The sequence below is a fragment of the Sebastes fasciatus genome, chromosome 18 (assembly GCF_043250625.1).
Source record: "Sebastes fasciatus isolate fSebFas1 chromosome 18, fSebFas1.pri, whole genome shotgun sequence".
Lineage (NCBI taxonomy): Eukaryota > Metazoa > Chordata > Actinopteri > Perciformes > Sebastidae > Sebastes > Sebastes fasciatus.
Genome location: NC_133812.1, coordinates 17,696,199 through 18,132,986, shown reverse-complemented (window position 1 = coordinate 18,132,986; position 436,788 = coordinate 17,696,199). Strand labels below are relative to the sequence as shown.

At 40.8% G+C, this 436,788-nt stretch overlaps 11 protein-coding genes, 1 long non-coding RNA gene, 2 other non-coding genes and 1 pseudogene across 23 annotated transcripts; 7 read left to right on the top strand and 8 right to left on the bottom strand.

Annotated features, from left to right (window-relative positions):
- Positions 1–2,420: 2,420 nt before the first annotated feature.
- On the bottom strand, positions 2,421–2,494 carry trnai-aau (transfer RNA isoleucine (anticodon AAU)). The gene has a single exon. It is a non-coding gene; the product is annotated as a tRNA-Ile (tRNA).
- Positions 2,495–7,132: 4,638 nt separating this feature from the next.
- mthfd1l (methylenetetrahydrofolate dehydrogenase (NADP+ dependent) 1 like) lies at positions 7,133–42,689 on the bottom strand. The gene is made up of 28 exons (XM_074615504.1): positions 42,309–42,689; positions 40,605–40,689; positions 40,247–40,297; positions 40,096–40,149; positions 39,697–39,821; positions 38,771–38,871; positions 37,985–38,121; positions 37,496–37,607; positions 37,232–37,287; positions 37,037–37,134; positions 36,686–36,859; positions 36,271–36,407; positions 35,706–35,752; positions 35,066–35,173; positions 34,430–34,504; positions 33,510–33,612; positions 31,214–31,290; positions 29,794–29,934; positions 28,973–29,041; positions 24,832–24,943; positions 18,365–18,504; positions 17,577–17,618; positions 15,842–15,945; positions 15,152–15,329; positions 14,477–14,584; positions 14,201–14,353; positions 7,713–7,831; positions 7,133–7,478 (listed from the first exon to the last, which is right to left on the bottom strand). The coding sequence occupies exons 1-27, from the start codon at positions 42,560–42,562 to the stop codon at positions 7,742–7,744; spliced, it is 2,931 nt and encodes a 976-aa protein (XP_074471605.1). The 5' UTR covers positions 42,563–42,689; the 3' UTR covers positions 7,133–7,478; positions 7,713–7,741.
- Positions 42,690–45,426: 2,737 nt separating this feature from the next.
- Positions 45,427–49,091, top strand: LOC141756270 (syntaxin-11-like). Of its 2 annotated transcripts, none has more exons than XM_074615868.1 (2): positions 45,427–45,978; positions 47,247–49,091. In XM_074615868.1, the coding sequence occupies exon 2, from the start codon at positions 47,254–47,256 to the stop codon at positions 48,151–48,153; it is 900 nt and encodes a 299-aa protein (XP_074471969.1). In that variant the 5' UTR covers positions 45,427–45,978; positions 47,247–47,253; the 3' UTR covers positions 48,154–49,091. The 2 variants fall into 2 exon arrangements, with proteins under 2 accessions (XP_074471969.1, XP_074471968.1); XM_074615867.1 differs by having other exon boundaries at positions 45,431–45,978; positions 47,155–49,091.
- A 1,079-nt stretch (positions 49,092–50,170) lies between these two features.
- On the top strand, positions 50,171–53,079 carry LOC141756377 (syntaxin-11-like). Its single transcript, XM_074616045.1, has 2 exons — positions 50,171–50,383; positions 51,784–53,079. Exon 2 carries the CDS (start codon positions 51,789–51,791, stop codon positions 52,677–52,679), a length of 891 nt encoding a protein of 296 aa, XP_074472146.1. The 5' UTR covers positions 50,171–50,383; positions 51,784–51,788; the 3' UTR covers positions 52,680–53,079.
- A 3,825-nt stretch (positions 53,080–56,904) lies between these two features.
- Positions 56,905–56,987, top strand: trnal-uaa (transfer RNA leucine (anticodon UAA)). Its single transcript has one exon. It is a non-coding gene; the product is annotated as a tRNA-Leu (tRNA).
- Positions 56,988–71,794: 14,807 nt separating this feature from the next.
- On the top strand, positions 71,795–263,832 carry utrn (utrophin). 5 transcript variants are annotated; one of them, XM_074615999.1, is made up of 78 exons: positions 71,796–71,968; positions 80,701–80,762; positions 82,536–82,628; positions 83,840–83,917; positions 85,444–85,536; positions 86,158–86,330; positions 87,303–87,418; positions 88,040–88,206; positions 91,418–91,648; positions 92,922–93,103; positions 94,333–94,483; positions 94,764–94,883; positions 95,294–95,395; positions 95,735–95,842; positions 95,984–96,163; positions 96,861–97,018; positions 97,132–97,255; positions 97,355–97,442; positions 98,166–98,410; positions 100,093–100,261; positions 102,643–102,770; positions 104,866–105,003; positions 105,092–105,205; positions 105,385–105,540; positions 105,737–105,907; positions 106,056–106,247; positions 106,945–107,079; positions 108,329–108,478; positions 109,101–109,262; positions 109,537–109,668; positions 110,010–110,183; positions 110,390–110,545; positions 110,652–110,822; positions 111,465–111,644; positions 112,358–112,486; positions 113,341–113,511; positions 113,703–113,759; positions 113,924–114,070; positions 114,809–114,946; positions 115,096–115,191; positions 115,399–115,569; positions 115,871–116,043; positions 117,397–117,547; positions 118,539–118,714; positions 119,512–119,647; positions 120,146–120,295; positions 120,510–120,662; positions 120,751–120,852; positions 121,024–121,141; positions 121,652–121,869; positions 122,047–122,164; positions 122,406–122,611; positions 123,498–123,652; positions 124,488–124,677; positions 174,635–174,807; positions 176,805–176,961; positions 188,489–188,618; positions 191,229–191,497; positions 192,671–192,817; positions 195,652–195,730; positions 197,273–197,333; positions 204,365–204,426; positions 206,250–206,324; positions 211,226–211,427; positions 212,767–212,852; positions 214,260–214,417; positions 219,667–219,833; positions 222,112–222,223; positions 227,303–227,439; positions 239,089–239,127; positions 239,616–239,681; positions 242,473–242,538; positions 251,726–251,887; positions 253,518–253,755; positions 257,927–258,002; positions 258,309–258,392; positions 260,691–260,716; positions 262,496–263,832. In XM_074615999.1, the coding sequence occupies exons 1-78, from the start codon at positions 71,884–71,886 to the stop codon at positions 262,502–262,504; spliced, it is 10,620 nt and encodes a 3,539-aa protein (XP_074472100.1). In that variant the 5' UTR covers positions 71,796–71,883; the 3' UTR covers positions 262,505–263,832. The 5 variants fall into 5 exon arrangements, with proteins under 5 accessions (XP_074472099.1, XP_074472103.1, XP_074472100.1 ...); XM_074615998.1 differs by lacking the exons at positions 260,691–260,716; positions 262,496–263,832 and adding an exon at positions 259,260–259,486 and having other exon boundaries at positions 71,795–71,968; XM_074616000.1 differs by lacking the exon at positions 239,089–239,127.
- Positions 263,833–267,002: 3,170 nt separating this feature from the next.
- Positions 267,003–371,721, top strand: LOC141755648 (uncharacterized). The gene is made up of 5 exons (XR_012591314.1): positions 267,003–267,575; positions 271,451–271,562; positions 320,573–320,685; positions 322,243–322,410; positions 371,169–371,721. It is a non-coding gene; the product is annotated as an uncharacterized LOC141755648 (long non-coding RNA).
- On the bottom strand, positions 311,807–322,879 carry epm2a (EPM2A glucan phosphatase, laforin). Its single transcript, XM_074614691.1, has 4 exons — positions 322,149–322,879; positions 320,480–320,654; positions 316,100–316,344; positions 311,807–314,566 (listed from the first exon to the last, which is right to left on the bottom strand). The coding sequence occupies exons 1-4, from the start codon at positions 322,393–322,395 to the stop codon at positions 314,283–314,285; spliced, it is 951 nt and encodes a 316-aa protein (XP_074470792.1). The 5' UTR covers positions 322,396–322,879; the 3' UTR covers positions 311,807–314,282.
- Positions 324,711–329,824, bottom strand: LOC141755645 (hydroperoxide isomerase ALOXE3-like; annotated as a pseudogene).
- LOC141755643 (hydroperoxide isomerase ALOXE3-like) lies at positions 332,313–340,318 on the bottom strand. Its single transcript, XM_074614688.1, has 14 exons — positions 340,103–340,318; positions 339,084–339,288; positions 338,866–338,947; positions 338,646–338,768; positions 338,392–338,495; positions 336,735–336,907; positions 336,431–336,574; positions 336,055–336,258; positions 334,689–334,775; positions 334,386–334,552; positions 334,152–334,273; positions 333,930–334,030; positions 333,505–333,675; positions 332,313–333,374 (listed from the first exon to the last, which is right to left on the bottom strand). The coding sequence occupies exons 1-14, from the start codon at positions 340,247–340,249 to the stop codon at positions 333,195–333,197; spliced, it is 2,010 nt and encodes a 669-aa protein (XP_074470789.1). The 5' UTR covers positions 340,250–340,318; the 3' UTR covers positions 332,313–333,194.
- LOC141755644 (hydroperoxide isomerase ALOXE3-like) lies at positions 341,043–350,211 on the bottom strand. Of its 2 annotated transcripts, XM_074614689.1 has the most exons (14): positions 349,670–349,910; positions 348,423–348,627; positions 348,205–348,286; positions 347,961–348,083; positions 347,740–347,843; positions 346,605–346,777; positions 346,301–346,444; positions 345,925–346,128; positions 344,008–344,094; positions 343,696–343,862; positions 343,462–343,583; positions 343,240–343,340; positions 342,816–342,986; positions 341,046–342,722 (listed from the first exon to the last, which is right to left on the bottom strand). In XM_074614689.1, the coding sequence occupies exons 1-14, from the start codon at positions 349,814–349,816 to the stop codon at positions 342,543–342,545; spliced, it is 2,010 nt and encodes a 669-aa protein (XP_074470790.1). In that variant the 5' UTR covers positions 349,817–349,910; the 3' UTR covers positions 341,046–342,542. The 2 variants fall into 2 exon arrangements, with proteins under 2 accessions (XP_074470791.1, XP_074470790.1); XM_074614690.1 differs by lacking the exon at positions 344,008–344,094 and having other exon boundaries at positions 341,043–342,722; positions 349,670–350,211.
- Positions 352,219–360,059, bottom strand: LOC141756432 (hydroperoxide isomerase ALOXE3-like). 2 transcript variants are annotated; one of them, XM_074616125.1, is made up of 11 exons: positions 359,689–360,059; positions 359,448–359,551; positions 358,403–358,575; positions 358,074–358,217; positions 356,804–357,007; positions 355,425–355,511; positions 355,143–355,309; positions 354,930–355,051; positions 354,669–354,769; positions 353,376–353,546; positions 352,219–353,249 (listed from the first exon to the last, which is right to left on the bottom strand). In XM_074616125.1, exons 1-11 carry the CDS (start codon positions 359,715–359,717, stop codon positions 353,070–353,072), a joined length of 1,482 nt encoding a protein of 493 aa, XP_074472226.1. In that variant the 5' UTR covers positions 359,718–360,059; the 3' UTR covers positions 352,219–353,069. The 2 variants fall into 2 exon arrangements, with proteins under 2 accessions (XP_074472226.1, XP_074472225.1); XM_074616124.1 differs by having other exon boundaries at positions 352,219–353,546.
- On the bottom strand, positions 362,044–369,185 carry LOC141755642 (F-box only protein 30-like). 2 transcript variants are annotated; one of them, XM_074614686.1, is made up of 4 exons: positions 369,024–369,183; positions 367,275–367,368; positions 364,281–366,425; positions 362,044–362,858 (listed from the first exon to the last, which is right to left on the bottom strand). In XM_074614686.1, exons 3-4 carry the CDS (start codon positions 366,366–366,368, stop codon positions 362,664–362,666), a joined length of 2,283 nt encoding a protein of 760 aa, XP_074470787.1. In that variant the 5' UTR covers positions 366,369–366,425; positions 367,275–367,368; positions 369,024–369,183; the 3' UTR covers positions 362,044–362,663. The 2 variants fall into 2 exon arrangements, with proteins under 2 accessions (XP_074470787.1, XP_074470788.1); XM_074614687.1 differs by lacking the exon at positions 367,275–367,368 and having other exon boundaries at positions 369,024–369,185.
- A 4,018-nt stretch (positions 371,722–375,739) lies between the features above and the next one.
- On the top strand, positions 375,740–413,911 carry grm1a (glutamate receptor, metabotropic 1a). 2 transcript variants are annotated; one of them, XM_074615721.1, is made up of 9 exons: positions 375,740–375,960; positions 377,479–378,298; positions 381,321–381,570; positions 400,714–400,949; positions 402,781–403,027; positions 403,636–403,801; positions 406,111–406,237; positions 408,343–409,276; positions 411,562–411,820. In XM_074615721.1, the coding sequence occupies exons 2-9, from the start codon at positions 377,572–377,574 to the stop codon at positions 411,668–411,670; spliced, it is 2,796 nt and encodes a 931-aa protein (XP_074471822.1). In that variant the 5' UTR covers positions 375,740–375,960; positions 377,479–377,571; the 3' UTR covers positions 411,671–411,820. The 2 variants fall into 2 exon arrangements, with proteins under 2 accessions (XP_074471822.1, XP_074471821.1); XM_074615720.1 differs by having other exon boundaries at positions 375,742–375,960; positions 411,527–413,911.
- Positions 413,912–416,062: 2,151 nt separating this feature from the next.
- Positions 416,063–436,525, top strand: rab32a (RAB32a, member RAS oncogene family). The gene is made up of 3 exons (XM_074615352.1): positions 416,063–416,475; positions 430,812–431,089; positions 435,238–436,525. Exons 1-3 carry the CDS (start codon positions 416,262–416,264, stop codon positions 435,385–435,387), a joined length of 642 nt encoding a protein of 213 aa, XP_074471453.1. The 5' UTR covers positions 416,063–416,261; the 3' UTR covers positions 435,388–436,525.
- Positions 436,526–436,788: the final 263 nt, after the last annotated feature.

Genomic DNA, 436,788 nt, shown 5'->3' with positions numbered 1-436,788 from the left:
CGGTCTTAAACATAAATTAGATCTGTCCTGAGGGATTGGTAAATTAGATTAGAGTCGTTATAAATTACTAAAACATAGGAAGAAATCCTGCAAGTTTTGGAGTGATCCACTGCAAACATCTAAACAAAGCCTACACAAGCAGATATAAGGGACTTTAAAACCAGACCACTGGAGTAAAAAAGTTTTGCACATAAGAAATAAGGATTGTATTGTAGTAATATGTGAGAAATACAAGCATTTTGTATAGGGATTTGGTAGCAGGAGTATGCCTATGCAAGTGACAGGTAAAAGTCCACAGTGGTGCAAATTCAAGCACACTTTCCATTGTATGACACATTATACTTTTACTTTACTTCATTTAAAATGGGATTATAGAGAACTTTATACATCACCACATGTATATGTATTCTTAGCAGAATAAATGTTTTTTGAGAAAAACACACAATAAGCTATAACATGTTACAACAACCTTGAAATACATTGTTAGAGTCACATAGTGAATGCGTGGAGTCATCATTTGCATACAGGTAAAATGAGTAATATAAAACAAAAACAAAAAAGAAATAAAAACACTTTTTTTTATTATTTCATAACAAAGTAAAGACTAACTTATACAGATAAAAAAAAACAAGAGTAAAGTACAAGACTAAACAAGATTTATAAATCATAAATGGTGTCTTATTGTTGATTTCATTGATCTTTTATTGCTGGTGCTTTGTTGCTTATTGAATGTTTTGTTGCTGATCTTGTGTGATGTAAGGTGACCCTGAGTGACAAGAAATGTGCTGTTAAATAAAATGTATTATTATTATTATCATAATTCAGTGCTTTTCAAATACGGTAAAGCTACTTTTATATTTATTTCAGAATCAGAATCAGGTCAGTGTGTACACATACAAAGAATTGACTCCGGTATGTTTTGCTCTATATGTACCTGCACAGAAATAGACATACACGACATTAACACAATGAAAATTTGAATGAATGAAAATTTTCCATCACTTCTACCATTCTCTCTTTGTCCCCCCATCTTTCTCCTGTGGTTAACAAGGTCAACTAACATCTGCTTTGTCATGCAAATACACTCAGGTTTGCATGTTTAGCATTTTGGTGGTAGTGAAGACAGGTTTGTATCACGGAGAGATATGGACCACATCCTTCTTATGGTTCAAATAAAAAACAATAAAACAAACATAATCCTGGGACTTCTTAATTTATCTATTTTTAGATTTTTTTGAATTTATTACAAGTTGCTCTAATCAGCCTGGTAAATGAATTATACGCTCAAAAATTAAATTAAAATATAGTTTTGAATCTCTAATCTAATCTCTCTCTGACACACACACACACACACATAAAGACATACAGTATTTACATTATTCTTGTGTGTGTGTGTGTGTGTGTGTTGCTCATGATGTTCAGGTTTAAATGTTAATTGCACGTTGAGCCATGTACCACTTTGTTTGGAATTTTAAAAAACGCCCAAATTACAACCCGAGTGCTCAAAGCCAAGTCCACACAGGCCTAGACTGACTGAGGGTCCCTGCAGCTACACAAATACCAAAACACAAACACAAACAAACACTTTGAATTAACGGACTGATGAAATATGAAATCTTGGAGGTGGAAATGTTGGAAATGTATGTGCATAGAATACACAGTAGCAGCTTGACCTGGAAGTAAAAGACATTTTATTTATCCTGTTGGGAGTAAAACATGCATCTTGAGTCAGACTTGAAGAAGAAGAAGAAGGCATATTTATGGTTTTTACTGTATTATACCAATAATACAGCTTTATTCTGCACTTCAGTCCATTTTTAAAAAACTCTCTACCTCAGTTCTCATCCCACATTATATTCCATATTTGACATTTCTTAATCCCCTGGTCTCTACTGTATATCTCCTATATTTTATTATTCAGCACTATATCACTTTTTGCACTTTACTCACTTTTTTTATAGTCATGTATCACAGCTGTTACCCTGCACTATATTCAGTTTTAACAGTTTTCTTCATCTCCTTGTATTTTTATATCTGGTATATTTTTTTGTACTTTGTACTTTGCACTACTAACTTTTTTACTGCCTTTTTACTAACATGTTTTGCACTATGGAAGTGTGATGCTGGAAACTTGAATTTCCCTCGGGATCAATAAAGTTGCTATCTATCTATCTATCTATCTATCTATCTATCTATCTATTTAATTGATCCTCTGAGGGGACATTTTAACCCATTACACGCAAAACACCTGAAGTACATGCATGCACAAACAGGACCTACAGTATATACATGCATTAACGAAGTGATGTCGAGGAGGACCGTGACAGGCGCCCGAGCAGTTAGGGGTTTGGTGCCTGACTCAAGGGCACATCGGCATTGCCGAAGAGCCACATTTGCACCCCTCCACCCCAAAACTATCATGGCCAGTACGGGTATCGAACCCGCGACCTTGGCGTTATTAGCACCACGCTCTAACCAACTGAGCTAACCGGCCTTAAATCCAGTTTTAACTCACTCAATTTGCACTCATGTTTTGACCTGGTAAAATGACTTGGAGACAGTTTACTAGGCTACTTGAGATTTAATTCCCTAAAGACTTCACTTCACTTGTCTTGAATAAAAAAATATTCTCAAATGTCAGTTTTTTTACCAGGTAAAACCCAGAGGCAGTGTCACCTTTTACACATCAAAGTGTGTTTAGCCAGCTAGGTGTTAGGGAGTGCTTCTATATACAGTATATGTGGAAAGCGTTAAAGCTTTTAGTGGCTCCAGAAGCAGCTAATGTTAAACGAAATCTAATAAATTGTAATGTTATCTAGGTCTGAAGACTATAAGTTTGAAAATGAAAACAAACTAGAAAACTGAACTTACCACCAGACCTCTTTATTCCAGTTCTTCATCTCTGCTAGAAACTAACCGCTAACGGCTCGAGGCTACTAGCTGCTAGGTAACACAAGAATCCTAACGGTTGCCGGTTGGGGTGCATTGTGGGTAATGTAGGCGGCAGCTAATATGAAGAACTATCTGCTAAGCATTTTATTTCTGAGTTACCTTGTTGACTGATCTTTACATGTGCAGAGCCAGAAAATAAACAACCAACTCCCCGGCTATATTGCATGTGATTTCACTCTGTCAGCATTATATAAGAGGTAAATTCTACTCTGTTATGGTCCATATTAAGACTCTTGCATAAAAAATCTGAATCAGAATCAGTTTTATTTGCCAAGTACAAGGAATTTGACTCCGGCTTTTATGCATCTCTCTAAACGTACTTACACAGAAATAGAAAAAGAAAATAAAGGTGAGGAATAGACAGGACTGTTATGCACACAAGTAGTGAAAGAAATAGGTGTGTATGTAAATATGATATGAATATATATATATAAAGCACCAGTGACCAACAATAAAATAAGAAGTAAAGTAAAAACGTCTCTACAAGTCAAGTGTAAACAATACAAATAGTGCAAAGAATGGATATACATGGACAGGATGATAATGTACACTTTGTACTTGTATACATGTCTATATACTGTTTGTACAGTGTGTATGATTTATATTGGCAGTGACAGATATGTACATATTAAAAAAAAAAAAAAAAGGGATTGTGCATTAAAGACTAATAATTATAACAGCAGCAGTGGATATTTTGGTGTTAAAATAAATTAAGAATGATCAAATAATCTCAATTAACGTGATAAAATAACAATAGAAATCTTAAAGATGTAATACAATATTACTTGGGAAATATAGTAGACAGAAGTGATACTGTATTCTGTATAACCCCTTTGACTGAGGCTGCAGAGTAAGAGCACTGTGGTTATGCTCTGCTCCCAGAGCTGCATGTGTTTAAACTGAACGTGAAGCAGAATGTGTGCTTACTACTGAATCTACAAATCCTCATCAATACACATCTCTCATCACCTTTGTGGCACGAAATGATCTCATGTAAGAATACAGGCGGCGGCTCTTGTTGTAAAATTACAGAATCATTCCAAACATGTGTCTTTGCAAGACAGGAAACCAAGATAGATAACCTCATGAGAGATGTACAGTGTATGCAGATTGATGTGTAAGTCAATGACCTTCAGCATGGCAGGCTCATCAGCAGCAGTGCTGATGTCATATGAAAGAGGAGGGGGGATGGAGGAGTGGAGTAAGATGGGGGGAGGAGGTTCTCATTAAAGTGAAAGCCTTACCGGATACGTCTCCACTCAATAAAACAGTAATGCAAAGGGCACATTAAAAGGCACAAAGCATGCTCACACACACACACACACACACACACACACACACACATTTACAGGAGGAGTAACATTCACAAACCAATACTCTCTTTTCCACACTTGCTGTCCTCTGAGGGAAATCCACTCTAGGACTTTGTCCAAAATACAACCAGCCTATTGTTTTCTGCTGACCACATTAAAATGAAAACCAGAGTACATTTAGTAGTAAAATGATCGTTCTGTCTAAATGTGAGGAGATGATGGAGAGAGATTTGAGAAGGAACAACCACTGAAACCACAGATATACAGTATATGACACTTAAGTTGATGGTAAAACTGTAGGAATTTCTAACTTTACGCCACAAGAGATATCACTACATCTGCAAGTACCCAGATACAGATGCATATTTTGTTTTTAAATTCAACAGTGAAATGGTGGGAAGTGTCATGTTTTTCAGACGGAGACGGGGCGAGTTAAAAAATGCGACCCTGAGGGTTGATGTCTGGCGTGGGGACAGAGCGAGGGCTCGCCCAGACACAGCAGGGGGGGTGACACATTCATACTTTGTTACACACAGCAAATTAATGGGTTTGCTCCAAAACAAGATGGGTAAAAAAGGACAGCTATTTTTGCATAATAATAATTTTACTCAAAAACTGCAACGTAAAGACTAAACCAGGGCTTAACGATTTTGAAAAAATATCAAATTGCAATTATTTTAACAGATATTTGTGATAATAGAGGGAGTGATCATTTTTACATCATTATTCTCATTTTCATTGAAAAACATAATTAAAATCAATACTAAAATGAATATGGCATGATATTTGCAGGGATCTTAAGCCTGTAGAATATGATGTGTAGGCCAGGACATCTCTGCAGCACCACAATATTCAATGTAAAATGGTATTTTGACACACATTTCGCCTTTAACATATATTGCATCTCCTGCAATTAGAAAAATGTACTTGTGAAAAAGTAGGCCATATTGATGGTTCGATTAAAATTCAATTAATTGTGCAGCCCTAGACTAAACCTGTTGTTCTGAAATGCTGAGCAATAAACTTATTTTTCTCCAAAATTGATATTAAATACCTTAGAACTGGACGATAACATGTAGCTTAACAATTGTCTGAACAAATAGTTAACTTAACCAGACAGGAATGTGTGAAGTATTAGAAAAAAACTCAGAGAAACCTAGATTTAACAAAAATGTCATGTTCGTCAATAAATGCAAATTATTCTCACCATTTATGAGAATGATTTATGAGAGTGTCACCTGGTCACCCATGGCCAGTTTGGAGGCCCCTGTTGCCTCCAAGTTCCCATCGAGTACAGTACACACAGCACACAGATGTTAGTTCATTATGTTTTGTCCAAAGACCCAGAGACCAACCAGTTATCCTATACTGGAATACTAGACCCACTTGATATTGTACTCTAATGATGCACATTTACAAGTAATCAAATTAATGAAAGTCAACTGTCGCACAGTTAATCTGAGACTTTGTACATTTTCCAGCAGCTCTTTGAGAAGTTCCACTCACACAGACGTTCAAAGGGACCTGTCCTTGGTACTGAAATTAGCCAGTCTATTAAATATGAGTGCTAAAAGATGAGAGCTCAAACATCTGGAGGCTCCAGCAGATGAAGACAGAAGCTCAACGTAAACAACTCCAACTTGACAAAACGGGGATTTTCCAGTACATTACAAAGCAATGACTAAGGCCCCTCCTCATCAACACCACGTCTTCAAATCTGTCATCAGCTACAAAACAAGAGGGTTCAGTCTCCCACACACACACTGAATATGGCGTTGGAGCACTACTGTATAAATGAGAGCATTCCTGCAGCCTGGACTGTAGTTAAAGTGCCAGATCCTGCCTGGTGAACACACAGAATAACAGACTTAGCAGGTGTGGAATGCCAGCTATGACAGGCACACACATGTATGTTGGCTCTATGTTGTAAACCCAAACACCTCATAATGACAGATGCTGCACCCTGGGGTGCCCGACCGTTGGCTTTTGGGCACTCTTCCAACACCCCTGTCGGAGTAAAGCTGCACTCGGGTAGAAAAACAGAAGTTTTAATATGTGAGTGGAGCGATAGAGAAAGAGGGAGCTTTCTTTTTTTTGTAATAAAAATAGGTTTGTGTTTGAATCGTCTCTGTGGAGAACCACGGGACGACAGGAAGAGAGCGCATGTGTCCAAACAGATGGGCCGAGTCACAAGTCAACTGCTGGGCGTGAAAACACAACACACAGTTTTAGAGTAAATATAAGGTTTATTTGAAGGCACACACATTTGATGCTGGAGAACAAAAATGATTAACATCCCGTTATTAATGAGAATACTAAATTTGTTTTCAGAGAAAATTGGTATTAGTTACACATTATTTAGTTTAGACTTAATAAAATAAAAATGTAACAGCTGTCTGGATGCAAACCACAACCCGAGCGTGAAATGTAAACAGGTTCACCAGTGGAGGACTGAAATTAAGACCACCTCCACTAACATAATACAAAAAGTGAACTTTTATGAAATAAAGCATAGAGAAAAAAAGCTATTTTCACACAGCATAAAGGCTATTGTTTATAACCGATAAGATGCATCACCTCCGCTAAAACAATTTCCAGATTTCTCAACACATAAAATGTAATACTTGAAAAATATCTGAAAAGTGTCTTTAAACTGATGATTCTAACTTGTGTAACTTGTAGTGATTTTTACTCAGCAGCATCCAGCAGGTTAGGACGATAATGGTTAAGTAAACACCATATGGCTTTTTGTGCGTATCACAGCAATTCAGTTAATAAATACACAAGCTTTGCCTATTTCAATTCAAAAGCTTAAGACATGTACAGAACATGCAGCATCGTTTAAGACATTTGAGTGATTTGTTTCACAAAAAAAAGGAAATTAGAAGGTGATGAAAAAACATGATTTTAAGACGTAAACTGACTCTTCCATACTCATAGAAAACATCGTACCGAGAGGCCAAAAGCAAAAACATACAGCATTTACGATATATATATATATATGGCTGTAGAAGGTCATCTTTGGCACAGATATGCAAATACAGAATTAAGCTAATGCTCCGGTGATCTTTTTCTTTTCTTATCCAGAGGATGTTACTATGATTTGTGGCGAGAGTGTGGGCTGCTGGGAAGTAAGAAAAGCATTTCCTGTCAAAGATGCAGCTTTGATGGTGCACGCGTGGAGCTGAGGATCCTGAGAACAGAGCAGGGAGCCTGGGAAAAAAAAAACAGGATGATGATTTTAAGTGTGTGTAAGTGAGAGTAGCCTCACAGACTGGAGCTGAGTGAACGAGGTAGTAAACTAAAAACTCCAGGGAGGATATAAAGTCCAGTTATAGAGACAATGGCTGCTTGTAAAATATTTATAATGACACAATGGATGCTCCTCAGTTGGCTGGAGTGGTACATTTTATGAGATATTTTATGTTGATGTGTACGAGAGGATACCTGAGAGAATATCTTTCATTGCAGCGTGCTCAGAAGAGCCCGGTGATCTCCTCTGTGACCGGGTCAAGGTCAATGTCGTAGAAGCAGGGTCGGGTTGGCAGGCCGGGCATGGTGCTCATCTGAGGGAGCAGAGGGGAAGAACTTAGCTGGCAGGCAGAGTTAGAAAAATGACTCACGATAATCAAAATCAAGTTGTAATCCTTTTCCTCGTCAAACTGTTTCATGTAGCTTTTGTTTCAGGATGTTAAAAATGACCCACTGGAGGTCATTTTGAGGACTAAGAAGATCCCCTAACCAAATGTTTTATGATTTAAAATGTTTTCTTTTTCAGTTCAAATATATCATAAGACACCAGGACAGAAATCCTACTCATCCTTTTAAAATGATTACGCCGTTTTTCAGATCCTTCTTGTGTCGTTTTTCTCCCATTTCATTGGGCTATAGTCTACTGGGAGTACACCATGACGGATATGTGTTCACCACATTATTTTATATGTTGAATTCAACACACTTAATACATCTTATACATCCAATTTCTCATTTGTATTATTTATTCATATTTATCTACATATATTGTGTTATATATTCTAGCTTTATGTACATAATTTACATACTCCTTTATTTCTATTTTTCTTATATTTCCTTAAGCTTTTATATAAGAACAACTGCAGCGTCCCAATTTCCCCCCTGGGGATCAATATTCAGTATTTCTGATTCTGAATAAACAACATTTATAGCATTTCAGTCTAAACGCTGAAACGTTTAACAGCAAAACAATAAAGATGTGCAGATCGAAATGCTGTAAATAAATATCCAAGCAGTGTGTGAGACAATGTGGCTACACTGAAACATGCTGCACAATAAATGTATACATAATAAATACATCTGAAATAAATCAATACACAAATGCATTATTAAACTCATAAGTGAAATGAAACGAAGCATTGTTAAATGAATGTTATAGTAACAGCTGGTTCATATTTTCGGTCCGTCTTAAAACAGGAGTCTCATAAAAATGTCAGTGACATCAGAACCAAATAAGAAAGAAAGATTACAATCTAGATAATAACTAAAACCTCACATTAAAGCCGTTGCAACAACACAGCTGTTATACACTAAAAGACGATCCACTAAGGCTTGGTATCAAACTAAATGAGACAGAATAAGATGAACCCCTACAGGTTCAATAACTATAATCTAGACTCATTTAGCTCTGGGCAGACGGATGATCAGTGTGTTGACAACCTACACTTTAGCAGTGATGAATTTGGCTACAGACAATGGAGGCTTTGTGCTCACTGTCGTCAAAATATAGATAACAAAAGGCTACCATACAGACACGAGACAAAGTTAAAACGCTATATACAAAACCATAATGGTGTTACGGACTACCATTCTGACAGATTTCTAAGAATCACATTGAGTTTTGATTTGCCCGATAAGCAGCTAAAAGAAGCTGCATTTTATATCTGAAATACTGAAAAAACAAAAAAGGTAAATTATAGGAAATTTGGCTTCTGAGGAGTGTAAAAAAAAATGAATAGAGTGATCAACTGTGTGCTGGAAAGCAAAAGCAAAAGCGCACCACTGTAAAGGAAAGGTGTGCGCTGGATTTATAACAAAAGACAAAACAAGAGCATCATTGCGAAACGAAATGCGGCAATTGTTTTATGTCAATTATCTTGTTTTCATCGTTGGAAATTTGAAATTCGATTAATTGCACAGCCCCAGTGGAAACTCAATGAGAATTATATCCAAAAGTATTTCCCAAATTGGTGGATACACAAACAAACATTTTTCATGTGATCATGCATGTAAGAACGCTGCCACTATGATCAGCTGACAGCCAACTTCTATCAGGGATGTGGATTTGTACGGAGTAAGATTCAATAAGAGGAGAAAAGAAAAACAAGTAACCGACAGAGGAAATTCTTCCTAATGAAATTTGTGACGTAAACAGGAGAGAGCATGTGAATGGATGCTCACACGTACAGTCAACAAGACCAGATATCAACAGCATGTGCTATGGTTAATTGAAGCCTGTTTCATCTGGTTTAGGTGCCAAAACTAAATCTGAATCTAACATTTCAAGTCAATAAATGTACAACTGTACACTCGTCAGTGTTTGTTGTATGGCAGATAAAAAAAAAGGATTTGTTAGCACAGTACAACTGATCCAGGGGAAACACTCCTCTCCCAAAACTCCGCCACATCGTCCCATCCGAGCTGAAAAGTAAATTATCTCGCTCATTAGACAGGGAGCGACATTCTTTGCGTGCCTCCTTCCTTCTGACCCAAGGCCACTTTTATGGGCCCATTAGTGGAAATGAGACTGGAGGAAGTGACCTGCCAATTTCCTGTCTGAGGAAACGCAGCTCTGCATGTAAACGAAGGGACAAAATGAGGAGTGCATGCTTACATAATCCGACGGAGCGGATGCTCACTCTCATTGGTCTGATGTCAACAGTGACTGCTGTTACACGACACTGTTCTGACCGCGTCCATCAATAGGGCTTTAACCACAGATGACTCACACTATGAGCAGATCTAAAGGAATTCAATACCAATGCATCACCTTTTATTCTAATGGATGCATTAAGAACAATTACGGCAAAGACATTACTTAATTCCTCCTTTTAGTTGTGACATCACAAACACTACTGCATGATGTCACTAACTGATAACTGAATTGCTGAGTGGGAGAAGCTATTTCGGGCGCCCCTGGTTCAGAATTAAAAATTAATTTTCCCCATAGACGATGTTAGGTGACTCACAGTGTTGGTAGCTGTAGATTGTGCTTCAACTGTTTCACTTCCACTCAGTGAAATTGATGTATAACTCTCAGATAACAGGAAGATATGAAGTGAAATAAAACGGCTTTAAAGTAATTTGATTCTCACAATTCTCTCAGCTTTTTGGTATAACGTATCAGGCTGTACATTTAAATATCCAAACACGCTAAAATGTGAAGACTTAACTGTCACGGTTTTGAAAGAAACAAAGGATGCGCTGTTCTGCTGGTCCTCCAGCTCGCCAGCCTGAGAACAAGTTGGCACTCGCAAAAACACACAACACTCCGTGGCTAAAGTTGGAAACTCCACTCAGCCAAATAAGTCCCTCTATTATACCCAAACACAATGTGTCTTTGTCAGGGGAAACCCTGGAGGAGACAATGTAGCTGGATGTCTACCCCCCACTGATCCTGGAGGAGAGTCTCGGTCAACGACAGCACGGTCGCTACAGAAGGGGATTGAGGAGATTATGGATGTGTGCCATTTAAGATTAATGGACCATTAGAGGGAGGTACGCGTGAGTGTAAATGCTTCATAAAAAGCTAAGGATGCTCTTTATGTTGGGATGTTCGTTCATCTAATGAAGCTGCATTCTTGGCCGTGAGACAATTGTGAAAAATGAATAGATAAAATGAACCAGTGTAGAAAGGTGGTGTTACATTAATGAGTCAAAGAGTTCATGGGTCTAGTTTGAACTCTCACCTGTGAGAGTGAATTGCCTCCCCAAGGGAGCACTTGAACTTCTCAGGGACAAGTCGTAAACATCAGACAATTACTCTGCGAGCCCTTTTAGTACTCAGGTTAAAAATGCTCAGCACTAACACATTGGACAAACATATTCATACAATTGCGGTGTTGATGCACAGGGACAGAGCTTCAAATGTCGGCACTGTAACTTGTTTATCTCTGCATGAAGTAAAACTACAGTTGAAGGTCAGTTTCAAAGATAAAAACATGCCTGGGTTCACTGAGTTTGTGGTTGGTCTTTGGGGCATTAACATGACCAAAGTCAGCCAACATAAATTAACTTTCATCATGTGTGTGCTTTCCATTATAGATGTAATCACAGTCCTTTAACCGATCTGCAACTTGTTGGAACATTAACCAGTTGTGACCATGTGGAATATCCAGCCATGGATGGAGAGGGGTTTCTATAAATCTGAACGGTTTAATGGTGCAGCGGAGGCAGCTCTAACGGGATATGAACTCTAAAGAGATCTATTGTTCTGCTGGCGACCCCTCCCACACATATCTGGAGAATGACATCAGCCCCTTCCTGATTCTTCACCCTGTAGAGACCCTTAACCCCCCCCCAAACCTCCTCCTCCTCTCACACTCACGCCCCTCACCGCCTCAGGAGTTTTGCTAGTGAGATCTTTCTGAGAAATTGTCAATGTTTTGCCAGATTTCATTTCAACATACATATGTTACGAAACAGCAATGTTTCCCATGATAAAAAGGAACAAATGCACTTGAAACTTTTAATCAAATGGAGTTACTTTGGTTTCCTTATTATGCAAACAAACAGAATAGGTTTGAGAGCAAAACTTTCCACACTGCAATTAAAAATGTTTTATTGCAATGTATTAATGTGACTCAAACACTTTTGTTTGCTGCTGCGCTGAATCTTGTGGGTGGGACCTACGCTGAAAGATGTAAGACACGTCTCTATTGGCCAGCCTCGGTCAGAGTTACAGCTTTGCAACATCCACTGAAGGCGTTCAGAAGTCCACAGCGAAGACACAGGTTTCTGTCCTCCCTAGAAACCTCTCGTGGAGCAGAAGGGAAAAAGCTCGCTTGATCTTGATTTTCAGTATGAATACAGACCGTGAAAGCGGGGCTTCACAATCCTTCTGACTTTGGGTTTTTAAGCAGGAGGTGTCAGAAAAGTTACCACAAGGATAACTGGCTTGTAGCGGCCAAGCGTTCATAGCAAAGCCGGAACGCGAGCTGGGTTTGGACTGTCGTGAGACAGGTTAGTTTTACTCTACTGATGATGTGTTGTTGCAAAAGACGCCTGTCTTCATACTGGAGAAGACGCCGGTATGTTTAAACATGACTTCCATCTCGGATATTGCCGAGCTGTCAATCCGAGACTGACCAATAGAGACGTGTCTTACATCTTTCAGCGTAGGTCCCGCCCACAAGATTCAGCTTAACAGCAAGCAAAAATTTTCAATTCGCAAACAAAAGTGTTTGATTCACATTAATACATTTTTATTCACAAATGTATTTTACTTTGCAGTGTAGAAAGTTTTGCTCTCAAATCTATTCTGTTTGATTGCATAATAAAGAAAAAAAAGTAACTCCACAATGTAGATGCCCCCTTTACATGCTGACCTCTGTTCCACTTGCCTCGCCCAATGCATTTTCTCCTTCAACATTCATTATTTAACCTTATATCTATTTATAAATCATTGTCTGGCTGAGAGTTAAAAATGTTTTTGAGTCTGGCAGGCAGAGGCTAAAAGCCAAAGAGTTCAAAGAACAATTTGGAGACTTGCTTTGGGTTAGGAGTCACAGTTCAAGGGTTGTCAACGTGCAAGTGGCTCCGCGGGCCACAGCACATCAAAGGCAAGGTTGGGAGACTGGACAGACGCCACACCAAGACACTGCCATGCCTTTCCCAGCATGCCCGGTGTTTGACACCTCTGCCTCAGCGTATCAAAGCCCGTCACCTGGGGGCACGCTGGTGAAACAGCGGGAGGCAAAACGCTCAGGAAGCCGCTTCCTTCCTGCCCGGCCCATCATCAACTAGCCCAGCTCACCTCGAACCAGCTCAGTAATATGGAGACTAACTCAGGGGAAGGAAAGATGCAAGCATGAACATTAAGTTTCTACTACAGCAGAGCGCTCTAGAGATGCTTGAATTAAGAAGTAAGCCAGACAGAAAAAAGTGACTCAACCTCACAGCAACAAACTACATGAACATAAAATATCAGAGGTTGTGGTTTCCCAGAAGTACAGAGTGGGCTTTTAATTAGTTTATTTAATTAGTACAGCCCAACTTAATTTCTGTCCACGACCCTGAGAGATCAAAGTGAGCAGCTGGAGTCATCAGTGTTGGAGCTGGATATTACAGTAACGAGGTGAAGGAAGGGAGCCACGTTGTAAAATTAGATTCAGTGTCTTGTGCAGTAAATGGCAATTCATAACTGCTCTGACACTTTGAGACAATACAGAGACAAAAGTCTTTCAACGCATACCCCCTGAAATGCACAAGAAAAGATACAACGGGCTCTGTGCACAGGGTCAAAACATAAGTCATTATAAACACTTTGCTATAATTCCCTGTGGTGCAACAATGTTTGGTTCTGAGCCAAAACACTTATTAAGCCCTCAGGGTGACGCCTAACATGTTCCAGATTTGACTTCAAACCTACAATAACAGATTTCTTTGCCCACATGGGAGCAGTGAAAAGACATATCATCACCTTTTAAGTTGATATGGTGAACATGTTAGCAAACAGCTGCTTATTTACACATCGTTCATTCGACAGTTGTGTTTGTGTCCATCTGATAAATGTAAGTCCAATATTCATTTTCCTGTTAGCTATGTTTTTACCAACTCCTGAGGGAAATATCTGGAAATATCTTTCGGTGCTAAATGCGTACTAATAAGTACTTCTTCCACCAATAAGGCCCAAAGACTGAAGTTAGTATTAGCCTGCTGCTCTGAATACTACATTTACGTACCGTTCCCACCAGTGGGTAGATGAAACCAGCCCCGATGCTAGCACGAACATCTCTGATTGGCAGAACGAACCCAGTGGGAACACCCTTCTTGTCAGGCATATGGGACAGGGACAGGTGAGTCTTGGCCATGCAGATGGGCAATGAACCATAGTCCTGGTTATAGGAAAAACAAAACAAGTGGTAATATGAGTGTGCGTGTGTTTGTGTAAGTTAAAGAGAGACAGAGAAAGGAGATGAGCTGGGAGTCAGCTGTTATTGCAGCAGCAGTGATCTCACCTGTTGATTGTAGTAATCTATCTTGGCCGTGGCCTCTGGAGACAGCTCAATGTCATCAGCTCCATACACTTTTTGGGCGATTGTTCTGATCTTCTCCACTATTGGCATCTAATATGGGAAAAACAGTGGGCAAAACAGAGACGGGTGGAAAAACATGAGCACTCCGGTCAAAGGGAATAATCAAGGAAATTAGATTTAGTGAACACACATCCCGTGTGACGTCAGAGTTAATAAGAGCTACACCGTAAGAATTAAGTCATTTAACGTCTTTGACTTTTACCGTTAGACTCATACTAGACACTGCATTCCTTTATTCTCTCGCAAGCTGTTCTAACATTTATTAGCTGGACTGGATATTCATCACCGATATCTGCAACGTCATTTTGCCTAGTAAAAACTCTAATTGTAGATATCTGTAATTACATTTCGCCTAGTAAAACTATGGCTAATGGCTAAACTAATATCCAACAGGAAGCCTTGCAGCAAGGTCATGCACATCAATTCGGACTAGTCGTAATGACGTTTGAGATATCTGTAACTGTTATTTGTTATTTTATATCTTGAATAAATATTCTGCCTAGTCACAGTGCCATTGTTGATATCTCTAATGCCTCTCTCTTGCCATAGAAACACATAAGATGCAGGTGTTCCATGGAGAGTATCTGCTGCTCTCACCTCCGTGTCGTACAGGAACTGGAAGTCGCTGGGTCTGCTGGCAGCCTCATTCACAGCTTGGGCCATCTCTACGGAGCCTCGGCCGCCCTGCGCCCAGTGGTGACACGGCACAGCGTCAGACGCTCCGCACTCTTTTGCTATCTGACACACAAGGTCAATCTCTGCCTGGGTGTCTGTCCTAAAGGATCACCAAGGGAAACATTGTTAGCAGCGCTTGTTGGCCTTGGTGACAAATTACGTATTTAGAGACAAAATGGTGCTCTTGTGGGCCAAAGGAATGTGTTGATTATCCCATTACTAGTCTAGTGCTGTGTTCACACTATGAGCGACACAGCAACAGGCTACAAGTCATTTTCAATGGAAGCCGGTGACATGAAGCTTCAACTTCACGCTGCGTGACGGGCATGACACGCTACAGATAAAGTTGAGCTGATCTCAACTTTTTTCAGCTCTCCAATGACGCGGTGAAGTGTCAACCAATCATATGTTTTGTTTCACCCTGTTCCGTTTCGTTAGCCAGGTCCCAGTGCTTTTTAACAACATTACATTAATGAGCACTTAAGCAACACCTCTGCGACAATGTAACTGGACATGCCTGGCAGTGTCTTCTGTCGCTCGTAGGGTGAACGTAGCACACAGAAAAGTTGGCGATTCAAGTTTTGTGGATATGTGTGTCTGCATGCTTCTTACTTGAAGACATTGAGCGCCACCACGACTGGTACCCCAAACAGGTGTGCTATCTGGATCTGCTTCCTGAGATTGCTATGGCAACCACCTGCAACTAGACTCAGATTCTGGAGGAGAAAGAGACAGAGGAAACAAAGAAAAAGGTCACGAATGTAATTAGAGCTGCAAAGATTCATCAATTAGTTGTCAACCATTAAATTAATGGCCAACTATTTTGATAATCGACTAATCGGGTTGAGTATTTTTTTTTTTAAGAAAAAAAAAAGTCTGATTCCAGCTTCTTAGATGTGAATATTTTCTGGTTTCTTTACTCCTCTATGACAGTAAACTGAATATCTTTGAGTTGTGGACAAAACAAGACATTTGAGGACGTCATCTTAGGCTTTTGGGAAACACTGATCGACATTTTTCACCATTATTCTGACAATTTATAGATCAAACAACTAATCAATAATCCAAAAAAATTATCAAGAGATTAATTGACAATGAAAACAATCATTATTTGCAGCCCTAAAATGTATTACTGTAATTCAACTGAAACGGCTTGACCGCTCGCCGGCTGCTCACGGCATGGCTCGGAGCGACTACCTCTCCTATTATGGAAAAGCCCTGATAGAATATAAGACTGGTAGCATCCCACTGTGCAGTTATTCAGTTATCACTCAGACATTGAATACTACTATATGCAGAAGTCCAGTTACTCCAGAGCACATTAGTAGCATAATGTGCAGCTACTCCAAGTTTGACCGCAGTAATCCAATCTTACTCTGTGTGTGTGTGTGTGTGTGTGTGTGTGTGTGTGTGTGTGCAGCCCCGGGCTAAAAGGAGTGAGGCCATACAGGTCCCATAAATTCATTTCCATGGCTCTGTTTTCCCCAGTACTTCTGGTTCTCGTTACAGGCTTCACAATTAACTTATACTGCTTCATTATTTACTCAGCTGAACCTGCCCGAAAGACCAGTGATTTTAGCCAGATATGAACACACACACCCACACACCCCAAAAGAATCCCACCTCAACATTAGCAGGACCCACAAACCCGGAAACCACATGCAAAGGCTGTATTTGTGCTGTTAATCAAATAAGTGCTCTGAACGATGTTAGTGGGCGAAGTATTTATGTATAGAAGTATTTATGTATATAGGCGAGGAATTAAATGTCTGGGAGAATACAGCTGATGCAGATAGGCTGATCTGAAACTTCCTTTATTACATTTATTTCTATAAATGTGTCACACGATGGCTCATTTCCCAAAGCTTATCCTGGCTTATGCCACACATGCTAAAGGACAAAACCAGCATAAAGGATTTGATAATAGTGTGTAGTAAGTCATCTCCATGCAACTCAGAGTTCTCCTGATCTTTTCCCATCTTTACAGAAGGTCAGGGCTGTAAGGGGCCCTGAAGACATGTTGGGAATGTCAAAGGCATGGCCGTCATGGCAGTTCACTCAAAAACACAACACATAACAACCAAACAGCATTATGTTAATGAGCGCATGATTGTTGTATAATTGGAGTCTTGCATTCGCCAGTGAGTTGCAAACATCCTGACCTTTATGACTAAATGTAATAAAGCAGGCTTAGTTAATTATTTTAACTTGATTGGAAGAAATTCAAACTCCTCAGCTCAAACATGTTCGTCCCGTCTCCCACATCTTTATCTTTTTGTCTCAGTGGCTATGCTTGTCATTTTCGTGTATATTTGTGTGCATTCATGCATATCTACATGGCTCATACCTCATCAATGTACTCTCTGGGAAGAGGTGCGCCTGCCGACACCTGAAAACACACAAAGAGAACAGTTAATCACACATTTCAGTATTATGTCACATTTAGCAATATATTGTTTTATTTTCCATCTAGTTTTGCTTTTTTGGACATATTTATTTGACTACACAGAGAATTTAGTTTATAAAAAGGGCACAGAGCCTCACGAGACCTTGTGATGTTTCTTAGTAAGGTCAATCTGTATATATCTGCTCTTTGAACTGCAGATGGATATGCACAAAAATAACTTTCAGCGATTGTTTAAACTGGTTAACTAATCAAATTTCTACTGAGTTAAAGATCTTACAGATCTGAGTTACAGATCTACGGACAGCACAGCGGCTGATTATGTGGACAGAATACCTTCGTTTGTTAACAAATTCTGAAATATTTGCTTGATGTAGAAAATGCAGTGACTTGCACAGCTCCAAAAAAATTTGGATTCTTCTCATTTAGAAATGAGCAAACACTTCTTTACCTGTTTCTGTCTAAAATTAATATAAATGACTTTTATAATGATATGAAATGGCCATTATGAAAGAAAAGGCTGGCAGCAGCAACACTGTTGGTGTGGACACCACACGTGTGAGAGACGCAGCATTTCAGCGAGGTAGTTGTCACGCGCTGCTCACGCAGGCAGTGTGGTCCGGGCAAGGCAGCATTATGCAGAGAATAAAAAATAGACAGACATCCAGTGCAATTCAAACACATCAGAGTGTTGTCTGTGGTGTTTTGTTAACTGTGTTATGTCAACTTACATTTGGGCCACCGCCGTGCATCTTTAACGCTCGGACAGTTGCAACCAGCACCACCACATCTGGCCTCAGCCCTGAAGCCCGACATTTGATGTTGAAGAACTTCTCCATCCCGATGTCCGCTCCAAAACCAGCTTCCGTCACTGTGAGGAAACAGATTTCCATCTTTAAAAAAAAATAATCATATTTCTAAATAATCTATGCGAGTGTGAACCATGTTAAGAGTCTCTTTTGTTTGTGCTCTTTAAGTAAAGAAAGAAAGAAGTAAATCTTGAGCCAGTGGTACATATATATACTGTATAACTTTATATGCTGAGTTCAGTCAGACATCTTTAAAGAATCATGGGGATAAGAGATGAGTCTGACTGTATTTCTGTCTAAACAGTAACACTGTACTGAGTAATGGGTTCACTGTAAGGGCTCTCAAAGAGACAGAGCGCCTCTGATATAGACAGCCCTCCACACAGGCCTCTTGAACCGGCTCCAAACAAAGCAAATAGTCCACCTGGAATGACGGCCTTGTTAAGATAAGGTTTCCTGTTACTTTTTGTGTGTGGCACCATTGTATTAAAACACTAGCTGGTGGGGCTAAGCTAGAATTTTAGAGGAAGATTTCACGCCCAACTTGTTTAGTGAGGTTTTAACAACTTCTGGTGTATATCACATTTAGTGCAGCCTGGTGGGAACACGGTCATTTGAACCCCGGATATGAAAAAAATAACTGCACGTACACCGCCAAAAAGATAGACCTCCAGATCTGCTTCTTAGTGTACTCTGGTGAGGGTTGTTGGTAGTGAAGATGCAACATGACGGCGCCGTGTGATGTCTAGATGTCTGTCCATGTAACCATATGTTGACAACTCATAGTACATTAGTAACAGCTGAACTCTAAATAGCCTAGAACTTAAACATTATTCTCGTGATACTGTTTAAAGCGGTGTTTCCCAACCTTTTTTTCTAGGGACCATCTTTTTAAAAATGACAAACCATCGCAATAAAATTCACAATACCCTATTAACCGAATTTGTGCGTAAATGAACACTACTGACCATTTTTACCGCCGTTTCCTCATCACCTTATATTATCTTGAACAGGTAAACCAGGCATGTCAAAGAGATATACATTGGATAAATCAAATAAATGCATTTAGGCAGAGTAGACAGGTGCTCTATCAGATCAATGTGAACATTCAGGCTCTCTCATGTGGCTCAAAGTTGTACTGCAGATATACATCTAATATAAAAGACTACAGAAGAAATTCAGAAAATGTATTTGGCAACCCTAATAAAATCTCCTGCGACCCAGTCTTAACCAGTAATGACTGGTTTAAATGATAAACTAATGAAAGCCATGACTGAAGTGTTAGTTTTAGTCATTGTGTACTCAAACTATAAAACACAAGTGAAGCCTAAAAAGTTAATTTCATAACCTAAGACCAATAAAACATGTCCAAAATGAACTGTGTAAACACAAAAATGCAAGGCCCATTTTAGAAGAAAACAAAGTAATTAAATTACACTGAAAACAAGTAAATCCACAGAGAGAGAAGGAGAACAGTTACACAAGAACTAAGCTATGTTAAGGGAGAAAAGCTGGTTTGGTTTAACAGCCAGGGTTTAGTGAAGATATGATCATTTCATTATTGTAATAAAGATCTATTCGTTTTTAAGTTATGTCCCACTAGAGCATCACTGCCAGACTCGCTGCAACTGGGGAGCTGGCCAAAACTTTACAAACTCTTTTCCCTGAATTCACTGGGCGGTCCAGCACAACGGTTTCCAGTCCAAACCAGTTGCATTCACCCGTCAGTCTCTATAATCTTTGTGTGGGCAGCCTAAATATAGCACACAATGAACATCAGCTAACCCTCTTAACATTTAATTCAATTAAAAGGTTAATAATGAAATGTGACTAGAAAGCAGGTCAGAAAAAGAAATTCAATTAATGTGATAAATTATGTCTTTTACATGCTTGTGTGTGTGTGCAAAGATTTTATTTATACAGTACATGCTGCTTTATAGAGTGCAGTTAAGCTGTCATAAGGGAATGATTTGCATACATCAATTCCCTTAGGCTGGAAAATATATTATGTCATTGATTTTAGACGAAAAAAAGATTAAAAACATTCATTTATTGGTTAGAAATTGATTATTTTATATATGAGGTTTTTAGTAAGAAAAGGAGTAATTCGCTGAAGTTTACAGTGCTTGTGGCGGACACTCGATAAAACTCTGAGGCTTTAGTGAGAAAACAAGTGGTTTCCATGAAGAAATGCATCACTCTGTTCTGTGTGGTTCTCTGCATTGCTAGGGTGAAAGTACGATTTACTTCACCAGAGATGCAAGAGTAAAAAGACTGCAAGGAAGTGAGAAGAGAGGCAGGAAGAGATTAAGGTGCAGAAGGAAATTGGAGAGACGAGAAATTGTTCTGGGGAAAAGAACAAGAGGAAGAAAAGAATAATTTTATTGCCAGTTTCTGGGAATATAAATGACAATGTTGACGTTAAGCAGAAATTGTGGTTCGGAGGGGCCTTGGCTGCATCATCTCCATGTTAAAAAGTCTGAGTAAAGAGAAACACATAAAGCCTGAGGGATGAGCACAAGAATGTAACTGGACTTTGTTTGGCCACAGACCGCTGACGGAGAGTTAGTGTTTCTTGTTAGCGCCACACTAGAGCTTTGGCTCTGAATACTGAACTGGCCTGCCAATGAAATCACATTCAGGATTTGTGAATATTTCCATAAATTGTGTGGCCTCCCACGAACTGACTCGTACCACACAGGCACAACAAGGCAGAGTTAAAGGGATAGGTCGGGTATTAGGGTTGTATGAGGTGCTTATCCATAGTCAGAGTATTACCTACAGTAGATGACAGTCTGCACACCCCCAGTTTGGAAAAGCAGACAGCAGTTACCACATGGAACCAAAGCAACGTACTGCTGTGGACGGGGCCGGCAGCAAAACATTTTTTAGCCACCTAAAAGAAAGGCTCACCTAAAATAATCAGTATCAGTTTAAGTGTATGCGATATTCAGAATATTTTCATCGGTTTACCTTGCTGTGAGACAGCTATACAGTCTATGTTTCCGACGGGGAACTGAAGCAGTTAGCTATGCTCTCACCAAAGCTACCAGACTCCATTGAAAAAAAAACTTAATTTTACCTCGCAGAACACGGGAGTTGCTGGTCTACCGCTGCCTTAAACGGTTAGATGGTTTGTGTTATTGTGTGACTTTGGTTAGTTCGGATTCACCAAAGTCACCTCACCGTGTTCTGTGAGGTAAAATTACAGTTGTTTTTTTTCAATGGAGTATAGATGGATAAAACGATTTCAGTTCCTCGTCGGAAAGGGCAGTCTCATGGCAAGGTAAACCGGTGTAAATATTCTAAATATAACGGACACGTAAACTGACATCGTTTTTTTTTAGATAGGGCCTTTCTTTTAGGTGGCTAAAATAAGTTTTGCTGTCGGCCCCGTCCACAGCAGTACATTGCTTTGCTCCTGTCTGTTTCTCCAAACTGGAGGCGTGCCGACCGTCATCTACTGTACGTAATACACTGACTGGATAAGTACCTCATACAACCCCAGTTCAAAATACCCGAACTATCCCTTTAAGAATAATCGGAGGGAAAAGAATGGAAACAAGTATATGTGACAGCAAGTACAACACACCTTCCACTACGACATTACACCAAGCAGGAGGTTGACCCCAAAGGATGTCATGAGGAAACACTTGCAAGCTTCCTGCTCTGTGTGACGACCTTGAACTGACCAGAGAGCGAGAGGGGAAGAAGAGGTCGACGTTGTTGTGAGTGAAAAGAGAGCTGGATGGTGTTACTACCAGTCAAAGCACTGGTATGAGCACCCATGCCAACAAAAACACTAACAGAAAAGGCTGGGAAGTAGGTTAGATCATCACGACCGTCTATTTTCCAGTTAGAGTTGTTGCTCTTAGTTGGGCTGCAACGAATGATTCTTTTCATTATTGATTAATCTGTTGATTAAAATGTCATAAAACTAAAGATATTCAATCCACAATGATATAACACTAAGTCAAGCAGCAAATCTCTATATTTGAAAAGGCCCATTTTCTGTACGTTTTACCTGGGCCTTTACCTTAAACGAATAATTGACCTTAAAAATTAGTGTTAATTAATCATCTGTCGACCAACTAATTGATTAATCTACAAACAATCAGTACTACTTCTAAATTCTTACCATCATACTATATGAGGACTGTATTTACCATAACTTTGCAGCAACATTAATGCACTTGTTTGCATATTAAGTGCTGATTCTGATTTACTAACCAGTGCATAAATACAGTATGCACATTGTACACAGAAATCTAGGATGGAGAATTTAAAGGGAATTTGACTAAATTATATAAAACTACCAAATGAATCAGAATAAAATCTCTTGTACGTTTAAGACAAGATAAAGCAGGAACTATAAGTTTTGAGATGTTTATTTTTTTTTTAAAGTGGTGTCGAAAAGGGTGTATATCTTAAAATGTTTTACATGCTGAATATATCATCATTTCTCAGTGGCCACTTCTCTAAAAGCCCAAATGATTTGTTGCTTTAGTTTAGGGAGGCTCTGCTGCGGTGTGGGAAATCTTTATGGTAAGTCGGTGTCAGGGGGTTATCTGCGTTCAATACCCCAGACTGTTAATGATACAGGAATCCCTCACATCTGGCATGAGGAATTCATCCCCCAGCAGCCCCCTCTTATAGCAGCATTTCTACATTTTTAAGTCCAGATTCCAAAGTGACTTGAAAAACCCACAATATTACAGAGCGTGATGAAGCACGGCCAAGAGTATGTTCATACACTGAGTTCACACACAGTTCATGCACTTCCTTTGCCACATGAGAGCTAATCAGAGATGATTAAACTGAACTGTATATTACTTAAAGACACTGTGGTGTGGTTACATCAGTGTCAGTAAAATTGTCAAATCATATTTTAGTTGCTTTTTGTGAGTTGATATAAATGTAACTGTGTTAAATGAGCATATGATATTGTCTCATATCGATCGCAGGTGTCTGAATCAAATGAAATTCGTATCGTGGCAGATTGTGATATCAGCAAATATCGTATAGTCATCCAAAGAATCCATATAATATCGTACCGGGATGAAACTGGTGATTTACACCCCTAGTTGTTATGATATGCGAGTTTTCCTGTGCAATGTAGGATTACTGCCGGCATTTTGAGTGCACTTTCTGTTTCACCTCCAAATAAAGTGGTTTGGATAATCTAGCTAAATCCAGTCAGACTTCATTGGGATGTCATCAAGTTTCAAGATCTTAGCACTTAATTACTTTGGTGTGTACAATGTTTTCATAGCCAATACAAATTATGACCAAATCTAAGAAAATAAGTTGTAATAAACCGGAAGTATCCTTTAACTTGATGATAAAACTAATTCAAACAAAGAGCTGACTTGTCGTTCCAGACTATTTGCAGAAATATTCATTTTTTTAAACTTTGCTGTTGCTTTATTATTCTTTTCAGTGGTGCCAGTTAAAATAAGGCAAAGTTTGTAGCATTGCAGCAAAGAGGCTGAGAGGGAAGGAGTGGGAGAGAGGGGGGGTACATGCATCCCAGCTGCAGAGGGAGGTCGAGTTCCTGGCATACCTGAGAGTCAGGTAACAAACACAGACGGGGAAAGGAGGGAACGAGACGGACAGATGGAAAATGAGTGGGGTAGAAAACGCATACAGGCCTCCCTGCTTCTCTGCTCCAGTGTTGTGAAACCCAACTCCCTGATCACGCTGCCTACAGGTTCTCACAGATGACAGCTTGTTGTGTAAATGTTGTGCATGCCCAAAGAGTCACTCTTCTCCTTATTGCGCCCATACAGAAAACTCTCACATACACAAAAATATACAACTTGACGAGATTTGCATGTACATCAAATTCACCTGACAACACACAAACACGTGTGCATTCCAGACATATTTCTGCAGCCAAAGTAAATGAGGACAGAAAGCAAGCGGCGGGAAAGATAGACAGATAAAAATGGAAATATTCAAGTATGCTTTGACGTTGAAGGGATTAGTGTGGTTTACTCTGAAGCATTCCAGGGGCTCTTAAGATTATCAATCAGCTTCCTTCCTCTCCTGCGTGTGTTTTTTTTACGCAATCTCTCCACCCGTTTCCTAGAAAGTTACGCAGTAGCAAGACACCAGAACAGCACACTCGTCAACAGAGCCAGAACCAGAACTAAGATCAATGTAGGCCAAAGGTTGCAACTGCAGGGGAGCACGCTGAAGTTCACGACTGGAGTAAATTGTAAATTATAGTTTAATCTGCCCTGCTAAGGAAGCTTAAATTCCTCCACATCTGGGGCTCCTAGACGCTACAGTTGTTGTCTGTCATCCCAAGAGGTTTTGTGGTTGTGCATCTGCTTTAGCTTGTGCGTATGTGTGAGCTGTATGCGTGAACTGTGTGTTCTTCTTACCCACAAAGCCGTCCCGTCCAACCAACTTCAAAGCCAGCTTGTCTGCCAGCACCGAGGAGTTGCCATGGGCGATGTTGGCGAAGGGCCCGGCGTGGACAAACACTGGCGTACCCTGCAACAATTAGAGGGGCACACAAACAAGCAGGAGGAGTTGAGAAAACAGTGTCACCCACAGCAACTCGCCCGACCAAGTTTAAATAAGGACCAACTCTCTCTTTCACACTAAATTCAACATCCTTCAGAAACATAAATAAATATTGAAGTGTGGATGCACTTTGGCTGGCACTGTGGTTGTCTAAACAGCAGGCACAAGTTAAGAGGTGCTAAACTGGCATGGCAGCCTGACTGTGGGCCAGGCTTCCTTCCCCTGTTGATTTGGATTACTCCCTAAACACTGGACACACAGATGTCCGTTAAAGAACCGGAGAGACTTCACAGAAATGTTCTCAAAATGGATGGATATTCATGCTAGGATATTTTCACAACATAGTTATGAGAGTGTGCAGGTATCTCTTCGGGTATGTTTTATGTACTATGCACACTACACTAATGTTGTACCTTGGATTTAAGTCAGTGTTAAGTTCTTGTGGCCACTGTGCTGCTAATCGTATTGTTGGAGTTGTTTGCATTCAAGTGTTAAAAAGCATAATACAAATACTGTCCAAAGACAGTAGAACTATGGGAGAGTGTGTATCACAAATAGTATAAATCACATTGATTTTCTACAATTGCAACTGGTGGTATTTTCTTCTCAACTGGGGTGAAACTCTGCAACTACTGGCTAGAACTCACAGCTGCTGTTAGCTTACAAGCAGCAGACCTATTCTGAAAGGTTTGCTGGCAACAGCTTTGCAACTTTCATTCAAACATATTATGCTGTGTTCATCCAGCTTAGATGAGGAAAGGCATCGAAGAATACGACCGCAGAGGAAAAGGTCTACTGCTCAAGATCACAACCCTTCCGTTGCACTCATGACAGACTTTAAAAAAGGGAAATTACTGAGAAAACTGGCCAAGAAGAAAACTGGGGGAAGCCGACTGACCCATTGTTAAACTGCATGTGAATTCCTTGAGAGGGAGGAAAGAGGAAGGATGGGAAGGACTTACATGGTTTTCTAAGCTTTTGTTTGCATACCTCTCCCTCCGCCTGCATAAACAGCCTCCCCTCGGAGGAGTAAATCAGCCATTCAACAAGGCTCTGACAAACGCTGTCTATTTGTCTATGAAATCTAGTGGAAACAGATTACAGCAGCATCTAACTGCGTGAAGAGAAAGACGGTTACACACGGAAAAGAGGCAAAAAGAGGGAACCATATAAAGACAAAAACATCCTTTTAGTATCTTTATCCATTCAATAACATGTTGCTTTCTTTATTCCGATGGAACGTCAACACACGTCATACATTACGTGGATTTCCATGAACTTTAACCTGACCCAGTTCACACTTTCCACGTCCGTACACGAGGGAAAGAGATTCATTCAACAAATAAGCCACGACAGGGTGATGAAAGAGGAAATAAATGAAAAGTTGTGTCACCTCTTCAACTGATGGTCAAGAGGATTATGAAGACTAAGGAAATGCACTAGAAGAGGATACGGTGACATGATCTCCATCTTCCTGTTTTCATTCATCTCTTGTACTGTCCACTACACCAGCTGCAGACCAGTGCTACACTAATGAAATGTTCAGTCTTCAAAGCTGAGAGGCTGTAGTCACAGGTCTGATTGTATATGGTCTACTGCCTCCCATCAGGAACGATGCATGCAGTTGGTTGGGTGAAACGCCACGTAGACAGGATGTTTGAAAAACATAGAGAATGACTGAGGTCTGCTTAATAGACACGTACAGTACACAGGGAGTTGGTTAGAAAACTATTCCCTCTTGCGCTATGTGTCCTCCAAACCCCATCTGAAACAACAGAAACGTACGCTCTAACACACACAGCCTACATATGCCAACTCTATTCTCATGTGTGCGTCTGTATTCAACACAAACAATCACAAGCGAAGAGGGCATGAAAGGGCACAGGCGGTCAAGCTGGATGGAAAATTCTCATGGAGCTCCGAGGTTCCCGATACCAGAATCACAGGAAACCCACACAGGAAACGCTTTCACACAACAGGACCGCAATGCTTCCTCCGAAAAAGCAGAAAGTAACCAAATCTCTGCTGCACGTAACACTCCACCCCCTCTACACCCTTGAAAACAACCAGTCTGTGTTTATTTTCCCCACCCAATTGCCACGTGTAACAAGCTTTCCGGTCAAAAACAAACTAACGAAAAATACCCCTACGAGAAAAACCTGTTAGCAGAAGCATGACTGCTAACTCTGTTAACTTTAATGACTTAAATTAATCCGTCAGAATAATACACTTAGCTTGTGCAGAAAACATTTGGCCCACAGCCCAGTGTCTCCAAGTTAGAAGAGCGTACGCAGAGAGCATCAACATCAAAGATAAACCAGACGCCTTCGCCTGGATGTTCAGACTCCAACATGCTGCCCAGACACCAGAATGACCAGATAGAGGGTTCATTTCAAGGATAAAGAGGGAGGAAGAATGTTTTAGTTTTACGACTGTCCCTTTGACTGTCTTACCCATTAGATGATGAGAATTTAAATATGTCCTCTTTACGCCTGAAAATGAAGCACTGCATACATGTGATCTCATATCACAGAGGAGTGAACATCAGTAGTTAAAATAAATATTTACAGGATATTAGGAGGCCTGAAAAGGTGTATGTTTTTATAAGAAAACAAGCAAAAATAAGGGAAAAGCACAATTTTGTATAATGGGTTGAGAACCACTGCCGTACACTATGCTGAGTGAACAGGGTAACTAGCAGTATCTCAAAAGTAAAAAGAACATTTCTACAATTTACACTACATCAACATATAAATAAAATATAAACATTTTGAATACACTAATATAGGGATGTAAATTAATTTGTATCCTGATAATTTCAGTTTCAAATATCTTTTTTTAAGATGGAGAGAAAATGATCCAAGTCCAGTATTACAGATAAATGCTGATGATTTGTGGTAAGTATTGACAAATACAAAATTTGATCACAAAATGCAAATGTCTTGTTTTGCCTAACCAACAGTCTAAAACCCAAATATGTTCATTTTAATAACATAGAAAGTTTAAAATGATTGCAAACGTTAATATTCACATTTGAGAAGTGACTTTTTGCTTGAAAATGATTTGAAAGATTAGTCAATTAACAAAATAGTGGCTTATTCAGCTCATCATAAAAAACAATGTGTCATATGAACTACCATGGGCTATATTCCTGTATACAGCTGGATATATGACCAGTCAATATTGTTTCATTTCAAATTAGTTGCTTAAGATGGCTATATTATAAAGACCAATAATTCATTTGAATGAATTCAAGTTTCATCTTCTAAAAATAATTTGTTTTCATCGCTGCACATTTTACGCCTACTGACACACTGAGCACAGGAAGTGAATGATACCAGTGGCCTGTTTCATCCTTTAGTGGATAAGTCGGTTAATGGGCCGCTCTTCTATAAACTTGGTGCTTCTTTCAAGTGGGCTTTTTCTGTACCAGAGGCCAAAGATCAATACTAGATGTCTGCTTTGTTATCGGTTCATTCAATCCTTTAAAACCTCCAAACTCCACTCCTCTCCATTTCTCCATCCATCACCTTGAATGTTGGGCTTTTTCCTCCAGCACAGGGACAGCTTAGGGTCACTGATGGTATATATGTGTATGTGTGTGTGTGTGTTAGTGAGTGTGATCAAATGTCATCTAACAGTAATGTCTCAAACGCTAAATGAAAGCCAGATGTGGCTGAGTGAGAGAGTTATGGTATGTGTCGTCAGAGGGACTTAGAGGCCGTCCCTTCCAGATTCACACTGTCCTGAGAGCTCCACCTGTCCTCTACACACCGCTAAACCGCTGTTAAGATAAAGAGCCATGGGAGGAAAAAGTCTATCATCCTTTCTTAAAAGCTCTCAGTGGAGCTCTTTCTTTTCTCTGACAGCAGAGGTAGAGGCAGGTCTAGTGCTCGCTCAACAACCCTGTGGACGGACAATCTATTTATTCTACCAGATATTCACCAGAAGAGTTGAGCAGGATAATGACAATTTAAGTGAGGTTATGTGTCTCACCTCGAGGGTCTGCATCAGCGTGGGCTTGATGGCATCTTTCATTAACACCGCCAGTGCTCCACTCACGCCCTGATGGGGAGGAAAAGAGAAATATGAAGGTGGGGGGTTGGAAAAAAGGACAAGTTATTTATTAAGATGATAAATGGCACTACAGCCCACTTGTAACTACTTGCTTAACCAAAATATGCCTTGTCAGCACACTAACACACATTAGTATACACAGTCGCACACCATATTCCCACTGGGGCTGGCTCTGAGGTGTGGTGATGTTTTTGCATCGAGCCTAATCAAAAAGACTAATGTAACGTGATAGGGGATCCTCCTCTACGGCACTGAAACAACAGAGGCCGCAGTCTTCTGTGGGAAACCAGAACCAGCTGACCCCACAGATGGATCCGGGGAGAGGTGCGAAAACTCTGCTTAACATCTTAATCGCAGGTTACGTTAGACGTGTTGTTTTGAGGAGGGGAAGTGGTACATTAAGTGCGCCTGGGACGACTGGGAATTTCTAAGCTGCAAGTTTGACAGAAAATTATGACGATGATGAATTATGTTTCACATGTTTTGCACACGTGTCTCCGAAAACACCCACAAGGGCACAAACGCCACAGGTTTCCCCACCAAAAAATGTTGGACACACCTAACCGTCACCCTTCTTTCTACTTGGCGATGACAGAGAAAGTCTCCTCATCTATGTGAACTAAGAAGAAGGAAACTGAAGCTGACTACTTTCTTTATAGAAATTGATGAAACACCAACTTTGAGATGTCAGCTTTAAAATTCCCACACTCTGAATGAAAAGACCACACAGTAACACACACCAGGTCCTCTGCGGTGACGGGCTGTCCGGTGCGGCTGGTCCCCACCACCATGCGGGCTAGTCTGTTTTTCATGTCCTCCAGGCTGTCGGCCAGAGCCAGGATGGCCATGATCTCGCTGGCCACTGCAATGTCGAACCCAGTCTGGAGAGAGAAAGAAGGAAAATCATACACAATGTAAACCACAAGGGCAACAAGTATTTGAAGTATTTGTTCACCGGCCTGCAGAACATTCTGATGTATTTACCAACCATGAAGAAGAAATTCATATTTCATGGTTGTTATTGGGTGAAATCATGTGGAAGTTTTCAGCTACGATGCAAAGCAATATGCTTACACTTTCACACCAAAATAATGACTATCTTAATAGGTTAACATGGACAACAGAATACCAGTCATATAATCATGACCTATTTTTGGAGTGAGCATCATTTTTTGATTTAACTTTTTTGTATTGATTTATGTCAAACTAAAAGAAAGAAACAGAGAAAATAAGGAAACAATTAGTGATTGAGTGAATTTCCACAGGGAAGAGTTTAGAAAACCAAAGCAGTGTCCATTCAACATCGCAAGAAAAAAAGAAACTTAAACCACATCAATCCACCAAGGAACACAACATTTCTCCTCCCACTCCCAGTGATAATACCCTGAGGGGCTATAGTGTATCCAGCACTGGAGGAAGGTGGAGGACAGAGGAATGAAAAGGGAAACAGAATGGATGACCTGATGGCGGTAAATGTAAACATATGCTCAGAGGCTGTCCCAGGTGTGTGTGTGTGTGTGTGTGTATGGGTGGGTCACTTTTCTCCTTCTTTAAACATTTGCTTTCACTTAGGCCGGCTTGCTTCCCATTGAGGTGAAGTGTTTATTTACAGGATTTCATTTAGCTGTCATTACTACAGACATATGGGTGAATACATCTGGGCTTTATCATGGACATGGGAGAGGGAACTGAAGGGGGAGTGGGTCTGTCTGAGCATGGGAAAGTTTTATACCCATAGTTTTACTGTACAAGTACTTAAAAACATAGCTTAATAATAATATTAGACCCAAGTTAATGTGTGATTAATCACAATTAACTATGGACAATCATGCAATTAATCGTGATTAAATATTCTAATCGATTGACAGCCCTAGTTTTCTTATTTTGCCCATGTGAATGTGTACATCTTGAAAAGCATTGCATTTTATGTCTGCATCTGCCAGTGGGCCATCATGATAACAGTAGGCATCATAATATGTTGATTTCACTGCAATTAGACGGAAAATATCTTTGCGTATATCGATATTGGCAATCGGACAAAATGAGTTGGAAAATATCGGCATATCGGACATCGGCAAAAATTCACATTATCGTGCATCCCTAAAAAGGACGTCATAAATTCAGAGGAATGAAGATTGCGAAGGCATGAATGCTGCATACCTCTCTGCTCTGTCCTTTTTCGGTGCTCGCCTGTCCCACTGTGATCTTCCTCAAGAAACGGTCATTTGTGTCAAGAACTGGAGAACACAGACAAAAAGAAAAAGTTCAATTTCCTGCAACATTTCTAATAAAATCCACTATTTTGAGCAGGGAAACTGGCACAACATCAATGACAGACAAGACACTCAAACTTGATTTAGAGTAGTAAATACTGACAGACTGTAAAAATACATTTCCACACATGTTGTTAAATAGACACAAAAGCACATCCACAGGCTTGCACACACAGACACACACCAATAACTGACAAGAAGAGAGATTCTTGTCTGTTATTTTGAGGAGGTGATGACAGCCTGAAAGTGCTTATGCTACAAAGGATTTGCTACTTAAAGTTTCTTCACTCTGCCTATTCTCCGATAATGTGGCTAGAAATCTGTGGCTCTACTGTTGTTGCAATGAGCCGGGAAACCACATTAGTCAAATATGATCCTCATGTTAGTTTGATGTCATGAAAGGGAAAAAAACAAAACATGGTTTGTTTCATGAACACATAGACACACAGCCACACCCGCATAGCATTAGGTTGTAAATCTGTTTTTAATCTCCAGGGTTCGTCTTTTAAGGGTGCCCTCTGGAGCCACTGGAGTAAATACCACATCAGTCATAGCAGCACCCGGCTGGCTGTTCTCACTGACAACTTTAAACCAAACACGGCTACCACTGAGGTAGCTATTCCCACTCCGCCCATACCCGCGTTTATTACCCTGTGACTGATGCTTTAACATTAGATGTGTTAAATTCATATGAACACAAGGGCCATAAAGAGTTGTCAAAGCCAATTTTCATTGATGAGCAAAACCAACATACTGCAGTGAATAGTAATATCAGACTTTGCTAAATCTACTCTAATTCAAGATCGCATGTGACATTCTTTAGAGTTTATGAATCATGGGAAATTAAATTTGCATGATTCATACTGGGTGCTGAGTAGCAAATATGAGCATTTCATTCTCAACTGAAATGAAATATGACATCAAACATGAAATATAATCTTTCACATAATTGTCCCAATCAAAACATCTCTGCTATTGAGAAATGTTTGTGCCTGCCTGTGTTGCACGGTTATTATAGCAAACTTAAAACAAAAATAAGCAGTGACAAAATGTTTTAGTAAACTGAAACTACATAAAAAAAACAAAACACATATTGCCTGGTTAAGAAAATAATACAAAATAAAATAAAAATGAGCTTAAATTAATTGGGTTTTTTTAATATATCACTACTGACAAAAAGGAAACGGCATGAATTTTCGTCAACTCTCGTGACATTTAACCACAGAAATCGGAATGGACTTGACATTCCAGCAGATGGCGTTTTGCCGCGATTTCTCCACATCGGACACTAAAGTAGTGCAAATATTAAACATTATGGCCATTCCTACACAGTTCTCTACCATGTATTTTGTCGTATATTTAGCTACATATTTCTGAGACGTTGTAGCTGGCCCTAACAAAAACAAACTACTGTAAAAACTAAATACACAAAAACTTTTCCGACACACTGAGCAGTAATTTGCGCCGTCACTTCCTGAAAGCCTCCTTGCCAATTGGAGACGCGTAACCATGGTAACCCAACCTCATGTGACTAAACAATGCTTGCACTTAAACTGAAGCGTTATTGATGTTACAGACCTGTCTGTCAACATCTGTTATGAACGTTGTCCTTACTACCGCATTGCGGGATATTTATACCGCCATAGTGTCCAGTTTTGCATACTGTAATATTTAAACAGAAATAGTAGAAACAATACTATTGGTGTCATACTAAAGTTTCAGACATACTAAAAAAATCTCACATGCCGTTTTAGCGTACTAAATAGCCTGTTAGTATGGAATTTCGGAGGCAACCTAGACCTTTCTGAAAAACTGAAACTAAAACTAGCAAACACTCTGAAAACTAACTAAAACGAAATTGAAAAGTCAAAACCAAAATAAAATCTAATTGAAAATTCAAAACTATTATAACCTTGCTGTGTAGTTGACATGGCCAATGCCATACAACATCACCATTTTATTTTAGTAAATAATAAGTCACGTTTCTTGGTATGTTGATAATATTCTCAGAAAAAAATAATGACAACCCACTGCATCAAGAAGCAAACACAAATCCTACTGAATATTTCACAGATTTGTCCATCTCTAGTTTGGGCAATGAGAAAAAAAAGCGTGCCCTTTAGTATTAGAAGGTTGCAACCAGAAATAATGTACAGAGTGAATTCCTATACTTGTATAGATACCTCTCTGCCAGGTGATCTTGGACGGGTCAAGGTCAAGACGAACAAAGGTGCTGACTTCCTGGGCTGTGAGAGATGCAGGATCTATTTTATTGATCCCTAGGCGCTGGAATCGAAGAGAGAAAGAAGATTAGAGGATCATCTGTGGGTGTTTTTGGAGATGGGTGCAATCTTTGGCTTTGGTTCCAGACATGTTGGTCCCAGCTGTGGTGCTACTATAGACACAGCAATGTATTTGATATCTCAGGATAATGTGACCAGTTCTTGCTATGCTCCACACCAGCAAGACACAGTTTCAGCCAAGCAACATGTAAAAACAAATCCAGACTAAATGACAAAGAGTCACTGTGCTCTGTTTAGAAACACACGTGACTCTTTCTCTCACTCTGTCCATTAAGACCAATGAATATTTTACAGTCCTTTTAACTTCTCATCCCAGAGACTTTCACACAACAGGACACACAAACATTCAGTTGGCTTATGTTAAAAACTTCACCATCCATTACATTTGCCATATGCATTTTATCTACTAAGATATGATATTCGGTCGTGTCTAGACGGTAACCCCCAAATCGCGAAAACGTGTGAAAACTCTTGCAAGATTCGCTGCCCGACGACCTATCCTAACCATTCAAGGTCAATGCCTAACCTCAACCATCTTGTGAGAGTTTCGCAGGTTACCTTCTAGACACGACCTTGATTTAAAGCATTCTTCAACACAACAAAAACGGCATTACTTGTAGACACATCAACAGACAGGAACTTCATGAGACACAAACAAATATTTGGAGATGAGGACATGGTGGAGGGAAAGAGGGGATTTTTTAAAGATAGGCTCACTGAGGTCCCCTAGTGGACAAAAACATCTTGTCAAAACGATGCTTGTTGACACCAGATTCTGGCACTGCAGTGTTTAGACTTACACGCAGCCTGGAGATTTGGATGGGTGAAAATCTTCTGACTCCATTCACTGAAGGAACCAGTCTATTGAACAGGGCCTTGAAGGTACAAGAAAAGAACAATTTCATTATATTATGTGTGTGTGTATACACATAAAGTACATTAAATTGCACCTTGGAGGATAATAATGTTTCTTGAATAGGATGCATCACATCAAATACACAATCACACCATCGTTGTGACTGCTAAATGAAATTGGGATGTAAAAAGCATGCTCTTACATAGATTGTGACACATGTTTAAGGCACATGTCCACAACTCAAAGATATTCAGTTTATGATTTTTTAAATTAAATGATTATCAAAATAGTTGGTGATTAACTAAATAATTGACAACTAATCGATTAATCGATTAATTGTTGCAGCTCTAAGTGACATCACAAGATGACATTGCAGTATGTACACATACTATATTACCATAATGCATATTTAAAATCACAGAGCATAACACATCTAAATAGCAAATCACTGACATTTGGAAATTTGTGCAAAATCAGGAAAATTGGTATTGTCATAATATTAGCATCCAGTTCAAAACAACAGTTTCAGATTATTTGCTGTTGTAAAAATAAGTTATTAGAGACATCATCCCACGGTCACCTTGTCTGATTGCGTCGCCTCGTGGAGCATCCTGGCATCGATGGCTGCTGCCACCAGGTTGTTGGCTGCTGTGATGGCGTGAATGTCACCAGTCAGATGGAGGTTGAACTGAAGGGGAAGAGGAAGAAGAAACAGAGAAAATGTGAAAGAGAGGTGAAATCAAAGTACTATTCCTGTAATCTAGTGGTAGACATTGTGGGTTTGGATGGTCCCAGTGGAAATAAAACGTCTAACAATGGGGGTTAAAAAGTAATCGCAAAATTTGGTACCACATGTGGCTTCAAACAAAGTAGTCTTCTCATGGTTTTGACTCTGCCCCCTAGGTCTTTCAAAAATATGACAAATATTCTCTCTGTTTGGCATGAACCCTTCTATTTAAAGGAAGCAAAACATTTTGAAGAAGTGAGAAGAAGGAGTGGTAGAAGGAAAGAGACTGTTTTGGGCTATGTGTCTGCAGCTTAAAAATCACTCTCCTTCCCTCTCACCCCTTCCTTCCTCTACAGACAGTGATTTAGTCACAGGCAATATTATGCCACAGCTCCAGGGGTTGTGTGTGTGTGTGTGTGTCTCTGCATGTCTGAGGTCTTTGAAGCCTGCGTTAATCCTGCTAGGGAGCAATGAGAGTGTCTGTGTGTCTTACCTCCTCCATAGGGATGACCTGGGCATATCCCCCTCCTGCAGCTCCCCCTAGGCACAAAGAAGAGGTAGCACAGTCAGAGGCAGACCAACAGGACGGGGACAACACACAAAGGAGGAATGCTGAGTGGTGGACTCTCAGTGAACTACTCCACCCCTGCACAAAATGTAGCAGGGTATGAAACGCTAGCCTCACGCTGACAAAGACAGCTTATCACACAGTTACTCGAGACGTTTCTAACTGCTGGTTTGGGCGCCTGTCTCTGGTCTTTTGTCCAAATCCCACTCGATGTATTCAAATCGGAAGAAAAACTAAATTAAGAGTTGCGCTCCAAAATAACATCCATCTTTTCTAACATGAAAATACATCTAACTGAAGTTTTAATGGCTCTTACAAAACAAAGTTTTAGAGAAAACAGTGAGTTTTGTAATGATTAATATCTTCAAAATAACAAACTACTGTCTCGTATTACCATGAGGTCAAGGGAAGTGTAGAGAGCACAGAGAGGTGAAAGCATATTTATTAGACAGAATGTGTTAGCATAAGGACCTAAGTATTCATTGCTGACCTTTAACCCCAAAGGTGGGTCCCTGGGAAGGCTGTCGGAGACAGGCGAAGGAGTTGAGCTTCAGGTGGGCAGACATGGCTTGGACCAGGCCGATGGTCACCGTGCTTTTACCTTCGCCCAGTGGGGTGGGAGTTATACTACACATACAGAAAATACAATTTTTAATTTCAGATTTTTTGGAGTGCATAATGTGACTGACTATGAATTAATATCATAATCCCATTCAGTCTGCAGCCAAATAATTGATACATGGCTTAAGTTAACACCGTAAAGGAAGCAGGTAATGAGTGATCCCTTGACATTGTTCACTGCTGAGGACCACTACGGCTTACTTCTTTTATATCACACATTTAAGCACTAGGGGGCACTGAAGGAATATGATATTTAAGAATAAGGATCAGTAAGTCACACTCACCCAGCAACAAGTACATATTTCCCATTGGGCTGTTTGTGGAGGCGGTCTAACAGGGAGAGTTGGACCTTAGCTTTGTTCCTGCCGTAGGCTTCAAGCTCTTCCGGCAGCAAACCAATCTCCTCAGCCAGCTGGTTCACTGGTTTGGGTGTCTGAGCTCTAGAAATCGCTATGTCACTGACAAACACAGAAAGCATGACAAGTCATTCAGATACATTTCATTTTAAAGCATAAAATATATGGACAACGTTTCTAAGGTGCAACTTAGACAACAGTAGCACATGAGAAAAGGATCCTACGTCCAGGTAGATGTAGTTAAATTCCTAATAGTCCCTCACAGATAGTAGTCTATACCTTGGTACAGGGGTCAGGGGCTGCAGTTTGAGGCTGCGCAGATGCCACGGTTGGTACTGCTGCTCCTGGAGCCACCGACTGCAACTACGCACCACATTCTGTAACACAAAGAGGAGATGGAGAGATAGGAACAAAAAAAGACAGTATATGGTAAGCAAATGGGGCGAGAATGGAGACCGGAACAAAGAGGCGCACCTGTGTTCTGTAAGCTGCTGTGAGATTTCCTAACCCGGACTCAATGGCATCTTCATCTAAAACAGAAAAAAAACAGTGTGATAACTGCACATGTTGAGTAAAATCATGCATATCCAAATGTTAAGCAAGAGTGGGGCAGAGTACAAAGACATAGAAAAAAACATAGGAGGACACTTGCTGTGTCTCACCACATGGTATACAACTGTAACCTCAGAACTGCAGCAGAAGGGTAAAACTGGCTAATCACAACATATTCAACAATACCTGTCTCCACGGTGGGCTCACAGTGGATGACAGCAGCCCCTGGTTTAAACCAGGTGGGTGGGACATCCATATTCCCCGTCCCTAACAGGACCACAGCATCAGCCTGCATCACCTAGGAAACAAGGAAAGGAGAAGAAATTAGGTATGAAGAATTTCAAAGGAAAGTTAAAAAGAAAAGTGATAAAGCAAAAAATAAAGTGAAGATTGGAGAGTTAGGAAGATGTGTGTGTCATGTCTTGTATGTCAGGCATAAACACTTTTATGACCAATGAACCTGAAAAACATCTTCAGAAAAATGGGACTGATCATTAAAGAAATGTGAGGCTTTCAACTAGCAAAACTGTTTGCGTTACCTCTGTTGCAACTGATCACATTTTATGACATGCATTTAAAAAAAAGCAGAGACTGACTCCTTGTGGTCGGCCATTAAAACTGCACGTATTGTAGCTGGTGCAACTGAATAATGACAAAAGAATCATGCAAACACACCCGTCTCTGCAGGCTCTTGGAGCACCAATGACTCTTGAGAGCAACCATTCCACTCCTTTCAATCAGGCACTGCAGGGCCACCCCAAGGGGTCCTTCTCCTCCGACCAGCAGCACAGTTTTCCCTTCCAAAGGAGCATCTGCAGAAATGTTTAATGCAACATGAGGACATAACCTTCTTCATTCAATCTGTCACCGTGGTCCACATTTCAATTTTAGTAAAGTGTTCATAATATAAATTAAAAAGCTGACCATCTGGACATCTGTCCCTGTTGTAGTGTTTTTAGTCTTTATTTATTTTGAGTCTTGTTTATTTCATTTTTTTTCATTTATTTATATTTTTTGAGAATATTTATCTATAAACAAAAAGACTCAAACCACAAACTGTGTCCCAATTCTTTACCATATGCTCATTTTGATCAGGTTTTAAGCACATGGTCTGTTCATACTGAAAAAAAAGTATACAATCTTAGGAAAAATATTTTTGCTAGTTTTGAGATATTCCCAAATTTGAAATTGGCAAGGGTTTTCCAAAGCTGCAGTTTGCTTGACATTCATTAACACACAGTATATTATCATTTTCTGTTCATGCAACTAATGAAATTAATAACAAGTAGGATTTGGTGTGCTACAATAATACGGATTGTCAATGCTTGCTACTACTGTAGCTTACTGTAATCAAACTCATTTCTTAATTGAATCAGCTACACCTGTGTTTTGCATGCTGTAACGTCTCTGAAAAGAAGGAAATGTAAGCGCCGTTACAGCTACATATATCAAGGTGTATACCGTGTTTCTCCAGCAGATCCAGGACAGCGCTGGCTATGGGTGGCACAAAGCCTTTGCTCAGGTCTCCTCGAACCAGACGGCCCATATTCAAATCGGATATCCTATAACAAGACAAAAATGGACATAAATATAATATATCAAAATAAATAAATCATTATTCTCCCTGGAAGCTAGTCCCTTTTTTACTGGCCAAAGCATTACTGTTATTTTGTAAAGTGCTGTGGATGACAGTATCAACTACATTCAGAAGATTTCAAAATTGGATACACCTGAGGCACACATCATTTATGAGTTACTGGTATTACTGGTAAAGCTTGACACTTGTGAGTAACATTTTTAAGTATATGGTATTGATTTTTTTTACTATTGAAGAGATATCTAGAATTACAGGTTAAAAACAATATTTTTATCAAACACTAAAAATAAACAAAGTAGCCTGGTGCAGAAAAGCAAAAGCATCGTATATCAGTTTTTCATGTGGCAACCTCAACTATTTTTTTTATGAATTTGCTGCCTACATAATTTGTCCTCGGTTGAACCGGTTCTCTTCAAACTGGGATGATTATGAAGGGTGCCTTGCCAATTTTCTCATTCACGTATCTGCTGAAGTCACACACTCTGCATTTAGACTTAATGCTGTGCAGCCTTTTCTGATTTGGTGTACCATGTGAGTAAATTAATGTATCGCTGTTGGGACAAAGAAACAGGCACAGCTGATACCTGGCGGACTGCTGCATAAAAATATCTACTGTCTACACATTAAACAACATGTCAAGTCATTTTTAAGGGAACACAGTTAAAGGCTGTTTAATAGTATGTGCTATTTGGAAGAGATATGCCCTTCACTAATATGTCTCTATTTGAGGGTAAAAAAACTCAGCAGTTTAAAATGCAATTGTCCTATTTATCTCTAGTGCAGGTTTTACCCGTCTACATCCTTCTCAGGTTTGAGTGTGTTCAACACGCGACTGGTGAAGGAAGCAGGGGGGAGGTGGAGGAAGACTCCGTGCACCCGAGGGTCTTCATTCAGCTTCAATATCTCTTCTACAATCTACACACACAAATGGAAGGACATGCAACATGTTACAGTTAATATCACATATGCTGGTACGAATACTGTCCGTATATAACCCCGGCCTTCACACCTAAAAGGAAAAGTTTTATTGACATAAAAGCTTATGTGTGAGGCACTGTTTACTTCACACAACCACCATGCTGCTAAGATAAAACAGCAAACAGGGAATGGTAAATCATGCACAGACTTGCTCAATAATGAGGGTGTGGGAAGAGTTTTCCTTGTATTAGGCATTGAGTGATTCACTTACTTCATCTTCACTGCACTCCTTTGTCAGACAAATCTGGGTGATGTTCAAGCCAATCTGTGGACACACATGGACAGACGAGGAGAGGGAGAGCTGTTTAAAATATTGTGTAGATTTGTGAAGAAGCCTAATTTAAAGTAATAGAGAAATTTACCAATCCTGCCATTTTCTTATTGATCTCCAACAGGCTGTCATCTTCACCTGCCTTTGAGATAAAATGAACACAACGAAAGAAAACTTTCAGACCCGATTAACACAGGCACATTCAATAGCTTCAGTTAAAACTGATAGGTCAAATGTAAATTAAGGCACAGCTGATTTAATGTCAGTACAAGCACAACACCTCTCTGCCAAGGTAAATTGGCTTTAGACTACTTTTTACTTTAAGGTTTGACAATATGTCAAAGCAACCTTCCACAAAATGTAAACTTGTATATCTCCTCCTTACACAGTTCTACAAGGGGAAATACAAATCCTACATACAGTAGTTCTTCTGTGTTTGCTTACAATACCTGTATAATGGCTAACAAAGGTTGGACTGTTGGATTTCTTCTCTCCAGAGCCACCATTGCATCCTTGGTGCTCTGAATCACTTCCCTGTGAGAGAAAATTAACTGGTTAGAAAAGTCCATTCATCCTTTTAGGGTTCCAATTCAAGTGAAACACATACCTTGGGTCAAAGACACCCATTGTGTAAGATTTTGGAAAAGGTTACCCCCAACAGAAAAGTAGATAACATTTAGAACCATGTTTGTGGGCTAACTGGGGGGGAAGGATGAAACACTTAACACGGCAGTAGGCAGAATATTTTTGGCATCATTGGGCAAAAAAAGATGAATTACAATATGCTGAAAGGTTATCAAGTGTTCTGCGAGATCTGTGAAATCTTGCAGATGCCATTAGGAGCACCGGAGGACATAGAGGCACATCATTTTTTTCAGATTACCCGTCTCGTGCACTACTGTCAGGATATGGTGACCATTTTATAAAAATAACTTATTTTTTTTAAATCATATTTGCTCCAACTTTACCCACTGCTTTAATTGTAAAATATGCCTCAAACTCTCTCTCTTGCCCTATTTAAATAAAACATGAATCCACCCCGTATAACCCCTATTGACAGAAACTCCACTAAATAAACTCTGGAAAAAAAGGTTTGGAAAATTGTGTTTGGTGGATTATTTCTCTGTTGTTACAATTCTAATGGTCATTGTATTTTACATGGTTGGAAAGCCTGTTTATTTACCTTCACAATGATGTCCAACTTGTAAGGATCATGCGTTTGTGGGATGAGCAGCACAGCTGATTATGTGGGTAGCGCCCAAGAAAAAATTGCCAAAATGCTCTGCCAATGGTAAACAGTGTATTCTACTGTTGGTATTGACTCTTGTTTTGAGTTGTTTGGTGGATTGGATGATTGAACTCTATCAGTAACAAGGAACAAACAAGACATATTGGCTATTTTACACTTTATTCATTTAATACACCGTCAGGAGCCTCAGTACCGGGTGGAAGATCCATACGCAGCCACAACAGCCTGGCACCTCCTCCTCCAAATAAACAGCCAACGATGTAAAATCCAATGCCAATTCGCATTGTAACAACAGAGAAATAATTAACCAAACACAAGTTTCCAAACTTTTTTTTCCCAGTTTACAATTAACACATGTTGTCCAAAATGTAAACATTATAGATAAAATCCACTTTTAGCCATCTAATGATGTAAAATACATAATTTGACCATTGAAACTCCCATCACGTTCAATACAAAGAGTATACAAATAGTATAAAAACATATATACCGATGCAAACACACATACACACACGTGATGGTGCTGATGTCAAATAACGTTACAGTAAAACGCCTCAGCACAACCCATTCACCCACACGTGGTTATTAGCTTTATCTACTATGAATTCAGGCACATGTTTATCATATTGTGTTTGGCAACAATGGAGTAAAGTTACATCAGCTGTCTGGAGATGAGAGGAGAGGAGAGGAGAGGAGGGGAGAGGAGAGGAGAGAGGAGAGGAGACCCTGAAGCTGATCCGGGACACACACACGTGCGGAACTGGCTGTGTGTCAACGACTTAACCGGAAGTACCCGTTAACGTTACCGTTTATTTACTTTAGCAAACTCAAGTGTTCTTATTTACGGTTAAAAACAACAATACAGTGATTCAGCAACATTTGTTTAGGCTACATACACACTTACCTCAAAGAAGTGTCGCATTGTAACCCATTTACATCATCCTTTAGGGAGTGTGTCCCAGAGTTAACGGCTATCTTTGGACGGTTACCGCTGCTGCTAGTCGCGCTACTAACCGTCCGGAGGATCAACCGGCCGTTGGTGGTAGTAGGACCAACCGCCGGCTGGCATCTCCGCGACCAGCCGCTGACTCTGCTTCCTTGACGGGCTGGGTGTGTCCGGAGGCTGCCACAAGCACTACGAATTATAGACAACTTCATAACTGATTCTTTTAATCGAGTTTTTCTTCTCTGTGTTGGTCTTTGGCGGCGGTTAGCGACGATTTAAACCTCCGGGAGGAACAAGAAGTAAGTTGAGGAGGCGACACGGTGCTGATGGAGGTGCGGTGCCTTCAGGGACAGTCGGGAATTTAAACACTCTTGAGGTCGGCACACATGATAACACTTTTCTTAATTGAACACATGCTCAGTTACAGAGGGTACAAACAGATACACAGACAATTAAACAAAACAAAAATAATTAAATATACATTTCATAATTTCATTTCATTAAAAAAAATATTTAGAACATGTAGAAAACAAAAAAAAAATAAAGAAAAAGAATGATCATACAAGTGGACAGCCAGAAAGAAGTAGTATTTACATACAAAGAAAAGCTTAAGAAAAATAAATTGTTAAACACTTGATACCTTTTGATTCGAAAAGGAGTGAGAAGAAGTACAAATCTATTTAATCCCACCCCTTCTCCATAAAATATTTATTAATAATTAACTAGCTTCCTTATTGAGCCATACATAATGCCAGAGTTTATGTTATATGCATCATATTATACTTATTTAATTACTTAAAGCTTCAGTAGGCAGACTTTTTTTGGCATCATTGGGCAAAAATTCCATAATAACCTATCAGCATATTGTAGTTTAAAGGTCCCATATTATGCTCATTTTCAGGTTCATACTTGTATTTTGTGTTTCTACTAGAACATGTTTACGTGCTGTAATGTTAAAAAAACAACTTTATTTTCCTTATACTGTCTGCCTAAATATACCTGTATTTACCCTCTGTCTTAAATGCTCCGTTTTAGCGCATTTTGACAGAATTGCTAGAGTTGCTAGGCTACAGTTTAGGTCCATGTGTACTTCCTGTCAGCTGATGACATTCACATACACTGCAACCAGGAATAAACTGGGACACATTTAGCATTGTTACGTTTAAAACTGTGTAAAGGGTCTAAATATTGTATATTTGTGACATCACAAATGGGCAGAAATCCTGACAGCTTGTTTCAAATGCAGAGTTTCTGAATACGGGCTGTGTGTATTTCCCTGTTGATTGAGCGTTTCGATACTTTCACAGTATTTATATAGGACTTAAGCCTGCTTTATAATAAAAAAAACATTAAAAAAATAACTTTTTTATAATATGGGACCTTTAAGTGTTCTGAGAGATAACTAGACTTCTGCACCTCCTCATGGTTCTGTTTTCAGGCTTTAAAAAATCTAGCCCGTGACGGGAGACTTTGGCCAATCACAGGTCATTTCAGAGAGAGAGAGCATTCCTATTGACTGTGGTCTGGCTGGTGGGCAGTGCTTAGTATTTCCTCAACTTAAATTAAATTTCCGAGGTATATTTGAAAGCAGCAGCCTCAAGAAGGGGCATGCTAAGAGGGGAGGAGGTCAGTTTAGGCCACATAGGTCATATAAACTATGACTTGTACATCCAATTAGGACTGTGTGCTCAGTGAAAAAGTAGTGAAAATGTATTATATTGTATTAACTTATCTGCTGTCCTTTACCAACCTCTGTTTGTCAGTTTTACTGATCTGTAATTGACACAACATTTTGGATGTTTGTCTGGATGTTGTCTGTGTGTGTTTGTGATGGGGTAAACTGTGAATTGAATTGCGCTTGTTGGAATCAATAAAGTTGTCTGAATCTGAATCTGAATCTGAAAAAAGATGATGGCCTACTGAACATAACCTATTATAGAGACATTTCCGCGTGACAATCTGGTCATGTGAAATAACACAAAATGTAATTATATCTCAGCTCATCTGGGGCCACCAGGGAACCATAGAGGAAATCTTTGGAAACTGCTGTTAAAGAAAGAAGTCTTGTCGCTGTCTTAATACACTTTGGATGAGGAAAATCACCCACCACTGAAGTTACTGGTCAAATAACAAATAGTCCAGAAATTCCAGTTAGGAAAACTTTATTTAAGTGTGGCTTGACAGGGTGTAGGCCTACAGGGATACCTTTGTCAGTAGTAATAGGCCCGGCCTACTGTCATTATGTTACTTATGGATGCAATTAGCTGGGGACCCCCTGGGATCCCCTCAAGGACCCCTAGGGATCCCTGGACCCCACTTTTTTTTTTATATAATTATTTTATTGATTTTTTTATATGAACATTGTCACATTTTGGTCCACAAATTAAACTCCTATATGCAAAACAATATTAACAAAAACAAAAAAATAGATAAAAAACATAAATGAATACATTTAAAAAATATTATTTACAAAATCCTAGTATTCAAATAAAATGCAAAAATAAATAAATAAATAAAATAAAAGAGACAAATCAAATACATATTCCTACATTCAGTTGCACCATGGTCTAATCTAATTTACAAGCATCCAATCAATTTTCAGACACATAAAGAGTGTATCTGAGTGTTTGTGTGTGTGTGCTGTGTATACAAGTATTGTGTGATGGTGTGTACTGTACTTCAAGGTCTGTCCACATGAGCAATGTATTCCAAGTAATCTCCCCACTTTGCCACATATTTCTCAGTCCTGTCCTTCGAGTTGAAAGAAATGTGTTCGTATGATGCCACTTTTGCCAACACTGTGAACCATTCCTGAAAAGAGGGCTCACCCGGAGTCCTCCAGTTTCTCATAATAATTTGCTTTCCCACCATTATACTGGTCTGAATAAAGTCCAAGGCTCCACAGTGAGATGTCATTTGTGTATCACTGAGAACATATCGCCTCGGGCAGAACTCAAAGTTGGCAAATCATGGGACTCCCTGACCCCACTTTGAAAACCACTGGCCCACAGTACTGTGCAGTAGGTCACACACACAAACACACATGTACTTGTGGAAATCAATGGGCGTGGTCGGGAAAATCTTAACGTCAATCTTGCTTGGCTCTACCAGCCCCACCAGCACCGTCAGACAGGTTACTGCCATCAAAACTCACACACAAACACTTCCACTGCTGCTCAAGGGACAAAGTTGGTGATTGACAATCTTTAGAGACTTCTGTCAAAAACACCAGTATGGGCTTCCCTTTACATTTTCTAATAATTCTGCTTTATTATAATAAAGAGGCCTGTAAATTGGCACTCATCCACTCCAGCTGCTCTCTCCTCGTCCTGTCCAATCCACGCTCACCGGAGATGCGTGGATGCGTCACCGCAGAGGCCAAACCGACCAGGCTTCATTCCTCAAGTCACATCATCATAGTCGCACCACCACCCTGACAAAAACCACAGCTGAATACCAGTTTGGCCTCCAAAGATAGCTGCAATTACGCATGTAGGGCGCTTTGTTCCCGCACACAGCCCGGAGCAGTCGACTACATGACTGTATAGGAGGATGGTGCTTGTGGCACCACGGTGCATCTGATATTAAAGGACAAAGTTTGATATCTGTGGACATCAGAGAACAACAGGTAAGGAGCTTTCCATCTCCATTGTTGAATGAATTGAGAACCTTATTCCAGCTAATATTGTAGGGAAATGAGGAATCTATATATACACCTGGTGTGTGTTGTGTGTCTCATTAAATGTGCCTGAGATTTATGCCTTTGTGGTGGTGATAGATACTACTGTTGTTATTATATATATCTTGTCCTAATTGTTTATCACTATTATGTAGTCATATTATTTTTCAGATAAGCCCAGTGTTTGTTTTTTTGCCTCTTTCTGCACTATATATTATTCATTTATTTTTTTGTTATGTTGTATAGTCTTAAATTGTGCAAAACAAATAAACAGTAAACTCAGTTTAGGGTAGACAAAAGGCTCTGTACAAAATCAATTAGCTATATTTAAGAAAAAAAAACCAAAAAACGTACATAATAAAATAATTAAAATAATGTACATATATTTTATATTGTTTACAATTTAACTGTAGGTACCCAAAACATACCTGTATATAGCCTTTTACCATTAACTTGATAATATAATAATAATATTTTAACCATGAAACTGAGCAGTTGCAGATCATCTGACTATTTTTTAGGAGTATTGTAATAGTCTACAATAATGATTTCTAACCTGATGACCAGGAGCATTTCAGTCAATATTCATACATTTTAATATTTGATCCACTATGTTTCAACTTGTTTAAGGCCTGTTCTGATCAAACATATTATTCCTAGCTGAAAGTAGGGCAAGACAACAAGATCAGGTAGGAGTTCCTGTAAGTTTGGGAACTTTTTACCTTTTGAAATGCCTTCTAATGATGTCACCAGCCTCCTTAACTCACATATAGGACATGTTTCTTTTAAGATATCAAGATAACATTGTATCTGCTGAGTCTCATGCTCCAGTTAGATTAAAAGTCAAAATGCACGTCAGACAGATCACAAGTTAAAAGAACTAGTTTGGTGAGGAGCAACACCTTTGACTATTCTTTGGAGAACCTGTTAGGCCGGTGCTGGGTGGGTGAAGGAAGAAGGAACGAGCTTTTAAACAGGCATGCCAGCTTAAACGAGACACTGGGTGTGTTTAGACTCGTAAACGTTTTGAATGTGTCCCTTTTTACATTGTGTCTTGTCAAGTCATCTGTGGTGAAAATAATTAAATTCATCAAGATTCGTTGTTGTTGTTGTTTGCCCTCTCAGGTCAGCCATCTTCACCAATGTGTGTTAGAAGAGGAAAGATAACCAGACAGAGAAAATCATCTTGACATCTGTAGCCGTCACTCGTTTTCCAGCCCAACCATGAGGGACCGACTGAGCAACCTGCAGGAAATGTCCAACGTCCACGTGGAGCAGATGGAGTATGAAGACTCCACTATCTCCGAAACCTCGAGCAATATGGACCCGGACCTGGAGGAGTTCCCCCACGAGGCCGTGGTGTTTGACAGCAGCCCTGCTCTGGAGGGGGTCTTCTCCCAGTCGCAGGACATCCACAGAGAGATCCAGCTCATCCGCGTGGAGATTAAAAGGCTCCGTGAGCAGAACGCTCGCATGGGCTCGGGCATCACCACCATGAGCACCATCAAAAAGGACTCCAACACCATTGGCGCTGATATAAAGTCTCGGGCTGAGGATGTGCTGAAACGCCTGCGGGAAATGGACGGCACGGCCCACAAGCTAGAGGAAGCACACGGCTCAAATTCTGCCGTCACACGCATCGCCAGAACCCAGTACGCTTGCCTCAGCAATGGTTTCCGCGACGCCATGTTTGACTATAATGAAGCCGAGATGAGCCATCGGGAGAACTGTAAAGCCCAGATCCAGAGGCAAATGGAGATAGTGGGGCGCGAGGTGACGGGAGAAGAGCTGGAGGAGATGATCGAGAAAGGCCAGTTGAACATCTTTAGTGACAACGTCATGGCTGAAGGTAAAACGGCTCGATCAGCTCTGTCCCAGATTGAGAAACGTCACCAAGAGCTGCTGGACCTGGAGACCCGTATCAATGGCATCCATGAGATCTTCCTGGACATCGCCATGCTGGTGGAGGAGCAGGGGCCCATGCTGACCAGCATCCAGACCAACGTTCAGAAGGCAGACGAAGGCATACAGGAGGCCCTCGTCAAACTGGGAAGGGCCAAACGTCACGACAAGAACAACCCCTTTAAAAAGATGTTTTGCAGCTGTTTCCCGTGTGTTGACTAAGGACTGCACAGTACATGATGATGTAGATGGTAGAGGGATTGCAAACAACATGCAATGTGCTGTCCAGACAAAGAGAAGTGGGAAATCTAAAGGACATTTTCTGTATGTTTCATTAGTACAACGTTCTTATTGTCACAAAGGCTTTATCAACATGGCCCGTAGAGCTGCATGTCAAAAGAAATGTCCAGGAAGCAAAATAACGGTTTCATAGAAAGGTTAAAACTATTGTGTCTAGATTGAGAGACAAGGGTAAAATATTTTAAAATTGTATGAAAGCAATCCATTGATGTCTGTAATGTTTGTATGAAAAGTTTAAGGCAGGTATCTCAAGTCAAACCTTGACTGAGGTGTGATGCAGACCTGAAGCAAATAGTATCTGAATATTTTCAACATGGGAGGGATTTACTAAATAACACATTATCTGTATTATATTGTGCTGGTCATGCTGCCTGACACGATAGTTCCTGATGCAGTAAACTGACCTTATAGTAAAAGCCTAAAGAAATGCTTATTATATAGTTCGATCAAACAATTGTTACTTAAAATTATTTTCTAGTGTCTGATGAAGTCATTCAGGTCAAATAATTTGTCATGTCATGTCAATGCACTGGTAAACATGGATGTCCTAAAATAAAAAAAATAACTACAGTTTAGTGGTTGTTAATATTTTCTGCATTTCTCTTGCTCTCTCTCTATATATATATATATATATAGAAATTATAAAATGATTAAGTTGGTTGAATAGTAACCAGCCATTCTGTGTTGACCACATTGCACCCATTATTTTCTTATATTTACCATCTCTTTTGAAGACACCAGAAACTGATGTACTGCGATGTACCCTAATCTGTTACTGTTCACTGCTATTCTATTCAATGACTATAATACCTTTCTTCTGTGGTGTCATGTACATCATTACATAAATAGTTAAATTAAAATCAACATGAGTCTGGCTTTATTCTTGTTTGAACATGAAATTTACATCAACACATGAAAGATAAAGACCTGTTGAGATGTAATGATTAATATGGTATTTGGTATACATTAACACATTTTTTTAATTCAAGTTTTCAATCACTCAGACACTCCAGTGGCACCAAATGTTGGGTCACGACAGCTCAATCACAGGTATGACACATTAAGGGGACTACCAGGTGAATAGGGTAAAAAATGTAACTCAGATATCGCCATTAAACTTCCCCAGTTGATTATTTACATTAAGACAATTATTCTTTGTATTACACGTTTTTTGAAAATGTGTGTTTAAATATGCAAATGATGCATTATCTTATCAAATATGTGCTAATTTGCATTCATTTCCAGAACAGAAATCTGACCATTGGATAAAGCCAGGTTAAAAATCTTGTTTAATTTTTTTTGGGGGGGGGATTTTAGAGTCAAAGGTTTTTTTTAATAAAAAAGAAAATCGTATTTTTGCCATTTTTTTAGGAATAAAACGTTATATAAATCAGGTTAGGAAAGATATATGAACAAACCCCTCAGTAAAACCCCTTCAGAATATAGATAGGAATGACACTGGGAAGTTTGGTGTATGTTAGTGATACTGAAATGGATATTTCTGGCTAAGAGTGAGAAAAGCCTCATTTTGAGAAAACAGCCTTTAAAGATATGGATTACAAAATTCCATACATCTTGAAGACACTACAGGTGAAAAGGGTAAACAAATCAATCAATAGATATCCCCATGAAACTTCCCCAGTTGATTACTTTTTGTAATAAAAGTTTTCTGAAATTTGAGTGAGGCATTATCTAATGGTAACTTCTGGTGAATTTGGGAGAAATCTAAGGACGCAAATAAACAAAGTGTAGTAAAATAAACACCTAAAATCTCATCACTTTACAAACATATGGCAGCTTGTGCTGCATTAATCCAGTGATGTACTGTTAAATATTTAAATCTAATTCCTCAGATTTCCTCAGTAACTTTCTCACGTGTTCTGGATGCATTATTTAACAGGAATGTTGTCTTACTTAATCGACCAAAAATGTACCTTCCTTCAAGGAAGTATTGTGTGTTGCAGTGGGAATGCCCATGTCTGTCACCTGGGGAGGGGCAGCAGTCACACACATGCTGAACACAAGGCAGACAACTTCCTTCATCAGAATAAAAAGATGCGTTTCCTTGGGCGCCCTGGACCAACTAAATTAGTGTGAGACACTTTGAAGGGATTTACTTGCTTTCTGATTTTGTCAGAGCCAGTCACAAGAGGTAAGACTCTTTGAATTGATAGTTGAATGATATTTCATCCAATTTCTTGGGTAATGTGTGTAGCAGAGGCACCTGGAGACAAGTGGATAATTAGACTTAATTAGTGCAGAAAGATGGGGCTGATTCAATGGGCATCAAGAAGACAAATATAATTTGTTTTATCATACATTGAGACAGCTTTTAAAAAAGTTTCATGATTTTTTTTACTAATATGGTATGAGGAAATTGATTTTCTGTGTACATACTGAGATTGTATGAAAGAATCAATGGCAGAAAAGTAGGCAAGCACTACAATTTTGACAGTTTTGTGCAGTATGTTTGACAAAATAAATGTACTGAAGAACTACTTAAATATATATCGTGTAACACTATCTTCTGCCTTGACTCCATTTTTAAAGGTATTGTCTGTTTTTCCGATAAGATAGTGTCTTCCTTGTTCCTGGTTTAAAAGAAATGCTTTGAGCTGTGACTGCTGTCATTGTTGTTCACCGCAGAGAGAAAACCTACTGCAGATAAACTGACCAGTCATTGTTGCAGTAGTTATACAATAGTGACATGTTAGCTTTGAATTGGTGGGTAAATTAATTATGAACCTGTACAAGCTGTCATAACAGTACTCAATGTTTAATGTCATGTTTTTTTTTTTTTTTATGGGGAACACTATATTTCATCTCTATCGGCCCGTTTCCACAGCAGGAACTTTCTCCAGGAACTAAGAACTTTTTGAGGAACTCATTGCGTTTCGACTGCAGCGACCAGGGTCTAAATTAACTTCCGGGGACATTTTACGGGGCATTTTTACCGGAAAGTGACGGAACTTTCAGGGTGGAGTTTGCAGGGATGACGTCTCTGATTGGTGAAACGCACACACAGCGCCGCTGCTTCAACTGTACCGCTTCATTCTTTAAACAAGGAAATACTCTAGTATCGATTTCGGACAAGGGGAGATAATTTCTCTTTGTTTGATAACATTCAAATTAAAGTTAGGCTCTTCTGTCGGCTTCCCGACTCATTTTTAAAAAAAAGAGACAGATCGTGCGAGCAAGCTGAGAGGGCAAGCGGTACAAGAGAGAGAGACGGAGCGCAGCGGTGCTGTGAATGACAGAAGGAAAAGTTATTTTCTGATTGTTTCACAGTGGTTACGTGGTTATCTTCGCAGGTCTTTAGGCCGCGGTGGAAACGTAGACAACCATGGGTTGAAGGAACCATTTAGTTCCTTAAAAGTAGTTCCTAGGACTAAAAGTCTTTTAAAAGTCTAAACTTTTGGTGGAAACCTTTCTTTAAATGAGGATTATATTATAATGAGGGTGCCTGTAACCCAACATGTAGAACGCATGTGATACTAATTTTGCATTATCTGATCTATTGCACTAACTAACCATCTTGTTTTGGTCTCTCAGGCAGGATGCGGGACATGCTGGAGAGGCTGGAGAGGCTGCAGACCATCAGTGAAGAGCAGGAGGACTACGAGCCAGAGTTTTATGGACCTGAGTATGATGTAGACAAGGTGACTCTGTCTCAAGAGGCAGTGGTGTTTGAGAACTCCTCAACTATTGACAACATCCTGAGTGAGGCCCACTCCATACGCAAGGAGATCTCCCTGCTCCACTTAAAGGTGGAGCGTCTGAGCATAAACAATGAACGCTTTGGCACCTCTATGCGCCGTCTCACCCTGCTCAAAAAGGACTCCGACGCCATCGCCAGGGGGATCCAGCAACATGGGGGGGCTGTGCATGCCCGCCTCAAGGCCCTGGGTAAGGAGAGCAGCCAGCTAGAGGAGAAAGATGGTCCCCATTCTGCCGTCAGTCGCATCGCCCGAACTCAGTACGACACACTGACCCGTGGCTTCCACGAGGTCATGAGTGACTACAACAAGGCCGAGGAGATGCAGAGGACTGCGTGTCGGGGGAGGATCCAGAGGCAGGCCTCCATACTGGGCACTGAAATCAACGACAACCAGCTGGATGTGATGGTGGATAAAGGTGGCGAGGGATGGGCCGAGCTGTCCCAGAGCCTGCAGATCCCGGGTGCACGCTCGTGCCGCATGGCGCTGTGCGAGCTCAAAGGCAGACACAAGGAGCTGGTGGAGCTGGAGGTCAGGATGAAGGAGGTGCATGAACTGTTCCTGGACATGGCCGTGCTGGTGGAGGACCAGGGATACATGCTTAATAACATTGAGGCTAACGTGTGCGGCACTCAGGAATACATTGACAAAATCAACGTTCACATCAAGAGGGCCCTGCAGTACAAGAAGAAGAATCCTTTTCAGCAATGTTGTTCCTGTTGGAGACGATGACCAAACCTTTTAGGGCTCATTTTGACTTTATGAAATTTTATGGGTGATTGAAAAATTAAATAAATATTTGCCTGTGTAAAAGGTTATGGACATGCTGAAAAGAAATGTTATGCAATGTGTTTAATTCATAGTTAATGGAAGCTTTTACAAGCACCCTCATGTAAAAGAAACAGTTTTGCAGAACTGAAGAGTAGCACACTGTCTAGAATTGTTCAAGTTTGGAGTTACAAGCTGTCTAAAATAAGATCTACAGTAAAAATAACTTCTTGTTATTTGTATAAGATAATTAATCTAATTGTTGGTGGGTGTGCATGAGAGAGGTTTACATTTTAAAAGGATCAATTTAAGTTGAAACAGTTCACTGTTCACACAAAATAAATGCTGTTGTAATAAATTAAAATCAAGTTTGTGGTCCTTGGCAGAACATCAACGTAGTGAGTTGGGTTATGGGGATAAGAAGTACACATGGTCTTTAGATATGTGGAAGAAATGGAGTCATGAGAGTGATGGGTAGCATTGAGGACGGAAAGGAAATGTAGTTGCAAACAGACATTAAAGGGACTGTTTGTAGGAATCGGAAATTGGTTGTAACAGCGACACCTGTGGCCGTTAAGTCAACGGAAGTCAGCGTAACAAATAATGTGATGACTTTAGGGCTGAATCAGTCCAGTAGTGTATGTAGCCTATTTCTTAGTAAAAAATAACCAACCGATAAACATGAGCAACTGTAGCCAAATTTAATCTGCTGGGGGTAAAAATGAGCTACTTGCCTCCTCTTAACACTCTTTTCTCCTCCTCTTGGTGCACTGTCTGTACATTATTCCTTCATGACTCCACGTTTGTTGTCATAATTTGATTCAAAATAAATATGCAACATAGTACACATGGTAGGCCTATCAGCTGAAATAACAGGCCTTAAGCCTAGAGTTTGACACCTCAAGAAGTATAAGTCATTTGCACAAATAACATAGAGATTTTGTGTTTAGACGACATTAATATAGCTATATTTTTATGTGTTAACACAATACAAATTGACACGTTAATGTGCCTTTTCTGGTTGTGGCCAATGAGGGACCTTGAATCAAGGCACTCATACATATTCATGAGGAGGTTTGCATGGGAGCATGTTGTGCATGTATGCATTCCTGATGTTACAGGATAATCAATATAAAGCAGAACTCCATGTCATACAGCATTATACATGGTTGCTCATATTTGCTGGTCACTCATCTTTATTCATTGAAGACACAGATGTGAATGTGCATAGTGAGTGTCTAGTGGTAGCACTGGTAACATTACAAGCAGACAGACTTGGAAATGCATCAAGAATGTTGTAGTTCAGGTGGAGCTTATTGTTACAAACTAATTCACTGTTGGGTCGTAGGCTATACTTTATAACTATGACCTATTTTTGAGCTTATCTGTTTCATCGACAGTCTTAACATGCAAAGTAACTACAGCTGTCAGACAAATATAGTGGAGGAAAAAGTATGATATTTCCCTCTGAATTGCAGAGGCAGAGTCTGAGTATACTATACTTGAGTAAATGTACTTAGTTACTTTTTACCTCTGATTTTAAAGGTATTTATGCTACAACAATCTAGGAATTATGAGCTGAATCTGCTGCCTCCAACTGGCCAAAAAACATCAGTTATTGTTACATTGTGATAAACAAAAAGGAGAGATATCCATAGTGTAGATTAGTGGAGCAGAGTCTGCTTTGAAGCCTACAAAGACCGCTTTAGTGGGATCTGAAAGCTCACCAATGTAGACTTTGTATAGCGCAGATCTGGAATAATATATTATTAGAAAATCAATAACCATTTTTGCAACACAGTGTAGTGTAGTGTGCCTTTTACACTGACGATGCATACCTTATTCTCTCCATGCTGGAGTAGCACTTGGTTTGGGCCTCACTACCACCATGGCATCCACAGGTCCCGGCTTCACTCTGTTTATTAGATGCCATTAATAAACACACTTTATAGCGATCAAACATTGTGCCATACAAACCATTGTTGGATGTTTATGCTACTTTTGTTCTGTCTCAATGCATGAAAGGACAGGATGGACAACGGAAATGTCACACTGTGAGTAATAGGCTGTCTGATACAGCAAAGCTACCAAATGGTTGCATAAACCACTCCCATGATACACAAGAGAAGAAGCCCCTAACCAGTCCAACTGGATCTGGATCACATGAGGTCATTTGAAATACACACAAATTAAAAACTTGGAATGAACTTTTAAAAGAACTGTAGCGTTTCAAGTACATCTGCTACTGAGCAATAAAGTTGGAAAAGGTGAAGAAAAACACATTTTTGATGGCCACATAAACAGTTTTAAAGATAGCTCAATATGTGAAATGACACTGTTTTTTTTCTGCATTTGTACCCATCACATTTTGGGAGAAACAGAATTACATTAAAATGTGATTCAGATTTTTCAACCATGAAACTACCTAATTTGTTTCCCTTTGTTTACAGTTGTACAGACTGACTAGAAACCATCCTTCCAAACTTCCACACTTCTTTTGCCATCATGAATATCACTGCATTACATTTTTATTCTTCACGTATAATCATCGCCGATACTAGTTTACATAAAGTCTTTGCCTCAATGGTTGGCCAAATTGAAACATAGAAGGACTGAATTTTGAACGCCTAGCCCAGGGGTCATTAACCTGCAGCTCCGGAGCCACATGCGGCTCTTTAGCTCCTCTCCAGTGGCTCCCTGTGGATTTTTAAAAATGGAAATGATTAACTGTTTATTGTTTACATTTTCATTTTTATTTATCATTGTTGTAGGTCTATGGTACAACAGTACGACGGGGTATTAGGGCCACATTGAGGAAAAACTATAAATCTGAGATTTCGAGAATAAAGTCATAATATAACGAGAAAAAATCAAAAGTTCATAAGAAAAAATAATTGTAATATTATGAGAATAAGGTCATAAGTTTAAGAGGAAAAAGTTGTAGTATTATGAGGATAAAGTCAATATTATAAAGTAGTAATTTCACGAGTTATTTTCTTTTTTTCTCGTAAAGTTATGACTTTATTCTCGTAATATTAAAAAATAATTCTTGTGAAGTTATGACTTTATTCTCGTAATATTACGACTTTAATTCTCGTAAAGTTATGACTTTATTCTTATAATATTATGACTTTTTTTCTCGTAAAGTTATGACTTTATTCTCGTAATATTACGACTTTTTTCCCCTGAAAATTATGACTTTATTCTGTAAATCTCAGATGTTTTTTTCTTCAATGTGGCCCTAATACTCCGTAGTACATTTGCACTTAGTCCCTCACTGCATTAGACTTATATACTATATAATACTTAGACTATAAACTGTGTTACCTTCATCACAATGCTCAAATGTTTTGCAGACAGATTTGTTTTTTTTATTATTTTGACTGGAATGGCTCTTTAGATAGTAAAGTTTGCTGACCCCTGGCCTCTCAGCTGGTGCGGCTTCTCAACTTTATACACAGAGCGGTAGTAGGTGTTTCGGTTTATCAAGCGACCATGTAAACTGGCAACTTTCAGCAGAATGCGTCTGTGGTTGTCGTGGTTACGACAGCTGTTGGTTGAATCCAAGAAGAGAATACATAGCTGTCCTCATGAATGCCCCTTTTGTTTTTTGTTTTTTATTACATCAAAACCATAAGAACTGGTAAAAAAATGTGTCACATAGAAGAGTTCTTCTACTGTACGTGACAGGTGTTTACTCAAGCAGTTGTGGACAGCCCATGGAACGATAAAGTGAGCCCAACTAGCTATGGTTAGCTTATAGCCTTGTTGACATACCTTCATAATTGCAGAGAAGAAGACACATAACTACAACTTGAAACCTTTCTAACATTTGCTCTGTGGCGTTTTAGTGCACATTTTGGTTATAGCTACTGCTGTTCCCAGTTGAAAATGATGCTAAGCTCCCTATAGCTCCCATGCTGTAACGTTAGCTAGGCTATATGTTGACATCAGCAAGTTCACTCCAGTCTGCTACTCCACAAGTTAGCTGCTAGCACTGCGCTAGCAATACGTCCACCATGATGTTCTACTCATGAAGCGCCATTGTTGACATGGAACTATTGTAACAATGGTGTGCATTGCAAGGCTCGTAGTCATTTGAAGACGAAACACAAAACTCATACAACAAAAATCAGCCTTGAATGTGGTAACTTTTTATAGTGGGATTGTGGCGGAGAGCGGTGTATACACCAGGATGGCCGAGTGGTTAAGGCGTTGGACTTAAGATCCAATGGACATATGTCCGCGTGGGTTCGAACCCCACTCCTGGTATATCTTTTGGCGATGTCACTGTCAGCATTATGATGTACCGAGAATAAATACAAAAAGAGACGAGCCCTGAGTGTCGATTTAAAACAGTATATGCCAATTCATGATATCGAGTACAGCGAAGTAAGCAGTCGTTATGCTTAAAAACTGCAAAATCAGACTTGCATCCAAGGCACCACTGCTTTCATTTACTTTAAATATTTGTACATTTAAGTTGTGGATGCAATGTATGGTGCAATAATGCTGAACAATCTGAGCGACAGGCAGATATTATTTAGTGTAATACAAAGTTGACTGTTCAGATTTGTTTTTTTTTGCAGTGCAAGCACACCTCCTGCTGGCTCATACAAGATTCAAAATTCCTTTATTTGTCATTTTTATGCTCCACATCAAAACGAAATTGTGTTTCTTACATCCACCACTCAGAAATTCAGTGCAAAACAATTGGTGAAAACTATAAAGTAATTAGCCATCAATACAGAAGTATCCATACATTTGGCATATTTATGTGAATATGTCAATGTGATGATACCAAATTAATTTCAACTAGATTAATTGTGGAGAACATACATGTGGAAAACATTATAGATTCATGAATATCTGTTTGTTTATTAAAATCTTCCGAAATGTTGTCTATATCTTTTAGGAGTAGTTGCACCTTCTGGACAGAAGAGGGCACTCTAAGCCCTTTTTTTATAGCCTCTGGGCTGGAGTCCAAAATTAGACTTGCATCCAAGGCACCACTGCTTTCATTTGCTGTAAATACAATGTATTTGTACATTTAAGTTGTGGATGCAATGTATGGTGCAATAATGCTGAACAATCTGAATGGTAGGCAGATATTATTTAGTGTAATACAGAGTTGACTGTTCAGTTTTGCAGTACAAGCACACCTCCTGCTGGCTCACACAGAAGTATTCAAGATTCAAGATTCAAGCCCTTTATTGTCATTGTAAGTACAACGAAATTAGATTGTGACATTCCCATAGGTGCTAAAAAAGATAATACAATAAAAAAAGAGATAGTGCAATATAAATATAAAAAAATATATAAAAAATAATACAATATAAAATATAAAAATACAATATGTATATTGATGAGATGACAGTTTTGCCAGATTATTGCACAAAGTGTCCGTTACTTAATTATATAATTATTGCAAAACATCATATAATTATTGCACAGAGTGATCAGCATGTTATTGCACATATCCATAACAGTAGATTTACAGTATTTGCAAAAGTGACACAAAAGTTGCATTCATACATTTGGCATATTTGGTGAATATGTCAATGTGATGATACCAAATTAATTTCAACTAGGTTAATTGTGGAGAACATACATGTGGAAAACATAATAAATTCATGAATATCTGTTGTTTGTTTAGTAAAATCCTCCAGGTCTATCTTTTATGAGTAGTTGCACCTTTGGGACAGAAGAGGTCACTCTAAGCCCTTCTTTTATAGCCTCTGGGCTGGAGTCCAACTCTGGCTCATTGAAGGCCTACGCACACTATAACCCCTATAATTTCACAGCAAGGGCGATGCCTTGGACTCATGGATACCCCGTCATCTGCATTTGCCACAGGAAAAACTTCATAGAAAAATAGCTGTAACTCTTCTAAATTAGTATTCAGATGCTTGTTGCACTGTAGTCACATGCAACAAGTATAAATGGAAAATAAGCCTTTTGAAACTTCAAATTCAGTATTTGCACTGCAGTGTTCCCAAACACAATGAATGTAAATATGTATTACATGTATAGCCGTGCTGTGACAAATTGTAGTAGATATGTGCACAAGGCAGTCGCCTATTTACTTAATAATCTATGTCAACATGTCAGTGAGTGAATCATAGGTGAGCATTCCCAACCTGTCCCCTTTCTCCCTCTTATACTCACAACCAAAAAAAATATGCTGTCACTTGATAGGTGTTCGAGGCCTAAGAGAGCACTAATGTGTGAACTTGAGCTTCTTCTTTGAGCTGTGTGAGGAAGCATCCACAAAAGAGTCCTGACAACTGAGAAGAGGGAGGGGGTTTACAATGGACGATCAACATCTCTGCATCCCCAAAGCCTCACAGAGTCTTTCCAATGGGCCTTAATCTATTATTCAGTCTCCTCAGGTACTGGAAAAGTTGTTGCTTTTCAGGCCAACACATCACTCAGTATAATAAAATGAAACCTGAGACAAGAGGTGGTGAAAGGGTTTATGGTAATGATGATTGCTGTTGTTATTATTATTATCATTATTACTATTATTATTATCATTATGAGCATTTATATTGTTACCGTTATTTTTTATTATTTTAAAATGTTACTCTTTTTTTAAAAATTATGTTTAAGTTTTGTTTGCGTGTCATGTATGAAAGGTGCTATATAAATACATTTTATTATTGTTGAGTGAAATTTTTATGTTTTGAATATTTAAATCATTAAAATAATTTATAGGAAGACCTTTCTTTTCTCTTGAGAAAAGTGAATTAACTAGATTTGAGATGAAACTAGATTACATGCAGTTAAGTAGATGTACTCAAGAACTGTACTATACATTTTTGAGGTACTTATACTTGAGTATATCCATTTCCTGCCACCTTGCACCTCTAGTTCACCACATTTTATAGGGAAATATTGTTTATCTTTATCTGATTATACTAGTTACTTTGCAGAGTAGCCAATCATTTACATAAAAAAAACATATGATCAGTTATAGATTAATCTAGCCTACCCAACAGTGTATAAATAGTTCTAATTAACTCAAGCATGACCTGTTAATACTTCAGTTATAAAATATGATATAATGATGCAATGAGAATATTATTAAAATAACCAAGATGTTCCAGTGCAAGTGAAATGTTTGTGTCTGCAGGCATAAATACTTTTCAAACTGTATTAAGAAATCTCATGTACAAATTTATATGCCGGTTTAATCACTCTGAGAATGACATAATCTTGCGGTTGTCTAACATCAGATTTAGAACTACACACGGTACCAATCACAGCTGTGGACGCACTGGTATAGTTCTTTATATGTAAGGCATTGATGTATGTATATATTTATATCAATATTTATAATATATTTTAATCATGACTTTTTATAGTGCTTCCTGTATTGTAATATATTATATGTAATGTATTATTGTTGTTGTTTTTTTCTTTTTTCTTATCTGGACCTTGAGTCTGCAATAAAGTTTGAATTGAATTGAATGAAATACTGATACAGCACATTTTAATGCTTTAATTACATTTTACTGATACTTCTGCATAGTTTTCATCATTTATTTTTTTTCAATATTATATTTATTGTTTTTTTGTTCATTTTGATACAACAGAACAAACATTCACAAACGTCCCCAATAATAACATTCTCGGTACAAAGAAACTTAATAAACCTAATATTAATATAAAAATAAGCCAGTATAGATACAGGAAAACATATTATATACAAAAAAAAAGATATATAAGTAAAAAGAATATACACAAGTAAAAGAAATCAAATTTAAAACAATAAAATCTATTTATATATACATATATATATACTGTATACATATATACATACATACACATACACGCACATTCAGTATATACACATACAAAAACACATATACATATAATCAATTTAAAAAAAATCAGTGTACAATGCAGTCATCATCCTATTCTAAGTTTTCATCATTCTAGTGAATAAAATAACATTATACATATAGCCTATATTGCAATAAAACAAATATCTTGGATCAAATGGCTTTGTATAAATAATTGTGGTGCCTTTACATGGAAACATTTAGAAAGACCTTTGGCCCTAATCAACACATTCCAGTCATTATTATTATTCCACAGTTAAAGTTTCTTGTAAAGTTTTGTGCATCCCAGTGGGAATCACTGGTTTGGTTGATGTGACGTCACGTGACACGCACCGCGCCATGTTTCCATCTGCGCGTCAGGAAAACTTTTACAGCCAAGAGGGAAAAAACTCAAGACCACGTCACAAGTTACACAGAGTGAACACTGCGCGTCCGGTTGAAACCTTCAAAATAAATTTCATAGACGCAACAATTATGGAGTAGATCAGGGGTCTAGTAGCAACCTGCATCACTGGAGCCTCATGCGGCTCTTTAGCTCCTCTCCAGTGTCTCCCTGTGGATTTTTATAAAATGGAAATGAATAACTGTTTTTTTGTTCACATTTTACTCATAATTCACAATACTCATAATATTATGAGAATAAAGTCATAACTTTACGAGAAAAAAGTAGTAATATTATAAAGTAGTAATTTTACGTGTTATTTTCTTTTTTTCTCGTAAAGTTATGACTTTACGAGACTTCTCGTAATATTATGGCTTTATTCTCATAATATTACGATTTTATTTCACGTAAAGTTCTGACTTTATTCTCATAATATTACGACTTTATTTCTTGTAATGTTATGACTTTTTGCTTGTAATATTATGACTTTTTTCTCGTAAAGTTATGACTTTATTCTCGTAATATTATGACTTTTTATCTCCTAATGTTATGACTTTATTCTCATAATATTACGACTTTATTTCACGTAAAGTTCTAACTTTATTCTCATAATATTACGACTTTATTTCTTGTAATATTATGACTTTTTCTCGTAATATTACGACTTTGTTTCTCATAATATTATGACTTTATTCTGCAAATCTCAGATGTTTTTTCCCTCAATGTGGCCCTAATACTCCGTAATACATTTGCACTTTGGCCCTCACTGCATTAGACTTATATACTTAGACTATAAACTGTGTTACCTTCATCACAATGATCAAATGTTTTGCAGCTCCAGACAGATTATTATTTATTTGTTTTGCCTAAAATGTCTCTTTTGATAATAAAGGTTGCTGACCCCTGGAGTAGATTCATAAAATGATGATTAACGTGAGTGATTCTGATTAATAGGATAATACATTATTTAAAAAAAATGACAGTAAAAGGCAACAGGAGCGACTATAATTGCCTACAATATGACTTCCCAGCATAGACTGCAAATAACCCATTTTACTCTGAAGGATTAGTTCAAGCGTTTCCTCTATTTTAGAGCTCTCTTTGTCGAGCTTAGCATCTCTGTGAAGCAGCAGCAGAAGAGAGAAAGAGTGAAGTAAAGCAACAGGAACAAAGTTGTGTGGACCTGAGTACCACAGTACCGTGAAATGTAAAGAACCATCTCTCATCTCTCCGTTTTACCAAGAGACAGCCCGGCCTGCAGTGGTGCGTTTAAAGACTGTCCGGTAGTTAGTTGTAGCTTTGCTTTGAAGAAAAGGCGTCTCTTTTTTTGGGCACATTGTGGAGACTGGATGTTAAGAAGAGTGAAGCCTCATACCGAGGAGAAAATGCCTTAAATTAAATGCACTTTTTTAACTTTTCAACTTTCATTTTACTTCATCCAATACTACACGCTTTGGACTTGTTTTGAGGGTCTCCTGTCTCCTTGGTGACAGCAGAGGTGAGTGTGTGATAATGTCTCAGGACCTGTAACCTTAACCCTCATTGTAGCAACAAAACAACAGACTTTGGGTTGTGTAAGTTGAAATATGGTTAAACTATCTAAACTGTTTTTACTTAACCTGAAGTCTTGCACGTAAAAAGCTGTGTTAGTGTACAGTGTGCAGTTTCTAAATTGCTTGATGAAAAGTCAGTAAGCTCTAAATACCTAAGAGATAAAACATTAACTACGACAAGGTCACCATAGATTTACAGTTTAAAAGTGTGTTTTCAAGCAGTATCTATTGTATTTTTTTTGTCAGGAAGGTGGTAATCTTCCAAAGACAACACATGAGTACTTTAAATGTATTGATCTCAAACCAAAAGCATTGATTCACATAAACCAATCTAGAAAGTACTGAACTACACTACCTAAGAGATAAAACATTAGCTAACTACTACAAGGCCACCATAGATTTACAGTTTAAAAGTCCCTTTATGTGTTTTATAGCATTGTGTTTTTTGTTTGTTAGGAAGTTGGTAATCTTCCAAAGATTAACACAAAACACATGAGTACTTTAAATGTATTGATCTCAAACCAAAAGCATTGCTCTTGTTCACATAAACCAATCTACTGAACTACAACTTTTGCCTGTTGTAAATTTACAATTTTAAAAGATTTCAGATTAAACTTTTTGGATTTATTAGCTTCAGTTGTTTTGCCTCGGTTTGTTTGTTTATTTGTTTATTTGTTTTGCACAATTTAAGACTATAAAACATAACAAACAAATAAATAATAATATACAGTGCAGGAAGAGGCAAAAAACCCACTGGGCTTATCTGAAGCCTCCACCTATAGAGACAAGATTAATATAAAGAAATAATATGACTACTAAATTGTGATAACATTAGGACAATATATATATATAATAACAAATATAAAAATACAGTAAATATATAAAAAAAGACAAGTGTGTGTGTGTGTTGCGTGGAAGTGTATGGTTAGTGTTTGTGAGGAGGATATTGGTTTAAATATCAAAACAGATACATGGACATAAACATAAAAACAGATACATGGACAACAGGGGGAAAAGCAATTACAAAACAGCAATTAAATGACCCTTTAAGCGACTTTTGAAACATTTGACAGATGAACAGTTTATTGATAGATGTGAAAAGCTACTCCGTTATTTGGTTCCCCTAAATCTTGGTTGTCAAGACTACTCCTATCACAGTGAGAGAGGAACCGAAATTGTAAAGACACCACCACCAAAGATAGATTGGGACTGTCTTTTCCTTGAGTTTACAGTTGTTATTTTTGGGTCTTGCATCATCCCTCAAGAACACCAAGCACTACTCGATAAAACTGCTCATACACTCCTTTCATGGTAAAAAAGCAGGCTATTTTGGGAGTGGACATGGTGGAGATTTTAATGAAAGGATACCCTGAATTAAAACAAGCACAAGCATTAACCCTTCACTCAAAAAAGCTGTTCTTAAATGCTGCAACAAGATGCAGACAAATAACATGTGAACCTGCAGCAGCAGCTGACCTAATCACCAGGTCAAATGGGCATATGGAGATAATGACAGATGGTGTTTCATTTTTGGAGCTACTGAAAGTTGAGCACACATCACAGTGGCTGTTGTGAAACTGATAGAAAACACAGTGCCATTAGCAAATATTAGCACATGATAGCTCATTAATCTCCTAGAGGAAAAACTCACCACTTGCAAGAAATCATAGTCCAGCGTTAACTGCTCTGGACAACCTGGAATTGATCTAATGAAAAGCATCACTTGCATGCATGATGATAAATGTTACTAAACGCATGCAGCCATGCTCTCTGCCATCCTACATAATGCTGTCAGATCCCTCTGAAATCATCTGAAAGTAGTAGCTAGTAGCTAGTGACTAAATTCAGATTAACTCAGTATAGTTAGACTATGTATTTATTGAAATCTTACCGCTTATACAGTGGGAAAACTTCAGCATGAAGGTCAACAGAACTGAACATCAGAAGACAGCATTCGATTTGACTTTAGTAGTCTGTGGGGACCTACCAAAGCAAAATAAGCACACTAAAACAAATGTCTATGGTGGCAAAGACCAATTTCACCTCTACTTGATGCTTTGTGTGTTCAGACATTATTACAGCATCAATTACTAATAGGATTTGCTTTACACATAAATCAATGCCCAGATTGTTCATGGTGTGAAACCATTTATTTTCTTCCCTAGCATTGTTGAGGAGACATGGAGGTGAAGTCTCAAACAGCTGTTAGTGTTTTTTCAGTGACCTAAGGTGTTCCTCATGAAGAGCCACATCTTCCTGTGTGCTATGTGACCATGTTTGAATGTTTTGCATGTGCAGCTCCAACGCATGTGACATCTCCACTCTTCCAGGTCTCCTTTTGAGCTTATTTCCACTGCTTAAAGTCACATTAAAGCATAAAAGGAGCTTACGTTTGATTCTCTCTTACAGGTGCAGAAACAGGGCTGTTGCACTGTGTGTCAAGAGGCCTGGAACTGTATCAAACAATATCAGCTGATAAAGCATTGAATTTATTGGCTACCATGGCATCACACGGTGACACCGCAGAGGGCGGAGCCAACGAAGAGTTCAACGACATCATCAAGTGGAGATCTGGTATGTTTTTGAGATTATTTTGACGCTATGGTTTAATGTCTGGTGCTTCATATAGGACATATCACTTGCAGAGTGTGTAAGCATGCATGCATACTGAACCAATTATGTCTGATCATTGGTGGGTCTTTTAGCAAAATGACTCTTATAACTACATTGAGAGCACATGTTTTTTTGTACGTGCATAACAGCAGTCACTGAAAGGAAACACTGACAGAGCCAGAAATCCTGTTGTGCATGGTTAACCTCAGTTCCCATGGAGGCATGGAGGGAAAAGGGACAGAGGCAAAGCAACAAAGGCACAAAGAGAACAGGAGATGGTTGATTGTAACACGTCTGCTAGGAGAAAGAGAAAGTCACAGCCAGGCAGGTGACCAATGTCAGCGGAGAAAAAGGGAAGACAAGAATGCAGGGATGGGTTTAAAGAGCCGCACCCTGTGATCCCTTTCTCTGTGGATTATTACATGCCATAGGTTAATCTTTTGTAGACGCCACCCTCAGAGAGAGACACACAAACAAGTTGTTGCTCTGGCAGGAGGAGTGCTTTAATTGAGCAAACTGTACAGCACACTATGTAGCATATTGTACCTGATATTGTTTGTCCATCTTTGCTCAAAGATGGAATACTTCATGTGCTGAAGTGAAGTGATTGAGGGGGACATAGAAAGAAAGATATAAAACAGGACCTCCTGTTTGTCATCATTTTGCATTCATCTTCTTAACGTACAGGACTTTAATCTGATAATCACAAAGACTGAGCCTTGTATGTAAACTGAATTTAGAGCAGCAATCAACTTAAGGTAGACATAGTTATGTAACTCATGAGACTTCCATTGGTTTGATAATGTGCACTGGGAATCCTTCATGTAAATGCTTATATTGGCATTAAAAAGTGGTGGCATGCCATGTGCTTTAGTTGAAATCTGCCGGACATCCTTGTCCAGTCCCCCTGCCAACTCACCATACTTGCTGTCTTTTTCTGTCTCTCTCTCTCTCAACTGTAAACTGGGAAATAGAAGAAGTAATAATAAGAAAAGTGGGTAGATTTATCCATCCTGTCCAGTCCATGTGCCAGCTTTCCACACCCGTCCAGCCTCAGAAGGCTGGCAGATTCCGTGCCAGGAGTTTGTAATTTACAACGCTTGTGTCCCGACCACAATGCTTTTTCTTACAAAGATTCAGGTTTCCCTAGCAACCCCAAAAGAAATGTTTTCTTTTATGGCAAGGAGGGGAAAATTCAGCAAGTAGCTTAGCTGCATACTAAAACGACCCACATAAAATTGCAGGGCACACTTGTGTCGAGGCCTCTTTTACAATCGTTTCCTACCCGCAACTTTTGGACGGATTTTTGTGGTGAGCGTGTAGTCGGTGGCCTTACAGAAATATGTCTGAAATTAGGTGTTCTATTTTATACAGTGAGTGTGTGAACTCTGCAAAAACCAGGTCAAAACAGGAGAAACAGCTGCACACTTGAAGATTCTGAAAATGTTATTTTTCAGTGGAATATGCTTTGCTCAACCCACCCTTAACTATAAAGGCTGATTGTTAAAATTGGGTCCGGTGATAGCCTAACAAACCTTGGATTGTCTGCTGTGATGTCAGCAACTGAGACAGGGAGATAGATGGTGAGAAAGAGAGACATTTGTAGCCTACATGGCGGCTTTAAGAGGTGATTGACAAGCAGGTGAATATGTGTGTGTGTGTGTCTGGTGGGCAGGTGGAAGGATGTTTTCACAGCTGAGATGAGCCTTGGGAGAGAAGCATTAGTGCACTTGTTCATCTGATCTCCGTACCGGCTGCCATGGGGACATGTTTGAATGGTTGAAGAATTCACAACAGTGGAGCGTATACTCAAACAGCACGCACGCACACACCTGTTTCTTTTTGTCATCATTACTGATCGTCAGAAAGTTAACACTGGTCATCCTGATCTTGTTGAGAGAGTAAACACATTCTGTTATTTTGAACCTTCATTTCAGTTATTTCAGCTGCTGTGTGTTCCATATGTAAACTAGTACTACAGTGAGATCAGCGCTACATTTTGTGCTGAGGCAGGGGCGTGTGGGTTGTCGCTCTGCCTCCTATGATGGAGGTCAACAAGCTAGACAGTCTGTCCCTTTCACAGACATATGCACACTCATGCCTCTTGAGGGGCGTGGGGGTGTGGCTCATGTTTTCCAGCCTGTCAAATTGTTATGCAAGCTCGCCCATGGACGAGGGAGAGACAGAACAATGTGCAGGGTAGAACCGTGTGGCGCTGGAGAAAGAAGTGCATCCGGGAAAAATGACACTACTTTGATAGGAACTTTATATCAATACTGTTTTTCCTTGCTACAATATCAGATTGGTGGGATGTAGCATTTCAGCATTTTTCAGCAAATGCCACTGAAAAGACCTTAAAGTCACTGAAAAGCTTTACAAGATTGACTAGTGTTGAAACAATTATTTGATGGACAGAAAATTATTCAACAACAAATTTGATAATAAGTAATATTGAGTCATTTTATTAATTAAAAAAATAAGTGGTTCCTGATAAGTGGTTCCTGTCTCTCAATAAATAGATTAAATCTTAAACAATTAATCGAAAGAGATCAGACAGTCTGTAATGAAAAGAATCATTACATCACACGTGCAAATCTACTGTTACGGATATGTGCAATAACATATGCTGATCACTGTGCAATAATTATCTGATGCTGTGCAATAATTATATAATTATCTGACGGACACTTTGTGCAATAATCTGGCAAAACTGTAATCTGGCAAAACTGTCATCTCATCAATATACATTGTATTTTTATATTTTATATTGTATTATCTTTTATATTTTTCATATTTATATTGCACTATCTCTTTTTTTATTGTATTATCTTTTCATTAGCACCTATGGGATTGTCAAAATCGAATTTCGTTGTACTACACAATGACAATAAAGGCCTTGAATCTGGAATCTTGAATTACCTGTATCCTAAATTGACCTAATAGGCTGAACTCTGTTGAGAACCAGATGTGTGTAGTTTGCCTCATAGCACACTAGTTCAAAAAGGGCTGAACCAGATGTTAAGGAGTGGTTACAAACATTTTCTTTTTGACAAGGTCCTGGTTGGATTACCCTATAACACCCTGAAGCTCTATCTACCTATCCTGTCTGTGCACTTTCCCCTCCCCCTACCCATTCCAGAGTGCAGACAAATGTGAAAGGTCATATATCATCCACAGGGTTCAGGGCTGTTGTTTAACCACCATTACACAGTAATGGACACTCAGCTGACCTTATTTCCTCTCTGTTTGTTTGTCACTTGAGAGTTCTGCCGTGGAAGAGCCTTCTCAAAACCACATTTATACAGCTCTGGTTACCTGACCTGATCTTCTCCTCTCTGATATTACTTTTATCTAATAAGAGAACAGGAATGTGTCACCAAACGGAGGGTGTGGTACAGTTAGACGATTTATCTTGTCACCATATTAGCTCAGATACACGTCATGGATCCTAGCCTTGGCTGCATGCAGCAGGGTGGGCCGAGTACTTTTAAAAGTTTCAGCTGTTGTGTGAGTGCATGTTTGGAAAGAGATTGGATTGCTCATTCAGAAATAATTGGATCAAACATTGAATTTATATGGAGTGATATTCGCCACCTAGCCATGGCAGTAAAAACGTTTTTGTGAGTGCAGTGGTATGCACGCAGTGGTATGCAAATACATAATGATGGGTGTGCATCTGCATGTGTGGGTAGCATGGAACACAAATCAAAACAAAGAAGCTTTCACTGTGGCCGCCCCCCTCCTTCTGGGATGTCATGACCCGAAATTGGGTCACTTTCTTGTACGGGTCTATGGTCAGTGAGAGTTCTCATGAGCGTTTTTCGACTTTGAGGAAGCAAAGTGTCCACAGGGAATGCAGCTGGATGTGTCTTCACAGCAATATATATAGACACAAGTGTGTGTTTGTGTTTGACTCTTTTGCTTGTAGCTGGATCTGGCTGCCTGGGAAGTGGGAGGAAACAAGCTCCGCAAAATCCTAGCTTGAAATTTGGGAATTGAAGCACTGGCCAAAACATCTCCCCTGGGTGTGGTTGTCTGTGGGACTCTGCCTCTTTGCTCCATGTGCATGTGTGTGTGTGTGTGTGTGTGTGTGCGCCCAGCAGCATTCAGACACCCCGCCCAGCCCAGATGACATTTAGACTCTTCTAGAGAAGGCTGGAAATGGCAAGAAAATTATCAGTGTTGAATGTTCCTGTGGTTGTTAAACACAGACAAACCGGTCTCCGGTTGCTGTGAATCTCCCTTTTCCAAAGCAAGACCTTCCAGCTTAAATCCCCCTTTCAGCCCTTTTTTTCCTAGCTCATTAGGGCTACAAAGCCATGTTGCCCAATCTACCTTCTGACCCCTCGCATGACAGGATTTACTAAAACAAAAAAACAGACTGAGGCCCAGAGAGAGTTTAGATTAACTCTTTAAAGCTACAGTGGTATTTCACCTTCTACTTAAATGCCTTTTTTCTTATAGTGCTGAATGTTTTTTTCATCATGTGGTTAACAGGTTTGTGTTACATGTTCTAGTGTTTTTGGGGCTAAACTAGGTGCATAGTGCAAACATTTTAAAGCTTTTTTACACCGTGTAAGGTGCTGATACCAGAAACGTTTTTTCATGTTGCGTAAAGTGATCGGCAGAGATAGACAGGACAGACTGGGAGAGACACAGGAGAAGGTCAGACAAGGACATTGTGGCTACATGTAATGCAATTGCACCTCTACAAAGAGAGTTTTGAGGATTTAGACATGGGAATCTACTTTTTCCAAGGGTGGAGGCCTGTGGCATTGTGGGAGATTTACATTTTCCGTCTCTTTCTCTTGGATGTTGGTCGGACCACTGACTCATCTGCTCTGTATGTAAGAAGCAGATCCTCCACTTCTTCTAGAACAGTATTTTAGATGAAAAACCCACCCTAAAAACACATTTAAAAGCAGCCATTTTCAACATATCCTGCATTTTGTGGTCCTGTTAACTGCTGAGTGTTGACATAATAATCATAAGACATTTATCATTAAAGGGGAAATCCCTTGTATAACAAGTGGAAATACCAAATGCTCCTCCAGCAGTAGCCCCAAAAGGCTATAATGGTTTGTTACGACAACATATGTAGAAGTTTTAGTAAGGGGTGTGACTGGTGGGGATCAGAAACAGAAATCAAAGTTGACAATTAGGACGGGAGGCTGAGAACTAAAAAGTGAATTACATTGTTTTATAACATATTTCTGCAGGACATTGAACATCAGAGAGTGACAGTACAGTGGGAGTTTCTGTGAGTGGAGAATGGGTGTTAGTGAAGGCTGTTGGTACAACTAGAAGGCATGGGCATGTGACTATCCATTGTAGCATGACCTAATTATTTTTTATAAGGCTGTATGACACAAAGATTAGTTATTCGATTCATCTATCAACATAAATAGTGTGTCTTACTAATTGCTCAAGTTCAAATATCAAGTAAACAACCAAATAAATGTCATTTAAAGTCAAGCAATGTTTGTGGTGAGACATGAAAATCATTTTTTCCAACCGTTAGTCAGACGTGGGATTTTGATATGAAGTACTACCATGAGCAAATTTAGTGTGTGTGTGTGTGAGAGAGACACACAGGGAGATGGCTATGCCAGTGCAATGTGCATATGCACTCGCACGGATTCATTCAAGCAGCTTGATGACGGACGCTCTCGGGGCGGTGTGCGTGGACGGAATGACAGAGGGGGGACGCCTGTCTCTGGGTTCATGGCTGATGCAGCCCAGTGGAAAGTCCCTTTTTTGGTCTCTGATTCCTTCAGTCACTGCCAAGGCCAGCCTCACCCAACCCTAGTCATTCCTCGGAGTTGTGACCAGACCAGCTGATGCAACTCTCTGCGGAGGGAAGTGGATTTAATTCAACTCTGGAAGTCGGTCACGGGTGGACCGGGGCTGGTATTCCTCCTCTACTTCCTTTTTGTGAAGGAAAGGAAAAGAGAAAACAAAACACAGGAAAATCAACTTTCTCTCTCTGTCCCCCCCATCCTCTTCTCCTTCCCCTCCACTCTCATTCCCATCTCTCTCTATTTCAACCTCTCTGTGGGAATAGAGTTGTTTGTTCAGTTGCCCCTCATTGACTAAATATGTCAATGAGCAAATGGACTCAGGCCTTTGCCCTGTTCCCTGTTCCACTACACTGGCTCACAGACCTGCATTAAAATGTCAGGAGCCATGTCACAGTTTTTACTGTGCGTCCTGCATTTATTCTGAGTCATTTCTCTGATTGTCAGAGGTTTCACTTTCATATAAACAAATAGCAAAAGAACTGCCTGCCGCAGCCCATGAGCGACAGCCGTGTGTTGTAGGGTTTCGGTCACTCTGGATCATGTTTATCTGCTGTCGCTCTCTGCGACGTGGGAGAATGAGAGCTGTTGTCCCCGTCAGTGCTTTGTTTTTTCAAGGGGAGAATCAGCTGTCAGTTACAGCAATACATATTGCACGCAAACCTCTACGTCACCTGTCACTTACCTTTTAATCGACACGCTGAAGCAGTGCCTGGCTGCTCTTGTCACTCACGTTTCTCACCCCTCCTGTTGGGTGTGATGTCACATCTGACAGCCCGGCCCAGCACCCCAAATAAACAAAACCAGCATACTCGATAAATGCTCTCACACCACTACTTCCTCTTTCTCTTTTGTCTCTGTCTCTCTCACTCTCCCGCCCACCACCACCTTCTTGCCTTCCTGTTCCGGATTTGTTTTTCTTTCTTTTTCACTCTTTTTCTCCTTTTTTTTTGTAAAAAAGACTTGCTTTCCGTCATGAATTTGAGTAAGTGGATGTCGTGGAGGAAGCGTAACTTTTTCAGGAGGAAAGAAAAGCCTGAAAGCAGTAGTCTTGATCTAGGTAAGTGGATGATGAGAACATCTGTTGTACTGTCATCTGTGGAGGAGTTTAACAATGAATTCAAAGATTCATTACAGGAAGCTAAGCTGTTTATCCACTTAACTTACAAAGTGATCAGCCACTTTATCTTTTTTAGTGGTTGAAATGTCTGTTAAACCACACTGAATGTCCCAGTGATGCTCTGGTTGACTACGGTAACTCGAAAAACCTGCGTGAACATACCAGCAGTTGATTGTCACAGCACTTAAAACCACATTTTACTTTTGTTTTGTCCTTGTTGCTTTATGCAAAAACGAGTTATGTTGTGTGTGTGTGTGTGGTCACCTCTCAATCCTCATATATTTGTAGTTTCTAATGATGTGCTGGCCTGTATCTTTAGCATCTCTGTGTGGATCACAGCCTTTGCTGCATCCAGCTTGTCAACCACTGGCATCGCGTTGTGTCTTTGAACTGAAATGTAAAGACAGAAAGAAGGCCTACAGGACTAAAAGACCTTTTTAAGATGCAAAAAGGTGTTTGAAAGTGAAATAAATGTTTCAATCTGGTTCTATTTCACATTTTCTCACATTGCATCACGTTTGCATTTGATATAGATTGACCCTTTTTTTGCATCTGAAGACGCTTTTCTATTTTTATTTTGTCAAAGTGAAAGCGAAAGCCTTTCACTATATCATTGAACTGCTCACTTGGGCTACACACACCCAACACCACTTCTTGGTGAACCTCTCCACATTGTTGAGTTCTTCTCTCTTACTTTGACTGACTTATAAAGTCACTGCAGTTATTTTATGACCTCATATTTTAGATTGCTCACATTCAGGCTCCTGTGTGTTATGTTGCTTTACGACAGCTACATTGTGTGCAAGGGAAAAATCTCCATGTAAGGAATCAGCGTGATATAATATACTGTATAGGGAGGATTGGATCTGATGACGAGGGGCGTGTGTTGTTGAGTTGTGTAAATATCCAGCAAATGCAGATCAGAAAGTTAAGCTGCCCCACCACATCGCCTCCACAAACCATCCCGTGTTGTGTCTGTGTTTGTGCGGTGATCTCTGTGTGATATCTTTTTTGTCTCTTTTTCCCATCTTGTCACGGCGCATGCACTCTGCCCTTTTGCATGCTGGGATTGTGCCGAACAGTGTTTCTGTGTTTACCTGTGTTCATCCCCTATCCCACAATGCATTATGACTCCCCACGCTAGACTTGCCCTGTCCTGTTCTGCTCTGCCCCCAATCTGTTTTCCTTTCATTGGAAGTGTCCCTCTTTCCCTCCCCTCTCTCTCCTGCTGCAGCATTCTTCTGATCTCTTCCTCCCTCTCTGGTCAAGGAGTGACAGAAGCAGAGGAGAGAGTAGGAGGAGAAGGAGGCAGGAATGCCAAACTCTTGTTTTGTGCTGCTGATACACTTGGACTATCTCTTCCTACCTTTTTTTTTTTTCGCTCTTGCTGCTTCTTCGGTTCAGTATTGTGGCGGCTTACGGTAAAAGATGGCAGAGCACGGGCTCAAACTCAGAGGTAGGAACTTTTGACAGGTGACACATGGCTTGGTAGCGGCTAGGTGTGCTACAGGTGGTAGACTCCGACTGTAGACGTGGTGACAAATGCTGTATAGATTTAGTTTCATGCAAGTTAGTTAGTTTCACTTTCATGCAATCTGATCAAGGTGTATGCAAGATTTGAACCAGTAGGATAGTTGGATATTCATGCTACGAAAGAAAGATATTAGTTTTTGAAGTGGATTGCCTATTTCATATGTACTATTACATGTACTTTCTCCTGCTCTTCAGTAAACACACTAAATATGCGACAGGATTTACCACAGTTTAGGACATCTTCCTCTCTCTCTGCTTAATTCTCATTTATTACACAAGCTGCTTGTTATATCTCCGACTTGGCTTACCGCTCACAGTTCGTCAACCTGCTCTGATTTCACTAAATTACGGTACCCCTCACCTCACCCGTCTTGTTCACCCCTAATTACACCAGTTCATGCACCCACACACACCACAGAGGTGTTTTTCAGGCTGCTAAGTGGGGATATGGGCTAATCTTTCTGGACGTACGAAGTGCTTTCCTTACAAATTCCCAGATCTTTGCGAGGGAAGAGTGTCAACAAGGCTGCGCCGGCTGGGACAAGCTTAGACAAGTGACCACTGGAGGGAGGAGAGAGGAATGCATAGGGAAATGATAGGAATTCTAAGCATTCCTCTCAACCTACATAGTCAAAATAAAACACATCTCTGCCATCGAACTGATTGTGTTTTATGTAAATTTTTTTGTGTGAACATATATGAGGAGAGGAGGAAATTTGTCAGAGGGCTTTTTAGTTCAGTGATGGACAATGGTTGACTTGAAGGCCTAAAAGTGTGATTGTTGTAGGACTGTGTTTGCGTCCTGTGTAAGGATTAGTGCCCTCCAATAAGCTGATGGTGGTGCTGTATTGAAAGACAAGACGACCAACAGCTGAGCCTCCTTCAAGACTCCCATCAAGGTGAAGTTCACCCTGGGAAACTTTTTTTTACGAGTGCAGCCTCTGCTTGAGAGTCATTTTATAGCCAAGACGTAAGCCTTCCTTAATTTTTCATCTCCAATGACCCCAAGTAAAGCATGCACAAAAAAGTTATTTTTGGTACAGTGACTTTAAACACTGTGACGGCTTCAAACACAGCTTGTTTTCTGCCAATTAAACATACTTTATCTGATATTGGGGCTAAATGTATGGCTTCTCATTCATTCAGTGGCCACACATGCTTTTTAAAGCTTTACCGAAACAATGAAAATTTAGTAGTTTTAGCTGTTAAGTATAACTTAGCTGAAGATAATTGCTGCTCACCAGTGCGGCTAAACTTTGTAAATATCTCTATTTGTCTAAGCCGAGTTCTCGTGTTTACTGTGTGATGCTGCCGTGGAAACCCGCCGATGGTTTGTTTGATTTTCACCTCAGTGCCTCCCACCGTTTCCCCCCTTCTCCCTGCTGTGTGGTCACAGGCTCTCTCCACCTGTGAGAGGGGGGATACACTAATAGACTGTGTGTCTTTATGTGTCTGCTCTGTGTTCCCAGCTGGCTGCTTTGAGGAACATGTGTCAAGTTTTTCTTGCCCCGTTTATGTCATATTTTGAGGTTTTGCTTGCCGTTCATTTTTCCTCAAACTTCTCAGTCAAGTCTTATGTAATGTTGGTCAACACTGGGTCAAGGAAATGGGAGCAGCCAGGCAATTTGATAGATTACGGTCATATCTCAGGAAAAATAGACTTGTATCCGAATGCTTTTTTGCAGAATTTATTGCCTTGGCTGTTTTTGCATTCATTCATCTTTTTGACCGAAGCACTTGTGTTAACAGGAAGCTCCTCAAACAGGCTGTCAACATGAGTAAGAGCGTTTTGCTGGAAAGGGAACCTCTGCACACAACTTGAAACTGTAGTCTGTTGTGATGTGAGCGAGTGTCTGGGTACATATATGTGCTCATTGAACTGTGAGAGGACACCAGTGGGATTACGCTTCCTGATGTAATCACTACTTCCTGTTTGGCTGTTGAGGAAGAGAAACATTTGTTTCTTGGTCGCAGCACACTCACTGTACACGACTCTCTGCTTACACTAATGTGTCTGAGTGAGGGTGTGCGGCTCAGTCATGTGAAATACGATGACTGATTACTTGACAGGAGTTGACCGTTTGTTCTGCAAACAAATGTGCCTGTACCTCTCTTGTTTCTCTGTGCTTGTGCAGTTTGTTCACTTCCACTCGCTGGGCTGATAGGATATCTTAATCACATGACCAAGTGACCCATAAAGACTGGTTTACTAGGCTGTTGCCAGTTGTCTTGAATGGGACCAGGCCAAAACTTTTCTTTTTAATAGTCGCAGCAGGACATCAAATTCAGTGATGGTTCTATTTCAGTGATAATGAACATAACTAGAAGGCAGATTATTTATCTTGAAAGGAATCTATTAGAGTTGCAATGATTTGTCAACTATTAAAGCCAACTATTTTGATAATCGTTTTGTCGTTTGGAGTAATTTTTTAAAGAAAAAAAGTTAAAATTCTCTGATTCCAGCTTCTTAAATGTGAATATTTTCTGGTTTCTTTACTCCTCTATGACATTAAACTGAATATCTTTGAGTTGTGGACAAAACAAGACATTTGATGACGTCATCTTGGGCTTTGGTAAACACTCATCGTCATTTTTCACCATTTTTTGACATTTTATAGGCCACACATCTAATCGATTTAATCAAGAGATTAATCGACAGTGAAAATAATTGTTAGTTGCAGCCCCAGAATCCACCATTTGATATGTCCAATGCCTCCACTGATGCATTTGTTTTGTTTAAACATACACCAGGCCAAGATGATGTACTCATTCTGTAGTACAGTCTTCAATTAGCAGTGGATTTAAATTATAAGTTAAAAGCCCATGATTGTATCTTGTGAAATCAGTGAATTGTACACAGCAGAATACTCTAAAAAGCAACGGGACTAGAGTGACAAAACGTACCGTACAGAGAGTTGAGTTGTAGGAAATTGTTTTATTTGTGCATACCTGAAGTTTTTCAGCTGAATGGTCAGCCTCCCTTTGGCATTCCAGCTCATTGGACGGGTGAGTTTTTGCATTAAAAACCTCATCTAGTGAAGTTTTAAATGAATGTTGACTCTAAAAATGGATATTTCGCGACCCCAGCATAACTAATTACACTAATTAAACTTTACTAAGAGGTGCTGGACACTAAATTAATTTTGTTGTGTGATGCTGGACCCTTTAACCCCGTCAGCTTGAAGCTTTAACACTCAGCTGAAGATGAACACAAAGCTTAAAGTGCTTCAGGTCAGGTCTCGGTGAACAACACCAGCCCACATACCACTCGCCAGTCACACAGACATGAATTTAGGACCACAGCTGATTTGACAGTTTGTTCGCAACTAACTGTAAGTGTGTATGTTTTTCCCCTACCATAAATGTCAACATGAAAGTGTTATGTATAACATACTTGGCAGAAGTACTTGTGTGCAAAGATGTAAATAGTCATGAGCAAAGCGACATAAGTGGACATATGTAATGGTGCATTAATGGTGTATATACAGACTCCCCTTGGGTATTTCTTCTCTCTTGCACACACACACACACACACACACACACACACACACACACACAGCCCTGTTGCTGCTTTGATCCGTCCTGCAGTAAGACATTCCTGTGCTGTGGTGAGTAGCAGCAGCAGACAGATTGAGGTGGAGCAGCGTGTATGAATCGAGTGTATTGTCCTTGTCAAGGTGGTACGTTGGAGAGCCCAGGAGGAGACCTGAGCCCACAGGGACCCTCTCCTCAGGGGCCTCAGAGGCCCTCCACAGGGTGCTGATAAGGCTGTAAGGACAGGAGGCCCCAACATAGGGCTTTTTATAAAAGGAAAATTGATATTGCGTTGAAAGCATGCCTGTACTATACTTGTCTTGCTCCTCGTGAGTTGTTTTCTAAATGTTCTTGCCAGCATTTTTCTCTCCCTCTGGCTGTTTCTCTTTATCTTTTTGTCTCTCTCTCCTTGTTTTTCTCTTTTTTTGTTGTCTTGTCTGCATGTCTTTCATTCTTCCTCTCTCCATATCTGTCAGGGCTTGTTTAACCATTCCACCTGTGAGTTATCCACCGTGATTGATTGCCATCAGTTATTGGGCCCCCCTGTTACGTCACCTACCCTTTTGTCAATCATGCTGTGTCGTTTTATTTTTTTCAAAGACCCCGTCTTTGTCTCCTGTGTCCTTTTTCTCCATCATCTTCATTCATCACCTCCTCTTTGTCTTCTTCGCCTCTTGAGAAAGAATCCTTTAGGTTTTATTGTTGCTGCCTGAGATTTATGTGGAAAAAATAGGTCAACATACTCTCAGGAGGGCCTTTTACAGTGTTACGGTTCAAAGCACTTTAAAGACAATGGCGCAGAGAAGAGGACACAGTGCAAGCATATACCAGTCAAGGAAAATTAGCCTCTCCTGCTTTTGTCCCCACCCCAAAATCTCACCTTTCTAGTGGTTGCTTTCCACAGAAATACCACTCCATACTTGTTGTCTCATATTTGTTGTCATCTTCTCCTCTGGTCTTCATGACATTTCTGGAACATTTAGATGGCGTATAAATTATGTGTGTCCATTTCCCACTGTGAATGAGAAAAATGTAAGATTATTCAGTCCTCATTGTCATGCATTTATATATATTTATGCATACTGTGACCCTGGATAATAAGAATTCTTGACAGCAACTTTGTTTGACAACTAAAACGTTTTCACATTCAGGCAATAAATTAATGTCTACCCGAAGAATGTAATTTTAAGGTAAAAAGGCAAATGTAGAAACTCTGTCTTGTCGTCTTCCCGTTTCCTTCAAGTCAAGTCAAGTCTTTTTTTTTTGTATGTCCCAAAATCACAAATTCCTTCTATACGTAGACCCTTCATAATTCCAAAAAAACCTCTCTAGTCTCTTCCACCACCATTTATCTCATCCGCTCACCTCTTCACCTCCCTCACCCCCTACCTCTGGCCTCCGTTTGTGGTACATTCTTGTTTTTATGCCCCTTCTCACCTAGCCAGCGGCTGTGCATGCACACACACACACATACACTCCGCACACCCCAAACAAAGAAGCCGATGACTGCTGGGGCTGGTGATCTTAACCTTTGACCTTTTGTTCAGTTCATGGTGCTTTACACAGTGGCTAGTTGAATGACAGTGGCAGTTTAACGCTCCTACACACAAACACACTTTTACCTCTTCAATCTCCAGCCCTAGATTACAATCTTGGACCTCCGTCACGGTGCTTGGAAGCAGATGTGAATGCATTTCTTTTTTGACCCACTCCCTCAGGTGTACAATTGTGAGACAAGACTTACAACTTAATGAATGGGTTATTTAGGAGGTTAAAGTACAGGAAGGGCACGCGGGATTAAAAGACACTAAACATAACATAAACTTGCAGAACCTGGCAGGCTGAAGTGCTGATATATGTGAGGGGAAGGTTCTCTGACACAATGACAGATAGCACCTGTTCCCCTCAGGTGTACAATTCTATTGTTGATGCTGTTGTGTATTTGGCTGTGGAAGTTCATACGGCCGCTGGACTTTGTTTTGGAATGTCATTATGTTCCTGCAATGATTTGATGTCTCGGTCTGGAGTTTAATGACCCGCCACTCTACGCCACTCTATGTGATTGTTCATTGCATGACTGTGCAAGATAAATTCTTTCTATGGCCTCTAAATCCTTTATGGCCATCCTGTTTTATTTAATGTGAGTGATTATTTTCAAAATGAATCTTTTGATATTGTTTTCAGTCAATTTTTAGGATAAATACCAGTCAAAGTCCAAAGTATGGATACACTGGTTTGACTTTTTCTTTCCCAGTACTGATTCCAATACCTAAACTCAGGGAACAAATACAACCGATACAAAGGTGCAGCAGCAGCAAATGCCAATCCGATACCAGTGCTCTCTTTTTCCAAATGCTAAATCTGCTTAATGCTTTCTTGCTGCAAGGAACTCACTGGAATCATTCCTATGTAACATAAGGCTGCAACTGTATTTGTAACACTTCACATTAAAATGCATTTATTGTGAACCGCCTGCACTAAGTGGTGAGTAAAAGCAGTAGCTTATCATCATCAAAATTAGGTCATCAGAGCAAATTAATGGAGCGCAAAGGAAAATATTAAAGTTTTAAATGTGTATCGGTTACCTAATCAACTCAATAAGATCTGACAGATAGGATTGGTGCATTCTTAGTCCAAAGTGATAACTTGAAATAGCTTATTTTTTTCTGTAGAGTAAAAACATTTTTTTTAAAAATCAAAGAGATTTAATTTACTAAATTATGGGATGTTGAAAATAATGAAATCCTCACATCTGAGAAGCCGAATCACATTATTTATCACTGACGTATGTACAGAACATCTTCAGATACCTCCGTTATTATGAACTATATGAAGGTTTTCTACTCACACAGGTTGCGCCACCAAATCTAATCTTCAGTTGTGATTGTAAAACATTCATCTTAATATGTCATTTTGTTATGTCACAAAAAATAACTCGTGAAGATAAAAATATAGTCATGATAATTGAGATGGATTGTTTTCCTCCATATTCTTTTAACTGTGGGACAAAGTGGCAAAAATAATTTTCTAAGTCAAGTCCAAGGCTTTGTGTGAGCTACTCTGATCCATTACAGTCGCCCAGGCACATCAAAGCAGCTGACCTTCTGCCTGACACACAATGAGGCCTTATTAGAGAGCCATGTTGGAGAGAATGAAGAAGGAGCAGGGAGGGAGTCAAGCGGGAAGAGAATGTGAAATATTTGTACAATTGGATTCAGAGACCAGGAGAACATTATAAATGGGCAAGGGCTTGTGCACAGGTGCAGATGGGCTTTTTTTATTTTAGCTTTACTGACACGGTGGGTTTTTGACATTTTGTACATTTTTATCCAAATACCCCTCCTGCCTACATTTTGTTGCTGTAATTTTCTGATGTTCCAGCCACATTGATCATGATGCTTTTAAGCCGTGATGCCTCTAGCTACAATTACCATTTACCAGCATTGAGCAGGGAGAATGAATTTGGCCAGTGGGTTCCTAAAATAAACGAGTGGAAATGGTCTTTGAGTTTTAATAATGTTCTTTTCTGTCATCATAAGACCGACTGTTTTTTTATCCACCTGTTCAGCTTTCTAACAACAACCCCTCTTCTTTTTGTTCCACAGATGAGCATGATTCAGTACAGAAGAAAACATTCACCAAATGGATAAATGCACAGTTCTCCAAGGTAACGTGAAATATAACTGTTAGTCAGACTTGCTATAGACACTTAAATTTACATGTTGCATAAAGCTTCCCTATGAGGGACTAGTGTAAGACTGACAGAGCCTGTCGCACAATGCATTATGGGTGAAATTAGACACTTAACAGAAGAGAAAAAATGGGGGAAGCAACATGAACAGCGACACCACACCAAGTATGGTAGAAAATAACAGAAAAGGTCAGAAACGATTCAAGAATATGGTACAAGAATCCCCGAATTTTTACGGACAAACAGTTGAAAAAGTTGGCTAAGAGTTAGTCCTGCAGCAGAATAGCTTTGCCGCCAGCAGTGGACTTAACTGTTGAAATGTTAACGTACCATTGTGTAAATGTTTTTGTTGCACTTATACTATATCTCATCTTAATTTGATAAAATGAAGCACAAACCCTAATTGCAAATGTTCAGAACAATGACCTAAACATTATTTAGTTTCAGTGCATGTCTTAGTCCATTACTCTACCCAGCAACAGTTTCCCCTCAGAGTGCTACAATAATGGCTTTACGTGTGTGGTCCTGTTTTTCTATCCCATTATTCTCAGTCGTTCACAGAATTGTGTTAAATATGCTTAGCTGATTTTGCAAACTGGTCTAGTTTAAATATTTGCACTCTTCAGACCAGCCAGCTCTTAAATGCTCTCAGTTTAGCTCAGTCTTCTCTTTTCTGCTTTTGATGCTTTCAAAGTGTTGAATGTCTAATGGTTATGACAGCGGTTGTTATGTCCTGCCAAACTTGTCTTTGTCTTATCTATATGTGGCGCTTTTGGATTCCCTCCAAACTTACCTGTAACAGCTGCATCATGTTTCCTGTTTATGACCTGGATTGGGTGGTTGAACTACTTATTTTAATATTTTTTAAATGTTATGCCTCAATGGATTTGAGTCCACTTTGACATGTAAATTTCCTCTCAGTGACAATCTGGCAGTCACTGTAAATATCCACATTTCCTGAGTTGAAAACCTAGTCGATTCATAGTTAATATCTTAACGGGAAAATTCACCACCTTTTATGTGGATGTCCAATCAGTGTTGATGGTAAACGTTGTCAATTGAAGCAATAAATTGCTCAGTGCGTGCTATGTTGACCGAGAAAACTGAGTTCTCCTACTGGCGGAGCCTGCCGGCAGTGCCTACATGTACCAGGATGCATTGCGCGCAAGCTTCTGACGCTCGGAGGGTCCCCGCCGGCCATATCCTCTTGCATGGGGGATGCAGCCTCGGCCTCTCTACGCTGCATTTCTTCGGCCGTATACTGTGACTCAAATAAATATGACTCAGCCAAAACACTGTAAAATGTTTCATCCATAACAATCTCTGCACTCATATTTTGGGATGCAATTTCCGCTGTTGGTAACGTAGCTAGTTTGCAATATAAGCAAAAAGTTTTTGAGCAGCTTCCAGAGCACGACCCCTGGCTACCCAGAGGCAGAGACGTAGTAGTAGTAGTAGTAGACATGTAGTTCTTCCTTGCATTCAACTACGTCACTGTCAAATGGATGCAGGAACAACAACTGATTTTGTATCAACACTGATTGGACATGCACATAAAAGGTGGCAAATTCTCCCTTTAACTCTGAAATACAAATGTCTGAGTGTGTTAGTTGATGGGCTCGTTTATTGATTGCTGCAACATCTGGCTAATTGTTTCTGAGCTGCAGCCACACTCTGCAGCGCTCATCCTTGGTGTAGACTACAAAATTGTAGATATAACCGACCAGTTATGCTGCTTTCTCCAATCAGACGGGGAAGACGCCCATCAAGGATATGTTCTCCGACCTGAGGGATGGGAGGAAGCTGCTGGACCTGCTGGAGAGCCTCACTGGCACTGTACTGGTGAGTTTGTGTATGTGTGTATCTAGGTTTGCAGACTAACTTGTCAGACAATAACAAACAAATTATTAAGAAATGAGTCATTTGACCTGTTTAGCTTCACTACTACTACTACAGATGACAGTTTAGAAATGAGAGAGAGAGGGGTGTGACTTACAACAAAGGTCCCAAGGCTGCAGGATGAAAAAAAACATTCTTGCTGCGTGAGTGCATTTTATCAAGCTGGGCAACATTTTTAAAACACGAATTTCCAGCAAGGGTTGTAACACCACTTAAATGCCTATGAGTTTTTGGGCAATGCATGCAATGGAAGTACAGGAGTGCAGTGTTTTTGTAGCTGCAACGTGACTGCTGCATCTACTCAAGGCGGTACGAGCACATGCATTACCTCACGTTAACTCAAACGTTAAATCAAACGTTAAATCTAATGTAAACATTAGAGCCACGCGGGACCTCAGCAGATGTAGTTTGGATGCTTGAACAGCTACATTAAGAACAGATGTTTTGCAAACACATTACATCCTCCATTTCATCAACTGTGCATGTGTAGCGATTGTAGTATTTTCTGCATGTATGTTGTTTTCAGCAGGACATCAAATTTTTCCTCCGCAAAGATCTTGCTCAACAGAAGATTAATGAATACTTTGTTTGCCGTTTCTCCAACCAGTGACCGCTTATGAGTGCAACATTTTTGTGTTCCTTTTTTTTATCGGTGTTGTCACCTTGCTGTCACCCCCTCAGCAGCATATCTGCTTTCCAGCACCTGCAAACATACTAAGTGCCAACTGTCTCTATGACATGCATACGAGCACACACATGTACACACACACACACTCTCTCTGATACCAGAATACTAATTCTATAATGGGGTGCTAATGAGTGGTTAAGGTATGTGGAGACTTAAAAAGGATTTGCAGCTGGCAGCTATTCATCCTGCCATTCTTTCCATAAGTTGGCCCGTTGACACTGCTGATAGCGTAATGGCTGTGATGAATGTATGGAGAGAAACACTCTGCTGAGTGATGACATACCTTTTCTTGGTGTAGCGATGCCTCACATTTTTTCTCATGAGTGTAAATAAATGTGTCATAGACTCAATTTCCAAGGAACTACTCCATGTATCTGCATGTAGGATTCCTCCTGCAGCCTTATGATTGGCTAGTAAACACTGAACATGCCGTCACCTGATTCGTGTTGTGTTTCCTCTTCCTCAGACCAAAGAGAGAGGCTCCACCAGAGTGCACGCTCTCAACAACGTCAACAAAGTACTTCAAGTCCTGCATCAAAATAATGTGAGTATCTGGTGTTTTCTCCGGTTCTGTGGTGCTATTGTCACATCAGCTGCTGTTTGGCGGATGCTTTTAACCAAATCACTTACATCAGTGGTTCTTACCCAGGTGCCATTAAGGTTAAAGAGTCTAGGGCTTCATTTTTAGCCGCATATGACAGCATAATACAGACAGAAAGAGGGAACTAGTGAACTGTAAAGTTAGCTGCTGTTGTGTTTTGTTGAAGTAAAAACCCACAACCTCTTTGACTATGGTTCATTTCCAGCCTATCTATTTGAATGTGTCATTTTGTCTACATTGAGTCTGCATCCCTCGCTCCTTCGCTCCCTCATCGCTCCTCTTCTCTGTGTACAATAGTTGGTCTTAATGCTTTGACCTTAGCAGTGGGAGATAATGCGAAGGGCATGCTCATGGGAAGTAGCAGAGGCTGGAGTTTGCATGCAACCCCCACTGGTTTCTCTCCTGCAAGAGTCAGCTGGCAGTGAAGGCCAGAGTTCCCATGAGCCTTTAAAGTCTGCTTCCTGGAAAAAAAGAAATAAGGCCTTTTTAGGAGCTTTTGAAAATAAATAGATATCATAAAAATACTTGATGTTTAAAGTATAGAAACCACGTTTATCATTGAAATGTGCTCCACTTTGATGTCATGTTGTAGCCATGGAAAAACTTGACTTCACTGTGCACATTTAACATGAGTCTAAAGCTTCATCGAAAGAGCTACAAGAGTAAGTATGTTATTGCAGTCATTTATTCGCTCTCCCTCTGATGGAGTGCTGCTGGATGATTCTGGTTGCTTCAAAAGCTTTTTAAAAACTTGAGTTCACAGGTTCAATATGTCCTAGTTTAGAAGTTGGGGATGGAAACATGTGCACGGATGCAGAAATATGATGAGCTGCATATGTGAGATTCTGTGTGAGAGAGACAGAAAGAGAGAGAGAGAGAGAGAAAGACAGAGAAGGGATAGTGTGGCAGGACGGAGCTAATTGGGACTAGAGAAGGGTCAGAGGTCAGCTGTGCCGTATACAGAGAGGTCACTTTTTTTAGTTTGACCAGACACTTGACCTCATGTTCCACTCTGTGCCTTGATCCTCTCCAAAATATTTACATGTAATCAGTCCTCATTTGGCCTCACCTCGTATAAGAAGTGTCTGACTCACTTTATTTATAGATAGCTTTGGAATGATGTAATTAGGGTGGTATAATCCACTGTGTGGTAATGGTTCAGAAGTTTTCAGCTGTGACAGTGTGGACACTCATTAAGATTTGAAGCAGTATTATGTACTCCACTGCATAAAGAAACTCCGATGTGTTTTACTTTAAGGTTTTTGTGCTGTAACGAGCTTAATTTTGAAAAGATTTTATGATTACAGCAAACAAAAAAGATTTTCACTGAGGAGATTTTACTGGTGTGGCTTTCCAACTAATCTACTCAAAACAATCAATCTACTTTACAGCTAATGCACACCTTTGTACCATTGCTTGTACTATTAATTATTTATTTTCGCTCTCTTATTGTCTGACACTTCTTTCAGGTCGATCTTGTAAACATCGGAGGGACAGACATTGTGGATGGGAACCGCAAGCTGACTTTGGGCCTCATCTGGAGTATTATCCTTCACTGGCAGGTGAGCACACATATAGACACACATGTGCTGTTCTTTTCTTTCCACACGTACACACACACACACACACAAAGACTCATTAATGTTTGCTCTGACCGTGGACGCACAATTCACTGATGATCCAGAGGGATTAAAAATACACTTGATGGAAAATCAGTATTGATGTGCACACGTGCGTGTAAGCATGTAAACATGGTTATCATCCACCTGCTGAAATTTAGATCAACCATTTGAAGGAAAATAGTTCATCAAGAGGTTTTATTAAAAGGGTTTAGGCACTGCCAGTTCTTTCAATATTAGTTTTTCATTAATATTAGTTTACGTTAATGTCACTCCTGTCACTGTATGCACTGTGAATTCGATATGCTGTCATTATCATAGCAAACCTGTCATTATTTCATATAACCATAGATCACATAGAAGTGGTGGTGGTTAATCGTGATCTTCTCATATAATTTCTTACACATTTTGAAAGTATGTGCCAATCACAATGAGCATGATGCTCTAATCTGCCATGGTCCCCATGATCACTTTCCATATCAACAAAACACATATGCAAAAATTGCATGTTTTAACTTTTGTTTATTCACCCATATTAATGTGTGCTGTTTCATGTTTGTGTAGGTGAAAGACATCATGAAGGATATCATGTCCAACCTGCAGCAGACCAACAGTGAGAAGATCTTACTGAGTTGGGTACGCCAGTGCACACGCTCATACCAAGAAGTCAATGTGCTGAACTTCACCACCAGCTGGGCTGACGGCATGGCTCTCAACGGCATCCTCCACCACTTCAGGTGAGGAGAGATCACAGATTCTGGTGGGGGGGAGGGTCATGTTGTGGGATACATTTTCTTTAAGTTGACATTGCATATTTGACATATGCCCTTTTGACTCTGACTGTAAATCATCCTGAACCATGCCTTCAAGAAACCAAGCCTTGAAATTTAGGAATGGCCGATATGTAGGAAGCTTTCTCTGTGTGTGTGCGTGTGTGTATGTGTGTGTGTGTGTGTGTGTGTGAGAGGATACCCAGGCTGTGCAAGTGGCGGGAGGTCAGGTTGACAGGTCAGCGCCTGCCGGGTGTGTGTACACTGCTTGACTTGCTCTGTTTACGCCTGCCGTGCCACTGTTTGCACACGCTTGGTGTGTGTATGTACGCTGTTGTGTGTGAAAGAAAGAGGGCGAGAGAAGCGTCAGAGGTGTTTTCCCCCCTTCTGTAACCCCTTGTCCTTACTAGTGACATGCATGCACGCACGCACACACACACGGGCCTGTGAGCTGTGAGAAAGGCCAGTGTTGGTTTAGACCTAGGCCAGGGTTTAGGTGGATCACTGAACACACACATTCCACACCCAACTGGCCTCAACACAAGTCCCCCCCCCCCCCCTGCACCACTAAGGGAAGAGTCTTTTCTGTACGGAGGACACATATAAGTTTCAAATGTTTGTTCCATTTTTTTCTGCACAAGGGATATGCTCAGGAAAAGGTCATTTATTGTCCAAAAAATTAATATAGAAACCTCCACCCCCTGAGTTATTACATTGGTATGTACAAAACACCATTCTTACACAAGTGCATGTAAAACAGAAGCTGTGTTCTTAAAAACCAATGATTTATCTTCACCCCAACAGCACCAGCGCTTTGAGAAATGTGCATATTTATATGAATATATGTGTTTTATGAATTATCTGAGATTGAAACTGTAATACTGCAAATCCTGAAAGTTAAGTTGCCGCTCTCATCTCCACTTTTCTTTGTGTCTTCAGGCCGAATGCATTCAATTGGGACCAGGTAGTCAGAATGAGCCCTGTGGAGAGACTGAACCATGCCTTCACCGTAGCCAAAGACCAGCTGGCTATTGAGAGGCTACTGGATGCCGAAGGTACGGCAAATTCTGAACTGTTTTTAAACACTTGTACACCAACTGTATTTATTTGGACAAGAATAACTGTAGAAAGTTTTTATGAAACTATAAAAAAAATGGTTACAAAAGAAAAGGCTCCTATCAACTACCTTTTATAGTATTCCCAAAGAATAGTTGGTTATGGAATGAGGTACATTTTACTGTCCAAAATTCCCACATATTAAAATATGGTCCGCGTCCACATAGCCTACCTTCATGTCCTGCCAGCAGTTGGATGGAGGATAGAGGATGGAGCAAATACTTTGGTGTTGTCTTTGGCTGAAGATTTGTAAGAAGCTGTTTGCTCAGAATGTTTATTCTAGTTCATGGAGTACCTGTAGATCCGCAGTGTGCACGTACTTAAGCCATCTATATTCAGACACCTGTTGTTATGTCGTGACCAAGACATAGTCATATCTGACCTGTGTCAAAGCCTTGTTTAATTAGTACAACTTGCCTCAACCTGCCCTTTTCTCTCCCCTCTCACCCTCCTTCCCATCTAATCTCCTCCCGTCACCCTTAACTGCTATCTCGCTCTATCTACCATGCTGCTTTTCTTCCTCATGCCATTTTCACCTCTCTATCCCCCCGTTCTCTTAGACGTGGCGGTGCAGTTACCAGATAAGAAGTCCATCATCATGTACGTAACATCGCTGTTCGCCGTGCTGCCCAAAGACGTGACCATGGAGGCTATCAGAGAAGTGGAGACCCTGCCACGCAAATACAAAGTGGGGTCTGAGGACTCGGGTTCAGGCCTCAGTGCTCAGGTAAAACACACAACACAGTAGATTTGCATTCCAGGAGGGTACAATATAAGCTTGTAGAAAACACCAACACCTTTCTGAGTTATGATTTTTGGGCAAAGTGGGAAGGACACGTACGTGGTTGTAGACCAAGGGGAGAGTCACTGTACTATTCTCACAACTTTTTAAACTGCTCACACAAAAGGTGTTTGCTGGAGTTCACGGGTACATCTGTTTTTCCAGGAATCCAAGGTGCTCTTTTATGTGCAAACTTTAAAAACCCACAGCTGGTAACCAGCAATGTAGACAGTAAGTCCAAACTTTAGGAATTTATAACTGGAATGAAAAAGATGCAGTTCAGAACTGGTTCTCGATACCCAAACCAAGGTCACGATTCAGTATGTTTTTTGGCACAGTGAGAAAAACCCAAGATGACATTCCCTGTATTTAACTTGCTCATTGGCTATGAAACTTGCTGTATAAATGAAGGCACAAAAACAATTAATCTAAAATTCCTTTGGCCGGTTCTGACAGCTGACACCCTGCCAAAACTGTCTTTATTGGACTTGAAGTTTCGGATTTATGTTCTGCACATGCCAATATGTAGTATAATATGTACAATATGCGCTGAAGATAGATTGTACTATACTAGACTGCAACTATTTGGTTCATAGGATGTACCGAATTGCAAAAAGCATTGTAAATGTTCCACACCAAAATGTTCATGATGAATTTGTGATTGATACACCCCTAATGAACTAAACAAAACAGTGTACTACCTCCTTAATCCCCATGGTTCAGTTATTTCCGTAGTGACCCAGTGCTTCAGAGCAGCAGATATCTCCCCCGTCTGTGCCGGTGTAAACAAACCGTTATCTCTTTCTATGAACGGTGAGATGATCGTTCCGCTCCTCCTGAACGTCGGGCTTCCACAACTGAAAAGCTGAAGCCGCAAAAAAAATTTGAAGCCATAACTGCTTCAACCTTTTTCCGCCGTGTTGTATTTCTGATAACATTCAGTTTGAAGGCCACGGACGCCGTTATGTGCAAGCATAAGGAATATTGTGAAGTGTCTCACTGTGTGTTGCCAGATAGAATGAGCCACTCTCCCACCCTGAAAAAGCCATCTCCTTCATTCTCTCCAGCACTGCTCATGAAAAGCACAGCAGGCGCAGGCAAATAGGGAGCAGAGCCATGACTCACCCCTCTGACATTAGCCAACAGAGCGAACTGCATTCTGCTGGAAACACAGAGCTGTAAAGGGGTGGAAGGAAATGAGGGAATAAATTGGTGAGAATGGGGAGTGTGTGCAGAGAGTTGACAGGGAAGGTTATTTGAGCATTAAAGATGCCTGTGTGTGCTGGTGGGCTGCCGGCTTTAGCATGTGACTAACATGCGCATACTGACACTGTTCAGTGTTTAACATCTGTGAGCATTTCAGAGTGTCTTATTTCTACAACTTGATTCACTAAAATTGTGATTAGTAACTAAAGCAGACCAAGTTGCACCCCTCCAAAAAATGTAATTTCTTTCAATCACATACATTCCCGGGGCTGCGCAATGCAGTGGTTTTAAGTCAGAAGTCAGAAAATCCCAGAAACCACCTCTTAAGTTTTTATTGCCCTTGGGCACATACTCCACACGTCCTGGAACGAGTGCTGGAAAAGTCTTTTTAAATAGTGCCCTGATTGGTCCAACAAGGGGTTTACTTTCCTGGCACAGGTCCTCTCTCCATAGGAAGTGATGCGTAATGCTGCTGGTAGTGAGACTGAGTGGAGGAAAAAGAAAGGCTCTTTGTTTTTGATGACTCGCTTAGGTTCCCCCCCCTTAGTTTTAGGTTCATGGTATTGGTTCCTGATATTGTTGTGGAGATCTTAATGTTGATTATAGATAATGATTGTTTTCAACATCAGCTTGAGATCTAATAACACTTTATTGCATTACCGTCAAAGTTGGAATATCACTGATGATAAGTGCATGAGGATGCATTGCATGCTCCAGAATCACAACTGCAAAAGTGATGAATGCAGGAATTGATGTGAACAAATCATCTGGTGATAATAAAGTGTTCTGTTGAGCCAGACCACAGCTATTTTACAGCCATTTAAGTCAATAAATAGACCAAGGCTGCAGTTTTCTCTCTCTCACTCTCTCTCTCTCTCTCTCTCTCCCTTGTCTTTCTTTCTCTCATTGTTACTTTGTCTTTGCCAGCCTCCACTGGTCTAACATAAGAGCGTACTGTATTTTTTATGACTTACTCCAAAATATCCAAAAGGTCATCGAATATTTTCAACAGGTGACCTTTTCCTGAGTTCGCTACACAGACATTACCGTTGTGTAATTTCAGCCTGGAAAACAAAGGTCCATTTGACTTGTTACTGTACCAGCCTCTACACACCCATTAGCATTTCTGTCATCTTTGACTTGGCATGGCTGCCGCTGCAAAGATTTTTATCTCCTGTTCATTTTTAGTTCCAGACAGATTTGTTGTGCTCTGTCAAACTTTTTCCTACTTCCCTTCAGAAAAAATGGAAACCTGGAGTAGTTTGTCAATTCAGTTGTGTACAATGGATGTGGTGTTAGAGTTAGGAACTTATTCAGGGAAGCACTGACAAGACTACTGTCATTACACAACAAAGTGATCTTTCCACTTCCATCTAAGTTGTTTCATTTCAAACATGTTTTCCCTCTAAGGAAAGCGACTTCCCCATCCATCTCTGACTGTACACCCAAATTTACCCAGGATACCACTATGTTTCAATTTTACTGCTATTCCTAGAATGAGGATTGACCTGCCCAGCGTGCCAGGAGCACCTCCCAGCATCCTATAATAGGCCTGCAGTTGTTTTGTTTTTTCCTTAACTGAGCAGGGCAGGTCGCTCTGCATGCTCCAGGGCAGCACGGGGCCCTCCTAGATGTCTGGCTCTATTTTAAAACTCACCAACTGATGTGCACAGATGAAAATCAGAGTCAAGGACAAATTGAGGTTTTGGGCACGGCTGTGTTTCATAGACATCATTGTCCTGAGAGCTTTGATGTGGCCATGTGAATGTGACTTATCGAGGAAGCAGAAACTCTTTATTGCTTCCTACTACATTCCTCTTGTTCAATGCTATCTGTCAATGTTATATTTTACTATTACATACAGTAATACAGTAATGACAACCCCAGATGTAAACATATTGTCTATAATATGGTCAACAGTTGCCTTCATCCATTGCCTCATGTTTTCCAGAATATGCAGATGGAGGAAGCAGGCAGCAGCCCCCGGCCGGAGACCCCCAGCACCCTGACAGAGACAGAGGGGGAAATGGAGGGCAGCCTACTGGACGTGGACCTGGACAGCTACCAGACCACGCTGGAGGAGGTGCTGACCTGGCTGCTGTCGGCCGAGGACGCCCTTCAGATTCAAGAGGAGGTGTCGGACGATGTGGAAGAAGTCAAAGAGCAGTTTCACACACACGAGGTAGGAGGAGACCTGCAGGCTGACGTAAGGCTTGCAGAGAGGTGAACATGCATGCACATGTAGACAAATTAACTTAAATGACTAAATAACACTGTTGTTTGCACCTCTAACACTGTAAAAAAAAAGTGACAATGTGATGACATTTGTGTGACTTGCACACCATTTTTTTGTCTAAGAACTGTCACTCTTCATTGTCGAGACTGCAGATAGCGTCCCAGAGACAGACACCTCCCACAACCAACAGTACATGCTCCGTACATGTTGGGAATGCCAGGAATTCTGTAGAGAACAGAGGCGCACAGCACCCCATGGTGCCCTGGCACAGAGCTTACTTGCTTGCTTGAGAAGGCGTAGCTGCAGGGTTTGTGTCTGTGCATGTATGTAAAGGGGCTTTGGCTGGATTCCCCTTGGCTGAGATGTGAATATTTCTGAAGTCTAATGTCTGGAATCCAGGTCAAAGCTGAAAGCTGGTAGTGAGACCATGAGAGCAACAAGACCCAAAGCCTCTTTAACAGCCAGGCTTTTCAGGAGGTCTAAAACAAATCAATCCTGTTTGTTTCGGCCCTGTTGTTCACATACTTACTCCAACTTCTCCAGCAAAGCCTGATCAAAAACAATGTGCTCAGAGGTGCAGTCAAATATGCTTACTCATCCAGAGAGCTCACGGAAAACAGACAATAAGTCAACTCATTGGGCTTCATATTTCTCACAACAAGAACCAGCAAAAAGCAGCTCCTCTACGGAGCTGAGAAGCAATCAAACTCCTTTAAAGTTGCTCTTGTATTCCTTCTTGAAGAATTTTCTCCTTCCTCTTTTGTTTTGCAATTGGTCTCAGTTGGCTGCTTGACAGACTGTGCTCTTCAGTTTGTGCTCGCAGGCTTGTCTGACTGTTGCTACAGCAACACTCGCTAATGCAAGGGTGCAGAGGTGATGCCCAGTGCTTCTGCAGGGCATCATTAAGTGTTATACCAAGTGAAGCTTGAGGGTGGGGAGAGAAACGTATCCAGATTTTAGTATGTGGTCGCCAGGTGCCAGCATGCTGCCTCAGATTATATAAGCAATGTTAGACTGAATCTGGATCATCTTAAGGGTATGTGTTTATCTCCCTTAACTTAACATAGTGTACATACAGATAGTGGGTCCCAAGGCTGGTTTTGTTTCTAGCACAGCTTGTCTGGAAGACCAACATTTCAAATTGAAACAGTTTCAAAGTCAAAGATTTGCAGTAAAACATTTTCGTATCATAACTGTTTACCTCTCCTTCTCCCGAAAGGCCTTTATGATGGAGCTGACAGCGCACCAGAGCAGTGTGGGTAATGTGCTCCAAGCGGGTAACCAACTGATCGCCCAGGGCAATCTGACAGAGGAGGAAGAAGAGGAAATCCGGGAGCAGATGAGCCTCCTCAATTCCCGCTGGGAGAACCTCCGAGTGGCCAGCATGGACCGCCAGGCCAGGTAGATACACACACATGTACACCTGCTTTAGTCCTGTAGAGGCATTGCAACACTTTTTACTATTGTTCATTGCAAATATCACATGATTTTAGTTCATTTGTGTCGGAAACTATTAAGGCTGACCTGAATGCTTCGGAAGCTTTGACCGTTGCCATCGTAATCAACGTCCCAGTCAGTATTTGAGTACAGCGTTTTAAATTTTTTTTTTTTATTATTATGTATGTATTACCCAAAAATCCCAAATAGCCCATGGAATAAGGAAAAGTAATGTTATTCATGATGCATCAACATTCATTTGTATTAATAATTCTCAGATGGATAGCACTGTTTGTTGTGTGTAGACTGCGTGTGCTGAAACAGAGCGGAGGAGATTGATAGACAGTCTCAACAAAGCCAGAGCTTTTATTTTATATGTTGCCATAGGCTACAGTATATTTATTTATTCATTTGTTTATAGGCCTACATATGAGCAAATTAGTTTTTATGGGCTATTGCTTATTTGATGTGATTATTGGACATTTTGTAGCCTTTTTCATTTTAATAAAAAGGTAAAGTTAGATTTTTGTCCTCATCTCTCATTAGACAATTTGAGCAAAGTAAAGTATAGTAGGTAATGACTGCAAGTTTGAAGAAAGTATGACCGTTTGTGTTGTCGTCGGCGTCGCCACATATTCGTTGAATATCCTCGAATATTTGTCACTGAAGCTTCGAAGCCCTAAACATAGTATTCGAGCCATAATGATCCAATTGTGCTGTCATTAAAAAAAAGAAACATAAGTCTTAAAATGCAAAAATCTGTTAAGTTTTACACTGTATTGTGCAGTGCCATCACATCATGAGCCACAAATTGCCTAGCGGAGGTCATTTTCCTCTCAGTGTCACTGTTGACCTCAGATGTTTATGAGTTTTTCTTGTGGAGAATGTACTGTGTGAAGGTGACACCTGATAAGCCTTGAGCCCTCCAAGACCTAACAAGTCTAACGCTCAATCTGTATTGTCAAGGTTTATGATGCTTTAGACACTCACACACAGTTGTACATAAATCGTATTCATGATGTCCACTAGAGCATCTGTTGACCCTGATATGTGCAATGACTCATTGTTCGTGGAGTCTGTCTACAGCATTATCACGTATTGTAGTGTTTGTGCTACTATGAGGCAGTTAAATAACCACCGTAAAGATTATTAAACTGATAGCTTTCATGTCCTTTCTCCCTCTCCCTCTCCAGGCTCCATGAAGTCCTGATGGATCTTCAGCAGCAGCAGTTACAGCAGCTTTCTGATTGGCTGACGCAGACAGAGGAGCGAATCAGAAAGATAGAGACAGAACCGGCAGCTCAAGACCTGGAGCTCTACAAAGAACAGATAGAGCAGCACAAAGTAAATACGGCTTCCCATTCAAACGTTTATCTTGCGTGAATCTAAAACGGGTATTTGATTTAACGTGGACAGGAATCAAGTACAACATAAAAATAATTGTGACGGTCTCAATGCACCGCTCTTGTCCTAAAACAGACATGTCTTGTGACCTCTTTGTCACATGTTGGATCATTCACTGTCTCCATGGTGTCACCATAAAGCTGAGTGGCTTCTCTGCCAGCTCTGTTAATGGGTAATATGCGGCCGGTGTGCTGACTTCACTGTTTGCGTTTCCGTTCAGGAGCTTCAGAACGACCTGGAGGCGGAGCAGGTGAAGGTCAACTCTCTAACACACATGGTGGTCGTGGTAGACGAGAACAGCGGTGAGAGTGCCACCGCTGCTCTGGAGGAGCAACTACAAGTGAGTTTTCTGTTGTCTTTGTGTATTTGTCAGTTCAAGGAGGAGAGTCTTCCTCCAGCACATGCAATACATAACATCTGCCTTGTAATGCCAATTCAGGAATAATAACAGGGTACATTTTTCTAAAACATTGCTGCCCTACTGCTAGCTTATGTAGATGTATGTGTTTAAACTGAATATCTTTGGGTTTCGGACTGACAAAACAAGACATTTAAAGACATCAACTTGGACTTTGAGAAACTGGGATGGACATTTTTCACTATTTTCTGACTGTTTATATTTAATCGATAATGAAAATAATCGTTAGTTGCAGCCCTAATTATTTGTATTCAACGTTTTCCTCTCCTTTACATTGTGTTTCTGAGAACATCCATGTTTGTATTAATGGCTGTCTTTATCCTGCATTCAAGTCTTTGGGTGAGCGCTGGGCGGCTGTGTGTCGCTGGACAGAGGAGAGGTGGCACAAGCTGCAGGAAATCTTCATGGTGTGGCAACAGCTTCTTTCAGACCAGGTAGGACATGAAGCATGCTCTCCCTCTTTCACATACTGTCTTCCTTTCCTCCTTCTAATTAAATAATCCAGCATAAAGGACCACTTCAACACTTTCTCTCCTCCCCCATTGAGCTGTATTGAGATGCACATTGAGATGTTCTTCATCCTGCAATTCTTAAACACACTGTTGTTAAGAGTTGGAAATGCGTCTGGTTTTGAATTTAGGTATTGACCTGATTGCCGAATTCAGAATTCAAAATGTTTTACCCATGTTATCAAGGCTCCAGGACAGCAAGACTCTGTTTGTAATGTTTGCTTAGTATTTAAAGTTAATACTATTTTCCCACCTCTTCTGTAGAGTTTGTTTCGAGCGTGGTTGGCTGAAAAAGAGGAGGCCCTGAGTGAAGTACAGACCAGCAACTTTAAGGACCCAAGTGAAATTAATACCAATGTGCGCCGATTAGCAGTAAGTGGTCTGCCAAGTCTTTGTAGTTGCCATGCTGTTGCAGCAGACAACTAACTACCTTTAGTTTGTGAGCTTTAATAATAAGATTTCCATGTTTAGCATAGCCTTTTGATTTTTTTTTTTTATTATTCAATCCTGTAGATTTTAAAGGAAGACATGGAAAAGAAGAGGAGGACTCTGGACCAGCTGTCTGATGCAGGACAGGATGTGATATCGCTACTGCGGAGCCCTGAGGCCGGAGCCAAGATTGAGGCAAACACAGAGGAGCTAACACATAGATGGGACAACCTGGTGCAGAAGCTGGAGGACTGCTCCTTCCAGGTGTGTGTGTGTTTTTGGTTTCGTCTTCCTGCTTACTGTAGTAGGCACACATGAACTAATAGAGATACATGGATACTACAGTAACTGTGGCAATTTGATGCACAAAGCAGTCGGCTACTTAACCAGACATATCCAGCATGTGATACAGTTTACATCAGAATATAGATTAATTTAAACATGCAGCGGTCAGTGTTGGGGAAGCTAGATCACCTTGGAAGAAGATGTAGTACAACAAAGCTCCCATTGAAAAATGTATATTTATAGTTTCTTTGTAAAGAAAGACTGATGCACTGGCTGGACAGTGTGAATGTGTTGTTTTGGGCTTTGCAGTAGTCTTTGTTCATTGGACGTTCATTGAAGACTTTGGGAAAAATTGGAGAAATTATAACATACAAATTATCCTGCTTTTCTATTATATTCAAAATAGTCAGTTTAAGTGAAGTGATGTGAATAATAAATGACCAAAACCGCGGTTTTGGATGTAAAATTGTAACTTCCTTCATGCTGTTCAAGAGTGCAACATGCACATTTTTTATTAAATCCACTGCTGTACATTGTTATGGAGTGTTTAGAATGAGTTTAAGGTCAATTATTTGTATCTGTAGTTTTTAAATGCCCTGGTTACGACTTGTTGGGTTGTGACTTGATGTCGTTGATTTCCGTCCCATTCTCATTCATGCTCTATCTCACTGCTAAGGTAATGGAAGCTGTGACGGATGCTGGGATGACTCAGGTGGAAGAGCAGGTCGTCGTGGATGCAGTCGCTGCGGCTGCTTCGATCGCTGACCAGGAGTTGGCCCCACCTGCTCCCCCGAAGAAACGACTGGTGGAGACAGATGCAGAAGTCAGACGATTGTAAGAACTGGGGCACACACGTGCAGACTATACCTCCTTTGCCTGAAAAGTGTAAGAATAAAAAACACACACAAACGTACACCAATGCACACATTATGTTCTGTGTTGTGCAGGTTTGAGAATAAGCTTTCTGACCTCCTGATCTGGATTAAAACATGGAAGACGTCCACTCAGGCGCTGGCCTCCACACACCCCGACACTACACCTGACACACCAGACCTGCAGGAGAAACTTAAGGTAAATCTGCAGATGATACGGTTTAAAATCAAACAACTTAAAGTTAGAGCACTTGTTTTGAAAATCACATCTTAAATATGTGTTGACCAATCGCTGCAGGATTTAGAGACGGACCTCACAGCAAAGGAAGCCACAGTCAGTCAAGTGATCCAGGAGGGACGGGTCTTGATGGACCAGCTGGAGAGAGGTATGAAAGAGATTGTCCTTGCTCACTGACACTGAAATAGTACATTATTATTTTACATAATCCATCCAAGTTTTGTCAAACACGTTCTAAGATAGCGGCTCATATTTATCGTTTTTCAGAGGCTCACGACTTCTGGCTCAGAAATCTTCCATTTCCCTGTTAAATGTGTTGGTCTCATAATATTTTATGAGACTACTTTTTCTACAGCTGCTTGGTATTTTCTGGGTATTTACAAGCCTAATTTTTTTTTTTTTTTAATTGTTTTTCAGTTTTAGATTCCAGTAATCTGAACGTGTGTTTATGTGTGTTTGTTTGTTTGTGGACAGAGTAGTAAAAATCTGTCAGCCTGCAGGGTTGCTGACTTCATATAACTGCTCAGTGAAATGAAGAGGCACTCAGGGTTTTTATGTGTTTACACTGTTCTGGAGGCAGTGAGGGGTAGTGGAGCAGTACTGCTAGTAGATTTGTTAAACACCAAACTTTCCACTAAACTCAACTTCTTTTATTCCGTCATATCTGCTGTTCTCTCATCCATACTGTCTGTTTTCCAATTTTTCGTCCATTTGTGTTTTCACTCTCGCTAGGGTCTCTGACTCACACCACAGGCTGTGACAAATTCAGACTTAATGATGTGAAAATCCATTCAAAGTCTACTTAATTATCTGTTAAGTATGTCTGAAGTGAGCCTTTTATATATCTGTTTGCTTCTGTCTCTCTCTGTAGAGGGAGTGTGTGTGGACTCAGTGAGGGCAGACGTAGACCAGACCCAAACTGAGTGGGATGTGTGTGTGAGGGAGCTGCAGGCGGTGCGTGAGCGAGTTCACACTCAAAGCCGGGTCAGAGCGGTGTCTGCAGAGCTGGCAGACCTGGACCAAGCCTTTGAGGAACAAGACCGGTGGCTGGACTCGACCTCGGCTGTAGAAAAGCGCGACGAGGCCGAGCTCAGAAGCCTGAGTGGCGAATGTCAGGTAGGAGTCATTGTCTCTGTCCACATTCACCCTGATCTCCTTTGTGTGACTTTAATCCTCAATTTCACCTCTAAACCTTTCATCAATCCTTTTACATTCAGCTCATGCAGTTGCAGTTATTTCATAAACATTTCAGTTTTCAGAGCAGAGATGAAACACTTTAAAAGACAGTCATACAACCATGAAGGTAAAAAAGGGATGCAAATATGGTGACCAGATGTCCCTGTTTCAAGCTAGGTGTCCTGAGTCCCAACAAATATCTGTAAAACACACAAATGTCGCGGTTTTCAACAGTCACTACAAAATTGTCCCAGTTTTCACCACAATTAAAATAATGTTAACAATATTATACTTAAATAGACGTTTATCATGTTCTGTCCCACTCAGTAATTAATTTGTGCACACGAGATAAGTACAGAGAGCCAGCATAGCGCACCCATCTGGAGTCTCTAACTAGAGTGATGTTGTGCGCTGTCAATTCACAATTATGCACGGACACGGCAGATCCGCTGGTTACATTTTGAGCAACCAGCATCAGACTGTTGAAACACAGAACCCCCCCGTGCTTATGTCCACATCAAACGTGTCGTTTTAATTAATTATTCTACACAGCTGCTTCTGCACAAAAATTGTGAATCACTTAAAACTTTTCGCTCCGCTTATAACTCCCTCAGTGACCGTTCGTTCCTGTCAGTCTTTCACCCGGTGTCTCCATCCTGGCCAAAATGTTGTCTGAGCTCAACAATTTTAATTGTAACAGCCTGCGGCTGTGGCGAGCAACATGATTTGATAGAGATTGTTTGGGTTCAAAACTAAAGTTGAAAAATAATTTCCGTAGTCCCAGACAACAATATGTTTCCTCTAAAATAAACTCTCCACAGGATTCCCTTACTGTCAGTCCGTCATGACGGGAGAGCCCTGTGATTAAAGGGGGTGAAAGTAGTGAATGTGATAAGTTATGATTGTCACAGCCTCTAATGCACCACAGGTGTGCCAAGTTAGCCATCCTGATGAAAACGCCTATGGTGCATGCTTATTGGCACGTGCACATGCGAGTGCATGAGCGTGCGGTACATTTAAGGGTCCCGGTTTTGGGGTTTGAAAATACGGTCACCCTAGATGCAAAGTCAGTGAAAGGTGTTCAGAATAAGATGGATAAAACCCTTCCCGTTGGGTCCTGAAGTGTGGAGTTAAGATTTTTCAATTTGAGACTAATTCACTTTGAGCAGGGAGGGAAAACCTGTCAGTGTAACTCCAACCAGTAACCTGTGATGCAATTTCTCCCCAGACTAACTTATTGTTGCAGTGTGTGTGTTGCAGAGTTCCCTCATTTTTATACAGAAAGAAAAGATGACTTAATTAAGATGGCACTGATTATGCTTAATGGCACAAATAGATTACAATAAAAGCAAAATGAATTGCTGAAACATACACTTTCCATTTCCATGTCTCATCATTCTGCATCATTGTTAAACAGATGTCAATGTAATGTTCAAGAAAACTGTGAATCATAGGCTTGTTTTTTTAAGTCAAGGAAATATACTTATCTTGAGCCAAGTACATCAAATCTCTCTTTCTGTGTGGATGCACAGAGACAGCAACAATTTTCCCTGCTGAATTATCCTCAAACAATTCTCCACTTATAAATTAACGAACTTTCGTCTTCCCCTTGTGTTCTTCAGTCACGACTTGTCCAGGTCACCGCCTCGAGTCCGCGATTGGAGCAGCTTTCTGCAGAGGCGAGGTCGCTAGGAGCCGTGCCCTCTCTGAAAGACAACACAGTGGTGGTATCGGCACATCACGCCTCCACACTGCAGCGGCTACAGAACAGAGACCAAGAGGTCAACAAAGGTACTTTTGCTGAACTATATCAAAATGATTGGTTAAATCAGTGCGGAGGAAACCTGTTCCAAAACTCTGAGGAGGTATTAACAGTACCGTATGCTTTTCAAGGGACCTGACAGCCTTGAGGCATCCTCCTATTTCACAGAGCTGCGGCACAGGAGATTTAAACCTTCCTTAAAACAAAGACCCACTTCTCTCTCCTTGCTCTTGGCTCAAAGCTTTCAGGTTTATAGGGAGAGTGAAAGAGTGATGGCTAAGATCAGCAGAGCTCAATCCTACAGGGGTTGTGTAAATTTGACATCAGCTTTTATATGAATCCTTGGCCAGCCACAAGTAATGGATGATGCCCTTATATGGCCTCCAAAAGCTCACAGATGCGTGAGTGTATACGTGAGAGATTGAGTGTAAGATCGTCCCTCTGTGCCAGCTCCATCTCCACCTGAGGACGTGACTTGGACTCGGAGCAGTCCTGAAAATCAGTCACCGTTTTACCTCTGGAATTTACACGCATTCCTATTGGCCAAAAACAAGTCTGTAAAGGGAATGCACTTCTCCGCTCCTGACCATAGGTGTGTGTTTATGTGTGTAAGTGTCTGTCTGTCTTTCTGTGCCTCTTGGGCTTTTATGACTATGAGGATTTGGATGAAAGCCAAGGAAAACCATTTTGTTTCTGCTTGAGGGCAGTTTGCCTCTCGCCAGGGCCTCTCTCTGGTTCTCTCCCAGTCACGCTCCATCTCTGCTCTTTCTGTATATAAACACAGTCAGATTGTGTAAGCATTAAATCACCTGGTAATTAAAACGCTGACAGAAAAGGAGATGAGGAGAGAGACAGTCGAGGAGAAGAGCAGCAGGAACAGAAAGAAATAATAACCATTCAATATAAATGAGGTTGAAGTAGTCACAAATGGGCACTACTTAACTTCATGTAATCACCTTCGCAATAGGGGCAGACGGCCGATTAGCCGTGATTTTATAGTGTATTTTTAAAAATCCATCTGGCATTGACATTCATTTCATTTTATTATTATTATTATACAGGAAAAGATTAAAAGTAACATTAAATTTGCTACGGTTAAACTGGCCTTACCCTGAGAACACATAAAAGACAGAACCACAATTACAATACAAAAAAATAAAAACAGAAACAAGACAACAACAAAACATTAACAGCTACACAGACATTACAGATGATCTACAGTATATGAGATTTGAATCAGTGGTTGTCATGTCCTTCTATATGCCTTTTTGAGATGTATAATAGAGGTAATTGCACTAATGTGATACGGGATCTCGTTTCTGATTTTAATGCATGTTTGAAAAAATTATCTCTGACCATATGTTTTTGGAATAAGTGCTTTCAAAATTGATCTAGTGATGTGTTCCTGTCTTGTGTTGTGTCCAGGAAGTAGAGCAGTAACCGATGGTCTCTATTGTATAGTCTTACTATTGGTTCAATGGTTTCCTTTGTTTTGAGGGACCAAATTGGGAGACAGTAGGATTTTGTTGAAAGAATGATTGCATGTAGATATGTGTTTGAGATAGTATGGGACAGCTGAGATATATAATTTAATTTTAATTTTTTTCTCAGAGACAATGCACATTGATCAACATCACTGTAAATGTGCCAGTGTTGGCCAAAAGGCTAATTTTCAACTGTTATCCCTCAACCTGATGTTAAAATTGGCCATTAAAACAACAGATAAAACACACAACATATCAAATTAGAACAGGAGAAAGCAAAAAGCGACCAGTTCTCAGAGGAAAAAAGGTTGGAGACCCCTGTCTTAGAGGAATAAGGGAGCATCATGCAAAGTAAGGTATTACAAGACAATGTTAAGCATACAATCAGCACAAGCAGTTCAAAATGACAACATAAAATCACATTACAGAAGACATGTAAAACCAGAAGGGACACTAGATATTGTCTGATCTTGTTATATACATACAGTTTCTGGTTGAGCTTCTTCGTTAAGTTATGAATGTGGTGTCGATAAGTGAGATGTGAATTGAGAGATACTCCGAGATATTTGTAGGTTTCTGTGATTGTTAGTGTTTGATTTGCAAAATGAATGGGGTCAGACATAGATAAAGATATCTTAGGGGAATGAAAATACATACATTCTGTTTAGTGTCATTGGTAGATAGATGATTAGACATGTATGAGAAAAGCGCAGCAAAACTTACTTTGAGAAACAGACTGTCAAACGTCTGGGATCCCCTCACAGCCTGGAGAACACACACATACACAGAAGGGAAATCCCAAACTTGCGCACTGCCCCCTTGTGGTTTACAGCCTGATGCTAAAGTCCTGATGCAAAAGTGTTGATACCTTAACTTAATATACTTTATTTCCCACACATCTCCCCTTCCTCTTTGTCTTATTCCAGCTTTGACCAGTCTTGAGGCCAGCCAGATGTTGTCCAGTCAGGTGGAGGGTCTGGAGTCCAGACTGGCCACTCTGAGAGAAGGAATAGTGGACATCCCTACAGCTGAGGGAGCAGTGGAGCGGGCACAGGTGAGTCATTTTGATAAATGAAGTCATGGCTGTCTGTGAAAACCATGAGGGGAACATGGTCAACTTTCCACCAAATTACATTTAAATCTATAACGTACACATATTCTGATAATTACCTGACAGACCAGGAACAAAAAACAAGAACTCCTAAGTGGAGGCTACCACTCAAAGCATGATCACAAAGTCTCATTAATTATTGTTTGACAGTATTAGAATAATCATATTTTATTTTATGGTATTAGGTTGTCTTTGAGACGTCAATTTAGGTTGTCTCTCGGATACAATATTATTCTTATTACTCAAATATTTGTATTCAACTGTCACAATTTCACAGATTACATTTTTCTATTTGTCTCATCGGCGATTATATTTCTGATTTTATTATCAGATATATGTATAATATATATAGATATATAGATAGATAGATATAATAGAATGGTTATTTAATGCTGATCTTGTTACATATTTTCTGTTGTTAGTCTACAACTCATCGTTACTGCCAGTATATCAGTTGGCTTGTTTTATCCAAATAAGGCATTTCTGGTTAAATAGAGATTAAAGTAAATAACAACATTAAGTGAAAACTACAGACACAACTGCATACTCAGGTGTAGGAATAATAAAAAAAAATGCTTATTAGTTATTTTGAATTGTTGTTATTGTGGTTTATCTGTAGCTGATAACACATGTGCTCTCTGACATCTAAGCCAAAAGGATTTCATTTCATTTCTTTCCCAGCACACAATAGGCCCCTTTATCAGCCAGTCACTTCCCTCTGCACTGTATCAAACCTCTGTGTGGGAGGGAAAGGGTGTGTGTGTGTAAGTTTGGTATGTAGCTCTGTGGTATATGTGTTGTTGTGTTTCGTGTGTAGCAGTGCGTGTTTCTCTCCTCCTCCATCCTCCGGTGGAATGCGGCTCAGTCCGAGCTCTTGTTATCGTGGCAGATAGGGCATGGTGCCGGGGAAGGGGCGGGGACTTGGCACATTCTGGGCAGCGTGCCCATGCATGCTGCACGGAGCTCCTCACAGCTCAGTGTGGGGCCGCTCAACCAGTCAGTCAGCCTGAAAACCAAAACACAGCATCACCCATGACAGCATCTCTGAGTCCCATTAGCAATTAGCCGGATCATAGAAGGTGAAAGTCACCTGATTGGCTCAGTGTTGTTTCCTCATGTTCATTTTTAACTATATACACATGGGAATTACTTATGAAATTATTAATTAATCAGAAAAATGTGGTAGCAATTTAATCACCAGTGGGTTTCAACCTGCAATAGCAAGTTCATGTGATTGCAAGGCCTCTGTGTAAACACTTTTATTTTAATACTTTACATTGCTGCACGTTTCTTTTTATTAAATTTTTAAAGTTATCTTGTTGGTATTTTGACCACCAGTAGCAATGTTTTTATGAGGTTCCAGAGCACACCAGTGATATAATGCTCATTCCTGCTGACAGTTTCACACTATTTCACAGATTGACAGCGGCAAAACAAACAAATTGTAATGCAGCATTCATTCGTCATATGGGAGTTATTGTAATTACCAGTTTAAGTAGCATTCACATCAACATCCAAGTTTTAATTACAAGCGGGAAACTCATATTATTTTGAACGCTTCAATATATTCGACTTGCTGCGTAATTACTCGGTAGTGCCTGAAAACCAAACAAACATGGATGCCTCATGCCTGCCAAAGTCCGTCGTTCAAGATAATTAATCCCAAATGTGGTGGTTATAGCGTTATATTGTCAATGCACAGTCGTTTTAACTCTCACACCACAACTCTGCAGTCAAACAACCGTCTTGAGTGGTCTCATAAAGTCATAAACATAGGAATCTTGGTGAGGAACACATAATTGTGTTTGTTTACAAAAAAGTACAAAGTACAAAAGTACAATTTTCTTCAATAGTGAAGCTTCAGTCAATCAAAGAGATTTATTATCTTCTCACCAAGGGGATGACATACTGTTAAACATTGTTATTGTTAATGTTACTTCATGGCGAATGCCTTCACAGACAATAAGAGTCTCCATGGTTACCCGTTACACACAGCTTGGACGTGTCACATTTAAGCCTGAACTCTTGTTCACCTCAGGGTCTGTGTCTGGAGATTGAGCAAACACAGCAAGCCTCCGATCCCGCAGAACTACAAAGATGGAGTCAGCTCTCCTCCAGGGCCCGCGAGGAGCTGGGCACACTGCAGTGCATCCTGGGTAGCATGAAGGACAATCAGGTAGAGTATTGCTTTAATAATTAGTGATATAGAAAGCCTACAAGTGTTTTGGACTGTTTTTGATACATTGGTTTAATGCTGTTGTTAGGTGCGTTTGATGGAAGTGGAACGTTGGTTGGATGCGGTTCAGGAACTGTTGTCTCGTGATGCCACGGGGTCGGGCGACAAAGAGCGACTACAGGAAGAGCTTAACCAGTGCAAGGTTAGAGGAAATGCAAAACATGAAAACACTGGTTGTTTTCCAACACATTTTAACATTCTGATAGTAAAAAAATGACTTTTCCTGTTGTTTATGAGAATACTGCAGTCATTTGACAATATAGATCTTGACTTGAATTTATTGATTCGTTATCTTTCTGTCTATCTCTTTCTGCTAACAAGGAGTATGTGAGTGAGATGGAGTCAGTGGAAGGTTCATTGAAGCAGATGGGAGAGAATGTGAGCGCCGTACAGTCGACTGCAGTCCCAGGACTCGCCAAGTGGGGGCAGGATAAGTTGGACGAGTGCCGGAGTAAATGGGACACACTCAGCAAACAGGTGAGGAAAAACTTCTCTCTGTTTGCATTGTTGTCCTGCAATTCATGAAAGAAATATAGCTTCATATTTTGTGTGCATGCATGTCTATATTCATATAATTACAGTGACATTTTAGTGTCACTAGAAAGCAGATAAGACATGTTGTAAAAAGTCTCATAGGAACTTACAAACCTTAACGTCATATGCTTCCCTCCAGCTGCTGAAACATCAGACACGTGTGGCGGAGACTCGGGAGAGGCAGGTGAATCTGAGGAAGGACTTAGCGGAGATGCAGGAGTGGATGACCCAGGTCGATGAGGAGTTTCTCATGAGGGACTTTGAATACAAGAGTCCTGAGGAGCTGGAATCGTCGCTGGAGGAGATGAAGGTGGGAGTGGAGGCGTGGTTATAAACTAATAGGAACATTTGGGAATCTTGGTGAAATACGGTGATTCTCTGATAAACACAGTGATTTTGACTTTGCTGTATTTGAGTGTGTGTGTGTGGGTCTAACTGTCCTCTTACCTCTCTCACAGAGGGCTAAAGAGGATGTGCTACAGAAGGAGGTGAAGGTGAAGATCCTGAAAGACAGCATCAACATGCTGGTGTCCAGAACGTCACCCCCTGGTGGAGGCGGTTCACCGGAGCTGACCTCGGAGCTAGAGGGGGTTCTAGCCAACTACCACAAGCTCTGTGACCGCTTCAAGAGCAAGTGTCACACTCTGGAGGTAATGTGTGTGTGTGGGTGTGAGGTCCTTCTATGTTGGTTTGTTTTTGCTTTTATTGTTGTAGAAATATACTTGCACCACAGCGTACACAATTTATCATTTTAGACTAAAGATGGAAAAACAAGAAGTGCCTGGTCGTAGTGGATTTAAGTTGGCTTTGGGTTTAAAGTTAAAAAAAAATTCCGGTATAAAAAACTCCTGTTTAAAAATAATAATTCTATGCTAAATGGCTCAATTTTATGCGATGTGTCATTTCTCGGGCTCCCTTTTGTTCATTTTCATGCGAAGAACAAGAGAAGCTGGAAGGGCACTGGTGATTCTGGTTTTCAGAGCTAATCTGTGAGTGTAAAATCATAGTTTGGGGGCAGTGTTTTTTGATTATCATCCTCCTGACTCTGCAGGGTAAAGGTCAGAAACATCACGGAGATGTGCTTATGTTCATGTATACTCTTTGCCTGAAGTCCATTAGTCACCATCCCGTCTTTGTCTGCAGAATTTTGCTGTTTAATTTGAGTATACTGAGTGTTTCTTTTGTAAAATAGCCTCACAGTGTCAAGTGTTTTTTCATATTGTCCTTTAAGATTGTAAGCGAGGGCATACTTAATACAGCTGTCTCTTTGTATTAATGTGTTTCTCTGGTTGTATTTAATGTATTTAAATGTTTCTGACTGAGTGTTGATGTGTGTTTACTGTGTAGGAGGTTTGGTCCTGTTGGATGGAGCTGCTTCAGTACCTGGAAATGGAGCAGAGTTGGCTCAACACTCTGGGGGAGAAGGTCCAAGCTACTGACAACTTACCAGAGAGCACTGAGGCTGTCAATGAAGCTCTGGAGGTAAAATGCAAACTGCAAGCTGTAAAATGAGAAAGTGTGTGACCCGGCCAGTTGGCGCTGCTTCGTTTTGCCTCGACTGTTTTCGACATGGCGGCCGGGGTCACAAACTTTCTCATTTTAGAGCTAAACACTGCACGAAAATATGTTTCTGAAAACATTTGAGGCGATAAATGGGCATTACAGTAACAGAATATTGATTCACATTTGATCAGCGCTGCCTTGTTTTGCAAGCAGTGATTGACAGCTGCCTAGAGACTGCTTGGCTCCGATTGGTTGATTTCATTCGGGCGCTGTGAAATTTTAGGAGCACAGGAGGACACATAGGATTTTTCACAGATTATCTGTCTCATGCACTACTGTCAGGATATAGTGACATTTTTATAAAAATAACGTTTTATCAAATTTGCTACTAGTTACTGACTTCAGCTTTAATATTCTAACTATGTTAATAACCTCGTTGACTTTGTCTTCCAAATTTCTTCTGCGTTGTCTTGCTCGGTTGCTATATCTGTAGACCTGCCTGCAGCATCACTGTCAAACTCACTTTAATCACAGTGCTGCTTCTGTAACATCGCATAGTGATGAAGGAAATTGAAGACCCTTGAAGACAATGTTTCTCCTTCTCCTCCTTGTCCTTATGGGTTATTAGCTGTTTCTTTCTTTCTTTCTCTCCCCCACCCAGTCGTTCTCTCTCTCTCTCTCTTTCTCTCTATCCGTTCCTCTAAACATCCCTCTCTCACCCCTCACCCTTCCCATTCTCCCAGTTTCCTAATCAGACTCACCCCTCTGGAGGGGGGTGCTCTCCCTCTCTCTCTCTCTGTACATTACCTCCGGGAAGGAAAAGCACATTTAATGACCCCACGTAAACAATGACTGTTGGATCCAAACAAGTGCCGTCACTCGACAAGCCTCTCTCTCACTTGTCTCTCATTTCTCGTTCAGTTATCATCTTTTTTCGGTTTGCCTCCATCTGACACACCCAACGTCGCAATTTCTGCATCTGCACTCCATCTGTTTGCTCAGCTATTTCGGTTCTTTCTCAATGTTAACTGGTTTCTAGCTTTGGTACATTTTTTATTGTTTCTTTGGCAAATTTTTGGAAATGTGAAGCAGTTTAACTCTCTTGATCTTTGCTGCGGTTTTCCTCAAAGGACTATTATCACTTCCTTTCCTTCCCTCTTTGCTTGATTTTTCTGATTCTTCACTCATAACTTTACCCCTTTTTCTCCATCTCTCCATTCACCACCAGTCTTTGGAGAGTGCGCTACGCCACCCCGGGGACAACCGGACGCAAATCAGAGAGCTGGGTCAGACGCTGATAGACGGGGGCATACTGGACGAACTCATTAGCGAAAAACTAGAGGCCTTCAATTCCCGTTACGAGCAACTCAACCACCAGGTCAGGACCTTGGCTTTGTGTGTAAGCAATTGTGGGATGCGCGTGTGATTGTTAGTGTAGAAAAAAGGCATCCATTATGTGTTTGGATTTATTTTTCAGTAAATTCTATGCATTTTCTTTTACTGTAGGAATTTCTATTTGATTATATCCTTTGCAAATATTCAACTGTGTCATTTCCCCCAAACATATCCAGTGGCTGTACGCAGATAATTGCCACCAGTTAATGTGTATTGAGATTTATGTTATAATGATACCAAACATATTTATATTTTATCATATTGATATTAAATTGGAGAAAATAATTATATTTTTGCTATATGTTGAGCTTTATCAGCACAATTTTATTATTTGTAAGCATCTTTAAGCATATGGTGTACTCTTTGTATTATCACATCAAGTTAAATACAACATTAAAACTGTATTTTAGATGGTTGTTCACATTCCTGAGTATCGTTGTTAATAAGTGAATATACTAACAAGTATATTCAGTATTTTCCATCTACAGTTTAAGGACATGAACTTCCTTAGTTGCTTGAGTCTGGAATATTGCAATTTTGACAATCTTGACCGTGAAATATTCAAACCCATGACTTGTTTTCTGTGAACCCTTCCCGTCTTCCAGGCGGTGAACAGGCAGATCAGCCTTGAGCAGCAGCTGCAGACGCTAAAGGAGAACGAACAGTCGCTCCAAACACTGCAAGAGTCTCTGAGCCAGCTGGACCATACTCTCACCTCCTACCTCACTGACCGTGTCGACGCCTTCCAGCTCCCACAGGAGGCGCAGGTACAGTACACATGTTCATAATAACACACACTCTCACACACTGAGGAGTTGCCAGACAAGGTCTCACGTGTCTGAAGGTTCTCCCTTCACCGAGAGGCCCGTGGAAAAGTCGTAAAATATGAATATAGTATTAATATAATAAACATACAATGACACATCAGGTTGCCAATAGATGCTTTGGAAAACTAAGCAGTAGCCAGCAGTCGGAAAAAGCCTGTCTGTGTGAGTGCACATATACTCATGGTGTGTGTGTTCATTTCCACTTGTCCTGCAGACCATCGGGGCAGAGATCGCAGCCCACGAGGTGACAGTGGAGGAGATGAGGAAGAGGAATGTGGCCAACCTGCCTCCCCCCACCACTGATGGCAAAGCTGCTCGAAGTGGGACCATGCTGGACCAGCTACAGGTAACACTGACACCTGCTGGAGAACATCAGGAAATGCAGGAAGTCATGTCAGACTTGATCCTCCTGCCACCACCACTACATAAATCATGACATTAGAAGTAATAAAAGAAATACTTTCACGTTTTAAAACAGTGGAAAAAACATACTAAATCTTGGCAGCAATTAATGATCAATCAAACTTTCCAGAAAGGAGAGCGTTACAATAGTCTAGCCTGCTAGTTATAAAAGCGTGCATCGGTCTCTCTGTGTTGCTCAAGCATGGCAAGAGAAGTATGTGTGTGTTATCTGTGTTGTGACACAGATGTATGACTTTACAAAACCTCTCCCTTCACCCACTGCAGAGGAAACTGAGGGAGATCTCCACAAAGTATCAGCTCTTCCAGAAGCCAGCTAACTTTGAGCAGCGCATGTTGGACTGTAAGAGAGTGCTGGACGGTGCCAAGGATGAGCTGCACATTCTGGATGTCAATGACGTGGATCCGGAAAAACTCCAGTCCCACCTCGGTGGTTGCATGGTGAGAGCTACAACTCTCTCGATGTCTCTTTTACTCAAACACAAATGGTTTAGTTGTAATTTTGTGAATTATTTTGTGTGCATATTAAAGGTTTAAAGGTGATAAACAAAAATAACTGGCAGCCTAGCTACCCATTTATGCAGGCACAAACACAAAAAGTCTATCTCACCCTTACTCAGGTTAATTTTCTCTATATTTAATTATAGAAACTGTACAAGCTGCTGAGTGAGGTGAAGCTGGAGGTGGAGACGGTGATAAAGACTGGTCGACAGATTGTGCAGAAACAGCAGACGGAGAACCCCAAGTCCATGGACGAACAGCTCACTGCTCTCAAACTTCTCTACAATGACCTGGGAGCACAGGTAAATTAATTCTCATGTTCTAAATGCAGCTCATGTTGTATTATAATATAATATTCAATATTTGTTAGACCAGTTTAAGACAGCTTTGTTTTCTTTCTCTTTACAGGTAACGGAGGGCAAGCAGGACCTGGAAAAAGCTTTGTCTCTGTCTCAAAAGTTCCAGAAGGAGAGCACCACCCTGGAGGAGTGGCTGACCACCAACGAGGCTCAGCTCCAGCAGAAAAACAGCTGTGGAGACATGCCAGCTGAAATTGATGCTGAGATCGCGTGGGCTAATGTGAGTAACTGTCCAAACCTTTCATCAAATCTCTTCAGCAGGAGCAAAGGAGTGCTTCTCCTTCTGGCCAGTAGGTGGAGCAGAGAGACAGTAGGATGTTCCCTGAAAACACCAATCTTGTCTCTTTCTAACACTGGCGATAAACCGCATCAGCATTATGAAAAGAAATGTGGGATGGTTGAGAGTGCTTCAATGTTAAAAAGCGTTGATTGAATCCACATCCACCGTTAAATAGTGAAAGGTTTTTGTCTCTCTCTGAGATCCCCATTCAGTGAAAAGGACTGAAACTTTAATATGATCTGAACCGACCTCGTTTTTGACCTCTTCACACAAAAGACTCAGCAACGGCATTAAAACTGAAACAGTATGAATTTAAAATGAGTTACAGGTTCACACTACAGTACACAAAAGTGTGTAGACGTTTCTTCAAATGTACTTTTTTGTTCTGCAAATGTACTTGTTTTTGTATATGCAGTTGAATATGTAAATATTGACTTGATTCTTGCTTTAGTTTTGTGTGCATTACAGTGTGTGTCTGTGTTGTACAATACATCCTAACGACAGCTAGCTGATTTGGCAATAAATTATTGAAACATGGAGGTCTTCACATTTTATGTGTGTGTGTGTGTGTGCCTCCTCCAGGGCCTGCTGAAGGAGTCGGAGCGTCGTAAGGTGGAGCTGTCCAGTTTGACGGAGACCAGCGCCGGTCTACAGACTCTGGTGGAGGGCAGCGAGGTTCAGTTGGAGGACAAACTCTGTGGCATCAACGAAGCCTGGGGCCGCGTCCGCACCTGGACCGAGGACTGGCTCAGCGCTGTGCTGGTGAGTGCAAATATTTGATATAGTAAGGCTGAATAAATAAAGAGTTGCTGTGTTCTTTATTTTATGTTCTCTGAGTAAGTAGAATCTCTCACCTGCTTTTTATAGTTTTATGCTTAAACAATACTTTTATTTGCCATCATTTGCAAATGAGCACAGGCTACTCTCGGGAGGATAAATGTATTTTTTGTCTTAGCTGATCCTTTTAGCATCGGTAATGAGAATGCTTTTATCAACTTTGACTGCATTTATAAAACAGATCCAATGTGCTGGAATAATTAAAGTTTTGAAAATCAAAAAAGTTGAATTTTAAAGTAGTTTTTCCCAACTTTGGAAAGATTTGAAAAAATGGCATTACATACAAGGTTATTTCTTTACAACTCAAATAAAAGAGATCTTCTCATTATTCTGTGTAAGCCAAGTGATCGCAGTAGCTTCACAAAGAAATAAACTTAAATCAAGAACAAGACAAGGACATGCAAATCACCTCTTCAATAAAAAATATATTTACCATTTGAAGAGAAGTGTTTCTTCTTGTAATTGTGAACTGCAGCGAGTCATATAAAGTTAATGGAACCCTCAGAGAATCATTAAAATGCCTTTATTTTAGATTAAGTAGTAAATTGGGGAAGCGCAGGAGCACCTTTTGACAGTAATTAATGTTTTTATTTCCTAATGGAAACACTGAGCTCTCGTTTGTCGTTGTATGAACGCAGAGTCACCAGAATGAAGTGGACATTTTTGATGAGAACTTGGCTCACATCAGCACCTGGCTCTACCAGACCGAGATCCACCTGGACGAGACGGAGCGGCTCGCACCGGCAGAGAGGGAGAAGGTGGTACAGGTAAGGCAGGAAGTTTTTACATTGTGTGAGAGAGAAAAAGCATCAGTATGAATAATAAGAAAGAATGGCCCTAAAGTATGGATACAACACACACGGTACGAACAGTTAAAAAACAGTCTTTTCCTATATTTTTATTACAAAGTTATTAGTTTATACGTCTGAATATATATATATATAAGAATTGGCAGAGCTTATGGCATGACAAGCAGTATCTAATAGTAGTTTAGAATTGCTTTATGGAAATTACTTCCTCTGGCAAGGAAATGCATTCTGCAAGAATCCATCAAGAAAATCCCCTCCTGTTACCTTGTGGTGTACAGAGATTTTAATGTGTTTTCTACATGAAAGGAATAGCAGGGCAATGATCAATCATTTCTAAATGTCCCATTTTGGATCGCCCACTGTTGCAGCAGAAATGTTTTGTGCTTTGTTAAGATAGGAATTTTCAAGAAGCACACATATTTGGACATTTTCTGTAGTTCTTAATAATAATTGCCCAACTTCACCATGCGTCACCAAATGGAATAACAAAAGAGAGTGAGTCGGGGTAAGAGAGAGGTTGTATGGGAAAGAACATGATGAGAAAATGAGGAAAGAGGAGAGTCTTTTATGGTCGTTTCAAATAATTTCTCTTATAGTTATATTAAATTCTTAACCCTTCCCTTCCTCTCACCATGATAACTGAAGGTCTCCACTAAATATCAGCTGGTGCCTGGCCCCGCTAACCTTGATCAGTACATGCTGTGCTAAGCTCTTTGGTCTGAACCAAGGCTACACAGTCTGAGAGAGAATGACTGATAGCATAGACTGATCTACATAGATGACCAGGCAGCTACTCTGTGCTCTTTCCTCAGAGCATGCTGGAGGAGCTGGAGGACATCAGTCTACGTGTGGACAACGTGAAGGACCAAGCCATCATCCTGATGACCAGCAGGGGGCCCGCCTGCCGAGATGTGGTGGAGCCCAAACTGGATGAGCTCAACTGCAACTTCGACAAAGTCTCCCAACACATCAGAACAGCCAAGGTACAAAAGCACATTCTGTATGTAAACCTTAAATCACTGCATCAAACAAGACAACATGCATTATCACGTTCACTAATGCACAATGCAGCGTGGAATTTAATCCTGCTATACGCAGAAAAAAAGTTCAAATAGAAAGCATGTGGTATAGTGTGTACAGTCACTTCATCTGTTCCTTGTCTTTTTGCATTCAGATGATGACCTGTCTGGAGTCGGGTAACGTTGAGTTGAACCAGCAGATACCTCAGCAGGTACAGCGATTTCATCCACATTGAAAATAGCTACTGAGACTTTTTGGAGTCAGAGTATTATCACAAATTATACCACAGCTGAACACTCTTTGAGCATGCAGTTAGATACTTACATATATTTTACTTGTTTTGACCTGAGGTGTGTTTCTGCTGTGTCTCATCAGGTCATTCACAGCCAGGAGATCCGAGCAGAAAGTCAGAGTCAGGCTGTGGTCTCCAGTGAGGTGAGGGACCTTCAAGCAGAGCTCCAGGACACGCTGAAGGCTCTGCAGCAGCAGCAGGACCCAGCAAACATCCCGGACGATGACGAGGTAAACAAGGTCACTTGTAGCATTTCGTTTAAAAAAAAACAAAAAAAAAACAGTTCTCAGAATAATGATGATTCATAATTCTGGTTATATTATGAGATACGTACACATAGACGAGGAATGAGCAGCCAAGTAGTAATAGCTTTGTTAAAATTGAGCCCCAAATGTTGCACAGTAATATTGTGAATAGGGGAATAGGCACTCTATCTATTGTCTGGCCATCTCTAGCAATTTTTCCAGAGAAATTTGAAAACATGCACAGACAATTGCCCCGGGTTGCCTATTATTCTCTTTCTGAAGTTTTATGAGTATTTCTGTGAGGAATAAGCCGTGCTACAGGCTATATAAAGCCGCCTCCTGATAAGACGAGCTTTGATTGGGCATTTCAAGGCCTAACAAGTCTGGAATTCAATCTGTGTTATCAAGGTTTATGACGTTAAACACACTGGCACACTGACCTTGCTTTGGACTGGTCAGGTCTGTTCAGGCAGTCGGGAAGCTCTTATGTGTTTTAAACAGTATTTCCCTGAGAAGCGTCCACATCGTCTCCACTCTGTGTTGCTTGTTTAGCAAAGGAGCAACTCACAGCTAATGTCAGTTTTCTGGTGTGTAAGTTGTTCTTTCTTATGCTAAGTGAATTGATTTAAAATGTATTGAAGACTGCTGTAGTTTCTCCAAATAAGTTGGATCTGAATCGCAGCCTTTTGAACTCTTCGTTTGACCCGTCTGTCTCTACACCAGATGGATGAGGAGAAAGCCAGTGTGGAAGACTTGCTGAGAAGAGGAGAAGAACTGCTGCAGCAAACTTCAGACGACGGCCAGAGGGACGAGTTGAGACTCTTGCTGCTCCGGCTGCAGAGCCAATATTCTGCTCACAGGGTGAGATGCATTAAAACATATGTTGTGTCTTCCTTAAACCCGGGTTATATGGGAATGTTTGTTCTTTTTAATCCAAGAAAACGTAACTCTCTGTGATGTTGTGTTTGCACTGTTGTGGTTTTGTAAATGTGTGTGTTTGCCTGCTTTAGGAGTTGAGGGTGCTACGAATCAGGCAGGTCGAAGTCTCTGTGGAGTCGTCGTCTACTTACACTTTCACAGAGCAAATTGGAGAGTTTTCAGCCGAGGTGAGGGCTTCACACATGCATAAGCACATGGTCTGTACACATAGACACTAACTAGGATGTTACTTTAATCACTGAGTTGTGTCTTTCACTGTAAGTGCTTGATTGGATTGAGTGTATTGTTATCATGAGGCACAATAGGTGTTAATGCAGTTTTCCTCACTCACTTTCTTCTGCCCTGCATTTTTCTCCTGCTCATCTGTGGTGTAGGAGATGTCTTCAGTGGAGCGTAGCAGCGCTGCTTCACTGAGACCCTGCGACTACCTGTTGGACATCAACAAAGTGCTCCTCGCCATGGCCGACAACGAGTTGCTTCTGAACTCCTCTGAGCTCAGCGGGGGGCTCTACGAAGACTTTTCCAGCCAGGAGGACACACTGAGGGTGGGTCGTCAAAAACTGTCATCGTAAACGTCACAAAAATAATCTGATATTGTAGTGTATTCATAAAGTTAAACAAGAAAAAAGCAGAAAAGGAAAAGTTAATGAACTTTTGTTTGTAGTAGAAATAGAAGAAATGATTTAATAGACATAGTTCTGCACTTTGGGGAGAGCTTTCCCAAACAAAGTGCTCTGTTATCAATCATTCTGCCATCATTCTGACATGCGTGAACTATTCTCCTCCCCTCCCTCTGTCATCAAGCTGTCCTTTTTTCCTTCATTGTGCATTTGTCTTTTTTTATAGAATATCAAAGAGAATCTAGAGCGTGTTGGTGAGCAGGTCACAGGGATCCACGAGCGGCAGCCCGACGCCATTCGGGACGCTTCGCCTGCTGAGGTCGCCCAGATCGGAGACGCCCTCACACAGCTCAACGCCGAGTGGGATCGCGTCAACCGCATGTACAACCAACGCAAGGGGTGCGTGCGCCAACTTCACACACAACCATTACAACAGATCGCACAGCACATGCACTCATTTACTAGAAATCAAGGTGTAGAGTCAAACTTTAATACGTCTTCCACAGAAAAGGTTGCGACAGGGGAGAGAAGCGAACAAGCTGCTATTTTCAGATGTGTGTGAATGTGTGTGTCGGGGAATGTGGCCGAAGCTGCAGGGACAGTAAATGCCAGCTGTCCGCTAGTCAGGAGACAGCAGGAACAGATAAACAGATAGTCCAAGGCACACAATCAAGCCAGACACACACACATTGACCTTGATTACTATCAAAACAATTCCTCTGGCATAAACAATCTCATGCCTATTCACATTTTCACTCACTCATTCACTTACTGACACACACACACACACACACACGCACTGGGTGACCTTGACTACCATCAACACAATTCCTCGGGCATAAACAGTCTTTTGCTGAGTACAGTATGTGCAGCACATGCTCACATCGCACAGAAATGCTGAAGCACTCCATCTGTAATCACAATAACCTCTGGGCATCATTAAAAATCAAAAGAATGGAGTATATTTTGTAAAATTGCTCATCCAAAAACTAATTTCCTCACCTTGTCTCTCTCATCAGATTTGTTGTGCTCCGAGCGGTGCTGTAAGAGGAAATAGCCCTCCTGCAGACCATCAATGAGATAAAGATCTGTTTTTTATATTAGCCATTTTAAGTAATCAGCCTCTCTGTCTATGCTGATTTATTCAATAGCATCTCTGTGAACTTCTCCTGTGTTGTCAGGGGTTCCTGATTGTTACGACATTTTTCTGGCGCTTAATAGAGGTCAACTATGCCATTTTTCCTTATCGTAAAAGGTGGAATTTCCCACTGGGTAAACGCGATTGCACTGTAACAGACCAGAATTCATTAATCTCTCATCCCGTTCTATATGAAGCCCACTCGCATCTAAACAAGAGCAGAGAAGTAAAGAGAATATTCCTAATGAGTTATTAAGGAGCAATCAAAGCCAGGATCCACTCACATCATTCAAATCAAGAACTGAGCTTTAAGTTTAACTTTAAAAAAGATTATGCGTGTTTGATGTTTAGTCAGATAAAAGAAAGTGTCCTATGCACATGTTTCATACGTCAACCAATGCTTGCTATATGTTTAGCATTTATTTGTTTAGATTTCCTTAAGCATATTGCATGTTTGTCAGATACCCCGTTTCATTTTTCCCTAAAAGATATATGTAACAGGTGAAGTTGTCAGTCCTTCCACTTTTTCAAGCTTACCTTACAAAACATTCTTTACAACCTTGGATGTAAATCATCAAGAACGACCTGGTGTGTGTTTCTTTGTTGTGCTGCAGGAGTTTTGACCGGGCAGTAGAGGAGTGGAGGCAGTTCCACTGTGACATGAATGACCTGAACCAGTGGCTGACGGATACAGAGACACTGCTGTCGGAGAGCGTTGGCCCTGATGGACAGCTGGACTTGAACTCTGCACGACAACACCAAGAGGTCAGTGGAGGAGGGTTGATGGAGCTCGTGACTGCCTGTATTTGCATGTATACTGGTGTCTTTAACGTTATTGTTACATGTGCGTCTGGTCACACCACCCCAGAGGCATCTGCAAGCCTCACCAACTGCAGAATATATTTTTATATTTACATATTTTGATGACATTATAGAAAACTTTCATGGTATTCAACCTGTGGCATTATAAACATTAAATAGTAAAATATAGACTCACAATATCCCATATGTTTACAAACTCAAAGCCAGCTTAATACCTTCCCAGGGTGCACTAGTAATATGTTTGAAATATAAGCAGCTACATGGTTTGAAATGTTAGACCAGAGATAATTGCATTTTGTTCCCCAAGGGGAAATACTGTACTGCTGCTATACTCTACCTGATAAACAAACACACTGCACATCTACTAGTTCGTTATGCAGAGCGAGAAATGGAGAGAAGTGAACAGAAGAGTAAGATGAGAAGAGGCCTCTAATTAAGCTTTGTTTGATTTCCAAAGCGCTAATTTCATTTCCGGGGGGAATTAGATTCTCTGAAGCAGCTGCATTATCGCTGACAGCAATGCCGCCATTAACACCTTTTATCAGTGTGATTTGCAAAGCTCGAGTTACGCTCCAAACTGTCTAGCTCTTTTACATGTTTTCACAGTCGCTGAGATTGATGCGAGGGATCAAGTGGATGGGAATTGAGAGATCAATTAGCTGACTCGCCCTGTAGCGGACTTAACAATCCCTCACCCTGCTTTACGGGTCTGTCTTGGCAAGTTAAATCTCTCTTGGTGGAAGTAGAGATTTGGCAGCTTAAACCTTGATTTGCCGCAAATCATGCCTTTGTGTCAATCAGAGATTTGCCTGGAGAGATGGATTTGAGTAAAGGATTTGGCCCTGAGTGAATCGGCTTATGCGGCTTGATTGATCCCTGATTCCTCCTTTTTTTTGTGCTCATGCTCTCTTTCATTCCTTTATACGTATTTTAGGAGCTGGAGGAAGGTCTTGTCAGCCACCGGCCCGTCCTGGCTGAACTGAACCGCACTGGGGAGCAGATAATTGGGCAGCTGTCATCCCCTGACGGATCCCTGCTTGAAGAGAAGCTAGACACCCTCAGTCAGCGTTGGAGAACTGTCAAACACCACGTCATTGAGAGACAGCGCTGGTAATGTATTCTTGGATACACACAGGATGTTACGTCACGTACGGGTCGAAACGATTAAGGGGATGTAGTCAAATGTGGATTTTCATACTAGGCATGGGACGATATGAAATATTCATATTGCGATTATCCTGGCCAGCATGATTGCAATTCATGATATTATCTTGATAATCATCAAAATATGCTTACAACGCTTAAAATGGCACCAAAACATACTGGTCAGATTTCACTCACACGGGACAAGAGAGAGTTGACAGACAAGACGATGGCGGAGGATTTGGTGTCAAAGCGAAAAGCAAAAGTGCCTATTTGGCAATATTTTGCATTTAAACCCAATGCTTTAAGGGAACCATAACGTTAATGAGGCAATCGCCGTTCGAAGGACGGAGCGGTCACAGCCGCGAAAGCTCGACCTGAGAGGCCAGACACACAGCCATTTAACGTTAAAGATCAAAGTATCATCTTTTCTTGTGAAACGTCCGGTGTAATCGATGGGAAAATGTCCTCACTATGACATCCCTAATATCGTCCCATCCCTATTTGACACCTATGATAAATATCATGGCTGTCTCTTGGCTATATAACATTTGGTTTTACAGTATAATGTAGCACAGAGGTTAACGCTCCCTCTCCATCACCGACGGTCTTCGTTTCTTTATCGTGTTTGGCAGGTTAACATTATCGGTGTGGCCAATCAGTCTGTAACAGTAATTTAAATGTAAATTTTAGGATTAGGCCTGCAACCTGCGGGAAATCGAGATCCTAATCTGAGTACATGATGTGTATGTATGTGTGTGTAGGCTGGCTGGAGGAGACCCGGCCCTGTCGGAGCTGGTGAGGAGAAGCGAGGATCTGGCTGTATGGTTGGAGCGGGCAGAAAACGCCGTCGGCTCCTTACCCGTCACTGCCACTGACAACCATCTCAGAGAACTCAAGGTACAGCAAGGCACCAGAACATGCTCATGTTAGTGTGATTCATGGGAGCACAGAGATTTCTATTTCTGCTCCAGAGCTGGTAGATTCAGCTATTTTTATGGCCAGCTCTGACTGTATTTTCCTTTGTTCATTTTTTCCCGTGCCCTCATTGCTCTCTGTATCTCAATCACAAGCAAAACCTGTCAAACCCAGTAAACATACACAGACAGAACCCAACTCTCAACTCTCTTGTTTTTTAACAACGCAGTTTTGTTGAAGAAAATACATTCAGTCAGACAACAACCTCAGCCAGGCTTGTCCTCTGTGGAGAGTGGAGACACATTGTGAAAAGTACAACGACAGATGTTATATGGCTATATGGAAGAACTCTATTTTCTTCTGCTGACCTTCACCGTGTTACTTCTTGATTTCCCTTTATTTATTTTACCATCATTTATTAATACGTCAACAAATCCGTCCATCTTTGTGGAATTAAGGGTAGTGCTTTTTCCCGTGCAGGGCATAGCCGAGGAAATGGATGCACAGAACGAACGTCTCGGATGGGTCAACAAGCACGCCCCTCAGATCCTGGCCAGTCCGAGTGTGAGCCCTCAGAGCAGAGACCAGCATGTTGGCAAGCTGAGAGCCATCAACCACAACTGGAGCAAGGTGCAAGCTTTTCATTAGTTTATTATTCTGCCTCAAAGTTTTTGTCTTGGGTGAAAGCAACTTTATTCTGTAAACATTGTAATACTGTAATACTTACAACGTCGTGACAGCTGCAACACGTCCTGTCCTCCCTGTTTTCTGCTTTCTTTGCCCTTTGATTTCTTCTCATCTCCTTCTTTCACTAATTGTTTTACTCCCCCTCTTTCCTCTGCAGGTGACCCATGAGTTGATGGACAAAGTTGGGGAGGTGGAGACCAACCTGCAAAGTCACGCCCAGTTCCAGGACAGGATGAACCGACTCACCGACTGGGTCGTCGTCACACACCAGACGATCATAACCAGAGGCCTGAGCCCTGGCCAAGCACTGGTAGATCGTCTATCTACATCTTAAGAACCAATCCATTTTTATCATAAGCATAAACATTGTACCTAAAATGAGTTCTTACCTGTTGTAGGCTCTGGAGGCTTCCATGAAGGACAGGAAGAAGGACCTGGAGGACCTGTTGGCTCATTCTATAGAGCTACAGAGACGACAGCAGCTGTTGCCTCATGAAAAGGTCCCAGTTTCCATAGCAATATGATTTAATAAAGGCATACTGCTAATTGTAACATATAATTATACCATATTGCTTGTTAAAGCATCACAAGTTTAGTTGGCTGCTTCATTAAAAGCTGGATGTGCTGCTGATATTTTGTCATTAATTACATGTTCCCATCTATGCGTATAGAGTGAGGTAGAGCAGCTGGCAGGTGATTGGAAAGCTCTGGATGGTCGACTGAGGGAGTCTCTCCAGCCTCCCGTCTCTCCTTGGACACAGCACCATGTCGTCCAGCACCAGCAGCTTGGTAAAGATATATAGGAATGCACTTATTTAAATTCATGATTTCTCTCATATCTGTATCCCTAGGTCTGTTTTTATAATACATCAATGGTTTAGGGATGAAGATTCAACACAGTCCCAATGAAGCATTAAGCCTTTAATGAGACAGAGAAAATGAGATATCGGATCATTAACCGGAGACGGCAAACATATAAACATGTATTAGAGGTAATAAGTACTCAGGTGGCAGATTTGAAATTCATTATTGGTTCGGCTTAATCTGGTGCATGAAAATGCATGATGAAATAACAAATAAGAGGTGAGCAACAAAGTTCTGCTCGTAAAACACTAAAACAAACCCGGATGCCTCATTTATCATGATTTAGTGTGATGTCGCTGTCCTCAGAGAGCCATCTGACAGCAGCGCCTCCTCTCTCGCTCTAACATCTTTAATGTTCATTGCATCATTTCCTTTTAAAGAAGCTCTATATGTCAACATGACCTGCCTTTTTTACGCCCCCTCCCCCTGCTTCAGTGTCTGCGGTCCCATCAGCTGTGCAGATGGCCAGCCTGGTGAGCGAGGACCCCTACCACCAAACCCCGCACACGCCGGACACCGTGGCGCCCACCGACCTCAACGAGACGGCCACCGAACTGGCAGACTGGCTTCTCCTCATCACGCAGATGCTGAAGTCTAATATCGTCACTGTGGGGGACAAGGATGAGATCAGGGCCACTATGGGACGTCTTCAGGTGAGAGATGGGGAGCAGAGAGGACAGACGGAGAAAAGTTGTGGATACGTTTGTGTGATGAATATTTATTAATGGAATAGTACATGTTTTTTTTTGTTGTAAAATTGAACTTCCAAATACAATCCTTTGAGTTTTGTCTGACAGTGTCTGTGTGATTTTGTGCCTCTTCCTTGGCAGGTGACGAAGAGTGACCTGGAACAGCGTCACCCTCAGCTAGAGGACATTTTCACCCTGGCACAGAACATCAAAAACAAGACCTCTAATCTGGACGTTCGCACATCCATTACTGAGAAATGTATGTAGAAAAGCAGGATGATCACACTAGAAAGTTTAACAGTTTAAAAAACAGAAACAATGTCAGTTTTTTATAGATTTCTTCTCAAGATTTTTGAAAATGTGCAGCTTGTTTTTTTTCCTAATTGGTTTAGTTTTATTTAACAGTATTTGTATATATGCTCTTCACTTAACAATGTCTTGTTTTAAAGGTGCCATCATTACTTTCTGTTTGTGTCTTCCTGTCCTGTCTCTGTCTCCAGTGGAGAGGGTACGCAGCCAGTGGGACAGCACTCAGCATGGTGTGGAGGCACGGCTCCAGCAGCTGGACAACATGATTGGCCACAGCAACCAGTGGGAGGAGCAGAGGAAGGAGGTGAACGCTGTTATTGGGCACAACGAAGGACGTTTCCACAACCTTCTCCAGCAGTCCGGCGATCCCCTGACTAAACAGCTTGCTGACAACAAGGTTAGGGGGAAAGTTTCACCGCTAGACCTTCTCTCCGTGTCCTCTGGGTGTCTGTCCTTCCTCTGGTCATTTATTGTTATTCAGCATCCTTGTCACTACAATAGATTAGACATATACTCAAGGGAACTTGTCTGCTCACTTTCCTAATTGAGAGAAAAATCCTAGACTAAACCAAACTTTACTCTAATATAAGTACTCTTTATACAGCTGTAGAAGTCTGTGCAAGGTGGGAATGAATAAATCACCTCACTGCAGTATCATTTTGAACCTTAATAACATCCGTACACCCACATCATCCATCATTTTAATTTGAGATTATGACTTGTCTGAGAGTTTCTGGAAGCAAATTCTGCCCCATGAGTGTGTCCAACGCATTACAGGAAGCTAACACTAGAGGGCAACTGAGTTTAACAGAATCCAGCAGCTCAGACACACCACTATCTGCTCCTGGTTTGTGCGCTCTTGTAATGATGAGTAATTGTCCATTTAAAATAGTGAAGTGTACCTTTTTGTTGAGCCTGGGGGTCATATATGGATGACTTATTTGCTAATGCTGAATATAAAATAATAATAATGGTCTCATGAATAACAGTTGGGTCTTATGTAAGCTGCTTGATTAAGTAGAGGTTAAAATAACAATGTCAGATTGCTGAGCAGTAGAATAACAAATGTCTTTGTGTTTTTTAGTGCATGAAGTTTAATTTGATTTAAAAAAGTTTATAGAATAGGTCATTAATATATTTGCACAGCAATATGTCAAACTAAAGCTGATACGAGGCCAAAAATGTCAACACGGCCCTTCGCAGTGACACATAATTGTTGAGTCACAATTTGTCACATTTTCAGTCATGATAATCCTAATGCCACTCCGTTGATTGTTTTATAGGCGTTCCTCCAAGACCTGGGCCGAGGCCAACCTGCAGTCGTGGCCTTCAACGAGCTGTCCAATCATCTTTTGCGGGAGTATTCCATTGACGATACCAGGAGGATCAAAGAGGTCACGGATAAGCACAACGCCGTCTGGAACAGCATCAATAATAGGTGCACACAAACTCACCTGTTTACCCGTACATACAGTTTGATTGTGTCACATGGAGGGCTGATATTGCTGCTGGTATTTAATCATGTACAAGCCGCTACAGTAGTTAAACTCATACATCTTTTACATGTATAGTCAATAGGGCTGTCAATCGATTCAAATATTTAATCATGATTAATCGCACGTTTGTCCATAGTTAATCGCACATTTTCTATCTGTTCAAAATGTACCTTAAAGGCAGATTTGTCAAGTATTTAATACTCTTATCAATATGGGAGTTGGCAAATATGCTTGCTTTATGCAAATGTATGTATATATTTAGTATTGGAAATCAATTAACAACACAAAACAATGACAAATATTGTCCAGAAACCCTCACAGGTACTGCATTTAGCATAAAAAAATATGCTCAAATCATAACATGGCAAACTCAAGCCCCAACAGGCTACAACAGCTGTCAGTGTGTCAGTGTGCTGACTTGACTTTGACTTACCCAAAACTGCATGTGATTATCATAAAGTGGGCATGTCTGTAAAGAGGAGACTCGTGGGTACCCATAGAACCCATTTACATTCACATATCTTGAGGTCAGAGGTCAAGGGACCCCTTTGAAAATGGCCATGCCCGTTTTTCCTCGCCAAAATGTAGTGTAAGTTTGGAGCATTATTTAGCCTTTTGTTATAAGCTAGTATGACATGGTTGGAACCAAAGAATTCCTTCAGTTTTCTAGTTTCATATGATGCCAGTATCTTCACTTTAGCTTTAAAAATGAGTCTGTTATTATCCCGTTAACTTTGACAGCCCTAATAGTCACATATTTGACTTATCTATTGGCAGGGCGAGTGACCGCCACGCTCATCTGGACAATGAGCTAAAAGGCCTGCAGATGTCTCTGAGGGAGCTGGAGTCCTTCCTCAAATGGCTCCAGGAGGCAGAGACTACAGTCAACGTTCTAGCCGACGCCTCCCAGAGGGAAGACCTGTCGCAGGACTCGGTCCATGTGAAAGAGCTGAGGCAACAACTGGAGGTAGGACTGATAAAGAAACCATGTGTGGGGGGGATGTGCCAGCCTATTATCTAGCGTGTCATCCTCCATTAACGCACCCTTCACCAATAGGACCGAGGCAGAGGTGTGTGTGTGTGTGTGTAGGTGCATCCATGTGTAAGCGGTTGGTGTAAGGTGTGTGAATGAGAGGGCGCACAGAGGGCGTGTGAGTGCTTGTATGCATTGAGTGCTGCTCATTGATCCTCTTGTCCTATGCTGCTTAGGAATTCAGTGTGTGTGTGCGCATTTGTGTGTGTGTGTGTGTGTGTGCTTGCGCTACTAGGTTGTCATTTACCCAGACCTTCCCTCAGGGATATGTTGACACACATCATCTTATGCTTTATGTAACGTTTTAATCCCCAAATCGCTTCACCCCGCCCTTTCAACAGATAAAACGGGCACTAATATTCTTCTTTTTTTTTTTTTTCTTCCTAGTGAAGTTGAAAGGTCTTGTTTAAAAATGCTGACCATGTTGGTCTCTTTTGGGTTGTACACTGAGGGGCTGTCATTTGCACAACCTCCTTTTTTCAGACATTGTCAAAGATTTGGTGTGTGTGTGTGTGTGTATCCAAGCTTCCTGTTGCTTTCTGGGTAAACTCCTTGTCCCTGAGAAACTGCTGCAATGTCGTACATCTTTTAGAACGGAAAGCTCAAGTCCAATAATAACATTCTTGGTTTCGGCGTCTTGAATGCCACAGTGCTATCGCTCCCGTTTCCAGTGTCCAATTATTTAAAAGCAGGCCAAGGTTATGGAGAAAAATGACACTGAATCACCGCATGAATGGCCACAAAGATATCTGAGGATTCATTAACTTGGTGTGGACGTGAGGCCAAGAGACTTTTGCAGCTCATTGTTGAGCTCTGGCTGGATTTGGTCTAATATAATTCTCACCATTGGAAAGAGATGGATATTATTATCACGTCCATCTGCCCGTTAGTGATCTATATTTGTTGTATCGAACATAATCCATCATTTTAAGCCCTTTCAAAATTTTAAAGGACACATGCTGCATACTATTCAATTTAATTCCTAAAACGTCTGTCAAAGTCATCTCAAAGGTCAAGTGTGTGGTAAAAAGTAACCAAGTCGAAATTTAATTAAAGTATCGGTCAGAGGCTAATATCTCAAGAAATACTGGCGCATCAACATATTGGATCTCTCCGAGTTGATCACCATCGCCCACTTTCTATCCTTTCTTTATCTCTCATTTCCATCTCTCTGTCTCAGTTGGAGGCGAGATTGATGGATGGCACTCGTGTCTAGAAAGTGGGATAATAAAACGGCCTTTGGGCCTCAGAGGATGCGTGTTGACATGGAGAGTTGTCTGCCCAACCCTTTTATTAACTCACAATGACTGCTTTGCCACTGTTGAGTGTCGGGCTACTTTAATCACAATTTTTGGCCACAGGCCATTGTCATTCTGACTGCTGTTTTCGTATTAAGCCCACAGTTGGTGAGTGGTTGGAGCCGTGACAAGTACAAATGTGGCACATTAATTGAAATTTCCTGAGAACATTGAGGTTGAATGGATATTGGACAGAACTCAACTGAGACACATGATGCACTCATGATAGACAGGACCACAGGAATCGCCAATTTTCGTTAGAAATAAACTGTAGTTCTTGCTAATGATCACCTGTATCTCCATCATAGACTGTATATAAGAAGTGGACGTAGTCACCGTGTCATTATCCATTTGTTCGTGGACTGACTGCCGTTTTGAAGCATTGAGTTTGGCATTTTGCCCATCACCATCTTGTTTTTTGCAACTGGATCTGACACGAGAGGGTGAAAACACACTTTGACAACAGACAACTCCCAGACCAGACAATACCGTGGTAGCAACCTGTCAATCACAAGGTAGCCACGCCCTAAAGCATCCCCTGCTTTATGGTCTATTTGACTCTAAATGGGACCGTAATTTACTAAATGAACATCATGCTAAATTGAAGAAGACTTGAAACTAGCGATTGAGACCATAAACTCATGTTTACAATGTTTACTGAGGTAATAAATCAAGTGAGAAGTAGGGTCATAGACTTCTATACAATTGCACCTCTTTTTGCAACCAGAGGAGTCGCCCACTGATGTATATTAGAAAGAATGCAAGTTTCCGGCACTTCCGCATTGGCTTCACTTTTCAGAATCGAAGGTTGATGTCTGATCTCTATAGATAGATGAGAAGTTGTCTGTCCATTAAGAACCAAGCTATCTGTTTCCCTCTGCTATCCACTCTTTATACTAAGGTAAGCTAATCAAATCACCTCCAGACTCTAGCTAAATACTTACCGTACATGAGACTACATGAGAGTGCTATCAAGCTTCTCCTCAGCTCTCAGCAGGAAAAGGGAATAATCATATTTTCCAAAATGTAACAATTCTATTAATAGGTGTTTGCTTATAACACATTTTTATTTACATAGTCGCTTTAAATTTGATATTGCATTATCCATATACTGTATAGTACAATGTGGTGTAGCTTATTTTCTGGAAACATGATAGAACAAATCATGTGTAAATTCAATCTTCTCATTAAGCAGTCCTGCTCATTAATTAGCAACATTGTCTGCAATGAACCAACACAACCAGAGACATTAAAGGGATAATTACCTCTGGCTAATTTTCTGTCCTCTCATTGTACATAATATCAAATTGCTTAACTCTTACTGGAGCTGGTATGTGTGGTTATATAAGTCCCTCCATCACACCGCACTGCATAAGTGCACACCTGGTCAAAGGTATAGCAATAATGGCATCAGCAGGGATGTGCAAAAGTGCACACAGCTGGAGGAGCTGCTTTTGTCAAGCTCAGCTTCTACATGTTTGGCGGTATGTGTGTGTGTTGACCATTGCAAGGTGAGCAGCAGAGGCATAAATACCTCCTACGACCTCTTAGCTGAGACCCGGTACTGTCAGTGCCATTTAAGACTGAGCCAACAAAACATTCAGCATCCCTTGTAATTCCTTGCGAAGCCGAGTCGATACTGTGGAATGACTGGAATGGACACTGTAGCCAGTTAAACCTTGTCTAAACAGAGCTCCTCAGTAAGCTCATCATGATCCCTTCTCCTAGTGACTGTGTGTGCATATCTGTGCACGAGCCTGTCGGTAAATGATGATTACTCTAGCTGGCTGCGTAGGTAAGCTGCATGTTGGTTTAAAGGAATTTGTTTGTGTTCATTTCTCTTCTCCGCCTCGGAGTCTCCCTTCATCTGCACAAAGAGACAAGGCTAGCAGGGACCAAGTGCTGTAATGCATCCCGTGGCGCTTACACTGAAAACACCATTTGTGTTTGTTTGTGCTCATTTTAAATGCATGAGACATAGTTACGGGGAGCCGGTGGTGTGAAGCGTGCTGCTGTTGGGCGATACAGATGTTTTCATCCTCACTTCAAATAGATGCCCCTTGTCTTGTGGTTGGGAGAGTTTTTTTTTCAGCAGCACTTCAAATAAAAGTCAAGAGAATGATTCATATTCAACATGAATCGGTTTAAAACACCCAGTGTGTGTAATACCGTGTGGTCAGTGGCTCTGCAGGAGCTGAGCGGCCGCTTTATGATAATCTGCTGATTGTTCACCCATCTCTGCTTTTACGTGACTCTCTGTTTCTTCTCCTGCCTTTTTTGTCTCTCGATGTCATCTCTCCAGCTACTTGTGTGATTCTGCAACAGATTTATTCTCTACAGATTAAACCGTTTTCGGCGTCGATAAAAGATGCTTAAAAGCCCGTTATCTTCTCTTGACCTTACCCTCCTACCTTCTCTCCTCCTGCTCTACTTTCCTCCCACTTTTCCTCTTCGTCGTCTTTTATCTGCAGTTCTCCAGTAAGGCCTCCCTCTTTTCGTCTCAGTTAATCTTTTGAAAGCTGCATTTGGGCCACACAAACACAACACATAACAAGCACACATGCTCTCTTTCTCTCCCTCTCACCCCCACACACACACACACACACATTCACACAAACACGCACACACACACAGTAGGAGGAGCTGCTGGTGTCTGAAATATTGTTTTCCGCTGTAATTTACTGATATCCTCAGTGTTTCTTTTGGATTATTAAATGTCCGATACTGTAGATCTATGTTATGGCCATCTGTTTTAAATATCTCAATTTTAGTTTGACAAAAATATTTGTTTTGTGTTGTTTTTTTTGGGGTCATTTTATGAATTTATTAGAAAGTTGACTGTGGAGAGGGAGCTCCGTGTTGGCGCAGTGGTTAGCACTGTCGCCTCACAGCAAGAGGGTCGCAGCGTCAAACCTTCTGTGTGGAGTTTGCATGTTCTCCCCGTGTTAGCGTGGGTTTCACCGGGTTCTCCGGTTTCCTCCCACAGTCCAAAAGACATGCAGGTTAATTGTTGACTCTAAATTGTCGGTAGGTGTGAATGTGAGTGTGAATCTCTGTATCAGTCCTGTGATTGTCTGGCGACCGGTCCAAGTTGTACCCCGCCTTCTCCCAAAGTCACCTGGGATCGGCTCCAGCGCCCCTGCGATCTGAATAAGATAAGCAGTTACAGATAACGGATGGATGGATGGGCTGTAGAGAGGACAGGAAATGAGACATGGGTAATAGCATGCAACAAATGCATCTCACAGTATCCCTCGCCAAATGAAGTTTGTTCAGTTGAGATAGCTCAGGTGTCTGCGATTGAGACAAGCATGACAACTCTATTTGCTGTGGAGGACAGTGAGATGGGAACGAAAGCTCCAGAAAAAGCTAGTAAGTGGACCTGGATTTGCTTTGTCAAGGCACTGTTTTTAAAGGTCAACTTTGTGAGAAATCATGTTTGGTAAATGGCTTTAAACACTACGATATCCATGAGCCTCAGCTGCCACTGCTATGGAGAAGAGGCACAAATCAGAGCTTTAACGAATTAAAAAACGCAACTGTTGCAACAGGGAATTTGCTGAATTCAGGCAGAATTGCCAACCGATTTACGCTGTAACAACGGATTTCTACGAAACATAATTTTTGGTTTCAGCTCGGCATTAGTGGCACATACATCAGAAATGTAAGCTCTGTGATTGGATGTTTCTTACCAAAAATGCACCCTGTTAACTTGTCTATTTACTTTTATCAAAGATCTTTTCTAATACTCAGCTTTGGTCCTCATGATTGAGAGTTACGTGTCCATCCAGGCAGTGGAAGTGCTCCAACTGTCAGTCACTAACATTGCCAAGGCAGAAAATGAATGGGACATTTACTTCCAGGAACCCTGGACGGGTGAAAGAACTCCTCCCTCTCCGTAACTCTATTGTGTTTGTGCATCTCATTTGAGCAGTTCTCGCTCAGTCCCCATCTCTCTCTCACTGTTGCTCTCTCTCTCTCTCTCCCTTTCTCTCTTTGTCTGTCTCTCGCTCATTGATCTGTTGGTCGTCTTGCGTAATGTCATTTTGCCTTCACGGCAGAGGTGGTGTTTGTCGTCCCTTACACCGCTGCTTTTGATCCGGCTCTCTCCTCCTTTTCTTCTGCGCTTTTTTCTCTCACTCTCTTCCTGTGGTCCAAAGGGAGTACTATATCTCTCTCTCTCTCTACCTCTCTGTCTCTCTCCGGATCAGTGGCAGTAAAAAGTGAACCGCGTACGATCAGCTTCTCTTCTCGTCCAGTACAACTCGTGCCTTCCTCTCTCCTTTCCCCCCGTTGCTTGCCGGCACTTTCCACTCTTCTCTCCCTGTTGATTTGTTTTTCTCCTCCTCCTCGTCCTTCTTCTTCTTCTTCTTCTTCACCATTTCCTTTTTCTTCCTCGTCACCCTCCTCTGACTCTGCAGGGTGCCGTCACAAGTGATTTGTTTGATTATCTTCTGGCTCTGCAGTCGGGGTTGCGCGTGTGAATGTCCGCGTGGAGGAGAAAGTGAGTGTCTCGTCTTGTCCTGCTCGCCTGCATCATCGTATGTGTGTGTGAGAGTGTGTGCATGCTGAGTGACTGTGTGTGAAGAGTGACTGTTTATAAAGAGAGAGAGAGGCTGCACTCACTGTGTAGTGTGTGTGTATATGTGACGAAACATGGGGGCATGCTGAGCTGAGTACGCTTGTGAGTGTGTGTTGTTTTTTTCTCTCTCTGTGTGTGCATGTGTGTGCATGTGTGTGTGTGAGCATCACGTCAGCTTGGCTGGGGTCTGGTCGGCTGGCTAGAGAGAGGGAGAGGGAGAACAATATGAGTGGGGTAGGGCAGTGCTAGCATGCGGACCGGGAGCAGGCTGCTGCAGAGTTGTAGCAGTCTTAAGATGATGGCCATGGTCCGGACCTCCCTCCAGAAAGTGGTGGTCTTCCTACACAGGCTCCAGAGGATGGCCATCTCCTCGCCGCGCTACCAGAAACTCTGCAAGGTACGTTGACTCCAGGAGAGAGAGCGGGCTGGCGGACTGAGAGTTTCTGTTTTGGGTTTTTCTTTTTTTTTTCTTTTACTAAATTGGACGGTTTTAAACTTTGTACATGTGTGCAGTTGATTTTTTTTTTTTACTTTGCTCTCAAAACTTTCATGGCATGTTTGAGACTTTTGAATTTGTTTTTGACATTATTGTCTACTACTGTAAAGGCTGTTTGTGTTTGTGTATGCCTATCAGCAGATACACACAATGCTTTTGCCGGCTATTTATATATATTTCTTTATGTAAATGGCACAAATCAGGAGTGGCTCACCAAGTAGTCTATCTTTGCCACATGCACGGTTTCTCCTTTATTTCTGGTCTTTTTATTCATGAGTCATTTGGTTGTCAAGACATTCTGTTCCAGGAGGTGTTGTTTCAGGGAGTCTGTCACCTCCACAGTATGTCGTTTTAAATATATATATATATATATACCTCACTGACTTGAGGACTTTTGGCACTTTTTCTGCATATCAAATGACTCCAACTGTGTATCCCTGTTGTGGAGAGTGTGCACCCGTGTGTGCGCGGCATGCTTTATATTTGTGTCTGTATAGTGTCAGTTTTGAAGTGAGTTTTTTGACTCTATAGTGGTGCAGGCATAAACAAACTAACCAGGCAGAGCAGAGTATGTGTTGTGTTGGATTTGAGTGAGTACATCGTCTGTATTTTTGTGAGAGACATCCTGACAGGATATACTGTGTTAGTGAAAGGAGACTTGAGTTCCTCAGTGGCCAGAGGATTGATGAGAGAGTTTACTCTGTAATGGCGGTAATGAACAATTAACTCTCTTAATTAAAGTCATTAGCTGACTTATGGTGAAGTCATTTAAATGCTGAGATCACACACTGCTGAACGTGTTGTTTTCATTTGAAAAGAGTTTAACAGATTTGTGTTCTTGATGTTTAATGAAAAAACAAAGTCAGTTGTGCCACTCACTCTGTAACCTGTTACAGCTGTTTGTCAACTCTATCGATTTCACCTTAGAGAAAACGATTACTGCTGTGTGGCTGTCATTTCCTTCCACTGCTGATCATTATTGATCGCTGATCTTCATTGCTTTTGCTCTTGTGTTACAACATTGACCCGCTCTCAGCGAGAGGGCAGAGGGGACCAGCTGTTGAGGTTTTGACAGAGACTAATGCATCAGAGCAGTTTCTGATTACATGCCAGCTTCAATCATGCCTTGACAAACATGTGGTGGTTCAACTTAATCCATCCTTAATCCATGAATCCATCGCTCTTAAGTGCTCCAACCTTTTTTCTACTGTGTTTGATTTTGTTGCCAGTTCTCTTTGTATTTTTGTCACAGCGTGATCATGGGGAAAATTCTGTTTACTGTATTTTACAGATTTTGCTTACCTCTCTTGTCTCTGAAGCAAAGGGAAACACAGAAAGGAATAGAGAGATGGCACAAGGACGAGACTTGGTGTAAAGAGAGAGAGAGCGCAATAAACAGAGCATTAGGCATCAGTAATTTTCCTCCTCTTTCTCAGTTATTTATCTCGTGGACGCTGTGCTTGCTTCTGCTCGTTTAACCAATTCTAGTGAAAACAAGTGAAATCAGATCACTCCTGCAGCCCTGCATGTGTACAGTATCTGCACAATCAACACTTGCTCTTTCTTCCATTGTAAACTTATTCAACTCAGGAGTGTGAATCGCTCATTTGGCTCCTTTTCAGCATCCTTAGGGGCCAGACCTTCCTGGATTTTGTCCCTACCGGTGGGAGACATCAGTCATTCCACACTCGATTACCCTCCCCTGGGTTGCATCAGTCATTCCAGCTTCGTTTGGCCTTCCCTTAGGGGAATCAGTAATGCTGGGCTTGTCCCGCATCCCCGGGGTGCGCTCACTGGCTGCCAGACTGGAACAGTGACTTCGGCGTGATGGATTTGCTCGGGGCTCACCCTCTAGGGTTCGGCCATTCTTTCTGCTTCAGGACGGCGCTGGTCCTAAGACGGCCCACCTGGCTGTTGTCTGATTCAGGATAATAAGTACTTCACTAAACTAGTGGCCCTTCTTAAAGGTTCTCCATTCGATATTCAGAGCAAACAGCTATTTGATATGTAAAGATATAGAGGAGTGATATCTACCTGAGCAGAGAATGAAGTCACTCTCCTTCTGTGTGTGTTGTGATCTGAGCTTCTCTGTGCTTTGTTTACATAGGCGGGCTGTCCGCGCATGCTTTTTAGCACCGTTAGCTGCGAGCTACCGGCTCAGCCATCGCCATGTTGACAGCTGTTGAGAGGCAATAGATATGCTCTCAATTTCATGTTTAGCACCTTTAAAGCCGATTTATTTATATTGATTAATACAAAATGTAACCATCGTTATTACTGTAAGAGAGGTAAATAACTTGAGAGAAGTTATGCAAAGCGTCAGATTTAATATTCTTTACTTTCCAAGGGAACATAATGTATTCATACCATCCTGTAGCTGAAAGAAATCAGCATATAAATAATATTCAGCTGACCAAGTCAACATTCTGTGACATGAAGGCTGTATATTGCATGCAGGCTATATTTTACTCTTGGCAGTCCAATTAAGCTGCAAGCCAAGCTTATCTTTTGGAGCCATATAGACCGCCATCATATCAGTCTTCACTTTGTCTTAACTGGCAGAATAAAAGCAGGGGGACTGTCGTGCCAGCTCACCAAGCCATGAATGATGGGAACTTTTTAAAGTCTCCTGAGTCATATCCGTTTTTTTTTTCTGTTAATAGCGCTACGCTGGTAGCTTTTGGGTGTTTGTGTGCCCCTTTAACAGCACTCATTATGTTGATATATAATACTGAGCTTTGCAGTCTTTGCAAGCAGAAGCCATTTAACTTCAACAGTTTTTAGAATTGCATCTATTATTTGGTGCGTGAATTGTTTTCTTCTCCCACTTTCCCGGTTCAGAGCAATAATGTTTAATGAGCTTGTAGGCAATTAGGGATATTTAACATCTATACAGTGCTGCTCCCTAAGGCGTTGTTTATGTGTACGGTCCTATAGTGTATAGTATGTATCCCACACACGCAGAACCGCAATCACTCCCATTAAAGACGCCAGCTAAACGCCTTAAATGTAAATGTGAATCAGTTTAATGTCCTGATCGTTTCTTTTCACTTCCCTTTTAGCTTTCACGTCGTTCTTCTCAAGTGTTCTCGCTTCTTCTTTGCTTGCATGCTCGCGACATGAGTAGTTTCTGAGTAGCATGCTTGGTTAGTTAATACTGAGGCATACAGAGTGACCCGGCAGCTCATTTCATCTCCTCACTTTTGCTCTGCTCTGTCTCTCTGTGTGTAATCACTAGCTGAGAATTGGCTGAAGGGTCCACCTCCCTCCTGAGGAGTGTCCTCCTACTCTCATTACTGTGGTATTGGCTCCTACTGGGTGTGTGTGTGTGTTTCTAGCCAAAACCCACTTTAGAAACAGCCCTAGAGCTTTGACAGTGTGTAGTCATGCCTTCTCTTTCCTATTGTTTTCCTGGCAAATACTTTGGCCTTTGGCCTCCACTCTCCGTCCACCTTTGCTCGTGGCTCACTGGCTCACCCCGAGACAGGTGACTCAGGCATGGGCATGGAGCCCAGCTGTCTGACCTCACCGTCCTTGAGCTCCAATGGGGTCCTCTTGGTTATTAGCAAGTGTTAGCATTAGCAGTTAGAGCCTCAGGTGCAGGCGGACAACCCCCCCCCCACTCCTCCCTCTGTAACCTCGCTCGCAGATTTTTTTTGTTTCACGCATGCTTAGACGCATTTAGTTTACGGACACACATGCCCACAATGCACTCTGTTCTCTCTCGCGCTTAAACACACACATTTACTCACTCAACCACAAGTATACACACACACACACTCACTTACTCAGCTAGCCTGAGTGATGAATCAGAGGCGGGGGAATTATGTGGTAACAGATTCATAAATGCAGATCATTTAAATTCATCAAGACGATATTGGGAGAGAGCGGGGACAATAAAAGAAAATGAAGACGGGATTCTGCTCCCAATCAACAATATATGTAAATCACCGCCGATGGACCTATTGGCAGTAGTGGTGATTTGAAATAGCACTTAAATCACTGATACAGCCCAGAGTTAGGCTGCTCTGCTGTTCTCAATTGCAGTTACTGCAGCGAGTAACTGTTCGATTAGGAGGAGATGAGGAGAAACTCGCCATGAGATTGACAAACGCCATCCTGGGATTAGATGAAATATGTAATAAACTACATTTTATATTATATTAGATGCAGACATAAATGGAGAGAAAGTACTTCAACCTCCTTGCCTCTCCTCTCTCTTTTTACTCTGTCTCTCCCACATCCACATCCAGTAAACCCATTTATTGAGCCAGTATTGTATGTGTGCGTTGCGTTTGTGTCTTTGTGCATTACCGCGATGGATTTTGTGCACCCGCTTCCATTAGTGGCTTTCAGGCAACAGCAAGATAAACCTGTTAATGCATGTGAGGTTTATCGTCAGATGGACTTTATGGTGCTGGAAAGCTCTGTAAGCACCAAGCCCCTCACATGTGATGGGTAAACAACAGATTGTAGCCAGGAAGGAGAGAAAAGGAGAGAGAGAGACAGACGCAAAGCCATCCATGGAGAATTACATGTGTATTTATATTATGGTTGCATTAATATTGCTTCACAGTTCTCTGCAATGGTTGGATATCGTGATCAAAACGTCTAGTTTTCTAAGAATGAAGTCACTCTTTCTGTGTGTGTGTTGTAACCTGTAACACAATGGTGATTGAGCCTGTGGCCCACTGATGAAAGCTCTTGCATTTGCTGTATCACAAACTGGGTGACATTCCCGAGAAAAATCACAAGTGGCGAACTCTTGGGAGTGAGATCCAAAAACACACCTGCAATTACCTGTTATTGCCATAGGTACTGACAAAGAGAATGAAACGGAGATCTTTGAGATTGTAATTCTAAATCAGGAAATTTCAGATCAAAGAATATGTGTGCAAACTTTCAGTACAGTACTTGACTTTATAGTTGATACACACATTCAGGTGTGTACTGAAGTCCAATACCCAGCTGTACTGGAAGACTTGTTTGTTTTCAGCCAACAGACGCGGCCAGAACTCTGACTCACCTGACATCATGATCTATGGCCGGCCCAGACTTCCCGCGCCGGATCACACCACGTTGAGACAGGATAGAGATTACGATGTCCTGCAGGCTCAGTGGACAAAAGGCACATAGCAATCAACTCCATATCAAGATTTTTGCCCTTGTGCATGTCATGACCACTTCTCCCTCTAGGGCAGAATTGCTTTAAAAAATACAAGTTAAAAGTGCTGAGAAACTAACATAGAAAGAGACAGAAAAGGGGACACATTGACCCAGTGCCAGCGAGAGGCAGGATGCGGTGATGTTGCCAGCTTGAAGTCTCTCTGACCTTCCAGCTCCCCCTTACACTCCCTTCCGTCCCCCACACTATTCGCTACACCGAGTCAGGGGGCGGCCTAAGTGGGGGAAATAAAATGAGGGTAGCAATAATTTTTCCCTTGCTGCTCCTTCTATTCCTGGCCTGACGATCAATCTACGGGGACAAGGCCTGAGCTCTGCACCCCGCCAGTGTCCCCCTCTGCCAATATCTATGGTAAGCACACAAACTCAGTGCTGACTCACAGTCCATATTGTGTTTTTCTCTCTGTGTGTGTGTGTGTGCGCGTCTGTACCTCTGTGGTGCTGCGAAATATCACAGTTTCAGATTGAAGGAGGGATTACGGTGTGTAATCCTCGCTCTAACATACACACACACACACAGGCTCGCTCAATCAGCCTAAATCAACTTCAAACACACAATCGATAACATGAGGCCAGAATAATGATCAGAAGAGGATTGACCAAATTATTATTATGCAGATTTGACCTAGAAATCATATCTTTTTATTTTACTTCCTGTTCCTTCTCTCCTCTTTTCTCCTTCATTCGTCCTGCCCCTTCTGTTTACCCACCTTGACTTAAACACTCATTCATGTTCTTCTCTACCTTCCGGATATTTTTTCCTCTCCTGTCAAGGGTAATTAATTCTTTAAAAAGAAGTGGCACATTTGCTGGAAGATAACGTCTGCTCCATCTACGTCTCAGTGGTTTGGCATTTTATTTCTGTGGTGCACTGAGCCCAAACCGTTTTGTATTTCTTCATGCAGTGTACATTTTCAGTGATTTATCACTCCTCAAATCTCGTATTCACATCTGAGCGAATGTCTTTGTTTTACTGTTTCTGAACGTTGTCCTTTTTGTAGAGACAACATTTTTTTTGATCAATTAAACAACATGTAGGCTCTTTACAATAAAAAAAAAAACATGACTTAACTAAGCAAATATGAAGCCACACGCTCCTCTCTCGCTGTACCTGTCTTCTTCCACTTCTGTTATCACTCCTCTCAGTGCCAATTTCCCTAATACCACCCCTCAGTAAGCCAGTAAGTTAGCATATGCTCTGGCTCATATCATCCTCTTTCCATTTTTGCCGTCATCTGCTCTTTGCACGCCACTCTTAAATCATTCATGCTCTCCTGCTTTTTTCCTCCTGTCCTCCTAAAACCCCCTGCCCATCTCTTCCTCAAGAATTAGACAGATGGCTTACATGCTACTTGAGCATGCCTTGATGCCCCGCTTTTGAAGCACATCATTACATGCTGCTAAAACATTGATCAAATGCTTTCTCTGACACGGCAACATCTAATTATGCAGGGTCAGATCCTTCGGGGGCCGGTTCCCATCGCTGAAACTGCGCCCACTCACACATTGTATGTGATTTGCCTCAACAAATCAAGGTTGGGTGCAAGTTTGTGTGTGTTTTGCTTCTATAGAGCTGTTTTTGTGTGTCTGCATCTTTTACAGTGTACTGTGCATGTTGCCATAAATAACCTGCCCAGCAGCGTCTTTAGGGGAATGCAAAACGCTGTAGGTGAATGATAAAATCAAGGATTATGTCAACACTTTGTCAGACAAGACTTTGAGTAGGGACTCATCTGAATTCCTTGTTGATCAAAACATTGAAAATTCAATTACACTTTCAGTTTACATGTTTCCTGTGATGGGCAGACCCCTGACTCGCGGCTGTTGGTGGCCTAAATGAAGAGAAAATGAGTTGAAAGAAAAGCAGCACCTAAAGGTAGTTGGGGATCAAACAAGCAAAAACAGAAGCAGAAGTAAATAGCAGTGTGCATTGGTTAAAGGAGGAGGATAGCATGCCCTCGGAGGTAAATACTGTGGTGCTGTAAAAACAAAGAGTAACTGAAAATGGTTTCCGCTGTTATATCACAGGGAGATTAAAGATAAATCGTGCTATATATAGTCTGTAATCTGCGGGAGGGTACAGCCTGCGAGAGGAGCCAGAGTCAAATCAATATGATGGGTAGTCAGAAGCACTTCACAGAAATATTACAGTTTGTTTAATATCTTAACTTCGCCCAAAGGAGTTCTTGCTGTTGACATGCAGTTTGTGCGCTAAGCAGCTTTTGGGAAAACTAAAAAAGACACATTAAATCAGAAATGTCCTTTTCTCACATCGCGGTTAAAAGATTAGACACGAGACAGCCCTGTCACATGTGCGATATTCAAGAAAGTTGAGAGAGGGATCAGAGATGACAGGAGAAGGATCAGTGTGAGCAATGAAAATGTTTGTGAAAGACAGTCCAACATAAGCTTTAACACCGTCTGAGTGGTACCTTCACACATCGGACCGTAGACATCAAAGAAAACTCAGAGCTGTTAGACGTGACGGGGAATCAAATTTAGATTTACTACAGGGCTGCATTCATTGGTTCAGCATATTTCATAGTTATCAGCCAAATGTCTGAAAAGAGGGACATTTTCACTTATCACCCCCCGGAGGAGATGAGTCTGGCTTCCCCCCGAACAGGAAGCGAGGAGGGTGAGTCAAAAAGCCAGCAGAGGAAGAAAGGCATGTCATGACAGAAAAGAAAAATGGCTGCCAAGTGTTTTTTTTTACAGAAAAAAACGTAAGTGATGAAAGACGGACAGAAACATGACATTGTGGAAGGGTAGGAAATGAAAAAAAGAGGGATATTGTGACAGGAAGAAGTGGGAATTGGAGATGGAGAAAGTGTGGGAAAGATAGGAAGAGAGAGGGTGAAGAGCCTGACAGAGGAAGAAATGGGTGAGGAAGAAATGGTCGATAGAAGTGTGCGATGGCTTTTTCCATCTTTGACGTCTTGCAGGGCTTATTTCAGGGTCACTGGAGAGACAATCACACACACATTAATAGACACACACATTGGATCGATCCCAGTCCTCATTTTCAGTCCAAAGCATATTCTCAGATTGGGCATGGGGTGAAAATTAATTTATTGGTTCACTACATGAACGGCTTCATTTTCACCGGCTGCCTTGCTTCCCGCTGTGGACAAAAGAGAAATACCAACAAAAGCCCATTACACATTTGTGCAGTTTACAGCCGGGTAGGTCTTGTTGAACGTCTCCCTCTTTTGGTCTCTGTCCCCTCTTCAGCGTCTGTGTGTACGAATGTGTGTGCGTGCCAGTTCGTGCCTGCTAAATATCATTGGGATTAGCACCGGGGGCTTAATTAAAAAGCAATTACCTTTGGTCGCTGTGGGCGACGCTTGGCGGAGAGTAGCTCGACTAATCTGGTGAATGGTGTGAGGGACCCTCAGCGTGCTACCAACACACACAAACAGGCACACAAATTGTGCAATTGTCTGCAGAAGTGAAGGAGGATTAAAACAATTGTTAATTAGTGAAGAGGGGCGGAGGCTGAAAGTGTAGAGAAGGGGCTGTAAAGCCAGACACACTGCATTCCCCTCTGCCTCTCATAGCCTCTCTGTTTATTTATGAGGTTAAAGGGGCAAATGATACACCCAGAAAAAAGTATTTTTCTGTGATGGGCTGGCTCTCTCTTTCTCTCTCTCCGTCTCCCTCTCTCTCCGTCTCGCTTCCATTTTTGCTTTTTTGCCCTAAAATAGGTTAGCACAGTTAGCACCAGAGCTAATCTTTTAATTTTCTCTTTGCTCCAATTAGATGTTGCTAATGACAGTAATTAGATCATCTCTTTGAGACTCACCAAGTGCCCTTGAAAAACCCTGTATGCTTGAGACAGTACAGGGAAATCTGCCAAAAACGTGTCTGTGTGTGTGTGTGTGTCTTTTTCTTTTACTGTAACACTGACAGAGCTTTCTGAAGACAAAGGATGCTTTGTGTTCACTCGTAAAACTGAAGACTTATGTGAGGGCTTTGGGTATTAGGGATTACATTATGTTGGTTGACATTTCCTATTCTTCAACTTCAGTCACTCTGATGCCGAGTTCTGAACGTGCCTAAAACCGAGATCCGAACCCGGCCTGTAACCATACCTTTCAGACCCGACTTTGACACCTGAACCGAGACTGAGGCTCTATTTTTGTTATTTCTTCTCTAAAGTCAAAGGTATATGCTTGCTTTGGAAAGGCTTTCTCACCAATAAGAATAACTAAACTGACAATAGACCAACGCATTTTATTACACGGCTTTGTTGAATACCCTATTCTGATTGTTCTATGGACGTAGTTCGGATGTCGGACTCTGGAGGATCGTTTTTGTGTCAAATTATTGATTTCTTAAGTGAGTAGCCGTGTAATAAGCTGGATAATGTACAGCTAGCGGGTCATTGTTGTGGAATAAAGCGATGCAGGACCTCGACGCAAAGCGGCTCGCTGTACATTATCCTTTACATATCGCATAGAGCATGACGGCCCACCAGCACAAACATACAGTATATAACGTCTACTAGCTGATAAGCCATAGGTTCAGTGGAAATACACATATAGTCAACTACCAGCATGTAACACTAAAGCATCTCTGAATAATCTGCCTTACCGGTTGATGGATCAACTATGCCTTTTCCCAATATCCGCCAGATGAACGTGGCTGGTAAACTCAAAATGTTTTTCCCAGCTGAACTTGACAGAAGTCCAAACAGTTAAAATGCTTTTTATGAGTAAGAGTTGTGTAGATGGTTTCACTGCCGGCCTCCTCTGGTCAACCACATTGGCTATGCTCCGTCTCTCTCCTTGCTTCCCAGTGGGCATTGCGTATCTACTTGCAACACATTACACACATTGACGCAGACTTTTTGCTGTCAGGGAGCGAAGAAGAGAGACTTTTCATACATTTATTTACATTACATTTGGAAATAATCCAACCCAAGCCTGAAGCTTTACGCAATAAAACAGGCCCAACACACGACCCGTTGTCTGGACCTGTTGGGTTCGGGTCAGGTTGCTGAACTCTACTCTTAGCTGAGGCGGTCTGTGGTCTGTTTATGTACATGTGTGTTTGTTCTGTGTTTTGCAGGACTCAATGTTCTCACAGCAATAGTCAAATCAAGGGAAGCCTCCAAATTTAGATAATTTGAAATGAAGTGTGAACTATTCTTGCGTTTGGGATCATATTTAACAAGTGGGTCAAGGTGAGGGTTAATTGTAGAGTTTGCAAAAAATAGGTTTTTAGTCGGCCCTCACAGCTACAAATAGTGTGTGTGTATTCTGTTTGCCCTCAGGTTGGTCGATTTGTGGTAGTTCATCAGGATTTAATTTTGGATTGATGTTTTTCATCCCGGAGAGAGACCATTAATTACCACTGACCACTCTGGGAAAATACACAAACACACACACACACACACACACACACACACACACACACACACACACACACACACACACACACACACACCAGGAACACACAAGGAACACACCTCTACCCCCGGCTGATGTATCATAATTGTCCTCTGTCCTCTTTCCTTCCTGCCTCGCTCTATTTATAGCCCATTTTAGGCCCCGCCCCGCCAGACAGTGCCATGGCAACTAAATGATTGACAGGACAATCGACAAGGATGCTCGATCCATCTGGCGCTCTCCTTCCTCCTGCTGACCTTCCCTGTGACATCACCAGTGTCTCTACTGTCTACTTTCACACCGTACTGTCTGCGTGTGTGATCATAACTCAGTTTGGATGGCCTTACGCCCCGCCGCTAAATGCCCCCTCTCACGCAGAGACCGAGTATCCAGCTCACAGATGGGGTGTGTGGGTCATAAAACGCACACTACCTGTACTGTATTTGACTACATTAATTACTTACCCTTTAACCCCAACCTTTGTGCCTGGTAATTAGCTGGGCTGTCAGTTTTTATTCAAAATTTGAAGAACCGCTTGAACCAGAATTGCCAAGTCCGCTTATTATAAGCGACTTTGGGCTTGTTTTCCTGAAAGGTCGCTTACAAACATTGGTAGTTGTGGTTTGCATTTTTTTTGGGCTTGAATCTAAAGTGTAGTTGCGTATTTGGGCTTGCTCTTGTCTCTCTCCTCTATACCGGTCTAGTTTGTCCCGTTGCAGCATCCATACAAAGATATATATTTCTAACAAGCTATATGTTTTGACATTTTCCTAGGTATGAAAATTGTCAGAAGAACATAAGCAGTCAAGCCATGTAAACTCATAACAGCTGAGCGGTTCTTAGCCTCCAGGCTCTGCACACAGGGGGTCAAGTGTTGCATTTGCAGAAGCAGCAACAGTGTTTTGTTTAGAATAAAAAAGAATGTCAGGGTAATGATGAAATGAGCAGCGATTGCCGCACTTTAAAAGAAAAGAGCACCACTTATAAAAAACGAACTTAATCTGAAAATGCTTGTCATTCTAATCCCCGAGAAAAACACATTTTACATGATTTGCAAGCCATATTCGAGTAGTGCAGTGCAAACAAACAACAAAAAGGCATGATAGTATCAGTATTAAATGTTATTTGGGGCAAGTTTGAAATGTCACCTCACCTGTCACCTTTTTTTTATCACAAGCCCAAAACAACTTAAAACTCCAGAGTTTGATTGAACCACTCCACATAGTCTGCCGTCAGTGGTACTCAATTCAAATTGATTCAAAAACAGACCGAATACTAAAACCAGCTCAAAGTCTACAGTTTGGCCCCTTTTGTTGTCACGGTAGCTTCACTTTCACAGTATATCTGTGTTCCTCTTCCTTTTGGCAGGAAGATGAATTAGTGCCCTGGAGTGTAGCTGTTACTCTACACCAACTCTCCAGCACTCACTTTCTTGTTAGCAATACAAAGATAGTTATTCTTAACTTTATAACGTTTGTTGACAGCGTGGGGAGCTTACTGTCTCAAGACCAGCAGATGAAGCGTTCTGACAGGGTTGACAAATTTTGAATTTGGCATCATGACTATCTGAAAGTACATACAGTACTTTGGGAATCTAGCTGATAATATTTTTTCTTGTCTGCTTAGCTGTATCTCAGTGCGTCTATCTGTTGGAAGTTTTATCATTCTGTACAGCTTTACTGACTTCCCCAGTGTTCTCTTAAATATTTGCTTGATCTTCTTCGTGCTCGAGTGGTTTGATAAAGACTTGTGAAAAACCTTCTTTTTTTCCATGCCAGTGTTAAGAGCTCTGTTTACCATCAGAAGGCATCCTTCTATCCGCAGCAAATAAAGAGGAGTGACTCCAGTGTCTTTCTCCTCAACCATGTCCTTCACCTCCTGCTGGGGGATTCATTCCTTTCCATAGCATTACTTAACATCTAATCTTTGTATGAAAAGACTGACAGCATTAACAAGGCATGGGCTTCATTGTGTATCGGTTACAATACTATACAGCTAGCAAGTAATGGTTGCCATGACAGTGTCACTGGCAGCACTTTGGAAGAGGAAAAGGATCAGCGAGCAGGTAGGCGAGAGGAAATGAAAAGGAAAAATAATGAAGGAACAAGACATTTCATCTTACCCTACACACAAAGCAGAGATATGGGGAGTTTGGTCACAGCCATAGAAGTGCCAGAGCTAGGTTGCGTAAAGGTTGCAGTTTTATAACAGCAAAGTTGTACCTATAAAGGCAATCCAAACTTGCCTTGAGGCTCCAGGTGTGATGTATGCGGTTAGATGCGCTTCGGGCTGCAGTCCAAGCAAAGATTACAGAGATCCGCGTGTTTAAACGATGAACAACATTCAAGTTGTACAACAGCCCAAATAGCTTGCTTATAATTCTAAACAAACAAAAAAAGGTACTATAAATAAGATGATAGACTTAAAAATTACTGCTCTCTCTGGGGCCCATCGGAGCTCTGGCTCCCTGCCCTAATGTAGAAGTGGTACAGGGGAAAAGGGGAGTAACCCCAGGCAAAGCTCCATATTTGATTTCCATAGTTAAATATGATGATAAACCCATTTACTAAAGCACAAAGAATTTAATAAACTGAATATCTAACGGGGCAACAAAGATACAATTCACTATATTCTGAAATGAGGAATTTGGCTCCTACAGTACCCTTCAGGCCTTGTGTCCTCATGTTTCTCAGCATATTATTATTTAAAGGTCCAATATTGTAAAAAGTATATTATAAAGCAGGTCTAGGTGCTATATAAATACTGTGAAAGTATCGAAACGCTCAATCCACCGAGAAATACGCACAGCACATATTCAGAAACTGTGTCTTTGAAACAAGCCGTCAGTATTTCTGTAATTTTGTGATGTCACAAATGTACAATATATAGACCATTACACAGCAACGTAAACAGTATAAAAGGGTCTCAGTTTATTTACGGTTGCAGCGTATGTGATTGACATCAGCTGACAGGAAGTAAACATCGACCCAAGCTGTTGCCTAGCAACGATATTCCGTTGCAATTCCATTGAAATGTGCTAAAACGGAGCGTTTCAAGACAGAGGGTAAATACAGGTATATTCAGACAGGCCGTATGAGGAAAATAAAAGGTTTTTGAACATTAAAGCATGTAAACAAGTTCTGGTAGAAACATTGAATACAAGTATGAACCTGAAAATGAGCATGATATGGGACCTTTAACTGTTTGTATAACACCTACGCATGGACAACAACATTAACCGCAACCAGCATGATGTCACTGCACTTGAGTGATTTAGTTTGAGGTTACGTGGAAGCGAAACTAAACTGTAACAACCTTTTATTAATGTCTGACTCATATTTTGGTCAGCGTAGCATTACTTACATAATTACAATGCCGACTGGTCCTGAGTAGCACAGACAGAGGCTAATCAGAAGTACCTGGCAGTCAGGAGACAGGGTCCAGAAAGCTCAGGAAACAAGACCTGAGTGCATGAAATCAATCAAAGTTAAGTGATTTATGAGTCCCAACATTACAGGAAAGTTTCCATTTTTATGACAATGCCAGTCAAGCTGAAAATGGGCCAGAATGCCAGTAAAGCGTTTCAGAGAGAAGAGACAGCGCTCACGCTCATTTATAGTCTGGCTTCAAGAGGCTGTTCATTGTTCATTCCCAGCCATTCAAATCTCTGGTACAGATATTTGAATGGCTTCAATTATGATAAAGCTGGCTTGCACTAAATAGCATGCATTAGAGTAATTGTATCTGGCTTAAAAACTCGCCTGCAAACCCTTTTCTGTGCGTACGATATTTGGTTTTCTCATTAGAAACAAGACAGCGCGCTGCTGTCAGGAGTTTCAAACGCTTTACCGCTGGCCTCTCCGTTGTTGTGTGTATGTCTGCACACTAAGCAGATGATTGTTTGACCAGGCAGACTTGTGATTTTGCAAGATGATGATGAAAATTAATGAGGCAGCTCTGCACTAAAGATACAATAATACAAAAGAGCTATAAAAAAAAAAAAAAAAAACTCCAGCGCTGAGCGAGGCGTAATGCACTTAGTTCTCGGATGTGAGTTCACACTGAATCGTAATGTCCAGCCAAAGCTCTCTAGGGGATTGCAGGTTATATTGCCGCCACAATGCCATTTCATCGTATGAAACAGTTGTAAGTCTGATTGGATGGCTCCCAACCCTGGAATTGTATTTTCCCAGTAGTATGAAGGATATTGGGCAGATGTGCTGTGTTGCTGAATTGCTTGTGGAAGCTGCATGTATAAAGGGGGCTGAATTGGATTGGACAAATAGTCACCGTAATGGAAGATGGCCTTATGCTACATCTGTGGTATAGCTCAGTTTTTCTCAGGCTATTGTGGATTTTATTCACTTCTATTCTCCAATTTCAGTACAGAGCAATCACAGGCGGCAGAGCAGTTTTTCTCTATTTCGTCTCTGTCTACTTTTTTCATTTTTCTTAGAAGTTTTTTTTTTGTGAATGGCCTGCTGGGGCCCCGGTGACTTAAACATTGGTGTTGTGAGATTACAGTTTTTCTTCTGTCTAAGCCCACTTGTTTCTGTTTATATACTTGCACTGACAGGCCTGGGCCGTAAGCTAGGTGCTAAATCAATGTAGGGCTCCAACCTTTCCATAGACGTGTCACTCATCCCCTAATTGCTCAGTTCACTAGTAAACTTTAATTAACCAACACACACACATTCAGGTGTACACACACACACACATAAAGCTTTGCCACTTTTTCTAGTTTGTCACAGAGCAGGCTAGATTGATGAATGGCTTTAACGCTGGAGGTGCTGACTGGAGTTTGTGAATCTAGCGCTGATTGGCTGCACAGTTAAGGCGTCACATGTCTCTAACTCTCTATTTCCATCCTTTCCTCTTTCCTGCCTCTACTTCACTTTCTGTACTGAGTGTACTGAGTGCCTTGTTAATGCTGGACTGACATTTATAAGTGGCTGCTTCCTTTATAATGATTAAGTTGTTTCAGGCCATGATGTACTGGAATCACTAAAGCAGAGATTATATTCTGGACATTGGTTGCTTAAATTGCTTCTACAATCTTGTTTTTTTTCATTATTTTAGTGAGATATGTACTAAGAAGATAAGGAAAGGAAATCTTGTCATACTTAATTATTAATTCGAGCTAAATTTATATTCAAAAAAAATATATACACACGCTTCTAGTTTGTCAACTAAGCCAGTACACGCATATTACTGTGATTTTACGCTTATTTTCTATCCATCAGGGCTGTGTCACAGTGATAGGCTGAGATGTGTTCTTTGGAAACTCTTTTTGATTAAATCTGACTTACAAATGTGATTTAATGGTGCGTGTATCAAAAAATTGCACATTGCCTTATGTTTCATAGAAAATCGATTTGGAAAGAAAGAAACACCCACAGCAGCTCTGCACTGCCGGCACAAACAAGAGCCCGAGGAAAGCTGGTTTTGTGTATTTTTAGCCACATTTTCACGGCCCAGTATTGCTTTGATCTCTCAAAATAGACCCATTTGTAGCAATATGTTTGTGAGAGAAAATTCACTATAAGCTGAAGGAAAACTTTCTTTTAGTTTGGAGCTAATTTTGGTGTACTACTAGAGATGGTATGTCATTAGTTCATTTTGCCAATCGAAAGAATGTGACTCATTGTTGCTCCACTCCTACGACTGAATGTCCAAGGCTGTATGTATGCAGACCTACTGTACATGAAAAGACCTTTTTTACGATTCAGATTCTATTCCTTTTCTAAACTCGACTGTCCTGCTCTCCTTACTCAGTGACTCACCTTGCAGCTCCTCATCATTTCCCTCTCTCAGTAGAGGATTATTAATTATTTCATCAATGAGAAAATTATGATTTGATGTTATGTTTCATTTCGGCCTGGGGTATCTATCAACGTTTTTTTTTAATGATGTTGAAGGTTGAGTCTAGTGAGATTATTTGTCATGCTGCCTCTCTGTGGCATTTTGTTTTATTGACGCCGTCTAGTTTTATGAGATGACCTTTACAATAATATAATGTGCTGCGTATTTCTGTCGGCAGGTGACTTGCTAACTTGGTGATTTTCATATTTTCAGATCAGTTGAGGGATAACCTGCTTGCCCTTTCTCTGCACATCTTTGATTCAAAACCTTTCCATAATGATCGATTAATATTAGAAATACACTGCCATCAAGCTGTAAACAAGGCAGTTGATTCTTGAGCTGACATTTTCATTATTAACATTTTTGAAGCATGTTATATGAGGTAAAGAAAACGTGATCCATGTATCTTTGAGTTTTTACTCAGACCCACTGGACTCTACATTCTCCAACATGCCTATGAACTCACTGCCTGTTTTCTTGATATATCCCAAAGCTGCAGAACATAGGTTTAGAGAAACTAGAGGCATTTTGAAAGACAAGGTTCACATGTGTATATATACTGTATGTGTCAGATTTAAAGGTAGGGTTGGTAGTGTTATTCAAATAAATTCTTTTGTTATATTTGTTGAAATTGTGATTACATCCCGACAGTAAATAATAAATCAAATACTTTGACAAAAGAAAGAAGTAAAAAAATCCTGAAGGGACGGACTGTCAGTGTTGCCGACTTTTTGCTTGCATCATTTTTAAAATCTTGTGTACTCTTGCTAGTTTCTCAGCATTAACAACCCTACCTTTAATAAATCCCAGCCATTCTATGCAAAACAATCCTGTCAGCTCAGTTTAATTGGAAGTAAAACATTAACAAATCAGCAACCGTTGCAGCAAGTTTATGGTTTTAGAAGGCAAAATTCTAAATTGTTAAAACAATCCATGGCTTTGAATTTCTCTCACTGTATTATATAGGATCAGAAAAGATCAACCAGGACAATTACTCAACATCTTTTCTAAAAACATCCATACGATCTCTAGCTTTAATTGCTCTCTGTGGTTGTTATGTAGCAGTGCCCCGAGGCATTCATATTCAGCTGGCACAGATGTTATTATGCCTTCGGACATGAGGCTGACATATGCCACGTGTCTGCACCACAGTGCTTTGATACTGTGTGAAGGCTAACCTTCCATTGACCCCAAGGATGTACCCATGTTTCATTTTCACAGCTGGGCCCATCACAGACACATTTCTACACGATGAACAGGTCATCTAAGTATGTAATACATATCGGAGTACGTACATGGAGGAGAAATGTCCAATTAAAATGAACCGTACTGACATTGTGCTCCCACAGGAAGGCAACAAACATCCTAAGCTGTATCTTTTTATTCTTTCTAACAAAGGAACAGTAGAACTCTCTGTACTTTTCCACTGTACATCCTTATCGTCCTCACTGAATCCATCAAGAGTCACCTTAATTTGTTTTTCAGCCAGCGTTGTAATTAGGCCACAATCTCCTTGTCTCCCTTCTCCTCACTCTGTTCAAATATTTGCTGCACATACATTAAGTTTACATCTGAGGCAATGAGAAAAAAGTAGTTTTTGTGCTTTAGGAATCGATATCTAGAAGAAAACCACTCATGGAAAGTAGTGGGTCACATCAGATCATTTGCTTTTCGTATTTTTACTTTGCTCTTGTGCCACGTCCTTCTCTCTTGTGCCACGTCCTTCTCTCTTGTGCCAGGCACTGGAGGTCATAGCTAACTAGCATGCATCGTTAATAGTCTCTTTTTCCTGAATGCCTGTCAACATCACAGAGTCATCAGCTCGTATGCTTAATTTTCATAGATTGATGCCAGAGGCTCTTGAATATCTAAAAGTCAAACATTGCCTAATGTTTTAGCACGGAGCAGTACGTACACTGTCTGTAAGTTTTCTTCCAAATGTGTCGCTACAGTTAAAGATTGGAGCTTGTAATTTGGCCTAGGGTTGGGCAATATGGACAAAATCTTCAACCACGGTATATGGAATTTGATATTGCGGTTATGGTATACATCGGGATACGGTAATTCTGTATATTCATTTAAGAAATGGTTTAAACAAACTGCCTCACATGAGACAACATTTGAGTTAAAAACAAAAGACTCTAAACAGTAAAACTAAAAATTATTTCAAAATGGAAGCTTTAAGGTTCCTGAGAACAATAATTCCAAGTGTTACAGGTTTTAAATACCAGTCTGACTTCAGTCAGTGCAATATAAAAATCATCAAATCAGATTTTAGAGTATACCAAAAAAAAAAAAAAGACTTGACGTTTCCTACAGGATTTGCTCATCTTTTATTTCAAAAAGCTGACAAAACAAAATAAACTACAGTCTGCAAATGTCTGGTAATCATGTAACCAGAATTACTGGTTACAACTTCACTCTCCTGAGCCACTCTGCCCAAATGTTACCCTTGAGAGGGAGCTGAAACCACGATATCGATCACGTGAGAATAGCTATCGCGGTGGAAGCGGTATTGCCAAATCTCTACCTGTGGTCAGTTCTACTGTTGCAAGATATTTACCGTTATATCGCCCGACCCTTATTTGGCCTCAGTGTGCTGAACCTTTGTTTCTGCAGGACCACAATATGTAAAAACTGTAAAAACAAGTGGAGAGAGAGGAGCCTCACTGCACTTGCCCTAAAGCTTTTAGAGCACCTCTTTTAAGTTTGAATCAATACTGGCTTCCCTGGAGGAGAAGCTCTGTAATGCTGACTGTAACTCTGGACCATTGCATTTAGTACATTTACTCTGTATGAAATTTGCTCATATGTTTGTGTGTGATAGAGAAAGAGCTCTCAGGGCGGGCTGCTATTAGTGTCATGTCAATTTTGAAACCTTGGATCATCCTAATGTGTCTAAAGAGTGCTGTATCATGGAGCAGTGGTCAAGTCGAGTAAAATGAATGTTAGATGATATGTGAAGACCGTGTGGTGTGTGTGGGTCTGTGAGTTTGCTTGCAACGTGATTTAAAGATTGGGCTTTAAGTCAAGCCAATTACTGCATCACAACTCTCCCAGTCAGGGTTAAGTGGACTAACAGAGAGGCATGAGGCGTAAATCACATCCCGCCGTCAGACTCTGGGCGGGTCTGATGACAGTCATGGTGGTGGAGGGAGAATAATGGGAAAAATAAGTGCAGTGTTGGAACCTTAAATTTGGTTATGAAAAATAAAATCCGGTAATGTGCTTTTTTGAAGTTTCACTCAATCAGATTGTGGAGTGCAGATAGCCTCAACGCCAATTGTAACTCAATTGTTTATTTGTTTTTCAGACCTTTTTTGTGCCCGCCGTAATTTCTGCTTTTAGCCAACTCGGTTTAAGGCCTTCACACTGTGAATAACATTTTTAAAAAGTGTGTGCTTGGAAAATTCGTGATGGTAAACATCTATCGCCAGGATGTCCTGGATTCTTCAAAGCATGTTATTATTTCACTATTTTTTGCCTAGAAAAATAGGATATCAGCCACACACTGGGTTCAATTACAGAGGCTGCTATCATCAGGGAGGACGGCTCAGCAGTTCAGGCTTCATTAAAAAAAAAAGGGGAACTGTATTATTCTTCTTTTAAGCACTGCCAGTCAGAAGCATGCATATGCTAATAGACCGTACACAGATGCACAAGGGGCTGTGCTGCTGTTTCAATTGCAAAACAACTGTGTGCTAATCATATAAAGCAGAATGACCCTTAATGGTTTGCAGTATGCTGAGGACAGCATCCACTGCTGGACAATATGGACAAGCCTCTGTAATTGTAGAACTGCAGAACCAGCATGACTTGAGTGTTACTTTACAAGTCATGTTATGAATGTGAAGTAGATTTTAACACCTCTATTTGCTCAGCAATAGTTGTGGGACGATATTCTAACAGACCTCCCACAGATGACTAATCACCTCACATTACTCAGTATTTCTGGACTTGTCATTCGCTTAATGTTCTACCTCACTGGTTATGTGTGAATTTCAAAGGTCTCATGTTGCAGCTTTCTTATTTTGTTTGTTGTTTTCATTTTGTTTTACAGTATCTGTGTTGGCACTAAAAAGTTATCAGTTCCCATCTGCCTTCGGCTGGCTCGCTGTTGTCTCCGCCGTCTGTTGCAGATTACTGAATCTGTCAAGTCAACAAACAAATATGAAACAGTTTTCTCATTTTGAAACAGTCGTGCTCTTCTCTTTCTTTCTTCTTAATACAGCTGCTAAACGTATAGCGGGTTAGAGGAGGGGTTAATTGAGTACCAAGAGGTGAGCAGCTGCAGACACCACTCGTACCCGCAAGCACTAAATAGATGCAAATCACAGGCATGAAAATGGATCTTAGCGATCATCTTCGCACTTACCCTAAACGGATATTACCACCACTTTAAAGTAACTGCATTAAACATTCTTATGCATTTCTTAGTATGTTCTACATTAAAGAGCTTATCGTCACTGTTATAAATTTATGTATGACATGAAAGGTTATTTCATTCTCTCCCGCTGGAAGCAGCACTCAGGAAATGAGCTTGAGTGTAAGCCGAACATTATGTTTTTTGCCACACTAGTCGCATGGCTCTAGGGATGGCAATATCTGTATTATGTCCACTGTTAAAGTCCAGACTGACTTTGGTGATCCCCTGACTTTTCCTCTAGCACCACCATGAAGTTGACATTTGTATTTTTTAGTGAAATGTCTGTAACAACTATAAAATGGATTGCCATTCAATTTGGCACAGATATCCATGATCCCCAGTAGGGCGGACACATTCTGGTCAGTTGGTCAATTGGTTGATCGATATGCTCTATAGATCTTCCCACTACTCTTGGCGAGGTGGGGGAGCTTGTCTGTCAGTCCTCACTCCTGACAATTGTGCTACTATAATGCATAAAGTTGGCAGTTTGCGGGTCAGGATTGGTTTATTAATGCATATTTTTGCGGTTTGGCTGTCACAACAGACATCACTTCTTGATGGCGTGAATATATCACATTTGGCATATTTCAGTATGTTTGGTCTAATAAATAGCCTTATCGTTTTCCTTTATAATATAACTGCAGGTGCTACGACAGCTTCGGCAGCTCATTCTATTTTCAGAAATCATATGAATATGGGCAGATGGTCAGCTTTGAGTCTGTTGTTATCATTTAAGTATAAAATAATTTGGTTAAAGATAATTTCCCTCAGGATGAACTGTAATAACTGGTGATCCCTGACTTTTCATCCACCACCATCATTGAGTCTTTTTAACCAAATACCTGCAAAACTAATGACAGTCCCATCAGCCTCAGCTGTAAGTTGGGTATGGTGCAAACTACCAAATGTTGGCATGCTAAACTAAGTTGATGAACATGGTAATAGTTATGCCTACCAAACATAAGCATGTTAACATTGTTATTTTTTAGCATGCTGACATTAGGATTTAGTTCAGTACAGGCTCACAGTAGCATGGCTGTAGACTCTTGTTGCATGACAGATGCTATTTATATGCCATTTATAGCAGAAATAAGAAGTAAACTTACTTCCTTTGAAGTAATTTGTTATGTTACATGTGCTGCTTTGGTAATATTTTCACTTCACTTTGAGATTACCAAATACAAAATGTCTTTTGAAAACAGGGCAGTTTCAGTTGTCATTGGCAAGTCAGCTTTTTGCTCTATTTAAAGCATCACCATATTACAGCTGTAATAGCAGAAGCCTCAATGATTAGACAAGCCTTTGAAACAAACCATGAAATTGATGACAAGCTAACATGTAATCCACAGAATCCATTTGAATGAAGAACAATCCATTCAAATTAAGCATAAAATTGATGCCGGGCCAACAATAGAAAGTTAACTATATACAACAACAACACTCTAAAAAGTCATTTGGTGTACACAAATAGCTTATTGTATTTCTTTTTTTCAGTATCTGTAAGAAAGCTCCGAGGATGTGTGTTCATATCACGTACATCAAGTGTGTGCTGGTAATTTATTGTATGGCGGGATCATATGGTTGTGCGTAACCAAGGAGATTAGAGAGTAAGTAGAGGATTAGTGACTGCGACGATGAGCAGGATAATATATGTACATATCTATATCTATATCTCGCTCTATATATATCTCTATATTGCATCAGTTCTTTCCATCTGTGTTGTTTTCTTTTCAGTAACAATGTTCTGTATTAATGATATGTCAAACTCTGTCTTCTCCATGTCTGCGTTGCTGTAAATTTGTTGGCGTATGGATTTTTCGCAGCGTATCAAACTAATGTGTACAAGTGTTTATGAACAACTGCATATTTCAGGGATCGCTTTAGTTCACCATAATTGGACAGGCCTTTCATCTCTCGCTCACGCTGCTTTTGAGTATGCGTTTCCTCATCGAGGCAGATCAAAGGCAGCACTTACAGATTAAAAAGAAGACAGTATAAATGTGTGTGTGTGTGTGTGTGGATGCATCCATGCATGTGTGTCTGTGAATACTCACAAAAAAGAACATCTGAAGAAACACTGATATCAGCCCCCTCTTTTCCGTGTTTATCACTTTTTATCTGTTTGTCTTAATCCTTATCTAATTTAACGGCACGGCATCCAGCTCGAATTATGACATATCCGAAACACTCTTTTATTAGTGGGGTGGAAAAATCCAATTTTGTTGGGTCTTTAAAGCTGCATGAAGTAATTTTGACCGCTAGGGTGCACAACGTAGACTCCAAAACAAACCAGACAAACACATTTCCCATTGGAGTCTTTATTTTTATTTGATTATTTTGCTACATGTGGAGTGCAAGTCCAACATTTATCCACATTTTAGCCCTGTTTTGGTCCTCCTACTCCAAGAAAAATAACAATCTCCCCTGCGCTTCTCAGCTGTTTGTGTCTCCTCACTAGCTACTTTGACTTTATACCATTTTTTTGCTGGACTGGTAGCAAATTAAATCATTTTGTTTGAGCTTGTATGCATGGAGGCGCTTGCCCACAGTTTTGAAAGCTGAAATGTTTCAGACTAGGTGTTGATTCTGAGTTGGATCGGCACTACAAGCAACCCTTTCACATTGCAGGGAGTCACCTGATTAATATAATAAACATTGCTTAAGGAGCTTTATTTATAATTGTGCAGCTTGGTGCCTTAAGCTAATCAGCTTTTTCTTTCATTCAGCACAGTTAGCAATGTGCCACACTGCGATCTAGTTTTTGTTGTGGCGTAAAAAGTATGGACCTCTCAGAGTAATGGATTAGATGAATGGCAGGGCGAGTGTCAAGAGGGAAAGTGAGTGGAAACTCGTTGACAGTGAGTTGAGTTGCCCGGTAACAGAAGTGCACAGTTTGTTCCCGCTTGTTAATGATGAGACGTGACTGCATTCATGTGAAGCCATTTTGCAAATACAGGTAATGCCAATTGACAAAAAAGGTTAGAAAAAAAAATCCATGGAAACATTTATGCCCATTTTATATATTGTGACATTTTATAATAACACTACTGCTTTGTCTTAGTGATTGCTCTTAATCTCTGTCTAATCCTTTGTATTTGATTTCTGTGGTGACAGGTAACTATGCTTTTTGTCCACACTCACAAGATGTTTGACAAGCCAGCAATAACACAAAATCAATATTCAGTTCAGAGGCAATAACGATCATAAAGTTCCTGCTGGTGTGTCTGTTAATGGATTGTTCCCTGCTTCTGGGAAACTGACCAACAGCATTGGCCCAAAGTGATGAGTAATGGTCAGAAGTGAGGAAATGAAACATGTAAATGTAACATTTGATGAGCAGTGAGTCAGCTGTTATTCAAGCTAGACTCATTAGATGCAATAACATTTCATCTCCACTTGGTCACCTATTACATTTACAAAGTCTCTGGTTTATGACTAACTCATTATTCTCCTATCAATTCAAACGTTACATGGCCGGTCTCTCTTCGTCATGTCATCTTATGACCCAGCACGACTCCCACGGATCTCCCAGGCATGCAGAAAGATGTTTAACATGTACATTTGCATCCATCTGTGGCTTCGAAGTCACAAGGCAGGCATACTTACATAACATTTGTGTCTCTTTCGGCGCTGTTTGAGGAGCGTGCGGCGTAGCCTCCACGGGGCTGACCCAGTCTGTGTGCGTTTGCCACTGTTCTCAACCTACCTACCTCCCTCCCTCTCATTTTCATTTGAGGTACTGATCCATGGCAGACACCACAGTGGCCCAGATGAGCACAAGCAGTGCTCCTTTCCTTTTTCTCCTCATCTCTCACAATATCCTCCCACTCCTCATGCTCCTGCTCCTCAGTGATGGAAGCAGCTGTTGTTTGTTCATTAACTCCTCTTAGGTAGCAGACATATCCCACAGTGTTTAAATGGTGTGCTCAAGCAATCACACACTCTCACACATACTATGCCACGCGCACACACACACACACACACACACACACTAACACCTTGTTTTGCTTTTAGCACACCTCTCTCTCTCTCTCTCTCTCTCAATCTTGCTTTTGCACACTCATTATTTGTTTATCCGTCTAATTAGACCAATTGAGTTTTCTTTGCTCTGAAGAGTCTCACTCGTCTTACGTCTTAAGAGCACGGCTTTTGTTTGATCAGTCAGAAAAGTCTGAGGAAGAGAATAGGCGCAGACAGATCAAACAAGATGTGTATATCTTTTGTACAGGCTCAAAACGATCTCCCTCTGCGTGAATCAAGGCGAGAAGGAAATGTCAGTCTTTTCAGGCCACACACGCTGTTTCTCTGATCTTTACGTCTCTCTCTCCCACCTTCCTTGTCCTTCTTGCAGATTCATAATGATATAATATCCCTCTGGTGTACTTGTAAGTACAAGTTCAAAGCTGTGTCACCATATCCGCTCCTCATACATTTGATTGAAAGTGCATTGCATTTGCCCTGATTTCCACATTGCGGTCTTGTTAGTGTAATGCGTACAGAAACAACAAAGTTGGAGAGGTTGTGTTTTCATTTGTTTGTCGGGTTATCTTATAATGTTATGTAGTGGACCTGCACAAACTTTTTTTAAGGAAAGGGGAGGCGTGAACTTTTCTCATTGATTGATCAAAGGGGTGTGTGACTTCTGATTAAAAGGCATGTAACTTCAGAACAGATTTATGTAACACCATCAATCTCTGTGTGCTTATACACAGAAGAGGCAAATCCTCTATAATTGGCCCTGTCAAACAATGCCTGGCCCCTAGAGATCTCATTTTACAGCCTGCCAGTGTTTCTAAAATGTTATACTGTACTCTGGTTCTAAACAGCCTTTCAGTAATGGCTCAAAAATGAGCAAATATGTGCTGATGGGGCATGTGATGTGCTGTTGCAAAAATCACCTAAAATTAGTGTGTAGAATGAAATTAATTATACATCTCATGGCCCATTTCATGTACAGTCATGAAAATGTGTGCATAACTTAATGTGAAAATGGATGACTATCCACTATAGTTAAAGGTGCTCTATATAATATGATATCCAGCGCGTTAATATAGCAGAAAACAACTATTTGCTATGTAAAGATATAGAGGAGTAACGTCTACCTGAGCAGAGAATGAAGTCACTCTCCCTCTGTGTGTGTTGTAATTCAAGCTTCTCTGTGCTTTGTCGACATCTTTGGGCCGGCCACACGTGCCTTTTAGTGCATGTTCATACATGTGAGCTTGCCCCACTGGCTAGCTCACGGCCGCCGCTCTGTACTGCTCTCATACGGCGGTTACAGCTGATAACACCGCCCCGACCGCGGCGTCGTTGCGGAAGCGTAGCACCCATTCTCCTGTTAGCGCTGTTAGCACAGTTAGCCGCAAGCTGCCGGCTCAGCTGTCGTCATGTTGAGAGCCTTGTAGAAATGCTCCAAATCTCACATTTAGCCCGTTTAAGACAGCAGACATTATAATAAATCAACTTCACGTCTTTCAAAGTGCCATTAGGAGCAATATAGCAAGACAGTTTTTGGTGTCAAATCCCATCCCGTGGTTATATCCAGGTGTCTATGGTTCATTTATTTTTAAAGAATCCTTTTTCAAAACTTTATTTTTTAACCTTGAACGGTCACTGCACTGGATTTTGTAAACCCTAAACATTTCATTCCCTCAGGATTTTCATGAAAAATGGCTGTGAAGACACCCATATAACAGATGACGGATGATGTTGGTCCAGATGCATTTTGCATCACAGCTACTCATTTGGATGAATTGGGTGTTGGATGTATTTATGCTTCCATACTGACCTGGCATCTGTTATGTGTGTATCTTACCCTTGCTTGTCCTAGATTGACCCTCTCACCACGTGACAGACTTTTTGTTTTTTTTGTTTTATCATGAAAACACTGTCCCCTCACTAAAGGACATGAAAAGCTGTGTGTTGTGTGTGCGCGTGTTTATGTTGGAGGTGTTATGACGGCTATAGTGTATATTCTGTAACTCGAGTTCAAAGAGCAGCAGAGATAAATAACTTTCAATTTATATTTCCCCAAAAACATCATCACATAAACAGACCAGGAGACAACCATTCAACCCATTAAAAGATAACGTTTATAGTGAGGCAGACTGTCTGGCTTCACAGGCACGATGCCTGTCTACAGTGTGTCGCCATTGATATTTAGTGGTAATAGCACCTTGTTGTTTCAACTGTTATGTCCCACAGAGTTAATGGGCTCTAAAAACAGATTGGTTGTCACTTTAATGATACCCTGTCTCACCCTTTCTTTTAGCCCTTAGTGCCTCTTAAAGATCTGCGACGGGACACATCACTGATTTTTCATTTCCATTTTCTTCATCAGAGTACGTGGGCGGTTACTTTTTTGGGGACCATCAGGCAGAACACCAGACTAATATTCAGAGTTATTCCAGCCCAGTGAATCTGCAGAACTCAAGTCGTGCCTCAGTTCACGTGTGACAGAATCCGTCTCATTAGTAGCAGGAACAAGTTGAGTATGAAGTGTGTAGCTAATTAGTGTGATGAATAACTGCTGGAATTCAATGTTAAGGGGTTTTGTGTAGTGATAAAGCATAGCAAAGCATCAACTGCAGACAGATATATCTGCATGAAATTGTTTCATAACATCTGCATCACGCTGTATCTCAGTCAGGCAAAAGCAGTTTATGTGCTCCGTTAAGGAGTGCTGAGGCTTTAATGTATTTACTAAATAGAACGTACCTCAGTAATTGGCCGACCAGTATAGAGAACAGCTTTGGAGATTACTCAGGCTTAACTTTTGAACATATTGTCTGAAAAATGTTGTTGCTCGTTGGTAGTTATTAGTGTTGAGAGCTCAGGAAAACTGCTGAAGGCTGCTAGTGACAGCAGAGCCCTGAGGCAGCCGGTGTTGTTGCTCGACTCCTCTAGTGGAGGTGTGCATGCTGAATAGTGAAAAAAACCTTCTTTCAAGTGGTCCTGATTCCTCCTCTGGAGGGAGTAATAGTACAGGCAAGTTTGGAGCGGAGTGTGCTGTCCTGCCTTCAGGGTTTACAATTATAGAGCTGGATCTGATCCCCGGAGAGAACCCTGATAAGGCCGTGAAGACACAGAATATTACGTAAGCTGGCGTTATTCCCCCATGATCTGTCTGTGTGAAAGTCGACGGGGGAACAACCGAGATCTGTGTTGGTGAGAAAAATGGGCAAAGATGATTCATTTAAAAGATTAGATTGTTATGGCGACGACTAGAGAACATTGCTTTTGTCGGCTGATGAAAAGGTGACATGTATCTCTGGAGATGAAAAGCTTTGAGAAAGAAACCATAGGGACCACAGGACACGCTCTCTCCTTTCAATTTTCTTATTTTCACCATATGCCCAGTGGAGGGAAAGAAGCGGCTCGGTGCTCGTCCATAGGAAGAAAATTGAGCTCCGGATTCGGCGTCATGCGCTAAATCGTTGCTCTGTGCGAACCGTCTTCAGGGAGTAGAGTACTGTATGCTGATGACGCTCATCAAAACTTGTAATGGATTCACAGTGGGAGACTGAATATGAAACTCCAGGCATGTACATGACAATTTAAAGCAGTTTAGACCAGGGTGAAAATGCACTCCTGCTGAGACGCCACTGAGTCAAATCTATTCCAAATCTGATGGGTACACTGGATGTCAGGGCGCTGTACATTATGCACCATAAAATGAGAAATTTCACTCAACAATAGCGAATGCTTTCGAACTTGCATGCAGTGAAGGAAGACAGTGACATAAGTAGAGAGAGATATATGAAGAGGGGAAGTTGAGGGAGGCGGTGGATAGGGAAGGGATGAGGACAAATGAAGACAGGAAACTCCAACCTGAGTCGTGCGTGAGTGATGGGTGAAGTAATTTAGCTCGGCACGACAGAAAACACAGTGATGCTAAAGGCCTCGACAGCTCTCCTACAGTAAACATTCCAGGAAGTAATGAGCCCACCGTCAAGCCAGTTGTTGTGGAGATAGGACGGGGGGGTTGAGCTCAGAGGGAGGGTGACGACCTGTGGAGGTTAGATACCTCACTCACCTTCCCTGAGCAATAAACTACTGGGAAGAGTAAAGATGAGTAGGATGAAATAGAGGTGCTGAAAGCGAGAGATAGAGCAGGGGGAGGAGGAGGAGGAGGAGGAGGAGGAGGAGGGAGAGGGGAAGAAAGAGGAGTTGTGGAGGAAGACGAATATGACTAAGAGAAGGGAAAAGTCTATATGAGGGGTAACGTAGAGGGAGCACATAGGCTGCATAACTCATCATACACTTATGCGCCCACTATGTCCGTGTCATCGCCTCCTCCTCACTGTCTCGTATCCTCCACACAGGTAACTCTCTTACTGTGTATTGACTTGTTTTTTTGTTTGGCACCTTGGCACGGGTCTAATAGTGTTTGTTTGAATCTCCCCAGGGTTTGACTGATAAACCGAGGAAGTAATCACAAAGCATTAGCATGTTTTGCTGAGCGACAAACCTTTACAGCCTGGGTTGCCAGCATGATATACAGCTGATATTATCACATGTATCTTATCCCTCATCTCAGCGCACACTTTATTGGACGTTGACTCAGTGCCCAACAGGGATGCGTTCGCTGTTTTTCTCATAGACATCTTTCCAGTTTCTGCAGTCTCCTCCTCACCTCTGTCAGGCCGGAGGAGTTCGGTTTGAATTGTTTGCGCAATCAAGTCTCCTCGCTGATTCCTCCTCCTCTTGACCCGTCTTTCACCCTTAATCAAAACTTGTCTTGTTGAATCCCTCCTCAGTGTCCTCTGTGTGTCTTTATAAACTTTTGACTTTTTTTGGTGCCTTTTATTAGACTCGACTTGAAGGGGGGGGGGACGTCAGGCAACAAAAGTTTCCTAGCCGGACTCAAACTTGGGATGTTGCAGTTCATGGTCAGTGCCTTAAACCCTTAGACCACCAGGGCTCCCCAAAAGTTCTTTGTCTAAGCAATTTTTTTTTATATTTCCTAATAGTAAAGCAGTTCCATAGCCTTATTTTTATGCCTCTCCGCCGGCGATAGCCGTGGCTGGAGGCATTATATTTTTGGGCTGTCCATCCGTCCGTACCATTCTCGTGAACGCAATATCTCCTGGAGGAAATTTCTTCAAATGTGGCACAAACGTCCACCTGGACTCAAGGATTTTGGAGGTCAAGCGCAAGGTTACTATGACCTCATGTTCGTCCCATTCTTGTGATAGCTCGGGAACGCTTTGATCGAATTTCTCATGGATGAACTGATAAGATTTTAGTGGTCAAAATTCAAGGTAACTGTGACCTCGCAAAACAAGTTTTTGTCCATAACTCAATTTCACAAAACTGTCTAACAGGATAAAATGATGAAGTAATGACATTTTGGACCGACATGAATGTAAACTGCAACTTCACTGGTTGGCAGAGGCATACAACCGTGAGGTGGTAATTTTAGTTTTAATTGTATAAGTCTTCGAATAAACTTTTGGTCTGTAACGTCACGGCTGTGTTTTACTGTAACAGCGTAGCGGTTGGTGTTTGTTATCTTTCCCCTGAACTGCAGCGCTGTTTTTGAGTCCCACCCAGCGGTTCGTCCCAGAGGGGCCGGACAGGAACTCTGTCTTTAGCACATGGGCGGTCGCACACACCCCTACGCTGTGTGAGTTTTGTTTCATGGAAATGTGACTCATCTGTCATCAAATCAGTGCTGCTTGTTCTCTGTATGCCGTCTGAGTGGTTGATTACAGCGACATGATATTTTTCATTAAATAGAGACTGACACAGAATGGGGTGGAATGTGGGTTGTGGTCATCGATCCAAACAATGTTCAATCAACGGGAACCGTATTATATATAGATTTTTAACTGTAATGAAGCTCTAATTCTCATCCAGATGTCATCTCAAAATCCCAGCTGGGCTATCTGTAAGATCAATAGAGCAGTTATTTGAGGGTGCACAGAAACTGTCAGATTATTTTATCTCTGCCCGCTCAAAGCTGACCCTCAACCAGCAGGGCCACCCCGACTGGGAAGCTCTTCCCCTCTATTGAACAAAGTGAACTCAATAAATTGTCTGAGAGACACCAGAGCTGAACAGCAGGTCTCCAACTTCAATAAAAGGCAGTTGTAAACAATATGTGAAGAGCAGGTCAGTTCTTTTACGAGCTCACAGTGTCCAGAGATTTTAAGGTCATTCTTTTTGTATCTCTGAATGGTGTTTCTGTTTTCTCTTCAGTTTGCCGCCCCAAGGCAAAGATAATGTTTGAAGTTGAGGAGGAAATGCAGGGCAGAATAAATATTTATGAAGCAAATCTATCAGTCTTTTTTTTAGTTTAAAGCCATATAGAGTGTATTAAAGAGGACATGTGGGTGGTAGCGGTGATGTTGATGAATATGTGAGTTCAAGTGTGTGATTATCAGGTGGATTTTGGGGTTGTTATCAGAAACTTGAGTGGAATGTTTTTTTTGGTGGCGGTGGGGGCAGCGGAGGATTTAAATACACCCTTTCCCACGCTACCTGTTATTCATCTATCTGTTTTCTCTGGTCCCGAAAGAAACAATTCAAATGATTGAAAAATAACCTAAGGTAATCCCGTCATGCCCACGTAACTAAACGCTTCGCCTTCTGCACATTTGTCTTTACCGCTGCTCTCTTCAGGGCATGATACCATCTGTTCTTTCACTGATATTATTGCCATCACTTTTTCTTCATTACTTTTTTATTCTAGGGATGCCCCCTCTTAGTCGATTTGACTAAGGTTTTTCATGCTGAATGACTTATTTCTAAGAAACTTATGAGCACATCTCTGGTAAACACAAGATTTTAAGTGCTGCCTATGTGGGATTCTTTATAGAGAAAAGTTTTACAGATCGTTGATGTCGATTAAATCAACTAATCGATTAGTCGACAAAATGGTTTGAGTGTAGGGCTGTGCAATTAATCCTATTTTAATTTCAATTACAATTTTTGCTTTCAAATATTATGAAAACAAGATAATCAACATAAAACAATTATTCTGGTGCATTCTGTTTCGCATACGCTCTCGTTTTGTCTTGTGTTATAAATCCAGCACACCCCTTTCCTTTACTGAAGTGCGCTTTCGCCCCTTTGGGTGGGTCATGGATGATTGCATGGTGTGGGAGGATCCCCTTGTGGGAATTCTCCCCGGTGCTGGCTGGCCCTCCCCGGGCGTATTTCCTGCGTCGTGGTGCACCTCAACCGGCTAGGTTGGCTTGGAAAGGCCCCGGGACGAGGCTGGCCCTTCACAGCCCTCCTCGCCTTGACCTCACCGCTTAACGCTCGCTGTGCCTTCTCTCCCTGCGGGGAGCATACAACCAGTGTGTTTATGATTAAATTGTTTACTAGAGCACAACGTTCTTCATAGATCTTTCCTCTTAATTTTGCTCTCAAAGTGCACCAGATTGATGCATTTAACTTTAAAATGTAGCCTACAAAATGTTCTTTCTAAATGCATGATGTTTCCAAAGTCAATTAGTAATCACGTTAAATAATCGTGATCTCATGTACTAATTCATCATGATCTCTCTTCTTGTCTCTTGCTCCAGGCCAGGCCACAGACCGTGGCTGTTTTTTATAGTATGATGACAACACCAGTAATTTTCTTGATTTTCTTTAGGGCTGGTTAGATTTTCTTAGTATGTGTGTTGCACAACATATTTTTAGTGGTTCAGCTTTCCTATCATCATTCATCATCTTCTCCCTCCAACTAGGAGGTCTTAGTTAGGAAGTGTGATGGTCCCTTATGTTGACATCAGCTCCATAACGCCTCTGTGTTTTTGTTCAGTCCGTGGTCTTCTACAGCGGGAAATGGCACTTTGTTAGCTCAACAGTCTAATTGGTGCAGTCACCTAACCTTTCGAGGCCCCGTTCCTCCACACCAAACGCTGCAGGTGGCGGGCTCATGCGCTAATTGAACTCAAATATCGTGCCGTTGTGGAGATGACAGCTGCTTCAGAAGCGATCACGTCACAGACTTTTTTTTCCCTCAACTGTGGCGTACTGCGGCTACACGCTGAGAGACCACTCACCACGGTCAAGATCTTCAGTTCCCATGAGGCATAGCACTTCAAATAGACTTGAGGAGTGGAGAGAAAGTGGAGGAGATGCCCTGCTGGAGGAAATCGGCGATAAAAGGAAAGAGGGATGGGCAGAAATCTTTGAACACTAGTGAAGAGAAGGGTGATAAGAACTCAGAGGGCCCTTAGCAGGCCTCTGGTTCTAAAATCAAGTCAATTCAGCAAGTTGATTTTCCACTGGAAATCCTTTTGCTTAAAAGGATCTGCTATTCAGGAATTCATTATTCCCTGTCGTATAGACCTCAATTTCAGTGTTGAACTGTTAAAGTTTTAATCCTTTTGAAATCAAACATTGTTTCATTTATGGCCGGCATTACTCCAGCAATAGGCATTCAGTGTATTTATAAACTGCAATTCTCTCTCTATATAACATTGTTTCCTGGGTGGGTTTTAAATTGCACAAGACATTCACAGGAACCGATTCATGTACCGTATGTAAATTAGCGTTACTGGTTGTGATTTTATCTCATTGATATCACTTTTTGACAGTCTTATCAGCGCTGTATTAAAGGCAGAATGAGTAGGATTTGTCGGTTGCGGTTTGTAATCATTCAAAAGTTGGCCCTTCCACCACGGCTCAATGACACCACAAGTGCACACTCCTGGACCGCCGTTAGGTTTAGGGTCCTCGCCAGCAGGTAAAAGCCGATCCCCGATGTTTGCTTGGCGTTTTATTTGCGTTTTTTCGGCACTGTGTCCGCCATTTTTATAGGTTATTTTTGGATCTGTGCTTACCTTAGTTGACACCCAGAAACGTCCCGAACAAAGCAAAGTAAGAAGATCCAGGCAGAGGGCATGGTTCCTGCAGGTACAGAAACTACCGCTCACTTCTAGTGGCTTATAAGTGATGATTGAGAGGGATTATTTTTGTATCAGTCTATACATTGTTTATAGGAAAATGCTACTCATTGTGCTTTTAAGTTACTGAGTTTCTGCTGCTGCTAATTCACATTAACATCATTCAACTGGTGAAACACTGGGTGGCTTTTATTGTTCAGCAGTCACAGGAAACGTGGTGTATTTGTTAGCGCTGACCGCTGATACGGTCACAACCCCAATGCCAGTGTGTTCATCTCTTGCACAAGGATTAACATCTAAAAGTATCTGCATTTTACCTCAGTCTTAAGGTCATCTCCCAAATGTCTTGTACACACACGCACAAAAACACAAAAGGCTCAACAGAATCAATAGCTGATTATCGGGTAACAGTACACTGCGCTCCTAATCAATTTAAATTTCCCTGTCCAGGAGCTCACATATGAATTTCAGGATCTCCTTGTTCTTGCTTATGATTACAAGGATGTGACTCGTGGTCCGTTATTGGATCCCTGGAATAAGTTATTAGTGATTTACGTGACCTTTGACGCCAGTTGTCTTCTCTAATGGCAGCTCTGTCACATCAGCGGAGGTCAGCTGTCAATTGAGTGGCTTTCTAATGCTCGCATTAACAATTTGCAGACTCAGGGGAATGCTTTATTGCTTTGACTTTGCTGTTCGCATTGTGCTCATTACACTCTACTCACTCTTGCTTTGTTTTTTTAAGGAGTTATCTTGATTTTGATCTGTAGTGTGGACATACAGAACTCATGTGTACGTGGTCCAGAATGGGTGCGCCAGATGATGTTTTCCTGGGAGACACAGGATCAGAATGTGATGACGCAAACACGCTATTGAACAGCACCGTTTTGTCAATGCCGTTTCATCTACCGCACTATTTCCCTCCATTCTGCCTCCTACCCATCATTCAAAGACGTATCTGCACTAACCTTGTGTTGACAAAGGCAAAGCGTGTGCAGGATGTTGACGGCTGAAGCCACTCTTCGCTCTGTGATCGTATTCTCAGAGAAAGTAAAGGCTTACATTATTGAGTGTTTAAGTGAAGCGCCACTTATTGACCTTCAAGTGTTACTACCACAGCATAACTGCACAAGTGATTAAATAGAAGCGTATATACATTTGAATGCAGCGCAGCAGTGCCCTGTAACATACAGGAAGAGCTCTTTCTTCTCTGCACACCCGCTACGATTTGTTCCACAGTTTGACAGGAGTGTTGTGCTGCCAAATGAAAAGCAAAGAAGAACTTCTCTGCGAGTTACACACATATATACAAGCAAAATCAGGGCCATAATCTCCCCAGAAGGGTGCTGCCCTCCTAACAGGAAGAGGAGTGTCAGTGATAACCTGGGGCACAGGAAGTGACTTCATTGGATGTGGCCTATTTGTGAGAATTAGAGTGGAATGCTGCAGCTGAAATGATTTTTGTCTGACACTGATTGTACATTTTGGAGGTAGAATATCTGATTTAAATGAGATGAATGTGAAGTGATCCGACTGGGGAATATCCTCTGAGCTACACCATGGTAGATAGGTCTGATTGTGAAATTTGTCTCTGGGCGTATTTGTGTATCTGTGTTTATGTGGCCATGTTTGTGTTTGTTCACTCCGCCGGTGTTCATTTGCTCTGTTTGTGATCCTGCGATATGGTTGCCCGACTTTATTTAGACGATACGGCCTCTGTTCCCTCTTGACATCGTCTGAGACAGCAAAACTGTGCTGCTTCTTCCTCCTCTCTTTCAGCTCTTGCTCTTTGACTCTTCCACATTTTCCCTTTTGACAGTCTTCTCTCTATTTATTCTTTTTTTTTTAAAGCCAAAGTGGTTTATAGTGAGACAAGGTTAGCTGCATTTGAGGGTTGATCAGATATACTTTAGATTTAGTATTCCTGCTCGTCTCTTCGATGTTTCTTTTGTCCAGATCGTTTTCTTTGAGTAGTGTCACTTCTGTTTTGACTTCGGTCAGTGGATGAATAAAGGGCCTCGCTTTTTCATAATTTTCTTTTTCAAAGGCGCCACACACAACCTGATTTATATGTGAAAGATGTCAATACTTAAAAGAGCAGTTAATCATTTTCTGCCACTTAAAGCAGCAGTGGGTAGAATTGGAGCAAATATGATTAAAAAGGTTATTTTTATAAAACAGTCACTATATCCCGACAGTAGTGCATGAGACAGGCAGCCGAGTTGAGATCTGTTGAGGAATTACCAAGCACCGCCCACCAGCCGGAGCAAACTTTCTCATTTTACAGCTAAACAGTACACTACAAGATGTTTCTGAAAACATTTGAGGTGAGAAATAGGCATTACAGTAACAGAATAACGATTCATATTTGATCAGCGCTGCCTAGTTTGACAGTTTGATCGGAGTTTGCGAGTGATTGACAGCTGCCTCCGTTGAATGAACAGCCAATAAGAACGCTCTCTCTCTGAAATGACCTGTGATTGGCCAAAGATTTTTTAAAGCCTGATAACAGAGCCATGAGGAGGTGCAGAAGTCTAGTTTTCTCTCAGAACACTTGAATCACAATATGCTGAAAGGTTATTATGGAATTATTGCCCAATGATGCCCAAAACATTCTGCCTACTGCAGGTTTAAGGGCAGCAAATCAAGCTGTTACAAAGTTGTTATGTGCAAACAGTTGCCTATTTACACATGTGGAGTCCTGTTTCTGTCCAGTATCCACTTTCCTTTTTACTCTGTTTTTGTCTCCACCAACTCCTGAAGGAAACATCTGGCCTCGTTAACCGCTAAATGCTCCAATGTGTTCACCAGCTAGTTGCTAACTTGATGTCTGCTGTTTGGTGCTGGGCAGGTAGCGTACAGTGCGTTCATCAAGATATTTTTTTAACTGAAAATGGCTACGTGCTGCGACTGTAAAGTGAAAAGATGGTAAAACACGTCATTATACTCTGTGGCTTTGTCACTATGATTGACCCATTTCATATTACACATTTACGTCATTTGATCCATTGTTAATGTAAGAGTATTGATCTGTGCAGCTTTTAAAGGTTTGCGTGAAAAGCACGTCTTTGTCAGATTTGAAGGCCAGGAAGTCTGAGGTAGTCACAGCAACACTGATGCAACATGTAGAATCCGGAGACAGGAAAGTAGAGCAATCAAAGCTGTGATGGAGAGGACAGGACGTTTTTTGACTCAGTTGACCTGCACATAGTGTTACGCTTTGATGTTTGAAAAAAATGTCCCTTCACTCCGTGTTATCCTGATTTTATACTGTATAAATCTTTCAGTTTGTGATTAAATATCTCGACCTTTTCTTTCCTCTCCTTGCTTTTCTCAGTTTTGATCCTCATTTGGAGTTACACCTTAAAAAAAATCTCATACTGGAGTCTCTTTTTCTTGTATTTTTATTTTCTTCTCTGTCGTCTTTCTGTGTCTTTTAACTCTCCCCCACACTCTTTTTTTTTCTCACGTTTTCCTCTCTGCTCTGATGATTTTATTATTTATTTATCATGTTATTTTCCCTCCTGTCCTCCTCTTCTTGGTATAAGTGTTGCTCCTCAGTTCTCGTCCTTGCTGCCTCTCTCTTCTCAATCAGTCAACTTTTCTCTCCTCTCCTCTTTTTGCCTGAGGGACTGGAAGCGTTACATTCTTACCCCTGTAATGGTCCTAATCCGCTTAGTTTAGTAATGTAGCCCAACATTAACCCCCGCGTCTCCTGCCTTAAGCTCCATATAGATGTGTGTGTTTGCATTCTTAATAAGTGGCTGTTTTTGTGAATTACAGCCTAGGAGTTGCCACACAAAGTTAAAAACCCTTGATAAACCAAAATCGTCAAACATAAAGGTTGTTTCATGTCTTTTTTTCCAGTTTAATCTCAGCTTCCACTCATTGTTGAATTAGTTATGCTTGTCAAATGTGCCAATTCCCACCAGTTATTTTCACGTCCTTCTCTGGAGAGCCATCAAATAGTATATATATTTGTCGGCATACATCAAAAATGCTGTTTAAGGGCCTCAAGTATGTAAATATTTTTAATTAGCTAAGCGCACTTCAAAGTCTTTCTCTTATGAATATGCAATGTTGCATTGTATCTTTTCTTTTTTTCTCTCTCGCTCGACAGCCATCTGTCTGTGTGTCTTTGATGCACACCACATGTCTACCCTGCTGTTCGAAATGCCAACACACACTCTCACACACACACTTTTTCCACATACAGGTTTAATATATGGAATGCATTTTAATGTAATACTTGCATCTCTTTAACAAAGCCCTATAGAAAACAGCAGCTACCCGAGCCTCTCCAAAACATGCTATTTATAGACTAATTTAAAGCATTTAGCCTTTGTTCTATAGTAGGAATGGCAGGGCTCGCATAGTGCAGTCCTCTGCAGGCTCATGGTATTCAAATTATGGGATCTGACCTGTGACGGCTTCAATAGTTCAGTAGTTCTCGTAGTTGAAATTTAAATAAGAGCTGTCAAGGGAACATGTTGTACAGTGATTAAAATGCATGAATAATGTTCTCTGTACAAAAGATTATATCTGCCCTGTCCTTCCACCCAGCCACCCCACCATGCTTTATTCTTTTAACATAACAGCCTTGTTTTCATCACCACGTAGAAAGCTACTAGTAGAGCTCTGTTCACTTAGCCCTCTGCCCTCACTTTCTTTCTTTTAACCCTCCCAGACACCCTTTTACTTTTTAGTCCTCTGCTTCTGTCATCTTGTACTTACACTGTGCTCATTTTTATCCCTTCCATCTTTTGGCCATTCTTACTTTTGAATCCTTATTTTGCTACTAAATTCCATACGAAAGTTTACTTTTCTCCGAAACTCTCCTCTCTTTCTACCGTGCTCTCTGCCCGCACAGGCCTCAGGAAGTGGGTGTGTGGTGTGTCGAGTTAGTTTAGGGGGGGAGAGAGAGAGAGAGGTAGAGAGAGGAGGGGAAAGGGAGGATACTGATCAAAATAATAAACAGCTGTGTGAAAGAGTGGGGCCAGTGGCCAGAGAGAACGCGAGCAACAGAGGAAGAGGAGAGAGGGATGTGGACACCAGCCTGGGTGTTTCTGTGACCCCGCGAGAGAACAAAAAGCCAAAGAAGAACTTTTTAAGAAGTTTCCGCGTCCCGGTAGGGGGAGAACGAACAGGATGACAAACGGATCTCCTCCTCCTTCTCAAGAGGCAAAGACAAGATAATCGGCGGCGCTGCGACTCAAAGAGGCCGGCGAGACGCACTACCTACCTAGGATCGGCAAGTCCTGAGGCAGCTCCCTGCGAACACGTGGCTCCAGAAAAAGAAGAAGGCATTCTTTGACTAAGTGGCCCAGTCATGGCAGTGATTAGGAGGGTGTGATAGAGCGAGACCAGACTGGGACTGGAGACCCGAGGGGCGGGTAGCGAGGCAGACACTGAGGTGACTCTTTGAGCCCGTTACCTTTTACTCAGGGGAACGAGAGGGCAAACCATGTGCCTCTTTGTGCTGCCGTCTCTCCTCTTGAAGTGCGTAGAGTTGTGTGACTGGCAGGAATAGAGAGCTTTTTATCAGAGTAATTGAGAGCAAATGCCCTGGCCCTGCCCTGGGTTGGACCGCCGGACGTCGTGTAAACAGCTTCCTTCATGCCCAGAGGGGAAGTGGAGGAAGGGAAGCGTAGCAAAGTTGAAGGAGAGAGGCAGACCTGTCCTCGGCCATTTGGAGGTTTACATCAGACGGCCCGTCCCTCAAGACACAAACCGTTATCTCCACTTTGCAGACCTCCATCCAAGATTTGTTGGATTTCCCTCCCAGTTTTAGTGCCCCATTCCTGGCCAGAGGAACTCAGCTGTCAGCCTCCAGCCTCCACTTTGTCGAACCTCCAGTGGCACCAATCGTCCCGTTAATCCTAGTCCCAGCTCTGAAGCATGACTGCAGGGTAGCTGTCAGCCCCCTCCCTCTCGGCATTGCTGCCTTTCCCCAAGAGGATGCTACGAACATGTGGCGGGATTGGGCGAGCACACACACCGCCACGCATGCACAAGTGCTGCCAAGGGATGTGTGAAGTGTGTAAATTGCCTTTTTTGGGACTGCGACCGGAATTTGACCCTCTTGCGTTTGAACTTTTTACAAGAGTCGGGTTTCTCTGTGGTTGGATTCAAGTTTGTTCCTACTTCGGATATAGTATCGATCAGAGCCCTGAAGACCTTGAAGGTGTCTGTTTTGAACGTAACCACTGGAGGACTTACCTACCTGTGCCGACTCCTCGCCGACCTGCCACCTGTATGACAGTAGACAACATGTAGGCACAGTAGGGAGCGGGAGGAGTTCGTGCACACGCTCTAATATGATTGGCTTGAACTTCAGCTTGCAGGAGCTGCTCAGAAAGCTTGAACAGGTATATATCTTGGATGCATTTTTTGATGACCGCTTTGTCCCCCAATGGTGTTTGAATGAAGTCTTTTAAACACCATGAACACAAACACAGTCACCATTCATTCTGCGTCTCCCCTTGTGTTTGTGGTTGTGGACCTAATGTAGTCAGCTTTATGAGGTCTGAGCAGTCATTATTGCACTCATTAAAATGGAATAATCGGTTCTGGCCTGCTTTGCTAGTTATTAAAGAGCGCTACCATGCAGAGAGAATTAGTATAGAGTGAGACCCCGAGCCTTGAATTAGGTCCAATTTGTCAAAGCAAACCTTTACAGTAATTGTGTTATTAAAAGCTGAAGACAAACATGGCTTCGCTCAGTAAGGGTCATTGTTGTTTGTCAATGTGAAATACTTATTTGGGGCAAATTATCGTCAAAAGAACAGTGTGTTTGTGTGCAATTTTACTTCAGCCACAGCTTAACGGTGTGTTTAATGCTTTTATCCTTCATAAAACTCTAAGTTTAACTTCCATGCTTACCATGGGAGAGACTGTCACATCTTATCTGCGCTCTGACCAGCTCACAGACAACAAATCTTTATCACTCATTACAGTGTGCATGAGATTCAGAGCCCATTAACCTTTCTGCTGCCTTTTTACACACACAGACACACACCGGTCAGAGAAGTAGTGGTTCAATAGTCTGCTGTCGGTTTGTGTTATGTATGTATGTGTACTTTTGTGTGTGTTTGTATATCATGTTTTCACTGTCTTCAGTATCTTTACAATTAGCCCAAAGCTACAGGCGTACATGTGTGTGTGTGTTGGTGTATGGAAGTTAAAGAGCTAAATTTGAGATCCTCTGCCAGGACTGAAAACCCCATATTGAGTTAATTTCTATCAATAGCCCATAAATAAATCATGGAATAGTGGCAAACAGAGGCCTTTTTTTTGTAGCTGACACGGTGACCTGTGTTATCTGTGGATGTGTGTGTTAAAGAGCAGGAGACAGAAAGTGATCCATCACCACACTTAAGCACCCCAGGATACGCACTGACGTACATAAACCACTGGCTCAAAGTAGTCTTTCAGTGGGTGAAATGAAATTTAAAGGGAGCTTTGTAAATGGATATATATGCCTCTGAATGCCCACACAGTCTGCGCCTTCTGTGTTACAGTATGTGTGAGTGTGTGTGTGCAGTCAGTATTAGCTCCAGTGGAAGTAGAAGTGCTAAAGAAAAAGAAAAGGGAAGCACTTGGGTAATGACTTGAAACACAGCCAGCTGGCGTAGTGACAGAATGACTCTGTCTTTCACTCTTTGTCTGTCCCTTTGTCTTTCTTTTCCTGTCTGTCTGTCTGTCTGTCTGTCTGTCTGTCTGTCTGTCTGTCTGTCTGTCTGTCTGTCTGTCTTTCTCTCTCTCTCTACTTCTGCCTGTCTGTCTGTCTGTCTCTCTCTCTCTCTCACTCTCACTTTCTCTCTTCTATGACCTTTAAGTGGCATTTGATTTGTGTCAAAAAGCCAGCGGGTGATTATCCTTGCAGATCACAGTGGAGGGATTTGCTTCAGCCTTTGTGAAATGGCTATTGGCATTCAGTAAATTGCAGCGCCGTGCCAGCGATGACTGTGGTAATTGATAGTTATTTTGTGTGTAGTCTGGTTTTACTGTACAGTAGCTGGACTTTATTTTGTCTGTATTTTTTTTTCAAGAGCACAGTTCACAGAGTGGCTGAGCTGTGGTCACACGTTTCACTTACTGCACCACATGTTGTCCAGTGCACCTAACAGTAACATGCATCCACGTTGTGTCTCCCATGTGTTGGTACCATATCCTCAAGGCCTTCAAGGAGGCTGGGATGGGGTGGCGGCTGTAGCTCAGTAGGTAGAGTGGGTCATTCTTTAACCACAAGGCTGACGGTTCGATCCCCAGCTCCTATGAAACGCCTTTCGAGTGTGTACAAAAGCCGAGAAACGCATAGAATAAACTATGTTTACAAAAATACCTGCGTATGTGTGGACAAGGCTCCAGTTACATTGTGCATGTGTCATACCTCAGAGCTCAGCCTTCATTTAATAGCCTTGAATCCTTTGCTGGTGTGTATGTTTGTCTGTGTATATGTATGATAATGGGAGTATCCATCATTGTATTTTCCCTCTATTGTATGTTATCTTATTTGGCTGGTCACTTTTTCCAGGCTGGATATGCTGTATCCAATATACAAACTTTTTTAACTTAGAAAACTTTTGTTTAATTTGCAGTTTTGTGAAAGCTGAGAACACTCTAATAACCTCTTAATAACATCTTTTGGTAATTGTTAATTTATTTTAATATTGCAGAGACTTCGAGAAAACAGTGCAGCAACATTAATTTCGTTTTCCTAGATAAAGCAGTTTTACAGTAATTGTGAAATGAAAAGGTTGATTGCAGACAGTAATTTCCAATCTGGAAGGATGCACAAGCAACAACTGCAGGCACTGAAGACGGGTCATTTCACACACAATGACCAACATATTTTTTATTACTATGCTCTAGTAGGCTATAGGTCTTGTTACACTTCTCTTATCTGCACTCATTTTGTCCCATTTGCAAAGCTGTCTCTGTGCTGCAGGCGGTGTTACACTCATCCTTATGGTACTGGAGTTTTTTCTTTATCTGCAGTTCAAATGGGTTGAACTGAGGGGAGTCCCACTAGAGAGAGAGAGAGAGAGGGAGAGAGAGGGGGAGAGAAAATGGAGCAGTTTTACACATCTAAAAATAAAACATTTGACAGGATCCTCTGCTTGCGTCATCCCCCCTTGTGGTTCCACCCTCACACACAAACACTCACACATACCCTTTGAGATGTGGTTGTGTAATAGAGCTGCCTTGTTAAGGACTCCGTTATACATTTAAAAAATCGTACTTCGTCACAGTATTGAGTGTAATGGTCTTTTGCATGTCGTAGCCGCACATTATCGCAGTGTTTTGGAATAGCACTGCAATACATTAGTATTGCACACTGCATCCCAGGATAAAATTATCAAAGCTTGCTGTGGTGGAGCCCTGGTGCAACCTAATGCAGCATTAGTATGGAGGCAGACATTGCCTAGGGACCTGCTTCCGGTTGGGGTGGGCTTTTCCAAGTCAGTGAAAGGGTAGAAGTTAAAATCTTTTTCGTCAAAGAGTCAAAAAGTACCTCGAGGATATTTCATAAAAATATAAACTTCTCTGCCCTCTGGAAATGTCGTGTGCTGTAAGCTGTGAACTCCCTCAAGACCAAAATCCAACGTTACTTTCGGTTCATGAATAATAGAGTATGACAGCCTAGAAGACTCTGACGTCCAATTTTGGTGGATTTTGTTATGAGCTTGCTTTACTGACTGCCCCTGACTGTGTGCTCAGACAGTTAAGTTTCCCTGAAGAAATGGTCACCTGTAACAATTCTTCTTCTTTTGTGTACTTGCAGGACATCCAGGCTGAGATCGATGCCCACAATGACATCTACAAGAGTGTGGAAGGGAACAAGTCGAAGATGGTCAAGGCTCTGGGCAGCTCAGAGGAAGCGGTGTTCCTCCAACACAGACTGGATGACATGAACCAACGCTGGAGCGACCTGAAGGTCAAATCGGCCAACATCCGGTCAGTAAAACTTGATCCGATACTTCCAAGTAGAAATGTCAGATTGCAGTTTTCTGCTCTTTTGCTGCTCTCAACTCTGGAAAGAAAAAAAAACATCTTGGCAGCAGGTCTCTGCCTCCGTTGACCATTTGAATCAACCAGTGAATAAAACCTTGCAGAAGTGAATTTCTAAGTGTGATTCTAACATATTAAATAATAAAAAAGAAAGTTCAAGGTTGCAAACAATGAATCCTATCTGAAACACCAAGCACTCAATAGCTGAGAAGTTAGAAATGTTTCTAAAAAGGACAGATTTTCACCCTGCAAAAGTACATAATGGTAACTCACTCTCAAGTTAATTCTGTTAACTTACCAATACACGTGTAACTCATAATATATCTCCCATACGGTTGACTGGGGCATTCACTACTCTCAGCTCACATGTCTTGGATTCATGGAAAACCGCATGTGACATACAGCATGTTGTGGAATATTCAAATAGGTTGTTGTGTTTCCTGTCAGCTGTACGGATACAGTAGCTCCACATGTCCGCCATGAAGCACAGGGATGAAATACAGCTCCAAGAGGACATGAAAGCCGCCACAGTGGCACATCAACTTCTGAGGACAGAGACAATGCTGCAACCTTGGCATAAATAAATAAGAGTGGCGATGCAGAAGGTGAAGAAAGTGAAGGTGGAAGTGAAGTTGACAGGGCCAGATGGAGATGTTCAAAGACAAGGAGGAGGAGGGAATATGGAGAGGAGCAGCAGAGGAGCACAACAAAGCTTCAGGGGCAGGGGGGAAAAGGTTAGAGAGGCTGAAGAGAGAAGGGAAGGGAAATAACAAAAGGTGATGAAGGGAAAAAAAACCCGCCCTGGAAAGAGTTCGTGGGTCGAGGTCAAGCAGGGCAGACATAATAGGCTGGACTTGTTCCACAGGAAGACAAGGGAGAGAAAAATAGACAGCGAGAGATCAGTCTGTGTGGGAGGCGGGGTACCGTGTGCGTTGATTGTGTACAGCCCATTATGCCTTAATTGCAGTACATGTGTAATTATGGCTAACTCAGTGAGCGGCAATAGGAGGTCTCTGTACGCAGTGTTCAGATACATTATGCCTAGAGGAGAGGAGAAAAACAAAAGTGCTTATGAACACATATTGCGTGCATGCTACCACCCACACAATTAGCGGCCAACTGTGTTCTCTTTTATGAATAACATCTACTCCAGAAGGGCAGCAACCACTCGAGCAGTCAGCAAAGGGTTGTGTAGTAAGAAAGGCTTGTTGATTTAATCTTTTATGTTTTTATAAGCCAAGAACGTGTTTATATAACCAGTTTCCTCAAAAATAAATATAAAAATATATGTAGTTTTACTTCTTTATAAATAAATCAGCCTTTAATTGGTGCTAAGTCTATATTTATGATACAGATCGTGTCTCTTAAAGGAGCGATGTGTAGGATCTGGTTGTGAGGTTGCAGATTGCAGCCAACTGAAGCCTATTCCGTGTGCCAAGCGTGTAGGAGTACTACGGTGTCCAACGCGTAAACACGAATGGCCCTCTCTAGAGCTAGTTGTTATAAGAGTGGGTAGGTCATTTGGAGCAGAGGTGGGAGATGAGTGGTGAAGCAAGAGAGAGAGAGCGGCGGTAGCGATAGCAGCGAGTAACGCTATCGACTCCGGCCCAAGCAGGAAAGGTTAACAGAGTTTGGTTTGTCCGTTTTGGGCTACTATAGAAAAATATCGTTGCAACATGGTTGACCCGCTTCTTATGTAGATATAAACGGCTCATTCTAAGCTAACGAAAACACAACAATTCTTATTTTTAGGTGATTATACACTAAAGAAAACATATTAATATTATATTCCATTTCTGCCAATAGAACCCCCTAATTGTTACACACTGGTCCTTTTAATAGACTGTTTGATTTGTCAGTACGAGACTGTATATGCTTCAATAGCGAGAGTTGAAAATGCACACAGTATAATAATAGTTTAAGGGAATGGTGTGTGTTGGCAGAGCCCATCTGGAGGCGAGTGCTGAGCGCTGGTCTCGTCTGCTGGGCCTCCTGGAGGAGCTGTGGAGGTGGATCTGCATGAAGGATGAGGAGCTGGCCAAGCAGATGCCCATCGGAGGAGATGTTCCCACCCTGCTGCAACAGCAGAACCACTGCACGGTACGTTCTGTCGCCACAGGCAATGTTCCTGCCACACTGCACAGGATTCATCATACCTTGTCACTTATTGTTTTATTCAAGTTTTTTACAGACTGACTGCTTTAATTAGGTGTTGAAACTTATTTTGCCTCATTACACCTTTCTTAAAGGCTCTTTGGGTGTGTACAAACTGAGCTCTCCCTGCTCCTCCTATTAATTTTCTGCTTGTTCTCACATAACCCATCTTCAACCTGAGCAGAGCCCAATTATCCAGAATAAATGAAATCACCTGAGTGGGTGTTCAGGGCCTTTAAGTCAACTGGATGACTGAGAATTTAAATAAGCATCATGTTGATAAAATGACCACCACCACAGGAAAAGCAGGTGTTACTGATAACTTTAACAATGGCTCCGTTCCATTCAAGTGTCCCAGTAAGCCGTGACAGTGAGCCAGCATGCACAACAGCAGGACACTGAAACTGAAGCAGTTAAATAGAATTACGCCATCATTCATTTTATGATTTACACCTGTGCTCTCCTACTGTCACATGTCAAAATGTCCTCTGTGAAAACAGCCTTTCTATACAGTATATAGTAGTTACTATCTGCATCATTGGGAATCAATCTGCTCCCAGACTAGACCAAGCAAAACAACGGTGAATTAGCCTGTCTGAGACAAAGTGCCTTTAAAATAGATTAGAAATATTGCACGTTCTGCCTATACCCTTAGTTTAGTTTAATTTATTAAATTGATTTATATCAGGGACCATGTACAAAAATACATTAATCTCAAAAGAGAGAACAGATTTAGCCACTAACTAATTTCCATCTGCAGTCCTTGGGCAGCTGAAAGGAAACAATCCTACCTATCATCTCCACTACAAAAGGACCAACAAACTATTGAAGCCCACACAGGGGTATAACCGAAGTTATAAAAACAGGTCGTCAAAATTAGAATAAAAGACTGGTTGCTTAAAATCCCTGTAATATTCCCGACCGAAGTTGATAACCCAGGCAGCTGTACAGTCGTTTATAGAGCTGGTGCAAGTGTTCATACACATTCAGTTACTGTATTCGGTGTCTACACATCTGCTGAGCAGTCGGGACTGAAACCACAGGAAGACACTGTTGTCGTAAAGCAATAGCAGTAATCAGCCTGACATTATTTAGATCACGCTGGTCAGAACGTTGGCTACAGTACGTTTAGCTAAACTACAGATTGCAGCAGTCGAGCATAACCGCAGCATGATGTTTCATGCCTCCATGGTTATTAATCAGCAGTGTTATTATGGTCACTCAGCAGTCAACATGCACAAAGCTTGTATCCGAGTTAAAGACCTATATCAAAATCACTGCTACGCAATCAGTGTTGTTGTCGCTTCTATTTCATTCCTAGAAATATTATTATTTATCACCCTTATACCACACTATCATTTATTCTAACAAGCGATCGATACCTTCATTGTGCCGACCCATTCACACCTTTGTCATCGCTGCTATTTGTCATCCGAGTTCCCCACTGTATTATTTATTGTAACCACTGGTTATTGTGATAGTGCATTGGCGTGTAATTGCTTTCAGATAGATGACTCACCCCGTGGCTACTGTTTACTCCCAGTCCGCCGGCCGCCACTACTGTTGATGTCGCTCTTGACATCGTAATGCGTTTCTCCGCACTCCGTTCACCACGCTATTATTTTGTTCCCCCAAAACGCCTGGAGAGTAAACACAGACGCACCGAGACCGATCAACAGACTCTGAGGACACACAAACATCCATGACAAACGTACATCACATTTGTGTACAGTATAGGACGTTTACTTCACCTAAAAGAAGCACATTTGTATGTGTGCATACTATATCTATCCCTGTGCATCTGCTTTAAGGATGTGTAAGGTTTTATTACAGTCTAAATTCTAAGCAAAATCATTTTTATGTAATTATATATTACATTACATTTTCTCATTACATATTGGTAGATACAATCAAGACTAATCAAGCAATCATGCACACAGAGACGCAATCTGTTTCCAAAAAAGCTGATATGAGCTATGTACTCAATTATAAGAAGGTGAATCAAACACACCTTATTACTAATACATGGAAGGAGAAGGAATAAAGAAAAAAATGAAAAGGATAAGTAAAGTTTTGAGATGAAAATGATAAACGAAAAACAGACAAAAAAAGCCCCCAACAAAGAAACGGAGAACTAAGGCTTCAATATTAGAAAAATGAGCCATGTGCAATCTTGCCTCTAATTTCAAAGACAAAGTATTGAGAATGGCAGATAATTGATCTATTGTAGAGACAGAGTGGGGTTCTTTGCATCGGCAGACAATCATTTTCTTGGCCGCTGTAATGCCTGCTAAGTAAAGTCTTTCAATGATTTAATGAAGAAATCATCATTCAAAAGCAGAACTGATAACGTAAAGGAATAATTTTCCCCGGGATCATGGCTAAAAACTTCAATATTAATAAAATATTGCTGCCAGGCCATGTCAATATACTGTATCCAGGGAGCAAATAGCGATGATCTGGCCCTCATTAGTGTAACTAATCAGTCTGTGAAGGAAAGAGATTGATGATGAGATGATTAGGATTATGGGAAGAAAGAGAGATATTCTGCCAGTTAAGGCCATAGACTGCATATAAAGATAGACGACGTGACAGCTCCCCAAAAGTGAAGCCAAAACATCTTGATCGCCCCCTGGTGGCTGGCTGCAGTATAGGTCATAAAGCCCGCCCCCTTCCATGTTAACGGATGGGACATGGGCCAAACTAAAAAATCAAAGTATGCGTCAGATCGATTTTTCCCAATGATGGTTTCTGTCATTTTAAGCAGTTCTTATAATGCTGATGTACGTTCAGATGTTAATTTTTCTGATAAATTTGGTTTTAATTTGCTGCTATAAGAGCAGCTGAAGTAGTCGTGCAGCCGGAGGCTCAGGAGTTGTACGAGAGAGGAGATGTAACGTTAACTTTCCATCATCGTCACAAGTCTGTGTAATAGAACATGTGTCAACTATGGTTAGTTGTTGTATTTTTCTAGCCAAACAGCTACCGTGGAGCTAACGTAGCAGCTAGTGGCTCACGCTAACAACCTGTAGGCGTGCTTGTGATTGGCTCGGGCGGGTGTGTGTGGGCAGGACCTCGATACCGCGATAGTGCAGACTCAGTGGGAGAAAGTGGAGACGAGTCGTCCATCTATAAATACAGTCCATTGTTAAGACCTGGAATCAAGGACTCAATATCTGAGTTTCAGCTCTGTCCATGTTTTGAGCCACGAGACAATGAATAACTGCCAAGGTTAATCAAAAAGTGTCCTCTGAGGTCTGAGATGATGTCGAGGCGCGCTCCGTGTCTTGTTCTCAGAAACCTGACAGAAAGCAGAGACGGGCCTCAACCCAGCAGATCAGACAAGCTCCATTAGATAAGGAATGGGACCGAGGGAGCACACAATAACCGCAGGAGAATACAATCTTCCTGCATCTCTACCTTCACCTTCCTTTTCTCATTACCCTCTCTCAGCTCTTCTCGTCTCGTTCTCTCCTCCGTGGCGTCCGTCCTGCTGTTGGTCTCCCTCGTCTTTCCATCTCCTTTATTTCCCTAACTCCTCTCTCCGTTCCCTTGTTCATCTCCGGGTCTTCAGCTTTGAGGATGCTGGAATAGGAAATTATAGGTGCAGGGGAGATGAAGGCTCACTTTTCATTTTGACTATGTTATATTTTTCCCTTTGCTTCCGTCTTGTATTCTTAATAGTTTGGCCTGGAGGTCTTGGCGACCGTGAGAGGGATGAGGGGGCTGAGCAGCACAAAGAGCTGGGGCTTTGAACACGTCACGCTCTATTACTTGCTTACACCGACACACACACACACACATGCAATTCCCCTGTGCTCACGCATACATATGCACACTTCAGTCAGTGATGCACAGCTACTGAGTCAGTGTGATGGGGGGAAATAGGTATAGCTATATGGAAATTGGTATCTATGAGGTAGGTAGGGCTTAGAAGGGCTAAGTGGAAAAAGCTGTCTTTTTTTCCCTCTTTTTTTTTTTTCCGGAAGACTTGGAGAGATAAAAGAGGAAAGCTAAGCCACTTAGCCCAACAGAGAGCAACGGATATTGCTGTTATTAAAGAATCAGAGGGAAGAAAAATATGAGAGAGCAGTGGTCCGAACAGAAGAAGAAAGTGATGGACAGGAAGAGGAAGAAAGAGGATGGAAAGAGGTTTATATGTGGAAGAAAGGACGTTATTAGAGGTAGAAATAGGGTGCACTTTGTTTTCAGGATATTCAGATTCTGTCTGAAAGCAGTTCTGTTCATTTGGCAACACGCAGGAGGAATTTAAAAAGTGTGTGTGAGAGAGAGAGCGAGGGACATTGTCCTGTTATACTTGATTGACTTCTTGCTCCCTCCTCTCTGTATTGATCTGTGTCTGTGTTTTTCCCCGCTAAAATGGCCATAATAGCATTTATTAATCGTACATTCAATTATCCAATAAAAGGCCTCTGTCAGCATCCAGCTGATTAAACTCATCAATCTCCTCTATTAAATTAACAGCTTCAAGGCTGGGGAACAAGTGCTTGTGGGCATTTTTTAACAACTCTTATCTTTCAGCAACAGTTGGCTTTCTTTTTTCTACATTGTTATTATAGTTGAATCTTTTCAAACGCTCCTCCAAATGTTTCAGAGTGAGTAAATATGAAGACAAACAAGCAAGAAGTGTGATTCTATTTAAATTTAAATTGACTCTGTTTCCTTAGCAATCCCAATATGCTTAAGCAGGGCACAATTTTCAAAGTGAGGAGGGTCTAACAATCCGCTACAGACCCCATCTTAATCATTGTGCCCGCATGATTGATTAGCACCATTTGCACCTGAACGGACAGGACGTAAAGGAGAATGAAATGAATTAAAGTGCTGTGCTGGACTTAACCTTATCTCTTAGGAAAGGAAGGACTTTTTTTTAGTACTCAATTGCTTCGTTCTGAGTAACTTTTAATTGTTTTTGTCGGCTTCCTTTGCATTTGTTGGCAGACTTGTGTCGTGACAGTCTGCAGCCCTGCTGGCTGAATACAGTTTTGTTTTAGTCAAGTGCATAATAAATGTTACAGCTTTATTATCCACTATAGTGGAATATGTCCACACTACGCCTCAGCAGTATAAAACGTTAAAGCTGCTATAATCAATATTTTTGTATTAATAATGCATCACCTGGCACTGAATTTCCCTGCATGTCATCTGTTTTGGTTTTACTGCCTACAACTTTACTGGTTTGGTTCGCTCTCACTCCTGTCATCAGCGTCGTTTCCAGCCACAGTGTGCAGCTGTTTTAGCAAAATAATTCTCAAAACCAACCGTACGCTACCTGTTTAGTACCAAACGGCAGACAGACCACATAGTGGAGCATTTAAACAGATATTTCCCTCAGGAGTTTGTTATGAAGATCAAAAAACAGACCTAATAAGAGAGTGAATATTGGACATATATTCATCAGGTGGACAGAGACTCTAAATGAATGCTAATATTGCTCCATGTTTGCTGGATGTGTAAATAAACAGCTGTTTGCTAACAAGTTAAAACTTAAAACAACTTAACAACTTAAAAGCTTATAATATGTCAGTGTTGTGTTTGTAGCTTGTTTCCACTACCCCTAAGTGACCAAAACATCAGTAGATACAGGTCATAGACAACATGTAAAACATTATAATCAATTAAGACATGAATGAATAACTGTGACCACACACTAGTAGTTAGAATCAGTAATAATAGAAATGACAAAAAAAAAAATATTATTTCATGTTGAAAATTTGCATTGGGAATGACAGACTATTTGAAAATAGCAACAAAAAATGTCTTTTCAGTGGACTGAAGTCCTTGTAAATGAATGCAGTAGCAGCAACATTGTAAAATAAAAATATCAAATACATATTTTACAGAAAATAATAAAGTAACTATGTTGTGTTAGAAACTGTCACTGAAGAAACCTTTTTGAAACAGTTTGCATTATTATTATTTAAGGGGAGACACCCCAGATGAATAGAGTAGATACCAACATGAATTTTGGCCATGTTTTTAGGGATTGTTTTTTAATATAAATCAGGCTTTGAATGATATATGAACAAACCGCTCTGTAAAATCCTTCAGAATATATATAGGAATGAAACTGGGAAGTTTGGTGTATGTAAGTGCTACTGAAGTGGAGATTTCTGGCTCAGAGTGAGAAAAGACTCATTTTGAGAATACGGCCTTTAAAGATGTGTATTGTAAAATTCCATACATTTTGAAGACACTACAGGGTGAATAGGGTACAAATCTTCAATTAATAGATATTAATGATTGATGAAGATTTATGATTAATTACATTAAGACGATTATTTTTTGTATTACAACTTTTCTGAAATGTTATATTTAAATCTGCAAATTAAAGGGACTATTTGTAACTTTCAGAAATGCTTCTTAACAGCGACACCTGTGGCCGTGAAATCAACGAAAGTCAGCGTCGGGCTTGCGCTTGCTCGCTCTCAATATACCTGAACGAGCATCGCTCAAAACAGTGAGGCGACACACGTCAGCTAAAACCACAATATCACTCTATATTTCAGCTGCTTGGCAGTAATGTTAGCTGACCAGACGAAGGTCTCTCCATGAACAGGATTTACATCTGATCATAGTGTTGGCTTTTCCTGCCTAAGTGCAGGCTGAGGCAGCGGGGCTCTGCAGCGCGTCTCCCTGCTCTCTCCGCCCGCAGCCGGAGAGAGCAGAGGAGACACAGGCACCCGGTCGGTAACGAGAAGACAACGTAACTCTCTGAAGAGCTCCGTCACTTCACAAGACACGGAAAACCTCTGTTGGTCTGGAGGAGCTGCAGCAGTTATTTCTGCACAAACGTCCCCTGTACATTCACTAGATATTCTCAGAGATAAACTAACTCTTCTGCAGTGTGGAGTGAGCGCGCGTTCACGTCTAGAGGTGGAGCGAGCTGAGCTGTTTGAGTGAAGGCGAGCAGGCAGAGGAGGAGGGTACAGCGGCTACACGCGAACGCGCATATGCGAGCGCGCATGTGTGCCGACCCGCTACATTTATACTCTTACAAAGTTACAAATAGTCCCTTTAAGCATTATCTAATGCTATCTTTTGGTAAATTTAGAAAAAATCTACAGTTGCAAATAGACAAATGGTAGTAAAATAAACACCTAAATGTGTATCTTGGATGTTTTCTTTCCACTAGTCTGAAAGAAGACATGTTATGGAAGCAAAATAGCCCAAAATCTAAAAATTGACCAGTTCATGAAAGAAGATGTTTTTGCCTGCGGTGTCTCTCCATGACTGTGCTTTACTATTTTATTCGCTGCAAAGCAGTCTGTCACATGTGGGTGTGGGTATTATTTAAATATGGTTCATGCCGGAAGCGGTAGTTTAGTAGAGCATGTCAGACGGTATGATTTCAAACAAGAACCACCTATCAGTAGCTTTTAGCTATTCCTAGATAACGGCGGATGTTAAGGGCAAAGGAGCAAATAAAATGTTCAGGCTCCGTCACTCTGAGGCTCCTTTAGGAGCTGTGTAACTCTATGCAGCTGCAAACGGTAATTTGGCTCAGACAACAAGTTCAAACATTTGCCTCTACTAAAAATACCTAAAAATACTTTTTTTATTGCCAAGAGAAAAATATCATCAGTTTCTTGACAATGTGTAATTTCTTTGAATGTGTTTTGAAGGCTCTTTGAGTCCCAGTCAGGTGCTTGTCTGATGTTGACAGCTGGTATATTGTAGTGGTCCGTTTTTCCTCCTGGAAGAAGATGAGGGGTGCGGTAATATTGCAGAGAGGCTGGCAGGGTTTTGTGAGCGGGAAAGAGGGATGTTTGGCAGGGCTCTGAAAGTAGCTGTGTTGTGATTTTATCTTATCTCTACCACAGCACAGGGCACACGGTGATAAGAGTTTGCTGCGGCCACACACAAACACAGAGCTGGACACAAACACCCCCCACACAGAAAAACCAAGGTCACAGTCGTTCGTACTGTAGCTACAAGATAGACGCCATACGTATTGTGTGTCTGACAGGAGTCCTGTCTCCCTCTGGTCTCACAAATCATATTCAGACCATAGTCTGATGTGCCAGTGCTAAAAACTAGTGAAGCATAGTAAAGACTTAGCCCTTTTTATCTTTGACACAGACAGCCGTGTCTTATCACTCATAGGCCACCTGGGATTTTGCTCAGAAAAAAAAGCTTTTTTCTTAACCTGAAAGCTGTACATGTGTTTGATATTTACCTTTCATGCTGTCATCCTCTGAAAATACTGTGTCCTTGTGTGACACTCTGATAATGGGAGTGCAAGTGTGAAGTTTCACTAAAAAAGACTCATTTGAGTGTTGGGTAAAGGTCTTTGGTGTTGTCGTCTGTGTGAACTGCAAGGATACCCGGTGGCTGGATGACAGACAGAGAGGCTGTTTCTAACAGAGGGAATTACTTGGCAACACTTGTTACAACCTTCTGTTTCTTTTGTCTGCGTCTCTTTTGGAGCGAGTCAACAGAAAAGGATGATGTTTGGGGCGAGCAGCGCTGTTCAACATATGTTGGTTATTAATATGATTATTGTGATATTAACAAAGATTGAGCTTCAAAGTTCATTCTTAATCTCACCAGTAGCTGCTGTGGAGGTTTCGATCAAATCACATGATTTTCATCAGCAGATTTCTTCTGAGCACTTCTCATCCATGTAAAATGCAAAATGTATGCAAAATCACATATAGAATTAGCAAGCTGATCTTCAGAAATGTAAATGAGACCACACTCCTCTTCATATGTGTAAAACAAAAGCTTCAATTAGGGCTGCACAATTAATCGAAATTGTATCAAAATTACAAAATGGCCTACTGCAATTTTCAAATCGCAGGATGAGGAGGAGAGTTGTGTTTTTGTTACCTTAGAAAGAGCCGTTTATATCTACATAGGGAGCGGCTTCCCTTTCCACGGAGTCCGCCGTGTTGCAACGCCATGTTTCAACAGGAGCCCAGAACGGACAAACTTAACTCTGTTAACTTTTCCTGCTTGCACCGGGGTCGATAACATTCGCTCTCATTGCCGCCGCTCTCTCTCTCGCTTCACCACTCACTTCCCATGTACACATGGCATATTTTCAGAAATATTATCAATATGCGCTGTCCCTTTCAGATAAAGTAATAAACAAAAACTAATTGAATTTGAAAATAACTGTTAGTTGTAGCCTTAGATAATATTAAATTATCACCCAGGCCTAAGGCAAACATTTCGAAAATCTTCTATGCACTCTTTATAATCTGTAAATCAGCGATACTACACACAAAACAGAGCCAAAGTGGGTAAATATTTTGGCAGCAGCAGCAGTTTGAGTTCCTTTTACATCTGGTTGTAATCAGGCGTCTGTGATTTATCCAACCGGGGATGTTTCCCACCAGGATGTTGTTTGTGCTCTCACTGAGCCGCTATCTGTGATTTGCAGGAGAAAAAAATATTGTGACGTTACAAAACTGATATCAGAATATTTTACTTGCTAAACTCAATATGCAATGTGAATAAACAACCCCTTCACACTCAATTCAATCCCTCTCAAAGCCCAATTTAAACCGCCTACAAAAAGCGGATGAAAAAGCGAGAAGTTGGTTTCTACCGGTAGTTGTCCTCGCAGCTTAGCTCCCCACACCTCCTCTTCTTATCTCGGCTCCACATACACACCTCTCTTCCTCTTCCTCAATCACCTCTCATTTACTTTCTATCTCTCAAGGTCCCCTGTCTGAGCTACCTGTCTATTATGTCTCCTCCATATGAGCTGGTAGGAAATCATTGGAACGGGGCACACCATTTATTAGCGGGTGTGATTTAATTTGTTTTCAGCGGGATGCTCCATTTCCGCGCGAGGGTACATTTGTCCGTGGGAGGCTGTGTGAAATTGTCATTGCAGTGGTCTAAACTTAATTTTTTACAGAAACTTACTCCCTGAAATGTTATTTTGAAACTAGAACAAAAAGCAGTGATCTCAAAGCCTGTGAGCAGACTGTTACTTCCCACCCTCCTACCCTGCTATTTTTTCCCCCAATCTCCTCTTATCTCTCCAGATGGTACTGTATATACGATCCCACTGAACCCAGCATGTTGTCATCTGCCGCTCAGTCACTGTTGCGTGCACGACTACAAAACAGAATTTTTTGGCGTCTCATTTTAGCTGCAGCCGTCCGTTTGATAAGTCTGATAAGTGTGAAACTTTATCAAAGCGAGTTGTCCCATCTAATCAACTTGCCTCACAGCATCTTAAACTACATCGCCTCCTCACAAAGCAATCACACACTCCGATAGGCAATGAAGTCCCCCAGGGGTCACACTTATATTAAAACAAGAATAATTATACTGTTACATGCTTTCTCCCTCTATTTCATTTTTTTTTTATCCTGCTGTGAGCTGTTGCGAGGATTAAGGAAAGTGTCTTTTTGACTTTTCGTATCTGTCTTTCTGACCTGGAGTGTGTGTGTGGATGGCTATATATGTGTGTGTATGTGTGGTAATTTGTCTATCGCAGTGTGAGCTGCTGTTTAAGAAGATGAGCAGGATGTGGTATTTCTAGCCGGCTCTGTAATGATAATTCCTGCAGGGTTATAGCTCCCATCAACTCACTTTATTCTGCAGATCACTCAGCTAATTTCACACCGACCCCAAGGAGATGGCCGGTTTGACCCCGTACTCTCGCCTTCAATCGCCGCTCTGTTTACAGAACTCTCACTCCCGCTGACACTCCTAACATCGCTGCTCTCTGGCCCTTACCTCTTGCTTTCCCTCTTAATAAGGGAAGACTGGGCCCGACAGTGATTTGTTATGCAGAGGTCACCTAATTAGCCGTTGAGACTTGTTGTTTATCTCGTCCAGAAGTTGAACGTAAACATCTGCTCTTGTTCTGTGGTGGTATGTGAGAGTACGAGTTAATCATCTCTTCCGTAATATAATGAAAGTCGGAGCTGATTTAAGCAGTTCTGGTTGATTAGTAGGTATTTCTGTGGGGGGAGCAGCAATCTGGATACAACGCCGCGTTCAGAATACAGCAGGTTCATGTGGAGTTCATTGGCGCTGACAAGATAAGGAGACAAGAGTCAAACAAGCACATACCTGCAGAGGAAACGCATTAATTACCCTCTTCAGACATTGCAAAAAACTATTTTACAAAGTTAGGGCCGGCTGTGGCTCAGAGGAAGAGCGGGTGTCCTCCAGTCACATGTCGTAGTGTCCTTTAGGCAAGATACTGAACGCCAAATTGCTCCCGAAGGCTGTGCCATCGGTGTGTGAATGAGCATTTAGATTAGATGATGGGCAGGTGGCAACTTGTATGACAGCCTCTGTCATCAGTGTGTGAATGTGTGTGTGAATGGGTGAATGCTGACATGTAGAGTAAAGCCCTTTGAGTGTGCAGAAGACTATGTGTGCAGAGCTATATGAATGCAAGACCATTTACCAAAGTAACAAAGTCATTTGTTTTTGGTAACACTAACCTTTAACCCGTTACTCTGTGTTTCTCCTGCAGGTACTACGGTCAGAACTGAAGGAACGTGAGCATTTGGTGATCAGTACTTTGGATCAAGCCCGGACGTTTCTTGCTGACCAGCCCATCGAGGGTCCCGGAGAGCCACGCAAGAACCTGCAGCCAAAGACGGGTATGTTTACACTCTCTGTAGAAAACACATCCACATACTCCCCTATATCTGTGGTTCTCAAAGTAGGGTCCGGGGACCCCCAGGGGTCCTTGAGAGGGTTCCAGGGGGTCCCCAGCTAAAAGGGGAATACTTTATTTTCACTATAATTCCATCCATAAGTAACACGATGACAGAATGTATGATGTATGACACCTTTAAAAGCAAAAAAAACTATCAGATGGGTAGACAAAATGGGGACAAAACCTTATCAAATGGGTGTCCACCGTCTAATTTGTGTCAGTTTAGGGGTCCTTGATGTGTAAAAGTTTGGGAACCACTGCCCTATATAATAGACCCTCAGTGGTTTACTCTGTACGGAACGTTCTGTGTCATCACTGACATCTGTAGTGTTGCACAACTGTAATTTACGCATCTATAAAATGCAGCTAATTGTATTGTGGGACTGATACCAGAAAGCAGTGTTGTAGTCAAGACCACCGAAACCGAGACCAGGTCATGACCAGGACCAGAGTGTATCAGACCGAGACAAGACCAAGACTTCAAGGGGTTGAGACCAAGTCAAGACCAAGACCAGACCAGTGCGAGTCCCACACTGCATGACACACTTGTGATAAAATGTGGCATAAGTAAACCAGAGGCACTCCTCAAATTGATTTGAAAGAAAACACCCCCAGAAGACAAATGAAGATTCCTCTCCAGTCTACACTTTTAGTGCCAAGTAACAATTTAGTGATGTCCCCGCAGTTGTGGTCTTGACTGGTCTTGAAATATAATCCTGTGTCCTCTTTGTTTGAGATAGAGACAAGGCCGAGTTAAAATGTGGTCGATCCCGAGACGAGACCGGTTTTTGAAACCAAGACTAATTTTGAGTACTACAACACTGCCAGAAAGTAGTGAACAAGCCATGGAAACTAGTTTTTTCGTTCCACTGTGGGGGAATTTCTAAGGCACTATATAGTGGATACATTTCACACTCGGACACTAAATGAAAATGGTGGAGGGTAAAAATAGTGCTCTATACGTTACGATGTCATGTTCAGTGTCTGACGCCCGTGTAGACTCCACATGGTGTCTGATTATGTACCAAAAAGCACTTAAACATTCACAGCTAGCCCGTCTGCTTGTCTCTAAATCAAATGTGAGGACTTATTTGGCCCAGTTTTGAGGTTAAGTGCTCTAGAAACACCATTCACTAAAGTCTGGTGGTAATACCAATGTCTCGCAGAGCACACCCGAGAATGAAATATGCACCGACTCATTCAGCATTCCCTCTCTGTCTCCGTCGGATGCGGCCCGGGAAGTCTTAGTTAAGTCAGCACATTTCCCTTCAAACTAAAACTCCACTGTGTAAATAATTAAACCATCCCAGGGGGCTGTGTAGGGGTGTGGCGAGACTTCAGAGAGCATTCCGATAGGCTTGTTGTCTGTGATCTTCGATACGGATATCAAAGCGTCGCCTCATTGTATAAATAGATAAAAAGCTGATCTAAGATGATAGGCTTTGCTCGTTCTTTAATCAGTAGAGATGGGATTTCTTATAGTGACACTGTAGCAAAGTCTTAACGACTTCAATTGTCTTACATTCTCTCTCTTGGTAATTTTGTTTTGTGTAGGCCACTAAATTTTTGGTTTTGTTTGTACCCCACATTCTTCATTACAAAAGACAGACAGCATCACGTTGTGTGTCTCTGCATGAGGCGCCACCTGCAGTACGTCTCACAGATGTCTGCTTTGTGTGTGTGTGTGTGTGTGTGCATGTGAGGGAGGGAGAGAGGTGCAACAGGTGAAGATGGTAATCCTGTCACTACCCTGGAGAGGAAACCTTAGAACTCATAAAAGCTGCTCATCTTTCTTTGTAGTTAAAGTCAGTATTTGGGGAGCAGTTTCCTCTTCTGCCCACTCCTTTTTTTCTTCTCTGTCTGCATCCTCTGATATGTCACAATTATTTCATCCTGTGTGTCTCTCGCCCCTTTTTTCTCTCTCTCTTTTGGTCACTTTCATCATGCCTTGGCTGCCTTTACTCCCACCCTCACTGTAATAGAGATCCTTTTTTCTGTTTTTATTACCTTCTGCTCTTTCTCTTCTCCTTCCTCATCTTGAGCTTTACTTATTTTTTCCCAAGCTGAAATCAAACAAAAAGGCATAGGAGTAATGGAAAATAATGTGCAGGAAGAGGGAAAATGCCCGAGAAAGGCTTATTCAGTACCTTAAGATATATATATTTTTAAATGACAGAGCTTTATATGTTAGGACCCCCATATGTTATGAAAATCGACTGGTGAAGTAGGAGAATCTGACATGAAATTATATGGAGAAGGTTTCTTTCTCTTCTTTGAATTGTAACTAGCATATAAAAGTACATAAATGTTGAAATTTATATCAGTGTATTGAAGAAGTTCAGGTTTCTGAAATAATAAGAGCCATTTGCAAGCATTTGAATATATCACATTTTTGGTGGAGGACAATTTTATTAAGGGTTGTGGAAAATATCCCTGCGGATACCATGTAATGGTACGGAAACTAAGTATATATTAAAGAGTAATAAAAGGCATGAAAACGGTCTTTGCCTTACTTGGCTCTTATCCTGTCTTTTTTCTCCTCTTCCTCCAGACCTCACCCCAGAGGAGAAAGCCCGAGGGTTGGCACGGGCTATCCGCAAGCAGACAGGCGAGGTGAGGGAGCGATGGGAGCGTCTGAAGGGACACATGGGCGGCTGGCAGAGTCAGGTGGAGCGAGCATTGGAGCGACTCCAGGAGCTGCAGAGCTCCATGGACCAGCTCGACTTGCGGCTGACTCGGGCGGAGGAGTCCAAAGTTACCTGGCAGCCTGTGGGGGATCTGCTGATCGACTCTCTGCAGGACCACATCGACAAGACCATGGTGAGTCAGATAGAGAGACAGCACTGCTGTTGTGTGCACTATCGCCAAAGCACCATCATTATCAAGACATCAAGTCAGGAGCTAGACACCCCACCCGTCTGTACATCATTACAGCATGCAGCACTGAAACAACTTGTATACAACTTTCCTTTAACTTCTACAAGACCAACTGATTTAACTGTAAAGTTGGTGCTTACAATTGTGATTCTTTTCAGTAGAAGTATTAGCTGAAACTGCACATCCATGAAATAAGTGTCTGCAATAATTCCAGTGAGACATGGCTGTGAATTCTCACACAACTTCCGCCTCTCTCTTTTTCTCTTCGGAACAAAATGACACTTGATTTGATGACGTACCTCGGTTTGATGAGTCTGTCCTGTTTGTTTGCAAATGCCACTCATCAAATGTGAGGGAGTCTTTTTCCCAAGGAGACCCTGCCAAGAAATCATCAACACATTCAGTTTACAGGCAGAAAAATGACTTACTAATAAACAGTAAATGAATGTTTAGAGGACGGAGGAGAAAAAGAGGTCGGAGGAGGCACCGAAAATCATCAAATTTAATAGTTCACAGGTTGCATGAGCAAAGGCAAGTCCTTCACTGTTGCATTCATTTGGCCGTCTGTTACACCACCTCACATCTTAATGATTGCCTCCCAGTGGTACGGACAGTCTGGCCAGTTATATCTCTTAATATCCATGTCATGTAGGCATCCTTCCACTTTGAATAAAACTATTACATGGCGGAGCAACATGGCGGACTCTGTGAAGAGGAGCCGCTCCCTATGTAGATATGAAGGGCTCATTCTAAGCTAACGAGACACAACAATTCTTAGTTTCAGGTGATTATACACTTATGAAAACATAGTTATGAATATTATATTACATTTCTGCTAATAGATCCCCTGAAATCCTACACACTGGGCCTTTAAATGGATGTTATAGCACAGCAAAACTCAATTTAAAACTTGATTTATCTCCAATTAGACATCATGAGGTCAACACAGTAAACAAGAAAAAGTTAAACAACAATTAGGGTGAAACAGAAGACAACCGATATTGTGTGCATGAGAAAAGTTATTGTTTATGAAAGCAGGAACATCATGATTAAATTAATTAGTTTATAATTACAGTATAATACAGTTACAATATCAATTTTTCACTTTGTGTTCAGACCTTCAGAGAGGAGATCGCCCCGTTACGTCAGGATGTAAGAAACGTCAATGAGCTTTCTGCAGAGCTGACACCGTTGGACATCCAGCTGTCGTCCACCGCCTCCAGACAACTGGACCAGCTCAACATGAGATGGAAACTACTTCAGGTAGTTTAAATCTTCCTGAGTCATCTGCACTTGTTAGAACAGACCACATACCTCTTTCTTGCTTTCTCCTGGGTTCCCTGCCACTTTTCTTCCGACAGCATTTTGTCCACGCTTGCCTGAATGAATGCTGGTTTCAATATATCTCTATACTCTTTCTTGCTGTTTCTTTATTCTCCTTCTGCCTACTTGTGTGTTTTTATCTCTTTGTCTCGCTCTCGCTCAGTTTCTCTCGCCGTGCTCATGCTGATTTCACTTTGTGTCAGCCAAACACACAGGGGACTGAGAGTTGTCCCTCTACCTGTGTACCTGTTTTATTCGAACGCAGCTCCTGCGCTCACTGCGACACTTTGTCACGGCACATCAATGGACACTATTCTCACAGAACACCAGTCACATTCTTGGCTCTCTACGCACCCGAGTGTCTCGGCTTGATCCGCTGGGGGACTTGCCGAGTGTTTCTTAGAGTGGAGCATGTCTCAGCCCTAGAGGGAAAGTCGTGGAGGAGTCTCTTTACAAGTCATCAGAAGGAAGAGAGAAGAGAAGCGATGCTGGTTGTGAATTAGGGATTGAAATCCTCCGTTAAGTTTGTACGAGTTTACAATTCAAATCAGCGAGCGTGCGAGTTGTCGGTTCTTTCAGACACGTTCTCCTTATCAAGCAAGGTCGATTGTCCTGTTTGTTTACGCTGTGTCCTCATCAGGCCTAATTCAAACATTAGCTCTGTTTTTCTTTCAGTGATTGACAAGTTATCTCATCTTCTCTATATCTACAGTACATATTTGGATCGTGACAGAGATAGTTGCAGAGAAAGGTGATGGCAAAGTGTTTTTCTCCTTAACGACTTAATGCCTTTGAGATCTTTGACCAAGCTGTCTGTGGTGCTCAGTGGTAGGAGGACTGAATGCAGGTCACAACGCCCAGCTGTGATGGCATCAATTTGAAGGACAACAGGCAGCCACAGAAAGACCCCGATTTCAAAGACACTGCCATGGAAACTTTTGCAGACTTGTCTTTAACGGCAATGCGGCCTTGTTGCTGAAGATAAATGAGTTGGGTCAGAAAAAAAGCAGGAAAGGCAGTCATATGTTGAGGAAAAAATGAAAATCTTGGAAGGAAAGCTAAAGTCATCCCTTTTATAAGCTGCCGCAGAGAGAAACTGGGCAGCTGGGCTAATTTGTAGCCTTGTGATATTTCCCATGTACTGTACTAATAGTCTCTCTGCCTCGGAGAATGACCATAACTCAAATACTGAGACAGGGGAGGGCAGAGTTTCAGTGGACTGCACACTTCTCTCTGTTGTCCGCTCTTTTCATTTCTTTCAGTCCGCAGGAAGGCGACAGCTTCACTAATAAGCCGGGGCTGACTGTGTAGTTTGATGATGGGGTGTTCATATGCAGACAGCTCCCGTCTTCCTCTCGGTGGGACAGTTGCCATAATAGCCATTAGTGGCCAGAAAGAAACTGAGCTATTGGCCTTTCAGTGCCTATTTCCAGGATCCCTGTGTGGACAGCTGTGATCTGGCTGCCACAGCGCCTGAGGTGTGTGCGTGTCTCAATATTACAGACTGCCAATACTGCCCTGCTAGTCAGCCTCATGGAGCAAAGCAACCCCACAGCCACGTAGGGCACAGGTGCACCACCTGAGAGGTCAATACGCAGCTTTCACAGGGGTACAGGAGTGAATGTGTGGATGTGCACTGAGTTGATATAGCATTATTGGTAAGCAGGCTATTTGTTTTAGAAATATAGTTATGTAATAATAAAGGAAATATGGGGTGTATAAGGAAAAAGGAAATCTACGGAACCTTTGCACAGGATGCTTTAGACTCTTGAGACATCACATGATTCTGATATCATTCAGGTTTCTGATCTGTGTACCATGCCAGCATGTTTTTGACTGAAGTTTACTGCATGACCAGAAAGAATGTGTTAAATTAGCGATCATAGACTTACATCGATTACAAACAGGTGAAACATCAGTAAAAAAGCTGTGTGACTTTGCCTTGGAATAATACAGTCTGGGTAACGTTTGAAACTGTACAAGACTGTGTGTGCCATTGATCAACATTACATTATTAACATTGCAGGGTATCTACACTGCACCCAAAGCCTTTTTCCGGTCTATTGGACATATAGAGAAAGTGTAATAACCAGAATAAGTTTGCATGTAATCACACTCTGTGTTACGTGCAGTGGGTATCCAAGAGATTGGAGCAAATTCTCCTCAGTTCAGTTAGTTCAAAGTGATTTTCAACTGTGCTACTGTATATAATTTCTATACAATGCTATTCATATCAGTGAACCGCTATACACAGAAACATAGAATATAAATTAATTCTATTCTCCAGTGGTGAGGCCGAGGGGGTCCGCAGCAAGAAGTAGAACAATTTATATTCACTATAACTCCGTCCATATGAAACATGATGGCAGAATGTATGACTGTTTCGGTCATGGGTGTCATACACTTTCTGTAATTACACATACTGTATAAAAGTAAAAATCCTATCAGATGGTGGGACCCTGGTACAAAATCGTATCACATGGGGGTCCAATTTGTGTCAATTTAGGGGTCCTTGACATGAAAAAGTTTGGGAACCACTAGTGTACTCATTCAAAATATGATACAGTAAATATTCATACTTCTAAAAGAAAAAAGTTTTGTGAGCTTGGGGTTTTGCAGCAACTCCACGGCCAACTTAATTGTGCTGAAATTGAATTCATCCCAACCATGACTCCAACTGCAGCTGCTGTAAAGCTCTATTTCTTTCTCTGAGTACAACGTCAAGGGTTCACAGCTGACTATCTTCTCTCCCTGTCTGTGTGGTCATCGTGCAGGTGGCGGTGGAGGACAGACTGAAGCTGCTTCAGGAAGCCCACCGAGACTTCGGCCCCTCCTCCCAACATTTCCTCTCCAGTAAGTACGGAGCCAATTACCTCTCCTATGTAATTAGAAACATTCGGGAGGATTTGGTTTGTTTCCACTCAGTTGCACTGTTTCACATCCCCCCTAATTTTTTTTCATGTCCCATCTTCTAATCTTCGGCCATACGCTTCACAGTCATGCATGCTCGGGGGACATGTGGGTGCATGCGCATACTCACACACAAACACAGTTTGCAGACGAGGCACTTCACTCTTGAATAATGCAGGGCTTAATTACAGCTCTCCACTGACTCCCTTCCTCTTTCTCCCTCTTTAGAGTGGTCATTAGCAGAGAGAGAGGAACAGAGAGAGGTAGAGGCAGAGCTATAGAGAGAAAAGATAAATGCACGAGTGTGAACATTAAACAAAGCAGCCAGACTCTCCCTCCCTGTGTCTCTCTCTCTCTCTCTCTCTCTCTCTCTCTCTCTCTCTCTCTCTCTCTCTCTCTCTCTCTCTCTCTCTCTCTCTAATGTCATTTTCTATAATCATACGGCCATTAGTGTTCTTCTGCTCCACCTGATTTGCTTTACTGGCGGTCAGACACAGCGACAAAATGGACGGCGTGTGATTCAGAGCAGGTGGTAAGCTCGGCCCGCCGTGCCGTGTCACCGATAGACATGAATTTACCAAGTAAGCCCTGCTGAAAGCTCAGCAACCGCACCAGACAAAACAGCACTCCGTCTCTCCTTTCATCTTCCTGGCACTATGACACTATCTACTCTATCACACATTCGCTCTCATTACACTAGTAGCTTAATATTCCCCCAGGGATCAATAAAGTACCGCGTCCTTATCTCGCTCTATCCATCTCGTATATCTCCCAATCTCACTTAATCTCTTTCTCTTACTGTCTTTTCATCTCTCTATCTCAGCGTAGAGCTGTGTCAAGGAGGAGGGAAAGTGGGAGGGCGATAAATCAAGCAACATTTCTGCTCCGTATTGCTCTTGAGAGCTTCTCGAGTCTTATATCGGGCGCGTTTTAACAATGTATCAGCTTGTCATGTTTAAGACGTCCTTTGTCAGTCAGGATTTATTGTCTTCTATCGTATCCGCAAAGTTTAACATAAACCTGGACTCCTTTTCCTAAACAGTTTTTTAAATGTATTTTTCCCTTCATGCCCTATTGTCTCCCTCCTCCCTCTTTCTGCCCAGAAAGCAATACCCATTTACTTTTTTTTTCTCTCAATTTCATGCACAGTAAGAGTCTTTTTTTACATAGATGTTATTATGGAAGTGTTAGATGTGAGAATTACATTCAAGTCAAGCCCCAGACACTAAATGGATTACTGTACTGCATGGTGAAATTCTGCAATGTTTATTAAGATGGTGTTTCGATTTTGACTGCTTGACTTTTTGTCTTCCACTCCATCTCTCCTATTTCTTTATCTTTGTCTCTCTCTCTCTCTCTCTCTCTCTCTCTCTCTCTCTCTCTCTCTCTCTCTCTCTCTCTCTCTCTCTCTCTCTCTCTCTCTCTCTCTCTCTCTCTCTCTCTCTCTCTTTCTCTCTCTCTCTCTCTCTCTCTTTCTCTCTGCAGCGTCTGTACAGCTCCCCTGGCAACGTGCCGTTTCTCAGAATAAGGTTCCATATTACATCAAGTAAGTGGCGAGAAAAACGTTTCGATAGCCATCTTTGTTCCTGTCAAAATTATATGCATTTGTGCGTGTGTGACAATGATTATCCTACACTGGTTGGCATTTAAGGCAAAGCAGTCAGGATATTTTGTGTAAAAATATTGTTGCTTTAAAAAAAAAAAAACACGTTTTTTTTTTTATTATTATTTATCCCCATCTCCTGTATGAATAATGTCCAGTCTGTTTTATGTTTGAACCTTTAACACAATGACAAGTTTGGAAATGAGTGGAAAAATCGAGGCTAAAGTCATGTAGTTTGAATTTGGAATAACACAATGCATTGTTTATTTGTCGTCACAGGGTGCATGTCTGTGAGTTGTGAGCACTTGAATTGAATTTTCTTGTCTCAGATTGTTTTATTTGACTCATTTTTAGAGGTCAAACTAAAAGGTTTTTTATATTTATGAAAGCAAAGGTTAGAGAAAAGTCTGACAAATGAACAAAGGAGTTTTTGGTGGCAGAGTTTAGTCTTTTTGTAGGCCCCTAAGGTTTAATTTTGTAACCACTGTTGGGGTCTTGATCCCCTGGTTGGGAGCCGCTGTGCTAGAATTGAGATTCAAGCTATTATAGAACTGTAGATTGTGTTTTAAAATGTTTGTATAAATGCAGGTTAATTCAATCCGACCAAGACAACATATACTGAATAGTATGGTCATATGATGTTTAACTTAAACTGGCATCTTTGGAAGGTAAATGGATGCGTATGTAGATTTCCAACTGGGTCTACCTTGAGGAGCTTTATCCTCCTCGCGTTACCCAAATGTGGGCAGTATGGTGCAGATGGAGTTGATTTTTTTTATCAGATGTAGAGCATGTCGTCTGCTAATCGGAAGATCGACGATTCGATCCCCGACTCCTCCCGTACGCATTGTGTTCATGGGCAAGATACCGAACCCCAAATTGCTCCCGAAGGCCGTGCCATCGGTGTGTGAATGAACATTTAGATTAGATCCTGATGGGGCATGTTTACACCTTGCATGGCAGCCTCTGCCGTCAGTGTGTGTGTGTGTGTGTGTGAGTGTGTGAATGCTGACATGTTGTGTAAAGCGCTTCGAGTGGTCGGAAAACTAGAAAGGCGTTTTATAATTGCAGTCCATTAACAATTTTATTTATCCATTGGCTCAAACATTTTTCTGCAGGATTTCTAATTCTTTTCAAACCTTTCACAATAAAGCTCTGACCTCTAGCTGGTCAGTTAGCTATTGTTCCATCACTCATCTATTCTTTGCACGTACATCATTCATTTTACTCCCAATTAAGAGCTTCTTTCTACCCATTTGCTCCTGTGTGTGTATATTAAAATTCAAGCCGTTTCACCTGCACATTTCTCATTCAGTCCAACATTAGCACTTCCTTTTGAATAGATAATACCTGGCTGAATCCCAGGGCAGCTTCCCACACTGTTCTTTCAGTGACACTAACAACCTTAGCTTGACGTCTTGCTTCCCATTCTATTTTTTTTCCAAATTAGGCCAAACAGCAGGTTTCTATTAAAACAGGCAGAGAGAGTGTTGGTGGCAAACTAGACAACTTCTCTACTGTTCAGGAAATGTCAGGACTCAAAGTTTGAAGGACCTCATTATCCAGAAATCATGTAACTGTATGGCAATGAACTGCTGACTAACCAAACCTGAATTCACCCTTATTTTAGAAATATCTTTGTGTAGCAGTTTCAGTTATCACTTCTCAGTTTTGATTTGTTTCTCTCTCTCTCTCTCTCTCTCTCGTTTCTGTTGGGACACTGTTAGTCTTACTTTGGGATTCAGGATGATAAAACTGGTGTAACTTTTATGGCTGCCCCCTTAAATCGCCCTGAGTCGAAATGTCACAGTCTCAGTTGGACATTTTTTAAAAATGCCCCTTGTGCCATTGTCCACAGAACAACCCACAATAAAAGCTTCAGCCACAAAGATTTATAGGTCTAGACTTGTCCCAGTGATAGGTTAAATGTCTTACAAAAAGTTTTGATTCAACATTTTCCAAAGCAGTCATATTTACGTTTAGTGCGGTCAAAACTTAAACTTGTAAAGACTTTAAACCTGCTTGAGATTGGTAACGTTATATTAGCAGTTTCTGTACATTTGGGGCTTTTTTCGAAGACTCTTACTTGATGGTGAATTTAAAGACCCAGACAAACCAAACCAACATCAAAGAACTAGAGGCGACGAAGGCCGACTGTTGCGTCGCCTCAAGTCGCCTTTGTCTCAGCCGACAAGTTGCAATTGAACACACTGGAAAGACGACAGCCGACAGCCAGTTTGCACGTACATTCTGCGCCTGTGTGAGAGGAAATAACTCTCCACACCAGCAGGTCGCGATAGTCTGTATTCAACATTCAAAACGAGAAACCGGAAGACCGAGGATGGCGGATATACAAGCCGTTGTTATGATACATACATGAAACAAAGTGCCATTTTCACACCACTCATCACTTAGCTTCATTCCAGATGGCCATGTCGTTGTGAAAATATCCGTGTATTGGAATGATCAGATGAGGTGAAGATGAAAAATGAGAAGAGCGTTCAGTGTGTGTCCTCTTGACTTTACTCGTTGGCTTGCTTTCCTCACTTCCGTTTCTCTTCTCGTGCACTGATTTGCTTAAGCTGCAAATCAGAGTGATTTCTCCCACCGATGAGCGCCGCCGCTGATTCAACATGCTGAATTGTCCGAAAAGGCTCCGACACGGGCAGACTAGAGTCGATGGTGTGGGACACACCGCAAAAACTAGGGCGACAGACACTCACCGATGGCCCCAAACTGTCCTGTGCTCGGTGTGTCTGGGCCTTAAGTGTTTCTGGAAAGCTGGTGTCCCATTCAAACATCCATCATAAAACAAGCAATTTAAAACCCTTGATTCAGTTTATTGAATCATATTGAAGAGTCACTTCGGGAGGAGGTCAAAATAAACTTTTTTTCAGACAGATGATAAAGACAAAGACAGAAGTGGAGAATAAAAGGATTTAGACAATGAGAGAGGGGGAGGGACACCTGCAGCTTGGCACTAGAGGGAGATCAGATGAAAGCCAGAGACAGGCAGTGACTCGGAGGACAGACTTATAACTTTAGAGTCAACAACAGCCTGTGATCACAGATGTGCCCAGCCAATGAACCTGCATCCGCCCACTCGCACAAACAAAACACATGTGCACAAGGGCATTCGCACAAAACAATACACACAAATAGAGATTAGCATCCTCTCGCTGGCGAGGAATCGCTTACACACACACACCCAAAGATGCATATGAACTCCAACTGGAACCAAGCTAATCAAACACACACACACCATTGTGAGCACACACCATATGCTCCCAAGTTTTTCTTCCCCATGGCAGCTTTCAGAAACGGGAAGAAATGGATCAATCCTCCCTCAACTTTTACCTCAGTGTGTGGCTTTTCTTTCATGTTAAAAAGAATCTGCGCTGTACGCTGCCCTCACTGATCCTCCCTCACACATAAATATACATGCAGGCTGCTGCACACTCGTGCTAAATCCACTTAATTTGCGGTTTGAAAACTGAACTCTAAATCCATCTCCAGGACTAATCACAGGTCGCTTTCAGTGCCGTGACATCCTTGGGACACCCGCATCCGTCTTTGACACATTCATTTCCCCAAACCCCTCCTCGTCTGCTCTTCCATCTCCTCTCACACTCCGCCTCTTTTCTTCGGGCTGACAAAGGGCCCCTGATTAAAACCGCGCCTTGTCCACCCCCTGTAGTGATGAGTTCGGGCGACATATTGGGGGAAAATCAAATGGCTTCAAAAGTTCTGTGTCTGCCATCTCATGCTGGCAACCTCACACGCCGTCCCATATCACCCATTCTGGCACTTCTCGGGAGGGCTCACACGCCTTGTAGCCTTTTCGAGGGGAAATACAGCGAGACTGCATCTCTGCAAAGATTAGAGAAAGTCTCCTCTTCTCTCAGGCTTTTCTGGATGGGCTGTCTGTCCGTGTTTTTGTCGGGAAACATTTGGTGTTGTTGGTTGGACCGAACAGAACAGAACAGACGGCCTTTATTCACTTGAGTGGACTTTATGCATCTCTTTGTTATGTGGGAGAAATTGAGTTTTAAGGGAAGAATCCAAAGCAGTGTGAACTCTATTTCAAAAGCAGAATACTGATAAGTTTGGGAGGGAAGGGGTTCATTTTTTAAGAGCAAAAAAAGAGGCAGAGGAGGAGACGTGAGAGACAGACAGAAGATGTCAGGTGGTGAATGCAGACTCTTCTCACCTGTCACAGACACTTCGTGATGAAGTCTGGCAGGTTGCTGTCACCGAGAAAAAAAAATCTTCCTCTGGCTCACTCAGATATTTGACTAATTCTGTCTCTTTGGATATCCAGATAGTAAACAATCATTCATCTGCACACTCATGACTATTCATGGCGCTCTCTCAGTGCGTGATGTTTGACGGGCACCGTCCACCCCTCTTGTACCATGGGGCATTGACATTTTCTGATATTTTACTGTCCTTTTACTGGAAAATGTACTTATGGTTAATTATGGAGCAGCAGAGAAGAAGTGAGTAATTAGCAAAACTTCTTTAACCTTCCACTGAACTCTAGCAGCCGTAAATGGCAACGCTACACACCGAAAACGTCAAAGGAAATAGCAATTATTTTTGATAAGTTTAATTGTCATTGTGGTGATCTGTTGGTCTGAGAGGGTCAGACCTACAGCTTCCTACTTTGCTTGCTTGTGAGAGAGAAATCTCATAAAAACATCTTGTAAAAAGGTTATTTTATTTCCTCCCTCACAGTACCCTAGTGGAGACATAAATTCTATCCTTCCTCCGCCTGCTGCAGTGTCCCCTTCTGTGACCTCATTTGATTTGTTGATGCTTACACTGAGATGTCATTAAATTGCGTTTATGAAGTAAAATGTCACATGCAGTACACAAGTCCCAAGTTTCTTCCCCTCGCTCTCACTGTCAGCCACCTCCTGAAAAATCAGGATTTCTGATTACAGGACACTGTACTGCCATGTTTCCATTCTCATTCCCAGTGTAAAAGTCAAAATTTCCACCGATCAGCAGTCCAAAAATGATTCAAGTTCCAATCATATGATACAGAGAAAAGCAATTGTCGATTATTTTCTGTTGCTCGACCGATCAAGTAATTGTTCGGTTCATTTAGGCTGGTATGAAAGCCATCAATCGAACTCTGTTGCGGATTAAACTAGACCGAGACCGCTTGAAGATGTGGGACTCAGTCCATTTCCAAGCGATCTCTGGTGCGTTTCATTTGTGGTGTGAAAGCAAAACGGTCTGTCTGTGATCTGTTCATTTGTAAAGAGCCAGTGTTAACACAAACCAAATTACTGTTGTGAGAGAAAGCAAGCTTAGACTGGGAAGACATCACACTGGGTTGCGGTTCGCCGAGGATGTACTGCTGTTATCTCCGAGAAGCTTTCAAATATCTGCCAGAAAATCTCTTGTTTTCGTCCCCCGCTCTTTAATATTCTCCGACGCCTCTCCTCTCGCCTGTGAATGTCTCCTGCTGTGTTATCTAACCTGTAGCAGCTTTGTAGTGAATGTGTCAACAGTTTGCTATTTTCTTTTCCTCCTGCAGGACAACAAAAAGATTGCTTAGGCATTACAAAGGGAATGCATTGAAGGGAAAGCGTTGAGTACAGTTGAACCTGACAACTCAGTTGTCCTCATTATGGCATTCATGAGTTGTGGATATAAGCACAAGCTTTCTCATATTTTTGTTGATGGAAATGTGTGCATGTGCGTGTACATAAATGGAATACAGATTTTTTGTGTGTACTGTAGTGAGTTGATTGCTCTATACGTCTCTGATGTACCCTTCTACACTTCAGTGTTTTCTGGCGGTATCTGTCGGCCAGTTGTGGCCCGGATATCCAGCATTCTTCCTCCTTGTTGTGTGCAGCAAATATCAGCAAATCCCCTGACTTGGATTCGTTGAAACCCTTTTTCATTCAGGCAAGCTCTTTGTAAAGTAAAACATGAGCCTGTCCTCAGTACCGGCAGACCCAGGCATTAGAGATGCCTGCGCAGGTGTGAGTGGGGTCACCAGTCTGTACGGCCACTGAATAGTGATGAACATCTGCGAACGAGAGAGGGCTCCTGTCGTCCACTTCACTTCCTGCTGCCTGTCAGCAGCGAGCGAGCCATCGCAGACACCACGGGGGAGCCTCCCGCATTCAGAAACAGACTTTTATTTCCGTCTTCCAGAAATCTTTTCAAACATTCCACCCGGATCTGAGTGCGGCCTCTGACAGCCAGATGCCTTCTTGAAATTTACACACACGCACAGTCACATCACGGCCAGCGGAGCTCAAATAGATGCACTGATTGGCAGTCGCAGCTTGAGGAAAGTCAGAGTCTTTGCTGTCCTGTGTGTGTGTGTGTGTGAAGGCAACCGTGTTTGATCAGATGTAGCGCGGTCTTCTTTCATTTATTTTTATAGCGTTGGTTTTTCAGTAGATTTTGGTTTGTTCGTGTTGTTTTGTATTTGTGAGGCTTCTGTTTGAAGCAGAAATGTAAACAGGGAGTTGAGACTAGGTCCCCTTATATTTATGTCCCTTGGTGTTTGAAAAGACAGATGCAGTGGTGATGAGAGGGATTCACAGTACGTGTCTGTGTGTGTGTGTGTGTATGTTTTCTTACTCTTTTATTCAGACGGCTTTTGTGTTTTTTGTGTGTGATTTATGTTTTGTGGATTTGTAGAGGAATCTATAGCCTCTGTCCCCAATTTGCTCGCAATAACAAAAAGAGTTGGCAATAAAGCCATCCACAATGTCGGCATACATCAAGTGATGATAATAATGATGGTAGTTTGAGTGCAATTCCATGTGTGTGTTTTTGTATACCTTAGCTTTCGAATTAGTTTTGTCTGTCATTTATTTCTTTTGTGATGAGCCTACAAAGTGTTATGACGTCAGTGGCTCCTGTTCTGTTTGTGTGTCAGCTTATGCAATTTTTTTGTGTTTCTTAGTCTAATGGTTCTCGTCTGTTGTTGTGGTTTTCAGTCACCAGACACAGACAACCTGCTGGGACCATCCAAAGATGACAGAACTATACCAGTCACTAGGTAAGGAACACACAATCACTCAGTGTCTTCAGGTCCTGATATAATCTTGACCCCAAAATCTTATTAAAGAATCAGTTTATCTAATTAAAAAAACATATTTACCTCTATTGATATCAGGATATTTGGTTTTATTTGGCAATGTTTTAAGATATTGCACATAATGACTACGTTTACATGCACCAAATATTCAGTTTTTTGCCCTCATTTTGAAAAAGACAATATTCCTGCTAAGCTGTTTACATGGCTAATGAAAATGAATAATCCACTAATATCCCCGTTTACATGCAGCCGTGCATACTCTGATTAAAGTAAAACATCCCCATGGCGTACGTCATGCTGACCTACAAACAACCCATTTAGCTAAACCAGTCAGCTGGCTACCTAGTTGTCTTTTTCCCTACCATCATCATCATCTGGTCCATTTGAGGAGCTCAAGGCATCCTGATCACCGGGGTCGTTGAATCCCACGTCGACGCCATTCTCGCTTGTGTTTGACAGGGGTTAAAGCCCTAACATGGCGTTTATCACGTCAAAATATAGAAAAGTGGAACAGCAGGAGCTGCTTGTGCCATTTTGCTTCTTTGCTTCAAAATGTTTTTGTTTTTTTTCAAAGTTTTCCACCGGTGGCGGATTTGTTAGACCGTGCAAACACAGCCTCCCTCTTTCATTACTTCAACCACCTTCTTGAAAAGGTCGGCGGATATTTGCACGTATCCAAAAACCTGTGGATATAAGTCTTTCATAATGTTTAAAAGTAGGTGTGTTTCTCCATGTCTTCTTTTGGGCATGCATCTCTGCAAACTGTCGGCTACTTGGTTTGTGTACAACACACAGAGCTGGCCGTAAACAGGCAAGTGTGTCGCAAACTGCCGTAAAAATCCCAATTGAGACGCATATTCCGAATGCTGTATACATGTCCAAAGAATGCAACTAAAACCTGAATAATATCGGCATATCCCACAAGTCTTAATCGGAAAATGCTCCATTTGGAATAAGGCCTAATTCAGAATATCCAAACAGAATATGCTGTTTACATGTCCCGTATCAAATTCAGGATAGTGTCATATTCGGAATAATAGTGGAATATTAGTGTGCACGTAAACAGAATCGCCTCCTCTGAGATTCCCTCCACTCCAAAATAAAGGAGGTGAATTTCATTTGTGGTGCTCCAAGTATTAAAAAATGTCATTTAAAAAATTCAACAGCAAGGTTCTGTCTATGTTCCTGCCGCTCTGGATGATCCACCGAATTCACTGTGAACTGTTTAATAGCATTTCTTCTGTAAAAAGTTCCAATTAAAAGTTGTGTTCTCGGTTTTCTTGTTAGGGATCAACACAGTCTTGTAGTCCCATGTCTCTCTTGTCTAGTTAGTTTACTCTTTAGATTTAACTTGATGAAAATTGCACCTTGATCTTTCCGCTCTCTCTCTCTCTCTCTCTCCTGCTCCCTGTTAATATCCATATGCATGTGTCCGTCCCAGCGGGGAGGCTAGTATGACCGCTCTTTAATGAGCAGCCAGATAAGTAATAAGCTGTGAAACTTTGGGAGCGTTCGCTGTAGGTCAGCAGCTCAACAAATAGCACCGGCCCCCACTGAGACAGAACTCACTAACCTAATTACACCGGCCACATTAGCCACCCCTCCTTCTCGGTCATCTCCGTGGACAATAACTAACAAAAAGTCGTCTTTCATTGAAGACGGAGGCCCTGCTTATGTTGCCCAGAAGGCAGATTTCTGTTGCCCTTTTGTTTTCTGATTTTCTGCCTCCGTTTTCTTTTTGTCCGTCTCGCCTTTCATCTCTCTGTCTCTATCCCTGTCTGCAGCGGACTTGAACAACGTCAGATTCTCAGCATACCGAACAGCCATGAAGATCCGCAGACTACAGAAAGCACTGTGCTGTAAGTAAGACGCACGCACACGCTCGCACACACCTTACCGCTTACAGTCGTGGTCTGCTTCTTTTGAAGTCTGGGTGCAACGAGGGGATGCAGTGATGATTCGAAGCTTTGCCAGACGCTGTGCGCAGGAGCCAAGGATATTTTGGCTTTAAAATTACACACCGCGTGTCTGTGTGTGTGTGTGTGTGTGTGTGTGTGTGTGTGTGTGTGTATGTTTGACCATGCACAGTCATAGCTGGTGTCTATGTTAAGCCTGTTGAGCATAACCTCATTTGGTGTGCACAGGTGGGATTTTTTTAGGCTGTGTTTTTTTTTCCTCAACGTGAGAGCTGCTGTTTTGTCGCCTATAATGGGAGCTTTGATAAAGGCTGCTATTACCTACAGTCTCAGGTGGCTATCAACCCCATCATGCTCACACACACTGCAGGTGCATGCAGACTCTCTCTTTTGTGAGGTTTCAACCAGCATTTCAGCAGCTACTTGTGCTCGGCACTGTGTAATAATGGTGACAAACGTTAACGATTATCCAGCTGTTGACATTATTACAGCGACGCACACTGTGATTCCACACTGCTCATTTACATCCAGCTGTTTTGCAGGAAGTTTGAACATACCATGCCTCATGTACGTAGTGTTGTGTGTGTGCAGCGTAGGCCTGTGTGCCTGCATAACCGTGTGTATCAAAGTGTGTTATTGTGTTTGCTGGTTGTTAATGAGTTTGAATGATTCAGGCGTTTTAGTTTGCTATCTCATATTGGCTCTCTGATCGCACGCGTGTGTTTGTGATGGGAATGCATTAGTCTGAGTGATTTCGACTTGGGGCTCTGCAATTCAATTTTATCCATTAAATTAGAACAGTCACAGTGCACATACAAACACACACACACACACACACACACACACACACACACACACACACACACACACACACACACACACACACACACACACACACACAGCAGAAGGTAGTTATTATCAGTAATAAGCCTGGATTCATGTGGAATTGTTGCTTGGAGAACTGTGTGTGTGTCTGTGCCGGTATGAATGTTTGTAAATGTGTGTGAGAGAATAGCGCACACACACCGACACACATGACAGGGATACTATAAAACGCCTAATTGGGTTAAGTCTGTGCCGGGGGGGGGGGCTGGTGAAGCACAAATGAGCTCGCGTGGCATCCCGCTAATGTGCCACAGCCTCTCATATCTCATGGCTTTGTATCTGCGTGTGAAGTGAGAAAGCTGAGAGAGGAAGTAAAGTTTTGCTTTCCTTCAGCACGGCTGCATCGCTGCGCCTGCTCCACGTGGATACACCCCAGTAATTAGTACTGTCTGGGGAATAGGGGGGGAGGACATGAGGCAAGGAGCCGTGGAGGGGTTGACAAGGAGCACGCAGCAGGGCAAATGAGGAGACTTAAGTGAGGAGTAGAGGTGAGCAGGATGCAGGCTGTAGGAGAGGGAGTTTAAATGGTTTGTGGAAAAGGGTCAGAGGGAGAGATGCATACAGAGCAGCAGAGGGTTCATGCCTCAGGAAAACTTTTGTCCATTGTTTCACTCTCTGGTATATCTGTAAAAAGTTTTTTGAACATCCTGTATTTCAGTATTTGTTGAATGGAAGTAGTGGTACTGTAATCAGTACCCTGGAAATAGATTTATACATAAGGGAATGCTCCACATCCACAATGTAGTAGCTAGGGCTGCCCCCTCTTATTCCATTAGTCAATTAATCGGTCGTTTTGGTTATAAGCTGGGCACACACCGTACGACTTTAGCCTGTTTCTGGCCCGAATTTTGAGCCGCACGACTCGTTATAGAGTCGGACCGATTTTCAGCTTCGCCGTCCACAGGCTCTCGCATATTTGAAGCAGAGCCACGAGCCGATTCCTTTAACTTTTCCTGCCTCGGAGCTTTCAAACGAATCTTTATTGACAACTGTCAACAGCCAGAACAGCCTTCAGGGGTCGATGGACCGTGTTTTTTTTTCGATTTTACATCGGACCGTACAGTGTTGAACACACTTTGACTTTACATCGCAAGCGATCTACTCGTACAGTAGGAGTAGGAATTACACAACATTTCTAAAATCGTACAGTGTATACCCAGCTTCAGTCGACTAGATTTCTTTAGTCGATTACTCGTCTTTTATGTTTTTATTTTATGCTGAATGATCCATTTCTATGAAACTTATGAGCACATCTCTGGTAAACACAAGATTTAAAGTGGTGCTTTTGTGTGATTCTTTGTGGAGAAACTCAGCTTTACAGGTCTGTCAATTAAATCAACCAATGGACTAGTTGACAAAATCATATGAGTGTTAGTCAGCTAAGAATTCCTTTGGTCGAGGACAGCCCTAATAATAGCCTTTATTATGGTCATACTAATCAAACACTTATAGCAGACAACACACTGTGAGGCGAATGCACAAACAGTGGATTACGGCTGCTGACAGCACCATGAGCAGCGCATCATTTGCAGCCGCCATCTTCCCTTCTCAAGTTCCGATTCACAAAAGATATTGCACTAATGATATTACAGTGCAAACACGCCCATAAAGTTTTCCAGCTGAGTGCAATTTGCCCTTCTCTTGCATCTGATTGCAATTATCTATGTGGCAAAGTATAAATGAGGCCAATGAGTCGGTTGTGAGGGGTGAGATTTATGCTGAGCCAGAGGTCTTGTCAGAATGCCACTTCCGTCCAAACCCCTCAAAGGCAATTAAGAGAAAGGAAAGGAAAACAATTTAAGCCCAGGATTTGGGAAAAGAAGGAGAGGGAAGAAATAATGTATTTGTTTATATAATAACCTTATTTTTCTCTTCTTGTTTTTTCTTTTTTCTCATGTATTTTCAAAAATGACATGTAGCGGAGCTTTATTCATTTATCTTTCATGACACAACTGTCAAATTGGCCTGTTTTTGCAATGAGGCTCATTTGCATAGAAGGGGGCCAATTTTGTGCCAAATGTATGCACATTACCTAATTTTAATATGTGCAAATAGCACAGGAGCTCAGAGACAATATTTGCTTGGCAGCACAATTTGAGCTCTGAGAATTACACGGTTTCTTTTTGTCTTATTTCTGCAGGTTTAGCGACTGCAGAAGCAACGCAATCCTTTCGTGAATTCGCTCCCTGTGTATTTATTTCACCACCTAGCGCTGTCTGCCTACATACTTTTAACAGAGATGGGGTTAACTTCTCAGTGAACCTTTAGTTTTAACCTTTCCAGTGGACCTCGAATAAAGCACTAATTAAGAGTCCCATCAGGATCTGAGCTTGGCCTTAATAAGTCTGTAAATTCATGTACAAACACAGAGTCCCAAATGCATACGAGCCTAATTCCACCCATGTTTAGAGTCAGCAGTACATTCACTGCATAAAACAATCATCCTAAAGTCATAGTTTTTCGGAAGTATGCTTATTTGTTTTCTTGCAGACTCAAGCAAATGAGACATAACATGTTAATTAGAGACCTATAGGCTCATTTGTGTGTGTCTTTGTGCTAAGCTAGGTCCAATCTCATATTAAACAGATAGATATGAGAGTGGTATTGATCTTCTAATCCATCTTTCAGCAAGAAACCAAAGTGCCAATCTATTCCTTCAACTAATTCCGTCTCCAAGGAGTATCAGTATCTCGATACAAGACAGGGAAAAGGCAGAACAATGCACTAGAATAGAACGCTGGAGCTGTGTCCCAAATCCATACATACTCCATGCATTATGTATTACATACTGTGAGATACTGCAGCAGCAGCTGTGCATTGCATTGGGGACGGTATTTAGTATGTACGCTTAGAGTATACTTTATTTTGACACTTTTCTCAAAACTGGCTTGGAATCAGTATGTAGTATGAAATTGGGACGGACATTTTTATTGGAAACAGGTGAATTAATCTCAATTTACTTGCAAATTGTTTGGCTTATTTTAAGAAAATTATAGTAATAAACAAAATGACTTGTCAAGATGGAGAGTTCTTGGTGTTCAAACACTGTAAATACCAGCGTTTTTCAGTTGGACACAATATCCGTTTGTGTGTGTGTGAATGAACAGCTGTGCTGTATTTTATCCATTTTTCAATGACTTAGTTGTGTTTCTGTGTGTTGTTTGTGTTTATGCAGCCGGCTACTTTATAGTGTTGTCCCAAAGGACTCGATTAGCCTGTTTTGTTAAATTTTCTCTCTCTTTTTCTTCCCCACTCTCCTTCTTTTAAGAGACATAAGTGATAGCTACAGTATAGAAGACGATGGAATTATAATTGAGATATTGATATAAATACATTCCTTTTTTTCTTTGTCATGAAACATGTAGCCAACAAATTCAATTAGAAGAAACTAGAGTGCTCTCAGTCTGACATTTTTTCCTCGTTTGTCTTTGTCTGTTCTGATTTCTTTCTCATATTAATATTTCAGCACAATGATCCGTCTGTTCTCTGTCTGTACTCCCCGCAGACTCTCGCAGTTAGTTGTTTTGAACTATTTTGGACAAAATATCAGTCAAGTCTGCAGTTTTTAAGTGCCTCTATGAATAGTCTGTGCCATTTTCAGCTCCTCGTTCGTGCTCAGACTTGACATTTTTAGAAAAATCGGAGCCGCTGCTGAAAGCTCATTGAACAAGTCGGAAAGGTTACTAATGGTTCTAACTCCCTCTCTTTTTCTTTTCGTCCCCTGTCATCCCTTTTACAAAAAACTTTTTTCTTTGTTCCTTCTCTGTTCTTGTTAACCTTCCTCCACTCTCCGCTCTTCTTCGCTTCAACTTTTCCCCCCGATGCTCCTTGTTTCTGTCTCCTCTTTGTTTCTCTCCTACTCTGTCCTCTATTTTCTTTCCCATCTCATCTCATATTTTCTTTCCCTTTCATCCTGCCCTCTCTTCCCCTCCATCCCTCCTCCCCCTCTTCGTCTACAGTGGACCTGCTGGAACTCAGCGTGGCCCAGAACACCTTCGAGCAGCACAAGCTCACCAACAACAATCAGCTGCTGTCCGTCCCCGAAGTCATCAACTGCCTGACGTCCATCTACGACGGCCTGGAGCAGGAGCACAAAGACCTGGTCAATGTGCCGCTCTGCGTTGACATGTGTCTCAACTGGCTGCTCAATGTTTACGACACGTACGTATGCCGTCTGTTTCTATGCCGTCTGTTTCGTATTTAGGACGGAGGATTGTGAATGAGCTCTCCTCTCTGTTCTGTTTGTCACAGATTATGATAAAACCTGGGAATTGTGCATGTTGCCACCTGCGTCCTCGCCTTTTGAAAATCGAATTAATGACTGCAATCACAGTTTGCTATAATATCAAGTTTGTTTACACATTTAAACATGTGCGACGAAAAGCAGGGTGTAAAATTCCTTAAATCAGATTGGATGAAAGTGGCAGAGCTGATGGATCTCATCATCACTATGCTCTTCAAATACATCTGCGTTGGTGTCGTCTGTGCATAATAATTGTGTTATACATATATTTACACACTCTATATGCTTTCACTCTACATATTCTGGCATTGTCAACATGCTATATGCACCAGCAAGTGCCTCAGTTGGCATATACTGCAGGCTGGGAGTGAGGTTGTAAAGGCAAATATTAAGGTACTACTATTGCATAAATAGTCATACAAGTATGAAATCTGGCAGGGAGTATCCTGAAACAAAGGGGACAACAAACAAAGGTGGTCTGCTTGACAAATTCTCCTCAAAAATGATTATTTTACAGCACTTTATGGTGAATATCACTGCCTCACTTGTGTATAGAAATTTCCCCGAGTTCATAAGCTTCAATTTGAGCCCAAGATGACCTTTCTATGTTGAAATTTACACTTGATGTGGCCTAAATTCTTCATTATACCTCAAATCAGAGAAAGCAGAACTTTCAGTCACTAGCCTTTCAGATGGGGGTGAACATATTTCTTGAATCTAACAATATGTTCATATGTACTGCTCATACTGCTATATGTGAAGAGTGAAGAACATGAAAAGTAAATACTACAATCGGAGAACAAATACTTTTAAATGGTATTACAATTATTATATATTTGACTTTTTTTGAGACCAGACATGCATACATACGTACATGTTTAAATACACTCTGCACTGGCCTACACATCATGAACCTACTGTGTAATTACATGTGTGTTCACATGCTGCAAACCACCAGACTTGGTGGTCTAAACATTGTTTGTGGTTGCGCAAAAAATGCAAATAATAATCTCACCAGCTCTCACCCACAATGATAGAAGTACAAGAGCACACATACACACTTGAAGATTCTTCTCTTTCCGAGCACATAATGATTTTCTGTCCCTGCTGCTGCATATAATTCAGATCAGAACTGAACACGCATAAACATATTGTTTATACACAAACACACACCCACAATAAATAAAACCGACTCGTTGCCACTGTCTGATGTGTGTTTGTTTGTGTGTGTGTGTTTGTGTGTGTGTGTCCCTGCAGTGGTCGCAGTGGGAAGATCCGCGTCCTGTCCATGAAGATCGGTTTGCTCTCTCTCTCCAAGGGACACCTAGAGGAGAAATACAAATGTAAGTACCAACGAGTAGGTAAGATATCTGCTGATGTACACATACACTTAAACGCAACGCTGTCCCCCCCCCCTCCTGTACAGGCCAGTCTGCGGCGAGTCATCCCACACTGCTCCAGCCCGCATGCAGTCCCAGTCGTATTAATCAAACTCACAGAAAGAGAGATAGAGAGGAGCTGGAGAACGGGTCGTCTAATTGCATGAGAGACCTCCTACGCGTTCCCCCTGTTCTTTATTTAATTTTCTATTCTGATTTATTTTTGAGGATTAGCGAGCGTGAATATAGGCTTGCCGCACTGGGAGGAGGCTGTCAGTTTGGCTTCCTGCTCTTTGTTTCTGCGGCTTTATCTCTCTCCGTCTATCTTCCTCTGCTGTCAATGCTCACACCATTGTTCATCCATCCAACAGTGCCACTTTGTCTTCTGTCCTATCTTACTTACTCTTACTTCCCTTCCTTTTCTTCATCCTCCTTCCCCTCTTCTCCTCCCTTTCTCTTGCCATGGCATCCCTGAGCCTATTCGTTCCACTGGCAGTTTCTATTAGCCTGAGAAGGGTATCAAGCACGCTTGATTGCGTCGTTCCTCCTTTACTCTTTTGGAGTCTCATTGGCTGTCAGTCCCATGCATATAGATACACTGCAACACACAAGTACACCTAACCAGGCGTGCTACCATTCGACACTCATTTTTGTGACAGCTGCGCATGTCAAAATGTAATCTTGTGGCAGAAAATAGTGAGTTGTAGATGCGGGTGTTGATCAGTCGGATGACTCAGGAGTGTGTGTGTGTGTAGGAAGCAGGGCACCGACACACATCATTGCTGGTGTTAACGTGTACCGCGTGCACACACACGTACTTAACAGGAGCTGGCATCAGCGCCCGGCCTCACACAGAGATCAAAGTCAACTGCCAGCGGAGCAGAAAGACCTGTCATGCCCTTCGTTTCTCCTTCTCCCTCCCCTCTTTCTCCGGATTACCCTCTCTGCTCTCTTTGCTCAGTCTGTGCACGAGCTCTGGGGATGTGCCATAACTTCATCTAAAGTATAACGTGTTAACTGGCCGAGCCTGCGTGTCACTGGGCAGGCATCCATATCCAGTAACAGCTCTGTCAATCTCTGGGAGAAAGTGGCGGAGAGTTGGAGGCAGGGAGAGAGAGATTAGAGGACAGAAAGATTCAAAATGCATCTTCTCCCTGATTTCTCTCTGTGTCCTCCCTACCACCTCCCACCCACATATACACACACTAACACTTTCCCTCCCACTCCGTGCTATACTGTCACACTTTCTCCCTCCACATCTATATATACATATATCTTTTATTTTGAATATCACCCACATGCGTTCTCTCACTCCTTCTCTCTCTTTATATTTATCTTTCTCCCTCATCCTCCCTCACCCTACCCCCTCAGACCTCTTCAGTCAGGTAGCGTCAGCAGGTGACACCTGTGACCAGAGGCAGCTCGGTCTGCTGCTACACGAAGCCATCCAGGTCCCGAAGCAGCTAGGGGAGGTGGCCGCCTTCGGAGGCTCCAACATCGAACCCAGCGTCCGCAGCTGCTTCCAGCACGTATGTTCACACACAGACACACACAAGCATGTAGATGTGCACCGAAACGCATGCACGTCAGTGAACATGTACACACATCTGAGGGAAGAAATCTAAACAATGGATGCATGCATGTTTTCCTTTCATTATAAAGTCCCAATTCTTAACCTATTATCAGTAAAACAGTTCATATCAGATATGATGACAAAATTGTACTAAAAGATTAAGACAAACCTCTCACCGCATGGACAAAGTGCATCAAATTGCAATATAAAACTAAAAAAGATTCAAATAGCTACTTGACAATAAGCTTAATTGGCAACTATTTTGATAATTGATTAATCATTAAAATATTTTTTTTAATTACTGCTTCCAGCCTCATAAATGTGATCATTTGCTGGTTTTCTTTGCCCTCTGTGAGAGTAAGCTGAGTAGTTGGGGATTTTTAGGACTGTTGGTCAGACAAAACAAGCAATTTGAAGGCGTCACCTTGGGCTGTTTTCTTTTATGACATTTTGTAGACCAGACGAGTAAATCAATCTCAATCAAGAAAAATGATTAGCAGGTTAATTGCAAATGAAAATAGTAGTTGCAGCCCAAGGCCAGTCAAGGCCCGAGCCAGAATAATCTCTATAAACAGATATTGCATCGGGACAAGATTTTTATTGGTTTAAAATTAGCTTGTAAACTGGCTACTTGTGAAACAATCGGGTCGCACATGTCGTCTCTCAGCTGCAACTCCAGTCTCGCATCTCAAGATGCTAATCGGACTGTTAATAATGAGCAGCACGCAGAAAAGGAAGTCTTGGCCTGGATATCCGCTGGCGACACCGTAACCCCAGAAATATAACCCTTTACCCGCAGAGGTTTATCCGTCGTCAGACTGATAGACGATGGGTTCCTAGATTGGACACAGAACAACTTAGAACACTAGGACCAAACTAAACTAAAACAACTCTTCTTAAAATGCCTAAATAGTCATTCTTGTTTTGATAAACTAGCATATCCACATGTTCAGGGGACATTCAGGTGTTTAGTGTGTTGGTAGTCCTGCAGATGGCTGGATCACCCTCTCCAGGCACAGAGTTCACAGTTTTGTATCCGCTACAAACAAAACTGGTGACTGCCATCTGTTGCTTTGCATATTGGAAAAAAGGCTGATATTCTACTTTTATCCATGACATAAACCAACACCTATCTGATGCAGTGTTAAAAAAGCTGAACATTATGAGCTTCAAAAAGATGGGATTTATGGTTTGGCTGTTCCACTACATTGAAAAAGAGCAGGGACTGTCTCTGCCAACATTTCTGCATTGGCTTCTAAATGTACCCATGGCTTTGTCTGGCTTTATGTAAGTGTGAAGGTTTTGGATCCAAAGGAAGGTCAAAATGGTCAGTATATTTAGAGTTACATTACTGATAATAGTTTCTGGCAGGTAATCAGTAGTGTAAGAGATTAAGTTTCGGTGCATCTTCCCAAAGCTAATTGTCATTAAGCACCTCAGTCTCATCCTCGTCTCCCAGCCATCTACCACCTGCCTCTCTCAATCCTGTAAAAGTGCTTCAGTATTTGAGCTCTGCTGACCAACCATGAAGCCTCAAATGGTCTCCAGTCTTCTGCTGGCTGTCCCCGAGTGTTTTACCGTCGCCAGCTAACCACTTTCCTCGGGTTTATCTCTGGACGTTACTGGCATTTAATGACGTCTTCATCCCCCCCAGGATCGTCGTTTCATTTTCCTCACCGTTCCTCCCCTGGCTCACGCTTCGGCGGCCGTAAACGGGAGCCAAACATTAAAATTAGGAAGCTATAAATTTCACTGGTCTCCTGCGCCGCGCCTCTCAAAATAGCAGCGTGAGGCAGTTTTAAACCGTATCTCTCTCTTTTCTTCTGAAAATAATGTTAAAAGGCAAACACCTTGCCTACAGTTCACTCTCTTGATGACTTATTAACACACACATGCACACGGAGAGTTGAGCATGCACAGGTACACGCACTAATTGCTCACAGACTTGATCATGAATTGCTGTGCCAGCCGTAGTCCAGTTGCTCATTAATCATTCAATCATCAAACAAAGTCGGCAGGTAGAAACCAGACTCACTCACACACACACACACACACACACACACACACACACACACACACACACACACACACACACACACACACAAACACATGCAAAGCCCTGTGTGTCAGTGTGCCCTGCCAGTGACACTGCAGTCACCCAGTCCATTTGGTTTAATGGGCCTGTGATGAACGAGTTGTGCCGCCATAAATATGGCCTCTTTCACTGTTCCTTTGTGACGCTCCTCCATTTATCCATCCATCCGTCTATCTCGTCATCCTTTCAGCCATCTCTCCTCTGCAGTAATTAATCTGTGAGTGCTATAATTCTGCCGTTAGATGGCACGGAGGTGAAGATGAGGCTAGCCCACTATGGGAAAGGAAAGACAGAGACGTGCTCTGATTGTGTAGGAGACGGTCGAACGGGAGGGTGAAGGATGTAAAGATGATTTGAGACGTCATCAGGGTGGAAGTTTCATTGGCAGCGCTCTTATTTGTCGACCAGTAACTTACAGAAGCCTTCTTACTGGATGCCCTTCAACCCATCTGGAAGAACCACACTTAATTAACATTTTAATGGTTTTCAAAATGGACATATAATTCATTGAACATTAAAAATAGTCAATGATTGATCACCTCAAATGCATTTACCCAGCTGATCTTTAGGGCTGGGTATCACTTGAAATGTCTTTGACACTAGTGCCAATACCAAACCAGATACCCAAACAATACTCTCTTTGATACTTTACTTTTAGGAATATTAACATGTTTTTCTATAACTGAACTAAAACTTCAAAAATATTTGATGCTGTCTAAACTAGATGGCAACATCCAGTTCTGAGAAGTGAAGCTGATGCGGAAGTGCCTTCAACTTGCATTCTTTCTAATAGCCAGCAGTGGGGCGGAAAGGGTTGTCAGATGGCAAGATAAAGCGGTGAAAATATTCTAGATATAGCGTACACTGGTACAGATTTTTTATTGTTGTTGCGGTGCCTTTCTACAAACCCACTTCAAAACATCTGATCCATCCCTCTAACCTATTATCAGTAAAAACAGTCCATGTCACATATGATGACAGAAATTTACTTAGAAATGAGAACGACAAATCTCTCACCGTATGGACAAAGTGCATCAAATTGCAATATAAAACACAAAAACGTGAATCAAATTGTTAATTGACAATAATAATCGGCAGCTATTTTTATATTTGATTAATCATTTAAATATTATTTTAAGGGAAATGCTAAAAACAATACACCGCTTCCAGCCTCACAAATATGAATATTGTTTTCTTTTTTCTTTTTGGGATTTTTGGACTGTCCGCGGACAAAACAAGCCATTTGAAGGTGTCACCTTGGGCTTTTTTTAATGACATTTTATAGGCCAAACTTAATAATCTAGAAAATAATAAGCAAGTTAATTGCAAATGAAAATAGTAGTTGCCAATCTAATGCAGCCCAAGGACAGTTAAGGCTGAGGTTGGTAACCTTGAACAAATATCATTAAAAAAAAAGTTATTTTTTAAAAAACGGTCACTGTATCCAGACAGTAGTGCGTGAGACAGGTAATCTGAAAAAAAAAAGCCAGCAGGGGGCGAAAAAGAAGTCAGATTGTATAGAAGTCTATGAGAAAATGACCCTACTTCTCACTTGATTTATTACCTCAGTAAACATTGTAAACATGAGTTTATGGTCTCAATCGCTAGTTTCAAGTCTTCTTCAATACAGCATGATGTTCATTTAGTAAATTATGGTCCCATTTAGAGTCAGATAGACCATAAAGTTAAGTATAACCTTGTTGGTCACCTGAAAATGTCTTATTCAGCGTTCGGATGTACTTAGCTCCATCCTCTCGTGTCACTTCTGGTTTAAAAAAAACAAGATGATCCACAAACCAATGGGTGACGTCAATGGTCTAAACATAGGCGGCTGTACAAGATCTTCCCTTATGAAATACAGTCTATATTTGATGAACTTTAAATGAGAAACTTTTCATAAAGTAAAGTAAAGAAGAGCACAAATCTGAGTGAATATTTGATGCCAGTTTTTGGTACTTGACCTTTTTCGATATTTGGTGCTGTGAACGCATTAACCTTATCACACACCAATGCTCGCTGGTGGATGTTGTTTTTGAGAACTGACTGCAAATATTGATTATAAAAAAAGCCAATCCCTGATTTTGATTTCCAGGTTGGAGTTTGCCTCTATTTGCTGTAGCTTGTTTTGTAGCTTGAATTCATTTGCAGGAGGATATGCTAATAAAATTGAGACTCTTGCAGTCTTACACACCGCAAACCCTGGGAAAGGATCAGAGAAAACACACCCACACATACACACGCACATACCTTTGATTATTCTCCCGTCCTATTTCAAATGTATTCAGCCTTTTGCTGCATTTGCTGCCCTTTTTACATGTCAGGGATGATGGAAAGGTCGTCTTTGATTGGTTTAGCGGTAACAACAGCCGTGTCAAAGCTTCTCACCCTGTGTTGGCTTTTCGAATGGGCTCATTATAATCTGCTCTCGAACAAATATTCTCCTGAAATATCGTCTTTTGTGTTTCTTCTTGTTGACAGGTTAGTTTTAAAGGGACAAAAGTCAGAAAGTGGACACTGTTGTTTTTTTTTTAGCTTGATGGAGAAGCCTAGATATTGTTACACATTAAAATATTTAAAACAATAGACGTAGCGCTGTGCAAGTACAGGTTACATAAACGATTACACCTCCAAAAGTTTAGAGCAGCAGTTAAGAGTAGGAGTTTGGGGGTGTTTTTCATAGCTACTTGCATGGAGCAATATGGCTGTTAGCTAACAGCAAAACTATGGATGTGCAGGACAAGGGCAGTGAGGGTGTTAAAATCAATCAATGTTTATTGTTAGATATTTCAACCAATAAACATGAATAAGGAGCTCGTAAAAGTTATTTAGTCTTGGTCCACAATTCAAGGCCGTAGTGCGCCTCAGGGAATCGTCGCTTTAATATGTATGGCCATCTTAAACTTGTCTGCATCTTTATTAGGCTTTCCGTAACAAGCGAAGAGTTATAGCCTGTTATGCATTTATGCGAACGACGTGGTGCATGTTTCTCTATCATGCTACAAAGTGCTCTCACCAGCTGTGTTGGAACTTTTATAGAAACTGTGAACTTCACACGGTGGCTGAACTTTTTGATTCGAATGCTCCTAACTCTTGCCTCTTTTATGCCCCAGGTGACCAATAAGGTGGAGCTGGAGCCCAGGCAGTTTGTTGACTGGATGCGTCTGGAGCCCCAGTCTATGGTTTGGCTTCCTGTCCTGCACAGAGTGGCCGCCGCGGAGACGGCGAAACATCAGGCCAAGTGTAACATCTGCAAGGAGTGTCCTATTGTTGGCTTCAGGTAAACACACACACACACACACACACACACACACACACACACACACACACACACACACACACACACACACAAAATACAGTCTGCAACATGTAACAGGCCTCACACACAAACACCAAAATGTGGCAGTGTTGTGTGTTCTCCCGGTTGAGCATAAAGGGCAGATCTGCTCTGGAGGGCAGGCATTTATCTAAATGTCAACAGCTGATACACCACTGACTAAATACCATCCGGTGGTTTGCAAGGAAACATGCACACATGCTCACAAAGACGGCAACACGCTCACACACACAAACACAAAGTTCACAGAGAGCTGATTGGCTGGCAATAATCTATAACAGACCACCCTCTGATACTGTGCAGGACTCACAATCACACATACACACACTCCCTTTGCTTTTTTTCAGTTTGTTCCCCAATCTTATCGCATCTTACACAGTAACAACAGGTAAAGAAAAGATGTGCGTTGCTGTTCAACAGTCAATTTATCATGAAATTTAGTTTTTCACTGACCAGTTGTGCAGGGAAAAGCTTTTATTCCCGTGGCCGGAGATACGTGTAACACTATCCTAAGTGAAGTATGGTTGCTGGATTGTCCCCTTCAGATCCCTTGCTTTGCCAGCAGAAAGAGAAATACAGTCAGACATTTGATGAAGCACACGTCTGCCAAGTTGTGGCATTGATCGATGAGAGGGAGCGATGGAGGGAGGGAAAGGCAACGAGCAAGAGAGAAAGAGGAAGGTAAATGCATAGCAGGCATTTTGTAGATTTCATTTCCCCCCCCCTCATAGCAGTAGTTTTCAAACTAGCATGGTACATGGGATCATCCAAGAAGTCTTAAGCATTACATGTCAGCAGATGAGTGTACATTTGAAGAATGTCAACTCAACCGCCACAAATTGGTGGTGATAGTTAACAAGCCACATTCAATATGCACCATTTCCTGTGCAACCAAGCAAACTTGTCCTAAGCATGCGCTACATTTGCTTACTTAATTCCAATGTCGGACCTGCCAACAATAATTAAAACGTAATGGCCTCTGCTGCAAAATGCCAGTGAGACAAAAGACCTTCATGGTGTTTTAAATATAATTTATAGGACTAATAATGTAGAATTAGATGTTGACCTTTATTTCTTAAAGCCGTTTTATTCCTCTACTTTTGTTTTAATATCTTCTTTGTCAGAGCATCTTATTGCCATTTAAAATCAGAGTGTAACCTTGTGGGTACTTCTGCAGTTGCCACGGGGTACGTGGAGAGATTGTGGAGTAGCTCAGCTTATTTGAAAAAGAGATTATGATTTGATAAATGAATATTAGCAACCTATTTGTGTTTAGATTGAAAATAACCATCAAAATTGAACCATCCAAATTGCTGTGATGCTGATCTTAAGTACATTTATTGTCACAATAACCAGTAAATTAGCAGCTACAACTCGGTGACTACAAAGTACATACTGTACCTCCCACCAACCTGAGTCAGCTGTAACATCATTACATAATTTTCCTATATTGACAATTATTTCGTAAAGCATATGTACTGGAATCTTGCACAAAAGTAGCTTGATAAAAAGCACTTTTTATACAAGTTCCATCTTTAACCAAAGTTGTTAGTGGATAACCTCGTGCATTAAGGGCCATCTCAGCACCTCCAGCTGTGAAGGTGAGTTAACGCCCCCTGCTCGTAGTAATATGCTACATGTCACTGTGTAATGGCGCTTTTGACTTGGTGGTGTCGAATGCGCTGTTGCATCCTTTGATATATGGCGGTCTCTTCGTAGCTCATCAGTCAGCTAACCTTGGAGAGGAGAGAAAGATAAAAGACTTAAGCTATTATGTCTGAATGGCTCCCGTCTCAATCGAGCTGTTAAATGGCCTTCTGGCTACAGCTGCTGCTGAGGACAACATCCTGACAGTTGTTGTCACGTTGTTGTGTTTTGGTGGAAATCCAACTGTCTGTCACACTGCTGTCAGCATATTGAGAAGGGTTTGGACATGTATGTGTGTGTGTGTGTGTGTGTGTGTGTGTGTGAACGTATGCATGTGGAGGATGGTGTGACAGGGAAATCGACAGCTCTCCAGAAGGCTTCAGTGCAGCCTGGAGATGAATCATGTTGTAGGGCTACATGTATGCTCACTCACACACACACACACACACACACACACACACACACACACACACACACACACCTTGAGGACATGAAAGGGACATCTACTTCCCAACTCAACTTATCCCACTTTTCACCTCCCTTTCTCTCCTCTCCTCTCGCTCTCTCCTTCTAGGTATCGCAGTCTGAAGCATTTCAACTACGACGTGTGTCAGAGCTGCTTCTTTTCTGGGCGCACCGCCAAGGGCCACAAGCTCAACTACCCCATGGTGGAGTACTGCACACCGGTGAGGGAGTAACACACACACACATACATAGACGCACACGTTGTTCAGCAGCTCATACTCATATCTCTTTTCCACATGCTGCTCACACACTTCGCTCATCCGTTTGATGAAGGCACACATCAGATATATTAGCGGTTGTTTTGATTTCCAGATGTTTTCTATGAATTGTTATTTGTACTGAAAGTCGGTGGACAACTGAACGTTTCACCCGTATGTGATCATCTCATTCCAAAACCGTGACCATCAATATGCTGCTATAATATTGATTGCATTTGAATGGGATCACCGCGTCCTAGATGGAGTGGGGGGTGCCAAACGCAGAGAGCTCTGGCAAAAAAAAACACAGGGTCTTCCTGCAGAAGAGTCGCTCAAATATTGTCGCAATACACTGTCATTTGGTAAAGAACTGCGTCAGCCAGTAAAATATGTGCAAGCGCACATTCCTAGTAGATGATTTTGTAACGTGAGACGGCGTATTTGTGTTGTCAAATAGGCGATCATCGCAGCAAAGATCTGTTCTTTAGGACTGTAATGTGCACTCTCTTAGGTTTTTATCTAGATCTATATCCCATCGAGTACAGGCAGGCTGTGTACAGTAATCAAATGGCTTTCCACAAGTATCTGAAGTAGAGCTAGGTGGGTCCGGGGGTTATGGTTATACTGAAGCAGCCTTGTGACGTTTTCAGGCGATTTAAGGCCGTTACACACGGTAACTGTTTAAACACAGTGAATGGCCAAACCAACCAATCAGATATTAGTAAAACATGTTATTTCGATGTGGCATTTTAATGATTGGTTGATTCGACAAAGACAAAATAAAACACGTTCTTTGTTTAATTTGGGGTGAAGGGAGGATACTTGGTGGTGGTGGTGGGACAGGCGGAGCATTTCGGTCTGAAGCCAATTAAGGCCTGGCTCGAAGGCTGCATTCCATTTTAAACTTAAGGTTGGGTTCAGTAACTTGACCCGCCAGATGGTTTGTTACGCAGAACCATCTGAGAAGCCGTCAATGGAAACAGTTTGAAAAAGGGCCAGCACTTTCAAAAAATACTTGGCAGGTGATTTGGGTGAACCATCTGTCAATCAAACTCAGTAAGGAGAAGAGCAAAAACATCTCCTTCAGTGCCGTTCTGTGCTCTTCTTTCAATGAAGAAATGCTCTCCAGTTCTTATATAACGGATGCTATTGCAGCATCTGCGCTAACCTCTTCTTATCATCACACACACCTTAACCGCGCCCGTAGCAGCCTTTAGCTCCTGATTGGTCTGTGCTCTGGCTTGCCGGACACAAACGCATTACTTGAAGCCTGACACGATGGATTTTTCGTGTGATATGTGATCCCACGATTCTCACGTGATCTTGTGACATTGTGAGAATCAACTTAAATCATTCCTTCCCAATCTCAGAAAACCATTTGGTCTCATAGTTTTGCTGTTAAAGCGTTTCATAGACAGTATGCGTAGAGCAGATTTGTATCCCGTCACTGTGATTAATGTTAATTGACATTACTCCTGGCACTTGCTTCTGCGTCTTACTTCCCATGCAGCTGATTTTTTCCAACTTGTTCCACAATCAACCCTCCCGACAGACCTCTGGCTTAATTTGGATTTTCATGAACAAATGGTAAAATGCTCGTGGCTCTCTGAGGTCTTTTTATGCTTTCTGCCAGAAAGCAATATTTCACTTTACTACTACGCAGAGAGAAGAATATTAGAAAAGGGGGAGCTCCGCGAAAGTGAACATTGCCCTCTTTCTCAATTAGGATCGCACACTTGTGGGCCAACTCTTTTCAATATTGCTTAACGTCAAACTTTGAGTGACTCGAGTGGAGATGTTTCTCATTTCTGTCTTTTAATTTGCTTTTTCAATTTTGCAAATGGGATAGATATTGACTCTGGGAGAGGAGCTGCAGGGAGTAGTGATCATTCTTCCCTGAGTTAAGATGCCCAGCAGCTGCCTGCCGCGACTTTGAAAAACGTTATCTTATATTCAGCTGTGCTGCAGCAACAAACACTTAAAATGGTGGTTAAAGAAGATTATGAGGAAGCTATAGGGTACGTTAATCAGTCAGGAGTTTACTGATCGGCAGCTTTACTGGAAAGGAAGAAATAAACTGTGACTTCAGAGAGGATTCAACATTTCCCACAACCCTAAACCACAGTTAAGGTTAATCTATCTATTCAATCTTCATCTTTACCCACTCTAAGGCCACTTCAATTGATTAAACATGTATTATTTAAACTGCAATTACAGTATCAGTGTATCTATTAGGGGCACAGTAAGGACATTATTAGACTCTCTATTATTAGAGCTGGTCGCCCAACAACCTGAGCAGCTCAGCAAGACAGACTTTGATTAGATGAGATCATGAACGTGAGGCCCACGCTGATAAGACAGATATGATGGCAGATCTCACGAGAAGGACAATAATCAGCGTGGCAGAAATCTGGTGTGTTTGGCGGAAAAAGAGAGGCTCATGACAGCCGCCTGGAAGCTGTGACAGACTGAGAGCAAATCACAAAAGATTTTAAGCACTGATGTGAAATGAATATTTGAGCACATCAGCCATCCTGTTGAGCTCTGCGTCTGCCAGAGAGCGGTCACTCACAACTTATCACCGTCACTCCTTTGAAGAATGGCTGTGACAGCAGCATATTGTCCGCAGGCTTTTCAGCACAAACAAGGATAAAAGGGAGCAACGATTGGAGCCAAATACAAGCAAATTATTGGGGACAGCTTGCTTCGCAGTGCCAAACACTTTAGACTGTGGCAACAACTTATGCTCTGCTTCAACACTGACCTAAAGCATACAGTACAGTGGGATCAATACAGGAATGGCTGTAGAACAAAAGCAATGAAAAGTCACTTGAATCCCGCTGGAAAGCTGTGATATCACGTGACACTTGCTGATAATTAACACTGCATATCCAACTTAAAGCTGCAGTGGGTAGAAATGGAGCAAATATGATTTTTAAAAAAGTTATTTTTATAATACGTCACTATATCCTGACGGTAGTGTATGAGACAGGTAATCTGCAAAAAATCATGTGCCCCTGTGTCTTCTGGTGTCCTCCGGTGCTCATAACGGCATCTGCAAGATTTCACAGACCGGAAAACAACCAATCAGAGTCGAGCTGGAGTCTGCCGTGCAGCTGCCATCTATGAGCTGGCTGTCAATCACTTGCGAACTCCGACCAAACGGTCAAACTAGGCAGCGCTGATCAAATATGAATCAATATTTTGTTACTGTAATGCATATTTCTCGCCACCTTCATCCCAGCGTTTCATCGAAAAACACTGAGCGCTTTTTTTATGTTTCTTTGACAACAATATCTTGACAACATATCACCACTCTAAACACCGTTGTATGATCGACTAGCATCGCCCCTTTGTTTTTTCTTATCTATTTTGGCTGCTATCTGTTTGTTTGACATTGTTTTTTCACCATGAGCACCAACAAGAGGATGCTTGCCCTCATACTTTGTATGGATGAAATTGTCACCGCTCATCTGACAGCTGTAGAGCATGGAGGACGATCTGTCAGACACAATACGTAAGGCGATAAAAGCACAAAGCTCACCAGCAACATTCGGTGTCCACCCAGCCAATCTGCTCCCACAAATGGGCTTTTCAGTCTTTGCTATGATAGTGTCTGTCTGACATATAAAGCTCAGGATAGACAGACACGGCCAAAACAAGCTTCTCCTCCATCTCTACAGTGACGTCACCAGTGCTGTTCTGAAAAGTTCAGATATTTTCAACTGACATATGCTCTCGCCTCATTGAGAATAATATAAAAACCCGCTATGTGGACACAGACTCTAACAGAGCTTTATTGAACTGCAAGATACTGTAGACTGGTAGGAAATCCCCCACATCTAGCAGTTCCAAGCTATTGGATGTCTCCAAGACCCACATCTGTAATACCTTCTGAAATCAAATGAAAACTCATCTGAATCAACTTATTCTGTCATTTTGTCATCCTTCAGTTCAACTTTATTCAACACCTTTTGAAGTGCAAGTTTTGACTTCAATATCGGCATCATGCATAATTAGATTTACCCTTCTCCCCATACTCCAACCAAATTGTGTTTCAGTTTTATGCCTTTGAAAATATGGAGTCCATATTGAATAATGATTCCACAAAAAGCAGATTTTGCAGAGAGTTAAAGACTTATAGAGGCTCAATAAGATTCGCTCCCTCATCTCTGTCGTACTGTGTACTTTATGGCCACAATATTGCTTTTTTTTTATTAGGTTTTCATTTTTATGGGAGTGACATTTTCATAGTTCCAATGGGATTTTTTGGTGCTTTCGAAGAAGCCAAATTTGGCGCCGTGCTGTATTTGATTACTGTAATTTCCATGTTTTTACCTTTCCTAAGTGGAGATGTTGTTGGGGTTTGACTGTGGCTGGTGTCTCTAATGTCATTTTGTTGTTACAATCCGTCAGGCAGTGCCCTGGTGGCCTAGTGGTTATGACGTTATGACCAGCTGTGGGCCTTTGCTGCATAACACCCCTTTTCTCTCTCTCCCCCCATCGTTTAATAAAGTAAAAAACTAAATCTTAACCTGTCTATTAAACCACACAGAAAGGAGCTTACACACACACACATATTAACTTGCCCAAATTCTCCTCCAGCTTTAGTATAATTGTTCTGTAATTGCTGTTGGTTTGCTCAAGCTACCATCTTAAATTGCGTGGATTAGTCAATAAGCCAAGTGAACTCAATAGAGTCTGTTCATTTACGCATATCTATCAACTGTGGGAGTCGTATATTTGTGTGTGTGTGTTCAGCGGTGGTTGTCTGAATCCCCCTGCAAAGGGATTTTCTCCCCCTCCGGTCAAACTGTTGTGGTAATTTGCTGTTTGCTTGCGAGGCAGAAACCGCTTCAGCAGGAGGAACACCTTTGCTAATTGTCTAATTAACAAAACACATTCTCTTCCACACAAATGCATATGCTGCTGATGTGTGCACAAGAGACTGTGGAAATGAACACAATGCTCTTTCTCATACACGCACAATGCAATAAATAACACACAAACGTTATCTGTTTCTCTCTCTCTCTCTCTCTGCAGACGACATCAGGTGAGGACATGCGTGATTTCACCAAAGTGCTGAAGAACAAGTTCCGATCGAAAAAGTACTTTGCCAAACATCCTCGGCTCGGTTACCTACCGGTCCAGACGGTTCTCGAGGGCGACAACATGGAAACGTAAGCAACACTTGAGTGTCTCAATGAAACAGAGCTGTGATCAAATCTGATTAGTTAAAGTACATTAATCACTCCTTTCATTTACAGATTGACTGAAACAGAATCCACTTTGTTTATTTACATGTTGATCATGCCTCACAACACCTCTCAGCTGTTCTAAAGTCACAGTAAAAAGTGATGTCTTTAGCTTCAGTAATGTGACGTGTATGTGAGTGATGTTCCAAGAGGGATTTAAATCAAGTCCTCAAAAAATGGCTGAGTGAAAACAGTGTGATACGGAGCTCTGTTGGCTTTCACCCACACATCCCTGACTTGGTCAAAAAATTGATGCTGTCAGAGGTCGAGATATCCTGATCCAAGCTCCAAAACCCTTGGTAGCGTTTTTCTTTAGATCCTCCCTTCTCGGTAAAGCTCTTAAGCCTAAAACAACCATGCTCCCAGTTTGTGACTCAGGCTTTCGTTTACTACTTTTCAGTCTCCCAGCCAAGATTGCTTGAGTGATAACGCTTGAAATATTAATTTTCTTAGACTTGACAAAAGCTTTCAAGACACACAAGACTGACTTTGACGTAGGGCTGGGCGATATGGACAAAATCTTCTATCCAGATACAGGTCATTTCATATCTCGATAAAGATCTGTATATATCACGATATGATTCCATTGAAAGACGATGAATTATCAAATTGAATTATCGCCCAGCCCTACTTTGACATGTAAAATTTGTTAACTGCCCCTTTAAATTTATCTTACAGTCAAATATCCTTAGGTTATGAGAAGTCTCATGCCTGACACACACACACACACACACACACACACACACACACACACACACACACACACACACACACACACACACACACACACACACACACACACACACCTGTGCTACAGCATGTGGGGAGTGTTAATTTCCCACTCAGCTGATGTGTTTACTTACCTGTCGGTCCAGTCATTACCAGGTGCCGTCTCTGCGCTGTAGATCTTCTGTCTGCAGCACCTGCCCCAGTGACTACGTCTGATTTATGTCCCTGTGCCTGCCAGCCCTAAATCCCCCCGGAGAGACATTTAACTCGGCCCACATTATGCAGACGCCTCTGGCGGCGTCCTCATCCTCCCCGCCGGAGTGTGTGTCTGAGTTACGGCCCTTTGGAATACCCGCCCGCCTGCACAGTGTTCTCCGAAATTCACTATGTTTTACTCGTTTTTGTTTTTCCTCTACATTTTTATCCGTCCATCTATCTATTGTCTCCTTTTCTCTGCCTGCCACACATTTCCCGCTCAGGCTCTCTTACTTTTGAACAACGTAGTTTTGCATCTTATAAGCTCCATAAAACTCTCAAAGACGTTTGTGCGTGCATTCACACTGACTCACCTGTTCACTTGCGATGGATTTTCCCCGACATCCACCTCTCAGATGGATTGCACTCCGTCTTTCATCCCTCCCATCGTTGCCCGTCCTCCCCCTCATCTCCCACCTTCCTCCATTCTCACTTCCCTTCCTCCCTGAAAAATAACTCCTGCAGAGATGCCTGCTTGATAAATGCCTCTGAAGGGTTGAGGAATCGTGGTGAAACGCAAGGATCTTTTCAAAATGTGGCAGAAGGGAATGGAGACTTCGAGAAATTTAGGACCATTTCATCATGGTCATCATTTTCCCGTCTCTCTTACTGTATTAGTAATGTGAGCTGTGGGCTATCCACATGTGGCCACAGGCTTGAGTACACTATAAACAGCTTTATGTGTAGAAATAAGCCTGAATGAGTCATTTTGGCTCAAAGATACGATCAGTGTTGAGAAATTCTCAGTATGCCATATTCATTTTAGACCCATATTATCACACTATAGTGGCTTTTGCCATATCTAAATTGACCTAAATTGAAATGGATTTTTCTATAATTGGAACAAGGTCCCTGAAAAAGAGGAATTATACAGATTAGGTAAACATCATAACATTTGTTGCCATATTGTTTGTAATAAAAATATGATTTATCCCAATTTTTCAACCTCAAACGATAGTATATGCAACATATATTTCATTTATGTTTTAAAAGAAATCCACTTTTAAAGGACCTTACAAGGTAAGGCAATTATACTTTGGAAAAGGGGAATGTGATGTGCAGTAAATTCAATCAAATCAAATGAAAACCAAAAACTTCATAAGATGCACATGAAGTGCAATATTTTAAGGAAACTTCTAACAAATTGTTGAACTGTTGTATACCTCACTCCGACTGTACGGTAGAGCTTTTCTGTAATTGGAACAAGGTATAAAGAGGAATTATACAGATTAGGTAAACATCAAAACAGTTGCTGCCATATTGTTATTGGACAAATATGATTTACCCCAATTTTTCAACTTCAAAATATAGTGTATGTGACATTTGTTTTATTTGTGTCTTATACAAATCTGATAAATTAAATTGAAAGAAAAAACGATAGTTACGTATGTAACTACGGTTCTATGAGTTCTGGATGACTGCCAGAGGCAGTGTTTAACACTGGATGTTATCCATCTCGCGCACGCGCAGGTCGAGTATTTAATATCAACAAAGTCACATGTGACCTGGGATGACGTAGTTTATATAAGCCCACGTCATCATCAGATATGTCCCTCCAGAATCTTCTCGCCAAGATTCCGAGTGACAGCCAACTCTGGCAGTCATCCAGAACTCATAGAACCGTAGTTACATACGTAACTATCGTTCTATTTCGTTCTTCCTGACTGCCAGAGGCAGTGTTTAACACTGGATGACTACTACCAACGTAGTCACGAGGAAAACCCACCTCACCGGGAACGGCCTGTGGATTCCTGAAAGACCACCGATGCTATTGCATGGGGAGCAGCAACATTGACCCTGTAAAAACGGGCAAAGGTGCATGGAGTAGCCCAGCTGGCCGCAGCGCAGATATCACTTAGGGGGATCCCCCGTAGCGCTGCCCAGGAAGTGGAGACACTCCTGGTGGAGTGGCCTCTGATATTAAGAGGTAAAGGCAGTCCTTTTGACCTGTATGCTTCCTCAATGGCCTGAACAATCCACCTGGAAAGCCTCTGCTTGGACAGGGTGTGCCCTTTCCTATGGCCCCCATAGCAGACAAACAGACTATCAGAGCGGCGAAAGCTCGCAGTCACCTGTATATAATGCCTTAAGGCCCTCACTGGGCAGAGCAGTTCCGCTGACTTAGCATCTTCCCCCTGTAGGCATGAAGGGTCATAAGCTGCCAGCTCAATGACCTGATTAGAGTGGGTCGGAGCCAACCTCTTCGGGAAAAATGATGGGTTAGGCCAAAGTGCTACCCCTGTGCCATCTGAGTTCCAGCGAATACACGTTTCACTCACTGACAAGGCGTGAAGTTCACTCACACGTTTTGCTGATGCCATCGCCAAAAGGAAAGCAACCTTTACTGAAGACCACTCCAGCCCCGACTGCTCCAGAGGCTCGAAGGGGGGGGAGACAAAGGGCTTCTAGCACCAGATGCAGTTCCCACGAGGGAACCTTGACAGCCTGCGGGGGGGTTCCGCCGCTGGGCTCCTTTAAGAAATCGGGTCACCAGAGTGTGAGACCCCACGGTCTGGTTATCCACTCTGACATGCCCGGCTGAAATAGCAGCTACATAAACCTTCAAGGTAGAAGGAGAGAGTTTCTTCTCCAGCAAAGACTGCAAAAAACTCAGTATTATTGGCACAGAGGCACTCTGAGGTACCTCCTCATGCACTTTACACCACTCTGAGAATATTTTCCACCTGTTGGCATACAGTGCCCTGGTGGAGGGTGCTCTTGAGTCAGAAATGGTTTGAATTACCGCCCGGTCACATACCCTTAGGAGTGGGTCCGGCTCCTCAGGGGCCATACCCAAAGCTGTAGGCGATCCGGGTTCGGATGCCAGATGCGGCCCCCCAGTTGTGAGAGCAAGTCTTGCCTCTTGGGCAGGCACCATGGAACTCCGTCCAGAAGCCTGTGCATCCCCGGAAACCAGGGTCTCCCCGGCCAGTTTGGGGCGACCAACAGGAGTCTGTTGTTGCCGTGCTGTATTCTGTGTAGCGTTACTGCTATCAGTGGGAATGGTGGGAAGGCATAGAGGAGGCAATCTGGCCATGGGTGTGCCAGGGCATCCAGTCCCAACGGGCTTGTTGTCTCCGTCAGGGAGAACCAAAGAGGGCAGTGCGTTGAGGCTTCTGAGGCAAACAGGTCCACCTCTGCTGCGCCATATTTGCGCCATATCTCCTCTACCACCTCTGGGTGGAGCCTCCACTCGCCCGCAGGGGGTTTCTGGCGGGAGAGAAAGTCTGCCACCACATTCTGTGGCCCTGGCAGATACATGGCCCTGAGGCTGGAAAAACCAGGGAAAGCCCATACCAGAAGTCTCCGTGCCACCTGTAGCAACCGGGGTGATCTGGTGCCCCCTTGCCGGTTCACATGGTAGACAGCTGACTTGTTGTCGGACCGTACAATAACTTCTCAAATGTGGTAGGAATTTGCGAAGTGCCAAATATATAGCACGGAGCTCGAGCACATTTATGTGCTCCGCCGCTTCCTGTGCTGTCCAGAGCCCCCTTATCGCTCTGTGCTGCCATACTGCCCCCCAGCCGGAGGGCGAAGCATCGGTCACCACCACCTCGCGACGTGAGGGAATCGAACCCAATGAGATGCCCCTGGCCAGATATGCCCCGGCTCTCCATGGCCGCAACGCAAGGAGGCATCGGCAGGACACCCTGACTCTCTTGGATCTGTGGGACTTTGGATCTAATTGGAGACCATTGATCCAAATTTGGAATGGCCGTAAGTACAGGAGGCCCAGTGGCACTACTGATGTTACTGACGTCAACATACCTAACAGCCTGAGAAACAGGCTGTACCTCAACCTCCTGTTCTTCCGGAACCGGAGGAGGAGCTGGAGTATGGCGTTTACTCGTCTTGGTGTTGGGAAGGCCAGCATATGGCGGGAGTCCAGAGTTAAACCAATGAACACTACCCTTTGGCTGGGTATGAGACAACTCTTGGCATGGTTGACGGTAAGGCCCAACCTCGTCATGTGATGCAGAAGGGACGCAGTGTCCCGTTCTGCCTGTTCCCTGGTCAGAGCACAAATTAGCCAATCGTCCAGGTATGGGAGGATAAGCATCCCCCTGGCTTGCATCGGGGCGAGTGCCGCCCTCATGCACCTTGTGAAGACCCGTGGGGCAAGGGAAAGACCAAATGGGAGCACCTTGAATTGGAAGGCCTTGCCTTCGAATGCGAAGCGCAGGTACTGCCTGTGAGGTAGTGCTATTGGGACGTGAAAGTATGCGTCCTTTAAATCGATGGATGTGAACCAACTGTGCCGTGTCACGTTTTGGAGCACATCTGCTGTACTCAGCATGTGGAAGGGCAACACCTTCAGAAATGTGTTCAGCCCCCGTAAGTCCAGTATAGGGCGAAACCCACCCTCTCTCTTTGGAATCAGAAAATAAACTGAGTAAAAACCACCTTGCTGTGTCTCTAGCCCCAGCTCTTCGATGGCACCCTTCCCCAGGAGGGTGGCTACTTCTTGTCTGAGTGCCTGGGACTTTGTGGGATCTCTGACCGTGGACAGTCTGATCCCACTGAAAACTGGGGGCCGGCGTCGGAATTGGAGATTGTACCCTTGGGAAAGCGTAGCCACCACCCAAGGGTCTGAAGTGCTGCTTTCCCAGCAGCTGAGTTGCTGCTGGGAGAAGCGTCCGACTGCCGGCCCCGGGGCATCAGGATCTTCCCCTCTGGCCCTTTGGGTACCTGGGGGGGCGATACCCTGACCCCCGACCCCTTCTCGCTTGAGGCACCGGCCGTGCCGGAGCCTGCGAGGTCCTCGGGTACGTATCAGGACGAGCTGGAAGCCGAGGGCGACTGGTACCACCACCCTGTGGGGGCCGCTGTCGCCATAAAGGCGTAGGTTCCCGGAAGCTAGCAAACTGCTGCCGAGTCTGGTTCGCCTGGATTCCACGCTCCAAGGCCTGCTGTGCTGCTGGGCCAAACAGCTCCCCCGGAACCGCGGGGAGAGTGCGGAGGGCCCTCCGGCCCGGCTCCGAAAGCGGAGATTGGGCCAGCCATACCTGCCGGCGAGTCAGCGTAAGGGTCGACAGTAGTCTGCCAAGCTCCCTTGTGATAAGACCGAACGCCTGCAGGGATGCATCACTGAGGCTCTGGACGGAAGCATCCACGCCAGCAGTTTGCAGGGACTGGGACAAGGATAGTATCAGGTGGGAAAGAGAGTTTCCAAGACGGCCCATGCGTGCCGCTGTTTCATAAGCCTTGACTAGAAAGTCGTCTGTGATGCGACACTGGGGCCTGGGACAGCGAGCATCAGGCCTCAAGACCTCATTGGGAGACACAATAAGGGCGGCAATAGATGGCTCCACTGCTGGTATCTTACCCAGTCCGTAAGTGTCAGCGTTCTGCATTGAAGCTAAGGCCCTGCCGTCAGTGGTGTGGTGGGAAAGCGATTTCGGGTCTGGCCAGCATTTGTGGAGCTCCTCAATGTATGGCTGGGAGGGTGGAACAGAGAAACCCGCCAGGGGCGGGGCCCACCTAAAAAATGCACTGGATGAGGTGCCCGCAGTCGGGGCCTCATCCACGCCTAAGCGTGCCAGAGCCATACGGACCACTGGCTTAACTGTCGCTGGAGCAGACTCTGAGCCTGCCCTGGACCCACTTCCTGACTGCTGGGAACAGGTGTCAGAAGCGTGGGAGGAGGCTACTAGCTCTCCCTGTCCAGGCCGGTCCTCACAGAACTGGCTACAGGAAGCCCTCGTAGACAGGGCATCCTCATCCCATCCCGGTGGGGTAGGCTGGGTTGCGTTCACCCTGCCTGGCTGAAGGTTAAGGAGCAGCGCTTTAATCTCAGCAAACTCTGATGTTAGCGTGTCGACCTTAGTTGCCAAACAGTCCACTTTCCGTGCCTTTTTTGTAGGTGGGGACCCCTCAGGTGGGGCGCGTCTCCGCCCACTCCGTGAAGGTACACCCGATAGGGTCAACTGGCACTCGAGCTGCTCTTCTAGCTCAGCTAATCGAGCTATCTTCAGCTCCCGTGGCATAAAACTACAATTCATGCACTGACTGTCGGACAGCCCCTCCCTCAGGTGTACAACACCGAGGCATGTGGGGCATTCCTCATGGCCATCAGTAGCTAGCAGTGGAGCCATGCAGGCACGGCAAACATGCTCACCTAACATGGTGCTGCTGATATTTATAATAATTCGTAGTATGAATTTTATACTCTTATATTTAATTAAATAATGTATTTATCTTACTTATATAATGTGTTTACTTTGTTATGCAACTCATTGGTTACACTGGAGTGAAAGCACTCTCTAGTAACAGAGAGAAAAAATTACATCAAGTTGCTTAACAGGAAACTGTCTCAGTAACTAGACACTAGCTTTGAACTAGGACTGTTATTATACAAAAGACAGGGAAGATAATAACTTCCCCTTTAACAGCAGCCACAAAATAAGTTAACCCACAAGCGAAATCACTTACTGGGGAGCGGTCGCTCTATCTATCAACAAAGGAGATGTCTGCTTTAACGAGCGAAATCACTCGCTGCTGAGCAACACACACTGTAAAAGGAAATGAATTAGCCGACAACAGCCCAACGGCTCGTTGTCCGACGGAGGCTCGCCGATACTGTAGCGCAAACACTTAGCTCGGCGGCCATAAACAATAAAGGAGACCGAAAACAGACTCCTATCAACAAACGTAACTTAAACTCTAACGACGGGAGGATATACTCACCTTGTGATCCTAGCTCACCTGTCGTTAGCCTCGCTGAATTGAACCGGCGAAAACACCGGTGTTACAGCGTCTAAAGTGTTAGAGTGTAGCCGTGATTAACTAATCGCAGCCCTTGGAGGACGAAACCGTAGCTCCAACCATGCGGTTGCAGGGCTTCCAGCGAAAAGTCAACGGCTTATCTCTTTTACTCAACCTGCATTCGCGGATTACCTGCCGCGAGAAGATTTAAGGGACATATCTGATGATGACGTGGGCTTATATAAACTACGTCATCCCAGGTCACATGTGACTTTGTTGATATTAAATACTCGACCTGCGCGTGCGCGAGATGGATAACATCCAGTGTTAAACACTGCCTCTGGCAGTCAGGAAGAACGAAATAGAACTAATACTAACATCATCCTGAATATCACGCTTAAAGATTTAAAGTATTCCAGTTTCTCTTGCTGTGTACAAACAATATTAATCAGGCTCCATTGTTCATCTTAACAAAGTGAACTTCTAAGAAATTGTAATTTTTTTAAAGTACTGTAACAGCAGAAGAGAAATTAGATAGTCCGCTGGCTTTCCTAATGCACTCACCCACTGTCTCTCTACTTTTCACTCTTCTCTCATTTCTCTTTTTTAGTTCCACCCACTCTGTTTCTTTCCACCTTGAGAGAGCAAAACACCACCTACTCTCTCACCTCCCACTTACACCTTTACTTCTTTTCACGGCAGAGAGGATTTTTAATTTGTCACAGCTACATATGATAACGCGAAAGAGTAACCATTCTAATGATTTCCCACTCAGTGTTGGTTCTTGCTTGTTACCCTACATAACCAGGTAGAGTAGACGAGTCTCTGCTGCATTAAGCCACGCAGAGGCTAATGGCTTTGAGCGTGGATTTGAAAATAAGTGGCTAAATCTTTTGGGGTTTTTTTCAGAATCAAGTCTCAACAAAATAGTTTTGGCCACCTGTGCATTAGCAGACACGACTCAATGGGAGATACATTTATACAGGACTGAAAAGATGAAGTGAATAGTTTTGTGTTGTCAGCAAAGTAGGTTTTGATTTTTAGAATTAATTACATTAGAGAAAAGCGCAGTTTTTATATATGTATGTTTGTTTACTAGGGCTGTCAATCGATACAAATATTTAATTGTGATTAATCATTAATCGCACATTTTTTATCTGTTCGTAATGTACCTTAAAGGGAGATTTTTATTATCATAAAGTGGGCATGTCTGTAAAAGGGAGACTCGTGGGTACCCATAGAACCCATTTTCATTCACATATCTTGAGGTCAGAGGTCAAGGGACACTTTGAAAATGGCCATGCCAGTTTTTCCTCGCCAAAATTTAGCGCAAGTTTTTGAGCGTTATTAAACCTTCTTAACGACAAGCTAGTATGACATTGTTGGTACCAATGGATTCCTTTTGCGTTAACACCCTTATGTTTACTATATGTAGATAAGTATGTAGCCCAAGTAAATTAGTTTAAGGTGAATAAAACTCTTCTGCAAATATCATGTTGCACAATTATTTTTGATTCCAAATTATCTACTGATGATGGAGAGCACCGTCTAAAGCTGGATTTCTATTTGTGCGTTAAGAACGGTGGGTACGCCATCTACGTGTGTATGCTCCACATATATATACACACACACACGTTTATCTTTCTGACAGGTAGAGGTGTCAACATGCGCAGATAGTCTTTTATCTCTGACAGAGAAAACGGAGGACAGGGAGAACAGAGGGAAGCAGTGCTAACTGGTGACAGAGCGACTACCACAGCATGATGGACTAAATTAGAAAGCTTTGAGGGCATTCACAAAAAAAACAACAACTCTGAAAACACAGTGAAACATAGACTGCACGGTTTTTACAAATACATAAAGCGATGACAAAGACATCAGGTTTTTGGCAGTTTTCTTTCAGTGAGCGGTTCCAAGTTTTCTTAGGTAGCCAATAAGAAGCACGGCGCTCCAAGTCTTAAGTTTGGTAGCTTTATTTTAGCCAGCTTCAGAAACAGCTTGTGAGTGGGTGTTTCTTGCTTAACCATTACCATTACCATTTCTTTACCCCAGGCTTGGCGTTCACTCTACTGGCCAAGAGATTGACTTTAATCTTTCAAAGACTTTGTTAAAATGTCACCATCTTTATCCTGCTGGAATTTTCTGTCTAATTGAGTTTGACTTGTGAGCTCATTCAGGTCAAATCAAAAAGCGGGGATACAAAAATATCTTCATTTTGAATGTGCTCGCCGATTTAATAGAAAAGTCATTTTCACTGAAAAGCTTTTTTAGATTGAGGCAATAAGATATTCATAATAGATTGACTGATGGTGATCTTTTATGAAGTAGTCATGAATTTTGCCTCTTCAGACTTTTCGCACAATACCAGTAGAAGTGAAATGTTAACAGGGCTCTGCTCTGCTCCCTGTTATTGTACTTCAACAAGCCCTCCATAAAAACACACCCTTTACAGCAGCCTCATTTGTCAGGCCCCTAGAAACACCCAAGGTCTCTGCTGTTGTGATTTCTCCCCTCCTTCTCTTTCCTTTAGTCACCTTTCCATCACTCATTTTTTTCTCATGCTTCATTTCCAATTTCTTCCCCCTCTCTATTACAGTAATTTGTGTTTCTGTCTTCACTACGTCGTCAAGTGTATCCATCTGAAGGTTAATGTTATGTCACTCAATGCGGGTCAAATTTGGGTGAAAGGAAAATCATATACACCCTACAAAGCTATCATTTTTTTTGGCAAAGATGAAAACTGACATCGCTCTCTTGAAAAACAAAATGAGCAGCCCGACTGTACCCTCTGGCAAAGAAGTCGGCGGGGGCGCGTGAAAACGCCGCACCACCGGCTCTGAGTAGTTAGCTCAGTCTGCCCTGTCGACCCCGATCTCTTTTTCTCTCGCTGTTTCTCTCTTTTCCGTCTGAATCCCCTGCTACATTTCAAATTCTCCTCGCAGCTACAGAAGTGTGACTACACTGGCTGCCCCGCTGTGAGAAACACAACCACCGAGCCGCACGGCTCCCTCTAAATTTCTCTGCTTTAATGTGGGAACAAAAGCGCGAGGCGAAAGAATGTCAAACCTCAACTGTTATCTCACCAATTTCTAGCCAGCCCCCTTCGCGAAAACGACACGTTTCTTTGTATTTTTCGAGATAAGAGGGTGTCCCACTTGCTTACAAATAACAATTTATGCTCTTCTGCGTCTCTAAGAATAGCTGCAATTATCACGGACTAGAAACCAGTAACTTGAAAAGACTTAATGAAATCAAGACTCGTGCCTCTAGCATCCAGGCTTGTCACATTTTGTATCCAAATTCTCTAATTAACAGCGGCTTCATTTGCTGGGTTCTTATGCACCAAATGCATCTTTTTATAACATAATGTATTCAATAGCAGATTAACTAGAAAATAGGTTGTGTATATGTTTTCGCTGGCATGCTATTTCAGTAAATAAATCCTGCTGGAAGTAAATGAGAAAAAGGAATGAATTTGGGCCATATCATTCTGTATGCAGGAGGAATTGTAAAAAAAAAAAAACAGTTAAATGAAATATGTGTGACAGCGGTGAAGTCAGCTGTCATAATCAACCCTTTTCTGGGCAATCTTTCATACACACAACCTGGCTATATTACAGTGTGCTGACAGATCCATCTTGCCCATCTTGACCCTTTCAAAACTCACTGAACTGACAATCAATCTACACATTTCCTGTGTCACAAGACTATTTTGATGCAGGTTTTAGAGAAAGTCACGGGGGATAATCATAACCACATGTATTGGTGACTGTAAATGCCTTCGTTCCTTCCACGTCTTCCTCCACTGTGCTGTGTTTTTGACCCTGAAATGTTTTGTGGTACCTTTCCTCCCTCCCTTCCCTCCCTCCGATTCTCTTACAGTCCCGTCACCCTCATCAGCATGTGTCCGGAGCAGTATGAGTGAGTATCTACGCCACCAGCAACACCTCGTCTCCAGACTGGAATGCCTTTTAACGACACCTCCTTTACTCCCCTCTCTCCTCACTCACCACCCCCCTAAGTCCTCACTCCAACTAAGCCATGGCTGCACTGCATGTTGCCTGCCCGCCTGCTCGATCCACTGGCTGAAATATGCGACCGAAAAACTCACCCACTGCCTCCTTCCTCACCACCACCTCCTTCTCTTTCCTAAAGCATCCAACCAGCATTCAGTTGCTCATCCCAGCAGCGGCTGTCAAAAACCATCCAACCGCTCCGTAGATCATCCTGCTCTCCTATTTCTCTCTCTAGGATCATCAGATTTGTTTTCTAGGTGATGTTGTGAAGGGCCATTAGGTTGCGTGCGTGTGAACGAGCGTGTGCATGTGCCTGTGAACCTCTGTGTGTGTTAATGAGGTTGTGTGAGCATGCAGAATCTCATTCATCTCCATTACCCCATTCATTTCCAGGCTGTCCCAGTCACCCCAGCTCTCTCATGACGACACCCACTCCAGGATAGAGCAGTATGCCAGCAGGTACGCAGCGCATTCCCCGATCATCATCTCATCATCTCAGACGCCACAACGCACACACATAAAGACGAGCTAACTATGCATTTAAATGTTGCACATTTAGAAAGCTTCATTATGGAATGAGAAAGCCACGTCTAAAGGGACCTTACTCGTTTACACTTATTAACTAAAAAACACATACTTTTTCTAACTTTTTCCCCCCAAAGAGTACTTGCCTTCAGTCTATACAGTACTTTCAATGCATTACTGTGCAACAATATTTTTTCTTTGGATGGATACAGTAAATGCAGCCGTGATGTTGATGCTCAATCAAATCTTTGTACATTGATTTTAAGACAGTAGTGAGATAAATGGAAACCAGTTGCTGCCTGGAAGTGATGAAAAATGACAGTTAAAATGGAATATACTATATTATGCTTTAGAAAAGAGTAAAAAAAACAAAAAAACTTGTGTTTTCGTTAGTTTAGAATGAGCCCTTCATATCTACATAATGAGCGGGTCTGCTTCATGGAGTCCGCCATGTTTCTACAGTAGCCCAGAACGGACAAACCAAACACTGGCTCTAGAGAGAACCTTTCACGTTTTTACATACTGAGTGGTGCCTTCAAATAAAACTTATGAGCTTGTGTTTACAACATGGAAAGTCATGTACGCGATATGCTAGACGTTCAAGTGGTTAAGTCGTGAGAACACTGCTGCTAAGCAACGGCAATATTAACATTACGGCCTGCGGGTAACATAATGCAGTAAATGCAAAGACATAATGACAGAGGAAAAAGATGAGGCCATTTGGAATATCAACATTTTCCTCAGACCTATTATAAAATTACAAAGAAAAACAATATATGATTGTCGTGAATATACAAGAAGGGGGCGTTTATATGGACTCTTGTCTTGAACACGGTAAACACGACCCCATTTCAAGGCACCAGTTACCTACGTTGAAAAGGGAGCAGAGGGGTATTCAGTTCAATTTGTAACCTCATCACTAGATGCCACTAAATCCTTCACACTGCTCTTTTAAGGAAACATTTAAAGAATTTTTGAACTGTCGTATATCTTCGACTGTACAGTAAAGCTTCCAGACAATCATGCAAATCCAAATTATGTTGGCTGTCTTTTATTAGTTGCTCCTGTGCTTCTTGAAGAGGAGATAATTGCCAGGTAATCTCAAGTTGACACTTTGAGGTCAGAATCACAAACAAAGCACGTTCTGCCAGTATCTATCAAAGAACGCTTTTACATATTTTGCGAATATGAACCAGCTTTATTGAGCTGGGACATTACCGAGGCATAAAGAAGGAGAGTTTACCTCGAAATGAGAGAAAAATAAGCCTTCATTTAAGTGTCATTTTGAAACCTGTTTCACCATGCAATTATAGACAAATGAGAGAAGCAAAACATGATATTCTCCAGTTTGCCCTCAGACAGCACCAGAACAACTGACAGACACAATGAGCAATATCTGGATTTCTGTCACGGCCAGCAATCTGTACAAATGAATGCTCCACAAAAGTTGAGTGTAACTGAACTGTCGGCCTGAACTTTTTAATGTATACACAGCGGAGAACACGGCATCTCTAGATATTTCATAAACTTTGAATGCAGTTGAAATATGCTGTTGTGGCGTGAGAAGTGTCATTAGAAGCTACACTCTTACACTTTTGAACAGTGTGTATCTGCTTTTTATTTTGTGGTGATGGCATACATTAAACGACAGATGACTGTCTGTGAACTCATGCAGCCGCCCACGCCCGCTGGCTGTTTCCAGCCGCCCACTTCAAATGATCCCGTTGCGCACATCAACACACTGACCCGTGTACACAGTGTGTGATCCGCAGTTAATCATCACCAACATCGCCACACTAATGTTCTGCTGCACTGAGATTGAAAACCTGTCATGTTTGATTTTGAAGATAAGTCTGATTATTAAGATCCCAAAGTATCACAAATCCCATCTTGCCCCTTGAGTGAATCTCTAATCAGTCCAAAGCTTATCTTCTCTAAAGCGGACAACGGTTGACTGCGTCAAAACAGCACCCAGCGTCCCTCCGCAAAAAAAAGCTTTAATCACGAAGGCTCTTCTGATGCAGCGCTGCTCTGTCTGGCCTGTAACCTTTCATTGGTCACACACCATTAACCTTCGCTCAGCGTTTCTGCTTGCATTGTTTTATCAGCAGTGACACAGACATGAGCCTTGCGAAATTACAATTTTAACTGAAATATAGACCCTGACATTGTAGATTATGGCGTAGCTTATAGATTTGCATGGAAAAATGCACACAGTGATGAGGTTTCACCAGTGGAATAATAACTTTAAATATCCCCCTCCATGCATATTCTGTCCCGGTTCAGTTTTGTGACTGGATCGTGTTCTTAATGTGCTGGACAACTCTGCTGCTGCTCTGTTACAGAGTTCAGTAAATAGAAAGACAGGCTTTGATATGAGGAACCGGCCTCATTAGCATGGCTGCTTCGTCTGAATATATGACCAGAAAAAAAGTGTTTCCCCCAAAGACGCATGCGCCTACACACACTCACACATCTCTGCTGTACATCTCTCAAAAAATATGGTTGTGCACACACATACTAGACCACAACGTTGCATTTGGTCATTTGTCATGTAACCTGCTTGGAGACCACATCCTTTGAATTTTTATTGGTGTGCTACTGTGGCGTTGAGATCCGCATTTGTTTGACATCGCTGTTCTGCGCTCAGATGAGATGATGAATGCTTCAGTATTAACTAGTAATTTAAGTTTTCAGCCACTGATGATGAGGGTTTCTTTCTCAGGTTGGCCCAGATGGAGCGCTCCAACGGCTCTCTGCCCACAGACAGCAGCTCGGCTACAGGAAGCATGTAAGTCACCACTGGTCATTTCTACATTTCCTTCAACATGACTACACGTTTCCATCAAACATTGTTTCACAGATTTCCTTTTACAGTTGCTGCACATATTCTCGTATAATTCCCGAGCCTCCGGCTACACGACTACTTCACTCAGAGCAGGTGTCAATCACAGCTGTCAATCATGACGTCTCACCTCCTTTTTATAGCATCAAATAACTCATTAAAACCAAACTTATCAGAAAAATTAACACTTGAACATACATCAGCGTGATAAGAGCTACTTAAAATGACAGAAACCATCTTCGGGAACATTTTATTTGACCTGTACTTTGAATCTTTAGTTTGGCCCATGTCCCTGCCGCTAACATTGAGGGGGCGGGATTTATGACCTATACTGCAGCCAGCCACCAGGGGGCGATCCAGATGTTTTGGCTTCACTTTTGGGGAGCAGTCATGTCGTCCATCTTTATAGACAGTCTATGGTTCCAACCAACAACAACTAAATTTGATCCAAAAGTCGAGTAAAATATTGTTCATGTTTGTTTTTATTTGTTTATAACTCTGAAGAACTTCCTGTGCTCTGTGTACCTGTCAGGTTAGCCCAGAAACTTGCCTTCCTTGCTTTCAGTGTGCCAAAGATATAAGAAGGTGGCTGAAAAGAGATCAAGAGTGTGTAAGAATTGAGAAGAGGTTTTGAGAGAGCAAAAGAAGTGTGGAATGAGGGGGAAAAGACAATGGGATGTGGTTAGGAGAAGACTTCAGTAGAAATGTAATGGATTAGAGTGCCAACAATGAGAACTGAGAGTGGTTGGTTTCAGGATCTCTGATAACGACCCGTTATCTTTGATCAGAGGAGATGAGAACATGGCAAACTTGAAAAAGAAGAAATCACAAAAACAGGGTAAAAGCTGATGAGGGGCACAAGCTTTCAAGTGTCTGATGTGTGCGTACGTGCTTGTGTCTGTGAGTGAAGACGTGTCGGCATCTGCAGGCCGTTCGAGTTGAAGGGCGTGTTTGTCCCTTTTCCCAAGTGAGATCCTAATCGGGGGAATGAGCACTTGAGGTTCAAACGCCCCCTGAGTTCATGGACACACCAACATGTGTGTTCAAACAGAAACACACACATTATTTTGGTTGCACACTCTTCACTGTGCTCTGGAGGGAATTACTTTCCGTTCTAAGATAAGACAGTTGCAGATCACAAGATTTCCCAGATCATAGATCGTCAACGTAGATTTGGAAATTAGCCATGTGTGAAATGAATTTGTGCATGAGTATGTAACAGATACAGATTATCTCAGCAACGATTTCAAGTAGCGCAAAGCCAAAAATCAACTTTTTTTTTTACACAAATGTGTTTTCAGAAGTGTTGTAAAGTGTCTATCTGGAGAGCGCAGACGTTCCCTGTATGGCACGTAGAGGAAAACAAGTTTTGGGATTTTTAAAAAGAAAATTCTTAAAAAAGGAGCATTACAGGCACATGGGAGGACAGTTAAAACCTTTGAGAATCTTGAGTGAAGATGAAGTGAAGCATCAAGCTTCATTCTGTTGCAGGTTGAATCCCCTGCTGATATGCCTGCATCGTGCGGACCACTGCTCCCACACTTCACCTTCATCCGACCTTGCTGTGCAGAATAGCGGTTTTAGAAACAGAAGGTGTTCGATTGAAGACTCCTAAAAGCTCTCTCTGCGTTTTCAGCTGATCAATAGAAACACAGAAGAATAGAAAGACAAAATGTGTTGGTGAGCAGGAGAGGGTGGATTTATTATCCTCTCCGAGCTTTCGTAATGCGGGACAAACACATTATTCCCACTCCTCCTTGGTCTTTTGTGCTTTGTACTGGGGCTTATTTAAGAGAAGAAGCCATTATCTTCGCCGGCTCTGAAACAACACCGACGTTTGTACACACTAGTGTGTAGAGCGCTAATGAGGTGAGGGAGATGATGGTTTGATGAAGGCTAATGGGTTTAACAGCAGAGGGAAAAAACACCCACCAGGGCACATTTAGAACATAATCATAGTTCTTCCACTTTCGCTTACTTTCACATCAGTGTCATTTCCGTAAGATTTGCATTCGGCTTTGCTACAAAACAACAACAGCCACAATGTAACTGTGAAGATAAAAAAGTGCACAATCTTCCAAACAATAGCGGAACTAGTGCATTTTTCCAGCACACATCTTTGACAAGAATGGCTTTGTACTTATCAGCACAGTGCACACTGTTATAGCACCTGTGTGCGTACTGCATATGTCACGTTTCAAGAAAAAAACATCCTCTTTTGCATTTTTTGTAATGCAAAGCCGTATTTGGTTATTGTTATAAATAAAATGAATAACCAAGCTTTCATCGCAAACATTTGGGTCTTGAGAGACGATATACACTTTTATGTATTGCAACATATTCAGCATATTGAACAGTGGCACTAATTAGGAAGAAAAATGAACTACATCCAATTTGCCAGCTGTAGTAGGTTATTATTGGTGGTTGTGTGCAGGAACTTATTTGAAATGGATTCCCTTCATATCGGCTCTTAATTTTGACTGAGAGCTAAATAATGTTGAGATCGTTGGGATACTTGTGAAAACAGTCATCATTACAGCCCGCTTAATTTCACAAAAATAATTTTAGAATACAGTTAAAGGTACAGCGTGCAGGATCTGGCAGCATCTAGCGGTGTGGTTGCAGATTGATACCAACTGAGTACCCCTCCGCTCACTCCTCCCTTTCCAAGACTGCGGTAACGTGAGCCGCTGAGTGCAACACCGTGGTAACGCCGTTCGCCTCGCGCAGAGGCCTTCCATACTGTAATGACACTAGTTTAGGAGCAACGGAAGTCAGACGGCAGCTGGCGGCACCACTGTTTAGCACTCTATGGCTCATGTTACTGCAGTTTCACAAGAGTGTCAGAGAACTACGGTGGCCTGCAGGTAACCTAAAAACGTGAAAGGCTTTCTTTAGAGCCAGTGTTTGGTTTGTCCATTTTGGGATACCCATAGAACCCATTTCCTCACCAAAATGGACCGTACGTTTGGAGCGTTATTTAACCTCCTTTGCGAAAAGGTAGTACGATATGGTTGGTACCTTAGATTTTCGAGTTTAACATACCAGTATCTTCACTCTAGCTTTAAAACTGAGCCCGCTACAACCTCCGAAAGATCGTTAAAATGAATTTGCGTTATCGCATTAACTTTGACAGCCCTAGTTACACACTGTTCCTTTAACTGACATGCAAAGTCTTTGGAAGTCTGCTGTGTTATAAATGTGATAAAGCTCACTTAAATGTTACTGTGCTGCAGTAAAATGTCATTCACATTAGTAGTCCGTGAAGTATGGGCTGTTTTTAAAAGGCCACAATCAGCCTGTAGCCCTGTTTTTTAAACACCAACGTGTCCATCAAGCCCTACTTTTAAGGAAAAGGTAGCTTGTAGAAATAGCAGTATTGTGCTTTTATAGATACCACTAAAGTAAAACAGCCCACTCAGCCATATCTCTTCTCAAAAGAAGCAGCTGCTCATTGTGTTGTCAGACTCTTCAGCTACGGATCCTTCCTCTTCCTTTTTAATGCCTTTTGGTTTGGAGTGGTTGATTGTCTTTCTCTTTCTCTTCTCTCTTTTTGTGAGATTTATTCTTTTCTGCCCACAGCTGTTTTCACCCAAGCCTCTTTGTCTATCACACCGTTCCATCTGGATGTTTGTGTGGAGGACTCACACACACACACACAAAAATGATCCCCATGCTTCACATGAGAGTAGATGGTGCCTTCCTGGCAGTGTTTGAGCTTATGAAAATATGCATAGTGTAACATGGATGACTGTGTTTGCCAATTACATGCATGTTTGGCTTTTGGCTTGTATTTTCCGATCGCTCAAAGCCTGCAAACACCGATTTGGACTCACTGCCAGCTGTGCAGTGATATCAATAATTAGTGTACGTGTGTGAGAGCGAGAGCTCTAGAGATAAAATGTGTGTGTGTGCCAGTGGCTTCAGAGCTTGTGTCATTTTTTCGTCCTGCGTTGCTTTTATCTAAAAGGGAATCCTTAATTAGGAAGTCAGTGTTGCCTACTTTCTCTGACCTCCAGCCAAAGCACAATGTTGTCATCGATGCCTCGGGACGTCACCGAGGAGCGAGACTCCCCGCTTCGCTTTTTTTTTGTTTGGTTATCTCTCGCTTTCCAGTCTTTCCCCCAGTGCTCTCCCTCTTTTTTCTTGTCTTTTGATATTTTGCCCTTTTATTCTTATCCCTCTCCCTTTAATTTCTCCAGCCCTATTCTGTTTAAACCTCCTTTTCATCATACCCCGCCCTCCCCTCTTTCACATCTCTGCCTTTCATAATTTTTTAGTTGTAGTCCACTCATGTTTTACCTTCGGGCCCAGGCAACCTTCAGATTGAACACCAAGCACAGAGGTAAACATGGAAAGAGTTTTTTTTTTTTGAAGGCCTGCATCATAAGCAAGACACCTGGACTTTACTGTGATAGGTCCCCAAATGTGGAAGTCCCTCAGAAAGCGAGGTTGTAACATCTCACCAGAGGGGAGGAATGAAAGCCTTGCAGACCTGTTTCTGTCTTTATCTCTCACCGTTTCCTTCTGAGCTCAGTCTAGGCAGCTGATAGTGCTATTCAGCTTGAGAGAAGCTGCTCGCTTTGTGATACGTTAGCTAGGCATCAGGCCCGGAGGCTATTGTTGTTGGATAAAGAAGACGCCTCAGCCCTCAAGTCCCCCGCTCACCCTCACCAAGCATTGCATTGCAGCTAATAGCCTCGGCATTCATCACCATTATTCACATGTAATTCTTCTCCCACACTGATGCTCTCTTCCTCTATCATCTCTGTGTTCCTTCCTCTTCAACCAGCACCACACTGCGCGAGCCTCCAATCCTTTCACTGCACTTCCTCTTTCTCCCAGTATTCTAGAGCAGGTGGTTTGTGAGCCGGCTCTGCCTCCTGCAGTGCCCATTTCCACACATAATGATCCCCTTCCTGCTGTCCTGTGGGCTGCCTCTGCCAGCCATAATGTCCTGGTGCAGCTTCCTGTTGCCAGGGACCTGCCTAATTGGTCACTTTGTTTGTGCAGGACCCCCGTCCCCTAAGCCCAGCAGACAACAGTGACACCAATTGTCAAGCTTCTCTACAGGAACTAAGCCTGTCTTTATCATCGCTGTCTCCCTTGTGACAGCTTACCCATATTTCAAATATGGGTGTTGGTTTATTGCTGCATGTTGCAGCAGTGCGAAATTTGACATCCTGTCTCTGCCAGCTTGCTCTATGTCATTTATCAGTAACTCAGAAGTTTCAGCCTGGCTTCAGTCTCCATGTTAAAGTGAAAATAACTACATATACAGTATACTGTATGTGTATGCATGACGCAAGTTCTATAAGAGTTTTCAGAAAGACTTTAAAAGTTTTGAAAAGATTTGTGTAAGAAAGTAAAGACTGCAGAACGTTATAAAAAAGAAGGCGAGAGCGACTGGTTGGATGAGATAAAGAAGAAGTGAAATAAACATTCCTTTAATTGACAGCGGTTGAGTTTAGAAAGTTTAATTCACGTCTCTTTTATCATTTGCGCCTTTCATTTTAGCAAAAATATATGAAAAGGTTGAACTCCACACAAATCCCGTACTTAAAGAAAAGAACTCTCCAAACTTGTGCTTCAAATCACACAAGGAGCTTAGGCTGGTTAATCACAAAAAAAACGTTTTCTCCGCAGCGTATGTGGAAGGCTACTGGCTTGGTACATTATTCCTTTTATGTGAAAAGAGGTGAAAGCGTCATTATGTGTAGCTTTCATTAGCTGTCCGTTCAGCCCAGGCCTTGGTCAGGAAATAGTATAATTACTGTCATTTCTTAGAAAGAAAGAGCTTCTTCTTCGTAACCTCTGGTATTATACTGTACATGCAGTGATAATAGCATTTTGAATATTTTCTGAATACTCATTGATTGTCTCCTGTGGTGAAATTCAAGGATGTCTTATGTAAAACCTGAGACGTTTTAGTGTGCCAGCTTGCTCTCCAGAGCGTATTTGATTAACTTACTCATTATAGTCAGGGATTATGCACTCAGTTATGGTCTGGCCCTGATAAGAGTCTGTGAACCAAGTTTATAGCAAGTCATTGCTTATTTTAAAAGGCGCCAAGAGTTCCTGTCTGGATGTCACTGATTGAGGTGTGGCTTAAAGTACAGCTCATAGAGGTCAATACATTGTTCTGTCCCTTGAAGCAGGTAAACACGTAAAGCAAATAAGGAACAACTCATTGGTATGAGGGATGTGCAGGAAGTTGCACCTACCTAAATTACATTACCTGGCTTTTGGTTTGTCTAATTGTTTTATGCCCTTTTTTTGGCAAATGGAAATACAGTATATAACTTAAATGATAATTCCATTGTATTACAATCTGGATCTTATTTTTGTAGTTTAGGCCAGGGGTTCCCAAACTTTTTCCATTTCAAGGACTCCTAAACTGACACAAATTAGACCATAGACCCGCATTTGATAAGATTTTGTCTCAGTGTCTTTCACCGTTGGATTTGTTGTAGCCATGTCACCATGTTCCCAGATCTCAGCAATGACTATAGCAAGTAACATGTTGTCATAACCGATAGAAACAATGGACAAAGCTGCAAAAATAAGACCCAAGTTGTAATAAAAGGAAAATGTATTTTAAAGAAACAGTGTTTAGCATTTAAGGGGATCTATTGGCAGAAATAGAACATCATATTAGTGTTTTCTTTAGTGTATAATCACCTGAAAATAAGAATCGTCGTGTTTTCGTTACTTTGAGCCGTTTATATCTACATACGAAGTGGGTCCTCTTTGCGTAACGGGCCGCCATGTTTCTACACTAGCCCAGAACGGACAAACCAAACACTGGCTCTAGATAGAACCATTCGTGTTTAAGCGTCGGCCACCGTAGTTCTCCTACACGCTTGGCATACGGGAGAAGTGTCAGTTGGTTGCAATCTGCCATCTCATCGCTAGATGCCGCCATATCCTGCACACTGCACCTTTAAATCTATAGTATATATTATTATAAGTAAGAGAAGACCATTTCTCTATAATATATTTGCTCTTATAGTCCATATATATTCTCTCTAAGGTTATATAACGGCATGATGTTAACGTCACAGAGTGACAGTCTCAGCACTGCTGGATATTTGGACTGAATCCATGAATAAAAATGTCAAAATAGAGTCAGCAGTAGATAGAAAGCCACACGTGGAGTCACCATGCCACTAAACTTTCTCAGCCAAACTTTATTTCGAGCTGTCAAACTGGCTCTGGAAATTACAGTCACTCTAGCAATGGAAAGGATTTTTAAATACGTTTTTTGTGCTTGTGTGATTGTCAGGTTTTAGTCTTCGAGGCTCAGGTTGTGTTTCAGCATGAAGGCGCGACAGCTGGGCTTTGGCAAGACCTGCCACCCCCTTTCAGATCACCGAGATAGCTCATAAAGAGATTGACACGTACACACATACAGATACACATGCAGCAGCCGTTTCTCCTCCTCTCCCTCCATATCTTTCCATCTGTCTGCCAGGCTCCTTCTCTTCTCTGCTCCCTCCATCTCCTCACAGCCTCCCCTTATTCCAGTTATCAGATAGTAGAGACTGACATGTCTGTGTTCCACCGGGGATTGTAGAGCTCACAGCGTAGCAGACCCACAATAGCTGAAGTTCTTATATATCACGGCAGCTACCGCAATCTTTGTTTAGATTAGATTCTTTGGAAGCTGTCGTTTCTATTTTAATTTACAGTAAGCTGACTTTTCTGTCACTAGTGCATTTGTTACCACCCAATGCTGTTAAATGTCCTGTGACCTTTATTCTTGAAAGAAGAGAATTAAACGCTGTAAACTAAAAGTAAATTGACTCACCCATTCTTCTGTAATCTGTAAATGAAGAATATCCATTTTTCCTTTTTTAAATATTTTGTTATTTTTTTTATTATTATTATTTCACATAACTAAATGAGGCTGTAGCTAAACTCCTGCTAAAGGTAACTAGCTTTAGCAGAGCAGTAACTGCTATGTCAGTTTTTGAAATCACATGTTTAAATGTATTCAATTAAAGAAAAAGTGTATAACATGTTGGGGGATCTATTGGGAGAAATGCAATATAATATAAATAAGTATGTTTTCTTTCATGTATAATTAAATGAAAATAAGAATTGTTGTGTTTTCGTTACCTTAGAATGAGCCGTTTATGTCTACATAGCAAGCGGGTCCTCTTTTAATGGAGCCGGCCGCCATGTTTCTACAGTAGCCCAGAACGGACAAACCATTTTGTTAACTTTTCCTGCTTGGAACGGAGTCGCTAACGTTACTAGCTCCGGAGTTAACCCCCGTCACTCCAATCAACCACCGGGAAACTAAACATGGAAAACCTTGCGGCATTTATTTCTGCACAAACTGCAACTTCCACTATACATTCACTTGATAATCTCAGAGATAAACTAACTCTGTCTTCTGCTCCACTAGCTCACACACATTCGTCGCCGCTCTCTCTCTTGCTTCACCACTCACTTCCCTCGCACACACACACTCTACACACTTCTCACTCTGCTTACAACAACTGGCCCTAGATAGAGCCATTCGCGTTTAGACGACGGCCATGAGACAAGTTGCAATCTGCAATCTCACCACTAGATTTCGCCAGATCTTAAACACTGCACCTTTAAAGATTAATTCATCACTGATTTCAGTATACTGTTGTTGGAAAACAGAGAAACATTTAATTCTTTCAATTATGGACTGTAAATAATCAGAAGAGATAGATTAGAACGGTGAGAGAAAATATTTTTTTAGATACTGTTTCCCATTATCTGCATTTGTTTTTACTGTAGGTCTTGTGTAGTTTAAAAACAAGGTATAAAATGCAAATGTTCTTTCTGCTATGCAGTTTGTTGGCCAGCCTGAAAACTTGCTCACTGCTTCTGCAATTATTGTTCTCTGCTTTTGTAGAGCAGTACTGTGCTATATGGTAATTTCTAAGCATCCTTTCCAAGTTATTTCCAAACATGCGTCTAAGTAATTTGCCATAATTCTTTTAAACTGCAAAATATTCAGTTGTACATCATTCATGTGCTGAAAAAAGTCCTCCCTCCTCAACTGAGCAGAAGGTGAATTGAGCTGACTAACAGGGAATAGATGTCTGGGCTCCTCACTCATCACATAACTCTGTACTCATTTCCTCCACAGGGATGATGAGCATGCCCTGATCCTGCAGTACTGTCAGACGCTGGGAGGGGAGGGCTCCCCCTGCAGTCAGCCCCAGAGTCCTGCCCAGATCCTACAGGCCGTGGAGAGGGAGGAGCGAGGCGAGCTGGAGCGGATCATAGCTCGTCTGGAGGAGGAGCAGAGGTAAGGCAATAGAAAAAAGAATTCAGTGTGAAAAGAGACCCAAAATATAAGGAAAAAATGGGCAGTCCTGTCTCAGTAAGGTTTGAAGTTATTAATATCAAAAGTATTGAAATGTCTGTTTTCTTGGAACTGCATTTTTCAAAATCAGTGATTATCCTTTTCTTTTCTTTGTCGCTCTTATGTCTGCTCAGTTTCTTGGGGTCATTTGAGTCCATGTGCTCATCGTCACACTCAATGTGCAGAAAGCATAAACATCCACACACTTCCCCGAACCCGGTCGGTCTCACACGCCAAGTCCTTCCCCGGTTTGATTAGTAAATGGAGGTGGCTTACAGACAGACTCACTCTACGATCTATTGTTGTAGTGGTGCTTTTGCGCAGCCAGTGGCTCGACTGGAGTGATTTAACACTGATTACACACATACACAGGCACTCTGGGAGAGCGTGGAGGAAAGGGGGGAGCTTTACTGCCTGGCTCATAAATGCCAACTTAAGTAAAGCACGGCAGCTTATGGTTCTGCACCGAGAGAGAGGGTGAGGTGGGAGTGAAGCGAGAGATTTGGCGGGGGGTCCTTTATGTTTGTCTATCCAATAGGATTTCACTGAGAAAGTATTTTTGTGTGGCACCCCGCTGCGGGGGTTCAAAAAGGAGCTTTTCAGTGCTGTGTTTGAGTCTTTTAGTGATAATAATAATACCCATATTTGTTAGTTTGTAATAATTATTTAATCATACAAAGTATCACACAAGAGAGAAGCCTTCCAGGGCTAGCTGTTGCAGCATGACACAAAGGCACAGCATTGGTGTACATTAATCATGGCACAGATATGTAATAATAACATTAAAGCCCAGCTCTCAGGGACATAAGTCCTCTGATCTATTTATACAAGGCTCCCAGGAGTACAACACTGTCAAGTCAATGCTTACACATGGCTACAAGTCTTACCAGTAAACAAGCATGTAAAATATTCACAACATTATAAGAGGATCCTTAGATAGTATAATAAATAAAGAAACACACATGTTTATGCATATATACCGTATGAGGGCTGTCAATCGATTAAAATATTTAATGGCGATTAATCTCATGATTGTCCATAGTGTTCAAAATGTACCTTAAAGGGAGATTTGTCAAGTATTTAATACTCTTATCAACATGGGATCGGGCAAATATGCTTGCTTTATGCAAACATATGTATATATTTGTTTTTGCAAATCAATTAACAATACAAAACAATGACAAATATTGTCCAGAAACCCTCACAGGTACTGCATTTAGCATAAAAAATATGCTCAAATCATAAAATGGCAAACTGCAGCCCAACAGGCAACAACAGCTGTCAGTGTGTCAGTGTGCTGACTTGAGTATGACTTGCCCCAAACTGCATGTGATTATCATAAAGTGGGCATGTCTGTAAAGGGGAGACTCGTGGGTACCCATAGAACCCATTTTCTCACCAAAATTTACCGTACGTTTGGAGCGTTATTTATACAGTATATATGAATGCTTGTGTATTTATAAGTAACATTTTAAATGCAGGACTTTTACTTGTAATGGAATATTTTTGCAATGTGGTATTGCTACTTTGGGTGTGACAGATCTGTGTTTTGTTTCTAACCCTTCTTTCCCAGGAGCCTGCAGAGGGAGTACGAGCAGCTAAAGGAGCAGCATGGCCAGCGAGGGGCCCCTGCAGGAAGCCCCTGGGATTCGGAGGGTTCTTTTGCCCATCCCGATGAGGCCGATCTTCTAGCCGAGGCCAAGCTGCTACGACAACACAAGGGCCGACTGGAGGCCCGCATGCACATCCTGGAGGAACACAACAAACAGCTGGAATCTCAGCTCCACCGCCTCCGACAGCTATTGCACCAGGTGACTAAACACTTACACCAATTTGTTGGACGGTTTGAACCCAAGAAGCCACAGGTCATGGCTGAGAGGAGACAGAGAGATATATTCATAGATTCAGATGTTACAAAGAAAGTCAGCCCTCAGGATTGAGTTGTTTGCTGTTGTCGACTTATTTGAAATTGATTCAAACTGCAGCTGTGAAGAGGCCATTTGCAGAAAGATTGGCTGTAGTTTTGGTGCTTAGCAGACAGAAACAACATTATGGATGTTGTAAGTGGTCAACTAATGGAAATGGACTTCAAACTTGAAGTAGCTTAATCACAATTACGTGATATAAAAGTAAGTTAAAAGCATTTGTCAGCTTTAAAAAGCTTGGTATGTGAGCTTTGAAAGTACCATGAGACAACTACCATTTTTTCCCCAATACACTAATCTTTGACGCAGAGTTTGCACTGGTGATTTAGTCATGGGTTTGGTCATGTTCTTCTGAAATGAGTGAAATGAAATACATTTCTTCAAGAGGAATTATGATTTTTACAGCCATGAAGTCGTCTTTTAGTTCATTAGGCTCGTTGTTGGGCAGCATCAGGGCAGTAATCACAGTTCACAGACTTACTCACACACACCAGCTGGCAGAGCTGTTCCAGTGCAACTCATAAAATACAGAAACTCACTTAAAAAGTGCAACGCTGATACAAAATCCCTCCAATAAGTAAAGGATTCTCTCATTCAAATAAATCATCAACATACTGTAAATATGTACTTGTGCACCTACTAACCTCCACATAGATGTCCTTACACGTTTGTATGTAAATGTGCGACCCCTTTCAGTTTTTATCCTTAGTTTGTTATGCCTGTGAATAACAAAACCTTCTCATCAATGCTCAGATTAGATCCTAATCACATCATTATCATTCCATCCAGGAGTCCCACATTGGTCTCCAGTCTCTCTATCAATGGCTTCCAGATTTGTTTATGCCTGGCCTAATTGCTCGCTGAGGTTGGATTGTTTGTGCCAAGTGAGAAATGCGCAATTCTCAAGCCAAACAAACAGCAATCCCGACAAATCAGACTGAGCAAACACGGGAGCAGGTATTGGCTCCGTGGTATCTGTGGAAGCAGTACTATAATAACTCACAAGTATGGCCCGAAGAACGCAGCTGATGTGACTCTGCAGATTTTTAATGGATGAAGATTAACATTTTGACAGAATAAAGGGGTTTGTGCACCCATCCTTCACCATATTGGAGATTTCCCTCGTAGATGTGTCGTAGAAACACTCCTTCAAGTCAAAGTGTTGAAGCTTGAAAAGTGAAAGTACTCATTAGGCAGCAGAATGGCCCCTGCCAGCGTTATATTACCATGTATTATATTATTGGATTCTTATTACTGACATGTTAACACTTAAAGGAGTGCTTCACCCACAAAGTGACCATTTGTATATCAATTACTCATCCTGTGTTACCTTAAATTCTTCAAGAAAGCGTTGTTTTCTCGCATGCCTTCATGGTAAATGAAGATTTAAAAAACTGAGAAGTAAATGGGGGGCGTTTAAATGTGGCCCCCATTCACTTCACTATATCAAGACTTTTCCCCCTCATTTGATTCTTCGTTCACAGTGGAGGCATGCGAGAAAAACAAGGTTTTCTACAAGAATTCAAGGTAACACGGGATGAATAATTGATATACAAATGGTCATTTTGTGGGTGAAGTATTCCTTTAGAGTTTTATTGTTGTAGCTGGTCGATGTTAAACTTATTTTAACTAATTCACTGTTACTTAGAATAATTTATACAAACGTTTCAATACATAAATCATGGGTTTTCTATATACATTCTTAATCTGAAAAGTAGCAATAACTGTCAAATACATGTAGTGTAGTAAAGTGTGAATTAAAATAAAGTAGAAATGTTTAAGCAAGTACTTTAAAACTGTACTGAAGCACAATTCCTACTTAGTGTATGTTGTGCCAGTCATTATGGAGTTATAAACACTAAACTGTACAATTCTGTCTATAAGGTACTGTTTCCCTGTGTGCACTGAGTTTAGCACCAATGTCATCACCCCCTGTGTTTACTTTGTTCATGAAGTGATTCTGATGCTGATTCTGAAAGACAAAAAATGCAAACATTAACGGCACGCACAACTACCTGCATACACAAAATCACCCCCACGCTAAATAAGAACTTCTGCTTTCTGACATTTAAGTCCCTGGAGTCCTGATGATATGTCAACATGTCTTTCCGTCAGCTGCAGCATTACTGCCAAGCTGCAGAATAATAAACCCAGCCAGCTTGATGGCACGCACTGAATCCCCACTCCTGAAGGCTGACCAAAGCCCTGACCTTCGCTATTCTCAGACGAGCCTCGAGACAGTAGCTGCGCTCTAGAGACGTTTCCAACATGTTAGCCTTTACTAGCGCCGGGGGCACCGGGAGATGAAGGAGAAGAAGAAGAGGGCTGGTGAGGGAGGGGAGGGAGGCAACATTGATTTGGTTTCTTGCAGTTGCAAAGCTGAAGGGAATGTGGGTGTCTGCTGTAAATGTCACCAGACATCAAGTGTTTGCTTCTGTGCATCAGAGCAACGGAGCGTGTTCTCACCAATTGATCAACTGTCCACAGCACTTTAGTTGCACAATCCTAATCTCTAATTGATCGATTGAGATTCTGTTTTATGTTTTTCGACGTTACTGAGCTTTTTCCTGGGTCACTGTGTTCTGTTTTTGTTGGTTTGACAAATTGCTTTCATCAGACTTTTCTTTTTCAGCCATGACTTGAATTTTAATTTGAATCAATGGGATTACACATTATCACTTTATCTGTAAATCTGTGTGTACAGGCCTTTCATTGATACCCAGGCAACGTATCCTCATACAACGGTTCCTATGATAACGATGATGATGATGATGATGACGATTACGGAAAGTTATTCCTCATATTTTGTGCGTTTCCCTACGAATGTCCAGCAATATGTGACACACCTGTCAATATCCGCTCCAGTCTTTTCAAAATAAACTTCTGTCTTCACAGAAAACAACTTAGTTAGGTTTAGGCAACAATACTACTTAATTAGGCTTAGGAAAAGATCGACTTGGTTAGGTTTAGGCAACAAACTACTTAGTTAGGTTTAGGAAAAGATCGTGGTTTCAGTCAAAATAACTCCAGAACAGGCGTAACTTAAGTACGGACGTTACGTCAGAAATAAATCAATGTTATGGTTTCACAAAGGGTCCAAACATCGGACTCTTGGGTGTTTTTTTGACCCACCTACCAACCCCGACCTCGTCCCTACAAGGCATTTGTCGCTCTTCTTATTTCCTGGTTCACAATTACGTAGATTACATCCAAGTTGATTTCGTGGGATATATACAAATTACAGTGCATGACCTTTCGTAGGTATAGCTAAGAACAGTGTATGAGAACAGACTGACTCAGGACATTTTGGGGCACAACAGCTTTTCTGTATTCATAGTGGATTGCAGTGCGAACCAAAAGAACAGTGAGGCAATCTATCACAGACAAGGCCCTGTCCAAAACACAGTGAATATAAACATCGCTAGATTATTGCAGGTCATCTGCATTCACTGTCTGCCGCTGCAGCACCTGTGGCGGTTGCATTACTGTCAGTCACATCAGCCTCTGCTGAGATGGATTTCAAAATGTGTTAGAAAGGAAATCTGGGGGTATTACGGCAAGACAAATACATGTCCCTCAGTGGACAAACGTTCATATCATTGCTTTAGATGTGGACACAGCATTGTGTATTATTATGAACATGGGGATATCTGTTACATCTTGTGGCATGACTTTAATTTCAATCGTTCATGTTTGCAGTCCAGGAATTTCTATTGTTGCACTCAATATAATAACTGTATACGACAATTAGCTAGAACACTAAAAATCGATCTTTTCAAATGTCCTCTGAGGTCTTAGAATATGATTGATACTGTAGGATGTTGAACTGAAGTCGGGACATTGGCAGAGACGTATTTATGAGAAATGTTTTTGTACACACAACAGCCTCATTGTCCCGCCCTCTGGTATTCCCTTGTCTCCACTTGGCGCTGTGAAGCACGGCTAATTTTGAAGTTGTCAAGCGGATGCCGAGCGGAATAATTATGTTATAATAATGGAGTTTTCTTTCTTTTTTTGCTGTCTTCTCTCTCTTTCTGTCTCTTTCTCTTTCTCTCAGCCGGAAATGGACTCAAGGGTAAATGGAGTGTCCTCTCCAACTGTGCAAGATCGAGGGCCACTTACTGAAAATTCAGGTGAGACACTCGAACTAAAAAAGACTTCAGACACAAAAATTCACACTACCGCTGATATTGATGTGTGAAAACATCTGTCCTTGGAGTTCAATCACTGTGGCAGGAGCTACATTTTACAGCATTTTGCAGGTACACTGAATGTTTGAACACTGCTCTCATGCTGTTTCTTTGCAAATGGAAACTAGTTGCTCACTGTGGTATGGATCCATATTAAAGTGTCTGTGGTAACTGAAATTCAATGTCTATGTGTGTGTGTGTGTGTGTGTGTGTGTGTGTGTGTGTGTGTGTGTGTGTGTGTGTGTTCAGATGAGCTGCTGGACTCCCACCACAGCAGCTCTGACCTGGCAGATGTAATGGAGCAGATTAACAGCTCCTTCCCTGCATGCAGTCGTAAGTTTCCTCCTCCTCCTCCTCCTCCTCTTCTCTCCCACCGTGTCTTCGCAGCCTCTGAAGGCAGATTTGTGTTTTGCCACAAGGACGCTGGTCAGCAGAAAAGTAGTGCACGTCACTCCGTTTAACTGTTCGTACTTCATCCCTCGCAAGGAAAATTCATGTGTAGCATACCAAATGTGTGAATTAGGCTAGTTTGTACCCTCCTTGTACAGCGATACATCTTTTCCTCTATAAATCTGTCTATAAAAAGTTAGAAAATAGTGGAAAAATCATATTTCTTCTCAACAACAAATTCCTAAAATCCAACATGACCTTCAAATCACTTGTTTATTCCCACCAACAGTCCAAAACCCAAAGATATTCAGTTTCCTATCGTATATGACAAAGAAAAGCAGTAAATCCTCACAATTGAAAAGCTGGATGTAGAGAATGTTTGGCATTTTTGCTTGAAACATAACTGAGATGACAAATCAGTTATCAAAATTGTTGCTTACCCTAATCTAATTTTCTGTCAATTAATTGATTTAATGGACTAAACGTTTCAGCTCAAAAAAGTGTTTGTTTTTAAGGAGCAGTGTGTAGGATCCGGTGGTACCAACTGAAACTTCTCCCGTGTACCCATAGTGTAGGACAACTACGGTGGCTGAAGCGAAAGCTAGAATGGCTCTCTCTTGAGCCATTTGTTGTAAGAGTAGCGTAGGTCATTTGGAGCAGAGCCAGTGCATAGAGTGTGTGTGTACGAAGGAAGTGAGTGGTGAAGCAAGAGAGGGAGAGTGGCAGCGACAGGAGCGAGTAACGTTTTCGACTCCGGCCCGAGCAGGAAAAGTTAACAGTGTTTGGTTTGTCCGTTCTGGGCTACTGTAGAAACATGGCGGAGCAACATGGCGGACTCCTCGAAGAGGACCCGCTCCCTATGTAGATATGAAGGGCTCATTCTAAGCTAACGAAAACACAACGATTCTTATTATCAGGTGATTATACACTAATGAAAACTATTAATATTTTATTCCATTGCAGCCAATAAATCACTGTAAATGCTTCACACTGTTGCTTTAAGGTTAAATCTTCACTACTATTATCTTACATTTTATATGTTATTATTAAAACAATATTAAAGCCCCTGAACACCCCTCTTAATCTGGCTGATTAGACCTCTGCTCAGGACTGTGTGGACGTGCATCATAATTGAGTGACATCTTCCTGAGTCTCCTGTTAGCTTTGTCGAACCTGTTAGGGCGGGACATCTACCATTCTTATTGGTAGATGAAGATTTGTGACCTAGTAAATTCCCATCAAAGCTCCGGCCCACCTTTAACCTGAGCAGAGGTCTAATCAGCCAGAAAAAAATGAAAACTGTGTGGGTGTACGGAGGCATTAAATTCTCAGTTTGTGCACAATTCATTCAATTCATACAGCGGTTTCTTTTGCTTATCCATGTTCGTACTTCTTACATCTATGACGTCTTCTATGTGGTTCGCAATGCCAAGGCCGTATGATGCAGAAACGATATATGAAATAGAAACAGGAAATTGAAGCTGAGGAGAAACGGTGGTACTATCCTGATGCAATAATCTACAATTTAATCTCACCTCGTCCACCTTCTGATTGTCTCCTTTTTTTCCTCTCACTGCTTTTGTTGATCCTTCTGTCTTCTCCATCCTCTTTCCTCTGCTCTGCATCTGTCTTTTTTACCTCATACAATCATTCCACTTTTGCGTGGTGTATGTATGTATGTATGTATGTATTTGTGTTGTCATGTATAGATGATAGCAGCTGGAGCAGCTGTGCTCTTATCTGTAGTCATGAATTCAGAAGGTCTGGTCCTGTATTTCAATGCAGAGTGGTATAGTAAAAGTGTAATCATGCAGGTTCCTCTTTGTGGTTTTGATTCTGCTGAAATGCTTTCTCAAACACATTGATTTTAAATAAAGCCTTGAGTTTTTTTTTGATTATCATTTAAAGTTTCCCACCTCTGGGAATGTTAATCAAATGGAAAAATAAATGAAAAAGGTTCGAATAGCGAGTTAGAGCCCACTGACTTTAAATTGCATTCGAATTTTTAGAGTCAAAACTCCTATGAGGGCTTTAGTTAAAAATCCATTCTAATCTGGCAGAGTAGACGCTCCGGCATTATTAGCATTTGGTTCCTGCACAGCTCCGAGGCAGCACAGAGCCGAGTGTGTGCGTGAATATGTGGGAGGCAGATAATTTAGTGTAGACTTATAAAAACAGAGATGAACTGGGGGAATTCAAGTGTTAAACTCCTCTAAACTCCTTGTCTCTTTGCTTCCACAGCCTCGAGCCTCTCCTCAAGACCACAGGTAAGACGGTGTTCTTCCACACTCTTAGATGCACAATAGTTCTATAATAAATTAATCTGTATTTGCAGCCTCTTTGGAAGGTAGTTTCTGCTTCATTGTGTGTGTTATCACGCTTTTTGGGTAATTTGCAAAGGTGAGGGAACTTTGAGCAGAGCTACATTTTAGAGGCAATTACAGCTGCTGCTGCCACAAAAGTAGTCCCTTCCGTGTAGCCTTCACCTGCCTCAGCCCTCCACATTTGGTGGCGTGCGAGAAAGAGACGGCTAATGGATCTCTCCGGAGGGCCATTAGCTGCTCCTCTCACTCCCCCAGTCTGAGGCCTAGGTGCATTTTGTGACAGAGGTGTTGTGAATGCCGTTGCCAATGACCTCTTCCCGCTGTAATTTTTCACCCTGCTCTGGTCACCCCGCTCTGGTGCTCACACCATCCTTTACGTTCGCTCGCTGTTTTTTTTAAACTTCTTCACACACAGCTTACACGCCAGTTAAAGCGCTTATTTGCTATGAATCCATTCGTGGTGGCTGTTGCAAAACAGACACATACTTTCCCTTTGATTTTCTACTTCTCTCTTCAATGACCATTACACTTCAACTTGTGGCTTTCAGCGTTTTACACCTCTAAATTGAATTTAAGTTCATCATGACTCTCATAAAGCCCGCATTACACACTTTGTATTCAGTTAAGTACACTCAGGAAATGAAGTGAACCAAACTTCTCCTCAGTCTCCTTTTATTGGTATTAAGTTGAATCATCCTTTCACGTTTTCCTTTCTTTTCATTGTCCTTGGCAAACACCGTGCCATACACTTTCTGTTGGTTTTCACACAAAGGCACGGCTGAATAGGTTTGAGTGCCTAATTCCATTTCTGAGAAGACAGCTATGTTTCGTAAATTCTCCCCTGCATCATCCACGCCCACCTCCACACCGAGCTCTTAATGGACTGTAACTGGCTTGAGGGACTGCAGTCCATTTACCAGCTTTCAAACCCGATTACTTTGTTCGAACCTCTGATATTTCCACGCAGTGATGTCTTGATGGAGAGAAATGAGGCGGGTTTACCTGCAGCAATTGGACTATTAACGAAAAAGACAGGTGTACTAACTTTCAGTACTAGGAACCCAGGCGCTCACCTCTTGCACAATTTTGTTTTTAAAGTTGTCATTTTTGTTGTTCTGACATGATCAGAACCAGAATCAAGTTTATTTCGCCAAGTATATAGATACAAGGAATTGACTCTGGTTTTTATGCAGCTCTCTCAATGTACTTACACAGAATACAAATAACAGAACAGATAATACAATCATAATAATTTCATAAAAATCAAATGTCTTTATACAAGTCAAGTTTTCAGGAGTTGTAAACAATACAAATAGTGCAAAGAAATAATTACTGGCGGATATACAGTATGTGGACTAGAGATTATGTACATGTGGAGTGTCTATATACTATATGTACACTGAGTAGGATTTATATTTACAGTGACAGGTATGTACATATTATAATTTGTACATAAAGTGAGAGATGATATGTGTATATTACAGAAAAATGTGCATTAAAGACTGTAAATTATAATCTAAAAATGTGCATTAAAGACTTTAAATTATAACTTAAAAATGTGCATTAAAGACTGTAAGAATTATAGTCTCTAAGAGCAGCAGTGGATATTTGGTGTTACAGTGTTATTGACAGTGTGACTGATTATGTGTTCATCAGAGTGACAGCCTGAAGGGAAGAGAAACTGTTCTTGTGTCTGATGATTTCATGTTCTCTGTTTTGCAGGTGATGTGAGGACAGTTCCCACAGGACCATTCCCAAACAAACAATCCCCCACGATCCTAAATCCCAAAGACGCACAGGACCAGACAACTTAACTACTTTTACCACCTTGTCTTGTACTATGCAAACTGTACATTTTATGAACTGTAGATTGTACCTGAACTTGGTTCAACATTTGTCAGTGATTTATTTAGATATGCAGATGAGTATATGGACACGGGGCTTTGTATAGTAAAATATGCTTTGTTTTTTTGTTTTCCAGAGGGCGGTTTGAGATTTGTGTTTCGTTCTTGTTAAGTTCTGCCCCTCACTGGGAAACAAACTGTTACACTTGTTTTGTCATTCCACTGCTTTGTACCCTCCAGCCCCCAGTCGCAGTTATTTGTCAATGGAAGTAGCCACAGGTTTCCATGTTTGGGAGCATGCACAGTTCCTGAGTAATAACATCTAGTGGCCGAAAGGATTATTTTGAAGTCACTGTTTCAAGCGTCTGTTTTGTTTTGAAGATCTATCTTGTAGCATGCTCGATGTCAAGTTCCCCTTTAAAGCATTGATATGCCGGCAGACTTTGTGTCGACTGCGATTTGTTAATGTAAACTTTACCCCTTCTGTGCCTATACAGTTTGTCATTCCACGTGTGGAAGACAGAGATAAGAGTTGATAAATGAGAGTGGGATTGTGTATAAAGAGAGAAGTTTTGGAGATTTAAATCTAAAGTCGTTCTGAATTTGGGTTTGTAAGAGGCCCGCCGTCATTATGTAGAATAGTGTTTTTTTAAAAAGATCTATGTTCAGAAATCAGAGGAAAGCCATGATTGCCTTGCTACCTCAGACTCATAGACACAGTTTTGTTTTTGTGGTTTGTAAACTTGTTTAAAACAGTTGTGATCATTTACAGAACAAGAACAACCTGGTTTAGCATTCAAAGCTTTAGCTTACTGTATTGGTGTACACTGCAATGAGGAGATAGCAAGTAAAAAAAAAAAAGTTACTATTACTGTACCACAATGGGTCTGTGGCCTGCTGAAGCTAGCGGCGCGTTATGACAAGTTTTACTTTATCTGTTGTTGGTTTCTCCACTGGCCTTCGAGCACTGGTCCCTCACTGCGTTGTGTTGTTGTGCTATATGCTATCCTGTAAAACTTGTGAGACTGAACAACACTACTATAACCTCCTCTGACTGTAGACTAATGACGATGTTGGTGATGATTTTAATGATTCCAATCATGATGAACAGTACCATGGCAGAACTGTGTCGCTTCTCCTGAGGTATGTAAAATAGATTGACCACACTACGTATAATATGGCTACGTTTTATTCTAAATAAACTTTTTATAACAAGTACGCCTCCCCTCTGCTGTTATTTTTTTTACTTACTGTCTGTTAAATGGTAGATTGAGGCTAGGGATGCACCGATACCGATACTAGATATCGGGCTGATACTTATTCAAATAGCTGGATCTGATATAGGTGACAATGGGGCCGATCCATTCAATTAAATGTTATGTTTATATACTATATACATTACATACTTTAATTGTAATCAATGTTTAAGTTTTGACCAATTTGTTACTTCATTAAAAATGTTTACACTTGAATTGTAGTTCCTGTTAATTTAGATATTTTTTACCAAGTTGCTGGTGTATGATTTATTATTTTAATAATAAATCTATGTATTTATTTGTTACATTTTGTTTTACAAAGTTAGGAAAATCATTTATAAGTCAAGCCTGATGTGGCATTACCCATACAAGAATGATCCCAGTGATTTCCACACAGTGAGGCGTACAGCTTATTAATTAAACACTGGTATGGGATCGGTACTCGGCATCGACTGATACCCAAAGCCCAGGCATCGCTATCGGTATCGGGACTGAAAAACTCAGATGGGTGCATCCCTAATTGAGGCTGTAAATATTTAAAACTAATATAGATAAATCGCTTCACAGAAATTTCATAAACACTGATCAGAAATTCATCTCACTACTTAAATTGTTTTCATATGCACACCTGCTTTTGAGGAATATAGGCCTCGTTAACTCCTCAGTGTCATCCAACCAGGATTGTAGCATTATTATTTATCAAAGGAATTGATCACCCAGCGAGAGGTTGGATCATGATTACAAGTCTGCAGTGAGCATGCTGAGCTGTAACTCCAAATGAATGATGAAGGGTAATTTCCCTCCTCTCCTTTTACTCCTTCCCTTCAAACACAGTTTGATCAAATCTGACCGCACAAGTCGTTTCATGCTGTAAAATCAGATCATTTTAGCAACCTGTCAGACTTAAATATGTCAGGAAATTGTCTGTACTCTTAAGGCTGCAGTTGTTAGACCACATCAAACTCAAATGGGTTGTTTCCTTCCTTTAACTGCATAGGCGAGTCATATTTCTATAACCGCGTCCTCTCATCTACACTTCAGAAGAAAAAGTGACACTGACATATCAATTCCTGGATCATTTCCATTTTTTATTTGTTGTGACACCTGTGCAAATTCAACAAAAAATAAAGTAGTAAGTCTTCCATGCCAAGTTTTGACTTAATAAAACTCCCTATCATCTATCATCCCTATCATCTATATGGTCCAGCTGTTCCACAACAAGCTTCAATATTGCAAAGTGGTAGTGCACCCTAATTGGATTTGGGGCTACTGTACATATTCTGACTCACATCCTCTGGGCTCCCTGAGGTGCTTTAATTAGTCTACCACTCCCATTTCTGTAATGCACTGCAGGAATCAGCTTGTTTGTAAAGCCAAAGAAGTTTGTTAAGAAACAAACTAGCATACACGAGGGAGAGGGGGTACTTATTCCTTACTGGATCCCATTACAAAAACAAGTGCACTGGTAGTGCTATTAATATTAATGTGACAATTAGGCTATGTGTGTGATGGAGGATTTGGTTTAATTAATGTTACAATTGAATGTGTTAGTCAATACAAGGTTGATTTATAAGCAATCTGAAAAATGTATTTTTAATCCTGCTCAGACGCAGCTCTCTGTGAATTAGCGCATTAGACTGTCAGGCTCCGGTGAGGTGAGAAAAGATTAGTATTCTGCAGTTCAACAAAAACACAGTTCATTGAGTAGATGTTTTAATAATTATATGAAATTTGTTGGCCCTCCAAATGGAGATCAAAGGTCATGCTCAGCTACACAGCAGTGCAGACGTGGAAGATTCAACCAAAACAACTCTAATCAACAGCATCCTGCAAGCCATGTCCCCAATATTAATCAACCATAGCAGCCTCATGTGGCTGTAATGCTCATCACACACCAACAAACTAAATTGTTGAACGGATAAAGGATTATGAGACAATTTTACTGAGGTGAAACGTGACGCGTTAGGCTTTAGGGCGCAGTAAGCTCTGCTGTAAATCAATAAGTTGACAAAATAATCTTGACTCAAGGTCTATTTAGCAACTGTTCTGGAGCCACTCAACAAGTGGCACAACCGGGAATCTCAAATGTACAATATGTCCAGCTTGGCGCTAATTAATAAGCTATTTAAACCAGCAGTAGGCGAAATGTTTTTGGCATCATTGGGCAAAAATTCCATTATAACCTTTCGGCATAGTAAATAACCCAATAGTGAATTAAGTAGCAACAATATGTCCCTTTATCTGAGCACTGTAGGGACTTCTTGCCAATGTTGGCTTAAAAGATTGAGATTTTAAAAAGGTCTGTTTATTCAGCAAATGGTTTATTTATAGAGTTAACATTTAAATACTGTTCATGTCAACTATTAAGTGGTACAACTGGGAATCTCATATACAATATGTCCAGCTTGTCGCTAATTAATAAGCTTTTATTTTGATGTTGTTGCAATACAGCTTCCGGCCACTAGCAGGAAGCATTGAGTGCAGTGGTTCCATCGTCAACCGGTTGGGTCGGTAACCGTCGGAGTGTCTAGATGGGAACCCGCAAGCTGGGGCAACCTCGCGAGATGTTTAAGGTTAGGCCAGGGGTCAGCAACCTGCAGCTCCGGAGCCACATGCGGCTCTTTAGCTCCTCTGCAGTGGCTCCCTGTGGATTTTTAAAAAAATGTGTGGAAATGAAGAACTGTCTTTTTGTTTACATTTTTTCATTTTTATCTATCATTGTTGTAGGTCTATGGTACGACAGAGTATTAGGGCCAAATTGAGGAAAAAATTAATAAATCTGAGATTACGAGAATAAAGTCATAATATTATGAAGTAGTAATTTTTCGTGTTATTTTCTTTTTTTCTCGTAAACTTCTGACTTTATTCTCATAATATTACGACTTTTTTTCTCGTAAAGTTATGACTTTATTTTTGTAATATTACGACTCTTTTTTTTTCTCGTAAAGTTATGACTTTATTCTCGTTATATTCCGATTTTTTTTCTCGTAAAGTTATGACTTTATTCTCATAATATGACGACTTTTTTTCTCGTAAAGTTATGACTTTATTCTCATTATACTACGACTTTTTTTCTCGTAATATTACTACTTTTTTCCTCGTAATTTTACTACTTTTTTCTCGTAAAGTTATGACTTTATTCTCATAATATGACGACTTTTTTTCTCGTAAAGTTATGACTTTATTCTCATAATATTACCACTTTTTTTCTTGTAAAGTTATGACTTTATTCTGGTAATATTACAACTTCTTTTCTCGTAATATTATGACTTCTTTTCTCGTAATATTACCACTTTTTTTCTTGTAATATTATAACTTTATTCTCGAAATATCTGACTTTTTTTCCCTCAATGTGGCCCTAATACTCCGTAGTACATTTGCACTTTGGCCTTCACTGCATCAGACTTATATACTATATACTTAGACTATAAACTGTGTTACCTTCATCAAAATGATCAAATGTTTCGCGGCTCCAGACAGAATTATTTATTTATTTATTGGCCAAAAATGTCTCTTTTGATAGTAAAGGTTGCTGACCCCTGGGTTAGGCATTTATCTCGATAGGTCGTCGGGTAGCAAATCTCGCGAGAGTTTCTTGCAGATCTCAGATCAGATTTCAATTCGCGGGTTACCTTCTAGACACGACCCGACCCGACCGAGGATCCTGCTGTCAGTTGTACGTTTTTCTGAAGAAAGGAGAAGGTGAGTGTCAAACAGGTGATATAAATCTATGTCAGGGGTTGCAAGTGTGGTCCTCTGTTGTTTAATTTAAACGTTTATGTGTTTAGCATTGCTAATATTTTATATTTTAACATGCTAAAGCTAGTCTGAAGATAACGGTCAACTAACGGTAGGTGAGTTGACGTCATCATTTAGGTGAGTTGACGTCATCATTTATATTTGGTGCAGCCAAAAGACCTCTTAGCGTCTTATGAAGCTGCTGTTTAGCTACTTAACCTAGTATTATTTTCTAAGTATGTGAGCAACTGTTTGGTGAATTGTAATGAAATGTTGTACAAAATATTCATAATCCCCAGAAGATGAATTTTAATATTACAGGCTGCTGCACTGACACAGCTGTGGCTAATTAAGCCTGATTGAGTCTGACTGGAGAGCAGAGAAACAGAAAGCTGGTCTGTCTGGTGGCACTTTTTTTTTGCAGACATTGTGTTTTTTTTTTATGTTGATATTCCTTTTATTATTTTGTAATAAAGCTGAATTCCACCTTATTTTTTTTTATGAAATAGAAAATGAAAATAAACTTAATTCATCCCTTTTTGACCCTGATAAAGAAATACACCTTGTATTTCAATATTAATTTTTGTATTTTAAAACTAAAAATCAAATAACCACACATTTTTTGTTTTTTAATATCCGTTTGTGAAAGGAAAATCAAATGACCAAAAGATACACTGACCTATGTCTTTACATTAATTGTTGAAATTCAGTTTTATTACAAAATACCAAATAAGCCAAAGCTGCATGGTGAAATTATCACTTTTCAGACAAGTTGTTGTTGTATGTTCAATGTTGTTCTATGAGACTATAGTTATATATTGAGCAACTCATCATGTGTAGACGTACATAAGAAAGTATTGGGTCCACCTTGACTTAGTAGTCACATTGTATCATATTTAGGGCCCGAGCACGAAAGTGCCAGGACCCAACGGTGTCCTGGCACGGAGTGCAAGGAACCTATTGTTTTTGTCAGTATTATTCTTTTTCTGCTGGAATATCGCGTTTTTGACGACCTTAGCCATCCCCAAAACTCACGAAAAGTGGAGTATGCGTCAGAACTGGTGGGAAATTCAATGTTCTGGAGTGACTGGGCTCGGGTGTCTCCAGGGGGCTCCATAGCGCCCCCTAACGTACGCAGTTTTTCAGAGAAAGTTTCTTCGATCTTCACGAAATTCAAGTATGTCATTGCTCACGCCCTCATACCTGGATTAAATGATTTTGAGATTTTTTCGGCAAACAGGAAGTCAGCCATGTTGGACTTCCTGCGTGATTTTAGAATTTACGAACGCATATTTGAAGACTTTAGGATGCACAAAAATGTATGAAACTTTACACGCACATCCAAACTAGTAATTACTTAATTTTAGTGGTGAAATTTTGCTTGGGCGTGGCATGTTGGCTCTCTAGCGCCCCCTTATGTCTTTCAGATTTTGAACATACCTTTAGGTACTCGAAAACTCATGAAATTTGGCAAAATGATAGACACCTGTGAACTTTATGTAACTGCATAGCCATTAGGCTCAGTGTGTTTTTATTCGGCTCTATAGCGCCCCCTAACGCGTTGAAATTTTAACTTTTGTCAAAGTTGATCCGATAATCATGAAATTTGGTATGCATATCCCACTCATCATTTGAAACATATTCCTCATTGGGTTTCATTAGCTCCGCCCACCCGGAAGTCGGCCATATTGGATTTCATGTCACTTTTAGCGTTTTATAGGCCGCGTACTTTAACGAACTCCTCCTACAGATTTAATCAGATCGATTTGAAATTTGGTCAGGACCATCTTAAGACCTTGAGGATGAAAAGTTATTAAAATCGTGAGTTTTCACTTAACGAGCGGAACGTGGCGTGGCGTCCATTTTGAGCCATTCGCCATGAAACAGGCAGTTATTGTAACTCAACTGTACATAGTCCGATCTGCCCCAAATCTCTCAGGTATGATGGTGGTACAGTCTTGAGGACATGTATATGAAAAATTATACTCATAGCCCCGCCCTAAGACGTTAGCCCCGCCCCCTTTCATATCTCATGAACCGTTTATAGTAGAGTCTTGTGGGATGTGTCATATCACTCAGCAGAGAGTGGGTTAACCCTAACTCAACTGTACATAGTTCGATCTGCCCCAAATTATCATTTGAAACATATTCCTCATTGGGTTTCATTAGCCCCACCCACCCAGAAGTCGGCCATATTGGATTTTATGTACGATTTTCCCAATTTTTTCGTTTTATTGGCCGCGTACTTTAACGAACTCCTCCTACAGATTTGATCATATCGAGTTGATATTTGGTCAGGACCATCTCAAGACCTCGAGGATGAAAAGTTATTAAAATGGTGAGTGTTCACTTAACGAGCGGACCGTGGCGTGGCGGCCATTTTGAGCCATTCGCCATGAAACAGGGAGTTATTGTAACTCAACTGTACATAGTCCGATCTGCCCCAGATTTCTCAGGTATGATGGTGGTACAGTCTTGAGGACATGTATATGAAAAATTATACTCATAGCCCCGCCCTAAGACGTTAGCCCCGCCCCCTTTCATATCTCATGAACCGTTTGTCGTACAGGCTTATGGGAGGTGTTATATCACTCAGCAGAGAGTTCCTGTTTTATTGGTTAAGGGTAGCCCCGCCCCCTACACATTAGCCCCGCCCCCTTTCATATCTCATGAACCGTTTGTAGTAGAGTCTTGCGGGATGTGTCATATCACTCAGCAGAGAGTGCCTGTTTCATTGGTGAAAGTTATGCCCGCCCCCTACACATTAGCCACGCCCCCTTTCATAACTCATGATCCGTTTGTCGTAGAGTCTTGTGGGATGTGTCATATCACTCAGCAGAGAGTGCCTGTTTCATTGGTGGATGTTATGCCCGCCCCCTACACATTAGCCCCGCCCCCTTTCATATCTCATGAACCGTTTGTCGTAGAGTCTTGTGGGATGTGTCATATCACTCAGCAGAGAGTTCCTGTTTCATTGGTGAATGTTATGCCCGCCCCCTACACATTAGCCACGCCCCCCTTCATAACTCGTGAACCGCTTGTCGTAGAGCCTTGCGGCAGGCGTCGTGGCGCTCGTCAGAGTTTCGGTTTCGCGGTGCCCGGCCGCGTCGGTCGGCGTCCCGCCAGCAACCCCGACCCGCGAGCAGGGGCGAGGGCCCTTTCATAGCTGCGTGCAGCTCTCGTTGTCTTTATTTTAGTCATTTGTTTAACCTCTTTTTTTTCTTCTCTTTCTCCTCCCTGTTGATGATGTGTCATTTCCTTGTTTTTCCACCAATAGGCTTGCTCATTGATGGAGAACCACCCTCCCACTCTACTGATTAGTATAACACAATATAGGTGTACAAGCTACTGCTGAATGCTCACAGTTACCCTGATGAAGACCTATGTTGGTCGCAACGTGTTGGTCATTTTAAACAATTATTGCCATGTAAAATAAAGGCATTTTAATTTTGTTCAAACACTACAGTGTGCCTTGGATTATTTTTGAGGGAGACTTGCATTTTGTACTCTTTTCCACCCATGCAATGAGCCTTTCACAAGACTGAATGATCCCAATACACCTGAAGGATCCAAAGAGCACCTGTATGTGATTACCACAGAGACCCAGCAGCGCTTCTACTCCATTGTCTTCAAGTTGTTGTATATTCTGTTATTTATCAATAATAATTTTGTGGGAACTCATTTATTTCATTTGATAGATTTATTTACAGCTGAATATTTTATTTAACTCAGTAGTGCACAGACCAGCTCAGTCAGCTAAATGCTTTGCTGAGAAGAGGTCTACGTGTAGAAGCCCAGTGTCTGTAACTATTGTGCTAATTTTATTTAATTTAATTTAGATTAAACACAACCTGGTGGCAAGACAGCGGTGGACCTCAACTCCAAACTTCAAACAACACAGACTTTGCTGCAAGGTGTTTAAGACCAGATCATCTACACATGCATGCTCAGGTAAGTAACTAAGCAAGTATGTTAAGTTTAACAAAACATCTGATGCAATGAATATCTTCCCTCTATTCTATTTTTAACACCCTGAAACACCAATGGTTGCCCATGTTCCACACTTGTTCCTGGTGCCTCCTTTGAGGTATAAGTGACCTCATTGGCAATCAAACCCTGACCCTGTCAGTACTCTGCTCTACATGCAGAGTAAAACTACACTACAGGATCTCTCTTTCCTGTGTATATGAGCCTCTCACAGAAAAACAGACAATATGGAATCTATTTAATTTAATTGTCCCCATGTCCTTATACTCCCCCAAGCATCACCATCTGTGATCCGCTAATTCTCTTTGCTGTGGGTAAAAACAGACTACGATGATTCCTCCAGGCTTTGGCCGTATGGCCTCAGCTGTCCACCAACCAACTATCCAACCCTGGATAGGACGGTGGTGCTGATGGTGCTGGATGTTTATTTTGTCCCACCCTCTGCCCGTTTCTCATTCATGCATCAACGCTGGCTGGCATGCAGATCCGTTCGACAGCTGTCCCCTTTGATCAGATGCTTGGCAGGCAGCAACAGAGCTGGTGGTATGGGTGTCTTGGCGGGTAGCTGCCCCTGGCACAAGGCAAGGGGCATAGAGGCTGGGGAACAGATGTTGAGGACGGGGGTGGCAGGACACTGCAGGACCTGTCTGGGATATGGGATACAGGCTGGACTCCAGAGAGATGGAGTCAGGGAAAGAGAGGATGAGTACGAGGCAAGCAACCTAGAGGGGAGAAGCAAAAACAGATCAGGTGAATACTATATTCAGTTTCTGTTTTCATTATTGTTATTATGGCAGCAGCTGAATCTCTGATATGCTTACACAGTGCTCCTCTATGTAAACGTTCCAGCTCACACAAACTCAAGTTAAACTCGTATCCTAATGAACCTCCCAGCTTTAACAGTTCCCTTGCAGTACTTATCTGCGGAAGTTTATTGTCCTCAGTACACTTCAGATTTCCAAAATACGCTGAGTGTACATGGTGAGTTAGCATTAGCACCGTTCTAGCCCTCTCTTTGACAATTAATTTTAAGTATCTAACTGCACTGGGGCTTCTTCTGGCAGGGCTACGACTTGGGGTTTTAATTTTGGATGCTTCAGGGAATATGCTAGGCATTTGTCCCATGTCAGCATTTTCTTCTGTTGGCTTTAAAAAAAAAAAACGAAATAGAGAGCATAACCTAATATATCAAGTATACTTTCTTATATCACTTTTATGTACTTCATTAAGAGCCAGCCTTAGTATGGCAAAGTGCATCCACAACTTTTCAAGTTGTGACCCTTTGCTGTTATTCAGCCCTGATTTAACTATTAATAGCTTCTTTCAAATTTATATCCTATGTTTCGTTTTAACTCGTCTCTTATTTCTTCCCTCTTTTCTTATGTCATCCTTATGTTATCAGTCATCTGCCTCCTTTATACTCATATTTAAAGGCATTTGCACCAACCCATTTGCTAACATTTATTATCCTTCTTTACACTTATATGGCTATTACAGATACTGCACACATAAATTTGTATTGTTGCAGTACGCCTATTTCAAATGCATTTCTCTCCAAAGCCAAGATTGCTGTACCAAGCTTTCTAAGACTAAATGTCCCACACCTCTTTGTAACAGGCTCATTTATGAGGCCTGGTCAGGGCCAAGGACTAACGAAGGGAGACAACCGAAATCGGTGTGTCTGAAATTAGAGCAGTGGGAGGTGTGCAGGGAATCAGTCAGCATCTTCCCAGTTTCATTACAGCATGGACCATTAGCTGCTGGCAGGTCATTGACATTCCTGGTCACGATGTTTAGAGCTCTGCTGCCACAATGCCAGTATGAACCAATCAGGCCACTTGTAAACACAGAACACAGATGCTAATGAAAGTTGATGGGCCTTTTGTATTGGCTGAAAGGTTTCTGGAAAATATGAAAAGGACATTTTGCTGAGTTGTGTTGTGTATAGGAAAAATAAATAATAACCACCTCAATTCTGTGCCGAATGATTGCAGTTTGATTTGCATACAGTATTTCCCTGTATGTGTGATTTGGAAAGTTTTCAGGTACCAGGTGTTTTTTCCTCACACCTTTACCTTCATAACAAACCATCTGCCAGTGAGGCAAATCTAATGCTCATCACACCTCTGTGGCTGACAGGTTGTGGTTGATGCACCACAACAGTTTGCCACAATCCTGCAGATTGTGAATAAGAAACACTCTGAATTATTAAAAGATCGCTCTTGGCCATGATGCTTGGAGCCCAGTTGTCACAACATTAGCATGTTGAGAGTAATATTCTGAATATAGTGTCCACCAAGTTACAGCAGAATTGGTTGAATTTTAGATAAGTCACTGAAAGAAACATGTGACCTGGAGTTATGTGGTCCATATTTTGAAATTAGAGAGGATATTACAAAAACTGTTTCTGATACCACAGGCGCTATGATTTTTAATCACCTTTGCATAATGATAGTAGTTTGGTATGTAGATGATGTTTTGATGTTTAAATGAGGCTAAACTTTTGGCATGATAAATGTGCTCGCAGGTGTTTTGCTCATTGTCACTTTCAGCAAACAAGAGTGACTGAAACTCTGGCTTTACACACTGTTTTTCATGTTTATAAAACAAAATACGCCTGCCGGTTGCAAATCCAATGATGATTACACCTCTATGTTAGACAGGCTCAGAAACACGATCCAAACTAGCCTGAGGATGTGTATATGAAATTAATTTTTTTCTGTCTTCATAATGGTTCTCTGTAATGAAGCCATGTTGTCAAGTTTATTCATGAACCAACTATACATACTGCATGCTACAGTTAGGCAATTGGAATATGATGATGTATACAGTGAAACATTGCGATGGACGAGGATATCGTTGTTGGGGGTGTGGGTGGACGGACTCAACTCTCTCAAAGTGTGACAAAAACGACGTTAAAGATAGCACTGGATAGGCTCAGTTTGATGAATGACACAACAACAACATTGACAGCTCAGTGTTAGATTATCTACACTATATGGCTAATATTTAATTATCAAAATGTAAGCCTTTTATAACATTAACGCTGAAAACACACCAAGCAGCGGCAGATTGTGTGCTGCGGCGAGCTGCGGCGAGCTGCTTTGCAATGCGGTGGCCGCTACGAGCTCAGCAGGCTGTGGCCTTGTGATTCTGCTGTTAAGTACTGCCAAACTAAAAGTTGGGGATAGTTTAACCAGAGTATACCCGCAGGGAATCCGTTAACATATACTGTGACTCCTGTGACATGTTGACCTATGTTACAAAGAATTTCTTCCCGCCTGAAACACGTGAACACACCTCCCGGCCGCAGAAAAATTGTTTGGTGTGTTTCCAACGCAACTTTCCTCACAGAGCACAGTGTGAAGCTTTTGTCAGGAAAAAAGCATTGTCTGTTTGTATTATATTGCATAGAGCGCACATGCCGCCACTGATTAATTTAACTATGTTAAGTCAAGTGTCTCATGCTGATTGACATCACGTTCATCATTTTATTCCTGCCTAGTTGTCTTAAAGCCTGTGGTGTTAATGCACAGACTGAGCGGAGTTATTAAAATTCAAACAAACCAACAAACCAACGCAGGTGAAAACATAACCTCCTCCCTAGGCCTTTGGCCTTGGTGGAGGTAATAATATAAATCAGCGGGGACATTACAGCGCAGTAGGCGATTGTACTCTTCAATTCTCAAAAGTCAAAGTGATCATGAATCTGCAAAATCCTAGTTGACAATGCAAACTCTAAGAAACAGGGACGGGTGTTTTTGCATAGACATTTGCAGTATGTCTGACAGTTAATGTGCGACACCAACTCAGTTTGAGTATACTTGGAGTATCTGGTTCCCCAACAAGAGCAGGAAACTTGCTCCACAGAGAAAAGGCTGCATGGGATTCAGCTTTTCCCCAAGTTCTTTTCAGAATATGCATATCATATTCTTTTTGACAAATGGGGTGCTAATGATCAAAACACAACTCACAGAGGCCTTTAAAGAGCCTGTCAAATTCAGCAGGCAGGTTGATGGGAGGAAGGGGAGATGTCATGTGTCAAAGGAACAGGTAGCTACGCTACCACTTGAGAAACAAGGGAGAGGATGTCAGTGAATAATGTAGGTAGGAGTTTTGCATGACAGAGGTTTGATATGCTCATTTGACTTGTCACTAAAGAGTGTGTACAGCTGTATGTGTGCGTATCAGTGTGTGTGTGCATTTTTGAAAACCTCCAAGCTGCTGATTTTGTTTTTGTTTTAAATTCATCTGAAAGACTCAATGAGCTCGTCTGACTAAACCTGAAAATACATTGTGGTCCTTCTAAAAACAAGGCTGTTGAGATACAATTTTTTATCTTGAAAGAATAGGAAGTAAATTGAGTAGAAACGGTGCAAAACCAAAGAAGAATGCAAAAAGAAAAACAGGAAGGGAAGTAGCAATGATTCTACGGTATAGGCAGAAATAATAAAATAGCCCAAGCCAAAAAGAAAGGAAAGGTAAGCAGAGGATCAAGTTGTCAGCTGGTGGCAGCCACTTCTGATTCAGTCAATCATAATCAGTTCTATTGTGAATAACTGAATATGAATCACTTGTGATGCATATTCCTCACTCATACTTTTGGCTTTGTAATACAGTATGTGAGCTGAGACAGAGACAGTCTCCCGCTAGAGTTTTTGATAATAACTGAAGGAGTAATGCTTTCAATTGTCTGCTAGTGAGTACAGGAGCTATCCATCATTGGCCTTCGCTGTCTTCATTTTCTCTAATTGGCATTTCCTGTGGCTGCCGGTTAGAAGTTATCCTGTCTCCTTGTGCAATCTGAGGTGCTAAACCTCTTGCTATTCTGTATTTCTTTGCATTCTCCCTCTTTTCGTTTTTCCTTTTCATCTCTAACCTACTCTGCAGATGTTGCCAAGCTTTCTGCATTGCTCATAGTTAAATTGAAGCTCCCTCCCTACTCCAAGCCAACTTTCAGCTTCCATTTAAAATCTAGATCAGAGGTCGAAACCTTTTCTATATGTCAATTTACAAAGATAGACGACCGGTGGGCCAGTGGCATTTGTGTGCATATGTTTGATGTTATTTTTGTTATTTTAAATTTTTTTTAATTTTTTTTTTTCAATTTACATAGTAAATGATAGTCACACTATTATCTTATAGTTTTAAATAGGGTGACGCTGCCACACTACTGTACACACACTTACCTCTACACATAACAAACAGCGAGAATTACGAATAATAATTATTGTTGAATATGAATAATGCTGTCGAATTATTCCTTATTTTATGAACAGTGGTTTCCTGGATGAAAGCCCTGTGTTGTTGGGCCTGTCCACCTCACTTCTCGCCCGCCCTGTGTGTCTCTTTTGCTCTTAATTTACGCTCTGGGAATGAGAACGAGCTGAAATATTGTAGTATAGTATTCGCTTTTTCACATTCCATTGAAAATGGCATAGCATGCCCACACTGTCATAGATCTGATCTAGATGTTTGTCCATTTCTCTCATATTTTATATCCCTCTTCCCTCTTCCTTCGTCCCTCTCTGTTTCCCAGTATCACTTCTTGATGAGGTCGACGACCTACATCACATCTTATCAATTCACTGTACTGTAGTTCCTTGTAGTAAGCCAGCAGAATTCAACTGTCAGATATTTCTTTGTGTGTCAGGTGTGACAGTGTACTCTGAAACACAATAATGTTGCATTTTAGCTTATGATACAAATGTTCATACAGTATGGGATATGGAGAACACAATCAGGGCACACTTTCTAGTTCAAAATAGCCTTTACATAAGATGGTTTTGTTTGGATCAACAGTGTATAAGTCCGTGACCCTAGCAAATCAGTATTGTACAGCATTACGTCTGTCCTAAGGTGTGGGGAGAAGTTATGAAAATGAAATAGTACTTGCATTTACTCTACTACGAGTATGTTTTTTTGTTTTTCATTAAGCACGGGAGAAGCAACAAGATAACAGCCTTCAAAATGAAAATCTCATGGCTGGAATTTAATTTTCCTAATTTCACCCCCTCGCTCCCTCCACATATCTGTATTCCATTATTCATGGATGACAAGAGTTGCCACGGAAAGTCTTGCCCCACTTTTCCATTTTCCCCCCTCTTGAAATATGTTGAAATAAAGCTGAAACCAATCCGGCTTAAGGCCCTCTCTATGTTTCCTCATAGCTCCTTCCATTCCTGAAGTCTAAATGAGAATTAACTGGGAATCGGGCCTCTGTGTGTGATACAGATTGCAGTTGGAAAGCAGGTTATCCTTTCACAGGAATAGGCCTGGGATGACACGACACAACACCTTGTTTTTGTTCCCAAATCCGCAGGTGAACAATGGAAGCACTGTGCACTGGCATCAGCTGAGCCAGAGATGCCAGCCTTGTCTCCTCTGCACACTCTGTTTTCTGCTGACGAGGGACAAGCCATAGTGCAAAAGTGGAGCAAACAGCTAAATATACACAAAAAAAAAAAGTTCACTGCCCCACAATCAGTAATGTGCTCCTGTGTGAATACATTTACACTATGCCTGTCTGTGAGTGGATGCATGTTTGAATTTTTACTTGAATTAATACAAATGTGAATGCGGTTGCATTAGCTTGCATGTTGTGTGCTTTGATGCGACGCAGAGCTTTGTTTAGCTGTGTGTAGTTGTGTGCCTATATTGTCCGGGTGTATTACAAGTCTATAGCTTTGGGGTTTTTGAGTTCTTCTCTGGGAGATGTGTTCAGTCTTTCCATTAACTATTGAAAACAACATCTGCTTTGGAGAATTCCTTGTCAAGCTCTGAATCCTGAAGCAGCGAAGAGGCTTGAAGAACCATTAAATATGGGCTCCTGCTGCCACTGAACAGTCATAATGCACAACTTGTGGCATTGGGGATTTCACAATATGACAAATACTGACGGCCAAGAGTTTTTCTTGACATGTGTTTGGGTGCCAGGAGATTTTTCAGACAAAAGTTTGAACTGCCAAATTCCTTTAACTCCAGCTAAAGTTTTCTTGTCCCTAGTAGCGAACTAAGACAAAACGTGTGGATGGATTCAATTTGCACATTAGCTGATAGTCTTCAAGGGAGTACTTAGATATGGATTTCTACGGAGGGTTCTCGGAACATGATTTCAGCTTTGTAATTAAAATTTCATCAAGTAATGAAGCGAACCAGAGGCTAAATGAGCATAAAGGTTAATCATCTGTTCAATAGCTAGAAGGTCAGACTTTGTGTACTTTGGATTATGTGAGATATTAAGTCTGTGCAGGCTGCTAATATCGGCTGTGCGCTGACATGAAGCTAATGGACATGTTAAGTGTGAGCTCTGACAAGCATTGTCGATTAAAGGTTAATTGTTAATTATCACAATGTGTTGAAGACACCAATAGCACAGCAGGAAGGAAACAATAATTGTTTATGACCTTGAGACAGCTTGAGAGAGAGAGCTTAAATGAGAGACTGAGAGGCAGAGAAAAAGAGAAAGTGTCTGCTCTATGTAATCTATGTGTGCAAATGTGTTTCTGGATGTATTCAGCAGACACACAGTCTTATTTCATCTGCCTGCTGATAACTATGTGGCCTTTGTGCCTGTGTTAAAACCTACTTTAGGAAATGATTGCAGGTGAATTAGCCGGCCCTGAGAGTCTTATGATTATGAAACATTGCAGCAATCACCTAATGGTCCATATCCGAGGTCCGTGTACGTTTTGATAGTTTGTTCACTGGATTAAATCCAAAGTGGTAGAAACGAGAAAACAACCCGCACCTTCATCTCATCCTGTATGTCTACAAAGTGCTTTACGAAAGTAAAACAAAATTATTTTTACTCTATTGTCATAATTTTAATGTCTCTACTGAAATGGCCTGTGTTGAACAATGAAAATATTATAAATATGCAGACTATCATAGCTATTTACTCACGTACTTATTTATTTATTAAACTTTTTGCCCAGCTGCTTCCCAGAGGAGCATAAAGTGAGCGATGGACATGAATGGAAGTTAGAAAAATCCAGCACACAGATTTTAAGAGCAATCTTAAACTTTTTCATGTCAAAGACCTCCAAAATCGATGTACAATAGACCACAGACCCTGGATGTATAAGAGGATGTGCCATGTGCTTTTGCCGTGCATGTTAATAAATAGCCTACAACTACGTTAAATTCTGTTTATTTCATGCTAACAGCATTAGCTACTGGCTGATAGTCGGTTGTTTGGGAACAGAGACGTTAATACATCCACCACAGTACAGGCTCACAGCATACAGCTCATGGGTGTAATATAAGATAATAAAAGTGTTTAATTACAGCCAATATATCCATTGTTACAGCCGCATACAACTAGCAGGAAGCTGGCAGAACCAGGAAGGGGGATCCCTCCTCTGTTGCTCTTCCTGAGGTTTCTTCCTTTGTTTCTCCCTGTTAAAAGGTTTTTTTTTTGGTTAAGTTTTTCCTTATCTGATGTGAGGGTCGTACTGTAAAGGACAGAGGGTGTCGTATCCTGTACAGATTGTAAAGCCTACCAGGGAAAATTTGTGATTTGTAATTTTGGGCTATACAAATAAAATTGACTTGACTTGATATGTCATATGAGCGTGCAGGGCGGTGCAGTCCTGTGGGTCTGATGCACGTTCATTATGCCGAAGAAAATAACTCTGGATTTGGCTATTAGTTAATTTTATAACTTCTAGGACATACTGATTTAAATGAGGGCTATTTAAGTCTTCGTACTGCGAAGTTGATTTACTTCCAAAAGAAATGATCCTCTGATATACAGACATCTCTTTATACGTCCATGGCCATGGACTCATTGGCGTTTTCAGTCCCAATTTGCTTCTATACCCTTTGTTTCTAATGAGTGAGCTAGGGTGAGTGAGAGCTGTCTGGTGATGTTACATCACATGTGGAAAAGCCTCCATATATGGACAACTACTGTTCCCATGCGAGTGTAGTCTTGATTGACAAGTTTATTGATTAGTTGGCCGGACCTGTGAGAATGCTGACTTGCCGACGGGGCTTTAGTGTTGAGTAAATGAGAGGAATATTTAGCTTCACTGGATGCCAGACAAAGAGCGGGACCGCATGCATTAGCTTGAATTTTTAACTGGCTCATTCAAAGCCTAATTATAGCTTTTTAATTTAGCTCATGAATGAGAATCTGTTCAATTCACTTGAAACAGACGACAAGTGAAACGACACATTTGGTTTAATGCTTGAATGTGTGAAACAGATTGTGAGCTCTTCTGTTGGGTAACCTCCTCATCTCTTCCACAGTAATCCACAGATTTACCTCTGCATCCTGAAAGCTCTTAACCTTGATTTTGAAACAAAACCTGGGTAAATGCACCCAAACAGCTCTGTAAGGTAGATCCCAGTTACCATAACATGCTCACAGTGTGGGGTCATTATTGATTTAGGCTAATCCTTCCCTATATACAGGATTATCCCTGTCTGAGACTGTACAAACCACTGTTTACCAAAGACAACAGAAGGTATCAGAAAGCCCAGTTGAATTCAATCAGACGAGCAGCTAACACTGATCTGTGCTAATCCGGCCAATGACAGGGTCTGTCAGAGCAGGTTGTCATGGTGACACCTGATATTCTGGGATGGAAAAGATAGCGTTTGTTGAATGCCCCGCTGTGTAAAGATAATGATTTCAGGCCTTTTTCGTATTCTGCCAGCACGTTACGAATCATTTTCTGGGCTTTGGGGGAAAATTTAACATTTTATGCCAAACAATAAAGAACTGAGAGTGAGAAAAGCATCAGAGATATAAAGAGGAGATGTACTGTATGTACTCACACATACAATTTCATGTGGTTGTGCATGCATTTTCACATACAGAAAAAAAACGAACCACAAATACAGACAGGAACGCCGACACACACATTCTTACAGTACAGTGGAAACCGCTTATAGTGATCACGTCTGTCTGGGTCAAATTGATCACTATAAGTGGATGATTATTATAACTGAATATTTGTTGATGTGCATCATTTCTCATGCAGATTACCATCTAATTGACATTTGTATATTTATTACATGAATACAAAGTAATGAAACGGACCGCTTCCCTATTTATTGGCTCGCTGCCAATTAATTCTTCTGCCTTTTCCCTCACCGAGGGTGAGGCGTTGCCATTTTTGGCCGGCTCTGCGAGGCAAGCGTGCATGCAGATGAATGGCGCCCCTTTGATGAAGCTCCTCACTCTCTCACCTGGTAGCGGCATGGCGGGAGACGGGCGCCGGTCTGCATGAGGAGCCGGTTGAGGATCGGAAAAAGTTTCATTTTGGGGGCATTACGTGACTATTATTATCAGTCCACAGACACACATTTGTTTTTCATTCAGAGATGACTTTCCTTTTCCCGCCACATTATCATTGTGCACGCAGCATCAGCCTCAGGTATCCAGCCGGAAAGCAGACGGTCCGTGAGGCAAAGTATCAAGGTAGTTAAGTAAAAAGCAAAACAAAAATTCAATCAACGTTAGTCTAACGTAGTTTTAAAGTGTTTTTCAATACGTTGTCATATATGTGGTATCATGTATATGGTACATCTCCAGTTTCCCTCTTGCCAGCCACCGCTACATAGCAAATTGTCGTCTTTTTTCTCTAATCCACTCTCAAGTGGAGTCCACTTCAGGTGCTGTCTTTGCCCTTGTGTTTGCTGGTGCATTGTGTTGACCGCTGGTGTACAATGCGTCGTGAAAACCTGCACACCCCTGTGTTGGTGAGCTGTTTTTGTTTTCCAGCCAAGCTGTAGAGTAGCATGCGACTAAGCCCAATGTGTGATTTGTGCTGGGAAGCTGGGAACCCGCTGCTTTGTTTTGCTGTTTTTTTCAACAACTGTTTCATGCTAATGCGATGGGCTCAGATCTCCTCGCAGTGGGAAAAGATGAATTGATGTTACACACTCCTCCGTTCCCCCCACACAACTCGTTTCTCTCCAGGAGAAGGATGTCTGTAAACTAATTAGTTGTTGTTGAGTTTTGCCTTCTTTGTGAGTGTGGGTGTGGGTATTTTCCACACAAGTGGGTGGATGCATGCCAGGTTATAAGTGTGTGTGTGTGTGTGTGTGTGTGTGTCTGGAGTGTTGAGGACCACAGAAAATACTAGAGTGATGTTTTTCCTCTCGCTTCATTTTCTAACCATGTAAATTAGGGTTCTTGTTTGTGTGGGAGCAAATATACTGCACACTGAGGTCTATTCTTCATAATAATATCACATTGTGACTGTCTAATCATGTGGAAGATGGGCCTCAGTTGAATTAACACCAGCATCCTATGCCTGCACAAGAAAGGAATTAGTAGTGTTTGTTTTAGATTCAGAGTAGAACATTGATCAAATGTCTCAAAATCTCTCAAAAGGTGTGAGTCATGGAGGCAGTATAATTAAGTGCCCCCTCTTTGCATGTACTATGTAATAACCTGATACTGATATTTTCAATGCTTATATGAAAAACATTATTACTAAGGATGTCAATCGATTAAAATATTTCATTGCGATTAATCGCATGATTGTCCATAGTTAATCGCAAATTAATTACACATTTTTTTTCTGTTCAAAATGTACCTTAAAGGGAGATTTGTCAAGTATTTAATACTCTTATTAATATGGGAGTGGACAAATATACTTGCTTTATGCAAATGTATGTATATTTTTATTATTGGAAATCAATTACCAACATAAAACAATGACAAATATTGTCCAGAAACCCTCACAGGTACTGCATTTAGCATAAAATATATGCTAAAATCATAACATGGCAAACTCAAGCCCAAAAGGCAACAACAGCCGCCAGTGTGCTGTCTTGACTATGACTTGCCCAAAACTGCATGTGATTATCATAAAGTGGGCATGTCTGTAAAGGGGAGACTCGTGGGTACCCATAGAACCCACTTTCATTCACATATATTGAGGTCAGAGGTCAAGGGACCCCTTTGAAAATGGCCATTGCAGTTTGGAGTGTTATTTAACCTCCTTCTCGTCAAGTTAGTATGATATGGTTGCCAATGGATTCCTTAGGTTTTTATAGTTTCATATGATGCCAGTATCTTAACTCTACCTTTAAAATTAAGCTTGGTATAACCTCTGGAATATCGATTGCATTAATGCGTTAAAGAAATTAGTGGCGTTAAATAGAATTTGCGTTAACGCGTTATTATCGCGTTAACTTTGACAGCCCTAATTATTACTCTTTTGATTGTGAGTATTGATTTTATTTTTATAATCAAACACTTACATGATAAGATTCTTTAAAAACATTTTTATGCGCAAATCCTTCTCATCCCTGCTGTGGATTTTCATTGCAGGTTGATGTGAGGCTTGAGGGTCTCCACACTGAACGAGGCCTTTGGGTCTTCCACACACCAACATGACCAAATCCATTTCTAATCTTCATATTTGGACACACAATGACTCAAGGCAGAGACATATTGAATGCCCTTTTCTTTGCTCTCCCAAGATTACCTGTCAGGCTTGTCATGGTTGGCTGATGTGGACATTGTTTCAATTCTTTCTTTGAATGTGGTGTGTGTGTGTGTGTGTGTGTGTGTGTGTGTGTGTGTGTGCGTGTGCGTGTAGTCGCTCCAGCAATCATGGGGAGGTGACATTCTTTATCTACATCTTCAGGCAAGTACCTTGGAGCTGCCTTGGTTACAGACCATGAATAGATCCTACATAGCAAGTCGTAGCTTTGTAACATTGCACAGCAACAGAGATATCTTGAGAGTGGTGGGCTGTGTAAACGATGGTATTCTACATCTGAAACGAGACTCTATCTCATGCTTGAATGCACAGGGAACAAGCGAACCAACATAAACAGATGAGGGTTAAATATTCTGCATAAAGAAAATATGTGATGGGTTTAGTAGCAAACCAGTTTCCTGAGGCACTTCATCACTCCAGCCAAAGCACACAAGTCAAGAGGGAGCAAGACAGAGGCACTTGACATTGCCCCCTCTGTTTTACATTTCCTTTCCTTTCATTGAATAAATGTGGTTATAAAACAAAGGACAGGATAAGAAGCAACCATAATGGTACATTTATCTGGAGAGAAGATATCTTTTATCTTCTCAGTCTGAGGAGGAATTCTTTTTCACACCAATTTCATAGGAAAACAAGAGATGAAGATATTTAGTTGATACTGCTTCCAATTCCAAACTGTTGTCTGGATAACCACAATATAACAAACAATCCATTTCGGAGAGTCTCAATACAAATGTGGGTGGCGGTGGCAGCTTTGTAGATTGGAGAGAGAGCCCAAGGCACTGGCTTACCTTAACAATCCAATTTACTTCCATGGAAGATGGCCAAAATACATCAGTGCCACTTATTGCCTGTTCTGTATGTATCTTTTTTCAGATTCCCCCAGCTCTTTCACTTGATGAACAATTTATCTGCAAGGTATCAGTTTCAGGCTTTGTGGATGCTGGGCTACTATTTCATAAGAAAAAAAAAATCAATCCAAATTACATTCTTCTTCGCAGGCATCCCTGCAATGATCCATAATTTACTTATTAGGTACTTTACTCGTAGTTGGCATGCAGCGTCAATGACAGGGGGCCAAGAGAAGAGTGGCCTTAATCACAATATCATTCAAAATAATATTCCCTGCCCAAAAAGTGATGTTCAACAATTTTGCTCTTCCAAACATTGTAATTACTGAAAGTACAAAATGCAATTTCACTGGCCTTAATATGTCTGTGGCAGCTGGGTTGCGTTATTAAAATGACAGTGATTTAAACTACACCCAAAAAATATTTCTTGAGTAGCAAACTTCTATTTATTGCTAATCGCAGACAAAATAAAACAGTAGTACTCATCATACCAACAGTTGAGTGCATATGTCTCTGTACTTACTAGGACTGGCAATCGATTCAAAATATTTAAACGCAATTAATCGCATGGTTGTCCATAATTAATCACGATTAATCCCAAATTAATCACACATTTTTTATCTTTTCAAAATGTACCTTAAAGGGAGATTTGTCAAGTATTTTATATTCTTATCAACATGGGAGTGGGCAAATATGCTTGCTTTATGCAAATGTATGTATATATTTATTATTGGAAATCAATTAACAACATTTAGTACTGCATTTAGCATAAAAAATATGCTCAAATCATAACATGGCAAACTAACTGGCAGCAGGAAACAACAGCTGTCAGTGTGTCAGTGTGCTGACTTGACTATGACTTGACCAAAACTCCATGTGCACTGCATTTAATTTCTTTCACTGCTGCTTTTGCTCTGTTGCTTGCCATCTTTAATGTAAAAGTGTTTTAACATGTTTGTGAGGATACAATGCTGTCAAAGCAACCTCTGGAGTTTACATTGCTGCCAGCTCACTCCTTCAAAGACTCTATCTTTATTACTGGAAAGCATTCTGTTAATGCTGGTTTATATGGCTCTCTCAGAGTATAGTGGGTAGAGGCCATACTGCACAAACTCTTTACTATTAATGGGACGAAAGCACTACATTTTATTGCAGGTCGCTGTGCAATTTACACAGTGTACATTCAGTTATTGTGACATTTTCTTCGTCTAAAACAAGAAAAACGTATTTCCTTTTGTTGTATGTGATCATTCAGCGTAAAAGCTATTTTGCAACGAAAATAGCTGCAGTGGTTGTTTTCCTGTCATTTCCGTTGAAAATGCCACTGCCTGTTATAGAAATGGCACACAAAAACAAGTTATAGGTAATTTTGAACAAAATGCCACCATGAAATTATGTCCACTCAAACAAACTGCTTGAAGCTTTGTTACCTACTTTTGCAGTTTGAAGCATTTCAGACCTTTCTATAAGCATAACAAGATGGGTCTAATACAGTGGTGACTTTATAAAAAGCTTGGACTGATATCTGTTTTATTATTTCCTGTAAGAATCCTCAACAGCCATTTTTACCCACTTAAGAGTTGGATAGATTGCTTCCATTAAATGTCATGAATAAGTAATTGGAATCTTTGCTGCCGTGATGGGGAAATTATGAGGAAATTGAATTTATACGAGCATACACGCAGTAGCACATATGACAACACACACACATTTTAATTGAGTCTATTATGTTTCTGAGTCATCCAACTCCTCCTAGGCCATGACAGGCCAGCTGATAATATAATGTGATAGGTCTCTTCTCACACCCCCAACCCTGTGAAGACAGGAAGGAGGTAATAATTACAATGACTTTAGTGTACTCACTTCAGACATTATTGTGGCATTCATCAAAACCCTAACAGCCGTTTTGAGGGCTGGTTGCAAACGTCAGCCAGCATCCACCGCGTTGACAGCCAGAAATAGGTTTCTAAATGCCACCTTTGGACAATTTAATGACATTTTCTAAGACTTTCCTAAACATGGTTAACCGCCACCATTATATCCCTGTTCACTTAGTGTCTGTGCTGAGATGAAGCGTGGCGGGGGAAGTAATGGCTGGTTAAGGTTTCGCAAATAGAATGAAGCATTTTCACGGCAAACTGGACCCATTGGCAAGAGCAGGACTAAACTACAATGCCAAACTCTGCTCTAATAAAGCACTCACATCATCACAGATGTCCTTTTCACCACCCATCTCTAAATAAAGTTAGTTCCAGTCCCTGTTTGTATCATTTTAGGGACGCTTTCACACTCACTGATGCACATCGTGCTGAAACAGTCCTTCTGAGAAATGATGCGAGAGTAACACAAAATGCAAGCAAGCGGCCGGTGCAGTTCACCAAAGTGGCTGAGTCAATGATGTACTAAGCAGCTACATGTGAAGTGAAACAATTATGAAACTATGCTTTTTTTCCGTTAAGTTGGTCTCAGTAACTTTTGGAAAAAGTATATATATTTTGCATCACATTCGATATTATATTTATATTACTTCCCTATACAGGGTTGGACTGGGAACAAAATTCAGCCCTGGCAATTTTCATCTTTTTCTCTTCGACCTTCTGCTCCCACCTTTTCGCTTTTTCTGTCCTTTATTTTTAATTCAACTCTGCTCTTTTTGTATTGATTTCATTTGATTATTTCCCGCTTGTCCTCTGAACGGATTCACTTTAAGGGATTGGGGGAGGTGACGATGGTCGGTACCACTGCACCTGCCGTATAGGTAGCCTATTTACAATTTTGGGACCGTGTAACCTCTAACTAGATGGGCTGTTCCAACATCAAGGTGGCCGGGGCCGACAGGCCAATTTTTTTCCCACAATTTATTTTTCCACATTGCTGGTGGTGGCTTGGGCCGGCCTTTCTTGCCAGAATTGGCAGTCTGAATTTCCAGTCTGAGCCTGTCTGTATATTAATATAAACACTAGGTAGGCCTATCACTAATAAATCATATCAGCCTGCTGTACACTGTTAGCATAGATTGCTGACTCTGTTTATATATTTATTATATTTTATTATATTATATCACACTACTGTCACTTTAACCATTTTAATTTATCATGCTTAGACCAGGAATTATGGAAGCGTACTTCTCCTGTCCTTGGTGTCCTACCAGAACAGGACGTGTGCCAATTTAGAGTCCCAACCCATATTAGACTTTGGCCTATAGCTTACCAGCCCAAGAAATGGAAGGTTTTACATTATTTTGGTTCACAGAGTAGCACTGTGTATGTGTGTGTGCGCGCATGCACATTGTATTCAGGCCTGGCTGCACAGAAATTGTTTCCCGTGCCCCGAGTTCATGTTTACCTGCAGGGTAGAAGTAGACTTAACGTTGAAGTTTAACTTAAAGTTTAAGTTTGCTTCATTGCGGCTGACTGGATGAATTGCTTATCCCGACCTGCCTGAAAAAAAGGAATGCATTTATTGTAAAGGTCATTCACTGCCAGCATAGCTATTGAATTTGCTGAACCTTGCCCTTTTTCTTTTCCACTCCCAAACACAACAAAATATACACATACACATTCCTCAAACTGAAAAACATAGACACATCTGGAACTTATGTCCACACTGAAGTCTGCAAGGAAAATGTCAGTGTTAGAGGGACCGGCGGAACAACATTAGCCAGGTCTGCTGATGAATATAGAAGTAGACTGCATGAGATGAGAGGAGGGCAGGTAGAATTGAAGGTGTAAACTCTGACGAGCACAAAATGAGAAATTGGGGAAAACATTTCAGGCAGAAAGTGGCTGGAGGTGCTGATTATGCAGGAGAGAGGAGCTGTGTGTCTCTACCACTGCATCAGGGTTGGACAGTAAAGGACTAAAGGGACTGCAAAGAATGACTGTGTTTCTTCATGACTGCACTTTCTGTCTGTCCCCGTCTGTCATCGCTCTCTATATTACATTGTACGTCTGACTCACCGCTTGTCCTGTCGCAGTTAATCATAGTGTAAGTCTCAGCAAGTGCTCATAAACATGTTACAAATGTTAACTTTGAGTGAAACAGAAAAGAAACAAGACACAGAACTCACTTAACGCCTCATACGGATATGTGAAAGGAATAACCTCTGCTCTATCGGTTAACCTTCTTTCCGGAGCTTATCTGCTCTTAATGAACACAGCTACCCGTTAAATCCTGACAAATGGACCTCAGGTCGCCTAACGAGCAGAGAGCCACATCTATTACCAGCTACACATACCTCACCTTGCTAATGCTAATGCCAAGAGAGCTTTAATGAGGGTCGTCTTGACGTCTGACAGAATGTTTTGCTGAATCTACTGCCTGGTGCAGAATACATAACAAGGCTCATGTTTCACTTGCAATCTTTCTCTGTTCCCTCACGATTGTATTTATGATAAATACAACGCACTTCTTGCTTCATCACTTCATGCTACACCTTTTTCAACATTCTCTCCTCTGCCTATTATAATGAGTTGCATGCCTCCTTGAGTAATGTTAAATGGCCCATGCTGATGTAACTGGTTCAATTACTGCACAAGGTGCCCAAACTGAATACTAAAAAGACAGCTTATTCACAAGATGAGTGAGAAATACTTTGCAAGAAAGAAATCAATGTATGTCATTTATACCCAGACGGAGACCCTATCTGCTGCAATTTCAAATGAACCAATTTACTCAAATGCTCGAAACTGAAGTCAAACCTGCATAACCAACCATTTTCAAAATGTGCGCCTCCACACAGAGCTTTGACCTGCACAATTATTCAAGGTGGAATGGATTCAAATAACCTTCTTAGAAAAGTGGCACAGGCTTTAAGCAGAGGGGGCAATCATAGGCACAGAATGAGAAACCCAAGTAGGGCAGCAGCTGGCTGCAAAGAGAAGAGGATCCAAGCGGAATAAAGAGATCCTGCTCAGGGCCTGAGGGCGAGAGCACAGCCACTGTCCTGGAACAGAGGGGTGCTATCAGGACACTGGCACACTGACTTCTGCTTTCATTACTTCATGGGTGGGAAGAGGGGTCAGTGCACATGGACACTCAGACACCTATGGGATGATTAACAGCGTCTTTCACTCTGCTTTTAATATTGCTGTCTCTACTGGCTTGCACCGACTGTATCTCAGACGTCTTTTTTCACACTCTCCTCCTCCAGGCCCAAACTGCAGAAAATCAGCTGTAACGCTTCAAACTGATGTTAAAGCGTAGGCACCAATTAGGCAGCAGCCTCTCGAATCTCTTTCTATGAGTCATACGTTTCTTAAAAACTAATATATCCTAACCTATATGCCTAAAATATTGAGTTGAGCATTGTTTGTTTCAACATTTGGGAGAAAATTGCTTAATTATTCTGAGCTTCCCACGACCGCTGAGAGCTACCTGCTCTTTTACTATTCCTTTACTTTACGGTTAGCCATTAAGCATTCAAGTCACTAAAATTAGTTTGTTGACCATTCAGCGGTTCACTAATAAGCAACAGTTTTCCACGGAGAGTCAGGCATTTAAAAGCAATTTAATTTATCGAGGGACTTTACTCACAGGTACTGTTTTAGCATTAAAAAAAGCTCAAATCATTACATGGTAAACTCAAGCCCAACAGGCAACAACAGCTGTCAGTGTGCTGTGGTATGTCTGAAGGAGACTCGTGAACCCATTTTCATTCAGATATGTTTTGGTCAGAGGTCAAGGGACCCCTTTGAAAATGGCCATGCCAGTTTTTCCTCGCCAAAATTTTGCGTAAGTTTGTAGCGTTATTTAGGCTCCTTTGTGACAAGCTAGTATGACATGGTTGGTACCAATGGATTCATTAGGTTTTGTAGTTTCATATGATAGTATCTTCACTCTACCTTTAAAACTGAGCCCTGTACAATCTAAATATTGCAAGTTGCATTAATGCGTTAACTTTGACAGCCCTAAAAATATTGGATAGATTTTTTTCGTCAAAATCTGTCCATGTCAGTGAATTGGTAGAAGTGCTCTGAGTTTCCCAGGCTTGCTAATTTAGGTTTTAATTAAAGTTTGCAATCAAGAATGGTGCAGCGCAGATAGCATGGGCTCATATTGTACATGTCGGAAAAAGATAAACTCTGTATTGACTGTGTGATATTATGAGATAAATATGGCCCTCATAAAATATTCTCAGTGGACAGTAACAATGATCGACCATTACTTAAACTTCACAATTACCAGATCGATGGTGTCTTGGCATCAAGTTCCTGGTGTTATAATTGTTTGCTGTCACTGTAGCGCACAAGCTGATGTCCTCTTATTAAAACGGGAGAGATGTGGTGTGTCTACTGCCAATAGGGCCGTCTATTATTCAGCAGCATCCAACATCAATTCCTGGAACATATTCAGAATTGAGACTGACTTCCTCCCTGGAAACCATAAAATATGATTTCCCATATCTATTTTTTTCTCTCCCGCCCTGGTCGCTGCAGAACATGATTGAATATTTAAGGAGCCTGGGGATAAACAACAGGCTGCACAAAGACATCGGAAATATGCATTTCTGCAGAGCTCCGACTGATAGGATGCACCAGGGGGCGATTTGTCGTGGATCCCAAGATTAGGACTGTGTGCCAAAACACTTTTTCGGTCATATCCTTTAGTGGAATGTAAATGGAAACATAGTGAAACAATGAAGTTGGATGCATATTTGAACATCTGTACAGTGCATCTACTTACTTATCTTTTGGTATTTGAAAGCCAACAAAAAAACTCCACCTGACACTGCATAAAATGTGATACTTTTAATTTTGAGTTGAAATTGTTTTCTGAAGGATTTTTCTTCAGAAATAATTTCTTTCCTAAAGAGTTTATCTGAATCCTTTTCTTCCTTTTTGGACTCGTCTTACATAGCAGCTTAGGAGTTCAAGAGGTAAGATGATCTTTTGTTGGGTTGCTTTGACCTGTGTAACACTTATACGAGCCAACTTTAAGAAGTAACAGCCAAGAGAAAATAACTTTAGAAGGATTCTTAACAAAATAGTCTATGCTAGCACTATTCACAGTCCTACACTGTACTGCATATGTCAACTCTGATGACTGCTTGTTTGTGTGCATGTGTATCAGCTAAGTAGATTGTCCCCTTTCTGCTTATACGTTTTTTTGGGGTCTTTCTCCACAGCCTGTTTAGTTGCCGCAATTAAAAAAAAAACAGCTCTAAGCAGCTAAGTTTAATGACTTTCCATCCAAAGCCAAGTTTTTTCATCTTGTGTGTGTGTCTTAGTTTGTGTCTACTGTATATGAAAATGTGTTCTTACATGAAAAAGAAACAGAGAGAGATGAAGAGAAGTTGAGCAATTGATTATATTCTTGCTTAAACTAAAACACACTACAAACATCCACCCGCTGTATTCATCTCTATCTGAGCTTGTGCTGAAGGTGTGTGGTATTATGCTGACCTTCCTCAAAGCAACAGATAAGGGGAAGGATTATAGAATGGATTTATACATTTACTCTGCTTTTTCTCCTGGTTTGAAAGACACTTAGGGAAATGATTATAACAAGCATTGCCCAAAACAACTCCCATTTTTAAATCTCAGTTAGAATAATGAGCCTCAAGCTTTATATATTTGTTCCACAGAATGTATATATGAAGAACCTAACCACAACAATTCTCGGGTCTCTCCTGAAATTAAGCCTTTGAATTGTATTCCAATGTATATTTTTATTTAATTGCTGCATTCTTAGTTTAATTATGCAAATTAATGTATGGAATTTAGCTTAGGGGGTTTCAACGGACCCCCGACTTTTTTCTGTGCTTCAATTTTTGAAGTTATCTGCCCTGACAGTGAAATTTATGCGTAGTTCACACATTACATGACTTGAGACCTGATTTTCCACTCGCTAGCCGAGAGGCTTGCTGGTGTATCGCAGACGCATTCCAGATATCTGGCACGCTAAATATCTGGACCTGTCGGGGAATCTGTCAGGGAGCTACAGCCAATGAGAGCATGAGACACGGGTTGAGAGGAAACCTGGCAGAGGGGTCGCCTGTAACAATAGGAACTTAACTATATGTGTTGCATTTGTAACACGGACCAAAGTTGTTGTTGCACATAGAGTGTTGGATGTTTGCATGAATATCACACAGTGTCTAAACTACATAGAGGAAATAGTAAAGACATGTGGAAACAGGCTATTTTGTATACATGTGTGCCAACGACAACATCAAGCATGTACAACCCGTGTCACTTCTCGTGCGTGACGAAACGTAGTTTGGAAACCTCATCAGGGATTTTTCCCGGTGAAAGATCTTGTAGTGTGTGACCCCCTGTCACCGGTCAGTCATGTAGTGTGAAAACTACAACAACTTAAAGACTCCCGATTACAAGACAGCAAGTTGTGTAGTGTGAACAGTACAGCGATCTGATGACTTTAAAAAGTTGTGTAGTTTGAACGTGGCTTTAGTGGGATAATATGCATGTTTAACGATGTTGTCTATAAATGGTATTTAGTGGAGACAAGCTGTGCAAAAATTTAGCCATTTTGTGTAAATGAAAAATCTGCAGAGTTTCAGCAACACAATTTTTCATTTAAATTAATTTACAGTTTTATTTCTCTCTCTGTGTAAAGTAAGCTATTGTGCCTGAATTAACGTAATTACTCTAGTTGACTTAATTATTGTTAAAAATTCAGATCTTAGTTTGCATTCACACCTTATAAAGCAAGAAGTAATAATGATATGGCTCTCTTTGGTAGTACATTTGCATTTGTTGCTCACACACACACACACACACACACACACACACACACACACACACGCACACTGCTATAGGCTCTGGAGACTGCCAGATACCCAAAATACCACTGCTATAGCAGGAACAAGCTACAATAGAATTGGTAGACCACGGAGGGAGTATTTAAAATTGGGTTCAGGCTGCACTGAGGGGATGAACAACCTCAGACTGTACTGTAGATGTTTCCTTAGTGTGGACATGCAGGCAGTTTGTCTGTCTTCATTGAAAATACTGTAATATAGTAGTAATATACATAATGTTATTTCATGCTATACTGTTTGTTCCAGTTGTTTGTTATATATAATTTTACTATGTGTAATAGTGAGATTTTGAGACTTACCACCAATAATTATAACACTGGTTGCTTGTTAAAAAAATAAATCTTCTAAAGTCATCTGTCACTTCAAATATTTCATTAAGCACAATTTCCCTTTGTCCATAGTACTAAAGGCTTTATTTGGTTATTGTCAGGATCACAAGCTGCTGAAGCCTAACAACCACATTTCAGTCCCTTTATCACCTGATGAACACATTATCAGTAAGAAGATTTTACTATTGCCGCTCACGCTTGCTCTGATGTGGCTCCTCTAAAAGGTATAATCCTCTAGCAGATACCATGAAGCTAATTCTCAGCTAATTACTCGCTCTGTAGTCTGAGTAAGACTCTTATTTCTGTTTCAAAGTTTAAGCTTCGTATTTTTCTAATTACTTCAAAGTTTTTAGTGTTACTGGACACTAGATATATCCCAGCATGCACTGGGCAGACTACGGCTAACAGCATTAGACAGACATTCACATTGTAATGTCCAATATTTCTGACTTAAATGCCTTTGAATGGTGGGAGGAAACAAAGCTCCTGTAAATATACTTGCAACTAATAAATAAATTTCAGGTCCTGAACAACAGCAACTACAATGCTTCTACAATCTTACATTAGCATGCAGCATTGTGGGTATTTCTGTGAATAGTTGTTGACATTAAAACACCCCGTGGGTCACCAGCTGCTTTGGTACAGACTGACTGTGATGTATCACCAGTATTACTGTGCCATTGTGTTTTGTGATACACAGAGCATCAGCTCCGGTGCATGTCATCTCATTTCTCTCCAAAACCCTAAAAAAATGCCCCTTCTGCACACACATGCACACACACAGCGTGTTTGAGCGTGTGTGTCCAATGTGCTGCGTTACTTATGGGAACAGGTTGCTGATATACGGGTGGCAAATGGGACAGATGCTTCCTTTCTCAGCACATTCAATATCCTCCTTCTCTTACTCTTTGTGTTCTATCTATGAGAACAACCACCAGACAGATGTTAAAACCTGATGCAATCACAGAGAGTTACAGCCATCGCACCCTCAGAGAGCAGAAAACAGAGTGACATAGATGGAAAGGATAATAAAATGCTGGCAAAAAGAGCAACATGACAGCTGTGCAGTTGTTACTCATGAAGCTTACTGGCATTGGTTTGCTTGTCAATGAAAGAGACTCATTGAAGTAGGCATCCTCTGTCGGTGCATCGTATCTGGGTTTACATGTGGGCACCAATATCTTCATTCCCATCATATAAAGTCAGTTTGTTTATTATTTAGTTTCAAAATTTTATTTTTACTTAAAACAACAAGAAAAAGAAGAAAGAAAGATAATTTCACCTGTTTATGATAAATCAGCATGTCATTTGTCTAGAATTATGCTTTTTTGTGAAACAAGCACAGTGATCTGCCTTATCATGTCTCATTTCAAGATATTGATGCTCATTTCTAGAAAATTATATATATAAAAGAAAAACTTACAGTGAGGTGAAAAGATGATGGTATTGTGCCAAGGTATCACATGTGTCTTGAAAAAGATGTATAACTTTATCAAACAAGTCAAGCACACAGCATTGGTGTCATATGTTGTACAGATTGTAAAGCCTTCTGAGAAATATATGAATATGACTAAATTAACTTTATACAGTGGCACAAAAAAAGCTGCAACAAGCATGCCAAACACACATTTTAAATAGCTTGTTAACCATATCACTTAAAGGTATAATATGAAAGAATTAACTTTAAGTACAATGTATAGACTGATGCAAAATATTTTTCTCAATCATCACTTATGTATGCCCCACTAGAAATGTGTGGCAGTGTCCTGTCCTCTGCCTGTATTTTCTCTTTTCTTCTTATTTTGCTTCACTCAGGACGCTTCTGGGCATCTACAAACTGCAAACGTTGGGCCCTACGTGAGGCTGTAATCCCCAGCCAATAACAGCACGCAGGGTGTGCAGGTGGTCAAATGCCGCCGCCGTGTCATGCCCCTCCGCTTCTGATACCAAGGCACAAGTCTTCACATCCAAAGTGGCCGTATTTCACGGATGAGAACGGGCTGTGTTTTGTGCATGTGTTCCAGTGATCCCACTGCTCCTCTCTGTGCTTGGAATGGAGCTATGATCGGTGTGTGTCTGTAGTTTGACGAGAGCAGCGCTGAGCCATAGCAGAGAGAAAGCCTGCATTCATTCGAAATCCGGCAACGCACAGGAATTGTGCGTAGTTAGTTGTGTGTTTATTTCTGTTTTAGAACGTAACCGATCGGAAACAATCCGATCTCTGATCCACTGCTTTGATCTCACTTCGTTCACTCTATAGCTTGCTTGACCATTGCTGCTCTCTCTCTCTCTCTCTCTCTCTCTCTCTCCCTCACTCGTTGAGCTGTGGAGGTGTGGCCAACTTTGAATGCGGTCTGTTTACAATCAGGAACCGACAACGGTTACATATTATACTTTTATATCAGTTTGACTATCACTGCCATTGCATTAAATGGTTTCCATAGTATTTACAGTCTTCTGAATGTTATAGAGAGCAGTTTCTAACTTCCTCCACCATCATGTCCACACAAATTCATTTCCCTTTTTTCATTTTCAAACTTCTGCTCATCAGTGTCTTCGTTTAGATGAAATTGGCAGACAGCCCCAGGACCAAGCCCAATCACTTGTACAAAATCAGCCCTCGTTCTTCCATCTCTTCATTTCCTCCCCTCGCTCTTTTGCCTCCTGCCTCCCAGCAATCAGAGCCTAACATCGTCTCTGCCCCCCAATTACAGAACTCAATCAGGGGCACTTTTCTGTTGAACTCCTGGATGGATCTCTCTTTTCAAGCACCACGCAAATGGATAAAACCAATCTCACACTCATCATCATAGTACAACGCTGTCTTTCATCTGTGTAGTGACTATCATTTCCTAATCGCTCTTTGAAGTGCACTGTGTCGATGAAATGTGTCTGATAGTTGTCTCTCTCCCTTCTAAGGTCGGATCTGTCTGCATCTCTTAAATTTCCTCCAGCTTTGCTCATTCATGCCAAAGTTATTGTTTATGAATGTTGATTCTTGATTTCAAAATCTAGATTAACATAATTTTTTTCCCAATTTCCTGTGCAGAGATTACATTATCCAATCTCTTTATTTTATGTAGTCATGTTTTTTCCTGAATCACTTTAAAGCACTTTCAGAGTTTGAGTTCCTAATAACTTTCTGTTAGTCAGGAAGGAATATGTGTGTAATTTTCATGTGGCAATTGTTTTCTCCACATTCTCAAATAATTAGCATGACTTAACCATTAATCACTTCTTTCAAATTAAACTCCAGTTGGCACTCAGAAATAGCAGAGTCATAATAAGGCCATTGTTCTTTGAGTGCATTACAAAACTGAAAGCCACAGTTTCCACACAGAAACCCACAGTTATTTATGCTTAAACAATCTTTGGTAAAGTGACCAATTTGTTTTTTACACAGAAAAAGCGAAAAATTTAAAACTAGTCATTGGGTGGACCAATAACAACACCCTCTATGGAACAGGGCGCAAAAGAGGTTATTAAAATGCAGTGTTGGGTTACAGTAATATATTACTTTTAGCAGTAACGCAGTAATATAACATGTTACTAATAGGATTTCGTGAATATTATTTATTACATTTACTATGTCAAGTAACGCGTTACCTCCCAAAATTATTTTTTTTCCGTTCTTCCAAACTCCGCCACTTCTGCCACCAGAAAAAAAACACTATAATCGGGCAATTTTAATACAAAGTGGTAGGCTAACCACTGCATGTGAATGCATAAATGGGGCTCCATCTTACAGTAGCTCTTAGACAAGGCAATGATATTCACCATGTTGTTGTCTCCGACAGATCGCGTCATGCACCCACATCCTCCTCCTTGCTCTACGGCTTTCAGATTGGTGACAAGCTAATTCATACAAAGTATGAGAGCAAGCATCCTCCGGTTGGTGTCCCATACTGTTGAAATGTACGCCCTAGCTTGTTTTAACACCAGCAATACCAATAACACAGAAGTTGGGGGTACCAATCAGATCTCATAAAGCCTCCTCCTCCTGCAACTACAGAGACAGTTAGAGACCGTGTGATCAATTTAAATTCATGAAACATCTTTATCCATCCCAAAATGTGTGATATTCAGTCTTGTTTTTATTTTACTTGAAGCGCCAAAGGGTGTTCAGTTCTGATTAATGACCACCCTCACTACCCAAAACAGCTCTATGTTGTTCTTTGAGCATACGAGAACCGCAACTACTTAGGGAAATTCAGCCAACGTACTATATTGCCTGCAGGATATTTTCAGCGCTGTCACACAAGACGGTTTATTAAACGAAGCACAGGGCTGTTGAGAATTGCCACGTAAGGGCTTGTAGCATTGGAGCTGTTGTTTACATGCCCAAAGTGATAAAAACTTCAGCATCTCATGGTGGTGTGAGTGTGACATTGTCCTGCAAATACATCTCACTTTTGCTCCCTCCTAGTTCTCGCAACTGACAGCAGGGAATTGAATGGGACTGCTGCTCTTGCATGGGCTTGCAGGACAGACTCACACAGTCGTAACTCAGGACAAGTTATAGCATCATGACATGAGTGTAAAGACCATATATAAACACTTCAACTCTCTCCACTTGCTTATCTCTCTCTCTCTCTCTCTCTCTCTCTCTCTCTCTCGTGCTTTTCAGCCAAAGATCTTCCTGAAGGTAGAGCTACTGTTGAAGTGTGTGGGGGTAGGGGTTGTCTTTGGCACAGAAGTGGAGAGTCGGACTTGTCAGAGCAGCATGAGTGCTGAAGTAGCAAAGCCACCATTCACAGTGGGCCAAGGAGATGGCTGTTAATGAGAATGAGTGCTAGGCCCAAGTGTCCAGACAGCTCAGCATGTCGGCTGGAGTTTATAGTGGGCTTTTAAAGTCGACCCACCTAACATGATGCCTTGGGCTACTCACAGTGATAGCTACTCAGTAGCCAGTTGGAGTTCATCTGCACTGGTTCAGTAGTTTTCTAGGATTCACACCTGTTCTGTTTTTCAAAGAGGGATACATCATAAAAATATGGCCAAGGATGTTTTATTCTGTTGTTTGCAAATGAAAGAGCGTACGGTGAGCAGAACTCTTGAAAGACAAACGCTTTGGAAGGAAGTTTTGTTTTATGCGTTGAAAGTTTGAAATACATATACTATGAAAACTGGATGTGTGACAGATCTTCTGAGAAAAGACAACCATGCTTACAATGAAAACTGTGTATTTGTTTTTACACTCCTCCTTGTAAAGGAGTATCAAAATGATGTGGTTGTTTTCCAAAGCACAGTCCAGGGGTTTGTTGAAAGAAGTAAAATATACTCATGAATCTGGTGTTCACTCACACAGTATTATTTGCTGTGTGACAATGTTTTTCTGACTCCATGTGTATTGATACCATATTTCAACACACACTGAAAGGTTTATTTTTAGACCCACGGATGCAAACTGTACTGCATGTGTCATTCTTTCATGTAGGTTGAAGCCATTGTTTTGTAGGCATCTAACCTTATTATCAATTCATTTTGGCTCCCTTTGATCATTTTCTTGTCCACACCAGTGAGCAAGTGTAAAACATTTCCATATTTCTTGGCAACATGAGATTGTGAATGCCATGGCCACCTTCATGCCAAAGAGGAAAATGCTTGAATGTTGTGCACAGATATTTGTGTGTGTGTCAGATGGTGGTGGGGGTTTGAAGAAAGGGGTGGTGTGGTTCATGTTTGACTGCGTCTGCTTGTGTGTGAGGATGCATCATTTATTGTGTCCACTGAAGCACTGACCCAAACATTTTCCAATTTTCTACCTGTGAAGATGCCAAACTAAATTAACAACAGACACAAAACAATGAGACAGTGCCGTCAGCCCTGGCAGTCAATGAAGCACCCTCTTGTCTTGTGTTCTTCCTTTAGTCTTACTGTCTTCTCACTAATAGACATTATAAATCATCCTGTTTATTTGGAAATTACAGCTTTTAAAAGGACATGTTATCAGCCAGGCAATGCACTGGTATAATGTATACTAAAAATAGAGGAAATCAAGAACAGAACTGACTGATGGGAAAGCGTGAGACGTGTGAGGAAAAAAAAAGTGGAAGTATAACGAATGAGGGAAAAATATGATGAGACTTAAAAAGTGAAGAGAGTAGTTTAGTAAGGGAGGGGTAAAGGCGCAGGATGAGAGGGAACGTGAGGGTGCTAGAATAGAGAATGAGGTTCATTGTCAGGCAGTAGAGCGCCCAGATTAGATCACAAACTCTACTGTTTTACCAGAGCAATTTGCAAAAAGACCAGAGACAGAGACTGAGAAAAATAAAAGGGAACGGGGGCTATGGGGATGGTGGAAACTAAAAATAATGAAGTTTTGTGCAGAGACCAAAGGGCAAAACTGGAGTTAAGGAAATGGGTAACGATGATGCAACCCCGACATTTATATGTAGCTATTCTCAGTCAATCAGTGATTGACATTCAATGACAACTGGCAGTGCAAATGCAGGAAGTAGAATGGCATCGATATAGCTTAAGCTCCCAGGAAGAGAGCCGGGCTATGAAGCAAAGTTACAAAGTTTCGTAGTGGCCAAACGGTAGGATTACAGCTTCCGTGTCCGTCATGTGATGCCATTGGGCCCAAAAATACTTTTTCCCATAGACTTACATTAGGAAAGAGAAGTCCATTTTTTTCAGGTAAATCAACACCCCAGTATGAACACTTGAATAGGCCTTACTATATATTATTTAAATCATTAGGTCCTAAAAGTTGTAAAATGCACTAATAGCCGAATCTATATAATAGCCGAGTTATTTTCCTTCCTCTGTTCATATGAATGAGACCCAGACCGAGTGTGTAGTTTTCCTAATTACGTATTTTCGCAGACAAATACTTCAACAGTTTTACAACAAACTGCGGCTTTCTTGACTTGCAAAATTATGTTTTAAATTTACAAACATCATATGTGTGATTCATGGAAAAATTCAAACGGAATAAAAAAATATTTGTCTCTCTCCGTTGACTATCATTCATATTTTTTCTGAAATAAGGTCCCATGGTGGTCCATCGGAAGGGGAGGGACTTCGACTCTCTATGGGCCCTTTGGATGCGAAAGATCACCAGATGATACGGGTACTTTATCACTCGGCAGTCGGGCCATTTTGGCTTCATGTGCCACTGAGAAACTCTCATAGGAATGTACAGGAGCCCACCTCCAGCGCTGTATCCAGTTCTCTTTATACAGCCATAATATAGCTTAGCAAAAACTAAGGGTGAGGTCAGGATGGTGGGCTATACAACTATACAGATTTTTCAGCACAAGTTAGGTTTTCACACCTGCATATTGGGCAAATTTCCTTATTTTTTAAAATGGTGTACTGAGTGTTCCCTCCGGATTCCTTTCAGGGAGCTGCAGGTTAATATGATTTGTTTGTTTACAGGCTGATGGATCTCTGTGGTGAACTGAATGAACTGATATTTGGCTTTGCACAAAGGGTCACGACACACCAACCTCATTATTCTAGGGGGTTGTGACTTGAAAAGGTTGAGAACCACTGGTTTATGTTATCCATGCTACTTATGTGGTAATGGTAATTTCCACATACCTATGCAAATATATAAATGGGGAAAATTGCAAATATCCCTCAGAAATAATAGAACCATTTCTGGAAATGTGGGGAAAAGTAGAGAGGGTGCGCTATGACTTTGCCTTTTCTGTCACTGTGAGCTGTAGGCTATTATCTGTCCAAAGAGACATCAGTCTGGAAATGTGACATGAAATTACCCACAATCCCATTCTGCCCTCCCATCAACTTGGCAGTTTCACAGCCCCCCAGAGTTGCAGGATCATTTTTGTTTGGGATTTCAAGTGAAATTGTCTGTGCTTATGTGTGCATCTGCATGCAAGTGTGTGAGAAGGAATGAGAAAGAAATAAGTCGTGTACTCAGGTTGAAAGATTGACATTGAATGGAATAGAGGTTTCTTTCCGAAGATAAAGATATTGTAGGTGGATCCAACAGCACAAACTTCTTCCTGTTACTGCTTCATTTGCAAAGTCATTATAGACTAGTCTAAGTGCGAGTGATTTGACAGTGAGGATAAACTCTTCAAGTGCCTCATTAACTACTTTAAAAACTTCACCAACATTCCTCCTATAATATGTCAGCTTTTTTAACAGTATAAGACAACTTGTGGTATAATATTTGCCTGCATTGCAAGACTAATTTGCCTTTGAATATTGCCTCAAGGCTTTGCAATCATATTCAGGCTCACCAACCAGACACTGAAGCCTCTAAGGCTCTGCAAAAGGCCCTTACTAATGTCTTTCGGGACTTGAATGTACTAATATATTCCTGAAGTAAGTTTTGAACACCTGGCTTAGTCCCCAGACTAAAGACAGGCCCCATCTACTTTCCATCTGTCTGGCTGTTGGGCCCAGATGTGCTGACCAGGAACAGTAATGAAGGCAAGGGTAGAGAGAGCAGAAAATCAGGACAAATGCAGAGGGGTATACAAGCTATACCTCTCATACACATTTATATAAAAATAAATATGATTTTGAGGACATTTCAAACAAGCAAGTTTAAGTTCATAGTTGTTTTGGGGCCAAATGTCGTATACTGTAGCAGAATATTTTACTTATTCATACTTGGCCTATGTAGTTAATGTTGAACACAACTTTTCTTGTAAATATAAATTCTACCATCATTTCACAGAACTGATATAGAGATGGGCAAACCAATCTTCTCTGATAGGCCTGCATTCATTATCTGTTGTCACTGATGATTTATGAGTCTGGCGGTCCGGGGAACTGGCAACCATATGTCTGCTCATCCCTACACACACAGGACCCATCCTATTAATGATGTTCAGATTCATCATTCAAAGACACAATAAACACACTGAATGATCTTTTAATGATATCGACAACACCAGAGCTTTTCCTCTATTAAACTCCCAGCTCTGCCAAACAAACTCAACGGAAAGACTTCGATTTAAGAAGGAAAAAGCTCTGTAAAGCAATTTTGTGTTCCAGTGGAGGGTGTTGTTGCCAGACACGGACAGAGAAATTACCCTATTCCAATTTTCCATCAATCAACGTGGTATTAGGTTGAAAGAGAGGAAATCACATTAGGTTCAAAGATGTCCATTAGCTGGGTGCTAATCTAAATTTGCTTTCCATTGTGTTGAGTGACTCATTATCTGGTTAGTGCCCTAATACCATGTAAATGATAAGATGCACATCATCAGCTTTCAGCATACTGAATACCCCATGTAATACATTTGCATAAAATGTACTAACGCAACCTTGTAAATCCTTATCTTGATGGTTTGGTCAGTTGAGAGCCCTTCCTTAAATAATTAGAGAGGACTAAATATGCAGAGACTGTATTTTTTCCAGCAACTCCTACATGTGAGTACAAGAAGTGCATGAATATCTGTGGCTGTTGTGTGTTGGACTCTGGTCCATCTGTGCTGGGCTGTCCCCTGCTCTGTAGTAAATGTTATCTGTTCTGGCAGAGAGTCCATGTCAAGTGGTGTGAGGGTGACAAAGGGGGTTAGAGTCACGCTCTGTCCCTTGTCAACCCAGTTCAGGTCTCCCTCCTTCCCCCATGGCCTGCTGGGTCTCTGTGATCATGGACAACTCAGGCATACTGGTACATCCGACGGGATCAGGGCAGCCATGCTGGATCTGTTTTCACAAGTGGAACAGCAGCCCCTTGTGGGATTAGTAATTGGACAAGGACATTCAGGGACATGATTTTGTGAGAGCTGTCATAAGGGAAAGCTCTCTGTCTACAGTCTAAAGTTTTGTCGAAGAAGTGTGCACAGAGATTAAGTTGATTGTATTCCAAAAATAAAATTAATAGAGTTGTTGCTGAAATCAAAGGTAATGATTTTGTTGTCCTTGTACCATCTGTTGGTATGTACCGTTATATTGTAATGACCCAACAAAACTTGGGGAAGATGTGAGCAAAGTAGTGAAAGTATAATAATCATGACAACTCCCTGTGCATATGCTGCATTAAGCAAATCATTCTGATTTGGATTGTTATTGTCAAAGCATAATTCATCTTTACACAGGAGCGATTCCATTGTCAGCCATAGGACAGTATATATAAATAAATAAAAGTTAATGTTCCAAAAATGCAGAGTAAACCACCGATTACATATCACATGGCAGCCCTTTCCCTGCAGAGTCACGCTAAAATGATGGACATGTCTTTCATTGGATCATTTAGCGCTCGTTGATCTCATGATTACCATGTTAACTGAGCTGTCAGCTTTGGCATCTGGCATCACTGATTCAAGCAGGGGGAGAGAAACTAGGAAGGCAGGCCCACTTATCACGCATGGCCACACAATCTCTATTGTCTTCCTCTGAAAGCTAGCCGGCTTAATTACGTGCTAAAAACATCTTCAAACAAACTCCTTTCACTAAGTAACGTATATCTGTCCAGTCTTGTTTAGTTCAAGCAGGATTGCAAATATGAATACAAACAGCTTGTGCAGACACACACACATTTCAGATGGAAAGATCTGATCTCTTTCTTCACACATCACCGCTGTCATTTACTGCAAAACCATCCAATGGATTAGTGGATCAGGAGACAATTTACAAAAATGAACAGAAAGAAAAAAGCATGAGACATGATTAGAGAGCGTAGACAACTGAGTGATTGTTTCATCAGACTGTCAAATATGCCTATCCTCCACCAAAATCAGACAAAGTGAGAAACTGTTCTGAATGTGACCACCAACAACGGTTTAATGATATTATTTCAGGCAATCTGACGCTCACATTTAATATGCTCTATATCTGCAGTGCAGCACAGAAAAAAAGCTCTGCATCTTTCTTTCTCACGCACAAAGAGCTTGCATCATAAATCATTTATGCAAAATATTTTCAGGGGACCCGATTTTGATTCATATTCTAATCAAAAGCCTTTTAGTTTGATTAGAACACGAAAAAACAATGCAGGTATAATATTGATTAAACAAATCAAAACTTAAACCCCTCTCAATGTGAGGAGCTGCCTACTTATATTTGGAGTTTGCAGCAAAGAATAGCAAAATTAACATAACTTTACATAACAGTGTAGAGCCATCAAAATGTTTGCTGCCATGGACAACAAGTAGTAGTTATATATATATATGTCTTTGTAAAAACAGTGGCTCTTTATACATCCATGGTCAGCTTGATCGCAGTCGTTGAATTAATTTAACATGAATATCAGTATATGGGTGTCGCGACAGTTATAGCGTTGGCTTATTCGACCACGGAGATGCGAGTGACGGCTGGCTTGACCACACGTTACACCAATATAATAACGTTTCCTGTCCATGACGGAGTTAGCATGCAGCTTTGGCAATGATGTCTAGCTCTGCTTTTCCTGGCAATGTGTGAAACCCAAAGTGTTTCCATACCTTACTGTGTGCGTAGTGTTTACCACTTCGGATTTAAAATTTGAGGGTGCAGCTCATATCCACTTGGACCCTCCGCCGCTTCCTACCTTCTTGTTTTGGCTCGCTGCGGCCGACTGCGGTTTGTTTTGGTTGACGGATACGGAACGGATATGACGTCACGTTACTCAGACTACAACAATAAAAGCGTTAACGTCCTTCTACCTCCACATAGACTTAAATAAAGCAAATATATCGGTTCTGGCATTAAAAAATCTATTTCAAAACCGTAGAAAAAAAATCATGATACATAGGTGAATCAATTTTTTTCCCACCCCTATTATAACTAGTGACTATAGCTTCCAGCTAACAATCAGTGACATCTCAACAGACCAAAAATAAGTCATATGACGGTTCCTCAAATGTTTCCTTCAACCTCTATGTGACTCATTGCTTAATTTCTAATGTGAGAAATGAGATAAATTATAAAGGAGAGTGAAATTCAGAGCCCAGACAGGACGGTGTGCACAGACCCAGAGCAGAGCCCCAGGTAACAGATGGAATTTATTGATTGGGGATATATCTCTATTAGCCAAGTCCAAGGTCATTGAACCTAGCGTCTACCTGTGACGTGTTGTCAGTCTGTGCTTAGCATGATAAATGACGTCCTATCCATACAGACCTGCATAACTTGATATTACTAATATTCTAGTAGCTTTCATGACAGAATATACATATAGACGTCAGTATTTTGATCAGAGAATGTGCACAACACACAACCCTTGCACTCATGTTTTCCCTGTACCACCAACACTCTTGTTATTCACTATGGCACAACAGCTTTGTATCCCCATCCCTTGTTCATATCACAATCTGTCCTGCTGACACTGATCAATGGCAGTGCCAACATGGAAGATGGAGAGAACAACGAAGGTATTGACAGCAAGAATGGATTTTACAGGAAGCTAGTCAGTACAGTCGCACAGTGAATGGCTGTGGTGGGGGCTTGTCAAAGCAAATGACTTACTTCATCCATTTCTCATTTTTCCTGACCCACCACTCTTCCTTTCTCTGTGATGAACAGTAATGTGCTTAAATTGAGTGTAGTGATTCAGTATCATAAATAGAGGCAGTCATTACAACCACCAACACTCATCTACAGTACATTGCTTATACACTGATAGTATAAGCAATGCTTGCGTGACTTAGATTAGTCAAAAGATTCACAGATGTTGTCTCTTGGCTACATTTATCAGCCAAAGCTTTTTAAAAATCTAGCTAATTAAACCATTTAATCACTGAAACATGAATTTTAGATACAACCATTTACTTCATCCACAGAGAATATTTTTTAGATCAATTACTGCAAATCTGGAAGGGACTAGCTGATTGAAAATTAGACCATTAAGTAAAAAAACTGCTAAAGGGACAGCTAAAGGGATTGTATGAAGTACTTAACCATACTCGTGTATTACCTCCAGTAGATGACGGTCGGCACGCCCCCAGTTTGGAGAAGCAAACAGGAGTTACCGGCACGTAAGCTAAACAAGGTACTGCTGCAGCAGTAAAACATACGTCCGTCCCATTCTCGTAAACGTGATACGCAAACACCTGGAGGGAATTTCTTCAAATTTGGCCCAAACGTCCACTCAAGGATGAACTGATTAGATTTTGGTGGTCAGAGGTCAAGGTCACTGTGACCTCAGGTCCGTCCCATTCTCCTGAACGCGATCTCTCAGGAAAGCCTGGAGGGAATTCCTTCAAATTTGGCACAAACATCAATTTGGACTGAAGGATGAGCTGTAATGAATTTGGTGGTCAAAGGTCAAGGTCTGTGTGACCTCACAAAACATGTTTTTGGCCATAACTCAAGAATTCATATCAATTTCACACAAATGTCTAATAGGATAAAGTTATGAAGTGATGATATTTTGGACAAACATGGATGTAAACTGCAACTTGACGGGTTGTCGGAGGCATACAACCGCAAGGCGGTAATTCTAGTCTTTTAAATGTTCCTTATGTGTCCCATAAAAGTACCGGTGAGAGTGCCTTCTGTTTTATGCCCCTAAACTGTGGAACTCACTGCCTCTGGATATTAGAATGGCAAGCTCTCTCTTTATAGTATAGTACTATTATAGCCTTAGTTTTTAAGCTTTAATCATTGGTTTTTACATTATATTTATCCATGGTGTTTATTTTATTCTATTGACTTTTATTTATTGATTTCCAACATTTTATTGTCGGCATTTTTAGTCTTGCAAAATTGTATTTATTGTTGTTTATTGCTGGTTTTTTTTTCTCTATGTGATGCACTTTGGGCTGCATGATTGTATGAAAGCTGCTATATACATGAAAAAATGTTGAGTTGAGTTTTATCATATTGCTATTTGTTTTGTTGCATGGAACTCAAACACATGTTATATGCTTATGCTAACTAGATCACTGATGTAAAATGTCCAAAAAGAAGTAAAGGTTTAGATGAATATGAATAGGTAATGAGTGACAAACTAATTGTACATGTTTTGCATTTATTCAGACAAGAGTTTTGTGGAATAATATATCTGTAAGAAGAAATGCATAATGCATAAGTTAAATCTCAGGAAGGTTCTTGATAAAAAGGAAATTATGTGCACACTGAGTAAAGGCAAAAGCCCACCAACTGATTAGCAAATTAATTGGGTGCATAGCTTGTGTTACAGCAATAAATAATTTTCCGATTGTATTCACACAGTCTGCATATATCAGCCCAGTCATTGTTATGGTCCCCCAGGGACAAAGGCTGGATATTATTGAATATCAGTGGGGCACTGCCCCTAGCTGCTTGAGGAATGACTCAGACTGCAAATAAAGCATTAAAGTTCAGTTGGCCAATAGACCAGCTTAGCAGATGTTGGCTGCTTGGATAATCCTCCCTACTGGCTCTGGTGGATGTTTTGACGGCTCCCTCTCTGACTCTGTACTTTGAGTTACCGCTTTCAAATCCTTACATATCAACACGTGAAAATACACAGCTACAGTAATAGAATGCTTGCAAGTTTATGATGGAGAACTGCAAGAAACTTGATTGAGGTCTCTTAAAAGGACTTTTCTCATAACTTTTCCACCAGACTTTTTGAAGGTTGCTATCACCCATCATATGCTCAGCTTAGACTACATTGACTACGTTTACATGTACAAAATATTACGTTTTGGTATTCCACCAATATTTCCGTTTACGTGCAGCCATGCAGGCGGACTTGTTCGACTGTGCGAACACAGCCTCCCTCTTTCATTCCTTCAACCACCTTTTTGAAAAGGTTGGCGTTGCAATATTTGTGCATATCCAAAAACCTGTTGTCTTTAATGATGTTTAAAAGTAGGTGTGTTTCTCCTTCCGACCAGAAATGTGAACTTTTCTTTCGGGCATGCATCTCCGTAAACTTTGACTGTATTTTCAACAGTCTGACATTGCTCACACCTATTCATATTCCATAAAAAACCTCAGGTAGTCAGATGTTCTTGAACTGCATAGATAAACCTCCCTCCTGTCCTCCGACAAGATGGGCTACTGGTGCAAGCTACTGAAACGTACATGGCAGAATAAGCCTGTAAATCTGGACCTGTTTGGTCAAACCGTGTCTCTTCACTTTTCCTTCTACAGTCAGTACCTGCCAGGGGGGTTTGGAGGTCTGCCTGGGAGCAAAATCAAGAGCAATGTCTTTATTGCTGGATTTTTCTTAAACACACAGTGAGCCCACACCATGCAAATGGTATGACTGGACTTGGAATCTATTGAGTAAATTGACTAGGGGTGCTGACGTGATGAATATAAATCATTTGTGGCTCTTTGTGTGTGTGACTTGTGGGACTGTCTGTGCAGGTGAAAAAACGTTACCTCTCTATGATGAATGCATACCCAGTGCAGACTGGTCTAGCTAATAGAACTACATGGAAGACGGATGGTAAACGTTTCAAAGGGCAAAGTTCATGTTCAAAATCATTATCATGTGTCTTAGAGGACCAAAGGCTTATTGGACAAAACAATTCACTCTTCAAATCTGAATTAGACTGGCTGACTATGTTTGGATTATATATCTAATACAGAAAGTAAACAAATAATGTCTTCTTGTGAGTGTGCCTTCCTGACTTAAAATAGCCCTGCTCATCCATCTCACAGATATGCAAAATAAAGCGTAGGGATGTTTAATGAGCCTCTGCAAGACGTGGACTGAGTGTCTGGCTTGTTACTGGAAACCGCTTTGTTTCCAAAGTGTTGGATGAAATGTGGGAATGGTTGAGAATAAATATAGCCACAGAATATATTATGTACAATGATATACTGCTGTACACAGTTTGACTTGTGGTGTCTACTTGCACTACTTGCACTGTACTACCTCTGCACAGTGTCTGTGTGCTGTCTGCTGCAACAAATAAATCATGTAATATCTAGAGATGCTCCGATCACATTTTTTGCCACGATATAATTTCGGATCGTCGATGAACCATATCGGCTGATACTTATCTTTTTTTTTTTTTGGTCATAGCCGCTGATATACAAGGCTCCAGACTAACTTTCTTCACCACCATCCTGAAAAATAATTTCAACCGTCCTGAAGTCAGTGTAAACGTGATGTTGTGGAGCACCACCTGTTCAAGAGATTGATTCGGCAACACAGTTACATGATGTATCCTATCACCTACTTCACCACTTCACCATGTAACATAATCAGAAGTTCACAATAGTGTTCAATTCAGGAGTTACTAATGTTGAGATGTTTTGTGTAATTCATAGCTCATGCAGATGACACAAGGATCCGGTACTATTTTGCAGATCTATGGTGCACCCACGCAGCTTGCTTTATTCTCTTTAAAGGTGCTCTATTTGATATCCAGAGCATTAATATAGCAGCAAACAACTATTTGCTATGTAAAGATATAGAGGAGTAATGTCTACCTGAGCAAAGAATGAAGTCACTCTCCCTCTGTGTGTGTTGTAATCTGAGCTTCTCCGCGCTTTGTTGACATAGCTGGGCCAGCCACACGTGCTTTTAGTGCAATAGTGCCCCACTGGCCAGCTCATGGACGCCGCTCTGCACTGTTCTCATACTTTTGGTTACTAATGGGGTCCCAACCGATGGCGCTGTTGCGGAAGTGTAGCGCCCACCCTCTGGTTCCCCCTTAGGTAAACATTGTTAGCTCTGTCAGCACTTTTACCGTTGTTTGCACTGTCAGCTCTGTTAGTAGCGTTAGTTACGAGCCACTGGCTCGCTGTCGCCATGTTGAGAGCCGTTAGAAATGCTCCCAATCCCGTATTTATAGGTATGTGGTCATGGCTTGTGCTGTCTGTGTAACTAAACAACATGATTATGTGGCTGAATTATGCAGAATTTCATTGGCAGCATTGTATTTTTGATCAAAATGTGTCTGCATTGCCCAAGTGATGTTTCTGAGTGATGTGCAAGCAACACCAGCGGTGACATGGAGCAGACTATTACTTGAAGAGTTAGGGAAGTTACCCTATCATACACAATAGTTGGTAAGTTACCCTATCATATACAGTAGTCTTTTCTAACACACAGGATGATGGAGAGAGCACATATTCTTATGATGATATGAACCCACTCTTTTCCCTCGGGATTTTAATGTCCAGCAGTGGCATGACTCAGGTTAATGTGAATATCAGTGAATCATCCTGCAGTCTACAGCATTGCCCTGGTTGCCTTTGCAGCTCAGGTGGATCTTTTATAACACTCTGCACCTGTGTGTCACGGCCACTGTCCAAAGTGCTAATCCAGACGCCACCAGGGATGCAGGGGCTGTCCAGGGTACTTGCTGTCTTTGATACACTGACAGGCATTATTCCCACTGCCAACAATGATGATACAATTTTCACAGCTGGTGAGATTTGCCATTTCAGACATTCTGTAGATGCACACCTCTATTATTTTGTTTTCATCTTGTCTTGCGTCTCAGGCGCCGGGTCACTGAGCTGATATCAGGCTCTGGCACTGTCATGAACCTGTACTGATTTGAATTCACCACCTGAAACAGCATAGCGTGTATGGAAAATCAATATTGCCTGTTAAAATATGCTAAACATCATAAAGTTTGTCCAGTTAGTTTTAATATAAGCCCCTCCACCCACCTGCCTGCCTTGCTCTGGCCGCAGGGGTATATCCTTCTCTAACCTGACCCGTCCTTTTGATTAATATCAAGTTATTACATCTTTAATCTCAATTCAGCAGGTCAGTCTATTTTGTGTGTTCCTATTTTATACAATAGATGCAAATTGACAAGGATTTGAAGGATCAGAACTGCATTCTTTGGACCAATACAAGGTTAAAGTAATTGTGTCTGCATTTACCATATAGTATAGTATATACACCATCTTATGTAGTTAATTTGGGTACTTTATATACAGGACATGCATACTATTCCAATATATTTGTTTAAGTATAATCTTCACCTTAATTAATGGCAGTTTAGTCAGATACTGACTGGATTTTTGCTGTCCACCTCTGCTTAAATGGTGGGATTGAACCATTCACTAAAAGGTTGTTCCTCCAAATGTTTTATTTCATTTCATTATAGTTTTTTTTTTTAAATGGTGTGTCTCAGTTGATGGATCCATTAAAGCAGAAATCAGTCACTTTGAACAAATATGATAAAAAGTATTTTTTTTTATAAAACTGTCACTATATGCTGACAGTATTAGATGAGACAGATAATCTGTGAAAAAAATCATGTTCCTCTGCCTCCTAATACCTAATGGTATTTGAAAGTTTCTAACGCGCCCGAATCTAAAAAAACCCAATCACAGCCGTCCTGGAGCCGAGGATTTTCTGGGCAGCTGGCGAACTCCGATCAAACTGTCAAACTAGGCAGCGCTGATGAAATATGAATCAATATTCTGTTGTTATGTCTATTTCTCGCCACTAATGTTTTCAGAGACATATTTTGGTGTACTGTTTCGCTGTAAAATGAGAGTTTGTGACCCGGCCACCATGTTGAGAAAAGTCGAGACAAAACAAAGCAAAGGTCGGAGTAAAGTTTCTCATTTTACAGCTAAACAGTACACTACAAGATGTTTCTGAAAACATTTGAGGTGAGAAATAGACATTACAGTAACATAATATTGATTCATATTTGATCAGAAGCAAATTTAAAGAATGGGTCTGTGATGCTTTAAATCAACAGAATAACTGTGTTTGTAAAATAAGGAGCAGTTGGGATAAAAACAAGCTGATGACTTGCAGGGACATTGCAAGCCAAAACAATAGGCTCAACACAGGTGTACACAGTGTATCTTCTCGGCACATTCTGGATTAAATGGTACTTTAGAGATATTTGTGATTTCATCTGCACAACAAGAAAAACATCTCTTTGACAGTTGCAAATGCTCTCTAATGCTTTCTCTTATGTAAATGCAAAGATTCGGGGAAACCGGTGTAGGTGATTGGCAGATCCTGGAAATCATGTGGACTACAAATACTTTTTAACATCAATCACTGGCTATAACCCAGTGGAATAAATGCAACTTATTTACCAATTACATGGGCATCCATTAAGTGACAAACCCCAGCACTCATGCACAAACAGTACTGTATACACAGACATACTTTTCCTCAAACCAGTAAACACTCTGCCTATTCAAAAAAAGGAAGAAAAGCATGTCACTCATTTCATATTCAGTTTTTGTGAATATTTTTAGAACATTTTCACAATGATTTGCTTCCCTAGCGCACGTGTATGGTTCAATCCACCAACCCGTCCTCATTGACAACCTCATAAGGTGCTGTTTTCTGAAGAATCTACTAAAAGGTAATGGCTTGTGCTTGAGGGGAAAAGTCTAATCTACTAACTTTCTTAAATCAGGGACAGGTAACAAAAACACTATTTTGAAAAAGCAATATATCCTCAATAGGAGTCTAGGCAGATGTTCAAAATTGACAAACAGTATTCCAATAATGTCTTATTATTTATGCATTAAAATGGTCTGGCAGGGATGTTGTTTTCGTTATTTAGGAGATGGGTCAGAATAGCATCTGTCGGATTAATAAATAAAGATGAAATGCTATCAAGCTCTCTGAGAGAGATGGGGCGGGGCTGTATTCTTCAATGTCTGGGAGCTGAATACCTCTCTGATAGAGAGGGAGAGGCATTGTCATTATTTTGGTTTTTGGAATCAATTTGTTGCTTTGGCAAGGAGTGCCATTTTCATGCACCGTTAAGACCTCTTTCCCAAAAAAGAAAACAAGGAGATAATTATCGTTTCTGAATTAAAAAGGGGATTCTCTAAAGTGATACACAACCATGCAATAGCTCCTTTACTGAGGAGCATGGCTTGTTGGATGAAAGCAAACAGCGGTATAGGTAGTAGGTAGTATAATGATTTTCTTTTTTTTGCTGTTATTCATTCTCATTTATTGCTGTTCAAAACATCAGCATAAAGTTGCCTTCTCTGTATTAATCAATACAAAATAGGCAAAAAGAAAAGGTCTTTCCAAAAACCCCTGCAGACATTTACTGAAAACAACTACTGAAGCTGACTCCAAGTGCACAATTTGCAACTGTAGGTGCTAAATGGCAGAGGGTAATTCCTGAAGTTACAAGCTAACACATCACAGTAGGATTAATTGCTTGGAACATCTGTGCTGTCAGCCAGCAGAACTCTCTCTAGATACTTGGGGATCAACCAGATTTCGAAAGCCACTCAGCTGAAGTGGGTCGTTTACTTACATTAGATTTAAGTGGAAATTAGTTAATTTTCTTGCTATAGGTTATTTCATTTTCTGGCACCTTTCACGCTGACTATGCAGTATATTTTTGACACTTTGTCAAATAATTTTAGTTTCCAAGAGTGCAGTCCAGTAGAGCTTTCCATTTTGAAGACTTTAGACCTATAAGGACACTCAGTTCTCACATGTCTGGGTAAGAGATGGATGATCGCAGTTGTCCAAACTTCTGGTTGAAGTCTGCCTGAGCCTGGACTAAAGCCTCCTCATCTATGTACACTGCCGGCCTCCTGGCTGCAACAAAGTACTGCACCTTCCTCAGGCTCCAGCCAAGGACGTACATGAGCAGACCACACACAGCTGCCGTCGACCTGCCTACTCCAGCGTTACAGTGAACATAGACGGTGTGACCATTCTCTAAGAGACCATGAAGCAAGAACACAGCCTGGGGAATCATCCTGATCCGACCTGCAGGAGAAGACAATAACACACAATACACTTAAAAGAGGAGGCTTGCGATATTCTACATTTTTCTCATCTCAATAAATCCCATGAAAAGACCAAAATTAACAATGAGTTAGTCTGTCATACTTTGACATTTCCCTACTGTGTTTGTGGCACTCAGCCACTAAGCTCATTAATTCCTACTACTAATTCAATCAAAAGTGTATGCTTTTCTTTTTTTAAAAGGCTCAGTAAATTCCTGGGCACTGTAGTTTTTAACAAACATTACTCAAATAGAAGTAAATCATGAATTGGTTGGGGACTATTTTCAGCTGTGAATTAATACACATTCGGTATTTACATAATCAGGAAGGTGTATGCATGGCTTATTGGTGTGTTTTTAGTATTTTTTTGTCATCAATGGAGGTCTACAGCACAGAGGAAAAAGATAAATCAGGCTTTGGGTACACTGACAATACTTGGATTTGGTCTTTTTTAATGATTGGTTCACAATCGATAGACAATAGAATATCATTAGACTTATCCTTTAACATATTGTGACCTGTATGGATTAATTTTGTATCACCTTTGGAGAAGAAATTTAAATACACCCTAAAGGACTGTCGGCAGTTGTTTGCCTCAAGGCACCCCATGCATACTTAAAAAGTACATTTATCACAATCCTTGCAAAATATCACACTGTCAGGAATAAAATGCAAGTATCGACAGGTACATGTGTTGTCCCTTTTACCAAGGGAATTATTTCTCTGCTTAAATTCACCGTGGAAGCAAAAATAGCTCTTCTTTTGTGACTGACACAACACATTTTACATACGTAAAATTCTGATTAAAGGAAACCTTGGAAGGTGATTAATGGTCATGGTTGGCTATAATTCCACGAATCATCACACATCCTTTGAAGTTTATTTCTTGCATTCATCTAGTTTGAGAAGCCAACTAAAAGAATTCATCCTTGCTGATTGTCTGACCTTTAAATATTTGAATGGAACCTTCAATTAGCTTTTTAAGGTGCAGAAACAGCACGCTGAAGGCTGGCATATTGAGTAAAGTTAGAGCTTTTCAGTCGGACGACCCAGACTCATGACTGCACTGAACTGTATGCAACACTAAGATGTTGAGCCCCTAACGCCAAATTCACACCAGGCAGCGGTGAGGTGAAGTATTCATGTGTTTCAAGCGGGAAGAAATTCTTTGTAACATAGGTCAACATGTCACAGAAGTCACAGGATCTGTTTACTGATTGGCTGCGGGTATTCTCTGGCTGCATTTCGCCGCTAAAAGTTAAACTATTCCCAACTTTAGTTTGGCCGCACTTCGTCGCAGAATTAAACGGCCACAGCTTGCTGAGCTCGGAAGCGGCCGCCACAGCTTTTCATAGACATTGCATGGCAGCTCGCCGTAGGCCGCACTTTGCCGCTGCTGTGGTGAGAATTCAGCCTAACAGCTCCAAGCTGTGTTGGTCCCCTCACTCTGTCTTGACTAAATACTATTATTATTACTGTGTTTATTCTTGTATGTCCACAGAATTCTCCTTACCCTCGGTGCTCATGTCAGGTGTGGGTATCCACACATACACCAGGCCACAGTCTTTGTACAAATGCATCATGGTCTCTGGGGTCATGGCTTCCTCGGGGTTGCGCCTGCAGCCATTGGAGTTGTTCACCACATCCCACTCTGTCTGGAAGTTCATCACTGCAGTAATCCCCAATTCATGCTTCATCTTTATAGTCACATGTTCCACCTGTCGAGGGCAGCTGCCCAGCCAAATACGTGGCAGCACCCTGGGGGCAATAAACAAGGATGCATTAATCATTGCTGAACCTCTGAGATTCATGAAATGACTGGCTACCCACTACAAATTTGCAAGATAATGTGTAGGTGAATATTATCAGAAAACACAGGATCAGAATGGACCTGCTTTTCAAGAGTAGTGTTTAAATAAAGGCACAAACGATGAAAAGTAGAGATACAGAACAAAGGAATGCATTGATTTGTTACAACTACACTATAGTTTCAGTGTAGGATAACATGGTTTAAAGGGTTTGAATAGAGCCTCAGATACTGAAAGCAAAAAAGGAAATGGGTAGAGAGAGAGAGAGAGAGAGAGAGAGAGACTGCAAGCCAGTGTGATGGTAGGAGCACAGAATTTCAAGTTACTCCTGAGCAAATGTTATTTTTTGAAAACTGTCCTACAGACAGATCCGAGGAAAGCAGGTCACTGAAGACCCTGGCCGTCAGTGTCGTCCTAGTTTTTGTGGTGTGTCCCGCACTGTTGGCACTAGTCTGCCCGTGTTGACAGGTTTTTGGCCGGTTCAGCATGTTGAATGAACGTATGTGCTAGTTGGCCGTTGGCTGTAGTCTTTGCGGTGTGTTCAAGTGCAACCTTTTGGCCAAGACAGTCGGCCTTTGTTGCTGCTAATTCTTTAATGTCGGTTTGGTTCGTCTGGAACTTAACAGACAAAAAGTTTCATCTCTTTCTTTCTCCTACCTTCCCCCTCTCTCCCTCGTAGCATTGATGTTTTATTGACCTCTTGTCGCACTAATTTTCCTGACCATTACGGTCTGAGGCAGACTCCATTTAGTGCTCATTAGCATGCATAAAGTCAACAACCAGAGGAGGTGAAACGTAAAAGGACAGAAGGACGCTGTTGATCTGTGATGTCCCAGAGTGACACTGCAGTGAAAGTCTCTGTCTCGACTTGCTGTTATCAGATGACCTCTCTTCTAAAATCCCTGAAAAACTTCTTTGTCGTAGGTGAAACATCTGTCCCTTTTTGCTACTGAAGAATTATACATACAGTATATTGATATTGTTGTTACTTCCATAGACAGTTTCAATATGTAACAATTGGACCATATAAAAACAGAAAATTTGATCTGTACAAGTTGTGTAAAAAACATTCTCTTATTGTCTATCTTGTATGACTTGCAGTTTGACTATTTCAGTCTATTACAGTAAAATGAAAATATGAGAATTCTTGGAAGACTTTAGTAGTCGTTCCATGTTGATTTTATAAATTGACTCTTGTTCAGTTCAACAGTAATAAAAACTCATTACAAAATGGCTATATAACCTTCAGGCCTCCTCTCCCCTGAATACCAGAATGAGAGTCAATGCACCTGCAAGACAGTGATGTAAAGTCTCTTTGTATCATATGAGTTATTGCAGAGGTGAGTGTGTATGATAGTTAGGGCTACACGGATGCAAGGTCTGAGAGACTAATTTGAAAAAGCTATTAATAGGAAAGATACAAGGGCACAGTGCTTCCTACTAAACACAGGTCCTTGACATAAGCCTTGTAAGGTCTTCGGACACAAATTAAAACCTGATGGCGCCAGCCAAGCCTGCTCATTCTTATGCAAGTTATGTGCTCACTGCCTCAGGGGTCTCGGGCTAATTTCTGCTGTGCCTGGTATACCATGGCACTGAGTATGTGCCTTACAAAAGGAAGGCATGCATGGGTAGGTTGATTGAGTGTATGTATGCTGGGTGTTGTGTGTGTGACTATTCACTCATCAATTTAAGCCTAATATACAGTTGAGATATGAACATGCATCCTCCAAACCAGTGGTTCCCAAACTATTCTACTTGTATCTAAGAAAAGCTGATTCCCCCCAACGTCATCACCGTAAAAAAAAATTACAAATCCTCGAACAAAATCCTCAATTTGATGAAAAGCGATTCAGTGTATTAAATGAGTCTTTTTTAATGAATATAATTCGTCAACATAACTAAAGTGATGGCATCTTGACAGTTTTGCCAAGCAAATGTAGATGCATAATATGATCTTTCTTTTGATAATGACATCATTCATTTATTATATTAGTGTTAGAGCCAAAAAAGCTTTTTGGTTATTGTGGTTAAATAAATGTAATTTCTGGTGCTGTTAGACTGCTGCTAGACCGCCCCTTTAATACAGGTGCGGGCCTCCGTTTGTGCGCATCAAGCGGGAGAGCAAATAGGTTTTTGACTGCAGTGAAAATGTTGTTTTTGAAAGGCTAAATGCCAACAAATTTGGACTAAATATTTAAATAGTTTTATCTACAGACTTCTGTATAAATGATCCAGTAAGTGGTTTATGATTTTAGTTATACATGAGCAAATCTAATTGTTGCAGTTAACCCCCATATACTGTATGAAGTAAATTACATCTTAGTCTGTCTAGTCATCTTACAGTCTGTCTGTCACTACTGCTCATGCTTCACATTCCTAAAGGTTGTGTCACAGATGTGGGTGTCAAACATGGTGGTGGACTGTTGTTTTTTTACCCAATGGATGACGGACCAAAGACATTCATCCATCCTCTGGGCACCATGGATATCTTTACCAAATTTCATGGCATGGATGTTTCAGTATGGACCAGAGTGGTGGACTGACCAATTAACAGACTGCTCAACAGAAATTACCATCCCAAGACCCAAGAGTGAATTTCTGGGAACATTTTAAAAGGGAAAGAGGCACACAAACATCATAACACATTATTGGGTGCTCTAAAAATATGCTGAAATAAAGCTGAATCCTCAAAACCTACAAAAACTTGTAGAATCAATGCCAGACAGATTGCAAAAAGTGTGAAGGGTAACAGTGCACATACAAACTAGTGACTTTCCGCAACTTCTTTGACACATTTATTTACATTTATTTGTGATAAATAATAGAACAACAGAGTATCTTTTGAGGATCCCTCTAAAAATCCTGTGATATTCTATTTTGACTGGATCATAGAGTGACACAAACAACTCATTATCTTTCTCTAATAGACTTGTGAATAGGACAGAGATTTAAATACCTTAAATACCTCATATTTACCGTATGAGCTGATAATGCAAGTGCTAGTGGTCTACTTTTTGAAAGGACAATACTTTTCAAGTGACAGACTAAATGGGAGAGAGCAAGGTTAAAAAACAAAGGAGTTAGCCGAAGAGGGTGATTGCAGCTTTGTCTGCCCTGTGAGAGAGGGACAACTTTCATCAGGAAAGAGCAATGTGACGTGACTGCCCTGCCCTCTTAGCAGGTCACTGTACAGTAGAAGACTAGTCTCTAACTGATGTAATATCATGACAGAATTCAAACTCTGAGAATATAGATTAATATACAAGCCTTACTAAAGAATTTATGTGATGGTTATGTTTGAAAACCCGAAGGAAGATGTGAGAAGAGGAGCTGATGCGACCCTTAGTGTTCAAGAAACAATCACACTTCAGCATGGAAATTCATTGGCCCCAGGGGACCTCATTAATTTTCAGTATTATTAAATGTGGTACACACATCGAATTTCACATCACAACGGCAGAAAACTTTCAACGAGCATCACATTTGATCAGAGTGGGGGGAAAATGATGGATCTCTATTTGTACTTGCTACAGGCTACAAGAAGAGCACTTTGGCAGTTTGCAGGTTTAGGGCTTTTCCGTTACTGGAAACTGCAGACGCGAGGTAAAGAATATATGAATGTCCAAATGACAAAAAATCACAAAAGAAAACCCTCAAAGCAATAGTTCAACATTTTGGAATATATGTAAATTATACGTAATATATCAATATAAAAAATATCAAAAACAGTTTTATTCTGTTTTTAATACTTTGTTTAGCCACACAGATCAAATCTTCTTTTTAACTGGGAGGTCAGAGGTAAAGCACAGCTACAACAACAACAACAAAACACCCTGAGGCTGTGATGCTGGCGGGCCTCTTGCTAAAGCACATCTCAGTAGTTTGCATTCAGGTAGCAGGACTGACTGTCCGTATCTCACCCATGCTGCCCATATCTAACAGTCTGAAGTCATGCTTCCAGCTTACTGACGCTCTGATTTCTAAAATCTGTTAGCCGAAACCGTGCTTCGAGAAATTTAGACACACAGCATTCCCATACAACATCCCGCTGATGGCTTTGTTTGGCTATTGTACTGTATTACCTGGAGAAATGAATGGCCTTCTGACCAGCCACACTGAAGTAGAAGTTGGTGGTGTGTTTCATCTCATCTGTGTGTCCTGTTTCCTCTATCCAGTGACCAATCGGATGGCAGTACACTCCATCCACCACGTTACTCTCATCATATGAACAACATCTGTCATGGCTCGGGCCGCTACCTGGTGACAAAGAAGACAACCTTTTCTGCAGGTTAGTGACCAAAGACATTGAGTACTCATTGAGTACTACTTTTTTTTTTTTTTTAAAGATTCCTTTCCTAAACAAATACAGGCAGATGTTGCCTATATTTGTCTTTGAGGGGCAAAATGTCACATTAAACAGGAAAACAACTGTTTAAGCATCAAATACAAAACAGGTATCTTCAGTTATGGAGAGTAACAAAGTAAGTATATTACTATTGAGGTACTTTTCTTGAGTATTTCCTCTTTCTGCGGCTGAATGCTTTCACTCCACCAAAAAATTTGAGGGAAACATTGTTTTTATTCCACTACAGTACATTCACCTGACAGGCACAGTAACTAGTTCATTTGCAGATTTTAATTAAATAGAAACCATATGTTCAGTTTATAATATTTAATGCATTTTTATATAAGAGTATATAACATAGTTTTTATTAACTCCACTTAAACCAGTTACAGCATTAAAACTACTGATTTAACAATAATAATAATAATCCAGTAATATAATGTAATTCATAATTTAGCACTCTGAATGTGGCCATTTTGCATTCTTTGAGTCCCATTTACTGTAGATTGCGGATAATACTTTTGTACTGTTATAAATTAATTATACTTAGGTATGATCTTGAATGCAGGACTTTTAATTCTAATGTAATATTGTTACACTGTGGTCTTGCTGCTTACCCACAAGTCTCAGCAAAAACACATTTCTATTTAGGCCAGGGGTCAGCAACATGTGGCTCTTTAGCTCCTCTCCAGTGGCTCCCAGTGGATTTTTAAAAAAATGTGTGGAAATGAATAACTGTTTTTTGTTTACATTTTCATTTTTATCTATCATTGTTGTAGGTCTACGGTAGAACGGTACGACAGAGTATTAGGGCCACATTGAGGAAAAAATAAATAAATCTGAGATATTATAAAGTAGTAATTTTTCGTGTTATTTTCTTTTTTCTCGTAAACTTCTGACTTTATTCTCATAATATTACGACTTTTTTTCCCCCGTAATATTATGACTTTATTCACAAAATCTCTGATTTTTTTTCCATCAATGTGGCCCTAATACTCCATAGTACATTTGCACTTTGGCCCTCACTGCATTAGACTTTTATACTATATACTTAGACTATAAACTGTTACCTTCATCACAATGCTCAAATGTTTTGCGGCTCCAGACAGATTTATTTTATTTTTTTTTGCTATCAAAAATGTCTCTTTTGATAGTAAAGGTGGCTGACCCCTGATTTAGGTACACTGAAATTCATGAGCATTTAGTAAAATAAGTGTCACTTTACCTCCATCATGTGGCAGTGAGGATACATTACACAATATGAACCAAACATGGAGGACTTATTTTCGTCTTTTGCCTGCAGAACCTTTAATGGTAAATACATTAAATCTATGATCATCTATATCAAAAACAATATGCGGGCTGAATGTGATGCACAATGTCACAGCATTGATGTAAAGAGCTACCTTCCCAGATATAAGTGCCGCTGACTCTCTTGACGAACTTGAACCACAGTGTGTCTTTGACCGGCTCTGCCAGCTGCACGTCTCCGATCCACAGACTCGGTTCGTGTGTTGACAGCAGCTTGTGCGTGGTTTTCATCGGAACCGCTCCGCTCGGATCCCACTGGCCCATTTCCACACGGGAACCCAAAACAAACACCTCTACATCCGAAGACTCCGCAGTGAGAATGACACCGAACCTGAATAACATTGTTGCAGAACCTCAGTAAGTGATTATGTCCTCAGTATGTTTATTATTGCCGATATTATACAGTAGCTCTTGCATTCAGCCCGTGTGGCCCATTGGCTGTAGCCTATGGTGTAATCTAAAAATAGTCGGATTGTGTTTTGGAAAGTGTAGTTTGCAGCAAAGAGAGGATAGAAAGAGCGAAGTCCCACTCTGTCAGAATGACCGCGCACCAAACATCAGCCATATCAGAGTGAACTCTATAGAGATAGAGATATATAGCCTAGATCTACAGATCAGATAGATAGATAGATCTACAGAGCTAGAAAATTCCACAGAGCTAGATGGATTGATCTACAGATCAGATAGATGATAGATAGACAGAAAGATAGATAGATAGATCTACAGAGCTAGATGGATCCACAGAGCTAGATAGATCTAAAGAGCTAGATAGATCCACAAAGCTAGATATATCTACAGATATAGATAGATAGATGGATCTACACATCTAGATCTACAGATCTAGATAGATAGATGGATCTACAGATCTAGATAGATAGATAGATCAATCTATAGATAGATAGATCTACAGATCTAGACAGATCTAAAGAGCTAGATAGATCCACAAAGCTAGATATATCTACAGATTTAGATAAATAGACCATAGATAGATAGATCAATCTATAGATAGATAGATCTACAGATCTAGACAGATCTAGATCTATATAGATAGATAGATCAATCTATAGATAGATAGATAGGTCTACAGATCTAGACACATATAGATCTAGATAGATAGATCAATGTATAGATAGATAGATAGATCTACAGATCTAGATAGATAGATAGATAGATCTGCAGATATAGCTAGATCTACAGATCTAGATTGATAGATCTACAGATATAGATAGATGGATACTGTAGATAGATCTGCAGATCTAGATAGTTTTAACAGCACTAATTTCTTTAACGCAATAATGCAATCGATCTTTCGGAGGTTGTAGCGGGCTCAGTTTTAAAGCTATAATGAAGATACTAGTATCATATGAAACAAGAAAATCTCCGTTATGATTTTTGAGGAATCCATGTCATACTAGCTTGTCGTGAAGGAGGCTCAATAACGCTACAAAGTTGCGTTCAATTTTGGTGAGAAAAAACTGTCATGGCCATTTTCAAAGGGGTCCCTTGACCTCTGACCTCAAGATATGTGAATGAAAATGGGTTCTATGGGTACCCACGAGTCTCCCCTTTACAGACATGCCCACTTCATGATAATCACATGCAGTTTGGGGCAAGTCATAGTCAAGTCAGCACACTGACACACTGACAGCTGTTGTTGCCTGTTGGGCTGCAGTTTGCCATGTTATGATTTGGGCATATTTTTTATGCTAAATGCAGTACCTGTGAGGATTTTTGAACAATATTTGTCTTTGTTTTGTGTTAAGTGGTTTCCAATAATAAATATATACATACATTTGCATTAAGCAAGCATATTTGCCCTGATAGAAAAAAAATGATTTGAAGTAGGACACTGTTGTGGACATTTCTGTTATAAAATAAATTCAAACAAGCAGTTGTCTTTCAGAGATTTAATACAGCTGTTCGTATGCATACGGTGCCCTTGCTTTTAATAAGACAAAGACCAAAGAAATGAAGTCAAATTTTATAGATTGATCTGCCTCATACTTCTCAGAGACAGAGATCCTTTCTGTTTGAGCAATACAAGCACTCATTAAGAAGTTCACCTGGGTGTCATGTTACTCCCTTCCTCTAAAGTCAGAGCCAACTCAGAGTCTTCTAATTATCTGTGTGAGAGAGTAAAGATAAAACCTTTTCATGGGACAGGGAGAGGATGCTATGATCTAAGGCCTCTGCAAACTGAAGGCCAAACTAACCTGGCTGACCTGCACACTCAGATAAGACTTCCAGTATTGTATATAAAACATAAAAAGCAAATAATTGGAATAATATAAACAGTAAATACGGAATTTCCCCCACAGACACACATTAGACCACATTTATCTTGATAATTTAGGTTAATAATTCATGCAATTCCATTATACGTTATAAAATAAAACCCTTCTGATGACAAGAATGTATGAATACAATACCGTTTTATACATGGTCTCTATAATTGATAAATAGGGGCCAGAGTAATGTTTAAGCTATTATTTCCTGTGCTAATCATTTACATTTTTGGACACCATACAGTACGTCCATACATTACCATATCACACATAGCCCACTCATCGTGACACAACCAAGATATAGTCCTCTTTTCCCAGCATGCAACACCTCTAACTGTCTCACCTATTGTATGTACTAAAAACAAAGTATAACACACCTCCCAGCATGCAAGGCAGGTGATGAGAAATGCATGGATACAATCGTCACATGAAGAATGGCTCCCTCAGACTTTCTTAAATAGTTATACTGTTCTCTATCTCAGTAAGGTTCAGGTATGTGTAGGGTACTTCAAGCTGCACGTTTCTTGTAGTAATTGCTTCAGTGAGGCAGGACAACTGTGCTTGAAATTTCTCAATCATCTGCTTAGGGGCAGGCTCATCGAATCGGTCTTCGGGGTATGTGCCCATGGGAACCTGCCACAATGACAAAAACAAGACAGAAAATTAGACTTACATGGTAAAAATAAAATCATTTTCAAAATATGGATAGGCCTTAATGGTCCTAATGTAAGTATTCATTAACACCAAACTTGCCGTGTCAGTGTACTTCTCTGAAAATACCACAGTCAGTGCAGCAAATTTTACAAGAGTAAACCCTGATGGATACAAAGTTCTTGTTCTCCAACAAGTTAACTGACACCTAACCTAAAAACGTGCAGTTGTTTGCATGCAGTATTAATGATATTAATTAATTAATGATAATAACCTACCATTGCTATTGCTTGTTTTTGTTTACTATCATCTGATCTTGTTGTGTTAGGCAATTTGTGCTGCATCTTTGCATGAAATGTGCTATAGAAATAAATGTATTATTATTATTAATTATACCTTGTAGAGGGGATGAATCACAGAGAAGCTGCGGAGAGCAGCAACTGCATAGACCTCTGCCAGAAAGTGAACGTTCATGAGGTGATAGACTGCTTGATGATCCATGACATCTGCATTTTTGATAAACATCTTGGCTAACAGCCAATCAGTCTCCGAGTCACTGGGCAGATAGATGGGGTTCTGCTCAGAAGGTTGTTGATGCAACTGGAATGTGATAAAAACATTTTTCGTTTTTTTATGTTCAAATAGTGCAACAGGACTTCTGAAAACATGCTAATACTGTGGAATGTTATGTGACTAAACCAGTGATTTTACTGAAGTTTGTACAGTATGAATACTGTCAGTGATTTGCTGTATCAGTTAAATACCTGTATTGCAATTGGCATCAGTTTGTTTTCTGGGTTCAAGTAGAGCAAACAGAGACCAGCAGTCACGTGCAGAGGTTCACCATCATTGGCTCTAGGGGGTATTCCATCCATCCTCTTCTGGTCATAGAGGAAAATATTCCCTCTCTGTATGGGAGGGAAAGACAGAAGAAAGATGTGTTGAAGACATTGAGAGGTATCATAGATTTGTAATAAATCGAGGCAATACGATATAGGGATGATAAAGACAAAAATCGTCTCCCAAAGCAAAGATTATCTCCCATTTAAAGCCACTATTCTTTCATACCTCCATTTCCTTCCTCAGAGAGCTTCCCTCTGCCAGGAACGGCTTCACCATCTCCTCTGTGACTGAAAGGTTTGGGGGAATCTCTGAGCAGCGCTTGATCACATTAGGGTTGACTCCATTCAGAAACTGGGATCCATAAAAGTCATCTTCCTTCCAGTGCTCTGTAACATACTCTGGAAGAATAGCAATTTGATGATACAGTATATACCGTAATATAATATCTAATATCTAGAATAGTCTAAAATGTTTTTCTTTCTTTAAGTTTGAAGTTAGGGTTATTGTGTTATACCGGTATTGATAATAACTATTTTTGAAAAATGAAATATTGATATCATGTTAATAATACACATATGATAATATTATGTAATTAATCCAGTGCCTCTTAAATCAAGCTTTTGTAAAATTGGGGTTACAGACAGGGTCTGAAATTAACTCTTTTCACTGCCTGCCACTGTGGCAGGCAAGTAATAATTTTTTTCTGCCACTTTTGAAATCTATGCGCTAAATGAAGGAATAACATTTTAGATTGGATTTCATTCAATGTTCGATATATTTTACACAAAAAACATTGTAGGCATGGTAAATTACAGTGTTCAAATTACATCGTGGCTTCCTGGGAAGCCCTATTTTTCTGGGGAGGGAGGGTACTGTGCACAGTGCTGCACTGTACTTTGTTATTGTCACCTATAGTGGTTGTTTGCATAAAACCACAATTCAAATGATTATGATTATTTAAATATTTGCTTTGATTAAAAAAATCTTGGCAAGCGGCTTAGAGCTAGTGTTAGGGAGTTAAACAAGTCATAATTCCCTCTCTAATATCTATTTTATTTTGCTGTGTATACAACAAACAACTGTATTTATTGAAGTCTCTCGCTAAAAACTTAATTTTACAAGATTACATTTGAACACATGATAATGTTGTAATTTACCTACATCCAATAGTTATTTTTCCTAAGCAGAATGTGACCGCCTCATAACATTAATAACTCAATGGCACCTCCTTTAACGTTAGTAGCTCCGTTATTTATCCAAGCAGGAATGCGCTGCCAACCTGCTTCTAACAGGTAACGTTACTAGCTCTCCTCCTCAGTGTAGCATTATCAGGAAAAAAATAGGGTGCGTCCCTCAGGTTTAGTAGCATCATGCTGTTGAGTGCTTTTTTTCTTTCCATTGTGGCTCCAGTCTCAAACAAACGGAAACATGATGAACACGAACATGATTGTGCATGTGTAACTGTGGGAAAGCATCAATACAGAGGACTTAATTGTCACAGAGGCATGAGATGCCAAGGAATCGGATAACTAAGAACCTGTTCTTAACGTGAACCGGTTCTCTATTCCCATCTCTAGCATTTTCCCTGTCTGCCAAAGTGGCGGTTGGCCTGACGATTTTTTTTCAGTCTGGTTACAGACACTGTCTCCACCTCCCTACACTCGTATTGTAAGTGTGAGTGTAATTTATTTGCCATAAAAAAGACAAAACATACAATGAACAAAGCTAAAGATGAATTTGACTGATTACATTATTTATTTTTTCTTCAAATTTTCTTTAGATATTGCAATAATATTGTTACCATGAATTGTTTTGGCCACGATAATCGTGAGGTGTCGTGAAAATCTGATATTGTGACAGCCCTATTTGAAGTACAACATGATGATCATGGTCATTTAACTAAAAACAAGATTGTTGTTTTTTTTGTGAAATGTTTTTACTTTTAGAAAACTAATCGTTTTACCCAACAGGAACAACATCTATATCTATCTGTTGTTTTGAAACTATGACAATGACATTGTTGAGGTGAGTTACGCTGCAGAATAGGAAAATAGGAAAAACATCTACCTGACATTGTTGTCTTTTTCCACCAGAAGATTTTTTTCATGTCGTCGATGCTTTCCCATTTTTTAGTAGATCCAATCAGCCCCTTAAGCTTGAGTTCAATACCACTGAAGTAAGACAGGGTAAAACAATTGGTAAACACAATACAGAATTAAACAGTGTACCGATATTAATGCTTCAAATTTACTTTTTGCCTCAAAGCAGACACTATATTGGAACCCGGTGGTATCCATCGTATATACCCACGTTATCATTTTTGTATTATCTACTTCTGTTGATTTGGACTTAGAGAAGCGGATTTCAGCTGGGAGCTCAGACGGATGATTGAAATGGTTGACCTTGGGTAGTCCTTCAGCCAAAATCTTCCATCTAATAAAACAAACACAGTTACCAAAAAGCACATCAACATTTCTCCAGATAAACTTCTGAGACAAACTGCAGCTGTACTGCTCACATGAAAACTTACTGGTATAAGCTCTTTTTAAGTTTCAGCTCTTTTTCCCGGTGGTCGATCAACAGGGGATGTTCCTCCTCAAAAACCTTCATGGCTGAGACATGAAAAGAACATAACATCAGTCGAAATTTAAATGACAAAACTAACAAAAAAAAAAATCTAAAAAGTGTTATCCACAAAATCTTAATATTAATTATCTATATATCAATTGTTTTGGGAATTTGAGGCAGACCTCTCCCTCCTCTCAGCTCCACCAGTTCTCCCCTGGAGATCCATCTGTAACAGGGGAAGAGAATGACATCTCCCTCTGGAGTCGTCACCACTATTTTGGAGAAGTACCACTCATCTTCTGGGAGAAACAAAAAGGATCTTTCTCCACTTTGACCAGCAGAAGTTTCCCCAGGGACAAATTGGTTTTCACGGTGTAGTTCCCTGTCTTGGAATAAGAGCAAAGTATGTGGAACATTTGTTCTTCTACAATGGTGTTTTCAGTCAGTCAAGTAAAGGCTTTTATATGGTCAACTCAAACATCTTATGAAGGAAAAAACTGCAAATAAACTCACAAATACAATATAATACAGAATACAAAATATTTAGTAGACCATGAGATAGGCAAGCATTTAAAGAGTACATACATCTGCCAAGACTGGACAGTCCTCTAAAGTTGTTATTTTAATATAAAAAATGTAGAAACCTGGATCCAAATAAAAGTACATATAGAGATAGACAATCATGCCAACTGGCTGGTGAAAGCCCTGCTTTTTTACAGAATATATAAATCCTGTCTGGTAATATTTAGACTTTTTACAATAGTGGCTTTTTTTCAAATGAGTTATACTCTGACTCTGACAACTGAATTTATATTTATCATGTGACTGTAGCACCATAAGTGGCAGGTGAAGTGTGATTCGATTGTGTTTATACATGCACCTGACATTTCCTTTTTACTTGCAGCTGCACAGTCTGTGTAAGAGTTACGGTGGTTAATGTCAGATGGGCCACACCTTGAAGAAGAATTTGGCAACACACTATAGATTGCAACATGATGATGCTATTTGTTATGTATACCATATTTGTTATGTATACCATGTTAAATTAAGGTAAATGTGATGTACACTAATTAGTCATTAGATAGAGACAAATACTATCGCAACATATAGAGTATGTACGCAGAAATAAAAGCCATTACATTGTCCCAGACCTAATTTGAGAATCACCATATGAGCAATGTTCAACTGGATTCAACTTACTGTCCCAGTTGTAAAGTCGGTGCCAAAGTTGTCCAGCTCAGTTCGCTCACTTTGTCCTTCAGTTCCAAATAAGGTGACATATATGTGGTCCCATGTTCCTGCATATTGCTTGTCACCTGTTGTCACGTCTAGCTTGTACTCAGCCATAGTCACTACGTGAAAACTATCTAGAAAAAGAAACAAATTTAGATTTCTAAATTGCAGAGTGAAGTAACTCTAAATGATGTTGTCTGTTCGTTTTTTAGTGTTTATATATGCAGCTGTAGAGGGTGAGGGATTGGCACAGCAGTTGTACTAATCCACCCCTTCTTGCAACTGCCAAAAAACCAACAACAAGCCTGTACAGAATTAATTGAGGATACATGGGAAACAGGAATGGGGACAGTTATACTAAAGTTTACAGGTTCACATGCTCCAGGGTATCAGAGGTTCTTAAGCAATGGCACGAACCACGAAGCAACAAAGACGATCTGGGTGTGGTTTGTGTTTCTTTGTTTCTTTTCAGACATATGGTCGGATAAAAAGCTGGCTTTTTGAGAGCGTTTAAATGTCATAACAAACAGGCCACTATTTTCATGTAGCACTACAGTCCAAACTTTATACTACAGCAGCCATCTAAATGATGTCTGTCCGTTTTTTTGTGTTTATATATGCAGCTGTAGAGGGTGAGGGATTGGCACAGCAGTTGTACTAAACCACCCCTTCTTGCGCCTGCCAAAAAAATAACAGGTCTGAACAGAATTAATTGAGGGTATATTGGAAACTGGCATGGAGACAGGTATACTAAAGGGCAGGGTCATACAGGGTCCCTGCAGATACAGACATCCCCACACACTGGGTCATACATGTTGATTTGAGGGGGATTATTTTTGTATGAGTGTATACATTGTTTTTTAGGAAAATCACCTCAATTCTTCCTTTTAAAGTTAGCACATCAGCACACCGTCACACTGAGCTGAGAAACAGGCCAACACCCACAAGTTTAAATTTAAGTTACATTCAACTGTCATAAACCCAACGTACAGCTACTCCTTCTGTGCCTTATAGTATTAATATCCATCCACGGCTGTTCTGCAAATGCAGATGATCATGCACGTCCTTTCAGATGGTGAAAACCTGATTCAACGGCGGAAATTCTTGCAGAAAAAGTTGCTATTTCATCATTGGCAGCAACTGCCTACACTGCGAAGCCACCGAAAAAAAGAAGAGAGACTTATCAAAACGAGAGAGAGAGAGGCTACAACTTAGAATCACAGTATGTCATCTCAAAGGAATTTACAGTCCCACAAGTTTGCAAAGAAAACCGCTATACAACGGCATCGGGATCACAATGTTCATCTGATTGGAGGGGCTTAGGACAGAGAGAGGAGAGGAGAGAGCTGGAGTTTTTTTGCCTTTTCCAGAAACCATCTACCCTGGGGTATCACTTGAATTACAATATGTTGAAAGGCTATTGTGCAATTTTTGCCCAATGATGCAAAAAACAAAACTGCCTACCTCAACTTTAATTGAACTTGTTTGCACTTGCCCTCAAGTACTTAATAAACCTTGCCTGGCTTACCTTTGGTAGACTTGACCGGAGCACAATTCCTGTGATGCAGCACACAGTTCTGTCAGTACAATTGCTTTAACCTCTTCATCATGTTGACTGCAAATGGCTGGTACATTTGCAGACGGTCCTTTAATTGTCCCTCAGAGTCTGGCCAGTCATGGACGTACATCTCTGCTGATCACTCGTTGAATCTGTTTTAAGCTTCACTTGTGATTCAAAGAATTGCTGAGACACACCATGGCTTTGTAAAGTTTATCGAAGGCTAAAATGTTCCTAATTTCATGCTTGGAGGTTAACTAAATGCCTACAATATCTGGGGGGAGAGTAAATCTTTCATAAATTCCCATCACTCTTGGTTTAACAATCATTGCATTAAAACTAGAAGTATCACACTGTGTATTGTCTGATTACATGTTACTGTAATGACATGTTCACAGGATTTTTTCCTTAGTTCAGAACATTATTCTGAGTAGAATTACTGGTGAAATAACCTGAATAACTAAAGTAGTGTTTTCACTCATTTTCTCCGCCAAGCATAAAACTGGGAGGAGATTACAGTATGTGTTCAGTCATGTTGTGTGTGCGTGCGTAAGTGAGTGTGTGCATCCTTCTGTCTATCCATGGCTAATCTCGCATACTACTGGACCCATCAGCCTAATATTTTTTATGCTCATTTATGACTGTTTATGCTCAAGGACCTCCCAGGGTTGCGGTGATTCACACTGCTTAAAAAAACCTTGTGAATCATTTTTGTAAAGATTATTTTATGGCTTTTTTTGATAGGACAGTGGATAGACTGGAAAGGGTGAGAGAGAGGGGGCGACATGCAGCAAAGGGCCGCGGGTCGGATTCGAACCCAGTCAGCTGTGGTAAGGACTCAGCCTTGGTGTATGGGTGCCTGCTCTACCAGGTGAGCTACCGGGACACCCTAAAAACCTGTTTTATTGACTGATTTATACCGTCATTGACTGCTGACTCCTCACTCCTCTTGACCGGCTGGGAGGAGCTGCAAGTGATCAACATCTGCTTCAGTTTGGAATCTTGTTTCTGCTTGGGATTGGGAATTGTTCCTGTCCAGAGATCTGCACTCTACTGAGTGCACTTTTCCAGTTACATATTTTTTTACTCTTGCTCAAGTTATGTTGACTTTTACCCCTCTCTTTTTCAATCAATATGTTTATTGATTTTCACTTAGCGATGACAATAATCATTACACAGGGCAGTGTTATAGCATATCAATACAAACATAATGAATACAACTCACAAATGTACTATGCATCCCTCCCTTCCCATCACCCCTTTCCCACATTCACCTATCTGATTTTGTATAGAAGTGATGGCCTACACAAGCAAGTTATATGTAACAGGTGAAAATAGAAAAGCAAGAGCAGCAACAAACAAAACTAAAACAAACAAATAATGATGTCAATATTTTTTTTAGTTGTAGTTCCCTGGTTTAAAATGGTCCACTCATAAGGCAAAAAGAGAACATAAATAATCGCAGCTCATGAGAGGGGTACCTGTTCATTTTTCTTTTTATCCAATCTTTTTGTTCAATTGCAATTCCACTTTCATTTCTACAATAACTCTCATAATTGGCAATATATGGCCAATTTAGACTGCAAAATATGCAAATGAATAGTCTTAGATAGATAACGGTTCATACTGGTGAAGCTTTGACCTTTTTATCAGGTCAAGACGATTTCCTGTATTATTATAAGGAGTACCAAACAATTATAATTCATCACATTATGTCATCACTGATCAGCAGATGTTTGCTGTTTTGGACATATCTTGAGTCCAAGATTTAACATTTGCTACCCAAACTGCTCATTTAAGTTATTTGTCAACATATGTCTATGTAATACACAAAAATGCACACAAAGATACAGATACCCTACCATAGGCCCACTTAAAATGAATCAGCCTGGAATATAGTCATCCAGAGTTTAACACACAACCCAGCATGCAAGACAGGTATTAAAAAGGTATTGGTATTATTGACTAATGCTGACAGATAAAAATGGCTTTATCAGGCTTAGTTAAATAGTTACACTGTTCTCTATCTCAGTAGGGTTCAGGTATGTGTAGGGTACTTCAAGCTGCAAGTTTCTTGTAGTAATTTCTTCAGTGAGGCAGGACAACTGTGCTCGAAATTTCTCAATCATCTGCTTAGGGGCAGGCTCATCGAATCGGTCTTCGGGGTATGTGCCCAAGGGAACCTGCCACAATGACAAAACATTGTGACCTGATAACATCAGACTGACACTGTATTTTTTTTGGTACAAATCTTTTGAAGCACTCTAAAAATGTGGATGGGTTATAATGAGCGTTGATCATCACCACACTTACCTCGTCAGTGTAGTTGTTTGAAAGTACCCAAAGCAATGACACAAATATTGCTGTCTCTCCAGCATCTGGGAGGGCCTCCAAAATTGTCTTCATGCTTGACTGCCCCTTAGTGGTTGGAGGAGGTTTGTGCAGCAGGGGCGGGGCATTGGGCATCCAGGAGGAGTAGTCAAACTAAGTAATGGAAAAAGGCTTCAATATGTATCAGCTATGATAGAAAACTAATTCAATAAACTTATTCTAATGTTAAACATTACAGAAAAAGGTGTGTAAACCTACATAGGAAATGCAACCTTTGCACCATAATGCTCAGCTAAAAGAAATATGTGATGAAGCAGATCTGTCAAATTTTCCACACATTTAACATGTAAAAACAAACTTATACTTGATCAAACATCAATACATATTCCATTGTGCCAACTATTTACCTGCCCACTGTTTACTGCAGCATGTTGAGCTGTCGCTGTGAAGATCACCATGGTGATGAACTTGATCACTTCCTCAACAGTATGAAAGCCTGCTGGAATCCCTGTAGGCAGCACAATCATTATCAGTTTTTTCCCCAGTAATTAATATGAATTGATAATAATTAATAATTTATGACTACAGTGTATATATACAGTATGTGTGTTTATGAATGACTTCAATACCTGAGGCTTTGTTTCCTAAGAAGCCATGTGTGAATATCTCACTGATCCAATCCTGCAGCTCAGTGTCTTTACACACCTCACTGTCTGAGGGATAATAGTACTCCACTACTGCCTTCACAAAGCTGGTGGACACAGAATAATTTGATTTTAAATTGTTGCATGTGAAAAAGACAGACTCTAAGCTGTTGCTTGTAAAATCAGTGTGGACAGTTGCAATATGTATACAACGATAACCTGTTGATGATGTTCCACAGCTTCAGGCCATCATCTCTGTAGTAGAAGTTGGGGATAGACTCCAGTCCTCGTGCAGTGATGTTCTCTGGCAGACAGAGGGAGCTGTAGGTCGTTTCAGAGTGAGCCCTTCTCATGAGCTCTGTCAGTCCGTCATTTCCAAGTGAACTCTATAAATCAATAATGCATAAATATTTACCATCAAACACAAGTAAAAAAAATCAAAAGCTAAAATTTGATTTGCAATGGCGCAATACAATTGAAATAGTCTGAATATTCAGAAATATGTATTTTAAAGAGCCATACGTTAGTAAGAAACCCATCAGGTCCATAAAGAATTTTGCGGGCTCCATTGTTTGCGAACAGAGTGTACCGGAAGTGTGGAAACAGCAGCTGTATAGACAAAGGGAAGAATCTTAAAATTCAAAGTAAGATGCTTATTTGAGCAAACAACAGACAGCACATCCTGGGTGTGTTGATGACCAAAGGAAGCCATAAGTAAACAAAGACTAAAAACAGGCTTTCTTCAAGTGTTTCTTTTACAAGAGTAAACCCTGATGGATACAAAGTTCTTGTCCTCCAACAAGTTAACTGACACTTTAAAAGCTAACAAGCAGAAAACTGAGTGAAAAGTCATTGTCAGAGGGGCATCACCATCAATGGAAAACAATACCACATTCTTAGTAGATATCTTATTTAGGATATAATACTACGGTTGCCTAAATAGAATGGTGGTGTTGAACTCCCCAAATTATTTTTGGTTTGCACTATTAAGACCTTTGCTAAAATGGATAAATGATTATACCATCAATGTATAAAGAGAACTGGATACAGCGTTGTAGGCGGGCTCCCTTTCACTTTTATGAGAGTTGCTCAGTGGCGCATGAAGCCAAAATGACTCGACTACCGAGTGATAAAGTACCCGCATCATCCGTCGATTTTCCACATAAAGTACCAGTATCATCCTGTGATCTTCCGAATCCACTGGGCCCATAGAGCACGTGCAGTAGTGTTTCCTTTAACTCCGCCTCCCAGCCCTCGTTCCAGTCGCGGTCTGGGGATCATTAACGGGAACGGAGGAAGGGGAATAACTCTGGATTCGGCTATTAGTGCATTTTAAAACTTTTAGGATCTAATGATTGAAATAAGGGCTATTCAAGTGTTCCTAGTTGCTTTACCTAAAAAAAATGACCATATATGAATCCGAAAAGTGTGGGAATGCGATGGAACAAATAACATGCAGTATACACTAAGGCTCTGATGTGAGTCTTGTGCTGGGTCTCTACTCTACATGTGCATATAACCCCCACCACCTTTTTTGTTCTTTATTGTTTATTACAAAATTGTATTTATCTATATATCTATGCATTATTCATTAGAAATAGATTTCTTTGAAATTGCCATGTTTATGTGACTATGTTGTGATCAACATGAAATATAAGTAAAGGTACAACGTTATGGGTGTTGACATGGGAACATTTATTTCTTGGCTTCCTCATCTCTTCTTTCCCTCATTTCCAGTCTGCTCTATCGACTCCCAAATAAAGACATCAAAAAACATAAAAATATACCTGAAAAACGGATCAATAAAAAGCCAGATCACCAGTTCAGATCAAGGGAATAGATAAAAAAAATGTGCACCAGCACTATGACCTCTGATGTGTAATCATACCTTGGAGAGGGGATGAATCACAGAGAAGCTGCGGTAAGCGGCAACTGCATAGACCTCTGCCAGATAGTGAACATTCATGAGGTGATAGACTGCTTGATGATCCATGGAATCTGCATTTTTCATAAACATCTTGACTAGGAGCCAGTCAGTCTCTGAGTCACTGGGCAGATAGATGGGGTTCTGCTCAGAAGGTTGTTGTTGCAACTGGAATGTGATAAAAACATGTTTCGCTTTTTTATGTTCAAATAGTGCAACAGAACTTCTGAAAACATGCTAATACTGTGGAATGTGATGTGATTATGTGACTAAACCAGGGATTTTACTGAAGTTTGTACAGTATGAATATTGTCAGTGATTTGCTGTATCAGTTAAATACCTGTATTGCAATTGGCATCAGTTTGTTTTCTGGGTTCAAGTAGAGCAAACAGAGACCAGCAGTCACGTGCAGAGGTTCACCATCATTGGCTCTAGGGGGTATTCCATCCATCCTCTTCTGGTCAGAGAGGAAAATATTCCCTCTCTGTATGGGAGGGAAAGACAGAAGAAAGATGTGTTGAAGACATTGAGAGGTATCATAGATTTGTAATAAATCGAGGTAATACGATATAGGGATGATAAAGACACAAATCGTCTCCCAAAGCAAAGATTATCTCCCATTTAAAGCCACTATTCTTTCATACCTCCATTTCCTTCCTCAGAGAGCTTCCCTCTGCCAGGAATGGCTTCACCATCTCCTCTGTGACTGGAAAGTTTGGTGGAATCTCTGAGCAGCGCTTGATCACATTAGGGTTGACTCCATTCAGAAACTGGGATCCATAAAAGTCATCTTCCTTCCAGTGCTCTGTAACATACTCTGGAAGAATATGTTATATAATATAATATCTAATATCTAGAATAGTCTAAACATTTTTCTTTCTTTTGTACGTTTGGGGTTACAGACAGGGTCTGAAATTAACTCTTTTCACTGCCTGCCGCTGTGGCAGGCAAGTAAAGTTTTTTGTCTGCCACTCAGATTTCTTTTCTGCCACTTTTGAAATCTATGCGCTAAATGAAGGAATAACATTTTTGATTGGATGTCATTCAATGGTCGATATATTTTACCCAAAAAACATTGTATGCATGGTAAATTAAAGTGTTCAAATTACATCGTGGCTTCCTGGGAAGCCCTATTTTTTTGGAGAGGGAGGGTACTGTACAAAGTACTGTACTGTACTTTGTTATTGTCATCTATAGTGGTTATTTGCATAAAACCACAATTCAAATGATTATGATTATTTAAATATTTGCTTTGATTAAAAAAAGTGTTGGAAGTTAAACAAGTAATAATTACCTCTCTAATATCTATTTTCTTTTGCTGTGTATACAACAAACAACTGTATTTATTGAAGTCTCTCTCTACTTTTGAACACATGATAACGTTATTTACCTTCTCCCGATAGTCATTTTTTTAGTCAGCAGAATTTGAACGCCTCGCAATTCTAATAACTCAATGGCACCTCCTTTAACGTTAGTAGCTCCATTATTTATCCAAGCAGGACTGCGCTGCCAACCTGCTTCTAACAGGTAACGTTACTAGCTCTCCTCCTCAGTGTAGCATTATCAGGAAAAAATAGGGTGCGTCCCTCAGGTTTAGTAGCATCATGCTGTTGAGTACTTTTTTTCTTTCCATTGTGGCTCCAGTCTCAAACAAACGGAAACATGATGAACACGAACATGATTGTGCATGTGTAACTGTGGGAAAGCATCAATACAGAGGACTTAATTGTCACAGAGGCATGAGATGCCAAGGAATCGGATAACTAAGAACCTGTTCTTAACGTGAACCGGTTCTCTATTCCCATCTCTAGCATTTTCCCTGTCTGCCAAAGTGGCGGTTGGCCTGACGATTTTTTTTCATTCTGGTTACAGACACTGTCTCCACCTCCCTACACTCGTATTGTAAGTGTGAGTGTAATTTATTTGCCAAAAAAAAGACAAAACACACAATGAACAAAGCTAAAGATGAATTTGACTGATTACATTATTTATTTTTTCTTCAAATTTTCTTTAGATATTGCAATAATATTGTTACCATGAATTGTTTTGGCCACGATAATCGTGAGGTGTCGTGAAAATCTGATATTGTGACAGCCCTATTTGAAGTACAACATGATGATCATGGTCATTTAACTAAAAACAAGATTGTTGTTTTTTTTGTGAAATGTTTTTACTTTTAGAAAACTAATCGTTTTACCCAACAGGAACAACATCTATATCTATCTGTTGTTATGAAACTATGACAATGACATTGTTGAGGTGAGTTACGCTGCAGAATAGGAAAATAGGAAAAACATCTACCTGACATTGTTGTCTTTTTCCACCAGAAGATTTTTTTCATGTCGTCGATGCTTTCCCATTTTTTAGTAGATCCAATCAGCCCCTTAAGCTTGAGTTCAATACCACTGAAGTAAGACAGGGTAAAACAATTGGTAAACACAATACAGAATTAAACAGTATACTGATATTAATGCTTCAAACTTTACTTTTTGCCTCAAAGCAGACACTATATTGGAACCCGGTTATGTCCATCGTATATATCTATGTAGACCCACGTTGTTATTTGTGCAAAAACTACTTCAGCTGATTTGCACATAGAGAAGCGGATATCAGCTGGGAACTCAGACGGATGATTGAAATGGTTGATGTTGGGTAGTCCTTCAGCCAAAATCTTCCATCTAATAAAACAAATACAGTTACCGAAAAGCACATCGACATTTCTCCAGATAAACTTCCGAGACAAACTGCAGCTGTACTGCTCACATGAAAACTTACTGGTATAAGCTCTTTTTAAGTGTCAGCTCTTTTTCCCGTTGGGCAGTCAACAGGGGATGTTCCTCCTCAAAAACCTTCATGGCTGAGACATGAAAAGAATATAACGCACATAACAAAATTGTCTACAAAACAAACAAAAAACTGTGTGAAAACAAGTGATATCTATAAATTAATATTAATTATCTATATATCAATTGTTTTGGGAATTTGAGGCAGACCTCTCCCTCCTCTCAGCTCCACCGGTTCTCCCCTGGAGATCCATCTGTAACAGGGGAAGAGAATGACATCTCCCTCTGGAGTCGTCACCACTATTTTGGAGAAGTACCACTCATCTTCTGGGAGAAACAAAAGAGGATCTTTCTCCATCTTGACCAGCAGAAGTTTCCCCAGGGACAAATTGGTTTTCACGGTGTAGTTCCCTGTCTTGGAATAAGAGCAAAGTATGTGGAACATTTGTTCTTCTACAATGGTGTTTTCAGTCAGTCAAGTAAAGGCTTTTATATGGTCAACTCAAACATCTTATGAAGGAAAAAACTGCAAATAAACTCACAAATACAATATAATACAGAATACAAAATATTTAGTAGACCATGAGATAGGCAAGCATTTAAAGAGTACATACGTCTGCCAAGACTGGACAGTCGTCTAAAGTTGTTATTTTAATATAAAAAATGTAGAAACCTGGATCCAAATAAAAGTACATATAGAGATAGACAATCATGCCAACTGGCTGGTGAAAGCCCTGCTTTTTTACAGAATATATAAATCCTGTCTGGTAATATTTAGACTTTTTACAATAGTGGCTTTTTTTCAAATGAGTTATACTCTGACTCTGACAACTGAATTTATATTTATCATGTGACTGTAGCACCATAAGTGGCAGGTGAAGTGTGATTCGATTGTGTTTATACATGCACCTGACATTTCCTTTTTACTTGCAGCTGCACAGTCTGTGTAAGAGTTACGGTGGTTAATGTCAGATGGGCCACACCTTGAAGAAGAATTTGGCAACACACTATAGATTGCAACATGATGATGCTATTTGTTATGTATACCATATTTGTTATGTATACCATGTTAAATTAAGGTAAATCTGATGTACACTAATTAGTCATTAGATATAGACAAATACTATCGCAACATATAGAGTATGTATGCAGAAATAAAAGCCATTACATTGTCCCAGACCTAATTTGAGAATCACTATATGAGCAATGTTCAACTGGATTCAACTTACTGTCCCAGTTGTAAAGTCGGTGCCAAAGTTGTCCAGCTCAGTTCGCTCACTTTGTCCTTCAGTTCCAAATAAGGTGACATATATGTGGTCCCATGTTCCTGCATATTGCTTGTCACCTGTTGTCACGTCTAGCTTGTACTCAGCCATAGTCACTCTGTGAAAACTATCTAGAAAAAGAAACAAATTTAGATTTCTAAATTGCAGAGTGAAGTAACTCTAAATGTGGCAGATGTTGTCTGTTCGTTTTTTAGTGTTTATATATGCAGCTGTAGAGGGTGAGGGATTGGCACAGCAGTTGTAATAAACCACCCCTTCTTGCACCTGCCAAAAAAACAACAACAAGCCTGTACAGAATTAATTGAGGATACATGGGAAACAGGAATGGGGACAGTTATACTAAAGTTTACAGGTTCACATGCTCCAGGGTATCAGAGGTTCTTAAGCAATGGCACGAACCACGAAGCAACAAAGACGATCTGGGTGTGGTTTGTGTTTCTTTGTTTCTTTTCAGACATATGGTCGGATAAAAAGCTGGCTTTTTGAGAGCGTTTAAATGTCATAACAAACAGGCCACTATTTCCATGTAGCACTACAGTCCAAACTTTATACTACAGCAGCCATGGTTGTGAACACACACTGGCTGTAAAGTTTATCGAAGGCTAAAATGTTCCTAATTTCATGCTGGGAGGTTAACTAAATGCCTACAATCTCTTGGGGGAGAGTAAATCTTTCATAAATTCCCATCACTCTTGGTTTAACAATCATTGTATGAAAACTAAGAATACCACACTGTGTATTGTCTGATTACATGTTACTGTAATGACATGTTCACAGGATTTTTTCCTTAGTTCAGAACATTAGTCTGAGTAGAATTACTGATGAAGTAACCTGAGTAACTAAAGTAGTGTTTTCACTCATTTTCTCCGCCAAGCATAAAACTGGGAGGAGATTATGTGTTCAGTCATGTTGTGTGTGCGTGCGTGAGTGAGTGTGTGCATCCATCTGTCTATCCATGGCTGATCTCGCATACTACTGGACCGCTCAGCCTAATATTTTTGTGCTCATTTATGACTGTTTGAGCTGAAGGACCTCTCGTGGTTGCGGTGATTCACACTTTTTGAAAAAACAATGTGAATCATTTTGTTAAAGATTATTTTAGGGCTTTTTTTGATAGGACAGTGGATAGACTGGAAAGGGTGAGAGAGAGGGGGGCGACATGCAGCAAAGGGCCGCGGGTCGGATTCGAACCCAGGCCACTGTGATAAGGACTCAGCCTTGGTATATGGGTGCCCGCTCTACCAGGTGAGCTACCGGGACACCCTAAAAACCTGTTTTATTGACTGATTTATACCGTCATTGACTGCTGACTCCTCACTCCTCTTGACCGGCTGGGAGGAGCTGCAAGTGATCAACATCTGCTTCAGTTTGGAATCTTGTTTCTGCTTGGGATTGGGAATTGTTCCTGTCCAGAGATCTGCACTCTACTGAGTGCACTTTTCCAGTTACATATTTTTTTACTCTTGCTCAAGTTATGTTGACTTTTACCCCTCTCTTTTTTAATCAATATGTTTATTGATTTTCACTTAGCAATGACAATAATCATTACACAGGGCAGTGTTATAGCATATCAATACAAACATAATGAATACAACTCACAAATGCACTATGCATCCCTCCCTTCCCATCACCCCTTTCCCACATTCACCTATCTGATATTGTTTAGAAGTGATGGCCTACACAAGCAAGTTATATGTAACAGGTGAAAATAGAAAAGGAAGAGCAGTAACAAACAAAACTAAAACAAACAAATAATGATGTCAATAATTTTTTTAGTTGTAGTTCCCTGGTATAAGATGGTCCACCCATAAGGCAAAAAGAAAAAAAAAATAATCGCATCTCGAGAGAGGGGTACCTGTTAGTTTTTCTTCATATCCAATCTTTTTGTTCAATTGCAATTCCACTTTCATTTCTACAATAGCTCTCATAATTGGCAATATTGGCCCTTCCAATTCCAATTCCAATTTAGACTGCAAAATATGCAAATGAATAGCTTAGATAGTTAAAGGTTCATACTGGTGAAGCTTTGACCTTTTTATCAGGTCAAGACGATTTCCTGTATTATTATAAGGAGTACCAAACAATTATATTTCATCACATTATGTCATCACTGATCAGCAGATGTTTGCTGTTTTGGACATATCTTTAGTCCAAGATTTAACATTTGCTACCCAAACTGCTAATTTAAGTTATTTGTCACCATATGTCTTTGTAATACATAATTCACACAAAGATACAGATACCCTACCATAGGCCCACTTAACATGAATCAGCCTAGAATATAGTGGTCAAGAGTTTAACACACAACCCAGCATGCAAGACAGGTGTTGGTATTATTGACTAACGCTGATAGATAAAAATGGCTTTATCAGGCTTAGTAGTGTTAAATAGTTATACTGTTCTCTATCTCAGTAGGGTTCAGGTATGTGTAGGGTACTTCAAGCTGCAAGTTTCTTGTAGTAATTTCTTCAGTGAGGCAGGACAACTGTGCTTGAATTTCCTTAATCATCTGCTTAGGGGCAGGCTCATCGAATCGGTCTTCGGGGTATGTGCCCAAGGGAACCTGCCACAATGACAAAACATAAAATCAGATTGACACTGTATTTTGTTTGGTATAATTTGGATTATAATGAGCGTTGATCATCACCACACTTACCTCGTCAGTGTACTTGTTTGAAAGTACCCAAGGCAATGCCACAAATGTTGCTGTCTCTCCAACATCTGGGAGGGCCTCCAAAATTGTCTTCATGCTTGACTGCCCCTTAGTGGTTGGAGGAGGTTTGTGCAGCAGGGGCGGGGCATTGGGCACCCAGGAGTAGTAGTCAAACTAAGTAATGAAAAAAGTTTCAATATGTATCAGCTTTGATAGAAAACCAATTCAATAAATGGATTCTAATGTTAAACATTACAGAAAAAGGTGTGTAAACCTTCATAGGAAATGCAACCTTTGCACCATAATGCTCAGCTAAAAGAAATATGTGATGAAGCAGATCTGTCAAATTTTCCTCACATTTAACGTGTAAAAACAAACTTATACTTGATCAAACATAAATACATATTCCATTGTGCCAACTATTTACCTGCCCACTGTTTACTGCAGCATGTTGAGCCGTCGCTGTGAAGATCACCATGGTGATGAACTTGATCACTTCCTCCACTGTATGAAAGCCTGCTGGAATCCCTGTAGGCAGCACAATCATTATCAGTTTTTTTCCCAGTAATTAATATGAATTGATAATAATTAATAATTTATGACTACAGTGTATATATACAGTATGTGTGTTTATGAATGACTTCAATACCTGAGGCTTTGTTTCCTAAGAAGCCATGTGTGAATATCTCACTGATCCAATCCTGCAGCTCAGTGTCTTTACACACCTCACTGTCTGAGGAATAATAGTACTCCACTACTGCCTTCACAAAGCTGGTGGACACAGAATAATTTGATTTTAAATTGTTGTATGTGAAAAAGACAGACTCTAAGCTGTTATTTGTAAAATCAATGTGAGCAGTTGCAATATTTATTTAAAGATAACCTGTTGATGATGTTCCACAGCTTCAGGCCATCATCTCTGTAGTAGAAGTTGGGGATAGACTCCAGTCCTCGTGCAGTGATGTTCTCTGGCAGACAGAGGGAGCTGTAGGTCGTTTCAGAGTGAGCCCTTCTCATGAGCTCTGTCAGTCCGTCATTTCCAAGTGAACTCTATAAATCAATAATGCATAAATATTTACCATCAGACACATTTCTTGAAGTTAAAAGAATCAAAGGCTAAAACTTAGTTTTGCAGTGACGCAATATAATTGAAATAGTCTGAATATTCAGAAATATGTATTTTAAAGAGCCATACTTTAGTAAAAACCCCATCAGGTCCCAAAAGAGTTATGCGGCCTCCGGTGTTTACGAACAGAGTGTACCGGAAGTGTGGAAACAGCAGCTGTGTAGACAGAGGGAAGAATCTTAAAAGTCAAAGTAAGATGCTTATATGAACAAACAACAGACAGCACATCCTGGGTGTGTTGATGACCAAAGGAAGCCATAAGCAAACAAAGACTAAAAACAGGTTTTCTTCAAGTGTTTCTTTTACAAGAGTAAACCCTGATGGATACAAAGTTCTTGTTCTGCAACAAGTTAACTGACACTTCAAAAGCTAACAAGCAGAAAACTGAGTGAAAAGTCATTGTCAGAGGGGCATCACCATCAATGGAAAACAATACCACATTCTTAGTAAAGATCTTATTTAGGATATAATACTACGGTTATCTAAATAGAATAGTCGGTTTGAACTCCCCAATTTAGTTTTGCACTATTAAGACCTTTGCTAACATGGATTAAGGATTATACCATCGATGTATAAAGAGAACTGGATACAGCTTTGGAGGTGGGCTCCTGTTCATTTCTATGACAGTTGCTCAGTGGCGCATGAAGCCAAAATGGCTCGACTACCGATTGATAAAGTACCCGGATCATCCGGCGATCTTCTGTATCCATGAGGCCCATAGAGCAGGCGCAGTAGTGTTTCCTTTAACCCCCCTCCCAGCCCTTGCTCCAGCCCTCGCTCCAGCCCTCGCTCCAGCCCTCGCTCCAGCCGCGGTCTGGGGTTCACTCATGAATGGAGGAAGGGAAATAACTCTGGATTTGGTTATTAGTGGATTTTACAACTTTTAGGACCTAACGAAGGGCTATTCAAGTGCTTGTACTTGGGAGTTGATTTACTTTAAAAAAAATTACTCGCTGAGTTACGGACGTCTCTTTCCCAATATAATTCTATGGGAAAAAGTATTTTTGGGACGTCACGTGGCGGACATGGAAGTTGTACTACCACCGTTTGGCTACTACAAACATTTGCATCAAACCCTGGTGCACTTGCTGGGGGATTGGATTAAAAACATACACAATGGCTTAAAAGGGAAAAGAGCCTCTGTGTGATGCTTCTCAATGTGCTGTTTTTTCTAGACATGTCTCAAAAAGATACTCAAATGGGGGAGGGACGATGTTCACTGTAAAAATTTAGAGAATCATATGACTAGCTCTGCAAAGCAAATTTCTTGTATAGTCTGAATGACTGTATATCACAAGGGCAACTTTACATAATAGATGTGGGGTTTAAAAATGGTCAGATTGTGGAGTTAACTAACATAACATCAAAACACAACATTGGCAAACTCAAGTCGTGTGAACAAGTAAATGTTTTCATGCTTCCAAAGCTAGACTTCTTTAGATACTGTCTAATGACCCAATAACCATTAACTTTACTACAAATTAGTTGAGAAAAAACTGATACCATATATGAATCTGAAAAAGTGTGGGATTGAGATGGAACAAATAACATGCAGTATACACTAAGGCTCAGATTCGAGTCTTGTGCTGGGCCTCTACTCTACATGTGCCTATAACCCTCACCACCTTTTTTTCTTCTTTATTGCTTATTACTCATTTTTATTTATCTATATATCTATGCATTATTCATTAGAAATAGATTTCTTTGAAATTGCCATGTTTATGTGACTATGTTGAGATCAACATGAAATATAAGTAAAGGTCCAAAGTTATGGGTGTTGACATGGGAACATTTATTTCTTGGCTTCCTCATCTCTTCTTTCCCTCATTTCCAGTCTCTGCTCTATCGACTCCCAAATAAAGTCATAAAACGCCACAAAATATACCTGAAAAACTGATCAATAAAAAGTCAGATCACCAGTTCAGATCAAGGGAATAGATAGAAAAAATGTGCACCAGCACTATGACCTCTGATGTGTAATCATACCTTGTAGAGGGGATGAATCACAGAGAAGCTGCGGAGAGCGGCAACTGCATAGACCTCTGCCAGAAAGTGAGTGTTCAGGAGGTGATGGACTGCTTGATGATCCATGGAATCTGCATTTTTCATAAACATCTTGACTAGGAGCCAGTCAGTCTCTGAGTCACTGGGCAGATAGATGGGGTTCTGCTCAGAAGGTTGTTGATGCAACTGGAATGTGATAAAACCATTTTTCATTTTTATATGTTCAAATAGTGCAACAGGACTTCTGAAAACATACTAATACTGTGGAATGTGATGTGATTATGTGACTAAACCAGGGATTTTACTGAAGTTTATACAGTATGAATACTGTCAGTGATTTGCTGTTTCAGTTAAATACCTGTATTGCAATTGGCATCAGTTTGTTTTCTGGGTTCAAGTAGAGCAAACAGAGACCAGCAGTCACGTGCAGAGGTTCACCATCATTGGCTCTAGGGGGTATTCCATCCATCCTCTTCTGGTCATAGAGGAAAATATTCCCTCTCTGTATGGGAGGGAAAGACAGAAGAAAGAAGTGTTTACGACGTCAAGAGGTATCACGGATTTGTAATAAATCAAGGTAATATGATATAGGGATGATAAAATCACAAATCGTCTCCCAAAGCAAAGATTATTTCCCATTTAAAGCCACTATTCTTTCATACCTCCATTTCCTTCCTCAGAGAGCTTCCCTCTGCCAGGAACGGCTTCACCATCTCCTCTGTGACTGGAAAGTTTTGGGGAAGCTCTGAGCAGCACTTGATCACATTAGGGTTGACTCCATTCAGAAACTGGTATCCATAAAAGTCATCTTCCTTCCAGTGTTCTGTAACATACTCTGGAAGAATAGCAATTGGCAAATATATAATATAATATTTAATGTTTAAATTTTTAGATGATCCCCGTCATTTAAAAAACAAGTTTGTTGGTTTGTTCCTGGAAGGTTTTTACTTTGTAGAAATTGTTTTACCCAACAGGAACAACATCCTTTATAATGTAATTCAGCATTGTTAAACACATTTTTATAGATTACATCGTGTCATTTATATGTGAGATACAGTAGAGTGCAGTCAGAACTGACAGAATAGATGTTGGAATGGTGCCATCACACAGGGCTAGTGTTGTTTTTTTAATTATTGAACTGTTTTTTTTAAAAAAGAACACATTTCAAGTTAAATGCATAATCATAATTATACAACAAATATTTAACCAAATATATCCTTTTTTAAAATATTGTATTATTAGAAGTGTTTCTTGGTTTTACATCATCCCATAACGACAAATGTCAGCCACCGAGAGTGCGACTGATTTCGAGAGCTGAAGAAAAAAGTTGAAAATAAATCAAATCTATTTTCACCGGACAGAATATGTGGTTTCCCCCTATTTGTTAAAATTTTTTAAATCCAACATAGATTACAGAGATCTTATTACCAAGTCCATCTAATTAATTTAACATGGAGTATATCAACTTTTCTTAAAGGGGAACTACGGCCATTTTTTCAAAATTCAGATATGTTATTCCTATGGTCTAAGACAGTCAAAAAAATATTAGTAAACATGAACAACTCTCTCCCAAATACAAAAACTAGGGTGCTTAAACTCCAACTTGTGATGTCATAGGGTATGAAGTTTGGAGCTGCTCTATAGACAATGAATAGGCAGAGATGTTCTCGATGACACAGAGCACCCACGGGAAGAACAAACTATCATTTCAGTGAATAATGTTGTCATGAAACTATGACAATGATATTGTTGTGTGCAGAATTGCTCTGCAGAACTAGAAAATGGGAAATAATCTACCTGACATTGTTGTCTTTTTCCACCAGAAGATTTTTTTCAGGTCGTCGATGCTTTCCCATTTTTCAGTAGATCCAATCAGCCCCTTAAGCTTGAGTTCAATACCACTGAAGTAAGACAGGGTAAAGAAATGGGTAAACACAATACAGGATTAAACAGTAAAGACATAGACATAGAGAATATGACTATGTTGGAACTCGGTTGTGTCCATCGTATATACCCACATTATCATTTTTGTGTTATCTTTTTCAGTTAATTTGGACTTAGAGAAGTGGATTTCAGCTGGTAGCTCAGACGCATTATTGAAATGGTTGATGTGGGGTAGTCCTTCAGCCAAAATCTTCCATCTAAATAATAATTAAAAAAAATTACTGTAAAGCAATCAACATTTCTCCAGACGAACTTCTGAGACCATAACAGCAGCTCCTCGTTCCTAGTACATACTGTACTGCACGCATGAAAACTTACTGGTAAAATTCCTTTTTAAGTGTCAGCTCTTTTTCCCGTTGGGCAATCAACAGGGGATGTTCCTCCTCAAAAACTTTCATGGCTGAGACATGAAAAGAACATAACGCACATAACAAAATTGTCCACAAAACAAACAAAAAACTGTGTGAAAACAAGTGATATCTATAAATTAATATTAATTATCTATATATCAATTGTTTTGGGAATTTGAGGCAGACCTCTCCCTCCTCTCAGCTCCACCAGTTCTCCCCTGGAGATCCATCTGTAACAGGGGAAGAGAATGACATCTCCCTCTGGAGTCGTCACCACTATTTTGGAGAAGTACCACTCATCTTCTGGGAGAAACAAAAGAGGATCTTTCTCCATCTTGACCAGCAGAAGTTTCCCCAGGGACAAATTGGTTTTCACGGTGTAGTTCCCTGTCTTGGAATAAGAGCAAAGTATGTGGAACATTTGTTCTTTACAATGGTGTTTTCAGACAGTCAAGTAAAGGCTTTCATATGGTCAACTCAAACTGCTTATGAAGGAAAAAAGTGCAAATAAACTCACAAATACAATATTATACAGACGAACACGTAGGCTATGTGTAGTATATACACATTTAACACCAAAATATTTAATAGAACATGAGATAGGCAAGCATTTAAAGAGTACATACGTCTGCCAAGACTCAACAGTCCTCTAAAATTGTTATTTTAATATAAAAAATGTAGAAACCTGGATCCACATTAAAGTACATATAGAGATAGAAAATCATGCCAACTGGCTGGTGAAAGCCCTGATTTTTTTATAGAATTTATAAATCCTGTCTGGTAATATTTAGACTTTTATAACAGTGGCTTTTTTCAGATGAGCTATACTCTGACTTTAACAACTGAATTTAAATGTATAATGTGACTGTAGCACCATAAATGTGAATTGCCATTAGATAGTGTTTGTATATGCACCTGTCATTTCATTTTGGTTGCAGTTGCACAGTCTGTATAAGAGTTACGGTGGTTAAAGTCAGATGGGCCACACCTTGAAGAAGAATTTGACAACTCATCAAATAAGCAAGGCTTACTATATGAAAAACCATATATAAACTTCAACTCATCCATATATTTTATATACTAAATTTAGAAAAGAGAGGATCAAATTTGTTGAAAGAGTGTCCATAAAACTGTGTTATGTCCAATAGATATGTGTAGAACAAACTCTGGAAATTTGCTCGTGTGCCTCACAGCCCTTGAATTATAAACTAAAATGTGAAGTGCTCACTAGATTGCCACAAGATGATGCTATTTGTTATGTATACTTAAGTGTAGTAAATTAAATAAAGGTGAATGTATTGTACTCTTAATTAGTCATAGAGACAAGTTATCCCAGCATATACTGTATGTATGCATAAACAAAAGCCATTACATTGTCCCAGACCTAATCTGAGAATCAATATATGAGCAATGTTCAACTGGATTCAACTTACTGTCCCAGTTGTAAAGTCGGTGCCAAAGTTGTCCAGCTCAGTTCGCTCACTTTGTCCTTCAGTTCCAAATAAGGTGACATATATGTGGTCCCATGTTCCTGCATATTGCTTGTCACCTGTTGTCACCTCTAGCTTGTATTCAGCCATAGTCACTCCGTGGAAACTATCTAGAAAAAGAAACAAATTTAGATCTCTAAATTGCAGAGTGAATGCTCCGATACTCAAAATTCAAAAGAAAACAATAATGACACAGTCTACGTATTAACTTCTTATTTCACAAAATGTTTTAAAAAATTTGCAAATAATTCATTTAACTCCAAATATTCGTCCACAGTCATCCAAAAAGCTTAACACTTAACTTTGTCTTGTATTATCCTGCATACATTGTGACAAGTAAAGTGTTTCGATCATCAACTGTCATACCATGGGGAAAGATGAGTAAAGATTTTACCCATACCTCAGACAGAGGCTGTTTTTACTCTCCTGCAGGTCCAGGTTTTCGCTTTCTGTGGTGTGTTCTTGCTCTCTGTGTCTTTCTCTGCTAAGCCCCTCCACCCTGACTTCAACCTTTTTGTTACTACTGTACATTACATAAGATACGATGTCACTCAGAACTAAATATGTTGTGTTTCTGGTTTTTAACAGCTTGTAGCTATAGAGGGTGAGGGGTTGGAGCAGCAGTTGTACACAACCAGTCATTATGGTTCTACTCTCAGGAATTCTCTACCACATGAACTGCTGTCTGCTACAACAGTGTCTTCTTCTAAAAGCAGACTTAAAACACATCTCGTTTTTCCACCAGCTTATAGTTAGGTTTAAGTGTGTGGTTAGTGAGTAAAACTTATATTTTAGAATTTGTATTATAATTATTTATTTTTTAATGATAGTAATAATATAATAATGATAATACATTGTTATATGTTTATTTTATCTCATGTTTTTTGTATGTAAATCCTGTCGTATGAAATGGGCTATATAAATACACTTGACTAAAACCACAGATTTTGGCCCCAGGCCAAAAAACACCTTTAAATTCTGAGTAAAAAAAAAACCTTGGTGAATATCATTAATGTATGATGAATCATTCATGTAGTAGTCACTTGGTACGCAATAAAAAACACAAAGTGATAGACTGTCAGGGTTGTGAGTGCGAGGCGACTAGTGAAGGACCTATATGCAGATAGTCCAGGCAGACAGGAAGGGTTGCGTGATTTACTGGCGAAAATGAAAATACATAGGCTTATTGATATGGGTAGCAAGTCTGAACCGAATTAACTGAAGGTATAGAAACAGGATCTGAGACACGGACACTGAGCTGACAGACAGCACAAAGATGTGTTTACAATGTGCTAACACTCACAAGTTTAAATTATGTTCAAGTGTCATATACACTCAACATACAGCTACTCCTTCTTTACCTTATAGTGTAGAGCTCAGACTATACAGCAGAGCAGTGAGCTGACAATCATCAGGAATGCTGTCTGTTTGCACTGTGCTTAAGCCCAATGTTAAATACTATATGCAAATATCATCAACTGTTCAGCTAATCCTTCTTTATCTCCTAGTGTACGCTGTAATTGGATTAACTGAATATTAAGAAATGTGCAAAAATAGCGTAATGGAGGTGTGGGATCAGCAGCTGTACAGACTGTTCTCAGACAACATAAAAGTGGACTGGTGATAGATCGCCTGATGTTTAGAAATCTGCATTTCTAAAAAATATCTTGGCCAGCAGCCAGTCCGTCTCCAGGTAACTCGGCAGAGAGATGGGATTCTGCTCAGAAGATTGTTGATGCAGCAGTGTTGTTAATACCATTTCCCCAAACTTCAGTTTTGTTTCCCAGTACTGTACCCTACAGATACCCAGTATTAACAAAAAAAGGTATAATTTAATTCTCCTTAACTCTAAAATTCAATTGCTCCCCATAGTCTTGTAATCTTTGACTGTACCTACATTTAAATACCAGTAGGAACTGGTTTGTTATTTTTAGGTACCTGTTCTTGTTGGACAAGCACCAGGGGGCATGGAGATGATTTGAAAAAGGTGTTTTTCTGGTTCTACTCTAACTGACTACCATGCTTTCTACTAGCTACTGCTGGGTGTTTTGTCTCTAGTTTTCTCTTAAAGTGTGAGGTTCTGCTTGAAATCCCATACTAACATACTATTAAGTATAAGACAGACAATTGAGTGTGTTCCAACTGCATAGTATGTGGATTTTGTGCACGCAAGAAATGCCCAGATGTATACTACATTAGTAAGAATTTCTCAGTATGCGACATGAGCTTACTGGACATACTCAATCATTCCAAAATCCATTGCGGCTCTTCAGACTGTCCATTGGCGGACTGCGAGTCAGATGGTTCTGGCACCAGCCAGCAACAGAGCGTGTACAAATGTGAAAAGTGCAGGAGCTCACATGTATAATGTATTGGTGAAAAAAATATTGAACACTTAAATATTTAATATTTTTAATTTGCCTTATAAATAATACTGGAACATATTACATTGAGTGGAAGAGGTAAACATTTGGGATAAACAATTTTGATCAGTCATGATCGATACAGTCCTGATGCAGAGAAGTCATATTGATTAAGTATGCTTAATCTTGAGTAGTCTGCTGGTAATGAAATACTTTATCGTTTATTTAGTATGCAGTATGCAGTACATACGGATTGAGTATATAGTACGCAGTACGTTGGTATGCAATTTTGACTCAGTCAGTCTCATTTTGTGGCTTATATTGGGACAAGCTACAAGCACTGAAAGTAGTGACAGATAAGATATTTTTAAGTTCATACTAGTGAAGCTTGCCCCTGCACAAGAACATAAGCAGTCATACATCACCATATACACTGTTCTGTACTGACATAATTAGAAAGTAAAAGGAAACTGAATACACATCATATGTATAACAAATTTCTGTTAATTTCACAGCCTCTAACAGTCGCCGTACTAGCGGGCAGAAAATATGCTACCATACTCTTGGTCTTGCTGGCATATAAATGCTGAGATGCCACATTTCATGTGAGATCATTTTATCAGATCAAGATGATTTCCTGTAATATTTTAAGGAGTACCAAACAATTATATTTCATCACATTACATTATTTCATCAGTGATCAGCAGATATTTGCTGTTTTGGACATATCATGAGTCCAAGATTAAATATTTGCTACCCAAACTGCTCATTTAAGTTATTTGTCAACATATGTCTATGTAATACATAATTCACACAAAAGATACAGATACCCTGCCATAGGCCCACTTAACATGAATCAGTCTAGAATATAGTCGTCCAGAGTTTAACACACAACCTAGCATGCAAGACAGGTGTTAAAAATGTATTGGAATTATTGACTAATGCAGACAGATAAAATGGCTTTATCAGGCTTACTAGTGTTAAATAGCTATACTGTTCTCTATCTCAGTAGGGTTCAGGTATGTGTAGGGTACTTCAAGCTGCAAGTTTCTTGTTGAAATTGCTTCACTGAGGCAGGACAACTGTGCTTGAAATTCCTTAATCATCTGCTTAGTGGCAGGCTCATCGAATCGGTCTTCAGAATATGTGCCCAAGGGAACCTGCCACAAAGACAAAACGAAACAGTAAATGAGACTGACACTGTATTTTGTTTGGTACAATGTCTTTTTAAAGCACTTAAACAATGTACATGGGTTATAATGAGCATTGATCATCACCAAACGTACCTGGTCAGTGTAATTGTCTGAAAGTATCCAAACCATTGTCACAAATGTTGCTGTCTCTCCGACATCAGGGAGGGTTTCCAAAATTGTCTTCATGCTTGACTGCCCCTTAGTGGGTGGAGGAGGTTTGCGCAGCAGGAGAGAGGCATTGGGCACCCAGGAGGAGTAGTCAAACTAAATTATGAAAGACATTTATATATGTATTACCAGTTATTTTTGTAATTGTTAAATCCCCCCTTCACTCATGTGTTTTTCTTATTGTTACTTCACTGGGATGTTTGACCTTCACTGTACAGAATGATTAGATTGACACTAGAAAGTTTTTTTTTTCTTAAGTTTCTCGGCAATCTTCTTAAATCTGAGTTTAAGATGCATAATTTTGTGACATCACAACTATTTTGGTAGATAATCATGGTCCAATATGCAACTTACACACGTGTGACGTGTAAACTTGAAACCTCCAGCACACACAAACACACACACGATTACCTGTTCAGTGTGTAATAGAAATTATTGTATGAAATTCTTGTGTGCTTATAAGCTGGAAGAAGATAAGTTTCCACACATGGTAATGAACCCATAGCAGACTGTACCTTCCTTATTCAGAGAATGTGTGTGTGAATGTATCCAATTAGCATAAAACTGCATGACAAGTTGACAGCTGTCTGCGGTCGCATAACCTATGAAGTTGCTAAGACAGGAGAGTGAGCGTGTAAGGACAAGTACGTAAGAACATATTGACTGTCAGTTTGAAACGGGGAAATTAACAGCTGTCTCTCGTGGTAAAGTCCAATGTTTAGTTGACCCATCCATCCACCCCGACCTCCTCCCTGTGCAGATTTTGTTGCTCTATAAAGGAGTCACCTTTCTTCGTCCTTTGCTCCTGTCATAATTAATACGGCCGCCAGTAGGGCTTTGTCACTTGAACGTGAACATATGTCCTTCTGGGGCACTTGTTGAAACAACTGATGCTATTATTCTTCTTGGGGGAGACAGTTTCTCTGCACAAATATTTTGTCAAGAGAGAGTACTTTTACTGTATGTCTTAAAACATGTCTTGAGGGGATCTTTACTATTTTTGCTATTGTTGTGGGGTTGTGGGCCCAGCTTTATTTAAAACCACTATATAGAAATGGATATAATATTAAGTATTACATAAAACAGAATATAAATCTATATCAGAAATGTATTCTGTCCATCACTTTAAAATTCCAGATCTGCTGCTTGTTCCATACATTTGAAGTTTTGTTTAAACTTCAAGAAGTTTTCTATTTTCAAATTTATTCATTGCCTAACCTGCCCACTGTTTACTGCAGCATGTTGAGCCGTCACTGTGAAGATCACCATGGTGATGAATTTGATCACCTCCTCCACAGTATGAAAGCCTGCTGGAATCCCTGTTGGCAGCACAATCATTATCAGTTCATCTTTGGCATTCACTATTTGCATTGAAATAATTAAAGCAATTAGTGGCCTTAAAACAAATTTTGCATTAACGTGTAACTTTGACAGCCCTAATATATATATATTACAAATGACAGAACATTGTGTAAATACCTGAGGCTTTGTTTCCTAAGAAGGCATGTGTGAATATTTCACTGATCCATTCCTGCAGCTCAGTGTCTTTACGCACCTCACTGTCTGAAGGATAATAGTACTCCACTACTGCCTTCACAAAGCTGGTGAGCACAGAAAAATTTGCTTGTAAAAATGTCAAGGCAACATTTTGAGCTTTATTCTCAATACTCTGTCACTCTGCAACGGCCTAACCTGTTGGTGATGTTCCACAGCTTCAGGCCATCATCTCTGTAGTAGAAGTTGGGGATAGACTCCAGTCCTCGTGCAGTGATGTTCTCTGGCAGACAGAGGGAGCTGTAGGTTGTTTCAATGTGAGCCCTTCTCATGAGCTCTGTCATCCCTTTGAGTCCAAGTGAACTCTATTAATCAATAGTACACAAGTAATAAGGATCAGACTAGTTTATGGATCTCAAAAAACTGAAATATTGAAGGTAGATGTGGTATCAACAGTATGAACATGTTAAAGATCCATACTTTACTCAACATCCCTCCAGGTCCAAAAATAGATATACGGGACATAGTATTTATTTGGAGAGTGTCACGGAAATGAGAGATCAGCAGCTGTATAAAAAGAGAGGGTAGAATATCAAATTCATAGTACAATCTATAAAAAAAAGTGTCAGCACCAAAGTCAAAGAACATAAACATTTCTAATAAACAATCAGCAAATAACAGGAACAACACCCTGAGTGTGTCTCCATTGTCAAAGTTGGCTGGAACTAAACAAACCCTCAACAAATTAAACATAAAAAAAAAAAAAGTAAAAATAATAATCACAACTGATGGTTACAAAGCCAAACATATGTGTTTCGGCTTCTTATTTCTCATTTCAGACAACATAAAATAAAGTCATGAAAAAGTGTGCTAAAAAAAATTAGGTTCAGATCATCAAACAAGCACCTGAGGCCGCTGCTACGAAGCAGGATTTGGGGTTAGCGAGGTAACTTCGGGATTAACCCTGGGTTTTCAGTCCAACGACAGTGGTTCACTTCTTACCAGGGTCGATCGCCATGATAATTTATGCTGAACACCTAACCTAATCCGGAGCAGGTTAATGCTCCAGATAAGAGATCAACTCGTATAAAAGCACCGCCTACTGACCAATCAAAGCTCGGTGCGCGGATCGTATGATAATATTACACAAAAATGAAGTACATGAAGTGATGTATGCTTAAATCATAATCCAGACTAAAAACAACACATTTTAAACTGAGAAATGCAGGAAGGACAGCTGGCTGTATGCTGTGGGTGCTTACCGCTTTGAATTATGTTTTTATATTTATTTATTTTTACTTGCTCGCAAGTCTGTTTCACACCGTCGGAGACGGGGACGCAGCTGAAAGAAGGCTGAAATAGTCATACACACCACAACTATGTTAAGTGCCATAATGTGATAAATGTAACCTAGTCACCCAGTGTAGTCTGAAAGCTAGTATTCCGTTAAATTGATAAATTTGTTAATTTGCACATTCACACATTGATAATTTTTTTTTTTGCCAGCATTTGGCAGCTTCAAATGTTTTTTTTTCAGCCTGGATTATGTGTTTAACTTCTTCGTATTTGTCTAATATTATAGTTTGCTCTTCCTTTGCCGCTCTGCTGACAGTAGACTTGTCCACGTTTGTGATTGGTCATATGCTGCAAACACTGCCCCTTTTATGTGAACGCGCTCATAGTCAGATAGAGAAACCCTGGGTTGACTTAGTGAGTTGATAACCACCACTGTAGGATCGCTTGGCGGGATCTCGTTTGTTAGGGTTAGTTAAGCCAGATAATGAGAAGATACCCTGGGTATGTTGAACTCGCTTCGTAGTAAAGGCCTCTGCTCTTTGATTGTAACTGTGTAACTATACCTTATAGAGGGGATGAATGACAGGGAAGCTGCGGAGAGTGGCGACAGTAAAGACTTCTGCCAAACAGTGAGTGTTCATGAAGTGAGCGACTGACTGATGATACATGGTATCTGCATTTTTGATAAACATCTTGGCTAGCAGCCAGTCCGTCTCCGAGTCACTGGGCAGATAGATGGGGTTCTGCTCAGAAGGTTGCTGGTTCAACTGGAATGTGAGAAAAAAAACACATTTTATGTTTTCTATTTTACAACACAATGATTCACTTTAAATGCAATTGAAAACTGATGATTAGTTCACACCATAAAACTTTTTGGGAGAAGCACCTTTCTCGCTCTGTTCTGTCCTCATGCAGTAAGTGATGCAAAAGCATGTAAAAATGCTAAACCATGATCTAAGAGTAGCTTCTGTGTTTCACAGTATTTTACTTAACATGTACTTGATGGTGCTTACACACAGGTGGGAAATTTTGTCTGTGACATAAATCAGGCTGGATTTTAAGATGCTGGACTGTGAATTCAATAAAGAAATTTTTTTGCTTGATATACACAACAGTCATTACAATAAACATGGCTGCTGTAAAGCAGCATATTGTGGAATACAAACAAGTAGTTTTCCATCATAATAATACATTTTTTTTTTTTTTTTTAATTTTTTTTTAGTGGCGCCTTTCTGGACACCCAAGGACACCTTACAAAAATCTGTTAAAACATAGACAGATAAAAAACAATATAAAAACCACAGGACATGACAGAGACATATTTGTACAAACACATAGGATGGGTGATGATGAGTTCATGTTCCGTTCTTTTATGGTCATTCACTGTCACTTTTTCAAACATAAATGTGGAGTGAAGTGTGCTTTAAAGCTGCAGTTGGAAACTTTGACCAAATATGATAGGTTATTTTATAAAACTCACTATATCCTGACAGTAGTACATGAGACAGATAATCTGTGAAAAAAATCATGTTCCTTCGCCTTCTCCTGGCACTCTTAATGGCATTTGCAAGTTTTCACCACGATCACTATAATGCCTATTTCTTGCCTCAAATGTTTTCAGAAACATCTTGTAGTGTTCTGTTTAGCTGTAAAATGAGAAATGTGTGACCCAGCCGCCATGTTGAAAACAGTCGAATCAAAACCAAGCACCGCCCACCGGACAGAGCAAGCTTTCTGAATGTGTTTCCGAAAAACATTTGAGATACCAATGATTTTACAACTTTCCATATGCAATGTGAATACTGTCACTCATTTGCTCTGTCAGTGATATACCTGTATTGCAATTGGCATCAGTTTTTTCTCTGGGTTCATGTAGAACAAACAGAAACCAGCAGTCACGTGAAGAGGTTCACCATCATGTACATTAGTGGGCAATCCATCCATCCTCTTGAAGTCACAGAGGAATATATTGCCTTTCTATATGGGAAGGAAAGATAGCAAAACGGTGTGTGGCAGACATCAAGAGGTAGCACAGACTTGTACAGTAACCTGGAAATATTCAAGGGTTTTCACTCCTGTACAAGTAAACCCTAAATTCAAACCTACAAATCGTTTCCCAAAGCAAAGATTATCTCCCATTTAAAGCCACTCTTCTTTCATACCTCCATTTCCCTCCTCAGAGAGCTTCCCTTTTCCAGGAACGGCTTCACCATCTCCTCGGTGACTGGAAAGTTTGGGGGAAGCGCTGAGCAGCGCTTGATCACATTAGGGTTGACTCCATTCAGAAACTGGGATCCATAAAAGTCATCTTCCTTCCAGTGCTGTGAAACATACTCTGGAAGAATAGCAATTGGCAAATATAACATCTAATATCTAAAATTTCTATTTCTTCGGGTTTCAAGTACAACATAATGATGTTGGTCATTCAACTAAAAACAAGATTGTTGGTTTGTTCCTCAAAGGTTTTAAACATTGTTTTACAGGAACAACATCTAATCTAATGTTAAGTTATTTCTACATATTTAATAGAGCCCTATTTTACCCATGTTGTTCTAACAACATGTGCTCTGACACAGTACACACAGTCATTTAATTTGTTAATACAAAAATATTGATCTATGCAGCTTTAAGGCCAGCAGTAAGCCATGTTCCCTGTAGTAGGTACAGTTTCTGCACAGTGCTTAGCTCAGCGATTTCTGTTAGTGAGCACTCCTTTAGTATTGATCCCATTACTGATGTATTGAACCCATAACAAATTTCAGCATCTAATATTTATTTCAATGTTTTTTTCTTAATTCTACTGAGGGCATTGGCCGCTTTGTTTAGTTTACGTATTCATATCGGCACTTTCACATGTCTTCTTGTATGCATAGTCACCTGTTATTATGAAACAATTGTCTTGTATAGCCAGACCTATCTCCACAGCGCTGTGTCAGTGCTAAAGAAAGGTCTGGCTCTACACATTATCATTTTGGTATAGGGGAAAAATGCTCTAGCTTGTTCCGATTTCTTTAAACCAATCACAATCATCTTGGGCGGCACTAAGCCTAGGATTTGCAAAATAGATAATGGAGAAAGCGGAATGGGAGGAGAATACCGCATGATAAGCACAGCCAATGGCAGGCTTATACCCACAGTCTAGTCAGACTTTGAAACAATAACAATGACAGTGTTGAGGTGAGTTAAATAGCAAAACTAAAACTCTACCTGACATTGTGGTCTTTTTGAACCAGAAGATGTTTTTGATGGCCTCAATGCTTTCCCATTCTTCAGTAGATCCAACCAGCCCCTTAAACATGAGTTCAGCTGAACTAAAATAAGAAAGGGGGAAACAAAATACAGACAATTAAACAATATAGTGATATTAATGCTTCAAAATAGAAAAAAAAGAGCCTTTTGCCTTACAAATACATGTAATGCATAGATTATATTGGAATCACTGGCTCACCTAAGTTTTTTATTATAAATCAGTTCCATAATTTTGGACACAGAGAAGCAGACTTCAGCTGGGAGCTCAGTTATATGTTTGAAATGACTGCGGTGTGGTAGCTTTTGATCAGTAATCTCCCATCTAAAAAAGAAAAGGAAAATCACATTAAGGTTTGTTGTGATAAGATTCTGAGACAAACTTTAGACATACTGCACACGTGAAAACTTACTGGTACAAGTTGTTTTTAAGTATCAGCTCTTTTTTCCGGTTGTCAATCAACAGGGGATGGTCGTCCTCAAAACCCTTCATGGCTGACACAGAAAAAGTAAATACAATTTTAAGTGACATAACTAACAAAATGATTGGCCAAAAACTCTGAGAAGTGGCATCCTATAATTTTGTAATTATTTTGTGAATTTGAAGCGGACCTCTCCCTCCTCTTAGCTCCACCCGTTCTCCCCTGGAGATCCATCTGTAACAGGGGAAAAGAATGACATCTCCTTCTGGAGTCGTCACCACTATTTTGGAGCAGAACCACTCATCTTCTGAGAAATAAAAAAAAGGATCTTTCTCCACATTGACCAACAGAAGTTTCCCCAGAGACATACTGCTTTTCATGGTGTAGGTCCCCGTCTGGAATAAAAGGGTTAAGATACATTATACCTTACACCTGTGACAAAGTATGAACTGCATACATACAGTATATACACAGTATATATATATGTGTGTGTGGGTGGGGTTATTTGTGGGTTTGCTCAGATGTGCATCTCTTGTCTTAATTTGGCTAAAATTGCAGTGGAAACAGATCTTATTGACTTGGGTCCTTTACGTATAGAACATTAAGTCATAATTGCACTAGAGTAAAATAAGTGCGGTAGAATAATATCTTGACTTAAAAACTGTATGCATGCACAAAAAAACCTGTAAGTATATTGTCGTAGACTTCATCCGAGACTTGTTTATTGAACAATGATCAACAATTGGATTCAACTTACCATCCCAGCTTTAAAATCTACACCGTAGTTGTCCAACTCAGCTCGCTCACTCTTCCCTCCAGTTCCAATTAACGTTGCGTATACATGGTCAAATGTTCCTGCATTTGTCATGTTACCTGTGGTCACTTCCAGCTTGTACTCAGCCATGGTCACTCCGTAGCAATTCTGTGTGAATTAGAATAAAAAGGTTAAATAACTAAACTCTGTGACAAATGTTCAGTTCTGCTCCTCTTTTATGTCTCTTCATCTCATGCTCCTCCCACTTTTGATTTAATAATAGCAGATCATTTAGGTATGATTTGAAAAAATTTGACCTATTATAGGTATAGAGGAGTAAAGGTTAATTCATCTTCATTGGAAATAACACGATAGCACATTTGCAAATCCACATGCAAATCATACCTTCCGTCTATTAAGATAGCACAGTCAAATGGTTACTGGACATTCAGTACTGTACACACACACACACACACACAAAAACACACACACACACACACACACACTGTAGCTGCCAGCTACAGTATATTAGCATGTCTACAGAATGGAAGGTATGATCTGCATGTGCAAATGTATCATGATTTGCAAATGTTTTATTGCGTTGTTTTCAGTGCAGAGGAAGGACTTAGATGAACTTTGGGTTACCTACAGTTTTTCTCAATCGCTTTGGCTCATTTTTTGAAACGATTTTAACATTCTCTAAACTGTGGCCAAAATGAAAAGTTGTTTTGTCCTCGTGTGAGCCGTACTGGTCAAAATGTTTAGGTGTTTTTTCACCAGTCAACCCTGGATATGTTTCTTATGTACAAAAAAAAAAAAATTCTCATTTGAGAATTGAGCCAAAACGAATGAGAAAAACTGTAATGTAAACCCCGGTTCTTTAATAACAGTGTAAGGTGTTTCATTATGGGAATCGCCTCTGCACGACCAACTACGCTCCAATGACACCACATCTGTCTGTGACAGACCAGTCAGACTGTGCCAAAGGTTCCCCATTCTAGATCGGTTCATTTCTGTCTATTCAAAGATTGAAGTGGTGGTGACAATGTCAATATCAGCTATTAAGGATCAGTGATGACCTTCTATGGAGGTCCTAAACATTTTTTGTAGTTATGTTTGTATTTGAATCGGATATATATTTAATAATTACACCTTTTCCAAAACAGGCTCCTACGGATAATACCATAGCCATCAACATAGAGATCCTTCTACACTCTCTGGACTCCTCTATACAGAAGAGCAGCACTGCTGTGATCAGATCAGTTTCTCCCAGACCCATGGGGTCGTCATCCTGTCCTCCATCAACTGCCTTGTCCTCCATTTGGGTCACAATTTATACAGCTTTAAAGACAAGCACATAAATAAAGGCCAAACACATAAATAAAAGGCTGTAAAGACTTTATTAAATGGTAGCAAATCACATGCATTATTGGGCTATCCTCATATTAATATCCATCTGTTTTGACTCAAATCCTGACATCCTATTAACCCAGACAACAGACTTGCATTGGATTGACACCCGCTATTAGGGATCAGAAAGACGAGATCATTTAGGGTCACATATTAACATAGGAAGGATTAGCAAGTCTTATGTAAAGTGCTGGCATAACTTCTTTCACACAGAATAATGCAATATAACCATCAATCTGCTTTTTCCCCATGGCTACTACTGAAAGGCAAGATAGTGAAAGCATTTATACAGTATATCATATAGAATAATATAAATCTATTATGCATATTTATCTTCAAGAAAATACATTTTATTTTACCAGAATAAGGACACATTTTCAGCACAAATCCATGCTAAAGGTCCTACATAGGGACCCCCAAAACAACAGACCTACATTGTGGCAAGTAGGGTGTTATTTCATTAAGGCTTCTTCATAATGTAGTGTAACACAGGAAGAGTTATTTGTTTTCAAGACATAAAAACTTTAATTGCAACATCCACATAATGCCACAGTGACTCTTGTGCAGCTACGAGAGGTCAGCCTTGTTTGGTCAGGTGTTAACGTGACGCAGGACGCGACGCAGCGATTGTCCGTCTCGTGCAGTACACATGGCAGGGAGGGGTACGGGTTCTGTCTTGTGCTCCACTATGTTGAAGTGGCACTTCTTAAGATGGTCCGACATGCTGGGGAGATCGGTGAAACCCCACGATAACACTGGGCTGAAGGCGGTGCTGAATCTCCACACCTGCATCAGTAAAAAAAAAAAAAGATCATGGAATGAAGAGGGCATTGCATGTCAAAACCTTTAGAAGGGCTCCTGTTCATTTGTTACAGTTTTTCGCAATCGCTTTGGCTAATTTTTTTGAAACGGTCTTAACTTTCTCTAAACTGTAAGTGCAAATGTCACAACTGTTTATCACAACTTTATTGCATGCCTGGAAAAAAGTAGTAACTCACCCAAAACATTTCATTCATGCTTCAAAACCTAGTTAATGTGTCAGTAAGTTTGCCAAAGCCACCAAAATGAAAAGTTGTTTTGACATCGTGTGAGCCGTACTGGTCTGGAAATATTTCTTATATGCAAATCTCAGTTTTGTTTGACACTGACTGCTTACTGTACGATACAAGAATGTCAGTTATGTCTAGCTGAATGCTGTTGTGTATCACACTGAGCTGTTTAAATTCCGGTAAAAGTTTACTGGGAAAAGACAATACTGTAGTCTACAATACTGTATACACAGAAACAGGATATGCACATTTGTGTTTACAGTAAATGTACTTGTGTAGCAATGTGTTATATGTACTTGTAAACAGAAAATTCACCTTTGAGCTTTCATGTAAAGTCATATACAGTGAACAGAACATTTGCTACAAAATGCCAATAAAAAAAATTCAAAAACCCAGTAACAATGAAAAAAGCTGTAGTAGTTCAGTAAAAAACAACTAATTGTACCTCCCCACAGTACGTAACACCATGTCATAGATATTTATGGAATATACATGCATGTCTGATAGATTTTGACAATTGAATGGATTATTTTGCATTCGATGGCTCAATTGATGAAAGAGGGTTTAGAAGTTGTGAAGAGTACGACAGTTTTACTGGGAATCAACTCATAGTTTTGATCAGCAAGATGTGCAAGTGGTTATTGTGCAAATTGTACTGACTCTTTGCACACACATGCTAAAACACATGCCATTTGAGAAGAACAAACTAATTGTTCAGAGATTTGAGCTCATTCTTTCGAAAAGAATAATTCTCATTCGAGACTGTAAATGCATTTTACATACAATCCTTGTGTGAACCTTCACTCCCTACTTTAATTTCCTTCTGGCTCACTGCTTATACAAATTTACAAAAATGTAAATTTGAATTCAAAAAACATTTTAAGCTTTGGGGGAACTTTACTCATCAGTCAATCTCTTTAATACAGCTTTGTAATAATTATTCTTTATTCTATGTTGTTAAAAATGTGGTCAAAGTTATTTTTTTGTGTATATAATATTGTAGCATTTAGTGTAGAGCTAAAGTGGCACATCAGCTATTTGAAATGTTGCCTCTTGCCAAAAGCATATGAACCTTTGTAATCGTTAAGAGATAAAAAAAAAAGAATCCATCAAAAAATCTGACATACAGTAGCTTTATCATGCAGGTTTTTCTACTCACTCTATTTTTGATCTGCCATGAGACAGTGCCAGGGGCACCAGGATATCGTCTTCGCTCCCACTGCAGTTCCACTATGCCCCTGGTCTGGAGGAGACTGGCACACACCTCCCTCATAGTCCGTGACACCAGAGACAGCTGGCACAGGCTGAAACTGTCCAGGAACCCAGCTATGTGCCACAGTATCTCAATGGGAAGCCCACTAATTTGGTCAGACTGGAGGTCACTTGGAAGTTTTGCATTTGGACAAGGCTGAACCCCGAAGGACCTGAGGTGCCTGTCATGAACCACTTTGGCCCCCTTGGTGGATGGGTAAAACCTCCGCTGAGAAAATGTGCAGCCATAATATGCCAGGGGGCAGCGGTGCTCCATCCAACCATTGAGACCAGCGTGAATGTCACCGTGGACGTTTATGAAATGGGAAGAAAACTGGTCCCGGCGTAAAGCCTGACCACAGACGAAAGGGAACATGTGCTGGTAGCGGGGGTTAGGAGGGAGGTAGCGGTTATGCGGGACTGCCTCCACCTCCAGAGCTTCAAGGACAAGGCCGAGGCGGAGAGTGCGGAAAGGGCTGGGATAGGAGAGCTGGGGGGCAGCATGGTCACAAGCAGAAGCAGAGGCAATGTCACCCACTCTAGTGTTGGTTACCAAGATTGCTGCAGGGAAAGTGAAAGTCTGTGTGCCAAAGTCAACACGGTAGCCATCAACATAAACTGTGTCAGAGATCCTTCTACACTCTCTGGACTCCTCTAAACAGAAGAGCAGCGCTGCTGTGATCAGATCAATTTCTCCCAGACCCATGGGGTCGTCATCCTGTTCCAGATCTGAAGTATCTACTGCCTTGTCCTCCATTTTGGGTCGCAATTTATACAGTGACCTGTTAGGGATGAAACCTATCCGTCCATTAGGTAATGACCATTGGCCCTGGCCCCTAAAAAACGGGTAGTTGTGGAACTTACGCTCAGGCCCATGGTTTTCTAAAAGAACTAGCCCCCTATCCTCCAGGACCACATGACCAGCCCTCTGTGCCACACCCTGGCTGACTTGCACTGGAGATGCCATTGGAGGGGTGACTGGCTCCTGAGAAACCCCAGCATTCATGTCATCTTGCACCTCAACAGCACAGGCTGTCTCAAGACAGGCCTCCGTTGCTCCTGACAGTGGTCCATTTGTTGTCTTTAAAATATTTACATCTGTTCCTTTCAGAGCCCCGTTTCCTCTCAAACAGCTAGAACAAACACTTTGCTCCTCCATCTCTCTTTTATTCAAACCACCAGTGGCTACAGGTGTTTTGTCTTCCAGTCCATTCTCAAGGTCTCCGCTGTTGTTCGATCTACTCTTCTGCATAGCAACTCCTCTGTTCACACACTCTGTGCTGCTGTCGACAGAGTTGGCACTGCTAACAAAGTCCAAAGCAGCAACTATGCTTCTTGCAGTCTCCACTGTGGCCTCGTAGAGTTTACTGAAGTTCTCCTCGTTCAAGCCATTAATTCCACTGGCAATTCTCTCCTTTGCCGAGCCTGGTGGGGGAGGTTGTGGCTGACGTGAGGATGATGACTGTGAAGGTGACTCAATAATGGTGGAGGCCTCAGGGGCAGATGTAAGCAAAGCTGAGTCTGTTGCCCTGTTCTCCTCACTAACAGGGTCAAGTGGCTCTCCTTCTGCAGTAGGTGCCATGGCAATCACCTTGAGGGACTCCAGTAGCGTACGCTGGTCCTGAAGAGCAAGTGCCATGTCTAGCTGCTCCACCTCCTCCACCCCACGGCTTAGGCTCTCATAGGAAGTATAGTCCAGGCAGCTAACAGGCCATCTGTTCCACTCCATAGTGCAGCACACCACTCCAGCTGGACACACTTCAAGGTGCGCATACATTTGGTTGCGCACCAGGGTGGTGGGGCAGCCATAGCCACTGTTTAGGCACGGAACCCTCATCAGTGGGCACATAAGGTGGTGCTCATCAACTTTGCAGGAGTGAAATACAGCCCCACACACCAGAGGACAGGTGATGAGATCACAAGAAATGCCTGGTTGAGGTCTGACCATGCATCTCTGATTAACACAGGACGTACAGTGAACATGGTCCTCCTCCATCTTCAGACCTCAAGGGGTGGAAAGCTTCTGAGGGTGACTGTGAGAAAATCCACTTTCCTGCCAATAAAGCAGAAAGAGCACATAATGTCAGTGTATTAAAGATGCTTGTGTCATATGATGACTACCACGTGATGAGCAGCGTTCTTAGACTTTTTGTTGCACAGATTTAAACTATGAGAGATTTGGCAAGTTGTAAATGGCTGCTATAATTACTGCAAACCACCAGATGTCACTGTGATGGCATACTTATCAATACTATACCCCACTTCTGCCAATAGATTGACACACACCGCCACACACCGGTCCCTCAAATGGTTGAGAATCAAGACAAATATTTGGAATTTTAATATTCAAACAGAAAAAAACCAACAAATGTCTTAAGGCAGATTTGTCAAACCAAAAATAGACCATATAACAATGCAAAAGGGATAGCTCAAAAGGTGTGATGGGGAAAAACAGCAAGGAATAATTTATTGTCATCTTGCATCACAAGCTGCCCTATTGAGGTACAAAATGGGAGATGCTGAAATTTCTAGGTAGCAGATCATCCAATGCATTTATTAAAAAAAAGCACAGATCTCAGATACCAAGAGAAAAAGACTAAATGACATTACAGTTATCACACATTCTACAGTGAATATTTAACAGTTAAATGTTCATCCTTGTGGTAAAAGTGATTCACAACACTGACGTAGTAACATTACAGCTTCCTCATATGAATACATTAACAAGGTCAATGACACAGGACTACCAAACAAACTGAATGACTAAGCAAACCTAAATTGTCCGAGGCGCTGGTGTTGGTGTCTTGCCATGTCTAGAGCCTGCACAATGACTGGGAAACAGCGCCCCTACTCGTTTGTGGAAGTCAACTGCAGTCAAGTAAAGGCTGTCTCATACAAATACCTTATTAGGAAGCTTCCCAGAGCGATACCGAGGAGGTCAAAACCTTTCCTTCCTCACATTAGGAAGTCGTGAGACAGCTCCAGAAAGACCTTAGCTAACAAAACAATTCTGTATTAAATCTTTGAAAAAGACATCTTGAAGTTAAATTGGCAGTGTGTTATGATGCCAAAGTTGCACTTTGATTGGTGTCTGATGTGTATACATTGTATAATTTCCTATTGTTAGTATAAAAGGGCAAAGTAGGATGACTTCTTACATACTAACTGCCAAAACAATGTACTATAAAGATTAGTATATATTTTATTTCCTTTGTCCCCCGAGCCATCAAACTGTGAAGCCTGCACTATATTCAGTTTTAACAGTCTCCTCTGCACTATATTCACTTTTTTAATAGTCCTGTATCACAGCTGTTACCCTGCACTATATTCACTTTTAACAGTTTTCTTCATCTCCTTGTATTTTTATATCTGGTATATTTTTTTGTACTTTGCACTACTAACTTTTTTACTGCCTTTTTACCAACATGTTTTGCACTATGGAACTGTGATGCTGGAAACTTAAATATCCCTCGGGATCAATAAAGTTACCATCTATCTATCTATAAAGATTAGTATATATTGCATAGTATATGCAACCAATATAGGTAATTGTAACTGAAGAACTTGAGCAGACAGAAAGGACACTTTCTTTCAGAACATGATTGCCATTGTATTTCCATAATTTCATGTGTAGGCAGAGTACTTACAAAGTTAATGTTCTGCAAATGAGATGCTCATCTATGATGCCACTGCTCCCTCAAAAAGCATGAACTTGTTTCTTCACTGCTAAAAAAAACTAGTTTGGGTTCTTGTGAAGTCGTTTGTTGTTAGTTTGGGTTCTTGTTAATAAAAGACTTCACAAGAACCCAAACTAGTTTTTTTTAGCAGTGAAGAAACAAGTTCATGCTTTTTGATGGAGCAGTGGCATCATAGATGAGCATCTCATTTGCAGAACATTAACACAGCGCCTGTCTGTCTGTTTCCATAACCACTTTATAGATAGCTATATATATATAGACATCAGTAACCGTACATCATCTAGTCATTGAGCCATAACATTACATTTTATCATAACTAAATCCCTGCTTAGGTTAAATGGGTTTTAGCAGGTAATAATCAGGCTGGCTCACTTAACTTAACAAGTGGCCCAAGTTAAGGCTCATACATACACATTAGCATTGTAAGATAGGTTGTTATATTCAGTTTTAACAGTTTTCTTCATCTCCTTGTATTTTTATATCTGGTATATTTTTTTGTACTTTGCACTACTAACATTTTTACTAACATGTTTTGCACTATGGAAGTGTGATGCTGGAAACTTGAATTTCCCCTCAGGATCAATAAAGTTACTATCTATCTATCTATCTATCTATCTACACTGATGACAACTGAGGCAGCTTCCTAGCAGGTAACGTTTCCACAGTACTGGAGCTAGTTCATGTTCCTGACACTTACCTAAAGTTTACGTACAACAAACATCACTGTACCAAAGGAACTGACTGTATATATGTACAGTAATCTGTATACACTCTCGTGCTGCAAGCCAGTTTGTTTTATCAACTGATCTTTGGCGATTAAATCAACTTGTTTTGGTAACAATAGCAACCTAGCTTACACTGCTAATGTTGTGCTAACAACAGCTAGCCAGCTCGGCTAGTTCAACAACCACAACAAGCTAACTGAGCAAGATAATGTCGGGTTAGTGTCTCACCTTTATTGTTGTGTTGGTAGAAGAAGGTCTGATAAGATATGTTTAGTTGTTATATGTAAATACAACTAGTTATTAGTGTAGTTAGCTCTGTTGAGAAAGTGCTAATGAGAGCTAACAACAACAATCCTTGTCACTCAGCCTCCCTTTGTTTTTTGTTCGAAACTTTATTGACACAAATGTAGGCTTACATCAATTTACATGTATCAGTACAAAGGTTTCCTTTGGACATTAAAAAAAAATATGTAAGACAAGAACAGTAAAGGAAAAAATTTAATTGTGTAGATAGATAACAAATTTATATTTTGATAAGGATAATTATATCAGTATTTTTTTTTCTTTCTGTATGACACAGATTAAAGGTAATCATTATAGTTAGAATAATTATAAATAATAATAATCATAGTTAGACAAATTAAATTAAATAAGTTTATACTTCTTCTCACTCCTTTTCGAATATGTAAATCAAGGCATCAAGTGTTGACAATTTATTTTTATTACGCTTTTCATTGTATGTAAATACTACTTGTTTCTGACTGTCCACTTGTTGGTATGATCATTCTTTTTCTTTATTTGTTTTTGTATTCTACATTTTTGAAATACATTTTGAAATGAAAATAGATACCCCTTTGTTATTTTAAAGAAGCAACATGTAAAGTCTGGAAGGTAAGTTTTAAACAATTAAAGAAAATTGAAATTTGTTAATAAAGTTTTTACCCATAAGATCAAATCATTTAAACTGAAATGAATATTTCATTTAAAATACACTATGATATCTTCAACAAACATTTTTTTCTGTTCGAAACTTTATTGACACAAAACTGTAGGCATACATCAATTTACATTTATCAGTACAAGGGTTCCTTTGGACATAAAAAAAAAAGAAAAACGACCAGAACAGTAAAGGAAAAAAAAGAAAAAAAATGTAATTGTGTAGATGGATAACAAATTTATATTTTGATAAGGATAATTATATCAGTAATTAATTTATATTTCTGTATGACACAGATTAAAGGTAATAATTATAGTTAGAATAACTATAAATAATAATTTGCACATATAAGAAAAGATAACAAATAGTCAATATGATTAAGTTATATTATAAGTAATGAATTGGTATTCTGGATTGATAACAAATTTATATTTTGATAAGGATAATTATATCAGCAATTAATTTATATTTCTGTATGACACAGATTAAAGGTAATAATTATAGTGTCGTATCTTCTGTGGTGATGCAGTTGAAGATGTTTGAAGAGAAACTCCGCCGACACTGTCTTAGTTGTATAACAAATTTATTACAATAAGTTCAGTATCGTAAACAAGTAACATGTTACTTGGAGAGCCTCCAGCCGAATAATGAAGAAACTCTCCCGAACGTGTACAGACAGCTCCTTAAATACCGAGCTTGGTTTGGTCAAATACTTAGTTTCCACATATTGTTTTAGGAGAGGGACAAAGAAACACCTCTTTTACGAAGCCACCATATGTCTCTTCACCTCTGACCTAGGACTCCCAGGACCCTGCTGACTTAGCATTAGGTATATGTTTACCTTGACCAGATGTCTTTTCAACTCTGACCCAGCTCTAAATCAGGAAGGCCCAAACAACAACTAACATTCCAATATACTCTCCTAATACAAACCATCTATATAAATATGCTGCATCTAACAGCAGACACCTCAATAGTTAGAATAATTATGAATAATAATAATTACAGTTAGACAAATTTAGGTAGATTTAATTAGAGTATATGTATGCTCAATAAGGAAGCTTGTTAATAATTAATAATTTACTTATGGAGAAAGGTTGGGATTAAATAAATGTATACTTCTCACACCTTTTTGGAAAATGTAAATCAAGGCATCAAGTGTTGACAATTTATTTTTCTTACGCTTTTCATTGTATGTAAATACTGTTTATGACTATCCACTTGTTGGTATGATCCTTCTTTTTCTTTATTTTTTTTGTATTCTAAATTTTCGAAATACATTTTGAAATGAAAATGAATGAAAATAGATACCCCTTCGTAATTTTAAAGAAGCAAAATGTAAAGTGTTGAAGGAAAGTTTTAAACAATAAAAAAAAAAAATGTGTTAATAAAGTTTTTACCCATAAGATAATTTAACTCTAACTCTACTTCCTCAGGAAGCTGAAGCAGGCTCACCTTCCTCAACACCTGCTGATCAATTTCTATCGGGCAACCATTGAGAGCCTCCTGACCTACTGCTGCACTGTGTGGTTTGCTAGCTGCACAGTGGAGAACAGGAGGGACCTGCAGCGGGTGGTGAGGATGGCAGAAAAAGTGATTGGGACCACATTCCCCCCCCTCAGTGACCTATACGCTGGCCGGCTCTGTAAGAAAGCCAGCTGTATCTCCAAAGACCCCACCCACCCTGGACATGTACTGTTTACTCCCCTTCCATCCAGAAGGAGATACAGGACAATTAAAACACACACAAACAGACTTTGAAACAGCTTTTATCCACAGGCTGTCAAGTGTGTAGAACCCCCCCACCCAAAGGCTGAGGACACTAGCTGCTGAACCATAATCATGGCACCTGCACTTTATGATGATCCACTTATTTATTTGTCTACTTTGTGATTTGAATGTTTTTATGGTTGTTTTTAATGTTTGTTTTTACTGCAAAGAGCTGCTAAACTGTTTTTCGTTGTTTTCAATGACAATAACAATAAAGTCTCTATTCTATTCTATTCTATAATTTAAACTGAAATTAATATTTCTTTTAAAATACACTATGATATCTTCAACAAACAGTTTTAAAATGTACTTTTATATTATGAAAATGAGATACACAAATCTAACATTAGATTTATAAAAAAAAGATTGGTGGTTTTGTGCAGTTAATTTTTAATATAAACCTACTTGATACTGCATTTATAATCTGCGACGTCTACCACCTATACATTTTAAAAGTGCATGTGTTCATAATCAATAAATAAATCAGACACAAAACTCACTTATGAAAAAAAAAATATTTTGTAGACCTAATTAGCCAGAGTGCCTTACACATCTTTTTTTTTTAATAACATGCAGTGACCAGTAACAAACAGGAGAGTTCACTGTTGTACTATTTTTGCCACATGGCCTCCTACAGCTGGTAATGGTTAGACTGTGCCTCAGTTCATTGTCGTTAACTGAGGGAGACGCCACGTTTCGAGGTCGGGGTCACCTACAAAACGGCACCCCTGGAGCAGGAGGCGCTGACTCATGGACACATCAGCAGAGCAGTGCTCAGCAGTACTGAATACACTTGTCATGAGGTGTTGAAACAAACCAATGCAGTCAGTGGGACCATCACCATTTATTTACATGATATAAAATGTAAAAAATATAAAAAGGAGTCCGAATTTGCAGTGACTTTCCCTATTAAAATCACTATACATTTTAGTAGCCCAAGGAAATGAAAAATCACAGTATTTGTATTTATATCTTAGCCATTGTATACAATTCAAAATCCTTAATACATGAGCTTATAATATACAGATTGAATTGTTATAAGATATATGCTGTATTCAGGGTTGGCTTAATGCACAGGCCATATAGGTGGTCGCCTAGGGCGCCACCTTCTGGGGGGCACTGATCGCCCTTAAATATAAAAATAATAATATTAATAGTAATAATAAATGATCAACCAATCATCAACCTAATTTTCTGCATTGAGGTAACCCATGAACAAATAATTGAAGAAAGAAAGAAATACACTTTTCACCCCTAACTTTTTCTCACACTTCTTCAATAGCCCGGCCGCACTTATTTGTGAATAAAAGTGTAAATTGTAGTGAAACACTAGTAGTAGTAGTAGTGTCTAAACATTTTTAAACCAACAATATCAGTGACCAATTATTTATTATTTATCATAATAAATACAGTTATTTATGTAAATACAAATCTCAATTTTTTTCTTAAAACCATTTTGATGTCTGATGTGTGTTGCAGGTTTAAAGGGTTAGGGTTGGGGTTCTGGGGGGTTGAACCCTAACCCGAGAGCTATATGTAGAGCTTGTGTTTCACTGGTTCATATGCTTCATTTGAGGTTTACTTATCTAGGTGCCAGGCAACCGTAAATAAATATGATACTTATTCCTAACAACCCATGAGACAGGGTGAAGAGAATGAAGGATGGGTAGATTAATAGATGGCTATGTGGATGGATCTTTAACTCTCAACTTCGCGAGCTGTCCTGTGCTGCAAACCATGCCTTCACTTGTGAGTTTTGAAGTGGTTTAATGTTGCATTTTAGACAACAAACAAAATATTTGTGTAATATTCTTTGTGCTGTTGTCCTTAAACTGTCGCATTTTTAACAATCCCATGTTGATGAAAAAGACAAATGTTGCTGAATAAGCACCAACTTCCCAGATTCCCCCTGAGTTGCACAAAGCCAGGCCATGAAAAATAGGCTTGCCAAAAGACTGATTGATGGGGTTTATGTTTTGAGGAAGTAAAACAAAAATGTATGTTTATTTTTCATCCAATTTTTCACAAGCAACGAAGGTGACATCTATATTACACAGTGACTAAAGCCTAAAAAGAACATAAAGAATGACATTATAGGCTACCTATTTTATACCATTCATTTAATTGATAATCATATAACTGTCTGGTCTCTCTTGACCAATACATCACAATAATAATAATGCTTAGGCCTAAGTCATTGCTGGAAAGACCTGCGGTCAACCCACACTGACTGCGTCCTAGAATAAACCGAGCACCGCCGTCGCCCTTTGCCCTCAAGTGTGGCTGCAGCATCCAAGTAGTCTCTCCTTCTCAAACATGTCACTTTTATTCAGGTTCAATATCAGACGCTCGCTCCCGAAGCCCCGGGCACCAGCAGTTGCAGTGTCATAGCGACTCTTTTATAAGTTTATTTGTGATTTATACCGCCTGCCGTGAGTCACGACAAGACCCTACCAAGTAAACTACATGCCCCCTGGGAGTTGGCTGTGTCTCTGCGTGGGACAACATACACCATTAAGACTTAGTCTCTGTCTTCATCACTGAGGGGTGGAGTCGTTTCAGAAGTTCTACTCAGTGACAGTAGCTTACAGTGGTGGGTACATTGCTGAAGTCGGCCATAAGACAGACAATCACTTTTATGTAATTTCTTTTCCAATAGAAACGTGTTTGCCTCAGGCCTAAATCAGTTTACTAAGTGATTTAGGCAGACCTTATGGCATAGATGTTAATCTCAGGTTAAAGTAGTGAGTAAAGCTTTATTCAGCAGGTTAAAGAGCAGCAAAATAGAAATCTATGATTGGCCTCCATTGACTTAATGACTTGTCATTAAAGACCTTCAATCAAACGCTAGATGGCGCGATGCAGACTGTTGCTATCTATGGTGCTGAAAACATCCATTATGGCCTATTAGAAGCCAGGGGCCTCAAGTAAACTCAAGGAGTGAACATATGAAATATATTAGTGATGAAGGACAGCGATGCTTGACGCCTCTGTCTGCTTGTTGTTAGCGCTTGTCAGTCTTAAATCATATAAACTCCCTTCAGTTATAGCGAGCTGTCACATAATTCAAATGGTGGTTAACGCCTGACACCAATACCTCATCTCACTTTCTCTTTCCTTCTCAAAGTAACAGAATTATTGATATACTGAATTATTAAGTTGCAACGACTATTTATTTATTTATTTATTTTAGGGCTGTTGCTAAAAAATCGTTTTAACACCACTAACTTATTAACGCAATTGGAGGTTGTAGCGGGCTCAATTTTAAAGCTAGAGTGAAGATGCTGGTAACATACAAATCTAGAAAAGGCATCCATTGGTACCAACCATGTCATACTAGCTTGTCAGGAAGGAGGTTAAATAACACTACAAAGTTATGCAAAATTTTGGCGAGGAAAAACTGGCATGGTCATTTTCAAAGGGGTCCCTTGACCTCTGACCTCAAGATATGTGAATGAAAATGAGTTCTATGTTTACCCAAGAATCTCCTCTTTACAGACATGCCCACTTTATGATAATCACATGCAGTTTGGGGCAAGTCATAGTCGAGACAGCACACTGACAGCTGTTGTTGCCTGTTGGGCTGCAGTTTGCCATGTTATGATTTGAGCATATTTTTTTATGCTAAATGCAGTACCTGTGAGGGTTTCTGGACAATTATTGTCATTGTTTTGTGTTGTTAATTGATTTCCAATAATAAATATATACATACATTTGCATAAAGCAAGCATATTTTCCCACTCCCATATTGATAAGATTATTAAATACTTGACAAATCACCCTTTAAGGTACAGATAAAATATGTGTGATTAATCACAATTAATCATGGCCAATCATGCAGTTTATCACGATTACATATTTTAATCGATTGACAGCCCTTATTTATTTATTTATTTATAGCAATAATTGGACACCCGCCATGACACAATCATACACAAAACACAGCTTCATGCTGCTACAAAAACATTTGTATGATAGTGCTACTGACCAGACAGCTATATGATGATATCTAACAGGCTTATAGTTTCCCACCAAACATTTTCCAACCTGCTTATATATGAGGTGGAGAAAATACCGTGCATGAGATAACACTAATGATCATGTAATAAACCAGCATCTATACTGCAACTATCTTGCACAGAATGCTCAATGCTCCATAGATTTTTTTATAAAACGTGACAGCAGATTTCGATCATTTCAGCTCTGATCAAACATTGCATCTCATAATGCACGTTTATTAAAGATGTGCAAGAGGGCATCAGAGGTAGTAAATAGTGTAGAAAAAGGCGATGGTTGCGGGGGATCTTCATGTTCACGTTTCGAGTTGAGGGAGAGAGAAAGCGAGAGAGAGAGAGAAAGAGAAAGAGAGAGGAGAGAGAGAGAGACTCAAGTGATACAGCCGAGGACCACGCGCTACAGCAGACGGACGAAGGCACGCGACATGTCTCGAGGATTCAGGTAAGTTTATTTTATTCTAAAGACACAGAAAAAGCAGCTTATAATAAGCTATGTATGATAAAGCTATAGGACAACGAATAAGATAGATACAATGGGATATAGGCTATTGAGAACAGACTAGTCATGTTAAGCTTCCTCCTGCTGAATATTAGCATATGTATTATTAATATGATTATTAGGCTATTATTATGATCAAGGGATGAATGTATGGTGCGTTTGAAACCAAAACAACCTATAGGGTGTCTTCTACATCCTCATATAGGAGCCGACTATGGAAGGGTTGTATAGTTTCTCTGCTTTTTTGTAGAAACTAGCTGAGTGAAATGGTGAAGAATGTCTGTGAAAAGATGACCAGTCCAGGCAACAGTCCTAAAGACCTTGTCCTTGTAACGTGGTTTGGAAAGCGCGCTGCTGTCCATGGTGCTGAAATCTGCTTTCTGCCTCATTTTCTCAATGGACAGCAGCGAGCACAGCACTTAGTGCACAGTGCTGCTGGCTATTTGGAATAAAACACATTATGTTTGAGAAATTTCAAAGTGATCTGACTGCACCTTTCCAGAGATAACCACCTGGGCAATTCCCAGTGGACAGCACACTCCTTGTTCAGCCACTATACTGCCCTGCTGTGAGCTACCTTGCTTAAAGAATAGAATAGAATAGACACTTTACTGTCATTGTCATTGAAAACAACGAAAAAACAGTTTAGCAGCTCCTCTTGGCATTAAAAGCAAATCAAAATGTAGACAAATAAATGGATCACAAAGTGCAGGTGTCATGATTATGGTTCAGCAGCTAGTGTAGTGTAGGCACCTCAATAGTAGCTGATCTCTGATGAAGAGAGGCGTTAGGACTGTTGCACAGCTGTGAGGATGTAAAACAGGGCGTTGATGGAAAAGGAGCATGCGTGCTTTAGTCAACTCTTCCCACATCACACTGTACTGTAGCACATCTGGCCTCATTTTCTCCTCACAGCTTACATGTCAAACAGCACTTTGAGCTGAGTGAAATGGTGAAGAATGTGTGTGAGAAGATGACCAGTCCAGGCAACAGCCCCAAAGACCTTGTCCTTGTAATGTGGTTTGGAAAGCGCGCTGTCCATGGTGCTGAAATCTGCTTTACTGCCTCATTTTCTCAATGAGCAGCAGCGAGCACAGCACTTTCAGCCTAGTGCTGTCTATTTGGAATAAAACACATTTGTTTGAGGAATTTAAAAGTGATCTGGTTGCTCCTTCCAGAGATAACCACCTGGGCAAATCCCAGTGGACAGCACACTCCTGTTCAGCCACTATACTGCCCTGCCTTGCTTAAAGGCACCTTGATGGTATAGCTGATAAGAAGAGAGGCGTTAGGACTGTTGCACAGCTGTAGGGATGTAAAACAGGGCGTTGATGGAAAAGGAGCATGCGTGCTTTAGTCAACTCTTCCTACATCACACTGTACTGTAGTGCACATCTGGCCTCGTTTTTTCTCCCCATCAGCTTTCATGTCACAGCAGCACTTTGTCTCATTTCTCTGCAGGTGTGCACAGATCATGATCATCTCTGGGATAAAACGTGGATGTACTACTGACAGACAGCAGCAGATAGTAATGCCTGCACAGTTGGCACGGCGATGTGGCGCAACATGGCACGCGTAAAGATGATGGATCTCCTCGCTCTCCTGTGTGTCGTCCTCGTGCTCTCATCCCACCTGAGCAGCAGCAGCAGCATCTACGAGCGCTCGGTGGCTCCTCGCGCCGTGGTGCGCTCCGTGGCACGCATGGACGGAGACGTGATCATCGGCGCGCTCTTCTCCGTCCACCACCAGCCGTCCGCGGAGAGAGTGGCCGACCGCAAGTGCGGGGACGTCCGCGAGCAGTACGGCATCCAGAGGGTGGAGGCCATGTTCCACACGCTGGACCGGATCAACGCAGACCCGGATCTGCTCCCAAATATAAGCCTGGGTTGTGAGATCCGAGACTCCTGCTGGCACTCCTCCGTGGCTTTGGAGCAGAGCATCGAGTTCATCCGGGACTCCCTCATCTCAATCCGGGACGATAAGGACGGGTCCAAGTGGTGCATTGATGGGACTCCGTCACACCAGCCTCCACCCTCCAAGAAGCCCATCGCAGGAGTGATCGGACCCGGATCCAGCTCTGTGGCCATCCAGGTGCAGAACCTGCTGCAGCTCTTCAACATCCCGCAGATCGCCTACTCTGCTACCAGCATCGACCTGAGCGACAAGACTCTGTTCAAGTACTTCCTGAGGGTCGTGCCCTCAGACACCCTGCAGGCCAGGGCCATCCTGGACATAGTCAAGAGATACAACTGGACCTATGTGTCTGCTGTGCACACTGAGGGTGAGACTCCTATATATACATATATACACTATATATATATATATATGTATATATATATATATATACATACTCCTTGTATTTTTATATATGGTATATTTTTTTGCAACTGTGATGCTGGAAACTTGAATTTCCCCTCAGGATTAATAAAGTTACTATCTATCTATCTATCTATCTATCTATCTATCTATCTATCTATCTATCTATCTATCTATCTATCTATCTATCTATCACTGACATCCATGTTAGTCTGGTAGTGGAGAATATAGTGAGTTTATAGTGACCTCATCCTTTATTATGGAATTTTAATTACCCATGGCATCCTGACTATTTTAATATGATATAAAATATCACAGGAAATGTATGAACTCATTGAAACTCACTACAATGAGAACATTAGAGAACATATTAGTATACAGTTCTCTCCCCACAAGACTTTATAGAGAATTCTCTATGTTCAGTACCTGCCCATCTGGTATTTGCAGCCACACATGTGCATACTTGAGTATATCTTCATTAGGATTTTTATGCAGTTGTCTGGAGTTGGGGGTTGTGTGGATGACCATCTTCCCACACATCCTATGCATCATCAGGCTATGTTTGCATTTATTAAATAACTATGTTATGGACTCTTAAGTCCATGAAAGTGGATGTTGAGTAAACATTAGGTAGTCTCTCCTTTTGTTTCTTTGAGAAATATACAGTATGTGCTTGTCCTTCTTACCATTTTGTTACAAGCTTTAGCATGTTTTGATCCAAAGCTGGAGGTTCTTGGCTGTGTTATTAAAGTCCTCGTAGCAAGTTTTTAAAAGTCAGCATCCAGCCAAACACATGAGGGACCGTATTAGCATTAACAATTTAGGTGTTCATTTTGGAAATGTTAAATTAATTCCTGCATGGTTAAGTCAGGAAGGATGAGGCTGGGATGAAAAAATGTCATTAATGTTTCAAATTTCACCACATTCATGTAAATTCAAATAAAAAAGTCTTATCTCCACAGAAAACCCAGCAATAATAGTATTCAGTTTTTCCACACCACGATGGGCTCACTTTTTCTTATGCTAATTTGTTCAGCCGAACAGTACAACAGGAGGTAAAAAAAAGGAGAGGGGTTGGGTAGGCAGAGTAATTACTGTGAAGTGAATTTTGTCTGTAGCTTTTTATTAAAGTCTTAGTGAAACACAGTCAGTGATGTGCACCCAAAATATGACAGGCTATATTACCCAGGATCCCCCTTGAGGAGCAGCGGATGCATGGGGAGTGTAAAACATCTTTGGAAAGTCCTATTATAGTCAGGTGTTGGAGAGGGGCTTTGAACACAGGTTGCTATCAGATAGATGAAGAGAGGGCGTTAGGGCGCTGTAGTACCCAGAGACATAACTAGGTGGCGTCAGCTATCTGACCTTCAACATGCAGGAGGTGCCTCTGGGACTGAAGTCATAATTTAAGAGTAATGAAAAACCAGTCAGGGGAGGGAGGGATTTGATTGCGAGCAACATCATTTACTCAACAGGCCACTGTGTGAGTGATAAAAGTAGATACTCTACAAAAAAGTTTAAAGTACAAACTTGTAATCTTTAATTAAATTGTGTTTTTTCTTCATTGTGTAAATATATATCCTTACACTGACTATAAGTTCAGTTTTTCAAGAGACATTTGGAGTCACAGTAAATGTTTCTAACTGAGACTTTACATCCTGATTTGTGTGACGCAGACTTTACCCTGACCTTTGAGGAGTCATGTAAATGTAAATCCACTTGTTTGTTTTGCTCTATCTTTAGTTATCTCTGAAACACTGGTCACGACTGACTTAAGCTCGTGAGGTTTTCTCCCTCCACCACCTTAGACAAGTTATAAATGCAGCTTGTTCCCGTAGCAACAGCTAGGGCTGTGAAATTGCATAAATTACCTGTCCTGATTATCATCAGTCTGGCAGGAATACTCAAAGCAGGTTTTTGGTAGTCATTGTCAAACGGGCTGTCATCTAATGCACCACCACCCACCTGTCTCACAGCCTAGATGGAAAGAGTAAAATAATTGGATATCATTATTTCCATTTACCAGTGGGAGAGTGAAATGAGGCAACTGAAAATATCATCAAAGGACCATTGGAAAACCAACACATGGGCCCATTGTGTGCCAGAGTAAATGCATTACTGTGATGCCTATTTCGATTGCCGTCTTCCTTCCTCTATAAAGCCATGACACATACAGATAGATGGAGTATTCGTTCTTCATCACCTATATAAGGGGAGAGCGGCATGATGGAGGCCCCCAGGAACCTGGCCTCTCATCAAGGCAATAGCACAGCAAATGTTTCCTGATATTTATGGATAAGGGCTCTTAATTTCCTTTTGACATACACACACGCAGACACATGTTCAAGCATGCACAAGTGATTGGATTGTCTGCGTAATCCAGCTCTCATGCTAAAGAGGCGTGGGCTTTATCAACAATCCAGATCGTGACACAGTTGTCAAGCACCGCAGTCCGCATGGAAATAGAAGATCTAGGCTCAAACCAGCTTTCCAGGGCTCTTGATTGGGATGGTGTGCCGTTAAACAAGGACAGCTATCTTCACCCCTTTTGGCTTTGATTGCAATCAGTAGCCAGTAAACTCTCTGAACCTCATTATGAGAGGATCAGAGCTTCAGCTCAGTCAGAACTTTAGGCACCAGGGGAGGTGGGGGGGATGCTTTAAGAACAACATTGATTGTCCATCAGTGAAATAATCCAAAATGTGTGGTTGAAAGCGTTTAATGACGCAAGTAACAAGGCATGTAATGCTTTGTTATCACCAAAAAATATTGATTGTGTCACTTACAATCAGGAAATAATGCCCCATATGTTGAGCTCACAATTAGCGAAAATGCCACAGCCAGTGTATTATCCCTATACACAAAGGCTAATTTAAGAAATGGGATTACCAGACAGTGAAAATACATCTCACAAGGAAAATGTTTTATTGTTTAATTCCAGTAATGTTTTCCGTCTGAATTCAGTCTATTTTATCCATCACCTGCAGGAAACTATGGGGAGAGTGGCATGGAGGCCTTCAAGGAGCTGGCCTCTCTGGAAGGCTTATGTATTGCCCACTCGGACAAGATCTACAGTAACGCGGGGGAGAAGCACTTTGATCGCCTTTTGAGGAAACTACGGGAACGTCTACCCAAAGCTCGTGTAGTGGTGTGTTTCTGCGAGGGCATGACCGTCCGAGGTCTCCTGATGGCCATGAGGAGACTGGGAGTGTTTGGGGAATTCCTCCTCATCGGCAGGTATGGATGTGTTTTTTTGTTTTTTGTTTTTTGAAACCTTTTGATTCACAGTTGAGAGCATCTCTTTGGATGGTAAGAAATCGGTTAACAGGCTGGGAGGCTGCGAGATGCTGTGTTGTCTTCCTGATGTGCATGTCACCAAGGCAACCAAGAAGAATTAGACCACATACCAATAGCGCTGAATAGAAATGTTCTCCAGCAATGAATAATTGGTATTTCTGTCACAGGCGCAAAACTAGAGAGGGAAACAAAGCCTCCAGTCCATTCTCTCCCTCTTGGGCTGTCTCTTATTTGCTTTTTCAAGGCAATGGCTGTGATTTTGCTTTTAGCAATCAAAGAGATGACACACACACATCTGTTTAACACCCTATTGAATCAACCTGAATGGTAAAAATCTATCCCTTTTATGATTACACCTCTTGATATTCACTGCATCTCTTTCTCTCCATTTTTTCCCTCTTCCTCTCTTGTCTGTTAGTCAATGTTGAGTGACAGTGACTGCTGCAATCTTAGTCATTACAAAAGGTCAAGTAGAGTCGTCTCACACACTTATACAGCGGCACATTACACCATGAAATAGCCCTCAAGGAACATTCACACTTGTCAGTAAAAGCCACCGAAACCTTGATGCTACTTTTCAGTTCATTCATGCCAAATCTTTGAGAGAGGGAGGAGGTCTGTTGTAGGTCAGTTGTCAGCCGTATGTTACATGTGGAGGACATTAATAAGACAGCTAACCGACGACGACCGAGACTTGTAGCCCAGCTAAGCAGTATTCGTTGGAGATTTGATGAACACTGCATGAGTGCAGCTCAAATTCTGAGCCATCATCTTCAACAGGAAGAATCTGAGACACAAAATACCGCACATTAGCTTCCATCTTTAGAAAACTTTAAAATCGTCTCGTTGAATAGCCACAGTATCTAATAGATGTGAATTAGGACCCCTTGTTGCATTAGATCAAATCTGGCAATGAGTTCATTCATCATACATAAGATTCTCCAGTCTAATAGACACTTCTCCATTGGCAAGCATTGAGGGATTTGTTTCTTGTCATAGCCATTATCCTTGAGGAAGCCTTTCCTATCTCCTGTAATATCTCCCAGTGGTAGAAATAAAGAGAAGTGCTGCTCTTAACAGCCTTTGTTTATATTGTATGTGTTATATTCAATGCATACGTGCATATTTAATTTCTTGGCACGGGAAGGCACTCTTTTCTCTTCAGATGCAGAGCATGTCTTTTAAATTATCCATTATCATGACACTCTGGGGTTACATTCCTTCCCATATCTCTCCTTTTCTTTTCTTCTCCATAGGAGATGGGAAAGTGGGTCTTTTTTTAGCTTTTGTGGAAGTCTCCATGGGCGGAAGAAATGCTTCTGGGTCAGAGAGAGAGAGAAAGAGAAGGAGATAGAGAGTGTGTAAAAATGACAGAGGAAGTCTGGGCCAACACAGAAGCCAAGCCATGTGTGTGTGTGTGTGTGTGTGTGTGTGTGTGTGTGTTTCCCGGCATGTAGTGAACAACTGAATGAAGCTGTCAGACAGGTATTATCTCATCAAAGGGGAGCTTGTTTTTCTTAATTCATGCTTTCACCTCTAAAGAAGCCTCTTTCATGAAGTGTGTGTGATACACAAAGACAAACAAAGAGTGAATGAAACAAAGTACAGACAGGGACAATCTGTCGTTCTTACATTGAACATCTAACACACTTCTCAGTCTCTCTTTTGTGACTGCAAAATGATTATCTTTTACTGTGCCAAGTCTGGTGTCAACAAAAAGCTAATTGTATTAAAAGTGGTAATGTACTACAAAAAAAATGGCAAAGTGGACAGAAGTTATAAATGTGCAACTGAATTCTTCTGCACTTTCTTTGACGTTTAAGCTGCTATAATCAATATTTTTTATATTAACAATGCATCAATGATGACATGTTTGTAAAAGGGGTCACTCGTAGTGACACAGAGAATTATCACACAACCCTGCAGTTCCCCTCAGCTCTACGAAGCGTTTTACATATCATATCTTTCAGCTCACTGGTTTTACGGCACTACCTGCCCAGCACCTCACAGCAGACGGACAAAGTTAGCGACTAGCTGGTGAACATAGTTGAGCATTATGTGTGGCCTGAAACAGGACTCTCAATTAACACTATTGTTACCCCGTGGCTGCTGGATGTATAAATAGGCAGCTGTTTGCTAACATGTTCACCACATCAATTTAAAAGGTGATAATATGTCAATGTTGTGTTTGCAGCTTGTTTCCACTGCCGCAGAGTAGCAAAAACAAATCTGTCAATGCAGGTTGAACTTGTGCTGTCTGGGGCTTGCAGATTGAATTGTATCGGGAAACACATACATATGTAATGATAACAACTTCATTTCTGTTACTTTTAATCAAAATATTAACCAATTACTGTGCAGCACTACAATTTCACACCAGTGTGCGCTCTGGTATCACAATAGGCAATTGGGAAGGGCCTAAAAATAGGATAAATGTTTCATTACATTCTGTATGAGTCAACTACAACACTTGTAAAAATTAAAAGTTTATATTCTGCCCTGAAAAAAGTCATCACATCTTTAACAGCTTTGAAATCAATATGGCAACAATCCAGCCAGAACAAGCCAAAATATGACAGGAACAGGATGCATTATAAGTCCAAGTTTCTTCATAATCAGACAGGCACTGTTGCAGTCATTGCTATTTTTATTATTATTATTATTATTATTTTCAAGTATAGCATCCCGTCAGGCCAATCAGCGTAATAATTTAAATATCAAATCACCACACTAAATGCATCACCTCTCATCACAGACAACCAACAGTGTATACAATATAAACATTTTTTAATCATGCTTTTTATTGTTTCCTTAAACAAAATTGCTACAACAACCTAAACCATAACAAATCACATAATATGTACATATGATAACAGATAGTAAATGTAAATTGAAAAACAAAGTACTCAAAAACAAGCGAGGATTTAAAAAATATATATAATAATAATAATTAAAATATATATAAAAACAAATACAATTATAATAAAATATAATTATAATAAATTGAAATAATAATAATAATAATAATAATAATAATAATAATAATAATGAAATATACATACATAAAAATAAATAAATAAATGAATAAAATAAATTCCCATACCATATTACATTTGAGGATATTGGTGTTTTAATTATTGCACTACCTTAGGATAGTCAGTATAATTTGTAGGGATAATTTGTGTGCAGCCGATTCCCTCAAAGTGACTGAGATGGTGAGACAGTTATTGGATTATACATCTCCTTGACCTTATACATCTCCCATTTTATTGCACTCGGTACAAACAAAGCCGCATAAGAGATGGCGTACCAAACAAAAATAGATTTGGAAAATCCAAGAGCAGGCAGTGCTGTGTTTTTTCCGCTACATCTCATATGTGGAGATGATCATGGAATACCACAGAGGTGGATAAAAACACTGTAGAGCAGCGGCTACATATACACGCAGAATCTGAGAGCTTTTGTTTTAGCTGCTCGGCTAACCTGCTCTTCAGACGAGGGCCAGGTGTGGCAGCGTGCTCGACCCACTTTATCCCTGACCTGCAGACTCTACTCTGCATCACTTCAACTCTTTACATCCACTCTGCTCTTCTTTTGTCAGTCAACAGGGCTCTTGTCTTTTTCTCTCTCTCTCTCTCCCTCTCTCTCTGTGTTATGTCAATCATGATTTTGCCAATCAGCTGCCTCCATTACTCCACGACTGCACACATACATTTATTCTTTGCATACACTCTGGCACACAAATACAAACACACGTTCCCGACATAGATTATCCACTTCATTCCAATCAAGACGACATTGATGTGCGTCTTCTTGTTTTGTTCAAGCACATTTCAAAGTGATTCTATTAGATGAGGAACACATTCTGCTTAGGAAATTATTGTATGGCTGAGCTGGAGGCTGGTTGGCGAGCAGATTAGGAGTCAGTCAATTCTGCAGGAGGTTGGTTAAAGATAGATAGGAGCAGACTTTAGATTCATTGGGTGTGGAGTCCTGCTGGCCTGTCCACAGATTAATGCAGAGACCCCACCATGAGAGATGTAACAAAGACCGATTTAATGAAAGACAAAGAGAGATAAAGGTAGAGACAGAGAGAGACGGGTAGGAGAAAGCTAAGCATTGTTGTGGTGAAAACCCAAGTTTTAGTTTTTACATTTTCAGATAAGTTGAAGGATGACATGCTTCTCAATAGGCTGAGAAATTCTTCCACTTAGGCTCATAAAACAAGACCACTTAGAAGTAGCGTGGCGTTGTTATTAGCAACACAACACCTCATAGGAGTTTGGGATGGATAGATGGGTCAGTAAAGCATGTGTTGTTGAACTTAACGTTAAAGTCACTAATCAATATGTAAAGGGATAATCTACAGTGAGCTGGCCATTGTTGTGAAATAAACCCCGACAGGGCGATGCCGCACCCCCACATATAGCGAAGGGGCTTATTTCACAACAATGGCCCGCTAGCTTTACATTATCCCGCTTATTACACGGCTATTCACTTAAGAAATCAATAATTTGACACAAAAACGGTCCGCCAGAGTCCGACATCAGAACTGCGCCCATAGCAACGGTCTGCTATACATAGCAACAGTCTGCTATAAAGAAACAACAGACCGTAGAATGCCGTGATTGACCAATCAGAATCGAGTATTCAACAAAGCCGTGTAATAATTTTATATAAACGTTGGATGAAACGACTATGTTTAATTTGAGAGGTGTTGCTTGTATGCCTGTACGATACAAACCAACCTCGTTTCCAGCCACAGTTGTTTTCAGCAAAATAAGCTCGAGAGTCTAAAAAGCCAGATATTTCCCTCTGGAGTTCGTAGGAGGCAAAACAGAAACAGAGAGAGAATATTGGACTTCATCAAATGCATGCTAATGTTGCTCTGTGTTTGTCAGATCTGTGAATAGTCTGCTGTTTGCTAACAAGTTCACCCTAACGACTTTATAAGTTGATATATAAAGTCAAAAACCAGGTCAATTTTGTGTTTGAAGCTTGTTGTGCTGCCTTCAAGTGGACAAAAATTAACTTAAGTTTAACAGAGTGGGCTACCTCTGGGTCTGAAAAGTGAAGTGTCTTAAACTTGCATTCTTTCTAATAGCCAGCAGGGGGCGACTCCTCTGGTTGCAAAAAGAAGTCTGATTGTGTAGAAGTCTATGAGAAAATGAGCCTACTTCTCACTTGATTTATTACCGCAGTAAATTTAGTTTATGGTCTCAATCACTAGTTTCAAGTCTTCTTCAATACAGCATGATGTTCATTTAGTAAATTATGGTCCCATTTAGAGTCAAATAGACCATAAAGCAGGGGATGCTTTAGGGCGTGGCTACCTTGTGATTGACAGGGCGCTACCACGGCGTTGTCCAGTCTGAGAGTTGTTTGTTTTTTTGTCTCAGAACTTTAATCCTTTCACAGTGTTAAGTTAAGTTAATAGTAACATTTTGGTCATCTAAAAATGTCTTATTCAGTGTTCGGTTGTACTTAGCTCCACCCTCCCGTGTCACTTCTGGTTGAAAAAAGCCAAGATGGTGACGGCCAAAATGACGAACTAGAGGATTCAAAACGGCAGTCCACAAACCAATGGGTGACGTCACGGTGACTGCGTCAACTTCTTATATACAGTCTATGGTTTAACTAAGTAGCTGAATGCCAAAACTTCACCAAATCTTAAACATAGTGGTGGCAGATTTCGTTGTCTAGTTTGGAGGACTTGTTGCGTAAAACACATCAGATAATCTCAGAAAAGCATTGGCTCAAAAAAAGACATGTCGTCTGACAGAGCTTATAATTGGAGCCTGGGGGAAGATGATGTATTTTCACAGAGCAGTTTTTAAAGAAATGTACACAGTTTTGCTTTACCTATCAAAGACATAATTCAGCATATGGCAGTTCCATCACAAATAGACCTTGCCAAAAGGAATTAGCATATCAAGCCTCAACATTTTTTCTCAAAGCCTCTTTGAAGTTTGTATAGTTTTTTACCCAGTGAGTTTATGGGACATAACTCGGAAATCAGTCTCACAGTAGGGAGGAGTCATTTTAATGACCAGCTGCAGGTGAATGTAATACACATTATGAGCTGAATATATCCATGAAAATAAAATCATTGTTCCACTTCATGTTCAGAGAAGCCTTATTCATCTTCTGAGTGCAGCCTCACGACTTGTGGAGGAGAGTTATTTCCCATTAAGCTGACCAGGAGGTTAGTGTGTAGAACAGTGTGTGCTACTTAGAGTGCACTTGATGCAGTAAAATGGCCACAGACTTCATGCCTGTTATTCGACCACAGAGAGCAATACACACAATGACTCCCAGGAGGTCGCTGCCCATATTATTATAGATCTACCACCATGGTGCTGTTAGCGAGCTGTGACCAGCGCTTGCAGCAAACGTGTCTTTTCGCTGAAGCACCTGCTCCTTTTATAGATTATGTTTGTTGAGATCTTTCACCTCGAATGATTTTTGCACACTTGCAAAAAAAGCAATCAAGGCACCAATATTTAGCCCTTGAAAATCTGTTCTTATAAAAGTAATCTGTGCATTGCAACTAACTGTATAACCAGTTACATAACAGAGACACTTAGTAGGATGTATGTACCTAGCAACAGCTATCTGATGCACACTGGGCACAGCAATTCACAATTGGAAGTATAGTCATTAAGAAGCTTAAGAGCAAGCTCTCTCCCTGCCAACAATTCAATGAGTAGCCTACCTATTTTTGAAAATCATTGTGGCTTCTTTGACATTTTGTGCCGTTACCTTTCAGGCCTCGAGGTCATGCCGACTCAAAAAAGTGAAGGTGACACGCAGGCTTACCGCTGACATTTTTCAAAAGAGCTGCGACATAAAAGTGATTCATAAACCGTAATTTTCAAATTGGTAGTATTGAATGGGATATATCGGTGAGCTGACAGGAATGCATAGTATCCATGAAAATATCTGGCAGTGTGTGTTTTAACTAAGGTTTCCCCCGAGGCAAACGCCATTAAACCGAGTATTACAGTAAATCTCTGAATCCCGACTGAATTTACACCTACTCAGTAATGTAGAGAAATTGCTATGAAGTAGTTTTTCCAGCTTTGACAGCCAGATATACATCTACTCTACAGTGTCTTTTGTTATCACTCCTTCTCTGCCTGTTCTCCAGCACCCAGCCTAGTTTCTGAATGGCAGCATGGAGTGAACCCACCTACCCATTTGCCCGCCTGCTCGCTCTCTCGCAATTAGCAGCATTCATTTTCTCTCTCCCTCTAATGCTACTTGAATGCTGTTATTACTAAACATCATTTGCATAAGCTGCTTTTCCACATGTAACGCTCGTTTCTGCCCCTGTCTTACATACACAGTCTTGGTCTGGGTCCCATTTTGAATGCTTGCTTCTTGTGTTTTTTTTATTTCTGACAAAATGGACACTGACACAGCAATGTGGATGTTCTGGCACAAGTCATTAGCAGGGTATGACTGTGTCTTTTGAGGCTGCGCTGAGGTGCAAAGAAAGCTGTGACCCCATATTGTGTGTGTCACATGCATTTCTGCATTTGGCTGTCCTATTCGATTTCCTGTAACAAGGGGACTCAGGTTTCGCTCTGAGCTTGAATAAATGAAACGTTTAGGGGGGCCAGAGAGAGAGAACGAGAGGGGAGTTGTGGCGCGACACATTTAGCTGCCTTTTTCCTGTCATCGCTAAGGCTTTCATCTCCCCATCTTAGGAAGGAGAGCGCGGAGGATGTGGAATTCTGCCTATTGACTTGCGAGTAATTTGGCAAATAGCAGGGCATGAGCAAAAAGAGACCTTATCTCTGGCAACAGCAATGGCAACAACGCCAAAATAAATGAGTATCTTTCCCATCCAGAATTGTAGATGTACAAGGGGTTAAGACTGAATATTTTTTTCCGGGCTTTGGTGTAATCCATCCTTCAGAAATTCTTCTGAATCAAACGTTAAAAGATGTATTCAGATTCATGATAACTGTTTGGATAGCAAGATCAAACAAATTTAAGACTGCTATTTCCTTTTAGTAACTTGATGGATATTTAAAGGTGCTAAATTTGAAAATCAGAACATTAATATAGCAGTAAACAACTATTTACTATGTTAAGCTATGTTCATTTTATAGTGGAAAAATATCTACCTGAGCAGAGAATGAAGTCACTCTCCCTCTGTGTGTAATCTGAGCTTCTCTGTGCTTTGTTTACGTAGCCGGTCCCACGTTTGCATGTTTGTGCATGTGAGTCCCAGTGAGCGTGCCCCACTGGCTAGCTCACGCCCGCCGCTCTGCACTGCACTCATACAACGGCTACAGCTGATAACGCTGTCCCAAACCCACGGCGTCGCAGAAGCGTAACGTCCACCCTCCGGTCCCCCTCAGGTTAACACTAGCCTCGTTTCCACCAAAGAAGTTCCTGGTGATTTCAGTCCTGGGACTACTTTTCAAGGAACTAAAAGGTTCCCTCGGCCCACTGTTTTCTGCGTTTCCACTGCGGCCTAAAGATCTGTGAAGATAAGGCGAATTAGTCCGCTGACGTATGGAAAAGCAACATGACATGTGACGAGGGCTGCTGGTGGTCACAGCAGTAAACACACTCTGCAGCCTGCAGTTCAGTGTGTCTGCCCGTTTCATCTAAAAGACACGGTGAAACCCCCCCTTCTTAGGTTTTGTCTCAATGCGACGATAATTACTGCTGCATAGTATTTACAGATGCACGTTTAATGTAATGAATGAAATGCAGAGGAGGAAAATGAAACTAAGTGTGTCTGTCTCCACAGTAAATCATCTGTTGAGTGTTTGATGGTTATTTATTTGTGCTTTAGGACGTCACTGCCGTTAAACAATCACAAAATAACCTTTCTCTCATTCACGGCACCCCCGTGCCTACGTTCTAAAGTTACAGCCCGCCCTCGCGATCTCTTTCTCTCTTTCTCTCTTTCTTTTTTTATTTATTTAATGAGTCAGGAGGCCGACAGCAGAGCCTAACTTTTCTTTCAATGTTATCAAACAAAGAAAAATGTTCTCCCCTCGTCCTAAAATGGTCCTTAATCGATACTAGAGTACTTCCTTGTTTATGAATGAAGCAGTATACAAGTTGAAGCCGTTGAAGCAGCAGCACTGTGTGTGTGTTTTACCAATCAGCGACAGTCATCCCTGCAAACTCAACCCTGAAGGTTCTGAAAGTACTACCCCCCCGACCAGGTCCTTTTTTGGGGTAAAAAGTCCCAAGAACTTTTTTTAGAAGCTGGTCCCTGCGGTTCCTAGTTCTGGGGTAAAGTTCCTGTGGTGGAAATTGGGCTACTGTTAGCACTTGTTTGTGCTGTCGGTGCTGTTTCACGGTTATCGGCCAGCTGCCGGCTCAGCTGTTGCCATGTTGAGAGTCATGTGGAGGCAATCCCTCAATCAGATTTTCTCTGAATTTCAAAATTAGCACCTTTAAAGATAAATTAAACAACAAAGAAGGGATGCTCTTCTTTTACATACTGCAAGACTGTGTTTAGCCTAAAATCACAGGCAGGTTTTCATGATCATCTACAATTCTCCTCTTCCCCTTTCCAGGATTATCTTGAGATGTGTATGGCATGATCCCCACGACCGACACTATGCTGCACTCTCTTGCTAAGCTCACTCTCCAGAAACATGTTTCTTTCGTTATAGGCTTCCAGTGAGCGCACAATAGCTACTGATACATTAGTTATGAATGTAACTTAAGGACTCAGAGAGCATGAGAGAAAGTGTGGCGGAGCAGTGGAGGGGTGGGCTGAGGCTGAGAAAAAAAAGCAGACAAGGAGTGAAGTCCAGTGCCGATCCTCCATCTTAACCATTATTCTCTCTGTGCGACATGATTCTGTCCTTTTGACCCTCTGTGCTGAAGCAATCTTCATGCAGGTTTAGTGAGAGTTTACTGGGGCACGTCATGCAGGAATCAAGCTCAATATAATTATTGTTAGCGGGGCAGGATTTACTGTACCGCTTGGAATAAAAGGCTTGCGTGCTGCTTGTGCTACAGTCACCATGGAGATTTTGTTTGGGCTCATGACGGAGTTGGTGTGATCGTCTCACTGCAGATCTGTCATTCAGTCTGTCAGCAGGGCTTCGAACACAATAGTCCCTTCTCGGGAAATATGGCTGCCATCTGAAAAATTCCTCCCAGCAACAACAGCAACAAAGATGGTAATTATAAGATAAGGACACACATTCATTCAGTAATGGAGCCCTGCTTGCGTTACTCGTACACACGTGGCTCTAGTATACTCTAGTATATTCAAGTTGAGCCGGGATTCGTGATTGCATTTGTTTGTGTTCCCCTGAGCAAGGGGAGCACAATGAGCTGCATCTGAATATTTATAACACGCCTCTGATGTTAATTGAAAGCAGCCACACATTGTCAAGGACATCTCTCTCTTTCCAATTGATGCCTTGTGTTCCCCTGTGTGAGGGGATGGCTGAATGACATTAGAGTGATCAAAAATAGCACACTGGCTTTGCATCTGGACATAGCTGTCACATCCTGATCCGTAAAAGCTGAAATGCTGCTTTTTTTGTACAGACAGCTAATATTGGACCACAGTGTGGATGCCGACAGATTTGTGGTGCTTTGAGTGCAAAGCACCACAAATCTGTCGGCATCCGCAACAGAATAGTGCTGACACTATTATGAAAACAATAATGATTGAAAGAAAATGAATCAGCAATCATTTTGATAATCGCTAAGTCGTTTTAATAATTTTTCATGCAGAAATCAACTAAAATAAGCCTCTAAAATGTGAGGATATCTAATTTTTTTCTGTTTTATATCATTGTAAATCATAACAACCTTAGGTTTTGGACAGTTTGTACAGCAGTATACAAAAGAAAAGGAGATGCACTCTGCACCCGAAATTCGCAAGCTCCCACAAATTTAATGATGCATATTTTAGACCTATAAGGTCGTCTAAGTTTTTGGCATCATTGGGAAAAAACTCCATAATAACCTTTCAGCATATTGTAATTCAAGTGTTCTGAGATAAAACTAGGCATCTGCACCTCCTCATGGCTCTGTTATCAGGCTTTAAGAAATCTACTTTGGCAAATCACAGGTCATTTCAGAAAGAGAGCGTTGCTATTGGCTGTTCATTCAACGGAGGCAGCTGTCAATCACTCACAAATGAGAAAGTTTGCTGATCTCAACATGGCAACAACAAACTTTCCCATTTTACAGCTAAACAGTGCACTACAAGATGTTTCTGAAAACATTTAAGGCAAGAAATAGGCTTTACAGTAACAGAATATTGATTCATATTTGATCAGCGCTGCCTAGTTTGACCATTTGATCGAAGTTCGCGAGTGATTGACAGCTGCTCATAGACTCCAGCTCGGCTCTGATTGGTTGTTTTCGTCCGGTCTGTGAAATCTTGCAGATGCCATTAGGAGCACCGGAGGACACAGAGGCACATGATTTTTTTTTTTCAGATTACCTGTCTCATGCACTACTGTCAGGATATAATGACCGTTTTATAAAGATAATTGTTTTTAATCATAATTGCTCCAATTCTACCTACTTTAGCTTAAAGTGAAACTTAAAATGTATCTGGAGTAGTTATTATTGCAATAAAGAGCAACCAAAAGACCCAAAAGGACCATGGAAGCATTTTTAAAAATGTAGGAGTCCTTGAGCAGCGGTGTTCCCACCAACCTTATGTAATAGTTTTGCATTAAATTGACCAACTGATAATAAGATCTTGTCATCCATCAGTCACAGCTACCGCTGATGTTGGATGCAGAGACTTTGTCAAGGGTTTTAGTGGTGAATTGACGTCCCTTGGTAGTAAAAAGCAAAACGGATTTTCTCCCATCAGTGTTCCCTGTCGATGTAGAGGAGACTGATCTCCCAACTCAAACTGGGGCATGATGAATTAGTAAAAGCAGCTTGGATGGGCTTTTAAAGGCTCCCCGGTTCTCCCAGGGTCCTCTGCGTCACCTCAAGAGAGTCATGCTGCTATCTAGCTAACAAGCTACCAGCCCCACTCCTGTTTTAACTCAGCAGAGTTGCAGAAATAAGAGAAATGGAGGAGAATGGGAGAGTAGAGAGAGAGAGGGATAAAGGCAGAGAGAGTTTTGGCGATGGAGCGTTAGTGTTCAGCTGAGGAGAGAAACCCCTTTATGAATATTTCTTCTGCCAGAGCAGTTTCAAATTAATTAAGGATGTTGTGGGATCATCATAGAGACAAATAGAGCTCCTGTTGTGTGAAATTAAAGAGAGCAGTGGTGGAAAATAGCTAAATACATTTACTTAAGTACTGTACTTTAGTCCAGTGTTGAGGTCCTTTTCCTTTACTCAAGTATTTTCTTTTTATGCTCTTTACATTTCTGCTCTACTGCACTAAATTTCTGAAGGAAATATTGTATGTTTACTTCACTTCATTTGACAGCTGTCCTCCTCTAAGTGGTAGAAATGGCCCCCGCCCACTGTTTAAGAGAGGCTTGCTCATAAAAAACAATTGGTGTATCTCATGTATCAGTCAACATATCAATAGCTCAGGTCCTTGTGAGCAAAATGAGCTCCAGGATGGTGCTTTCTATATTTTTCAAATTCTTGGTTTTGATCCTTGACTCCGATGAAGTCCGAAGTATAAAGTTGGTTTCATTAACTGTTTTTTGGCCCATAGTTGCTGCTTGCACACTTACACCAAAAACCTCACAGATTCCACTGGTTAGTTGGACGACTGTCCTGTAATTAGCTGTCATGTTTGACACCCTCAGCAATTTTTCAAGGGAAACATAAATATTAATTTCAAAATCATTCACATCAAATATTTCTTCATTTTTAAATAGCCCAGGTTGTCTTAAAAAATAGAAATAATGTTAAAAAATCATATTCAAAGACTTTAAAAGTAAAATAAATGTAAATAGCACAAAAACTCAGTTTTGCTCGGAACTTTGAGGGTTAAAATGCTGCTTATAAATTTATATCCAGAGCATTAATATAGCACCAAACAACTATTTTCTATGTGAAGATATAGAGGAGTAATATCCACCTGAGCAGAGAGTGAAGTCGCTCTCCCTCTGTGTATGTTGTAATCTGAGCTTCTCCGTGCTTTGTTGACATAGCCGGGCCGGCTATACAGCACATGTTCGTGCATGTGACAAACTCATGGCCGCTGCTCTGTACTGCTCTCATACGCGGTTACAGCTGATAACGGCGTCCCCAACGATGGCATTGTTGCAGAAGCGAACACCCACCCTTCGGTTAGGTAAAGCTCTGTCTGCACTGTTGCCATTGTTTGTTGAGAGCCGCCTGGTGGCAATAGAAATGCTCCCAATTTCGCATTTAGAACCTTTAAGCACATATTCCTGCTAACAGTTACATACTGTGTAATCTGGGAGCTTCTTCCACCACTGAAAACGAGATAGATGGACGATGAGCAAAAAGAGAAAGATAGACAAAAAGTCATGATGGGAGTAAATGAAGCATGTGTGTTTGACTTAAAGCCTGATTTTACTTTTGAGAATAATGTAATTTTAATAATTATACCGGTTGACATTCTAGTGGTCTGTGAATGGCAGACAGTTTAAAAGTTTTTCCATTAACTACCTGGACTTTTATTCTAACACTCGCATAGAGCAATTAGGAAACTCTTGACTCCCCTATCCTCCCTTTCCTCTTTTTAAAGTAACTCTTCCCATTCATCCTCCAGGGGAAACAGCGCATGTGATTAAATCTCTGCCCTGCCAATTAATTCATGGCTTCATAAATATACAAATGTGCTATCAAACTGGAACTGGATCATCCGGGAGAGTCGGGGGAGCTCTCAGTCTACTCACTGTTGTATACTACTCTATAAATTATCCAGCTGGTGGCATGCTGCGCTCCTCTAAACAATGCCACACATCATCAAGTCTCAGTAAATCCTCAAAATATGCATGTCTCATTATTAAGCATGTGGCATCAAAGCAATAGCATCCTGCTGACTTTACTTGCAGTGATAAATACCGACTTAAATGATTCATTAAATGAATTCGGAAAGCTGAGGGCAAAAGAGAAATTAAATTGTGTTTAAACTGATACGATTAGCCTCAGTTTTGTGCGTTTTACTTGTTTGATTCCACTCTGCCCTGAATACATTTGTACTTGTGCAGTACTTTAGTTTCTAAAGTAACATGGAGCCTGGACTCTTTTAACCATGACAACAATCTTTCCTTTCAATCTTCCATGTTTTTTTCATGTGAATAGCTTTTGTAATGGTCATATGGGTCATTTTCAGTGAGCAACCTCCGAGTCTGAGAAGTGAAGCCAATGTGGAAGTGCCCTAAACTTTCTTTCTTTCTAATAGCCAGCAGGGGGCAACTCCACTGGTTGCAAAACCCTACTTCTCACTTGATTTATTACCTCAGTAAACATTGTAAACATGAGTTTATGGTCTCAATCACTAGTTTCAAGTCTTCTTCAATACAGCATGATGTTCATTTAGTAAATTATGGTCCCATTTAGAGTCAAATAGACCATAAAGCAGGGTATGCTTTAGGGCTTGGCTACCTTTTGATTGAAAGGTCGCTACCACGGCGTTGTCCGGTCTGGGAGTTGACCACGTTTTCGTCTTAAAACTTTAACCCTTTCACAGAGTGTTTTAAGTTCATGAATGTTAATTGTAACATTTTGGTCGCATAAAAATGTCTTATTTAGCGTTTGTTGTACTTAGCTCCACCCTCTCGTGTCACCTGGTTGCAAAAAACCAAGACAGCAACAGTCAAAATGCCAAACTCAAGGCTTCAAAACAGCAGTCCACAAACCAATGGGTGACGTCACGGTGACTATGTCCACTTCTTATATACAGTCATTCTGGAAAGCACTGGCAAATAAAAATGCTCATATGTTGGAAGGCAATGACAAATTACCTATTTTGTGTTTCAGGTGTGAGGATTGTTGGATTAACCATAAATACTAAAGGAGAAACTAGCAAGAGCACATTAGATTTAAAAAAATAATCCAACTGGAAAAACTGAGCCCGGTGTTGCCAACTCCTTTCCAATGAGAGTAGTTAACAGCACTAGCTCCAAAATTATCCTTATCAAGGTAGACGCACAGTGAGTGCACGGGCAGAGTGCACGCAGGTAGACAGGCAGGTAGTCCGTCCAATCATTACATTCGGGCTGAATGAAATGATTGGACAGGCTTGTTACAATCCTGCAACAGCCACTGATACCAGATTCTTTTTCTTTTTTTGTCAGAGCATTTGATTTATGGATTGTTGTTGGCATGTAATGAGAATTTCAACAAATATTAAAAAAAAGATATTTGAACGACACTACCAACCCTACCTTTTAAAAGTTAAAACTAATGTTAAGAATGATTTTAAAACAATTATATTAGAGATACGCTCTGTTTTATATCTCAGACCTATACTGCCTTGTCTGTCTTCAGTACAATAACTGCAAAATTAATAAGAACCTTGAACAGCGTTGACTCTTTAATCGGCTTAAACAGGTGTTCCTCCGGTATATCTGACTCAGGTTATGTAATAATGGGCCTTCAAATATGCAGTGTGAAGCTGCGGAACATTGAGGTGACATTAAATCAGATTTTGTCCCATTAAGCGCCTCTCAGATGGCCCGGCGAGTTTTGATGAGCTGTTTGGACTTCTGCCAGACAGCGCGATCCTGAGAGAGGAGAGCGAGAAGAGAGAATGTCATTTTACTTCATCACAAACTCCACTGTGAGAAACAGTCAGGCATGCCTTCAACGCCTCATGCATTATTTATGCAGAGTGTTGAACAGCACCCCCCTCTCTCTTTATCCAAAAACCAATCTGTTTTCCACTCTTCTGTTACAACAAATATGTTAAACACTGAATTGTACTGAATAGACCATATTAAATGCAGTTACCCTGTCGGGTAAGGTACATTTATGACACACACTTGATAGATGTCTGACTGAGAGTGTGTCTATCTGTACTACATGTATACTGAAAGAGAGCGGGAGAGACAGAGACAGTATTCACTTGGAGCGAATTAAGAAAATGTGACTCGGACTAATGAAATTCACGTGTTTCTGACTCTAAACTCGATTAGGAGAGTGAAAAGGATGACTCAGTTGGATTGTTGTTTTTAAATATACAGCAAACATTTTAGGAGACAGGCAGATATCCCCAGACATAGTTTATGTTTTGACATTGTTCTTGTCTTTAACAGTAGTTGTTGCAGAGAGATGTATAATTTAATGGATCCTAGTCTACCTTACTTAACATCATTCACTTAAAAAATCACATTTTCATCAATCAGACTAAACAAATCTTCAATACAAGCCCCATAAATCCGCACACTGATATCAAATCTGTTATGTTTCCAATGCATTTGTGCTAAGATTTAAGGCTGTATTTTATTAGCTGCATCCCACATGCCAAAACATAACCAGCTGGCTCTGATTTCAGCTCCATTGTTGTCTAGAAACTATCAAAAACACACCAGTGATGCAACCGTTGCACTGGGTGACATGTTCTTTCATTGAAAACATGGGCACCGTTGTTTATTTTGAGTCAGTCCCTCATACCTCATTCTGTTGTTGTGGGTACTCATTATTTTAATAATGTATAAAAAAATCAATTTGTCAAATTGTATTTATTTGTTACATTTTGTTTTATAAAGTTAAGAAAACAATATTTAAGTCAAGTCTGATGTTGCCGTATACGTAAAAGAACAGTGACTTCCACACAATGAGGCATACAGCTTATTACTTAAACACTGGTATCGGATCAGTACTTGGTATCGGATTGGTACAAACCCAGGTATAACCAGGTATCTGTATCGGTATCGGGACTTAAAAAGTGGGATCGGTACATCTCTAGTAGGAATCCATCTGTCTTTTAGCTTGAGAAGGGATATACAGTACTAGCTTAATCACATTGGTTTTAAAGTTTCCTCCTTACATTCTCACAAATTTGGTTGAAAGTCTCCTTTTTCTTGGCTGACGGTAATTGTGGACATAAAGGTCAGAAACTTTGACCTGCACACACACACACGGACACACACCCGTCCTTATCCTTCACCCAGAACATCCCATGTGTGCGAGGTAATTGGTTCCATGGTGAGTCATACGTAATTGGTGTGTAGCTGTCGATAGCACAGGTATTTCAAGGCAGTAGCCTGGAGCCCACATTAGAGATAGAGAGACCCAGAATAAAATACAGCCAGAAACCCCACACTGGCTCAGATTTAGAGAGAACGCAGAGCTCAGAGTGGGGCTGTTTATCTGTTAATTTGTTTTTCAGAAGTGTTTTCCATTTCTCTTAGAGCCCACTGGCCAGCTGTGTGTCCAAATTGGCTTGGTGGGGTAGATATTCTCACACCGAGGGTTACACAAGCAAACAAACAAGCAAGCTGAGGGGATTGTGTAAAACCTACAATTACAGTTGAGGCACTAATGGTGAGATTTCCATCCTCTTAAATTGAGGATTGCTGCAGTGGACTTGAGATAAGCCTCCAACCAGTGCTGCCACGCTAATTTACAGTAACATCGTACAAGAGTAGAAGCTGTGGTCTATCTACTTGTAGTGGAAGCTCATTATTTGAATGCAACACATGACCTAGAGTCTGGGTTTGTGCATTGATGTTGTTCTGTCATTACGTTCGCTGTTGTTTGATAGAAACTTTCCCATTAGTCTCTATCTGAACACAGACATACCAAACATGAGATTCAGCCCACAGCTGCTCTACTTCAATATTGCCTTTTACTCAATGTCACTGCTGCATTCACACGTGATCAGGCGTTGCGACAATTCTCCGCAGGGTTGTGCAGAGGTCTGGCTGAGTCACTTTAATGGCCCATTTACTGCGACGATTAATGTCTTTTGTTCCCTTAAGGCTGGGTTGTACAGCTATGGATCGTCGACTACGGGATTGGCACCGCAGCATGACATCGGGTTGCGTTTTTCCAAAATTTGATTCTGATTCTATTTTCCTGCCGCATACCGCTGTGTTTTTTTTGTTCCCTTTGCGGCCGCAGCCGCAGCCGCAGCCGCAGCCGCAGCCGCAGCCGCAGCCGCAGCCGCAGCCGCAGCCGCAGCCGCAGCCGCAGCCGCAGCCGCAGCCGCAGCCGCAGCCGCAGCCGCAGCCGCAGCCGCAGCCGCAGCCGCAGCCCAAACGCACTACCCCATTCTAACTAACTAATAACTTGTGTTTTTCGCCGCACCGCCTGATCATGTGTTAATGCAACCTTACTGCTGCTTATGTTTGCTGCGCTGTACGTCCAAATGGCATTTAAGTGGTTCTGTTTTCATGCTGTACTTCCTCTATAATCCAACTGCTCCCTTTAAAAGTGGAAATGACAAATCAATTAACTGATTATTAAGATTTGTATGTTTCTTCACTTTTTTTCTTAGCAATTACATCACCATTCAAATGCACAATCAGTACATTGATCAGTGAACGCATCACCACTCATACATTATACAATACAATATTCAGTCAATTCTGACTGTCTTCAGTTCATTTATAAGTCCAGTAACAAGTTGTTATGTTCAGTTTGGTACAAAACTAGGCCCATGCAAGCACTGTCCTAAGGTTATTATCTCAACAGGTGACTATTTGCAGTGGAGTTATCACATCATGATCGTTTCTGTGGTCTTTTAATAAGCTTTTAACAAGGAACTAAGGGCTGAACCGACAGAGATGCTTTTGGGCACCAGTAAGGACAGCTTGACTGCTAAAGCTGCACATTGATTCAGTAACATCTGTGATTCAATATAGTTAGTTCAGTTTGAAGATTTGGTACCTCTACTGCCCTGTCCCCCTAAGAAAAGACAGAAAATCATGAATAGAATAGAGAATCTATCCTTCAAAGTAAAGCTGTATTATTGGAACCTGTTTTGTTTACATTGTGTGAAATTAAATTACTGTGATGTCACTCTTGTGAATAGTTTTATGGGCATGTCAGTCTGCAGTGTAAATTATAATTACAACAATCCAATATTAAAGACATGTGACAGTACTGTAAAGGAGTGACTCTCATTCTAAATTATGACTTTTATTCTTACTGTAATTGTTTTTAATATATTTTACTGGTCCCCCTGCGATCGTTACCTTATAGCCTCTTCTTCTGTCTCTCTTGCTCCTGCAGTGATGGATGGGCAGACCGTTACGAGGTTGTGGAGGGTTATGAGCAGGAAGCAGAGGGAGGAATCACCATGAAGCTGCAATCACCGCTGGTCAATACCTTTGACGATTACTACCTGAAGCTGCGTCTGGACTCCAACACCAGGAACCCCTGGTTCTCTGAGTTCTGGCAGTACCGGTTCCAGTGCCGCCTCGCGGGCCACCCACAGGAAAACAAGAACTTCAAGAAAGTCTGCTCCGGTGGGTGACAACAGAAAAAATTATAGTTAATCGTTTATAAATAGGAGCATTGTCCTCACAGGGAGTTGAATTTGACCAGAGTACAAAACTCATGAATAATAACACAAACTGTGTATTTTCTTCTCTGTTTTCCTTCCTGAATATCCTCTCCCTTTGCTCCCAAAAGGTGATCATGGTAAATTGTGTTCTCGGCTTGTTAATAGCATTTAAATCACAATCCAAAATCACTCACAACAAAACTAATAAAAGTGATTCAATGAACAATGCAATCAAATTGACATTAAAAATAAATTGCTCAGCATGCTTTTAATCAACTGATAAATAAAATCAATTAGTGGTTTGTAATGACTGTTACTATCTCAGAGCAGTACAGTCATATAGTTGCTTTTCTACCTCCTCTGTATCACATTTTCATATACCTCTTTTATTCCAAAGACCTTCAAGGTGGTAAGTGAATTTTTCTTGCCACTATTAAGGTGATGATTTTATCAGAATTTGCACCTGCACTCTGTAAGCAGGATGAGTTTGACTGATGCTTTCCTTGACACAATACTCTCTGTAATGTTTTAAAACTGCAGTTTCGTAAAATGTGAGATGTCTTGTGCTGATAGTCTCAGGCTCTCGGCCGGAGCGAGGATTGCTTTAGTCAAACTCTGATGTGGAGCACTGGGCTTGTTTATGAGGAATAACAAGGAAACGGCCTTACACTTTGAAAAACTGCACAAAGGAATGGCTCACCCAGCACACTCTGTTCACCCAAAAGGCTGAAACACCTGAAAAAGATGTCGCTGTATTGAAACAGATCACACCCTCTGCTGTATGTGCATGTTGGTGTATATGATGTAGACAATATATTTAAATGCACTGTCTAATGGCACGGTCACACATGCGCGAATGCAGGCGAGTGACCATCGCCTGCTGAGGAGATATAATCGTCTGAAAGTACACCAAAGTCGAACTGCACTTCGAATGCAAAGATGCAAATTTGCTTCTCAGCCGAATGCAAATGTTTTTTCGTCCACTCGCTCGCATAGAATGGAAGCGAACGGGAGGCAAATGTTAATTTCGCGCATGGGTGACCTTGCAAAAAGGGGCAAAGAAAATGTAAATATAGTGTTAAACTTTGAAGAAATTTCTTCATACAAGGATGCAAAAAAATTTAACATTTCCTACTTTTATTTGCCATCCTCCCAAAACATTGAAGTTTGACTGTGAGACAGCACCTTTAAAGGGCTGACGGTGAAGTGCAACTTGGCGTTTGCAGACTATGGTTGCGCTCCACATCTGTTTCCTATTGAGCTTTTGGACATCGTGTTGTGATTTCCTTGTATGCTGATATATTTTGCTGCAAAAAAAAGGTTCTGCTTTGCAATAAATTCTCCATGTCTGGTTCTAATTTAATTATGCATTGTGGAAAACACAATGTTCCTACAGTGTGACTGCAGTCTGAATGCAGCACAAAACACCAGACAAACAAGAAAGTAGGGCTGCCCCCTCTTAGTCGATTCGTTTTGGTCTTAGTTGACTAAGATTTCTTTAGACGATTTGTCGTTTTTTATGCTTTTTTCATGCTGAATGACTTATTTTCAAGACACTTATGGGCACATCTCTGGTAAACACAAGATTTAAAGTTGTGATTTTGTGTGATTCTTTGTGGAGAAACTCAGTTTTACAGATCTGTCGATTAAATCAAATAATCAATTAGTCCAGAAAATTGTATTAGAGAATTTTCTTTGGTCGAGGACAACCCTACGAGAAAGTTTTCTTCAACTGTAAAAATTGCAGAAATTCTTCCATCCTTTTAATGTTCTCTTCTTTTCCCCTCTAACAGGAAATGAGAGTCTGCATGAAAACTATGTTCAGGATAGTAAAATGGGATTTGTCATCAATGCCATCTATGCCATGGCTCACGGCCTCCATGATATGCACAAGGAGTTGTGCCCAGGGAAGCCGGGGCTCTGTGAGGCCATGGACCCCATCGACGGCAGCAAGCTGCTGGACTACCTGCTGAAGACGTCCTTCAGAGGCGTCTCAGGAGAGGAGATTTATTTTGATCAAAACGGAGACACCCCAGGAAGGTAAGAGGACGAGGAGGTGGTAAGGATATAGAAAAAGGCAGGAAATAGACATTTCATATCCTCAGCGTGGTAGTAATCTGTGAATTTCTCCCGTATAACACTCTCCTACTCATTAGCACGCGTGCACATGCACACGAGTGTGCACCAATCTTGAGCACAGAAGGATGTAATTAGTTTGGACTGGAACAGATTCAGTGGATTGTCCGCTGCGGCAGCCACTTTCATCTCTCTTCAGTCCGACAGACAGCATTTGACAGTCAGAAATCACAGGCGTGTCATTACTCCGTCAACTAGAGGTCAGGTGGAGCACATCCTGGTTCAATATAAAGATAGAAAGGCCACGCTGTGCACACAGGCATGAGCTCTTGATATTACACTAACAGGGTTGTAAAGCCGTTTAAGTGACTTTGGATAAAAGGTTTGCTAAGCTGCGGAATCGTTATCATTAAATTACCTGTCTCCGTCTCCCCTCCCTCTATGTCTCCCTCTTTCTCTGTTTGTAATCTTGAACTCTCCTCCTTTCTACTTTGCCCCCCTTTTTTGTCCCGTTGCCACTTAAACTTGTTCTTGCTCATCATGGTTCTCCGTCCCTCCCTCTGTATATCCAGGTATGACATCATGAATCTACAGGGTGTGAGTGATGGCTATGACTACCTAAACGTGGGCTCCTGGCACGAGGGCATCTTAAGCATCGACGACTACAAGCTGTGGCTGAACAGCAGTGACATGGTCCGCTCAGTCTGCAGTGAGCCCTGCTCCAAAGGACAGATCAAGGTGGGCATTCAAATCCCCCAGCGTTTAATGAACTTCACCAGTGTTAACTTAGTCTGAAGTCTGAAAAATCAATAGTTGTTAACAGTGGGTAATTTGCTTTGTGACTCTGGAGGTCCAGAACTATCTAGAAGTGTTAATTCAACACTGTGCCAGTGTATATATACGTTAAGTGAATACCAGCAGAGTTAATTTAACATCGATCCTGCTCTAACTAGCTAATTCTCATTGCAACAAGGAGATGAGTTTGGCCAGGCAGACACACATAATGAGTTTTCACGGTAAAGTGCTTTATCAATTCCAAGAACGCCAACACAAGATGGATACTCGAAGAATGCTCTTTCCAATTTGTCCAAGAGTAAAAAGTCTCATAAGAAGACTAATGCTGCTTTCCATGCAACTCGGAGGTCTTCAACTTCTGACCTCCGAGCACAAAAACCATGGCTGACCGTGACAAACTGATGTTTCTTTGGCAAGTACACACACAATGGAACTCTCAGTAGAGCAGCCTGCACATTTTTCTGGCATTTTTAACGTTTTAAAGAATAACTTTTGTGCAGAGAATAGGGCTGTCAAAGTTAACGCAATAATAACTCATTAACGAAAATGAATTTTAACGCCACTAATTTCTTTAACGCATTATCGCAATTGATATGGAGGTTGTAGCAGGCTCAGTTTTAAAGCTAGAATGATACTGTCATCATATGAAACTAGAAAACCCAAGGAATCATCAACCATTGGTACCAACCATGTCATACTAGCTTTTCGTGAAGGAGGTTAAATAACGCTCCAAATGCTGATGTTTAGCAAGCAATGTCGACCAATAACTGAGGTGTTAAAACAATAATTATACATTTTAGGGGTCGTTATGTGCTGGACTGTTTCTTGGCCGGGAACTTTGTTTTTTCTATGGATTAAACATATGAGATATAAAGTGTTAATCTATCTTTAGAGGTGCTGGTAGCTGTTTTCCCCCTGTTTCCAGTCTTTATGCTAAGCTTAGATAGCCGGCTGCTGGTGGTGGCTTCAGTGTCATCAGTCTTCTCATATAACCCTTGACAAGAAAGTTCCAAAAATTTTGAACATGTCCTTTTAAGAAATCATCAAAGTTATTACAAATAATGCTGAGATGGACATGTATATCTGTGCAAAATTTCATGGCAATCCATCCAGTAGTTGTCGAGACATGTCACTCTGAACCAAAACTGTCTGGTGGTGATAGAGGAAAAGTCAAGGGTCATTAGGATACATCATGTTGGAACCATACATGTACTGTATGAACAAAATGTGATGGCAGTCCATCCAAAAGTTGTTCATGTTCAGATATTTCTGTAAGCGGAAGACCGGCTGACCAAACCATCATCGCTATCCCTAGGTCCACACCGCTAGCACGGCTAAAAATAAGCACAATCAGATAAGGCGGAAATGGTATTTCCCCTGTGCTCTCTAATGACTTTTTTTTTGTACTGATAACTGTGTCACTGCTTGGACGTGATGCACCATTCTATGAATGTCGACGCTTCCCATTTGTTCTCTTTACTAATCATCCAAAGCATCCTCAACCGGTAGTAAACTTTGGGGGATGTTACTGTGTCCTACATTTCGGCATCCTGCTTCATCAATTAAATAATATATAAAATGCTTCAAGAAGGAGGAAATCATTTACAGGCATGTTTTCTCAGTCTAATTATACATGATTGAAAAAGGTTCTGAGGGGAAAAAAGACAAAATCTTTGTGCTTTTCACGATTACTAATGAGATTTAAAGTCTTATCGGTCTAAATGATGCCACACACAAAGTTTGTATAAGTGAACAAATCACCCTATCTGGCTGAGGGGAAAAACTAGTTCACGATAGTAAATATTAAAAACTGGTATTGAGCCCAGTTTGAAGAAATGCCCTGATTTGCTTCATCTTGAGCCGATTGTTTTCAGTCTAGCTATACTCTAAGTGGCCTGAGGGAGGGTGCATCCTCTCTTCTGGCTGCTCACGCTCCCCCCCCCCCCTATCTGCTTTGTTTCCTGCCCCACTTATCACCCTGCTTTACATATCACAGTGCTGGTAACAGCTTCTCCGGGAGCAGAATGTAAAAGCTGCTGGCCTTGTTTTATAAACAGTATGTCTGGGGCTCAAGAAAAGAAAAAAAAGAATGCACCAACATATCCCTGTCTTTGATATCCCCTTGATGCCGACTACCTGTTTAGGTTGCTTGGGGCGTGATGTGCTTCTTGTCCCGGTTTGATAAGTGTTGTGACTGCTTACTAAGATGTCTGTGACCCCTCGTCGTTGATGTCTGACCTCTCTGCGTGCAGGTGATTAGGAAGGGCGAGGTGAGCTGCTGTTGGATCTGCACCACATGCAAAGACAATGAGATCGTCCAGGATGAGTTTACCTGTAAGGCGTGTGAGCTGGGATGGTGGCCCGATAATGACCTGGAAGGTAGGGGAGACACTCTGAGCCAATCTACTTTTGATTTTATAAACAATGTTCATTGATACTCTATATTTCCTATCCCTTAAAGAGGACCTATTATGCTTTTTTTCTTTCCTTTAGTGTGTTATATAGTTGTTTGTGCATGTAAAAGGTCTGCAAAGTTACAAAGCCCAAAGTCCATGCCAAAGGGAGATACTCTCCCCCACAGAAACCCTGCTCCTGAACTGCCTGAAACACCTTGCTTGAAATCCCGCCTTTTCTTCCGTAATGTGGCGATGTCACCAAGTCACACATTTGCATAATACTTGCCTAGCGGCTAGTTTGGCACGGCTTCAAACAAAGCTAGTTAGAGCGGCGCTGGAGGGGAGTCTGAAGAGTTTGGTTCGGCTGACCAATCACAACAGTGACCAATCAGCTGACCAATCAGAGCAGACTGGGCTTTTCGGGGGAGTGTTCAAACAGAGTGTTTCAGACAGAGGGTGAAAAAAGTTCATGAAGAGAAAAATAAAATGTTTTTTGTACATGAAAGCATGTAAACATGTTCTAGTAGAAACCCAAACTACAAGTGTGCACTTGAAAATAAGCATAATAGGTCCTCTTTAACCACCCCTCACTCATTATTTCAGCCATTTATTTTCATGTATTTGCACCCTAGCTAAGCCTTTTGAAGCGAAGCCTGCTTCCTTATCAAGTCATGTATATCTTATAAGACCTATCTCACTGAAACAGCACAAACCCTTTCTCTAAAACGATTTTGCACACTCAAATATCATCCCCCCTTAAGGCTGTCCACACTTCACACCCTGACACCTCCTTCCGCCGATGCTCTTCATCATCCAGGTCCAATGACCCTGCTCTCTTAGCAGTCTCAACCTCCACGCTGCTCCTTCCCTCCTCCCCGCTCTTTGCCTTGTTGAGACCCAGTGGTTGTTTTGACAGCGATTTATAGAGTTGAGAAGAGCTCTCAGTTCCCAGGTGTAAAATCCTATTACTGCCATGAGAGGCTTGGGGATACATTTCAGCAGGCTGTCGAGGAAGAAATTCTCCCTTCACCCTCATTACACGTCCCTATCTGGAGAATACTAATAGAGAGAGTTGGTATCCTATTCATAGAGTGAGGTTGTACTGTCCATATGTTCACTCATTTCCTCATTTAGGGCAGGATTTAAAAAAAATATATATATATTTTTTATTTCATTATGGTGCTGGCTTCTCTTCAAAGTCAACGTGAATTTACCCAGAGAGACCATGTACAGCACAAGAGTGAGCTTTGTTTTTGAATTATTCAAAGGTTTTCCCAGCTTAGATATGGCAGCACAGGTTTTAGAGGAATAAGGGATTTGAGGATTGTGTACGAACTGATACAGATAAGAGCATTTCATCTTTGCCATCCTTGTCCGGCTGCTGCCTTGGCAAACTAAGCTGGGTGGGTGGTCAAAAAAACACAAAAAAAAACAGCAACAGTTCGCTACTGTGCGCTTCAGACACTTTCCCCTCAAGTGTTCCTCAGTGTGCTTTTGCAGAAGTGCTCTTAAATTTCCACATTTTGTGTCGAAAATATCCAAGCTTCCTGAGGCTACATATTTAAAAATGTCAGATTTCTCATGATTTGACATATTGGGAGTTAGCATCGCAGACCAGAAATGGGTTTTCTCTCTGCATAGCCTTGCTTGTGATGGCAGTGACTGTAATGCTATTAGCAGCAGCATGTAATTTATGGAGTGTTAAGCTGGGGAAGTCTAGGGATGTCAGTTTTCTCCCATTAAGCTCCATAAACTTCCTCTGGGTGTTTGATGGCAACTAGCGCATCATGACAGAGTTGACACACATACCTACGTGTCTGCACACACACACACATTTGGCATAAAATGAGAGATAAATCTGACAGAACTGGAGCTTTGACACATGCAAATTAGTTTCCGAGCAATTTTAGGCCATCCTGGAAGCGTCTGATCTGTGCTAAACATCTGACTTCCCGTGTGTCTCCAAATCTGTGTTGCTGTCCTCTCGCTCATTGGTTCTTTTCACCTGTTTTAATGTAGCTTTCATTCACAAAAAATACTACTAGAGTACCAACAAAAGATTAACCCCACATCTCTGCTCTTTCCCAGGCTGCCAGCCCCTGCCTCTGAAGTATCTTGACTGGGCGGATGTGGAATCCATGGTGGCCGTGGCTTTCTCCTGCATGGGCATCCTGATCACCTCCTTTGTCACCTTTGTGTTCATCCAGTACCGTGACACACCTGTGGTTAAGTCCTCGAGCAGAGAACTCTGTTACATCATCTTGGCCGGCATCTTCATGGGCTACATCTGTCCGTTCACCTTAATCGCCCATCCCACAGTGACCTCCTGCTACTTGCAGCGGCTCTTGGTGGGCCTTTCATCCGCCATGTGCTACTCAGCCCTGGTGACCAAAACCAATCGCATCGCCCGCATCCTGGCAGGCAGCAAGAAGAAGATCTGCACCAAGAAGCCCCGTTTCATGAGCGCCTGGGCCCAGGTGGTCATCGCCTTCATGCTGATCAGCTTACAGCTAACTCTGGAGATCACGCTCATTATCCTGGAGCCTCCCATGCCCGTCAAGTCGTACCCGAGCATAAGTGAGGTTTACCTCATCTGTAATACTAGCAACGTGGGCATGGTGGCGCCACTGGGCTACAACGGCCTTTTAATCATGAGCTGCACCTACTACGCCTTCAAGACGCGTAACGTCCCGGCCAATTTTAACGAGGCAAAATATATTGCCTTCACGATGTACACTACCTGCATCATCTGGTTGGCCTTTGTGCCAATCTATTTTGGCTCAAACTACAAGATCATAACCACGTCCTTCTCCGTCAGCCTGAGTGTAACCGTGGCGCTGGGGTGCATGTTCACGCCTAAGATGTACATTATCATCGCCAAACCAGAGAGGAACGTCAGAAGCGCCTTCACCACGTCTGATGTGGTGCGAATGCATGTTGGGGACGGGAAGTCGGCTCAGTGCGGGACCAACAGCTTCCTCAATATCTTCCGCCGGAAGAAGCCTGTGACTGGCAACGCCAAGTGAGTGACCTTTTACGTCGTCATCTTGCTTGACAAAATTATGAGATGCCTAAACACTCAAATGGTGCAGCGAGTCGTCCAAAGATGTTTTTTTTGGCATTTCTCTGAATAAATCATCAAAAGTAACATGCAGGTGCTTATTGTATGCAAGAATATTTGAGTGTTTATGCTTGATGTTAATGGTCCAATTTTAACTTTCCAGCAACCCAATGTATTTCAAACTAAACACATTGATTTAGAAAGATTAAGCAGTGATTTATATGGCACATCCCCCTCCCTCTGAGGGGCGGGAAATATTATCGATGAAATTAAGCTACATTTAACAGAAAACTCAAGGCGGGACATTTTGCTATCATTGATTTAAAGCTAACAGGCCATGCTAATGTGTCAGTAATTATAAAGTGCTTCAAGGATGACGCATTTTTGTAAGCCAACCATGAAGTTAGCATCACCCTGGGTTCCCTCGACAAAAATATTTTTGGATTGGGTTTTGAGTTATTGGAGAAAATAAACTCTGCGGCAAACACACGTTCACGATACTTACAGTACACAGTTTGTTCAGCAAGATAATCTTCACAAATGAACACCACTTTTATGATTTTTGAAGTGTAAATGCAATCACTAGAAGTAAAAAGCTAACGTTAGGCTATAAACGAACTACACCACGGTCGCATGAACGCGAGTCGATGAGGCTGTAACGGCGGGCGAGTCGACGTGATGACATTTAGTAGTCTCATTTATCCACTTGTTAGCAACCGCCTTTTTTAAAGACACAAAAAGACTTAAAAATCCACAAGTGCGGAATTTATTGATGTATTTTATGTCGTCGAACAAAACTTGTGTTAACCACAGACCTTATTTAAAGCATCTAACTAAAGACCCATTCAAAAAATCCCTTGACTTCCAGACGAGGGAACCGGAAGTGCTTAAATGGTAACTCATTTCCAGGTTCTAGGACTCATTCCTGTTTATTACAGTATAGATTTCACACATCTAAACAGGACAAAAGACTTGCATATAACTTTTTTGAGATCCACAGCAGTGACACACGGACAGGTGTCTAAAGTAAGGAGTGGGGCAGAGTATGAGAGTGATCCCACTATGTTTACGTGTTGTCTCTCACCCTTGCTATGCAGCCTTTCTAATCTTCTAATCTAACCCTTTAACCTTACAAACTGAGCAGCATATACTGTCCACAAAGTGTCGAGGCTGGCACATGTTTTGGCACGGTGGTCATTCAACTCCTTTCCTGGAGCGCTGCACTGTCAAACTGTTGTGTTAGATACAACCGGGGGAGAAATTTACCAGCCAGATGATCATAAATTCATAAAGAAAATCAGTGAGTTTGTCCCAAAGTCTTAAAGCTGAAATCCACCATTTTCAGTGTCACACATTGTTGTGATGATGATCATGTTGGGAACCTATTTTAGCTTTTGCAGTGAATTAAGCTTGATTTTGACGAGTGACATAAAGAAAAATGTGTAGCAAGTAACTATTCATAATTTGTTTGGCTCTCAGCTTGAGTTTGTTGAGTCATTTTGTATTCAGCAGCAACTTTATTCAGTCTATCTGGCTTGTTAAAGTGTCTGATGAATTAAAGGAATCACTTGCCTCTATGATCCTGTCACTCCTGAGCCGGCAATGGCAAAAATGTTTTTGACACTGCAGCCCTCCAAGAAGGAGATATGCCACCCTGCTGCTTTTGGTTTATCCTGAATTAACCTCACGTTTAACTTTTCTCAGCATGAACGCCCCTCCCCTCCCCCCACCTCTCCAACTAATCACATTAGAGCCAGTCCCTAGCTCATTCTGCACTAAACTCTGTGTCGTCTTCAGGGCCAGTTCAGACACCAACTGAAATACTGATCCTGAATGCATGCGTCCCATTTCAACTATAAAAGTAAATAGTTAAGAGGGGAGGAAATGAGCTGGGTGGCTCCTAACTCTGTCAGCTTAATGTCTGAAGCAATCTGAAGATCATAATGCTGTCTGCAGCACATTATGACTCACTATGTTTGTGAAGTGCCACAGTTGATGAATGTAATGCTCCTCAGAGCTGATGAGTGAACCCCTTAGCAAAGCTGTTAATGTCCAAGTCAGTCGTGTGGTTAAAAAAGTATTTTAACATGCATCAGAAATGTTGAAATGCTGCTGCTCAGTTGTGTTACGTTGCTGCTGTGTTAAAGTTTTTCTGCAACAACCCTCCCGGTTTCTTGTGTTAGTAACTTTGGGTCTTTATCTCGTTCATAGTTCTAATGGCAAGTCTGTGTCATGGTCTGAATCAGGTGCAAGACACCCTCCGAGGGGAGGGAATGTGTGGCACAGACTGTCTGTGCATGTGAGGAAACAGGAAGCCGGCTTGAATCAGACGGCGGTCATCAGGCCCCTAACTAACACCCCCGACCCCCACAGTTGTGAGCCCTCCACCTGCGACCTTGGCACAGAACCCCAACTCCCGCAAGAACCGCGTGGCGCTAAGCCTCTGTACAACCTGGCGGAGGAGGACGACGAGGGCGACTCGCAGCGCCCCCTCTGGGCTCCCGCTTGCTCTGGACAAGCGCTGGAGTCTAATTTAGATAAGCCGGCTTCTTACTTGCCCTCTCACTTGAAGGGCTGCACCGCAGAGCGCTCGCATGGGGCTGTGGTGGACACACACAGCTCCTACGTCCCCGCACTGAACGACCACGCCGCCAGGCAGGCGATCCCTACCATCAACGAGCCTTTGAGCTTGAGCCCCTCTCTGCTTCCTTTGGCCCCGCAAATGGGGGTGTTCGAAGAAGAAGAGGGGTCCGAGGACGAGGAATTGGACCTCTTACACAGCTACATTTATGACCCCGAGGGGGAGGACGGGTATGGCGAGGATTTAACTCCGAACAAGCCAATCCTGGAGGATACCCTGGCTCTGTCGCCCCCCTCCCCCTTCAGAGACTCCGTGTGCTCGGGGGAGTCCATCAGCGACTCCCCCATCATGGGGTCGATGCTCGGTAGCCCTCCGAGCTCCGTCTACTCCTCAAACACCTTCCAAGACTTTGCACACAGCTCCTCAACACTGTGAGAGCAAAAAAACAGGCGCTGACACAGTTGCTGTTCACACAACAGGCATGCATTTCCACACACACATATATACAGATGCACACTGTACAACATCATTTTATTATCATTTCAAGTTTTATCTTTTGCTTGCTTGTATTCTGCTTTTATAAGGGGTTAATCCAAAATTATATAAGTAGGAAAAAACACCAGGAATCATCCGTGAGTGTTTACATTTCTGAAGGGCTGTCAGCGCACAAAAGCCTTTCTGCAAAAATGTAAAACTGGGAAGAGTGCCAAAAACTAGTCAGCTCTCATGCCAAATTGTGATGAATTAAGCAACACTGAGGATCATAATAGCTGTGGCTCTCATAATGGTGGTGCAATTAAACGGTCTACGAGAAACAAACGGAAAGACAAACACATTTCTATGTGTATATATACTGTATGTGTGTGTGTGCACTGTAAGATACAACCAGAGTCTAAGCACTGCAGTAGCTGATGTGCATTATTTCATGCCAGTTTTGATTAGCTCTGCTCCTCTCTGCTGCACACGCACAGGTCTGTTCACGCGTGCAGCCCGCTGCATCAGAAAACTATTTTTGTTTTTAATTAATTAATTTCACCTCAGCTTTCTCGCATCTGACCTCATCGCAATTTAAATATTACAAAGAGATTAATTAACAAGAAACGTGCAGTAAGCTGGTTGAGTATTACTTTTATGTGTTGCGAGATGTGCACAAAAATATGAACTGAGATTCTGCTGAAGACTTGCGCTGTGTGATATATGGATATAATGTGCCAATCAAAGTTGTTATCAGCCTACATCCCTGCTTTCAGTTGTGACGACGTAGCTCGATGCAGGTTAGCGTGATCGTAGACGATGGCGATGTTGTTTAACCGGTTTTACACTCGATCACAAACCCTGACAACGAGTTTTACAAGCATGGATGGATTTCGCTTTCCATGCCGTCTGTTGATATTTCTCATGTTTTCTGAGTTTGCTGTGTCATTGTAATGAAAAACACAGTACTTGTACAAGTTCTCAAAGTTTGTAATACTGTTTTAAGCCATCTCTTGTTTTTCACACAGGTGGTATGTTTGTAATACTGATAAATGTTTCTATATTTAGAATGTCAACAGAGAAAAAAAGAGTTTATACATTTTGAAACTGTCCTCAGATACTTGTCAAAGAGCAGTGTGTTTGGTTTTTGGGTAACTTTTAAGCTAACTTGAGTCGACTGTATCCTCTTGAAAATATTCAGTTGTAACCAATGATTAGTTGCTTCTTGTAATGAGATTATACATGTTTCAATTCTTTGCTTAAATCTTGCATTATAAACTTAAGTAGTTTACTTGAGGTTAAGTTTCTTAGTTCTTTATCTATAAGAATGCAAATTATTTCAGAGTACAAGACTATACAGTACATAGTGCAATTGTATTGTATTTCCAAATGTTTTTAGTCTATTATAGTGTAAGTTGTTAAATGATTTTAACCAATGTAAAATATACAAGGGTGCCACCTGTTTAACACTGTCGAATCTAGAGTGAAATAGGCCTTTATGTTTTGGGCAAGCTGAACAATGCTGTAAAATAAAAACTATTTATATTAAGAAGACTGATTACTGCCTACAATAGCCTTGCCGAGATCAATATCAGTTTAAATCAATGTTTCCCACATAGAGTTCGGGGGGCAATCAGGGGTCCTTAAGAGGTTTTCAAGGCATCTCAAGCAAAATCATAAAGTTAAAAGTCCCCTTCTACTCAAAAATGTTTTGCAAATGTTTTGCTGACGGTTTCTTCACTTTTTACATTCTTCAGCTGAAGGGGGAAAGTTTTTCTGAGCTCATCTTAAAGGAACAGTATGGAACATTTCGGGGATCTATTATCAGAAATGGAATATAATATTCATAACTATGTTTTCATTAGTGTATAATCACCTGAAATTAAGAATCGTTGTGTTTTTGTTGGCTTAGAATGAGCCTTTCATATCTACATAGTTACCTGAAGGCCATCTAGTTCTCTGACACACTTGTGAAACTGCGGTAACGTGAGCCGCAGAGTGCAAAACCGTGGTACCGCAAGCCGCCGTCTGACTTCCGTTGCTCCCAAAGTAGTGTTATTATGATAAGGATGACCTCTGAGCGAGGTGAACGGCGTCACCACGGTTTTGCACTCAGCGGGTCACGTTACCGCAGTCTTGGAAAGGGAGGAGTGGGCGGAGAGTTACTCAGTTGGTTGCAATCTGCAACCACACCACTAGATGCCGCCAAATCCTACACACTGTACCTTTAAAGAGGACATATTATGCTTATTTTCAGGTTCATACATTGTATTTTAGGTTCATACCGGCTGTGCTGCAGCACCTCTTTTTACCCTCTGTCTGAAACGCTCTGTTTGAGCTCCTGCCCCCTCTCCCTCCCGAAAACCCCAGTCTGCTCTGATTAGTCAACTGGCCTACTGTTGTGATTGGTCAACAGATCGTAACTTTTTGGCTTCCGCTCTAGCTAGCTTCGTTTGAGGGCGTTCCAAACTAGCCTCTAGGCAAAATGTGTTACTTGGTGACATCACCACGTTACGGAAGAAAAGGCGGGACTTCAATCAAGGCATTTCAGGAGCAGTGTGTCTGTCGGGGAGAGTAACTCCCTTTGGAGTGGACATTGGGCGTTTGACCTTTCACATGCACAAAAAACTATATAACACTAAATCAAAGGGAGAAAGTACACAAGGATAATAAGTCCCCTTTAAAACTCAGTTTTGTGTACCTAGGACAGGGGTCTGCAACCTGCGGCTCCGGAGCCACATGGAGGCTCTTTAGATTTTTAAAAATGGAAATGAATACCTGTTTTTTTGTTTACATTTTTAATTTTATTTATCATTGTTGTAGGTCTAATATACGAAAGTACGACAGAGCATTAGGGCCACATTGAGGAAAAAAAAATAATCTGAGATTTCAAGAATAAAGTCATAATATTACGAGAAACAAAGTCATAGGTTTACGAGAAAAAAAGTTGTAATATCATGAAAATAAAGTCATAATATTATAAAGTAGTAATTTTATGTGTTATTTTCTTTTTTTCTCGTAAAGTTATGACTTTTTTCTCGTTATATTACGACTTTTTTTCTGGAAATCTCTGATTTTTTTCCCTCATTGTGGCCCTAATACTCCGTAGTACATTTGCACTTTGGCCCTCACTGCATTAGATTTATACTTAGACTATAAACTGTGTTACCTTCGTCACAATGCTCAAATGTTTTGCGGCTCTAGACAGAATTTTTATTTTATTTTTGTCCAAAATGGCTCTTTTGATAGTAAAGGTTGCTGACCCCTGACCTAGGAGAATGATTTTGTGACATCACAACTAGCTTTAATCCAATCAACTTTTGAAATTATAATATTTGCCTATTCATAGAGAGAAAGGGTTGTGTATTTTTTATTTTAGTCGAGTTAATTGGACTTTTTCTTTCAAGAAAGACACAAATAATTACTCAAAGCACAGATTTAAAACATCTTAAAAATGCATTTTCCCACCACTTTCTTGATGATACTTGTTTCTTTGTTTTAAAAAAAAAAAGTAGTGTGTTTGTTTGATGCTTATCCTGCTTAATTGTAAAGACAGATACTGTAAGATGACTTTGAATGGAGAACAACTAATCACTGTGCCAACATGAAAAGGTTACCTAACCACAGCAGCAGCACGAGGAAGCTTGAGCGTGTCTCAACTTTCTTACATTTCCGGGTCCTGTGACTTATCAGGTGGTTGCTGAGGAGGAGGAGGAGGAAGAGGAGGAGGACTAGAAAGGGGGGAGACAAATGTAATGTGTTGCATCTGGTCCTCAGAACCTCTGACCAGCCCAGTTCCAGTCCAGTCCTGCAGCAGCTCCTCACAGGAAGCCTTCATGAGCACAGAAAGCAGAAGCTGTCTGAGTTTAGAGTAACGTTTAGTGTGTCAGCATGGCCGGTGGCTCGGTGTTTGAGTGTAAGGAGTACTTGTTCAAAGTGCTGGTCATCGGGGAGTTAGGCGTGGGGAAAACCAGCATCATCAAGCGATACGTGCACCAGCTGTTCTCCCAACACTACAGGGCGACGATCGGAGTCGACTTTGCTCTGAAAGTGATCAACTGGGACAGCAAAACACTGGTCCGGCTACAGCTGTGGGACATCGCAGGTAAGGAGACGCTCACTCACCTCCAGTAGCGCGAGATTTGCGCATTTACGCATGGATACGATACCATACAACTTTCATTTTGCATCCATAGGCAGCCCAGTTTGAGGAAAAAGTACACTGTAAACAATTGCAGTTATTGCTAAAAACAGTGCTTTACTGTTAATACAAAAGAAAACCTGTTGTTTATTTTTTAACTGAACTATAATGCATTCTTAAACAGCACTTTACTGCTGATCAACTGTCTAAAGTATCATCAGTAACAGTTTCATGCAGTATTGTTTTACTTCTGGGACCTGATCTGCACATGTGAGGCTTGTACATTGTACATGATTGTAAAATCAGTGAATTAGCTTTATTGTTCTTCACTCACATGTTCTGGTTTGCATTCTGTGCTTGTAGCCAGCTAGAGACAGACATTTTGGGAAAAGTGTCAACAAGTCTATTATAGCCTTTTTCCTAACAAGTGCCTTTAATTGTATTTAGTGTGACTATTCCTATGTCTGTAACCTGCTAAGTCTATTCATCTAGGCAAGAAATAATGTTTATTAAAATGTATGTAAAAAATAAATAGTGCATTAAAACAAATCAGTAAGATAATGTAAAAGAAAGGTGAAAAACAGCTATATAATGTATCTTTAAAGAGTAAATTAACTGTAAAATACTGTGAAATTAATAAAGTTCAAACTGTATTTTTCATTAACAGTACAAAGCTGTACATTTCAGCGACAGTATACTAATGTTAATTTTACCGTAACATAAAGGCAACCCTGCTGCCAGTTCTTTACTGTTAGTTTACTGGGACATTCTTAACAGTTTACACATACAATAGACATACTGTTACCATAGACAGACAGACAAGTAGGGCCCATGGATTCACATGTCTTTAGCACCACATTAATTATTATTTAGCAACAAGATGGACTGATGTACAAAAGCGTTCTTCAGCCTGATGCAGGTTTAATATACAGTAGGGACTCTGAATCGCCTCTTGGAGGGCAGAAGTTGATATTCCCCATTTAAAACATGGAAGGGATCAGAAAAGAGGCTGTTGGCAAGTCTGAGCATACTCTTTGTTGTGAGCTGCTTGAAAGGAGGCTGTCACAACATGTCAAGTGTTGTGTGCGACCCAAAGTTTCACTTCCACACATGGCTCGCCTAACAGTTTAGATATTTCATGATGAAATTATACATTTAATAGCCAATTTTCAACCAGAAATATTCCTCCCTCCAAATGAACATGATGTAACATTTTAAATTCCCACGGGCTCAGAGAAGAAGGATGGGAATTTCCTGCAGAAAAAGACCGGTTGATCATGTCTGCTCATTGTTTTTTTCCACTTTATGATCACACCAGCTCATAATTGTCAGAGGAATGTAGGTCACGTTGTTATTATCCACTGAGCGCCCGCCCACCCTCCACCAAACTACTCCCCATCATAATATTCTTGTAGCCTAATATTTTCTCGAGGAATTAAACATGTGTTTGTAGGTTTATTAACTGCCTCTTATCTTCATTACATGCTGTTCATGTTGTAATGTCACTGTGATATTCCCACAAATGTCCCTGCGTCCCATGTGGCTCTTGTTTTTATGAGGATTTCAGTGAAATTTCTTCCTCATATCAAACTCAACCTGGCACACACAAGGCAACCTGTGCATTCCAGCAGCTTGAGTAAGCAAGCCAGAGAGAGAAAGCAGAGCAGTGTCAATAAAAGTTTGCACACATGCAGGCGGTTCTTACTCAAACTCTCGGTGTTTGTTCATCTACCCGGCACAAAAATATCACACTGCAAACAAAGGAGTCTGAGAATGGCATGCTTTTGGAAAAGCACAGATGAGGGAGGAAAGTGAGAAACAGACAAACCAGCAAACACTAACTTTTAAATGTTTGTCGACCAGGCTGACGGATGCAGGAATGAGGGGTGTAATGTGGGGTGTCGGGTGTTTGTGATGTTCCGTTTGCCTCTTATCTTTTCATGTTGGACGTTGGATTGTCTTCATGGACAAAAATACATCTCACATTAGGGCTTGTGAAATTGCTTGGTCATGTACTGTATGCTGTAACTCATAAGGCCGATTTACGGTTGGTATTTTTATGTGAGGTTTAATGAGATCACATGGCTTCAGGGCCTCTTGTGCAAACGAGTGTGCTCTTGGTGGCAAAGCGTCCAAGGATTGTGTCTGCGTTTACTTAGTTGCTGTAGTTATAAATGGCAAAAGAGGTTATTTAAATTGTGACAGTTTACAAATGCAAATTGTATTGTGTGTTTTGTCCAGTTCCAGACTAAAACAATCATGATCTCACTTGTGCAGAGGGACAGTAGGAGTAGTTAATCATTCACTGCGGAGGTGGCATTCAAAGAGACGAGTGTGTCTGTGTGTAGAGACACAATTTTTCATTATTGATTCATATGTGGATTATGTTCCCAATTAATTAAACTAATTGTTCGGTCTATTAGATGTCAGAAAATAGTGAAAAGTGGTCATCACAATAACCGCAAACTGAAGTTGAAATATTTAAATTTGTCTTGAGTCCAAACATATTCAGTTTATTATCATAAAAGACCAAGAAAACAAGACTCGTCACATGCTGATGCTTTGTCAGACCCCTTGGCATCACGTTAGGGTCGCAGTAAACATGTGCTTAATGTTGTGAATTCAAACATAGAACACTTGCTTAGGTTTAGGCGACAATACCACTTATAGGTTTGGGCAAACACATCGTGGTTGGCCTTAAAATGACTACGTTTGTACAGTAAAAATGAAACGTTTGTGAACATGAGACATGAACAAACAGCTGATTGTAAAGTGAAAGTGAAACTTAAAGCACAGGACATGAACAGTCTCTTGGATGAAAGCCTTTTGCTTGTTGGACTGGTCCACTTCCCTTCCCGCCCATCCTGTGTTTTTTTTGTCGTCACACTCTCCGACCACTTTCTCTGTGTTTACTGTTGCCATGGATGGGTTTCGAAGCATCTGTATTTTACGCCCTGGGAATGTGAACGGGTTGAATATTCACATATAAGAACCTGAAACTAAAGAAAATGTGAGTAATTGATTGTCAAAATGTTCTATCAGCTAATTGTTCCAGCTGGTCGCTCTAAAAATCTTGCTGCTGTAATGCAGTTAAGTTGTAGGCTGTCTGTTTTACCAAGCTCTCGTATTGTTTCCTACTGTAGGCCGGGAACCCCAGTGAACATTTTGTTTGTTCTGCAGAGGTGGAATGATGAAATGACTATTGATGATTATGTCAGCTGTTGTTAAGATTGGACTTTGTGCTCACTCTTTATTGTCCATTTGCTCTTCCTGTATATGTACCACACCTTCATGTTGATTGGCCCATAGCAACCAAAAAGTGATCCTTTACTTTCAGTCATGGGTTTTCCAGAGATGATGAACATACAGTACCAGAGCTGGAGGTACTTGGGTAAACAATGTAGGAGCAGCTGTTTTTCCAAAATATTCAAGATGGCTCAAAGTCACCATGTGAAAGTGATTTAGCACCACATGCACCACAGAGAATAGGGGATGTTTCCTAGTACATGCTGTTCAGATCCTTCCCGTAAAATGTTTTACTGCCTGAGTCAATCTGTTTGATTTTGATTCAGTGTTAAAGACTCCGCTTCTACGGGTCATATCCATTGTGTACATTCAGTATGTAAGCTCTGATTAAAGGATATGTTCACATAAGTCTGTCTCTTTCAAATTACGTTCCCATACAACTAAACTGCATTCTCTATTACATTTTGAGGGAAAGTTATTTTCTTACGGTCACAGTTTTAAACAGTTTTAAACATGTGGTTAACGTTGTAAATTAAAACAAAATACGCAACAAAACTACTTAGTTAGGATTAATAAAAAGAACATCATGGTTTGGTTTAAAATGACTACAGTTGTTATGTTATTAGAGGACCAGTGTGTGCTGTAACAATTAAGGGGATCTGTTGGCAGAAATGGAATATAATATTATAAAGTATGTTTTATTTAGTGTTTAATCACCTGATAATAAGAATCGTGTTTTCGTTACCTTAAAGTGAGTCGTTTATATCTACATAGGGAGCGGGCCCTCTCCACGGAGTCCGCCGTGCTGCTCCGCCATGTTTCTACAGTCGCCCAGAACAGACAAAACAAACACTGTTAACTTTTCTTGCTTGGGCCGGAGTCGATAACTTTACTCTCTGCCGTTGCCGCCGTTCTCTCTCTCATGCTTCACCACTCACTTCCTACGTACACACACACACACACACACACACACACTACGCGCTGGCTCAGCTCTAGATGGCTCTAGAGAAGACCGTTCGCGTTTTTTCGTTGACCACCGTAGCTCTCCAACATGCTTGGCACACGGGGGAAGCTTCAGTTGGTTGCAATCTCCGCACCTCACCGCTAGATACCGGCAGATCCTACACACTGGACCTTTAAGCTACTGACGTAAATAGTGAGTTAATTTCACATGGGTCACAAACAGCGGTGGAAGTCCTGTGTTTTTCGACCCATTCAACACCCGACCTCCTCCCCACGCTCAAAACGTAATTCACAATGTAGTTTAGTTGTATGGGAACATTGTTTTTGTTTAGACAGACTTGAAAAAAATGAAAGTATCCTTTTATTTTTTTATCCCGTTGAAAGAATCAGCCCTGCCTCTAGATATGTTCTATTCATACTTTTGAACGCCGCCATGGTTGCGCAGGTCCTTCCTCTCCCTCAATCAAACAAACCTCATATGCTGAGACAGATCAGGACAGATGGTCAGAAGACTGCTGTTTTTATTTTTATTCCATCGCTTACAGCAGCGACAGAAAGGGGGTGGACAGTTTGGTGTGTGTGTGTGTGTGTGTGGGGGGGTCATCACAGACTGATTGGCAGTGCGGGCTACGTTCCCCCGCTGTCACTTGGGCCCTGGCACCACAAGCTCGGCGTGCTGGGGCATCTGTGACTGAGTGCCAGGGAAGGCCGTCTGCCTGTCACAGCCAGACAGCACTCGATCAGAGGATCTGCGAGGGTAAATAAAACACTGACACACACACACACGCTTAGATAGACGGACCGATAGCATCCACAGAGAAAAAGGGGGACACGCTTGAATTGGCTGAACAGAACATGAACACACACACTGTGACCAGAAAGAAAGTTTGAGGTCAGATGACACGGATACTCAACCTCATTATTCACACCTACACCGAGGCCTGGCCCGAGGACACTCCGAGAATAAAATAAGTAACGCAACGTGGGTGTGAAAGCGAAAGCTGGAGGTATATTTGCCAAGTCATTAAGACCAGCCATTAAGCCATTTAATCGTGCAGAAAAGGAGGAGGAATTATCTTCTTGGCAACGCTGTGAGCAACTTCAGAGTTGCGTTGACTTTTACCAACCTTACTAATGATTACAGTCTGGGGAGGAATGATAGTAATCAGAGGCTTGTACGAGATGGGGGCACCATGGAAGTCACTGTGAGGCTCGCAGCTCTCCCACCCCTTTTCACCCAGAATTGCTACTCTCTGCTGAATTCGTCTAAGCCAGCGGACAGGATGATTACCACCATGGCGTATAGTGTATAAAAGCCTGCACCTTATAGGACCAAACATTCCTGTATAGGAGCAAGAGGTCGCACATTAACAGGATGTATGAAGTGGTTTCCATCACAGTGCTAACTCGCTGTACTCAGGAAAATCCAATTTTACATTGAGCCCTGACACTAGCAGCAAAAGGTTTTCTCTTTCTCAATCAAACACTGCCATTTTCCACCAGGATTGAAAATGTTCTGTTTTGTCTAACATTGGTGAACAGTGTGAAATACTGGACACATTTACCTTTTTAGGCTTCTGAAAATCCGGTCCACATTAAGGCCGTAAATAGGGATGTGACGTTGAGGAAATTTTGCCACCAGTTAATAAACTCGTGACACCGGTGTTACCGATTGCACCACACATTTTACAAGAAAAGATGACGGTCAATATATGTAGCGCGCTTACTTTAATCTTTAACGTCGGGTGGCCGTGTGTCTGGCCTCTCCGGTCCAGCTTTTGCTGCGGGGCCGCAGATTTCCACACCGCTCTGTCCTCCACTGGGCGATGGCCTCATTAACGTTCTGGTTCCCTTATAGCATTGGGTTTAAATCTGAAATATTGCCAAATAGGCGCTTTTTTTTTCTCGCTTTGCATCGTCTTGTCTGTCAACTCTCTCTCGTCCCGTGTGTGTGAAATGTGACACCAGCTGCTACTCTGAGCTGAGACGCCGTATGGAGCAGGTGCATTCACTGTCAGTTTGTAGTGTCCGTCGCCCGACTATATATTGATAACACGGCGTTGATACGCCGAAATGAACTAAATGGGTTTTATTTCTGTAAAAAAAAAAAAGCAAAACGACGGTGGGGCGGTGGGTACGTAACGTATTTGGTGTGCCCGACCTCTATGTAACACCGACTATTGTGACAAGCCTAGCCATAACCTGTGACAAGGGGTCGCAAGTAGACATGATTTATTTTAAGGGGTCTCAAACCTAAAAGAGCTGAAAGTAAAAATGATTTTCATTATCAATTAATCTGTAGATTATTTCCTTGGAGTTAATCGTTTGGTCTATAAATAGTGAGAAAAAGGTGACCAATCACACCTTACCCAAGGTGACATCTCCAAATTGTCTGACTGACACTCCAAAACCTAATGATATTCAGTTTGCTGTCACATAAGACCAAGAAGAATATCTATATTCTATATTTAGAAAATTAAACTAGATAATGTTTGGCATTTTTGCTTGATTAATTACTTAAACTATTAGTTGATAATCAAAGTAGTTGTAGATTAATGTTCTTTCGATCGTCTAATAGATAATCAACTAATTGTTTCAGCTCTAGTTGGTAAAAACACTTAATCACTGCCAAGCAAATTAGCTCCGTGGCAATCGGAACTGTAGGTACTGAATGTGACGCTGAGGCCTTTTCAAGCGCCACCGTTGAAGGAGCAATGTGTGGAACAAGGACAAGCTACTTAGCGGTTACATTCATTTCACCTCGTCCTTTACCTCGCCTGCTATTAATGTAGTTTGCAATAGATCTTCTTGGTCCCTTTACTCAATATGTCTGATGTAAGTTGATCATTTACAGCCATCTGCGCCGTCATTACCTGTTAATGTTAAAGTGTCTTTTGTGCATTGTTGCTTGTTGGTAGCAGTCGTAGTAATTGTGTGCAATATGAAGTTTTATTGCCACCAATATCACCATTAAGATCTGATTTGCGATATTAGAGGGAATGATCATTTTTACATCATTATTCTCATTTTCATTGCAAAAACATTGAAATGATTATGGTGTGATTTTTGCGGAGATCTGTACCAAACAAAGATGTTTTTTTAGTCTGTAGAATATGATGTGAAGGCCAGGACATCTCTGCAGCACCACAATATTTAATTTAAAATTATATTTTGACACACATGTCACCTTTGACAAATATTTAGAAAATTGCAGGAGGTCATATTGCGATTTCGATACCATTTTGATTAATTGTACCCAAAATGAACACTGTAAGTGGACTACTTGATTACTATAAGCAAATTATTTAAACTGCTTTTATATAGGAATGATTCTGTCGCAAGCTTTTTGATCCACATAAGCAGTTGATCACTATAAGCGGTTTCCACTGTATTAATATTGGAGCTAAATTCCTGCAACCATGTGCCAAGGCTTTATGTTCATCACCCCCCACTAACCCTTCAACGTGAAGGGGAGACCAAGGTCATACCATTTAAAGGTTTGAGATTTTCCCTCAATTCAGACTCTGTTCACGGTGCTGAAGGCGGTGGTAAGCTGTAGTAAGATCTCACATGCTACTCAGAGGAATTTGAACGTGCCAGTCATGTGTTCTCCTTTAAAGCTCGTGCTGAAGACTACCTTACTGACTGGACCCTGTGTTGTCCTTGTTGTTTCAGTTGTTGGGAGGGCGTGTGGGGAAGTTTCACAGCCAGTTGCCTCCTAACAACAGACGGAGACTGCTGCTGTTGCTACTGCCGTGTCTGGCTTGGACAGTTTCTATGGTAACCCACCCACAGGATAGCAATATGTACGACCGTAGAGGAAACTGGGGTTGCTAGGGCTATGGATAATGATGAGACTTTTATTTCTGGTTCTCCCACACAAACCGAGATGATACAGTGGCTGTAACTAAACCGCTTCTTTTTCATCAAATAGTTCTGTCACTGCAGATTTCTGAGGATTTCCCGTACATTCGTACCCAGAATGCTGTATTTGAGGTCATGCACCAGTGTTCATCAGTGAACCGAAATGGCCTTGTTTAAAGCCTTTGGAAGTTCACTGACTTCCCTTTACGGAGAGAGATTCAGACGTGCTTCTCTTTAGTTTGTAGGCATGTCGAGCGTTTGAGGCAGCAGCACACGTCTTTGTTCTCTCCTGCAGTCTCATGCTCCTCTGTGGCATTCGGCGAGTAAATACTCTATTGTTCACGCAGCTCATTCCATTCCTGCGTTTTCTGCTGATTGGGTTTGCAGCATATGACGGCCATTAACGCTTTTAGAGTCATTTTTATTTGTCCTTTATTTAAATGTAGATTGCTTCATTGAATTCCCATGTTTGGCTTGCTGCTTCCAGCTTCTTAAATGTGAGGATTTGATGCTTTCCTTTTGGGCTGCATCTAACGATTATTTTCATCATCGATTAATCTGCCTATAATATTCAGTTTGATATGATTTAAAATAGAGAAAAACAGGAAATCTCCATATTTGAGAGGCTGAAAACAGCATTTTTTGCTATTTTAACATGAAAAATTACTTACTTGACGATTAATCGGTCATCAAAATAGTTTGCGATTTCTTTTTTTTTTTTTTTTTTTGTCAATCAACTTATCGATTTGTCTACTTTTATTTGCCATACATGATAGTAAACTGAATATTTTTGGGGTTTTGGACTGTTGGGTGGACAAAAAAACACATTTACAAATGCCACCTTTAGACTGTAGGAAATTATAGGGCATTTTTCACTATTTTCTGACATTTATCAAAAATGAAAATATATATTTGTAACCTGTTTTTGCAGATTTATATCTTCAACAGGAACTTCTAACTATTGAAAGACGGACGGAAGCAATTTTGCTTTAGGTCTTTTCGTGGGATTTGTTGATAATTACAGAAATGTAGAATATCACCAGCATTATCCTTAAAGGATAACTTTGGTATTTTTCAACCTGGACCCTATTTCCCCATGTTTTTGTGTCTAAGTGACTAATGGTGGAAACACTTTCCGAAATTGGTCCAGTATTGAGGGAGAATGCTGCAGCCGCTAAACAAGCTCTAATGTAATCATTTGATTTGGGGCAATCTGGTTTAGTTTACGTCCACTAAGAGAGCTTGTTTTTGCCACTGAGAGGCTCAGATTGTTATTTTCAGCGTCTGACAACATTACGGAAAGGACCCTACAGAGAAATAAAACATTTTTCTTTACCTTTGGCTTGATCAGGTCTGTTTGTTATTGTGTGTCTCGCTCGGAAAAGCCTCGCTCGGAAATCTTGCATCGCATCCACATTGTCGAAAATCATCTAAATATTCAGGGATTACGTTGACAACATTGGTGTCCCGTGGCACTCCTCTCTCCACTCCTGTTGTCTTCCGGCAACAACGGAAAGCGAAAACTGTTTTATTTCTCTGTTGAGCCCTTTCCATAATGTTGTCAGACAACAATCTGAGCCTGTCGGTGGCAAAAACAAGCACTTTTATTGGACGTACACTGACGGAGCCAGGTTGCCCCACAAGATTACATTACAGCCTGTTAAGCGGCTGGCAGCTGCAGCGCTCTCCCTCAATACTGGACCAATTTCAAAAAGTGTTGTCCCTATTAGTCACTAAGACACAACAACATGGGAAAACGGGGTCGAAAAATACCAAAGTTATCCTTTTAAACCACCAACAACAAGATGCTTTTATTCAACATAGCAATCAGAAGTAGTGCAGGACAGTGTGTGGTTCATCAGCAACAGGACTGTGTTTAGTTAAAGCAGCTGAATGATCATCAGGTCTTACTTACAGTACGACTCTTTAAAGGTCAGGCATCATTGGATTTGCTGTCATTTAATGTTTGCGACTTCTGCATGGAACCACAGCACCTTATCGATGCACCAAATAACTCATTACACCGTGCGACAGTCAGGTGTGTATGTGTGAGCGTGCGTGTATGTGCAGCTGCAATCACATCTGTGATATTGATTGATATAATCGCCCCATACGAGTCTCTTCCATCAACCCAGCAATAAGGACGGGACTTGTCAGGCAATCAAGTGAAGTGTTGATGCTGTCATGGCCTCTTCAGTTTTTATTGAACAGTTTGTCCTCAGTGCCAAGAATAAACGACTGATCATACTTATTCTGATAATTAATTGACTTCTTTGTAAATAATTAAAGAGTCAGAAGAAATAAGTTGCATAGAGCACGCCACATACTGACATGCTCCTTTAGGCAAGTCGGTGTGTGCTAACCAACCTTGTAAGTCTGCACTTTATGTAAAACAGTTCCAAGTCCAAGGTGAGCAGGCAAAAAAAGACATTTTCAGCCATCGTACCGTCGTTCATTCATGTTTTCTGCTGAGCACAAAGTCGTTTATGGATGTTATGAAAGTCAGTACATAATAAAGGGTCTGCTGCTTACCTGTTCTTGTTGCTCTGTTCATTGGTGACATGATTTCATTTAGCTGAATAAAACCTGCCATACTGCTTTGCCTCTGCGGTCAATATTGTTCACTCGCTCCATTCTGGCTAAACATTATGTCGGGCTGAGTCAGACCTTGCAATAGAATAAAAAGGAAGCCAAGTGCCCTGAAAATGATTAAGCCATTATTTCTTTCTATACTCCACTCTGCCGGATGTAAGAGCTCCGCAAGGCCTGGAAATGAAAGCCTTATTTCAGTCTATCGGCTCTTTATCCCACTGTGTCGTGTCTCTGGTGAATTCACCTGGGGTTATATCAGCTAAAATTAGACTCTCAATTATGAGCAATTACCGTCAGGCCTGTGGGCCCCACAGTGTATTCACTCTCTCGCTCACACCCGCACTGCGCCACGGCCATTCCACTTCTTTGCGTGGTTGGGTAAGTACCCACAGTAAAGTGAAAGTATGCTGGGAGAAGCTGTGCTCACAGTTCCTCAATTCCTGTTCTTGTTTCATTTTCCGTTTGGCAACTCAGCTGTATTGGACACAAACTGTCTAATACACTGTACAATTACACTTGGCCTGTAGGCTTTCTTAAATCGGAGCAGTGTAGCAAAAATATGTGCTAAATCCGTCAAACGCTACTTCAAGTTATTGTAAGCCTGGAGACTGAATCTGAATATAAGTTAAATGAGCAGGTGCTGTAAAGGCACAATGTGTGATCCAATGTCTAGAAGTGATAAATCTACCAGCAGGAAATCTAAACACATGGTTGTACATGTATTTTTAGTTATATTTGGAATATGTGCATGTTGTATAAGCTCATGTTTAGGATGGTGATACAATAGAACTAAGGTTGGCACACAAAAGCTCAAAAACAGGAACCACATTTGGAAGCATACGCAAGATCTCACGTGTGTGTGTGTGAAACTGTTTTTATGGGAATCCCCTAACTATTAATGTGGAACTGTTTTTGTTGTATGTGGACAAAGAGTTGTCTCTGAACTGTCTGAAACAAATAGTAGATGTTGTTTTGACCAAGTGTTTCCAGCATGAAAACAACCTTCTGCCTGATAATGTTTTTATTTTGCATTTTAAACCCAGACCGTCTCAGATGGTGAACACAGCTTTAGCCCGTTCATGCTTGAGTTCAGTTCTTCTTGCTGCAGGCAGCGTCGACACACCTAACAGTTTAGACATCCAGTAAAAGAGGGAGTATCAGAGCCACACAGCCTGTTTTTTAGTTATTAACTAACCTATTTTGGTTTCATTATGAGGAACCAACTGATCTGTTTTGGTTTGATTTTGAGGAACCACCTAATCTGCGCGCCACAGTGGATATTACAGACAACACGATATCACAGGAAGGTGTATAGATAGCGTGACATTACAAGAACATTCTGTGTGTCTTCAGTACGAATTTTAGGGCTTTTTAGTGTGTCATTTGTACGCCATGCAAAAAAACTAACGGCCACAGTTAGGTTTAGGCAATAAAACCAATAAGTGCGTAAACTAAGTAAAACATGTATGGAAGCAAAACTACAGTGCCCAGCTGTTTTAGAAAGTTATTTAGTCCTCTTTGAAATTAAAAGTATATATATTTGTGGTCTATCTGTCTAGAAGGACGAGAAGACGTAACAGATCGGCTTGCGGGCTGAGAGCAACATACAGGCTGGATTAACACTGTTGGTTTTGGTCTTTTTCATGGGATTTGTTGACAATAACAAAAAATATAGAATATCGGCAGCCTTGTCGTTTATATTTAGGATGTGTTTTTCCTCCGAGGAACACTACAAGCCAGAAATAGTCAGAGTGGTAAAAGTTGGCAGCAGTCACTGGAGCTATTTACCCATCTTGCAAGAAAACATACGTGCTGCACAAAAGCAAAGGGAGGTGTAATGATGTGAAGATAAAACTGAGAAGGGTCTGGCTGTAAATAAAGTAATCTGAGGCAGAAATCAAGGAATCTTTTGATCAGACAGGTATGCTTGAAAAGTGTCACGTCAGCCAAGTGTTACCAGAAATGCCTTTCGTGAGTTGAACCGCCGATCATAGATTCACTTCCCCTCAACGAGGTACTGTGCTGCACGCCTCAGTGCACACTTATGCTTAGGTGAAGTGATGCGGGCTGACTAGAAGGTATGTGAGAGCGCTGTTCCTGGAATTTTTTTTCTCACTTCAAGAGTCTGTTTCCTCTTACAGGTTTCATTTTAAATGGGCTAATTAGAGTATGGAAATTACCATGGAAATTTGAATGAGTTATGACTATAGTTATTAAACCCAAGACCTATCTGTAGTTTTCCATGATGTGGTGGCATCTAAAAGAAACACTTCAAATACAAACATGACAAATACCTCTGATTAATCTTTAGGGAGTTGGTGTGATGTGAATACAACCAGCAGATTTAAGAGAAATATAAAACAAATGTGGTCAAAAAAATGTTACAGTTGTGGTTTAAGAAGAGACTTCCTCAAATTGATAGTGACACCAAATATCCTGCCGGTAATTCCCCTCTCTTTGCCTTTTGAGAAATATCATCTCAGATTTTCTCAGAGAAAGGGTTTATTATTATGGCAGATTACTTCTGCCATTCTCTGTGCGGATTAGGTAGGCCCGTGGCAAATTAGGAAAAGTAGGTCGAATAATTTTTTGGCCACATTTAGAGGTGGAAAATTGTTGAGCTCTCATGGAGTTGTGACAAAATGGAAAAAGAAATGAGATTGAAATAACCCACATCTCGCCATTTACTGCGACCAAGATCAGGGCGAGGCGTTTGGTTTTGGTATTTTGGTTTGGATGTTCAATAACATCTACTTTTGAGGGATTCATCACATCCATATTTTGAGTCGGACTGATAATTTCAAACATGTTTACTCTTGACAAGTACGTCAGAACTGTCTGAGCGGGACCATAATAGCCAATGAGAGAGATGAGCCGGAGCAGCTGACGGTGTTGCTAAGCAACGGTAAACATTCTAGCCCTTGAGGCGAACGTTAGGTAGCAGATATTTAAACATATTCTCACTGAAGATTAGACAACTCTTGTTGACCGCGTCTCTGCGACCATTTCTCATCTAAACTTGTCAGCCCACTGCTTTTGTTTTCTTCTCAATGTAACGCATTACTACAGCAAGTTGTTGCATCACGTCAGTCTCAGTTTGGTTTACGCCTGCTTCCCCATGAGATCATGTGAGGAAGTGCGTTGCTACAATGATTTGTGAAGTTGCTTTAACGGTATCCTTTATGTGTGATGTGGTATTATTTTCAAATCTTGTAGTGTGTGCGTGTCACAACCCAATTTCTCAAAAAGTCCTGTAGTCTGAGTCCAGCTTAAACCTTTCATTGTGTAGAAGAGAGTTCTAGTGTCCCCTTTACCTGTACTGATGATATTTGCGTAATCGGTTTTAGCTATTGAAAGAACCTTTTTGGAGTCGAGAATATGATATAAAGTCTAGTCTTATTGCAGAGTCTCTCCAGGCGGCAAACATTGAGCATTGAGTCAGGTGTAGAAGATGAACTATCATTGTAGTAGTCCATTATATCCGGGTGTGAGGGGCTGGGAACAGGAACGGGGTTCGAGGTTATTAAACTGACGAGACCTTGATTTACAAAGTAGTAGGTTGATTTTGAATAACACAGCTTTATGATCTGTCATACAAATATTCCACTAAACTCTCCTCCTATCCCCCCCCCCAGGTCAGGAACGATTTGGGAACATGACGCGAGTGTACTACAAAGAGGCCGTGGGGGCGTTCGTGGTGTTCGATGTGACGCGGGGCTCCACGTTTGAGGCGGTGTCTAAGTGGAAGCATGACCTGGACAGCAAGGTCAAGCTGGCTAATGGCAACCCCATCCCCTCAGTGCTGCTCGCCAATAAATGCGACCAGAAGAAAGACAGCTCCAACAACACGGCCCTAATGGACAATTTCTGCAAAGAGACTGGCTTTCTGGGCTGGTTTGAAACCTCAGCTAAGGTGAGAGATCAATGCATTAGACAGGGAAGCTATTAGTTTCACATAGGTGTAAAATAGATCCACACACTTGTAAATACATGACTATATATATATATAGGTTTTTTTTCATGATATTCTCTCTGATGTTTTATTTGTGGTTACGCTACACTTCAGCAGCATGAAATTACAAAAGTTAGGGCCTATATAGTATATCTTGCATACATATTTCATTTAAAGCTTCTTGAGTCATGGTCCAAACATGACTAGAAATGTCTTTAAATCTTATTTTACGCATGAATGTGACTGGAGTTTGCAGCAAATCAGATGTGATAAGAGCTTTGAAATGCCCACACAGTCGTGTCAAAATAAGAGGAGCTTAACTGGACTTTTATTTTGAAGATATTTTTGCCATTTTACTGAACGGCTTCTAAACTTCTCACGACAGGAAATCCTCCAGACCCTTTCTGGATGGTGTAATCACACTGGTTACACTGTGGCAATTGTGAAATACTTACATGTTGTCAACAGTTATTCACATTACCATTTGTGATCCAAAATTCAGTGTTAAGTATGGCAGTTTGTAGATGATTGGAATAAGGACAAAACTGAGACTAGAGATCTTTGAAAGCTTTGCCAGAATGCCTGAAGTTGTTTTTATATTATACAAATGATTCTGTGTGAATATTGTGACAGGAAATTTGCGACAACCATTTTTTTTTTCATCCTGCTGTCTGTCTTTGCCATTCATGCACAACATCTATAGACATCTATCTCTCCAACCAGTGAAAAGATTTGTTGGACAGCTGGTGCGGTCTGGTATCGCATGACGTTGATTGATGTTGCAGCCCAGAGCTGTGAGGGTTCGAGTGAGGGCGCTCTGAAAGATAATGTTCTCTAGTGTTTCTCCCCGTGGTGGAAAGTAACCAAGTACATTAACTCAAGTACTGTACTTGAGTACAATTCTGAGGTACTTTACTTGACTATTTCCATTTTATGCTACTTTATACTTCTACTCCACTTCATCTCAGTGGTAAATATTGTACTTTTTACTCCACTAGATTTGTTTGAAAACTTTAGTTACTTTGCAGATTCAGATAATAATACAAAATGTAATCAACAAATAAATGATCATGTATTTTTATAAGTTAATATGTAAATGTATTGATCCCCGGGGGAAATTCCCAAGCTTCCTGACAGTATATATAGTAAAAGATAAGACCCACCTTTTCCAGCAGCAACACTAAAGTAATGAACACATTAATGCATCAATAATTATTATTCAGTAATATCAAATATTTTAATCTGATGTAGGCCATTCTCCATAATGAGTGCTTTTATTTTTTGCACTGTAAGTATATTTTAATGCTAATACGTTTGTACTTCTAATTAAATAAGGGTTTGAATGAACACTTTTACTTGTAACAGAGTATTTTCATACTGTAGTATTACTACTTTTACATAAGTTAAAGATGACTTCTTTCACTACATTCTTCTCAACTTTGGTCATGGTGTCACAGCTTTATGTGTTAGTGTGTTTGCATGTCTCTCACTATGCTATTGTACTTTGTGAGTAGGATGTGGTGAAGTGAGTTAATTTTGGCTGCGGCTCTCTTCAACAGATGTTCAGTTAAGCGATGTTTGTACATATAAGGACAAAAAAAATATCTGACTGTTTAGTCTGTAGTGAAGGCAGAAGTATTATTATAGTACCAATAATTTACTAAAGTAAGAGTAGTAATACCACACTGTGAACATTCTTCTCTACAAGTAAAAGTACTGCATGCCAAATTTGACCTAAGAAACATAAAAATGTTCTTATAGTATCACAAGTAAAAAATATCATCATCCAGAATGGCCTCTGTCAATGTTATAATATTATATTACACGGCTTTGTTGAATACTCGATTCTGATTAGTCAATCACTGTGTTCTATGGTCTGTTATTTCTTTATAACAGACCGTTGCTATGTATAACAGTCCGTTGCTATGGGTGCAGTTCTGATGTCGGACTCTGGCGGACTGTTTTTGTTTCAAATTATTGGTTTCTTCAGTAAGAAGCTGTGGGATAATGTACAGCTAGCAGGTCATTGTTGTGAAATAAACTCCTTCATGGTGACGTAAGACCCCTCCACTTTGTGTCGGGGTACCGCATCGCCCTGTCAGGGTTTATTTCACAACAATGACCGGCTCGCTGTACATTATCCCCTATGGGATCATGATAATTGATGCAAAGCAGTACTTTAATATAATGTTGGGCAATGTAATCTGTCAAAATGCATCACATTTTCTTCACTAATCGTATGTTTATTTAAAAAAAATCTACATCTGAAAAGTAAGTAGTAGCTATAACTGTGAAACAAATATAATGGAGTAGAAAATCCCTTTTGAAATGTGTGAATTACTAAAAAGTTGCACAACTGTTAGTCTGTGTTGTGAGGCTTGTTTTGTCTGATGAAGTGCAAACTCTCGACGCTATAATACAAGACTCATCAGCAGGTAACTGTGTGAGAGCATGAGGCTGACACAAACAAACAAAGTCTGTGTGTGCTACTTCATGTTCAGGGATAAATCACTTCCTTTGAAAGATGCAGTTGTGTCAAATGTTCATCCTCTCAACTATGTATGAGACTCCAGGGAAAGCCCCCTCTCGTGTTTCCCTCACCTTCTTTTCCCATCACATTTTGTGTCATTTTCAAACTCATCCTCGTCCTTCTAAGAAAAAGTCAATGAGCCAAAAGACGCTTGCAAACACACATTTTTTTTTAAAACCATTATCCATAACCATAACCATCTTTTTATTCTTCCATGTTGAGGAATGCTTTGAGGATGTTTTGGCAGCCGGAGTAAACTTCATTAACTCATTCCACATAATTTTAGGCCCTGCAGCTATGTCACGTACTGCGTCATGTGAAATGTCTGGCTGTGTGCCTTTCTGGCCATCTCCTTTCTCTGAGTGCAATGAAGTGTTGTTGTTTTGTGTGCCTGTCACTATGGTTATAAACTCAACCTACAACAAAGAGTGACTGGAAATCTGCCAATGAGGACCAAACTTTCTTTCAGTTTGAAGTGACAAAACACATTCCTTAAGGTCATACTAGAGAATAATGTATAATAGTCATGAGATATTATGCATTGTTTTCATCACGGTTGGTTGAAGGAGGTCACGTTGTCAAATGCAGAGGGGCTGTTAATTTTCTCTCGTCCTAATCAGCCTTTGCTGTGATGTAATCAACAACTTAGTCTCTCTAATTGGGAGGTTCATCTGGTTCTGATTGGTGCAGAAATCATAGAAGTGATGTAGACAGTACTCATAATCAAGTGATTTTATTCATATGCACTTCCAATTAACTCACAGATTTGTTGTTTTAAATGTTTTTATTGTGAAACATTTTCCCAAGATAGCAAAACATAATATAGCCGTGCTTCTTTTCCATATAAATATATAAACAAACAAATGTTAAAAGACACGAGCAGAACACTCTTCAAAAATAATAAAATGAATACATAATTTAAAAAAGGAAAGCAAATAAATAAAAAATAATAAAATTAATATATATAATGTAAATATAATAACACATATTATATAATAAAATCAATAATATAATAATAATAAAATAATAATAACACAACCCTAACCCTAATAAGCAATTAGATTTCTGTTGCTAATGTAAGTCTTGACTTTTGCAACTCAATTATTGTCTTTTCTACAAGCATTTTTTATGTACTGTGTATATACATCAGTTAAAAATCTCAGTTTGCCTTTACCTAAGATGCCGAGGCCTTTTTGTAAACATCTTTGTTACTATAGAGTCCGTAAAAAGGCCATTAATATTCATTATCTCTTCAACCCACGGGATGACAGTATGAAGGTCAAAAGCAAATGGCGTTTTTTACCTCATCTCTTCCAGCCTCAGATCTGTGGTAACCATCTCCGTCTCCCAGCTGTTGCTTTAACAGGCTGGTTCATATAAAGGGGCTTAGTGGACTTCCAAAGCAAATCTTGAAAAGATGCATAAAGGCTTGTGATTCCTCCCACTAAATGTTCTTTTGCAAGCTGAAGCAAGGAAATGGACTAGTGTCTGAATTGTCACTACGGTATAAATATACAATATTTTTTTTAAATAAGTGTCTTATCACCACTCTGACATACTGTTTTGACCTTTTCCCTAGGACAACATCAACGTGGACGAGGCAGCACGCTTCCTGGTAGAGAATATCTTGGCCAACGACAAAGGTTTGCCGTATGAGGAGAGCAATGGAGAGCGGATCAAACTAGACCAGGAGACTGTGGCTGCCGAGAGCAAGTCAGGCTGCTGCTGACACTCGATCACATTACCCATCCGCCTCCCTTTGGCGGGGTCCAACACGAGCACCCAGCCTGTGGCTCTCAGCACTCCTCTGCAGCGTCTCTGAGGAATATGAATTCTTTGGTTCTCCAAAGCTCCAGGATCTTCTCCTCTCTGCACTGATGCCCGTTTGACCTGCACATCCAAGTTTCTCATCGTAGTTCTCCCTAAGCCAGAATAGAAGCCCAATTTTATTTTGATGTTGTCGCAGATATTATCACTGTCACTGTTTCCGTCTTTGTCCCACATCTCTAAACCACAGCGTCTTTATTATTGTGTTTGTCTCACTGCGTATTTCCCTGATTGTGTATTTGACCACCCTGACAGCCTCTGAAGCCCTGGACTGTTCCACACCTGAGAAAGGGCTGCAAACTAAGCAGAAATATGCGAAACACAGCTAGAAAACAACTTGTAGCCTCTTAATATCTGTCTCTTTGGCGTATTCTCTCTCGGTCATTCAACATCTATGAAGCAAGACACTTTATTGTACAGTGTTGGAAGTATTTCTTCAGTTAATATAGATGGACATTAATGACAATTTATTTTTACAGCACATTAATGTTTGTGTTTCCATCTGTTCTGTGTAAAACATAAGGCCTCACAGTTAAGTATTATCAAAGTGTTATTGTATCTCATATCACTGTCATGAACTGTTGTCTTTATGCCATATTTTCTCTGATGTAAAGTGCCATAATACAGTTTTTGTTATGTTAATTAGAGGGGAACACTTTGTTATGCATTCAAACATTCACAAAGACACAGACGGACAATACAGTATTTCCGAAAAAAAACTATATGACACTGTCTTTCCACCAGTATGAAAATGTAGGTCTGATTTACGGTATGTATTTTTTTTACAATGTGTTTGATCATGCATATGTAACTGGTGAGATATCATAAAACAATCAGACAGAGGACTACACTCTTGTACATTAAAGTGTTCAGATGAAATATGAAGGATTTTTAAAAAATAAAACGTTGAGATTAAGTTTACATGTGAAAATACATTAAAAATACAAGACCAAAATAGAATAAACATTTTAACAGATTTTTGTTGTCTACTAGTGATTAGATTGTCTGTCAGTTCAAATGTATTAAATCTATCTAATTTATTTAAATGTGTTGATCTACTGTGTGTATATATAATTTCATTAACGCATTAATGCAACTTTTTAGGTTGTAGCGGGATCAGTTTTAAAAATACTGAAACTAGAAAATCGAAGGAATCCATTGGTACCAACCATGTCTAAGTAACGCTCCAAACTTACACTAAAGTTTGGCGGGGAAAAACTGGCATGGACATTTTCAAAGGGGTCCCTTGACCTCTGACCTCAAGATATGTGAATGAAAATAGGTTCTATGGGCACCCACGAGT

Bases quoted from the DNA above. Each gene is read 5' to 3' on its own strand.
- mthfd1l (XM_074615504.1), bottom strand. From the start codon at position 42,562: ATGAAGTTGTCTATAATTCGTAGTGCTTGTGGCAGCCTCCGGACACAC. The intron at 40,690-42,308 runs GTAAGTGTGTAT...TTTCTCTCACAG, and splicing joins CAATGCGACACTTCTTTGAG to GGAAGTGATTCAGAGCACCA. The intron at 31,291-33,509 runs GTATCTATACAA...TGTGTTCTCCAG, and splicing joins CAAGATCACCTGGCAGAGAG to TTCTTGACACAAATGACCGT.
- LOC141755643 (XM_074614688.1), bottom strand. From the start codon at position 340,249: ATGGCTGAGTACAAGCTAGACGTGACAACAGGTGACAAGCAATATGCA. The intron at 334,553-334,688 runs GTATGGCTCTTT...ATTGATTTATAG, and splicing joins CTGATGGGTTTCTTACTAAC to AGTTCACTTGGAAATGACGG. The intron at 333,676-333,929 runs GTAAATAGTTGG...TCCATTACTTAG, and splicing joins CTGCAGTAAACAGTGGGCAG to TTTGACTACTCCTCCTGGAT.
- LOC141755644 (XM_074614689.1), bottom strand. From the start codon at position 349,816: ATGGCTGAATACAAGCTAGAGGTGACAACAGGTGACAAGCAATATGCA. The intron at 343,584-343,695 runs GTTATCTTTAAA...TGTGTCCACCAG, and splicing joins CTGTGGAACATCATCAACAG to CTTTGTGAAGGCAGTAGTGG. The intron at 342,723-342,815 runs GTAAGTGTGGTG...TCATTGTGGCAG, and splicing joins CAAACAAGTACACTGACGAG to GTTCCCTTGGGCACATACCC.
- LOC141756432 (XM_074616124.1), bottom strand. From the start codon at position 359,717: ATGGAACTGATTTATAATAAAAAACTTAG. The intron at 358,576-359,447 runs GTAGAGTTTTAG...CTATTCTTCCAG, and splicing joins CAAAAAGACCACAATGTCAG to AGTATGTTTCACAGCACTGG. The intron at 358,218-358,402 runs GTATGAAAGAAG...CTTCCCATATAG, and splicing joins CTCTGAGGAGGGAAATGGAG to AAAGGCAATATATTCCTCTG.
- grm1a (XM_074615720.1), top strand. From the start codon at position 377,572: ATGTGGCGCAACATGGCACGCGTAAAGATGATGGATCTCCTCGCTCTC. The intron at 378,299-381,320 runs GTGAGACTCCTA...CATCACCTGCAG, and splicing joins GTCTGCTGTGCACACTGAGG to GAAACTATGGGGAGAGTGGC. The intron at 409,277-411,526 runs GTGAGTGACCTT...TCTCGTTCATAG, and splicing joins CCTGTGACTGGCAACGCCAA to TTCTAATGGCAAGTCTGTGT.
- LOC141755642 (XM_074614687.1), bottom strand. From the start codon at position 366,368: ATGGAGGAGGACCATGTTCACTGTACGTCCTGTGTTAATCAGAGATGC. The intron at 362,859-364,280 runs GTGAGTAGAAAA...TTACTGATGCAG, and splicing joins CATGGCAGATCAAAAATAGA to GTGTGGAGATTCAGCACCGC.
- LOC141756270 (XM_074615868.1), top strand. From the start codon at position 47,254: ATGAGGGACCGACTGAGCAACCTGCAGGAAATGTCCAACGTCCACGTG.
- epm2a (XM_074614691.1), bottom strand. From the start codon at position 322,395: ATGTTATTCAGGTTCGGTGTCATTCTCACTGCGGAGTCTTCGGATGTA. The intron at 320,655-322,148 runs GTAGCTCTTTAC...CTTTGTCACCAG, and splicing joins CGGCACTTATATCTGGGAAG to GTAGCGGCCCGAGCCATGAC. The intron at 316,345-320,479 runs GTAATACAGTAC...TATTGCCCCCAG, and splicing joins AAGGCCATTCATTTCTCCAG to GGTGCTGCCACGTATTTGGC.
- LOC141756377 (XM_074616045.1), top strand. From the start codon at position 51,789: ATGCGGGACATGCTGGAGAGGCTGGAGAGGCTGCAGACCATCAGTGAA.
- utrn (XM_074615998.1), top strand. From the start codon at position 71,884: ATGAATTTGAGTAAGTGGATGTCGTGGAGGAAGCGTAACTTTTTCAGG. The intron at 212,853-214,259 runs GTAAGTACCAAC...CTACCCCCTCAG, and splicing joins CCTAGAGGAGAAATACAAAT to ACCTCTTCAGTCAGGTAGCG. The intron at 222,224-227,302 runs GTGAGGGAGTAA...CTCTCTCTGCAG, and splicing joins TGGTGGAGTACTGCACACCG to ACGACATCAGGTGAGGACAT.
- rab32a (XM_074615352.1), top strand. From the start codon at position 416,262: ATGGCCGGTGGCTCGGTGTTTGAGTGTAAGGAGTACTTGTTCAAAGTG. The intron at 416,476-430,811 runs GTAAGGAGACGC...CCCCCCCCCCAG, and splicing joins ACAGCTGTGGGACATCGCAG to GTCAGGAACGATTTGGGAAC. The intron at 431,090-435,237 runs GTGAGAGATCAA...CCTTTTCCCTAG, and splicing joins GGTTTGAAACCTCAGCTAAG to GACAACATCAACGTGGACGA.